Raw genomic sequence first — 467,164 nt, 5'->3', positions numbered from 1 at the left:
TGTACAGGCCAGCTTAGATATCTCCTTCATCATTCCCATGGAGAGTCCAGGAACTGGTGGGATGAGTGCATCTACACCTGTGACAGTGCGTGGATCTTTGTTGGAGTGTTTTTTTTTTTTCGTTGATCATCTTCTGGCATGAGTCTTCCAGAGAGTGCTGATGTTGGAAGTTCTTTTTCATATCGTATCTTAGTTCATTTTTGGGGTAGCCAAATTAGGCTTTGATCCTCTGTATAAACACAAACAGACCCTTTGCCTACACTTTTATATGCCCTTTATATCATTGTGTAGAACTCATTAGAGGTCACCACATAGGAACTGCTTTTTTTTTTTAATCATTAATCTACACTTACATGACGAATACTTTGTTTACTAGGCTCTCCCCTATACCAGGTCCCCCCTATATACTCCTTTACAGTCACTGTCCATCAGTGTAGCAAACTGTTGTAGAATCACTACTTGCCTTCTCTGTGTTGTACAGCCCTCCCCTTTCTCCCACCCCGCTATGGATGCTAATCTTAATACCCCTCTTTTTCTGCCCCCCCTTATCCCTCCCTACCCACCCATCCTCCCCAGTCCCTTTCCCTTTGGTACCTGTTAGTCCATTCTTGAGTTCTGTGATTCTGTTGCTGTTTTGTTCCTTCAGTTTTTCCTTTGTTCTTATATTCCACAGATGAGTGAAATCATTTGGTATTTCTCTTTCTCTGCTTGGCTTGTTTCACTGAGCATAATACCCTCCAGCTCCATCCATGTTGCTGCAAATGGTTGGATTTGCCCTTTTCTTATGGCTGAGTAGTATTCCATTGTGTATATGTACCACATCTTCTTTATCCATTCATCTATCGATGGACATTTAGGTTGCTTCCAATTCTTGGCTATTGTAAATAGTGCTGCGATAAACATAGGGGTGCACTGATCTTTCTCATACTTGATTGCTGCATTCTTAGGGTAAATTCCTAGGAGTGCAATTCCTGGGTCAAATGGTATGTCTGTTTTGAGCATTTTGATGTACCTCCATACTGCTTTCCACAATGGTTGAACAAGTTTACATTCCCACCAGCAGTGTAGGAGGGTTCCCCCAACTTCCCCACATTTAGAATCTGAAATAACCTTTCAACAAGATTGTATCCGATGGATAATTGACCAAACTAGCCCCCAAAAGCCAATTAACTGATAATTAACTAACCAATTAATTGACATAGATCAGGTGTTCTCAGGTGTGGTTTTCTCCCTCCCACTGCCTCACTCCCAGAGCAGCAACAGCATGTGTTATATATGCACATATATTTATTGTTCAAAAAAATTTCATTGAGCACTAATGAAGTGCTAGGAGCTGTGCTAGGCACTCAGGATAAAGATAATAGACGAATTAATGCTTCACCACATCACATTTTTCCTGGGCATCAACATAATATGTATTCATGCTCAAAAGTTTAAAGTAGTAAAAAAAAAGGTACGTAAGTGGGAGGGGAAACATTTTTGTATAATTCCGCCACCCAGGGGCAACCTCTGTTATTCCAGTGACATTGAAACAGTACCGACAGTGAGTCTGAGTGCTGGACCTTTGCTTCGGGAAGGATCCCAAGCTAGGGCCGCCTCTACAATCTATGACACAGAGGGGCCCTGGGGAGGTCAGGGGTTGAAGCAGCTAACTGGTACATGCTGCTCACTCTTCAGCCAGCTCACTGGATGACCAGCTATCCATGGTTTGCCCAAGACTGTCCATGTTAGCACTGAAAGTCCTCCTCCTGGGGAATTCCTCAGCCCCCACCCAAGCAGTTGGTGACTGCTTGTTGGGACCCTAGCAGATGTTTCTGCATTCTGGAACTTCCCAGAGCCTGTGAAGATTAAATAAGCTCAACTGGCTTCCTGTACAGATCAGAGTAAAAACCAAAGTATTTACAGTGGCTTGTGGGGCTTACGCCCTGCCCTCCCTCTACTCCTCTCTGACCTCATCTCCTACCGCTCCTCGCATTCTGCAGGCCACTCCAGCCACGCTAGCCTCTTGCTCTTACCCAAGCACACTGAGCTGCTTCCACCTCAGGGCCTTTGCACTGACTCTTCTCTCTGCCTGGAGCACTCTTCCTCAAGAAATTTCAGGCCTGCTTCCCTACTTCCTCAGATCACCCAAGTAGCACCTTTCTGGCTTTCTCCAAAGCCCCCGTATAAAAAGCAATGCCCTCCCCCTTCACTCTTGTCTCTATCCCCAGCCCACACACATCCAGCAGCCACTATTCCCTTACCCAGCTTCGTTTTCCTCCACAGGACCTATCACCAACTGGCCTAACCTTTATTTATTGCTGCAGTATTTTCTGTCTCCCACTAGAACATAGGCTCCAGCATAACAGAGATAGCTATTATCTTGGTGGCTTCAAGAGTGCCAAGTATTGTGAGCAATGACTATTTGATGACTGAATGAATGGTTGGCATAACTTAAATCAAAGTGCTTTGTAAAACGTAACAATGCCACCATAAACAAGCTCTAAAAATCAGTGGCAGACTGAGAAAAATTAATGGCAGCATGAATAATAGACACCCCCCACCAAATGGCATCTAAACTATATTTTTTAAATTCTAGGTATTAGTAGGGTAAAGATCAGCAACACAAAAGAATAAATGGTAAAGGATATTAATAGGAAATTTATAGTAAAGGGAATGTGATGGTCAATAACTTTGAGCAGGTAATTTGATCTCCGTGTCTAGTTTTCCTAACCTAGCAAAATAACTCCCTGCCTCCTAGGCTTGGAAGAGTAAAATGGGTGAATACAAATTAACTGCTTGGAACAGTGGTTGGCTTGTACTGCTACCTAAGTGCTAGCAAGTATCCTTGTCAGTGGTAATCACAGAAATACAACTGAAAACAAAATTCCATTTTTTACCCATCAGATTGGTAAAAGATTAGAAGTCCGAAAATAACAAAAGGATGTTGAGAAAATATATCTATTATAGTGTTGGTGTGGCAATTCAATGGAATGGTCCCCTCAGAGAGCGCTGCAGTTGCATCTAGGGAAATTAAAAATGCGCCCAGCCTATAATCAATTCCACTTTTGAGTCTATAGCCTAGGGCAGCACCTCCCAGAGCTCTTTAACTGTAAGAATTCTGGAACAGCAGGAAGCACACAGCTTCCTGGAGCACACTGCAGACCCACTGATTCAGAATCACCAGGAGGAGGGCTGGGGAATTTAGATCTTTCTCTAGTACCTCAAGAATCTTTATAATCAGACAAATCTTGACACACTGAGCTACAGAAATTCTAGTCCTTTTATCAAGACTTGTAAAGGAGGCTAAATGCATCATTCTTAGGAAAAATAAAATGAGGGAAACAACCTAATGTGTATCAGTACGTGCATGAATTATTAAAATGTGATGCACACACGTCATGGAATAGTCATAGTAGTTTAGAGTTACAGCTTCATACATCAATTGAAATAGGTCATTTTAAAAATTGGGTAAAAAAACAAGATGCAGAACTATATATGACTATTTCATATTCTAACTATAGTATGGCACTATTTCAATGAATTTTTCAACAGCACAAATTGGTACAAATGTAAACTGGCATTAGCACCTTGTAAAATAGTGTAGCAAAACTTACTACAACTTATTACAGATCATATCATATGAGCCAGCAATTCCACTCTTAGGTACCCCCTTTGGGTTCCTGGACCCAATTCCAGTGGGGTGTGTGTGTGTAGGAGGGAGGTTTCCCACACGCAAGAGCAGGCAATTCTCAAACACCAGCACTGTCCAAGAACACAACTCAATTCTAAAGCTCTCTGCTGGAGACAGCACCAGGCTTCCCAGGGTGGGGGCTCTGTTCTACAAGAACGCTCTCTGATGCCCACGACAGACGTCAGTCACCAGTCACAAGACCCAGGCTGTGACCTGTGCTTCCGACCAACTGGCCACAGATTGGAGGTCCCCACAATCTCTCCCTTAGGTTCGATTCATTTACTAGAGCGGCTCAGAAACTCAGGGAAACACGCTTACCAGTTTAATAAAGGAAACTGTAAAGAATATACAAGTTAACAGCCAGATGAAAAGATACATGGGGCAAGGTCCTAGATTAAGCAGCTTTCTTCCCTGTGGAGCTCGGGGCCTGGCTTGGGGGCCCGTGGAAGCTTTCTGGTTCCCCAAGCGTGGGAGCTCCCTCAGACAAGGAAGCAGGATGCAAAAGAGAGGGAGAAAGTGAAACACTCTTCTCAAATGTTTTTGTGATGGCTTCATTGCATAGTCATGACTGACTAAGTCATCGGCCACTGGCTGATTCAGCTTCTACCTCCTCTTCCCTCTCACCTCCCAGGGGTTGGGGGCTAGGGACTGAAAGTTCCCATCCCCTAATCTCCTGGTTGGTCCCGTGGCAACCAGCCCCGCCCCTTGGTTGAGGGCCGCGTCTCCCATTAACATAACAAGACACCCATTTCACCTTTACAGCTCTGAAGCATTTTCAGGCACAGTGGATGAAGACCAAATATGTCTGAGAAATATATTTTGGTCATCTGAGGGGCCAGATGTATTTCTTATATATCATTTTAATGCAGTCCCCAATAGAAATGTATATATGAATATCAAAACCAAGTGCACACACATTCATAGCAGCACTATTCATAATGACCTGAAACTGTAAACAACCCAAATGTTGATCTATGATAGAGTGGATAAATAAATTGCAGTGCATTAATGTGATGAAATACTGTACAGCAACAAAAATGAGTGAATTAGAGCTATATGCAGAAGCATGTGTGAATTCTACAAACATATTGAACGAAAGGAGCCAGACACAAAAGATTCCACTTACACAGAATTCAAAACAAGCAAAACTAACATATGATGCTGTAATACAAGGATGGTAGTGAGTAGAAGGTGACACAGAGGGCTTCTGGTGGCTGGTAATAGTCTATTTTTTTTTCTGGGTCGCAGGTACATAGGTATGCTTGCTGTATAGTAATTTATTGAGCTGTAGCTTTGATGTATATACTTTATACACACACACACAAATAGCTTTTGCTTTAGTAAAGAGCAAACTACACATAAAAATGTACTATATGTTTTCTGGGTATATATATTTTATGTAAAATGCAAAAATGGGCCTATATCCACACCAAACCCATCAAGCTCATGGTTTAAATGCATAGTTGGGGTGGTGGGTGTGACAAAGGTTGGTAGAACCAAGGATGGTGATTAAAGTGAACTTGCCCCACATCTGTGATGCTTCAATTATTTAGGCAATGAAAACACAGAGAAGGAAAAAAACTGGAAGTAAATATGAAAAATATTAAGTTGGTTCTGGGTGATGGAAATATTGTGTAGTATTGTTTTTATTCTTCTTTGTTCATTATTTTTCAAACTCAAAAATTTTTTTCAATATAAGAAAAACAAAACATTGTAAATTTTTTTAAAAATTAAGGCACTGATAAAGTTGAGGGGAAATATTCATGTTTTATAGATGAACCACAAAGAGATGATGCAATTTTCCTAAGTCATTTTAATAAGAGTAACATTTCTTTAAAATCTTCATTAATAACTGAATCTGGAGAATAAAATGAAGCAGCAATGTTATACCCATCGCCCCATCTTCCCACCACTATTGTATCGTGCAAAAATTCTCTGGACATTCACAATGTAGTTTGTTCTATTGCTTGTAATGAAACTGAGAAAAAGTTGTTTGCTTAGAAGGACACAAAGGTTGGAACTTGCCCATCCTGGCTAACAGATCTGCAGAAATAGAGACAGATGAAAAGGATATGGAGTAAGATGAAGCTTAACTTTCTCATCTGAAGAAGGAAATTAAGATTTTCCAAACAAGGGGGAAATGTCACGAATTCTCCCAGACTCTTAGATGTGGACTTTTGGAAAATCCTTTGCTGACCCTGGGCAAATAATCCAGTGCCTGAGAAGTAGGCAGACTGCAGCCCTAGACACGGTCTGGCCCAGAGGACGCTCCAGCCAACACAGCGGACTTCCTGGCCTCTGCCCTGAGATAAAGCCATCTTCACAGAAGGATGCCAAATATAGGAAGGCTCACATTACAAAGGAAACAAACACTGTTTTTTTCCTGATCTTGATCCTGTTGACATGAGCCACCAGGAGATACGTTATCCCCTTTAGAGAACATCTCCCAGAAAAGACACTGCAGCTATACCTGTGAGCCATCTGACTTCAGATTGGACATTTCCGAGGCTCAGGGCAGATCTTGGCTATCATCAAGAGCTTCCAGACAGCTGGATTTCAAGCATCAACACTTTTTCCTGTCCCTCCAAACCCCTCCATGGCAGTTTTGAATGTCTGTAATTTACTGCCAATAATTAAGCTTTAAATTGTAATTTTTTCCCCTTGTATTTCCCTGGGAGTGAACTATGCTGCTCAATGTTCACTTAGTTTGCTCAGCCTCGATGGAGGGCCAGATAAAAATGAACAGGCTGACTCAACCAGTGGGAAGGGCAAATTTGTGATCAAGCCCACAAAATGTTCATTCTAAATTCAGTCTCCTATACATAAGCCATGAAACCATTATGTTCGTTTGTTGGCTTGTGTTTTGTCCAGATTCTCTTCTTTCCTTTTGGCCGGAAGTTGCTTTTTGCACATTGTCTTAGGAGCAGAGGAAACCCATCATCCAGCAGCTCCTTCCTAATTCTCTAAGGATTTGGTTCCTTGGTCTCAGACAGCCACTCACATTCACAGTTAGAAAAATGTGAAAATAGATGCATCCGTCAGCTTCCGTCTGCTGTTCCTTGGGAGGGGCTCCCAGGCTTCCAGGGCCAGGCTGGCCCCTCAGTCCCGTCCTCCACATGGACCTCGGTTCCACGCCAACACAACTCCATCTCCAGGCCATGCTGTCTTCTGTCCAGGCAGCTGCTAAGGAAAAAGGGGTGGGGGGAGAGGAGAAAGGCACAAGGAAAGAAAGGAAATAAAAAGGGGGGCAGGGAAGGGAGGAGGGAGCATATAGGATCAAGGAGCATGGAGTCTCTGGAGGTAAAGGAGAAGAAGACCAAATGGGGATGTGTGTGGCTGAAAAGTAAGAAGCTAGTTTCTAATGTGGCTAGAAACTGAAAGCTATGCCTGGGGAAAAGGTTAAAAAACTAAACTTAAGGGGGATTTTGAAGTGGTATTTTGGTAAGGGGAGCAACCTCATGACTTTAGAGAGGTGCCTCATATTCAGTCCTTACATGTACTTGCCAGGCACGAAATGCAGAGACCTGACAATGGTTGCCAGTGGGAGACTCAGTGTAGGACCTGTGGCAGGAATGAATGGACTCCTGGTTTTCTGGTTTTAAGCTCAAATTCTGTACGACGTGCCTTTGACTTTTGCTTTAACTTAAGCCAGAATTTGAAGTTCTGACAATGGGAAGTCACAACGTGGTGAAGAATCAAAAGTTGGACTATTTGGTGTTTTACATGAGGGAACAAATGGAAACGGCCAGTGACAATGAAAGGGAGAACCACAGAAAGACCCCCAGCTCCACCTCTATTGCCCAAGAAGTGTTTACAGTGAGAAGGGGCGGGGGGTGGCTGGCAACAAAGCCCAGGTCCAAGGAATTCTTCAAAGGTGCCTGTCAAAGTCAATTCAGATCAACTTTCCTGAATCCCATGAGTGAACTGTTGTAGTGATCACATGCACATATTGCAGCCTTTAGTATATGTGTGACTGGTTACCATACAGCATGTTAAAGTTACATTTGCTTTGGAAATCTCCTTATAAATAGGGGAAGTAGATCTGGAGGGGCAAATGGAAGATACGGAGCTCCTACCTAGATCTCACTCTCTTCCCATTCTTTCCAATGCCTCCCTTTTGATATCAGTGGACAAGAGAGCCCATTGGAGCAATCCTTAAGGGCCAGCTCTGAGGGACAGAGCAGGGAGACCAGAGTAGGAGATGTATCTAGAAGAGAAAAAGGAGATGAAACATGGGCTAACTCTTTGTGCTGGGATAACCCCAATTAGTGGCCTGGAGGCTGAAGAGATTGCTGACCCCATGACACAAAGCAGATGGAGGTTGTATTTAGGCTTAGCTGATGGCCTCAGGTTCTGCAGAACAAGCCCATTCCCCATCATGGCACCACTTCAGCCTGCACTGGTGTCTGCAGGCATTAGATGATGTCCCCTTCAGAAGAGGGTTAAAGGAGCCTTCCTCTGGTGTTTGAGGGGGCCACAGCTCTGCTGGGCCCAGCCCACACTGCAGGAGCTTAAAGCTTAAAGCCCTGAGGGGAATTGGGTCATCCATGCACAAAGAAACATGCATGCATCATTCTAGTGCTTCTGAAAGTCCTGACTCAGAAATTCCACCAAAAAGTCTACCAGAAGCTTATAAAAGTTTTCCCACAGGCTCCAAAACCATTCAGACCAACTCCCATCCTCACATTTAAATCCAACGATCCTTAGACCTTTGGCCTCACAAGTCCTTCTTGGTCTGGGGAGTTGATGACACATGAGGGTGTGTTTTTTAGTCACCCTCAAGTCTTGGTTAGACTAGAGCTTTGCCTCTGGTTGTCTGGACCCTTTCCTGGCACATGGGCTACTACAGGATAAAAACCTCAGTCCTGAAGGACCCTTGCTGGCCGGGAGGACCTCCATCACATATTTGCTAGATATCAGAACTGAGAGGACCACACAAGTCCTCCCATCCAACCTTCTCCTTATCTTCAAGGATCTGAGGCTGCAGATTTGCACAGGGTCAACACCAATCAGGCTGGACCAGCGCCATGCTGGTGGACTCCAGGGCAAGCTCAGAGAGCTTTCTACTAGGGTGCATTCCCTGCAGCTTTCCAGAGGAAAATACCCTGTGAAAAAGGTGTAGCTATGGTCTTCCTTTCATTCTTTGCTGCTTTGAATGATGTCATAGGACTACCTGTATTGCAACACCTCTCCTGCCCCCTTTACCCCTGCGTCTCTGGCCCTCCTCCTCCTCCTGTCCCTCTCTTTATCCCTCTCTCTCCTGTTTTTTGGTCATCACTTCCTCTCCTATCTAAGGATCTCCCCTTTCCATTACTTGCAAGAGATTTTGAAAGGGTGTAGAGTGAAGAAAACCCAAAGAACAGGCAAGATTGGAGAGTGGGAAAGGGAGGAAGTCCCCGGAGCTCCTGCCAAGTTGTCTTTGTATTATTGCACTTTGAATAAATGACCTCATTTCCCAGGGAGTCTGTTTATGTGGATTTTTCATCACACTCTATAGCAAAGTACTCCACATTCCAAAGACCAGAAAGCCTATCTGGGTGCTCCTTCTTTAATTAAGTACACCACTCTTAATGCACTCAGTGCTTGGAAAATTCTTCTAGAGTGACTCTATTTCTTCTTTGTTGAACCAGTCTGGAGGAGTGGGGTGTGAGGGAGGATTGTGAGGGAAAGAACAGGCCTAACTGCAAGTTTCTGTCCTGCCTCGCCCTGCCCAAGGCCTGATCAGGTCTCCCAGTGATGCCGCACACCACTCGGCACAGCTCTCCTAAACCGTGGCCTGTTGCCCTGCCCTGGTGTCCTCTGCTACTCGTTTTCCCAGGCCCTTCCTTTTACTAAACATGGTCTGTTCCCTAAAAGACTGGCCTTTGCCCTCTAATCTGCCCACAGATATGTTTTGTCAATCCCTGAATTCCTTGCAGTTCTAACATTCTCTAAGTCAGAGGAAATTAGTTAAGGGTGCTGTTTGCATGTATACACACACACCAGGGCCTTCTTTATCAAATGTGCATCTGTCGTTACATTTTTCATATATGCATTTTGTTGTTTAACCTACAGGGGCAATTCTGATAGTGCTCCCTTCAAGCTAGATGCACAGAGTCTCTAGTGCTGATGAGTTACAAGTACATTTGGGCAGGAGAAGCCTTGCAGTGGGGATGTCCCTGCACCAGACCGTGTAGCCACCACACCATATGTGGGCCAACATGGGCTAAGTATGCCTTTCTGGAGCCCAACTGATACTGATGATTGCTTCTGATCAGTAGGAGTGTGCAATTCAGCCAAAGGGCCATTAATATCCTCAAGACAAGAAATTTGTCTTTCTTATTTTTCCTACTGTAGCAGCAGTGTATCTTATGGAGAACAGCCTTAAGATTTTCCTGATGCCAGGACAAAATTGCTACCTGAGAATTTGCAAGCTGATTCTTCTTTGAATATAAAGGCTTGATTTTACATCAAGGAAGAGTGTACCTTTAATGGGAAAGGCTGCTTGACTGGACCATTTTAGTTCATTAATTCAATCATTCAGTATCTACCACGTGCCCAAACTATAGTTTCTAGACTTATGGTACTGAACAAAACAGAGCCCCTGTCATCTTGAAGCAGTATAGTGAAGTATAAATACAATCTAGTAACTAAACAAATATTTAGTTGCTCTGAAGGGAAAAACAGGATCTCTGATGGATAACAATCGAGGAGCACTTTAGACAAGGTGTTCATTGTTCATGAAAAGTGAAGACCTAATGAATAAAAAATGTGGTTAAGCATGAAAAGGGAGGGAGGATGTAGTAAGTAAAGGAAACAATATGCATAAAGGCGGGGAGGGAGAGAGGGGCGCTAGTGGAGGAGGCTTAGCTTGCTCAAGGAGATGCAGGGAGGTTAGCGTGGCTGATAACAGTGTGTGAGGTAGGAGGACATGATGCTGGGAGATAGACAGAGATTAGATCATGTAGCACTGCATAAGCCATGGAACGGGTTTATGGTCTGTCCAACATGCAAAAGGAAACCACTGTACAGTTGTGAAGAGAAGGGCAGCCCGGTTCAGTTTATATCTGGCAAAGATAACTGGCTGCTGGGAAAAACAGCCCAAGGGAGGCAAGGGTGAATAATAGACACAGGTAGGGAGGCAACTGCTAGGTGTGGGCAGCAGATGGTCATTTGGCCAGTGGGATGGAAAGAAAGAAACTGATGTGAGGCCCTTTGGCTCCTGAAGGAAAAGATACAGTAGGGGTTACTGAGGCATTAGATGTAGGGGGTGAAAGAAGGAAGGAATCAAGAACGAGGTGCAGGCTTCTGGCATGAAAAATCTGAGTTCATGGGGTGCCTTTTATGAAAAGAGGAAAACCTGGGAGAGCAGCAGTTTGAAGGGAGTGTAGGAGTGAGTGTGGGTTTCCATTCTGAGGTGTATTTGAGCCATTCTGTGTCTGCTTTTAGCCTACGCCTGTTGACTGCTGCTTGTTCCTGTGAATATGCATGCCGTGAGCACTGTGCAGAAGGGGGTTGTGCGGGGGTGAGGGTCAGGTGCGGAGGAATGCAGGAAAGCCAGCTCTTCATCTCAACAGGCTTGCTGTTGAGATGCCCCAGTGTGATTTGGTGTTTTACAGAAGATGTTAAATATGATATTTGTGAAATGTACTCCGGGCCCTGACTACAACCTGTGGATGAGTTGGGGGGAGGAGGAGGATCACTAGAGGAAATAGCCAGCCACACTCTCAGTCATTCTTAGAAATCAGCGTGAAGAAGAACATGAGGACTTGGTGATGCCCCTCTTGGATAACAATGTCTTGTCAACCTAACTGTTTCATCTGCCACCTGAACCGGAGTATAATCCTCAGTTCAGTTCTTCAAACAGCTACTAGACAACAAAATTCTACAAATAGGTCTGGAGTAGGTATTGTTCTTATATGAGGGACATATGCATATAAATACCTACATCTAGATATAGGTGTATATTTTGAAACCAACTCAGCTATCCCAATTTATTTTAAAAATAAGATCTATCCTAAATGGCTACTTAATATGCAATCAGTAAACTTTCATCACTGAGCCAAATTAGGAAAAAGACCACTTCAAGTTACTAAAAAGCTAAATACAGAGATTTTAATCCATTTTGCAATCTATAACTCTAAGCAAATATTTCAATGTGCTATCTACACATTTAAGCATACATTTCAATAACCTTTAATGAACCAAGAAGCATTGCATAGAAGGGAACAACAATAAACATGGCAGCTGACTTCTAATTAGTAATAATGCAAGCCAGAAAACAATATTACAGGCCAAAAAAGGCACAAAAAAATTCTTATTTTATTTTACCTATTATCATATATTATTATTTTATTTTAAAATGATATATCCAAAGAAAATATCCACCAGAAATAAGCAATAAAGCTACAGTAATCAAAACAGTGTGATACTGGCATATAGACATATAGACCAAAACAATAAAATAGAGAACCTGGAAATAAAACCTCACATATGGGACAAATGATTTTCAACAAGGATACAACAACCATTCAATGGGAATAAAACCTAAGTGTTAAGAGCTAAAGATATAAACTCTTAGGATAAAATAGGGGAAAGCTTTAAGACATTGGACTTGGCAATAATTTATTGATTATGACACCAGAAGTACAGGCAACAAAAGTAAAAATTGATAAATTGGATTACATAAAAATTTTAAACTTCTGTGCATCAAAGGATAATCCACAGACTAAAAAGGCAACATACAGAATGGAAGAAAATATTTGCAAATCATATATATGATAAGGAGTTAATATCCAGAATATATAAAGAATATTTCATAATGATTAAAGAATCAATTCATCAAGAGATAACAATCTTAAATATATATGCACCTAATAACAGAGCTTCAAAATACATGAAGCAAAAAGTCACAGATGTGAAAAGAGAAATAGACTAATCCATAAATACAATTTGATGTTTTAACACTCCTCCCTCAATTGTTGATAGAGCGAGTGTACAAAATTATAAATGAATTTGGTCCAATTGACATTTATGGAATCCTCTACACAAAGAATATTAATACTTTTGCAAGTGCATGTAAAACATTCTCCAAGGTAGACCATATGCTGGACCATTAAAAAGTTCATAAATTTAAAATAATTAAACTGTATAAAGTATGTTCTCTGATCATAATGAAACTAAACTAGAAATCAATAACAAAAAGATATCTGTAGAACCTCCAAATATTTGGAAATTAAAATGTGAGATGTAGTTAAAGCAGTAAAATATAAAATAGAGAAACAACAGAGAATTTAATGAAACAAAAAGCTAGTTCTTTAAAAAAGACCTAAAACTGATACACTGAAGCTAGATTGATCAAGAAAAAAAAAGAGGACACAATTTACCAAGATGAAATGTAGAGAAGAGACACTACCACAGTTATTATAAACATTAAAAGGAAATAAGATAATATTATGAACAAGTTTAGTCCAATAAATTCTACAACCTAGATAAAACAAATTTCTTGAAAAAACACCAATTATCAATACTTATTTATGAAGAAATTTTTTAAATGAGTAAAAAGAATTGATTTTATGCTTAACCTTCCCACAAACTAAATTCCAGACCCAGATCTTATCAAACATGTAAGGAAGAAAGTATATCTATCTAATAAATCTCTTCTAGAAAATAGAAATGTATTAAACACTTTCAAGAACATTTTATGAGGGAAGCATCATCATGATGTGAAAACTAGGCAAAAATATAACCATGAAAGAAAACGACAGACCTGTATTTCTCATGATCATAAATGCAAAATTTCTTAACCCAATATTAGTATGTCAATTTCCAGAAATATATGAAAAGAATAATATATCATGATCAACAGGGAATTCAAGGAATTGAATCATGATCAATATCATGATTCAAGGAATGCAAGATTGGTTTGACATTTAAAAACCAATCACTATAAATTGCCATAGTAACAAAATAAAGGAGAAAAAACATATACTAAAAATGTAGCAAAATCATTTGACAAAATTCAATGCTTATTCATGATAAAAATGAAACAAACTAGAAATAGATGGAAAATTCCTCAGTCTGATATGGGAAAAAGCTTACAATTACTACCAAACTTAATGATAGAAGCCTGAAAAATTTCCTCCTAGGATTGAGAACAAAGCTGTTTGCTCTCACAACTTCTGTTCAACATTGTACTGGATGTCTTAGCTGCAATGTTATGACAAGGAAAAAAGTCAATTAGACTGAAAGGAAAAATTTTGAATGATCTTTATTCACAGGTGGTATGAACATGTATAGATAATCCTATGAAAATGATGAAGAAATACTAGAATAAATAATAGAATTTAGAAAGATCACAGGAAATTTAGAAAATTTTATTTCTATATTCTAGCTGCAAACATTGGAAAACACAACTTTAAAAACAATACCATTTCCTTTGGCATCAAAAAAATAAAATACTTTAGGATAAATTTAATACAAATATGAACAAGACATGCAGACTGTAAACTACAATGCATTGCAGACATTTTTAAAGACCTAATAAGTGTAGAAATATGTCATATTCATGAGTTGAAAGTCTTCTCAGTATTGTTAAGATATCAGTTCTCCCCAAATTAATTTATAGATTTAATATCATTCTTACCAAATTCTAGCAGGGATATGCAGAATTTGATAAGCTTAATCTAAAATTTATATGGAAACACAAAGAACCTAGAATGGGTATTTGAATATTGATCTATTCAATATTGTTTCCAAAAACAATTTTGAGAAACAAGAATAAAAGCAAAGGATTTACAATATGTATTTTCAAAACTTACTCTGAAGCCACAGTAATCAAAACCATACATCACCAGCTCTGAGCTCTGACAGAATAGACAAATAGATCAAGGGAATACAATAGGGAATCTAAAAGCATTATACACACACATATATATTCTCAATTGATTTTTTACAAAGGTACCAAGAGAATTCAATGAGAAAAGGATAATCTTTTCAACAAATGGTACTGTAAAACCTTGTTATTCATTTGAGAGGGAAAAAATGAATCCTGATTCATATTTCACATCATACATAAAAATTCATTTGAAATAAATTATAGACAAAAATGTAAAAGCTAAAACTTTTTTAATTCTGGAAGAAAACAGGAAAAGAAATCATTGTGTTAATCAAAGATTTCTTGGGTAGGACACTAAAACATAAACTATAAAAGAAAAAAGAATGGTAAATTAGACTTCACTAAAATTGTAAATGTTTGCCCTTCCAAATGCATGTTTAAGAATATAAAAATTAAAGACACTGACTGGGGAAAACATATTGCAAAACACATATCTGACAAAGAACTTGTATTCAGAATATGTAAACAACTTTTACAACTCAACAATAAGATGATAACCTGACTTTTTTGTAAGGGACACAAGATTTGACTAACACTTCATCAAATAAGATATGCAAATGGAAAACAAGTACATAAAAAGATAATTATCACTGGAAGAAATAAAAATTAAAACCACAGTGAAATACTAGTATATATCTGCTTGAATGGCTAAAATTACAAACACTACCAATATCAACTCTTGACAAGTATATGGAAGAACTGGAGCTCTCATACATTGCCGGTGGGAACACAAGATATTATCACTTTTGAAAATAGTTTGGTGGTTTCTTATAAAGTTAAACATACATTTCTATTATAACATAAATTCCATGATTAAGCATGTGCCTGAGAAAAATGAAAACTTGTATCTACAACAATATGCAGAGATGAACTTTGATATAAGCTTTATTCATAATTGACAAAAGTTGAATCAACCCCAATGTCCCCAACAGATATATAAACAAAATATGATATATTCATATAATGGAATACTACTCATCAACAAACAGCCATAAAGTATCAATACATGTAACAACTCTTTAGTCTCGAAAACATTAGAGTGGACAAAAAAAACAGACCCAAATGGATATGCACTGTTTGTTTTTATATTATGAAATTCTGGGACAGGCGAAATTAATTTATAGAGACAGAAACTGATCACTGGTCCCCTGGTGCCAAAAGTGGGTAGCAGCCACTTCAAGAGGGCAGCAAAACTTTGGGGTGATGGAACTATTCTATATCTTGATTGGATGGTGGCTACACAGATGTATACAATTCTCAAACACATAGAATTCAAAGTGGGTGCATTTTGCTGTAGGTAAATTGTGTTTCACTGAAGTTGAATCAAAGAAAAGGAAAAATACACTTTCAGATACTGCTGCACACCTACTTGAATGGCTAAAATTAGAAGCGCTGACAATACAAGTATTACCAAGTATGGTAGCAACTAAATTCTCACCCACTGCTGAGGAGTGTGCAAATTGATAACATCATTCTGGAAAACTGTTTCGCATTGATCATAGGTGTAACCTTTGACACAGGAACTCCTCTTCTAAGTATATACCTAACAGAAATGTGTGCACACATGCACCAAAAAAATGCTCATAGAAGCAATAGCTAAAGACTGGAAACAAACTAATTGCCCATAAATAGTAGAATGGATTAATAATTGGCAGCATATTCATGTGATAGAAAACCGTACTGCAAGAAAAATGAATGAAATACTCCTATATGCAAGAAACATGGGTGAATCTCACAAACTTTATATTGGGGACATAAGACAGGTAAAAAGTCTGCATACTGTATGATTCCATTTATATAAAATTTTAAATTATGTGAAATTGATCCAGGATTTTGGCAATCAGAATAGCAGCTGCTTTTGGAGAAGAGAGAAGGGTTAGCTATTAGAAAGAAACAGCAGAGTTTCTGGGAGGCTGGTAACCTTCTATTTCATGACCCATATAGTTATGGAGTGTATTCACTTTATGATAATTCATTGAGTTATATACTTATGGTTTGTGCCTTTTCCTGTATATATTCTATATTCATTTACACATAAACTTTTTTGAGGGATTTATGAGTAAATGGGAATCAAGGAAGTAGAAGCGACAGTATAGATTTTTTGTTAGTAAGTTCACTAAGCGGAAGGATGTAAAAAAAGAAAGAAACTTAGAATATAGTGAGATTGCTGAAAAATATTTGGATGAGAAAAGATTTGAGCATGCTCCCATTCTGATTTTTTCAAAGCCAGTAAAGGGGAAGAATTAATGCTGTAGGAGGTGTATGATTAAAATGATGAAGCACTGTTTTAAAAAATTTATGAGGCAGAAAAAGCAAATTTATGAAGCTTATGAGAAAGCAAAAAGGGTATACATGGAAGTGCTAATCTTGTACAAGAATGGCTTTTTTCCTTCTGAGTCTCAGAAAAAGGTGATGGGAGTCACTCTGAGGACCAGTAAAAGGATGAAGGAAGAGCAGGAGATGCGGGGAACAAAGTTGAGAGAGTTTGTGTCTGAAAACAAACCATAGTCATATGATGAGAGGTTGTAGAACAGGCTTTGGGCCTTAAAAGAAAAGTGATCAAAATTGACACATACCCCATAAGAAATATGAAGGGCAGCTGCTTAGGGTAGCTGGATGAAAGAAATAAATGAAAGTTATCAATAAATGAAAGAAAAATTGAGCCATATTGAGGTTTCAGCTAAATTTAGAAACTACATATTTCTTATTGTGTTAGTTGGCAGGAAACCTTGAAGTTGTTGTTTTAGGGCATTGTTTTATTTCTTCTGCTCACAATCTTCTCATATCCAACACTCCTTCCTGTACAGTCTTCTGAAATTCAGTCCCTATCAGACAAAACCTAAACTACGGTTGCATCTTCCCAGTGGGGTCTCTGCCTTCTGTGCTTATTTTCCTAAGATGAAAGCTCCAGCCTCTGCATGCCCATGTTCAGAAACCTTCAATGGCTCCTAGCCTTGGATGCTAGTTAAACTACAAAGCTTAATTAGGGAAACCTACCTCATACTTCAGACCATGACGGCATCTGGAGCACGTGGCACCTTCGCGGATCCGACGTCAGCCCTGCAGCTCCTGCTCATCACATACTCAGGCCTCACCTAGCTGCGGAGAAACTGGTAATTGCTGACATTCAGTGAATCCCGATGATGTGTGAGACATTGTTCTAAGCACCTGGCATATGTTGGCCTATTTAATTCTCATAACAACCTCTGGAGTAGGCTTCAGTTTTCTCATTTGATAGACAGGAAAAATGAGATATAGAGAGGCCAGTTAAACTCCCCACTTAGAGTTAGTGAGTGACAGCACAAGGTTGCAAAGCCAGGCAGCTGGGCTCCCAAACTACGCATTAAGAACAGGCATTTGGTTACCTTCCAATGCCTCTGTCTTTGGGTCTGCCTGCCCAACTTCAAATCTCGGTTCTGCAATCTGCCTTCAGCAAGACTCAAGAGAATGTTGGTTTTTCTTCTGGTTTGGGGAGCTACATGCTGCCTTGAAGCAGAATTCCCCTCTCCCAACTCAATTTATTGGGGTCCAACCCCCAACATCAGTCAATGTGCATGATGCTCCTCAGTGACGTGCTCATGTTTCTGTCCTGTACTCAGTAATGAGAAATGGCAAAATGCTGGGAATAAGTATCAGGAAGACAAAAGAAGGAAAAGAAAGGGAAGAAAAAGGGAAAGGAAGGGATGGGAAGGGCAGGGAAGGAAGGAGGAGGAAATCCCATCCTTAAAATGAATAAGTGGCCCCCTAAAAGATTATTTTCATCTCCTCCTGTGCTCTGTAGTTCTAATTTCAACACAAACCTATACCTATTTTATTAGTATCTGACCCTGTTCTGTGGCACTGATTCTCCTCTGCAAAAAGACTTGTTCTTTTATTCTTGCTTTTCTTAAGAAATCGTTGTTTGAAAGTAAGTGATTGAAGAATGGGGTTACCTTCCCCAGGAAGTTTGTTTCCCCTTTCCAAGCTAAACGGTGGCTCCCTTTTATCCCCCAGAATGTTTTTTCCATGATTTTTTTTTTTTAGCAAGTTAGAGGTTACAACAATCTTTGCTCTCCGTGACACTCTTGAGATTCCACAGTAGACACAATCTTTATCAGTGTGAATGTGTTTTCTACTTTGTACAGTTCTTCTACAGAGCCAAAGATAAATGCCAATATTCTACTAACTGGAATACTGCAGTCTTTGAAAGTTATGTTTTTCCCGTACAGCTCTGTCATTTAATGTACTTCTTTCTTCCCTCAAGACAGAGCAAAAACTTGTAATGAATAGCATGAAAAAACTCCACCTTCCCACGCTGCAATGTGAAAGCCCTATCGTAAAAACGTGGCACATTATCCTTAAAACAAATTTCTTTCTGACTTCAGTGACACTGAAATGCACTGCAAACAGTGGTGCTGGCCTCGTTCCAGTGTTTCTGGACACCGCTTCTTAACCTCAAGTGATTCACAAAGGCTGGGCTTTCATTTCTGAGGCTAATGGATACTTTAAATACTGTACACTTTTGTGTCTCCACATACAAAGTAAAGCAGTGAAATGGGGCAATTATCCTTGTAATTCAAGTGCACCCTTTTCTCCCCACATACATATTTTGGCTTTAATTACCTGAACATTTCAAATGAAAAGTATCTTTTCTTCCCCTTGGAAAATTGCTTCATTTCTCTATTTTGTGTACATAAATTCAAACTATTTCCTAGTCCATGTGCACAGATGACAGATGCTTTTGCAAATAAATCATTTCAAAAGCATCACTTTTCTTTTTTCTACTGGAGAGCCATATAGCAACTCAGATATGGTTCAACAGGCAAGAGATAGTTTGCTGTCCCCCAGCCTCCAGCCCTGAGAAGCCTGGAGCAAGTGGAGGCCCTGCCACCTGGGGTTTGACAGAAGCTGCAATTCACAGGCAGCATGCAATTCACCTGTGGCTTGTGCACTGTCATCAGATGTGCAGACAAGCCTGGGAGCCAGGGAAGAGGTGAAGTCTTCTTTGCCAGCAGTGAGAGGATGGATAGCACCCTCCCCTCTCCCAGCAGGGGTCGGCATTACTGATGAGCATGTGCCTCCTAAGGCATGGACAGAAAGTTCCTGGACACTCTGTGGAGTCTTTCACAGGGCTTGAATGAGGCAGGCGGCTCTCCTGGGATGGGATTCAAAATCGTGGACTGCTCCTCAGTGTGGGCGCACACATATGAAATGATTATCTGGGAACCCGAGGACCCAGGGAGTCCACCCATCCTGATGGGCTCACATTAGTTTAAGGGAAAGTGCTGAGCTTTGGCCAGTGATCCAAGAAGGTGCCCTTTGTTGTTTGTCCTTTTCACTGAGCTATGAAAGGAATGTGTGCTTTCTTTCAAAACTCAATTGAGATAAAGACTTTGTCTCAGGAATCTTTAACAGTCTACCACTGAGTCAAAGGAACTCAGGGTTAAAATACATATTAAGTTCATCCTCAGAATGCTTACGGTATGTCAGAATCTCTGACAGTGACTGATCTTTGGCGTTACAGAACATAAGAAAAGGGAGTGTGGCCCTAAAAGAACTCACGTAACCACAGGGGAAAATTGTGGTTTTATTGTATCGTGGCTGTAACTCCAAGCTTTCAGACTATAGGAGACTCTAAAACATTCCTGTTTGCCTTGGTAGAGAGCAGGGGAGCTTGTTGATTCCAAATAAATGCAGAGTGAGGGAGCGTGGGTGTCTCCTGCTCCGAAGTCAATTCCTTAGTAAGCCTGCTGATAATGAAAACAAGGTACCCAGTTTCTGGAAAGGGAGAACCTATAGGGTCCTATAACCAAGACATAGCAAGAGGCTTGATCCATGAAAGCTGAACAGGGTGACAGGTAGGAGGCGTTTAAGATGAATGGCCTGGATAAGAGGTCTGTTATCAAGTCCTGGGAATTGTCAGCAACCGATTTGGCCACAAGGATGAAAGAAAGATTACTTCATAATGCTAAGGTTTTCATTTTCTGGTCATGAATCAGTATTTCTTTATGTTAGTTTACCTTAAAAGGAATAGTTAGTCACGTGAGATATTGTAACCTAATGTATTATTGCTTCAGATCAAAAACACCAGAAGGAAGCCAGAAATACAAGGCCCAGGAGGGAATGAACTCTTGCTTAGAGCTTGGATGGTTCAGCCCAGTGGTCAAAACCATCAGCACTTGCTGAAGGCTGGCAGCCGTTCCTAGCTTCCTCCATGGATATGCAGAGGGTTCCCAAATACTATCCTTGCTTAAACTGAATCCCTGTCTTCCCATGTGTTACCCGGTCTTTGTCATTGTCCTGTTAAAATCTTCACACCTGTGTCCACCATTCAGTCCCTTCTTCAACCCCTAAAATTTCCACCTTGACCTCCAGATGGGACAACCTCTTTCAAAGTCTTCCATGATCCTCTCCCTCTCCTCGTTCTCCTCCTCTTCCCCTCCTTTCTTTCTGTTTCTCTTTCCCTCTACCCTCTTTCCCAAATTCAAGAGCTATCTTGAATAGCAATCTTGAATGGTTTATATCTCATTCTTCTGAGCCATTATTTGATCTTGGATCCTATTGACCATTTCATCCTTTTAAAAATAATTCCTTTGACTTCTGTGTTCTCGGCCATTCAATCTATCTCATCCAGTGTCCTCTTGGCATTTCTCTCCTCCCTCTCACCCCTCCCCGGTGGGCACACGCAGGCCTCTACCTTAGCATCACCTCCTTCCCAAGATCTGTCACTTACTCTGCAGCTCCATCTCAGTCCCCATCTCCAGTACCAATCCCTTACAAGCCTATGTCAGTTCGGCCAGCTCAGCTGGTATTGGGTGGCTATCCTTTGTGTCCAGCTGCCTACAGGAGGGCTCTCACTGTCTTTCCTGATGGCACTGTGAGCCATAAATGTCCCAACTTACCGTCTTCCCTCCTAAAACCACCTCCTCTTCCCAATGGCCCCATTTCTGGCATCACTCATCCTGCTTCCTGTCTTTGAAGCTGAAAGTCCTGACGTTTGATTCTTTCCTATTCCTCCATCCTTGTATCCAAGCTGTCACGTTTCTTACTTCAGCAGGACTCTTTTGTATAGCCTTTCCCTGCCCTGCTGTCCTCAGCTAAAATTTTCATTTGATTTGTTTCCTATTGGAGAATTTTTTCTACATCTCCTCTGCCTGCGCCTCTTCCACTACTTCTTCCCTGCCCAGGCCAGCCTTCGGCCCTACATCCCATCCCTTTGCCCATTGGTGAAGCAAACCCATAGCGGCCCTATAACCTCTGTATGAGAACTCACAAGTCCACCTGTGGGCTGCAGGCTACAGTGGCCCATGTCTGAACCCTCACTGTAGCATTTACAGACTGTTTGCTGCCCATCCTTAAGGGCTGTAACACGACCTTTGCAACATCTCGGACACTTGCCTCTTCCTTCCCATTCTTGCTTCTACCACTCAGTTCAGGCCCACTCTGTGGCTCAGCTAGACAGTGGCAGCAGCTCTCCTACAGGTCCTCATCCTGAGCTCCCCTTTGCAACCCGTCACTGTCACCACGGCCATCATCACCAGCTTCGCTCTGGTTCTCTGTGTCACAGTTCACTGAGGGCTTTCATATGTTTTCCTACCATGCCATCCTCATAATAGCCCTTTGCAATAGAGAGAAGAGGAGCAGATAATGAAAATACATGTAGGATGGTTCAGTGCTTGTCCATGATTTTAGAGCTGGTGACTGGTGGAAGCAGGACTCACGTCCCTCAAGTCCCAGGGCCCAAGCCCTGAGTTCCCTTATAGCTTTCATCAGCTAAACAACAACCATGTCAGTTATCTGCTTCAGTCTTCCAACTGCCCCTCACTGTCTTCAAAACTGAGGCTAATGTCGTTAGCCTGACTCTCAAGGTGGAGCTCCTACAGTCTGGTTCCAAATTACCTCTCCAAGTTTATTAGCTGAAGAAATTTGCTAATTCCTTTTACACGATGCCTGCACACTGTACTCCAGGGAAAGGGACCCCAGGCAACTCTTGGGTCATCTCCGGCTTCAGCCTACCTGATAGTCTGTTATTCTCTCGGCAGCTAGAGTGGGCTTGCAGAGGTGTAGTGAGATTATGTGCCCGCTCTGCTCGGAACACACAGGACAAAATGCCAAGTTGTCACCACGGTGTGCGAAGCCCCATGTCGTCTGCTCCCACCTCTCTCTCTAGTCTCATCTCCTATAATCTGCCTCCTCAAGCCCTTGCCCCATCGGTTCCTCTGTGCTCCTCAGGCACCCCTCATGTGCTCCTCGCATAGGCTCTTCGCTTTGGGGATTCCCTGCCTGGGGTACATCAGCCCCTGAAATCCACATGGCGACCTCACCTCCGTCAGGTTTTCATTGGTCAGAAGACTTTCCTGATCATCCTCTAAAATAAATAACTTCCCTTGTCACTCCCCATCCCCTTATTCTTCTTTTCAAGGCCTAATACCACCAGGTGTTACAGTTTTATTTGGCGACTGTCTTCCTCCTGCCACTGGAATGTAAGCTCCGTGAGAGCAGGGACCTCATGTGCTCAGTTTATTCCTGAATCACAACACCTAGAACCATGCCTGCTGCACAGCAGACGCTCAATACACACTTGTCAAATGAATCAGTCAATGAATAAAAGTGAGGCTGCTTATCATTTACTGTCTCCATATTCTTACTCATGCTGCTCTTTCTGCCTAAATTTGTGGAGTGTCCACTTTGCACCAAGACCCCCCAAAAATCAATGCTATGCCACCTCAGTCCTTCAGCACCCAAGTCATGGACCAGAAGTCATACCTCCTGAGCCTCTGTGATCACTCCACCTGCAAGTGGCCTCTCTGTTCTCTCCACACTAATGCAATGTCTTTGTGTCCCCGTTCTGACATTTACTGCACCCTGTCTGTGGCATGGGATTTGTGCAGGTCCGACTAAACCACACTCTCCCAGGGGCAGAGACCTCCCTGTATCTGTAGCACACTGGGCACTCACCTTGACACACAGGATTGTATAAATGGAATAGTATTTACAAATATAAGAGTGTGATTTCATATTCAATTAAGTATCTGCATAGAAAAGTAAATAAAAATGAAAGACAATAGGATAGTGTAAGAGCATAAGTAACAAAGGGAAGAGAAAAATACAGAGGAAAATCAAGAGAAGCACAGAGGTATTATCCTTCCCAAAACTGCACATTCTTCTTTAGGTTAAACCTTTTCCTTGAGAAAATAATCTGGGAGATATGATTGGCTAATCTAAGATGGCTCAACTATAATTTGCTCATTCAGAGTCAACAACCAGGCTGTGGAAGCTGGGAAAGCTGAGATAAGGACAGATAGCCATCAGTCTTCCGTGTGAGGAACCCGCTTTGCACATGTCCACAACTGTCAGCACTTTTCGCCGCTGGCCCTGCTGACACTGTTCTGACTAACCTGTGCACCTCCAGAAAGCTCACTGACCCTCGGCAAGCAGAGGTCATAGGGCAGGGTGTTTCCCAGCGTCACTGGGGATCCCTCCAGGCTGTGCCCTGACCCAGCTCAGGGACCAGTGGTCAGCAGGGTCAGTCGGCAGAGGCAGCGTGGGGGGAACTGGGGGAGCAAACCTTATTGCCGAGTCCCACGTGGCTGCCTCTGAGGTGGAAACTCTGGAAGCAGGAAGCAGGAAGCAGGGGCGGAGGTGGCAGAGCCCTCTCAGCACATAAGTGACAGCAGCATGGTTTTCCTGGTCTTCCTGGTGACCAGGCCGATCGTCCTGCGGCATGAACCCAGAGAGCAGGCTGCGGCAGGTCTGAAGGCCTCCGGAAGAGCACAGGCAGCCCCCCCCAACACAGACACATCAGGGAGGCTGTGGTGGTGGCAATAGCCCTGCTGACAGCTGGGCAGCAGCTGTTCTGACTTGTCTCCTGCTGGCCCAACGCCAGGGACCTTCTGCATGCACCTCAAGCACATCTGTACCCCAGTGCTGTCCACTGTTACCCCTCATGAGCAGCAGTATAGAATAGGCATGAAGGGTGGCATCTATAAAAATGCAAGCCCTCACTGGAAGCTAGATACCTCTGCCCCCCAGTTTTCCCATCTGTGAAATGGGCAAGCTAATGCTTATCTGCTCCATGCCTCAAATGAAATACTTCTGAAAAATTGCCTGGTAAACTACTGTGCTTATGATAGTGATGGTAGCTTCCTTCACCCTTCCCATTTAATCATTCCCTACCTTCCTCATCTTTCCTTACTTGCCCTTTTACAAATCTATTCTGACGTGATCAAATCATACTTGTAAAAATGCAGTTAAACCAAATATAAAGGTGCCAAATCCACCAGAAGAGATAGCTTTGTTCTTAGGTGTCTAAACCAAAACCAACATTTAATTTTTGTTCAAATTTTCAGGATATTACAGATACTATGTTTTGGAATATTTAAAAAAATCATTTACTTAAAACTGAAATGAGGATGCACTGATTTTATTTCATGTCACCTTTGGTGGCTGCAGGGAATGGAGCTTGCTAAGTAGATCTGAGCAGAGAGGGTGACTTACAAAAGCAGAGCCCAAGCCTGCCTTTGTGGTGTGATTCTAAGTGGTAGCGGGGATCCTTCTGAGCCAGCTTCACACCTCCTAGCTCCAAACGTCTCTCTCTCTAGCCAGTGTATGATCCCTAGAATGTCACCGTCACCTAAGACGAGGCAAGAGTTCCAGGCCAGAATGAGAAACTGTTAACTCATGGCGTGACTGAACTCCAGCTCCTTTCCAGCTAAGGACTGCTTTCCAGAGAATGACACAGATGATAAACAACTGTTTGTGTATCTGACACAGAAGCAGGAGTTGTTTAAAAATGTTTGTGAAGAAAAAAAGAAACAAGAGAGAAACCACTTTTGTCCTCAAAGGGCTTCAAAAACCTTACGGGGGTAGCTAGGTGCTGGTGCGCTAACTCCAGAATCAGGGTTCTGTCTGGCATGGGCATCCCTGGATGGGCGCCAGGAGAAGTACCTTACCTGGCCAGCCAAGTGGACAACAGAGGGTCTGGGACACCTGACGGGGGAGAGGAAGGGGATCGGGGGTCAGCCCAAAGGAGGTAAAAGCACTGTAAGTCAGACAGAATGTTCTTTAATGCTACCCTTGTCAATGGCTGATTGTGGTCTGCTCACACTAGGTTAGAAAGAAGGAGGAGATGCAATTTCATATTTATTGCGTCCTAGTCTAGTCAAAACAGCTACCACTTATTGAACACTTACTGTGTGCCGGGTGCTATTCTAAGCGCTTTACATTTAAGCCTTTCCAGGTGCTCTATGAGGAGCTGTCCCCGTTTCACAGATGAGGAAACAGAAACCCAGAGTCATTAAATTAGCTGCCACGGGGCCCCCAGCCAGTAAGTGGCACAACCAGGATTTGAACCCAGGTACTTGGATTCTGGGGTCCACTCTTCACCAGATACCTGACAACCATGCTTGAGGTATTTTACACAAGGCCAGAGTAAGGATTTCCTCTCTCAGGCACTGACTCAGCCAGAGCTATATCCTCATCTCTGCCCACACCTGCCTGCTCTGTGGGCACAGCAAAGCTCCGACTTATTTCTCTGTCATTCTTCTAAGGACTAAAGATGTTTGCAAGAGTGCCCACTGCAAAGAGCGAGTCAGGGGGCTGGATTCTCCATCTTCCCTCCACCCTGGAGTAGGGGCCAGTCGTGAAGCTGCTGGAAGGGAAGGGCCCATGGGACCCAACAGTCCTGTGGCCAGAGCCAGGCCTCCCAACCCTTCCAGGGAGGAAGGCGGAGTGAGGACGTGGAACACCACGACTTTCCGACAGCTGTTTCTCTTCAGACACACACATGCACACACACATGCACACCAGCAAGCCGAGAAGTTGCAGGGTTTAACCCTCTTTCCAGCAATCATGGGGTGAGTTACAGATTTCTGCTGCATCACAGAATTGCTCATTGCTGTGTTATTTTGCGTGGAACTCTTGCTCTTCCTGGAAAGGCAGGCTCCCCTCCCATGTTCTGCCCAGGCCCATTGGTCCTGTGCAGAGTGGTCCTTCCTCTGGTTCTGACACATGGAGTTGGCAAAGAAGAGGTTAGGTTCAAGTGTTCCTAGTGGACACTGAACTGGGGAGCTGGGGGGCCACTGTCCTCACCTGACAGCATTGTTGATTATCTAAATTCTTTCAGCTATGAGCTCCAGGAGAATAGGGACAATTCCTTGACCATTTTATTTCTCTAGATCCTTGAATCAGGCCCTGGATATGGGCAGGAAAGAGGAACGGAACATGTAACTCAAACACCACCCTGCCTCCACTGGGCTCACACCATCTCAGGGAGAATGCTACATGTAGGTCAATAACTGGACATGGGGAAACCCTCAAGTGACCAGGAGGGCAGAGGAGAAAGAAATGTCATCTGGCTGGTCAGATCCAGAAAGGCTAACTGCCGACTCTGGCTTTGGAGATGGGCCTTGAAGAACAGATGGGATTCCAGTAGGCAGAAGAATAGGTGTGAACAAGGTGTGCTCAGGGAACGCCTGGGAATTGTCAGGACATAGGGGGTGCCTTACCTTGGCTGGAGCACGAGGTACATATAAAAAAGCAGTAGGAGCCAGAACAGGGCCAGGCGGAGGCAGACATGGTGCCTCCAGCAGAGCAGGATGGTTGAGGCAGCAGGAAGGCCAAGGTGAAAGAGGCTGGCTGCCTTCCATGTTGTCCCACCTCTATTTCTCAGCTGGTTCCGAGAATCGTTTCCTCTGCGTTAAGTGGACAGAGGGACTTTCCGAGCCTCCTATCTGTGCTTGCAACTAGACTCAGGGGAGCCCGCAACAGTGGCTTTCTATTTAGAACCAGAAATCAGGCCTTGGACACCATTCTCCACAGAGAAGAATGGTTTGTGATCTATTTATGGCAAGACTATAGAAAGAATGTTAACAATTCTACTTGTATCAAACTCCAGGAGGCTGCTTTATTTTATCAATATGAATTAAGAACATGATCCTTTGATCAAAAAGCATATTCTCAACTCCCAAAATCTGAATTATTCAACTGGACTCCTAAGTGGGGAATGCTGAAATATAAGGACAGTTGGCATCCTGCAGAAGTTCTTAGAAATAATCCAGAGTAAAAAATATTCTCTGTGTAAAATACTAAAATGTTACAAATAATACCGAAGTGCCCTTCATTCAACCCCTACTCCTGCCTTGTTCCTCTATCCATCCTCCCCCATTTCTCTAGTAAGTCAGCCATTTTTATCATTTTGTTGTATATATTTCCAGAATTTTTTCCTGTGTATTTATGTCCTTAGAGAATATATATTCATGTTTTGCATTCATATGCCCAAATACACTGCTTCTCTGATTTCAAAATTTCTTTTCAAAAGACTGAAAATAGAAAATCAACAGAACCCTGAGTGCATGCCACAGTGGAAATATTCTGTAAATAAAAGTATTTATCCACTTAAACTTGGATTTTTCTTCCATGCTCAGGAAGATGTGGAAGGACAAAGCTGATCCTGTATTTTCCTGCTTGGATTCCTTGCTGACTTCTGGAAATCTCTGCTAGATTCTCCACCCACACAATCATTTGCACAGACATAAGCAGGGAGAGAAACCCATGGGTGGACAGGGCTGACACTGATTCAGAGGTGGCAAAGCCCCCCTACCACTAACTTGCTGGAGGGACACTGCCTACCGGGGGCTCCCACCACTTGGCCCACCATCCCATTAAGGAAAACCCGTCTTAGTCCTTGGGTGTGCGAGTTGGTCTGCACAAACTTAGGGAATTCAGGGACAGAAAACATTTAGGTGAATTACTAAGAAACTTAAGAGTAAAGATTTCTTGCTTTGGATGATACATTCTTGAGCACTCTGAGCTCTTTTGCACCTCCTGTGACAGTGAAAGTGCCAACCCGCATAGCAGAAAGCTCATAAAGCTGGAGTGCATTCTCACATCACCTGCTGCCGAGGATCCTCTCTCACTCTGGATGAATTAGCTACTGAGTCTCCTTCTGCTTTCAGAAAGCAGCACAGCTAAGCTAACCTGTGACCATTTCACTAGAGGGCAAGCTAAGGGCACATCATCCTCCTCTAACAGTCTGTCTCCCTCTTTATTTCCATGTGGCACTCACGGTCCACATTGGTCATTGTCAAATATTACAAAAGTTTCTCCTGCTTTCATTGTAAAGGCAAATGACAAATCGCTTTGGGGTCAGGTTTTATGAAGATGGTCAAATCCTCTGACAGGTTTCAGGGGCTTCTTTACCAACAGTCCTGAGGCCAACATGAGGTCGATGCACAGATATTTTCCCAGCTTAGGGACATTGTAGGGCAGGTGTGCTCGATGTCTTTCTCCTCCCATCCCTTTTAAAGGATTTCCATTGAAATCTGGAGGTCTTAGATGCTGAGATTTGCCTTGTGAGGGGAAAATGCTTTTACCTTCCAAACTTCCTCAAAGATCCTATTTCTGATGTGGCTTTATAATTCTCAGAAACAAGTTTCCCTGCTGCCTCTCTGTGCTTGGAAGGGGTGCGTCTCTGCTCATCTCCAAGCGCGGCTCGCTGTCAGTAGGTGAATGGTACTGATGACAAGACCCAACAGCCCGCCAAAGGCAGCATCTGCTTTTCATGTCAAATGGTCCTCTGCCTCTTGGAGCTGCTCTCTTGCATGTAAGTGGTGAGGCAGCACTTCTAGTTTTGATATGGCAGCACCAGGAAAACATACTTAAAAGAGGGAGCATTTAGAAAATGTTCTAAAATACCATTTTCTGTTATGCCACCCTCGTACAATTACAAGGTATCAGTTACACTCAACTGTAACTTTTGCTTAATTTTTAAATATTTGTATTGAATTGTTCAGGGTTTATATTAAAGTAGTTATCTCCATGGGGCTGTAAGCCTGATGAGTGGAGGGAAGGGGCATAATGTTCCCTTTGTCACTGCTCAGAATGACAAGCACCCAGCACCCAGCGAGGACCCCTGGAGCATCTCAGGAGGCATCCGCGGAGGAACTCTTTGTTCATCTGGCAGTCAGCCTGAGAAACGAGGGGGGCAGCGCTGCGGTGCTCACGGAACACCGTCCTCAGTCGGGGACCCGATGTGCTTCCTAAACGGAGCACCCACCGCCCTTGTCCACCCTGGCCTCGCATCCACCCCGCCACATGCTGGGCCGAGGGGAAGAATGAGCACCCTGTTCCCAGCAACTTCCCCTAAGTGGTTGCCTGACAACCCCCCTCCGGTGTCTGCCGCTGCCCGTGACAGGGATCGTGACCCCCACGCCCTCCCCTGCCCTGGCAGAGGCTGGCAGGCCCCGGGCCACACTCCAGCAGGAACTGGGGCTCACCCACGTCCAACCAAAGGGTCTCTGCATAACGTCACCTGTCCGTCTGGGGCGGTCTCCTCTTCGGAAGAAAAGGCCCTTCAGTCAGCCCAGCCTGCCTTTAAGGCACGCTGCCCTTCTTCCAGGAGGCTCTGGCACGTGTTTCTGTGAGCGCCATGCCACGGTGCAGAAGTCATGGGCAATGCGGCGGCAGAGGCAAACAGAACTGCACCTCACCAGCTCCTCCTCGCTGGGTGGCCCTGGGAAATTCCCGCCCTCTCTCATGCTCCATTTCTTCATCAGCAAAATGGACCGTGGGGATGTGGTATCTTTTGGCAGGACTCTTTGTTGTATTAAATGAAATAATACAAGCAAAGCACATAGCAATGCCTAGCCACACAGAGATTTCTCAAAACATAGTAGCCATTATGAAATTTTCTTCTCCCATTCCCATGTTCTGTAGTACATAGCATGTATTTTTGTCCTTTTTCTGAACTACTCAAAAGTGCTAGACAATAGAATGTTAAGAGTGCGTGTCAGCCATCTAAATGGACCTCAGTTAAATAGATTAATTAATGTGCTCCGTTAATTAATGTGACTTTTAGTTTGCTAAAAATGAGAAAAGTAAATTAGAAGAAAGTAAATTAGAAGAAAAGTAAATTAGAAGAAAATAACCTATCAGCGATGCAGAGTGCATTTAAAAGACATCTGTGATGAGACCTGAGCATCGGTTCAGTCTACCCTCGTATGGTCATCACCTTTAGAATTATACAGTAAGAATTAATATCCAGAAAGGAAACCCTGAGCTACGCCAAGATCTGTATCAGTGAGAAAAAAGATCCAGTTATTTTAAGACATGTCAATATTGTCTTAAACATGTCCTATATAGAGATATATCTAAACATTTTCCACATAATGAATTGCCATCACACTCCATGTCCCAAAGCTTTATTTAATCCAGACTTTATGGAATTGAGTAAGAGAAGAACATCTGTGGGCTGGAAGACTTCTGGCTGCATGTGACTGCACTAGCATACCTCATGTTTCTTTTTTCTGTCCTCCTCCAAGACCATGTCCATTAATCATTATCTATGGCTTAATCCTTGGAGTAGAGCACAGAAAATGCATCATCACCAGATAATATGCTCCACTCAAAGCATTTTTTTCTTTCATGCTATTTCCTTCACCCTGAAAATACTCCTGCGATGCAAATACTGATATGCAGAAATGACCAATTCCTTTCTGTTGCTGGAGAAATGAGGAACAGTGAGCAGTTGAAACCCCACTTGAAATTCATCATAGGAGCTACTCTTCTCCAACTAATAGCCGCATTTGGGGCTGTGCTCTCCCCTTCTCACCTGCCACACTGCCTTTGGAGATGTGTGAAAACAGTTGCAATACTGACTTCAATATTACTGATTCAGGGGAGACTGACCATTTCAGGGAGGGTGTGCCCTGTTTCCTGGTGGAAGCACAGTAGCCCATTCCTGAGCTGATTCCCCAGTGACTCAGAATGCAGCTGCTTAGATTTATGGCCAGTTGATGGATTTAAGGGCCCTTAGCTCTTCTGTAGAAATTCATATTAATAAAGAAGGAGGCTCTATCAAAATGTGCTGTTGCAGGGAGTGAATGCATGAAGCATCACAGTGCAAGGAATGTGGTATCTTCACAACTAAACAAGTAGGGTAGAATCACGCTTGCTTTCATCAGGTTCTGCAATCTTAAAAGCAAATTGGCTTTGAAGGAATTCACCCATAAAATTTGCAGAATAAACTAGACTCCAACAGTTACTTATAAATTCTTGTTTTCCTCTTACCCATCACTACCACCAAGTTGCTTTCATTGCCAAGACATGACATGTTTGTTTTTCTTTAAAGATTAGATATAATGCCCCAACATTGAATTCTGGCAGGTTCTTCTTTTGTCCAAGTTGTTAATTTATGCCTACACGCAGCATATGTTGATTTTCAGCTATTTAAGAGAAATCAAATGCCAGTTATGCAATACAGTAGCATAAAACTCTGAACTTAGAAGGGACCCATTCCTCTTTTTAAAAAAAAAAAAAAATCTCTGGCATTAGGAGCTAGACAATCCCTCAATGTACAAAACTGAATGTGAGATGCCAGGGAAAGGGCATTCATATTTGTTGCATATCTGCTCTGTTTTAGGCAACAAATCTTATATTTCTTTTCAACACAATGGTATGATCTCACTCCATTGCCCAGCGGAGGAAACTGAGAAAAGTGAAGCAACAGTCTCATCAGAGTCACCTTGAGAAACGGTGGTAGGCAGAATTCTAAAAATGGTTCCTGATTCCAAGTCCTCATCCCTGGCATCTGTTAATATGATGAGACATCACTCCCATGATTATGTCATATTATATGGTTCAGTTGACCTTAAAATAAGGAGACTATGCAGGGACCTGAATCCATCACATAAACCCTTAAGAACAGAGAACTTCCCCTGCCTGCTACTGAAAAAGAAACCAGAGAGATGCTAAGCAAGAAAGGGCCACAGATAGCTTGAGATAGAGAACAGAAGGGGCCATGTGCAAAGACAGAGTGATGTGTCTAGGAGCTGAGAATGACCAGTGACCAGCAAGAAACCAGGACCTCAGTGCTACAACCACAAGTGAATGATGCTAGCAGTCTGAACAAGCTTGGAAGTAGGTTGCTCCTCAGAACCCCACTTAAGAACACAGCTCGCCAACACCTTACATGTCAAGTCCTCAGTGGAGAACCTGGTTGAGACATGCCAGATTTTTGACCTATGGAAATTGGTGAGATAGTGAATGGGTGTTGTTTTCATCTGTTACATTTATGCAAATTTGTTATGCAACAGTAGAAAACTAATACAGCAAATAAGTAGAGGAGCTGAGATTCAAACTTAGTTACATTTGGCTTCAACTAAATGGATAAGACACCTGATCACAAAACTGGCTTCAATGGATTAACGTGGAATAAAGAATTAACTCGTTTCCATAAATGACTAGAAAAATTAGTTCTGTCTTAATATTTGTCTCCACCCCATCCATTACTTCATCTTCAGGAATATCCACATTTCTGCTAAGGAAACTACTTATCACTGTTGTTATTCATATTTTATTACCCCCTTCATTATATCATGCTTCCCAATTTTTCAAAGCATTTTCCCATTCATTTCCTGATTTTCTCTTCACAGTTACTCTGGAAAGTAGACAGGGCAGGAATAATTATCTTCACTGGCTGGATGACAAGCTCGAGAGCAAAGCGGCTAACTAATTTTTTGAATAGTCACCCAATTAATAAGTAGGAGAGCCAGGAACCAATATTGGCTTTCCTCCAAATGCAATCTTTTTCTAAAGATTAAGAAACAGAAACTCAGAGAAATCAAGTGACATTGTAGTGGGGAAATCTCTTGTCCTCACAATTCTTGGTCTCCACTGCAGGCTGACCTGGAATTCCTCCTACCTCAGCCATGTGACCTCAATTGTTCTGCCACCTGCAGCCAATTACTCAAACACCCACAGCTGTTGTCCAAGCCACACCCTTCTGACCCAGGTCCCCGCCTCACTCAAGGCCCTCCAGCCTTTATCCCCGGGGCTAACCCCTCCTGCCACAGGGACTTTGTACTGGCTGCAAATGTCCTTTCTGTCTGCAATACTCTCTGTCTTCACCCCTTCCCCTTTGCCATTTTACCTCCTTCTCATTCTTCTGATCACAGCTGAAAGCACAGTTTTATGGAAACTCCCCTGAACCTCTAGAGTAGGTTAATTTCTTTGTAGACAGCTTCATAATATCCTTTACTTTCCATGGTTGGCAATTTATATTGGTTTGGGTATTAAGTCACTGAAGTCTATTTCCCCCATTATACGGCAGTTCCATGGGGACTGGAACAGCATCTCTTTTGCTCACCTGTGCCTAGCATGGACCTGGCACATACATGAGGCTCAGCAAATATTGGATGACTTAACGAGTGCATCCATGCATTTATGGGTGAATGAAACAATGTAGCTACTCTTTAGGGAGGCAGGCCCTTGCATCAAGGACTGGGCCCTCCATGTGGTCAGCCAGTGAGGGTATTTCAGCAACACTAGACCACATCTTTCTACCTTCAAGTCCAAGAAGTGAGTGTAGGGTAAAAATGTTACATGCCCACCTCTTTAAAAAGACCCTTTGAAATCCTGACAGGAAAGCACGCTGCATCTCCTAAGAACTTCCTCCATTTCACGGGCTGGGGTGGATGGTGTTTCTCATCTCCTCACACTCACTGCTCTGCTGATGGATCTGCTGAGGAAAAGCCACTCTCATCCTCCAGGAGGTGACCGGGTGTAACCCAGGCACACACTGGCAGCGTCGGTATAGACCATTACCCCCGTGACTATCTCTTCTCACAATAGAATTCAGTTTTAAAAACTGTTCCAAATACTAGTCAATCATGAATAAATTTTAATTTAATTATTTTTTTCACAAGAGCTATTTGGTAAATTGCTGGAAAAATTGTACTAGACAGCCGTTAAGTTCTTTCCTGTTATGAAAAATTCTGTGATTTACTGTTTTTACACTTCAGATGGAGCAGCCATAGATTTACAGCACTGTCTCATTCATTGAATGAAGCTGAACAGCATCAGATTCCAGAAAGATATATGGCAGCACAGAGAATGCCCTCTTCCATGAAGAGGGATATGAGTAAACCATTCAAGTCACTTAGTCAAAGCTGATTTATCCCCAATGCTTCTGCCAAGTAGTTAGCTGTCTATTAAAAAATACTTCAGCAGAGAGGCTGTGACTCTAAAGAAGTCATCAACAAACCATTTTATTATATGTATAACTACTTCATTTTGTACATAATGGCTTTTTTGTGTTTTGTTTGTTAAAGTTTTTTAAAAATAGAAAATTGTGTACATGCAAGCTTACCATTGTGAAATTAAATAAGTCTCATCTGTCTTATTCTATCATTGTTAATAGTCACACTTTGGACACATACTGACTGGGTAAAGTATGTGGTCCCTGTTGCAGTCTGGGGGGAAAAGGATGTAGGCAAGAACATGGTTTGGACATTCTGGGTGAGGAGCTTATCCTTGTGATGTTCAGGATACCAGAAGTAGACTAGAACTTCACCTTGGAAAAAGGGTACATCTCCTTAAAAAACACAGGAAAATACATTCCAGCCACAAACACAGAAATTCATGTGATAATGATATGATTTGGAATACTACTTATAGGTAGATTTGGTTCATTGCAAAGTTTGGGTGAAATAATAATAATGTAACAATACAAGGCAAATAATAAAAATACAGTAATAATAATACAGATAGGGGCTAGAATAATAGGCCTTCAATACTGGGCTAAAATACTTGAGCTTGATTCTAAACTAGGGAGCCATTAAATTTGTTCAAGAGGTGGCTGATGTGCATATAAGTGAGGTACACCCAACCCTCTCCTGAGCAAGAACAGGTGTTCTTATCTTGTCTGTACATTCTGAGTATCAGGTTAGCAGTGGGGCCCTCGGGCTCAAGCATCTTTCTTTAACAATCCTGAGGGATTCTTTGAACACCTAATCTTGTGAAGTCATCAAAAATCAAATTAATTGAAAGTTAACATATCCACATTATCAGATGACCCATTATACAGTTTTTTAAAGCAATGGATATAAAAGAATTGTAACCAACAAACTGCAAAAAGTGTGCACATGTTACAGTAAGTGTGTAAGCAGTGCTTACTAAGAAATTTGTAAAATGAGACTAACTGATATCATGAGTACTCAAACCATCACTTTCTTTCGAGGGAAATAGCTTTGTCCCAGGTCTGTCAAGTTCTTCTTTTTCATCTTCCTGATTTAGGGTAATCAGGTGATCCTTGTAGGTATCTAACTGGTCCACATTCCATGATAATCCACATGGGTTCCTTATTTCCTTGTACTGGAGATAAAACAATGCAATTCAGAGATCAATTCTCAATCAAGTTTACAATTTCTCCAAGCTAAGTGTGTAAGTAGAGAGACTTCCTCAACTGTAATCCCAAATTCTAGCTACATTTTCTTGGGCTTAACCCCTGTGCAACTCTGGACAAGGCTGGCATTTAATTTGGTGTGTTCTCCTCCAAGGTGAGCTCTGCAGAACCACCTGCTCAGGTTCTGAGTGACTGCCAGGGAACAGCTTCCTTCCTGGGCAGCAATGGGTGGTGGTGGGTGGGGGCGTTTAGTGGCGGCGGGTACAGCTCAGGGCTTGGGAAGAGCAGCGGCTGGCAGTTAGCATGGACAGAGGGAGTACTCATAGGTTGCCAGCCTTTGGGCCAGTCTCCCCGCTCCTCCAAGGTCTTTGAGTCTTTGCCTCCTCTCTGGGTCACACTCTCAAAGTCCTCCCTGGCCAGGCAGCTTGGTTTTGCTTTCAACCATTGGGGGCTCTTTATGTGCTGTTAGCTATGCAAACAGTATCCTGCTGAGATCAGGCTGACAGCAGTGTTTTGTAGAGTGTGAGGAAGCAGGAAACTGGACATAACCACAGTTTAGGAATAATGGGAGAAGGACTTGAACTAAAACCAGAGTAAGAGGACAGGGAAGGAGAAAAAGATGGTAGTGCTCCTCGAAGGTATATGGTAATTGCATTGTTCTGTATTTTATTTTCAATTGTAAGGTTACAGAAGATGTTTGTTAATTTAATTAGCCCACATCAGGTTGTCTTCTTTTGATGAATAGTTGCTTTTTTTTTAACTTAGAGAATGGTTTTAAAAGACCCCTTCTATTCTTAAAAGGTGAAAGGATACATTCCCTAAAAGAAATAGGAGCTCAAAACATCTTGCTAGGAATGTGGGAGTCAACTGTCAGGCAAGTATTTGGTTCCTGGAAAGTGGTCATGGAATTGTGTTCTTCATAAGCAAAGTGCTTCTGTAATTACAGAAAAAATTACTTTGAAACTGGTATAGGGAGTGTGTCTGAAGTTAATCACATTACAAAGGACTCCAATCTACACAGGCAGGTGAATCCATGTAGTTTGTGGGGTTTCCAACTTCAACTTCTATCGTATTTCTATCTGAACTAACATGAGGTTTTTATCTATACCTAAGTCAATTGTCCAGTTGTCACGTATACTCAAAGGAAATTATAAAAATGAGGAAATCAGTTTTTTAAAGAATTATTTTTTTAAGATAGCAATTTTAGAAAAAGCATGACTTTCCTTGGCTTCTAGTTTAATTTGTTCCATCACAAAATTCCAAAGAAAAATGGAACATCTCAGAATTCCTAAGCAATATGTTGATATTTAATAATCAGGGTTTGCTGAATTAAGTTGGAAGGAAAATGCTAATGAGAATAAGGATTTTGATAATGTGAACAAAGCTGAGCTTTTTTTTTGGTGGGGTGGGTGGGTTAGGGCAGAGAAATTAAAAGAAAAAGAAACAAAGTGTAGAAGAATGGACCTGTACAAAGAGGCAGAAATGTAATTGTGATAGTGAGATGGATTTTACTTTTATTTTGAAGAGAGTGATACACACAAATGAAACAGTTAGATCTCTCCAGTCTGTAATTGGTGCAATTGTGATTCTAAATACTTAGGGAGTATTCACTGAGCAAGCACAAAGGAACTAACATATATTAGAAATATTGCATTTATTCTTAACAGTTCCTATATTATCCAGAATAATACATATTAGTAGAGTTTGACAGGTGAAGCTGTTGAACAAAATTGTTCTTAAGTTTAATAACAAAGGAATTTGAAGAAAAAACTGAGTTAGAGATATTTTATTATAAGTTGCATATATGACAAATACTCAGTTTACCATAGTATTTCGGCATATCAGAAAGTTCAGTCACATTAACTTAGGTTGGAATGATGTCCTCTTCAATTCTCATTTTTCAAGGAGCTCCCAGAGATAAAATAGAAATATAATCTTTTTCCATTTGCTGTTAACTCACCTTTGCTTCCTGTATTGTCCTTCCAAGACTCAACATTCTGGGTTGGCTGATTACTGCTCCTTCATTATTAAACTCTATTCAAATTTCATGTCCTCATGCTTTCACTTATCAATGTTCCCTGTTAAAAAGGAAATTTTCTCTTTTTTTTGAGAATTTCGTGAAATTTAATTTTTTTTAAGTTTTGCATTTGTCTTACAGGATTGAGTTCCATTGAGCTGTATTTAAAAGTTCATGTTTTCACCTGTTAAATATGTAATATGAAAACTCAGTTCTAGGTCACTCTGTCCCTATTACCAAATATTTTAAACAACATTTTGGAGTTATGTGAGAAGAACCTTAAAAGCCTGGTTTCCTTGGAACTTTTCCATCTGGGGTTTTTGCTTGAAATACGGCGTTCTTTATTCTTCAAGAAACACAGCCTGCCGCCATTTAAAATGGAAATGAAAAAAGGTATAGCATTCTATTAAATCCCTAGCCTCCAAATTTGCCAGCAGCTCCTGAAGTGTTATAGAGACCTCAGTGATGGCTCCGAGATAACTGCTTCCAAGATGCTGTGTTTGAAATAGCACTTACAGTTTCTCAGCCCTTTTTGGTGTTGATAAATAAGTATGATTATGGGCTTTTCTCTTTTCCACTGATCACTTTGTTCTCTGTAATTATTCAGGTCCTTTGTTATTCCTTTCTGCAGTATGTGCATTCTGATCTTGAATGTAAGTCCCTCTCCTCCCAGGCAGTAAGGCTAAGTCTGAAGATATAGACGAAAGAGAACTAGACAGTCACTGCACTCCCTTAGAAGGTAGCAGCACAGAAGGGCTTCTGCGGACTAAATATATTTTCCCTCCAAACTCGTATTAGTTCATGTACAAACTGAGCTGCCCATGTGCTCTGCTTTCAACCCAGATGCTCCATGTGGCACATAGGGTTCAAATATCTTGACTGGCTGAACGTGAAGAGGAACGGGATCTGCAAATGCCTGTGACCGGCCAACACCGCCGGCAGCCCCATGCACTTTGCTCTCTTAATCCAGAGTCACTGTATTTCCGATGACCTTTGGTGAACCATCTTTGCATGATAAAACTTAACATATAAGATCTTACTATGAAGACCTTAATCTTACTATTTTTCACGTCTTCCTTAAAAAAAAGAAAGAGAGAGAGAGAGAAGGGGGAAGAAAGTCACACCTTGGTCTTCATCACAATGCTTGGAAAACTGAGATTGCCCCATCGTGGCGGCAATGATGTTTCCCAACACTGAGTTCCCTGAAAAGACTTGGGTGGACAATGCCAGGCAACTTCACAGGATCTAGTTTTATTGATCACCCAGAAAGTGTACCTCGAATGTATAACTCCTGATTCCCTTGTACCTCCAAATTCCAGCACTGCTTCTTTCTCATTATAAAACTGTGGCCGCATTACCTTAAGCCTCTAAGCTCTAGTTCCCTGATAAGCCTAAATGTATCAACAATCTTGTTCTAGCACTGGTATAATTACCCATCAGACAAACAGATGAAAACAGTCAATGAAAAGTGGCTTGCTTGTCTGTGGAACCAAAAATTGGCATTTTCTCTTCCTCTGTCCTAGACCTTCCTTGACACCTTCCAACCTGAAGGGAAGGGTATTCTGGGAAGAGCTCAGGCTGGAACATTTTCCCCCCTTTCTTATCTTATCACTATCACAGTGTTGTGCTGGGAAATATTCAACTATGAGCCGTGGGGCAAGAGGGAGTCGGTAGGCCTTGATTGGTAGCATTTGCCAGTTTCCATGGTGTAAATATTCATACTGTGGCTTTTTTCAAGCTACCAACTTGACAGCAACGGGCTCACAAAATTCCAGAAATTTAACAACCAGCACCTGCAAACTAGTACAAGCCAACTCCAACACACCACTGCTTCTTATTACTTACCAAACACAGTTTTAATAATAGCTATTCAATATAATGTGGGCTCTTTCAAACTTCAGATTTATAATTCCTAACTCAAGATTTCAAGGGCTTCTTGCTGGGGGATTTTAGAAAGGCAATACAGTGCATGTGCCATATCTCATGCAATAGTCCTGTAGGAATGTGGGGCAGCACCCAAAATCAAATATCTGAATATTTCTGCAGTTAAATGAACAGAGATTCATACTAGACGGAATTGAAAAAACAAAACTATAGTCTCCAAGTGAGGTTTTGCTTTGAAGATGAGGTTTTACTGCAAAATGAATTCAGGTCAGGGCAGACGTTGGCAAAAATGATTTAAGAAAATTTCCCCTTTACAGAGTTGTTGGATTTTAGGAATTTTTGATGAAAAATGTGAACTGAAGCTGTTTAGAGCATCTTCTTATCAGGGCACATGTGTGCATTGTTCATGCTCTACTGTTCAGAAGTCACAGAAGTCACATGACTACTGCCCCTGAAGGCATAGCAGGAGGTGACCAAAATGGAGTGATGATGGCTGATGCATGTGGAACCTCACCATGTGCTGACAAACTTCCTGGTGCGTAGCACTTAAGAGGACAGGTTGGGGGGTCACAGACCTAGTTCCAAATTCCTGCACTTATCACTACTAAAACATTGACCACATTACTTGAGCTCTCTAAGCCTGAATGTCAGAGAAAATATGCCTAGTTATGAGGATTAAATAAAACAATGCATGCAGAGCACTTAGTGCAAAGTTGGGACACAGTGGGTGTTCAGAAACTAGTAACAATTATTATTATGCCCACTAACCTTTAGGAGTTTGTTGAACCGTATCAACACTGGAAAATAGAAGAGATGCCAAAGGTGAATGACAACACCCTGGAGACCTCTGCCATCAATTTATTTGTAAATTTTTAATTAATTTAATTTGTCATGGGTAAAAACAGTCTTATCCTCCCCCACCCCACCCCCTATTCATTTTCTCATTTCAATTATAGCATTCATGGCATTGAATTCTCAGAAGAGGGGAAATTGTTTTCTAGCAATCTTTTCCCATACAGTTAACTATGTGTCTTTAAAAAAGATGGAGGAGGAGGAAGGTCAGGGAAGGGGAGGAAAGGGAGGAGAAGGAAGTGAGCCCTTCTTTAATTTTGTTTAGAAAGTTTTCCAAAAGCCATTGGGAGTGAAAGGGAAGGAGCAAGCTTGAAATCCACAAGAAAAACTCAGCCTAACTGAATGTATGTTTGGCCAAAACAGTTGTTTAAGAAAGTTTGAATGCATGTGCCTTAAGTGTGCACCACCTCCTCCCAACTGAGCTGCTGAACCAATTTTTTTACTGGTCTGGCCCCTGAAAGCATTTAAGTTCAAGGTACCCTCCTCAGAGCGTGTGCTTGAGGAGAGGCTGCTGGTGTGTAGGATCAGACAGCCCTTGGTGTGCAGAACTGTCCCCGCATTGCAGAAAGTTTAGTGACCTTGCTACTCAACCACTAGTGGACACCCCCTCCCATAGTGACAAGCAGCCCTCCCCCACCCCCAACACACACACATTTCCAGATGACTCAAGAGACTATAGTACTGCTCCAGTGGAGCACTTCTGATCAAAATATTTTTGAGAAATAAAGTTGGAAGCACCTCTTCCCTCTAACACAGAGACAAAGAGAAACAGCTTGAAAAACACACTAAATTTCAACAGCTTCCAAATGGATACTCTATTATGAACTTGAAAATAAAACTAATTTTGAAGGAGAAGCATCAACTGCCTGGTATTGCTTTATTTCAGTATAATGCATTCAAGAATGTTTTCTATCACAAAGATGTTCAGGTCATCTGCATAAAATAATATTGGACTGTGTTTAAACAAGATGAACTGATCCTAGTTTTAAAAAGTTTCAAGTTCTGGATTTTTTCCTGCAAATGTCAGTATTTATGCAGTATGTACACCTATATCATACTTTACTATATTGGTCAGAATCAAAGAAATTTAGGCAATTAGAAGAATGGATAAAATTGTGATGCTGACCATGAGCTATTTACTCTTTTTATAGGTTTTTATTACCAAGGCACACTTCTGTTACTTTTTTTTTTTTTAATTTCTTGGTGTCCTTTTCCTCTCTTCTTGCCCTGGCTGGTATCTGTAACCCTCCTCCTCTTCTAGGGCTTTCTTTACCTGCAGGAAATTATGCTTTTTAAGAAGATCTGATTCACCCACTGTTAGTTCAACTGTAGGCAGGATAATTCTCCACTATATTATGCTTGATGGATAATGAATTTGCACTTACCTCCTGGACACCGGTTTTATTCCCCAGGACTAGTGACGGGAATTTCAGGAGCTCTGTTATTGGCCACCAATGAAGATATCCTGAAATCTCAGGTTTTCCAGGTGGCCTCAAATTCCTATACTTCCTTTTAGATCCAACTAAGCCAGTTACTAATAATCATGCGTATTTCATATTTTATCTTTCACTCTTTGAGGTTAGCACAGCCTCTTAATTTTTAAATCTTTTAGCTAATGATAAGCTTGAGAGAAAGGAGCCTCAGCACCGGTATAGACTATGAGCGCCACTCTTTGCTGGAGAGAATTTGAAGGCACATGTCATCCTACCACACACTTACTTTCTTGATTTTCTTTCTTTCCTGCATGAGACTCTATACAAGTCTTCTGTTACCTTAATCTCTCTAACATGGCCAGAATATTCTAGATCATTTTTTTTTGAACTCACAAAACCAAACTGAAATTGAAATAACTTTCTCCAAAAAAAAAAAAAAAAAAGGCTAAATGCTCCCCATGTTTTTCCTGAGGTACTCCTATAATCCAGGGGACACAATATTTCTGATCATGTGTGATCATAAATTCAGTACAGCCATCACCAACATCATAAAAGTTATCACCATAAGTCCTAAAAAGAAAGTAAGGTGTGATCCAGCCTTTTAACTCTGTAAGCTCTGCAAACATTAGCTCCCATATGTGCTTGGACTGGTGACCCCGAATTGCAATTCTATACAAGACTGTCTGACTGCACTGCCTTTTATGAGAAACAGCTGAGTTAGTGGAACACACAGGAGAACTGGAATGGAGAGCTCCCTGTTTGAAGCCTTCTCTGCCATATACAGCTGTGTGGCCTTGAGCAAGTCCCGGAAGCTTCCTGAATCTCTGAGACCTTGTATGCAGTTTACGGATTACAGTATCTACCAGGTCTGTATGAGGAATGAATGAGATATATGGGAGACAATCAGTGATCTCAGAAAGCAAAAAACCTTTCTGCAGAAATATAATGGGTAGACCCAATCTTATTTGAGAAAGAAAATGTTATGATGTGAGGGATGCACCAGGCCTAGGCTGGTTGCCCTCAGGTCCTTGTTGCCCTTTTCCTACTCAGTATCACAGGGGTGGAGGGGTGGCAGTGGGGACACCCCTAAGGCTGAGTGGTCCAAGTTCCCCTCTCAGCGGGGTTCACTCCATGGAAGGCACTGGACTGCAGGGTGAAGGAAGGGGGGAGCCAGAGTGTTTCTCCCTCTCTGCCTGTGGCTCAGCAGCGGCTGTGTCTCTGGCTGTCATGGAGAGGGCCCATCAGTAACTCCCCCTTTCCCAGCCCCTCCAGCCGAGGGGTGGCAGTAGTTTTCTGCTGCTGCTCATTTCTGGCCTTCTACACCATCTCTCCTTTCAGAGTCTTGGTCCTTCCATCACATGTGAAGCCAATTTCCTGTATTAAAATCTCTCTTTTGTAAATAGTTTAAGTAGTTTCTGTTTCCCTTTTTTTGACCTTGATACTGAATTAGTATTAGGAGGCCCTCTCACCGAATGCATTTTCCTGATACTTGGATGCACCATTAGAAAGTCATTCCACTGGATTCTTTTCCTTAATGGGGGAGGGTAGTGTATTACTAACATGGAATGCTACATAACAGCATTTTGACAACTCTTTGTTTTTTCATTTACTCATTCTCCCACCCATTGAACATTTCATGTCTGTTACAAGTTAGGAGTTGAGCTAAGTGCAGGGCACACACAGAAAAACTAAATACACAGTGTGTCAGACCAGGTGATTTTTAAGCTCAATCTCTAATGAGCAGAAGGGCAGAATGCATTTTTTTTGGGAATCTGGAATGACAATGTGGATTAGGTGCCTAGGGCTGTGCTTGGCACTCAGAATTAACTAAGGAGATTTCACATTCTGCCTCCTGACTCCCATCTCATTATAAACTGAGGTGAATTGAAGTGGACTGGATAGGAAATATGATAATCAGGCCATAGATAAGGACCACAGTTCAGAATTGTTATCTACCTAAGGGTGAGCAGGTTAGTAAGTGCAACTGGTGGTCAAATGATACTGCTTGACTAACTGCTTCACTCTAAGTCATACATGCTAAGAAAGGTGTGCCTATGTGGGCCAGGGCCAATGGCAGAAAAAGCATTTTTCAAGGAGTCAGGAAACCCTAGCTGTCCTCTCTTCCTCTCCAAGTTGTCCCCAGCACCCAACCATCAGTCACACACACACACACACACACACTCATCAGTTAGTTTCTTTGAGCCTGAGGCACTCTGAGAGGCAAGTGAGTTCTAGCTCCTGCCTCACCAGGTTGATAGAGATCACAAATGTGGTACCAGTTCACAAATGGGCTGTCTACAGGCGAGGTGCGACTACTCACTTCTATTGCAAGTAACAACACAGAGAGATGGGTGAAGGGCATGGCTTTGTGTAACCTGCATGTACTAGAAAGGCTCTTGATGAAGCCTCCTGTGCCCCAGTCTCCTGTCTGTGAAAAGAAGTCAGCACCTGTCCTGTTGACCTCACAAGATTATTGTAAGACCTACTGAAATGATTATTTGAAGGTGGCAGATACCTGTTTTAGTCCCATTGCAAATCTTCTGTAGTAAATGTATTCCAGGCATAACCCAGTCCAGAGCCTTAGATAAAACAAGTCAGTTGTGGAGACAAAATAAATTGTAAAACCGAACATAAACTGCATGTTGTAGGAAGAGAACTGTGACCCTGTGTGGCCCTACTGCACAAAACCTTATTTTGTTTCAGATCTTTATCATAACCTCCATAAGCTCATACATGTATAAAAGCAGGTAAGGGGGGAATTGACAATAATAGCTAACATATCTGCTTTTTGTGCGCCAGGCAGTAAGTCTCCTAAGCCCTTCTTGTGCATTATCTTGTGGAAATCACAAACAGCACCTCTGTGATACAGGAACTATCACCCCCATTTTACAGATCAGGGAACTGAGGCACAGAGAGGTTAAATGATTCCTTCAAGGCCACCCAGCTAGTAACTGGTAAAGCTGAGGGTCTGTAGACAAGTGCATTCCTGTATGTTACAAAACCTAATGGAGTCAATAGGCAAACACGATGCGTCTTTGACGGGATATAAGTGTTAAGAAATCACCTGGCATGCCTTTGACTTCATCTCAGGCACCTTTGACTGAAGTTATAATTTTACTACAGAGCCGGCGCCTTTAAAGGTCTATCTGGCTGTTACAAAGGTTAGTCGTCTTTGCCTCCTTTTTCACTTTTACTTTCTCTAAGCAAAGTTAATTTGGTACAATAACTGAGGTGATCAGGGTAATGCCTGAAAAACAATGAGCTTCCCCTTCTCTTTGCATATTATTACCCTAGAGCTTCTGTGTAACGCTAGAACGCTGGCTTCATAGAACCACCGTTTGTATTATTTTAAAGAAATCATATGGGAAATTAGCATGTCACGAGAAAGCTAAAGCTGAGGATCCCGGAAAAATGAAGAAAAGTGATGCGTCTGCGAAAACAGTAGCGGGGATTAAAAAAAAAAAAAATCCGCCTCCCCCGGGCTGTAATCTGACTGCTCTCTTTGGCACCGCTCCAGAGACAAGTCCAAGTGCCGCGTCTCCCCCCCTTCCCCGCGCCTCCCCACCTTCCTCCCCCGGGGCAGAGGGAGGGACCGGGGACCCGCCGCTCGCGGCCGCGGGGCCGCCACTCGGCGCTGGGAGGGGCGGGCCGGGCGCGGCCGAGCCGGGGAGCGGGGCCGGCGGCGGGGCCGAGCCGAGCAGGAGGAAGTCCGCGCGCCAGCGGCCGTGCAGCGCTCCGGGGGCGCCCGAGCCGCGCAGCGCAGCCGCCGCGCCGGAGCCGCGCCTCCACGGGTGAGCGCCCCTCGGCCCCTTTCCCAGGGATGGGGACCGCCCGCCGGGAGCCCCGGGGAGCTCGAGCGGCGCTCGGGACCCTCGGCCCGGCGCCCCCATCCCGCAGGTGGAGGCGGCCCCCGCCCCGCGCGCCCCCTCCGGGTGCCGGCAGGCGGTGTGGGGAAGCGCCCCGCCGCCGCCCGGCTCCGGGCTCCGACCCCGCGGACCGGACTCGGTTCCAGCCCGGCGCTCGAGGCTGCCCGCCGCAGCCACGGTGGCCGCGACTTGTGCCCCTCCGAGAGGCGGTCTGCGCCCCCCGGAGAGCCCATCCCCCCAGCTCACACGGGACGGTCCGAAAGGCCCCGACTGCCGCCCCCGCTCAGTTCCGCGACGCCGGTCCTGGCGCTGGGCCCCCAGGACCGGGAAGCGCGGAGGTCGGAGGCCGGGGCGACGGGTGCGTGGGGCTTGGAGGGTCCCTGCCTTTGAAGACGCTAGCCTTTGTATCCCAGTTGTGCAAATACGCCCCCTTTTTTGGGGAGCGGAGAATGGAAAGCTGGTGGCCCGTCCGTCACAGGGGTGAATGGTTACACCTGGTCCGCTGGGACCTGGCCGGCCCTTCTGGCCTCGGAGGACGGCTGGGGTTTGAGGGTGATGCCCGCCCCCGTCTTTGTGTCCTCTGCTGAGAGTTGGTTCTGAAACCAGAAGCCTAAGAAGGTTCTAATGAGGAAAAGTCGTGGAGCTGTTTTATTTCATTCCGTTCATTGGAAACAATGCAGTGGGTGACTTTTTTTTTAATGCGCCGGAGTTTCGTTTGTAGAGCCGGTATTTCATGAAGTTCTGGTCCTTAACGCTGCCCTTGTACCGCCCTCAGGTGGCCGGGGCCACTGCACAGACTGGGGAAACGCTTGAGTGTGAGTGGCAGGAAGGCTGTCTGCAGCCGGCATCACTGAGGACAGTGTCGATCTGAGAAGGGAGGGTTGGGTTGGGGGTTTTCCGACAGCCTGCGTACAGAACTGCCTTGTATTTCGTATTTAAACCAGGAGACCAGAATGTTGGCTCTAGGTCGAATTTGTCATCTAACAGAATTCCAAGCCTAGATGGGTGGCATAATGCTATAAAAACAGTTACCGAGTGTTAAAATCGGCATCTTCTGGCTTCCCGGTTTCTATAGTTGGCACACTTTCAAAGAATTTGCAGACTTTGGACTGTGATTAAATGCTATTAAAATATTTCCAAGACCATTGTGTCAGGAAATAAGAAACTTCGTTCTAACTTCGGCTTTGCCAGGTGAGGCCTGTGCAGCTGCTCCTCCTCTGGTGGCCCTGGCTTCCATGCTCATAAAGTGGGTTATAGGAACCAGCTCGCTTGTAAAGCTTCATGCCGACTCCTCACCTCCACCCCAGTGGCATTTGTTTGGTCTGCCATATTTAAGACTTAGGTACAGAAGTGATGGTCTGATACTATCTCTGAGTCTGGTTTCTCAATTTGTTACTTTGCTGTTTGTCCTATTTGAGGTCCCATGTCTAAAGCCACCAGACCACCTGAAAAAATGTTTCCCCCCATGTTTACACACCTTCCTGGCTTCATCACGATAGCCCCTCACCAGCAGTTACCGCATGACCTTCTTTTTCCCTCCTGTAGCTACTGCCTGAAGCCCTCTGCTGAAGGGCAAAGTGGAGTGAGAAACAGTTATCTGGTGGTCAGGTCTGTGCCCTAATCCTGCTTTCCTTGATCTTTTTTTCCTGCTCATCTCGGTCATCATGCGCACCAGCTTCCTTCAGTGACTTTAGTATAGATGATGTTACCAAATATAAGCTTAAATATTTCCTTGGAAGGTTCAAATCTGTACTTCAAATATCACTTTTTAACTAATCAATAGGAAGTGGCAACATGATTTTTCAAAACCAAGAATAACCAGTACTATTCTGTTCTCAGTCTTTGAGAATATGATTTTTTTAAGGGATTTAATTAAGACTTAACGGTTTGTAGTCTGATGCATAAATATGGGAAACGCTTGAGCAGACCTAAATCTTTTGAGCCCTTAGTAAACTAAAAGCGGTTCCGGGATGTATACTCTGAACCTTCAAGGCTTCAGTCCACTTCTTGCAGATTTCTCCTCCTTGTGCCCTTTGATTGCTAGTAGTCAGTCTTTCAAACAATTGTCATCTTTTAATCCTCCTGCAGGGATGATTACAGCCGTGGAATATTAAAGCTGGAATGGATCTTGGATGATCTAGTCCAGTCCGTACATCTTGAAGATTTGGGAACGTGCTAGTGGTTAAGAACAAGTGCTCTGGAGTTAGCTGACTTGCATATGAAGTTTGCTTCTGCAGTTCATTAGCACTGAGACCTTGATCCCTCTAAGGCAATTAATTAGACATAGGTTATTTTATAATCAGGAAAGTGTAAAGCCACAGTTGATCACTCTCTCCAGATTATGTCACCTCTGTTCATTTCTTCCTCTATAAATTGAGGAAACAATGGCCTTTCCATCTGGAGTCATGTTGAGCACTGATGATTACTAATGAAGTAAACCACAGTAAGTGTTTGGCACATTGCGTGCTTTAAAGATGATTGTTGTTGATAAAGCAAGTCCCAGGATTGAGTGAATGATTTTTGCATAGCTCTCGACTGACAGGACTGATTTAACCGAGGTTCACTCCTCTTTCCCCTAAACTGCACTACCTAGAAATGATGGTGGGATGGAGACATGTTTTTAATTAAATGTAATGGTTCACTCTTTAAGAAAAAATAAAATCACCTGTCTCCTTTGACTTAGGAAAAACATGGTGTCTAAAGCAAAATGTTCATATAGTCACTCAGGGAAGGGAATGGAGCCATTTTCTGGACAGAAAAAAAAAAGCCTAAGTAGTCTAGTACGTGTGTGTGGCAGGCATTTTACATATTAATGTTTCATTGCAGCCTACATCAGTCTTGCTTTATGAAATGAAAAGTTGACCCCAAACCGTTGGGGCATTCAGAGCCACGGATGTCTGTGCCAAGTAGAACTTACTGAGGGCAGGGCCAACTTCCAAGTAATTAAGAGAGCTGACTACATGTTCAGCTTTATTTTGCTGGTGCTGATGAAGAGCAACCAACACTTTAGTAAAGAGGATAGAAATACAGGCTAATCATCCCAGTGAGAGGGCCCAGGTTCGTTGTAGAATAATCAGGCCACAGGTTATCCAGATGCTGCAGAACAGCTTCCAGTATGCCTGGATGATTCCCAGCCCCGTGATGAGGAGTTGACTGTGAATCTAGAATAGCTGCCATGTTTGAGTCATGTTTGGGTATCTTTTAAATCTGTATATACAAGGTTACCAAAAAATGTTTCTCTGATGAGCTACAAGCCAAGTAAAATTTTCCAAACCTAATCATCTTCTTTTGGTAAATATTGAATTACTGTTTGATGGAAAGCTAAAGTGTAATGGATTCGTAGAAGCAAGAATCCATAACCCTCTGCTTCTTTCCCCCTTCCGGTATAATCCTACAGGTAAGGCAACTTGAAGAGTGTTCAGTGTTAGGCTGAGTTTTGAAAAGATCCCAGTTACACCCACTTGATGGACTAGCCAGATAGGAGGAGAGTTAGGGTTTTCATGGGTCTTTAATTACAAAAGTTGTTTTGGTGAGCTTTAATAATCAGGGTGCTACAGGACCTACAGAGCCACTTATCACCAACATTAGGAAGATCAAACCATTGCAGCATTGGACCAAAAGCTAGCAAGCTCTTAAGTGTAAGAAGGACATCATTTAAAAATATCAAAGACAAATCAAGTTGAAATGGGTGTGAATCTAATCATTGCTTCTTTAGAATCCTCATAAGAGGAATTACTAATTCAGTAAGTCATACCATTCAGTTGGCCCTAATTTTTGAAGTGGTTCATGGGTCTAGTTCTCTATATGTCTAGTCACATGAAGCACTGACTTAAATGACCTGTGAATAGAGATGGAGGAGGAGGACGAGAAGCTCTATATCAGGGGGTGGTAGTCCTTCTCCTGTAAAGCTGATAGTAAGTATTTTAGGCTTTGTGGTCCTTGTATGTCTCTGTCATAAACCTTTGATTAGGGGGAGGGTTCTTTGTTTGGTTACAAACCTTTAAAAATGTGAAAACCAATCTTTGCTTGAAAGCCATGCAGAACTGGCTGCCAGCTGGATTTGTCCTGCAGCTGTTTTTGCCAACTCTATGCTAAATGAAATATTCTGTGTTTGTGATATCCTATTTTTGTGGAGACCCAAAATGACAAATGTCACAGGCTTTATCTAAGCTGACTCCAAATAGACTGAGTTATAATCAAATCTCGGATCTCACTCCTTTTTCCAGTTGCTCTTCTAGTATTTTCTTTTATACTGGGCTTAGAAGTCTCTGTTAGACCTAGCGGTCAATTGACACAAGAATGGCAGGGCACAATTTCAGCATTCTTCCTAGAGTGAGCTGCTGAATGGGGAGAGCAGCTTGGCTGGGATGTCATAAAGTGCACATTAAAACACATCATGGGTGAAGATCATCGATCGTGTAAAATGAAGTTCAAACCCACCATCACGGTGCCCAAAGCCCGTGTGCTTACTTTCCTCTAGCACCTCCCCATGTATATATCCTATGTCCCTATATGTCAGGGTAACTCACAGAGCTCTAGGTGGGCCGTGCTCTCTCTCACCAATGGTGGAATCCTTTCATACAAAGTTTAAATACCCATTTTTTTCCTTGGACCCTCTCCTCGTCTTATTGGCAGGGATGTAGGCACATGCACTTTATGGTAACACAGGTTCTTACCCATGAAGCACTTAGAAGGACAGAAGAATGTGGTGATTCCTAGCAGACAAATATTACTGTTCAAGGGTGAGGGAACAGTTTTATTCCTCTCTGTAGCTGCAGGGGTCTGCCTTCATCTCTGGACCAGTCACAGAATCAAGCACAGAGCTGTTTTCAGGCTTTGTATATGATACACAGGATAGCATGGTGCCTATGTGTCTGATTTGGAAGTTGGGCCAAGCTGAGGTCCACTACTGGCTTCTCCACTTAACCTGCTGTCCTATCTTTGAAGCAGATATTAAGAATGACTTCTTGATTACTAGGAGTACATGAGGTTTTCCTCTGTGAAACATTTGATTCAGAGTCTGACATGGAGTAATTGCTCAATAAATGGTAACTTTTTTTCATTCCAGAGCCATTTATTGAGAACATACCATGCCTATAATGATGCTCTTCTAGGCATAGCAGTAAACACAGAAGACACAGTCTGCATAGAGATGTGATTGGTAAAGGAAGAGAATCAGGGTGATGGGCCACCTGAGACTAGTGGTCTGAGAAGCCTCTCAGAGAAGGTAGCATTTGAACTGCAACTTTCATTATATTGATGAGTTCCTGTTTCATCAAGTCTAAGATACTCTTGAAATGCACCATTTTCTGATGTACTTCTGAGGAAGAAGAAATGCTGTTGTTAAAATTAATTAACATTGACTGTAAGATGCATCCATAAGTTGGGAAAAATGTGCCTTTTAGCATCAATGAAATATGTTGATATTTGTGCTCAATAAATACCCATTGAGTAAATTTATTTTGCCCTGTGGCTTCATTCAAGATTGGCTCCAGTGGTTTACATTGTAACTGAGTTTCTCTCCTGTTTTTTAGCTCTGAGAGGTTGACTTGTACCTGGCAAAGAGTAAAATAGTAATAGAGTAAATTATTGTAATACATTTGTGATCAGATGTGTTTTTAAAATAGTTAAAACATTTGCTTGGTCATTAAAATGGACACAGCATGTTAGTGAATCCTGCTGAAGTGAAATCAACCTACACATAACTTGGGTGTGGGCGGAGCCCAGCAGCTCTTGCAGTGGGATGATTCCTTTTGGCAGCTGTCTGCAGAGATGTGTGAATCTTTAATGCCCACAAATGCCTTCCTAAGGGCAATGAAGGCATTAACTGGAGCTTACTTCCTTCTGTTTTCTTGATTTAATTTAACATAAATACTCCTTCTCTCCTCTGTATCCCAAGCAGCTGATCATTCCTCTGACCGAGCAGGTCCTTTCTGATAATGAAATGGAGGGGACTTCATTTGGAGCCAACCTCTCCCCTCCTCTGGCAAGTCTCTGGGCTTTCATAATTCATGTAGTATTCTCTTCCAACATTTCCTCACCATCCTCCCTTTTCAGAGAGTAAAATCCTGCTTAAATCTCCTTTCTGACCACCCTCTAAAACTCTGAATTCTCATCAAAATCTTTTTCTGTCCCGGGTTTAGAGCTTTGTTGTCTCCCCTCCTCCAGCTCTCCGCCTCTGTCCAGGATTCCTTTTAACTCCTCAGTTTCTGGATGGATGACTCAGCGGTAGCTTTGACAATACCTGGCTGTTTCTAGCTGTACTAAAGTGTGCTCTCATGCTGTTTTAATTTTAATTTCAATATTTTAACTTCAACCGAAGTCCCTAGCACTCAGTGGCATGCTGGCCTTCCACACCTAGTGAGTGTGCCTCCCTTAGAACCTTCTGGAGCCTATTTGAGGCACTTTTCAGCACCTCATACCCTCTGCCAACTGCACCCTGCTGGATGGGAGGGCCAGTCAGCACTTGGCCAAGTGGGAAGCAAAGTGTAGACCGTTTTGCCTTTGAGAACCACCTCCTTCATCTGTCCACCTTCTCATGTGACTGAAGCCCTCATGTTTTAGGAGGTCTTCAAAATCCACCCATCTCAAGCTGAAATAAGAATCTTTGGAAACAAGTAGATGCAAAAGAAAGGCCATTTGTAGCCATTCCAGGGAGGCGTATGAACCACAGTCCAGGCTTAGGTTAAGTTAAAGCTATCTCTGAACCTGTCCCTAGAAAGCTGTTTGGGTGGAAGAGGAAAGGGGAAGATGTGAGGCCATGAGGAAGGGGTAGAAGGGCTGACCTGAGGCCATCACAGAGTTCAGCCTTCCTTGACTGTGTGATTACAGATAGTGCTCAGACACTAACATCTGTGCTTCTCTGCTGTGTGGAGGGGAGGGAAAACTGTAATCTGGAGCATAAATATATGATCCTGTGCTTTTCTCTTTATCATGTAAACCTGTTATTAGTTTAAGTATCTCCGTTGTGCTAAAGTATGATCATAGCCTCAAAGCAATCTCAAAGGAGGATGTGGGAGCTGGTCTGAAATAGTTTACAGTTTAAATGTTCAGGTGTTTCATACTTTTAAAAAATTGGATCAACTAAACATGTGGATTATGAAACCTAAGAGTCGAAATCAGATATATAGGATTATTGAGTGGGGGCAGAGGAGTGTATTAGAGGAAAAATAGACTTTAAAGTCAATTTTTTAAAAAGGTAAAACCTTTTCTTATACTGTACCTTTCCTATCATAGATCAGTTTTTAAAGAATTATGAGCTAAAGAGTAAAAGAGGGTGAGGCTGTAAGGGTGATGAGGTGGGCAGGGAGCAGATGGGAAATGGGTGCGTAAATGGGCTGGTTAGGATTGGCTGTGTGCTGATTAGGACAGTGCTTTGGGAAATATTTGGAAGCTTTTAGAATGTAGTTATGGAGCAAAATCTTGGTGGTCTTGGCTTTTTTCCACCTTCTTGTCTATAGAAGATAATGCTTATTTTCCCCTCTCTCCTTTAACAGTTGGTTAGATTAAACTCTTAGGAATGCCATTTAATCGCAGTATTTAATGACATCTGATCTCGAAACTAAAAGGCAAGGAAAGTAATGTGACAATAATGTTTTTGTGGCACGTGGCACCCAGTGGCCTACAGATGTGCCCTATCACAGCGAAACATTATCTCTAGTAACTTAGAATCCAGAAGGCTTCCAAAAAGTGTCATTATTATAAAGCACTCTTATTTTTTTTATTTGTTTCTATTTAGAGCTTATCCTGATAGGAAAGCAAATATTGAATTATCTAATAATTGAATTATATAATAATAGCAATGCCTTCAAAATCCAGAATACCCCTGACGAGCAAAAAGAGATTTGTTTGCTTTTTGGTCTGCTATGTCAGGATGTGATAATGTGTAATCTAATACTGTGGTCTGAGAAATTTACAAATAGGAAGTTAACTGGTATTGGTTTTTCCCTTCTTCAGTAAATGAAGAGAGTACGTTTCTGTACTAGCTAAGGACATAATCACTAGCAGTAACTATTCTCAAATTCCCCTTGGTTTGATCTTAATTTCAAATTTGATTTTATTATATATGCAGAATACATTCTTTGCAAATGTTTAGGAACTATATATTGTTATTTTTGAATGAGAAAATTATGTGGTTGTTCAATATGCACAATACAGCGGCCAAATCTAATACTTACTCGCTGTCTTTGCTAACTTATTGTAGTTGTAGTTCAAACACTGTTTCTGTGACATTAAATGTGGGGAAAATAGTGTGCATGGAAGAGATGTTTGTTTTTCTACGGTCTGAATACTAAAAGTTGAAATGTGTGACTAGTCTTGGGAGCAGGCAGTCTATATATATATATATATATATATATATATATATCATTTGGAAAATATTTGAAGATGACTTTTAAAATAGGGATAAAGCCATATAACTGGGAAAAACCATTTCGGTAGTGGAAGAAAGGCCTTCAGTTCTAGAGGGGGAACAGGAATACAATTCTTGTTTGTCTTACTTTAGTAGAGATGTAATATTCATTATACTTGGGAATTCAGATTAAGATTAGTTTAGTCAACAAATACAATTTTCTAAATTCTTGGGATACAGTGACCGGCAAGACAAACCAAATCTGGACTGAAAGGGAACAACTTTATGTAATAAAGGCCTTAAAAAAAGAAAACATGGAAATGGGGTGGAGGGGTGAAGGCACTATCTTTGCCTGGGAGGTCAGAAAGGCCTATCTGAGCTGGTAACATTGAGCCAAAGTTTAAATAATATGAAATGACCCTGAAAAGATCTGAGGGAAGAACATTCTAAGCAGAGGAAAAACATGAGTATGGCGGCCCTAAAAAATAAGCACTGTGAGTTCTAGGAAAAGAAAGGCAGGCTGTATGCATGAACGAGGGGAGCAGCGGTAAGTGGGGGTGAAGCCGGAGAGGCAGGCAGGGCCTGGATTGTGTGGGTTTTTCTAACATCAAAGGTCTTTACCGCTGTGGCTTCAAAGTGCAGTGCAAAGCCAGGGTTTGTGGCAGGGGAGTGGCAAGACCTGATGAATGCCCTATTACCTCTCCGGCTGCTGTGCAGAGGAAGGGCTGTAATGGGAAGTTCTGGAAGTAGGTAGAACAGTTGGGAAGCTCTCACAGTGAGACAGAGTGGATGCCTGCAGAGAAGAGGTGGTGAGAAGTGGGTTGATTCAGAGCTGGAATGTCAGCCAAGACAGTGTGCAGCTCAAGGAGAAGGAATGTATGGGAATCAGGAAGCAGTGTGGCTCGTACTTGCTTTGACCCACCTGCTTACAGTCTCCATCTTACACTTCCACTGCCTTCTCCCCTTCAGCTCCTCTGAGTGAAGTAACCAGAGCAGCAGTGGGTGGGAGCACTGTGTGTGAAGTGGGGGCTGTAAAGCTGTGCCAGATAGGCTCAGAGCTAGGTACCCCTTCCTTCTAGCAACTTAGCATCCTTGTTACCTCATTTGTAGTACTTACAATGTGCTAGTTTCAATCATTTAATTGTCTGCCTCTCCTCCCAATACTGTGAGCTCCTGGAAAGCAGGTGTTTGAACAAAATAATTTTTCCTTCTATTGATTGAAATGTGCATTAAGAAATCGGAGCAAGAATGCCCATTTTCACAAATGAGCTGAAGAAAGGAAACTGTTGAGTTTGGTAAGAGGAGTCCAGTAGCTTTTGGTTTAAAAGTGGTGTGGGTCTGCAATAAATATGGTGCTCTTAAATATGAGTGTTCATAATGCACTTGGAGACCCAACAGTATTTATTCTGGAATAGAAATGGCTGTCAGAGAAACTGCAGTAGTAAGCCTTTCTGACGCTCCAAGCCAGTTAAGTGACTGCTATGCATTTCCAGACAGGACCTCAGTCCAATGCCGACTCTAAAAACATGCCTTCTTATACAGAGTGAAGGAACCTCAGTCCTTTTCATAGGTTGTGTATCTCCAGGGCATAGGAATCATGCCATATCTATCCTTGTATTCCCAGCAGAGAACATGGTCACCGGCGCATGGCTGACTTTAATTAATTGTTTAACTTGAAGTTTGGCCTGTTCTCTACATCCACTATAAAGAGGAATTGAAAAGTCTGATGTTCAAAACTAGTGTGTAGATGGGTTTTGTGTTAAAACTTTAATTCTAGTTTGCCAACTTAGAGCCTAGGAATGTAAAAACAAGCTTAAGAAGTCTGTATTTGTTATTCTCCTATTCAGAATATAACACTCTTACTGGCAAAAAAAAAAATGAGTATAGCTAAACCACATTTTCAGGGTTGTTTTAAGTGGCATATAATAATTGCTCTGTTATTTGTAAATTTATCTTACTAAGGCAGGTCTTTGAAGGATCCCTTCAAGTCAAAAAGAATTGGATTCTGGGAGTCTAATTTTAGTTACCATGCTTTCAGAATGAAATGAAATGAAATTTCTCTTAGAACATTTGGATTTAAAATTTCTGGCTCAAATAGTGAGACCCTAGTGTGTTATAAAATAAATCAAGAGAAAAACTGAAATAGGCCTGTCTGAGCCTCCCACTCTTATTCTCATGCCTTCTGGGATTTATCTGTTCACTTACACAATTGATTCAAAGTCACCCACCCAAAATTGGGCACATAATCTCTATTTCCAGACCTACCTCTAACTTCCTGGGGTTGTTTTTGTCCCTCCTTTTCCAATTCTTAGGTATAACCCCACAGCTCATTGGCCACATCAGTCATTTCCTTTCCCTTTCCTGCCTTGTCCAATCAGTTAGCAATAGCTTCCTGAATCGTTCTCAGTCCGTATTCACTTACTCAGGCTCCCTTCCCATCTCTGTAGAAGCTTATCTCCTGTCTAGACCATTTGAATCATTGCTGAGCCAGCATTGATTGGAACACAAAGGTGACCAGTGAATGCATTTTCCACAGAGGCCCCTTCTGATGACTTAGCCCAAAGGAAAGGTTGGTGGCAGAACATAGGGGAGAGAGAAAAGTCCCAGTGAGAGAGCCTTTTGTGTTTCTTTGGTCACATTCCTGCTCCCATATCCCAGGTCCAATCTGTAGGCAAACTTTAGGGGCTCTGCCTCCAAAACATCCAGAATCCTACAACATCTCACAGCCTCCACTACTCCCACCCGGTCCAGTCCCCACGCCCTCCTCGCTGGATTCATGCAAAGAGTCCCAGCTGTTCTCCTTGCTTAGACCCATGTCCCTGCCGCCCTTTTTCTGCACAGCAGCCAGTTATCCTGCTCACAGGTCGGCTAATGCAAACTCCTCCAATGGTGTTTCCCAGCTCACTCAGAGTCAAAAGCAAATCTGTGGAACAGCCTCCGAGACCTTCCTGGTCTGGCCCCTGCCCCTCCCCACTGCTCGCTCGGCCTCGGTTCATGGGTCTCGGCAGTCCTCAGATATGCCAAATGCGCTCCAGCCTCGGAGGGTTTTCATGAAACGCTTCCTGGAGCAGTGGTCCTCCTGTATCAAAGCCTCAGTCTCTTACTTCTTTCAGTTCCTCGCTCAAATGTCTCCAAATCAAAGAATTCTTCCTGGTCATGCTTTATCAGATAGGAGCCCCCACAGCTTGCAAGCCAGGCCCTGACCCTACTTCACTTTTGCTGATAACATTTATCAGCACCTCACAAAGGGTAGATGTGTTTCCTGTGTGTTCTTCACGAGAAGAGAGACCTTGTGTTGTTTACACTATATTTCTAGTGTTTTAGAACAGTGCCTAGCACAGGGAGAAACTTATATGTGTTTTAAAAATAAATCAATTATCACCTTGGCAATTGCCTTCTCTTGCCTCTAAGTAAGATAAGTTCTGGCTGGCTGAAACTGTTCTGCCGTGTTCTAGAATGATAGCAGCAGCCTGAGTGTTGTGTGTGGATGTGGGTGGGCAGGTGGGGCAGAAGTGTTGGAGAATCTTCCCAAGACCCCACCTCCCCCGTTCCTGCCCTCACACTCCTGGGGTCTGGAGCAGCTCCCTCTGTGTGTGTTGGCAGGCGGGGGGAGTCGGGAGGCTCGCCGTGCCTCCTGCCTGCAGTGGCTGCTCTCTGGCACCTTCCTGCTCCCAAAGCTTCCTTTTGGCTCTTGACCCACATCCGCCCTCCACTCCACTCAGTTTGCCTCCCCAGGCTCTGCCTCAGCAGGGCAGACACTCAGAAAATAATCAAGTCACTGCTTAATATTTAGGTCTCTTCTTTTATCCTTCATTATCCAAGTGCTACTTATGAAAGTAGGCAGTGTGCTATGACAGTTAAGCAGTCAGGCTCTGGAGCTGGACTACCTGGGTTCCAGCGGGGTCCCGTCACTGAGATTCTGCAGGACCTCGGACAAGCTATCTAGTCTCCCTCAGCTTAGGGGCAGCATCTTACAGACAAGGGAAATGGTACCAGCTTCTGGAGTTATGTTGGGGATAAAATCCAGTCATTCTTTAAGATGCTTGCAAAACCTAGTTCTAACATATAGAAAAAGGAAGATATATATTAGCCATTATTTTCATTAACATTTCTTTAAGACTGACATCTTTCAGAAAACTCAGATTACTCTCTTCTTTCTCAGAAAACCAGGTGTCTTTTAATTACCATTTTAATCACATTCATGTGCATTAATGTCTTCCCCTGATGCAGCTTATCACACATCCATGTCTTGTTAACTTACATGTATAAAACAAATAAACATTACATGCATGTCTTCCTACGCTGATGGACAGTGACTGCAATGGGGTGGGGGGGGGATTTGATAATATGGGTGACTGTAGTAACCACAATGTTTTTCCTGTGAAACCTTTATAAGAGTGTGTATCAATGATACCTTAACAAAAAAAACATTACATGCATGTAGAAATATTATACAGTTGACCCTTGAGTAACATGGATCTGAAATGTGTGGGTACTCTTATACATGGATTTTTTTCAGTAAACATATTGGAAATTTTTTGGAGATTAGTGACAATTTGAAGAAACATTTTCTTTTCTCTAGCTTACCTTATTGTAAGAATGCAGTACATAATACATATAAAACACTAAATATGTGCTAATCAACTGTTTATGTTATGGGTAAGGCTTCTAGTCAACAACAGGCTATTAGTAGTTTAACGTTGGGACAGTCAGAAGTTATACGATGATTTTGAACTGCATGGGGCTACAGACAATGTTGTTCAAGGTCAGCTGTATTCATCTACTCTTCTCTCAGCATTTCCCACATCCTTACCCTGCTTTACTTTTCTGCATACATGTATATCTGTCTGATTGGTACATCATAAATTACTCTTTATCTTTTTACTTGATGGAGGGTGAAATTCATCTCCTAATTAAGGAAATTTTCAAATAAACACAAGTAGATAAAATAGTATAATGAACTCCCATGTACCCATCTTCCAGATTCAACAATTATAAACATTTTGCCAATCACATTTCATCTGTTTCCCTATGAACCTCCCTCCCCCATTTTGGAGTAGTAAAAGCAAGTCCCAGCCATAAAAAATCACATTATTTTATCCATAAATATTTCAATATGCATTTCCAACTGGAAGAACATGCTTTTCCATGTAACCACCACACAATTAATACACCTAATAAAAATAATAGTAGTTTCTTAATGTCAACTCTTATCCTGTCCATAGTCAAATTTCCATTAAAGCAGGGTTCTGTTATGCTTTGTTTTTTTGCCTGTTTTGGTTAACTGCCACATCCTAAGAACATCATAGTCCCTGAAACATTTAAATGAATGAGTGGATAACTTGTGTTCCAAAATTTTATTTTTGGAAGACAATAAATATTGTAAGTGGTGATTGTGATCCTTGGCTAATAAAAGAAAGCCCGTTTGACCCATAAGGAAGCTGAGGCATAGTTCTGTCTAATGCTTGTGAGAACTGTAGAGTGTCTGAGCAAATACCTTCAGAGTTCTAACCTGGGGTGGGCTGTCTTTGAACCTGCTTCTTGCCTTAGAGTGGCCTGAAATTCCCCCCTCCTCCCCTTCTTAAGCAGAGAATAGTTCATACTTTTAGAGTGAATGGACACTGACTGAATGTGAATTGTACTACAGACTGGCCATTTTTTCTTACATTGAGAGCCGTAATTATAACTGCTGTATAGGGTTGTTATGAACATGTAACAATAATGGATAAACCCTTATACAACGCTCAGCCTTTAGCAGCTGTTTAATAGATAATGGTGATCTCTTCCTTGTTCCTAAGCCACTCCTGTTGGTCATCTCCAAGGCAAGAGTTCCCAAGGTAGGGTTAATTCAAGAAGGTTTTACTTCTAATAATGAGACTTAACAAAATCCTTATAGCTCTACCTTCTCTTTTTCATAAACACTAGGGAAAAAGTTACATGAAAATCAGGTTTTGTGTTATCCTGTAAGTTTATTACCTCTCGGTTTATCACCTCTCCAAAATGAGAGCATCACTCCTAACTACCTCTGAATGATTGACTGGGTTACACCTTAGATTCATATTAAGTATTACTGTGGGACACAATGTGCCCCTAAAAAAATTCCAGGGTCACCACTAGTCTTGTCTGCAACACACTGGCACCTCATTTCTCATATGGTTAGATGCAAGGTTAGTTTCTTCTCCATTATTCATCTAATACATGGAAATGCCTTCCTATTTCATCATCTGAAGTAGTTGCCCTATATTTCCAAGACTACACCTTATCTGAAGCAGATTAACCTGCTCTTTGAGGTAAATAAGGTTTGGATAACCTGTAACCTCAGCAAACCTCAATCCCTCTCCACAGCACAGGGGGTTGCAAAGCTTTAGATCCAATCTGATAGCTTTGTGCCAGAATGTGCACCACTGAGCCCTTTTCCACACTGCGAGTGTGTGCTCAAACCCTCCCCTCAAACCAACCCCAAGGTACCATGTAGTGTTTTCTGCTTGCTGCCCCTTGGCCTCCCTGACTCCTCAGAAAGCTGGCATCTGCTTGATTTCCCTTCCTCTTCTTCACAGCCCATCTTCTTTCTTAATCTCCCCAATAGAAATCTTCAATATGCATTTACTTAAATCCTCACAGCAGGGAAAATATACAGATATAAATTCATATAGGGTAGAATTTCTCATGAGAAGAAGCAGACTGAAGAGGGTTACAGTGGGGGGCCTGTTGTAAGGAACACAGTGGAAATTCTGAACAAGGAATAAGGAGACTGGAAGGAGCAGGGCACCTGGGGATGGAGGTGGGGAGAGGGAGACAGCCTGAGGGTCCAGGGTGGGGGTTATGAAGCTCTACCTTCTGGTTCCCATTTGCCTCCAGTTCCCTGTGGAACCAAGGAATAGTGGGCCCTGGACTGCTTAATGTGGCACTGGAAATGATGGCAAATGTTGGCCAGGCACTTACTGGTCAAGGCAGTGTTCCAGAGGCTTTGCATAAATATTACTAATTTCATCCCCACAAGCACTTTAAATATGTACAATCATTCCCATTTCATAGGTGAAGAAACTGAGGTATAAAACAAGCTAGATAACTTCCCCAGAGATACCCAGCCCAAGCAATGGCAGCATTGGGATGAGTCCCCAACAGACTGTCCCCTGCTTTCATGCTCATAGTATTCCGGGTGTGTGGGTAAGGAGCGGGTTCAGCTGTGTGTGGCAGGGAGAGAGGGACACAGGAATCACAGGTCTGAGTAGGTCCAAGGCTAGGACGCAGCTCTCTGCTCATAGGGACCCAAGCCCCTTCCATCTGATGGCTTGAGAGATCATCTTAGTTAAGGGCAGCCAGATGCCTAATTTAAATTGAGAATTGCATTATTGCAGAAAAAAAGAGGAGGTAGTTAAGGGGCAACTTCCTTGATAGGAGAAAAGGAAGGTGATGATTCCAGGTGTGGAATTCTGGAGGGAAGGAGCACCGTGGCCAGAACCGCTGAGCTGTATGGCTCCAGTGCCTTGCAGAACTGTCGCTCGTGGTAGCTACTGAAGTACTCGACTGACTATTGGGATGTCTTCTCTGATGGAAAACCGTATCTAAACTGTTTACCATCAGTGGGATGCCTTGATTAAGTACAAATAAACACTGGATACTAGTATTGGATTAATAACTGGGCATTTCCAACAAACATTTCGTTTTGGCATGGACTGGTTTAACAGTCAGTAGCAGTCTTTTCTGGAGAGGAAACTTCTAAAGATGCTGGTTATCACAGGATGCCAGTTATTGGTGGCGACCTCAGGAAATACCCGAAAACTGATGTGGTCTACTCGCCTCCTTCAGCCTAATGTCTCATAAGAACTTGCTTTTCTGTCAAAGAAGTGTATTAATCAGACACTTGCTTAAAAGACTCCAGCTGTGGACTGAATTGATTCATCAAAGAAGTAATTGAGGTTGCAATATTCTTGATCTACTATGATAGGAAAAAAAACTACTGGTAAATGTTGAAGTTATAGAATTAAGACCTAAATTGAGGGCAGGTTGATTTAAACTTTATCAGGAGGATTAGAAAGAAAATCAAGAACTTGGATGACAGAGATTTTTGCCAAGATTAAGAACTTGAAGTGGTGTAATTGAGTAAAATTGTATATTTTCAGAAATTTAGATTCTGTGAAATTTCTCCCATTGCACGTTCCCAGAGAATTACAGGAAATCCTTTGTAACAGGGTATCCTGACTTAGAGGGTTGTTAAGTTAAAAAAAACACTCTGGTGGCATGCTGCTGGTGAAGATTATAGAATCCATTATGCTTCACTGAGTTTGAAGCACAACAATCACTTTAATCACACTTGTTTTTGTGGTGGCCCAGGGAAGAATTAAGAGACTTCCTTTTTAAAACATTTTTGCTAAGACAGCACTTCATTCTCCAGTTGAGTCAGTGGAATTGTCTTCTATTGGAATTCCAAAATCAACCTTGAGGTCATAATGAAATTTAAAAGTAAATTGATGAGAGTATTAATCAGTTCCTTACCAGCATAGCCAAATGTACTTTAACAACTTTCTAACTACTCAAATGGCTGAGGGCTTATTTGTTAATGTCATGAAGCCTTTGGAAGTGCAGAACTCCAAATCTCCTTGGCAGTGTTTCCTGTAGAACTCAGTAAGGATTTGGTCTAATTGAAAGGTGTTTATCTTTTCAAGCTGCCCAGGCAAGTTAAGGACAGGGATGCTGATGGTGAGTGGTGAGTACAGCTGCCAACTCTTGTGAGTGAGCTTGTGAGGTGGAGCAGCAGAGAGCTCACCAGGTCTTATAAATGCAAGGGATTTCCTTCCATTCTCTGAGGGCAGTTGACAGACAAATGATTGTAGTTTACTTCTGGGCATATCAGCAAGCATTGTTTTGAAAAGGGCCTGGGGTGTGGGAAGAGGCCTTAAGGGGCGAGGGAATGCATGCAAACACAGGAGCCATGGATAGAAAGTGAATATGGTGTGTGCTGGTAAATGTTTAACAACCTGCTGCTGTGGGGGGTGGGTACTGTATATATACACCACACACATAGCACACAATTTGCAAATAGTAATAAAATGCAAATTGACTCTCATAGAATGCTCTTTTTGTTTGCTGAATTTCTTAAATTCCTCTCCAGCCTGTTAATAAGTGATTGTAATTTTGATGTGAATATTGTTAGATACTTTCTTTCACATTAGTAAGACAAAAGTAGAACAATGAAGCTGTATGAGCTTCACTCGTTGATCAGTGACGTGAATGATTCCTCTGCCAAACAGGATATTGGGTGACTATTCCCTCATTTTGGGTGCTACTTATACAATGTAGCAGTTACAAACATAACACCCTTTTATGTTTTAATATGTATTTTTAACATATTCTCCATCACTTTCTTAGACATGAAGAGAACCCATCAAGCCCAGATTTGTAGCATTTGCCAACTTCCATGGTGTAAATATTCCCACTGCCATGACTTACAAGCTACCAGTGTGGCATAATTGAACCCAGAGTTGGGGAGAAATGTGCACTAGCACACCACTGACACTGTAGTCCCGCCAACAGATCAAATAGAGGACGATCACCTCAAGAGCATAGGTGACAGTCAAGTACAGTCCAATAATTAAGAAGTGATGAGCTTGAGTGTTAATATACCTTTGTTTTTAATACAACTTATTTATTTTTAAGTTTATATCATTTACATTTTAATGATGGCTTTCACAGCTGGTTTTCAGAAGTCCTAAAATTTAACCCTTGGCTCTCCTGAGTTGCTCAGGGAAGAGTCCAGAGTAGGAGAGTGTTGACTCTCACAGTCTTCAGAAGCATAGAGGGAGGATAACTGAGAGTGGCCTTCTGGGAAATTTTTGACCTTATGAAATATATTTTGAAAAGCAGTGGCGATGTCTCTGCAAGTGTGGGGCAAATGCATTTATATAACCAAATAAAGGCGGTCTCCAAGCTACTAAGGACAATTAAAATCCAAAAGGTGGTGCAGCTCCTGCCTGGCCATTGCTGAAGCTCACCCTCTGACTGCCTGGAGGCTTTTTACTTACCTGGGGCTGAGGACAATAGCAGCAGAGGGAGCACAAAGAGTGTTGAGTTTGTGACAAATCTGAGTGTTCAGAAATCAAAGGGAAGAAACTATGGCAAGCAAAAAATAACTTAGACTTGTTTTGAGAATCCTGGACAGTTTGACCTCAAAATTCTGTGTATTGAGAGATCTGTACAGCTAAAGGCTGGGGCGGGGTGGTGGTAAAAGGTCATCTCTGCTCTAGGCTCAGGGTCCCTCTGCATAGCTTCCGCCTACTCTAGCCGTTCCCACCTCCCCACACTTCTTTCACATTCTCCTGGACTCTTCTGCCTGCCCTTATAGACAGGTTTTTTAGCTTTCTCCACCCTTGCATTTGTTCACATCCACCTTAGCTCAGCCAACAGAAGACCCTCAGAATTCATACTCCCTCAGAGGACAATAGAAATAATGTAAAAATAGACATATTCATTTGAACTAATTCAGTTAACTGCTTGATTCCTAATACCCCCAGGGACCCTCCTTATTTAAAATGATTGAGTGGGAAGGTAGGCAGTGTTAAAGCAAGGAACCTCTGTGGACCCAAGGGAGGTTTGTATGGGCAGGTGGAAGGATAAACAAAATAAAATGCATGCTTCTAGATGCTTTCTTTCATCTGATATAAAAGATTTTCTTTTTTTCTCTCTCTCTCCCATTTTATGCTGCCCATAGCTCCAGAGAACCAGGTCTCAAAATTACCGGTACTCTGCTTCTCATAGGAGCAGATTGGAAAACCCTGCTCTGTGTTGTAGCTGGGATGACAGAGCTTTTAGAGGACATCCCATTTGCTGCTTGGACTGCTTATAATTCTTGACATAAATTGATTTCTTTCCCCCAAAGATGAGCTTTGTGTTCAGGATGGTGTTTTGGTAGCATTAACACTAACATTTATGCTCCTGCATCCTCTATATAAATGCCACATTTTATTCAGTCACAGTCACACAATCATCATCATCTTTATGTTTTGATTGTGTTCATTTTATTTCTTCTATATTTGTGTTCACTCTTGTTTATTGTATTGTGTATATTTTTATAATTTTTATTATGTCTTCAATCTGAAAGGGGATTTTCATGTGTGTGAAAGGAAAGAAAGACACCAATTCTGGCTTGATCATTAGAAATAATTCTAAATCCATACTCCTCAAAGTCCTTGCCTGGCCGCCAGCAGGAAGCCTCAAACTCTGGGCAACCCAACAGATTTCTCATTTTAGGAAGACACCCTGACTCAGTGGCCCCCGTGCCCATTCCAGCCACACCCAGGCCAGACCTGGCAGGTCCTGATTCCACAGGAGATTGCTGCAGCCGCCTGGCCTGGCCTTTGTCCCCTCCCCCAGACCCCGCAGGTATTTGTGCAAGCAGGGAAGGGCTCTGTGTAAACACTGTCACTCCCTCTGTGACCATCAGGCACTCCACACCCACTTACTCCAAGTCGGGGTGAACAAACCAATTGTGTGTTCTACTTTGCTTATCTTTGAAATTGCCCAATCTTTTTGATTGAGATGTTTTTTTAAAAAAAGATGTCTAGACTTCAGCTGTAATGAGGAGTAGGTGCATGTGTGTTCATTCAGTAAATATCTATGTGCCCATCTGTGCCAGGCATCATTCATTCACTGTGCAGGCACTTAGGATACAAGGATTAACAGCACGGGGGAAGGTCTGTCCTCGAGAAGTTCACATTCCTTGCAGGAGACAGATGCAAACACATAAAGAGCAAACGTTACCCCGGTAATGGCTCTTCACCCCAGTGAAGAAAAGTGAGGCAGGGGGACAGGAGAGACAAAGAATTCAGATCAGTCAGGGAAGGCTCTTTTTCTTACTGCTACCCAAATAAATCTGCTTCATTGATGTTAAAAGGTGATAGCCAGAAGAAGTTAAAAAAAAACTATGCAATTTATCCTGCCTCTGCAAGGAAAAGAACCTCTGGCTTCTCTCTCTTGAACTGAATCTCTGTGGCTCCCAAGTTTAGTTTTAATGCCCCAGCTTTCTGGCTTTAAAATGCATTTATTAATAGAAACACATTACTGGAGTTGTTGCAAAGAGTAATGGAGTTAATACTCGTAAGGTGGTTAGAACAGTGGCTGGCAAATAGCAAGTCTTCAACTGGTAGCTCTAATTCTGTGTAATAACGATACTTGGCGGGTGCCAGCGCTTGTGCCAGGAGGCTCTGTTTCAGAACAGTCAGGATGACGGAGCTGCCGCTTTGCAGGAAGCTAGTAACTGAGCCACAGTCTCTGAAGCTCGGCTTCTCTCTTTGTAAACTGGGATGCTATTAGTCCACCTAGCCACAACTAAAACCGTTTGAGAGCACGGCTTGAAAACTGGGAAACTCCATGTCAGTGTAGGCTTTGGCCCTGAGCACTAATAGGCACTAAGAAGGACCAATCTAAAGTATCTAATTATGAGTGCTATCAAAGTACACAGCTGCAGTTACTTATGCTGCACATCTTGTCCTCCTTACCTTATGCCTGTTTTCCATTTCCATTTTCCATCTTGTCACTTGATATCTTACCGTTCACTACATAGTGGCAAGGGTTGGTTACACCTTATCACATCATGCTTCTCCCCGTTCGTGTCCTGTGGTATTGTGTTTGTTCAGCTGACCTTGAGCTGTGGATGAGAAACACATTTGAATCCAACTCATGTTTGAGCCTCTATTTATTTCTCTTCCTGGTCCCTAACAGGATCCCCTCCTCTGAGAGTCTGGTCAACCTCTGGGGTCTGCTTAGTTGGGTCAGCCCGCACTTCACACGCTACCATGTGGAAGGAAGCAAATTACTGAATAAGGGTATCATATTGTGGGATATTAGAAGTATACTTTTGTTAAATGAGTGAATCTCAATAAGAGCAAAAATATTATATGAACATTTATTACATATTAGGCACTTTTCTAAGTTTTCTATGACGTGGACATTTTAGCCCCAAAGTACAGAATAATAGTTTGTTACACCACATACAATAACAAAGAGGACGCTTTCCCAGTGACAGATTTTTTTTTTTGGGAAGTTGCAAAAATAAAAGCAGCTGGAGGCCCTGGGCTGTGTGCCAGCGTGTCAGGGCTCAGGGGGCAGTTTGGTGGAGGGCCCATCTCTGCCTGTCTCCCCAGCTCTCCCTACCCTCCAGCAGCAGTCTCTGGTGCCAGAGCTTCTCAGGTAGCAGAGAAGTACCTCAAGAATTCTCCCCTCTCCGTGCCACTGTTCTTGAGCAGGTGACTGAGCTGGGCCCTGGGAGCCAGCCTTCTGGCAGGCCAAGGAGGTGTGATTCCTCTGAAGGTGGTCTGGCCCCTCGCCAGCGCACCTCGCCTCAGTGTGGAGTCCCAGGACCCTCTCCCCTGGTCCTAGACAAGTTTGTGAAGGGGAATTGTTCCCGGAGGATGTTATCTGAGGCCCACTGTAGAATGTACTCACAGTATTTTACAGGAAATAGGAAACTTTTCCCTTAAATTGGAATAAGAGGTTGACAAATGCCTGCTTCGCAAGTGCCTAACATGTATACAGCCCTTCTAGGGGATAGGAAAACAATGGGGAATTTTATAGCAGCACCCTCCCCTTCTAAGGAGAAAGACCTAGTCAACTGCGTTGTTTTGGGCCATCAGAGAGGACGTGCTACTTCCTTTTGTGTCCAATAGATATGGAGTCTTAATTCACATCTTTTTTTGTTGTTGTTCTGTAGGAAATGAGTGAGCAAGCGTGCTGAGCCACTCCTGTGGTTTGTTAAGTATCCTGTATGTCAGGGACACATTCTTGAAGTTTCACGTCTCTTCACCCCAAACCTCGCTCTAGTATAATTCATCCAGTGACACTGAGGTCACATTTGATGTTATCATTTTTTACACCACACAGGTGCAGCCAGAAAGAGGAAAACAGATGGGGAGTTGTTTTTTTTTTTTCATTTTGCAAGTTAAATAACCTCGGGGGAAAAACATCACATAGTTTTGTGAAAGCTTGTGCTGTGGGGCCAATGAGAGTGCCATCTTTTGATAGGACTTTATGAGGATGCAGGCACTGTTTTGATTATTCCTTAGTAAAAAGCATTAGTGGAGCATTAGGGGTTTTGTTGTTAGGAAATTCCCCACCCCTTAAAATCATTAGGCCCTAGATCAACAGTCTTCAAAATAGGTCTGGAGTCTGCATGTTGAGTCCCTAAGACCCTTTTTAGGAGGGTCCAGGAGGCCAAACTACTTTTATAATAAGACATTGTTTGCCTTATTTACTCTCCTATCCTGAGGGTACAGTGGAGTTTTCCAGACTACATGACCGACGATATCACAATAGATTGAATGCAGAGGTGGATAGGAGAATCCAGCTGTCTTCTATAAAGCCAGACATTCAGGAGACCCAAAAACTGTGAAACAATGCCACTCTTCTCACTAAATGTTTAAACAATACTATTTTTCATTAAAGTGTTATTTATATTAACATGTAATAGATTTATGATTGTTATTTGGAAATAAGGCAGTCTTGAAAATTTTTCTGTTTTAGTTTCTTATACAAGAAATAATAGAATTCGTAACCCACATACTCAAGAGATCTTTGGGGTCCATAATCATTTTAAGGATATAAAAGGATCCTGCGGAAATTTTGGGAACCACTGATCTAATAACACAAGAGCTCTTCAAGGGGAGTAGAAGAGAGCTGTGTGCTCCGCCTCTTGCGGCCTGCAGCATGCAGTGGCCAGGAGGGTCCCCCACCTGTGTAAAGTCCGGCAGTGACTGCCTTTGCCTGTAGGGTGCATTGCACATTTCTTGTTCTGATCCTTAGCCCCTGAGCAAAGATCTCAGCCTCTTCTTCCAGCTCTTTCTCCCATTACTGCCCGGGTCACAGAACGACGCTCTGGACAGTCTAGAAGTGCCCATCTCTGCTCCTTGTGGGTGGGGTCCCAGCCCCCACCTCAAGGGACTCCCACTGCAGGAGAGCCTTCCCTCCCTCCCTATATCCTCACCACCCAAGCCTCTGTTTTCCTCTTTACTACTTTCTGTAAGGGGAAAACTATAGCTACGTCATACAGTTGCTCTGCACAGCAAATGAGTTCATTTCCACTGAACGCAAAGTGAGTGCTCAAATATTGCCTTCATTCTGAATAAGAATGATTCAATCATGTCCATTTCACCACCCCTCCCCACCTTGAGCAGATAAGTCCTCATGGGTAAAGGCGGTTTTCTGTACATCACATAGGACCGAGGTTTTCTGTACATCACATAGGACCTGACAGTGTGACTGCTGCTGTAGGACTGTCTCTCTGAAGAAATTCAAGCAGGACAGTTTTAGTTGCAAAAAAGAAGTGGGGAGACTCTGATCATTGTGATGATCCTCACAGGTATAGTGATCAATTCTTCATTGGTATTTCAAACAGAGACTTTTGTAGTTCTGTCTGGATTAAGGAGTGAGAGGGACATTTTCTGAAAACCTTCTATGTACCAGAGGCTTTCTGCAGTTCTGGTTCCACAGTCGGCCTCCTTCAGCAGTGGCAGGCCGCATCAGCCGTGCTCTCTGCTCAGAGAAGGGAAGCCCAGAAATAAGGAGCCGGCTTCCGAGCCCCCTTGAGCCAAGGAAGAACTCTGTATTTGGGATCCAGATTGCCTGAACTGAAAGCCCATAATTTTTCCATAACAACCAAATGTAATGAGTGAAACGTGATTGAGTCATAGATCAAGAAAACTGGGAACTAAACCTAGTATAGTATATTAGCTTGTGAGGGCTTCCCTGTAGTACCACAGACTCGGTGACTTTAAACAACAGAAATATACTTTCTCACAGTTCTAGAGGCTAGAAGTCCAAGGTTTAGCAGGGCTGGTTTCATTCTGAGGCCTCTTCCTTAGTTTGTAGACAACTCTCTTCTCCCTGTGTCTTCACTGTTGTCTTCCCTGTGTGTCTGCGGCCAGAGTTCCTTTCTGTGTAACAGGAGTGATTCCGGATTAGGGCCCAACCTAGTGACATTTGAGTGATTACCTGTTTAAAAACCCTGTCTCCAGATGCATCACATTCTAAGGTACTGGGTTTAGGACTTCAATGAATGAATTTTAGGGGGACATGATTCAACCCATAACAGACAAGTAGTTAACTTTGAACATGGGTGGGGATTTTAGGTGGCATTATGGAATTCTCGTTAATTTTCTTAGATGCAACAATGGATTGTAGTTCTATAGGAAAATGTCACTTTGGGGGAGTACACTATGACATGTATGAGGGGTGAGACATGATATCTGTGCATTGCTTTCAAATGGCTCAACAACAAAAGTTGTGAGGGCAATGAAAAAAACAGCAAAAGACACCAAAATAGGGACAGAGGCAGAGAACGTGTCTGCAACACAGGCAACAGACAGGAGCCTAGTGTCCAAAGTAGGTAAGAACTCTGGCAAGTCATTTAAAAAGCCCATATTTTGTTTCCAGGAAGGATATATAGAAATGTTGCATATTGCTAAAAGAGAGGGTCTTCTCCTCTCCAGAGGTCTTTAGGCAAAGGTTCAGAGTTCCTTGGCCTGGCTCTGTCAGCGTGGTCTTTACTGAAGGCTAAGGATTGAACACACTGGCCCTGAAAGATCCGCCCAGTGTCTTGTGATCCAGAGTCAGTATTGACCTACGTGTGTTGTGTTGTAGAAGGAGGTGGTGGGGACACTGGGAAGTGGGTTCCATTCACTGCCTGTGCCTCTGAGCGAAGGGAAGAAAAGAGCTCCCCCAGCCACGGCTGCACACATGTTCAGGCTGACGCACTTTTTCTGACCCCACAGGCCTGTTGCAAGCACTTTTTATATCTTCAAGGTTCAGCTATGACACCAGCCAGTATTATGGGATATGACTAAGATAAGCAAATCCCTTTAAATAGGGGCTTATCAATTCCATTTCAAAAGGCTCAAGGCCCGGTATCAAAGAATTCAAGCCCATTGTTTGGTGTGTTTGAGGGACAACATCCTATCTAGTGTTAGGAGTTGTTACATTTTCATCCTGAAACTCCGCGTGCATGCGTGTGTGTGTGTGTGTGTGTGTGTGTGTGTGTGTGTGTGTGTGTGGCAGTGGCATTTTACCCTCCATTTAGGTCAAGGCTATAGAAAACTATTTAAAGTTAGATATCTTTGTATTCAAATGTTAGTAAACTCAGGAAAGCTCATGAAAGAAAAGTAGCAAGTAAACCATGCTTCAGGGTGAATGGGACACTTTGAAAGGAAGGGAAGACAGAAAAGCCACTGTCTAGACTCCATGGTGTGGCGAGTTCTCTTGTAATAGATCAAGGGAAGGATTTGGTCACAGAGCCTGTTTCTAGAGATGTGATACAACAAGTCAAGCCAGCAAGTCCATAAACAGACATATTTGTTTATACTATATCAAATGTCTGACAAAATATTTATTTGAAAAATGAGAAATATTTGTGTCTTGAAAGGCATTTTTATGGCAGAAAGAGATGGAAAGAGGTTTTTAATATTTTTAAACTCTACTATAAGCTACAAAATCTGCTCTTAAATAATTTTCAGTTGCAAGAGAATCAAAGGCACCATTATCTCTACTCCTGAGTTTTGCTAAAATTGCAACAGTCTCTATTCCAAATTGAAATTTCTCCTTTGTTCAAAAAGAAGATTATCATGGTTTCTTCCATTAAGACAACTGAACATTTCCAAGGACTTTTGTGCTGCACATTCAGGAGTGAAGAGAAAAGAAATTTGAACATACTAATAACAGTGGTCTTTTTTTTTTTTTTAATCAACATTAACATCACTTTTGAGAAAAAAACTTAAACATCTGGTTTCATTCTGGGAAACTGCTGTTTTTTTGACCTTTATCTTTAAAAAAAAAAAAGCCGTTACACGTCTAGTCTGCAAATATGAAGTTAAAAGAATTAGTACATACCTGAAAAATCCAACCCTGACACATAAATTTTGTTTATTAGGATTACGGGTTTAACAAAATTGGATATATGTGTTTTCCTGCCTGGCAAGATGGAAAATAAATATATGTGTCAACATATGCTTACCACAATTAGAAGAGCTTTGTATCACTCTCGCTTTGAGGACTATTGGAAGAGTTTATTGACATCTGCAAACATTAGAAACTGAAACCCCAGAATACAGAGATAATAATAACCAATTGTGGCTTTGCTGCTTTCCAAACATGTTGCTGTATAATATGCCAGGAGTGTTATAGAATGCAGGCTTTATTCTGTCTTAAGAACAGATAGAGGCCTCCCTGAATATTTATTTTTAATGATATGCTTGTAACCCCATGATAATGGCATTTTAAAATAGAAGCCATTCTTGTACAGAATCAATACTGCAGTTTTTTAAACTGTTCTTAGTCCTGACATATGGGGAACAGATTGAACCCAAAGTAAATGTTTTAAAGGTTTGGTAATATTGGAATGGTTGTCTGCGGAAATGCTGTTTCTGTAGTCGAACTGAGCAATGAAGCAGTGATTCAGGCATTTGAACTTCACTTTCAGAGGTTTGAAATGGAATAGGTTCCTGGCTGTTTTCTCCTCTGAGTGGGATTTTCTGTTTTACTGTAAATTGCCACTGCTGTTTAATATGTGTCTGTTTTTCTTGGTATAAACTTCAAAAAGGATGTTGACCCATAGAAAACCCCTTGGCTGGAAGAATAGCATTAAGTAGCAGCTTTCCACACATAGCACTCTAATCCTAGCTTCTCTTCAGATTCCTTTGAGATCAATTTACAAAGCGTCTTCAGCAAATGACATTTGTTTGGGGATTGGATGTAGGTAGGAAATCTCATGTACTCCCACCCCACCACCCCCACCATACACTTGTCCTTGGGCTGCTGACTTATACCCTCTATATCTAGATTATGTATTTACTTAACTCAACCAGAGGGACTTCGGGTTGAATTCATTGAGTTCGATAGAGTTGGTTAATATTCTGCTCCTACTATTAACAGCTGTATAATCTAGCAGAGAGGACAAGGTAATAGCGCGATCATTGTATTACCTTGGAGAATAAGAGTCTGCGGTGTACCCATGTCCCCAGGTGACTCACAGGCATGTAATGTTACTCAGGTTCTGTCCAGTAGCCAGTGGGGATGCAGTGTTCACCCCCACCATGCAGATGGTGCTGCCTCCAGGTAGACTGGGAAGGAATGGAAATGGAGAAGTTAGCCCAAGAGAGAGACAGAGAGACAGAGAGACAGAGAGGGGGAGAGACAGAGACAGAGACAGAGAGAACATGCCCACATATGCTCTCGGGGATGGGGCTTGTGGAGAGACTGATAGAGAAAAACCTGAGAATTCTTACCTGGGAGGCTAGGCTGACACTGAGCGCCGTGAAGTAACTGGCCAAGGAATCAGTGTGGATGTGAAGGGCAGGACTCACTTGCACCAGTGCAAGGTTTGAGATGGCTTGAGTACGGCCTGGTGGTGCATACTCAGGACAGTTTGAATAAATGATTCGTTTATTTATCAAATAATAATAGGGACACATTGCTGCTTGAAGTATGTTTCTAAAAGCCACTTGACACCATGTATCAAGGCCTCAAAGGTCTGTACCCTTTGACCCAGTAATTCCATTTTTAGGGTTATACCCCAAAGAAATAAGCCTTTCTGTATACTTGATTATATACAAGGTTTTATATTGCTGCAATAAACAACCTTAAATTTCATCAATGAAGGATGGGATAAGTTATGGCACATTTATTCAAGAAACTACTATGTGTAATGAAGATTTCCAAAGAACTATCAATGATAAAAGTAAAATGTTTAAGACATGTTAGAAAGGAGAGGAAATAATCAACAAAGAATGATCAATTTTTTAAAAACTCAGTACTGCATAGAATAGAATGGTAGGAAATTAGACCAAAATAGTAATGCTAATAATAGTTATCCTTGAGCTATGACACTTTGATTTTTATTTTGTTTATTTAGTTTATCTGTATTTTTCAGGATTTTCAAGAAATTTATAATCAGACAAAAAATACCTTGTTTTATTGTTAGGTACAAGTTAAAGATACTTATTTGTCCAGTCTTTTCCTAGTGGTTGAGGCCATTGGCTACTTGAGGGGATCTCTGAGGAGACCGTCCTTTATATTTGAGCAGTACTCCCATAGTGCTGTCCTCAAAGTGGTCTCTACCTTGCCCAGATGGGAGAACCAGGGGAGACCGGCACTCAGGGAAAAGGTCCTGGTTAGGGTCTTGACTTTACTCTGGGTGTTATGGGAAGCCACTGGAGGGGTTTGAACCCAGGAGTGCCATGATCCTGCATAAGAGTGGTATTGCTCTGGCTTCTGTGTGTAGAATCAGCACTGGGGAAGCATGAGTGTAAACAAGGAGATAGCAAATAGGAGGCTTGGAGCAATCCGGGTGAGAGATGACAGGGCTCGGAGCTGTAGAATTGGTAAACCGTGGTTGAATATCGACTGAGTAGACCCAACAGGATTTGAGGATAGCTTGCAAGGCATTGGAAAGAAAAGAGTAAGGGATGAAGTCAAGGACGATAGCCTGAACATCCGAGTGCATTTGGCATCCTCTGCTGAAGTGGGGAACATGGGGAAAAGGCAGGTCAGCGAGGGTGAGAAATTAGGAGTCTGTGGTCATGCTGGGTCTCAAACAGGCATCAGCTTTAAGTGGTGGTGCCCCGTCGGCACTAGGATGTGTGAATCTGGGATTCTGGAGGGAGGTCTGCGGAGGAGATGCACACCTAGAAACTCCCAGTAGATCCATAGTATTTACAACTGTGGAACTAGATAAGATTCCCCAGAGAGAGAATGTAGACAGAGAAGAGACTGGAAGGCAGATCCCGAGACACCACGGCACTTAAAGGATGGATGAGCAGGAGACCCAGCCCCAGGAGACTGGGAAGGGGCAGCCAGCAGGGGATGAAAACCAGGAGGGTGCGGTCCCCTGGGAGCCGAAGGGAAAAAGTAGATTTCACTGGCTGCAAAGTAAAGTAGGATGTTGAGTCCAACATTGCATTTTGCAGGGAGGAGGTTGGCAGTTGAGCAGTTTCAGTTCAGTAAATGGTCTCGATGGAGTGGCAGGGGTAAAAGCCTGATAATTCCTCTAACTCAGAAGAGAAAGCTGAAACTCTCAGAGATTTTGCTAACTACTGTGGAAGAGTAAAAGGGGCAGAGAAAATTTCATACGCCCAGGAATTTAAAAGCTCGTGGAGTACAGGTCTGGGTTTTCTGTGGTTGTATTCTCCCAAGGCCTATAGGCCCCAGGTCCTTCTCCAGCCTGTTTATAAAGAAATCTATACTCCAGCTCCAAATTCACAGTATTCTGTTTCTATTATGCCGTAGCTTACCACCACCATTCCTCTCTGTTTTCTAATTAAAACCAAGAAATCAGTTCCACCTGCTCTCCCTCTAGCACCCTCTTGGCCAGGTCTGCCTTCAGGTGACAGATGGGACAGTGGGCAGTGAAGCAATGGATGAGGTTGCCCTTTTGGGCACATGCTAACGCCTATGCACAGTGAGTAATGGGACCCCTAGAGGCCCAGCATTCCAGCCGTACCTTACCCCTAGTGGTATTTGTCAAAAACTTCTTGTGGCGTGGACACTCGTGCCATAATGGGAGCATCTTGAGGTCACCTAGTGAGATGCATCAAACTACCATGTGCAGTAAGAGGTCTAGGAAAATACAAGTTCTAAGTTTGCATTTCAGAGCCCTTCTTCCCTGCCACAGTGGATTCAGCTTCCCTCTCCTCTTGCCAGCAGCCACTCCCCAGCTGGCCAGCAGGAGGATTACAGATGGTCCAGAGCAGGGGCGGAGGCTCCTGAAGATGGGCATGAAGGGTTGAACTAAGCTGGTGAGAAGAGGAGGATTGGGGATGGTGGGGGTGGGACCAGGGCTTCATGGGGTCAGCTGCCTGCCAGGGCTTCTCAGCCGCAGGTGCTCCCAGAGGCTGGCTGCCTGCTTTCTCTGCCACTGCCACACGGCTGTCGCCCAGCTTCCCTGCCCCCCGGCTCACTGAGATGGAACAGTCTCACCACTTTCAGGACTCTGGCTCTTAAACAAGTGTGTGGCATTTCTGATATTTTCTGAAGACTTTTTGTTTTAAGTAACAAAGGGTCACTAATTGACAATTCTCTCCTCGAAACACCTGTACTGTAATACTCAGTGGAAAAAAAAAAGGTCAGGATACACTAAGTTGTTTGATCCCCAGTCTCCATCATAAACCAAAAGGCAAGCCTGGGAGGACAGCCCCACAGTATTAGCCATGATTATCTCTGAGCTGTAAGGGATGCATTTTCCATTTCCCTTTCCTCTTAGACTTTCTTACAGTGTGCATCTATTATTTTTATGGCTAAAACAAGTAATTTTAAAGAGTTCTTTCAAAGTTCAGCTCTCTCTATATTTTCACAATCTGCCTTGCAAATGGGATCCCCAGAGGGCTTGTCCCAGAGGCGCAGGGGCTAGAGTGGACAGTCAGACTTAGGGTGGCCTGGGCGTTGGCCCGGGGCTGGGGTGGGAATGGTGGAGAGAAGAGGGCTGAGGCTGCTGCCCAGGCCACCCCAGACTCCCAGGAAGTGCCACCAGGATGGCCAGTCCTCTCCTCCTGGCTTCTCTGCCCTCTTGCTCCTGCCCTGTTCCTCCAAGTACATGGCAAGGGCATCTGCTGCTGGTACAGAAGACAGTCCAGAGGCCATTGTACACGAGGGACATAAATGTCAGGACTGATGTGCATTTTCTCTCTGTATCTCCATGTAGCCCTGCAAGAAGGGTACTCTTGTTTCACAGCAAATTATGAGGAAGCTGATGTCTGATGGGTTACACCACTAGTAAGTTCCAAAGCCAGGGCCAGGAGCTCTGAAGCCTTGTTTCCTTACGCCAGTCAACGATGGTTTTCAAATCTTTTAAAACTGTCAAATCTATGTAGAAACAAAATATTATAGGAAAAAATGTATATGCATATGGAAAACCTAACATTGAATAGCATGGAGCAGGAGTGAGAATTAAGGATTTCATTTCCCCGTCGGGTGGGTCGTGTGTGGACAGGGAGGGACTCTTTCCAATTGCCAGTGCTCCGGGGAGCAAAGATGGAAGGAAACCCTCTGACTCAACCCATACTGAGCCATGAGGGATGGAAAGAAGAAATCAGGCCAGCAAAGGGCGTGGAAAAGACAGCAGAACCCTGGGAGTGCTCCAGGCAAGTTCAGACCAGACAACTCCAGAGGACACTTTCACAGAGATTAGTGCTGTTTGGTGTTACAGAGGAGTCAGGGGTGACTGCCACCGAGGAGGAGCAGAGAGAAGAGGCCCCTGTCAGTCATGCAGGGGTAGGGTGGGAAGCAGATGAACCTGCACAGGGGACAGATGTGGAAGAAATATACCGATTGAAAATTCTCTCTCTGCCCAGGGCTTTCCTTTAAAAAGGAACAGAACCAGGACTAGCCTGAAGGATGAGCAGCATTGAAAGAGTATGGCTCTAGGCTGATCTGGGAAATGAAGAGAAAGAAACTCACAGAGAGGGCGAGGGGAGATGGTGTGTTTCTATGGTGGGCCCACTTTTAGACTCACTTTACTGAAGAGAGAAACTATTTCCTCTGAGGACGCGTGTGAGGAGGGAAGGGGAAAAGCAAAAACCAACGCAACAACACACTGTGGAGGCAGTGTCTGGGGTGCTCTGGCAGGATGGGTGCTCTCGTGTCTGAAGTCGGAGCTGAGCGCATCCACAGAGCACCAGTGTGGAAGGGGAGGCCGGAGGCCTGGAGGGCTGAGGGCCCGCGGCGTGTTAGGACAGCCAACACAGCTTTCTTCTGCCAGTTCAGCAAGACAGAATTTATCTGCAGCTCCCCTCGCTTGTCAGTGGTCACAGCCGTTCTCCCAGTTACCCACCGCAGCCATATGTCTAGAATCTCAGGGGAAGGCTGTGTTTGTGTGGGTCTATGCACCTAATGCAAATGCTGCTTCCAAAGCTTTGACTCTGGGTCTCAGTCTCATTGACTCATTTAGTTAAATCCATTTTTATCCAGTTCCAGATGTGTGCTGACCCTTGCCTGTTTTGACTTCCAAAAGCTATCAGTCTTTACACTCTCAACTGCCTTTGTGACTCCCTGACCTGATTTCTTCCTAGCTGTAAGTTCCTTCAGACACATTGTCTTTGCAGCTCCTGGCATGTTAATCATTGCCAGTCCTTTGGCCTGAGGCCACGTTGGATGCCATAATCCTCAGTATCGACTGTGGCCTGGCCTCTGCTTGCAGAACTCACTGTGGCTGCCTGGGCTCCAGTGGGAGACAGGACCCAGCCGGCCTGCTGAGAGCCATCTCCCAGGGGATCTCCACAGCCTGGCAGCCCAAGGGAGGTTTGGCACCAGCTGAGGAAGAAGAGCAAGTGTCAAGTGCTGCCAAGGGCAGCAGAAGGTGGAAGGAAGGAGGGGTCTGTAACGGGCAATGTGAAAATTGAGTTTCTAGAGAAGCTAGAAAGGAGTGTTTGGGCGGGTATGTGGTGCAGTGGGGTGGGTCTGTGAAGCTGTGGTCAGAGAATCTACTTCGGTTCTGGAGGCCATCAATGAAGGTCTGTCTTGTGTGGTCAAGTCTAGAGGAGCACGTCTCCACTTTCCTCTGTGTAGGAGTTGCCTGGGGAACTAGTTGAAATGTAAGTTCCAATTCAGGAGGCCTGGGGCAGGGCTGAGGGCTGTATTTCTCATGATGCTGCTGACGACCCTTGTGCCTGGTCACGCTTCACGCAGCAAGGCTTGGCAGGCACTCTGAGGCGGAGCTGTGGGAGGTCTGCTCCGAGAGGTTAGGGAGACCCTAGATCAGGGGATATTCAGGGACCTCAGCATGCAAGCTGAAGCTGTTTAGAGTAATGGCTGGAACCAGAGTAAAGAAATATGGAAAAATGGGTGCAGAAGGTAGGTTGTGCCAATAAGAACCCCTCTGTGAAGACCTGGACTGGACACATACATTTTGATCTGACTTGAGAGTTGTGGGAACTTTTTTAATGTTTGTGTTCTCAGTTACAGTCATGATGCTTTTTTGACCAAAAGTGACACAGTGAAGCTAGTCACTTGGTTTCTGTATGACTCTCCACTATTTCGCTGAATAGTAATACTTTTGTCATGGGAAAGTCAGTTTATGAGTATAAAGAGCTTGTTATTTTCTGGGGACCCACTTGGGATACTGGCTATCAAATGTCCTGAATTTTAGACAGACCACTTGGCCGTTTGTGTTTATACCACAGGCTTTGACTTTCAGAGCAGTGATACATCTATATCCCATGTATTATATACATGCTTATATACATGCATGTACATATTTTATTTAAATATATATATGTAAACATCATAATATATAAATCTCAGAATCTTGGAGCTAAATGGTAATTTAAAAATTTGTCTTCCTCTAATTTTTATATGAACCATTATGGTGCAAGAAGAACAATAAATAATTTGGACATGCTCATGTTTACAAGTCTTATTGGCTCATTGAAGATCTAAATGAAGTGCTAATCTAGACCACACAATCACATTCTATTATGAATAGGATGAAATGGGCCCACTTTCCTTTTGAGAAAAGAAAAAATGGCTTCAGACGTAACCGTAAGGGCGAGTTTTACATTTCCATGGTCACCATCTGTTGGTGGCACTGAACACACAATCTCCGGGGAAGAGCATCTTTTGCATAAATAGCACACAAAGATTGTGATATCATAATATTTTTGTATTTTTCAAAACCTTACTATTCATTTTTGAAATTGCTTTTTCATAAAACCTCTCTTAATTATTACCAAACAAAGTAGTCCTCTATTTGTGTGTAGAATGGACATTTGAAAGTGATAAGGGTTCTGGTGGCCCTGGGGTTGGTGTCCACTTGTGAGTGTCAGCTGCTGGGAACATGACTCAGAGAACAAGGCCTTTTGAATGCCCCTATTTACTTGCTTTTCATTGGTGGCAACAAAGCTTTTCATGGTTACAAACACAGTGTAAACTTGTTCTAATAACTGTTTGCAGTTCAACTAAATGAATAAGTGAGAACTCCTGACTCTGTAGAAGGAAACAAGAGGGAGGTTTGGGAAGGAGACACCCCTGTGACAACAGGTCTGCCAATACGGAGATGTAGATGGCCCACCAAACAGGAGGTAAATTCACTAAGCTTCTAACAGGTATCACAGGCCTGACCATGGGAGAGCACGAATCATGGCCGGCAGAGGCAGCTGGCTCAAGTACCAAGCACCTTGATCCAACAGAATCTGAATCTGGATCCTTGACTATGAAAACCGCCCTGACTGGTGTTCTGTGACCCAGCTAGGGCACAGCACTGAAATACGCTTTTGACTTTTGCATATTAGGTGAGATTTCTGTTGGGACATGAATCAGTCCCATGTTTGAGTACTACCATGTGAATGGCACTTTGGGAATACCCAAAATTAAAGTTGTAACACTGTTCTCTAGCATATATAGTAGGATAAATAACATATCCACAACATATATCTACAAAATAACACAAAGCTATGGCCATCCATGATGTATTGTCACTATAGACATGTATAGAAAGTGAACACTGAGTTGAACAGCAGGTGATCACTGTTGATCTCTGTTGATCAGAAGAAGAATGACATGTTCCCTGTTCACTGGGGGCTCCATCTGAGAGGGAGAAAGACAGAATAATAACAGTAAAGGCACCTGAAGACTTAGGCCAAGTGGCGGAGGGTTGGGGAGTATGTGTAATGTGCTTATTTGTGATGTGTCTGTCACAAACACACAAGTTTTCCTGCCTCTGACCCTTGCTTTCAACATTCTCCTAGGAGTTCTCCTTTCTCTCTTGAAGACTTGCTTGAGCTTCAAGACAGAACGCTCTTGTTTGCCCTCCCATGAGCATTCCTGGGCTATCCCAGTACAACTAAATGGCCTCCTGATCAGCCAGTTTATTGGGTGTTCTGTCTCATGGCTTCTGGGAAGGCAGAGTATTGCACACCCATCATGCGAGGGCCACCGCCCCGCTGTCCCCAGGATCGAGCAGAGTACTCTCTATGGGTAGGTGAATTCATTCAGTTGATGCTTGTTGAATCTCTGTTATCATGTGTCAGGCACTGTTCTTGTGCTGCAGTTGACGAGCAAAAGAGGAAAGTAGTGACCCCCTGGGCACATTAGTTGGGAATTCTGGCAGGAATAAAAATGCCAGGGTGGTAGAAGTATGCAAAGTTTGAGAGTAAACAGGAGGGGCACTTAGCCCAAACCAGACTAATCCAGAAAGAGTCCCAGAAAACGTTCCATATGAACTGAGTCTTGAAAGAATTAGGTGACAAGTATAGTGGAAATATTCACTGAACATGTAAAATGCATTTAGAAAATCTTGTTAGGCTCAAATATGTAAACACCTGAGTTTCAATCCCTGTCCAACATTATCATATTAAGCCTTCCCAGCCCTCAGAAACATCTGACTGGCTTCTCAAGGCTGATCTCAGGCTTCAAGATGATGCTCTTCCAGTGAACGGTGTGAGGAGGACTCAGAGGACATCAGAGCTTCTGAGGTCTGTGAAATGCATCTCAGTTTACTTGTTATTGAAAGGACTTAAAAAAAGAAAAAAAAAGAGTATAAAAGTGCTACATGATAATTGGGGACAGGGAAAAAGAAAACTCATACACCTAAATCCTACCAGCCAGAGGCAACCACTTATGAAATTTTTGTTTTAAATCCTTTCAGATGTTTTCTTCCAGGCATTTCTTTGTTTTTTTCTTTTTCTTCCAAAAATTGGATCCTACTATCCTATACATCCTGGTCTGCAGCCTGCCTTTTGCAGCCATTATTTTTTACTATATTGAGCTTAGAAAACAAGATTTGTAGTGAAGCAAATCCAAGTGCCTCATCAGTCATAACACCTACAGTTTACTGTGAGTCCAACTTCTGGAAGCAATAAACAGAGATACAGAAAATCATTTTGCAAACTTTTTATTTTTATCTAAGTAGACACTGGTGGTTAAAAGACAAGGAGGAGAGGGATGAAGACCTCACCTTGAAGTGATGTGCTGAAGAATACCTTCTAAGATGTTTTGCCATAAAATAATACATGCTACTCATCATTGGTTTTATTTACCGAAACACTGCTGGCTTTCAGCTGGAGGATACCACGGTGAAGTGTGCATGCCCTTCCAGTATGATTTCATGTGAATGTCCCCTTCCTAAGTTAGTTGATATTTTGCTAATGACTTAATTATTTATTTAGGCTTTTAGACGATTCTGTGCAAATACCTTATGCAATGCTTTTTTTCTTTTTTTAAAGCACAGTTTATTTATTTTTACTAAGCCAAAAAACACACTTCACATCTGGAAGCAAACAAAAAAATGGATTTGCTCTCCTTTGAAGGTTCATAATCCAGTTTCACATTTTTGAATAGTGACTCTGGGCCTGAGGTCCCACAGATGAGACAGAGCTTCTGCCCTGAAGGTCAGAGTTCCCTTCTGTTCACCTCTTGGGCCAGACAAGAGAATAGAAGCAGGGTCATCTGGAAGTGCACTGCTCAGGGGCGCCATCCTGAAGGAAGTGATTGGTCCCTGCGTCTTCAAGGATGGAAGAGAGCTGGCCAGATGCAGAAGGGTGGGAGTGACATGCCGAGGAGAGACAGGACAGGGTCCAGGGATGCGGAAAAGGTGCATCAACAGAGGTGCTGCATGCTGTGTGGTTTCGCTAGCATGTCAGTGCAGAGTGAGGGCAGCAGGAGGCTGAGGACAGCAGGCGAGGCCTGGGGGGACGTGGGCCTTCACCCGGCTGGGGAGTTCACGAGAGACAGTCATGGAGCTGTTGTTGTTGAAGCAGTTGGAGGTACAAGTCTGAAGGTTCTGCTTAAAGCTATAAGTAAGATTCAGGAGCCTCGGAAGACCTGTGCCCCAGTCACCTCTGTGGCCAGACAAGAGAATAGAAGCATGAGTGGAGTCAGTGAGAGAGGAGGAAGTAGAGGATCATATCAGTGACCCTTAAAGAATGTGATCAAGTCGGGAAAATGATGATAGCCGAGGGAAGGAAGAAGGGGGTACAGGGTCCAAAGGGGATGCTATTTAGCATGACTGAGACACCATCATTTGTACAGGCTGAGAGAAAGCAGCCGGTGGAGCAGGAGAGTTCGGATTCATGGGAGAGAGAGATGCAGACAGGGTAAAAGATGCTGGTGATGAGGTGTCGGCCTCCTCAGTTCTGATCACCCCCTCCTGATGGCCAGGTTTTCCTCAACTTAGGAGAGTGGGCTGCTTCTGAGAGTGGGGGGGTGGGGTGATCTGGGGGGTCTGAGGGGCTGCAGAGAGGAATACAGCAGTATAGCAGGAGCTGCCCAAGGCTAAAGGCACAGTCCCTGGCACACAATAGGTGTTCACTTAACCTTCGCTTAAAAAATTATGTCAAAATCAGATAGTAACTGCACTAGTTGGGGTGAGGATTTAATAATGTGGGTAACTCGTGAACCACTTTGTTGTATACTTGAAAATCTAATTTAATCCTCAAAAAAACAACAATAAAGCATGGCACTCCATACTGGCACAGGAAAAAAAAATTATGTCAAAATATGGGTGAAGATCATCAAGAACCCAGCTGAGGTTGGCAAGCATGGATTTATCACAGTGTCATGGTGCGGATGTGATTCTTCTTTAGTTTTCAACCTCAGAGACAGATAAAATAGAAAGATGGAAACTAACTCAGTGTTGTTTTCTTCCTGGGCAGTTGCAAAGTTCAAGGATGGAAGGGAGTGAAGGAAATTGTTATGAAGGTTGTTAGGGAGCCACTAGGAGGAAAAGCAGGAACTGGGGGATTTGAGGGGTGGGCGCAGGAAGTGTTGGAAAAGTGGAACTGTCACTTTATTGTGTGTCCCTAATAAATAACTTAAATACAAAAGTTTCCTCAGTTTTTAAATGATGATATTCATATATTGTTAATTTTAAGGTTTGTAAGAGAATGAGAAGCAGTCTAAACTCCCAGCAACAACAAAATACAAACTCAAGTGGTGTTGAGAGAAACCCATGCATGATGTCCCTGGGAATCTGTGATAGTATTACGTTTAACTCAAGGAAGTGTGGCTGAGAGAAGTCTCAGTATCCAGCACAATATTAAAAATCCGATCTGGTTATTTCTCTCTTCTGAGACAAGAGGACTGTGTTGAATGTAGATCAATGGCTATGACACGTACTTGCCCATCCAAGAACATGTGAGGACCTACTGCGTGCTGGTCAATGTGTGCAGTCCCACCTAAGTGCTACTGAGTAGGAGGCATAGAAGGGACTGTCGTTCAGACTGGCTTGTAGTTTGGTTTTGGAGAAAAGGTCAGCTAACCTGCATGCCTTTTAAAACAAAGTGTGATCAAGTGGCCTCAGGAGTGGTAGAGATAACAAATATGAAGATGATTTTGTGGAGTAGGGAAAATGTATGGCCTATAGTAGTCTAGGAAAGCTAGACTAGGAAAGCATCACCGAAACACCATCATATGTATAGGCTGGGAGGAAGTTGCATTTGGAACTCATAAAAAGTAGTTTGAGGGAAAATGTATGGGAAGTTCAAAAGGCACATAGTGTGTCCACCCTAAGTTATCCACTGGCATGCTGACCTCTATAACTGTACCACTTCAAGGCTATTCACTGAGTAGAGGCCTGAAACTTAGCTTTGAGATAAAGCCTTTAAAAAAAAAAAAGTGAATAGAAATAAACATCTAAAATATTTTAACTGAAAGAATAAATCAATTTCTTCATCACTAGATCAATTGGTTTAAAATCAGACATATGGAAAAACTTAACTGTCAATTCCAGACTCTCTTAGCCTAATTCTGGGAGAAAGCCCCCTAAAGCAATGAAGTAATGAAACAATTGAACAATAAATCTTTAATTTTGTAGAGAATACAGTGAATGCTCATTTCCATGCTTTTGAATTATTTCAAACACCAGCATCTTTGCCTGGGAGTTCCAAGGCTGTGATTTGTAAGTGACTTCAGGAAAGTTGCATAGGAATTTATAGAATGCTAACCTTCCAAGAAGAGTCAGGAGACTTTTTTTTGGATGCAGAAACTTAAAAAACCCCAGGTTTTAAAGTAGTTGAGTGACTCTTGACCTGGAAAAACAATTAGTTCTCAGTCCTGTTTAATTTGAATATTCAATAGAGCTGTCACTAGGGATCAGAGGAAATGAAAACAGAGGCAGGATATGGTTCCTACCTGTAAAGGGCTTATAAGAGAATAGTTTGAATTTCAGACAAATGTTTTAAGTTATTCCATTAAGTTTACTCATGTACATTTCAATTAGTTTCCTGGAGTGCAAGTCAACTGTAGCTTTCGCTGCCTTGTAAAAAACTTGTTTTGGGGAGTTGTGGAGACTTACCTACCTACTGATTTCACTTTGAATAAAAATACTGAAATATTGAAAAGACATTGAAATATTTTTGACGCCCTGGAATAAATGAATGAGAATTTTAGGAGTCTCATAATTAAAAAGTATAAAGCCATGAATGGATAATCATAGTTCTGTTGTGTTTTTTTTTTCCTTTTGGAATTTTCAGATCAATTCTATGTACCTTGTAGTTCAAAAGAATTGGGAAATTTGTCTGTTTGGGTCTAATTTTGTCCTTTTTAATATTTCTAATCTCCTTTGTCTTCATTTGTAGGACCAGCATCTCAGCTTATCTGGAGCTAGATTTTTCTATATTCCTTTCATGGTTCAGACACATTAGTCATGATCATAGCCATTTCCAGTGAGTTATGAATATTCTATTTTTGGAAGTTTCTAGACTGCATTTTTAAGGTATATATTGATTTAGCAGCTTTACAGGAAGCCTAAGTACATTCAGCCACGTTACGTGTTCATGTTAATTATAAGCTGTATCCTGATTTCAGGTATGTTTTAAAAATGTTAAGTGTATCTTAAAATAAGGAAACTCAAAAGGTGTGCAGCAACTTGGCAGGCACCCATTAAGCTGTTAGAGGCATCAAGGGCCCTAGTTCCGTGCAGTGTACAACATTCATAATGGGTTTTGATTATGTGCTTGGTAGTTAGTGACTTAAAAAAGGCAGGACTCTGGGCTTCTTCTATTTGAAATTTAAAATAATATCGTATCTTTTGGGTGTACACAGAGGGCATTTTTGAGTTGAAGGGAATGAAACAATTATTTTTCATGACTGTGTTATCATTTGTTGATAAGTTAATGGCTTCCTGTGCAAATACCTGTAGATCAGCATACCTAAGATTTGGGTTCTCTTAGAAGATGAAAAGCAAACAAACAAACAAACAACCCCCCCATACACACTTATCTATAGATATAAATCCCTCTTCAGGGTCTTTAGACAAACTTCGAAGTGTTAATGCTCATGAAAAGAAGCCCTATTTGGGGTTTTTTATGTTACAACTTTGGCATAAGCAGTTCATGGTATGTCATTCATAGCATTTAAAAAAAGTTAGTTTAATACCTAACAGTCATAAAGAGTCTCACTTACAGAGAGGGAGCAGAGGGTCATTCTAGCAGCTTCTACGTGGAGGGACCAGGGCCCCTCTGGCTTACCCAGCAGCAGCTGTGGTGACAGTGTAGCAGCTAATGGCCAGTCACATGAGTCACTCGGCTCAACTGGTTCCTTTTTTTGGGGTTCAGAGGACCTTTTCCTCTTGTCCTTCCCTGTGACCATCCATTTTCAGCATATGGACACTGCCCCTGGACAAGGGAACAAAGCTTCCTGTCCTTGGCTTTTGTTTATACTCTTGCTTTCAAATCAGAGTTTAGATAAAAATCCCTTGTCTAATCATTTTTAGTTAGCTTCCCATGTTTGGAGCCCTGGCTTTTTCTCATTTTCAACCATTGTCTTTGTTAGAAGTTAGATGCCTCATGAATTAGACTTGACTTATTCTACTCTAAATGGGTGTATTGTTTTAAAACTCTAAATCATTTGGAAGGGGGTGAAATCAAGCATTAAAAACTTCATTCCTCAAGCGCAGCCACTACTAACAGTTGCTGTATTCCTGCTGGTTGTTACCAACTTATATCCTTTCTGAAGCATTGGTTGAACCTTTGCTCTGCAAAATGAGGCTGTTAGCATCCTTCATTCATCTTTTTTCCCCAGTGACCAAGGTGACAAGCTAGTCCTGGTTTGCCCAGGACTTTCCCAGTGTTAGCGCTGAAAGTCCCATGCCTGGGAACCCCCCGGGTCCCAGAAGGGTTGCCCTTACCTATAACCTCCCAATGTGTTAGACTATAATTTTCATAGTATCGTGGTTTAATACTTTCGCTGTACTTATCGTTACAGTATAACTATGAATGTTTGGTATGTCTGTGGATCGTTTCTAAAAATTGAAAGCCAGTATACAAATATTATTCCCTGTGAAGCCAAGTAATATAATTATATCCATAGAGAATGAAATTCCATCCTGCTTGGATCACTGAAGGATCTACTTGCTACTTCAAGGAGATTTTTCCAAATGCTTCATTTCTTTTTAGATACTCATCTACTTTGGGGTTATATTTGGCTCCTATTGTTTTTTGTATTCCATGTTGTTCTCATCCTTAGATTCTTGTTTTCATTTGGTAGACAACCTTCTGAATAACCTTTTATGTATAATATGCATGGATGGAAAGATGCTGCATATTTGAAAATGTCTGATTTGCCTTCACACTTGATTGGTAATTTCAGTCTAGAATCAAAATGATAGGTCCTCAACTTTGAGGGGATTGCCCCTCTGATACCTACAATCTAGTGTAGAAAGTAAGTCTAGTGGTAGACTGATTTTCACCAATGATATTCACCAATGACCTTTTTTCATTAATATTTTTTTTTGGCCCTTACATTGTGAAGTCTCCTCTAGCTCAGAATGGTTTCTCCCCAGTAATACTTAGGCACTCTTCACCTAGAACTCCACTAGATAGATTCTGACCTCTTAGAATCAATTCTGTGTGTTTTTCATATTTTTCTTCTCTTAGTTTTTTGCAGTATGTTCTGGAGATTTTCTTGGCTTAAATTTGCAGCCACTGAACATGTCTTTAGCAATACAAATTCTGTTATTTAGTCCATTGAGTTTTCTGTTTTGGCACGTATTTGTTTATAATCTGAGAACTTCCCCATTCTTGTTCTTTTTTTCCATGTAAATATCTATGCATATTATTCTAGCCATTAGAAAGTATTATTCTTAACAATGATCTTTACAGATGATCTCCTTGGATTGCTTAAAATTTCTTTTTCAGCATCAAATGCACCTTTGCTAATTTTTAGATAGCATATATTACTGTTTTCCACCAAAACCCCAGCTCCAGCTGTTACCTATCTTGGTTCCTTGGTACATTTTAGGCTTTTCTGCCTTTTTATGCTTTCCCACTATCTTTGGATGTCTCTTCTTCCATCTTCCACTTTTCCCTAAAGGGTTTTCTGATTGTGCTCCCTCAACCCCATCGACACTGAAGCTTCTGGGATGCCCTCCGCTAATCCAGAACCAGCCTCCCCCTTCTGTTAACATTCACTGACCCTTGCTTGAACCTTTCTTGCCTTTGCCTCCCCTCTCTCTTAAGAGCTGAGGGACACCACAGCTAGAGTAGGGTGCCTGAAATGAAGGCAAATAAGGATGTCAAGAGGACAAGAAAATTCCCGGGCATGAGAAAAAGTTCCAGTGTCCAGGTATCTCTTGCATGAAAATGACTAATTAGTTGTTAGGGGCTTACATTTCTACCTCTTACCTAGAAACTTAATTGAACTGAAACTTAATTTTTCAAGTTATTTAGTGTGTCCCCAAATTCTTCCAAGTAGGAATTAGTTAACAGATGACCAAAATAGAAACTATTCAAATTCTCCTTATATAGCTGGGAATACAATTATATAACCTGAATGCATTCCTGAAATTTCTTTGTGGTTTGGCTTCAGTAAATTACTACTTTACATACAGCTTTTAAAATATATTTAGACTTAAGTTTAAAGAGTGAGAACCACTTGTGTAAACATATTGAATACCATCCTTTTAATGAATGGGGCAATGCTGTTTATATTCTTTCCTCACTTCCTTTGGAAAGCCCATTTCTTTTGGAAAGGCTTTTACTTATATTGCGCTCACCTTGAAAAGTGAAAGGAATTCACTTTAGTATATTTTAACTGAGCCACAAAATTCTCACTCTTGCTACTGAGAAGTACTTGGCCCACATCTCTGAGTAAAATGTTTTTTAACTGAAATATCTGTCTTAAAATAACAACTGCAATACCTATATCCCTAAAGTATTGAATAGGTATGTTTAGGGGACTAGAACAACCCTTATTTTATTTGTACTTTAATAGAGAAAAATCTCCTTTCTCTTTTTTTTGAAAAAACAGTTTTGCAGTAAGTATTCAAGTAAAGCTGTGAGTGACAGGAACCCATGCTAAAAGGTTTCCTGAGCTGGGCTGAGGAGCCTGGGTGCACCCAGACAGCAGTGGGGGCCTCTGCAGGGACTGAAGAAAGACATCTCATGATCACGGTGATCGTATATAATAGGATGGAAGTACGTTTGGCTGTAGATTGGAGGGGAGGTGGTGTAATAGTCCATGTCAGAAAGTCATTTGGCCATGGACCAAGCCCAATTCTAAATTTTCACTTTGTGTCAATTGTGCTGTTGTTAGACTAATTTACTTGTTATCTCATAAAGACTTAGCACTTTTAGAGCTAGAAGGGACCTTGAAGGTTTTTATGGAATCCTGTCATTTCACAAGGGGTAAAACTTGAGGCCTAAAAAGATGAAATGATTCCTCCAAGTCAGACAACTCATTACTAGCAGAGCTTGGGCTTGATTCCAAAGCCAAGGCTTTTCCTGGGATGCTACGTCACCATCCTACTTGCTCTCTGCCCCCATGCCAGGCCAACATTCCACCAACACCTGGTCGCTGATGACACAAAGTGTGCTATTGACAGACTTACTGTCCTTGTGTAGTCAGTTGATGCCCAACTCTTCCAAATGACTTAGTCTTCCCTACTCTTCCCCAGTACACATTCTTGCCTATCACTTCCAGAGATGATCTTGTCTCTTACTTCCCAGAGAAAATAGAAATCAGCCAAGGACACATGGGCCATGGCCTCCCTTCAAGCCTAGTAACTGTCATCTGCCCGCCCCTTGTTGTAACAGTAAAAGTGTCCTGGCCTTATTTAACACTGTGTCCTGGGCCCCAGTTCCTCCTTGTCATTGCGGGAAAACTTTTGAGGATTTTGCTGTTCCACTATTTTCAACACCTTCTTCTCCAAAAGATCTGCCCTGCCAACATTTATATATCATCTGGACTCTCCCATTTAAAACCCTGCTCAAAATACCTCTTCAGTGAGCATATTTCACTCGGCTACTCACTTAATAATTCCTCATGAGCACCCACCATGTGCTAGGCATTGGGCACACTGTTATGTACAAAAGAAATGGCGTCTCATGTGATCTAATGGGGGAAACATATGCTAAGCAAATATCCGCAGTTGCTGAACATTTAGGTCAAAAAGTACAATTTCAACCAATTCGATGGCAGTAGGTACTACATTTCACTTGCAAAAGTATTTCAGTATAGTGAAAAGAGTGGCATTGTGTTCTCTCCAGCATTCTGCACACTGCTAGACTCCTGCCCTTTGTTCTGGGTTGAATATCAGATGACCAAAAGCCCATAATGTTATAACATATGTATGCATGAGCATCTGGGCTAAAAATGCACATAACCAGAATCTGAAGAAATAGTAATCTGCTCATGGTGTTAGAAACTAGAAACCACATATAGTTATTCCAAATAAGATTAATTATCAAATAAATAAACCATACTTAATATAATCTAAACCTGCAAGGTAGATTGAAGAAAATCCTAATGGTTCACCAACCAAGTGCATTATGTAGAAAAGTTAATCTGTTACATAGACTTTCTGAAATATTTTTGAAATGGCATTCATTGTAATTTTAACTCTGAACTTTTAAAATCAGCAAAGTAATGGTGTAAGCACATACAACATATGCAATGACACACTTAATAAAAGCAAAAATCATTTTCTCAGGTACAGATTTAAAATGACAAGGTTTCTTTGCATATGTCAATTATCACCCTACTCTTTTACTCAAGGGCTGCATAATTCAATTTTAGCATTTTCCTCTTTTCAGAAGTGAAAATAGACCACATTAACGACCAGATATCTCCAGGAAGTACTAGTTGCTTTAATGGCGGGGAACATGTAGATGAATAAATCACTGTTTGGTAGGAACTGTAAAATGCTTTATGGAATTCTGCCCTCCAAATTCCTGTTTCCTTTTTTTTTTCCTCCCTGGATCTGAAAGCTCATTGAAATATCCCCAAGGTGGATGTTAAATAAAAACTCGGCAATATATTTGGTAGTTCATTTTTTAAAAACTGGTATGTCAAAGCCTGTTTTTCTTGACTGATGTGGAAAGGTTAAAAAAAAAGGCCTTCAGAGAAAGGAAATCACCTTTCTAAATATAACATTCTAGAGTGATGTAACAGTTTTTTCCATTTGTTGACTGAATAAAAGTAATGTTTTTACAGAAGCCTGGTCTTAAAAAAATCAGTACTTTACCATTAGATAAACAGGCAACTACAAATTTGGATTTCTAAAGCTATCTCTGAAAATATTAGATTGTTAAATAACCAGCATAAGAAACACAGTATCTCCCGTAAGCTTTTACTAAAATCTGTTTTACTTATGAGACATTGTACCTTTAGAAACCACAGCCATCTGAATTTTGTTCATTTTAGGGAATTAACATTGTTCATTTTTGGTGCTTGCTAACATATCTAAATTGCTTAAAGTTACTGATCTAGGTTGAAAGAAGCTCTTGGATTCTAATCTATAAGGTGCTGCTTATAAAAATTTTCTGCTTAGAAATGTTCACCCATTTCTATGGCTTCCTCCATTTCATTAGGGACAGAAACTGCTGAAACCCTATAACTTGAATTGTCTCCTTTCTTCTTATTCATATATGGACTTGAGTATCTTTGGAAATTCTTGCCTTACCCATAATATTTCTCCACTGGTGTGCTGCCAAGCCCCAAATTTTAATATTAGCAGTACTTTTATGATTTTAAGAACCTGCTGTATGACTGCAGCTGCCTCTGGGCCTGGTTGTTTGCTAAATGTAACACCCCCCCAGCCCCGCATCCAGTGGATGGAGGTTCGGGAGGGTAAGACTGAATCTGTCCTAGGCATTGGTGGGTTCTCAGCACCTATGCCTGGTACATCATTGGTGCTCCAATGTTGGATGCATTCCAAGCATTTTAGGAGAAGCTCAGGTCCTTTGGGTAAGAGGAAAGTGAGTTAGGAAAGTGATGACAACTGTATTATAGCATTTGCAGTAGAGCTGTCATCCAATCTGTTCCCTGGCATGCATCCTCTCAAAGCCTGCTGTCTTGGGCAAAGGCTGGGTAGCATTCAGATGAAATCATTTATCCAGTCATTTATTCACGACTTCTTATTTTTGCCAAGTGGCACCTCCAACATTGAAAAATTAAGGGAAATGGTGTTGGGATCCCCACTTCTACTTGGGCAGCTTTTCCTATTAAGAACCCCACTTTGCTGTAAGAATGGAAAAGAGAGGAACATGGAGGGGAATAGGAGGAAGGGGTCACCTAGTGGAATTCCTAATCTCTGATTAAGTACTGGAATTAGCAACCCATTGTCAAGAAAAATGCCAGCTATGAGTCTCTTTAAAAAAAAGTCAATAGGAAATGGCAGAATCTCAGGTCTGGGCCATCAAAATCTGGTATGCAGAGTTTTGTTGTCTATCTGCTTTGGTTTCCTTTTTTAAAAACGCACAGCCAACTTACCATGAAATGTAGCCCAGATTTGTGAAGCATCTGATATCATCCTAACATATCTTAGTATGTATAAAGAACTTGAAGCAGTTCTATCTAGTGTTGGTGTGTGATTCTGGAGAAACCAGGGATCAATACAGACTAAAAACTGTGTTTGTCTAAAAGTTCAACTCATTTCATAAATTTCATTTATACGCAGCATGCAGTGACTGATGAGATGCAAGCCTGATATAGAATATCAGGATTGAGTAAGTAAAACCTTCATTTTGACAAATTTTTCCTAACATGTCTGTTAAAATACTGCTAAAAACAATTCAACTTATTAAAAATTGCCAGATGTATGTAGTTTTTCCAAGAACACATCCATTTTGTAATATGAGATATGTGTTCCTTAGCGACACTCTGCTTTACTCATTTTGTAGCCCATGCCTGATACTTACCAGGTGTTCACTGCATAATTTAATCAAATTGTGGGTAAAACTAGTATATTTACTGGTTAGGAAGCCAATAAATATAATCTTTTGAAAGATTTGTACCCCTTCTCCATAGTCTCCACTTCAATATTTGAGGGTTTTTTTTAAAGTGGTTGTGACCCACTGACTTTCTTTCAGAACAAGAAATGGCCAATTAGAGGTAGCAAATTAGAAATAAAAATTGACTGTTGGCTACATATAGTCTATCCTGATCTAAAGTCCCTTGATTTCTGGTAGCTCCTTATGTGCATTTCTGCTTTCACTTTGTTTCTTCTATGAAGGGCCTGTGTTTTACCCAAGAAATAAGGATAACAAATTTCATACTTAGGAACAAATTTTGGGGGCTTCTGTATTCCAAATAGTTGATATTTTAAAGGAAGATGTTTTTGCTTTGGGTCTTTGTACAGTCATCATAAGTAGAGGTATTTTTATCAGATTTTAAATCATCCCTTGTTTGAACCATGCCTGCTCATACCATTAAAGGCTGCTTTTACCTAGTCACTGAATATTATGGTCCTGCAAAGCTAATTAAGGCCTTTTATTTTATCCATTCCATGTAAGAGCAAAGTTGGTCCCTTTTATGGATAATTTCATTAACATTCATTCTGAATAACTAAACTGATGCCATAGTGATTGTCAGGGGACACACAGCTTTTAGTGTCTGTCCTCATTCTATTTAGAATTAAAGGTAAGCTTATTTTAGGCACCGTAGCTGAAAGGACATGATGACGTATTTGGACCTGTGTCTCCTTTTTATGAGACCAACCCTGACATTTTATTTATTTTTATTCTTAAACTCACTCACATTAGTTGTATTTTGCCTCTGTAACTTATTTTAAACATCACCTTGCATGTATTCCAGACTATAAGTTTAACATTGTTCTTTAGCCAAAAGCAATAAAATGTGACCTATTTTACCATGATTCAGTGAAGTGCAGTCAGCATTTTCTTTTCACAAACCTAACATCAGTGGCTATTTATAACATTTCCTCAACCATTAAAAGTGTAATTGAAGTGTTTTGGGGGTTTTTTGTTCTAACATCAAATCCTATTCGTTTTTAATGCTCTGGTGTACAATATATTAGTGGATTTTGCACTTAAGGCCGGATAATCAAATATTCTTAATGTGTTTTTTTCTAAAAATCCTGTCTTGAGTTTATAGAACAGCTTCTAAAGCCCTCTAGCACTCACCTATAAATAAGCATTGCTGATTGTAAAAGCCTTTTCCTGTTCTCATATTCCTATAATGGTAGTTCACCTTCTACAGACCAAAAATAAAAATTCCTTGGTTTACCTCATACTGAATATTCTGGCTAGATGATGCTTTTTTTCCTTCTCTGAAAAAAACCTTGTCTGTACTTTTCATCATTTCTGATGGGGAAACCATTGTCCTGAAGATTTCCTTAGATGTTTTCTATATAGATTCTTCATTTTAAGCGTAACTTTTCTGTATATGATTTATTTTCAGACTGTCTTGTCTGGTCCTTGCTGCCACTGGACATAAAACATTGCTTTTTATATATATGATGATTCACATCATCTTATGGCACCTTTACTACTTCCAGTAGTTTTTTGTAGTTGTATTAGATATTTCTTTTGAGTTTTCTAGGTATTCAGCTTTGTCACCTGCTGATGATGGTGGTAACTTCATCTGTCCATTTCCTTTTATTAAATGCATTGTGAGCTTCTTTTGTTTTATCCCTGACTTTTTAATAAAAATGTTGTCTGTTGGCTTTAGATCTTTTTCAAAATCCTGGTAAATGATCTTTCCATTTCTAGATCACTAGAAGGTTATCAGCTGTAAGTGCTGAGTTGATCACTGCTATTTTGGCATCTTTGAACACATGAATTTGTGTTGATCTCTTGTGACCTATTAGAGGAGGAGAGATCTGTTTATACAATAAACCCACTTAATATTGTTGTGTCATTATTTTAACATACTAGAAGTCAGGATTTCTGAGCATTTTAATTAGTATTCTTCTATCTTACCTAAGTCAAATTTTTTTCTCTCTTTGTATCTTCCCAAGTTTGGTTGTCAGCTTGTGCTGGTTCATCAAACAGAGTGAGGACCCCCCTCTACCACCTTGTTCTATATCCTGACTGCTTTTTATACAGTTTGGGAATTATCTAATTCTTGGAGTAAGCCATGTTTATTAGTTTTTCAGCTTTTATATTTCCAGCTCATTTTTAATAATTAAATACTGCCTTAGAAAATTGTTTCCATTGAGATGGTCAAAGTTATTCACAAGGATATTTTTATTTAATACTCCGAATTTTTAAATCTTACCCGTGTCTGTGATATATTCCTCTAATAATTTTAGCTTCACGTTGGCTTTTAAGATGAGATTTGCCTGAAATCTGCCTATGAGGTATTTCATTCAGTAATGAAACCTGTGACTGCTTTTTAAATATCTAAATGATAAATTCCTGTTTTTGTTTTTATTTCAGACTTTCATATATTTATTGCTATTTTCAAACTTAACTAAGTTTAGGTATGTCATTTCTTTGTGCTCTCTAATTCAATTTAAAAAAAGCACTTACTAATGTCATAAGTAAAACTGCATTTTTTTACTCCACATATACAAAATGCAATCAGCTTACTTCACTACCTACTCCCACTTTTTTGCCCTTTTCGGTAACATGATCCAGGATTTCAGAGATGTAGAAATGGAGCTAGTTATTACAGTAAAGTATTTTTAGACATTTTTTCAAAAATTTTAAAAATGGTCACTCTATTTGGACTGTTTTTTAGAATAGTTAGCATAGTTTATTCCTTGTTCACCTGCTTTTAATGCTCTCCATCCATGCTGCTATGTGATTACTTTTTCACTCTTAATTTTTTAATTTTAATTCATCCCTCAATCAACTAGAACATTTTCAAGGAAGTTTTTATCATGAAGCTATGCAGCTGATATATTTCTAAGCTCATTTGTTTTTTTCCATTAAAATTCCACAAACATTGAAACGTCTATGGTTCTTTCTTTTCAAAAATAATGACCAGAAAAACAGTGACTCCAAATTTTACCTGATGTAATTTTCACCCCCTGACCTTTCACCCTGACCCCAACTACTTTGCAGAGTGAGAAAGTGAAAGTAATTATGGGACAGAGCCATGGAGAGGCACTCAGGGATAGAGTGGCTATGGCCTTGGAAAGTTTTTCGCATCCTGTGGAAGACTTGTGTTTCAGAGATAAGGATACTGTGGCTGAAACTGAGTGAAATCATCCACTCTTCTTTGCTTCTCAGAGTTTCATTTCTCCTCCAGGTAGGGGAAGTTCTTCCTGGCTCTGGCAAGGCAGAAGTCAGTTTTTAGTGCTACTGAAAGTTCAAGTCTCTTTAGAATTTTCTGAGTATTTCAAGGGAAGGGAAAAGTCAAGAATGGGGCAGCTGTAACTTTCTAATACCACATTCTGTAAATTTTTTGTTTCTTAGGTAAATTGTTATAGTTATTGTTATAGATTATTACAGACTAGTAGCATAGATCTGGCTCAACTGGCCTTTTTGCAGCCAGTTTTTCTTTTGCCACTTAAAATTAGCCCTGATATCTCATCCATGTTCCACTGAAATAATGCTGGAAGTAATACTTAAGTAAAAAACTATTTTTTGTGTTTCTCCTACAGGTGAAGACAGATGGTGCGCATCTATGAATGAAGACATTGGAAATATTTCAACTATAAAAGTGAGCTGTTTTCATTGTTGCCTCTTGAGTATGAAACATGGTAAAGGATTAATATATTCATAATTGAAGTTTGCTAGGTATTTTTGTATAAGTACATGTAAGCAACATTTTTCATGCTTTTAACTATTTTGTTTAGACAGAATAACAAATATTGTAACTGCAGGATGAAATATGAAAGAAAATGAATACTTCAGAATATATCCAAGAGGAAGAAAATTGGAGTCAGGAAAAGTAAACCATAGAATGACCCAGTTTGGAGTCATTTCTTACCATTGTCCCTTTACTGTTAAGGACTCAGTCTTTTAGGTCATATTTTAAATTTGTTTTATTGGCCAGAGAGTTCTTCTTATCCTCTTTAACTTCTTCTTTTTCTTCAGGATTTAAAATCTCAATCCAATTTTGTGGTAGTAGTACTCAAAAAACCACAATGGATGATAAAAGGCAAAGGAAGGAAGGAAGGGGATATTCCTTTTTTTCTTTTTTAGGTTTAGGCAATTATTTTACTGTACTTTGATTTATCAGACTCTGACCACATTATCAGCCATTTGTCAAGACCTGAAATATTGAACTAACATTACTCAACTAGGTATGGAACGTTTACTAGAATAAGAGGAATAGATGAGGAAATTCAGGGTAATAACCTTAGCATTATCATTTTTTACTCATAAGTTTAAGCTTTCAATTTTACACTAGGTTTTTTTTAAACCGAACAGTAAGATAAATTAAAAGCATATGTGTAAGGATGCATTATAATTTTGTTGCCTTTTGCTAGCAAAATAATAACGCTTAACTGGAATCGCAAATATTTGACACACTGCAGTATTCTTCTTGAAATACTCAAAGTTATTACGAAGGTGAATGTTATTTTAATGGAGTAAAGATGACTTTGGTTGTGTCAGAGTTGAGAATTCACCAATGTTTTGTTAACTGGTAAAACAATGGCCTTCTTACTGCAGATCTTCATGACTGGCAAAAACGTCTCAGAAGTTCCTTTGCTTAACCTATGACTAGAATGCTGAGTAGTTTAAAAATCCGGAGTCTGTAGTCTAGAGCTGACTTGACCATTCGACCCAATGCCTAAGGTCTGTGACACTTTTCGTGGCTGATGAAAATGTTTTAATTTCTTTTAAAAGCAAAACAAACAAACATGAATTAATAGTAGTAAATATATAATAATGAACCCAGACCAGATTATGTCTTTATACCAATGCAATCATAAAATACAATTTTTGGAGTTGTTTATGGAGGAAAGGGCCAAAGTACCCAGAGACCCCCAAAGCCATCGTGGGGCCCTGGGTCACAGTCAGGCACACCCTACATGAGATTCAGTCCCTTGAATGCTTTTTCTCCCCTTTTTTTGAAGAGCAGTAATCATTTCTTTTCTAGAAATGATTATCTTCTCTGCAAAAGAGTTCGTAGACTTGTCTGCTCATCAGAGAGACACAAGTTCTCTCTGTAAAGAAAGAAGTGGTGTTAGGTGAAATAGCTTTAGTTATTCATTCTGTTTTCCTAGCATAAAATAAATACTTCTTCCCTTGAGAGACCCACTGATACTCTGTTTGCTTTGTAATATGATATGGAAATAAGGGAAGGAAAAGCAAGAATTGACTCAGAAGTCTTTGGTCCCTTTTGGACAAGTGTTGCCTCAGGGGTATATGTTCCATGAGACCAGTTGCCCACCCTGCCTCCTTGCTGCTGTGGGGGTCTAGAATTTTTTAGTTCTTCCCTAGTTGCTGATCTGTATTACTGAGTAATACAACATTTCAGTTATCATGATTGCTCTGGTTTTGTCTGTTTCTAGAAGCCATGATCTAGTTTTGGAGAAAATATTTTGTTACTCTTCAACTGTACTGACCATATAAATTGTACATAGAATATCTTATGAAAGTAACCTGTTAATTTGAAGTACCTGTGTTGCAAGCCTGAGGAATTTCTTTTTCAAAATAGGTGCCCACCGAAATATAAACTCCCGGAGAGCCAGGATCTTTGTCTGTTTTGTTCATTGCTATATACTCTAGCAAGAAAGAGCAGACGTGTAAGAGAAGCTCAAATGTTTGCTGAAAGAATGAATGAGATGATGTCCAGCTTCAGAAAGGCCATGGTATACCTCTGAAGTACTCTGAAATTGTTTGGGGTATATAACTGACCTGCTGAACCTCTAGTTCTCAAACTAGCAAGTGTCTGGGCACGTACACAAAAATGTACATGGTGCATCAATATAAAATAATGTCTGTTACCACAAACTGTATATAAGAGCTGTCTTCTCTTGGGTAGCAAGCTAGTATATGCATTGGGCACCACTTAATCAAACTAAGCTAGAAAAGCAAGAGAATTCTAGGTAGAAGTAACGTTATCTCCAGCTCTTGAAGACAAAAGTGTAGGGTTGTAAATGGAAGGAATCAACTGACCTTCTCTAGTGGTATTTGGTTAGGTGATCCTGATTTACAAAAACTTATGAAAAATGAGAGGCATATAGGCCAGTTTTGCATGGTTTGTTGACTCAAGGGGAACTAGCTTGTGTTATTTTTCTGTAGGTATGACATGAGGGAGTGTGTGCGTGGGATTCAGCTCCAAGACTACGTTTTCGAAGTATCACAGAAAAAATACATGCATACACACAGTCATATATACACATATGTTTTTTCTGAATAGACTTGCCCCTGCATTCTATTCTCAGTGCCTCCTTGTCCAGGCACTGATGAGAGTGTCTGGCAGGGCTCCTGCTAAGTCTGCACCACGTGGAGATGCCTGAAGAGCAGAAAGATGCTAACTAAATGCTCCAAGGCATGCACCAGACACCTGGGTGCTCCAGCATCCTGGTCTTTCCTGTTCTCGCTGATAGTTTCCAAGTCCCTCTCACTGCCAAATGGGGGAACAGGTAGTGGGGTGCTTTTTAGTGGAGCTGTCATAAATCTGAGCTCATATACCTACCCCTGCCAGACTCGCCATCACTAAGCACAGCTGCAGTGGTGTCTGTGACCCTTAATGTGGCCACGCTCTCTGGATGGTAAGCATCACTCCAGGATCTGTCTTCCCTGTCTGAGGGCTCTGACTGCCCTTCCAGGAGCAGTTGCAGGAAGCACCTGCACTGAGCCCATGCGGGTCCACAACTGCTTCTGTGGTACCTCAAAAGTACATAGTTTTGAGCTGGAGGCCTTGTGAGATCGGAATATTGTGGCTGATTTCCCCTAAGACTTACAAACCATATGGTGAAGGCGTGCTTAGGAAGGAAGGAGCACAGCACGTGCCTTCACGTGTCCTCTGAGTGACCTTGTCACCATGTTCTCAGGGCCCTGGAAATATCTTACTTAGGGCTGATAGATTTGTCAGAAAGCAGGTAATGAAAGGACTATCAGTGGCTACAGCATAAATGATTCACATTGTGAATAAATAACTTGTATCGAGCTAGACGTTGCTAATAATACAACCATCCAGGGGAACTCTAGGCACCGTGCTAGAGGCCAGGGGCTTAGTGCAGTGCAGAATCTTTAAAAAGTCATTGTAATGCTCTGCTTCAGTTTTGTTCATTGCAAAATCCCCTCAATACCTCTTGACATAACACTGTCATGAAGATAATATTTTTAAATGTATAATAGAAGATTAAAGGTGTTACAACAGCCAAATACAGCAGTTACAAAAACATGGCACAAAATAACAGCATTCAGAAAGATGGACAGATCTGACTCCATCTAAATATTAAGTGTCTCATCTATTAAAAGATAACTCCTACTGAAGAGTTCTGGAGGTTGGCTGCCCTGCAGAGTGAATGTGCTTCATTCACACTATTGACCTGTCCATTTAAAAATGGTTAAGATGGTAAATTTTTATGTTATGTGTATTTCAGCACAATTAGAAATTTAAAAATACTTTAAAAAAAATCTAGAAGTTTGCATACCTCAAGCTGGTGTGGAAACTAGACACCCTTTTGGGGGTGTGGGGATGTGTGGAGGGGGCAGACCTCCTCATTGTAGATCCTTCGTAGCTGGTGAAATGTACAGGGAGGTCCCCAGCCATTTTTGAGAGAAAAAGAACATACTTTTTTTTCCTTTTAAGGGTACTTGTTTCTTATGCAGGGATGACCTTTGGAATGAGGAACTAGTTCCTGTTCCTGGCATTGAGCATTAGGGGATTCTCAGGACAACATGTTCTCAGTTTTGTGGAGTTATGGTAACAGGTTTCTGCCAAAAACAAGGAGGGGGAGGGGGCTTCATGGTCAAATAAGTTTGGGATTTAAGCACAGCCTTCTTTCTGCAGAGGCTTAATCATGCTGTCCTGAACAGTATGTCTTCAACAAGGAGGTGCTACAGTCAGGGCTTTCCAAACTTACTGAAACACGGAATACCTCCTCCCTCTCTCCAGAGCGCCCTGACCTCCTTTTAGTTTTTTAACCTATCACTATGTTGTTCTGAGGAAGGTAGTTTAGTAAATGCAGATTAAAGTCAAGTATGGAAAAGAGGAAGTGGCCAGCACAAGTACAGATATCATAATAGGAAGGACTATAGATGAATTGAAGCCATAATTGTGACTTGTCCCTTCTGGAAGAGCCAGGAGAGAGGACAGCTGGTGCATGAGGCCCTGACAGGAGCCACATATGCTCCATCTGGATGGCCAGTAATGGAGGCAGCCTCAGGTTCGCAGTCTGCGTGGCCCTCACCTTCTGCCCTCCCCTCACACTGACCTGTAGGTACCTTGTATAAACTTATGGGGCATCTTGAAGTGTTTTGCTAAGCCAGTGGTTCAAGGATCAGCAAAGGATGGCATTCAGTCCATTTGAAATTCAAATGTGGAAGAAAGTTTCCTTAGATCTTCTACTATCAAAATACCTCCAATCTAGTAATGTTTGATAGATTCTGAAGGACTCCTTATGCAACACATTCTTGTAAGAGAAGTATTATGAAATAACTTAGCATAAGTTGTTACTACATTGTTAAAAGCGATCTGTTTCAGGATGATCATTTCATAAATAGGTGTCTGCTTTGAATAAAGCACTAAGCATTATGAGGGATGCAGAGGTGAGAAGACAAGGCTTCTTCCCTGGAAGAGGTTATAAAGTAAGTCAGATAAGGTAAAACACACCTAACAAATAAGCTTTCTGTGAAGCCGCATATGACAAAGATGATATCAGAAATTTACCAAAGGAGTGAGAAATGTGATCTAGAGAGATGTACTTCCCATAAAGATTGTTTACTTGTGAATGTTGCATGTCTTAATGCTTATGTTTTTGTTGGTTGGGCATGAAGTTATCAATTAAATCAACATCATTTAATTATCTAAATCATCAGTATCCTTACTTAACTTCTTCTGTCCTGGACCTGTCATTTTCTGAGAGAGCTGTTTTGGGGCTCTCATTATGTTAGTGGATTGGCTATTTTTTCTTTGAGGTCTGTCAGGTTTTCCATTATATGTTCCAAAGTTATACTTTGGCTCTATCAAGTTTAACAGATTATCTGTTGATTATGTAATTAGGGGTAAGGTTATTATTGTAGTTTAGAAACCAGGTAGAATATCATATACCATGAAGTTGGGGATCACAGAGGATTATTGAAAGTTTCACATTTTTAACATCTACAGTGGATGATGAACTCTGGGTGGACCTGCCAATCTTGCCCAGGGACCACTAATAGGCATGGAAAGGCCATCCCGTAAAATATCAAAAGAACCAGATGTCCTCAGGGCTGCCAGATCTGCTTTCACCAGCCGTAGATAATGAATCCAGTGCCTGGAACAATTAGTTGTAATATCTGAGAAACTTTTAGAAGCATGGGACTGGATTCATCAAGCTTAAGAAGTCAGTAAATTCTCCATCATGGCTCAAGGTAATCAGGCCTGCATTCATGATGACTGAGTAACACTGACATCACCTCTGTCTTGGCCTCTTTCTTCCTGTCTCATTCCATATCCCAGCCATTGCTATTTCAGTTGCATTTTCCAAAGTACGCATACTTTTAGAAATCTGTGTTTTATTGCCTTACACTACCATGCCTTCTATGCCACAAGGAAAGCCTGTTCTAGAGGATGATTACATTTGTGATAAAGACTTTAAAATTCAGTCAGGTATTAAGGCAATCATTGTGTCTTAAAATTGAGAGATGCAGAATTGTAATTGATCTTAAGTCCTGTATTAAATAGATTATTTTCTTTTAATATTCTTTGTCTTTAAAAATGTGGAGTCTGGTTTCTTAAAATGTTGTAACTTCCTATATATTCCTTTGATTTCTAAAGCATAGTCATGCAAAGAAAACAGACTTAACAATTTCACAGGCCCTCATTAAATGAAATATTATAGTAACCAAGCTCTTAGGCAAAGGATGGCCAAATCATTTTTTTCTGGTTTCCCTTTTCTTCCTAAGCCCTCTATCTCATTTCTAACTCTTTTCTGGGTGTTTTCAACTGGGGATCTCCTAGTCACCCTTAAGGTCACTTATTCCTAAAAACTACCTCCTAACTCCTATTTGAGGAAATTAAGATTTTTGTGTGTGTGCAGGTTTGTTTCAAATGCGTGTCTGGCATCTCTCTCTCGTCTTCCTCCCCACCCCACCCCCCATATCTAATTGGTCACAGATCTCACAAAATTTATCCCACCATCTGTCTCATCCCTTCCTTTCCATTTCCACAGCCTTCATAAAGGGAATAAAATGAACATTTGAGCATTTACCACACACTGCGCACTATATACTTTTTCTTATTTAAATCTTTTAGCTTCGTGCAGTTCTTACCATGAATTGGACTTAACAGGTTAGGAGACTGAAGCTCTCAGAAATTTAAGTCATTGCCCAGAGTCACACAACTAGTAATTTTTGAAACAGGATGAGTTATACCCAAGTGCAGCTCCAATACTTGTGTCTTCTTTACTGCCGTGAAATATGAACTGCCATCCACAACCCAGCCGTGCCGTGTGCCTCTGTGTTGCCACATCGGGGCAGAACGACCAGAGTCTCTTGCTCTCTGGTTTTCCTGCCCACCAGCCCCAGCTATCCAAAGTGCTCGGTTAACTATGTCAGGTGTCTGGCCTAAGCTTCACGACGACATCTTCTTATTCTGTGAACTCCAATCTTTTTTTTTTCCCAAATCTTTAAGTCCACTGTTCTAGAAAAGTGTATTTTGCAACACCCAGAACTCTCCGCTCCTCGGAGTCAGTGTGAAAGAAACATAGCAGGCTGTGGGGTCAGCTGGAGCTGGGCGTGTACCTCTGCTCACCTCCTTCCTGGGAGGCCTCGGGCAGGATTTTTGTCATCCTCATCTGTAAAATCATGACAATAAACTCACTTCACTCTAGAGGGTGCATGCATAGTACCAACTGTGGTGTGAGCCTGGCCCCTAGCAGGCCCTCAAATGGAGATAGAGGGCAGTAGCAGTAATATAATTATCTAAACCTTATCTATCCTTTCAACTCTCAAATTCCTCCTCCTTTTTAAATTACTCCCAACCTGATTTTATCTGCCTTTCTTGGAAGTCATGGTATCAGTTAGCCTCTGAACAATTCATTTAGCAATTTTAATTACGTTGTGCCTCTTGACACTGCCTTGTGATCTTAAAAATCCTTCTTGAAATATCTTCTCGAGTGCTTTTAATTCCTTCTCTAATGGACTAAAGTAATTCAAAGGTAAGACTAGGTCTTATTCATGGTACATAGCCTGGTACCTTATACATAACTATTCACAAACATTTTTGATTCACAATTAAGAAATTTCTCATACATTCACACATAATCAAGAAGCTGACTTGGTTTTTCAGTATAAAGGGTTCCAGGAAGGTGCCTCCATCTAACATAATTAGCCCAGATTTCTTTGTTCCTAGTTCTGCATGTGAAGAATGTTACAGAATAAAATCTAAAACACCAAGAAATTTTATTATCCAGTGTTTCTGATAAAAATGTCTTTTGAACCCTGGGCAATCTTAAAACATGTCTATTTTTACAGTCATGTTTTTTTTCTTGGGTTCCATATTAGGAAGTGGGTATTCTAATGTTCTTCATAACTATTATTTTCCAGGTTTTATTTTTTTTCTTGGGCAGACTTTCATTTCCTTCTTTGCCCCTTCAGTTCAGATACCTTTCGCCCCCCACCTACCGATCAGCTTTTCCACTGGGGAGGGCTGGGGGGAGGATGGTGCTGAGGAAGAGTCAGAGAAGAATATCTCTTTTAGAGATAAAAATGTGGCACTTTTAAACTGAAGAAATAGTTTTGTTAATTATGGACTTTTTAGCTTTATTTAACCACCCCATATTCAGAGCCAGTTTTTAAAACTCTACACCCCAGTTATTATTTAACTGGAGGTGAGGGGGCCTCTCTTTAAACAATGTAAGCATTGGTAAAAAGAAAACCATTTGAAACAAACTGCAGGCAAGTTTCACCTGCCAAGGTATGTGTTTCATCCCATAGTTACATTTAGATGCACTTATACAAAGTCTATTTCCAAACAAAGTGCATAATACTAGTTTTGACCATATGTTGCCTATGTAGAAAAAGTTATTTGTTGAGATACTTACTCAGGGAAAGAAGTCTCCTTGGACTGCCTGGCTTAAAGTTGTGAAATCGAGCAGTGTGACTCCCTTTGGAAGAGTCCTTCCTGGGGGAATTGCATTCATCCTTCCTGGGGAAAGGAAGGGATGGGTGAAGAGTTGGAAACCACACCCCCCCGCTGTGGCAGGTGTCCTCCTGGGGAAGGCCTGGCTCGGGGAGGAGACTGTTTGCTTTGTGTTCTCCGTCTCATTCCTTTGTCCATGAGGCGACGCTAGATAAAGCCTCAGAGGGCACAGGCGGACAGGCAGGCTGGGCGTGCACCACCACTGGGTAGCAAGATCTCACAGCAAAATGCCCTTTTGAAAGAAATTTTTCAAAATTTCAAAAAATTTTGAAGAACTTTTGAATATTCAAGACTAGGATTCTGTAGACTGGGAACTAATAAAATTTCAGTCGGTAAAACTATGTGTATACACCACGTATGTTAATGTGCAGGCAATCTTCAATTTAAGGCAGGGCTGTTTTCCACACGTTCATTTGTAAAATATTTTGGAATGTACTTTTTTCCTCATTTGTCACAAAACTATGTGTGGAAAGTCCTCAGGCAAACAGAGCCTATTTTACCCATACTGTACCTGAAATGCAGTTGGGACCATGTTGGGGGCCAGTTCCCATTACTAATGTTCTTCCCTGTTGTTCCCATAAACAATTGAAATTCCCATGTTTGTGGACAAACCTCATCTCCCGGAGAACTTCTCACAACTAGAGAATATGGCACAAACATTTTTTTATTAGGCCATGTGTCTTGATCCTGGAGTTTAGAGATACACATATGAGCTATGAAACTACAGGAATACAGATGTGAGTAATGGTGTATAAGAATAATTCAGGAGAGCTTCAGTGACACATCAAAGCAGTAATAGAAGCATAGTACACTTAGATAGCACTTCAAAGTTTTATGTGTTTATATTTTATCCCAGTTTTAATTTTGAAACTCTAAGACCCAGACCTTATTTATTTACTTTGTGGCAATAGCTTAGGTGGAATGCTTTGAAATGATCAGTAAGCTATAGCATGGGGATCCCGAGAGGAGGACAAGAAGACAGTGAGAATAACGGCCTGTCAGCACCCCTTGGGAGAAGAGGGAGGGGTAATCACTTCAGAAGAGCAGGCCGCAGAAAGGGGAGCGTGCATACTGTAACAGTTCTGTTCCCTCAGACATCCCAATATGAGGCTTCCTAGTCATGGGCAATGCTAGGCCAAAGAGAAGAAGGAAAAGAAGGAAATCCTTGCCTTTCCTTGTTGCTTCCAGCTCGTCTTCCCAGTCCTGGTCACCCCTTGGCATCTTAGACATATCCTTTCATAAAAATTCTGATACCTACGGTTAGATCTCACACTTAAGGCTCATTGTGGATTAAGAGGCTTTAATGGGCAGAGCTGAGAGCCATATCTACCATTAGAACCTAAAACACATTTTCCTATAGAAATAAACAATCATTGACCAGGGATCTTTGGAACATGCCCATTTTTAAATTGGTTCTGCCAGTACGTGTGGAGTTGAGGGAGCCTGAGAAGAGAAGAATAAAATGCTGGGTTCTCATGGAGGATGCAGGGCTTTTTGCCTTTGGAACTCAGTAAACTGTTCTGCCACTTTGCATACCTAGAGACCAGTCTCAACCATGTGTTTCTTAAGACACACACAAAAATCTCAAAGTTATCCAAATTTATGATTTTTTACAAACATGAGGCTTTTCTAGCTGAAAAACTTTGAACACTTGTGAAATGATTACGATGCTCATGGGGTCACTTTAGAGTACAAAACACAGATGATAGGGAGGTCCATTGACATGACCGGCTGACCTGCTGTGAGATATTGAACACTTTAATTTATTTTTCTTCCTCCCTGATCCTTCTTCTGACCGTCTTGAAAGAGAGCCAAGAGAACTTTTTCTTGTAATTATCTCCAACTACTTCTCAGGAATTCGTTCAGGCTTATTTGGGAACATCAGTTTAAACACCGAATGTTTGCATTTATGTGTATAGAGAGAGGATTAATTCTCTCTCCTCCTCCCCAGGTTTTAGCCTTAAAGGTAAATTATTTCATTTTGCTCACTCCTGAATATTGAGCAGTTGCTCAGTCAATGGGTTAAATAATATGGTATCTTGATTCAGGAAAATGTAGTTCCCAGGTGAACCATTTAGAGCAATGATGAGCATATTGTATTTTAGGTTTATAGCAAATTGACTATTGCTTACATTCCAAGCTTTTTTCTTTTAAAAGTTCAGTGTATGTTCAGGAAGAAAATGCTGGTGATACTTAAGGCATTTTCTTTCCCAACATTCAAAGCACATTCCCGTTTATTACATCTTTTACCTCCCACTCACCAATCCCCAAGGTTTCGCGCTTTCCTGGTGTACTGGGTTTTTCCCACTATTTTTTTTCACTTTATCAGATAGAACATTTTCGACTGCAATGGAGAGAGACTCTTACTCAGATTTACTAAAACAAAAAGCAATTACTGAACTACTCTTGTGGGAGAGTGGCTGTAAGCTTCATTGACTCAGTGACTGGAAACAGGGCTGAGGTTCCAGTTTCTTTCTGCTCTGCCACCTTCCTTGGCTTCTTCCTTGGGGAGGTTCCCTTGAAAGGTCACAAGATGGCAGCTGAACCCAAATGGATCAACAGATTCCCTTGTTCATATCACCAGGAGAAAGAGAGGAACTCTCCACAGCCATGGAAAACAAGTCCCTTCTTCTAGTCTGAGGAAGGCATCTGCCTCATGGAGCAAAATAGCTGTATGAAGAATGCTATGCACTGATTTGGGTTAGATTAAACAGGATCGACCCATAGGGTTGGGATGGGATCAGCTGCACCTATACCAGATGACTGTGAGTGGAAGAGACAAGGAGTTAGATACCTCAACAAGGTGTTGGTGGGCGGGGAAAAGTGGAGAATAGCTGCTGGGTGAGCAACCAACAGTGCCCATAGAAGTGGGGCTGTTGTTCTTAGTTGCTGCATTCTTGTTTTCTAAATAACACGTCGTTTTGACGATCATCTGTCAATTCCTGCCTCTTATGCCCCTGTACTACTTCAGACTATCCATCCTTCTGCAGAGTTTCTCAGGTTACTTCCTGGCACCTTGTGGGGAAGGGGGAGTATGTCTCATATTATGAACAGCTGTGGTGTTGTCTTCATCTTCTGGTCTAAGTTGCTGAGGTCTCCATGACTGCAGGGGGCCCACAATCCAGCCAACACAACCCTTTAGAATCACTCATAGACAGAGCCCACCCTAGGCCAGTTGGTAGATTGTTCCTTGGAGCATGTGGCAGAGTCATACTATAGTCTGTGCAGAATTAAAGGAGAGGTTTTCAATATCTCATAGAGTTTAAGTGAAATTTACTTGGTTAGAAAGTTCTTTCTGCTCTCTATTCATCTGTCTTTAAGACTTAGACACAGGCTGTAGAGACAGAGCGTGAGGGCAACAGACTAGTAATTGAGCTACTGAGGATGGCTTTCAAGGCTTCAGACTTGGACAGCTGGGTGGAACTGTGTTGTAATCAGAAAGACAGGCTTGTGGTGGTATTTAGCGCCAAGTTAAATAGACCATTTAGGTGTCTTTGTAACCTGTTTATCCTTTATAATGCCAAGTCAATGGGAAAATGTATTCCTGACTTCAGATTTTGAGTCTAGATTCAGAATAATTTAGAACACAATCTGTTTGTAAGTTGCAAGTCATTTAAATATGTTGTCATCTATCATACCATTGCAGGACAAAATTCCTTAGTGTCTTCTTTTCCCTATAATACTGTCATTCAAAAAGAAACCTTTAGAAAAAAAGTAGAACTTTTTTCCCTGCCTGTGTCAAGACTTTAATGATTTGACTTAATAATTAATTTCAAGGTTAGGCAGGGGTCCTTCTTCCTACTGGACCATTTTTCTGAATTCTTGAAGGTACCAGCATAAATGGCTGTTTCTCCTACCTATAAAATAGGTAGTACAATTCTCCAGCTGCTGCTGGCATTTGTTCCTTTATTCCTCAAAGTTTGCCAATCCAGGGAAGCTGGTTGAGGTAGCATGGGGAGCCCACTCTGGAGCTCAGGTAATAGGAGAAAAACACAGTGAAAGCCAAGGAAATTTGTAATGTATAAACCTGGCCTCAGTGAACCTGTCTGCCTGTGATGGGGCCTTGCTTCCACCTCTTAAGTGAAAATGGTTATCTGATAGATGATCTGATACCCCCTTCCCTTTTTCCACACTGGAAATGTCCTCATTTAAGCAAGAAGTCCCCCATTTGAAGCCAGAACAATAACAGAAGCAACAACAAAACACGGCAATGGACATACATTTCTTCTGAGTCTTCATTTCTGGGTAAATGAGGCAAGTTTGAATATAAATATAAAATAGTGGACAAATGTATTAAAGGTCATATTTTCCACTTTCTGCAGTCCAGTGGAGTTGTGGTTGTCTGAAGTAAGCCAACAGATTCGGACTGGAATGTTGCTTAAAGAAGAGAGTTTTGGAACAAGAGTAAACTTGGCCGTTCTCTCAACGAGCTGAGGTCACCACAGATAACACTGGCGTCCCCCTTCCGGGGCTTCTGTGGTCTGGCTCTGTCCGGCTGTCCCTCCTGTTCCTTCCCCATCCCATCCCTCCCCTGCTGCACTGGTCCATTCGCTGCTAACTTGCCTCTGTTTGCTGTCTTGCCATATTCATGAAATGCCCTTCCTCTCTGCTTGGGGCAGAATTCTATCTTCCAGGTAACCAAGGAGCCTAGTGTCTCTGCCATTCTCTGTGCTCACTTCAGCCATACCTATGAGGTCATTTTAGACACCAAAAAGTCCTATAACTCTCCTACTACTTAGAAGAAAATTGAGGCCCAGAGAGAGCTGGTGATGCCACCAAATTTGCACATGCCCTGTGTGAGAGACTGAGCTGGAATCAAGGTGGCTTGTCTTCCAGCCTAGTATAGTCCCTGTCATACCAACTGCGTTTATGAGATTCTCTGTTAATTCACAAAGTGTGTGTGTGTGTGTGTACATATTTACATATATGCACATGTATAATATGTATGCACATGTATTTTAAACCGATGAACCATAAGAAAGGTGAATTTTAAAAAATGTATTTGCTAAATTACTCTGGAACTGGGGATGCCAACCATTTAAATCTTACAGTATGAAAATTGGGCCTGTTTAAACATATGTTAAGGCTTGGTTTTGTATCACCTTTGGCTACCTAATTAAGATTTCAAGTTTCTGATATCCTAAATATTTGATCACTAGCCTTTTAAAATACTACATTGCTATAGCTATGACTTTCTAAAAAAAAATCTCCATGTGACCTTATGGGTATTTAGTCTTTGACTAAAGATCAGTCCAACTCTAAGAAGGTTGTTTGCTTCTATGATACAGTCTACCAACTCTTGTGTTTTCAGCAAACTTATTATAAGAAAAAGAATTTTGTTGCCTTAAATATGACACCAAAGTGGGAGGTAGGCAGAATGGACTTCTGCTTGTTACACAGACTCTAACATTATAAAATATCTTGAAAATGAGTAATCTGAAACAGAATCCAGTTACAACCTCCCATAATATAATTAATTTTCCTTGTTCATAGCAGTCTAATTTTTCCTATTTGCAACAGATGTGTCTACACAGTATGTTTTATTAATTCAAGCAGAAATAATTTCCTGCATTAAAATTACCTAAGGTCCCGTGGGTTTCATTTTGCAGCCTCCGTGCTTGGCAAGTTTTAGAGAAACTGAACTCAGAATTGTGGAAGGACAGGAAGCAGTCAAAAGCACAACTGACCCTCCTTTAGAAGTAAAGGTGATATTAAGTCCACCCCAATAACAAGTAAAAACACTGTCTTATTGTTGCTGAGTGCTGCTTGCTCCTTCAACAGATTTCTTAGCCACTCCACAGTGTAGAACGTTTCAAGACCTCTTGTCTGTGTGTGAAATGTGTGTCTAAAGAGACGTAAAGAGCGCAAATATTTGAAGGCTGACTTGTATATAAGAGTGGCTAAGATACTTACATACAAATAGGTCTTTCCAGGAATATAAAAAAACAGAAATTGCTTCTACAAGTCTACTTGCTGTTTTTCTTAAGCTGGTTGTCGTTGGGTGTGAGCTTTTCTGTGAATGAGGGAAGGCTTCCTGTGCATGTGTATGCCTAGTGCCTGCTCATACTCAGACTGCACGCGAGCCCTACTGCTGTCTGTATCTGCCAAGAAATGACATAAACCATCAGCTGCCCTACCTAGAACTTCTCTAAAAACAAAACCAAAAAGTTTCATGGGAGCATTAAGCAACCAGAGCACCTTTGAAACAAAGTGAAAAGTGATTTGGTTCTTTATAGCTTCTTCACATGTTTTTCAACTCCCCGTAGTCTAGTTCCAAAGACAGAATTATGGTTTTTGAGAGCCCACAGTTCCCTTTGTAAACTCCTGGATTTTTTATATCTAGAGCTCTTCTCCAATAAAATTTAATAGTCTGTTTGAGAAATTGTACCCATATTGAGCATAGTTTCTATCATTGGGTTGCTTGAGGCAATTCTCGAGCGCTCAACTCTTCTTCCGTCTGTTGGGACTGACTGGTTTCCACGGAGTCTTTCTGGCTCGCGACCAAGTGAGAGTACAGCATTCCAGTCAGCTGGGGCGCAGCGTTCCTAATCAGGCCTGACCTGAAATACTTGCACAAAAGACTTTAAAATCAGCACGCTTTATGTGTAATCATGAAAATAAATTGACTATTTGGAGGGGGAAAGAGTACAGTAAAGGTTTAAAAAATTGTGTTACTTTCATCTATTTAAATTTTGATTTGTTTCTGGAAAAGTATTTTCATCTTCTGATGATACGCAAGACAGAGTTTCTCCAATCCTTCTAATTTGTACAAAGTAATACAAAACAGAAGGTATTACTTAACTTTCAATATAAAGAAAATGAGAGCCAAATTATTGTGATATGCATTTCATACATCTGGCATTCATCTTTTTATCTTATGGCAGTGATGACTCAAAGCAATTGTTAATCCTAATTTATTTTTAAACATTTTAACTCACGCCTTCTTCTCCAGACTTCTTTGTTTCTCCCCCACCTAGATTTGTAGGATGGTTAAAATGAGATCACTATAAATACCCACGTTCACTTTTAAAACTCAAACATTTGCACAGCTACACTGTGGATTCAGGAAAGACAAAAGGAGATTCCTGACTTAGAACTAGCCCTCAAATAAAGGGGGACGAATTCAGAGCCTTCAAGGCTCATAGTTGCAGAGAGCTGGGATGTGTCTTTACAGTACAAAATGAGTAAGAACAAAGAAAAAAATAGATGACTTTTGCCTGGATGGGTGGTGGCTGAGGAGATTCTGAGATGGCATTTGAGCTCGTATAGAGGGTATTCTCTTAGTTTGATGCCTGATCCCCTTGCAATTACTTCTGCTTGAACATCTAAGGCTTCAATGTAAGGTGAGAATTAACTCTTTAACTAACATATGAAATTATGGGATGCTGTTTAGGGTAAAGTTTTACCTAAATTACTTTCAATACCTACTGGATGTCAAAGTTATTTAAACTGTTTATGCAGGTTCTTTGACAGAATCCTGTGAAGCAATTGTAAAGAATGATTCTTAAATTCAGTCAGGCTTTTACCAGAGGTGTCTTTCGTGTTGACATTGCACTAACCTGGATTTTGACCTTAAGATGTATTTCTCATTTCCTCCTGAAACCATTCCTGGGATTACTAAGGGCTTTTTGTATTTAAAGAAAGTAGTAGCTTTATTAATTTTTATCTCTGCTCCCTCAATGAAATAGGGGTTTATTTTTCTTCATAAACCCCATGGATTTTGATAGAAATGTCAAGAAAAATAATCAAGGAAAAAATTTTATGCAATATTTTCATATGTGCTTGTGTTTTCAAAGTAAATAAACAATGAGGAATCAATTTTCAACAATCAGTAATGGAGAGGGGGTGTTTTTCTAATACAAGATTGACTTAAGTAGATTCTCTTTTCATAGCGTCTCACTGACTTGTATTTCATTGACTTTGTAAGGAATATAATCCATTCAATCATATTTTTAAAGGCATGTGTAAGATAAATGTTGGGTTTGTGACAAAGAATAAACCTAGGAGAAAAGCGCAGAGCTGGAAAAGTAATCCCAAGTGAAAACGCCGAGGAGTTGAGCAGGGCCACCACCTACAGACACAGAGATCTGCTCTCTACACTCCACCAGGGGCTGGTCACAATGCCTCTGTGAACAGAGCTCCTTGGAATTGTGCCAACATGTGAACCCTACAGCTAAGGGTTATAAAAAAATGTTTCCATGTTCTTCGGTTCACACTGCCAACTTTTGGGTTCTCCAATTATCCTAGGAATAGTCAGGATACTCTGGACCACATAAGCTTTCATAGCTAAAGGGCCCATTTGCTGTTGACCTCAGAGAGTAGTCCATTTGGCTGAGGCAAATAACGTAATGTTACAATGCTTAGGCTTAGGCTGCTTCTTTTTCCTCCATTCTAAAGAGTGCTCCTTCAAAGAGGGCAGGCACAGCCATGATGGCAAAGAAGGAGCCAAAGCCCAAGACTGTTGAGGAACTGGTCAAGTTAGGAGTCTTCCTACACCATGCACGCTCAGCCTTTCACAGCCAGCACACAGAAGGGCTCCCCATATGCCAGCCAGGCACTGTTGTGGGTGCCGAGGATACAGCGGTTAGAATAAGTGACACTTGCAGGGAGCTGAAAGGCAATTTTAAAGACCATCACAGTGTATGGTTAGAAACCATGGTGGGTTCTGAGAGAATACTCCTAGTACTCCAAGAGAACAGACTTTTGTTGGCAGGAGGAGATTGGGGAAGTCCTGTCTGAAGGTGGGACATGAGGGAGAGCCAGAGAGGCTGGAAGCTCAGGAGCACAGACAAGTAGGACAGTGAGATGGGATTGGAGGGACAGATGAAGGTTACATTGTGCATGACTTTGCAGATCATGTTAAGGAGTTTGGCTTTTATTCTAAATGCAATGAGAATATATTTACAGGTTTTAAGCATGGGAGTGATGTAATCCAGTTCAACATTTTGAAGATACACCTTAGCTCTGGGGTAGAAAATGAATTGCAAGTAAGAGTGAAAAAAGGGTTAGGACCATTTTGCAGTAGGCTTAGTAAAAAGCTAATGGTCCCTTGGGCCAAGGGATCCCTGATACTGAAGACATTAGCCTCTAGGGCACAAAAAAGGGTGAGCAAATGTTGCCAAACACTATCTGGGTAATGGAAAGGGAGAATGATACCAGAAGTCTTCATCCTAATTTTTCCCTTACTTAACTCACCATTTATATGTGGTGCAGGGACTCCCTCTGCCTGGGTTCTGTTTATACCATGGAGAAAATTATAGCCTGAGTCCATGGATGTCCATGTGAATAATCAATGTGACTAGGTGCTGGGTGGTACTATGCAAATTCTAGAAATCGCTGCTGCCTCCTCTGCTGCTTTCTCCTTTGTTCCTTTAAGTTCCTGGGAGAAGCCAGAGGGCGTTTATATTGTTTGTCATGGAGATGAGTGAACATTAAAATTAAGGATGATTTCATAGCTGTATTAGACGATGAGCCCTTTGAAAAGATCTAATTTAGTTGCTCATTGTAGCTATAACCCAATATTAAATTGAGGCAATATTTTACCAATAGTAGCATATAGGTAAAATAAGAGATTTCAAAAAATTTAAGTCATTATTGCTTTGACACCTGTAATATAATTACTGTAAACTATATAATATGTAAATATACATATTAAAATTTTAGGTACATGTAATATATATACATTATATTATTTATAATGTATGACATATTTGAGGAATATTTTCCATTATTCTAAGTCATTTTAAAGCATGATACAAATATTTCAGCTATTTGTTAATGTACTATGATTTTTCCTTTGCATATTGTAGCAGGAAATCACATCAGAGACTTTAGAATTGGAAGTAATTTTTAAAGATGAACAGGTATAACACTCCATTTTTTTAAATTAATTAATTCTTTTACAAAAGCAAATGACCAAAAGGCACTCCTTTATCATGGACTAAAAAGGTCACATTTCTGCCAGAAAAGAAATACAGACACAGTCCAAACTGAATGAATTTTTGGTTGATAATTCAAAGAATGAAGAGAGAAAGATACGATGATTTGTAGTTTCTTTGTAGTGTTTAATTTCATTTCCACACAGTTAATTTTGTAATGAAAGAAAGGTGGGAACTCCTCATTTTTCAAGTTTGGGTGGGAAGAAAGAGCACTGTTTATAGATAAAAAGTAAGATACAATTTAAATCAAGTAACTGGCCCCTTCTGATCATCTCCTTTCTCTTTTAGTACTTCTGCAGGTAGACTCACAGCATGAGTATCTGCTTCTGCATAGCATGAAATAAATAATTCAGCATTTGCTGCTACAAATCAACTCTCTGCATATTTCCCCCCTCAAATTACATATTCTGGCAAGATTTCTCAGTTGTTAAAGCATTTAATTATTGTGTTTGGCAGTCATGGTTGGTTGCATTATATAAACAAATGCTTACTTCAAACATTGAAACTGATTTTTTTCATAGTCTGCCAGAAAGTAAGACTATTTGATATGCAGTTTGAATGCTCTATTTCTGATTATATAATGTAGGTCTGGGAATAGGATTTTGGCATTTGTCTGCAGTCCTTATGCCATAGAAAATTAACCTTTAGCCTCCTTTTTAAAAGGGCAAATCATCATGGATACAAGTTCCAAAATACACTCTTAAGGTAAGGTCCATTCTATTAAAAGATACTTTTATCTCTAGGCATATGCACATCTGGCTAGTACTACATTATTTTTAAACATTCTGTGTAATGTGTTACCTCTGCAGAGCTGTAGCTAACTCAGCCCCCCATTCTAGTCAAGGTTTAGATGAAGCACCTGGTAGATAAAAGTGGATATTCTTCTGCCTGTCTGTAGAAAAAGCTTGCTATTAGATGCCTAAATATATTCAACAGCACTTCTCAGGGTACCAGACACTTGTTTAGGGCATTACAACCACCCATTGTTGAGTAAAATTTAGGTAAGCCAAAGACCTTAGTGATTTATTTTTTTATATAAGCTCAGTTTCTAGAAGAAAATCTAATGCTCCCTCCCAAGCACTCATGCAGAGCACTTAGACATGAGGAATTTATTTAAGAAAAGTGTGTTACTCTGTCAGTCTTGTTCAGATATCTTCCCTCCCTGGAGTCTGCAGTGATGCTCCTCGTTCACAGAGTTGACTCCAAGGCAGAGCAAGAGTCTGCAGAGCATCAGAGGAAGGCTGAATTCTAGTTTGGACATCATACTTACTTCAAGAAGTGGGAAATTGTACAACTCAGTTAGGAAAAATAATATTTAACAAAGGTTGAAAGACATTAATAAGGGTTGTCAACCCCAAAGTGACCAGAAAGTTCAGTTAGGCAGAACTTCTCATCTCTTGAGGAATTTGGATAATTGCTAATTTACTCTAATGATGACAGAAGCAATGACTGCAGAAACCAAGTTCTCTTCCCCCTGACTTTCTCAGAATCAGCTTGCTACTGGGGAGTTTCATAAACTTATCTGAGAAGATATCCACCTAAATGAGGAGCAGAGAGCCAGCGAGGTCAAGCTGTTATTAGAAACTATTGCACAACTACATTTATGGCATCTGGGCTTCACTTTTATTTCAAATTGCATAACGCCAGGTAACACCTCACACATTTCCTAAGAAAAGGCACACACATATTGGGAACTGTTGCCTGTTTGGAAATGTAGTGGTAAACTCAAAACTTTACTATGAATTGATGAAGTGGCCTAGCTGAGAAATATTTAATAATCACAGGTGACATTTTGGGAGCTCACCAGGTGCCAGCAGGCAGTGGGGTAAGGGCTCTGCATGCACTTTATCATTTCTCCTGCACCACCCTGACTGGTCTTCCTGTGCTCATTCTTGCTCCCTTCAATCCACTGTCCCTGACCCCATTTGGAAACATGCCTAAGGTCACACGCTCCTCAGTGTCAGAAGCAGAGCTCACACCCCGATCTGTCAGACACTGAAGCACATACCTTTAGCCGCTTGTACTGACCGAGGTGGATTTGTTCACACGTGCTCATATGCTCTTGCTACTTCTCTTGTTCTTTCTCTCATGCTTCTGTAAGTCCGGGAAGAGGAAATCCCGGGACAAAACACCTCTAAAAACCGAAATCAGTCAAAGGGAGAAATAAAGTTTAAAACTTGTTTATTGCTTACAAATTGCGGTCGAGTGCCCTCTCTCTCCCCTGCTCCAGAAGAAGCAAGCAAGCAAGCCCCTCCCCTTAACCTCTCAGGTTTAGACACTTCCTTGGTTGCCCAGGTAACTACCCATTGACATGGAGATGAACTTCTCTCCACCCCTGAGGATATGCAAATGAACCAACACCAGGTGAGATATTCTGGAAATGTGACAATTTTACCCGCAGCTTCCTAGATGGAGCGGGGTTGGGACTTGGGAGAGGGAAGGTCCTACTTACAACCTCACCTTTTGGTTTTTCACATTTCTTATATATTTGAGGATCTTGTATCTTTTACCCCCTTCCCAAGATGGTTTTATTTTGGCCTCCCGTCTTTAATGATAAAACTTGTTTTTCTTAGTGAAAAAAAAAGTATGAAGGTTATTTACAACTGATATGATAAAATTAAGTAGCAACAATGGACCTACATAAATGTTTCTTGCTGTTAAACTTAGATGAATCAACCACAGAACTAGTCAAGATACAGGTACTGACCACAGATATAATACAAAAGAAAAAATGAAAGCAACAAAATGGGAAAATATGCAGGGCAAAAGATGAGAAGCTTGGTAACACACCCATATGGATTTATTTAAATGTGAGCACAACATCAGATTCTACAGGGTACAGATTCTAAAGGGTACAGTTGTTTCTCCCAAAATGAAACAAATAGAAAACCAGTGCTGAAGACATATTCAACTTCAATAAATTTTAAAATGAAAACTTTTACACCAACCAAGTGAGCAAATGTCAACACTGGAAAGCTTATAGGGAAAAACGGATGTGTTCATGCATTGTTGTTAATAATGTACATTGATTCAATCATTTTGGAGGAAACCTGGCAGCGTATAATGAGAATTATTAAAGTCTTGCTCTCCAGTTCTGCAGCACTCTTCCTGGGAATTTATCTCCAGGGTGTCAAGGAGAAAGGCATTCCTAGAGCAACTGCAGGGTGAGAAGCTGTGGGACATGGAGATGAAGGAGATAGATTCTAATCTGAAGGAATTACAGAAACACCTCAAAGACGCGGAAGTACTACACATTCAAAAATGTTTTCAAAAGATTAATTATAAGGAAGGAAAATATACTAGTGGGTAGCCTAAATGCCTAAGGTGGAGAACTCATTCTTTTCCTGCATCACCCACACCCACACCCAAAACTCCTCTGCTCTTCTGAGTGAATGGCAGTGCCAGCCCCAAAGGGCCCCACCCGCAGTCTTCAGCCCCCTCCCTGCCTGTCACACCCAACCCGCATCTAATCAATTTCCATGCCATATGCATCCCACTCTAGCTGCCTTTATCCAGGTACCATCGTCTCTGTTCTAGCGGGTTTTTATCTCCCTACTCCTATTCTTATTTCTTCCAATCTGTTTTCCAACTTCATTGAGAGACTCTTTTTAAAGCAGAGATCTGATCATATTACTCCAAAATCTGAAACCTGACTCCTACATATTCCTGTTTGTTCTTCTGGATTCAATTCATATATCACCCTCTCTAGGGACATCTCCATGGTATGAGCCCCTTTCTGATATACACAGACGCAAGACTAGGTTAGGGGTGCATTAGTGTTCACCACAACAGCTGACATATGCCCCCTCATATAAAATGTTTTATTGGGAAAGAAATTCTAAATTCTGAAATCTGATGTGTGAATAGTCTGTTTTCCATTAACTTGGGGCAAATATCTATTAGCCTGCTTAATCCTTAGTATGTTTAGTGGTAACACTATCTTTTATACTATTTCATTAATAGTAGTAGCTACCACCATTTAAAATTATGTTTAAAAAAATTGTATTTCTATGCTCACTTCCTTGCTGTCTGCAGAAACAAGAACAGATTTCTGGGACTACCAAATTTGGGAGCCTTCAACAATCACAGTGGAGGAGGAGAGAGAGGAGGTGTATACCTCCAGTGGCACCAAGGGAGAGACTTATACCACTGGGAGGTGAGAGGGAGGCTGCTAGAAGGAGCTGACCCGGCAAAGGTACTCCTGTCTGGGATGGTCCAAATTCTCTTAGACAGAGAACCCAGTTAGTCAGCTGTTTGGAATTAAAAAGTCTAATACCAGATACTCTCAGCAAAAGAGGGAAGGCTTATATGGTCTTTCCAATGGGTTCCTTTGTCCTTAATGTAAGTGATATTTGTGGCCCCTTAAATGTTGGTATGAGTAATATCTAGTACTTAAAGACAAAATGTGGCAAAAAAAAAAAAAAGTAAATATGTTTCTCCAATTTTTCTAGTCAAATGTTTTAAAACTGATTCAAATGAACACCTAAATTTACCAGTGACTGAACAAGCTTTAATAATTCTAGAAAGTGAGCATGGAGAAATCTAAATCCTTATGCCATTAATAACTCCCCATACATAAACAAGAATTATTTCTTAACACAAATAATCCATGTTAACCTCATATGCCTTAGTAAACAGAAGTTTTTATATTAGGTTCAGGCTGAATTATCCATCTTGACCCAATCTAATTGATGTAAGTGGTAGGAATTAATTTTGTGCAGATAGGGATAAAGACTAATCCAGGTCAATCAGCGCCTTGTAATTAATCCACATACCCTTTTTAAAAGAGAGAGAAATGTTGGCACATTCTCTGGTTTAAGGTTCTGCTCCAATCTAATATAGAGTTCTAAAATTTTACCAAGTTCAAATTTCAGGATGGAATTACAAATAACAAAGGTTTTGCTAAAGCAGATGGCTGTTGCCAACTGCCAAATGTTGAGGTTTTCTTTGGAATCTGTTCCAACCGTCTGTGAACAAATGAATGAGTATGTGAATTAAAGACAAAACATTTCTAGGTACCTTTAAAAATGGTTAGAAAACTTGGATTTTATCATATTAGGCTAACATTGACCCTGCAGTTTTTAAGCCTGAAACCTCTGAATACTAATTAATTATAAACTGGAAATCAGTCTAAACTTATCACCTCTCATTTCTGGGAATATAGATAATAAATTCCTAAAAAAAAAATTTTTAATAGATAATTTTCCACAAAATCAATATGTTAAACTAATTCTGATTAAATTACTTACGTTAGTGAAGTGTCCCTCTAATGTAAAGTAGCCTTGCCTTACTTTGATGTAGAGGAGAAAGTCAATGTGGTAATCATTTTGCAGTGTATTAAGGGATTAGCATGAGAAGGCCTAATTGCCTTAATTTTGTTTTAGTTGCTATGCTTGTAACAAAGTACAAGTTTAATAGTTTTTAATATATTTTAACCTAGGTTTTTAAATCTTATAGTGAATACTAAGCAACAAAGCAATGTTTAGTCGTGTGTTAAATGTCTTGAGCTTTATGGCTATGCTTAGCAATATAGATAGGAATTCTAGGGGCACAAAAGATGTGAATCTGAAATCTAAATTGGAGATGCAGATCTGCAATCCACTTTCACCACAGTGCTCTCTTTAAAGAATCCATAAAATAAAGTAGGTATCATAAAGTAGATCATGTTTTCCCATGGGAATTATTTTATAATTATGGGCTGCTTCCTTTGCCAGAACTTAGTACCTAATTACGGCAGCTGTGATAGAAATATGCACACTAATTGTACGAGAGTCCCCAGAACACTAATACGTTCATTCAATAAGGATTCATTGAGTATATACTGTGTGCCAGGCACTATTCCAGGCTGTGGGGATTTGATGTGGGCAGAAAACACATGGCCTCCCACCCTCATCAATATTACAGAATAGACTACTGGGGAGATGACTGTAAACCAAATAGCCATTGCAGATTTTAAAAGCTAGAAAGGAAACAATTATGGTCATTGCCTTGAGTAGCTGGTGGCCAAACTGTGGTCTAACAGGTCAGTTGGAGCTGTGGGTAGGAGGTTGTTCGTGGCGGAAGAGCAAACTGTAGGGACCATGACTCCCTGGAGGAAATTCGAGAGCAGTCATGAGTCTGGAGCAGCACAAGAGAGGAAGCCATAAGGTTAACGAGGAGGCAGAGACTGGACATGTGGGGTGCTGAACCCCACGTTGAAGATTTGATCATTGTAAAGAAAAGGCATAGAAGTGTTTTCAGTGGCTGGGGTAGGGATAGGGTGACATCAGATTTACTATTTGAAAAGGTTGCAGCATGATAGTCCTATACCCTCCAGGAGATGCTTTAAGAGGTTTAAATGCTGAGATTTAAGAGAACATTATACTAGGACATTTGAAGGGTGACCAGGGCAGAGATGGACAACAGTAAGTCACATTTGAGAGAAAGTTAAGAAGTAAAAAAAAAAAAAAAAAGCCTGGAGGTGGTAGTGATTTGAATATCTGGAATGAAGGTGGAAAGGATGAGGGTGAGGCTCTGGAAAGAGCCACTCACCTGTGGGTAAAGTCATCTTAAGCTGAGTCAGCTGCCAAAGTAAAAATTGTACATGGCATGAGGTAAGGCTTGCCTCCGAGCACCAGGTCACACACCCCCACAAATGCAACTGCGTGACCATTAAAGTGAACTGTGGCACAAATCAACTTGCTGTAAATCACCAAATAAACAAAATGGTCCACACTGAGTGCAGCATCTGCCAGAGATATCAATCCTCAGGAGTTATTTTGTCCCCCAAATGCCAAGTGCATGGGCCAGTCCATCAAATATTGGGGCTTGGTGGGGAAAGGGCAATAAAGACCCTCTCTTCCAATTCAAGACTTTAAAACAAAGGAGTAAGGCAGGTGGAGACTAAACCCTCTCCTTTATTACTGGTGAAGCTGGCGGTGGAGGCTGTGCCCTTTATCTGTGGGCAGGTGGGCATCCTAACACTAACCTCAGAATCAGACGCTTTCCTGTGCCATGGGCTGAATGGGGCGGGCTTCCCACACAGAAGTGCATTTTGCCTCGTCACACTTAATGGTGTCAAGAAGTAAAGCAAAATTTGTGGGGCCTTGTGGATAAAATGAAAGTTTCTGTGGCCAGGATTCTCACCTGGCCCTGGTCGGCTAGCTCACTACACACCTGTGGGCAATATGGTGCAATCAACTCTGTATAAAGAGCTCCACCCAGTGCTCTGGGCACCATGGTGTCACGGCTGCAGGAGAGCAAAGCAGAGCCTGGAGTGGTGGCAGCGCCAAGGACAGAGGCCCAGAGGACGGCTGTGCCGGCTGAGAGACCCAGAGGCAGAGACCGGCTTGCTGGGTGCAGACTTGCTCTGAGTGAACGGGATTCTAGTGATTGACCTGCCACCATGGAAATAACGTTGGATATAACTCTTTCACCCCAAGAACATTTTACTGCCCTTTCTTTGGTCACATTGAATCCATAGTGAACTTGCCTGGGGCTGAAACCCATTGGCAAGACAGGCCTCTGGGCAGCTCTCTGCCAAGAGAACCAGAGACTGGGGCTCCATTACACCTGCTCTGTTTTCCCTCCTACACGCACTGAGCTAATTCCTGATTCCTGCCCCTGAGAGAAGTCTGCTTGAGGGATCAAAGACCAGGAGCCCCTGACACCCCACCCCAGTGGAAGAAAACAGCAGGAGCAAGTTCTCTGCACACAGCCCCACCGGCCCCCCAGCTTCTCCTTCCTGGAGTAATAGGAGGTGTTTGTTACAGAGATGGAGGTCATAATTCTGATGGCCGATGCGCATTTTGGCAGTTGACAACCATATTATCGTAGCTTGATGTGCTTGACGTGTGTTTACACGATCAGTATTTGTGTCCTCTGTGTGCCCAGAATTAGGATAGGTCCTAAGAAATTACAAAAAAGCAAATGTCCCAATTCAGCCCTCATACTCAATAGAGGATAGGTGGAGAAGTATTTATGTTTATGATATTTAGGGAATAGTTGGTAATGCATAGTCACCATAGGAAATTAGAAGCAAGCTTCTGTGAACTAAAGCTTGTTGTGAGCCATATCAGCCTTTAAAAAGCCTTCAGCAGGATTCTGGTTTTCTAGATATCCTGACTAAAGAAAAAGTGTGTTTCCTTCCTCAGTGTGTCCCTTTTTTGAGAGGAGGGGGAGGGTATCTTATAATAAGACTAATATGGAGGAAAATGACCTCATGTGCCTGTGGTTGAGCTGTTTCCCTCTGCGTCCAGGTGGAAGGACGCGGGCAGCCGCTGGCGCGGGTCTGTTTCAGGAAGTGTACGTATGAATCGGGAAGGGCGGGGTTGACCTACTCAGGCAGGACATTACTCTTCTTCCTCTTCCTGACCACGTTGCCCACAGCAGTCATGGTCACTGCTCAGTTTCCTGTTGGAGGAAACCTTGGACACTGAGGGTCCACCTGCTACAGCTGGCAGACCAAGGACAGCAAAGTGTTTGATGCTTCTGTGTCCCCTGAGCCTTGAATCTCCATGTGGACCCCTTCTCAGTAGCATCCAGGGCCTGACACATCTGAAGCAAAGGTAGAGCCATTGCTCTGTGGGTTGGAAGGGACAGGAAACTGTGGCCTTGACAAATCATGTTCTGGACCAAACATCACAGGCAAGTGACATGTGGGTGGGCCTGGGGTGGAGAAGAGGCAAGGTGATGTTATGTGATGTGACCTTGGGGGTAGTGGCCAGCAGGAGGACTTTGCAGAAGGATAAAGGCATCAGGTGACCAACTGGTGTGGAGATGTGGGGTGGGCGCTGCTGGGCCCTGGCCATGGTGTCAGTTCTCTCCTTCCAGCAAACTCCACTGGTCACACGCACTGTGATAATGAATGTCATGGTCCCTGACTGCAAAAAGCCCACAGTCTAGTAACTTGGATTCTTCATACCATCCTTGGATCGATTCCAGGCCGGTAACATAAGAAAGTGTGGGGAGCTTCTCACTCCCAGGCAAGCCCTGGGAATCCATATTTCATAAAGTATTTCTGATGCACAGTGAGGTTTAGGGACAGCTGGCTGAGAGGGACAGATGGAAGTAAGTACAGGTGACCCTTGAACAACATGGATTTGAATGGCATGAGTCCGCGTATACGTAGATTTTTTCAATTGAAAAATATTTTGGAGATTTGTGACAATTTGAAAAATCATTTTCTTTTCTCTAGCTTACTTTACTGTAAGAATACACTATATAATATGTACACATACAAAATATGTTTTAAGCGACTGCTTCTATTATCAGTAAGGCTTCCAGTTAATAGCAGGCTATTAGTAGTCAAGTTTTGGGGGAAGTAAAAAGTTATACGCAGATTTTTGACTGGGCAGGAGGAGGTCAGCACTCCTAACCCCCATTGTCCGAGGGTCAGCTGCAGACCATAGTCGCAGTGCTGTGGGAAGGGCTGTGGCTACATGCTAGCAAGCTGTGAGAATGCAGAGGAGGCGCACCTACAAGGAAGAGGCAGTGTGGGGCTTGGGGAATTTTATTTGAAGATCAGTTGGCCCCACTTACTGACTTTCTCACATACTTCCCTGATGGGTAACCCAGCCATGCAGGGTTCTGGGTCTGAATTTGGCGGTTCACTGTGCTTCGGAAATGACTCTGGCCACAAGTCCTGCGTCTCCCACTTGGGCTTCTGATGAGCCCGCTGGGACAGGGTCTGGTATTTATAGGGATCTCAGGTAAGTGGCAGCCATAATGACTGAGACCCAACAAAGAGCACCATTTGGAGAGTGTTAGTTCTCTAGTCTTCAGAGCTTATCTTTTGCTTTCAGCATCACTGTGTTATCTCTGCCACCTCACCCCAAGGATGGGTCCAAAGGTGGCTTCTGCTTGCCTTGATAGGGCCTTTTCTAGAATCCTTACCACACCTCATCCCCAGCCCATTCATCTCCATCAATTCGACACAGAGTTCCTTAGTGAGATGCCCCAAGGTAAATACATGTGCTGTGTTCTCATCTCCTGACTTTGTCCCCTGAAGAGTGATTCCTGTTAAATCCCTCACCTCCAAACCAGGACCAGACCCAGGCTTGAGGACCTCGTTCCCCTGCTGCCCTCTCGGGATGCCACCCCACTCCCACAGGCAGTGTCCCCAGCAGAAGGCAGGTTCAGCCTTTGTGAGTCTGAGGGTCACAGGAATTGAGAGACTGTTGGAAGCCTCTATGTCCCTTTCCCTGAAGGGCAGAGAACATTGCTCCCTGAGCAGCTGTCAGAGCCCAGCTCAGCCCTCTGACACAGAAGGAGAAGATGCCATGGCAAACAGAGTCCCCACTCCAGGGAGGGGGGTGTGCATGGCGATGAGAAGCAGCGCTTGCTTGTACCTCGAACCCCGCCGTGGGTTCAGAGTGTGGACGGAGTAGAGCCAATAGCTTCCTACACTCACACCATTTCAAATTCCCAAGCTTCATTTCTTTTTACCCTCCATCTGCAATGATACTAAAGTTTTTCCGCATTTTGGAAATGTCAAAATAATGAGCAAATGAGGCAAGTTTCGACTAAATGAATATATGAAGTGTGTATCCTCAAAACACTGCTACTATTTAGTAAATTGTAGTCTTTTAAAAAATAGTATGAAGAATATGGAGGGATTTGGGGAAGATGCCTGCCTCCTGCAAAAATAACTTTGATCTTATTAAATAAGGTGTAACTGGAGAAGTGAGAAAAAGTGTGAAATCAGTTTTGGATTATTCCATCTGCGTAATCCATAAAAGCCATAAGGATGGAAAATAATATAAAAACCTCTCAGGCTGCCTACAGTTAATTCAGTCTTAGTATCACCCAGAGTGAATGAATGTAACATACAGAGATACTCAAGGGATTCTAGAACTTTCTACTTGCCCCTCCCACATCTCTAACCAATGTGGCCCTGCATATTGACCAGTAGGGGGCATATGTGAGCAGTGTACTGCAGGAGTGAAGCTCACTCAGGTTGCACCTACTCAGTGTGGGGCAACCCTGGCAAATTTGCCAGGAGAGAGAAGGAATTAGGCCACTGGAATTAATTCTTTTAAAACCCTTTGAGAGTTTTCAAGATTGTGAGTTTTTATTAAGTTCCTTAATCAACTTTCCGCATCCACAAAAGCTGATATAAATATGTGAAGTGAACCCTCAGGACATTAGAAATGCTTTTCATATATTGTAAACAAATTCTGTTTATCTGGAAGAATGATTCTCTTAAGAACAACAATTGTCTGAAAGCTCTTCCAACTTACCTGAGAAAATTCGCTAGGAAAAGATAAATAGATACATAGTTACATGCTTCTACCCTGCCCACTTTTTATACACAGTCATTTTCAAATGTTGAAAAATGAGACTTCTTCAAGTGCAAAATGAAGAATCAAAAAAAAAAAATCCCATGAAAAGGAGATTGGCACTTCTGTAATATTGGCCACCCTCTTCTGATTAGCTCTAGTCAGTGTCCCTCGTTTATATTTTTGCTCTTGTCTGTGTTTTCTCATCTCATCCCCCAAACTTTCCCCGGGCCTCCTGCAGGAGGGCTGACAGCACCAGCTGGGTGGGAATGTGGGTGGAGGACGAAGGCGGTAGAACTGCCCAGACCTGTCCGCCTTGGGTGTAGCACCTCGTCGCAGGTGGACATGATGCCGTGGCAGCCTCACAGGGCTGTCCACCCCTCCCGGTCGCCCAGCAGGGCCACGGCTGCCAGGGGAGCTGTCAGCAGCCATGGTGGGGGCTCTGGTCAGAGGATGGCGGAGCCGAAGCTCTCCCCGAAGGGCTAAAGCCAAGCTTCTCATCTCACAGAGTCAAGGTAGAATTCAGATTCAGGGTATGTTTGCAACACTCTGCTATGACTGTCATTTTTTTCCTTAAGGGTGCAACAAGGTGATGATAACCTTACAAGCTTTTTCCTCTTCAAATAGCATTAGAAAATCTATAGTTTGTTTTTCTTCTCAGGTTATTCTAAATTATGGCTAACTCACTTGTATGAGGTCTATTTTCTCTTTTCCTGTCAAAGACATAGGTGTCTTCTGTAGTCACGCTGTAAAAGATCATTATTCCCACCTTATTTCCTTCAAAAGCTTTTATTTTAAGATGTAACCCTTGTTCTGTAGTATTTGTATTTGACTAGGAAGACAGAGAAGTTTTACCTACTTTTGACAAATTCTAGTCTAAGCCTTATCACTTTATTACCTCTGGTATGGGAGATAGTAAAAGTAGTGAGTATCTGGGTTTCCTTTTTAATTATTTTTATTTTCTGTTACTATGTATTGAGACAACAATAAGTGCTAGTGACCAAAATGGAACTCTCCTGTTAACTTATTGTGTCCTTTTCTGAAACAAATTTTCAATGGCATGAAATACTTTTGAAATACCCAACCTTGTTCTGTTCTGTCTAGACCTTGGACTTCTTAACGATACATATATACATATTTAGAAGGGAACTCTTTGGTCTTGCTGATGATGGGCCTGTAATAGAAGCACAGAGCCAGCAGAGGAAGCAAGTATGAGCTGGAAGTAATAAGCTCCCAGGGGCTTTCTAGCTGGCCTGCTGCCCCTCACAATGCTTTTATCTCACCAGGGCCGTGAGAGTTTTCTAAGCAGTAAATGCAAGTGTTCTTTCGCTTCAACAGATACGTATAGAAAGCCAATATGTGCCAGGCATTTTTCTAGATACTGTCATGCTCTGACCTATAGCTAACTGACAATTGAGAGGTACAAAAACTAGATGATGTAATTTGTCTTGTTTTGATGGTGGTTTCCAGCCATACTTTTCAGGAAGACTGTATTCAAGAAGCATCAAGCCAAGAGATTGTTTTGAAAATAATCTGATAAGTATTCATTGCAAGATAGTAAACTGGTTATTTAACCAGGTATGCAGAAGATAGAAGGTTCTGCTGGACTCTGAACTGCCAAAAGGATTAGTGACTATTTGCAAAACCTGGACATTAGGAGTATGAGTCATAATATTTCAAACATTGGTCTCCTGATTCTTATTTAACAATGTTCACAGCTTTACAGTTTGATAAAGTAATATGCTAACATGTAAGAGATGGTCTTTTTTTTTTAAACTACTGTATAGAGATATAATTTACATGCCATACAATTCACGGATTGAAAGGGTAAAATTCAGTGATATATTATCTTTTTTTTAAGTTGTGCTAAAATGTAAAATTTGCCATTTTAGCCATTTTAAAGTATAATTCAGTGGTATTAATTACATTCACAATTTTGTGTGACCATCACCACTATCTACTTCCAAAACTTTTTCATAACCCCAAACGGGAATTCTGTAACCATTAAGCTATAGTTCCCCATCCTCCCTGCCTTCTCCTTTAATGTTAACCTCTAAATTACTTTCTGTCCCTATGAATTTGACATTTCATACAAGTAAAATCATACAACATTTGTCCTTTCATGTCTGGCTTATTTCGTGGAGCATGTTTTCATGATTCATGCATAGCATGTATCAGAACTTCCTTCTTTTCTATGGCCTGATAGTATGTTTTAGTTCCTTTCTATTTTATTCTCCCTTCCTTACATACTCCAGGTATTTTTCAGTCTACTGGTATTTTTTGTATTTAAGTTATTTAAGTATGAGGAGACTCTTAGGAGTATTTTTGGTTAGTTCTTTAAAGATGGGGCCATAGATATAGCTTTTAAAAAATCTTTTCATCCCTAATGGCTATCCAGGTCCTGGTAGAGAGGAATTATTCAGCACATTTACCTTGAGATGGACAGGTGAATGGTTTTTAAAGATATCTCTGCTACAGATGATTTCCACACTTTCTCAATATCTAACTGGGAACAAACATTTGTAAATTTTAAATTGCAACTAAGTGATTTGTTTAATGAAATTCTGTTCGCTTCCATGCATGCATTATTGCAGAACTTCTGTTCTTCAATGAAGCTCCCATGAGTGCTGGAAAGGTTTGGTTGTGTTGCTCATTTGCAGCATGACATGCATAGCATTCATTTCCCTGTGGTCCTCCCTACTTATCTAGATGATGAGCCCAGGGAGAGCTCGGTGGCTTGATACTCTCTAAATCCACCATGCCCATTGTGCTTTGTGAAGCAGGCATCCAGGGACTGAGAGCAGTGACTTCAGGAAGGTGAAATGCAAGATGTTATAAAGTAAGGAAACTGGTTTCATCTATGACCTGTGTAATCTGTCTTGATGCTTTGTAAGCCGTACCACGTACCTAAAAGTTCTTACTGCTTTTTACATTTCAAAGGCATACAGACTACCATTGGCCTAAACATAAAATAATTTCTTACTATAGAGCTATATACCACATAGTCAAAAGGAAAGCCCTTCCTTCCTCATTTCTCAGTGACAGCCTGTAATCATCTTTGAGTAATTTTTAAGATTCTTTCTAAACCATCATTTCCTTCTTTGTGTCTGCTGGGATCAGCTTCTTGTATCAGTGGAATAATTCTCATTCCTCCCCAAGCCCAACCACCCACCTACTGAGAACAGGTAACTATAAATCTCAGCCAACTTTCTTTTTCAACAATTATGCTGGGAGGAAGATGATGAAGTCAGCTAACCAACAAATATTTATTGAGGACCTGGGAGAAGTTTCAGGTAGCCATTAAAGATGGTATGACTGAGTTCTACCCACACCTATTTCCTCATTCAGTGCCAGCTGGGGCTTGAAGAAACAGGGACCTGGGTTGCTGTCTAGCCAGGACTGGGAGAGGTTTGAAGCAGACTGGAATTTTAACCTTATCCCACACATGGCCTAATAATTTCAGGCCTGGATAAAGTGAATACTGAGAAACTGCACACCATAGATTGCTATATGATTTGTTTATAAATGAAAAGCATTTTATCTTTGTAAACCAAAATTAATATTAATCTCACTTCATAATTAATGGTAATGACTAAATATGGCAATAATGCTTTAAAATAATTTACTATATCTGTTCACTGTTTTCTGATGGAATTTAATAGACTCTTATACTCTGCCCTATAGTAATTTTACTTAGTTCAGATGAGTTATGGAAGTCTTTTCCCAACTTTGCCCATAATAAACTTTGAAATTACCATTTGATAAGAACCCTTTGTTTTAATTAGAATAATTGTAGGTCTCATAACTCAATAAATATTCACTAAGCAGCTTTTATATACATGTAAGACTATTGGGCCTGCTGGAAAGACAAAATAATTTCTAAGACTCCTTTTTTTCTTTTTTGGTATAACTGACATATAACATTATGTTACTTTCATGTGTACAGCACAATGATTTGATATTTGTATATATTTTGAAATGTTCACCACAATAAGTCTAGTTAACATCTGTCACCATACATAGGTATAGAATTTTTTCTCTTGTGATGACAACTTTTAGGATCTATGTAAGGCTTGTCCTTGACCTCAAAAAAAGTGTTTGTGATCTAGAGAAAAAAAATGTAAAAGAATACAATAAATATGATATGAATAGACAGAATTAAATAAGTGCTAAATGGATATTAGATGAAAAAGTGATTAATTTTAAGAGATAGTACAGAGTTTTCCAAGTAAGTAGAACTTGAATTGGCCCTTCCAAACCATTGAGGATACTTTCAACTCTGAAATTAGGACTAATAGTTAATGTTTGCTCTTGTGAGGCTTTCGGTCTTTTTTAACTCATGAAGATTCTACTAAGTCATACTGAAGACTTTAAATTAATTTAGTTATGTACTGTTAAGGGCAATTATAATATAGAAGTAAACTCAAAAGCCCCATTAGTACATTGTGGTTTCCATATTTAGAGAACAGAAAAAAGAGGATTCCAAGGGCAGGTGCTACCTGGGCAAAAAGCACAGAGGTAAGAAAAGCTAATGGCATTCGTAGGGAATGTTGAGCCATCCAGTATGGCTGTAGTTCCAAGCCAGACCCTAGAAAGCCTAACCACCAAGATAGGAGATTCGACTCGATCTGTAGACCATAAGGAGCTATACATCCAGCTTTCCTGGTGGAGGGTAACCGTAGCTTGAGTTTTAGAAGCAAGCCATGTAAAGAGATGCTCTGAGTAAATAATAATTGAATATAGAAGGTATGTTTAAGAGGCTATTGTGATTTAGGCCAGAACTATGAAAGTGACAGTAAGGAGAGAAAGGACGAGTAGAAGAGATAAATTGGCTGATTCTATGTTATGGTCTATGTAAAATGTATTATTTATTGAGCTCTATTGTCTCAATGATTGTGCCCATGGCATTTTGATTTATACAGGTGACTGAGTAACAACACAGAGTCTAATGCCCCTGAAAGAAGATTTTTATTCCTTATCTTTCCCAGGAGGAGGGATGTGGTATGCCACACAGGGCCATGTGGGGAAGCTCCAGTGTGGGTCAGGAGGCGGAAAGGAGTGAGGAAAGCCTTTTAGTGAGGTTTCAGTGGGGTTGCCCCTGCAAGGCCGGACAGGGGAACGGTTTAGGATTAGCTTGTTTGAATATTCCGGCAGGCCTTGGAAGGAGGGGCTGTCCCCAGCTGTCCAGTGCCTGGCCCTGGGGAATGCAGGGCAGGGAAATGTTGATTTGGTGCGTGGACTGTAAGATAAAGAGGTGGTTCTGAGGACAGGCTCTGAATCGCAGTGGACATGTAAGCATGTTTGGCTGTTAGTGTGGCCCCGTAATTTAATGGATGCCAAGTAGACGGATACAGAATCTAGGAAAATACAAGTTAGAAAAATCTGTGTACCAGGGCACTTGGCTAAATGCTTTGCATGCTCGGTCTCATTTTATGCTCTCAGCAATCTGCAGTTAAGTGCTGAACTATCCCCATTTTATACATGAAGCAATGAAGACCCAAAGCAGTTCAACAACTTGCCCAAGTTCACAGAAGGAATAGTGATTTTGGAGCCAGATTCAGCCCTAGGCATCGGCAGCTCCAGTCCCCTGCTGCAGATCTCTATGCTCCGTTGCCAATGGCTTTCTCTGATTACTCTTCCTTGCTCTGGGCCTAGGACAGGAGACTAGCCCTGCTGAAAAAGGAGTGGTGGAACTATTCTGATAAAGCAGGCAGAAACAGGAAGACTTACAAAGAGACAGGGAACTACATGAATCCACCTCTGTTCCTTAGTCCAGGCAGTTCTGGGAAGCTTCTCTATCAGAATAGTATAGAGACGCATGTATTTGTGTACTGCTGGCTACCACTCAGCATGTTAAAAAAGTAAATTAAATGTGTGACTTAATTGCCATCTCCTCCCTTCCTGGAAATTGTTTCTCAACATTCTGTCTGATCATTCTAACTCTGGGGCTTGGAAGCTCTCATGTCAGCAAACAAAACTCTTGGAAGATTCCTTCCTCCCCTGTGTCATCAGCCAGTGATCCAAATTGCCTATGGAATAATCTCTGAATGCTCTGGCATAGACTGTGAGGTCCCGCATGAGTAAATACCTTGTTTGGTCACAGTCCAGCATGAGACCTTGGTGCAAGCCAACCACTCCCCATGACTCTGTCTCTTCACAACCACCACGGCTTTGTTCTTGAACACATGGCTGCCTTCTCACCCTTTCTCTGTACACGTTCATGCATCACTTCCATGAAGAGCCAGCTTGGTGCTCAGCCTCCGTGGGAAAACATCCACAGTGCACGTAAATCATGCAGCATCTATGAGGCATCTGCTTTGCACAAAGCCATAAGGGGAATATGGAGCCATGACTGACCCAGGTCAGGACCTCAGGGAGCTTGTGACTAGCTTGAGAGACAGGGTGAAAGGGTAAAAGATGCAAATAACACTGCAAGAGGCTGGAGGCTATGTCACACAAGAGTTAAGGAGCCATTCCCCACCAACCTGGCACCACTTGTATGTAGTTACTGCTTTTTGCTCATCTTCATCTTTCTACCTGCTCCCACTAGCTCACCCAAAGGGACTGTGACCTTCGGAGAAATGCATCACAAGTCTAGTTTTTAAGAGCTGAAGGAGCACGGCAGGAATTCCTGCTTTCTGTCCACCGTTAGTTCAGTCATGTGGGGACAGTCCCTGTCCTCGCGTGCAGGGCTCTCCCGCAGGGCATTACTGTAGCAAAAGGAGCACAGTCTCAGTCCCAGAGTTGCACTGTCTGGTTCAAAGGCCCGTTTTACCACTTCCCAGTTGTATGACTTTGGACATTGCTTCATCTCAGAGCTGTTAGGGATGACAGTAACGCTTACGTTTAGAGTTGTGAGAATTAAATTAAAAAAGAAAAAGAACTTTAAAATGGTACCTGACACATAATAAGGACTCAGTAAGTATTAGCTGTCATAAATTGTTATTACCATGTGGTCCTCATGACTAATTCCCATCTAATTGGACGTGATCTAGTCAATTCCTCGTGACTGCAGTTGGCTTATCCTTATAAGTCATCACTTCCATCAATCTTCATCCTAGGAAATTTTTCATAAAACCAAAGTTTAAAAACTTCAGCATAAGCATTTCCCCTGAAATGCTGGAGTTATTGGTGCTTTATCATCCCTACATTGACATTTTAATAGCCAACAGTGGCTTTTAAAAGAACTGGGAAGACATGAAGCATCTGTTGGTCTCTATACTGAAGGTTCCTGTTTTATTTTTGTTTCCATGTGAACCTTATTTTTTCAAAAGTTTGTAAGCCTTTTGCTTCATAGTGAGACTCAGCAACAAGTTTCCATGCCAAAGAACAGTATTTGTCCTACTTGAAAATCGACACTGGTTTCCATTTTCATTACAAATAACTTGGTCACAGCTCTATGCCTCTGTAACTTGAATTTATCTTGGTGTTTTGCAAATGGAATTTTTCATATTTAATGCTTTGAAAAACTTTTTAAAAGCTGAGAATACAGCATACTGCCCTTTGGTTTTTAGATGCAGAGTTGCCTGTGGTTGTTCTTATAGATAAGGGTGTACAAAGTGTTAGGAATTCACTAGACATACATCTCTGTTCTATAGACAAGGATCCTAGAGTGCAGAAAATATTTCTTCCTTACAGAGAAAACTGCTGATTCCCATTCTTGGAAATTTTAAAGTACAGGGCAGTGGTTAAGAACACTAGCACCAGAGGAAGCAGATGTGGATAGAATCCTGGCTTGGCTCTTCTGCTTACCAATTTTGTAACGTTGGACTTGTTAAATGGCCTACTTAAGCCTCAAATTGCCCATTTTTGAAAGGGGATTAATAGGTTTTTTATAAGGACTGAATGAGACTGTGCATGTCAAGTGCCCACAGGAATGCCTAACAAACATAAGTGCTCAAATATTCATTACTCTTGTTTCACAGGCTCTGACCCTAAAGTTTCTATGATGAACTATATCTGGCTGTTAAAGTTTTCTTGTAAAAAAAAAAAGTGCTCTCCTTGAATGGAGGGGGATTTTGTTTAAAAATAATCTGTACTGTGACCAAGTGTACTTAAAGTCAGAGTGGTCAGGAAAAAAGAGGGTGGAGAAACTGTTAAAATAATTCAAACTTAGAATCTTCACCATTAAAAATGTTAATTTATCGTTTTCTTGACCACTTTCACAACCAGACACGTGAACTCAGGGCACCCTTTGTACAGAAAACTGACTATCAGCCTAAAATAGTGGTCAGAGCCCTGGCTTTATATCAAGGTTGTGATGAGGAAGAATTCAGGTCACAGAGAATAATTTAAAATGTCTTCCTTTTGCAAATATTTTTTTAAAGTCTGTATATCTTTTGCATTATCTCTTTGATAGTTCAAGTTGAAAGTCTAGGAAGTCCACAGTGGAATTAGCGCTAAAACCAAGACACTGAAGCCATGCCACCGGTGGGAGAAACAGCGTGATCTGTGAGGGCAGTCTTTTCCCCTCTCCCCGAGGCCACGAGCCCCTTCAAGGCCTGCAGTGACGGCAGGTTGCCAGCTCTGGAATAGGATCTGCAGTTTTTAATTTGAAATCAGAGGATGACATTTAGACACTTGTTAATCTTGCACTAAACACTTTGAATATTTAGTTACACATGCATGTGCGCACACACACGCACGCACACACACACACACACACACACACACACACATCCCCCTTCTTTGGGGGATGCATGAGCGCTTGTTGCAATGGTCTGGTTTTCTTCAGCCCTGTTGATCTCACTTTGGGAGTGTGTTTCCAAACAACAGCATCTCTATGCAAAATTCATGAAAGGAATCTTAAGCCAACCAGATTTTGAAAAATGAATGATTCATGAGCATAATTTTATAAGCACTTTGTAAGTCCACATATGCAAGAAATCATCTATTCAGAGGAAAAAGGTCTCAAGGTAAGGATTCTTCAAAGAAGTATTCTTTGTGTGCATGACAGAGTCCACTGGTAGTGTTCCGGTGGTTTTAGAAATCAAACTTGCAATCTTAGAGAAGTCCTTGTTGCTTTACATGTATCTATCAAATAAAATAATTTGTTGTATTTCAAAGAATAACATTTATTTTGAATTACAAAAAAAATGCAAAAATTATGCTATGGTCAGTGAAAAATTCCTTGGTTTGGATTATTTTGGTGGCTCTAAATTTTGTGTGTATGTATGTATATATAAACACACACCCCCTCCCCATACCCATACATGTGTGTATATATATATATGTGCATACACACACACAGAGACACATATATACACTGTGCTACATTTTGCTAAAGATTGATTAGAAACCATGTTATTATCAGAAGTACTTTTAAATATATGAATACATTCAAGCATTTTAAAATTTCTCCAAGAGCTGAAATAGAATATATGTGATGGTTTGATTCTGAAAGAATAGGGACCTTTACAAACAATTTGTAAATTCTTGAGCTTAAAAAAAATGGATGAAATAGTAAATTGTTGACTACTTAGCCCCACAGAACAATTTGATGTGCTGTAGGCAATGGAGAGAGGGTTAACCTCAAAGTCAGGCCTGCAGATCTCTAGCTGTGAGCCTTGGGCAGGTTACTTGCGCCCTGCCTCAGTGTCCACAGAATCTTTGTGGGATGGCCATGCTTATAGAATCAGTGCTTAAAGGGGGGAGTCCTGGGTGGGCTGGGGAAGGAGGAGTGGGGAGATTTCAGGACACTCAACTGGGAAGTCAGGTACCTGGGGACTGGGGAGGTGGCACCACTGTGGTCCAGGACAAGCTTCTCCTGTTTCAGAATCTTGTCTAGGGCTGGCCCAGGAAGGGGGATGCCTTCGCAAGAGTTCTGCTTGGTCATTCAGAATTCAGATGACCCCAGTGGGGGTCATCAGCTCTTTGTGTACAACTGAGGGGGAGTTTGGCTTCTCCACCTGTTGAAACATCTGTTTACACTGACTGCCTGGCTTGGGGGAGATGGACACAGACAGCTCCCTGCTGGGCAAAGGGGAAATGCTGTGTTTTGTTTCCTAATACCAGAGCAGATTTCTTACGGTGAAGAATCAAAAATGTCACCCCATTGTTACCTACCTAGGAAAGCAGTTCTAGTCCTTTTTGATAGATCTAGAGAATCTGCTTCTTAAGAAGTTTTGAAGACACTTGGTTGTTCTGATGGGCTCTTTTTTTTTTTTAAATATTACAGCTAAAGACCAAATATTGGCAAATGAATTGAACCAGGAGATCAACTTTGAACTACCTTGTGTTATATCAATTTTGAAAGTTAGTTGTTAGTTAAGGATGTTGTTGTCATCGTAATGGTTGGACTTCCTACATATTATGAAAATGAGATACAGAGTAAAACCTTACCTATTCCAGCTGATTAGAATATTCAGTTTTAATATTTACATATATATATATATATATATATATATATATATATATATATATAAACATATAGCATGCTCAAGGAAAAGTATTTTGAGAACTTGTAAGGAATTGGTCAGACTAATTTATAACAAATAACAAATACTGTAAGGGGGGCTTCTAAAGTTTAGTTTGGAACATGTAACAAAATCCAGTTACCTCCTACATGCCCCTCCAGGCCAAGCAATAGAGAAAGTTCTAAAGCTCCTTATTTATTCTTTCATGACAATTGTGCGGACTGTGTGTGTGCTTGGACAAGGACAGAACCTCTATGTGTATATCAAAAATTGGATTCACCTCTCACTTTAAAAGAGACAAGTGATTTCACTCGTAAGCGTTCATATCTACAGATGATTTGAAAATGATGGTTCTGTTAACTTGATTATAATTATTAAGCCCAGTCTCTGAAAAAAAAATTTAAGTTCTTTTCTCAGCAAGTTGTACTTACACAATTTATATGCTTAATTAACATTCATCTTCTCATGGCTAGCAAAAAGGCAAATTTCAAAGTAACATCAGATGATACAACATCAGTGATTATGTTCACTACCTTCACATCTCCTTTTTATTTCTTCTCTTCATTTTTATGCCCTTCACAGTCAAGATGTAACTGTCCTTAAAACTGGTGAAATTTGAATATACTCAGTGGACTGAACAGAAGTCCCTGGCCTGGTTTTATTACTATGCTATAATTGTGCAAGATGTTATATCTGGAGGAAACCGAGTGAAGGATATAGGAGACCTCTTTGTATGTTTCTTTTTTTTTTTTTTTTGAAGTTTCTTATGGATTTATACTTTTCTCAAAATAAAATATTTTTGTAAAAATGTAACCATTCTCTAGAACCCTTACCTGAGGTCTCTAGGGCCTCGCAAGTATTCTAAAAAGATGCTTTGGTTAGTAAGTGACTCCCAAGTATTAAGTCCTGTGAGGTTTTGTGGGTGACTGATAATTGTCTTGTAAATGTAGATGCTATGCCACGGACTGTCATGGTCTCTAAATTACCTTGCTCATGGGGAAGAGAGAATTTTGATTGTGAGGTCTGTCTACTCACACAGGTCATGCCATTTGGCCCTACCTACTTCCCCAAGCATATGGGCCCACCCCTGGGCTCTCTTAAATAATAGGAACAGTAGTGCTGGGAGCACTCGGTATGTGCCAGGCCCAGTTATGCCTTGCACTCATTAAATCACTTAAGCCTTGGAACACCCCTTGACAGCACAGAAACGAAGAACGTAAAACATGGCTAAATAATAATTAAATCATGTCCCTGCTTTCAAAATAGTTCACTCTACTAGATATCTGAGTGAAAGGCAATGGATCCTCCTAGCTAAACAAATAAACAAAAAAATTCCTTTTGAATTTTAATGTAAGCAAAAGAAAACTTTGAAATTGTCTAATTGTCCTTCTCTTCTGAGAATAAATACTGGCAATTATCCATGATCCCTGCTATTTTTGCTAATTCCTGCTATGTTTAGCACTGAAAGAGCCAAATTTTAGATCACAAAGTTGTGGTAAATAGCTCAGAGTGAGAATCTTACTTACTATTGGCAGAAAGCAGATCTGTGTTTTTCTGATTAGTTATATGCTGGGGTAGGTAGAGAGGGTCATAACGAAGTACCAATGTTATGGTGAATCACATAATGTGATTCTGCTGGAAAGAAGCTTCCAGATGTCTCAGCTAATTTGGGAGGAGGAGGGCAAGCCAGGGCTGCCCCAGCAGGCTGAGCCGTCTCCCTCAGCCTCACTGTTACAGGGCAGCTGGTACCCGCCGTTTACTGGGCAGATGCGGAGTGAGGAGAGCAGAAGCCTCCTTCTGGCTCAGCCACTGACCAACTAGGTCACTGATTCTTAAAATGTGTTCCCAAATCCAGCAGCATCTGCACCATCTGGGGCCTTGCCAGGCCTTCCTGGGCCCCACCTCAATCCCACAGAATCAGGGGCCCTGGGGGTGGGTCCCGGCAGTCTGCTTAGCAAGCCTTTTAGGTGATTCCGATGCCGCTAAAGTTTGAAAGCCACTGAGCTAGCTTACCTTGAATGATCTTCTTTCCAGCTTCAGTTTTTTTCTTCATAAAATGGAAGGTTTATTTTTCATCAGAAACTATTTCTAAGGCTCCCCTGCCTCTGAATGCCCAGCACACATCCCAAGCTCTCGAATTCTATAAATCTGTGATGTGAATTTATATATAAGGCAGTATTGCATAGTAACTAAGAGCACAGGCTCTGAACTCTGACTGCAAGTGTTCAAATCCTGGTGCCCCTGCTTGGGCGCATCGTACACCAAAGCAACCTACTGATTTCTCCTGTTTGTGGAGGTCTTCGTCGACAAATCAAGAAAATAGCACCCATGTCCTAAGGGGGTTGTGAAGAGTTGATCTAAAGCCTGTAGAACAGCTCCTGGCACTTAGGAAGTAACTCACATATTAGGTATTAGCAGGTTTTTCCTTACCCCACTAAAGAATGTTTGAACTTTGAGAATGCGAGCTTTGGTCATAGAGCTTTACTTACTATACATGGACTATATGTTAGAAATGCCCTTAGACACTTTCAAATAAATTCTAGATAATAAATTAAACATACTAAAAATTTTTATTGATAGGAAGCCTCCATGGTAGAGTACATCCAAGGATGGCATAGAAACTGAATTTTTAAAGAATAAATAATAATTCTTTCAGAAGACATTTATGGTCCTTACAAATAAGGTGATGGGGGTTCACTTAAGACCTGATTGCTTCCACATTACAACTAGGAAAAAAAATGGGTAAAATGAGTTTAGACTTAATTGTTTTGGGGGTTCTTTTTAACCATGTGTTTGATAATTGTCTATCCACAATGGTAGTAAAATTTAACAAAAAAGCTGAATGTTTCCTAGATTTACTTTATTTCTACTACAAGAGGTACTCTTAAGTAGAATAGAGCATTTTTAATAGATAGAATAAAACTGTATATTTTAAGTATTGTCAAAATTTAAGAAGCCCTCAGTAGATAATCTGAGTACAACAGAGAATATAGTGGTTCTGTAACATATGTAGACAGATAGCAACTGCACAAGTTGGGGTGAGGATTTAATAATATATATGACTGTTGAATTACTAAGTTGCTTACTTGAAACCAGTATAACATTGAATATCAACTATACTTCAATTTTTAAAAAATTAAAAAAAGAATCACTCTTAAACAAAAATCCTACTACCCTTGTCTCAACCTCCAGAAAATTTGCTGTCTTTAGAAGTGTTTGATTGTTGCTTAATACCTTGATTTTTGAAGACTCGCAGGATTTTAAGTGGTATTTTTACATAGTTGAACATATTCTGTGCCTTTGAATTTGCTTATATACTGCTGTTATCCCTGACAGTATAACTAAGTTAATTTCAAGTCTTTTCGGTTTAACTGATTTAGAAGAATCTTCACTCTGGTGCTTTTCATGAGGAATTTAAAAAAGAGTTCAACCACAGCAAATATTTATTTTCTATTTGCCCTTGAATTTCAGAGTTGAAACTCTTCTGTCCTTAACAGTTGATGATCCAACTCCATTTTTACCTGTCAGAATGTTGAAAATCAATCTTAGTTGATTCTTTGAAGTGAGAGAGGTGATGGCCAGGATCCCAAGTGCAAACCTAGCACCCACCCAGCCATCTCCACTCTGACCCCTGAGCACTGCGGGATCTGCAGCACCAGGCACTCCAAACTGCACCTTTGGCTTCAAACCCATATCTTCATCTTCACCTTGCAATGGAATTGGGCAGATCTTACATGAGTCTCAAGGGCCCCTCTTGTCCTTTCAGAACAAGCTCAAATAGAGACTGAAGTGGCTTTTCCAGAGTATCTTGCCCAAGACTCCACCCTGATTCCTGGCTGGTCCTATTTATAAACTTCGATTCCCCTTTTGGGGAGCTGAATTTTAAGTGCTTGAGGTTTCTATTGTTGACCCCACAAAGCTTTTCTTCTTTGGGGTGATGAAATAGGGGAGGCTAAGGGAGCGGCTCGGGGGTTGGTGGCAGCCTTGAGCTCCCCCCAGAACACTCGTTTTCAGCCTTTACAAGGCACAAAAACCACCCAGGGAACTTAATGACCAAAGCCCGTTTCAGGTTCCCGTCCCTGAAGATTCCCGTTTGGTGGTGTTGGGCAGAGCCCAGCAATCTGTTTGCTTGTTGAAAATACAAGCTGATGGTGATTGTATTAGCCAGCTCAGGCTTCCATAACAAGATACTGCAGACTGGGTGGCTTAAACAACAGACATTTATTTTCCCACAGTTCTGGTGGCTGGAAGTCTGAGATCAGAGCGCTAACCGAGTGGTTTCGAGGGAGGCCCCTGCTGTGTCCTCACATGGCCTTTCTCTGTGTGCAGCACAGAGATCTCTGCTGTCTTTCCCTCTTCTTATAAGGTCTCCACTCCTAACAGATGAGGGCCCCACCCTTATGACCTCATCCAATCTCAGTTATCTCCTGAAAGGCCCTGTCTCCAAATACAGTCACCTTGGGGAATAGGGCTTCACCATGAGTTTACAGGGATGGTCAGGGGAGCACGCAATTCAGTCCATGAGAGTGATTTAGGAGGTGTTGACCCACACCTGGGAAAATGCCAGGTTAGGGTATGTACTGACAATTGCTAATTTCATTCGTCAGGCATTTGGTTCACAGTACCATTATGGTAACTGATGTATCAAAATGCCTAAATAAGCTAAGGCCTCTAAGTGTCTGGAAGAGAATGAATTGCAAACTATATCTGAAGGTATGCCATCAGAACACTCATTTTCATAAATTATAAATGGTTTAGCTCATCTTCAGAGGAACTTTTTTCCTAATAAAATCATGAAATGGTATTTATTGATTCACAAGGAAAAAAGAATCTTCTTTATGCTAATGCTGTTGAGTTTCCAGAGAAGCATCCCAGAAGAGAGACCTGGACACCATTCTGTCCTCCTCGGGCCTAGTCGGGGACGCGAGGCCTTATTCCACCTTTGCCCTCACGGTGAATGTCTAGGCTCCCCTGAGCCTGCACACAGGGGCCAGCCAGTAGGTGCAAGTGCTGAAAACATGTGGCCTCATAAACACACGTCAAAACTAAGAGACATGTAAGCAAGTTAAATAGTCTGAAGTTTGTTAGACTTGCTTGATCCAGCTCAGTCTGGAGTAGCTTTTTCCCTCAGGGAAGTTTTCAGCTTTCTGCTTTTCTACCACATCGGGATTAGGGGGAAAGTACTTGGTTTTGTTTTTCTATCCCCTCTCACCCTCCCCTTCCTCCCCATGCTCCGGAGGAAAGATATCACATATCAGAGATGTTTCTTCTTCAGAAAGATTTGGGTACAGCCACAAATCCTCACTGAGGCCTCTGTGTATTAAAACTTTTATCTCCAGGGTTCAGAAAGAAATAAACCCTGATGGAGGGTGCAGGGCAGTTTTCTCCCGTTCTAGGGAAAATACTGATAATTAATGCCTCTGGCTGTCTTCTCAAATTCTCAGGGTTACAATGTGCAAATGCTATTCCAGCTAAGGTGACTGCTTATCCCTCTCTTCTTGCCCACAAACCCAGTCTTACAGCCCTTGTTTATTGTGAGGGGAGGAGGATCTCCATTTCTGTCCCATTGTTTTTTAAAAAGGTACAACAAAACAAGTATTATGAGATAAGGATACATTACATAAATTTCAACATTTATAGTTGATCTTTGCTTGTTTCTCAGAAGAGAATCGAAAACAAATCCCCACTTCAATACTTGTATAAGGGCCTATAGATGGCAGGGACCCCCAGGCGTTGCCAGATAACTCAGTGTGTCATTCTTCAGGGGCTGTAGTTTCTGTCTTACAGTCCCAGGGTTTTTTCAGTGTCAAATATTATGATACCAGTTATTTGTGAGTTCGGGTTGGCAGAGTTCCCAACTAAACTGCTTCTTTTATCTTTACTCCTTCATAGAGACCCTGAACAAACCCAAATACTTATTGATGTTGTAGGTTTGTGAAAGAACTAGTAGGATAAACACCTTGATTGATATAAAGAGTGGAAAATGCAAATAAGAGCTAATGAGGTTGAATGGCAAAAACAATTCACATTTCCTGACCTGCACCTAATATTCTCCCCACTCCTCCCTGTAAACATTTTTCCTTCGCTCCTCTCACTCTTTCCATGGTGGCTTTGGTTTTGTGGCCCTTTTTTTTTTTTAACCTAATCGTGTATACAGTAACAAACCACAAGTGATATTTTAAATTCTGTATGTTTCATTTTTATATGACTTACAAATTGAAAAGAAAAAAATTGTTCTTACTAGACTGTTTCTAGGATTCTCACCATTCTAAGAGTACTAACCTAGTATACAGGGTTGTGTCCAAGTGCATCTGTGTATTTAACCCAGAATCAAATGGCTGCAGGGCCATATAAGACTGAAGGGTGTGGTGGGGACTGCAGCGAACTGGAAAGCCCCCAGCCAGGGTAAAGGGAGCAGGTTAGCCCCGCCCATTGCTGCTGAGTGGGAACATAAGACCAGTGGCAACCCATATTTCTCATTTCTTTTTTTTTTTTTTTTTTTTGCATCTGCCCCCAACACTCCCCAAGCAAAAATATCTGGATTTAATGTGAAATATCCTGATTATAACAATTTGATTAATCAATTCAAAGAAATTTAAACCCATGTAAGTCTGCCCATCATCCGCTGCTGTTCAGCCTCAGATCACAGCTTCTAGGGGAGTCTTCAGCTCACACCAGGCCTCCCCAGCCCTATGGGTAAAAGACTAAACTGTGCCCGTAGGCACAGGGACAAGACCTCACCCCCTCTCCATCTGTCCTCTGGCAGGCCTCCCCAGCTTCCATTCCTCCTGCCTATGATGTTACTGCCCTTTGCCCCAGGATGCCTACCCTGCCAGGGGCCCCTGCCCAGAGCTATTTGGAGTCTACAGGCTTCCTGTAGGAATTCACTTGATTGGCCACTGAACCCCAACCCCCAGGCTGCTGATGTCCACCTCTTTCTCTTTATGGGAAAAGGGCTCCCTTTCCTCTGATGTTTTCTTTTTTCTTCTCTTAGATAGAAGAATCCCATGGCTAAGTTGCTTGAGATGTTACAGCTGTCCTGCCCTTCCCTCTCTCTCTCTTTTCCCACTCAGTTTCTTCTTCTCCAGGGCATTTGCAGGCTGCCAGGATGGCTGAATAGTTGCCACTTTTGAAATCAGAAACCATTACTTCCCCCCTGACCCTCCCGTCCTTGTTGCTGATTCTGTGCTTCATGCCAGGCTTCCTTCCCCAGTGTCTCCCAGGACCAAGTTTTTTCATCACCATCAGACCTCTGCTCCCCACACAGAACCTGTGATGTGCATCTGAAAATAGCTGACTCCCAGTTTCAGATATGGTCAGGATCCTTTTTCTAGGGGCCCTGGAACAGGTCCCTTGAAAATCAGTCAGTCAGTTAAAGCAGGGATAACCCAGCTGGGGGACAGCTACACACTCTTACCCACCCAGTTTCCATGGATGCTCAACCAAGATACCAAGTATAGTGAACTTGTTTTAATCACCATAATTGTATGTGTACTCCAAATATATGGGGTCCCAGAATAATTTAGAACCAGCCATACTTTCCATTATCTGGGTAATATCAGAGCATACTTTTTGCAGTTGTACAGTTATTTTGACTCTTAGATTACTACTATTCCAGGAGTCTATTAGGGCAGGTACTTGGTTGGGATGCAGCCCCTGTGGGAAAATTAGCTCTTTCATAGTCTACATTCTAACCTGGTTTCTAGAATGCAATGTTGCAGAAGGGGAGATGATGTCACTAAATAAGCACAAAGGGTGATCTTGATGCTAGACAACCATCTATTATCTGACGACGTTGAACATTTTTGTGGGGAACCTTTGTTGAAACAGTTAAGGTGTCTATCACAAGTTCTACCACATAAGGAACTATAGGTAATTTAACACAATTTCCCTCTACAAAGGCCACATGCTCCTGGTTTTTGCATCAGTTCATGTTTATATGACTATAATAGTGGGACCACAGTTAAGAGATCCCCAAGTTATAGGAGAGCCTATCTGTGGAGTTGAAAAGTAGGTCATTGTGTTGACATATCACCCAAAACCCTGGAATTATAGATTCACGGATGTGGAGAGCGTTCTTAGAGGTCATAGACTCCAGCGTCTTCATTTCACTAACCCAGATGGACTCTGGAACCCAGAGAGGTGGTAACCTGCCCAAGATAACAAAATTGTCCAGTAGAACTAAGATTCCCCACAACTGTGGGCCCATGTCCTTTACGCACACTGTTTCATGAGTATGAAATGGTGGTTTGGATTAAACAAAATAAGTTCAGCTTTGGGGATTGTTTCTATTAACACATCACTAGGGTGATAACCATCTTTCATAGCGAAAAATCTAACTTGCCAGTACTCAGAGCAGCTTGATTCACTGGGGTTTGCCCTTTGCTCTGTCCTGCTATACAGAGACTCCTAAGCACATGTCTTATCTTGGGAGCCATACAGCCTAGGAAGTTGTCCCTGGCTTTGGGTCTTCTAAGAAAGGTGACCAACTGGTCCTGGAAAATACTCAAGGCTCAGATGTGCATGGTCAATCCATAAGTCCCCTGGAGTTAGCAAGACAAACAGTGGGGGACCCCTCCCCAAGTCTGTCCTTCCATGACCCACTTCTCCATATAGGGCTCCTTTGATGCTCATTTTCATCTGATTATACCTAGATGAAATGTGGGCAGGGGAGTTTACAGTGTGATTTACTGTAACCACACCTTATACAGGGTCTTAGCCAAGTGATTAGGTAAGAACAGAGTCATGGTGACTGCCCAGGCAGCTCTGCCCACTGTCTGGAGGGGGAGTAAGAAAAGCCAAGAAGAGGGGGCTGGGATAGATTAGAGGATGCAGATTAGAGGATGGGGTGACCCTAGAGTAGAGAAGGAAACTGGAAGATATTTTAGTAAGGGGGCACTGTTACAGTAAACATAGTTATTAATCATGGTGTGCAACAGTATATTTGCAAACAAGATTATCCAGAGAAAAATTGAGGCTGAATGGTCCCTGTGTTACGATGCCTACCATCCCAACAGGAAGTGGAACACTTTGGGAAAGTAAGTAAGGCCACCTAGATAGCCTCTTCGCTCTGCCTGGCCACCCCAAGCTAACTTCCCACCCTTACAGATGTCAGTCTACACTTCTCTGACTGCCCTAAACCAAGCCTGGTCCCCCTGTACCTGCTTCCGTAGCACCCTCTGCCTTGCCTGCAAATAACATCTCATGTAGAATCAATCACCGATTCGTGTGATTCAGTATCTATCTCCTTGGCCACACTTGGAGCCCTTTGAGAACAGAGTATCGTGGCTGCATTTAAAAGTGTGACTTAGAAGGAGCAGGGAGAACATGTATTTCCCAGAGGACATTCTCTAAAAATGGCTTCTTTTCATTATTTTTTACAGTACTAAAACATATTCTGAAAACACTTAGGTGAAAGCCACAGAAAAGCAAGATCTTGAGACCCATGGAGACAGTGGTCAGAGGGTCAAGCCATTTTTAAGTACTGCCCCACACTCCCCAGAGTACGGAGGTGGCTCCCCAGCCCTGACCCTGTTGACCCCTGCCTCCAGGAATCACTTAGTGCACGTACTCAGTAAATAGTTGAATGAGGAGGCAGGTATGTATGGCAGGGCTGACAGCATCTCAAATAATTAACAAACTTCAAAATGGAGGTGAGGTGCAACTCATCTTGTATTTTCCAGCAGTGGTCCTTGAACTTCAGCTCAGTGTGAGAAAGTGCTTTAAAGATTAGAACTCCCCGAGTGTGATGGACTATCTGAGCAGGGCTCAAATGCTCGGGAATGAACAGTCTCCAAGCAGAGACTGAGCATGCTTGGTGAGCTATTAGAAGTGGTCATTCAAACACCAGATAAGCAGTTAGGTTAGAAAACCTCAAAGCATCCTTCCAATATTGATATCCTTTCATCATAGCATTCAAATCCCAGGGATCCCCCACTCAAAAATGAATTCCATAAAGGCAGGGATTTTAACTGTTGATTGTTGTATCTTTACTGCTTAAGACAGTGCCTGGCACATAGTAGCTACTCAATATATACTTGTTGGGTAGATAAATATATCAGTAGGTATCAATTCAAAATTATGTTTCTGGCATAAAATAGGTTCAAATTAAGTGTTTATTTCATTGACCTGAATCAAGACATAAACCAAAAAAATAGGGCCAAAATTTGGCAGTATGCCACCCAGTAAAAAGCTACAGTCAGCCAACAGACACATGAAAAGATGCTCCACATCGCTAGTTATCAGAGAAATGCAAATTAAAACCACAATGACCCTCACACCACTAAGGATGGCTACCATCCAAAAGACAAACAACAACAAATGTTGGCGAGGTTGTGGAGAAAGGGGAACCCTCCTACACTGCTGGTGGGAATGTAAATTAGTTCAACCATTGTGGAAAGCAGTATGGAGGTTCCTCAGAATGCTCAAAATAGACTTACCATTTGACCCAGGAATTCCACTTCTAGGAATTTACCCTAAGAATGAAGCACTCCAGTTTGAAAAAGACAGATGTGCCCCTATGTTTATCGCAGCACTATTTACAATAGCCAAGAAATGGAAGCAACCTAAGTGTCCATCAGTAGATGAATGGATAAAGATGTGGTACATATACGCAATGGAATACTATTCAGCCATGAGAAGAAAACAAATCCTACAATTTGCAACAACATGGATGGAGCTAGAGGGTATTATGCTCAGTGAAATAAGCCAAGCGGAGAAAGACAAATACCAAATGATTTCACTCATCTGTGGAATATAAGAACAAAGGAAAAACTGAAGGAACAAAACAGCAGCGGAATCACAGATCCCAAGAATGGACTAACAGTTACCAAAGGGAAAGAGACTGGGGAGAATAGGAGGGTAGGGAGAGATAAGGGCGGGGAAGAAGAACAGGGGTATTATGATTAGTATGTATAATGTGGGGGGTGGGGGAAAGGGGAGGGCTGTGCAACACAGAGAAGACAAGTAGTGATTCTACAACATCTTACTATGCTGATGGACAGTGACTGTAATGGGGTTTGTCAGAGGAACTCAGGGTAGGGGAGAGCCTAGTAAACATAATGTTCTTCATGTAATTGTAGATTAATGATAACAAACAAACAAAAAAAAAGTTAAAAAAAATAAATTAAAAAACAGAACTACCATATCATCCAGAAATTTCACTTCTGGGAAAATAACCAAAAGAAATGAAAACACTAACTTGAAAAGATACCTGCAGCCCCATGCTGATGGTAGCATTATGTACAATAGGCGGACATGGAAACAGCCAAGTGTCCAATGGATGAATGGCTACAGAAGTTGTGGTATATACACAATGGAATATTATTCAGCCATGAAAAAGGAATCCTCCTATTTGCAACAACATGGATGGACCTTGAAGGCATTATACCAAATGAAATAAATTAGAGAAAGGCAAATACTATATGATCGCACATGTGGAATCTTAAAAAAACAAAGACAAAAACCAAAATTCTTCAAAAAGGTCAGACTTGTTCCCCAAGGTGGTGGGGGAAGGGGAATTGGAGAAAGGTTGTCAAAAGGTACAAACTTTTGGTTATAAGTCAGTCCTAGGGATGTAATGTACACCATGATGGCTATAGCTAACACTGCTGTGTGGTACATAAGAAAGTTGTTAAGAGATAAACCCTAAGAGTTCTCATCACAAAGAGAAGCCTTGTCCTTTTTTTCTTTCTTTTCTTTTTATTGTATCTGTGAGGATATTGATGTTACTGAACCTATTGTAATCATTTCACAGTATATGTAAATCAAACCATCACACTGTATGCTACTCTATGCCAATTATTTCTCAATAAAACTAGGGGGGAAAAGATCCCCCGTTAGAAAAAAAAAAAAAAAGCTACAGTCAACATTCTGACTAAGCATGTGAAATCAAACTGTTGTCAGCTTTTCTGACCTGAGATTCTGGACTTAGTATGAAATTGTATCAGCCAGCGACCTGGCAAGAAACTGAATTAGCTTAGCTGTTTCAAATGGAGAGTTAAATGAAGCGGCTACTTCATTCACAGTGGTGTGGCTAAGGGGCCAGCAAGGAATGGGAAGCACCCAGAGCCTGCAGCAACGGCAGGAAGCCCTGACCACCGTCAGGGGACAACCCACAGGGGTCCCTGAGGGCCAAAGGGACAACATAGTCCAGGGAGCCCAGGGAGGGCTGGAACTGTGGAGGTCAGGCTGCCTCGGAGGCAGCCAGTGCTGAACACCAGACCCCAGGTCAGCCAGGCAGCAGAAAGAAATGCCTGTTTCCCTCTCTGTAATGTTGGTGTCTCCCCTAGCCAAACCCGACTGGAAGCCAGCCAGCAGAGGGCAGGGCGTGTGGAGCTGGGCAGGGAAAGATGGGGCCGGGAGGGGTCAACACATGGGCAGTAACCATCACACACATTTGTTTTGTTCTTCTACTGTAATTGCACATATAATGTACAATTACAGAAAAAAACCTAGAGACTAGATCACAATGGATAGTGAGGGAAACCCCACCCCATAATCTACCTCTCAACCACTCATAGAATGTTTTGGCTTTTTATCCTCTCTTTTTTTCTTTCACATACTTGTGAAGGATTCGAAAATATCTGTTCAGAATAAACCAGAATAAATTCAGTTACACTTGTTTCTTGGCCTCATAAAGATTAAACCTGTAGCCTAACAGAGGGCTCTGTTTCCTTCCCTTTGTTCTGTTAACATAAACAAGTTGCTTCATGTACCTCTGTGGGAACTGGGAATTAGGCAAGTGTTTAGAACTCACAGAAACTTCCAGCAAGTTTGGCTCTCAGCTTGGATACCAAGTAATTAAATGTCAGGTGAAAGATGAGTCCAACAGAGCTTACTCTCCAAGGCTGGAAAGGGAAATCTAAGTGGGGGCAACCTCACCGAGCTTGATTTTACTGTCAATGTAAAGTTACTATCCACTTTTAATATTACTTGAGGAGCAGTATGAAAATACAGGACAGTTTAGAAATTAGAGCAACTGCTCGTGTATAGAGTTCTTGCTGATCTGCAGCACCCCACACCGCTTTGTAACACTTGAGCTTCCAGAAGGCAAAGCCCATGTCTATTCACTGCGGCCAGCATGGAACCTGGTGTTGTGCTGCTCCCCAGTTTGCAAGCAGTTGATGCTGTTAGCCAATGCAGAGAGGTGTGAAGGGAGAAGGGCCAGCAGGTTGTTGCTGTGTGTGCCAAAAACTGAAAGGCAAAGATCAGTACACATGGCAACAGATGGGTGTTTAAGACCGCTGGAATAATACCCAAGGTTGGCAGCCATCATTGCCTTCTTTAGTTAAAAAAAAAATCCTGGAAAGTAGTAAGCCATCTCAGCTCCTTTAGAGAGGAGTAAGTTCTGCTTTCCTGGAGTGGGATCTATCTTTGGCCTTTTGCACATTTCTGCCTGAATGGGATTGTCCTCCTGACTTGGTGCAGAAGCCAAATGAATAGAAGTTCAACCACTGCACTTTAGTTCTAGAAGTTAGATAGCCTCCCCTGGGATAAATCCACTTGCTCTCAGGGCATACAGCTCAGAGGTGAAGCTGTCAGCCATGGTGACATTGAAGGTAACCTTGGGACTGGGACCAGGAGATGGATGGTGGCTTTCCTAAAGGACTGCGGGAATTGCTGCAGGGAACTTTCCGTTCAGAGACTGATCACAAGTGCCCAGAACAGCCTGTTTCCCCCACAAGCTTACATCCTCCCCTCTGCTGGTAATTGTCTCTCTGAATCTCCCCATTGCAGGGTCTACAGGGTCTACAGGATGGGGTGCAGTTGGCCATGTCAGGCTGGGCTGTGCCTATCACTCCACTGCCTTGGAGCTGGGGGAGCAAGGGATGGTGGTGTTTGGGGGTAAGACTGACTAAGGGGGCTTGGCCTTTTCTGCCAGGACGTGAAATGGTTTTTGTAAGCTCACATACAGGTTATGAACCTCCGTGGCTGTTACTCTGAAACTATAATAGATTCTTGTTTTAATAACTATTTTGGAAAATACGTCTGCAGGATTTCTAAATAGTATCCAAGCCCTCTACAAGTTCAAGTATATTTTTTAAAGAGTGTTTTCAAAAAGTGTAGATTGTGTTCAATGCCTTTAGTTGTGAGTGGATTAGATGTGTATTATCTCCTGGAGAAAAATGTTGTCTGGAAACATACTGCATTCTTAGAGGGATAATTAGTCCATTGTGCTTAGTACAGCAAGTCCTCCCATGGTCTGTCCTTAAAGATGGGACTGATCTAGTATTGAATCCAAAAGTCTATTTGTAACACATTGCTCTCTTGATATCTAAAAATTGTTCAGTTCAGAAATAACTAAGGCTTGATTTCATCGTCTGCAGACAATAAAGACCAAAATGTCCTATTCAAAGAACAGAGTGAAAAATAGAGTCCATGATTGTCATAGAGGCAGAAAAATTAGCCCATGAAGGGATTCCTGAAAGAGCAAGATTTTAGAATCCAAGAATGTGTGCCCTTCCAGGCCATCTCAGTTGGTTTTCACAATAGACCAGTAGATGACAGAGAAATTGAGTTGTGACTTGATTGATTTCAAGGTAAGGGTGGTCTGTGAAAAAAATATTGTGAATAATGGGCTTTGTATGTTTGTTTGCTCAAATTCTTATGACCATGCCTTAATAATGACATTTTAGTACAGTAGGGGATGAGGAATTATATTTTCAATTAGATGATTTGAGTACTGGTAACTATTATTTATAGTTTGGTTTCCATTGTTCGACTCAATACTTTAGGACTAGCAAAAAATAATACTTTCATTTAACTCTTCCTATACTTGAGTGTTTTTTCTGTCTTAGACCTATGTCTTTTGCTTAAACACTTTTTAAATTTGTGAAGACAAACTTACTTACCATTAACTGTATTTCATTTTGAAAATAATCCTCTATAAAGAAAAAGACAGGTTAGCTTTTCTGTGTGTTTAACGAAGTTAGTATAACAATAGCAAGGCAGAATTGATAGCTGGTGACGTTTTCTGGGATTAGAGTCAGTTGTCTGGAAGACTGTATAGATTTTTAATACAAGACAGTGCAGAGCACGTTAGTACATTGCATCTCACTTTCAGGAGGAAGGTCAGTGTGTCCTCTTAAGGGGGTTATGTGGCACGTTTGAGCATGCAGTGGACTTTAATGTTTATCACATTTATTCTGTGATTTGTGCTTAGAAATTGTAACCTCACGCCTTTTTCTTTCAAAGATAAAAGTTCAGTAGTCTGTGCTTTAGAAAATAGTTGGTTTTACCATTTGTCTTGGGAAATGTGTCACAATGGCAATATCTTAAATCACAAGATAAACAGGTTCTCCCGCCACAGCATTTAAATTAGATTCCATATATAAAATATGAGCTGTGTTTAGAAATACCCCCTTATAACCTCTAGCATCTTTGTATCTGAAAAAAGTGAGACTGTTTTCTAAGTATACTTTATGCAATATGGATTATTTGAAACAAAATCTTCCCCTGCATCTCAAAAATACGCATGCCTTTGCCCCTTCTTCCTTTCTCTGGAACATTCTTTCATCCTTCATTGCCCAGCTTCTTGGAACGGTTGCCTGGCTGCAAAGTCAGCAGAGTATCCCAACTAGGTCAGACCCTTGTGAAGCCCCTAGAACTGCGTTCGATCTGTTCTTCCTTCCCTTAGCCTCTCCAGCCCTACCAGACATCCCCGTTCTGGCCTCCTTCCTAGGAGACCTGCATAGTTCCCAGAAGAATACTCAAGGTAATCCACACGACTCTGGCAATCACTCCATAACCCTTCCCAGGAGAGATTAGAGTTTACACTGGTGACTTTTACCTTAAACCAAAAAGAGCTGATTCCTCATCATGGAGGTACAGGCCGTATGGCACGATCTGGCAAGGGATGTTTTTAGATGGTGGGGCTTTCTGGTCATCTTCTAATGAGGACACAAGGCTGGACTGCACTTGGCCTGCTGGCTGGTTTGTGTCCTGCTGGCTGTAGACACATCCTGTGGGTGCTGCTCTGCTACCCCTGGGTCTCCACTCGTGGCCAGATGCTGTGAATAGCTCGTGTACTTCCCGATTGTGTAACTAGTGCTGTGACGGAGTTAACAAGAGCTGCTTTAAAGTGAGAGTCGTTTTCACCGAACAAGGCATAAATGCATTTTTATCTGTGGTCAATCTCACCATCATTTAAAAGAGAATGAGCAAAAACATCTTTTCATTTACTGTTAGTTTGGGCATATAAATTTTGCAAAAGCAGCAGCAAGGATCCTAGTATTTGTGCCTTTTGCATGTCTTGGGATTTATTTTGCTCCATGCCCAAAAAAAGTCCAGTGGGAAGGCAGCAGGTTGTCTGCAAGAACTGCTAGGAGTCCAGGGTCACCAGTTTACATGGTGTGAGATGGGAGGGCTGGGAAGCAAAATCATCACAATGCTAAGTCACAGCCAACGGATGCCTTAAAGAGACTCCAAAGCACCAAAGGCCCCTCTGCTCTTTGATGTGAAGGAACCATGGGCGTTGCTGGAGAAATGAACCTTTCTCTTCTCTTTTCTCTTTTCTCTTTATCTCTGCTATCCTGTGTCTGTATTATCCCTCCCTGGGTCCTATGCCTTAGTCACTTGTTAATTCATTCAGCAAATAGGTGGCACTGGGATAAATACAAAGGCAAAAAAAAGCTGTGTGTGTGTTTTCCCTGCTCTGAAAAAGCTTATAATTGAAAAAACTAGATTCAACATACTATGAACCCTCCCTGTTTGTGTGTGCAATATAGGGTGGTTTCAGTTCCTGGTAAGTGATAGGAAAGGTCTTTACTTTGTACAAGTTGATGATTTTGCTAAAGTGGGAGTCATAGGTGAACTAACAAATGACTGACCCATGGGACCCAGTAAGGCCAGTGCTATCACTTCAAGCTGCTCTTCAGAGTCACTTGTTCAGTGTAGACTATCCCAGCATCAAACTATCCCAGCATCAGCACTGAAAGCAGCTTTGCTGTTTTGGTTCATCTGTAATGTACACAGTATCTCTCGAAAATGGCTTTCACACAGTATGTCTCTTGGCCAAAAAAAGAAAAAAAATCTAAGTATAATAATACTTTATTTGAAAATCAAAGTAGCTGTGATCTGAGGATATGCACAGAAAACCAGTATGTCGAGAAGAAGCCAGGACCCTCTGTATATACTACTGCATACAAAAATGTAGATTTTATATCTTCCACATGAACATTAAATGTACAGTATAGGAAGGTTCCCTGTTCCTCAAGCTGATAATCCAGGGTAGAAGAGAGATGATTAGAATATAATTAAATATGAGACCATGTGATGCTTACACTAAGTGTAGTAAACAGTGTTTAACAAACAGAAAGAGTTGTGGGCTGGAGTTGCTGGGGAAGGTTAGAGGGAGCTTGAAGATTTGAGCTGACTCTTACTCAGCTAAACAGAAAGTGGGGCCTGGGGCCCAGGTGTGGGGGACGTCCTTCAGGGATGTGCTGTGGGAATCAGACTGCAGGATTAAGAGAGTCCCCACGGCCCAGGGAGGGTGCTTCCTCCCAAAGCGCCTTTTTAGCATCCATGATTTAATGATTTCCATCAAACTGGTGAATTTCGTGGGAGAGAAATCATTCCAACAAGTTGTCTTCTGAACTGATAAATGCCCATCAAAATGGCTTAAGTAGCCCTGTATACACTCAGCCTTATTTGAAAGGAAATAGGTATTAAAATAAATTATCCTATTATGTTGTAGTTTAAAATCACTTACTAGACATGATAGAAATAGCTATTTTAAGATGATCAGCTAATGTTATTTTTCCATAACCACAAATGAATGCTTTAAATAGAACTTCTATTTAAAGGATTTTGATCCTTTGAAATAGTTTTAGGAACCTATACATGGGCATAATCCATATTTTGAGTTTTAGCTCCATAGTACACTGGTATCAGTTTTCCAAAACTTTTTTTTTTTGCTTCTGAAGATCTTCATCCAAAGAACTCAGTATCTTTTACAAATGTGAACCTTTTGAATCTCTATGTAAAAATAGATAAAGCATTTGAAGGACAGGTGGCCTTAGGGCAATTGAAACACAAAATCATTTGAAGGTCTCTCCTACTAAAGTGTGGGAGTTAAATTGTTCTGTCTTTAATACTTAGTATTTATGAATATAAAAATCACAGAACTGTTTTTCTAAGAAATGCTTATAGGTTTACATTTTTAGGCATTTTTGATCAGATAGGTCTTAAGGACTGTTTTTAAAAGAGTCAAGTTTAAATGTATTACTGTTTAACTTGGCTTACTGAAAACTCTATTATAATGTCTTCTTATGGAAACTGTCCAAACTTCCTCCAACTGTGTTGCTCAGCCCCCACCACCACCCCGAGACTTCGCTTTAAAACCTAAGTTGAAGATGTGTCCATTTACATTGAAATAAACTTAAAATTCAGGGAGTGAACTTGAAAATATCAGCGCCCTGAAGACGGTGCTGCCTTTGGGGGGTTTAATGAGAGTGGTCGCCGGAGCCAGGAAGGCGGAGCCCAAGCAGCTTCCGGCGAGTGTGGGTTGTATTTGATGTTCACAAAAGAATGGCAGTCGCAGGGTGTTGCTCAGCCAAGTGTGCATTTTCAAGTTACCCACAGTGGTGTCTATTGTCCTGTTTCTCAACTGAGTGATGTCATGTTTCATTTAAGGCTCTTAGTGATGCTGAAGTCTGTGGTCTGCACACCAGGGGGAAAAAGGCAGTGAGAAAGTTGCAAATCAGGTTTTTGTAAAGCCTTTGTGTGTTGAGTTTTGAGAGATAAAAGCTGACTCATGCAATATTTCTACAGAAGGAGCTGCACAGACTAGTAAAGGCTTCTTGTTTTACCTGACTGAGCTCCCAGTGAGGTCACTGCATCAGCTGAAGTCAGACGATGTGGCTTAGCCCCTGTAGAGCACAGGTAGGTGCCAGTGTGAATATACCCAAGGAACGGGTCCCTGGCGAACTCCGTCCTTCCCTCCTGGAGCAGCCAGGGACGGTCCACTGTGGTGAGAAACTAAGAAACTGTCGCAGGAGTATTTCTTCACTGTGCTCTGCAGGGACGGCAGCTTGCTTGGATAGATTACAACTGTTCTGCCATAAATGCCATGTATTGAAGAGCACAATCCAACAACGGGATCCGGCTGGAAGGTGATTTTTTTTTCCCCTCTCCATCTGAACTGTACTGTGTCTTAAATGGTTTTGCCTTGTTCTGGTTTGGTTTTGATCCTTCCTTAAAGTTAGGTTGAAATATCTGGAGAGCTGATGTTTGTGACTCTGGGAAGAAAACTCAAATCCCAAATTGTGCATTGAATGCTCGGCATCTTAAGGTTCTTTCTTCCTGGTGTTCATGCAGGCTAAGCTGGGGGAAGAAAATAAATGTTTGTAAATTTTATGCTTAGCAACCATAGTGATGAAACTTAGTCTGAGCCAGTGGTAACCAAAGTTGACTCAATAAATGCAGTTTCCATTTTGAGTGTTTATTGCTGAGAAATACTCTTCTAAGAGGAATAACTGGGGACAAGGAAGCATGGAATATATTCAATGCTATTTATTGCACATTGGAATCTCATTTTATTATTTTTATTTAGTGACACTCATATTTGAAAGAAGATGTATATATTTGAAATTCCTTATCATTAATCATATTGAGCATAAAAATCAATTATTTTAATTTGAAATAGTTAAATATTTGATACAAACTGAGGATGTGATTTTAATTTCTTTAAATAACTTTTTCAAATTGTAAAAGTATACACTTGTTGAGGAAAAGTGATAGAGGTAAATATCAAAAGAAAAATCTTCCATTCGCCTATTTGGTAAAACCAATATAAATATTATATATTCTTTCAATCTTGTCCTAATTTGAATAATAAATAAGTGGCATTTTAAAATAAAAATTGGGATCACATTGTGCATGTTTCATAAACCACCCGGTTTATTCAACTATATATTATGACCATTTTCTATGTCCTTAAAAATTTGAAAAGACATGACATTGAACAATTTTATATTGTACCTTCTAAAGAAACTTGTTTACTCATAGATCTATTATTAGACACATTGAATTCACTTCCTCCTTTTTTGCTAAGAAAATGTTTAGGACCCTTAATGAATGGCTTTTTTCACTCAGAATACTGTTTTTAGTCACTTGGATTTCTCCTTTTCTTCCTCCTCCTTTGCTTTAAGAAAATGTTATTTAGCCTAATACCTCCCTCTCAACCACACAGAAACGTTATTGGAACTGAGTGTGTTCAGTACAGTTGAGCCTAAATATCTGACTATCACTATTGAGTTGCTGTCCTGACACTGGTATGCCTACCCTCATAGGAGAGTACTGTTCAAAGTGAAGCCAGAACATAGATTATTATTTAATCTAAATTTAAAACAGAGGTTTTTTAGTGTTTAGCAGTCAGTGATACATATGTCGTCATCCAAGACCTGGCGTTAGTAGGATGTAGAGGGAAACTGCTCTTTTGTGGTTCCTGTGTGTGCAGTGATTACCAGCTAGGAATGGGCCATGCGGTTGTGTCAGCCAGTGACTGACTGTTCATTTCAGAGTTGGAGTCACTTGCTGAAGCTTGGATGGGACCTGGAGAAATCATCTAGTCTCGCTGCCTAACTTACAGGGGAGAAAACCAGAGACCCAAAGATTGCAGTTCAAACCTTAGTGGTACAGAGCCAGGGCAGAAATACAGACCTTCCAAGCACGGGAGAGAGTGTTATGTCATAACTTAGTATCTGGCTGTTCCTCTGAGCTTTCACATTACACATGGTTGGGCACCGACTCATTCCCTTACACACACATACTATATAGGCCCTCGTGACACAATGATACCATGTGCTTTATGTAGGTAGTTTATGTTCAATGCTTCCTTTCCTGATCTCTGAGCCCCTACTATTTTATGACTCTATATCCAAATACAAGGAAAAATGGACTAGAAATCAGAAACCATAGTCTCTGATTCAGAGTTCAACTTTGAGCACAATGTTACCTAACCTCTCTGTTTTATTTATTTTTTTCCATCCACAAAAACCTTTAAAAAGTAACGATATCTGAATGAACTTTGAGGCTTTGGCTTTTTGTTTGCTCTTTAGAATAATTTTGGTATATAAAGTTAAAGCAGTAGCATATTATGGTGAACCTAATCTGTTATAATAGAGACTGTTCAGGTTATCTCACTGCATAACAAATCTCTCCAAAACCCTGGGGTTTGGAACAACAATCATTGATAATCTCTCAAGATTTCTGTGAGTCAGGAGTTCAGGAGAGGCTGTGATAGCTGGTGCTTCTGGCTCAGGGACTCATGAAGTTGCAGCCAGATTGACAGTGCTGGGGTCATCTCAAAGGCCCCTCACCCACAGGTCTGGTGCCTTGGCTGGAAACGCTCAAACAGCGGGGTCTGGAAGAACAGTGGAGGTTCCCTAAGCATCTCTCTGCATATCAGTGTGGTCTCATCACACGGTTTCTCCAGCACAACAGCAGGACAACCAGATTTTATGTGGTGGCTCAAGGCATGTCCAGACCCAGTTATTGCAAGGCTCCTTCTGGCTTCATGCTCTGCCCAAATATAAGGCATTGGTGTAATGTCAGTGGTTCAGCAAGGTCCCTGCCACCCTGGTTCCAGTGAAAAGGGGAAAGAATGTGCAGGAATGGTGACAAACAGACCCAAAGGGGCATGTGCCATTTCCATTGGCAAGGAGAACTTGACCACATGGCCATATCTAACGGCGAGAAGGCTTGGAGTTGTGCTCAGCTGAAACTCCTCACTAAGAAGGGAATGGATTTTAATAGACAAGTAACAGCTCTTGAAGTGATAACACAACTGATCGCTCCGTTTCACCTCATCCCATAACCTCCTTTGTCTTCCACACTAAATCACCACCAAAAGAGTATACAGTAAAGGTAAACACAGCTACGTTTGCATAAAAAGCCTTAAGGGAGTTCCCATAGGTCCCCCTTTAACTAAACTGGCATGACTGTGCCCTTAACTGTGGAAATTCTGGAGCCACCACTTAGCTGAGGGACTTTATCTAATATATGAGCTGCATTTAACCATCTTAATCCACATTCAACTGCAATAGTCATTCTACCTCAGTTTCCATTGACTAGCATTAAGAATCAACTAGTAAATTGTGTGAATATTCAGGCTTTACAGTTTCAAGGAATCTTTGTTCCTCATTCTACCCCTCACCTCTTGTTTGAACAAGAGCATTTTTGCAAAACATCTCTTCCCATTCTTGATTCCCCCTGTACAAATTCTTGCTTCACTGGCTTTTGAATGCTTATTTTGGAAAACTTTTTATTTTGGAAAACTTTTTAATTTAAAGAAATGTTGCAAAGATAGTCCAGAGTTCCCACACACCCTTCATCCAGCTTCCCCTAATGTTTACATCTTGCATAACCATAGCACATAGGTCAAAACTAAGAAATTAACATGGTAATAAGAGTTTTTAAACCTCTTTATTACCAAACAGCTGCAAATAAGTATAAAAATCATGTGCCCCAAATTGAATACTCTGAGCATTAAAGAACATGAGGAACTGCAGTCCTGGCCTTGCCATTAATGCAAAAACTACACTGGTATTTTAGAAAACCAAGAGGTAGAAATTCATGTTGCTGTCTGGTGGCTTTTATCTCTTGAGATATCCACTATCTCAGAAGTGTCTAGGGGAAAAGGATTGTCCTCAAATACGTGGTATTGTTTTTGAAATATATTAATGTGAATTTCTTATAACTGACTCGTAAAGGTTTGGTTTTGTTTTGAATCAGGAAGTCAGTTGTTCACAACTCAGGATCTACAGAAGACTAGCCCTGTATTAAATGAACTTTGCTGGCTGATAGAATAACTTCTTGCTTATGCTTTAGTCTCTCTGTTGCCTCCCTTTCTGTGCAATTCACAGGCAGTACAATAAGGAACTACATATAATTAATTTTAGTTATTCACTGCATCTTGAGCACAACACATTCTCTTGATTTCCATGACTGTCTTGCCAAGGATCTCAGACTAGGGATCTGAAGTCTAGAATAGCAATGAGCAGAACTTGGAAATGCTGATCACTCCTTAGCCCCTCCTGGGTGTAGAGTTCTGCCTTTCCTTGTAAAGCTGTCCTTTGGAGTTGTGACAGGGAGTTGTCTGCTGTGGTCCCGCCAATCCCGCATCTGACATATAAACATGGTCACAGGAAGCCTGGGCTTTACTTACTATGGAAAGTTCTGCCTCAACCCTGAAGCAGCCTGAGAGACAAGTTAGAGCCAAGAAGTACTGCTTTTGATTCTGGCAGTGACATTCCAAAGGAGAGCAATTAAAATAATGGAAGTTTGAAGAGCAAGCAAAGAAAAGTCAAGGAATTAAAGTTCTTTCACCTAAAAAAAATGAAAGAGAGGGACTTGTTGTGAAGTGAGACATGTGATAGCACATCTACGTGGGAGCTCTACAGCATGTTTTCTTTTTATTGAGGATGGCACGGGAAGGAATAACAGTGCCTCCAGTTGTAACAGTCGTAAGGACTCTGAAGCTCCTCTGCCTGTGCTTCCACCACCTCCACCTCCACCTCCAGACTCACCAAGGGACAGATGGACCAAGACGCTTGGGGTGTGTGGGGCAAAGCAGCTTATTTTGGTATTCATGGTCAAAAGAGCCACTGAGGTGGGCCATTAGCAATGTTTGACAAGTTCTCAGGAGTTGCCATATTAGCGCTGTATTTGGGTTTTGGTAAGAAAGAGAGATGATGAGAAGGAAGGCAAAGCAAAGCCACAGATTTCCCAAATGTTAATCCAACCTGCCACCATCTTTCCCTCGAGGCAAAGGCATGTTCTTGCTCTGCAGCTCTTCCTGGATGTTGCAGTCTATCATGGGGGATCAGTTACCCCCTATATCCAGTGCTCGCTGATTGACGCCCAGCTCTACTTCTGCTGACTCAAAACAATATTGTGTGTTAATGAATAGAGGGGAAAAAGAACCTCGAATTATATGTGCCTCTTTATTCACTATTGTTTGAACAAGGATTGATCAGGAAGTAAATTTGAATCTTGCAAACTGATAAAATAATCTAGAAGGTACCTAGATCAGCATTGCCCAGCTAAAATAATGCAAGCCACATATAAAATTTATAATTTCTAGTAGCTGCCTTAAAAAAAGTAAAATGAAACTGGTAGCAAATAACATTAAGAAGATGTTTTATTTAACCCACTATTCCAAAATATTACTTCAACATGTAATTAATACAAAAATCATTAGTGAGATATTTTATATCTTTTTTGTTACCTCCTTTTTTTTGTTGTTCCATACTAAGTCTTTGAAATCGGTATGTATTTTATACTTAACAACACATCTCAATTCAGATTAGCTTCATTTCAAGTGCTGAGTTGTATTAGGAAGAATAAGCCAGACAGGGTAGAAATCTTAAATTATTTTGAGAGCAGTAAGAACAAGACTAGACAGTTTTTTATGAGGTACATTTCCTTATGTGAGAAAACTATTATTATCCTCTAAGCAGTGAATCAACATAAAAATGTTATCCATTAGCAAATGCAGTCTCATATTATATGCCATTATATGACCTAACTTTAAATGGTTCACTCCTGTCATTGGTAGTTTTGGAAGGTGTTTATTTGGGGCAGTAAGCTTGGCTAAATACTACAGATACCAAATATAAAATTCTATTTTATAAAGGGCCTGCTTGGCAGTCTGAAGAGTAGGATGATCTAGTGGCCTAGAAAATATAGCCTGGTATTGGAACATAGGAAACCATCCTTGGAACAGGGCCCAATTCATGGTGCTTTTAAGATTCATCCATTAAGGGATCCCCTGTTGCCCTGAGTTTCACAGCCCACTTTTCCTACCTTTGAAAGTACAGAAGGCACTGTCATCCTGAACAGCCCAACCTAGACTCGTCAAAAACATCCAGCAATTTTTTGGCCCCCTTTAGGCCCTTGGTCCTCATATTGGCTGGCTAACTTGGAGTGAAAGTAAGTGAAGAAATGGATCCCTCTGTTGTGTTCATTTTCACCAGTTCCGATAATGAATATGTTGCCCAGAGTTATATAACTGTTAAATACAGTTTTCTATATTGGAGAGAAGGTTGATTCTTGTCTAGGCAGAAAATCAGAATTTGCCCTGGAGACCAGCGTATCCAGATCTATGGGGAGTGGGTTGAGCTAGACCTTTCCAGACGCCCTGGCTTTCATATACCGTGTATCCAACCTATGTTTGTTCCTAAAGCATTGCCCCATCAGACCCCTGGGACCTTACTTAAAGAATCACCATATAGTTCCCAAGTGAGTGCCTGTTTCTGAACATGAGGTCAGTCTCATGGCTATGGTTACCATGGATGCCAACAGGCAAAAAACCTTGTGTGTCTGTTCCTACTTGGAACTACCCTGGACGTTCTTAACACCAGTCCTGAATGTGGGCAAGCATACCTGAATGCCTGGCTGCTTCTTGTACTTTTGCCACGCCCAAGTTGGATCAGGTGTTTTAGGGCAAGTGCATTTTAAGAACTATAAGCAATCCATGTTTTATAGGCCATAAAGTTGTTACACAGCAAGCAGAAAGAATATTGCAAAAGCTTTATAAATCTGCAGCAAACTCATAGCATGTGGTAGTGGTTATGCTGATAAATTACTCACTTCCTACACATTTCCTACTGTGCCTTCTTGTTGACCCAAGATAGTCCCTTATTTTATATTCATGATTTTAGTATTTGCATTATAAGTTTGTACTAATGTTTTCCATGAATTTAAACAGTCCTGAAAAAGTCAGGAAGGACACACACAAAATTGATGGATTCTTTATATTCTAGAAATATTGGTACCAGCTACTTGATCTTAGAGTCAAACCAAATTCATGTTCCTTTGAAAGCGATCATTAATCTATATTCTTGTTATTGTGTCTGTCTTGCTGTAACTTCCAAACAGAAGTTTTACTCTTCTATTTTTCTAACAAAACCCATAAACATGGATACTGGTGGTAAGGTAACCCGCCAAAATGAAGTAAGTTTCTTCATTAATCACACTCTTTAGTGCACGGCACTTTGTTTCTATAAACTTGGGATCTCGTAGTGGGGAGGCAGGGAGGCTGGGATGTTGATCCTGACTTGCAAATGAAGATGATTGAAACTTTGTGTTTTCCACAAAAATACCTACTGAAAATTTAAATTTCATGTACGGCCTTTGTGGACCCAAGATTGAAGAGCTACATACAGGTTTTATGAGACCTTTTGACTTTTCAGATAAGAAAATATCACGTGAAAATAAGTCCTCTTCTAAACACTAACAGCCCATTTCTTTAAAAATAACTTTTCTCATAATTAGTTTCTATATTATTTAGTTGTATTTATTATTTAATCTAATCATATAGTTGTTTCTTATTGACTGTACATATGGAGTGCTGTAGTCAGTAGAATATACTCTGTAATAGGATATAATTCCATATTCACCACAAATGGGATGTCAGCTTTCAGACAAAGACTGAGAGACATCTGGTGAGAGAGTAGGTGTTAAAAGGATTGTGCATCTTGATATTTTGGCTTCTCTTGCCCAGTATTGTCCATGCGACATTTTCTTTAATGCTGTATACAAGCAAAATGTAAAATTGTCAGCATCTATTAAGTCAAGTAATGATGGCTCCAGGATGGTAGCTTAAAATTTGGTGGAATTCTAGTGGAATGCTGAAAATGCAGAACAGTGTTCTGCAGAATTCTGTAAGAATCACGTAGGGTGCGTTTTAAGTACATAAAAATCACTTGTGGTGCTTGTTAAACTATAGCTTTCTTATACCCTGACCACTGAGTCTTTAACTTAGTAAATCTGGACTAATCTGCATGCATTAGTCATTCCAGGTGGTCATCCTTTGAGGCAATGGGTGTAGCGCTTCTGAGACATTCATGTGTGCATCTTGTCATAATACAAACTGAAGTTCAGTAGGTCTGGGGTAGTGCCTGAGACCCTGGGTTTTTAACACATGCCCAGGTGATACTTTAGAAACTAACTTTGCAATTCAAACTACCGTGGGTGCCTTTGCATTCCCTCCTGTAACTAACTGTCTGCCTTTTTCTTTTGACTATATATATATATTTTGGGGGGGCTAGGTTTTAAACTCCTTTAAACCTTCTGTTTGATGTAACTTGATTTACACACCTCACTTACCTTGTCCTTTTTCTTTTCTTTCTTTGTAATGTATACAGATGTGCACCACTTGCGTCTTGAAGTGCCATCAGCTGTAACTAAAGTTGCAGCTCCCAGGACCACAGCCCGGCATTCCCTCTCCCAAGTACGGACGACCATGGAGCTCTCAGACAGCGAGCGCCCAGTCAGCTTCGGCTCCACATCGTCCTCAGCCTCTTCCCGGGACAGCCATGGTTCCTTTGGGAGCAGAGTGACCTTAGTTTCAAACAGCCACTTGGGCTTGTTTCACCAGGATAAGGAAGCAGGGGCCATAAAACTGGAGCTGATTCCAGCCAGGCCACTTTCCAGCAGTGAGCTGCAGAAGGATAGCCCGGCTGGGCGGCAGAACCTGGACGAGGGCAGCCATGGGCAGCCCCAGGCCCAGCACCTCCTAGTGGAAGCAAATGGGGCCACCAAGACAAGTGCAGAATCGGCCACCAGCCCCAAGCTCCTCTACGTGGATAGAGTAGTTCAGGAAATCCTGGAGACTGAAAGGACTTATGTGCAAGATTTAAAAAGCATCGTAGAGGTAAGGCAAGCCGTTTTATGTTTTGTTTTTAAAGTTTGTCACACAGGGTAAATATGCTTACAACATAAAGTGAAGCCAGGTGTAAGGGATGTGTTGTCTCCTAAGATGCCGAAGTGGTGTGAATGTTTAACTAGATCATAACATAAGAGAAACCCTAGGGCCTGTATTAAAATCCTCTTAATGTCTGCGTTATGAATTGGTAATGTGTGTGAGAAGCAAGAAGGGTGTACCAATGCGTTCACCAGTATGTTGTGTTAAATCCTCCACCAAAGATCTCAGAGTGCCTCGCAGAGATGGATGGAGGAGGATTCCAGGCCGCCTGACGTGCAGGTCAGGTGCATCCTGACTGAGCCCATCAGGCTCTCTTTACCTTAGTCACAATTCTCTACTGGTGTCTGGGGGCTTCCAAAACTACTGATACCTGCATCCCACCTCCAGAGGCTGTGATTTCATGCACCTGGGATGTGGCCTGGGCGGGGGTGGCAGGTGGAATTGTGAAAGATCCCAGGTGATTCTGATGTGCAGACAAGGGTGGGAACCACTGCTCCATGCTTTTCTCTGGACTGCTTGGTGTTTCAGGGAAGGCAGTAAAGGGTTAAAAAAAAGCCATGGGCTTTGTCTTGTCTTAAGCATACTTTCTATTCACTTTTATAGTAAACAAGTTCGTAGAAACTATCTTAATCCATGATAATGGAGCTCAGTTTATGTGTCAGATTGCTACTCTGAAAATTCCACTCATTTGACTTATAGATAGGTTTTTAAGGATAAAGAATTACCAGAGAAGCTGAGATGTTAACTCATTCCCATTAATGATGACAAATATTAATATTTCAAAGGCAAATTTGCATAGAATAAAGCTATACCCACTTTGTTATATGCTACATTCTCTCATTTGTTAGTACCTACTTCCTGTTTTAGGCTTTTAATCTAAAATATGTTTCAGAGTATAGAAGAATATTTGCCAGTGAGCACATTCTCCACCAAATACATTCTTATGGCCTTAGAACAAAAATTCTAAGGCATGATTATGTGCTGAGTTCCACAAATAATAGAACCAGATACAGTCTGCTAAAAATAGTTATGACATAGCTTCCCAGTGAAAATAGAAAAATCAATTGATGCTCAACCAAAACAACATGTGATGGCAAATGTAGAATGCACCAAGCCAATTGTTTTTTTTTTAATTTCAACAATGATGTCATTTTGAACTTGAGCAGAAATACCTGTGAAACAGCCAAAAATTTTGCAACCGCTCACAAAATTGATGGTTGTCAAAGCCTCCTTTGGTCTATGCTTTTTTCTTTTCTTTCTTTCTTGGAAATTTTGGAACCCCAAGCAAAACCCACCATGATTAGAGAGAAACCTTTAGTTACTGAACTGGTATGCCATGACCACTCTTATTTTTTCTGAGGCTGGCTGATAAACCTTGGAAGAAGAAATAAGGTAAGATCAGAATGAAAGAAAACAGATCAAGACAGAGTATTTTTTTTTTGAAGAAAGCTTCAATAGAAGCTCTATTCTGAGCGGTTCTTGCCCAGTGTATTTTACTTTTTTTTTCTTTTTCAATGAATTAACTCTGTTTCACATGAGGCAAGTAGTGAACTTTTTCTGTAAAGAGCCAGGTAGTAAATGTTTTAGGCTTTCTGGGCCATAAGTGTCCATCACAACTGCTCTGCCATTGGAGCTCCAAATCAGCCACAGACACTATGTCAGTGCACGGACACGGGGGTTCAATAAAACTCTAAGGCCAGGTTTGACCCAATGGCCATAGATTGCTAACTCCTGTTTTAAATTTGTTCCTTAGACTATATATTTGTGCCTCTGTTGAATCAACTGTAAAATGAGACTGATAAATAGTACCTGCATCACAAGGTTATTGTAATAATTCAAATAGATAATACATGAAAAACAGATTCAGTAGTGCTGGGCACGTGGTAAAGTAGTTAATAAATGAAAACCGTTATCATCACCGACCTCCTCCAGATTTGCTGATTTTGAGTGATGGCCATTTATAACTATACTATATTTTACATAAAGTCTTTCACACAAATAAACAGACAGGTCTATTCACTACAGCAGAGATTTAATTAGGAAAAAAATCGTAAATGGCTAATTCCAATATTATTTATCTGAATGAAATTGGATTATTTCCAATGAAGCCACTGAAAATCTGAGGTGACACATGATTAGGGAGAGGAAAGGTGAAGAAGGGTGTTGGGAAGAAAAGTTCCAAATGTAGAGGGAGACACCCACGTAGGAAGAAGTACATGCTACTTGGTTCCAGAAGTCACCAGAAGGCTTTGACTCATTTACCTTCCACACCTAGAAAAATTCAGCATCTCTGCAGGGCAGGGACTAGTTGTCACAGCCCCTTCTTCACACTCTTTTGATGTGTGACCACCTCTATTTCTCAAGATCACCATCTTCACAGACGGTTTAACAGAATGGTTGGGTTTTATCACATCTGTCCCTTATGAAGAGTAATCAATTATTTTTCTCCTTGTAGTGACTCAACCCAGGAAAGACGACTGTACAGGCAGGCTTTTAAAATGCAAAGTGCCAGTTCTTTTAAAATCTGTATCCCTTGATCCATTTCTATTCTGTTTTTATAATTGTGTGGCTGACTTCTCTAATAGCCTCGATTTTTCAAGTGCCAGTTTTAAATTGGGAAAAGGGATGTTCATTGACAACTTACTGTAAGTAGCTCTCACCACACCTAAGAGAGAGTAAGTTGGCTTTTTCTAAGCAAGAATGATTTCAGTGGGTGGGAGCAGTCTAAACATTTATAGAGATAATTGGTAAGTCGCTTTTCATTTATCCAGTAGCATATCGATAACTTTCTGCACACGGCTTTATGGAATCCCATCCACTAATTGCCTTCAAAAGTCACTGTCAGCATAATTAATTTGCCTGTAAGTAATACATTTTATTTATAAATACCATATCTATATATAATCCTCACAGATCAGATTTAGATTTAGTGTTGGAAGATTTTTAAACAGAAACATTTTTGTGGAAGGTCATTTTATATACACTGAGTTAAGGGACATTATTTGAGTTAAGACACAATTTGCTTAGACACTTTCAGCGTGGTCCCAAATACCATCTGAGTAGCTTATTTCTGAGAAGAGATCCTTCCAACCTTATTTAGGCACTAGGATTCCCAGATGTTGGTTACACATGCAAAGAAAGTTGTATATCTTTCTCTCCCATATGGAGAGACATTGTATTAATCTCAAATACATAGGTGTTTTTTCCTTTCTCATGCCATTTAGGGATTCAGAAATGAATTCCTAATGCTTTCTGAAATTTAAACTATTTTTGTTCCTAATCCTATTGCTCTTCCTTTCTAGACCTTTCTCTTGGGGCCCCCTGCTGCTCCAACTCTCCCACAGTAGCTACTCCATCTTCTGCTCCTTTGCCCCAAATCCTAATCATCTAATTTTGTACACTTGACATTTTACAGAGAGAGAGAGAAAGAGAGAGGTGAGGTCTTGACTATCACCCATACTCAAAGGAACAATGGAGCTGTTATTTCCATTTCTATATATGGCTCCTAAAGCATTCCCAGATAAAATGAGATAATAAATATGAAAGCAAATTTTAAAAGTTAAAAGTAAAATAGCCAATGATACAATTTGTGGAGAAAGAGAAACCCACAGTTTGAAAGTAGAAAATAAGGGTCTCTTTCATGTTTAATGGGACTTCAGATTGACTGAGCAGGGACTCTTAGGGGTAAAGTGGGTTACTTTAATCTTTCTAAATGATCTATAAAAGAGCCTTTGAGACGCTCATAAGATTTGGCCCCAGATATAGCTCATAGCCTGTTTTAACTTTTTAGGAAAATTAGTTCATGATACTTTATAATACTGTGAAATTAGAAGTTATAGTCCTACTGCAAATGTCATCTTTGAACTATAAGAGATGCTAAATTAAATCATCTTTGGGGATGTTGAGGACGTGTGTATTTAACAGAAAAAAGTGGGTAAAATATTAAGTGTAACATTAGTTAATTTTTTTCTGTCATATTCTAGAGAGCTAAAATCCTTTTCAAGCACCTTTATCCATACAGCATGTTAAAAAGCTAAGAATTGAGTATTATATAGGCTTAATATTTGAAATTTAAGGAGCCTGGGGAGGATGGGTGGGAAGGGAGGGATAAGGGGGAAAACGGGACATTATAATTAGCACACGTAATGTGGAGGTTGGGGGGATATGGGGAAGGCAGTATATACAGAGAAGACAAGTAAAGATTCTATAGCATCTTACTACACTGATGGACAGTGACTGTAATGGGGTGTGGGGGGGGCACTTAATAATAGGGGAGTCTAGTAACCATAATATTCAAGTAATTGTACATTAATGATATCAAAATAAAATAAAATAAAAAGAAATTTAAGGAGCCAAAGCCTTGAGCATAGCTTTGTCAAAAGTGCTCAGCATAGTTCACTGGACAAGAATGAATGCTGATCTCCACCCAGCTCCAGTGTTTGTGGGTCTACACGGACTCTGTTCACTGTGTGTGAGTATAGACACTCTCAGGATAGGTGGAAGAGAGAAAGGTGCTTTTCACACACTTCGTGACGTGGAGCACATTGAGAGCTATCCTGCCCGTTGCCACAGCTTAGAGAAGGGGCTGCTCTCGCGAACTGCTTGGAAAGGGAACTCGCCTACGCTTGGGAAACAGTCCTTCTCCCAACTCTGTGCAGAGTGAAAGAAACCCAGTGACTAGGCCTGGTTGTTGGTGTGGTGCCCCCTTTTACTCTGCCTAGAGTCTTCGCCTGCAGGCTTGGGAGGTGGCTGAGATGTGGATAAGATGGAACCTGAATGGGCTTTTGTCCCAGGCCACTCCCTTCCCCCCACATCAAGGACAACACATCCATTTGGAGGTAGTTGCTGATGAAGCCTGACTTCCTGTTCATCCTGCTGGAGAGAAAAGGTGGTTTGGTGTGGACAAGGCCGTTCATGTCTCCACTACCCTTCCCTTAGCCATGAAGGAGAGATTCTGCGGGGCATTTTCTACATGAGCCATAACTGCTTAGGCCACTTGACAAGAGGAGAAAGGTTTTGAACCAAGGGAGAGGGCGGTTGAGAAGAGGTGTTTTCTTTGTTTTATTTGCAGACATACTCACTCAGTACTTTCCCTCCAGCCTTAATCACATTATTATACTGACACTTTTTATAAGGTCTGTTTGGACTAAAGTTTTTGAATACTGGTAGAAATATGTGTTCAATGCTAGTGTGTAGGACTTGGCAGGCATTGTTTTTAATGAAGGCTTGTTTTGTGGGTGGATTTAATAAAGAACTTACACTGTGGCACTTGGCACAGTTTTTAATATACTTTTTCTTTTATGTGGCATTTAAGCACTTTTATTTGAATGTCCCTTTATTTGTTTTTCCCTCCAAGGGCTTTTATCCTAATCTGTGAGTGAAATCTTTCTTAAAAACATTTAAGGTCTAACATATTTTAGGAGCAAACCTATTAGTTTTCTGCTTTTGTAGAAGCTATACCTACATATTCCTCCAAATAGAGCATCTAATCACTGTGTATAATCACCACCCAGAATCTCACGTTGACTATTCATTTCCTTGTTCCCCTTTTCTATTCTGCCTCTCATCTCAACCACCTCAGGAACAAACACTTAGAAGGTGGGAACACAATGATTCTTCTTCAACTTTTTTTAACCAAAGTATAATTGACAGACAATAATCTCTTTGTTTCATGTGTACAACATAGTGATTCGACATTTGTACACATTGTGAACTGATCACTACCTTAGTCTAGTTACTACCTGTCACCATACATGGTTAATACCATATCGTTGACTATATTCCCCATGCTGTACATGAAATTCCCCTGGCTTATTTATTTTATGACTGGAAATTTGTGTCTCTTGACCCCATTCACCCATTTTCCACCCTTCCAACCCTCTTCCCCTCTGCAACTACTTATCTGTTCTTTGTAGCTGTGAATCTAGGTTTTGTTCCATTTTGTTCATTTTGTTTTTAGATGCCACATATAAGTGAAATCATGCAGCAATTGTCTTTCTCTGACTTATTTCACTTAACATAATACCCTCAAGGTCCATCAATGTTCTTGCAAATGGCAAGATTTTCTTTATGGTTGAGTAACATTCCATTGTGTACATGTACTACATCTTCCTTATCCATTTATCTGTCAGTGGACACTTAGGTCACTTCCATGTCTTGGCTACGTAAATAATGCTGCAGTGAACATAGGCATGTATGTATCTTTTTATATTAGTATTTTCATTTTCTCTGGATAGATATCCAGCAGTTGAATTGCTAGACATATGATCGTTCCATTTTTAATATTTTTGATGAATTTTCATACTGTTTTCTTTAGTGGTTACACCAGTTTACATTCCCACCAGTAGTGCACAAGCATTCCCTTTTCTCCACATCCTGTCAACACTTGTTATTGTCTTTTTGATGATAGCCATTTTGACTGGTATAAGATGATGGCTCATAGTGGTTTTGATTTGCATTTCCCTGATGATTAGTGATGTTGAGCATGTTTTCATGTGTCTGTTAGCCATCTGTACATCTTTGTAAAAATGTCTATTCAGGTACTCTGTCCATTTTTTAATTGTATTATTTGGTTTGTTGTTACTGAGTTGCATGAGTTCTTTATATGTTTTGAATATTACCCCCTTATCATATATGTGATTGCCAAGTATCTTTTCCATTCAATAGATTGCCTTTTCATTTCATTGGTGGTTCTTTCTCTCATTCTGTGGGTGAAAATCTTGTCAGGTGACCATAACAAGCTGTAAAGGAGCCTGGGAGATGTAGTCTATCTGTGTGCCCAGAGAAGGTAGGGAACACTCTGGTGAACAACTGTCAGTCTTCCCCATGAATTCTATGTAACTGAAACATTCTCATTGTTAAACCTACATCATGTACCCCCACCATCATCACTAAAAATAAACATAAAAAGGAAGAAAGCAAGAAAGATTTTGGGGATGCTTGCTGCCGAGATTTTAGTTACAGGCATACCTCACTTTATTGCACTTCACAGATACTGTGTTTTTTTTCACAAACTGAAGGTTTGGGCAACCCTGTAGTGGTCAAGTCTATCAGAGCCATTTTTCAACAGCATTTACTCACTTCATGTCTCTGTGTCATAGTTTGGTAATTCTCTCAATATTTCAAATTTTTTTATTACAACTGACCCTTGAACAATGTGGAGGTTGGAGGTACCAACCCCCCACACAGTAAAAAAATCCACATATAACTTAACTCCCCCAAAACTTAACTACTGATAGACTACTACTGACCAGAGTCTTACTGATAATATAGTCAGTTAGCATATATTTTGTATGTTACATATCATGTACTATAATCTTACAGTAAAATAAGCTAGAGAAAAGAAAATGTCTTTTCAAATTGTTGTAAACCTCAAATAAATTTTTCCAATATATTTATTGCAAAAAATTTACATATAAGATACCCGTACATTTCAAACCCATGTTGTTCAAGAGTCAGCTGTGTTATTATATTTGTTATGGTGATCGGTGATCTTTGATGTTGCTACTGTAGTTGTTTGGGGGTGCCACAAAATATGCCCACAGAAGGTGGCAAACTTAACTGATGAATGCTGTGTGTCTTCTGACCACTCCATCAACCTGCTTCCTATCCCTCTTCCTCCATTCAGGCCTCCCTATTGTCTGAGACACAAAAATATTGAAGTTAGGTCAATTAATAACTCTACAATGGTCTCTAAGTGTTACAGTGAAAGAATCACACATCTTTCACTTTCAATCAAAAGCTAGAAATGATTAAGCTTGGTGAGAAAGGCATGCAGAAAGCTGAGGTGGACCTAAAGCTAGGCCTCTTTGCCAAACAGCCCAGCTGTGAATGCAAAGGAAAAGTAATTGAAGGAAATTAAAAATGCTATTCCAGTGACACACGAATGATACGAAAGTAGAACAGCCTTATTGCTGATACAGAGAAAGTTTTAATGGTCTGGATGGAAGATCAAACAGCCACAACATTCCCTTAAACCAAAGCCTAATCCAGAGTAAGACCCTAACTCTCCTCAGTTCTCTGAGGGTTGAGAGAGGCGAGGAAGCTACAGAAGAAAAGTCTGAAACTAGCAGAGTTTGGTTCATAAGGTTTAAGGAAAGAAGCCCTCACCATAACAGAACAATGTAAGGATGAAGCAGCAGGTGCTGATGTAGAAGCCACAGCAAGTTATCCTTATCTAGTCATTCACCAGCTCAGATCATTCCCGAAGGTGGCTATGCTAAACACAAATCTTCAGTGTAGAGGAAAGTGCCTTCTATTGGAAGAAGATGCCATGTAGGACTTTCATAGCGGGAAATAAAAGTCAATGCCTGGTTTCAAAGCTTCAAAGCTTTGATTCTGACTCTCTTGTTAAAGGGCCTAGTGCAGTTGGTGACTTTAAGGGGAAGCTCAGGGACAATTCTGAAAATCCTAGGGCCTTTAAGAATTATGCTAAATCTATTCTGCCTCTATTGTATAAATGGAACAACAAAGCCTACATAAGAGCACATCTGTTTACAGCATCTTTTACTGAATATTTCAAACCCACCATTGAGACCAGCTGCTCAGAAAAGAGATTCCTTTCAAAATATTACTGCTCATTGCCAATGTATCTGGTCACTCAAGAGCTCTAATGGAGATGGACAGTGAGATTAATATTGTTTTCATGCTTGCTCACACAACATTCATTCTGCAGCTCATAGACCAAGAAGTCACTTTGACTTTCACGTCTTATTACTTAAGAAATACATTTCCTAACACTATAGCTGCCATAGTGATTCCTCCGATGGATCTGGGCAGAGTAAATTGAAAACCTTCAGGAAAGGGTTCATCTTTCTAGATGCCATTAAGAACATTTGTGATTTGTGGGAAGAGGTCAAAATATCAATATTAACAGGCATTTGGAAGAAGTTGATTCCAACACTCACAGATGATTTTGAGGGATTCCAGACTTCAGTGGAGTACTTCACAACTGCAGATGTAGTAGAAATATCAAGAGAACTAGAATTAGAAGTGGAGCTTGAAGATGTGACTGAAACCTGAATGAGTAGAGAGTTGCTTTTTATGGATGAACAAAACAAAGTGGTTTCTTGAGGTGGAATCTACTCCTTGTGAAGATGCTCTGAAGATTGTTGAAATGACAACAGAGGGTTTAGAATATTATATAAGCATAGTTGTTAAAGCTCCAGCAGGGTTTTAGAGGATTGACTCCAATTTTGAAAGAAGTTCTACTGTGGGTAAAATGCTATCAAACAACATTACATGCTACAGAGAAACTGTTCATGAAGGAAGAGTGAATTCATGCAGGAAACTTCATTGTTTTCTCATTTTGAGAAATTGTTACAGCCACCCCTGCCTTCAGCATCCACCCTGATCCTTGAGCAGCCATCAGCATCCTCCAATAGAGGACTGAGGCAAGACCCTCCACCAGCAAAAAGGTTACAACCCACTGAAAGCTCCTATGATGGCTAGTATTTTTTAATTAAAGTGTGTACTTTTTTAGACATAATGCTGTTGCACACTTAATAGACCACAGGGTAGTGTAAACATAACTTTTATATGGACTGGGAAATCCCAGAATTTATTTGGCTTGCTTTCTTTTGATACTCACTTTATTGCTGTGGTCTGGAAGCAAACCCACAGTATCTCTGAGGTGTGCCTGTACTTTCTCTGCTGAATAACCCCATGGAATGTTTTAAGTGAATTCTTCGTTTAGGGCTTGGAACAGATTCAGACCAGTGTATCTTCTCTTGGTCCTCCTTCCCTCCTTGTATATCTTTGTCACTCATCCTTTTCTCTACCCTTTCTTCCATCAGTCCTCATTATCCATCCTCCTACTTTGTTTTTCTACTCATCCATCCTGCCAATGGGGCTCTTTGGAATTACTGGACACCATGAATAGTATTTCAGTTTTAAAAAGGGCTACCAGGTCTAGCAGTGGTTCAAAAGCAGTGATTATGCTTATCTTGCTAGTGTTTGGGAAACTTTCTGAGTAGAAAGGGTATCAATAAGGATAATAGACTAAAAGCTTCACTGATTATGAATGATGCTTGGAAGCGGCAAGTTTATGGCCACATTGATAAGTTTATAAAAAAATTTAATGTCCTCCCTTTAAACTCATTTCTGTAGCTATTCTGAGAAGCCAAATGAGAATTATGGGTACGAGATGAAAAAGTAAGCAATGAAGAACCAAATTGTTAAAATTGTTTTAATACATTTCTACTCCCCAATGAAGTGACATCATTATGGATGCTTTTCCATAGAAGTTAAAGTCAACTTGCATCTTTTCCGAGGTGAACTTGTAGACAACAAAAATACCATTCATAAATAGTAGTCTATTTTATATTGTTTACCTTTTACTTCCAGTACAGTTTTCAAATTACTAAAAACTTTGTAACAATAGCATAATGATCACTGGTATAAAAATTACTAATGTAGTGATTGATGTTCCTCATCTCCCTGGGAACTACTAAACCTCAGAAAATAGAAGGGTCACCCTTGAGTTTCTGACAATCCTGACTTGTGACTCACTTCTTGAAAAAAAAAATGGGGTATTGTTACAGTTGTTATGGTGATCTGTGATCAGTGATCTTTGATGTTACTATTGGAATTGTTTTGTGGTGCCACAGACCACACCCAAACGAGATGGCAAACTTAATCAATAAGTATGTGTAGGGCATTGGAGGCCCTGAGTCAGGCTTAGTAGGGCTTTCTTAGCTGATCGCAAAAGTTCATGATCTGAGAATAGATTATAGATGGGGTTTGTTTTTAACTCCCATACCAAATGTCTAAGACCCAAGAAAGAGAGAGTATGAACTAATACAAGGAAAGAACTGTAAGAGTTTCAAAATGCTTACAATTGTTTCTGCTATAGTGTGACATATGACATATGTGTTCCTAAAAATCACTCACTGGACCAAATTACATCGGGGGCGGGAAAATAGGGATTGTAGGAAAAATGGGTTCTGAATACAGCACTCAAAAACATCATCAGTAACACATAAAAAAGATACAAATCTAACAAAAATGGAGACACAGTCTTATACATAGGAAATGGTTAAAAAGTACATAGTATAGTAAATATAACACTTTATCTTGAAAAATACCTCAAGTTGTTTGTGGAAGCCACCTGGTTCCCACACCTGCCACCCTCTGTGGGAGGAAGAGAACAAAAAGTAACAAGAGAAAAAACAATAAAGAGGAAAAAGAACAGAGAATGGACAGGGCAAATACAAGATAGGCCAAGAGGAAGGACAAAAACATCAGAGAGGAAGCCGTGTGCAGGGTTGCAGTTTATGAGTTATTATGAAGTAAGGTTACCTGACGTGTTCTAGTAAGACTATGACAAGTGTCCTTAATAAGTGTACTTTTTATTTCTACCTTATAAGAAAAAATGGTTTAACAGAATGTCAAGCTTTCTCAGCAGTTTGGGGCTTTATTCATAATTCTGAGAAATAACAAATGGATTTTTTTACACTAATCTTGAATCAACAAATATGACTACTTGTAAATACAAATAGTTGTAGGAAGCTTTTCTTTTTGAAAGGATTTGCATAATTTGGTCAAATGTTCAAACTATAGCATTTGCTGTCCATGAAACTCATAAGTACACCAAGGAGATTTAATGGGTAAATATTAGTGTGTTTGTGATGTTCAAATTAGAATGTATTTTCTACCTACACTTGCAGATTCAGAGTCAGACAATGTATAAAAGGAATGGATAGACTCGAGACATGATTGGGGAAAAAAAAGAAAATAGAAGCTATACTTCTCACAGACATAATAACTGAGTACGTTCATTTCTTTTGTGTGATCAGGCATTTGTAAAAATACCCATAACTGAAAAGTGCCTTCCCCATTCTACTAGGCTTCTCTTTTTAAGGCAACATTTTATTTTTAAGGAAAAGGCATTTCAGTTAACTCAGGTGATCAAGTAGCTATTATTACTGGTCTGCTTAAGAACTCATATGTTTCAAAGACGGCCTGTGGGCAAAATCCTCTTGAAGATTTGCTAAAACAGGTCCTGTTCGGTTGGGTTAGAATCACGCTGTGGGCTATCTTGAATATTCAGTTATACTGAGTGGGTAGAATATGATAGAATTCAGGGAACTGTGTTCCAAACAAGCTCATCTACAGTTGGGAAAAGTTTCCCATGGCCAGAAATTTCTTCCAAAGAAAAGATGTCGCTTGCATCTTGTGAAACTCATCACGCAGAAGTTGCACAGGTCATGTGATAAGCCCAAAGCAGGTGTGTCTGTGTCAAAGCATTAACACCCAGAAAAGGCAGAGGCCGCTTGGCTGATGCGTAACTTGTCAGCCTACTTTACTTAGTAGGTATTTTCTGATCAGTTATGTTTTTGGTTTTTCCTTTGTCCACCAAGACTACTTTGCCACTTAAACGGTATTGCATTGTTCTATACAGTAGCTTGCATGGAATTTTTTAAATCTCTTTTTTATAATTGTGGTAAAATATACATAAAATATATCATTTTAGCCATGTTAAGTGTATATAGTTTAATGGCATTTGGTATTTTACATTGTTGTGCAACTATCACCACCATCCATCTCCAGAACTTTTCTATCAGCCCAAATAGAAACTGTGTACTCATTAACCACTAACTCTTCATTTCCCCCTCCCTTGGCCTCAGGCAACTACCATTTACTTCGTGTCTCTAGGAATTTGACTATGCCATATGGATGAAATCATATAGTATTTGTATAATGCCATACAGGTAGAATCATTAGTATTCATCCTTCTGTGACTGGCTTTTTTCATTCAGTATGTCTTCAGGTTTCATCCATGTTATAGCATGTGTCAGAATTTTTTTCCTCTTCTAAGGCTGAGTAATATGTCATTGTATGTCTATACCATGTTTTGTTTACCCATTCATCTGCTAGTGGACACTTAGATTGTTTTCAGTTGCACAGAATTGTTGATTAAGTAGATTCACACCAAATTATAGAAGTGCAGAATAACTCAGGAAGTTCTGACTGTGGAATCTGAAAGGATGAGGTTTGTTGGTGAGTTTCTGTTCCTGGCCCTCAGCACTGTGTGTGACACTTAAAGGGCTCTCAGTAAATATTTGTTGAATGAGTTATCTCGTTCTACCCGGTCACTTTTATAGGTGAGGAAATGAAGATCCAGGGACCCAAGTGATAACTCCAGCTGGATGCAAATCCTAGCTCTGTCCCTTCCTTTGATCTTAAACAATTATTTAACTTTTATAACCTGTGATTTCTTCATCTTAAAATGAAAGCGATATTGCATCCCTCAATGGGCTTTGCGCAGGTGAAATGAGGTAATGCCTGTAAAGTGCTTAGCACATTAGACCTGGCACAGCGTGAGGACTCCACAGCTGATCGTGGTTCAAGCTCCAGACCCTGCAGCTAAGTACTGGCAGTGCAAAACTGTATTCAGGTCCTGTCTCCCAGACATTTCATTTAGAAACAACGGGATAAACACAAGAACTATTTTGTGGGTGCCCTTACATACTAATTAAGGAGAGTTCTCATAAATACATGATAATAAAATTTTCTGGAAACATTACTCTTACTGCCCACTTTCCTATATCTCAGCCATCAACAAGGGTAAAATTGACTTGCGTATAAATATAGGTAACCTGTTGAGGATGAGAAACTGTCTCCTGCAAGCCCAGGGAGTCTGTCTGGGCTCATCCGTTTGTGATAATAGACCTCTTAATACTCTGGGATGCTCTTTTGCCAACTCCTGTTCTGAATCTGTCTCTGAAGTTTCAAGTCCTATTTGAAAAGGAATAAGGTAGAGAAGGTTACCGACAAAATGCACACATTTACTTAGTATTCAAAATTATCTAGGATATTCCACATTATCCAGAGTGTTTGAAAACTACTTTTGGTGTGAAAATCCACTAGGAGAAAAGTCCTACTTTAAAAATAAGAAAAAACAAAACATCAGAAAGTTCCCTTAGAGGAACATAGTTAACTGGTCGGCAGCCACATTTACACAGAGGACAGTAAGCCCTCATAAACAGGTTCAAAGGGGCTATTCTTTGAGCATTTAAAAACTATCACCTAAGAAATCTGGTTAGGAGGAGCAGCTAAAAAATAGGGCTCTTTCTCAACAGCGGCTGTGCTTGAGTATTATGTGGAGATCATTTACATCTCATGCACCCAAACTGCACTCTGGGATAAGGAAATCCCAGTTTCTGGGGGTGGCAGCAGTTTTCCTTAAAGCTCTTCAGGTTCCAATAGGCAATCAACGTTGAGGTCCACTATCCTAAAGGAAATTTTTCCCTCAATTATAAAGCAAATAGTAGACAATTTAAAAGCAACACAGATTACCCTTTGTGGCATGTAACAAAATGATGAAAGGCTAAAATCTGTAAGAGCTGAATGAAATTGTGACTCTACCATTTCCCTGTGTGATCTTGGACAAGCTATAAAATGGGAATATATAGATTGTTGTGCAAATAAGACTATACCTGCAAAGTGCTTAGCACAGTGCTAGGCATGCAGTAAGCACTCAAGTGAGAGTTATTTTTATATGATTATTAATATAATTGGTATTATTTGGGAAGGCCAATAATTGCTGGTAGGTTTTAAAATATCCTATACTTTTGGGCTTGCTAATCTATGTTAAGGTATTTCACAAAATCATTTTCACTTTGCAACTTAAAAAAGGATATGCTATATCTTGTTGCAATGTTTAGTTCACATGACATACCTACATGTAAGTGGAATTCATTTCCAGTATCATAAAGGACTGCAATGGAAGAATGAAATTGTTTTCAGAATTTTGACTTGAGCTGAGTCACACTGAGGTAGGTTTAACAGAGCACTGCTCTGGACTCAGTGCTGCCAGCCAGCTGAGGGCACATGGACCAACGGCCAGTCTGACCTCAGCTTCATCCTCTGTAAATGAGTCTAATTCAAAAAGTCAAAATCTAAAGATGACTAGAGATCACATCTCCTCCAGCCTCAGCTCTCAAAAATGTTACCAGAAAATAAGTAAGTCCTTTGAGCAGTCAAAATAGATATTTGAAATGCCAAACAGTGAATCCTGTGTCTTTTGCCCAAGGAGAGGCTCCAGGCTCTCACTAAGAGCCTATTTACCCTACATGTTTAAAATAAGCTTAATTATTTGGTTTCCTAGCCCACAGCAAAAGGAGAGGGTAGAAGGAGGTGGAAGTGACAGCACTGAGGAGCCAGAGGAAAGACCTCCTTAGTAGATTAATTAAATTAATGTAAGGCCATTTAGAATATGTGCAGACTCCCCTCCATCCCCTGGGTGAATTTTACTGTGACTTGTAGCCTGGACATCAGCAAAGCCCTTGCTGATGAGCCTGAAGAGCAAGAAAATTTTTCCTTATGTTTGGAATAGCATCTAACATATATCTATCATCTACTGTCTGACCTTCATAAACAAAGTGATTTCTTTAATTATAATAATTGACTTCTAAAATGTTTTTCACTGTTGTAAAATATACAGAACATAAAATTTACTATTTGAACCACTTTAGGTATACAATTCAGTGGCATTAAGCACATTCACAATGTTGTGCAAGCATCACCACATTTCGAGAACATTTTTATCATCCCAGACAGAAACCCTGTGCTCATTGCCCCTTCCTTCAGCCCCTGGCAACCTCCAATCTACTTTCTGTCTATGAATTTGCTAGAATCAAACAACATTTGTCCTTCTGTGTCTGACTTATTTCACTTAAGGTAATGTTTCCAAGTTCATCCACGTCCTAGCATGTATCAGAATGTCATTAATTACAGTTAACTTTCAATACCTGGAGAAAATTCTTGTACACGACTGTTCCCTTAACAAAAGTGAGATGACACTTTATAAAAAGTGGGAATCACCTTTACTCTGTAAGGGGAAGAATTCAGAAATAATTAAAAGACCTGATGAGAAATTGCAAGTGTCTACCCAAAGCAAAATGGAATGCTTGTTCTAAATGTTAAAATTGTTTTGTTAAAGTAATATAAAACTATCTGTAATGATTCTTGTGCTTGAATCAACACACACACACACACACACACACACACACACAAAGTAGGCCACATTAAAAAAGGAGAGAGACTTGCAACCTAAGTCTATGGTTTCAAATAACAATCACATTGAGGCAAAATTGCTCCTGTTTTCTCTGCATGCTGCTGAAAGGACATTGAATGTGTGTGTGTGTGTGTGTGTGTGTGTGTGTGTGTGTGTGTGTGTGTGTGTGTGTGTGTGTGTGTGTTGGGGGGAGGCAAAGGGATCCATTTCTTTAAGCTACACTTTAAAATATTTTCTACTGAAACAAGCCTTTTTTTCTCTTTGGATGAAGAAGAAATGTTACAAGTGTTCCCTCGGTTTTAGAAAGAGCCTTAAAGTTATGCTGTTAACCTTTCAGACAAGCTTTAAGTGGGAGATGGGTCCAAGGGGCACTGGCGGCTTGCAGCAGCCCACAATAAACTGTCGCTGAAAAGACTGCTGCTTTTGTTCTGTTTTCCATAAAGCAGTGGATAAATCACTCAACCCAGGGGTCTGTTTATAGCCTTGTCAATGATGTTCCAAATGCAAATGCAGGTAGAGAAAATGGTGGGAGTTAATCTAATTTGATTAGGGGAGCATTTCTTTTCTTGTGCAAAGGGGGAGTTAGGTGGGTGGGAAGAGGGTTAGAAACTAGTCTTCCAGAGGCTGTGGTTGTACAAATGCTGTCCTGGAGACAAAGGGAGGGGAGGGAGCCACTGAGGAATGCTGGGTCGGGTTACAATTCAATACAACTCTTGCCACTTCGCCTGAGAGTTTGGCCTGGGACTTTGTTAACCCTTGCCTTTCCAGACTCTGCTTCCCCAAACCAGTAGATGGATCACTTCTAGGGGAATTTACTCCACAACTGCCCCTTCTGCAAACAGTAGTGCTGGGGACGCTAAGCCCTGGGAGTTGTTGATGTTGGTTTTGTTGGGGGAGAAGGAATACAGAGAAATTTTTATAATCAACTGCAAATTGATTACTCCAGCTTCCTTTATTATGGAATTACAATTGTTAGTACGGGAGGAACACCTGACTCAACCAAGGAGAGTGAGAAGGATCAGAGAAAGATTCCTGGGAAGAATCTTGAAGGAGGAGTTAGCCAGGTTTTGACAGCAGAGGGGACAGTCTTGGCAGTGAGAACAGAATATGTAAAGACTGTGAAGCCTGAGAGGACAGGACATTCCTGAAAATGCAAGGAGTGAGCGCCTGTAGGTTGCAGGATAGGAAGAGGAAAGGAAGAGGAGCTAAGAAAGAAAGGTGGGCAGGGGTGCAAGCCAGGAAGGAAGCCCCCTGCCCCGAGTGCTGAAGGCTGTGAGAGGTCATTGAAGGATTTTATGCAAGGGCTGTAACATCAAAATTGAGTTTTAGGAAGATCACACTGGATTCATTCTGAAATGATGGAGGGGGTCAGAAGCACAGCAGAGCGATTCGTTAGGACGTCCTTGCGTGGTCTCCATGGGAGAACAAGACCAAGGCAGGGATGAGAGGGGAGGGGTCAGTTTCAAACGAGGGGTGGGAGACGCAGGGCTTGTCATCCAGGTGGACAAAGCGAGTGAGATTTCCCGGGTCTGGGAAACTTCTGAGTGTCAGGGGGCTTTGTCCAGCAGGCTCCCCTTGTCCACAGGGGATACGTTCCAAGACCCCCAGTGGATGCCTGAAACCTGGATACTACTGAGCCCCGTATGTACTGTTTTTTTCCTATACATACAAACCTATGATAAACTTTGGCTTGTAAATTCATCACAAGAAGAGATTAACAGCAATAACAAATAATAGAACAACTATAGCAATATATAGTAATCAAAGTTACGTGAATGTGGTCTCTCTCTCTAAAAATATCCTCTTATACTGTACTCACCCCTCTTATGATGAGGTGAGATAATAAAATGACTCACAATGAGATTATCATAGGTATGTATATATAGGAAAAAAACAGAGTGCATACAGGGTTCAGTAGTATCCAGGTTTCCGGCATCCACTGGGGGTCTTGGAACGTATCCCCTGTGGACAAGGGGAGCCTGCTGGACGAAGTCCCCCTGAAGTCAGGTGCGTGACGTGGCCCTGTGAATCCGCGTTAGGCTGCTCTTGACCTTCTCACTCTCCTTCAGAAGGAGGTCAGCTGCTTCCCATTTCTGGAGCATCGTCTGCTTCCCAGCCACAGTTGACCTCAGGTAACTGAAACCACAGAAATTGGACCTGTGTGCCCTGTGTCCCTCCAACAGTCTTCAGACCCTGTCCCAGCAATGACAGTCAATAACAAACTGTTCAAGTACATAGCCTTCCTAGCACTGTGACCATCTAGGGCAGAGAAAGGTGGTGGGGGACCTTTTCACTATGATTTGTCAGTATGCAGATGGAGTTAATTTGCTTTTGAACCAAAAGAGGTTCCAATCTGGCCACTTCCCTGCTCTTCTGTGGAGGCACCTGGGACACAAAGGCTGCACCGCAGCCACTGCTACCAGAACGAAGAGGAGAGGTGGGTACTGGGTCATCCTTACCAGTGGAAGCAGTGGGGTCTCAGCAAGGCTGATAACCCACCGAGGTTGGGCTCCCAGACCCAGGCTGCCTGCCCCTTGCCGCCTGCTCACCTTCCTCCACTTTGCAGTGGCAGCTGAGGCCCTCACAGGAACCTGCTCTCCTTTTCCAGATGGCACGCCTGTCCTCAGATAAATCCAAAAGCAGATTTCCAGCCAATGGAAACCGTGTCTATTCCAAGATAAAGCATGTAGTATACTTCCCTTTCAGATTGTAAAATTGCTGCTGTAGAAATTCTCAGACACAGTCTCTTGAAAAACCACTTATGGAAACCTCATCCTAGGAGGTCAGTCTGCCTCCTTCCCCCTCTTCCTCGCCCTCAGTTCTAAGTAACAGGATGACCATGGATATGTGCTTTAGACTTTGGAGAGGAGGTCAGTTTCCCCTCAATCACGCATCTCATCCTGTGGGGGCGAATTGGAACCCGGCCTCCAGGACAACAGAAGGATATCTTTGAATTTGCCCCATTCAAGAGGCCCAGCACTCTGAGAGAGAGTCCGGTTGCTGGGGAGCATCCCATCATGCTGGTGCACCTGCACCCCCATTTTACCTTGTGCACAGTGCCTCTCCCTGCTCCCCTACAGCTCACCAAGCCCTTGACTGTTTCTGTGTCAATAAATAACTTCTGGGTAAGATTTTACTGTGATGAGATCAACAACGGCATAGCCAGAGAAGCAATAAGATATGTCCTTAGGGCTACTCATTGTTTTTGATACAATGAACGGAACAATTTAGCCTATGCATTTCCATATTTAGCAGCAAATTACCTAATGCCGCCAAAGTATAATCACATTCATTTGGGTTGAAACACTGCCCATGAAAAGAGCAGACCTTGTATAGATTCTTTATTTGAACATATACAGCATCAGTGCATTGCAATTTTCAAGTAGAATAGCTCAACCTGGAGGGTCACTATCAATCTGTGTGACTCAGTAGGTGGGAAGGAGAACTAATGTCCTCCAGCTTTTTCCTCTTGCTAGTTAATATTAGCCAAGTAGCCCCTGTCTTTTGGCCTGGTGGAAACTATTTTGTTTTAGGGTTAGAATTCCAAGTAAATTAACACAAATAGCACTAAGGCTTTTGTCTCTAAGCCTTGTTTCTTGGCCATCCAGTGAATGCTATTTGAGCACCTACTGTATACAGACCAATGGCTATAAGAATTACCTATATTACAATTCCTGTCCCAGTAAAAGAGACTTGCAATGAGTTATTCCAACTCATTAAATAAAGCCATATAGCTAATTACTGTCCAATATATCATTAGGTTAAGCATCTAGTGACTGGTGATATATATGTGACAAAACTGTTTTAATGGGCCATTATTTGGTGTCTTTATTTCAAAATCTCTGGTCCTCTAGAATTAAGAGTGAAGTGTGAACAGTGATTTGATTTGTGAACTGGAAATGTTTTTGCTACGGAAGTCAGTGGCCACATTCTAATGTTGAGTGAAGCCTTTTATGCCATAGGTGCACCAACGTGATGTGCAGAGCTCCGTAAAAGGAAGAGCACCACTGGGAAACATCTAGGCTGACTGTTGTGCAAAATTTGTGCCAGAAGTCACTTAATAAGCTTACTACTTATACACACTCTTTTGTGAAACAGTAAAACACCTGACACAATCACTTATCCACAATTATAAGGAAGCTTTCCTCTGCAGGTCCTGCACCTCTACATACATTCCATTTCAGTACATCAACCTCTTCCTCTGATGAAAGCCATGCATCAGACCTGCTGCTTCCCTCTTCATTTCTGATTGATCTTCATTTTATAGCAGTTCCTAATTCTATAGCTTTTAAATGCTCTGCTTTCCAGGCTTTCCATTATGTAAATTTTTAAAAATATACTTCAAAGCATGGTGCTGGGAGAGCTGGAGGAATTCATTTGTAGTGATTCCGCATGACTAGTTTTGTAGAAGCGTGTGTTCCTGGGGGAGAGCTATGTGGAGGCATGCAAATAAAGAGAGTGGAATGACTGACCATGGGGTGAAGTGGGATGTTCTGAGGAGCAGAGAGCCATGCACCAGTGAGAGAGAAGGAAGAGAATTTGTGAACAGGAAGGGAAGGCATAAGCCATTGTTGAAAGTAAAATGGCAGGTGGTTGGAAGCTGGTGTGTGTGGCTGATGGAAAAGTGTGTCCTGGGCTGTGTGCTGATGAACCCACGAAGGACTAGGTTTGGCGTTGTGAGTGGACTGATACCAGTTCAGGTACAGGATGTGATAATCCTGGCACTTGGCAGGTGCCTAGTAATGCGAGTTCTCTTTCATAGACTTCTACCTCATGCCTAATACAAACCACATTTGGTCCCAAAGTCAGCAGGAAGCCTCTCCTATTTAAAGATCCTGTTTTAAGGATGAATGCCTTTGAAGCGGTAGTGCAGGCTTTCAGTGCTCAAGCTGTAGTTCCCTGGTCCTGGTTTAAATCTGACAGTCACTCTCTGTGTGACCTTGAGGAGCGATGGAACCTTTCTAACCTTGATAAAATGGAGTCACCACCTGGGGTTGCTGTGAAGCTTAAATGAGATAATGCTTGTGAAGCAGTGAGCTCAGGACCTAGCAATAAATGTAAACATAACAATAGTAATAATAGTCAAGAGCAGTGAGGAGGAGTTAAACTTCAGATGATCTAATAATGTAAATTTATTTTACTGATCTTTTATTTTCTTTCCCATATAAAAAAGGCTTTGCGCTTTACTTAATTTCCCTTAATTACTATGTTTCAAATTACAGCAGCAGTACTATGATTATAATTTAGATGAATCAGTTTCTCATTTGCAGACACAAACCTGTGCCAGGATATCACCTCTGTCCTCCACCTCATGTGCCAGCTTCCTCTTTAAGGTTTATAGCCACCTCTAATTGTATCTGTCTGCTTCCTTACCTGGCTTGGAAACTGGAGAGTCAAAAAGCAGTGAAAAAACTATCCTCTGTGAAGTTAACACAGCAAGGAGGCAAACAGGAAAAGAGAGCTGGAGGAAGTAGGGTGACCTGGAGGACTCACAGGTGTATAATAAATTTCCTCCACTTCCCCATCTCTGCAGCCTGCTGAGACCCTGGGGCTGTGCTTTACTCTGGCAAACTGGTTCTGGCAAATTGTCTGGTTGCCCATTTTGAACATTTTAAACATACATTATAATTATGTACATTCAATAAGAACATAGATCATCCCAGAAATACTTTTCTTTCTCTTGGGAGCTAGAAATAGTGATCACATTAAAAAGTACAGAAAAAAAAGCAATGAAATAAGAATGGTTTCAAATAAGGGAAAAGTATTTCAGCATGCAGCAGGACTTCATGGGTGCGTGTCCCCCTCTTGCCTATGAGAACATCGTCTACGTAATGGGAAAACTCTAAGCACAATTTTTAAAAATAACATTTAACAAAGCAACAGAAAATTCAGTTTTTCTGCTGTGTTATGATACAAGGGACTCATCAGAAGATTTCTAATTGTTACAACTCAGAGCCATGTAAAAAATTAATTTTAGTGTTATATTTGTACCAGACTCCATTTGAATCATAACATTTTTAGATTTATGTACATTTATTTGTACACATTAAATTCTTCCTCTTAATAGCAATGTGAAATGAATAAGAACAGTCGATATCTATAATAGTTATCAGAAGTGTAGGAAAAGGTAGGTGTCTATTTGCTTTAAGAACTTTATATATTCCTGCTAATCCTGTCTCTTAATATGTCGTTAGATTACTATAGACAGCCAATTCATAAATGTTTTCTGCTTAAAGTCTTTGGGGAAAACCAAATATTCCTGATGGTCTTCAAGCAAAGGCGTGTCCCCCCTCTCCTCAACACTGCCGCTGTAGGAGACTTCTGCCCTCCTCCGCCAGGTCCTCCCCCCTTCCTAGATCCTCTGCCCTGTCTCCTCCCCGCCTGGAGCCTCCTCGCCCCCTTTCTTCTGGGAGGGAAACCTGAAACAATAGCAGGGACCGAACAGGCGCATGTATCATCTGTCACAGCTTAACAAGAAGGCCATTCCTGACATTTTTTACTGATGTCTAATGTATTGTAAGTATTATAGGAGGTAGATGTGGCTGAAACCTCCCAGTTTTTTAAAATAATTTTTTTACTTAAATATCTCAGAACCATTAACACTGACTTAACACGGACCACCAATTAAGATCAGCCTCTGTACCGTCAATTAGGAAAACTGTGAATGAGAACAGATACCCGTGTCTGCAACAGAAGCTGCTCTGAACTTTGATTCAGGTCATGTCTCCCTCCCCTTCCCTCTCCTTCCCTCCCCCTGCTCCCCTTTACCCCACAGTGTGCACGTTTGTCTTCGCTCCCTCTCTTCTCCTCTTTTCCTCCCTGCCCTTTATTCTCCCCTTCCACCTCCCATCCCTCCCATCCCCCCTTTCTCCCCCACCCCCAACAATGTCAGCAGAAGATCTTGTTGCCTTGAGGATGAAATGTGTTTTCAGCATAGCGCTCTCGGTGTGGGTGGCTGTTCCATAGACTTAGGGAAACCCCTGCCCCGCAGATAAGAGCTCTGTTCCAGCTGGATGGCGTGGCCAGAGACCCCCCAGCACCCATTTCTTTGGCTGTGCCTTCCTCCCCCATGGATGTGGATAGAAAAAGAAAAGAGATTACCTTGAAGATTAGACTTCTGACACTTTATCTGCAGGCCACAGCGGGAAATTTTTACTATGAAACTATGTTCAGTGGCTTATTTGGAAGAAAGACAAAGGATTTCTTTCATTTGAAAATGTGTTCTTCTATAGTTCCACCGCACACTTAAAATAATTCTTATAAAACTTAAATTGTTATGCCTTCTACATGCCTTTCTCCCTCCCTGGCTGTGAGCACCTCGAGGAACCAGAATCCCATCTTACTCATTTCTGAATGCTCCCCCCTTTTCACCCAGTGGCCAGCACATTGGAGGTGCCCCCCAATCTTTATTAAGCCTATTATAATAAAGCTATTTAATGAAATACAATGCAGCCATTATAAAGAATAAGAAAGAATTGTATTTACATATAGGAATTATGTGTATTTTCATACAATAAGGGAAAAAAAACAAAGTTGTGAATTAAGTGCAGAATCTCACTTTTGACAGATATAATGACACCCAGAACACAGCCCAGAGCATGCACCCCGCGTGAGTGACCAGGGTTACCTCTTCAGAATGCCAGCTGCCAGGGGGGACAAGGGCCCCTGAGGAGGGACAGGAAACTTTTTGCTTCATATGCTCTGCCTTGTTAGAATTTAGTTTTCTGCAGCATGAAACGAAGCTGCAGTCCGTTTGGCCACGCCCTGACCTCTCGGAGAGGCAGCGGCCACTGCCCCAGGTCCCCAGGAGAGGGGGTCCCCTCTGTGCCCTGCCTCCCCCCGTCATCCACTTGGACTCTGATGGTCGCCTTCTGTCTTCTCCAGTGCTCACCATTGCTGGCTCTTTCCTTCTTGTCATTCCAGACTTCCTCCCCAACCTTGTCCTTCCCTACACCTACCACCAGCCGGTTCACAGATGGGTGCATGCGTGGGTGGGTGCATGGATGGATGGATAGACAGATGGACAGATAAACTGATTATCACCCCTGGTTCAACTCTCTTCCAATTACTGCCCCACCACTCTCCTTCCTTTATAACCCAGCATCTCAAAATGTATACTCCCTCTTCCCTACTTACAAATCCATCTGCACCTCTTTCTAGTCACTGGCCTCAGGACTCCATTCACCCTTCAGTTCCCATGAGCTTGTTTCTGGAAGAGATGGCAAGTGCGTTCTTCGCTCTGTGCTCCAAGATCTGTGGGACCCCATGAGGCCTCTCACCACTGCCCACACGTAGGGGTGCAGTCCCAGCAGGATGAGTCACAGAGTTCTGCGCTGCCCAAGGCCTTGTGGCTCGGGATCTGTATCACTGATTGCCATTGCAAGGGCCCTGTGGTGCCTAAACCGCTGCAGACTTCTTGGAGGTCCCTGGCCTGCTGACTCTCTCCACAGTTGCCACTTGCCAGCACTGAGGTTCTCTAAAGCTGCTTTCTCAGAATCAGGACCTTGGTGTGGCCCTGGACCCTGAAGCATGGGGGTGTATTTTGGCCCCACCGTTCAGCCAGTGCCGCATAAGACAAAGCCAAAAGCTGCACTGTGGACCATTTCCAGCTCCGCACACAGTATCTGAGCAGACTGCTCTGTTTCTTTCCAGACTATGCGCCCTACAGCCTCTCCCAGCAGGCATCCTACGGTCACTCCAGTCTTCACCCATGCCTGTCACACTGTCTTCACCCCCAGGCTTCTCTTTAGTTCCCTGAGGAGTGGGAAGAGGTAGTGCAGGAGTGGGATTTGGTCTGGGGCTGGCGATTCTGAACCAGTCGCATCTGTCATGATGGTCCCTAAGGGCACTGTGTGTGCAGGGGCAATGCCTGGGAAAAGAAACCAAATTTCTTCTCAGAGCTTCCTCTAACAAGTACAGGGTGAGCAAGCCCAAGCCCCAGGAAGACCCCCTGTGTAGATAGATGAGCTATGCCAAAAGGTGAACCTTGTCTCCGTTTTGCCACAGATCCACAGAAGTGTCTTTAAATATGTTATCTGGGTGTGAGGAAGTCCAGTACAGAGTGTCCCAGGGAGCCAGCAAGGCCTACGTCGGCCATTCGGAGGCCCCTGCAGGCTCAGCAGGAGCAGGCCTGTCTTACCTCACCAGCCGCCCTGGAAGGAATCTGAAAGAAGGTCAAAGTCGGCGGGTCCTTCTCCGCAGAGGAAGCAGCCCAGCTCTCCCCACTGCAGCCAGGTGGACCAGGAGACCAGGATGTGAGCTCACCGCCTTTTGATTTGCTTGCTGCCAAGGTGGATGAGAAAGTGTTCTCCCTGGGAGCTCGGGGAACAGCATCCCCGCTCCTCAGGGAGAGAGGAGCCCAGGCCGCCTTCTGAAAGCCAGCACCCCGCAATCCTTAAGCCCCAACCCTCACCCTGGACTGGCTCTCTTCTCTTTCCACATCCAGTAAAGAGGCTCACTCCGTGGACAGTGTTAAGGACTGGGCTGGTCTAACTGGCCTCCCCACCCGCAGTGTTATACCTTTGTTCTGTTTTCTTTATCGATTCTGGGGTGTCTTTGGTCTCCTCACATCCTTCATAGGTGCCACCTATAGAGCATGGAGAGGATCCATCATCAGCCACACCCTCCCAGCCCCGCCCACGGTGCTCCCCGCCCTCAGGATCTGTGTGCATGCGCACACCCTGTTCTCACCCGTCCCCACTCCTATCCACATCCTGACTACACCTAAGCTCGTTACCCTATGCCTCGGTTTATTAATTTATTAATTTATTTTTCTAATCTTTCTGGATATTGCCATCTTCTTCCTATTCCTTTAAGTGTACTCAGACTGCTGGTCATCCTCAAAGACTCAGAGCCCCCATCACCTCTCTGACACCCCCTTTCTGCCCTGGAACTGACCACTTCATTTGCTACATCTTTCACTGTGAGCTGAGTATTTATCATTCATGTGGCCTAAACACTGTATTGTGCTTATTTGTTTACATTTGTCTTTCAACTACACAGGGAACTACTTGGGGGAAGGGATCATATTTTATTCATTTTTTAAATTCCTACTTTATAAAACACATTGGCATATGTTTTTATGTCCTTAAAAAAAGGAATCTCAGTTTGTATGAATGAAGGTGAGTGTGCTTTTAAACTGTAAATGGTGTACAAACGTAAGTTAGTGTAGTATCAATAGCACCCCAATGTAATATGTACAACTTGGAGGGCAGGTTTTTGGATAAACAGATGACTACTTTCTAGAAAAGGCGGAGGGGTTGGAGGAATAGAAAAAGATGCTTCTTACAAAATAAAGGTTTTTTTTTTTCCCTCCAAAAACACTTACATAGGTGTTACATCAAAGGGCTTGGAATTTAGAAGTGCTGACAACAGAAACTAGACCAAAAAGGGCAAACCATAAAACCACTAGGTAGAATTTTGAAATGTGAGCAAGAGGATTTAGCAACAGAACCTTTTTCACTTTGTTTCCATGATGGAACAATCTACAAGAGAGAAGAGTGGGAGAGTAGAGAGGGCATATAAAGTAATGATAGACTCTACAATGCTAAATCAATCTTTTCCTTCTTATGGTCTCTCTTCATTATTATGTTAAACAGGTTATCACTTAAAACATTTTAAATGTTATTTTAGGGGAAGAGGGAATTGGGGAAGTAAGGGATATTAATTACTTCCTTCAGGGCATCTTAGAGAAATAAGACAAGCTACCAAGGACATTGAATTTGAATCTGAATTTGAATTCTGTCCCAGATTCCACAGCATCTCTGCGGGGTGGTTATGTATACCAGGGCTTTTCAAACCATCTATAGTGAGAGGGTGTGCGCGCGCGTGCGTGCGTGTGTGTGTGTGTGTGTGTGTGTGTGTGTGTTACCAATCAGCCACGCATTGACACTTTTGTAAAATACAAATTTAAAAAATGGATTACTAGTAAAAGAGAAGATATAGACATGCAAAATATGAGCCCAAATTTATCATTAGATTCACATCTCCTGTCAAAATGCCATCAAAGCTTCCACATGCTTACTGGCGGCTTTCCTCACTTGCTGCAAATCAGTAACAGTCTGCAAACTGACTCTTGTCCATTTGCCACACTAAATAGCGCACATTAGACTTGACTTGGATATTTTCAATAACAGACATTCCAAGGAATGAAAAAGTTAATGAGAGGAAGACACTGGTTTACAAATCTTACTTACCGTGGTGGTGATCTTTAGGACATAAATTGATTAAAAAAGAATTACATCAGATAAAGTTTAAAATCGTATAATAGAATTTTTTTTTAATAGCGAAACGTTTTTTGTGTTTATCCCATCCCCTCTCACCTAAAAGTAGAATGAATTCTTTGATCCGAGAATAATTGTTCTCAATGCGAATGTTTTAAAATGATCCTTCATTTTAACTGCAGGATAGGCACAGGTGCTGACATCAAGCCAATAAAATTAATAAGCAGCGTGACAGACTCTAATAAATTTCATTGGTGTCTTTACTCTGTCATTTGAGCACAGAATAGACTGTTATTATCACTGAGCTTCAAACCTCTCATTTTGGCTTCAGATGATTACAGCTGCTAATACAGGGCAGGCTATACGGTAGTTTTCAGTCACTGGTTTAGAGTTAAAGTATAAATTTAAAAGACTTAATTATGATCAGTGGGGGTAATAAGTTGTGGCCATATGACTTTGATCTGTTCTCTAGAGTGGCCTAAAAAAATTTGACTCCCACAATCTATTTTCTCAACAATTTCAAAAAACAAGCACCCTTAAAAACCTAGTTTCTCTACCACAGACTCTGGGGTTTTGAAACTCTTTCCTTTGGAGATGGGCCATCATTTGTTGGAAGTGGGCCATGGTTCTTTGTCTCTAACCCCAGATGAAATTCTTTAAGCCCCTTAACCCAATCTTTCCCTTACATGAAGAATGTAGTATCAGGTTTCTGCAAATGAACAAGCTTCGCACTTCAAGTGTGAAAAAGGATTATTTGTTTTCTTGTTAAGTCCCACTGCAGGCAGCCAGGTGAATTTGGCATGTATACATCCTCTCTGTCCCATCCTTCACCTTGCTCTTTGGTTTGGATCATGCTTATCCATATCCTTCTGTTTTACTTTATAATTTTGTACTCATCTATAACTTCTTTTTTACCTTCTTAATTTTGTATGTGTGTCCTTTAAAATGGTGGTCAAAGGATTGAACAACAATCAAATAAGCATTCAGTGCAAGTTAAATATGAGCCCTTCTTTTGGTACCATGGAATTTTATGTAAATATCAGAGAATACATGTTTTCTAAGGAAGTGTAAGTTAAGTTTACATGTTCAAAACATACTCTTATTTCAATCCTAGCCTTCTTTAGCATTTTTTATTTGGGCCACTAACTTTATATGCAGATATTTAAGCTCCTTATAATTGCTCCATTCATAGGAGTAAGGAGTTGGGTCTTGCTAGTGTGGGTGTGCCATGCCAGTGACACTTGTGAATCTAATTACTTAGTGAGATGATCACTTTCTTAAGAAACAATGTTACCACAAAGCTTATTAAAGGGAAAAAAAAGGTTATGCACATTGGCTCATGCACGTCAATGATTTGCGTCTTAAAGACCTGGACTGGTGGGTTATTTGATGCCGTCTGTGAAATGTGCTACTGAGAAGGTTAACAATGCAGCCCTGCCTGTTTTCATTTGAAGACCATAAGGGCCTGAGAGAATGAATGTGGCTTATTAAAAGAGAAGATGCGATTAACTGATGGTTCTTAAATTTCAGTTTCTCCTTTCACTAGTTGCACCTAAATACTATTGTGTTTGCGGCTGGACATTGGAATGTGCTTCTAGCGCTGAGTTGTTAAGGCCTGGCTGCCTTATCACTGGGGTGCTTCCTCCAAACGCTGCAGAGCGCTGTGTGACGTTTGGTAGAGGGCCATAGTACATTGTTCAGCCCAGGGCAGGGGACTGCATTTGTTTTTTATTTTACGTTATTTCAGCTGTTTTCACTGTTTCCTTTATTGTTTTCTTGCCTCCTACAGTGTTCTTTTTCAAGCATTGCTGCGGGGTGGGGGAACACTCAGTTATGAGCTCTTTAGCACACAGGGAGGAAGGCAGCTTTCTCCTCTCAGCAGCTCAAAGCGCTTCTAAACCACTTACACTCACTCACCTCACTCTGGGTCTGAGCCCACTTGAGCTCTGATTGGGAGCTCTGTTTTGTGTTAGAACTTATAAAATCATGTTAAGTTTCCCATGGCTCCTTAACATAGCCAATTAGCATAAGTGAGTAATGTGGGTTTTTTTAAAAGGATTTTTTTAAAATTAATTGGTATGTGGGGAAGAATTAATTTTACTTTAGCAACAGAGAGCCTTCTGACTTAAAGGTTATGTTTAAAACAATCCTGTCACTTTTTTCCTGATTTTCTTAGATAATGTATTAGTTTAAGGTGTACAACATAATTTGATGTATGCTTAGATCATGAAATATTTACCACAGATTAGTTAACATCCATCACTTCACATAGTTAACAATTTTTTTTCTTGTGATGAGAAATTTCAAATCTATATTTCTGGTTTCCCACTGTATAAACTTGAGTATCTTGCTAGTTTATAAATCAGTCAAAGAAACAACAGATGATGTTGTTAAGCCAAAACCCTGACACTATCGATAACTATGGCCATTAAATAATATCCATCTAGGGAAGCTGTAATACATTTGGGGAGTAGATACATTAATGTATACCATCCTCATTTTCCTTGCTGTAATCTGCAAATAGGTAAGTATTATCACCATAAATGAGAGACTCTGTATTCTGTAGTAGAGCTAATGAGCACATTTATATAAGCATTGCTTGAAACTGGTAGGAAAGATTGTTCTTGCCTAACTTAAGATGTCTTGAAGAAGGACAGGAGTGTTTAAGACATCCTTCCCATTGACTTCACAGGATTACCTTGACTGCATCAGGGACCAAACGAAACTTCCTCTGGGGACAGAAGAGAGGTCAGCCCTTTTTGGAAATATACAGGATATCTACCACTTCAATAGGTAAGTTAATACTCAAAAGATTGTTGTCACATAGATACTATGAATTTCTCTCAAATGAATACAGCCTAAGAAAACTTCACCTGTAACCCCTGATTTGACTTCATAAATTTTTGTGGGCTATCGTGCCATGAGGTCTTCTACCTAGAAGCATCCTTGTTCTATACAACTCTCCATTTTAAGATTCCATCCCACTCCATCCTCCTCATAGAAAGACCTGTTTGCCTTGACAAACCTGGTATCTTCCTTCCACAACACAACACGAGCAGGGCATCCAAAAATATGTACACGCTTGGGCTGCAGCATCAGCACCTACACTGGATTTTCTCAAAGTTTTTCTACCTAGGAAGTGGGCAGGACACAGAAGACACACAATAAAGACTTTATCATAATGTATATTAATTCAAATTAAAATGACTGATTTGATTCAAACATGTGTTAAGTACCTACTATGTAGCAGCTCTGGGCTTAGAAAATTGCCGTAGTGAATGAGACACACGGGATGCTGAAAGAGAACAAGCAAATCCTTTGTTATATGTTATATATTGTGATGCCGCTTGGAAGACCAGGTAGTAGGCAGGTTAAGAGCACAGGCTGTGGTTTCCAGCTCATCTGGGTTTGCATCTCAGCTGAGCCATGTGTGTATCCTTGGGGAAGTCCTTAAACGGAGTGGAATAACTGCCCTTGTCACTTCAAGTCTGTACTCAAATCTTCCTTTCTCAGTGAAGCGTACCCAGCTTATACACACACCTTAGACACACATTCTGCTCTTTCTTTTTCTCCTGGACTTTTCTTGATTTCTAACATATACAATTATCATTGGGTTAGATATTGTTTCTTTCCCCCTTACTCCCACTAACCCAACACTCCCTGAGGGCAGAGATCTGTCCTGCTTCGTGACTGCCTAAGTGCCTAAACAGTGCCTGACCCACAGGAGGCATTCAGACTTTGGTGGAATGAATAGATGGAAATAATAGGAATATCGACTTCATTGTTATTGTGAAGCTTTGGCGAGATGATACACCTCAAGTGCCTGACTCAGTGCTGGATGAGAATAAGCTCCGAAATACTTGGAACCAGTGATGATGATGATTTTATTATAAAAGATCCCATTATACGGGGAAGGCAGTATAGCACAGAGAATACGAGTAGTGACTCTATAGCATCTTACTACACTGATGGACAGTGACTGTAATGGGGTATGTGGGGGGGACTTGATAATGGGGGGAATCTAGTAACCACAATGTTGCTCATGTAATTGTATATTAATGATACCAAAATTTAAAAAAAAATCCCATTATAAAAATCTATAATGCCCTGTCATTGTGTGATTCAGCTATAATACAAATTATAAATCCTACCTCTCTTTGCCTACTGAAAGTGGTATATGTGAGCCTACTTTGAACACCTGGTTTTGTCAAATCTCCATCATATTATTATTTTATTTTATTTAAAATTTTATTTTATTTCTAAAAATGTCTTATGTAATTTTTACAGTTGAATTATCTATACTATTTTGTCTCTATTCATTTTATTTACTTTTAAATCTGGCTCTAAATTTAGAGCTCAAATGTCTTTGCTTTTATATTTAGTTAAGTAAGAGTACCGAGGTGACTTTTTATGTTAATGCCTCTTACAAATTCTTTACTATATACCCTACATCAGTTGATTTCAAAGGTATAACTATCTGGTAAACCTACGGTTGGGTCTTGAAATAATTTTAAAGTTTCTATTATTAGTTGAGGTCCAGGTTTTTCAACATAATATAATATTGTGACCAATAGAGCAAGATTTAAATCTGTAAAATTAAAGTGGGAAAAAAGAAAACATTTTCATGCTGGCCTGAAAAATTGAACCGACTAGATTTTGTTTTTCAGGAAATATTTCCAAAATACAGTAAAGCATAGAGTAATATGATACACACCCATGACCCACCCTTACTCTGTCAAAGCCTTTCCCTGGGCCAAATTTGCTTTAGAAAGTCTTTAAAGCATAAGGACACTATAAATAGTTTGGAAGCTCCTTATATACCCCTTCCAGTTGAATCCCACTCCGTGGAGAATGGTACAGTGATGTGCTGGGAAACCAGTTCTCCAAGGCAAGGACAGGGGAGGGGGAAATCTAGGATTTACAGTGTTTGCACATTTCTATGGTATAAACATTCCATGATAGCTAATTTTAAGCTACTACCAAGATATCACTGAACACAGAATCAGGAAGAGGTGTGCAGAATTGGCTCAGGCGAGCCAGTGTAATCTGGCTCCATATACTAGTACAGCTGTAACTACTATCCAAAACTTGGCTGTTTCATTCCCAAGTATGATTTTGTTGCCATGACTATATAAGTATTTATTTAAAACATACAACATGCTTCAACTTATTTCAAACATGTCATAAATTGTATCGACCTTTTACAATTTTTTTCACTCAACACTGTTTTTGAGATTTATAGCTCTACTTCATTGATTTTAACTGCAATATAATATTCTACCAGAGGATCTATTACTTCACATTTTGCCTGCTGTATTAAGAATGAGCACCTTTTCTTGTTTCTTGGCTACTTAGATTTCTTCTTTGAATTTCTGGCTTATACCTATTGTCCATTTTTCTGTCAGGATATTTCTTTTCTTATTGTTGTATACAGGTTTTTGACGAATTTTGGTTCTTGATCTTTGTGGATTCTGTGAGTTGCAAATCATCTCCTAGTATGAGACTTGTCTTTTAACTTTAATCATTGTCTTTGAAAAGAAATTGGATAATTTGTAAGTTTGACTACACTAAATAAATGTACTTTTGATACTATGTGGATATTGTATTTTAAAATTATCTTCTATCTCAGGTCATAAATACACTCTTTTTTTCTAAAAGTCTTAATATTTTGCTTTGTTTTAACTAAAATTGGAAGTCTGGCATATGGTAAGAAATACAGATTCTTATGTTCATGTGTCTAGCCAATGGTCTCATCACCACTAATTGAAAAGAACATCCTTTCCGTGCTGATTTGTAGTTCCATGTTCCTCCCACATGAAGTTTACATGTATGTGTGGGCCTATTTCTGGGCTCTGTATTGTGTTCCATTAGTCTTGTTTGTCCATCCCTGCCCCAGACCATGCGTTGTCTCCATTATTAAACCCACGTTGCTCTTCTTCAACACAGGTTTAGCTTTTCTTGACTCTTTGTACTGTCAAGTAAATTTTTTTTATTAGTTTGTCAAGTTCCTGAAGAACTCTGTTGGGATATCTATTGGAATTACATTTAATTCATAGATTAATTTTGGCAGAAGGGACATCTTTACAATATTGAGTCATCCCATCTAAAAGCATATATCTCTTCAAGCCTTTTAAAAAAATGTTCCATAATAATGTTTTATAATTCTCCATCATATTTAAAAATGCAACATCAAAATCTAATGCCTTTTGATGTTATTTTGACTAGACTATTTTTTTCTATTTTTTAATTAACCATTATTTCATTTAGGCTTTTGATTTTTATATGTTGATACTATATCCAGCTAACTTCACTTCCCCAACTTTCCCATTAGTCTAATAGTAATTTATAAATTATTTTGAATTCTCTACATAGACAGTGGTGTCTAAAACTATTATGTTTAAAACTGAGAACTATTGGTCTTCCTTTAAAGTTCTACTGCCTATGTTTTTTGCCTTGTTTATTGTTTTGGATAAGCCTTCCCATACAGTGTCAACTAGATGTTAACATCCTTATCTTCCTTCCTTCCTTGCTTTAACAGCTTTACCATTAAGAATGATATTTGCTGTAAGATTTAGATAAACACTTTTTCCTATTTTGCTAAGATATTGTAGATAAATAGTGAATTTCCTCAAATGCTTAATCTGACTTTAAGAAAATTAGCATGTGATTTTTCACCTTCAATTCATAATGTGGTACAGTATATTAATAGGCATTCAGATTTGAATCACACATTTGTTATTTTACAAAATCTTTCATCATGAAATGTTCTGTGATACAATTGATACTTCATTTTTATTTTCCTTTTTGTAGCCAAATTTTTTTCTCTCATAATCCCCATGATAGCCTAGAAATGGAAGTCTCTGGTTTGGTGTCTGGAAGGAATTCTCAGATGGTCAGGAAACTAGGTCAGTCAAAGGAAACACTTTCCCCATTTTAACTTGCCCCTAAAATCCCAAAACATTAGATTTTTTTAATACTGCCAACAAAGGAAGAAATACCCAGCTGTTTTATACAGCATCCCTCTCTTGGAATAGGGAAGAGTTACCTAATTGTAATTTGAACCTTTTTTTAAGACTGAAGGATGAGGAAATAGAGTTCATTCCTCCATATTGAGTTTCTATTTTTAAATTATTTTTTTAATCAAATTAAAATTATCAGCTTTCTTCTTTCCTCAAAAGATGAGAATAAAATTTCCCTTTTTCCTCTTTCTCTTTTTTCAGTTACCTATGTTGAATTACTATTGTGTGTAAAACACTGGGATAAGTCTAAGTGTAAGGATGACTGACACCACTGTACAGCAGAGGTAGTAAGTCATACAGTCAAGGAAGGACAGTGTGCTTGGAGAGCTCTCAGGAGCACGCAGTTAATTGTGCCTGAGGCGGCAAGTGAAAACATCACAGAGCAAGGAACGTATGTTAAGACAAAAAAAAAATTATTTGGGCCATGCTTTTTCCCCCCTCCCTTGAGATGTAATTTAGAAAATGAATCATGAGATACATATAACAATAAGGCAATGAAAGGTGGGGCAGTTATCTTTTCTTTCAGTGCATTTTCATGCCGCCAAAATGTCTTGAACTTCTGCACAATGGTAGAAATATTTTTACCCGCAGGCTTTTTCCAAGTGGATTTTCCAAGGTCAATGCTAATGTATTGATAAAATTAATTGAACATTTGATGCTCTTAATCTCACCCCATTTTCTGTTCTCACATACACATATCTCTCTGTGGAGGAACAAGTTAAAATGCCAGCTGATCCCGTTAGGTGGGTAGGAAAGGAAGTGGTGCAAGGGAAAAGTCTATTGCTGACCAGAAGGGAGAGGCCTCATTCCTGACTCTCATTCACTGTATGGCAGCAGAATCTTCAAGGTCAAAATACAGTTCCTGCCTTCAAGTTCAAATCAGTGGCCAGAGAATATTTTACATGTAATATGCACCGTAAAAGAGAACAGTGTTTCTTCTAACTACCAATCCAAACAAGGGACGTGGGCTCAAGTAAGAAAATTGTATAGTTTTCTCTTCATAGTCCCATTCAAAAAGAAAGGAATATTTGAAACAATTACTAAGGAAGAAGGGAAAATACCCAGAACCTGAAGGTAGGATGACTCTAATTTTAGCTCTGACTACAAAACACAATCTATAAGTCACTCTTTCCTGCTCATGCACCTTGAGGAGTTGCTCATTAGTTATACTGATGCAATAAGAAACCTAGGCCCCACCCACCTTCTTAGTCTGTAACTCTGGCAGGACAGTCCTGTTTCTGGTCTTTCTGGAGTATCTTCAGTGACTGACACACCACATTCCATGGCCCCATCTGTGCTCCCATAGTACATGGCCTCTTATCTGACAGTGGATCTTCTTCCTGCATCGCCCCCATCCTGTTGTTCGCCAACCTCATCCCCCAGTGGCTTTTTTTCAGTACCTCACACAAAAACATGCCAAGTTCGTTCTGTCCTGGACTCACAATTGATTTCTTAAATTAGTTTCTTTGAACACTCCCTGTGCTCAAATACCACCCCCTCAGCAAGCATTCCAGTGAGCCACTGCCCACCCAGCCTTAGGTGATCTCTGTCACATTGCCCTATTTGCTTCTTATCACAGAGTATAATGTCCTATTGTGTAGGTTTTGGTTTCTGTTTTTCAGTAAAACCAATACTTCATTATTTTCACGTAAACATTTCTAATTCAGCAATAATGTGTGATGGTATGTGTTTCTATGGTAATTTTATTTAGGTTTTGGGGTCTTTTTTTAGCAAAATGGTGTTTGTAAATTTTAAATTGTTGTGTAAGAACACTTAACATGAATACCATCTTAATAAACTTTTAAGTATACAATACATTATTGTTACCTCGGTACAGTGTTTTACAGCAGATCTGTAGAATTTATTCATCTTGTTTAACTGAAAGCTTATGCAATTGCTTAGAAACTTCTCCATTTCCCTCAACCCTCCAGTCCCTAGTAACCACCATTCTACTATTTGGTTCTGTGAGTTTGACTATTTTAAATTCCTTATATAAGTGGAGTCATGTAGTATTTATAGTTCATGTCTGAATTATTTTACTTAGTACAGCGTCCTCAGGGCTCATTCATACTATCACATATTACAGAATTTCCTTCTTTTTTAAGGCTGACTAATATTTCATTACGTGTGTCTACCATCTTTTCTTTATCCACTCATGGACATTTAGGTTGTTTCCACATGTTGGCTACCATAAATAATGCTGCAGTGACACAGGAATGCTAATATCTCTTCAAGATCCTAATTTCAGTTGTTTTAGATAAATACCTGGAAATTGCTGGGTAGTATGATAGTTCTATCTTTAAGTTTTTGAAGAACTGCTTTCCATAGAGGCTGCACCATTTTGCATTCCCACTAGTAGTGCACAAGGGTTCCAGTTCCTCACATCTTCACCCACACTTGTCTTTTGTTTGATACTGTATTGTTTATTTATTTAATTATTAACATTTATCATCCCTAATCAGAACATAATTGCCATAGGACAGGGCTTTTGTCCATGATCTTTATCCTGTCACCTCCACACCTGAAAATAGGAGGTTTTCAATAATTACTGTTGAATGAGAGCAAACAAGGTGGGGGGCCAACAATATCAGGACAATAACCCTGATGACAAGAACATTAAAGAAGTCCCATTACTTTCTCCACACTGTTCCCATTTTCAGTATTTACCCTATTTTAGAATAGGGCTGTAAAGGAAAGCTGGCCAGATGACTCAAAACAAGACCTCCCAGTTAGACAAGGCCTCCCACTGAAGACACCACGAAACAGTCTAGCCCGCAGCTTTCTTGAGTCGATCAGGAAACATATTTTTCAATAGATATTTTTATAATTAAGTGCAGAACTGACATATAAGAGAGTTGTTACTAACCTCAGATGTGGCCATTAGTTATTAGCTGTGTGACCTCGGGCAAGCTACCTCCCTTTTATGAGTCCTGGTTCCCTCACCTTAAAATTAGGCATTGGGACCGGAAGGTGTCTGAGCTTCCTCCCAGCCCTGTGGTCCTTGAGCAATGAATGCCAGCCGTTCAGTTACAGGTGAGCTATGCCTAGAGCCAGGGTGGATCCCTGGAGACACTACCTCCTATCAGAAAGTCCACTCTGGAGATGAAATTAAAGTTCAGAGGGGAACTTGAGCACAGTATTTGGAATACAGGGAGTTAAATATTATCAAGGAGTTTTTCTGTTAAGCCGTGAAAAGTAACCTGATGGATTCTGCTCACGTTAAAATTAGGGGTTGGGACTGGAAGGTGTCCTGACTCACTCCCAGTTCTTAGATTCTTGAGCAAGGTGTTTGCTCAGAAAGAGGATTTATATTGAAAGACGTGGCCACAAAGCCTACGCCCAGTGCACGCATCCTCCAGCCATCAGGAACACCGGCTCAGAAACGTTGCTGCTTTTTTTCTACTGTTTCTTCTCTTTGACCTTTTCTCTTACTTTATCCAATGTTTAGGTCCCAAGGGTTTGATTCCAACTGTCTTTAATTTAATCACACCCATCTTTCTATAAAAGATATTGATACAAATATCAGAGCTATATTTTCCAAGCTAAAAGTAACCTTACAAAGGGAATGTTTTATAGGAATATTAGGAAAGAATGTTTCAAGTTAGGGCTATCCTGAAATCATGCATGGGTGAAAGATCCTTTCAAGGTGCAAGATAGACTGGGGTTTTAAAGTTAACAAGGTATAGTACATTGGTATTTTTTAGACTCCAACAAACTCTAAGCAACTAGTTGTTGAGTTTCAGTGTAATATCAAAGAACAATAGACACACTTTTCTCACAAACTATTGAAATACTCTTCCATTTTCCAATGACATACCTGTGTGAGCCTGGAGTTTTTTGTTCTGTGTACATACATCAACCATAATAACCAATTGAATGCAGAAGCAGGTATGAGAATCCATGTGTGTTCTATTAAGGTAGATGTTAGAGATTTGTAAAAATGTAAAACAATGCTATTCTCACTAATTTTTTTGTTTCATAAAATCTATTTTTCATAAAAAGTTATGTATATTAAAATTATTGGATTTGTTATTAAATGACTGGATCAAATTTTAAAAATCAATCAGTTTGAATAATATTGATAGATATAATCCACATAAAGAATTTTTAGGAGCATAAATAGGTCTTGACACCAGAAAGTTTGAGACCTGCTACATTGAGTGAAGAACACCCCATGAAAATCTCCACATCTGCACAGAGTTTACAGCTCTCATTGTAGCGTCTCGCCTTCAAATAGGAAAGGACAAATGAAGATCCGCAGATATCTGGGGAGAGCTTTTTTTTAAATTGTCATGTAGTTGATACAGAATCTTACATTGGTTTCAAGTATGCAGCACAGTGGTTCAACAGTTACTAAATCCAACTAGTGCAGTTACTATCTAGAAATATGTTACATAGGACAGAACCATTGACTATATTCTCCATGCTGCACTTCCATCCCTGTGACCAACTTATATTATGTGGGGAGAGCTTTTAATAAGAACAATAGAAGCCAGAATGATCAGAGTAAAGGGGACTCAGCAAAAAGCAAGGAGCAGGAAAGAAAAGTCCAAAATAATAATAATGATGATGATAACAACAATATAGCAATAATCATCCTTGGACATAAAAGATTTTACACCCACAAAATAAGAACAGAAACATAAGAAAGCATCCAAAGAGCATATTAAAAAGACACACACACATACGCACCTTAAAATCATAAAGCTGTTAGTAGAAATGAAAAAATTCAATAGAAGAGAAGAAGAAAAAGTTGATGTCTCCCAGAAAACAGAAAAATAAACTGGAAGGTGGAAAATAAAAGAGGCAGGAAAAGAAAAATTTGAGTATCAAACCAGGAGATACAAGATGTGAATAGTAGGAGCTTCAAATAGAGAGAAAATAGAGGGGTTGAAATATCAAAGACATAGTTCTGCAAAAGAGGTTCCTTAGCTTTTTGGTCCCAAATTACACACAAATGTAATTTTGGCTTATGAATTACTAGAAGACTGAAAAGGCTTTTTTGCTCATGGTTTACAGTGTTTTGTTTACCATGATAGAAATTAAAACTAAGAAACCATTAAAATATCAACTTATTCAAAAATAAAAATAGCAAGTCCACATGTTCTTAAAAAAATAGGTTTACTATTACAACATTTTTTTGCATGTTGCAAGTTGTTTACTTTTTCACAATCTCTTTATTGTCCGACTTAGTGGAAGACAGCTGGAATCTCATATCTGCTTCTACTTTCCACTGGTTTGTTATCACTGGTCATGTAGCCTCTGGAAAAGCCCACTGTACTGTCGAGAGAGAATATAAGTAAAAATGCAATAAGATCTGTATTTTTAAGAAATAGTGACCTATGGACCTCCTAAGGGGTTTCAGGAAACCAGAGGTCTCTTTGAGAATTGATGCTCATGAGCATTTCCCAAATGTTCAAATTGGTTCCATACATGAAAAAAACCTACTCCGAAGCCAACCATCAAACACTTTCAGAATTATGTTAACAAAGAGAACACTCTAAAAGCTTCCAGAAGAGAAAAACAGGTCACATGGAACCTGGGTCATGGATTAGAATGATTTTAGACTTCTCAGCAGCATTGGAATTCATAAGGCAACAGAGAGTTTCCTGAATACTCAAAGAAAATGGTTTCCAACCAAGAATTCTATACCTACTGACATTATCAGCCAAGTGTGAAGGGAGAACATAATGAAACAGGAAGTCTCAGAAAGTTTACTCCTAGTACTCTTACTCAGACAGCTACTGGATGTTGTAATCTCTTGAAAAAAGGAACACATCTGAAATGATATCTAAGAAACAAGGCGTCCAACACAGGTAGGTGAAGGGCGTGGTCAGGATGGTGTTGAGGAGACAGCCCAGCAGGTCTAGGGAGCAACCTTTTCAGGTAGGAGCAGAAGGATCAAGGCCCCAGCATAGAGGTCACCAAAAAGGAATGCAGCCAATAGATGGCCTGATGTTTGGACACAGTGAGACAAGAGTTATACTTCCGACACAAAGTTTGAAGCTAAATTAGTGGTGTGTACTTTGAAAACAAAGCAAAACCCCCTCAAATTTTCCAAGGAAAACATGGTTGTACAAGAAAGGAAATGTAATTATGGTATATTCTGAGACTCAGCTGAGAATAATATTTACATAGTCTTAAAAATGTAAGCTCTGACTTTTAATCTAATCAAATTTCATGACAAAACTCATTGAGAAGATAGGAGAATGGGAAATTAAGAAGTAAATATCTAAAGCTTAAAAATAATGAGAATGTTGTATCAGCATGTTTAGAAACACTGAAAGAGCTGAAAATTATCCTGGAGAGTGGCAGTAGAGAATGGGAAACAGAAAGCAAGAAACCCCTATAGGGATTATTATTTATCATAATCCCTATGGGACTACTTAAATCTTTATTAAATATGTAAATATTAAATTGGCTCACTAACTAAAATAAACATTTAACATAGGAAATAATATATTAACACAATTTGCATAGAATGCAGTTTGGAAATGTGTAGACATTTACCCCATTGATGCCCTTTGTTTGACCTAGCAATTCTATTTATAGAATTTTATCCAACAGTGAATATTAAATTAGTAATTAGTTACATTAATTATGCTACATCCAAATAATGAAATATTATGCAGTCACTTAAAATAATGATACTACCATTAAAAAGTAAGATTCTCATCAAAGGAAAGATATTACCTTCCAGAGCATATCTTTCCCTTGGAACATGAGCTCCATTTGTAATTTTTCAATTTGTTAGTGTGACTTTTCACTGAATGTTTGACTCTTCCAGTGGATTCCAAACTCCAAGAGCCCAGCGACTCTATCTCATTTGGCTCACTGATGTGTTTGTTCTTAATGCCTTGCATTAGTATTTGGTACCAAGACAGCTTTTGATGAATGAATAACTGTGTGCGCCTGCATAAGGATAATGACAAAGGCCCAGAAGACTCAGATATCAGGCAGGGCTTATCTCTGGGTGCAAGAGTTGCAGGTCAGACCTGTGATTAAATCCCTGCTTCACCATGACCTTGGGCCAGTCCCTCATCTAAGCCTTGGGTATAATGACAGTAGATCCTCAATTATCCAATTAAATATGATTTCTTATAAACACCATATAAATGTTTGACCTCCCAAATTATGTAAGATATCCTCAACCATCAGTCTTATAGTGTAATATTTCTTTTATTCTTTTTTTAGTGAACTTCTGCAAGATTTAGAAAACTGTGAAAATGATCCTGTGGCCATAGCAGAATGTTTTGTGTCCAAGGTAAGTACGGTTCATTTCTCTGGGCCAGTCGAGACAGATAATGTATTGAGAACAAACTGTTTTCATTTGAAAGTTAAAATGACTGGTTTGTTCCGTTTTGGATGAAGTTAGCCTCACTAAGCTCACTCTGGTTTGTTTGTTTGTTTGTTTGTTTGTTTCCATCAGCAGGGGAAAAAAACATTGTTACTGTCCCCAGTAAGTTAGGAAATCCTAACTTAGTAGATTTCCTAGAACTTGTATAGTAACTGAATGATGTTACTCATCTTTCCTAAGAAAAAATTTAAGCTTGGGGTGAGGAGAGTCCAGATTAGAAGAAAATTAAAAAAATAAATACATATAAAATACCCCTAGACCAGTTACAAAAATCTGTTAGAATCTAAATATTTTCTATTTATGTGGCACTAGCCTAGGCTATGTAATTATCATTTGGGGGATAAAGAGATGCAGAATTAATCTCTTACATGTTAAAAACGCACTCTCATTTTCCTACATTTTTCTTAAGCTTCATTGATGCTTTAGAAAAATGCAAGGAAAGGATTTGACTTTTAAAACTTGAATAGTCAAATCACGCTCTGTGCCAAGTTAGGAGGTAGAGTTCTCAACTCTGCAGGGCGAACCTTTTCATTACTTTCTCAACATGCTCCCTACTAGGTATAGAATCCCATCTTAAGTTTCTTTTGAAAATTCAACAGCTTTTCCTTGGAAAACCCCTAGCAGAAATTGCTTTGCAGCAAAACTTCATGTGATTTCTGCCATTGTGGTTTCAAATGTGGTTTAAGCAAAGTTCATGATGGTGCTTTGGGATCAGCTGAGCACCTCATTTGGAGCTCTGGAGTCCAGCGTGAACTTTGAGATGTCCTCCCAGCCTGCCCTGGCTCAGGCTTGTTCCACAGGGTCATTCCTGATGGCCGCATAGCCACCCAGTGGTTTGTATCGAAACATGACACTCTGGGTGTTACTGAAGGGTGGCTCCTTAAAGGCAGTTGATGGGCTTATATAGAAAACACTCTTGACTTTGTGAGTGGGTGTGTGAGTGTTAACATGGGAAATACACACACATGCGTATACACACGCAGTGCTTTTCACACGTTGCCTGTGTCATAACTAATTCTCCTAATGGGTAGGAATTTGGAAAAGAGAAGGGAAATGAAAGAGGGAGAAATGGGTAGAAAGATATGCCAAGTGTATCGAAGAAGATATGATAAGATAACCACAGCACCTAAACAACATAGACACTTTCGGAAACATTTGGGCTTTTACTGGGAACTGTAATCACAAGGTGACTAAAGACAGTCCAGCATATGCTTAGCTGTGGCTTAATATTCACATAAAAGTTTGTTTATATGCCACATTGCCAACTCCCAAATCTTTTTTTTTCATTGTAATATTGCCAAGTTTAATTAGAAGTCCGAGCTCAGCACTCCACACTTCCACATGTAAGTAGGGAACTGCGAGGGAGTATTTGGTTTTGGCACAGCCTCCTTTTCACTCAGCACCCTGAAATTTAGAAGATGGTTACGTTTTCTGAAACACAACCAGCCGCTCAACTCTGGGGAGGAATGGAAAATTGCTTTAATTGAGAGGCCATTAATGAAAGAGGTAAAGCTGGCAGTTAACTTCTGCTTTTATCTGAATCACTGGGTCTCACAAGAGATTCATCTTTGACCTTGTTTTTGTGGTATGTGTAGGTTACAGAAATCCCTCCTGACAAAAGGAGAATACAGTAGTCCTTCCCTGCTGCTCATAAAGGAAGAGCACGGGGCAGTGGAGGCCATTCTCTTGAGGGAGAGAAATAATAGTTGCATTCTGGACAGGCCAAGCCGTGTCCCACAGAGCATGTGCTGCTCTCAGACTCTGGAAACACCCACAACAGGTTTCCTTGGCTTCCTGCCTTCACCTCTACCCTCATTTCCATCCCTGATCTTGCCCGTCGGCCGGCCTGATCCAGGGCAGCGTGTGGGAGGGAGACAGTTTGTCTCCGTAACCGCCCCTGACCGTCTTCCGCTCCCTATTGGTGCCGTTCTCCCTTCAGTGCCCAGTGTACACGTGCGCTTGCGTGCGCACACACACACACACACACACACACACACACACACACACACACCACACCACTTACTGAAATTATCCAAGAAAGTGCTGATATTGGATATTCATATCACTGGAGTGAATTCTAATCAACATTACCTTACCTATACACTATTCACATATGAAGCCTTCCTCGTAGTGTCCAGTGCAAACTCAGGAATCAAAGTGTGTGTGTGTGTGTGTGTGTGTATGCACGCATGTGCATGCATGTGTGCCTGTTGGGGATGAGGGAGAAATTGACCCCTCTGCAGAAGAAACCCTAAAATCACACAGATTTCTTTACTCTGGTTATTCATTCAATAAACATCTGAGTGCCCTATGTGCCCAACTGGCAGCGCTGACCCTGTTAAATTTGGGTTCCATCATAGTTAAATGCTCATTTCTACACCATCTCTAATTACAATTGGAAAGAGTTACATCAGGAGGAAATATCTACTTTTGTATAATTTCTTTATCATTACCTTCTTTTTCCCTAAGTGCTTCTAAAAAGCAGTTGAGGTAGCATATGTAATAAGTAATGGGCATTTAAGGATTAACGAACTAGGGACTATTGATTTTTGTATAAACCCACAAAGTTTTATAGTTTTCCACAGAGCTTATAAATCTAAGAACAAATATGCATTTGATTTTACATTGAGCACATATAGCTGATTTAAATCAAAGCCCTCTATAGGAATAGAGCCAGGGTGTCACAAAATGCAAAGAAATTCAAGTGTGCAGAGCGTTGAGGCTTTGTTAAGGACTGGTATATGTAGGTCAAGTATATGAAGTAATTTAGACCTATTCTCATTGAGGCCATTGTTTTTAAACTTGGTATTTCAAATGATCCTGAAGGTCGCTAAATTTAAGGCAAGTCAGCCTCATGTTCAATCCCAAGTTAAGTGCAGTGGGAGGCAGACAGGAAAGAAGCAGCAAGAAACTAAGTGTGGGAGCAAACCCAGAGCAGAGCTCCAGCCTGGTGTTAATTTACTGGAAGACGGTGAGCAATTCCCTTTGCCTCTCTTTCCCATGGAGCCAGACAGGGCTGGACACTTCAGTGCCGTCAGGAGCTAAACAGATGAACCCAATGTATGAATGGGCCCAAGCAGGGGCTAGAGCAGTGTAGGTACTAATGTTGTGGGGACATTCGTGTCACCTGAAGCTGTGGGGCCACGGCCAGTGCATTTAGTACTTTTTCAGAAGCCAGAAATCAAGGTATTTTTATCTTCCATCTTTTAAAAGTTGGCAACTAGTTTAGATTTTGTTAAAGTACTTTGCTTGAAAATTTGGCAGCATACTAAATTGGTGAGGCCATGGGGAAACAGGCACTCTTATGATTGTGGGAAAACAAAATGGCACCGACTCTGTGGATGGGAGTTTGACTGTGTCTAGCAAAATTACATCTGAATTCAGCCTTTTCATCCAGCAGTCCTGCTTCCAGTATTTTTTTCTGAAGTCGAGTGACAAAAATTCAGTATGCTGTTCTTTGCAGTAATAGTTATGGATACATACAATATGTAGAAATAGGTATTGTGTGTGTGTATAGAAATATGTATGTCTGTAAACAGAAAGCTATTTGAATAAGCCATGATATAGCCACATAATGTACTACTATGAAGCAGTAGAAGCAAATACAGAGTGTTTATATACTACTAGGAGGGATGGGGCGAAGGTAGATAAAAGTGTATATAGTACTGTGGTTTTCAAAGTGTGGTCCCTGGACCTGCATCTGCACTATCTGGGAACTTGTTAGAATGCAAACTGTTGGGCCCTATTCTGGACCTACTAAATCAGAAACTGTGGGGGTGCAAACCAATAATCTGGGTTCTCACAAGCCTACCAGGTGATTCTGATACACACTGGTATAGCTTGTTATTAATCTAAGAATGGGGGAGGACATGCCTGTATTTTAATATGTATGCTTGAAAAAAAAAAGATAAACTGTAAGATTAAAATTGGTTACTGATGAGAAGGAAAGAAATAGACCAGAATGGAAAGTTACAGCAACTAGACTTCTTCAAATATGCGTTTTCTTACAGAGTTGACTTTGAAACCATGTAAATATTTTACATAATTATAAAACAAAATTAAAATTTTAAAAAGCAGTCTCCAAAAATTGAACACAAAACAAAAACAATGAGCCTGTTGTATATCCAGTTTGTGGCATAACCTCTCAGAGGAAATTCCAATCAATTTTAAATATGCTATGGATAAAATAGAGCAAATACATTTTTAAACTGTTTTCAGGAAATTGTATATGCTGGTGCCTGTATTGTTTTGCTGAAAGTACATGGCATATTGTGGGTTAAAGCAAATGAATATTATGTTTGTGTCATTGAACTGGAATTGATAGGAGACAGAAAATGCAGAGGAGAATGGGGCTGACTAAATGCTGTAGTCCTGAATCTGAACTGCAAGTTTGAACTAAAGATATGTTTTATCTTTAACAAAAACCGTAATTCCTAACTGTCCACTAAAAAGGCATAGAAATTATGATTGACGCAGTAGCAAGAGCACCTCCAATACCCAAACCATGGTCTCCAAATACTACCTCCTACCAAAAGGAAACAGCTCCGTGAAGACTGAGGATGGGGTAGGAAATGTACACGATGGTCTAGATATCTTATCACGCCAGAAAACACGGAAAGCTGTAAGTCAGGTCGTGAATGCTGAAGGGTCTCCTACTGGCTAAATATGGCATCATTTGAGCATCAGTAAAGATAATCGACTGAGAACAACTAAAATTCATTACATATATTTATATTCAGGAATTCATGGTGATATTTAAAAACCTAAACTGGTAGCCTTTTGCAGGATGCTAGAGAACAAAGGCATTGTTTTGAAAATTAAGGAAAACAATCAAGCATTTATCCTGCCTTTCCCATGGAAACCACAGGCTGTAGGGTAACAAATGGTTAATACAGGCAAATTCTTCTTTGGAAAGAATCTGGCTAATAAATGAAGAAGGAATGGTAGAGTTAGAATTATCCACATTTTGCACCCCCTAACGAGTTGATAGGTCTAAGCAATAATCACCAATGGTTGTTAACATCACAAAAGGAGAGACAGCCAGACATTATGTGCCTCCTGATGGAAATACAATGCAATTATGATGTATTCATGCCAAATTATGGAACCTAAATCTGTTCAAGCCTTCACTGAACCACCAAGAGAGCAGGAGGCAGGGGACATATTAAAGGAAGCCATCGGGGTGTCATCAGCAGAGTTGGAACTATGGGGAACTGCAGGACAAAACATCTGGTTTCTTCAACTAAATTGCAAGGGAAGAAAAGATAGAGGGGGGATTTAAAGATTAGAAGAGTCTTAAGAGATTTTAGCTAGTTGCTGTGTGGAGATATTATTTGGATTCCAATCAAACAGGCAAACTATTTTTAAAAAAAGAAAAAATTAAGAAAATAGGAAATATGAATAATGACTAGGGAAACTTCATGTTATGATGGAATTATTTAAACATAGAGGCATTGTGGTGATGCTTCTTTTTAAGCATCCTTGTATTAAGATTTAGATACATACTAAAATACTTACAGGTGAAGTGATATGATGTCTACAGTTTGCTTCAGAGTGACAGGAAAAGGCGAATGGGTGGATACTGGTAATGAGTTAATATTGGGGCTGATGATTCATGACACCATCCTCCCTACTTTCATATATGCTTGGAACCTTCTAAAAAATAAAAAATTAAATATAATGCTAGTTGAGTTTAACAAAAAGGATTCCAAGTAGGAATTCCTTAAAATTCAGGGGAAAAAAAACATGAATAAAAACATTAAAGTTACCCCCAAAAAGACACCATCTTGGAGTCACATATGAATCCAGCATGAAGTGGTTTTAAGAAGTAAAAGGAAGAAAAGCAGAATGTGGAGCACGACCCAAATAGCCTGAGGCTCTTTTTCATGATGTGATTCCATTTTAGAGTTTGCAAGAGCTAGCAATTCATTGGCCTTGAATTACTTATTCTAACTTAATTACTGTCAAAAGTTTAAAAACCTAGCTTCTGCCCCTTAACTACCTCTTTCCCTTGGCAGTGTAGGGAAATTTGTGAAAGACTTTGAAATCAACTGAAAAGATTACTGGGTACCTTCAATAGAAGAGTTAATAAGTATTTTCCGATTTACCCCTCTAAATTACATGATTCAGCATGGTCTCTGTACCTTTTGTTGTTGCCTTTGAACTCTTTTACAACACCCAGATTGTAGATAACTGATAGCAGTGTAAAAGATTCTTGACCACAGACATGCAAACGAATACTGTCCCACAGAGGGATGCTTGATTTCTTTACCCACTCATCCCTGTAGGAAGAAGCAGTTTTGTGTCTATTTGTCAATTCATCTTGTCATTCTCCTTCAACCTACAAGTATGATCCTTTTATTTCCCCTTGAATCCAGCTATAGTATCTTACTGCTTTCCTCACTGATTAAAAGGTTACATGAAATCTTTGTGACTAGGTTAAATAAAATGACAGTGTTCATTTTACATTTACATGGAGGTCACGGTTTTACCCTTTGAAAAAAAGTAGCTTTTAAGAGCAAGAAGTATTTGATAACATTGGGACTGAAAGACTGAGAACACCTGGGAACTGGGAATATGATCAGAGCAAAAGGCAAGACTCCACTTTGATTAGTGAAACATTCAGTGCATTTGAGGCTTTGCTGCTGTGCATGGTGTGTACAGATGAGACGGGGATCCTGATCTCAAATACAGTTTTCAGTTTAGTATGTGACAGGGGTATTTAGTAGTTCAACAGATGTTATATGCCAAACGAACACTGTATGGTGCCTTCCCTGCAGTAACGCACAGCCTGGAGTGGGAGACAGACAGATACACAGAAAATATCACTGTCATTTGATAAACGCTACAGACATTTGGGCATTGTTTCCCTGAGTAGGAGCAGTTGGCTCAGCCAAACAGCTCAAGGAAGGCTCTTTGGAGGAATGAAGCCTAAGCTCAGTGTCGAAGGATGCATAGTGGCCCTATGAAAAAAGTGGGGAAGACGGTGGGCAGAGATGACTGCGTACACAAGGGCCTGAAAGGAGATAGCAGCTTTCTCATGCCCTGTGCATATTTCCAACATGTTCCTGCCACATAATATTAAACTACCTATTTATATCTCTGTGCACTGCAAACCCACCAGAGGACTACGAGCACTGGACCAGAAACCTTATTTTCCTCTTGTTCCAATTTGCCTTCAGATTCACCTAAACACAGTAGATGCTCAATAAGGGTTTTTTGAACTGAAATGAGTTTACATGTATGTGGATTCTAGGTATAAAACAGGGAGATGTTTTGGCTTAGATGTTTGCCCCGGGCTCAGGAGACAGGCCCATGTGATTAGAGAAACAAATTTAAAGGTATGAATGCCATTTTTCTTTATTGTTTTTAAGTGAATGGTGATGCCAGTGCTTCTCTGCCTATGACAGTCTCTTCTGTTTCCTTGCAGAGTGAAGAGTTCCACATTTATACCCAGTACTGCACTAACTATCCAAGGTATGCACTGTGCATGTGCAGGAGCACTTCATTCACATCCTTATTGTTTCAAGTGAGGCCTCTGTGTGTTGGTGTTGGGCGTTATGTCCCTGGCATTGTGCTGAATGCTGCAGAGAAAATGCAGAGCCTGCTGAGAATGAATGACGGGGGGTTGGTGGAGGGCAGATATTGATCCATTCGGGCTCTGGGACTCCCAGCAGAGCCAGCAGTGGAAAAATTGGGAAAGAACTTGAAAGAGACCAAAAAGACTGGTAGGTGAGAAACGAAGCAAACTAGTTGTGTTTGGCTGTCATTTCTGGTCTGTTATCCCTTTTGTATGTGTGCCATATTTTTAAGAATTTGGGAAGCACTGCAAATTAATTTTTGTAATCTCGCTGGGGATAAAATGTGTTCTTTTTTGCTATGTAAGTCCCGTGAATTATGTAGGTTTTACGGAGTTTAGAGAAAGGGAGGCCTCATTGTCTCACCTGGACCGTGGCTCCAGTTTGGTTTACACTGGGAGTCAGGGTGGGAAGTGAGTGACGGAGCACAATACAGTATCCTAAACTGTATCCAAAAATTGTATCCTGACAATACACTGACCACCTCAGTAAGGGAGCCGAGCCTAAGACCACGGTCGCAATGTTGGAATTTCCATTTTCTGCAGAAGACATTTTTTGAGCACTTACTGATGCTTAACCACTGTGTTAAATGCTATAAATACAGAATGTTGTTGAATTTAACTTTCACAGCAATCCAGAGATGCTGAGGGATTAAAGGAAAGCAGAACATCCATCTCCGTGCCAGGCACATAGTAGGTTCTCAACAAGTGCTAGTTTATTGCCTCCCCTGCGACATCCCCACTGTATGAGTAAAGTAACTGAAGCTCCGACGTGTGTACTGATGTTCAAGAGTCCAATAGCTGATGAGTGTGGCCCAGCTAGGATGTGAACTGAGGTGTCTCTAACCTCAGACCTTGTGCAACTCTGTCCTTGTAACGTCTCTGAAGCTTTGTGATCCTCCCTGCCCTGTGCCTTTGTACCATCTGCTTTCCCACGATCAGCAGGATCTGAGTTGGAATCTCCGGGGCCAGCCAGGAAAATGAGAGCTGTGGAGGTTTTACATGCTCTGTAGCAGTCTTGGTAGAGACATGTCCCCAAGAGTAGAGAGGGCAGTGCGATCCACCCAGAAGAGAAGCCAGCAGGCTGAGCCCCTAGGGCTGTGACTATAAAGCAGAACACATGTTCCCCACCCGCCGCGTGTGAGTGGCCCCAGAAAGCCAGTTTGGGGGAATCCAGATGGCCAAAGGATTAAAGGCCAGGGACTCAGGCTTGCTGATGGCAAAATCATTTCCACTGGAGGATTTTAGTCTCCTCCTCTAAATATTGGTCAGGATATTGTGCTGTGGCTGTTTAGTTGGTGGCCAGCCATGTCTTTCCCAGGTTTCCCTAGAAACAAGAACCAAATGCACATGCAGATTAGCACATTTATCACCATGTGCTTTACAGACACACCCAGAGTTAACAGTTTCACTTAAGCAATGCTTTCCTAATGTATTTGTTTCCACCTCTATGCTGAAGATAATCAGGAAATTATAAGATGCCCCAGCTAAAACACATGGACCTTAAGCTAAAAAGCAGCACTGCCCCATCCCTAACTCAGAGAAATCTCAGAACTGGCCCTCAACTTCTCCTCTAAGTGTCTTCCTGGGGGAAAGAAAAAACATTCAAACTCTGAGGAGTCAGCCAAGTTCTGGACCCAATTATCAGAATCCGAGAGGCTAGAGGGGCTTGTCTGGGCAATTGTGTCTGTGCAAATTTCAGTATAAACATGTCATTTGAAGAAATAATTTCTGATTTTGCCATTTTGGAAGTTAAGATTTTTCAGACTTAGTAATAAAAAAGGAGAGTACAAACTAAAGGCAGCCTTTTAGGCTGCTTCAGAGTCAAGGGACAGGCAAAATCTTTTGTGCAAGAACATTTTTAAGAGCCTTGCACTTGTGGAGCATGGTTCTAAGCTGTGTGTGTTGGCAGGAAATAGGAGCTAATATTCTTTGCCTTCTAGCAATTTCATATTCTTTTGAGGGTCAGAGTTCAACTAAATGCATTAGCAAAATTGTGTCAGGGAAGATCAAATCAATAAATACCAAGTAATGTAGAAAGGACTCAGTAATGTGTAAAAGAAGCTAAAGATACGTACAATTAAGGAGTAACAAGTCCCAGGGAGGAGAGTTAAGGACAGTTTCCTAGAGGAAGTGTTTTTAATTTTGAGTGGGACATTGAAAAAGGAAAGAAACATACTAGTAAATAGATGCTCAAAAGGCATTCTCAGTGAAGCAGGCATGTCCGCTTCTTGCCCCATAGTGTGGTTTTCATAGAAAAATATTTCCTCTCGTCCCCTTGTGTCCAGTTTGCTCTCTGAGGCCCGAGGTTTCCTTTCCCATCTTAACACACCAAGAGTGCCAGGTGTTTAAGCCCATCTGACAACTTTTCTTCCCGCTTTGGATCCAGGCTGGTGATAGTAACTGTCGCCAGCACCCCTTGACAGGTGCCACCTTCTTCATACCAGTCACACCCCAGTGATTTCGCTGTGAAGAGAAAGAGCGCCCCCTCCCCCCCAGGGAGGGGCCCAGAGCCCTCGGGTCATGGTCCTCAGATGTCTTCCTTGCCCTGGATCAAGAGCTCAGCATGCTTGGGGTTCAGTGTGCTGCAGGAGCCTTATCCTCAGGCAGGCGCTTAAGCCCTCAGAGGGCCAAGGGGCTCCTGGGCAGTTGGTCCTGACTCTGAAGAGCCTTAGAAGATTCTCTAGGCTACATGATGAATAGCTTTGAAATCTCCATATGTGGGGGAAATAAACCCATTTGACTAGGTATTTCTCGAAGCATATGGGCACAGAAAGGATCCTAATCACTTTAATTAGGAGACCTCCATTTCATTACCTTTCAAGGAGTCTTATTTTGTTGTTTGGCTCTATCTGATTTTCTAAATTAATCCTGAAAACACATTACTCACTTGGAGAGAAAGGCTGAAATTACTTCCACCTGTTTCCTTCTAAATTATGAGACATAAGATTTTAATTTACATGTATGAGTGAGTCCACAAGCTCACTAGCCAGCTTTACATATAAGATGTGAACGTTGTTTGAACCATTCCCCTAGGATGTTTGGGGGCTGTACCTGTTCCTTTGGGGGAGCTGGAATGGAGAAAGAATCCTGACCTGCTTTTCTAATACTCTTGCTGAGGTAATGCTCCTTAAGAGGTGAGGTTAAGTAGCTGCTTCAGAAGCTGTCTTTAGAATGAGGAAAGCCAATTGGAGGTGGACAGAGGGATCTGTTCAAAGATTCTCAAAAGGAAGTTAACCCATGGGACAAGGTCTCCAATGACCTACACGTAAGGTCACACAGTTTATGTGTTATACAAAGGCGACCAGCAGAAGGGGTGACAAATGCCCAGCATGGGCTGGATCTGCTGGGAAGAAGAAACTCCTTTTGCTTAATACAAAGGTGCCACCTCCTTGTGGTCTGACCTGTGCGGTTTGAGTACTTAGCAGACACCCAGCTAGGAGGCAATGCGGGGCTGACCCCTGCTCACCTTCCCTTTGCCAAGCACATGCGCTGCCAGGGGGCTGCATCTCCTGGAAGTAAGGAGCTTGCTGCTAGGAGGTGGAGGTCCAGGTGCCGCTGCCTTGTTACAGTGCCTTTTCTCATTCATGCACCCAGAGGGACCGTTTCTCCAGTTTGCCCAGAGGCATTTTAGTCTAGCTTTGGGTGGCACTATCCTACCTGTTGAAGGGCATTTACACTTAACACTGGCCCTTAAAACCTGAATGCCCATGATAAGCATGACAATTTAGATACAAATGTTTATTCTGCTTGCAGATCAGTGGCTGTGCTCACAGAGTGCATGAGGAACAAGATGCTGGCCAAATTCTTCAGAGAGCGTCAGGAAACTTTGAAACACTCACTGCCACTGGGATCCTATCTCTTGAAACCAGTTCAGCGGATTCTCAAGTATCATCTCCTTTTGCATGTAAGTTTCTGTCTGCACATGAGGACTTTCCAGGGGATGGGGATTTTATGTGTATATATTAAGATTAGGGGAAAAAAATATATCCAAAAAGGCTGTGGACATATGAAAAAGTTTTATACACTCATACTTTACAACTGACTAATCTGCTTTGAGGAATTAGAGATATTTGTATTCTAGGCCTGAAGCGCCATTGACTGCAGCCAAGTAAAAAGATTGATTTTAGCTCTGATCCTGATAGGGCTTAGGAGAGTACCTCATTCTGGGCAGTGAAGTTTCAGGCAGGGAGCTGTCATCTTAATGAAAAACAGATTTTTTATGGTTTATTCTATTTCCATGAGCCTAGAATCAGTAGGCAGTTAGGAAGGGGAGCTGTTTGTCATAGACTTTCTTTTGTACGAGCAAAGAAAAGGGACTGAAAAGGGAGAAGACAGATAGCGGTGTGATGAATGATCTCTGAGCTCAGCTCGGCATCACTTCAGGGTATCTTTTCTTTATATCATTTCCCATTATTTGTACAAAATTTAAGGAGGCTTTAGAAACAAAGATAGAGATAGCTCTCATATTCTCATTTCTTATCCTCTAAGAAAGTTGATAAAAATGGGGGGGAGAATGTTCCATTGAGAGTAATTTTCATTCTATAAGTAGGATTGGATTGCCCTTGCAATATGAGAAAGACAGGATGGTACAGTGGTTAGGGGCCAGCGTCTGGGGCAAATCCTGCGAATTGTCCACATCCAGTGTGGCTCACAGGCTGCAGATAAAAGTAAGCTATCGTTTTCATGCTACATTAGAAATCTTAAGCATATTTTAATCCAGAGTTCTTATCCGTATCAACATACCTGCAATTTGTATGTATCTCTTTTTAAATGATTCTAGGTTTTGAACTTGGATAATCATTCTAAGGTTGCTCACTTGACACACATTTAAAATTTGAAGAATTCGTATGGTCTAACTTTACCAGAAATTTCTCAGCTTTGTCTGTTTGCCTGGGGTGACTCATCTTTGGAGAATCTTGCGTTCCGTGAGGCTGTATCAGGGTTATTGCTTTAACTGTTAAATTGATACTAATGACCTCTTAGATTAGTGGGATTAATTTTCTAATTCAGTGCCCAAATAATTCTTAAATAATACCTGTCCCAAAATAGATCTCTGCTGTGCTCTGCTAGTATGGCATCTAAGATTAGTGTGTCCCACTAATCTCTTAGTGTGGCCTTATAGACAGTAAGGTGGCTGTCAGCGAAAAGAAAAGTCTAAGATCACAGTTACTTATGCATGTCACATATAACAAGTCAAGATCCTTACAAAAACTTAATTGATAGGAAAAACAGCCCTTACCCTCAAATTAAGAGCTGGTGTCTTGGTTCAGGCTCCTATAACCAAGTGCCACAGACTGGGTGGCTTAAACAATAAACATTTATTTGTCACAGTTCTGGAGGGTGGACATCTGAGATCAGGGTCCCTGCATGGTCAGTCGCTAGTGAGGGCCCTCTTCTGGGTTACAGACTCTTGCTTCCTCACGTGGTGGAAGAAGGCCAGAGAGCTCTCTGGGGTCTCTTTTGTAAGGACCCTCCTCCTATTCATGAGGCTCTACCCTCATGACCTGATCACCTCCCAAAGGCCCCGCCTCCAAATACCAGCACCGTGGGGTTTCAGATTCCAGCATAAGAATTTGAGGGGAACACAAACATTCGGTCCCTAGCAACTGGGAATGAAGGAAAAAATGGAAGAACAGTGGTTAGATTAATTGAAAACCAACTTCTGGTTGCCTTTGAAGTATTTCTGCTTCACAGCTGATGCAGTGTTCTTCCTGTGTCGTTCACATCACTTCAAAGTTGTGTAGCCATCCGTGAAGATGCCCTAAGAACACACTCTGTCCTCCCATCTGCTGATGAACAGGACTGCTTCTAAACTGGAGGAAGAACTTACTGCTTTTTTAAATTTGCTGTTGAGCTTGAGCTTACCTGGGAATTTTTAGTTCAGCAGTACAGTTTCATAGGATGCTTTTAACAGCTGAGTCTGAGTGTGGAAAGAAAACGTAAATTTCTTTCTAATTTCTAGCTAGATGGAGAACATGAGTACTCAGTAAAAGTAAACAAAGATTTTTAAAGTCTGACTATAAAATAATGGACCTAATACCTAAGGGAGAACATGAGTACTCAGTAAAAGTAAACAAAGATTTTTAAAGTCTGACTATAAAATAATGGACCTAATCTTATGTTGCACCATAAGATTCAACTTCCATCCTTTAACTTAATGATTGTGTGTGATAAATGTTATAGAAATGATCTAATGGACTACAGTACCATCTTACTATCTTAAATATTTATATAGGAATTCTGTTATTGTTTTAAGAAGATACACCTTCAATTTAATAATCATTATTGGCCACCCAGCTCTCTGACAGACACTGCTGAGTACATAGAATTAAAGAAATAATGTAATCGTCCCTAATCTTAGACTATTGAGGATTCTGGGGACTTATGTATTTTACGTACTGGAAATATTAGAACAGAGACCATGTCCCTTCCTTATGTCCCTGGGATCAGGGACCCCCAGTGCTAAGCTAAGTGCTGACCGTCAGTGAGTGAGTACTTGACCCATGAGATCTACGCCAGAACTCTAAAGGATTGTCTTTAGTGAACTTCCTATGAGCTTTAAGGCCTTGCCTGCATGAAAATGCACTTGTTATGGAAGTATTTTTTAAAGATAATGTCCACTACGTTTTTGAGTCTTTTACATATTAAATCCTGTGTGAGGCATTTTATTTCCTCTGAGAGAAAGGATATTCTCTATCTTGTAAGAGTGAGAACTGTGTTACTGAAATCTATATTACACTGGCCACCAGGAAGCTCAGAAATCTCCAACGGTAGTATCACCTCTCATATTTATTATAACTGTAATATCTATCTCTGTGAGATTTAATGGCCTGTGTATGTATACGTTTTTTCTTATCCTCCTTGTCATGAAATTCTAATCTACTTCTATTTTCCCTAGCTCCATTTTTATTCCTATTTTACCATCTGTTGCAGGTATTTCTGGTAAGGTATCTAGAAATTTTAAGGAATGATGGTGGTGTGTAAATAAATAAGAAAATGAAATACAAAGAACTAATCAGAGAGAGAGGTGCATATGTTTCACTGACTACATAAGAAAAAAAAGGATGAAAATAACTAGGTTTTTGTTTTTGTTTTTGTTTTAAGGAAATAGAAAATCACCTTGACAAGGACACAGAAGGCTATGATGTGGTGCTTGATGCTATCGACACAATGCAGCGAGTAGCCTGGCACATCAACGACATGAAGAGGAAACACGAGCACGCGGTCCGGCTGCAGGTGAGCTCCCTAGGCGGTGGCCCCTCATTGTCATTTTCCAAATTCACCATTAAGGCTGCTCGAGTACTGTGCTTCATCCACCATCTTCATCACAGCTCTCCCTGAAGAAAGATCAAGACACCAAAAATACTGATCATTGTATAATGTGGTGTCTAACAGAAAGTTACCTGGTGCCTTAAAACTCATAATTAGCTCATAACCCCTTCAATGACCCATATTAAAAATATGAGTCTCCCATGGCCTTATCTTATGTTAATTTCAAGTAATTAATTCTTGTTGAAAGCAACTTTCTCCAAGCTGTTAAAGTGGTTTTAAGCCTCCATTCCTCTCTCACTAGTTAATGCCAAATCAGGAGGTGGCATGTGTGCACTAATGGGGCAGGGGATGCACAGGAAAAAGGACTAAGTGTTGGACCAGGTCCCTTGCAGTTTCACTAAGGACGAGCCCTCGCCAGTTCATTTTGGCTTCCTCACTTTTAAAATCAGACAGAGAAGGTATTTGCTAAGGTCCTTTCCATCACCAACAGTTTCAGCCCCAAATCCCTGGGAATGTCATGAGCCAGTGATCATGTCCTGGACACCTCAGATGATGTACTATTTAAAACAAAAAGTTATGTAGGCTCAGAGGCTGGTCACAGGTTCCTGGGTATCCCTGGAGTTAGAAATAAAAGCCCAGAGTGACTACATGCTATGCCGAATACCTATGCCCAGTTCAGGAAAAAAGATACATTATTTAGTCCAAACAAAACTCTAGGTTTCATCTGTAGGCAGGCAGAGTGTGGTGTGATGCAATTGACTATCAAAAATCAAAGGAAGGCCACATTCTGATCTTCAAGACCATGTCTGTTTTTATAGCCGTAAGAAAAGTTTAATGCCTCATCATCAAGTGTTTTGTACACATAGTGTCTGAAGTGGCTAAATGTCTTGTTTCTCATAGCTTCTGGGTCTGTTTAGCATTCTGAAGACACTGCTGAGTCAGGCTCTGGCTCAGATTTAATCTCCATTTCCATTTATACTTTCAATCAATGAAGTTTTGGGTTTTTATGGGCTACTTAATAAAATGCTGTTTGTGAATATTTTTCATTTTTCAAAATAATAAAATCAGCTTCCTTTAAAAGTGTTGATATGGGTGTAATATAAATCCCAAAGAAACTTCAAATTCATGTTATCAATGTTTATTTATCAATCTCCTTTTCTTTCTTCCCCAACTATATGGGATTGCTATCAGGAAGTTTCTGAGAAGCTGTATCTTGTGTGTTTTTACATAGGCTTTAGTTTTGAGTTATTTGTCTGTGGTGTAGACTTCAGTTTCTGAAGGAAGTCTTTCCAAATCAATAGCTCTGAAGGTTTTTGTCCAGAGACTAGAGGGTCAGAAAGTCTAGGGATGGAGGCCCATCTGAGAAAGTCATATGCCAGTGGCCTCTTTACGAAGCTGTTGAAAGACACAGCTGCTGCCACCAGCCCTTGTAGAGGAATTATCAAGGAATAGAAACAAGTGTTTGGTGACTCATCAACTAACAACTTGATTCATTTGGAATAGCCCTCAAGTGACACCCATTCATGTGTATTTTTGTCGTGGATCGTTAGATGCTATTAGATCCATTGAAACCCGCTGGAGAGACTTAGACACCATTCTTGAAGCTCAGCAGATGAGCCACCTTGTACTCACTGCCTTGCCCTCCCACCTCCTGTTCAGTCACATGCCGAATTCCTTTCTTCAGGAGATACAGAGCTTGCTTACTAACTGGAAGGGGCCAGACCTGACCAGCTATGGAGAGCTGGTGCTTGAAGGCACCTTCCGCATCCAGCGGGCCAAGAACGAGCGGACACTCTTCCTCTTTGACAAGCTGCTTCTCATCACAAAGAAGAGAGATGACACGTTTACATACAAAGCTCACATCCTGGTAGGTCTGCATGTTGGTCACAGGCAAGGACGTGAGTAGCTGGTTCCTTTCTCTTCCAAGCGAGCCTCACCCTCTCTGTCTCCCGCTCAGTGTGGCAACCTCATGCTCGTGGAGATGATTCCAAAGGAGCCGCTCAGCTTCAGTGTCTTCCACTACAAGAACCCCAAGCTGCAGCACACAGTTCAGGTAACATGGGCTCGCCTCCTGTGAGGCTCGTCTGGTAGAGGATGAGCACCAGGCACCAGACGGCCTTTCCAGAGCTTTCTGGCCATGCAGTGTGTTTCCCGTCTTATCAGAGGGCTACAGGACCATCTGAATCTTGTGCGTGGTGGAGGTGTGAGTTGTCTGACTGTCCAAACCTCCTTCCATTAGGCTAAATCCCAGCAAGACAAACGCCTGTGGGTTCTGCACCTGAAGAGGCTGATCTTAGAGAACCACGCGGCAAAGATTCCTGCTAAGGTAAGACGAAGAGGTCAAGAAACAGGAAAATGCAAGGGAATTCGGGTCCTAGGGGGGCAGCCTGCCAGCCGTAAATGTTGAATTTCAAGATGACGAAAAATGAGAGATGGGGTACATATGGGGTCAATTAAACCAGCCATGTACACTGAAGATTCACAATCTCCCCACAAGTGTAGGGAAACTCTGGAAGGTTTTTTTTTTTTTAATTTAATTGTTGTATTTTCTTTTGAAGCTTAAAAGAAGAAAATATAAGGAAAAGTCTATAAGAAAATTTCTAGACAATTCATACAAAATAGGGTTATGAGAATTATTTGAAGGTGTGCTGCACACCCGCTGGGGACCCGAGCTAGCTTGGGCTTTGAGGGAACACTGGGGAAATAGGACACAGGCTCAACTGCAAAGGAGTTTGTAGATGAGGGAGCGAGCCATGTAAACAAGAAGCTGTTTGCCAAACATGATGAATTAACGGAGGCATATGCCAGGTTGTGGAAGGATAAAGTGTTCAGTTGCAGTTGAGCGGAGAGGAGGGAGAATGCCTTTTACCCCAGTTTTGAAGGATGGGGAACATTTTTAATAAGTAGGGGAAAGGGAAAGGAAAACCTAGCTGAGGGAACAGCGCAAACAGAAACAGAGAGGTGAGCAGGTGGGTGCTCGGAGTACATGGCACACAGACTCTAGATGGAAGGGCTGAGTCCTCAGACGGAGTAGGAGGTGAGGGTGGAGGGGTGGAAGGCCATCAGCGGGGCTCGGAGTCTTTGAAGGCACACTCGGGGTCCGGGCTTTACTAGCAGTGGGAGACTGCTGAAGGTTTCGGAGGAAGGGGATGGGATGGCCTGCCCCGTGTTCTGAGAGTGTAACTTTGGGAACAGTGTGACAGATCACTTGGAGGAGTGAGGCTGGAGGCAGGAGAAAAGTTAGCACATTACCATAATACTCTGGGAAGAGCTAAGGGGCACTTGCAGGGAGCCGCTGCAAAGGGGGTGGGCAGCAGAAGCGAAACCCGTCTTGGAGGCAGAGGGAACGGGATTTACCCACCAAGTGCACGAGGAGAGGGAGCAGTGAGTCAAGGATGAGTCAGGAGCTGGGCCAGGAGGACGGGGCTGTGAGCTGCAGGATAGGCTGCGAAGGGGACTAACTGGTCAGGGCGGAGTGAGAGGGGGGCCTCTGTGCTCAGGTGGGGGTGGGGAGGGCAGCGCAGGTGGGAGTTCCCGTCTCGGAAGCTGAGGATCTGGAGGCTCTCCTCACACACACTGAAACCAAAGCCCTGAGATTTGATAGGCTAGCCCATAAAAATGTGTAAAAAGAAAGAAGCCCCCTGGGGAACCTGAACATCTAAGTAATCTGTGAGAGGGGTGGGGACCTGGAGAGCAGCCCAGGAGGTGGTAAGAAAGCTGGAGGAGAAAGGTGGGGTAACAAAGGAGGAAAGAATCTCAAAGAAAGGGTGTGGAGCGGCAGGCTCAAATGCTGCGGAGATCAAACCCGATTCAAACAGAAAGGTAGATATTAGATTTGACAACCAAGAGACAAAGGGATAAATTGCAGTGAGTTGAAGAGAAAGGTGGGTGGGGGATAAGAACAGATGGACTGGGTGTAGACCTTTTAACAATTTCAGAAAAGACAAAAGAAGATGGTGGTTTGAGGACATGCAAGATGAAGCAAGGCACAGTGTGAGTGAAGAAATCCATGGACACAAGTAGGCTGAGAGGAAGGAGAACGGAAGGCAGGAGATACAGATATGGGGAGGGGTGCTGGGTGGAATATGGCCCTGCGCAGTGGGATGTGGGCCCAAGGACACAGATAGAGGGCAGTCTTGGAAAGGGTCGGAAACATCTCCCCAAGCTGGAGAAACTTCCAGAGAGGCTTGAGAGAAGGTTAACTCTGATTTCACTGAAGTCTGTGGTCATGTCAGTTAGTGAGTGAAGCCAAGACAGGGTAGGTTCCTGAGCAAAAGTGAGGAGATTGAGAATACTTGCTAAAGAAAATGGGCCAGAAGAGTCAAGTCAGTAAGATAACTGAAATCGTTTGCAAAAGGCATGCAAGACCAAATGAAGCTGGCCACCATGATTCAGTGTAATGAGGTCATTTTAAAATCTGCTCAGCAACTTGGAAACCCTTGTGGAGGAACCACAGCAAATGTGGGTTCCCCATGGCTGGGGGTCGGCAGGGCCAGTGAGGGGGAAGGTTAACAGGGTGAGGGGAGGCGACATGCTAATCTGCACATAGTTGTGGTGATTGAGCATGATTTCCAGGCTGAGTGGAGAGCGACAGCAACTGGGAAAATGGGCATGGGTTGAAGGATTGCTGGTCTCATAAAGTCAGAGACCTGGTTCAGCCAAAGTCAAAGGAGGGGAGATGGAAACGGATCTGTAGTTGAGGAAGAGACTTTGGAGTCCTGCCTTCAAGGCAGGGCAGTTCCTGGTGATGATAAGGTTCTGGGGTCGGCTAAGATTGCATGTTGCCATTCAGGAGTGCAGGAAAAGGGTAGCAGAAATAAAGCAGCTGGGAACTAGGGTGCGGGTGAAGATTGGATTATCCACACAAGTGGTGAAATGGTCCATGCTCCGGGGAAGAGGGGTGAAGTGGAGCAGAAAATGGGGTAACGGTCATGAGAGCAGAACTGGTGGGGAATAAGAAGAGATATCTGAGGAAGGAGAGAGTCTATCTTTTGTATTTTGAGAAGCACTTAAAGCTTGTTCTCAGGGGCTGTCAGTAATGATCTTGTACCCAGGAAATGAATGTGCACAGGTGTGAGCTTTGACTTTGGCATGAGTCTCACTTCATCAGGCTGTTACGACATGTGAGGTAGCTCATGCAGAGAGCCGACTGAGTTTTCTTCGTGGTTAGTCACTGGGTTGCTGGCCCTGCGCCCTGGAATGCCCTTCTGAGCAATGGCCAAGCATCTCTTATATGCACCACCTATTGTTTAACTGTCTACTGGGAAAATCAAAACTGCCAAAGGGATTCTGAAGGGTAATTATAGGCCATTACAAGACAAGACTGGCTTACCTACCTGTCCTCTTTCTCCCACACTAGATGTGTGTGTTCCAGGCAGTCTTCCCTTTATGTGTTAAAATGGTTAGTAGAGTCACAACTGAATTGTACTTTTTTACCCAAGTTCTTGATCCTTTTAGAATCTAAACATTTCTGTTTTAGCTACAACTTCTTGAGTACACATACATGGTACTAAGTCATTTATATTCTTATTTCAACCTCAACCAAACACGTTATGAGGAAGGTCTTATTCTTCCCATCCTAGAGAAATAAAAGAGTCACAGAGATAAGTAAATCACAGACGTTCTTCCAGCTGGTACATGACTGAGCCAAGACTCAAACCCAGTTCTGCTCCAAAGAGCAAGTCTTAACCACACTGTTCCCAGTGGCAATGAAAACACACTCATATAATATACTTTATCTACTTGTACAATTATAAAAATTTTCTATTTAAGCAGGATTATTAATCAATTGAACTTTGAGTATTTATTAAATTTTTTTCTTAAAGCTTTCAAAATAGATTTATTCCTATTAAATAAAAGAAACGCATAATGGGAAATTTTTTAAACATCAAAAAACGTATCGCTGGTCTAATAATGCTAACACAGCTGTTGGAAATTCATTAGTGGAGTTCCAACCTCCTCCTATTCCTTTAATTCAATAATGGTCACTGGCTGACTCCTAGTGGAAAATGTGGGAATCGTACTTTTTGAAATTAAAGACCAAGACAGGAAAAAAAAAACTGAGTTCCTCAAGTCAAATTTATAGATACCAGGAAACTTCTTGGAAGTAGTCATATTGCCTATTCATATACATGGTGTATAAACAAACCCTTGTCTGATTCTGAACAGAGATGAAATTAGAGACTTGTGCATTTCATATATTCACATTGTTCTGTAAGTGTACTTCCCAGAAATTGAACTAACATTTGTGTTTGAAATTAATTGCAACTAGTAATCTCACTCTGAATGTATAATAAAAATTATCAGTGTTATAAAAATCTAAGCATTTGTTTTCTTAAAATTAAAGTGACTACATTGAGGCTTTTTTCACCCCTTTTTTTAAAACTAGATATAATTGCCACTTCACCTAAGTATTTTTACTGTGGTGTCACAGACTGTGGCGAAATACAAGCAAAATTATTTGTTTTTAATTTTTATTAGGGTATCATTGATATACACTCTTTTGAAGGTTTCACATGAGCATAGTTATGGTTAATACACTCACCCACATTATCAAGTCCTCCCCACACCCCATTGCAGTCACTGTCAATCAGCATAGTAAGATGCCACAGAGTCACTACTTGTCTTCTCTGTGCTACACTGTCTTCCCTGTGACCCTCACACACACCATGTGTGCCAATCATAATGCCCCTCAATCCCCTTCTCCCTCCCCCCAACCCCTATTGCTCTCTCTGACCTCTCCCCTTTGGTAACCTCTAGTCCCTTCTTGGAATCTATGAGTGCTGCTGTTTTGTTCCTTCAGCTTTGCTTTGTTGTTATACTCCTCAAAGGACTGAAATCATTTGGTACTTGTCTTTCTCCACCTGGCTTATTTCACTGAGCATAATACCCTCTAGTTCCACACATGTTGTTGCAAATGGTAGGATTTGTTTTCTTCTTATAGTTGAATAATATTCCATTGTGTATATGTACCACATCTTCTTTATCCATTCATCTACTAATGGACACTTAGGTTGCTTCCATATAGTAGAATAAACTTAGAGGTGCACATATCTTTTTGAATCTGGGATCTTGTTTTCTTTGGGTAAATTCCTAGGAGTGAAATCCCTGGGTCAAATGGTGTTTCTATTTTTAGTTTTTTGAGGAACCTCCATATTGCTTTCTGCAGTGGTAGAACCAATTTACATTCCCACCAGCAGTGTAGGAGGGTTCCCCTTTCTCCACATCCTCGCCAGCATTTGTTGTTCTGTGTCTTTTGGATGTTGGCATCCAAACTGGTGTGAGGTGATATCTCATTGTGGTTTTAAATTGCATTTCCCTGATGATTAGCATGTGGAGCATCTTTTCATGTGCCTGTTGGCCATCTGGATTTCTTCTTTGGAGAAGTGTCTGTTCATATCCTCCATCCATTTTCTAATCTGGTTACTTGCGTTTTGGGTGTCGAGGCCAAGCTAAAGTATTTTAACATGAGTTCTTTAGCATACTGTTTGAAGATTAAGCTATACTATGCAAATGACATTAAGGAGCAAGAACTAAATTTTTTCTTCTTTGATTCTTCAGGCAAGACAATTCATGGTAGTGTAATTAATTTATCTTTTTATATTTCCCTAAACATGACTCACATATGGTAATAATAACAATAAAAAGAAGCCTCAAAGCATTAAACTCAGAAGGTTGAGCCTGAGGTGGGAAGAAGTAAGTGTATGGAGGAGCCAGAGGCAAGGGTTACAAGCCCAGCCCTTTGAGGGGTGGATGGTAAACAGGTTGAGTGCCCATTATTCGGTCCTAGTAGTAACCCTGAAAGGAATGCCCTATCTTCCCACGTTACAGCTGAGGAAACACATCTCCTAGATGTGAGAGCACCCACCTAGTTAAGTGCCAGGGCTGGGATCACTAACCGCATCTTTCAGAACCCTCTCCCTCCACCATCACAGCTGTTTCTCCTGCTCCAGGAGATTCTAGGGCACACAAAGGAGATGGTAGCTGCCGGGAGCCAGGAGAGTTAGCCAGTGATAATCGCAGAACATTCAGGAGGAAAACAGAAAAAATGTCCAGCAGTCTTTTTTGCAGTGAACTCAAAATAGAAGGCTCCAGTGATGTGGGGAGGGGTGGTGGTATACATTCTAGAACCTATTCCTTGATTTTTTGATTCAGTAGATCAGGGTTGGGTAGCAGGAATCTGCATTTTACAATAACTGAACAACAAATGCCAAGGATCAGCCAGGCTTGGAAACCTTAGGAAAGTTTGCCTTTCCCCACCTCTCTCTCTCTCTCTCCCTCCCTTCTTTCCCCACCCCTCCATCCTCTTTCTCTTCTTTGTCTTCCTCCCTCCCTCCCTCCCTTCTCTTTCCCTCTCTTCTTTCCAGGTGAAAGCTGTAAGCTTAGCTTTGGTGCATCAGTTGTGCATCCCCTCTGCTCACTGCAGGGATTCATTTGAATATCCTGCACTAAAAGAAATACTGAGTTTTTTAAAGCTTTTCAAAAACCACTTGTTCAGCTGGGATAAGAGCCGATGAGGATTGCTAGTTTAAAGACGAAACAAAAAAAGGTAATTGCAATTACAGCTATGCTTTCTATCTTTCAGGCCAAGCAAGCCATACTTGAAATGGATGCCATTCGTAAGTTTTGTTTTCTTAACACACTTTAAATTGTCATTTTCTACTTGTATCTATCTCATTTTAATCTTCAAGTTCATAAAACTGTGAGCAATTTTAAGAAACTAGCAGCTGAACATTCTCTGTCTTAACAAATAGAGCTGCAAACAGTATAATCTTTCCTGACACATTGACTTGTTCCTACCTCGATTTCACCTGGCTTACCTGTGAATCAACTTATGGCTGACCTCATGTCTGGGTCTCCATATCAGCTAACAATGTAAGATATGTTTCCAGGGTCAACTCTTCCAGGCCCAGGATGAGGCCAGAGCAGCCCAACCCCGCCCAGGAAAATAGCCTTACTTGCCCTACTGAGTTTGAGCTTGGCTTAGTGTGAACAGAGTAGTGAACCAAATGACCTCGTTTCTATTACTTTACCACTGACATTGGAGAAATGTATGTTGTCTTTACAATCCTTAGAAGTCTCTCGAACTTTAGCCACTTTTAAAGAGCTAAAATCCAATATAACGAAGACCAGTGTACAGCTATGTCCCCAGATTGTTTACCTTCAGGCTTCAGGGTACAGAGGATCACTGCATATGCTGCAGTTTGTCAGGATTAGACCATATTTTCTTAATCCAAAATCTATGTACCCCTTAGATGGGGCAAAAAGATATAAACTATGAAATTAAATTAAAATCCCTTTTCCAACAAAAGAACCTAAAGTATTCATCAAATGTTCAAAGAAGCGATGTCTAGAAAAATATTAAGAGCCACTGCCCTAGAGGACAGCTTCCATAGGAGCGGCCTCCACCAACACACCGGCCCAAACGCCTCGCCAGATTGTTACTTAAACTGAGTTCTCCAGTGGTTTTTACCTTGACCAGTCTCTGCTGTGGCCCATCCGTGCAGTCAGTCAGGGAACTTGGTAACAAGTTAGCAGTGATTTTTATTTGAATGGAATTTTCTGGTCTCCGGTGTCATCGAATTGCAGGTGATTCTGTGTGGTGGTAGGAAGTTATCATTCCTTACACAGTTAAACTGACTTTGTAGGAAACGTAAAGCCAATAGTCAGTTCTTTCTGCCAGTGCGTGAAAAAGGAGAGTACATAGGCAGCGTGCATGCATGTGTATGTGTATGTATGAGAGAGAGAGAGAGAGAGAAAGGCAGCTTAACTTGCTAACACACTCCTAGAAGTCCCAGTAGTAAATGAAAAGTCCCAACATACATATGCAATGGCAATTTTGGAAGGAGGAATGCTATCACATCTGATGAGAAAGAATAAATCCATAGATACCCAAAACAAGTTACACCCATTTGCCCTGGACGCCTCCTCCTTACAGGTGCATGTGGTTATCTTTACAGATTACCCAGGCTTCTGTTACAGTCCTGCGGGAGAGGCGAAAGCGTTCTGTGGCTCTAAAGATGGTTCTACTCCATATCGGCTGAGAAGAAAATCTGGTAAATAGGGTGTTGTAATCAAAATTTAATGATTTTAGGGCATAATAAAGTCCCTTTCAGTCAGACAAAAGGCATTTTCTGTCTGGTTTTCAAGCTCACCACCAATTTGATTACATTTGAGGCTGCCTTAAGATGGGCTCTGAGCTTTTGTTCTAAAACTCTTTTTCTACTTAACTCTCCATTTTCCACTGAATATTAAACATTTCGCTTTGCGTAGCATTTCACCATTAGCACATGGGTACTTAAACTCCACTACTACCACTAGTGGAAAATTGTGTCCTATAAATGACACATACAAAGGCTATTCAAACCTAAAGTTTTAATACACATTCACTGAGCCAGACCCTATGCAGTATTCCCTTAGCCCTCAAATTTCTTTCTTCATTTGAATCCATATTTATTGAACAACTACCTAACCCCCTGCACTGGGGTAAGGACTAGGAATGCAAGAATGAATTATGTTCATGATTCCTGCTTGCAGGGAGTTCATAGCCTCCTGGGAGAGTCCAAAAAGGTGAATAAATACCAGTCTGTATGATGGAGCTGTGGTAGACGTTAAATGCAAGGATGAGTGCAGAGACAAAGGCGGGAGAGATTAAATAACCCTCTAGGAAGGAAAGAGAGGGCTTCACAGAGCAGAGGACAGGACCTGGATGGAACCTGGTGGTGCGGAGGTAGATGGGGTGGAAATAGCAGATGCAGAGGCCCTGAGACGTGACGGTCACATTAGCCGTGTGGAGGGTTTGAACTTGATCCTGCAAGGTATGGAAGGATTTTAAGCAGTGATATATTTGCATTTTAAAGAGAGAAATCTGGGGAATGAAAGTACAGCGTAGAGAATATATTCAATAGTTCTGTAACATTTTTTTACGTTGACAGATAGGAACTACACTAGTTGGAGGTGAGCATTTAATAATGTAAATAACTGTCAAATCACTATGTTGTATACTTGAAACCAACAAAAGAATATTGTATATCAAATATCAACTATGCTTCAGTTTTTTAAAAATCATAAAAAGGGAAATCTGGCTTGACGTGGAAACTGAGCCAAGGATGATGCCCCTCTGCGGAAGTGACTGGGAGGGCCTGGTTTAAGGCAGTGGTGACTTGGGGGAGGGTGGGAGGAACATTGCTCGGACCACACAAGACTGATGGATGAAAACGGGGAAATCAGAATGATGCTGGCCCACCACTGGGAAGGGTAATGTCAGTGACATCCAAAATAGGGAATACAAATGAAGGAGCCGATATGGGACACTAGGCACCTGAGATTGAGCCATGCGGAGTTTGCTGGGTCTGTGGACCAGTTGGAGAAAGGTCCGATTGGCATTTGGCATTTGGCATTTGAGGTCTGAGGCTTGGGACAGGGGTGTCACATAAGAAGGAAATTGAACATTATCAGCTTAAAGGTGGTAGTTAAAGCAAAGGAAGCTACATGACTGGTTTGTGGGGTTAGTTGTCTGTTATGTGGCTCCTGATTGCACAACTTAATGTCTGTCCCGCAGTTATGACGGAGTGCAAGTCTTGCTGCTAAGAATGTCTTTCTAAGCAGTGGGGATTTAGTTAAATTTGATAGCAAATTAATAGCACTTAATTTGCCCATAAACTAATAATTCATTTATAAAGAAAAAATCTTTATTTGGTTTTGCAAATATGTTGGCTTTATTTTTCTCCCAGAACCTTCCTCAAGATCACATAAAGTCTTGAAGACCAGTGGTGAGTTCTAAAATTTCTTTTTTCATTCATGTTGATGTCCGCTAACTTAACCATAAGCCGTACACACACACACAAATGAATACCAGATGTATTACAGTTTGACAGATTTAATTGACTTCTCTAAGTCATAGTGCCCCATTTAAAAATGTACAGCCAAGTGCCAAATGTTTGCAACATAGATAACAGGCATAAAAAGATGGTATCCCTGTTATATAAAGAAATCCTATACATCAAAAACAAGAGAGAAATGACTCTTTGTTTTAAAAGGCAAAGAATATAATTGGGCAGTTTCACAAAAGAAACACAAATTGCCAATAATTTTTTTAAACGTCATCTATACGGGTAATCAGAAAAATCATACATTTACCTGAGATAAATAAAGGGGAGAAAGCTATGAGCTTGGCTAAAAATATTAGAAAAACAGGTACTCTGAAACTAATGATGTGTAAGTATCTACAACCTTTTTGGAGCAAAATTTGGTAATGTCCATTTAAATTTAAAATGTGCATTTGCCCTTTACTCAACAGTTTCACTTTTTTCACTTTTGTAAATTTCACAATGTATACCTCCTGTACAGAAGCCTCACCATGCATGGATAGATCTACGTGTGCCTGTTCTTTGCAGCATGTATACTAGAACACCACATAAAATGCCCATCTATCTAGTGGGAAGTGGTTTAATAAGTTGTAGCATATCCTGGGATGCTACATGGAATATTCTATTGTCAAAAAGAATGAAGTATGTATCTACTGATAAGAGTGTCCACTAGATGTTAGCAGGAAATGCAGTCTTGCATATTGCACCTTTATTTTAAAGACAAAAAAACTGCGCATTGGGGTGGGATGAGGGCCCTGGGTGTGGTACCTGGAAAGATGAACAACTGCTAAGTGTGGTTACCTCTACAGGATGGGATTTTTATATTATCTGCTTCTGTAATTAAACAATTTTTAAAGATGAGATGCCCATAATCAAGGGTGTCTGTAAGGATGCGGCTTGGCACTCCTTTCCCCACAGCTGCACCATTTGTCAGCACAGTGACAAGGTGGCCCTTTTGGTAAATGCTCTATGTTCACATTAAAACCAGTAGAATGTTTAGAAATTAACAGAAGCATAGTCTTATGTTTAAGTGATTTTTGTAGCTCAGGGCATGTGGATTTTTTTCAGGTAACATATTTTTGGGGAGACGCCTTTGAAACTTATTAACATGAGTTGCTCTCAGGGATTAAGGAAGATACCTAACACTCAGATATATGTAAGGTTGTTTTATTTACATATATATATGGTACAGGATATAAAACTAGGATAATGGAAAGGCATTTTCTGAAAATTAGGTCTAAAGGGCTCAGAAGCCTCTTGGGCTTCAATGATTAACAATAAGTTTTAAAAGTCCTATAAAATATGAGTGCTTACCTATGTATGAGATATGATTTTAATCCTCAAACTTTAAAAAAACTTCTTTTTCAGAAACAGCACAAGACATCCAAAAGGTAAGCACTATTGCATTTCTTACTTTGAAATGTTTACTATAGGCACCTTTTAAATATCTTTATCGCTTCTCCAGCCTATATTCCAACTGAAAACAATTCTTTAGCATTTGAAACAGATTAAAGTGAGGACTTGTCCTTCTAACCTCACTCCCCTGCTTCATCTCTTGGAACCAAGGCAGTAACCTCACCCCTCTGCCCCATCTAATCCCCAGAAACTATAAGGTTGCTTAGGATGTAGTGCCTGCCCCGTGCTGGTGCCACCCACCCCCTGTTGCCCGGTACCTCTGCCCAGGAAGACCAAGGCTCTTGCATCCTGAGTATTGCACTCTCCTCAAAGCACTAGCCTTCAATCACAGAGATCCCTTCTAATAATGTAGTCTTGATGTTGGTTTAAGAGGTGTGATCATTTGTCATATAGTAAAACTTCACCATATTGAGTTTCATTTTTTTCTTCCTCTGATAAAAGGTTATGAGAAGGGGAATAAAAATAGTATGCACTGTTGGAAGGTATATATCTAAATTTGTTACTTTTCAGGAATCAGTATTACATCCTGACCTGGGTAAAACATGTCCAATACGGCCACTTGTCTCAATTAACAAGTTTTAGAGCACTGATTGTGGCTTCTTGTTTAATGTCCTGTATCTATAAGGATGTGGCTATGAAAATCTCTCTCCACAATTCCACTTGCACAACTCCTTAGCCCAGGACCACAGTGACCATGTTAATAAATGCTATATAGTTCAGTTACATCCAGTGAGACATCTAAAAATTAACATGGTGTCTAAGTGATTTTCTTCAAATTAGGGCATGTGGATTTTTTTCAGGTAGTACGTATTTTTGTTTGGAAGATTTTGAAGCTTATTAATTGGTTCATTGTCCTGAAATATGGGATGAAATTTTGATTTTCTAATCTACTTTGTTTTTATAAACACACACTGGGGAAGGTAGGAAGGTGCCCTGCTCCTTAAGCAGCCAGCCTGGGATCATGGAGCCCAGCCTCACTCAGTAGCAGGTGGGGGAATCGCTGTGTAGCCCAAGAGATACAATTTCAAGGGCTTCTTGGAACTTTCTACAATAGTGATCAAACCAAGTCTCCATGTGGGGGCTAACTAAACCTTATAAAATCTGAAAACAAGAAAGGAATAAAGCACCAATGTACTTTTTTCTTAGAGGTAAATTTCTATCTCCTATATGAAATGCAAGGAGAACAGATTTCCTGATGATTAAAGAGTTTATAATGGGAAAGAGTCCTTAATAATTACCTAACATTTCTTCCAGAATATGTATTCCAAGGCCATGTGTGTATGTATGTATGTATGTATATGTATATGTATGTATGTATATTTTTATGTACATAGACAGGGAAGGAGGGAGTGAGGGAGGCTAAGTTCATATATAAACTGTGGATTAAGACATGAATTCAAATCCATTCCTGCCACTTATAAGCTCTATGGCTATAGGTATAAAAGTTGTTAACTTTACCAAGACTTAAGTTTCCTAATTTGTAGAATTGTTATAAAGATTAAATGTGATAATATATTCTTTAAATACATTTTTTGGAGCAAAGCAAGTGCTTCATAAATGATAACTATTATCATATTATTATTAAATAGCCATAATGCTGAGAGTGTGGAAAAACAAGGCAGGAGAGAATGTTCCTCATGGCTCCAGGGAAATTGAAGTATCTAAGCCACACATTTCTGGGTTGTGCCCATCCATACACTGATTATTTCTTAATCTAAGAGCTTCTTCAGTTCTCCTGATGACCTTTTTGATATAAAATTTTAGCTTCCAAAGTACTACTATCTTCATTTAAAGTTTAATTACCTTAAAAATACACTTTGATATTAGCAAAGCAATTCAGATCTCCTAATTTTTTAAAACATCTGAAAAGTTTTCTGAGATGATAAATCTTGAGAGGGTGTTACTTACTGGCTGTTCACAAAATCATTTTGTTACACTTTAAAAGTTGAGATTTTATTAAGACTAACTTGTTTTATTTTATACAACATAGTTACTGGTGCCCATATTTTATAAATACAATACCAGTGCAGTCTGAGTAAAATGGAAAGAAAGAGATACTAAAGGGTGAAGGAGAAATACGAGGGCCATAAGTATACTACTCTACATGTAGGTGAGTGTGTATACATATATCCGTGTGTGTGTGTGTGTGTGTGTGTATTCATTTATTCCAAGGCCTCAAATGGCTCACTGTCTGGCTGTGTAAAAAAAAAAGTGAACGAAAGATTAAATAACTATTGGATATTTTTAGCTTCAAATTTTTAATAGAAAAATAACATACAGGATGAAATTTTATTCTTCCCCTCTCTACTCTTCTCCTCACTCCCTGCTAGTCAGGCAGACAGATAGGTAGGAAGGCAGGCAGGCAGGCACACAGACAGACAGACAACAGAAATATTGATAGTTGGCTATTCCAAGGCAAGCAATATGTATCCCAGTTTCACTGGCAAGTGATGAAAAATTCTTGCTAACTCAAGATTTCCAATAGGTTAGTATAGTGTTGATCAGAAAATATGTCCCTGATACTAATTAGTTTGGAGAATGTGCAAATGACCTAGTCTATTTCTAAGTAAATATCAATAGTAGTCCTTTCTGCTCCTTTTGGAAAATCCAGTGCTTTTCCATTCAGTTGACATCGTTTTACTTATCATTTTCTTTAAGAATATTATAGTCTGGTGGCAGAGGCAATGTGTAAATCCAGGGAAACATCAAAAGTCATTTATCCACAGTGCTACAATTCAGTCGATTTGTTTCTGTCCCCCTCAGGTGTCCAGAGAAGAAGGGTCTCCCCAGCTGACTTCAGCAGGGCCATCTCCCGCCCAGAGGAACAGTCAGCCAAGCAGTTCTGCCATTATCAGTGCACTTCGAGGGCGTGGAGCCGTCAGAAACCTCTGGACGGACCACCAGATCAGGCAAGCCTTGTTTCCCAGCCGCCGGTCCCCACAGGAGAACGAGGATGATGAAGACGATTACCAGATGTTTGTGCCATCCTTTTCCTCTTCAGACTTGAACTCACCCCGGCTGTGTGAGGATGGCCCTTCAAGTCGCCCTTGTAGCTGGCATATGGGACAGATTGAGCCTACAGAGGCCACCGGCTCGGGCCATAGGGTTGTTAGGCGGGCCAGCAGTGCTGGTGAAAGCAACACGTGCCCTCCTGAAATAAGCATCAGGGACAGTGGTGGCTGTCAGTACAGCCCCGGAAAAGAACAGCAGAACGGCCCTGGAAGGGACAGGCAGGACGGAATGACTCCCTTTGGGTCGTCTATAGAGTTGACTATTGATGATGTAGATCATGTCTATGACAACATAAGTTATGAGGACTTAAAACTAATAGTTGCTAAACGGGAAGAAGCTGAATGCAGTCCCCCCAAATCAGTCAGGGACTCTGTTCGCCCCAAGAGCACCCCGGAGCTAGCCTTCTCAAAGAGGAAGAGCTCTTTGCACACAAAGAGAGATGGGGCTCCGACGGGCCTCGAGGCGTCGAACCAAAGCACGCACGAACTCGAGGTGGTTGAGGAGAACATCTATGACACTATAGGCCTCCCAGATCCACCCTCACCGGATTTCAAAGGCAGCAGCCTGCAGCGTTCCAAGAGGAGCACCTTCCTAGGTCTGGACGCCGACTTTGCATGCTGCGACAGCCTGCGGCCCTTTGTCTCCCAGGATAGCCTACAGTTCAGCGAGGATGAAACGCCTTACCCCCAGGGACCCTCGGAGAACGACTATTTGAGCTTGCTGTATAACTCCTTCAGCTGTAACTTGTCTCTAGGAGATAAGTCTATATCTGATAAACTGTCTGAAGAAGTAGACGAAATCTGGAATGACCTGGAAAATTACATCAAGAAAAATGAAGTCAAAACTAGAGACCGACTCCTTGCAGCATTTCCTGTTAGCAAAGATGACGTGCAAGACAGGCTGCGCTCGGAGAGCACCCCTGAGCTGAGCAGAGACGCGGCGCGCTCCACGCTCTTGCTGCCTGCGGGCCCTGCTTGCCTCACGTCCCTCCAAGACAGGCCCAGCAGAGCCAGCCGGGCCACCTGCCCGTTCGAAGAAGACCTGATTTCCAAAGAGGGCTCCTTTCTGAGTCTGAACCGGCTCTCTCTGGCCAGTGAAATACCCGCCGTGGAAAATCCTTATGACTTGGCTAGCAGTCGTCTGTCCCAAACAGACCTGGAACCTCCTGACCCTGGGATGGAGGCCACGGATAAGACAAAAAGCAGGGTTTTTGTGATGGCGAGGCAGTACAGTCAGAAGATCAAGAAGGCAAATCAACTTTTAAAAGTGAAAAGCCCAGAGTTGGAGCAGCCACTGGCCAGCCAGCAGCATAAATCTGTGCACAGAGATCTGGCTGCCATCCTAGAAGAAAAGAAGCAAGGGGGGCCTGCCATCGGTACGTTGCTTCCCACTGCTTCTGTTCCTTCTTGAAAGTAAGATGTAAGGGCAGCTTTCAGGTTCTAAAGGCCCTTGGAGCCATGAGAAGGTTGTCACTCTGAGGTCTATTCTCTCAGAGTGAGACCACAGACTCACAAAAGCAGACAAGGCCATTGCTCACCTCCCCGTGCACCTCACGGAATCACACAAGTAGGAGTGTGAGTTGGTCTCTGAGGGTTTCACTGTGTGCGTAACCTTGTCACTACAGATTTGACGTTTTGAGACGTTTTCTCTAATGTAATCTGAAGTGTGAAAAATAGTGATCCATGTAACCTGTGGCATCTGGGCCTTTTCCCTTTGTGTTGTGTGTTAGGAGAAGTAGCTCGCGTCAGCCTTTGGGGCCTGGGAGCATGTAGAGTGGGACTGCTCTTTGTTCCAGAATCCCAACAAACATGCCTACTTATTCTAACAAAAACAAAAAGGGGGTCCTTTTTGCATTTTCTTAGCTGTTCACACTATAACTGAGGTGTGAGGTGTGTTCTCATATATCTGGGTTACTAGGTGATTTTTTTAAATAGCTGCTATAATAGCACATTTAGTACCATCTCATTTGCTATTCTCAGACAGCCTCCCCGAAGTGTACTTCTTTTCATCAAGCCTCTTTTGTAGGGCAGAGAACAAGGATCTCAGTTATGATACCGGTACAATTAGGACTAAAGGTTTGACTTTTTCCCTCTATTATAAAGAAGTACACATGCTCTGGCTAAATTCGAAAGGGTTCTGAAGGACAAAACATAACACAGTGTAAGAGCACAGATGTATGTGCATAAAGCACATAATTCTCATGGAAAGATAAATCTGAGGGTGCTGGCTTTCATCTGAGGAGTTTTTCACCACTAGATCCAGAGAGATTTCTGGGGTTAGGCCCAAGAATCTGCATTTTAAAGCAGTGTGGCCTTTCCCTGCCCTAGATTTTCTGACAAAGAACCACCTCAGTGTCAAATAAGAGGGGACAGTTCTCCAATTAAAAGCAAAAGCCAGATGGCTTAGTATCAGGGCCCATTCAGATACTTACTTAGCTTGATGGTGACGCTGCCCATCTGGCCAGGTTGCTGTCACTAATCTCCTTTCCTTGGGACAGATTGCTTTATCTCTGTGGCAACCAGACAATAGAAAGAGGACATCCAAATCCTAAATGAATCTGCAAGTTACGTGACAAGAATCTGTAGGAAATTGTTTTTTAAGTTCGGAAGTATTTAAGAGTTGTCTAAAGTTTTACTCTTTTTCTAGAGCTAAATCATACAGTAAAATTTCCTAACTGATAGGGACATTAAGCCCTCTAATTAATACCTAGAGGATTTTTACGGACTCTCTTTGAGTTGTTATTTTTGTTCTTAAATAAAGATTAAAAGTGATTTTTATGTGACTGTGAGAGAGACTAGATGGCACATATATTTCTCACCTGGCAATAATATGTTGGAATTAATTCATGGCCCTTTTTCAACACTAGTATTGCTAAGATGGTTTGTTGTTCTACATAGAAAACATGACTGAGTTCCAGCTATAGAAGGACTATTTGAGGGGCATAGATGGCACTGGAAACAGTGAAGTAGTGGCACTGCAGCCCCTGACTGAATCCGGGCTAGTGCGCCTCAGAACGAGAGAAGGTATGACTCCAAGATTCCTGATGGTGGTGGATGAGGCCAGCAGACTGTTTAAAAAGTGGTGATCACCTGAGCCAGGTTTTTCTGAAGACGGTCCATCCATTAAAATGCAAAACTCTAACCCTGATAGAAGCATGTCCTTCACGGCTGAATCTTTAGGGCTTATGACCACCTTGAATAGTCCTCTTTTTGACCCACCTTTTAAGTCTTAGTTTTCCCATTGGGGTTTTCTTTTGCTTCTTTTCACATTTGGTTTGTTCTCCCTTTTGGTTTGTGTACTGGTCTCTTCTGGGATCCCATGGGATCTTTTCTCAGCTCTGTGTCTGGGTCCTTTCTTGACATGGGGGCTACTATCGATGTTCTCCGCAACAAAAAGGAGACAGCCTCTCCAAAGTGATCTTCTGAGATGTCTGGCAGGAGCACGTCCCTAGGGCCTGCCGTCTCTCGGACCTGAGGAGTCTTCCATCTGGGTGGATCGAAACCACTTCCTGTGCCCACTAGGCTTTCAATCAGTTGACGTGATGACCCCTTTTCTCTCTCTTGTTTATCTGGGCACAGGCCGTCGTAATCGAATGGACCGATTCTCCAGACTTCTTCGTGTGGGCCTTGCCACTTTGCCAGGAGCTTGCTCTCGGTGCTGTACGGAAGGAGGAGCACCCTATTCACCTGCCGAAACTCTCGAGCACCTATATTGAACTCTCTAGCCGGGGTCTACCGGCCCTGGGCCAGATTTCCACCTATAAATCACCCAACCAGGTCTAGTGGCCCCCGCCTTCAAGAGCCTGCTGCAGCATGCTGGCCTTGTCCTGTCAGGCCTCCCTCCTGATCGTCCTTGAGGCCATGTTTTACACGGGAGAAAACTCCATCCAGGCTTGAGGATTTTTCCTCCCTGTATAAAGTAGGGAAAGCAAATAATTTTATGCTTGAGTCTCAAAAAACATCAGAAACATTGATTTTAATCCTCTGTCTCGAGAACAGTATGCTTCATATTTCTCTCAGCAAGAGTCACCTTTTATTTTTATCTGGAATCATAAGAACTCCATCTTTTAAACTTACAAAGAGAAATAAACCAAAGACAGCCCTTTTGTCACACAATGATAATGAACATGTTCCATAAAACCTATTCATATCAGAACTAAGGATTATGGAGAAGTTTGATCCAGCTGACTAATACTAAGTTTTTTAGGCTAGGGGTGTCTTCTTGGACTGATTATTTCCTATACACCTGGCTTAGGGAATCTATTTAATGACAGCTGTATCTCTGGAAGCTGGATTCTTGTTCTCATTGGCACCAAGCAAGTTATAGACTCTCTTAGGTCATGCTGAGACCAAAAAACCCCAAAAACTTAGTACAGTATATTGTCTACTTATGAGATACTTTTTATTCCAAAATTTATAAATGGTCAACTTCTTATTATCCAATGATAAGCTGTGCGCATTATGAGTTATCTATAGGAAGCATTTTAATCAAAGGCTCTCTCCCTCTTCCCCTTTTCTTGCTATGCCCCTGATTTCTAGGCTGCCTTTCCACTCTCAGTGATATGGTCTTAGGTAAAGCACATCCATTTATAACAATATGCCTAAAAGAAAAGAAGGCAGTCCCGAAGTTATTGGAGTGATTAAGTCGTTTTTGAGACCAGTTTCTATCTATCTAGAATGATGTTTGGTGCACTGTGGGGACTATTCTCCAACATTATGGACTAGCTGGAATAATAAACTAGCCCATGTAAAACTAGCAATGCCAGATTGTGCGCATGTATGCATGTATGTGCAAGCATGCTTGTGCAATCAATAGTTAAGTGTTATGATGCTCACCGAGCATACAAGGCGTCAGAGAAATCAGGAAGAAAAGGATTCATGGAAGGGGTAGGGCTTATGGAGGGTCTTGAGAGGTAAATGGCATTTGATGAAGCAAATGAAGAAGAGGGTATGATAAGGAAGACAAAGGCATGAGAAATACTATGGATATTTTGGATAAGACATGGTTTCAGATTATGTGGGCCACCATGTTCTAAAGTCAGGAACTAATTGTTCTTATAAGATTTTTATGGCTAAATTTGGTACTGGAAAAATTTAGCCAAAATTTTTAATTAGCTTTCATTACTTTCCCCAAAAATGTCATCTTCCTGGAACTTTGTGAAAGTTCAGAGCCTTCCTGACTCAGCTGTGGGATCAGGCTGTGGGCCACAGTGTGGGTGAGAATGGGTGTGTGCAGAACCATCTGACGTTCAGGTGGGCTGCTAACCAACAACTTTGTCTAAAGGTTCAGCTGCCTTTAGTTGGGTTTCATAGTTAAGGAACACTGTAGGTTTCAGGGTGGCTTATGTGGACACCTCGGTGTCCATACAGACTTTTAGCCTCTTAAGGGGTTGCCAAATAGTAATTGGCATTCTGAGTCTTTACAATACCCTTTAAGGAATAACAGCTCAAGTTTTTTTTACTAGAAATTCTAAACTAATTATCTCTGTCTTTTTGAGGAATTTGCACTTGAAAACCTGAAGGATCTGAATATAGGATCTATAATGAGAAGTTAAACAGACTATTTACTGATTTTGGGGACAGGGAGCAAGCAATATGAGGGGTTGAAATTAAAGGGTACACAGAATAATAGACTATTTTCTGTCCTTGTAGAAGATAATTTAAAAGAAGTGGCAGAAACACAACTAAATATTTAGTTTAAATTCAAGGAATGACTTACTAATAGCAGGTTACTAAAAACATGACTAATTAAAGAAGAAGGAAATGTAATGTCACTTTGCTGGTCATCATATTTGGGATAGATTCCCGGCATAGAGACTGATTAGATGTGGTCTGAGAGATTTATAGGACTCATGGAATTCTTGAATTCTAGGGTGGTCATGTGGGTACCTGGATTGGGGATTGGGCTCTCTCTCTTAAATCATTCCTGGCCCAAGAGAATTCTCTATCCACACAATGGTTCTGTTAATGTCTTTAGAAATGTCCATACTCAGAAATGGAGCAGAAAGGAAAGTGTCCTTATAGCCTAATTGGAAGTGCCAACAGCTTTTGTGGAAATAGCAGGCAAATCCTGTTCTGGCCCCAGTACTAGAGAGCATTAGATTATCAGTTATTTGCACAGATGGTTCAGTCTTAATGTCTTAGAAGCATAGACTTCAGCTCCTGACTTCTTGGAGATGGGAAGAGAGATGTGTGTGGGTCAGTCAATGCATGTGGTTTTGAAATACTGGGAAGGAGGACTTCCTGTAGACCCTGGTTCCCCAGACAGCAGCATGCTGCATGGAAACGAGAAGTACAGGAATAGCCACTAGGAGCAGAACCTCTGGGGTAGTTGTCCGAGTTCAGTCAAGACCAGTGGGAAGCCAGGGTAGCCTTTGCATGGCAGATCGTGGTCATGCTTCTTTCCATGACTACTTGAGTTACTTTTTATTGACCAGGGCTTAAGCTCTGACTTTCTTGTCTTTATGATGCCTGATTTTAGCACTGACACTTTCATGCTTGTAAAGAACACTAGAAATGTTCATTATGAACAGTGAACTCTTGCAGACCTGCTGTTGAAATAAAATAATCCAGAATTGTTAGATCAAACTAAATGACATAATTAGATCAAATTAAATGATCTTTAGGTGGCATTTTTATTTTTTTATTGAACTATGGATTATTTTATTAGTTTGTGTTGCTTAGTATTCAATGACTACTCATACTCAAACTAATTTAAAAAGTGCTGTCTACTGTTAAAATTTTTTTAATATTTGTTAGAATGTTTTATGCCTTTTTAAAAATCTCTTCATTCATAGAAATAATCCTATGTATATTTATATACATAGAATCCTATATACATAGAAATAATCCCATGTGTATTTATTGTTTTAATATTTGCCTTCCAGGTGCCAGGATTGCTGAGTATTCCCAAGTGTATGACCAGATTGTATTCAGAGAGACTCCCTGTAAGCCTCAGAAGGATGGCTGGGCCAGCCCTCAAGAGCCTTCCAACCTCAGGTGTGCATCACCTTCCCAGGCCCAACAAGGTAGTCAGGACTGGCTTTTGCACTCCACCTATAGTAATGGAGAATTAGCAGATTTCTGTTCCCAGCCAGAGCAAGACTTGAAGTCAAAATATTCCACTTTAGAGGTCAGTACAAAAAGTACTCCAGGACAGTTAACCACAGCTTGCTCCGTGCCCTCCCTTCAAATGTCCAACCCTCCACTGGGCTCCATGCAGAGACACAGTGTGGTAGTCAGCCAGCCCCACAAAGAAAACCCATGTCAGGGCCATCTTTACAACTCTTTGGGCCGGAAAGGAATCAGTGCTAAATTTCAGCCATATAACAGGTCTCAGTCATCTTCCTCCATCTCGATAAACAAGTCCATGGACTCCATCAACTACCCTGGTGAAATGGGAAAGAAACAGGTGCTGCCTCTACACAAAAGTTCAAGGTGTGAGAATCACCAGGATTTGCTGCCAGGTATTGCTGACTCATGTCAACAGGGAACTGAAAAACGCTCAGATCTCATACTCCAAGACTCACAGAAAGTTCTGGTAGTAAATAGAAATCTACCCTTAAATTCCCAAATAGCTACACAGAACTATCTTTCCAATTTCAAAGAGACTGAAGAAGATGAAGATGACTATGTAGAAATAAAGTCCGAAGAAGAGGAGTCGTCAGAGTTAGAGCTCTCTTACAGTCGAAGAAAGGAACCTGACTCCAAGATGATGGATGCTGACTTTTCTGATACCGTCGGCAGCAGTGGCCCATCTTACCCTTTGAATACGCCATGCACTACAAAAAGGCCAGTAAGTGGCAAGCTTGGCATTTCACCGTATCTGACATCATACAGCGATTCTGACAAACTGAATGACTATCTCTGGAGGGGGCCGTCTCCCAGTCAGCAAAATATTGTCCAGTCTTTGAGGGAAAAGTTTCAATGTCTTAGTTCAAGCAGCTTCGCCTGAGGTTCTTACTAGGACCTGCCAGAAGTAACTTCTCATTATGCTCCTAAGTCACAGATACTGAGAGGTGTTTTATATGTACCAGATTAAAACAATTTTGTAATAACCAGAGGTGTAAAATAGACTTTCTTTTACTGCACAACTTTTTGAAATGGCTGACGACCCAGCCAGGATTTTACTGTAGCAAATGTTAGCACCTAACAGTATGTTTTCTGATGCTGATTATCATCATATTTCATGTCAGTCAGTCTCACTTGAAAATTTTTAGGCTTTTTTTTTAACGATGTGGCCAGATATTTTTTTCCCATATCCTGATAGCATTAAGAAATGCAGTAATCCTTTCTTACTATCCAGAAGCCATGAGTAGTTTTATCCTAGGACTCAAAGGCAGCAAGGAGCCTTTTTCACCTTTTAAAAAGGAAAGGAAGCTAAAGCTGTCTGGGGGATTATGTTTATTCTGTCTAGCATTTCTGTTACATTTCTGGCAAAAGCCTAGGATAACTTAAGCTAGAGATCTCTAGTTGGAGTATAGTCTGTAAGTACCCATTTTAGGGTTTCTGTGCTGGTTTTCCTACAATGCAGAAATTGTGTAACTTGGAAATTAGAATGTAGCACGTCCAATTTTAAACAGAAATCCTTACCCATAATCCTGGACAATGCCTGGGGAATGTGCTGCTCATCATGTTTATGATTTCTGGGGTAGAATGAATGATTCCCTCAGTGGCTTAAAGAAAACAAAGTCTAAGAAAATACAAATTGACTTAACTGTTAGAAAGTTGAGTTGACACTCGGAACAATTTTATTTTTATTTTCTCCTATTAGAGTTGGATGAGGATAATAGAACCCTTTATACTATTTTTGTGCCTGTCTCTGATCAACACAAAGTAAACCGTAAGCTCAAATAGAACAAAGCACTTTGAAGTTACTCTTTCCAGAGAGGTTTTTCATTAGTACGTCGTGAGATTTGTAGTCAGTCAAAAGATCTGCACGCAGCCTTGAGGCTTTCACCGACTACAATGAAATTTATTTTCTAAACCACATAAAACATGGGGCCTTCTCTCATTGTTTTGAGGTATATATAAGAATAGAACCTTTGGCTACTAAGTTCTAACATCTTCTATGTGGTAACTATGGTCTTTAATAGTGGTTCTTGTGATATTATGTACTACTCTGAGGTTTTATGGAAGGAAACTGAAAAACAAAAGCAAGACCTTGTGAGTAAAAAGCAAAATCAAAGAAACTAAAGAGAAAAATGAAGGTGAATTTATGGCTACTTTATAAAAATATTCTATTTTACCGAAGACTCTAGTCAATACAAAGCGAATGTTTTCTCAGACCCCTTTGTATTCTCATTTTAAACAGTTTTATATTCTGTGCCCCCTTCGCCATCTTTCAGTTTTCATTTTAAAAGTTATGATAATATGTGTAGAGAAAGGGGATCTAGGTTTGTCATTTAATGATATTAATGATATCAATGAGTAGAGAAAAGGGATATCAATGAGTAGAGAAAGTAGATCTAGGTTTGTCATTTAATGATATTAATATCAATGATACTGATTTGAATCAGGGACATCTTATCAACATTCTTTTCTTCACCATAAAACATAAAATGGGACCGTCCTCATTTTACAAACAGGTACCTAAGGCATTCTTTTTTTTAAATACCACAGAATAACTTGTTTCTTGCTTTGCTATACTCTTCTTTCACCTTGTAGCTTGTAAAACAAAATCCATATTGAATAGCATGATTTTGAAAATATTTCTTCCTTCTGGCCTTTCTTTAAACATGGTATGAGTTTTTAAGATTTAAGCAGGGTCAGAAAAGACAAGCACTGTAGGAAAATATGTCCCTAGATTGCTAGAGGTACTTAGAAGTGCATTTGCAAAACAGTCACCTGATTTTTCTTGTCCCAAGAATACAGTTCCCCACTTTTGCTTTTTGGTTCATATGATCAAAATTCTATATTGTCCATATTAATGTGGCATCTTACACTCAGAAATCATTGATTCTTCACACCAGTTTCTTGTTGCACGGCTTTGATGTCACCTGTAGGAATACTCTGCTGCAGGAAGGTGGATGTCTCTCTCACTGTATAAAACCTGTGGTTGTCTTCAGATTCTAGGACAAATCTTTAGTTTTAAAGATCACGTCTGTCATCCAGGATGCAGATTTTGAGAGCTGTGTATATATAATCATGTTTGTATTTTTCTTCAAAGTTGTCAATTAAGGGTTTTTGTTAAAAGGTTCCTTTCGGAGGTGGGGAAGGGATGTATATAGTTGGGAAGTTATTTGTACTTAACAGTATGTCAAGTTCTTATTAGGGCTCTGTGCTGAAGGTTCAGTTGGTTTTTTTTATAAGTTCACTTTTCACCTACTCTATTCTTCATGCAAAAACAATGCATCTAGGAAAACATAGTTTAAATACTGTATATAAGATAATGAAAGTAATGCTCATTATTTAATAAAGTTTGTAAAGTACAAAGTAACTTATAGTGTGAATGTGTTTACTCCAGAAAGGTCACGATTTTTCCAAACTACCTTTAGTTATAATACTTCGTCTTGCCTTATGAGCTGTGCAGAAAATGGCTCAGGTAATGATGATATACCATGTTTCAGTGACAGACTATTTTTGTATCTTCGGATAATTTTTAAATAATGAATTTAACCTTTGAGATGGTATTTATTTTCTTGATTGGTGGCTAAGTTAAAACAATCACTATATTATCTTTTTTTTTACTTTGTAGTAACAAGATTCACTTCTATTTCATTATTGGATCAAAAAATTAATGTACAACTCACTTTTTGTCACAAATGAAGGTTTTTCTAATGTAACTTCATGTTCTGAATTTTCTTTAACAGATAAAAATTTTATGGCGAACAAAAGCATGTTAATATAAATTGATGCTCATAGAACACTTTCTAAAGCAATTCTGTTGCCAAATATAAGCCTAGTACCCTACTCCAGTATAATGAATATAAATGTTGCCTAACTTACCTTATACAGAGGAAAATGGCTTTTAAAATGTTCGTTAGAGTGTTTGAGTGGAGTTTCTAAACTTTACATTGAGGATCCATCAGACTTACCTTTCGTACTCTTCTACCTTAAGGTTGAAAATAGATGGGCTTTTATATAAGTCGTTATAGTTCAGTTTAGAGAAGTGAATGGCATATAAACTGTGCCCTATGTAAAGTCTATACATAAATGCTTAGAAGAAAAAAATCTTAAAACTCCGCAGGTTTGTGATGAGCTCTAAATATAGCTGTTAAACAAATATTTAATAACATTTGTCCCTTAAGTTTAAATCTTTTAAAAAATCTCAACGTTGAAGAACAAATGTCAACAATACTTGAGGAGCTCTCATCTCCTCTGTTATAACTTCCTCTACCTGTACAGTGGTAACTGCACTCAATTCTATCAGCCAGAAAGGCAGGGCAATAAAAGAAACTACTTCAGCTTTTTGCTATTTTACATATGTCTGTGTCTTTAACTTAAACCTTGATGAGACCTGGAGCTTTCTTATGCATGCTTTTTCATGTTTTTTCTCTTAAAATAGTATGAGAGCATAATATTTTGCTCACATCTAGCTTCTCACATTTTTCTTTCCTTACAAATAGCTTACGGCATGGAACACCAAGATAATGTAGAATTTTGCTGCATTAATGTTTTTGCACAATTAATCCATGTAACTGTAAACTAATATAATTTGGGATGTTTGGTCTATAACATTTTTTAAAACATTTTTAGGAGCTCAGAAGTTTCTCTTTGGAAGAAGATTCTAAAAAGCAGCACGTCTCACTTGACCCCTCGAGGTGGAAATGTTTTTTACCAGCTCTTCACAGTGCCTGACTGTTGGTGATTAATAAATATTTATGATTGAATAGATAGAGTCAAAAACTTGTTTGAGCCCAAAGCATGAAAAAACATATTCAAATTAGAGACACAAAGGAGGGAAGTAAGAACAACGGCAAAGTTGCTTTTTAAAATTCATAGCACCTACCCTCAGAAATCCAATGTCATCTACTTTTAGAGTTCCTGTTTGGTAGGTCAGGGAAAAAATACTATGAGGCCCTTTTCTTGGCTGATAGAATTCCAGAGAAATTTAATCTGAGTGAGATTTCCAGTAACATCTTAAATTAAGAATCTACATGGTCATGTGAAAACTGGATTATCATTCCCTTCTCTGAAGTCCATTTAAGACCAAATGTCTTTCCTAATAACTGGTTGGGATGAGGTGGGAAATGCACAGCTTTTTTTTTTATGCCAAAAGACAAACTTGCCTACTTTACAATGGTGGTGCATTCCCATGGACTAAGTTCACTTTATGTCTCTATAAAACAAAACTTGATTTTCCTGATAATGGCTTATTGACAGTGCATCATACAATAATGAAGGAAGAGAAGCAAGCAGTTCCACTTAATTAGTTCTAAAACTAATTAATTTTTATTCAGCTCCAAGTAAAAGAACAACTTGAACAGTAAGCAACTCATCTGCTTTTTGGGGCAAGTACAAGCCCCCAAATGTCCTGTTGGTCATACAGCAACGTACAGCTCTCCGTGCAGTTCTCATACAACCATCACAAGGCCGTGGGGTAAGCAGATTCCTTCTTCCATAGACCAGTTAAATCAGAGGCTGTAAATAGGTGGTCTAGAGGCTGACTCCGGCTTGCATGATTTTTTAAAGTTTTAAAATAAACATCCAAATTCCACCTTCTTTAAAAAAAACTGGACTGCTGAGGCAACTCTGTGAGATCTGAAGAGAGAATCTAAAGGTGAAAAATCACCCTAAACTGCGGTGACTAGTCTTAACCTTTGGGAAGATTGTTCCTTTGTTCTCCATAATAGACTTTGTCAGCAAATTTTAAAGCAATTAAATGCAAATGTTTTAGATAGAAAATAAGATTTCTCCTCTTAAAGTAAAACAAACATGTCATAGAAAGTCTGAAGAACCTATTGCTTCTTTGGAGGAAATTTTACACCTGGCTCACTTCAGTAGTTTATATTATCCACCTGATTTCAATAAGCCTCAAATTTGTGAGACTAAATGGTCTCCATTCCATTCTCCTCTAATATTATGAGCTCACCTGAGGCTTGAGCTACCATTTATCCTCTGTCCCCTAAAACACCATCTCTAGCTTAGACTTCCTTTCTGAGTGCAAAGAAGATCCCACAGGACATCTCCACCTGAGTTGTCATTTTCCCCAGTCTAGTGCTCTTTCTTCCTTTGAAGCTCCTTCTCTAGTTTCTTTTTTTTTTTTTCTTGGCTTCTTACTATAGCTTCCTACCTGTTTGGCCACTGGCCTCCCCACTTCCAAATTTGTTTACTTCTCTTCATCCAGGAGATCTGCATGGGCCTCAAGACTCACCTCAAAAATCACTGTCAAGGACCCTGCAGGATTTGGGATTTTACTCAGTTTGCAAGCTAAAAAGTTAGCCTGCTTCAGTTTCATGGATGCTGGTAGAAAAAACAAAACTCCTAGGTCAGAGATAAAGAGCATTATTACTCCCAGCACTGCAGACAGCATGAGCTTCACATTTGTATTGGTTCCCTTTTCTCCTCCAGGCTCATGGGGGGCAATGCAGAGCAGCCCAGTGCATTCTGCACACAGTGGGTTTGTTTCACAGCTGAGGAACCCTGAATTTAGAAATCCCAAGTCTTAAAGGGCCACTAGCAAACCTGCCCAATCTTTGCTCCTGGAGGAAGACATTATCTTTACTCTCTGGACAGCAAACATATCTGTCAAAGGGAAACACTGTATCTTCCAAGGCTGTTTGCTGTACAGATGTCCTTGCAGTGATAGCCTGGAACAAGACAGGAAGAAATGCCAAGTGCTAGAGACTCAGGGAGAGTTGTCTCAGAACACTGATAGAATTCTGTGACATACAAAAAATATTTTTTTTAATTATCCCATATTAAGAATGGAGAAAGATGGTTACTCCCAGCTAAATGAGAATATAAGTTGCTATAAATTTTTTAGAAAAAAAGTTTGGTAATGTAGGTCAATAGCATCAAAAATTCATAATCTTTGACCCAGTAATTAATACACCTAGAAATTTATTCTAAGAAAATCATCAGCTGCAGTTAAAGATATGTACCGAATTATTGAATGCATGGCCTTGCCTGCAGAACTGGTTGGTGATAATGTGGATGTTGCAGGCTAGTGTTGGTGTGTGTCACTCCAGCTCCTAGGGATCAGGCCTGAGCCTTGTGGAGTCATGCTTTCCATTCTAAACACACAGAGCACAGACTACATTCTGGGAGTTTCAGAAAAGCTGCACTAAATGCAGAGCTTCTAAGTCCAAGCAAACCATTCAAGCCTCAGGTAAGCCTTCCTGAGAGCAAAGTCTCCTCATCCCCAGACCAGGACTCCCGTGGAAGTGCAATCCAACCTGAGCTTTGAGAAGTCCAAGTGTCCTTGCTATGCTTTTAACCTTCCCGGTATTTGCTGCATCTGTCTCTTTGGCCTCTGGACCACTTCAGTCATTATGCTTCCTGTCCCTGATATCCTGGGCCTCGTCTCCCAGGATGGATGCCCCCAGGGCCATCTTTCCTTGTTGGCATCCCTGCCCTGCTTTGTTTCCTGAACCGCCTCCTCACAGCTCTTCTTCCCACAGCCTTTCCTCATGTGCCCCTTTAATTCATTTCTCTTTTTGGGCTAAAACTTAGCTCTCCCTTGAGGATGTTGTTCCTCCTAAGGTTCCTGTAGGGGGAGGCTATTTGTTCTCCTGTGATCCAACCCAAGAGCAGGAGGTACAGTCAGAACTGTCTCCAGCCCAGACTTCAGCTCACATCTTCCTTCCCCAAGGCTCCTTCCCTCAGCTTGACTCCTAAGTCTTCCCTGAGTGTTACCAGGCTGTTAGGACTCTCCAGGCTGAGGAAGGTGCCTCTTTTTTGGAACGCTTACAAGACTGAACCATCGTACTCATAACTCTCCATTAACATGCCTGTGTTCGCCTGACCTTCTGCAGTCAGCTCGGAGACCTGGGCCGTGCCTGTCTGTTCAAAGTTGATTCCCCAACAGGCTTAGCATAGTCCGGTATAGAGCAAATGCAGCCCCTTCTCTCATTTTCTCTCTCCATATATGTGTGTGTGTGTGTACAATATATATTTATGTATATCAGTACATTATGTCATAATTATATCAACATTAGTTATATCAATTGATATTTATCAATGGGTTAATTATATTGATATATGCAATAACTGCATATTAATATAAATATATAACATGTTTGTTATAAGTATTAATGTATTTATTATATGATTTAATAATTATACATTATATATATCCATAAGATATATATAATTTTAACCTCAGATATAAATATATATATATATTTTTTTATATATGTTTGAATGTTACCTCGAAGAGCTCTGAAATGACCTCTGTCCACTAAGGAAAGGATGTCAGCGAATGGATTTGCAAGGGCTTCCACATCCAGAGCCCTTTCCTCTCAGTATAGTTGACTTTTCCTAAGTAAACCGATATATGTGTGAGTTTTGGGTAAACAAATTCAGACAAATCTGTCAAAAAGGGATCACACTTCCCTATGAAACAAACCTGGGAATAAGAAGGATCCTAAAGTTCGGTTCTGTAAATCTTTCTCCCTTTCCTATTCTTCTGTTAAGTGCACATTCGGAGCCTGTAAGAACCCCAATACCTTTCACGTGGTATGGGAGCACCTGGGGGCTCAGGCTGTTGACCTCAGGGCCAGGCCCGAGAGGGCGAGCAGGCAAACAGGACAGAGGCATCCATGGGTGTTCACACCAGGCCTGAAGAGACTGAATTAAATATTTTAACCAACTCCACCAGTACAGGCATTTGTGGTCCTAGATCTTAAAGTGATTTTTAAAAATAAAATTGCATATTAAGATCACAATGAATCATACTGGAATGAGACAGACCTTAGTTAAGTGTCAAATATTATAAAGAAATAAGATGTTCCTATATGTCATGTACAGTGTTCCACTCTTGTTCCACTATTTTTCTATAGTATGGGACATCTAATGAACTTAATAGTATTTATTATAACTCATAATTCTCTGACTTAAAAAATGTTTTATTACCTTAATATTAAAATTCGGAACTCACTTTCACCTAGAATTGTTTTAAGATCAGAAAGTATAACATTAATTCAGTTAAAAAATAACATGGCCTCTAGGCTCAGAATATTATGCTACTTGAAAGCATCATCTAACTTAAAGATGTGGCGTATCACTTTAAAGGTGTGTGTCACCACGGGCTTTTGGTGATGACTGAGAACTGCTGCCACAGTGTGTCTTCTCCAAACTGGTTTTGTAGCATATATATATCCATATACATAAAGCCGGAGACATTCCCATGTTAGGGATTTCCAATCGTAAGCTCATTTTTGTGACTTATAGTTCCCAGTTAGTTTGGCTTAAGGTGTGCCATTTTCAGCTTGATCTTTTCTATTCAAATCTTTCATCATACAGAGTAAGATACTGGGGAGGCTTTGGATCCTGCTGTGCCGTGCCAAGCTACCAAACTCAAAAAAATGCCATGCTTGTCCTTGCAATGATCAGAAGGGTTACTTTTTTATATGAAAATGTTGCTGTGTTGTTTATCCTCCACATCTCTGTACCGTTTCTTCCCCACTGAACATTTTTATCAATTGTGAGTTCTCTGAGATCTGCTTCTGCAAAGGGAAACTGATAAATGTGACCACCGCGGTGTGGCCCCCCGACCCACCTTCTCCCCCTCCCTCCCGCACCACACAGAAGGCCCTCGAAACATGGTCACTGAACAAACGGATGAAAGGATGTTCAGAGCAGCATTATTTCTCACATCAAAAATCGGAAACAAATCAAACCACCAACAGGGAAAGGTAAAATACACTGTGGTCTATCCACATCCTAAATTACAGTATAGAACCATGAAGTACTATCCTTTCCCAATTTCATTGTCAGATACAGTAAGTGAAGAAGAGACCTATATACATAGTATAAGGCTGCAGTTTTATAGGATAATTTATAATAAAAAGAGATCAAAATTAACCATATGTCTTGGCAATAGTGTTCTGGGTGATTTTTTTTTTCCTTTACACTTCTATATACATTATAAATAAATATTATATGTCTTTTATTAAATAAATAGTATGTAGTCTTTATAAAAGACCGCTCACAGCTCAAGCATCCAATCCTGGTGTTTTCTCTGATTCTCCTCAGGAGTGATTAAAGCCCAGCACTCCTACCACCTTGTCTTAGTCCTTTTTTTTTTTTGGTTATCAGCTTTATTGGCATAGAATTCACATACCATACAATTCCCTTATCTGAAGCACAGTGATTTCTGGGGTATTCACAGATTTGTGCAACCATCATCACAGTTCATTTGAGAACATTTTCCTCCCCTTGGAAAGCAATTCCCCCTTCTCCTCACCGCCTCATCATAAGCAACCACTAGTGTATTCTCTATCTATGGAGTTGCCTATTCTGGACATTTCCTATAAATGGGATCCTACAGTATGTGGTCTTCACAGTCTTTTTAAATATCACCCTTGTCAGCGGTCATCAGTAATGTGATGATGAGCTAATGTGGCAGTTACCACTGAAACTTCTGGAGGGCAGACACTGGGTAAACTAAACCTTGTTTTTTTTATAGCACTTTTAGGTTCATGGCAAAATGAAGGTCAGGGAGTTCTCATACACTCCCTACAGACTGGGTGATTCTCATCTTTGAGACCAGTGGTGCATGTCCAGCAGTGTCCATTGAATGTCTGTTAAACGAAGGGCCCCCAATGTATAGAGACAAATCAGTCTCCAAGGGATTTTATGACTTGCCCAAGATCATTATGGCAGTAGGTGAATGGGATGTTCAAGTCTCCTTTCTGATATTTATGTTTGTACAAGGCATCACTCCTGTGTTTTTGTAACCTCCTATGTAAAATGGTGGTAGTACCTACATCACAGGGTTAGGACATGTGAGCTATTCCTGCACCCAAAGTCATCATGTGTCAGATGTGGCGATCACCCTACCATGAAAGATACACAGTGTAAGACTAAGTGTACTAAGAAGAGAAGTATAGGATTAAGAACGTGATCACTGGAGTCAGGCAAACCCCCAGCTCCGCCAAACTCCAGTTTCTCCAAAGCTGAAAATCAAGACCATACTTAACTCATTATAGATGGCCCCTGACTTCATCATTCAACTTACAAGTTTTGCTTGTATGATGGTGCAAAAAACAATACACATTCAGTAGAAATTATACTTAGAATTTTGAATGTTGATCTTTTCCTAGACTAGCCACATGCGGTAGGATGCTCTCCCATGATCCTTGGCAGCAGTGGAAGCTCCCGTCACCCAGGGATCAGAAGGGGAAACAACGCAGACACTGACAACCACCCTGTCCCCATATACAGCCGTTCCGCTTTTCACTTTCAGTCCAATATTCCATAAATTACGTGAGCTTGTCAACACATTACAAAATAGGCTTTGTGTTGGATGATTTTGCCCAACTGTAGGCTAAGGTAAGTGTTCTGAGCACGGTTAAGGTAGGCTAAGCTAAGCTCTGTATGTTCAGTAGGTTAGGTATATTAAATTCATTTTCTACTTAGCAGTATTTTCTATTTACAATGGGTTTATCAGGAGGTAGCACCATTGCAAACTGAGGAAGATCTATGCATTTTTAAGATTAGATGAGGTGTCTCTCCAGCACCTAGTATAGTGTCTAGCTGATGGAAAACTGGTATTTATAATTTGGACTAGTTTTACTCCCACTTTACCTGTGAACAAAAATCCTGATAAGATTGCCAACCGAGTGTATCCTTATCTCTGTGTCTCATTTTAACTCACGGAGGCACCTAAAGTTCACAGACTTTAAGTAACCCGCCTAAGGCTACATAGCATTTGAACGCCAAAGCGGATATTCTCTCCATAGTAGGCCACCTCCAGCCCTGATATCGAAGCCCGACCACAGCCATGTACCCTTCCAGAAGCAAACAGCCTCCCAAAGGCAGGCTGGTAGCAGCATCCTAGGCAGAGGTAGAAAGTACTGGCTCGGGACAGGGCTCGAGCCCCCTGATGCCCCAGCCCCCCTGATTCTGTTAGCTAGCCCCATTCTTAGTCAAGAAAGTGCCAGAAAGCCTGCCCTTTTGACGCCCAGGCAAATCGAACGAGCTGCCCTACGTCCCGCAGGCCCCCGCCCACCCAACGTCACTGCCACTAGGTGCAGTGCCCCCTAGGGGCCCCGGATCCGGCTGTCCTTCCTGCCGCCGGCCCGTCACCGGCCCGCCGGGTTCCGCCTGGCGCCCGCCCCGCCACCCTGGACAGGAGCCTGCCGCCGCCGCGCTCCTCTGCTCTGCAGCCGCATCACCGGTCGCGGGAGGACCTGCCGGCCCTCGCCCCCGCCACCCCGCCGCGCCATGAGCGCGCGCCTGCCGCTCTTCCTGCGCCAGCTCCGCCGCCCGCTGCGGCCCCCGGGCCCGCCGCGCCGCTCCCGAGCGCCCTGTCGCGCCAGCAGCGGCAGCGGCGGCTGTGGCGGCGGGAAAGGCCCGCTCGGGCCGCGGCGGCTGCAAGACTCCCAGGCCGGGAGCAGCCGCGGCCCGGGCAGCCTGGCGCCCCCGGCTCGGGGCTCCATCGTCAGGTGGGTGTCCGGCGCTCGCGGCCGTACGTGCCCCTCGGAGGTGGGGTGGCCGGCGCGCCCAGGCCTCGGCGGGGCCCGGGGCCGCACGTGCTTGATCCCAAGCCGTTCGGGGGCGCGGGTGGCCGGGGGCGGGAGCCCGGAGAGGACGGGCTGAACGTGCCGGACGTGCCGCGCGAGCGGGCGGTGGGCGGGGCGGCGAGCGCGAGCATCCCCGGCGAGCGGCTTGCTACGCGCGCCGCTCCACGTGGGCCACAGACGGCGGCTCCGGGGCCCCGGCGCGGGCGCGGCCAGGGCGGGAAGGGGGCGGCGCGGCCGGGGCGGGAGCCGGAAAGAGAGGGGGCGCGCGCCGCGGTCGGCGGGGACCGCGCTGGGGCGCCAGGGGACGCCGTGGGCTCCCGGGCCCCGGAACAGGGCTCCGTCCGCACCGCTGGCTGCCTTCGGCTTACCCTGGGGCCAGGCGTGCCGCCTCCCCAAAGCCCGCGACCTCCTGCGAGTGGGAGAGCGTGTGTTTTGAGCTACATAATCCTTTTCTGGACCAGTCAACGTGGAGCCGGGCCCGTGATAATGAGCAGAATGCGGCCCGAGAAGTCGGGGCTCACGGTCCCCAGCATCACCGCACGGGCGGCGAGGAACCCCCAGCGCAGAACCTCGGGAGCCCTCGCCCCCCACCCCCACGCGCCTCCCCCATTCCTGCCCGGCCCTCCTGGGGAAGAGGGGAGGAAGCCCGACAGGCCTTTCCTGGAGAAGCGTGTTAACTGGGGACCTCGGCCGCGGGGAGCGGAGCGCTCAGGACACAGCTGCGGCGGTGGGAGGCCCTTGCCTGGCTCCCCACCCCGGACTAAACTTCCTAGCCCCAGCGTGCCACGTTCCCCCTCCAGCCCCTCACACCCTCCTTTTTCCTTCTCTCCTTCATTATTCTAAAGGTGATTGTCTTTTACCTCCTTCTGTTTCCCAGGCTCTTTTGATGTGGTGATGACTCTAAGAATCCATTTGTTTAGTTTATCCTCTTTCTGAATGTTGAAGTTAATTTAGGTCTCTTCCAGTCTTTAGATCTTAGCCAGTGTACAGCTGAGCTCGTCGTGATGGGGCAGCGTCTGAAGACAGCACAGGAGGCAGAACGAGTGACTCATCACCCTGTTTTATTTTCCGGATAGCTCTTAACCTTGAGACTTCTTTGTTAATTTAGTGTCCGTCTCCCCCACCTGGAATGAAGGCTCTGTGGGGTCAGGGGTCTTGTCTCTCCTTCGCTGCTAGATCCTTCCTACTGGAAAGAGTGCCTGATATAGGGTAGGGACTTCTGATGTCATGGGTGAATGAATCACTCAAGATTTGGAGTTACTGGTGGGTTTCATTCATGCATGTTCTTTCATGTAAAGCCATGGCTTCAAAATGAGTAGAAGAGTCCCTGTGAGGCCAGGGTTAGGATCCTGCTGCACTGGACTAGCCAGGCTCCATTCCATCACAACAATGGGGAAATGATGGTCTACCCCAAAGGCTCATGGAAAGGATTATATTACATGAGCGAACACAGACCAAATGCATACACAGTCCAGGAACTGTCACCGACTAAGCCCTCAACAAATGTCGGCTCTTATTTTTTGTTTTTACAGCACTCTAAGCCAAGGCTTGGCAAACTTTTCTGTCAAGGACTAGATAGTAAATATTTTACGTTTTACAGGATGAGGCAAAATAGAAGCTATTATGTAGGTAATTTCATCTAAGAAAAAACAAATTTTCATAATTTTTTTATTGGTGAAAGTCAAAATTGTATTTATGGATACTGACATTTGAACTTCAAATAATATTCACATGCCACAAAATACTGTTTTGATTTTTTTTAACCATTCAAAAATGTAAAAGCCATTCTTAGCTGGTGGGCCATAGTTTGATGGCTCCAGCTCCTGTTCTAAACTAGAAGAAAGAAGAATTGTACAATAAATTACTGCTTCATAGGATAATGATTGAGAGACTGGTTTTGCTTTAAATATAATTTTACCACTTCCTAGCTTGCCAGAGCACAGGCAAAGCTGTGTCATCTCTATTCCTCATATGCAAAATGGAAACCATAATATCACCTACTTAAAGGTTGCTGTGGACATTGCTGTACTCCAGTGATGTATCCTATGAAGCATATTTTTGATATTTCCCAAACTGTACTTTGAATTGATTGTGCCTTACAACCGCTCTTGGGCAGGTGGCAGTCACAGCATATTGTCCTTACCTGTGCCTGTGGGAACTCGGGCACATCCCTACACATCATCTTAACTTTAATCGACGTATATGCATCATTTAACAAAACTTCCCTCCAAGTGATGCTGCCAGGACTTGGAGTAAAGGGGGTGGGGGTCGGGGTGGGAGGCAGTTATGTGAACTAAGCTGAAATAGATGTCCAGGAACCTTTGTATGTTAGTTCTGGACTTATTTCATGGACACATATCAGGAAAGTTAAAGAATAAGCTCCCTCAAAAGCATAATGCCCTGTCATTTCTGGTGGTGTGACAAGGTAGCCATAACCGCCAGTATTACTGTCAACAAGTCACAGAAGGCAGTGATTTCTGGTTGGTGTCTGACAACTCCATCGACATCTGGTAGAATTAGGAAAGCTCCAGCATCAAAACTTGCAGAATGGGTGTTAGGAACTTAATGAAAACGCCAAGAACAAAAACGATGCAGTCTTTCAAGAAATGCTGTATCTCTGATGCTCTTGATGGGATGTAGGGAAAATAAAAATGCTAGCAGGGACTTCTGAGTCAGAAAAGTCACTCAGAAGAGTCAGATCCTCTAAAGATTTTAGGAATATCCCAGTTTGGTATGTTTTCCTTTTGATGTCCATATGTAAGTGGTTTATAGATGTAACTCCAGGGAGGAAATATGTTCACAGCCCAGGGCAAATTACCTTTGAAACCGCAGTCAGTCAAAGGGAGAAATAAAGTGGGAGAAACCTGTTTATTGCTTATAAGCTGTCGTCCACTTCTGCTGTCTCGTGTCTCTCATGACCAGGCTGTGAAAAGGGTCCCCACCCAACCTCTCTAGTCCAGATATGCCGTCACTCCCCCTTGTAATCATCTGTTGATATGGAGATGGACTGTTTTCTCTCCACCCCTTGCAAACACCTATTGATATGGATATACACTAAGGCCAGGTGAGAGATTCTGGAAATACTGCAATTTTACCCACAATAGAAAATTTTTTTAAAGTCTAAGTCTAAAAATTCTTTTGGCAGTTACAAGTAAGCACTGTGCTAAGATGAAACTATGACATGTAATTTAACTGGTAGCAATTTTTTTCTTTCATAGTGGTTTATAAAATAATAGTATGTCTTTCGTTCTCTATCATAAATTGTACTTAACACAGTAAATAAGATTAAAGCTCCCAGATCAGGCCTGTGAGTAAGAAGGAAATCAGCTAGGCTGCTTCAATAAAGAAACCCCCAAATACTGTGGGCATTCCTGTCCATGGGGAGGCAGTCCAGTGAAGGTAGGATGACCCTATGATGTCTGCTTATTGATTGCTCGCACTCTGAGTAAAAGGCAGCTAGCTGGCCTGGCCTCCCAGCTAGCAAGAGGGAAAGGGAGTCAAGCTGCTGGTGCACCTTTCCTCTTAGCCACACATCCCTCGCCTCCTGGCCAGTGCTCACAACCTATTAGCCAGAAGGTACTCATGTGATCCCATCAAGCTGCAGACAGGACTGGGAAATGTGCTTTCCAGCTGGGTGACCATGTGCAGCTAAAACTCAGAATTTTATTAAAGAAGAGGAAAATGCATGAAAGTATTCATAGGAAGTACTCACTAGTATAAGCCATGTTGTGAGTTTTACCATTACTACTGTTACGATCAGGTTGAATATATCTACTCATTGCCAGGCAATAGTTTATTCAACTGCTGTGTGGTGCTTTCAACCTGGATGATGTCTCAGAATACTGATGGTTATCTTTGGAAAAGATTGTGTGGAAATCCTTATTATATTCATTTATTCATGAGTACCTCCTTTGCCTTTGGAAAAGTTAAAGAGTTGAAATGTAGAATATTATTAATAGACTCTGCATTCAGGGATGTACTTGAATTGGTGATTTTCAGTAACCCTGTGAGCTGTTGCCTCCCAGACTCCTTGGTGTGGCCACAGCTTATCTGCAAGGGAGGCTGAGAAATGTGGTCATTATCCTGGCAGCCATATTTCCAGCAAATTTCCATTATTTCACAGATGGTCAAAGGGAGACCAAATGGAGGCTACGCAGTCAATGGTAGCAGATACTTAAGTCTAATAGTAATGACGCTAATTATTATAAAGCTGATGATGGTGGCTTCAATTATTAGTAAGTTGTCTTTGTGATAATACAGTTTTGAGTTTTACCCCCACATGGCAGTCCAGCTAGAGTCACACATTCCTTCCAACTGGAAGTTGATGTGGCAACTTTTCTCTCCCTCCTGCAGGAAGGTGGGGAAATCGCTGATTAGAAACATTTATGCTGCTTTTTAGATTTATTGAACCTGGCAACTCCTTTCTTGTTTGCTCTTCAAGTCACTCTAAGAATAACAAGAAACCCCAATAATGAGTAACGCACATATAACCACTTGGGACCCATGCTCCAGGGCCTTCCTGACTAGATAAGGACCCAACTTGGCCCAAATTAGCAGTCATAAAAGGCAGGACACAGCCCAGCACATGGCCCTCAGGCACACATTGAGCAGAAGATTTAGTGCTTGTTTATAAGGTGATATGTAAACTTGTACTTACAGTCCCTATTTGACACAATAATGGTTTTTTGCTAAGGAAGTTGTTTTATCCTAGGTGTTTGAAAACAGAACAAATGAAAATCTTACAGGTCAAAACATGTGCATGCCCCCCTTCAGTATCCTGTCTCTTCTAGCCCAGGGACAGTGGGAAGGCTCATCCTGGTTGAGAGTTTTGAAGCCTCTGAGCAGGCCCCATCTTCTCAGCAGGCCTCTCTCGTCATCCACCTATTAAGAGCAGTTCCTCCAGTTACATTCCTCAGCTTCCTCTCTGAAAACGGGGAGAAGCTAACCAATGCCTTTTTGCCCTTGGCCATTTATTGCTGATGGTATCTGGGTGGAATTTCACTTTGCATTGTTTGAAAGCTGTTATGTGCACTCAAGGCCCTTTGGGAGATAGGAACTGAATTTAAAGATGGTCTTAACACTGGGGCTTAGGTACTGACTTGCTGCACCTTTGTCTAATATGAAACAAAGAAGTGAGGGGCGTTTCGAACGCTGGTGGTGAAGGCCCTCTCTGAAAGTGCTCGTCCCAGAACACTGAGGAAGGAGCCTGACTTGTTCCGTATTCTCTAGGTCTGCCCTGCCCTGGGCTGGCTCTCCCTTTGCCTCCTCCCAGGGGTGCTAAGTCCCTAATGGGACTTGCAGGAAGTCCAGATGCAGCCTGTAGGGGGGCAGGAGGATGGGGGAGTGAGGCTGTCCCCCTCAGAGGCCTTGGGAGAGACTACTAGCCAGTCCCAATGCATCTCCTGTGTTTTTGCCGCATCCCTTTCCCTCCTCTTCCTCTCATCCCTCTAAACCCTGGGGCCTGGGATTCATCCTGACCTGCCACTTCTTATCTGACAGCAAGGCCCCCTCCCCAATCTCCTGTCTTCACTACCCTACCCCCCACCAAGATTTGCTTTCCCCTTAGTCCCCAGACTTTTTCTGGTGAGGGGATATGGTGGAGGACGGGATTACTGAAAAACCCCAAATTTTTATTACAGTATACTTGGAAAAGACAAGAGAAAAATTCCCCCCCCAGAAAAAGACCATTAACTTCTAGTTTGTTTACCTCTGCTGATTGTTAAAATTAGATTGCCACATTTCACACTGTGCTGGTATTTCATGACGTGCCCTGCCCCTCCCCTCCATGCTTTGACACTTGGAGTGTGGCCTTTTATTCTCTAATTATTTTCACTTACCATAACAAACTGTCTAAGAAAATGTGTTATATCCGTCCTTCCTATCATTAACAAAACATGACTATGTACGTGTTTTTCTTTCTCAATGTAGAGAAGTCATTCAGAATTCAAAAGAAGTTCTGGGTTTATTACAAGAAAAAAACCCTACCTTTAAGCCGGTTCTTGCAATTATTCAGGTAAGTTGAGAACAGGGTTCGGTCCTCCTATTTTAGGATGCCTTTCAGTTTAGAAGATAACTATACAAGCCCAGCTGCCTTTCCTGTCACAGAAGTCCCGTTGGGGTTTCTCCGAGGGGAGAGGGTGCAGCTGGAAATGCCATCTCTTCCCCCTTCCTCTGGCCCCTTTGCTTCCAGGGGGTCCCGGTTAGGCACCACCCTGCTTGAGCATGTCTTCCTCTGCATCTTTCCCCTTTGGGGTGGGTAACGTTCAGAGGTCAGGAGGTAAGTGCCCACAGAAGCTGCCTAATGCAGGATGTATTGTGGTCTAAGTGTGCTCGCCAGTGCTTATCAAATGTAATTTGAAGGTGGCAAAAGTGACCCTTTGTTTCTGTGGATGAGACATGGTATTTAGTGCTCTTACTACTAAATCTTTTAGAACCTGCCATAAGCTTGAAGGGCCAAAAGTCAGTACATGTCACAAGACTTTGCATTCCATGTGCATCGTCTGGCTGTGGCCTTTCCATTGCCAACTCTGTCTGGCTCTGTTTGCCATCTTGTTAGTACACGTGGGACGGCAGGTACAGGCAGGCGATGAGGTGAGCCCCGCCTGTGAGCTGACAGCACAGCTGTTGGGCTGCTACTGTCGTTTTGGGCACCACACACTTACTGTAGAGAAATAGCCTCTGGTTCCATCTGTGATATTCAAGACCCCAGGGCTGTGCTCAGGTCACCTGCATTTTTGGATCTGTCTCCACATCCCCTACAAAGATAGTGAGCAAGAAGAGTAGAAAGAAAAGTGGGTCAGGAGCCTGGCCTCCGATTCTGCTTGCTTACTTGATTGCCTCCCACCTACGGGCAAGTCATCTAAACCCCTGTGCCGGGTGTCCCCTTAGGAAGGAGTGCCGGCTGGGTGGCTCTGTGTCCTATGAAGGCTGTCATTTTTTTTTAAAGTGACACAATTTGAAAGCCTGAGAAACTGACACCGCTATTTGTTGCCTTTTATGAGCAGTAAGATTCTTTCTGTATTTCCTTATCATCTTTGTAATTACATAATTTATCCTCAGAGAGTTAGTCTCTGTTATATTTTGTTCCTTTTCAAGACTCTTGTTACATTCTCCTCCTTCCTCTCCCCTCCTAAGGCAGGTGGTGATAACTTGATGCAGGAAATCAACCAGAATTTGGCAGAGGAGGTGAGCATGGTTGAATTCTAAAAATTCATTGTAATTTTTTGACACTTCGTTCCCTTACAGTGACACAATCACCTGTGTTCCCTTTTCAGGCTGGCCTGAACATCACTCACATTTGCCTTCCTCCAGATAGCGGCGAGGATGAGGTAATTACACCAGAGCCCTGGAATCCTTATTTTGCTTTATCCTTAGACCTAACGTAGCTGCTAGCACCTCTTAGCTGTCAGTGGAACAGATCAGCCTTTCTTGTGGCTAAACTTTTATAGGGAAGAGTTTACTTTTTCCTCTAGCAAAAATGCTCCTGATCTCTTTGTCTCTTGTATGTGTCCTTTGAAGATGAGCTAGGACTTAGTGACTTTGGTTGTGTTTGTTCAGCTATGGTAACAGCGTCTTCTAGTGGATGTTGTCCAGCTTTCAGTGTCTGGAGGACTAGTTCTGGCTTGTCTCTGTCCTGACAGGTTGTTTGTCCTTTGGCTTCTCTGGGTCATAGTTGCCTTATCAACAAAATAAAGGAATAGGAGGAGATAATCTTCAGGGGCCTTCTCAGGCTAACGGTCTCTGAATCCTCCCATGGTGCTTTGGGACCGCTGATAGAAAACATGCAGAGGATCCTCTTGCTGCTCTTGCGTGTGACTCGGTTGTTTCTGCCGCAGGGCGTGACAGCCATCTCAGCCTCATCTCCAGCTCAGAGACGCGGCCATCCCCAGAAGTAGCAGTGAGGAAACTGGACCAGGGGCCAAGCCAGTATCTGGTCCCATGGCCAGCTTTACTTCAGACTGGGCTGTGAAGATTCAGTTTGATTTCCAATGATAGGCAAACCTCACACAGCAGCATCTGCAGTAACACAGAAGTTAACTTCTCTCGTACATGAACGAAGGTCAGAAGCAGGCAGTCCCTCCTGGCTGGTGCCACTGCGTCAAAAATCTCAGGCTCCTTCGGTCTTGCTGCTCTGCTGTGTTTGTTGGCTGCCTCCTACGCAGGATGGCAATTCGCCTCTGTGTGTCACAGCCACATCATAGCCAGCATCAAATAAAAAATAAGTCCAGCCTTCAGGAAGGAGAGGCATAATTGGAAATGATGACTGCAAGATGGAGAAAGGGATGATTGCAGTAGGAAGAGTGCTCTGAGACCTATAAGCTTCTGAGTTAGGTTGAAGGGATTTGCATTTATAGGGAGGGGTGGAGAAGGCTAGAAAGAGCCCTTGTGAGCAATGGGGTGAAAGGGTGGCTTGATGGGGTAGTAGGTCCGGAAAGCTTCACACTGCAGCCAGCCTGTTCTCTGGCTCACCAGGCTGAGGGTGGGCCAGAGTTTGTTAGCAACCTGGGAAGGAGGTTGCTAGTCAGTCAAACCCAGTCTGATTGAGGAGCATTTTATTCTGATTGATCAGTGGGGCCAGGTAGCAAAGCTCATCATTTGTGAGACAAAGAATGGGAATACGCTGGGTCTGGGTCTGTGTCTGGTAGACCAGCGAGTTACTGGTGAACCTTACCTAAGCCATAGGGGAAAGGTGGGTCTTTGCAGTGCACAGAGGATGGGGGAATTTCCTAAGCTTCTCTGCTTTCCTAGATCATGGGGTTCAGTTCAACAAGTTCTTGTCACCAGCAAGAAGAAAGGAAGGACCAAGACCAAAGGCGGACCCCAGATATCTTCTCTTTGGGAGCAGTTCCTCAAAGTCACAGTTCTGCTTTCATTCCGTGGGCCTGAACCTGATTGCTCGGCCATGACGCAAGGGAGGCTGGGAAATGTAGACTTTGCACCAGCTGGCCTTAGGTCATTTATTATCACAGCTAAAAACTACAGAGTTTATTACTAAGGAAAAGGGAAACTGGATATTGGGCAAAGAGTTTCTGCCACATTCATATTGTATTAAATATTGTAATATATTAAAATATTGATACCTGTCATACCAGTATAACAAAAAGCAGAGAAATTTGTTGTCTATTTGCAGGACACCTATTGTCTGCAGTAGAATTTGCATTTCTTTCAGTTATTTTGCCACTGGTATTGATAGCCCTTGACTTTTTTTCCCCCCTTGACTTAGACAAGGAGTCATTTATTCTGTTTTTCTTTGACATTCTGATACATCTGAACTCATATGGTGGTAGTAGTAGTATTATGTGGGAGAAGAGTAAGGATTTTAGTTCGTTAAGATTTTGTTGTTATTGCTTATACTAAATCTTAGAGGTGATGACAGACCTCACTTCATTCTGGGCTCTATTTAGATGTCACCACCTCTGACCACCTCCCACCTGCCATCACTCCATTCAACCTTTACCCTGCTTAATCTACTTTATTTTTCTTTACATCATTACCACTTCCAGAAATTATACTATTACTATTTTTGGTTTGTCATTACCATTAGAATATATAAGCTCCATGAGACTAGGTATTTTATTTACATTGTATTTCTTTTACTTAGAACTTGTAAGTAGGTGTTCAAAACATTCAAAATTTGTTGAATGAATGAAAGAATAATGAATAAAGGAAACAAATTGTTTTTTCTGAGTGTTATATGTCAAACGGCTTTTTCTTCCCTTACCAGGTAGAAATACCATAGTGAAGTTTGCTAGACAGTGAAACAAAAATGGTAAACCAGCACTTCCATGTAGTGCAAGCTATAGCCATGGGCTAGTATAGTATCTCTCTTACTTATGAACAAATCATATTGTTGAGTGAAATGGATCATTTCATTTAATGATGTTATCCCCTGGTGTAAAATAAACAGAGGATAGAGCATCACTTAAATTTTAGAGACATACCTTCCCACTTATTAGTATTACATTAGCTTCCCAAACTATCCTTTGGTCTTTTTCATAAATAGTGGAAATATTTTAGTGTTTCCTATAAAAAGGAGATACTTATGCTTAGAGTTCATCTATCATAAACTTCTGGAAATGCTTTCTATACCCCTAAGCTGCAGAGAATATGAGGGCCTGAGTAATGACTGCTTGGGTGTCCTGATTAGAAAGCTTTAGTTGAATACATTGTGTGGGAAACCCAGGCTTGTCTGGGCCAGCCTGGAACACCTGACATTTATGCTTCCTGGCTTCCCTGAAAGTTGGCAGTGAATTTGGCTCAAGTGGGACTGTTGACAGGGAATTGTCTCTTGCCTGTCCAGACCGTACAGGCTGTTGAGCTTTTGTGTTGTTTTGCTTTGTTCTTTTCTGGCATAGGGTAGAGTGGTAGGGAAGACTGAGAAAACTACAGAAATTCAGCCTTGCTTTTTTTGAACTCTTATAAACACAGTGAAAAGAGAAAATAGACTTCTTCTTTCTGCTTTACAACAAGTCTTCAACAAGGAGTGAAAGAGAAACCATAACATGCATTTTTATGAAAAAGGTTTATGTGTGTATATATAGAGAGAGAGAGCTTCTTTCACTGGGCCTTATTTTCACAAAACTGATTTTAGTTATTTTTCTCTTTAGATTATAGATGAAATTTTGAAGATTAATGAAGACTCCAGAGTACACGGCCTTGCCCTTCAGATCTCTGAGAGCTCATTTAGCAACAAAGTCCTCAATGCCTTGAAACCAGAAAAAGATGTGGATGGGTGAGAAGATATAAAAGAAAACAATCAATCCTTATTGCTAAATGAATTTTCCTACTGTAATTTTTTTTTTTAATTTCACCATTTTAACTATATCAGTAATTGAGAGATGAAAGAAATCATTAAAAATATTTCAGGAGTTTGAGTACTTAAGTTACACCTAACAAAGTTATATTTTGGAAAATACATTTACCCTTTTGTAGTGCTTGGGTGCCATTTTGGAAATAATCTCCTTACCCTATCATATTCATTTGGTAAGTCCCTGCCTGACTTAACGCATCCTTGCCCAGCACTCCCTCTTCGAACGGCTTTTCCTTGGTAATTCTGCCACCAGACCAGAGAAAAAAACCCAGAGACCTGATTCACCAGCAGTCCCATATTCTGCCTTATTCCCAGGCCAATTGAGAAAAACAAAACAAGCGCTTTTGTTCATAACATAAGGTTCTATTTGAGATTTGAGGGAAAAACTATAAATATCAGGTGCCTTGATCCTGGCTTTTGACTCACATCCTAGCATGGTCCTTCATGGGGCAGAAATACTGCCATTCATAGGCCTGTTAAAAAACAATTCAGTCAAGTGAATTTGAAGACCTAATTGGTTTTATTAACTGACTGATGAATCGGGCAGCATCCATGTAGCAAGTAGAGATATGTTCCACAGAGTTATACAAAATGAAAGGTTTTTATAGACAGGAGGATGGGGCAAAAAGTTATTGGCAAAAGAAGGAATTAGGGATTGTTTCAAATAAGGTCATCTTTCCTTAGGAGCAGGGGGTCTTATGCAGATGACCTCACTGGAAATCAGGCAATTCTGGACTGATTGGCTTAAAATCCTGGAAGGGGCTGACATGGCAGGTAGCTTAGGCAGAATAAGGGACAGCTATAGGACCATAGCATTGGACACTTCAAGGGGCGCCATTCCACATAGGCCATTGCTTGGAGCTCTCTGGAGCTGTGCAGTCAAGCCCTGCATGACCTTTCGCTGTGGTCCTGCTATCCAAGCAGAACCAGAACACTCAATGTCATCCCAGCTCGTAGGGACCACAGTGCCGTTTCCTGAGGGACTGCTCTAAGAAGCTAATGGCCTTTATTCCTGTCCACTCTTTAATTTATGTTTAGTTATTTAGTACATTCTATCAAACATTGACTTGGATGTTATTTGGGATTAATACATGTGAATTACAAACCAGTGAGTTTGCCTTACTATTTCCCTTATTTTCGGATTCAGAGTGACAGATATAAACCTGGGAAAGTTGGTCCGTGGGGATGCTCATGAGTGCTTCATTTCACCTGTGGCCAGAGCTGTAACTGAACTTCTTGAAAAGTCAGGTATGGTGCTCCTTCAGAAATGCTGCTGTTTTCTATTTATTGGCATCATACATAATTTGTTAACAAGGATTTGTTTCTGAAACATTCGCATTGAAACATGGAAGGGATTTCAGTGTCAGCTTTCCTTATTTTTCTCATCTTTGGAGAGACACAAATATGGCATATTTTTTTAAAAGAGAAACTGGTAAAGATGAGTACTAAACAAGCTCTCAGCTTCTGTCAGGTAACAGTTAAAATAACCACAATGGGAGAAGTTTCAAGTTCCAACTTCTCAAAGCTGTCAATATGTAGACTTGGGTAAGACTTACACTTAAAACTTACGTGAGGAAGCTGCAGTTTAGGGAGTAGAAACCTAGGGATTAATCAGTGAGCCGTATGTAACTTCCATCATCCTCCCCTTGACCTTGCACTCTGTGTCAGTTACATAGAAATAAATAATTCATCAATTTTCAAGACGTATTTGTAAGACAGCCATTAAGCTCAAATCTATGAGCCAATGCATATGCTGTTTTTCTGTCTTACGGATTTATCAGAGTGATGATTCTCAAGTCACTCTGCTATGAAATCCACAAAGAAAAAGTAAGTTATGGCTTGTAGTCATTGTAGGATGATGCTCAGAGGGCCAAATTTTAAAAGGTTATTTATCCTTGGGTTAAAGCTACATGGGAGGAGAGCTCTGAATTTCTGGTTATAATACTAAATTTCCATTTGGTGGGTAGGTGTCAACTTAGATGGAAAGAAGATCTTGGTAATAGGAGCTCATGGGTCTTTCGAAGCTGCCATACAATGCCTGTTCCAGAGAAAAGGGTCCATGACAATGAGCTCCCAGTGGAAAGCACCTCAGCTTCAGAGCAAGGTAAGTATCTCTCAGGTGGGAAACATATGTTTAATGCTCATGTTAGAAAAGGAAAAGGACTAGAAATGTATAGGTCAGCCATTTAATGTAGGAAATAAGAACAGCATAAAACCTCAAAAGATGAAAACAATGAAGAGCAGAGATTAAAGAAATAGTAAATGTATTGAGAGATCATCAACAAAGCCAAAGTTGGTTCTTGGGAAAGGCTAGTAAAATAGACATACCACTAGCCAAAATAATCAAGACACAAAGAGAGATCACCAGCAATGTTAGGAATGGGCAAGGAGACATAAACAGAGAAACAAACATTAGTTTTTAGTTTTTTTAAAAGGAGCATATGAACAGCTTTATGCTGGTAAATTTGAAAATTGGTATAAAAGGAAAACTTGCCTAGAAACTGTAGCTTACAAAATAGATTTCAGTAAAACTGAATAGACTTCTATATATTAAAGATATTGAATCAGTCTACCCACCAAACAAAGCAAATAAAAAAAACAGGAGGTAGTTTTATAAATGAGTTCTACCACAGCCCAAAACAGATAAGTCTTTTTTTCTGTTCTGGAGAACAGCAAAAGAAGACTTCTCAGCTCATTTTATGAGTGCCCAAACCAGACAAAGACCACCTGCTAAAGGGCCATCGCAGGCCAATTTTACCTATAAACATAGGGGAAATAAATAATCATTTGCAAAATATTAGAAAACCAAATCCAGCGCCAGTTTGGGATGATAAGATTTGAAGGGTGGTTTAACATCAGAAAATCGATTAAAGTCTTTTAATGTAATTCACCACATTATCACATTAAAAATTATACTGTCACCACAGTAGATGCAGAAAAGTCATTTGATTAAATCTAGTATCCATTATGATTTTTTCCTGAATAATCTCTTAGACTAGAAATTTAAAAGAATTCCTTAACCTGAAAGCACATCAATAAAAGTTAGAGCAAGTATCTCATTTAATAGTGAAATATTAGAAACTTTTCTTTTAAAATTAGGAAAGATACAGGTATCTGTTATCAGTACTCCTAATCAGCATTGTGGGGGAATTCCTAGATAATGTGGTAATGGGAAGAAAGAAAGGAAGAAAACCTGTAAGATTGGAAAGGAAGACACCAAACTGTCATCAGGCCTAAGTGGTATGACTGTCTACAGCAAAAGCCCGAAAGAGTATATTAAAATACATGAGAATTCATGAGTTCAGCTGGGTTCTTGGATATAAGATTAACCTGCAAAAACCAGTTGCATTTCTAAACACAACACCTACAGGTAGAAATCAATTTTTGGGGAAAAAAATACAAAGAGAATATAGGTAGCTAGGAATATATTTAACAAAAGTCATTGCTGATCTTTTGTAAGAAATGATATAATCTTGATGAAAGTCATTAAGGAGACCCAAATAAAAGCAGAAATAACATAGTTTGTGGATGAGAAGTCTCAATATCTTAAAGAGATAGTAGTTCTCCCCAAATTAATCTATAATATGAATCAAAATACTGACACTAATTGTTTTGTAGAATTTGACAAGCTGATTCTAAAATTTATATGAATGCACAAGGACAAAAACAAGAGTTTTGAAGAAAACTACACATATCAACATGGAAGAATTTTTAAAAAGAGCATTATTGAAAAAAAAACAAGTTGCAGAAGGATATAGTTCATGTAATACCACTCATATAAGATCTACAAGCAGCACTATATGTGTAGCAATACTCTATATATTTTTAGGGCTATAATACATATATTTCAGGGTACATACGTATAAAGTAAAAGTATAAAGAAATGAATGGGAACTAGGAACCAGATCAGGCCAAAGATGTGGATGTAAATGGAAAGGAGACTCGCTTGTACTGGTCAGGCCTTTCTTCTTAAACTGGGGGTGTGTTATTATTCTTTTACATGTTCACGTCTGAAATAGTTCAATGAAGATTTTAATTTAAAAAATTGACCATGAATTTCACAAATTTTAAGCGAAGTTAACACCTCATTAAGTATAATAAATTACTGCAGAACAAAATCTAAAAATGCATGTTCCTTGTGTTGCAGCATGAGAATTGAGCAGCTTATAGCCCTACCTAGGGAAGGCAGGTATCTCGACTGAGATTTGTGATGTTTGAGTGAAAGATGGATCTAATGTTGTAATTCTTTTTTGTTCTAAGACAGCTCAGTACGTAGCCTTGCAAATCAAACTCAAACCTATGTGCTTTTTTTAGTGGTCACCACATGATGGCAGCCTATTCAATAGAATTCAAGGACAATATTTTGTAATGTAGGGCCCAGAATTTTTGCTTTGGAAGCTTTGTGGAAGAGGAAAATAAACCTTGCCCTGAACTTAACAGCTGTGGAGAAAAAGAGAAAAATGCCTTCACTGGCAATTAAATGTTTTCACAGCTGTCACAGATACTTTTACTAGTTGTATCTGTATTTTTGTAAAACAAAGACATCTTTCAAAGTACTTTTTTATGATGGAAATAAGTCACCCTGACTCTTCTTTCGGGTAAATCTCATCCTACTCTGAGAACGATTAAGTGGCTTTATTCTCTAGAGAATCTAGAACTTGTGTAATATTCCTGTTTCTGTACATCCAAGAATCTTTAAAAGTTCATAATACACATATATTTTTCTTAGGTCCTTGGTACTTGTCATGCTACCACTGTGAATCACTATGTAATGCTAGAGTCCTGTCTACCACCTCCTAAAGTACATACAGTTTGCCAGGTTTGGGGTGACCTGCAGTTGCAGCTGCAACCAGTGGGGACTGCCTTTGAAGATTTGGAGTCACACACATTTGTGTCCTCAGTAAGCAGGAGAACATGGACTTTGGGGACAAACAGCTCTGGGTTCAAGCCTTCACTGCTGCCTAACTTCTCCAAGCCCATCTCCTCTTGTGTAGAATGGGGATCATAATATTCCCCCCCTCATAGGGCTTCTGTGAGAATTTGGTAATGATGTAAGTTTGCTCACTTAGCACAGAACTTGGCACCAGTTAACGTCCATATGAACGGCTTGGATGCTGGTGATGGGAGGGAGGAAAGACTGGCAAGTTTCCCTGTGCAGATGTGTAATTGATCCATGATGTGGGAAGGCCAGTGGGTCAGTCAAATCATAAGGAGATAAACTCATAAAGTAGTGGGACCTAGGGCCCCTCTTTGGAAACCTGGTGTGCATGCTTCCAATGTATGGCTTGGGGAGGAAGAGAGTTGCTCTGTCTGTGAGCTCTCCCAACAGTTCATGGAGGCTGAGGGAACTGATCTAAAGCAAAACTCAGAGACACTGTTTCGGAGAGAGTGGGGGCCTGCTGTGGTCAGTCCATGCCCACGCACCAGTCCTCCCCGGTAGAATTGCCACCTATAAGTAATGTAACAGAGCCCTTTGCGGAGCACCTGCAGACCTCATCCTTCAGTGAAGGATCTCGTTTCTTCTGTTACCTTGATTCCCATGTTACTCAGAAGCCACCCTCTTCTGATGATGTCTGCTGGGGATTCCTGGCTTACCAGTTGCTTCTTCCAGGAATATTACTCCTTCCTACAGTTTTGAGGAATAGCCACGTCAGGCTAGTTAAATCGGAACGGATCCTTTCTCTACCCACCTGCCTGGGGATACTCCTTGGATACGAATTATGCATAACATCTCAGGGGAGCCTGAGTGTGAAGGAATGAGATTTGCCTTTTTAGAGTTCTACAGAAAACAGAGTCAACTTCTTTGTTTGGTAGCTTTATAGCTAATGCTCCTCTGAGTGTGTCATTGCTAATTAAAAATAAGGGTCCTGCTTTGTCTCTGAGCATCACTTTTGGGCTTTGAGATGCACTATGAGTTTACATGTAGAGGCGGGAGAGAATGTCTGGGCATTTGTCCAAATGAGCCACATGCCACAGAGCATCAGATGATAGCAAGCCAAAACACCGGCTGTGAGGTTTGGGGCAGGGCTAGGGAATCCGCCTGCTGCCTCCCCCTGAATACAGGCCCCACATTCAGCTTCCTAGGCCCCTGGGGTGGAATGACACCTCTGTGAGGACAGAGCCATATGCCCAGGAGAAGGGATTCAGAGAACCCCAATGAGTTCATCCTGATACCAAAAGCAATCCAAGGTGGGAGAATGTTCTGCATTTAGTATTTATGAGGCAGAGCTGCAGCCCCCCATTTCCAGAGAAGAAAGGTTGACGGGCACCCCGGGACTCTGTGTGCAAACCCCCTCACATGCTCCACTAGCTGGAGCACATGTTCTGAATCTGCACTGAGGCACAGCTGGAGGACAATGGTGCAGTGGCCTCTAGCTGTGACAAAGCGGGTTCCTCCCAGCTGCATGGACTAGAAATAGCCTAGAAATAAGAGAACCACTTTTTTTTTCCCCTCAGAGGATCTTGTTTCTCCTTCTTGTGAACACAGAGACCCTCAAAACTAGTTTCACAAAAGGAATAAATATAGGTCCTTCGCATTTGAAGGATGAAAGTGTGTAGTTTTTTTTTGAGCAGAACTAAATTATCACAGAACATTTCCAGTTTAAGTTCAGTGCATAGCATGGCTTCTAAAAGGCTCTGACAAGTGAATTGGAAAATTCTAAATATGTTTGTATTATACATATGAAATATTGAAAAAGGAATAATCTCTTTGCCAAAAATTGGGGGTGGGGGGGTGGAAACCCTAGCTTTAAAACTGAATGAGATTAATGAGTTACATGATAATTTTATTTTTTTACATTTATAATTTTGACTATATTTGTCTTTGAAATCCTGTAGGAAATAAAAAGTATTGTTACAAATGTAAAATACAGTACTGCTGTCTTCTAGAGATCTTTTTTCTGTATACAGCTTGGAGTTAACTGTCTGGTTACTGTCTAGGGTCCTTTCATTTCTACCTGAAAGACTCCATTTGACATTATTACAGGGCAGGTCTAGTGGTCATGGACTCTCTCATCTTTTGTTCATATTCTCCCTCATTTTTGAAGAATGGTGTTTTTGTTTTTGTTTTTGCTGGATATAGAATTTCCAGTTGACAGATTTTTTTTTTTTTCTATCAGCACCTAAAAAATGTCATCCTACCATCTTCTGGCCTCCAAGGTTTCTGATGAGCATGGTAATTTTGTTTAACAGGAGAGTAACATATTATACTGGCAATAATGATAGCTAACATTAAGCTACCAGTTACTGTGACCATCACTCATGTCATCTCACTGATTCTGTAGTCATCCTATTAGTCAGGACTCTCATTCTCCCCATATCACAGATGAGGAAACTGAGGCTTAGAGAAGTAAAGAGACTTTCCAATTATCTGTCATTTAAAAATGATGGAGGTGGCACTACAGCCTGTATTTTTAGCCACTGTCCTGTGTCAGCTCTTATTACAGATAATCAGAAAAACCCATTCCTTAAAAATAACCTTTAAAATCAAATATTTTAAAGCTGAAAGGACCTGAGAGCTCATGGAGAACATCAGAGAAACCAAGGCCCAAGACATTAGACATGTACTGAGTTCACAGTTGTTTTATTCCAAGTTAATAATCCCACAGACATCCTTTTTAAGAAAAGGAAGGAAGGTGAAGTTGACTCAGCACCAGTCCCTCCCTGAGGCCCTGGGCTTGTCACCACTTCCAGGCTCAGTCTTTGGAAGGGATGGTGTCTGCCCTACTGAAGAGGGCAGAGTGGGGTCACCGTGGTCAGCTGTGTGGACAGGCAGGGCAGACTCCTCAATGGGAGCCCTGCTCCTCCCCGACCTGTTATGGTGGGTGGAGAAGATAACCCTGACCCCAGGGCACCACATCTCCTGCTAAGCCATTACCAAGGTGACTCAGTAAATTGAGTGGCCTGAGTAATGTAGGCTCCACAGTTTTCTTTGACAGATTTTCAATATTCATGGCCAGAAAGGCTCCCATTCTTTTCACTCTTCTGCCTGATCATTGCATTACTTTAACACCAGAGAAGGAGGTGAATAGAACTTTGTTAAGAGCCCAAATCAATTTTATATGAGCAGTTGATACTTAAAGTTAGCAGTGTTGAGAAAAGGATTTGTGAGAGAATCTATAACTAATGAACATGTGATCAATGGGGACCATGAGAAGTAACATACCTTTAAGGCCTAACAGTTCAAGGTGTATATTTTACCAAAGGACAAGGCCTTCAGGCCGGTTCCTGCAGAGAACGGGGCAGTAACCGCACCTCCTGCCCACCTGCATATCATTGCATATTTGCTTCTCTGTACCATCAGCAGAGCCAGGCTCCATCTTTCACTCTTTCTTCTCCAGTGTAAGTGTTTTTAAGTGTGTAGAATTAGAATATTTTAATTGGCAGGTCTTAAACATCTGTCTGTAACAAAAAAGCACTTTACATTTGTGTAAAGATTTAGTTTTCGAAGCTTTTCCCTCTATTCCCTCATTACTGCTGTTTCCTGAAAACAACGTATTCTCGGTGTCATGACCCAGTCACCAATGAGAAGGAGCAGAGCCTGCACTCACATCAAGGTCTTGTAACTCCACCGTAGTGCTCTTCCCACACACCTCAATCCCTATTGGTCAAGTGCAGTGTCTTTAATTTTCAGAGGAGGCAATTCAGGCCCAGAGAGTTACACAGGAAGTGGAGTGCACAAGTCTGCTGATGTGCAGTCCAAGGTTCAGAATTAAAGCACAAATGTGTCAGGAAATGCGAAGCTAAATTTCCCACAGCCACATCAGTTCTCATAACCTTGAATACACTGCAGATATTTGAGGACGTGGTGAACAGCATGAACGTAAATCATCAGGGCTGACCTGCCTCAGGGAAGCTTGGGTTGCTCAGTGTGGCTGTGGGAACCATAAGTTGGACGGTTCCTCATTTTTGTGCTACATGGATCTGAGTCTCTGTTATAGACTTCCTCTTGTCTCTCACACATACACACACACACACACACACACACACATGCAACACCACCCCCAGCCCTACTTTGTAATTTGTAATTTCATTTTCTTCCTAGGGTATGAGGAAGGGAATTATTTGGGGGGAATCATTCAAAGTATATCCATTACTAGATTTGCCATTACACTTTCCTTTAATCATCTGTCCTAATTGATGTGCGTATCAAGTTCACTTAAAGAAGGACTGTCTTTTCTATAATTTTGGACGTAGCTGAATATCTTTGATATTTTCTTCTCATGCAATGAGCAGTAAATACATGATCTGAACTTAGGAACATTTAGAAAAAAGAAGGTCATTTATTATCCTTTGTGGAAAAATTTGGTTAGATGCCTGCTGTAATCATAAACCCTAAGTGTCCATTTGGCTTGGAGTCCTTCTGATTTATGAAGTAACCATAGATAGGTCTTAATTTTAAAAGCCGATAATCTGTTGTACTGATTACAGAGGAGTGTTGTACTGGGAAAAAACACACTCAGTTCCTGAAAGGAAAAATTCTCCCAGGATGAGATTGCTTGGAGTGCCTGAGGCAGAAGTACCTGTCGCTGGAATTGTCATTCTCTTCTCTTGACAAAGTATCACAACATCTGAATGAAAATGGTTTGACGTTCTTAAAGTTTAGAGAATTTATACAGTTAGTTTAACATTTATATTTAATGTGTGCTTAATATTTCAAGAAAACATGGATATTGATTCATAAGTACAAAGTAGAAATTCTATGGTAGATATTCATTCAAATAAAAAGTTAAACATGCTGAGTTAGAGTAACTTAGGAATAAACAGAGAAAAACTCAGTTTTTTGCTTGTGAAATACTCAGCCTGCCTGAAATCATGGTATATAGGGAACACACTGTACTTAAATGGCAAGGATTTACCAGGCATGATTGCTAATGCCCATTTCTATAGTAAAGTCACTGATGAATTCTAAATTGCCAAAAATGGATTTTTTTTGCTTTTAGTTTGCTTGGCCATTGGGCACCACTGAAACCTGCTGACCACTCCCTCTCTCCTTAGCTTACGTGAAGACACCGTTCCTCCTTTCCTACCCACTGGGCCACACCAGGGTCATGTCATTGGTTTCTCTTCTCTTAACCAGTCAAGAGGGATGCTCCCTTGGGATGTATTTTACCACCAGCAGCCTCCCCACCGCCACCCCGTTTACCTCAGAGATACTCTGTAAGCTGCTGGGTGTAACTCCATCTGTGTGCTGATGAACCCCAGCCTGAGCGTCCTCAGTTTCAAACCCACAGCCTCCAGCTTCCCTCCCTCCTTCTCTTCCTGTGTGTTTCTCCCTCCTTCCCTCTGACCCATTCTTAATCCAGCCTCCAGGGGAATCTTCCTAAAACAGCTGATGGCGTGAGAGAAGCCAAAGGGTCTTAGTCTGACAGCTACTTGTCTGTTATCAAGAAAAGGTCAGAAATTGGGAAATTTGGTGTTTATTGAAAGAAAAGTGACATTTCATAAAAAAGAAACACCTAACTCTTTTTAGAGCTTTGCCATGCGATCATCAAGGAGCCTCCATGCTGCATGAGGTCTCCCTGACTCTCCCTGCTGTGACAAAGCCATGAGAAGCGTGCTGTGGAACAGAAAAGCGTCTATAAGCAGACTCACAGAAACCGCAGTGTGTCCCTGCTCACTGGAAGAGGTAGAACAGGTTTGGGGCCACCTCCCTCCCACAGGTCCCCTCCCCTGGCTGTATTTACTGTTTGACAGCTGCCCAGCTGATACACAGGGACTGGTTGAGAATGCCAGTGTCCATTCAGATATATACTAGTAAAACTCACTTTCTGAACTGCATGGGCAAAATAAATAGAAATTGAATGTTTAATCATTTCTTTTCCTATCCCAATGGTTTGCCTTGTGCCCCTCCACCTTGAAGATGCCAGATATTTAAAGTCTTGTAGGCATGGATTTTTATTTACAGATCCTCAGCAACCTCACTGTTTGCCCCAGGGGCACCTGAGAGATAGATGACAGGTGAGTGAGTATATTCCCCAAGAAATCCTGGATCTCTTATTCCTTCAGTTATAATTTTAGAAGCATGTCTTTGCTGGAGAAAGCACCCACCATGGATTTATTTTAAAGTAATGTGCTTCATTTTTTACTTTGTTTTCTGAACTGTGTTCATAACTTTTGAAGGGTATGGAAACAGGTGTTATTTGTCTCAAGTAATAGAACCACAGTTCTTCAAAACATACCTCAACCTTTTTTTTAACCCAAGCCAGCTTTTGATATATATTTACAAATCATATCTGGGATTCTCATATGCTTCTTTTCAAAACTCATTGATAGCAGAAGAGAAGTTTTGTCTTTTAGCCAAGAGGGTGGGGCTGTACTTACTGTAGTTTAAATATTAAAATGCATTTTGTTTGCTAAATACAAAATTATGATGTATCTTATAACTTTGCAAATCACATGTCTTCTGTCTCTCCCTCTTCATATCCCAACTCTTGCCTTCCCTCTCAGTGACTTAGAGAAAAATGGTTTTCATGATGTGTAAACTATATGGTATGCCCATGTGCTGCACATTAAATGTGTACATATCTGTGTCTTACTATCGTTTTAACATTTAGTCTCCCGCCTGGGGAGTGGGTGGTTCTTTTTAAGCTGATTCTACTCACTTCTCAGTGGAGAAAGCAATATTTTGTTATGAGCTAAAGTTTCAAGCCAGGCTTTGGCCAGGGTCTTTCCTATTTGGGAAGTAGAAACAGCAAGTGAGATGATAATTCTCCTTGAATTTTAGCTCATTAAAACCTTCCCTGGTCCTCAGTGGGTTATTTATTGACTTCAGCATCCAGCAGTTTTCCTTTCCAAAAAGAATTAGCATCTCTGATGTGATCATCGCTAATGGAGATTTTTGTCTTTTCTCTGTGGGATCAGCTGTCCCCCAGTTTCTTATTAGCACAGTGCACCTTAGAGTTGTGTTTAAGTACAGAGTTGAAGGGTCAGAATGAGATTTCCAAGATTTATAGGTAATGTAAAGAACAGGTCATATCAAAGATACCACGTGTGGGAAACTAAGTGTTCCTAGGGGGCTTGTGTGAACCTGTGATCCTTGGCTCTTTCCAAAATGAACATTTCACTCTTGTACATATTAACTTCCTTTTCATAGATGTTTTAACATGTTCTCTTTTTGTTCCTTTTGTGTGTGAAAATGTAGCCAATGGTGTTTTTATCTGCCGATCATAGGTAAAGAGTGTTAAACATTTGTGATTCTCTTGAAGCTTATTGTGGTGGAATATCTGCAGCGGTATATATATAGGTAAATGAAGAAATGCATTTTCTAATTCAGATATTTCCCATTCTCTTTTATAACACTTTTTCCTCTTAAATATAACATCGCCCACAGTATGGCTGCTTTTCAGATCCATCTGAAGAGAATGTGTGTGACATGAACACACCAGATCCTGATAAATTGGCTGTAAACTCCTTAATTCAGTTCCACGGTGCTATGGTCCTGTAGCATAAAAAAGAATGGTCGTTTGGGGCTTCTCTTTTAGCTCCTCTTTTCAACAGTTAATTCACTGCAATACCTTTTCACTGTATTCTCCCTGTGTCTTGATAACGTACACTACCGAAAAGCAGTGAATACTGTTTGATCGATTAGTGGTACTCAATGAATGTTAGCTCACTTTTCCCTACTGGCAGGATCAAATTGATTAGCTTTTTCTCAGATGTTAACTTTTAAGTTGGTTTTATTAGCTCTTTGAAAAGCCATGCATTTAAATTGTTGCCATGCTCCTTCTCTATCAGGGGAACATGGAAGAGCTCCCCACGGTGGTTTTTTTGTTCATAAACCTGGTAGGACTGTCATTGATTTGCCTCCCTTCACTCCTTTTCTTGTTCCAAGACTCCAGACTCAGTCGATGCAGCCTCTTGCTCAGTGTTACAGGCCCTGAGACTGAGGCCAGCCTGGTTCTTCCTGGCGATCACCAGCAGGCTGCCCGTTCAAGCCAAGAGTGGGTGGGGAGCACGCTTGTTCCCTGAGTGGTAGTGGCAGTGGGCGTGTTCTGTTTTGTCTACTGCTCCCCTGTCTGTTCCATGCAGTCCCTTTCAGGACATTGAAGTCTTTGGAAAAAATAACGGAGGAAGGCCCATCAGTGTTGGAGAGTGCAGCAGGGGCAGCTTCCCTCTCTTTCTGCCTGACAGAGTATCCAGGACTGGGTTTGCTAGGGGAAACAGGACGTACCATAGAGGTACTTACACACCCAGAGCCTCTGTTTCCATGTCTAGTAAGTGGGTTTAGTAACACCGACCTCATAATAATTGGTCACATAATAATATTATCAATGAGATAATAGTGACAGCACCAAGCCGACACATGGAATTGTAGCTGCTTTCTCCCACAAAGTCTGAGATTCTTTCTTTGCCTCTGTCCCTCCACATATGGACCCAGTTTGAAATCATCTGCTGCTTAGTTGATACCAGGACAGGTGGTCATTCTTTGGTTGAACTCAGAGCCAACCTCTGACCCTTTTTGTAGATATAACCTTCCCACCAGACATGTTCCTATGTTATCCAAATATGGACAGGCAGGCATGATGAATGTGTTTTAAAGCAATGGTTGCATTCTTTCCTTTTACTCAAAAATAAAAAAATGTTTGACAAGGGACTAACCAGGGCCTCAAGGATAATGAGATTCCTTCTCAAGCTCTTAAAAATCCTTCCATAGATATAGCAGAAGTTCCATATGGGTCTGATTTTGATTGTGCCATTGTACAGGGCAGCTGGCCCCTGGGCCCTCAGATCTTCCAAGTGGGTTCACTACAACGAGCCCTGCTTTCTCCCTGGCCGCTGGGTGATGCACCAAGATGCCTCCCTCCCCAGGTCACCTGTGTCTCCTCCTTCCATCAGGACAGTGTTCTCAGCCCCAGCCATTTTCTTGCTGTTGCAGTCAGAGGTGAAAACATGTAAATGATAATATTTCACATAGTGTGTGTGCTCAAGTGGCTATCCTGAAGAAATTTCTAAGGTCTCCTTCTCTTTCTAGGCTATGATAATCACATTCTGTTTGTACTAATAGGTGCTACAGGAGTAAATTAGTAGTGATTCTGTCCATGTCATCATTTTGGAACTAAACTCTGGAACTGGGATTTATCTAGTCCATTGAAATCATTTGACATTGATCATTAGTTGTGTCTTCATGCTACAAGTTAAAACATGTGTGATGTTTTTCTTTCTAGCTTCAAGAGGCGGATATTGTGGTCATAGGCTCGCCCAAGCCAAAAGAGATTCCCCTTTCTTGGATACAACCAGGAACTACTGTTCTCAACTGTTCCCATGACTTCCTAACAGGTAAATGTCTTAAAATTGGTGCCAGGCTGCTGATAAAAATAGGTAAGATCGTAAGGAGAAATGTTGACCTTATTCAGAAGAGAGCATGTTCCTGAAATGTTGGTTTTGGCAACATATGTAAGCAGGGTAGGAAATGTAAAATAGAAATTTTGGTTACCTGGTATTAGAACAATATTGTTGGGCAAAGTGAAGCCAAAATGCCAATTGCAGTAGCTGCCTCTCCTTCCTCCTCCCACATCGAAACGTCTCCCTGCTGGCCTCTGGCATCGAGTGGTCAAGCTGGTTGTTACCAAAAGTAAATAATTTGTGCATGTATAAGGTAAACTAGAAATAGTGGTTTTCAGTCTTTTCAAGAGCAGCAGAATCCTTTCTCCCCAAGAAATCTTAAATGAACACCCTCAACATTTAAAAGCAGATGGAAGTAGAGTTGTCGGGAGGGAGGGAAAGGGAGACCAGCCCTTGTCCCTCCTGATTTCCCCTTGCAGTGACCCTTCCTATACTTCCTTGGAGCCCCAAAGTCACCTCAGAGCAGTGTGCAAGTCCCCATTAGAACAGAGGCGGTCTTAGGATTGGTGCTGTTATTTGCTGGTATTTTACGAAGGGATCTGGGAGTGCCCTGGACCACGCCAGGGCATGCAGCCAAGGGGCCAGTAGGAGCTGGCCCAGAGGGGACTCCCTTTTCTTATTTACAGAAGACACTTTGAGGCTAAGAAAGCTTTGGGCCACACCCAGCCCACCTCTTCAAGTCCCTGAGAAATGTGTATACAAGAAGCAAAGGCAAAGGGAGGCAGAAGATCCCATCCTCATTCCCTGTAGCCTCCAGATTTCAGCAGGGAGAGGAAGACAGTACTGAGCTGGCCTGCAAGGCAGTGTTTCTCCCCAAAGCTGGTCAGAACTTGAGCCAAAATAAGTGGAGGCCACTGCCCTTTCACCTCTGTCAGTACCACACTGGAGTTCTAGGTCTTGAACCTTCTAGGCAGCTCCACAAAAGAGTGAAATAGAAAATAGTATCAAAAAGAAAATAAATATAACTTAGATCCACTCACCTTGGGGTAACCATTTTCCATTTTCCCATAAACTTAACTTTATTGGAATATAATAGAAGGAAAATAAAATAATATGATACTATAAAAGCATTACTAAAATTTATATAACTGTTTCTTCAAAAAGATAAATAATGGACCCTCCCCTCGAGATGTAGCCCCTCCCAAATTGACCAATCCAATTAAAAACCCCTTGGGGCTACAGGGGGTGGGCTGGATTGGAAAGTGCGAGGGAAGATGCTCAGGAGTTTCCCAGAATGCTCATGGACTCAGCTCTTGGGTGAAGAGCACACAGATGAATGAAGCAATGAGAGGTACCCTAGAATATGGATGTGTGATTGATGGCTCTGTTTAGCAAATAGAAGACATGCACTAAATATCTTCTTTGAAATATATGTAGTTTCTGGTTATAATTTTTCTTTCCCCTGAGAAAAAACAGTGCCTAACTGGGCAGACATGGCAGATTTGCTCCTCCACTCAGAATCCTGGTTATATTAGGAAAAGTCAGTTATGACTTAATTTTAAGTAAATGCTTCTTTGCTATAATATTTACTTTGCTTTTTTGTTGTTGTTGGTAGAGTTTATGTATTTAGGACAGTTTTGACATCATCCTGGCTGGAGATAGGTGAGCCTACTTTGATGTTCTCTTGAAATCCCTTGACCTCTATGATTATATGAACAAGACATATATTAGTGAAACTTCCTTATTTTTATTAAGTTCTTTTTAGGACCTTTATTTTTTCAAAGGTGTCCTTAAAAATATCAGAGTTCAACATAAAAATTCTCTTGAGAGAAAAAGACAAAGGCATGCTGTTTTGATTTAGCAAAGACTGTAGACTGATTGCAGATAATTTTAAGTTTATCTGGTCCAGTCGTAGTTTTCTTATTGACTTTTGAAAGTCCGGTGCCCAGAATAGTGCCTGACACATAGTAAGTGTTCAGTAAATGCTGAGTGTTGAATGAGTGAATAAACCTGGACTCAGAATTGTACTCCCAGGTTCCTCAAAAAACTAAAAATAGATACACCATTTGACCCAGGAATTCCACTCCTAGGAATTTACCCCAAGAATGCAGGAGGCCAGTTTCAAAAAGAAATATGCACCCCTATGTTTATCGCAGCACTATTTACAATAGCCAAGAAATGGAAGCAACCGAAGTGTCCATCAGTAGATGAATGGATAAAGAAGATGTGGTACATATACACAATGGAATATTATTCAGCCTTAAGAAGAAAACAAATCCTACCATTTGCAACAACATGGATGGAGCTAGAGGGTATTATGCTCAGTGAAATAAGCCAGGCAGAAAAAGACAAGTATCAAATGACTTCACTCATCTGTGGAGTATAAGAACAAAGGAAAACTGAAGGAACAAAACAGCAGCAGACTCCCAGAACCCAAGAATGGACTAACAGTTACCAAAGGGAAAGAGACCGGGGAGGATGGGTGGGAAGGGAGGGATAAGGGGGAAAAACAGGCATCACGATTAGCACACAGAGTGTAAGGCGGGGGCACAGGGAGGGCTGTACAACACAGAGAAGACAAGTAGTGATTCTATAGCATCTTATTACGCTGATGGACAGTGACTGTAATGGGGTATGTGGGGGGGACTTAATAATGGGGGAGTCTAGTAACCACAATGTTGCTCATGTAAGTGTATATTAATTATACCAAAATAAAAATAAATAAATAAATAAAAATTGTGCTCCCATTATTTGCCGTTTTAAGTTAGTTGCAGACTGAGAGACGTTTCCTTGAACTTGTCTATTTAGAAACAGGACTGACGGAGCAAACACAAAGATGAGAAATGCTATGCTGATTAGATGGATGGACATTTTTCAGTTACAATAGCATTACATCTCTTAACAAAGTTTTAATTTTAGCAACTTTGATTAGTATGAAAATTTAATCGATGAGTAGATTGGGAAAAGGCTCTTTTCCCTTCTTTTTTACATATTCTTGTAAATATGTGTGTGTGTATATATTCCTATAAGTATACATACATTTATTCCTGGGTATAAAATATATATAAATATTCATTTAACACTTTAAACAAATGAGTAGACTTTTTCAAACATTGTTTTCTTTAAAAGGGTGCTTGTATTTGAACTTAAGAGCAAAAGAATTTTGAATAAGCTTGTACTTGGGTGAAAGCAGGATTTTATTATAATGAAATTTTCATACTCATCAGAACTGTATGGGGTGCCCCCCCACTTGTAAAACTATATGGGATACAGTGATTTATGATGAGGTAATTCTACAGAGGCATGTTATTGAGTATCTAATCCCAGGAGAGATCTGCCTGATGGCTGGTACCCCAGAAGCAGTGTTCAGCAAACAGTCACACCTAACTTGGTGGATCTGTTCACTCTTCCACGGCTTGAGTCAAAGGTTTAGATTTAAAACAGGGACATATCAATATTCAGTTCGCTGACTGTAAGAAAAACTAAAATTTTGTTACTAAAAAAGATTATTTCAGATAAAAGAAGTGGGCTGTGATTTTGTTATGCTATACTCTGAGTAAGTGAATTTTGTAGCCCAATTATTAGGATTTACATCCTGATGTGCCACATGGGACAAGCGAGAAGCTGATCTTAGCTCTTGGGCCCAGAGAACAGTATCAAAACAGCCAGCATGTGGCTCAGACAGAACACTTTACTAGCAACATTTTAAGTGAACATAATTCTATTCAGAGCAGAATGGGGGCAGAACCCTGGGCTGCATCCCGGGGCTCATGCTAATGAGCTGGGGAACGCTGGGGCGTGCCTCGAGCCTGCCTTCTTACTGCCCCTAAGGGAGACAGTCTAATGTAGTGGGAAGAGCATGGAATTCGAGTCAGAATTGATCTGACTCAAGGAGAGAGGTTTTTGTTTTTTGGGTTTTTTTTTTTTTAACTCTTAATTGTATTGTACTTACAGGCTATATGACTGAGGAAATAACTTAAACTCTCTGATCTTTCAATTCACATTTAAGGGAAAGGGAGAAGGCTGTTAGGAGGAATAAATGAGAGGGCAGCTCTTTCATAGAAAAGGCCAATAGATGTGGGTCCACCTCCTCCACTTCCCTCCCTCTGCTTCATTGTTGCCAAATCATCAAGGCACAGATTAACTCTCAGACTTCATGGTAGCAAAATGAACTAACTTTGTTTTTGAAAATTTAGCCCAAGGAAGGAGGTCCTATGAGATGCTGAGAAGATAAGAAGGCAGCTTTAGAGAAAGTAGGCAGGCATGTAATTTTAATCATTATCTTAGTGTACTTGGAGTAAAATTAAGACATTGGCTTATGACTTTTGAACTTTATTCTAAAATCCATTGTATCAATTACCTGTTTCCCTTAATTTTTTCCCCAGAAAATTCTGGAGGTTTCAGACCTACCCTGAGATACATTTTTGCTGGTTTTTCATTTCAAATTTAAACCAGTTCCCAATACACCTTGCAAAAAGGCTCAGCCATTTAGAATATACAGCTCTATATTAATTCCTTCATAATTTGGTTTCAGTGATTTCAAAGGGCTGCTTTGTATAAATTGATACTAATATTTTAATTATATTTCTTTCTTTGAAGAATCCTACATTATAGTTTTAAAAATAGTAATTGTTGTCATTGATAGTGGAATTCACATTTTAAGCTACAGTGAAACGCTTCAGAACATTGTCACAAAAATTATACTTAAATTTCATTGAGCTTAAACTCTAATTCCCTGTGTTCTTTGAAAGTGTTATCTGTACTAATTTGTAATTTTTAGCTCTTCCTGTTTTCAAAACATCACATGGAGTTTTTGGAGTTACTTCTTCTCCCAGAGGGGTAGAAAATATTTGAGAGTTCCCTCTATGGGTTGATACAGCCCTTTTGTGATAAGAAGGGGGGCCGTTGGCCAGATTGTAGAAAAGCTGAAACGTTTCCACATAGCAGAAAAGGCAGGGAGACCAAAGAATTGGCCTTGGTTCCTCCCACTTCATTTATTCTGGCAAAATCCCATCAGGGAAAGGGCGGTTCTGATTTCCAGGGAAAGCATTATGACACTTAAGCTTTAAATTTTCTTACTGTAGAAACTTTGGTTATTGTAAGAAAAATTACAGATGAAAGGCCATCTTTTAAAGTGGTTCACTGACTTGTCTCTGGAGGAACCATGAGTTAGCAGAGAGTGTTTCGTGGGAAGTGAAAAGACCCCTTTGGTCGGGGTTGGACCACATTGGACTCAACAGGCCAAGTGCAGACAGCCTCTCGGGGGAGCTGCCCCCACACAAGCAAGGGGGTGAGGTAATGATTTTGTCTCTCCATTCTCATCAGCCATGAAATTTATTAGGAAATGTATTCTTGATTCACTAAGTTACCATCTTAATTTCTTTGAATTTTCTGGCTTCATAATTTAAATTCAAAGATTACACTGGTTCCTGCTACAAAAGCAATAGTGTTCATGGTGGGAAAGTTCTGAAACAAAGAACAGTGCCCAGAAGGAAATAACAATAACTACCAATGCAGCCAGCTTGGGATATCCATTTTACATTTTCCCATAAAAAAGCATTAAACTTCATTTTACTGGATAGACTATAAGTAGAAGAAAAATAACATGATAATAAAAGCATTCACTGAAATCTAGCTGTCTCTCCGAAAAGATAAAAATCAGTTTCTTCAAGATTCTAAAGTTTAAAATATAGGTGTTATGTGTGTCATCTGTTTTTAAATCTTTGTTGATTTTAGCCACGTTCTATTTTATTCAGGACAGTCTGAACATTATGGGAGGAATTATTCCCTTTGTAATTCTGTAGGTGAAATTCTTCCCTTGTGTGAGTTTTGTGAATCTGTTATGGGAATATGCATTAATAAATTGATACAAGCTCCCACAATGTAGCTTTTTCTCATTATATTTCCCCATTATTTAAAGGTAGAGATGAGAATGAGAGAAGCATATTTCTTTTCCCTCATGGTTGGACAAGACCTTCAGATCAGATCTCTAGTGGTTCAAACAAAACAAAACAAATGTCTCTCATTCTTTAGACTCTTGGCTTTTGCCTAAATATGATTTATAAAACTGAAGTGTTGCCAATCTTTAAACAATACCTGAGGGATATGATTTTCCAACACCCTTAATACTGTAGAACATCACAGAACACTTATGCTTAAGTGTTTTGTGCTCTTTCTTGCAAAGGACTGTCAGCAAATGAATAATTTAAAAGTAGAGTGGTCCAAAATGAGGAAAATAGTTTCTTAATTCAAAAAAGTTGCAATGAGAAATGTTTCTTTTCTCAAAGGGAGGATGTCGGCTAAATCATTTTACATGTGTGTTTACTTTTCATAAACTTTGTAAGTGCCCACTAAAGAAGGGAAAAGTAGGTTTCAAATGAATGCCTCTCTATTTTGAAAACCAGGTAATCTCCCAAAAGTAACATCCAAAAATGTCATTTCTCCATTTTGATGGATAGTTGGTCATATGACTTCTATGTCAGAGATTTTTTAAATTATCAAAGAAAGCCTGATCTTTCACACAACCCCTTGGCTGGGCTTTCTTATTGGCATTTTGGTCCCCCTTCCTATACTTTGTGTTCATAAGTAAAATTGCTGTTCTTTAAATGTATTGTTCAGACATACACACTATATGCCAAGCACTTTACGTACCACATCACATGCAATTCTCACAGCACTCCATGAGGTCGGTATTACTCATTGATTATCAGGCCCAAAGTCACAAGTCAGAGATAGAGGCAAGATTCTAATGCAGTCTCAGTCTAAAGTGTGGCCCAGTCGAGAATTCCAAGGCTGTGCCAGGGACTGTTGTTGACCTTACTTGCTGCTGTGCCATGATAGCTTATCTTCCTTGGTTGAAAATAAGAACATCATTCTGGGTGCTGGCTTTTCACAAGGAGTAATTGGTTATACATGACAATACACTGAAAGTCTTTTTTTTCCCCCCTCAAATTTTTTACAGGGAAGCATGGATATGGTTCTCCTGAGACACAGTTTAGTGGTCTCATTGCAGAGGAGGATGTGAGTCTCCTTGCTGCAGCTCTGCGGATTCAGGTTTGTGTGACACAGCTATTTGAGAATTTTTGAGTTTGGAGCTTTGACTAATAGTGGCTAACATGTGGCAGGTGTTTTCTGTTAGCAGACACAGTGTCTAACACCTTATACACATAATGTCATTTAATTCTCACAACAATCCTATAAGATAATATTATTCCCAATTGATAGATGAGGAAATGGAGACTTAAAGGATTACATTACTTGCCTTTGGTCACATGACAAGTATGGGGCAGGGACCCAATTTGGGGCCTGTTATTATTAGTTATCTATTGCTGTGTCATAAATAACCCCCCAAACTTAGCAACTTTAAACAACAAACATTTATTACTTCTCAATTTCTGTGGGTCAGAGATTTGATTGCAGCATAGCTGGATGGTTCTGGCTCGGGGTCTCATGCAGTGGGAATCAAGAGGTCATGGAGGCTGCATTCATCGGAAGGCTTGACTGGGGCCAGGACCTGCTTCCAAGCGGGTGTACTCACATGGCGTGTGGTATTTAATTCTCAGTGGCTGCTGGCAGGATGCCTGTGTTCCTCATCATGTGGACTTCTGCACAAGGCTGCACACAGTGTGGCAGCTAATTCCCCAGAATGAGCAGTCCAGAGGAGAGAGCAAAGAGGGAGCTGCGGGAGGTTTTATGAACTAGTCTCCGAAAGTCCTTTTTCTTCTTCACTCAAAGCAAAGCCCCAGTGTAGTTCACATTTAAGGGAAAGGGAATTGAGCTCACCTCTTGAAGACAGGAGTGTTAAAGAATTTGTGGACATCTTTTCAGACCACATCTATGTGACCTAAAGCCCAAGATCTCCACCATATTAGCCATATGGTCACTGGCCGTAGAGTTGGCAGTGGTGGTGACCACCGGCAGTGGCATTAACCATCAGTAGAGAAAGCCTGTAATATTGGCCCCAGTAGAATTAAAAAGAAGCAAGTTTTAGTTCATTAATTTGTTGTATACATGGTAATACACAAGTAAAACTTTTTACTTTGAAATGGAATATAATACATTTCTGTAAAGATATTGTGTTACTTTCAACTAAAGCCAATTTTATTTCTATGTGTGTGTTTGTGTGTATGTACTATTAAATGATAGTTTATTAAATAATAATTTAATAAGAATGAGAGGCAGTAATAATTCAACTCGCTTGTTCTATTACATCAACTGCAAAAGGATTACACTTGACCTGGTATTGTAAATTTTGGAAGCTGGGTGTTCAAGCAGTCACTCATGCATTCTCATATTTTCCTCATTTTTCTTTCTTTCCTAATTGAGATGAAGAACCCACTCTACAATTTTATCCATGTACTTGATGCCAAGTTTAAGTATTCACTATTTTAAAAAAAGAGTACATATCCCATATTTTCTTTTAAGAAAAGCTTACAGTTATGTGTGAATAAACTTGTTCCTGATTCACTTGGGTCATCGTGCAATTTCATCATCCTTTTCATGACACAGCATCCCTGAGCAATATTTTCATAGCTTAGGTACATACCCTGTCAGCTTTTACAAAAGTAACATGCTTTCCTTTCTGTCCCTACTGAAGAACATGGTCAGCAGTGGGAAGAGGTGGCTTCGGGAACAGCAGTACTCGAGGTGGAGACTTCACTGCTTGAAACTTCAGCCTCTCTCCCCTGTACCAAGGTATCTGGGAGATTTGTTTATACTGACATCAGCTCACCAAAGTGCCTTAAATATCTAAAATTACCCATTGGGTGGGGGCACAACCAAGATGTTATGGTTTTGGTGGGGGATAATTGTCTCTAACTGCTGTACTCATTTATCTATCATTTTAAGTCCTCCCAAATTAAATAATAATGTGTTCATCATATTCTGTCAATTCTAAGGTGTTTTTCCATTTCTGGAATCAGGATGTACTTACTGTCAATAATATATCCTATTAAATGGTAGTGCTTTTTCTTCTTAGTGATCCATAAACTCACAATGTCTTAGATTTGACAAAATGTGGTAATGTAATACTCGGAATGGGTTTTCCAGTGTTAGAAACGGCCAGCACAATCTTGGTCTCAGGGCCCTGTAGGTTTCTGCTGCAAGAGTAAATGAGCAACCAAACCAAATACCATTCCATGTGGGAAGTGCATTCGGCCTCCTTCAGAACACAGTGATATCTGCTATCTGACAGGGTTCTTGCAATAGTCCAGATGGATATTCTCTTCAGAGTGGTATTTAATGAGGTGTAAGCTATATATGCTCTCTGTATAAATGTTAAAATACAAACTTGAGGACATAGTCTCAGCATGTGATTTTAAAATAATTAGGTAAGGTATGTCAGCCAGAGAAATGCATTTTCCAGCCTCATAGTAAGTCCCCTCCAGCTGTCCTTCCCCAGTAAACTGTCCCCAACCCACTTCATCCAGGGCGTGCATGATGCCCGACTCTTCGACAGATCCGTCTGCCAGCATTGGAATCTACAAAATGTCAGTAGGTAAAACCTCCAGTAATTGACTGATTTTTCATTTGATAGACAGTTGCTATTTAGATTTGACCTCTGTTTCCTTGGGCCATAGCGGAACACTATGTCAGCGGAACACCGCGTTTGACTGTACCCACCAGGCTGGTGAAACCATCCAGGCTGTTTTCACCCCTGAAATAGACTAAACATCTTAGTCATCTTCTGTGTTCATATAAATACATAAATTCCAAGGAATTTTGTCCTTTGTAGTACCATCCCTGTAGTTGTTCAGTCTGCTCTGTTAAGTATCTTATTTTTTTGATGTTACTTATGTTGTTACCTTAATTTTTAAAAATAAATGAGTACATTCTACTTAAAGAGAGTTAAAAAACGTCCAAGTATGGACTCTGTCAAATTGTGTACCAAAGTGTTTTGTATAAATCAAAATAAATTTTACTTGGGGGAAAAGGTGCTTTAATTGCTTAACCAAATTTGACTTCTAGAGGCCCCTGGGAAAGAAAGGCAGGCTAAGTGGCTTATAAATCACTCAGAAAATCAAGATATGTATCACTCAGTCTGGCTAGTGAGGAGAAAACCTTGGAGATTTTCCGAGAATAAGCTCTTCAATTTCGGAGTCTGAAAAAAGTGTAGTCAGGAGTAAATGCAGTGGGATCGGGGACAGTGGGGGAGGTGGGGGAGGAGAACTGGAAAGGAAGCAAGGCACCTGAGGCAGGCATTCCTGGCTGGAAACGCAGCCCAGCCCGGGGCACACTCTCCCTCTCCCAGCAAACTGTGGCATCCAGGTCAGATCTCCAGAGTTAGGGAGAAGAATATAGGGCCATATGAGAGGACATTAGCAGCAGGAGCAACAGAAGAACACCTCAGGGCAGGGGACTGCCTGCCAGTGGTGGTTGCTGTGCCCCTGAATAAGGTTTCCCTGAGTCTTCTCGGATGTCAGCCCTGATCCACGGTGCCTCCATACCTGTGATGCCCCCTCTCTTGAGCTCTGGCTGTGCCTTCCAGCTCTCACTCCCAAACAGACAATCAGCCAGACGGATGGATGACTGAGCTTAGGAGTACCAAAAGACTCTCAGAAGTTCAGCACATGCTTGTTTCATAGCACCCCTGTAAAATGTGCGGCAGTGTTCTCCTCTTGGCAGTAAAGCAGAATAGTTAAATTATTTGCCCAATGACACTTGAGTTCCTAAAATTTCGTGTGCCTGAAATTGAGCTTCAGGCACTAGGTCCTTTTTACCAACAGTTGTGTAATTAATGAAATATTTTTAAATATGATTTTGGACTTGAAATAGGAAAGAGAGAGGGAAAGTATGGACACAGATAAAACAAACTTGTATTTCCACATTTTTGAATAGTCAAGAGACATGTGGCTAGCCCAGTAGGAGCATTATGCAATAACCCATCTATTCATGATTAACAAATACAGTGGTGACCTGTAGAAAGCATTGTACTCTACCATGAATACAGGAAGCTTTTGGACACATTATAGTATACAGGTCTCCTTTTCCATATACATGTTATTTTTGTGCCTGGGCAGAGTTCTAGCATCTTTATGACTTTTAAAGACTTGTTTCTCTAAAAGAATACACCATTTCTGCATGCACATTAATTCTTAGCAGGCATGTAATACTGCTTGGGAGACAGGGCCATGGGGCAGTTACTTGGATTTAGGCGTTGGCAGGGTGTATGGCTGTTTTTCACCCTAGCAGTGACCACCAAAGCTGAGAAGACTTTTGCCTCTTACATGTTTCCCCCACAGTGATATTGAGATTTCAAGAGCACAGACTCCAAAAGCTGTGGATGTTCTTGCCAAGGAGATAGGATTGCTTGCAGACGAAATCGAAATCTATGGCAGAAGCAAAGCCAAAGTGCGTTTGTCCCTGCTGGAAAGGTTAAAGGACCAAGCAGATGGAAAATACATCTTAGTTGCTGGGTAAGACTACTTCTAAAGTCTGTTTTACTAGGAAGACACCTTTATGAAACTCTCTTCCCTGTTTATATCTGTGATCACACCCCTCAAATCTATCCTGCTCTCAAACTTGACATTCGTCTGTCCTTGGCATTCCTTCATTTGACATGTGGGAAGTTTTTATTTTTCAGGGCAAAACAAATTAGTATGCACCACAAAATATGAAATATAATAGTACTAATTTTTTTATTGTGTTTTGATCACTCTTGTTCCACTTTGGATTTTTTTTTGTTTAGTTTTTCATGATAAAAATCAAAATAAGAATTGAAAGTAAAACATTTTGAGGGAATAGGGATTTTTGTATATGTATCTATTCTACTTAGAAATAACATTTTCATGGAGAAATGTACAGATAATGGTGTGAAATTGACATTGTCCTAGTAATACCCTTAAATTATTTATTTATATATTTGCATTACAAAAACTCATTATTTCTCTTTTCTTGCATTTCCAAATTAATGTTAGGTCATTTTTATTTGTGTTGGCCATTTTATAACAGGCAAATGTATTTGTGGAAAGAAGTATTTGCTTTATTTTTCTGTTTTTAAAAAAATATATTCACTAGCTGAAAAATGATGGAAAACAAGGGATTTCAAATATTTATTCAGTTTGACCTGAGGGAACATGAGGATTCCATACAAATTCCTTCGCTGTCTTGAAGTTTCATTGTATTGACTCACTAATGGTATATAGGCCAAGGCTTGAGGCACAAAAACCCATTTGTTAACAGGCAGAGACATTTCTTGTAATTGAACTTGACTCATAGTTGACTTTGTTATTATAAATATAAGTGCTTTATTTCTTTTTCCAGTTATAAATATGATGCATAGTTATAAAACTACAGAAAATATAAACAAGAATGTTTATACATCCCAAATCCTATTATCCTAAGGAAACGGCTGCTAATATTTGAGACTGTCTTAGCACAGATACAGTCTGTCATTAGTGAGATCATCTTACATGTGCTGTTCTGTAAACAACTTGATTATCCAACCATGTGTTGTGTCCCTAGCTCCATGTGAGTCAGTACAGAGCTAGGTTATCATTTTGCATGAGTGTATAGCATTCCACTGCCTCAGGGAGATAGCACCTGGGCAAGGGGTAGTAAGAGTGCCTGGGAGGGTTGTGGATTGTTTTGCATGTCTTCCCAGCGCCGAGAAGGGCTGCTGTGGCTCAGCCACTCATAGTGTAGCATGTCTTTAATTTTTCAGGTGTATGGAGACAGAAAAATGATTTGAAAATATTATAAGGATGCCCCACAATTTATTGAGCCAATCCTCTATTCATGAGCACTTAAACCTCACCTTTTTTGGCCATTATAAACAGTGCTAAAATTAACAACCGTGGGCATGCGTATCTGAATTTGTCTAACAATTTCTTTAGGAAAAATCCTTGGAGATGAGTTCAGTTTTTTCAAGCTACAAAGATAGATGAAACGGCAAATAAAGCAGGATATTATCCATAATGTCACCTCTTTAATGGAATAATAGTTTTTTCAGGTCTCCTCCTCCACTTCCTCCTTTTCTATCCCTTCTATTACCATTGCATAAGAGGGATAGATAGCTAGGGTCTTGCAGTGTCACTAGGCTGTGTTTTTAAGGAATTCAGACCTTTCTGTCACGCTTTGGTTGCCTGTGGCCTAAACCTCCCTGAAATTCCCAGGCTCCCTACATTGTATTCCCAGTGTCCCTAATGTCCCTGTAACAGCGCTGCAGGAACGCTCCTTGCTGAGGGGAGATGTTGCCCCACCTACAGGCACCCTCTGGCTGGATGCGTGCAAGGAGCTCGCTGAGGAGGGGAACTCCTGGGTCCCAGAGTTTAGAGCGCATATGTAGTTGTTGCTGCTTTTCTGGAAGTATGCTTGATACGAGTTTGTTTACAGAGATAAATAAACTTTTGGACATTAAAACTTCAAAATCAAATATAACATCCACAGATTTTCTTCCCTTCTTCTAGGCTTTAAGCGATCTTGGTAGGGGGGTTCCCTGCTTCTCTCACCCTGTTTAAGGCAGGCGGACTTAAGAGAAACTCAGGGGGACATGTTCTTCGTTAACAAAGAAGACTCATGCAGCCATTTTTCTTAGGGAGTGCTTGTGATTTACTCTGTTTGGGGCTTGTCGATATTAGATGGGAAAACACAGATCTAGACATTGTCCTGCCCTTCTCTGGGAACACAGAATTGAACCATGTCAAACAAAAGTTCCGATGGTATTATCAGATTCCTGACTTGAAGTCTTATTGTCAAGGCCTGGCCACACACTGAGAGTGAGCCCAGGCGTAGCTCCCCTGGAGTGCAGCCTCGTGTCCGTCCATACCCAGGAGGAGGGCAGGACCTTGCTCTGCACTGTCTCTAGGAGCATTTAGATGTGGGACAGAGTGGAAGAAGCCAGGTTGTCACGTTGTAGATAGAAATGAAAATTAAACCTCAAGAATTCTCAAATACAAATTTAACGCCAAGTGATCAACAGTAATTTTCCTGAAATTGGGGTATAAGTTTCCTTACATAACAAAGACCAATGGAGGAAAAATTAAATTGTGTTCCTAACAGTGGCATCAAAAAAAAATCTGTGAGGGTAGCATTTGAGAGATACATGCATCTGTAGCAGAGCTTAAAGATTTTTAGAAAATATGTACCATACAGTATTCTGTAGCAGAGGATTAAAGACCCCCAAAAACACAACAAATGATATATTTTTTAAGTGCAAAATGCCTTTTTTCTGATCTGGATGTTTGAGATCAGTTTAAAACACAAGAGTCATTTATAATCTAAAATCAAAAGTTCATTTGAAATAAAATTCACCTCTGTATTTTTATTTTTGGTCAGGTCCGTTATGGAAAAGTGACATTATCAAACCATTATATGTGCTCTTTTGGTTTCTTTAGAAATGTAAATGACTGGTTAAATGGAGCATTATTTCCTTTCTCTGAAAGTTTTTTTTTATTCTGAAAATAATATTGGTTTAGTGTATAAAAATTTGGTATAAAGACAAAGTAAAAAGAAGGAGAAAACTAAATATCTCATTACTCAGAAGTGTTAAAAATTTTTTATTTCCTTTCAGGATTTTTTCTCTGTATCCATCCTTTTTACACATTGAGATCATGCCATAAATACCATTTTGTGACCTGCTTTCATCTCTGAATACTATAACATAATCTTTTTCCCATGCTTTAGAAGAATTCATATACCCAAATAATTTTCCAGTAAACCTAAATAATACATTCGTTACTGCGCATTTTAATTTATGTGTAAATGTGATTTACATATATCAACATAGGATTAAAATAAAAAACAATGGATTAAAAAATCTGTTACTCACCCAAATGCAGAACAGATTAATTTGTTTTACAAAGCTGTTCTTTAAACTTGAGGATTTCTCATTCTGTCAGAATCATCTGTATTTCATCAGCTACACATCACATGTTATTTACACCTACACATCATTTTATTCGCTTTGCCTGACAAAATGAAAAGTATTGGGAACTGTTCAGGGAACTATGCCAAAAGAATCTTAGAGGCTCTTGAGTTTTACATATTTTCCCAGTTACACTAATGAAAAGGAATTTGTTTGAGAACATGACTCGGCGTGCAGCTGTAGAGTATGAATGTGTGCAGGACTGGTCTCCGTTGGCCCTTTGCCAGTTGGTGTGCAGGTTTTAGCATTTCTCTGAATTGCTTGGACAGAGTAATTAAAAAAGAAGCTGAAATTGGTCTGGGAATTGACTGTATTTCACATTTTAAAAATTAAAATAATTCATGTCACCTCATTTTTTTCATCCTGTAGAGTATGAAATACCTGAAATTTTTTTTTTTTTTTAAGTTTGAAACCATTATTTTGGCCAGTGTGAATTCACTGATTTTTCTAAGATTTTGCATTTCTGCCTTAGGTAACTACTGAAATAAATATCTGTGAGTTTTTCTTCTATCTGCATGACTTGCAGGATAGAATGAAGGTATTTAGAAGAAACCACTACTGACAGGGCCTTTAAACTGTTGGCCTTAGTCAAGTGTGGTGGGAAATCAGAACAAATGGTCTGTAGACTTTACTGTTAGGTAATAAAAGCCTTTTAAAAATCCTTCCATGTTATAGTGCTTGAGATGAGTGATGGTATTCATAGGCTGTTTGAGCATATAGTTTTGAAGTTCATGGTTAAATCTGTGGATAATTAAAATAAACTGTTCAACAAGATTCTTGATTTGAGAACAGTTCAGTGTTAGCACTGATTTCTGCACAAGCAATCTCTTTGACCTTTGACTAAATGGTAAGCCTCTCTTGGTAAATGTCCAAATTGTCAGAGTTTTCAATAAATTTTTGCCATAGTTGATGGCAAACGGTATTTGTCATAGAAAGGTGTCATTCCTTTGTTCAAGCCTGAACAGGTGGCAGATGTGCAGTGAGGATGGGCGTAGTCCTTCACCTTGGCCAGCTGGTGTGCTGGGAGGCGAGACGGAGGTGTCAGGGAGTCTCTGGTCATGCCTTCTGAAAAGGTACATAATACACACATAATAAATGTGAGGGGCAGAAGAGAGAGCAGGTCGATCTGCTGGGAGAAGCTGAGGAAGGTGGTGCACAACAGTCACAGCTTTGTCTCCATAAACTCTGCTCTTCGAGAAGAAATTGGGTTGGCATGGTGCTTGTTTTCCTCTAAGCCAACTGGATAATTTGGAATCTGAGCTCTGGGTACTAGGACAACAGTTAAACCAAATTTTGATACCAAATGTAGGAATGAGGTGAAATGAAGTTTTTATCATCGCTCACCTTTTATTGCTCCCAATAAATACTTCCTACTCTCCAGTTTTCCTGAATTGTATTTGTTGGCAGAAAGCTAAGCAGTCCTGTGTTTCTAATTAGGAATTGGATGCTTAGCTGAAGTTTTGAGGAGGTCATCTCTGGGTGTGTCGGCTTTTGGCTGTCTCCAGCAGCTCTGTTAGCATATCCTTGGGGAACAAAAATGTAATCCTTCATGTGACACATTTGAGTAAACCACCTATCCTAAGCAAACAGCTCATTACTTTTATCTATCCTGTCTGATACCACATTTTCTTAACAAGCTGTTGTATGATTGTGAGGCCTGTGACTTTCTGCCTCTTTTACTCATGCTTGTATTCTGTTCAGTTTATTTTATGCTAAGAAAAAGGAAAGTTGACTCAAAACAGAAACACTTTCATGTAACTCGAGACTTCGTGTTGGTCAAGTCTCATGCACCTTGAGGAGTTGCAGGTGTACGCACGCCCCCAAGCCTTACTCAGGTTGACTCCCCAGCTCCCCAGCAGCGACCTCCTTGTTGCTCAGTCCGGTGACTGGTGACCGTTTCTGCATCTTCACCGTCTTCAGACCTCCCGGGAAGTGACTCCGTGGACACTAACGTGGTTCCCTTCCCAGACTCCCCTGTCACAGCCCCGCCACCTCCTCAGGATCCTCCTAACTTTGTTCTGCTCCTTCTCAGTTTCCTTTGCCCTCTTCTCCTGACCATTCCTTAAGAGAGGATGTTCTTGACAGTGCCATCCTTAGGCCTTTTTGAGCTCTATTCACTCTCACTGAGTGATCTGACCCATTCCTGTGCTTGACGTTGCCAATTAGAGTTAACAGTTTCTGTCCCTGGAAACCGAGTGGAGTCAGACAACTTGTCTAGGCTTGATTTCCAGCTCTCCGGCTTACTGGTTGGGTGCCCCTGGACAAGTTACTTCTGCTCCCTGGGCTTCAGTTTCCTCTTCCATCAAATAAGGATAAAAATTAACTCAGTAAGTAGAAAGCACAGACCCTAGTGTATTACCTACCATGAACACCCCCTCACTTTTATCTGGCTAACATTTGTTCATTTGCAGTTTCCAGCTTAGATGTATTTTCCTCCAGGAAGCCTTCCCTAATGTTCCAAAAGTAATTAAATCCTCCTTCCATCCATGTGCTCTCATAATACAATCTAATTGACCTATTTTCCCTGTCTTAGTGTTTATCACATTCATTGTAATTGCAGACTTACCTCTGCGTGTCTCCCATCAGTCATAAGCTCAGAGAGGGCAGCTCACTCCCAAGAGGGAGTCCAACTTGGCCATCATTGTGTACTCAGAGTCTGTCTCCTGGTACCTAGTAGTGTGATATATTACTGAATATTTGCTGAAAGGATAACTGAGTGAATTGTTGTGATGGTCTCAGATAGTCGGGAATGACATATCCGAGGGCATTTCTTCTTGATGGTCACATCATTAGGTTTTGCAGGTCAGAAAACTTACCAGTTCTGTTATGGCTTAGTACCCTAGACAACCTAAGTCACACCATCTAACTTATAAAAGACCAAATCATAAGCCAAAATGACTATGTCTAAAGCCTGTAACAATGGTTAGAGTATGCTCAGGAGCAATTTGGTGGGTCCTTACTTGGGAATGCAGCACACACCTGTCCTGTGACTTAGTACTGGGATGTTGTTGTGAACGTTTGACATTTGGGTTTGTAGGATGCTGTGGTCAACAATTAGCTCCTCGAGAGCAGAGGTGATGTCCTCAGAGTGCTGAGGAGTTCTGGACTAATTCTCTCCAAGTATTTGAGCAATTGTTTTATGGAAAGGAATTAAGTTTAGTGTAGCTGACTACAGGCATGCAGGAATGTCCTCTTTAGGACAGAGAACTTTATAACTGTAAAAGCTATCTGGAAATAAATGGGGGCCACTGTGGAGGTAATGAGCATCCATCACTATCTGTGTTAAAACATGGTAGGGAAAAGCCCTGGGGACTGGTATCTAGAAGGAGATGGGTGGGTGAGCACCTTAGCATCGTTTCTAATCCTGACAGTGTGGCCATGCTTCACTCGCTTGTGGACCACTGAGTTAGGCCCTGTGCCCCCAGTAAATGGCCTGGAAGAAGTAATGACGTCAGCTTCATTACTTCAGCTGTTTTGATGGATAATTCTGTGCCTTTTCTTGAAGTTAATAACGTTAACACCACCACTACTGAACAGCTTTTCTTTTTTCTTTCTTTTTTTTTGGTGTTTTGGCAAAGGTGTGTCTATTTGATTTAGCTTAAGTATGGCCTTTGTGATGTGGGTAGCCCATAAAGGGCCAAGGTAGTTGAACTATTAAGTGAATTTTGGAATGTGTGTTCTCTACCAGTGTTCTCTGACATGGTTCTGCTACCTTAGGTTGATTTTGCATAGGTTGTCTAGGAAATATTATTAAATACACTCTTTTTTTTTAAATTCAATTCAGGATCACCCCTACCCCCCTTGGAGAAGGGAAAAGTACAGTTACAATTGGGCTTGTACAGGCGCTGACCGCTCACCTGAATATCAACTCCTTTGCCTGTCTGAGGCAACCTTCTCAAGGACCAACTTTTGGAGTTAAAGGTATTTAATTTAACAACTAGTATGTTTTTCAGAGCGAAATTTGGGGGAGAGAAAAGTTTTACAAGAACATCATCAACAGATGGGAAGTTAAAATTTATGAGAGGAACTGGAACCTTTCACCCCACCCCCCAGCTCTTTCCGTCCAAACCGTTAGAGACCCTTTAATTTGGCCCCTGAGTCTTGGGCCTTGAGTTTCAATGTGGCGCCTGTGGAGCTCTGGAAGCTGGCTGGCTGGGGACGGAGGGGCGTGACGAAGCTCCTCTCTGGCTGTGGTGGGCTGATATCCGGCCTCCTCACACCCGCCACTCTTCCTTCGTTGATTTACCGTGAGATCATTCTTCAGCTCACTTTACAATAGCATTTATCGCTGCAATTGCTGCTTGTGCTTGGTACTTTGTGGGTCTTGGCAGTATTATATGTATATGACTGCTACAAATACTAATAACTCCTAACTCAGTAAGTACTGATAACTCATAGAATATCATAAATTATGTAGTGGATTGAACACCAGACTTGGAGCAAGAAGCCCAAGATTTTATTCATGGCTGTGTCTTTAACTGCTGTGTGGCCTTTAGTTAGTCATAACCTCTCTGAGCTGCATCTGCAAAGGTTCAAAAAGGCTATAGTACCAGGCTTAGGGGGTTGTTGACCAAATGAGATAGCATAAAGCCCAGGGTAAACTAACTAAAATGATACGGGCATGGAAGGTATCATTATTGTTCTAGGAAGGAGAAGTCTTCTTAATGTAATAACATTACTATTTTGAGAGAGAAGCAGCATGATAAACCTTATATACTGTTATCTAAAGTAATTGAAGTTCATGATGTGTCAGTCTGAGATTATCAGGTGGATTTTTTTCAACAAAGTTTTTTGATACTTTAAGGCAGGTGCAGTTTAGGTGAAGCATGACCACATACATCTAATAATGACTTAATAAAATAACTTCATGTTTGCTATAATGACCTCTGCCATATGACTTGTACTCTTCCTTTAAAAAAAGAGAAACCGAAGTCCTTACGTCGCCTAGCTGGACATGGTGTGAGCTTTCCCACTCAGCTCTGCTTTGACACGGTTGAAAGTTTCTCCCTGCCTGTCGTTAGTTCATCCTGGATGTGCCTGCCTCCCTGTTCGGCATGGGGAACTGTGTCCCATGGCCCTGTTCATTCTGGGTGGCTGTACTTGGTGACTCATTTCAGTGACGCCTGCTCTCTTGTTTAGGAGGGGCCGCTGGTGGTGGCTATGCCCAGGTCATCCCCATGGAGGAGGTAAGGTCTCAACAAGACACAAGTCATCTGTCACTGTTTTCCCCCCACCCTGCCACCCTTTTTTTCTGTGCTCCCATAAACACAGGCCCACAGCCCCTTATCCTCAATTCCAAAGTCCCTACAGGCTCTAAAAAAAACGAAAATATTTGCATGACTCATTTTGTAGCAAAATCTGCCACTTGCTGTTAGATTTTTTTCTATGCCACTTGGTGTCAATATTCACATATTTTGCCGCAGAAATACTGTTTTTGATTAATGGATGCTGACCTAGACCCTGCTTGAAGTGTTTATAAAACAGATTATATGTACATCACACTACCTTTCTAAGTTCCAAAAAATTCTGAGCCCCACAACCCATCTGGCCTCAAGGTTTTGGGATAAGAGGATGCAGACCTATATCTCTATCAATCACCTGTGATGCTGCCAGACTCTGGAAAACATGGACTCTTCACCTCTGTAAACTGAGACTCCAGAATCAAATCATTCCAAAGAAAAATGGACAGAAGGGGCCAACGATGTCAGTTCTTATTTCTCCAAGAATTCCTTCTACACCCTGCCTAACCAGTCCCTTGCCCTCTGAATCTAACCAGTGACTTTGTGCCATCAGTTCTACTCTCTGCGTCAGCTTCTAGTTAAGGATCCAAGAAATCTTCCTGCAACCCAGGTCCGAACAGGTCACTTCCCTGTCTGATATGTTCCAGTAGTCGCTTCATCACCCTCCAGCACTGCACAGCAGGTGCCTGTATTCTCCAGCCTCATTGTCTCAGGTCCCCATGTGCAGCCCTCCCTCTCTCCACCCCATCAAACTCCTTGCAGACTCCTGCCCTGCTGCCTTTTGATTCTAAGCCTGGAATGTTCCTCCCTCCCTTTTCATCTTCTCTAGGTTCTGCTCCACCCAACACATCCCCTCTTACTCTGTTTTTCACCATCTGGTCTGGTCGGCTGTGGTGAGTTAGAGGCCATCGGCTCGAGCACTTGACTGAGTGCCCAGCACATAGTAGGTGCTCACTAGGAAGTATTTGTTGGTTTCATGAAGGAATAGGAAAGGTGTTTACCCATAGAGGCCTGAGTGTCAGGAAGCTAAAGGGAAAATGTGGGTGATCTTCAAGTATTGGGGGTGGGACTAAGAAAGAATATTCCATAGCATCTGTGAGAGAAAGAGCCCCAAAGCTTCACTTCTGAAGGGAAAGAAGTAATGTTCGCAAGCCAGGAAGATCCAGAACCAGGAGTCAGGTTGGGGATGGAGTCAAGGAACATGCCCCGGGAACAGCTCTGGACGTCGCTAGCTCACACTGAAATGGCACAGGTGTGCTGCTGTCGTACGGCATCGGCCGCATGGCTCAGGGTTGGCCAAACTTAAGGCATGTGATAGTTGGATCTACTTTATGATAGTAGGAGCAGGCCAAACACACTCAGGCAGTTTGGTCCTTGAAATCAGGGACCTCCCATATCTTCATCCCTCTGTCTCCAGCTCTGAGCACAGAGCCTGACACTCAGGACATGTTTGTTGACTGAGTGCATGAACAGACAGTGCTCACTGGAAAAAACATAAACAGTAATCATGGGAAAATGCTGGATATAATCAGTAATCATGGGAAAATGCTGGACTAAATTCCAGATGGACTGAAGAATTGAAAGTGAAAATACTGTGACCTGAAGGGTGAGAAAGAGCCAGCCTTGTACAGAACCCGGGAGAGCATTCCCAACAGTGGGACCTGCCAGTGGGGAGGCGCTGAGGCAGGAAGGGATGACGTCCTCTGGAGGAGAGGACGCCAGCAAATATGGCGGGCCAGGGCCACGTGGAGGAAGGAGAGGTAGAGAAAGGGGCCAGGACCAACCCTCTCAGGCCACTAAGTTCATCCAAGAGGCTGGATGGTATTTGAACTCTGATGGTCAGCCCCGGAAAGGGAACAGCATGATGCAGATGGGGTCTATAGAAGTCACTCCTGCGTCTGTGGAGAGCGTAGACTGATGCAGGCCCAGAGCGGACACGGGGACTCTTGTAAGGCGACTGCAGGTCAGCCAGGAGAGACGGCGTGGCTTGGTCCAGGATGGTGGCAGTGAGAATGACAGAAAAGTGACAATGATGTAAGGTATATTTGATTATCAAGGATGATAATCAGGACACTGGGTTGAGCAGCTCTGTAAATCATTTACTGCAGTGGAGGCTCAGGAGTGTGAGCAGGAGGCTAGAGGCCAAGAGTGCTGTTTGGGGCCTGTGCACACCCCAGCGGGCGTCAGACAGACAACTGAAAAGAGAAAATTACACCCCCAACTGTAAAATGGGCAAAGGAGTCAATAGAAACATCAGCAAAGAAATATCAACTAATCAATAAATGTTTATATTCACTAATAAATTGAAATCACTATCCCGTTATTATCATTTTACTTATCAAATTGACAGAGTTGGATTTTTTAAATAACAATGCCAAATTTTTGCAAAAAGAGGTTGAAATACACACTTCTGTGCACTGCTGGGAAGTATATGTTGGCAAAACTTTTCTAGAGGGGAGTTAAATATATATATCAAATGACTTTAAAACATTCAGGCCCTTTGGCTCAAGTTTTTTTCAGGAGAAATTGGCTATTGAAAAGCTTAGTCTGTAGCACTAAAATATTAGGGGGAAAAACTTGCATGTCCAATAATAGGATATCAAATTACCTGTATTTTGAAGACCATTTAATGATTAACAATGCTAACCACATTAAGTATAAGAGCTAAATATAAACTATTGTGTTATATGATCAATATTTTAAATTACAAATGTTATAAAAAGATACACATATGTAATTTCTCATGTTTTCTAGTGATCACGTATTTTATGTTATAACATGACTTGTTAACAAGAAAACATAAGTGTTTAATCTTCCAAGAAATTAGAACAATGCCACTTTTTCATCAACTAAATTAACTCATTTTTTAGTCCAAAGGTTACTTTGTTTCTGAAGTACTGTTCTACAAGTGTTCCAGGGTGGTACTTCAATCCTTTCAAAAACCAATTTGATCTAATTATCAAGATCCTTTAATCCAGTAACCACACTGCTCAAAATACATTACTTAACTAGCAACTAATTTTTTAAAAATCTACTGACATGTATTCTTTATAGTTGTAGCCTTCTTTGCAAAAATGAAAATTTGGAAGCAACTTAAATACTGTAAATAGGAAACTGAAAAACTTTGGCACATCTACTCCATTATACAAACTCTATAAACTGTAACTATATATAAACTAGATGATTACACAAAAACACACAGTAATAAGTTTTTTTAAAAAGAAGTTACCGAATTATAAGTATACCAAGTCAACAAACAATAATTGTAAGACTAGAGGGAAAACAGCAGAGTGTAATTGCTAGAGTGATATATTTTTCTATTTCTTGGAGTCTCTGTCATGTTTTATACTATTGTATTGTTACTGTTTTATTCCCTGCCTCACTCCAAAGTATATTTGATACTATACTATTTTCTAAGTCATAAAATAATGAAAAAGAATAAAGCAAAAGAAAATAAGGAAGTTAATCATTAAGCCCATCAGAATGTATCACCTTCAAGCCAAGAATGAGCAGCGAGAGAACCTGCTCAATGGTTCTTTTCTATCAAGTGGACCCTGACATTGATTTTCTGATTTAGGCTGTTTTATGGACTTAACTCATTATAAGGATATATAGTTAGTGTAGTATTTGATTTATTCAGAAAGTCCTTGAGTACTGCCGTGGTTGTTTGAAACAAGCAGAAAGATGTTTTCCTCTCATTTATAGTTCAACCTTCACCTGACTGGGGACATTCATGCCATCACTGCTGCCAATAACTTGCTAGCTGCTGCAATCGACACAAGGATTTTGCATGAAAACACTCAAACGGACAAGGTGAGGAGAGTTCCTTGTTGGCCATTTTGGATGTCTTATCCTGGGATTCCTGGATTCTGAAGGAGCTCATAGAGAAACTTCTGTAGTCTGTAAACTGAAGTTTTATCCAAAACTTTGTGATTTGTGTATGCCCCTATTTCTTAGGGAGAAGATCCACACTTTGGTCTGATTCTCAAGATTGAGTTTATGACCAGTGCCAAGTTATTGGGAGAATTATATTAGTTGTGCTCTTAAGCCAAATATTCTTTGAGACGAGTCTTTAATAGTGAAGGTAGTTGGTAGACCAGTTCTCTTTATCCTGCCCCTAGGTCCAGTCTTTGGTCTATGCTAAGGGAATTGAAGACATAGATGCCTTTTTAAAAAAAATTTTATTAAGGTATGATTGATATACCCTCTTATGAAGGTTTCACATGAAAAAACAATGTGGTTACTACATTTAACCATATTATCAAGTCCCCACCCATACCCCAATTCAGTCACTGTCCATCAGTGCAGCAAGTTGCCAGAGATCCACTATGTCCCGTCTCTGTGATACACTGTTCTCCCTGTGATCCCCCACACCATGTGTACTAAACATAATACCTTAGTCCCCTTCTCCCTCCCTCCCGACCCGTCCTCCCAAACCCCTCCCCTTTGGTAACCACTAGTTCATTGACATAGATACCTTTTTAAGACTGTAATGTTACATGCAGCCATTGTAGATGTGCTGTTAAGAGGTCGGATCCCCTTGGGGGGGCTTCAATGCATGGAGTCTGAGAGATATATCACACACCTGAAGGAGACAGAGTACCAGGTGCTGGCTCCTGATGGACATAGGACATGGATGAAAGTGGGACTTTGTGGCATGTTTAACAAGGGCCCTGACTGCCTCCAATTAAAGTAACTCCCTAGTAAGTTTTTGAAGCTAAATCCAGGTAAATACTAATTTGATAGTTGTAAGGCTATACAGTTCAAGATGTGTATGCTTATGCAGATTCTTTGCAATGCACATTATTTTCAGATCTAGTCAGATTTACTAAACTGACAGAACTTAAGTGTACATTGTTTGTATTAGCCCAAGTAGTAGGGCCTCTAGTCTAAATAGTTTGGTTATAAATGTAATTCATTTTGTTGTATCCTGTAAATTGTCCAAGTTCCTGGTTGGCCCTCATACTTTAGCAGGGTTTTCTCTTTGTTTTGTGTTTTTAGGCTCTGTATAATCGACTGGTTCCTTTAGTGAATGGCGCTCGAGAGTTTTCAAAAATTCAACTTGCTCGGCTGAAAGTAAGTTTACAGTCTACAGTTCTTTATAAAGAAATATCGCAGAGACAAGTCAGAATATTTATCAAAGCCAGAAATTTTGAACTTGATTTGGGTTTTTGTAAAAAGATACTCTTTCAGGTGTATCAGAACAATATAGCAGAGAGAGTACAACGAACTAGAGGCCTGAGACCTGGGTCCTACGCCGAGAGCCGGTGGACAAATGCGTTGACCTTTTTAGGTCTCCATTTCTTCCCTCTCTGAAATGAGAGGGTTGCTTTGCTGATTTGAGCACCCTAGTCAATAAACAAATGAGAATTTCCGAGACACTTCTCTTTCATGAAATTTCTTAAATTTCTAGGAAATAAGATGCAGCCTTTGAAATTTATCCATCTCAGTTTTTGTTATAGCAAGATACTAAGATTGTACTTGAAGCAGTCATAATCGTTATCCATGTTATCATTTTCTACTGCTATTTGCTGCTCATCTACTAATCACACTGATTTCCCCTTGCTGTTCTTCAGAGGCTGAACCCTAACTTTAATGGTATATTTGACAGCCACTGGTTGGTAATAATTCATTTAAAAATTCACCCCATGCTTCTTACAGAACCAAGTTCTGTTTGTTGAGAATAATGCACGATGTACTTTGCTCAGCAGCTACATGTATAGTTTCTGTTTCTGTTTCTGTTTGTATTTTCTGATTATTTTCTTCTACTTCATTAAAAACCACTTTCTTAGAATGTTCCTTTGACAGAAACAGATGGATTAAAAGTTTTAATGGGTTTTTTTCCTCAGTGAATTAGAAATAACTTGTTCTGAAAATAGAGACATAAACTTGCCTGGACTTATTGGTATTTGTATATGGAAAGAACTAATGAACCAGAGCCTCAGCTTCATGCACAGCATTTGGGTCCCATCTGGAACAGCTTGCAGTGGCTGTGTCAGCAGCCCTGAGAGCCTCAGGCCGAAATGCCAGCAAGGCTTGTGTACTGCCCACCACGCTCATTGCAGATCTCCCATCTTAAGGGTAAATTACAAATATCAGTGTCTTCCATTTAGAGATATATGGACTTAGGCATTAATTGATGAACTGGCCTAACCTAATTTACAAAGTTCAGTTTAGTCTTTGAAAAGGCTTTACTAGTCATGGAGCAAATAAAAGAAGTAGGTTTATATTTTGCTTTTTGTTCCTTCTAAAGCATCACATTTCTTCTCCTTAATCATTAGAAACTAGGAATAAATAAGACAGACCCAAACTCACTGACGGAAGAAGAAATAAATAAATTTGCCCGCCTCTGCATCGACCCCTCCACCATCACATGGCAGCGAGGTAGGTGCTCATCACCGGCCGGGAGAATGGCCTGCAGTCAGGAGTCTCCCAAATGCGCGTTTTATTTCTCCCCCTTATCCCCCCAGCCTGTGTTTCATGATCCCTGCATGTATTTCCATCACTGGTGTTTTACCATCCTCTCCTCTGCTCTCATCCTTTCCTCCTATTTAAGAGAAAAGGCTGTGCCTCTTAAACCAACTGTTCCATCTGGGCTCAGTCCCATCCACACCTTCCTCTCCCACATTTCCAAGGAGAATTACTGAATTTTCTCCTCGTTTCTCTCTTCTATGGCCTCGTATCCTGTATTAAAAGAATGAACAAAATGTCTGTCTCCCCTTTTTTATCCTGCTGCCTTTTCTGCCCACTTCCCTAAGGTCTTCTGTTTCCATACCACTAGCTCTAAGCAGCTCTTAAGTTTGTATTTTCAGGGCTGAGTTTTTTCTCTGAGTCTAGTATGTGCTTCCAACCACTTAGTAAAAATCCCTGTAACACTTCCAGTGCAGCATGGACTCCCCAATATCTCCATCCTGACCTGACCTCCCAATTCTCTCTGAGCCATGATGTCCCCTCCGTTCTCATACACTGCCCTCTGCAAGGGGGGACTGTGGGTGCAAGCACTATACCTTAGGTCCGGAGCCTTGCCTGTGTGTCTGCACCCCACCACTAACCTACTGCATGACCCTGAGTAGGCTGCGTACGTGTTCTGGGCCACCTCTCACGGAGCTGGAGACTGAGCTGACAATATACGCTAACAGGAATTGGTAACAGCACCTGGTGAGACCTAAGGTGCTCCTGAAGGGTTAGATGGTGCATATTCCCCGATCCTTCCTGTATTGTTCTTCTCAGAGCTGCCTACCCACTTGCACAACATTTTATCAGATGCCAGATTTAGTGCCCTTACTGCTAATAGATATTCTTGTCTCTGTTTCCATCCCCCAGTTCAGCAGGTTCATACTGTGGAGCTGTTGTCCTGTTACTTCTTGCTCAGAAGACTCCATCCTGTGTGGGGTAAAGCTGCCATCTCAGAGCTTGGGTCTAAGGATCACTTTGGTGTGGCGCCATCCACTTTTGCTCCCTGTCTGGTTTCCAGGCAGGTGGGCCTACCTTCATCCTTCTGTCTGTCTGTGCTTGGCAGTCCCTGCCTAGGCCCCGCCAGACCAGACCAGGCCCACCCCTTTGAGAATCTGCACTTGTAGGAATCCATTCAACAGATCCATTACAGTTTCACTGTTTTCCCACAAAACATGAAATGGAGAGACAAAGCCCAGAGACTGAATCTTGGCTCTACCATTTATGAGCTGTGCAAGTTTTAACCAAGCACCTTACTCAATTTCCTTATCTGTGAACTGGAGAAATAATACCAGCCTCCCCTTGCACACTGCACTGTAACCTGAGTATTTTCCAAACTCTAAAGTACCACTCAAATAATCAGTAGATGCCACTGTGGCAATAGTATGATACAGTTTCTCTGTGTGACTTTAGTCTCCCAAATTAATGGAGAGTAAGATCTTTTTGAAATTTTTTTTTAAAAATTACTTATTATACAAGTAATGACATTATAAAGATTTTGGCAATATCTAAAAGAATAAGAAACACCTTGCTATATACTAATAAAACTGCTCAGTTTCTTTGTGCATCTGGATTTTGTGTATAACTCTAATTATAATTTAGGTGACACAATTTCATATCCTACTATCTTTATGTATATCATAATAAGCCAATACCAAATGTTATAATACCAAGTGTTCCACTTTGGTAGCTCTTTCTTGTAATTTTAAATAGCTCTAGAATATTCCTTGTAGATGAACCACAGTTTATTTAAGAGTGCCTTTTTTGTTGAACAGACCAACATCATTCTTAGTAACTGAAATGAATATTTTCAGCATTTTTGGGGGGAGCCTGCTAATTAATAACTAGGAAGATTGTTACAAACCATTTTATCCAAAATGCATAGTGACTTTTTTTTACCCTTTAAAACATTTTCAGAAGTTTACTTGTGAAAGAAAAATCATGCAGGTAGAAATTAGTGTATTTAAACCAATATGTGTGGCTATGATGACAGAGAAACTTGTACAGGGTGGGCATTTTCCCATCTTCCTGTGGTTCTAGCCGAGGCGTCCTTCAGAAACAGGCAGTGACTCCGTCCAGTGGGTCTTGGAAGAGAGAGGCTGCATAATCCCTCATCCCCAGGGCTAGTGTGCTGATTGGTTTCTCTCTGAGAGGACAGAAAGGACTGAGGTATTCTGTGGTTGCGAATCAATTTGCATAGATGTGACAACTCTAAAAAATTATTCGAAGTTAATACCAGAATTATATTATTGTTTAGGGCACTAGAGTGAAGGGAATGTTATTGCTATAGACAAGCCACCTAGATCAGAGGAGTTGGGACTGGCATTTGATAAGCAGTTTGGCTCTTATTCCCATGAATTAATATAAAAATGGGACTGTGCATCACATGAATTAAAAGACATTTAATGTAGAGTTTTTCTTAAGGCAGTATGGGCTCAGGCCTAGAAATAGTGTACCCCTTGTGATGAGATTGGGTCCTTAAGTGATTTGATAACCAGAGAGGGTATACTCAGGGACCACATGGGGCTGAAAACCTCTTCTTAGACCATAGGAGTGTCCCATATTTAATGGTCACCTCTTCCCTTTCAGCCTGCATAAGAAGTCTAACTGAGGTTCATTCATTCTATGCCTCATATCAGAAGCTTAAAGGTCTTGTGTTCCTGGTAACAGGGTGGAATTAGAAGTCAATAGACTATTCCAGAAATATTTAACAAAGCCCGAACAGTAGTCATCGAGCTATTTTGTTGTTCCTTGAGGACCAGGAGCCCCTGCTTCTCTGAGCATTGGGACCCCCCTGCCCCAGGCAGGTGGAGAAGCAGTCAGTCTTCCCCCTTATCTCGTTGGTGTGTCTGTCCATCTCCTGGCTGTCAGACTGACGTCCCACAAACCTCCATCATCCTCAGTGAGCTGACATCGGGTTACTCATTCTCAGCACTGCCCCGACAACATTGCAGGGAATTGTTACAATTCTTCCACTGAAGCCAAAATAGTGGACCTGCCCCTGTTGTAGGACTTTAGCCTGCGCAGACCCTGAGCTGATACTGGTTATTTAATAAGCCATTAGGCCCACTCTGGATATTTCTCAAAACATAGTCAGCACTACAGCGCTAAAGGGACCGTGTAGGGCAAAGAATAAAAAAGCTGATTTCTCCCCTTGTACACGTGCTTGAAGTCTCCTATCTCCCATTTGCCAGCTAATGCCTTAGATCAGAGACCAATGTCTTGTGTATCTTTGTACTCCTGTACAGCTAATGGGACCTGCCACAAAATTGGCTCTCAATAAGTATTCCTGGAATGAATAAATATGTTCCTCATTCCACCTTTATCTGTATCATTTAGAGGCCAGGCATTCCGTATTCCTGGCTTACTTACTTAGGGTTACTTTCTGTGTGGGGGAATTTGGTCTTCCATTCCTTCCTGCTCTTCCTTGTCTTAGGTATCACTGACACAGTCACACGTCTTTCCCTGAACCTCAGAAGTGTTGTGGGCTGTGAGGCCAGCACAGGTTAAATGCACAGGTGGGCTTTGTTGCCACTGATTATAGTTGATGTTGCTACCTTTTTTTTTATTTATGTTCCCTTTGCTAAGCAAAAAACGGCTGAAGTTGTAATAAAAACATCACATCATTTGTGTGCTAAGATTGTTTATAAGAGTAGGAAACATCTTTGAATGGCTCTGCACCACAGGTCTTGAGAGTAAGTACTACCTAGTGATAATATGAAGCATTCCTTTTTTTTTTTAATGTGTTTATTTTATTTATTTATTTATTTATTTAAATTTTTTATTAAGGTATGATTGATATACACTCTTATGAAGGTTTCACATGAAAAAACAATGTGGTTACTACATTTACCCATATTATCAAGTCCCCACCCATACCCCAATGCAGTCACTGTCCATCAGTGCAGCAAGATGCCACAGATCCACTGTGTCCCTTCTCTGTGCTACACTGTTCTCCCCGTGATCCCCCACACCGTGTGTACTAAACATAATACCCCTCAACCCCCTTCTCCCTCCCTCCCCACCCGCCCTCCCACACCCCTCCCCTTTGGCAACCACTAGTTCATTCTTGGAGTCTGTGAGTCTGCTCCCATTTTGTTCCTTCAGTTTTGCTTATGAAGCATTCCTTTTTCTGTATATATTTTGCTTATATCTTAAAATCATAAAGAAGGTTTATACATGTTTGATGAGTGTTAGTATGTCTGAGTGTGTACAGGTGTGTGAATGTATGTGCGAGGAAGCATCTTGTAGGCAGAGAAAGTGACTGGCAGCAACAGAGCTGGACAGGTCCACCAGGGCTCTGTATGTGAAAGCAAGGCTACCGTGTTCCCTCCTGCAGAGGCTTTGAATCCCCAGACACATAATTCTTGTCACCATTTTCATCAGCATCATATCATGCATTTAGTGAATCGGATCTAAGTTGTCCGTGTGGACAGCTTGTTGTGTGAAGCCACATAAATTGTAAGTCTCTGTCCTGCTGGCTTTGTTTCTTGGCATTGAAAATTTTCACTAAACCAAATCTCATTTTCACAAAGAAATGTAGAGGAGTGCAGTTCCAACCAGCCAAGGGAAAAAAAGGAAAGTGAATTGGTTCCTGCTGTCTTCACAACTGACTTCTTTTTTTCCCCGATATTACTTTATTTTGTTATTTTTTTATTGTGGTAAATATACATACGTATCATGTTAGTCATTCATAAGTATGCAATCCATGGCATTAAATATATCCACAAGGCTTACAGTGGTCATGCCATCACTGCTTTCTGTACCAAACAAAAACTTTAAATATTAACACCTCCTCTCCCGCCAGCCCCTGGGAGCCACTGTTCTACTTTTTGTCACCATGAATTTGCCTGTCCCAGGTGCCTCAGACAAGTGGACTCATAATTTGTCCCTCTGTACCTGGGTAATTTCACTATATATAATATCTTCAACGTCTTTCCATGTTGTAGCGTATATCAAGATTCATCCCCCCTTTGTTTATTTTTGGCTGTATGATATTCCACTGTATGTGTGTACCACGTTTTATTTATCCATTCATCTGTTGATGGATGTCACTTGGTTATTTATACCTTTTGGCTGTTGTGAATAATGCTGCTGTGAACATGGGTGTGCAAATACCTGTTCAAGTTCCTGCTTTCCATTCTATTAGATACATACCCAGGAGTGGAATTGCTGGGTCATATGGTTGTTTGATGTTTAACCTCTTGAGAAACTTAATTGACTTCCTGTGACTCAGGTTTCAGTACTAAAAAGTCAGAAATGCTTTTTATTACTGGCTAGTCAGAAACGGTACCCCACTTCCACAATCCCCCTGACACACTCTATTGTATCACCTCCTTTATATTTTCTTGTTTTATTTGATTCTCCTCTGTGTCCACCCACTGAAGTGTCAGCTCCAGAGAAGCCAGACCTTGTCTCTTGTCTGCACCCTTCCCTGGCACTCAGAACAGTGCTGGGCCATACTTGTTGACTGAATAATCCATTCTCTTCTCTTTCAGTATTGGATACAAATGACCGATTTCTGCGAAAAATAACGATTGGGCAGGCAAACACAGAGAAGGGATGTTCCCGGCAGGTAGGTAGCATTTCTCCAAGGGAGTGCCTCTGCTTACCGGCGTGGGTTTACACAGGCCCGGAAGCTGGTTCTCTGCTTTTCTCTTCTTTTTCTTCCACCTGCTGTGGCCAGTGGGTCTCCCAGTTCAAGGTATGCCCAGCCCCTCAGCGGGACTAGGAGAGCATCTGGAGGCAGAAAGGCTCCAATGTGACATTCTCATCCTTTTCCTGTGTGGTTTTAGTTGTGTTCCGGGGAGAGCCACTCAGGGTATCCCTTGATATAAATTCTTATTTTATTGCAGACCTGCCAAGTTAATATACATCTGCCTAACAACCCAACAGTGAAAGTCTCAGACACATTCCTCAAATTTCATAAGCCAGAGAACAAACACCTAGTTATTTAGCTTAATAGCCTGAGCAGTTTTTAAGGATAAAGTCTTATTACCCAAGTGCAGGAAATGTGGAACATAAATTATGATATCCAACTTTATTTTAATAGGTCTCTGATGTGGAGCAATAGCGCTTAAGGAACATAAATTTATTCCACAATTTTTTAGCCAGGCAAAGCAAGCCTCTAAATTTTTTTTAAGTATAATAAACATTACATTTTAAGACAGTTTTAAGTTTATCTTACATTGTTAAGTTTTTATTAGTGAAAAAAGAATCACTTTTATTTTAATATTCAATCTCTTAAGCACAGGAATTTTGTCTGTTTTGTTCAGTGCTGTATCCTCCATGCATAGAACTTTGTTACATAGTAATAGTAGGTATTGAATAAATAAATAATAGGATAAGTAAAAGACAATTTACAAAATAAATAATATGACAATCATAAAACTGCAAATTAAAACAATGATAATGAAGTACTATTTACCTGTGAACTTCCAAAACATAAACATATTAAATATTAGTGATGATACAAAGAAATATAAACTTTCATATGATGTTAGTTGGAGTATAAATTGGTAAAGCCTCTTAGAAGACAGTTTGTCAGTATTAAAATTTGTTATGACACAAAAATTCCAACTTAGACTAAAGATGTTAAGAAAAAAAGGAAGATGAGGAATATTTGCTTGTGCAAAAAAAAGACAAAACCTATGCACGAGGATATTAATTGCGGCATTATTTGTAATGGTAGAAATTTGAAACAATCCAATGCGCATCAGTAGGGTTGGCTATATAGCTTTGACACATCCTTTCACAGCACAGATACATGTGGCTGTTGAAAAGAAGGAAGCATGTATAGAGGAGCGACAGACAGAGCTCTTATAACCGAGAGTAAAATGCAAAGATCAAAAAGGCAGTTTACACACTTAAAATTTTGAAATGAAATACATATGCATAATCCTGTTCATGTTAAGAAAAAGCTAGTATACATGTTCATGTATGTATGTAAGTGCATAAAATGGAAGCTGAAAAGATGTACACCAACTTCTGACATTAGTTACTGCTGGAAAGAGGATTGGGAAAGTAAGGGGGTAGTAAATAATACTCTTCACATTTTCTTTGCTTATTTTTATACCGTAACTAGGCACCAGAGAGATGGGAGATTTGTAATGGCTATGACTTGAGTGCCTACTGAGTGCCTTGTATTGGTAGGCTCATCACACACATTAGCACACTTAGGTTGTAACTGTGGTTCACTAATGAGAAAGTGGGTGTGTTAAGTAACTTGCCCAAAGTTATATCTTGTATTGCTTTATGCATGTATTTTTTTTAATAAAAAGGGCTTATATTTAAGAGCTGTAACTATATTTTTTAGCTGTAAGATTTTATTCAGGATATCTTTTATGTCAAGAAGGTAGATCCATATCATCATTTTTAAATGGCTATGTAATATCTTGTGGCTGTACCATAATCGATTCAACCAGTTAGCTCCCTGTTAATGGACATGTAGGCTATTTGCAGTGCTGGGCTATTGTAAATAAGCTGTAGGAACATGCACACATATTCTTGTCTGATGATATCCTTAGGACAAATTTCCAGATTTCCAGACTCATAATTGCAGAATCAAAGAGTATGCAGATTTCGAATGCTGATATATATTTCCATATTACTGTCCAGAAAAGCCAGGTCACTTTACATCCTTGCCAACACTGTATATTGTCTTTGTTTAAATTTGTGATAAACCATAAGAGTAATCTCATTTATACCTTTATGATTTTGAAATATTTCATTTGCAAAACAAAATGAACAGCCATGTAATAGGTACATCTTTCAGTAAATAAAGCAAGAATGATCTTTAAATTGACCCAATTTGTTTCATTTTTGATGTTACTCAAGCTGCAAAATTTTGAAATTATAATGAGTACAAAAGAACTTACTATAAATTCTACTTATTTGTATAGTTAATATTTTGAGACTATCTCTAATGTTTTATATAGAAAGTCTCAGTGTTTTCAGTCATTTTTTAATATACACTGTTTACCAACAGTGTGGTGATACAGATAATTCTAAATACCATAAAATGAAAACTCACTTATGCTTACAGTGGGTTATATTGAGAATGTAACAATTGAGTATAGTAATATTTGACTTTTAGGTAGTATTTTTTCACTAAATCAGTGACTAACAAAATCTCAACCAGGAAATAGTCAGAAAGCTCCTTATTTCCTTCATTTCCTTTCTTGTCAGAGACGGAAATGGACAATAAAATGTCTTGTAAGATGACTCCCACCAGGGCGCAGCCGATTCTCTTTATGTTGTTGGCTCATGTGCCCCTTGGGAAGAAGAGAATTTAGGCAGCACATAATAAAGTGTTTTGTCCAGTGGCTGAATTAGGAGAAGGAAAGCGTATCCCATGTTTGTCCTTTAGTTCCTGCTGGACTGTGTACAGCCTGGAGTTAGAGCCAGGGGAGGCTAGGAAGGCCCAGCAACATTTTGCAGAAGGTGGCTACTCTCCAACATTCATTGCTGGACATTCAGGATCTGATGTGGCCAAGCTCTTGTGGATAGCTGGAAAGTAATTCAGTGTCGCCCCTTGACTTGGTGGCTTACACACGTTGGACTGTCCACGCTACTGTGCTGAGCCCTAACTCTGGGAAACCAGCCCCAGTACCATCTTCTTACCTGTCTGCTCCTCAACTCTGCTGGACAGACAAATACAGCCCCTTTGATACACCAGTGAGTAACAGTGGGGAGAATCAGCAGGCCATTCATTTATTTAGCTGATACATTTAGTGCCCCTATTGGGTTTCCTACTTGGTCCTCCAAGCTGGGGAAGTTGGAGTGAATCCTCCCCACACAGTTACTACCTTCATGCTGAGACTTTTAGTAATGGAGACATACACTGAACAGATAATCACATTAACCATCAACCACTAGTCTGAGATATGCCATGGAAGCAAACCACATAGTGCCATGCACAGGCATAGTGGGGGCTGAGCAGGCCAAGGCCTGCTCAGCAGAGCACATCAAGGAAGAGCATGGCCACCTGCCGGAGGACTCCCAGCAAGCAGCAAGCACAGGATGGTGTGTGCTCCAGACCCCCCGAAAACTTGTGGATGCGAGGATGGCCCATTGGGGATAGACACACATACCCAACCACTGCACCCCCAGGCCTGTGAGAACTTAATTGCTGAAATACAGCTCCTTGTGGAAATGGCCATCCAGCTGGCCTCGAGCTGACCAGTATCTTTGCTTTCATTGTTTCAGGCGCAGTTTGACATCGCGGTGGCCAGTGAGATCATGGCAGTGCTGGCGCTAACTGACAGCCTTGCGGACATGAAGGAGCGGCTGGGAAGAATGGTGGTGGCCAGTGACAAAAATGGGCAGCCTGTGACAGCAGAGGATTTGGTGAGTGTGCCCGCCTCAGCGGCACTGTGGACCTCCCTGTGTCTCTGTTCTGATCAGCAGGATGAGGTCCTCTTCCTAACTGTATGCAATGGAAGGTCAGAGAATTTCTGCACACATGTTTCTACCTATAAGCCTGACCTCACAGCTTCATCCTTTTCTCCTGGGCATCTACATTGTGTTTGTACCTGGCTGCAGCTGAAGCACGTGAAGTGTATTCCATGAGCTTTTTATTCTTGTCAATCCCAGTCCCTGCTCTGCCTGGGTGATGTCATCCTTCTGTAGCCTGTGGCTTTTTTGAGAAGTGCCATCTATGCCTGCTTTGAATTGAGAACAAGTCACCTTTCAAAGGAATGAGAGCTAAGTGGCTCCATCTTCACAAAAAGGGAGATAAAATTGGCACATTTTTGGCAGCCGCCTTCTTCCTTAGCATCCTGGCTTCTTTTCATTTTGTGCCTGAGATTTGGGTTTCACATTATTAAATCAGATCTCCACGTAATCATCAATCAGTCTTAGTAACCAGCTCCCTTCTGGGTGGAATGGTGCTTTCTGTGAAGCTTTCGTGGTGTCCTAGCACATCACTGCTTTCTTAATGTAAGCTTATTCTAATTTTGCACACTAATCTTTTTTCTTTTTCTTAACAACCACTTAAACTCCATCAGTTCTATAGCTAATTTCATTTGCTTATATGTGTCCATAAGTGCTTAGGGATGGCACTGGCCTATCGAACCATCACCGCTCTGACTTTAAGCTTACTTTCCTGCATACCAAGTCACATACCATAATGGAATCTAAAATGCACACAATGATGATTGAGAAACAGTTGTGCAAGAGGAAAGACAAATTAATATTTTATTAATTCCAAGGGTTTAGTTGTAATTTGAAGCTTTTGCCAAAATGTCTTGATTACTTTTTGGCTACGTTTAAAGATATAAGTCTGACGGACTCATCTCAGAGATCTTCTCAAGTAAATTAAATAGCCATGTTTTTATCAGTAGCCCATGGAGTGCTTAGTATAAAGCTTGAAGAAGAAACCCCAGTTCAGGTCTGTAAATGTCCTTCTATTTAGAAATTATCAACACCATGATGTTTCTACATAAATGAGCATGTTACAGTTTCTGTATAATTATATTTTTCTGAATCCTCTTAATCTCAGGTATCAAAAACTTGTGTCAGGATTAGTTTGAAACTTAATCCATAGTTATCACTTCCCTAAACATATTTTGTATGTGTGTGTGTGTGTGTATGATAGAAATCTCAGATCCCCAAAAAACTTCGAAGTTTACCCTTTTCAGTTCACTTTTGTATTTATTTGCAAAAAAGTACCTAATTTCTTAGATCGTGTTTCCTCCAGTTGGAGACAGTGATAGCTGGCTTTCCATAGAAAACTGAGGGAAGATTTTTAGGAACTTCCCCCTCTTTTCCTTTCACTATTTTATAACTCATTTTTTATTTAGTCCAAATTTTTTTTTTAATGTATTGCAATGAGAATTGGAACAGATGGCCTCTAAAAGTTTCTTATAAGACAGTGATTCTGATATTCCCTGGGAGAATGTCCAAGCTCTCCCCGCTGTGGGCTTGGAATATGGAACAGGTGGCATAGCTTACAGAGGACCTGACAGCCCCAGAGCTGCTCTTGTCAGTGACATTTTCTTTGCATGGGTTTGATAACAGTTCATGTGTAAGGAGCACCCAGGAGGAGGTGTGTCACGGAACCGTCAGCCATTGGTGTGACCTACCCGAGACAGTCCAACAGAAATGTCCATGTTCCTTCCTCTGGTTTTGTAAGCTAGGTTTATTTGGCAGGGAAGTAAACACAAGGATAGCAGACAGAAAGGTAGGCAGGCTGCGACTCTTTTGTTATGAAAAGAGATCTGATTTCTTTGAGCTCTTCCTGGCCAGCTGCTTTCACAACAAAACATCTTAATATATTATAGTAAGTCACATTTCTTACAATGTATATTTTTCTTCGGTAAGAAAACAGTAATCTTTGTAATGAAAATTAAAATAAAATATCATTTTCTACCTTAAAAGTCAGGGAGTATATCCAGTGTGGCCAAAGACAAGGGGAAATGTGGATGCCTATCAATGTATGTTTTGTACAATAAAGCAGAAAGTAAATTGGATTTTCTTATCAATCTTAAATGATTAAATGTTACAGAAATAGAAATTGATCACAGAAGAGAAATATCGATGTTGTTGGTGACAGAATTAGAGGAAGAAAGTGGTAAACGAATGCATTCTGGAGAGATGAAGTTGCCCTGGCTTCTACCACCTGATACGTTAGGATCTGTTGGGTGCCATTTTTATTTTTTCAGGGCTATGTTCACATGTGTTTGCTCATATTACAGCCTTCCTGTAACTGACAAGTTTGTTGAAAGACACTTTGCCTAGTGTCTTTAGAAAAAGTGGAGGGGTTTCTGTTTGTAAAGCTCACCTGAGTGGCACCTTACCTCACCCCTGCTATTTCCTGTCTTGTCTTTTCCAGCATAGGGAGAGCTCAACCCAAAACGTCATAGAATTGGAATGGGGCAGCTGTGTTTTATATCCAAGGGGCATCAGCTTCATTCTGGGCAGACAGATAGCATAAGAGGCAGAAAATGAAAAGCCTTTCAATGCAAAAGGTCTTTGAAACCATGTGTGTGGGCTTCTCAGGCATTTCACCTTTACCTCTCCCCATTCCTGCTCTGTGAAGAGCCTTGTGTTTGTTCTTCATCTGATTTCTTCAGGCAATAATATGATCTCTAGTAATGAAAAAAGTATGTCCCCAGTTGCCAGAAAACACTTTTCAGCAGCCTGAAAGTTCTGCTTTATGGCAAGCCTTATCAACACCATCAAGGAAGATTGTGAAAAAAATGCAACGACTCCTATTCCCCTGTCATTTTTCCTGCCTTAGCGTGGTTGGCATCCACTTGGTTGAGGCAGCCGTGTTGTGTCACCTGCAGCTCAGAGGTGAGAGCAGACTGTAGGAACAAATGCTCACCTAGGAGGCAGGCTGGTGAGAAATGGCCAAGAGATTCATCCTTGGATGGAAGATCTTGTTCATAAAGTGCTTTTTTCCTCTCCTTTAGGGGGTGACAGGTGCTTTGACAGTTTTGATGAAAGATGCAATAAAACCAAATCTGATGCAGACCCTCGAGGTAAGCGATTTTCTTTTTATTGAAATTGTTGACAGAGTGTGCCTAATTGGATTGCTTGTGCAGCCACATGCAACATGAGCATTTCCAGCCAACATGAGCCTGCAAGGAATATTAGAATAACTCCTTAGCCATCCAAAAAAAGCTAAAAGGTTTTTATAGATTCATTGATAGGATTAATATCTTGGCTAGTGAAATACTACTTGACCAGAATAGAATCTTAGAAACTCAGGGTCTGTCTAATCCCTCAGAAAATTGTGTAGCCACATTTATATGATGCCTTTTTTAAACTTAGCTTCTTATAATCATTAGATTTGGGATTTTTTAGTTTTTCTCAAGCAAAACACATAGTAAATGCTGCTATATATTTTCCAGGAAAGTGGACTTTCCTTCACTTTTATAAGAATGTAGTTTTTATATATGAATTAGCCTGCTCTTGTCTTCATTCAACTGAAATTTTCTTATCAAAATATCTCAAGTTTAATCCAGTTTTCCAGGCACTGGTCTTGCTCATTTGAGGCAGTAATAGTCTAATTCCTTCCTCCTATCTAATGAAGTCCCAGGATTTGAGTGCAAACAGAGAGGCATACATGAGCTGGACTGACAAAAAACAAAAAAAACAAGTGGGAGATTGGGGATTGAGGAAGCAGCGGTGTACTGGCATTTTAACAGCCAGCTCTCAGGGGGAAATCCCTGGTTTGTAGCATCTGCCAGTAGCCATAGTGTAAATATTCCCACCATGACCGATTTTGGGCTCCCCTCTGGCTGTCAGTGAACAGTAGAGCTGGGAAGAACTGCACACTGTCGGTTGTGCAAGTGGGCTATTTGTCCTCAAGCTATCATGGGACAAAGATAGAGGTGACCAGAGGGTAAGTACATTGGAGGAAGACATAGCAGAAAGACAAGCAGTATATCCATCCCATCCATTCATTCATTCATTCAGCTGACAGGAATTTTAGTTTAAGTGTATGTACTGCCTTTAATAATTGTGACCTTAGGCAAGTTTTAAAATAATCTCAGCTTCCGTTTTCTCCCATGTAAAATGATGACAGTAAGAGAAATTAACTTAGCAGGGTTATTATGAAGATTCAGTATTTATTTTACACAGAACACTGGCAAGCCTTGAGTAGGTGCTTAGGACACAGCAGTGAAGAGCAAAGTCCCTGCTCTCCTGGGCCTTACACTTTAGTGGGGGAGAGAAATAAATCAATACCTAACACATCAGCTGGTGGCAAGGTCTGAAGAAGAAAAATAAGAGGGAATGAGGGGGCAGAGTGATGTGGGGGTGTCTGGTGACGTCTGATGAGAGTGACACTCTTGAGGGTGACACCTGAAGAGAGATGTGAATAAACCAAAACACTGAGCCGTGTATGTATCTCAAGAACAGCTTTCTGGGCAGAGTGTAGCATTTAGTGCAAAGGCCCTAATGCTTGGGCACCAATACGCTTCACAGTCGAAGAGCTCTGGCAGAGAGCAGGGGGCCAGATCAAGACAATCCTGCAGCAGACATGGAGCTGAGGGTCCAAAGTGGGGTGGGCCCCATGCCGGGGAGGGGAGAGCACCTTCTAGGCAGGCGTCCCCCTCCCGTGGCTTGAGTTCCTCTCCTGATAGCTCCATCAGTGTGCAAACATGCTCAGATATAAGCCATCTCAAAAGGAAACAAAACAGTTCCAAAAACCTTCCGGGACCCCATGTCCCCATCCAGCTACTGCGCCATTTTTCTGCTCCCCTCACAGTGGGCCGTTGCTTTTTGTACCTGGGGTCTCCTCTTTCTCACCTTGCCTCCTCTCCCAGTCGCCCCTCTCCTGACTGCTCCTGTCAAGGTCACCTGTCCCTCCATGTGACCGAGTCTTGGTTTCTCCTTCCTTATCCGTGTGACTGCTCAGTGGGGTCTCATGCAGCTGACTTTCCTTCCTTCTGGAGCCCGTGATTCTGACGTCCGTGGCACGTCACTCTCCTGGACCTTCTCACTGGCCTCCCTCCATCTCCTTTGCTGTCTTATCAGCCCAGCCTGTAAATGTTGGAGGGTCTGAGCCCTCATACCTCCAGCCATGCTCTCCCCCAGCATCAGCCATTGGATGGCCCCCAGGCTCTTGCTCTGAATCTCCTGACCTCAGAATCTCAGACTGGTAGGTGTGCGTATCAGGAGCTGCCGGGAGGGGACAGGCCTTTCAGACCGATGTATAAACAGGCGCTTTGACTCCCAGCCACCTGCGACTTCCTCCCAGCTTGCTCCTTCCCCCAAATCTAGTCAGTGGTTTGAGCCTAAACCCTAGGAATCGTCCTGGAGGGCCCCTCCCTGCCCCCACTGCCTCCGTGCCTGCACAGACATCCTCCTGAGGGGTCCCTGACCTGTCTGCTTCTCTTCGTGCCTCACCCACTAGCATGACCCCCCTCCCACCTGCCCCACTGCCACGGCCTCCCCATTTGTCTCACCGTTACGCTATCTTCCAAAACCCTTCCTCTGTCAGCAGCCAGAGATCTCTAAAACCCGAATCAGTCCTGTTAACCTTCCTGCTTAGAGTTCTTGGGTGGTCTCCCCTCGTCCTCCCCTGTGGCCTGGTCTGCTCCACCCAAGCCCCCTCGTCCCCCATCCTCGCCCTCTCCCTGCCCAGGCCTGCTCCATGCAGATACCACCCCGGACACACCTCCTGGTCACAGGCATCGGGCTCCTTCCCATTCTTCAGGATTCAGATCCTTTAAATATCAGAGAGGCCATCCAGGAGCTGAGTCAGCTCAGCCCCAGTCACCCTGTCCTGTCACCCTCTCGTTCTCCACACACCCAGAACAGGATCTGAGGGCTCCTTGCCGCCTTGTTTGTTGACTGCATTTCTCCTCCCCCCAAGAGCAGGATCCTTTCGCCTGGTTTACCTCCGCATCCCCAGCTCCCACGAAGTGCCTCACCCAGACGGGGTGCTCACTAAGCATTTGTTAAATAATTAAATGAACTCTAAGCATTTTTACTATATTGCACCTAGAAATGCATACTTGTTAAATAACTGAGTGAGAAAAAATTAGATTAAGAGGCGTGATATTGTTTCCTCATAACACTTCTCCCTCAAAAGTGAACACATTATTATTATTAGGGATCATCAGTTCATTATTTTAAATAATATCTCTCTTAAATTAAAAAATCAATTGTACCTTTAAGATATATTCCATTCTAAAAGTCTAGTTTCCATTTGGGGTATGATTTAGTGGGCTGGGCTGCTCCTAAGTAATTCTTACTGAGCCACATTTATGTCTATTTTCATTTAAGCCCAGGCCATTTTGTCACTACTTGAAAAGACCATGAGCATTGTTTTAAAAATAAACAGAGCATTCAGTTAAATATCCACATGTACGAATGAATGAACGAACTCTGCTATCTGGGTCCTCAATAGTCATTCCACATTAACCTGGCTAATCGGTGACACTAGGAATCTCCATCGGCATGTAATCTGAAAATCATGGATCAGTGTACAGACTCTGAGTGCTAATGTGTGAAATTACTTGAATGTCAGTCCCATAGCAAGTTAGCAAGGCTTACCATGCTGCAGCTCGCCAGGAGAGCCATGCTTCTGAGCCCTGGCTGCACATTCTAATCTCCTGACCACCCAGACCAAGTGAACCACAGTGCCAGGGAGGTCAGGCCTGGGTGTAGCCAGGTTAAGAATGTCCCCATGGAAGACTTAAAATCAAGAGAGCGAAATGGAAAGATCTTAACATTTTACCGTAAGCTAGCCATATGTAGTGTTGAAAGAAACATCTATGTGAACTGTCTAGTATGGCAGCCACTGGCCGCACATTATTTCAATCCAAACTAGTTTAAATTAGTAGTTAAATTTAGTTTTTCAGTCATACTAGTTACATTTCTATTTGTATATTTTTTCATGAAAAGTTTTTTTCTTACTAGCTAGATTTTATGTGCTCAGTAGCCACATGTAGATAGTGGCTATTGTATTGATTGGGCAGATACAGAATATTTCCAACATTGTAGAACATTCTTTTAGACAAAGCTCTTTTAGAGCTCTGGCAAACAGATGAGTAATTGAAGTGTTATCTTATGAAGTGTTTAAAAAGTCCATTGTGGGGAATATCCACAGCTTTGTTATCATGAGAAGCCAAGATAGTTCCTGCATTACTTTCCTAAGTGGTCTGCATATAAAACAAAATACCAAACTCATGATAAATGTTTTTATATCTTTGGATTAGTCTCAGAATTTTTTTAGACAAAATATTTAATTCAGTGCTGTATCATGTAGCTACAGACATCACTTGCATGTGTGAGCATTGTGTCTCTGTGTTTGAATGTCTGCAATGATGTTCTACAAATTCTGCCGTCCAAATTCCATACTAGGAGTCCCCAAACCATGTCTAATACTACTTTAGTGATTAACCCGCTGTGTGGCCTTTAATTTAATTTTAAATTCAAATTAAAATGCTGCTGACCCAGTCCCAAGAGTTATCTCAGGAATAGTGATGTGCTTATGCTGATCCAGCCACACATCCTGTCCCCTGACCCCCGGGAGACCAGAGTCCAGGGCTCCTCAGGCAGATGGCCACGGTGAGGGTTGCAGGATGTAGAGTTGTGAAGCCAGCCACCCAACCAAGGATAGCGCCTTGATGTTTTCCCCACTGAACTTTTCCCAACTGCCAGGTTCCCACAGGCAGCCACATTCTAGGACTGGCAAGGTCCGGAGGTGGTGCAGACAATAAGGTCTTTTAGACAGTGTTTTCTGCAGAGCGCTTAGAAGGTTTATCTGGATAGAAGTGGGAATTTATAGAAAGGCAGACAAAGAACTAGACCCTAAACACACATATATAACAAATATCCACAAGCATGTACGTTTGGGTGTCACTGTCCCAGCTTTATTTATTCTCACACACCTTTGTATGGCCTTATCAGGACCCTTTCATCGTCCCTCCTGAGGACTTTGGAAGAATAAATAGAGAATTCACAGTGTGGCTTTGGTAAACTGTCTTTTTCATTCTCAGAAATGATTTTTCTTTCACTTCCTTTCTTTCTGCTTTTGTTCAACTTTCTCATCTTTGAAACACGCTCAGCTCACAGGCCATCATAGTCCCTGGGAATTTCCCATGGCTCCTGGCCCCCTGCTTCAGCCCCTGGCTTCCCCCATGTCAGTGAAAGGGCAGCCTGTATTTTCACAGGTGGACCATGGCTTCATAGACACAGACCCCAGGGGCCCTGGCTGGGCTCTGAATAAACGTGAACATTTTAACGCATGTGGACAAATTATTTTAGATAGTGCTACAGTGTGTTCTGACTGGTAAAGGAGAAGTATGGAAATGGCATTACAGGTGAATCTATTGACAGATTTTGTTTAAAGTGTTAAAATCTGAAGTTTCTGATAACTTCCTTATTTTGGTTTCTTTTACTTTTTGTAAGAATTATTCTAGCATTTTACTAAAAGTGAAATTTTTCTTCGCTTTTATTGTCTCAGTAACCTGATTTTTAACATGTAAGACAGACAATGAGAGAGACCTCAACAGAATTTTTAAAAATCAGAACAAATTTATTACTCTAACTATGAAAATGGCCTATGATAAACTTTTAAACCTTATTAGTTGCTCTGCCATACTTCCACAATTCATTGATTATATTGGGTTTTTGCTTATTTTAGATTTTTCTTGAAGTAATTTATTTCCTAATTACAAGAAAAACATTTAAATAAGCCTCTTAGACATCAAGGGTATGATTCCATTCTTCTTAAAAATACAATGCAGAATAATATGAAATAGAGTAAATAGCTTATTTACTTATTTCATGGTTAGTGAGGCAGCTAACATAGTGGGAAATAACTGATTCTTTCAGCCTTTTTCCCAACTCAACATTAAATGTAGAATAACACTGTTGTGGAATACTCAGGGAATTTGGTCTTTTGGGGGAGTCAGGGTGTTCTAACTTTCTTTGAGAGCACTTGTGCATTAAATATGCAGCCTTAAAAGCTGAATGGCTTAGGAAAGTCTTTAAATACCCAGCAGTCTCTCCCAGCGCTTGTCTTTTGGGGTTTTAATTTGTCCCTCAACTTCCCTAGGGGACCCCTGTATTTGTGCATGCTGGCCCCTTTGCTAACATCGCCCACGGCAACTCCTCAGTGCTGGCTGACAAAATTGCCTTGAAACTGGTTGGTGAAGAAGGATTTGTAGGTAAGTCATTTCTTTTAAAGTTAGTTGTTATAGACTATGGAACAGATCTAAAAGATGATGACTGGAAGAGAGTGAGACCCAGACTGACCTGAAATGTATTCTTTTAGACCTACCTTTCACCAGTGGTCTCAATATTGGAAAAGTCCTGAGGTCTGATCTATACTAGGGAAGTGATGTTGTGGTTGAACCATAGAGTCTGATGTCAGGTATATATGAGTTTGAATATAAGCCCTGAGTCCTGCTAACTGAGGGACCTTGGACATATTTTAATGGCCTCTGAGCCTCAGTTTTCTCACCTACATATAATATGGTGATTATAATATTGTATCAACTATTTATTGGGAACCTGCCATATATAAGGTATGCTTCTCAGAGCTGGGGTACATAGTGAGCAAAACAGAGCTAGCCCCTGCCTTTGTGGAATGTACCATTTAATGGTGTATATAATTTAATAGAAGAAGGGGCTCATTAAATGTTAGCCATTAACTTGAATAAAATCATTTAGCTCATCCTCAAATCAGGGTTTTTGTGGTCTGATTGCAGGAAGGTTCCCAACCATTTAGAGTTTGAAATTTAAACTGGTAGGACTTCAGAGTTTTTGCTGCTGTCAAGTTCTCCTTTGTGGTACTTGCTTGTCTTTGGCTTTTGTTTTATGTTCCAGCCAAAGAGAAGGGGCACCTGCCGTAGAGTTTGCTCAGTCAGCGGCCAGCCCCAGTCCCACCCATGGTGTTAAGGCAATGAGACAACAAAGGGCAAACAAACGGGTGTTCGTGGAATAGCACCTTAGTTTGATATCTGAGCAATAACTGACAGATTTTCACATGCCAACGGATAATTTCTATTTACCATGTCATTGCCTGTAATTAAGTCTAGTAAAGCTTCCTTCACACTGATCAAATTCAGAAGTGAGTTATTTTGCTAGAAAAGGTTCTGCTGGGCAAAAGAACTTAGCTCGGCATTTTTATGCTTGGCCATTATTAAAAAGTTCATTCAGGGTTATTGAGACTGTTTTAAGAATTCCTTATGGATATGCAGTCAAGCTCAAATGAGGATTTATGTAGTTCATTCCTCAAAGGTCTTTATTATACAGTTCTGATGTACTTTGCAACTTCAGTACCCAGTCCACTGTGAGAGTGGCTAGACATGCCATCTAAATGGATTTGCTCGATTGATCATGGCATAATTGTAGAGCTAATGGACAAGGAGGCTGGGTAAGGGCAGGCACTGGAAAGTTGGGTGCTTATGTGAAGGTGGTTCTAATGCATCAACTCCACAAATAAAAGAGCTTCTAGAGGGAAGCACTTTATTTTATGCTGACAAAGCTCTCTGCCTCTGTACCAATCCTTACTTTGTCAACACATATTTATAGAATACGTGATATCGTAGCAAAACATCTTTAAAGGTACATGCTGATGATGTGTGAAAAACATACTAGCTCTCTCTGTGACCTTGGACAAGCCATTAGCCTCTCTGGCATGTCGCTTACTGACAGTCTCAGGTGAAAAATGAAAAGTTGGATCAGGTGAAGAATTGGATGTGGATAGATAACCGTGGACCATGAGTTAGAAGCTGTGGGATCAGAACCCTTACAGGTAGTCTGACCTGAGGCAAGTTACTTAATTAGGGCTCAGTTTCTTCTTTTGATAAAAGGAGAAAACTTGTAGTATTTTAATGAGTAGTATCAAGTGAGGAATTGCTTTGTAAACCATAGAGAAGTATGCAAATGTTAGTGATTATGGTAATAATTTCAATGATCTCTTCTAGTCTGAGAGTGGCAGTGGAAATCTGTCCACTGTCAGATGGTTTAGAGGGCTAGCTCTAGAGTCAGAGTATCTGGCCTAACCCCTTTCAGATTATGTAACTTTAGGCAAGTTAACTGTTCTGTGCCTTAGTTTCCTTATCTGTAAAACAAGGAATTTAGTAGGACTTGCTTCATAGGTTTGCAGTGAGGATTAAATGAGACCATGCATGTCAGTCCTGGCATCAGCTGACACATGGTGAAGCTCTGTAATTCTTAGCCAGTCCTCACTATTATTCCTCCCACTATTGATACATGCCTAATAAAGGTTAAATTTCCTTTTCATTTAGCTTATTTACTTATTTTTGGATAATGATTTTATTTTTAACTGTGGTAAAATACATATAACATAAAATTTATCATTTTAACCACTTTGAAGTATACCATTTTGGTAGTGAAATACTTTCACATTATTGTGCAACCACCATCCACCTCCAGGACTCTTTTCATCCTGCAGAAGTGAAACTTTGTACCCGTTAAATGACATCTCCCCATCCTCCATCCCCCCAACCCATGGCCACCACCCTTCTACTTTCTGTCTCTGAGTTTGGCTATTGTAGATACCTCACAACAATATTTGTCCTTTTGTGGCTGGCTTATTTCACTTAGCATAGTGTCCTCAAAGTTCACCCATGTTGTCTGTAGTATGTGTTCAAGTTTCTTGACTGCTCAAGGCTGAATAATGCTCCAGTGTGTGCGTGTCACATTTTGTTTATCCATTCCTCTGTCTGTGCATACTTAGGCTGCTCTGCCTTTTGGCTCCCATGAATAATGTTCTATGAACATGGTGTGCAGATAACTCTGAATAAAATTACTTTTAATATATAAAGATTACTCTCCGTTATGTATAATTGTGTGATGACAGTGACTTACAGAAATACGTGTAGACCACAGGACTTGAGATATACAGTGCTAAACTCTCATGAAGGTGGTATATTGACGCTGCAGCTCTGCTGAAATGCTAGAAGCAAAGCCAGCATATTGAATGGTGGGCACAGCCAAGAAACAGTGCCCTCCTGCCCGTTGCCTGGTCAGGCCTGCTCTGTGGGCTGGTTCATTGCATGTACTTGGATGAAATTTATGGTAGATCCTTCTCTCTTAATTAATATCTGGCCCCTCTAATATACAAGTATATATTTTTCATTCTTATGGTCACTTTCAGTCACAAGACTAGTCTCATTTTAATAAAAAATATGTGTCCAGTCTTATATAAAAAATCAATAACTCCAAATTTTATTCAGATATTGGCTTCTCCTCTTCCCCATCTTGGGCCTGGCTCTGGATGTCAGTGGGAAGGGGCAGTGGCTCCTTTTCGATTTCCCCACTCCCATCACCTTGCACTTAGAGTGCCTCTGGCCCTTCCAGGGTTGAAGCTTTGATTTGGTGGTACCCATCCAGCCTCGGTCCCACACTCTCAGCAAAAACCCTCTTGGCCACATCTATTCAGACAGTCCTCTGGCTGGTTGACACATGGCCTCGGGCACCACAGACCTTCAACCTCTGACCTACTATTGTTGGGACTGCAGGTACATCTCATGCAAGCTTCTATTCTTCTTTTTTGCTTTTTTCAAGCTGTAGACATCTATTCACACCCCAGTCCACTCCAGGCAGACACACATTGAACCTTTCCAGTTGCCCTTCTAAATCCTCACTCACTAGCTTGAGGAACAGAGGGGCCAACTCCGCATGCTACCTGCTCGCAGGCAGGGAATAGGATTTGGCACCCTGATAACTTTCTTTGAAGAAATTCTTTCCCAGCTTCTAGGCTTGTCAGCCCTTACAAGTGATGGGCTAGGGATGCAGTACCTTTTTAAAAGTTTCTCTGCAAATGCTGCTAGGTTTAGCATCATCCTTTGGCATGTGAGCAGCTGACACTGTTTTGGAGCCGCAAATCAAAAGAGCCCAGTTTAATATTGTTCTACAGAAGATAAATGCAGTAGGCATAGGTTTATCTGAAGCCTGAGGAGAAATTATGTGCTTAGAAAGTCATTGTTATATAGAAGACTGTCTCTCTTAAGATATAAAAACTTGAACCCAAAAGAAAAAGATTGATAGTTTGGGTTACATTAAAAATAAATTGTGTATGGTAAAGATACAAGATTTAAAAACAAGTGACAGATTAGGAGAAATCATTTACAGAGATAATAGACAAATGACTAGCATCAAGGATTACAGATTGATTTTTTTTTAAGATGAATGATCCAATAGAAAAATGGGGAGAGGGTTTAAAAAGGTAATTCACAGGAAAGAGAGCAATCTGACAGAATTTGTGTCAAACTGAAAATGAGCAAATGATCTAATAGTTTCACTTCTATGTAATACCCTAGAAAAGAAGTAACTGAAAATATATCTAAGTCCTTTGAAATAATTTACTCCTGTACATATTTATTGAGCTTCTTTCTGCTCTATGGCAAGTAATATATAGTAGGAGCTGGGAATCAGAGATGATTAAGACATGTTTCTCGCCGTCCAGTAATTTATAATGTGGTGTGAGAGACAAGCCCATAAATAGAATCTCAGTGATGAATACAATGCACTTATGAGATTAAGTATCACATTAATTAGCAAAGAACCTTAAAGAGATGATGCCCAGTCTCTTAGAATTTTCTTCATACTACTGGTTTTGCTAAGGTACAGTCTAATTTTTTGTTCCACCCCAACACACATAAGGAAGAAATTATATTGTCTATTCTGCAATAACTGTTCCAAGATAAAGGAATCAATATTCCATTTAGACTTAAAACAGAGTGAAGTTTATTTAATTAATTGCATGAATTAGTCTCACCAGAGCAAAACCTTGCGTGAGACTTCTGAGAAGAATTCTGTGCCTCCATGATTTCTGTTTCTGTTTCTTCTTTACTTCACAGTCTTCAGGGGGCCCACCAGCCTCCATTTACTGCTGTAAAGGCAAACACTTCTTTGGCATCAAGTCCTAATCGTGTTATTTTTAAAAGAGAAAAAGGAAAGGAAAACAACATTGAGGTCCTAGGTTTTAAAAAATTATCTCATTTTTAAACTATGTGTGGGGATTTCAAACTTACACATGAAACATGGTTTTTAAAAATTGCTTTCTGTTGTTTTCATTCCCGTTTCAAATGAATCCCTTTCATTCACTCTGGAATGCAGCGTACACTTACACATCTTTATAGTCAGGGATTCTTAACTGATGATCACCACCAGCCCTTCCATAGTCAACACAGAATTATATATGTGACTATCTATACTTTTTTTTTTTTAAACCAGGGAAGGGCTCCACAATTCTCAGTAAATTCTCAAAGGGGTCCATGTCTCAAAAAAGATAAAGAATCGGGATCTGCATCTTATAGCCCAACAGATGTTGCTGCCACTTAACCTTACTTTAAGGCGATTTGTGTGAAGTTTTGGTGGCCTTTGATGTTGCATCCATGTTGGACATTTCGCGCCCTCATCAGAAGTGCTTGTCAAGAATTACTGGCTGAGTCCTCTCCTTGCCATCTGTAGAAAATTACGCAGACCCATGCTGTGTTCTGCAGGTGGCTGGGTGCATAGCATAAAGACAATGCTGTAGCACAGAAGGTAAGACCAATGCCCAATGAAAGCATGCACTGCACTTTGCCTTGAACATTTCAGGATTAGGACTAGAGATCCGAATGAATAGCCATATATATTCCAAAACAAACTGAGTAGGATTGGAAAACAAAGTCTTGTTAATGTTTTCGTTACAAATGCTCCCATTCTCTTAGCTGTTCCCAAGCCCCAGGCCTGTGCTCAAGTCACCACACACATTCTCACCTAATCCTTAAAACAGTTCTGTGGAGTGAGTGTTCTTATCCCCATTTAGGCGGTTATTATCCCCATGAAGCAGTTGAAGCTTAGGGAGGTGATTATGGTACATGTCCACCATCACTCAGCCAGAAAGCAGGTAGGGCTCCCTCCCACCAAACCCTGTGCAGATGAGCGATCAGCTGTTCTGCGTACTGTGATTTCCTCATTTCACCTGGTTCCCATCCACTGTCATTACGAAATAATTCAGTTTAGATGACCTACCTGCAGCAGATGGTCACAACCGAAAATAGTACCAGCCAATATATACTGTGCTGATATATAATAATGTGTGCCAACAGTGGTGAAGTACTTCCTCCTTTTTTTTTAAATGTTCTTCCTCTCTCCTCATTACTTAGAAGGTCTTTCTCCCTAACATACTGCTAATTAAAGGTTATCTTACTGAGTTCCACTCTGACCACAGTCTCATGCACCCCTCACTCCGCATCCTTGAGTTTAAGTCCTGCTTCTTGGAATTCAGGAAACTCGCTGGCAGCTACACCCAGTTACACACTTGTTCTGTGTTTCCATTTCTATTGCCATGAAATTTTAAATATTCTTTCATTTTCATGGAAGAGAACCAGACCAAACTAAACCTTCCTTTAAAATATTCCACCCTTAAAATCTGACGTCAAGTGAACTTACAGCTTTCAAAGCTCTAATTCCAGACCTCGCTCTGTTTACATTATTTAGAAACACTGATCTCAGCCTATGCTCCATATTTCTTGATACTCCTAATTTTTTTCTCTAGTGATGATGTTTGTAGTTAAACCAAGGACGAGAAGTGTTGAATTATTGGAGACCCTGATGGAAGGTCGTATAGTAACCTTCAGGAAATAACTTGAATCACCAGGAGTGTTCTTTAACCTATATATTCAGGAAAGCCGAGTAAGGGAAGGTTTTTGTTTTAATTGTCCCAGGAATTTCGATTTCTCTTGTGTAGCTTGGGGCCTCATCTCATTCTCTTCTCACTCTGTGCTGGCTTCTGTTTCACCTCACCTCTCTCTTCCCACACTTTTGAATAAAGTAGCCCTCTCTCCTTTCATCAGTGAGGCTCCTGCCCTTAAAAAATAACTAAATAAAGTGAAATATTCTGCGTATACAGTATCCAGACAAGTATGAAGATTAATATAACAAATACCTATGTTCCCACCCTGCAGCTGTGCCAAAATCATAGCATATTGCTGTGTGTGTTTTACTTTTTTTGTTTTCTTAAATAAAACATGAGATACAAAGTTGAGGTCTCCATGACTCCCTCCCTGATCCCTGCGCTTTCCTCTTCTCTAGAGGAAGCCACTCTACTGTTTGGGGGGTTAACATTTCCGGGCTTGATTTTGTAATTTTATCATGTGAGTATGTATCCACAGAAGATCTACAACAGAGACTCTCAAACCTTCCCCGTTTATGACATGCCTAGGGTCTCAGTCATGTTTTCCAAGCCACGTCAGGTCAAAAGAAATACGTGATGCTTTCATTTATTAAACAGTTAGGTCCAAACAGCTTAATGGAGATTTATGTCCTAACAACTTAGGAGCTGTCTGAAAAAAAAGAACACATATAAATTGAAAGAAAAAAATCATATTTCATTCATAAATAGCCACCATAGCTAATTAATGAGATATGTGTCCTTGTCGGGCTCTGGCTTCTCAATCCTTGGATGCATTTGCCACTTTGAAACTCATTTCCTGTTCCCCATTGGTTTTCCTACAATTTTTGCTTTTACTGCAGCAAATGCCAAAAAGGTGGCTTCACAAATACATGGTATCATTGAAAGGAATGCAGGGCAATGTTGAATGCAAATGTTGAAACAGTGAACTACCTCTCAGTGTCCAGCGGACATCAAATATTACTGCATTTCTTCCAAAATGTTAACTATCCCACGGCTCCTCTGCATTCACTGCAGTGCCTCAGGACACCTCGGCACATACATTGGGAGCCATAATGTGCAGCATATTTTTATAGTATCTTTATATGTTTTAAATTTTTTTGTATTAATAACTGTTACTATCTTCCCTGTGCTGTAACAGGGATCAGCAGACTTTTTCTATAAAGGGCAAGGTAATAAATATTTTAGGCTTTGTGAGTCATAACATCTCTACACAAATATTCTGCTGCAAAAGCAGCCATAGAGAAGACATAAATGAATAGATTTTATTCATGTACACTGACATTTGAATTTCATGTAATTTTCACATGTAATGAAATATTATTCCTCTTTGGATTTTTTTCAAACACTGAAAAAATATGAAAAAAATGAAGTGGTCAGGGGATTGCAGACAAAACAGAATCAGTAGGCATACAAGCCATAGTTTGCCGACCCCACTCTATAACTTATTTGTTTTTGTTCAGTGTTAACATTTTTGTGTTTATCCAAGTAGCTGTGATCAAATAAGTGTCATTTTACCCAAAGCATAGTCTTCCTTGCATGAATGTAGCACATGTATTTGTGCATTCTTCACTGAGGGGCAGTAGATTAATTCCAGTGTTCTGTTCCAAATGAGGCTGCAGGGAGCATCCTTGTTTATGTCTCTGAGAATTTACGCAAAAAGTTTTCTAGGCTCTATACCTAGGAGTGAGGTTTTGGAAGTTTTAAGTATGCTCAGCATCAACTTCATAAAACAAAATTGTTCTTCAAAGTCATACCAATTTATATAACCACCAGTCATTTATGAGATTTCTGATTTCTCCACATCCTTCCCAACATTTGTATTACTAGATTTTTTAAAGTCTTGCCAGTCGGATGGTAGTGGATTGCTATTTCATTATAGTTGTGGTATAAGCATATTTTGGGACATTTCAGAGATTTGTGAATTACCTGTTTTCTTTGGGGTTGTTGATCTTTTATTAAATTATAATAGCCTTTATATATTCTGAATAAGGGTACTTTCCCGTTATGTGTTATAAATATCTTCTCCCGTGTGTGGCTTATCTTTTAAATGTGTTCATTGTACCTTTACTCTTTCTATTCTTTTTCTTCATGATTTCTGTTTTTGGAGTCATAAGCATCATTTCATATTCATCATTCTAACACTTATAAAGTGTTGCCTCTTACATTAAGGCCTTGTAGTCATCTGAAAATTTGCTTTTGTTCATGGTGTCCCTTTTCCTTCATTTCGACAGTTTGTGAAACTTTTTCTTCCTCAGTGGTTCTTTCAGAGGCGGTTGTCAGCCCCAGTCCAAAAAGAAAGGGCCAGGAAGCCTCAGGACACAATCAGTAGGGAGCTCAGCCAGTGCGCTGCAGTGTGTCAAGCCAGTGCAGGGACCGGGCAGCCATTGGTTGTGCAGACCAGCATCTGGAACTGCTTTTTAATCCACTCACTCTGGCTCTGCGAGGGTCACCCTCTACCTTGCTTCCCGAGGAAGAAGCGCCTAGGGGGTCATTTCTCCAGCAGCTTCCAGCCATGGAGATGAGAGCTTTCTCTGGAAGCGGTTCCAGGCCTCATCTCTCCCTCACTTTTCGCTGTTAATGCTGAGCTTCACTCAGCAGCAGTACCTGGTGTTTCCAGAGAAGTGAAGATCTCCATCCTTACCACCTATGTGGATCTTATGTTATCTAATTCTGAACATTTGTCATAAAAGGGCCCTTAGAACTTTGAAAAGAAAGGGTTTAATCTTGTGGCCAATTCTACATTGTCTATTTACTTTTCTATTTTTGCAAGATATTTTGAATAAAATTCCTTTTCCTTTACCTGGAATACTTCCAGTTTATCAATTTGATTATTATTTGTACTGCTAGTATGTTCATTAAGTATGAATTAATCCAAAAGTTGTTTTTGAGATCAGGAAGAAAGAACCTTTACTAGTCAGGATAATAGAAATTGCTTTTATGATCTGACTCAGCAGGAAAAGGAGTACATGGTGATAGCAATTTTCTAGCATTGATGTTCAGAAAAAGAATACAAAACAAATGCATATAATGTAATTGCAAAACTTTTTCCCCATTTAATGTAGTAAAGTAACTGAAGACTTTTTAATTAGTTTCTATCTTAAATAATTTATATTTTTAATTTAATTTCTATTTACTTTTCTCGATGGTACATTTAGGATAGTAAATTATTAGGAAGCATTCCTCCTCCACGGTCCCAGTTCTCTGTCTCCTACTAGAAGTGTAAACCATCCTAAGATTGCGTATTGATGTTCAGGAGTTTTTTTGGGTTTGTTTTGTTTTGTTTTTTTAGTTATTGCATGTAAGTTACATATATTCTTTTGCATATGTCGACTATTTAATAAAAAAATTTTTTAAACCTAGGAACAGTTAGGATTTCTTAATTATTGGCTGCCAAATTTTACAAACTGATCTTCTGAAGCTTCAAAGGAATTTAAGTTAGACAGATATTTTTTTGGTTCATATTTTGGATGTTAGAGTTTATTGGTCATTTTCAGCTATATATGCTGAAAATCACAATAATGGAGATGATTTGTTTGAGAGCAGCCAAGCAATCAGATTCCACACTCCAGCCACCTGGGCTGGAATGGCCCTCTCCCCTGTGCTGTGTGAGATCTTGATACATTGCTTAACCTCCCCAGATCTCAGTTTCTCCAATACCTACCTCAAAGCTTGTTCTAAGGAAGAAGTGCAGTAATGCTGGAAAAAGCACAGACTCTGGCACAAACTGAGAAATGGATGCCACCTGCTCTGCTGTTACCACCATAAGACGTTGAGGATCTTTTAAGATAAACCTTCATGACTGCTAACCCATTCTTTCAAGTGAAGAGTACTTGTGCGAGTACACTTGTTAAAGGGAAACTTATAAAGCAGTCAGGGTTCTGACAATGGAAAACACTACTGCTTATGCCCCTTCTCATGCAAAAGTATCTAGGACTATTGTTCATTGGGGGCACCTGAGAGATCTATGGGGCTCTGATTGCTTCAAACAGCCTCTTCTGGGTTTGGGGACTCCTCTAGAAGGCCTTGTTTATACTGCTTCATGGGTACCATGCTGTGTCATTTCGTAGGGAGAAAGCAGGGTGCACTGGAACCTGGCAGATTCACAGGAGTGTGATATCATCCCAGTGCATTTCTTGCTTTTGCCCAAGCCTTACGCTAGTCTGGAATGCAGAACCAAAGAAACTTAAACACAAAAACTGTTAACAAACAATTCAGGAAGTCTTTGCAGTGGCATTAAACAATAAAATTAAAAACATATGGTCTTAAATTCAACTGGCATATGTAACATCTCAAATATACTGTTGGTGCCAAAGGGGATGCTAATCAAAACATTAGGGATTTGGCTCCTTATTTGGGAAAAACTATCACTGCCAATGGGAGAGAGATGGAAGGCAAAACATCTTGTGATTTCAAAGAGTAGCTGAGTCATTTAGCATATGCTGCTTTCAGCCATCATGGTGGAGTCCATGGGTCCATATAATGCAGCATCTGATTATACTCTAAATTTATTCATTTTAATGGAAGTGCTATTACATAATACAGAACCTAGTTGGGCAGCTTTAATAAATGTATGTGCTTTGGTTGAATTTACAACCTGTGTTCTGAAGTCAGAATATCATCTCAGGCCCCAAATCAAGGACTCTCATTAAAAAGTTAATAATGAAATAAACTAACTTGCATTATAATGTAACCTTTAAATTCTAACAGTTATTATAAGGACTCCCTAAAGCTGACCTGTATGTGCCATATATTTGCCATGCCAATGCATTATGTGGAAAAAGAAACAGAAACAAAGCTTAAAAGTCTTTTTATTTTCCCAGTACTGAAATAACAGGACAAATGTTTAGAATTTACAAAAATAATGTGGTACTATGTTGTGTGTGTATATAGTCTTCTTTTACCTGCCCTTTTCATTTAATATTAGACATCTGAGATTCATCCAAGTAGTTGCATCCAGCAACTATGAATATATCCCAATTTGTTTATCCATTCTCTCTCAACAGATATTTCAGTTGTTTCCAGTTGTGCTATGAAAGTAATGAGTGAACTCTCTGTTTTTATCTCCTGGTGCACTTGTGCAAGAGTTTAACCTAGGAAAAATATAAAATGTTGGTAACATCCTTCATATGCATGATATAAAACAGTTTACCAATTACTTCCCTTTCATAAAATAGTACTCCAACTGCTTAGAAGAATCTGAAAATGTTCATAAGAAAGAAAATAGAAATCATCTCTAATATGTCCCATCCTGCCTGTGCTCAACCCCTCCAGTGTTTTGTATCTCTCAGAATAAAACCAAACGGAATCCTTTCCTTCCCTACCCCTCTAATCTCATCTCCTGCCCAGGCCTCCTGGTGTATGTGCTCCCTCTCCAGGGGTCCTGTTCCTCTCCCAGCTTCTCATAATCACGTGGCTTGCTCCCTTGCTTCACTCACATCTCCGCTTGAACGTCACAGAGGACTTGCGTGCGCATTCCCGCTGGACGAGCACTGCCGTCTCCCAGCACTGGTCCTCTGCTGCTGCCTCCTCCGGGTGCGTGCGCACTGGCACTCCCCACTAAACATACATCCACTAGAGCACTGCGACTTTTCCCTTTTGTTCATTGATATCCTCAGCTTCTGAGTAAGTATCTAATAACTGTCTCCCCAGTTCAGAGAACTCCATAGAGGCAGTGAGCAGTCCATAACTTTTTCATTCCGGAAACGTAAGATTGAAGACATGGGTTCTCGGGACAGCCCTGGTTCAAGTCCTGGCTCTATTCCACATCAGTTGCGTGACTTTGAGCAAGTTACGCAGCCCCATGTGTTCTCAAACCTAACACACCCATTCTCTCTCTTTATATCACACACTTGACTGTCCTGAGGTAAAACTCCTATGTACTATAACCTTCTACATATAATTTCAGAAAACAATATAATGTGGTAGTTCTGATATAAAAAAGATTTTGTAATAATACAGCAAGTATTTCAATATATATTGATTGCAAGAAATATTCCAGCTGTGCTAGAAGCTCTCTGACTGCTCAGATGCTCGCACATATATAGAGGAGTGAGTGTAGGGGACAGACTTGGATGCAGGAGAATTAGGTGTGTTAAGCACCTCTGATGTCACAAAAAGTTTCTGGCATTGGTAATGCAGTTTTCTGAGAAGTGCACAACTCTTGAAAAGAAAAAAGGTTTACCTTCCCTAGATGGCCACTCATTTGCATTCCTTAAAAATTCAGCACATATTGATATCTTGAAAAAATATTCTATTTTTATGTAAGACAGATTGATAGGAAGGTTCTAAGTTCATATAATCATGAACAGCTTTTTCAACTATTAGAATGTCTGAAGGGAAAATCATGTAGGGGCGGGGGGCAAATCTTTGTAGGACTGTCCTACATGTTGCAAGACGTCCAGCATCCTGGCCCCACCCACCAAACACTGACAGCTCCTCCCAATCACTGAGTCAACCAGGCACACCCCCGGGATGCTGCCCCCCTCCAGTGGGAGCTGATGACCCTCTGTGCCCTTGCTGTCTCGTGTGTAAAGCTCGGGGAAAATAACATGACCTGAAAATAACATGTACATACAAGGCAGCTTTATAGAAACAATGCATAAAGCACATGGGGCAGTTCCGGGCATGGATAAGTGTTTGCTAGTGGTGGCAAGAGTTTACCTTCCTTGAGGATGTGCTGGGTGCTTCATAAATGTTTGTGTGTGTTAGAACAACCCGAGCAGGTGGTCACCAGAATATCCCCCATGTTACAGATGAGAAATTGAGCATCACAGTGAGTGAGTAGTTTGCCCAGAGGCAAACTGCTTGTGCGAAGGGAAGCAGGAGTTATAACGTCACCACCAAGCTTTCTGCTTCTTAAGCGGTCGCGTTGGTTCCGTGCCGTCATCACAGAGCCCTGGGTGCAGTGCATGATGAGTACTAAATAAACTAAATAAATGTTTTGAGGGTGAAAAACTATGCACATCATTTTACTAAATGACTTGTCTACTGGGACACATGTCTGAATTTCCTCTAGACCTTTTTTATGACTAATAGAAATATTTGCCGGGTAGTTTGTTGAAGCAGTAATTAAATCATTTAATTGAAAAAGTAATTAAATAAAAGGAGTAAAGTTTGAAGGATGTCATGACTTTAGGAATTTCTAACCTGTCCGTGACTGCATTTGCAAAATGCAGATTTATTTTCAGGGAGCTAAAACTAGCCCATCCCTGCTTATGATTTATGTATATTCTAAATGATGTGCACGTGCTGTAGCTGCTTACCATCATAAAATGTGGAGTTAAAATAAGACCCTTGTCAAAACAGTATCTTGCAGAGATTAGTGCTATGAAAGTAAATATAAAATGATCTTAAAATATGATCCAGAGGTTAAACTTAAGTTTTGAAATTCACAGAATGCATAGGCTTTTTGAGGATTTTTTTTTTAATCCACTGTGCATTGACTTAAATTTATTATACGATTGTTTTCTTACCCCATCTTTGCTGAGAACTTTCAGCCTGAAGAGTCAGATTACCCTTACCTGATACATTAGTTTAGAAAATTGCAGTTATTTGAGATTGTTAAGCTTTTACAGTATTTGGTATAATTGCAGTGTTGTACTATTCTTGTACAAAGAAAATAGAGTTTTGAGCAAGGAATATTAGGAAACTGGTCATTGCTAAAGAAACAGAGGTCTTTTGTGGGCCCCTTTTCATATTGTTGGGGACAGGAAAATAAATATTGATTAGTAATGCTTCTTAAAAGTCTCAACCTTTTACCAGCTTCAGTCACAAATGTTATTTTAACTGTTACTGCTTCGATACAGTAATATCAATTTTTAAAACTACCTAAGTTTTACAAGAACTATGTAAGTTATAAAATACTTGGGTATCCAGTTCAAAGTAAAGCAAAGTAAAGAAGTAACTTAAGGGATAAAAGAAGTATCTCAATGGAATGATACAGAAAAACTTCATATAATAAAAGACTTTAAATAAAATCATTAAAACAGAAGTTATTGGCCTTGTATTAAATAGTGAACCCCTGAAGGCACACGTAATATATTCAGGAACACAGAATATTTGCGATCACCACTGTTATCATTATTCTAGAAGTCCTAGATAAAAAAAACCAACAACAGTAACAAAGTATAAAACTGGAAAGGAAGAGATTTCCTGTTATTTATATATAGTATGATTGTCTAACTAGAAAATTCAAGAAATTTAAGTAATGAAAGTTTTAGTTTGGCCAGCTGGATGCCATATAAATATATAAATCTCAATATTGTTCCTTTATATCATCAATAAGAAGTTAGATACTGCAATGGGAAAAATATCCTATTTATATAAGTCCCCCAGACTATAAAATATGTAAGAATAAATGTAACAAGAAGTAAGAATGTAGGGGAAAAAATTACAAAGTTATATTGAAAGACACAGCAAGACATGACAATGGTGAGACATGCACCATGTTCTTGAATGGGAATAATCAATATTCAGTAATGATCACACCTCTGTCAAGCTAACCTACAAGTCACCATAAAATCGTTGTGCCGTGCTGATGCTGTATAATACAGTCACAGTAAAAACTATGGAGAAAGAGAAGCTTCAAATTCAATAACAATGTGTGTCTAGATTCTAGAAAGATAAATTCATAAGGATAGACAAAAAAATGTTAAAGAATAAGGGTGGTTGACTTGCCTTACTCTAGCTAACAAAATAAGGCAATAGTGCTACAATAATAAAGAGGAATAAACAAAGAGAGCTGGTATCAGAACATCCTAAGTGTCCTTAAATAGACTTATTCCATTATATGTGGAAATTAATAATTTAGCAAAGATGGCATTTCAAAGCAGTAGCAGATGGATGGATTTATGATTAAATGATGTGTGGACACTTGGCAGTTAATTTGAAAACTAACTTCTGTATCACAATATATTTAGAATAAAGGTTGAATTTTTAATGTGAAAATTAAAGTTCCAAGAAAAAAGTTTAATGTTATTGGTGTAACATCAAGGCTAGTGAAAAGAACAGATTTATATGGAACATGGAAAGATGTTCATGATATTGAATTAAGAGAAATCAAATTGCAAAACAATATTTATAGTATATTTCTTTTTTTTAAAAAATTGTGAAATAAATATCTGCGCATGTAATGAAAAGGTACAGAAGTATGTCATGATTACTTTTGCATTTCTGTGGAAATGGGATCATGCTGACTTTTACTTACTACTTTATATGTTTTGGGTATTCTTGAAATTTTTATAATTAATATGTGTTACTTTTAGAATTTTTAAGAAAGAAAAAAATGGACTTTAAAAATCTGAAGTAGTTTGACCTGCACAGTTAGGGAGAAATGTATTACAGAAAGAATATCAGAACGAGGAAATGAATACAGATGGAAAAGTATTGGTGGATTCTGGAATAGTTTAGCTGGAGTGTAAGATGTGAAGGAGATGAATTTTCATAGCTAGGTCAAGTCATTTTGGAGAGAAATAAGTGCTGATTTAAAATACTGTTCTTTCAATTTCTGGTGGGGATAAATTGTCAGTTTTTACATAGTGGTCCTGGTAAGACTGTCTTGAGTAGATGGCATTTGAAGCAACTCTTGAAGAATGGTTAAAATATAAACCAGTAAAGTTGAGAAGAGGGGAGAAAAGTCGGTATGTGTTCAAGGAATCACCAGTAGTTCAGCCAGCCTAGAGATGTGGCAGAGAAGACAGATTAAGGTATATTTTCAACATCCTTAAAATCACAGAGAAGAGTTAGTTTCTAATCCATGAGGACTTCCAGGATGATTTTTTTAGAGATTCACTGTTAGCAGGTGTTTCTTTGCACCACTACCTGCCCCATCAGAGAAGCTACTCTGCTTCCCTGAAGTAGCGTAAGTGAGACAAAGGAGAGGCCAGTCCTACATAACGGGGCTCCCTTCTGCGGAAAGGGCTCGATTAGCAGTTAAACATGTGGGTGCTATCCAACCAGCAAAACTATTTCTGGGTAGCTCCACAAGGCAAGATTTCAGGAATAACACGAGTGAAAGAGCAGGCTGTGAAATCGTAAATACAGCCGAACACATTTTTAAAACACAAACAACAGTGTTTTGTTTATGCCTTTGTACATATGTAGGGTTATGAAAGCAATGACCTGGGTGTGCACCAGGTTCCTAGGAGGCCCTGACTCAGGGAAGAAGGAAGGTCACTGAGCTGGACCAGGACGTGGAGCTCTGCGCTGCAGTACATCTTTGTAAAGGGAAAATAAGCATTCAGGGCAAAATGTTAATGTTGGTTAGTTATGAGGATGTGGAAGGGGAAATATCGGTGAGTAATTTAGGAGAGAGGCTGAGGCCAGAGCCATGCATAGATTGGCGTCCGTCTTTCGTGTGTGGTCAAGGCTTTGCTTTTTTTAGAGCTAAGTCTGGACGTGAATTGTCACGTTTAGTAGGTGGGAAGCTTGTGACGTTCTTTCTAGCAGGAGTGATGGTTTGTACATAGCCACATTCGTTTATTTCCCTGGGGATGAATGCTGGAGATGTGGACAGTGCGTGACAGGGGCGATCAGGCAGACCGAGCCAGGTGAGACTTGCTCTGCAAACTAAACTGCGAGGAAGGAGCAAGGCAGTGAGATCTCTCAGTGTTCTGGTAGCCTGCCGCCCAGGGGCAGTGAGGAGGGCTGACTCATCCACTCCGTGCTCCTTACTCCACACTGAGGCTTCTTTTAATTTTTCATATGTTCAAGTGTTTATGCACACAAACCTTCTGAATTTCAAATACCAGCAATCTGAGACCCTTCTTTTGATTTTTCTGCCCTGTGCCCCCACATCTTGTTTAATCCTTTATTTTATACAGTTGCATGAATGCTTTGCTTGAATGATAGTTTTCACTTTTTAGGATCAGGCAATCATTTAGTTATATTTTTCATAACTTCTGAAAATACTTAAAACAACCATACAAATAGTTTTTTGCCGCTAAACATTTCTTTGTTTAGCACATACACACACAAAGGAGACAGACTTTATGCTGAGAACAGTTCTTGAAGTCAGATGAATAGGAAACCCTCTGAGTCCCGTACATACATCCTGTACTGCTGCAAACTGATACATACATGGGTTCTGCTCTCTTGACTAACTCTGTGTCTGGAGCTTGTGACCAGACCCTATGTCAGTTACCTTTGGTGGGAGCTTTGGGGCATCTAGCAGAGTTATGGCCACATCTCAGCCTCCAAAATTTCAACTCTTTCATCAGGAAAACTTTGAGCAAATCTTACACCTTTTTGACATCAGTCCCAGAGTAACTCTTAGGTAGAGAAAGAGAACACTGTATAATGTTCATAAAATGTGAAACTGTAAAGTAGAAATGAAAAGTGGTACTTTGCCAAATAGGCTCTCTTTTCACAAACAAATCAGTTTGGATTAGGTCTGCCCACAAGTAACAGCAACAGTGCGAAAAATGACCCAGTGCACATACAAGTTTGTTTCTCTGTCACATAAAAGACATCCAGGGTTGGCAGTCTGGGCTAGAATGGCAGCTCCTCCATCACCAGGACTCTGTGCTGCCTGGTAGCCCAGGATGGCTGTGCAGGCCCCAACCATCACATCTGTATCCCAGCCAGCAGGAAGGAGGAGGAAAGACATTCCCCCTTTTGGGAGGTGTCTGGGAAGTCACACACAATACTCTGTTGACATCTCATTAATAACACTGGTCACACAGTCATACCTCGCTGCAAGAGAGGCTGGCATTTTCTGATTCTACATAGTCTCCTTCAGATAGAAAGGTGAGTTGCTAAGCCATTGTCAGCATGACATAGTTAAGAGATTGTCCCAGTCAGAGAATTGCACTAATGCCAAATCATCCCTGTCACCATCTCCATAACAACATCTGCCATGCAGCCGGGCAGACTGAGGAGGGCAGACCTTTGCCTTCTTTACACAGACTCGCTTAGAATTCTCTCAACCAAACCCTCCACCTCACTTTCATTCTTAAGTACATCAAAGAGCATTTTTGGAAAAGGGTTTGAAACATGTCCAAAAGTAAAAGTAGTTTTATAAATCATGACTCATTTCAATAGTGGGATATTGTGTAATAAAATATTATTTGAAAATTGTTTATGTCTTAGAGAAATGCTCCACGCTAGATTAATGAGACAGATCGGGATACAAAAGTACTTTTACAGCATAGCACCCATTATGTAGGAGATAAAAGCAGGTAGGTAGAGATCGCCATGTTTGTGGGGACAGCTGCAGGCTCAGTGAAAGTGACATTGCATCTGCGACCCTGAATATAAATATGATGGCTGATGACACTGATGTCAGGGTCATTGTTCCTTGTAAGCTACCTGTTTTTAATGCGAAGCAGAATGGAGCATGCCTGAATTATCATCAAATTGATCTCATGAGAAACAATAGGGTGAGACAGGACTGTAAAACCAGCAGGTCTGTCTCTTCCATTCCAAGATAAAAAATCTGCAAAGGCAGAGTCTGGGCTAGTGACTCTCAGATGTTTTGACAAACACCCAAAACATGAAGTACAGTTTATATCACAAATGCAATGCATGTGCATGTGCGTGTAAAGACTGAATCAAATATCTAAAGAGACATGACTACTTTGTCTTCTTATGTGTGATGTAGCCTAATATATCCAATCCTGTTTCTTTTTCTTTTTTTAATTCTGGTTGCCAATGAGTAAATTGATTTCATGACACATTAATGAGTCTCTGCCTTCAATTTGAAAATTCCTGGTATACCTGCTTGTATTTCCGTAAATACGTTGTATAATCTTCCAACTTTCATGTTTAAAATGTTTTCCTTCTGTCTGTCTCAGTTTCTTTTTTCTATAATAGAAGTTGTCATACTAGGAATGTTGGTATTTTAATCTGTCTGCAAACTAAGTAATCATAATTCTGCTGGCTGGGTTCCTGCATTGCACTTGCAGACAAAGCTTTTATAGGTTTTCTGATGTTTTTTCCTGGGAACCGTTAAGGTAAAGTATATTTACCTTTTGACATTTATACTTCCATCCTCCTTGGGTGTTTTCATACACTGTTCAATGAAAAATGTTCTATTTCGTCTTTCCAGTATTTTAGGTTAAGGCATGTTAGTAGCAAAGCCCTTCAGATTTAGTTTCTGTTTCAAGTTACCTTTCTAGTGTTCAGTTCCCAGGAGCTGCAAGAGAACCGCTCTGCCCCCAGACACTCATCCAGAATCCCAGGCCTCTAGCCAGAACTTCAGAACACCACTGCTGGCTAAATACGGAAGGGTTAAAACCCTGGTCAAGCAATGACATTGTACAAATGGTCACAATCCCTGCAAGAGATGGGAACTATTTGGATAGTGGATTAATGAGGTTAATTCAGTTGGAGTTTTATAAGGAGGTAAAAATAACATGTATAATTTAATTTTCATCTAAACATTTTTGTCCCAAAATTAAATTTCACTTTGGTTAAAATCATTTTACAAAACAAAATGATTAATGATGGTTCCAAACAATGTGAAACAGTGTCTGCAGCTAATTAACTTTCTAAAGGAAGGAAATTCTGGGTCCTGACACCAAAGCACATCTAAGTGGCATTACTGGTATTTTTAGTTTTTTGTCACTCCCGAAAACATATAGTTCAAGTGGAGCTATGTGCCTTTTGCACTCTGCTTATCTTTTCCTTTCCCCCAAAATGTCCCCAGTAGCTTTCCCACACATTCTGTGCTAGTACCAAAATTTCCAGTATGTATAAACATTGCCGTCAGCAAAAAGGTAAAAGGAAGCACTTGTGCTGATAGTAATCCTGGGTTTTTCTACCTGTTTCTTCTTCCTCCATATTCTCTCACATGTGCCCTGCTGATTCCATATACTCTACGGAAATCTGACCCTGAGACAGTTAATAAAACAAAAGAGGATCCTGGATTAATAGGCAAATCTGAAAGAGCAGAAAGGATTTAACTTTTTATACAATTTCATAGAGTTAAGTTGGATCTTCAAAATTAAAATATTCTAAATTGAGTAATTTTTTTTTCAGCTGGAGTGATAATGCTGAGCGTGCCTTGTATTAATGATCCATCCTGGATTACCTGGTCTCCTTCTAGTCACTGAAAAAAATAATTAAGATGCTCAAAGACTAGCCCACCTTAAGCGCAAGGTCAGAACTCATGTGCTTCGGTGACTTTGAACTCCACTGCCCCTGAGTTTATCCTCAGGCAGCTGCAGCTGAGTAGACATGTTTATATAGGGTAGAAACAGGCGGTTTGAAGAACCCAGTTCCCATTTTCCTGAGCGTCATTCGGGAATTACAGCCCACAGTGCTTCAGAGTGAGGTCCAGCCCGGCACACCTTGCTTTTTTCTGTATGAAGGTTTTATTTTTATTTCTGATTTGTTGTGAGAAAGTAAAGTGCTGACTAAATGAAAGCTCCAGTTTTATATCTCCATCTAGTCTCAAGAAGTTCTTTGTAGAGTAAGTTAGCGAAATCTGCCCTGTGCAGGCATATTTCTTAACTCAACCCATTTTGAGCCAAGCTTGAGTGCAAGGACTAGTTCTTTGGTGAGACCTCCAACAGTCCATAAATTCAAGGTCATGTCCAAAAGTAATGAGGATATATTGTATATTGATGTATGTATGTGTTTGTTGCTTGTATCATGGAGAGAAGAATTATTGCTGTTAAAAAGTGGCTCTGAAATCTAAAAGTTTTAATCTTTTGAGTACATGTGGAATAAAAGACCCCTTAGGGACATAGCAAGGTGGAAATTCTATTTGCAATTCTGGTAACAACATTCAGGCATCCTATGAAGTGATGATGTTGATGGCTATTTTTTTTAAAATAGCAGCTCAGTGCTTACTTATTTGAGTCCTAATTGTCATTGAAACGTTCTCCTATATGTACTGCAAGTTGGGGACCTAATAGCATAATTTAAGGTATAAAAATCATCTCTCTGCCTCATCGAAGAATGTCAGAGATCTCATATGTGCCTGCCAGGAAGCTTTTGTTCTTGTTGTTTCTGTCAGTTTGCACAGTATGACTCAGGGTGCGCTAGCAGATCAGCATGGAAAGCCAACCACCTGGTTGTTTGGTATATTGGTTTTTACTCTCCAACTGAACCCAGAGCTCTGTTTCCTGTGGATATTTGCCCAAATAGTAGGTCCCTTCCCAGCCCAGACCCACTGACACTTCCTTTCTGAACAGACTATGGGTTTGGAAGTTTGAATCAAGCCATGCTACAAAATCACTATTTAATAGCTTCTGGACTTGCACAATAAAAGTATCAGTCAGCATTTCCTGTTTTCATTCATGCTGTAAAGTGAAATAACTTTAACCTCCCCCAAAAAGAGATTGCCAAGACAAATAATTACCGGGGCATGTGGAAACATTTCCTTGCAAGCCTTTTAAAAACATGGAGCTTTCAGAAATCTACATTGCATGCTTTTCAGGAATAGTAAGTGTACTTAAACTTACTTCATGACTCAAGAACAAGTCTATAGTTCTTTAGCCTGTTTCTCTTTTAAAACTTATTAAGAGCAGCAGATACTGTAAGGGCATAAACTGCTTATTTCTGATCACTAGAAAAACTTAACTTACAGACTTTCTGTATTGACAATGCCCGGGAAGTGCCTAGGAAGTGGAAACTGCTGCTAAGTGGCTTGTCCCCTTCTCACATCAAGACCCCGCCTGAGCTACTAAGACACAGATACACAGCACTGCACTGTGTATCCATTTCCAGGCTGACATTGTTGATGACACCTTATTAAGTGTTTCTTACTTTTGTAAATACTGATTCCATATTCCACATCATGTCCTTTTCCATATTCTGTTTTCCTTGGCAGCCTGAATCTTAAAAACAAGTAACATAAAGATGATCACATGCAGTGTTTTGGAATGGTTTTCCAAGTATGAGAATTTGGCACTTTCTCTTGTTTTCTTCACATTGTTTGCCTCCATATTTCCTTTGCATTTGGAAGCCACAATCCCTGGACCTTTGCTACTGCATCCTGTTTCCTTCCCTAACTGAAGTTCTCTGTATTACCACTTCTCCCCCCAGTTTGTCTCTTAAAATATAAAATGAAGCTGAGCTCCTCTGTAGACATTTGAGATGGTCATATCTTTATCAAATATGTTATCTATACCTCTTATGAAAACTGTTTTGGATTTGTAAGGAAAAGAAGAGTCTATGATAGGGAGTTATAAGGACGTTTTTAATTCTGTTTAATTCTAGGTGTCTATCTACCTGTTGAGTGAAAGCCTTTCCTTTAGATCATCACTCTCACACTGGGGATCATACTCACTGGGGAATCATACTCACACTGGGGAATCTATTCCAAGAATGTAATTTGAAAGAGGTTAAAGCTCATATGCACAGATATTTTGCAGCATTATTTATATTGGAAACAATCCAAATGTCTAATAACAGGAGGAACAATTTTGCAAATCTTGGTACATCAACTTAACACAGTTATAAGTTGCCACTTACAATCATAAATTTTGGAAGCTTGTAGTACAGCAAGAAAACTCTGTGCTAATTTTAAAGGAGCAGACTGCAAAATTCTACCTATTCTTTAAAAATTATATAGCTATATGTAATACTTAAAGGAAACCATGCAGAATTAGAACTGGTCGATGTATTTAAAGTTTGAAATTATGTGTAACATTTTATCATTTTTATTTCAATTATTTTAAAAATATGCATATTTGGTGACTGCATGGGACACATATCTTCATTTGTTCACATTTCAAATAGTTTTTATTTTATCTGAGTAAATTTTTTTTTACTGCCATCTCTTCTACTTCTGCCATCAATTTCAGCCTTGGCTGTCCTGTCCATATAAAGTGCATATTTCATGTTTGCTTTCTATTACATTCATAGTATGCTTTTCCTAGAGCAGTGTGCTTCTCAAATTTCAATGGGCATTCATCTCACCTGAGTCTTGTTAAAATGCTGATTTCGGATTCAGTAGGTCTGGAGTACCTAGAATCTGCATTTGTAATCAACCCCAGGTGATGCTGGTCCTGGAGCCTCCCAGCCCCCCTTTGTGTGCATTATTTTGAAAGACAATGTTAGCTACCCTCTCTGCTGCCTCCACTTTTGCCACCGGAACATTTCTAGCAATTTGGGGCGGGGAGGCGGTGGCTAAATATCAGTGTCTTCGGTGGTTATATAGAAGCTACCTTACTGTCAAACATGATGAGCAACCACCTTAAGCTACTCAACTAACCTGAATTTTCTCAACCAACAGAGATGACCAGGTGGCACTAAAATAAATTACTGTGTATGTTTTAAAGAGTAAAAAAGGATTTTCAATGGTAATTATGCTGACAGTGTCCTTTGATACAATTTGGAGCCTGATTAAATTGTTGAAAATCCTGTATGTGTAAAGAAAAGCTTTGCTTTGAGGTTACTAAACAGAACCGGAAATAAAATCTTGGCCTTGGCAGTGAATCCTTAAGGCACGGTGCTGTGAAGCAGAGGAAAGGGTTGTTTTTTTAGGGAATATATGGAAGATTTTCTGACCAGGAAAATCTGTTTACTTTTGCATATGAACAAGATGCAGTGGTGTGTAGCAAGCTGGAAGTGGTAGGGAATTTAAGCTATCCTTTGAACTTGACCCTACTGTTGTTTTTACAAGATAATAGCAAGTTTCCAACTTGACTCTCTGTAGTAACTGAAGCTGGCTTTGGTGCTGATATTGGAATGGAGAAATTCTTCAACATCAAGTGTCGCGCTTCTGGCTTGGTGCCCGACGTTGTTGTTCTGGTGGCGACAGTACGAGCCCTGAAGATGCACGGAGGAGGGCCGAGTGTAAGTCCTGCACTTCCTTCCTGATCAAACAGATTTAAAATCAAAATGAAGGAGAATTTAGTGTTTGAAACATTCAAACCTGCTTAATAACTACAGTTTTCTAAAATGTCTTTTTTTTTTTTTTTTACAGACACCATTATAGGACACTTAAAATTTAGTCTGCTCAAGTAAAGGGTAACACCTGCAGAGTTCTTTCTAAGCAGTGCTTTGGAAAGGAGCATAATGTAACCATTTTTTAGTCATAAAATTTATATCTGAAACTCAGGTCAACATTTTGTAACCCCGTGCTAATGGGAGGAGAGAGACTTTTGGTTCTGAACTGAGAACACAGGGATTAGAGTTGATTGCTTTTGTGGTGAGGTTTTTTAATGTTTATACAGATAATTTTTTGGTTCACTAATACTGCATCTCAGATTTCATCTAGAAGTATTTTCCTTCTGTTTCTGTTCATTATGAGTTCATTTTATAAATTGGTTATAGCACTGGATTATTTTTAAGAGAGTTTTGCTCAGAAAAAACAAATTCTAACACTTCAAAAGACTTTTGATATTAACCTATCTTATATATAGAATTTACACAACATCTGAAAGGAAATTTTTTTTTCCTTTCTACAGAAAAGGTGTGTTTTTCTTTTTTCACTTTTAGGTATTTTCAAAGAGAATAAGGAATGTTATACTGATTACTCATTTTTGAAATGCAGTAATTTGTAGTACCTTTATCACTTATACTGTTGATGTATTTATGCTATTTTGACAAACTAAAAATCTGATTTGTTAATTGGTATACTGAGCACATAAAAGCCACATAATCAATAATTATTACATAGCAAAAGCAGTGTGTTTGTCCTTATGAAACCCCATGATGTGCATTGTTTAAACATGTTAGCAATTCTTTGTCCTAAGAAACAGACATTATTTTATACCATTTTATTATTTTATATATATAATACCAAGGTATTATTTTATACCATTTTAGAGACAAGGAAGTTGAAGTTTGATGGTTGTAGGGAATGTGGACAGTGTCATCAGGCCAGCAGATAGCGAGAACTGAAGTCTGCAGCTTAGACCCAAATTTCCTACTTTGTCCACCACATGGAGCTGATTATTAATGAGGGGGAAATCTTTTCTGAATCCCAGATCCAATGATAAAACAAATACTTAATCTTGGCTTAAATCTTCATCATTTTTTCAAAGGTAATATTCACACAGCACATATTACAAAGTTGTAAACCCTAAAGAATTCTGGTTTTGCCCAAAACACCACTTGTTGCTCTAATCAGTCTTTGACTTTAGACTTTGAATCTGTATACCAACTTTCATTTTCGAGAAACTATTTCTACCTATATAAGATTAATTTGAAATTCTCCCTTCCTGATTTGCATCTGAAAATTACCAAATCGAAGGGCTTTACTACTAGAAAGAGCTTAGAGATTGTCTCATCTGGTTCAGTCTCATAAAGATAAAAGTACTGAGGTACAGAAGGATTCAGTGGTTTGCTTAGCTATCACACATCTTTGTAGGCGGCTAACCAGACCTAAAATCAAGGTCAGTTGAGGCCTAGTCCAGCATTTTTCACATGCTAGTCTCTGCCCTATAAAAATTCTCTACATGACTTGTAATTGTATTTCAGTCCATCTTAATGTGTGCACTGTTTTGATGTGGTTGCATTTTCCTCTTCCACTTGCACTGCAAGTCCAAGTTCCTTGTCAGTGATGACTGTACTGGGACTCATGCTTAGTAGGCACAGATAGGGGTGGAGGATAACAGAAGGGGAGGGCAAGGAAGCCCAGCAGAGCCCAGCATCCCTCTTCCGGGCTCAGAAGAGCCTTCTGTGCTGTATTATTCTATGACTGCCTGTGTGTGTGTCTCCCTACTGAGCTCTGAATTCCTTGAGATTAGGAACTATGTCTTACCACTTTGTGTATCCCTGATGTCTGGCACATTGTCTGTATACAGGAAATATTTTTCAATAATTGGATAATAAATGAACTTTCATCTTCTTAATCCTGTATTATTCATCTCCATGTCACTCATTCCCCCTTACTTGAAACAACTGTGGTAATGTTTTTGATCCATTATAATTTCTATTTCCTCTTGATATCATTACACAAATAACCATGGCTGCCTCTTATGTTTATTCAGCTTGCTTTTTTCCATAATTTGTGTATGGAAAATCCTGCAACCCTTGAACTTGCCCATTTTAGCCCCAGTCATTTTAAATTTATATCCTGTTTTCCAAAATGCTGACCATTCTTGGTGCAATACATGAACTAATATTCTGTTACAATTTGGGAAAATGTTCCATTTACAGTTAGTTCTTTAAATTCATTGTATTAAGGCGGGTTCCCCAGAACCAATAGGGTGTATATTTATATAAAAAGATTTATTGTAAAGAGCTGGCTCATGCAATTACAGACACCAACGAGTTCAAATCTTAAGCCTGGGTCAGCAGGCTGGGGAGGCTCAGGAGAGCCAGTGTCCAGTTCCAGTCTGAAGGCAGTCTGCTGGGGAATTTTCTCCTGTAGTCTTTTTTTGTTCTATTCAGGCCTTCAACTGATTGGATGCAGCCCACCCACATCATGGAGGGTGGTCTGCTTTACTCAAAGTCGCTGATTTAAGTCTTATTCTCATTCAAAAACCCTCACAGAAACACCCAGAATACTGTTCGACCAAATATTTGGACACCTATGGCCCAGGGTGACACGTAAAGTTAACTGTCGCACCCGTTATTACTGATTTTGGTGTGTATTATCAGATCTAACTTCATTTTTCTATATTAACCAATTAATAACCTAGAACTATTTATTTAAATAATCACTCCTTCTTTCTGATCTTCAAACCTGCTGTGTGATAAATCAATTCTCCATACATGTGTGGGCCTTTTTCTGGGATGTCCCTTCAACTGTATTGGTCTACTTACATAAAATGGTCTCTGTGCTACACTGTTAGGCCAAAGGGCAAGCTCCCCCAGCTATTCTCTTTTCTCCTGCATGCCTGGCCAATTATTGACCCTTTTCACTTCTGTATATATTTTAGAACTAGCTCATAGCGTTCCATAAAGAATCTTTTTAGGATTTTTATTGGAATGGCATTAAATCAATAGGTCAGTTTGGGGAGGTTTGACAACTTCCTGTGTGAGAACATGAGCTATCTCTTCATTGATTTAGGTCTTTTAAAATGTACTTTAATAAAGATTTATACTTTTTTCCAAAGAGGGCTTCCACATACTTTTATAGGTTTGTTCCTACGTACTTTATATTTTTAAATAGTGTGACAGATTACTTCTGCATTCTTACATATTGCTTTTATATCCAATGACCTCTCTACATTCTCTTTTGTTTAATTAAGGTATAAATTACCTATAACATTATATTAGTTTCAAGTGTGCAGCATAATGATTCAAATGATATGTATTTCAATATTATCACCACAATAAGTCTAGTTAACATCTGTCACCATACATAGCTACAAGATTTTTTTTCTTTTCTTATGATGAGAATTTTAGGATCCACTCCCTTAGCAGATTTCAAGTATGCAACACTGTTTTGCTGACTATGGTCACCACACTGTGCATTACATCTCCAGGACTTAAACTGTTCTCTTATTAATTATACTAAGTATCTAGATACTTTGGTACATTCTATGTGGGCAGTCAAATCTGAAAATAATGACAGCTCTGTTTCTTCCTTTCCACTCTTTATACTTTTTTTCTGGTTACTAACCAGGTCTCCCTAGTTACAACACAGTTTTAATAGGAGTGGTGATAGCAGGCATCCTTTTCTTATTCTTCAACTGAAAGAGAATACTCTTAATAGTTCATCACCAAGTATGATATTTTCTGTAAATTTTTAGTACATTTTTTTATCAGGTTAAGGAAATCACCATCTATTCCTACTGTACAAAGTTTTTATATGACATAGATGTTGAATAATTTTATTCATGTATCGAGATTATACAGTTTTCATTTTATTAATGTTGCAAATTATATTACTGAACTTTCAAATAGTATAGGAACCTTACATCCCTACAATAAATCTAAGTTGGGGGTATATCTTTTTTATAAATAACTGAATTTTGCTTATTGGTTTTGCAGTGTTTTAAGTAGGATCTTTGCATCTATATTTATGAGTGGGATGTTAGTCACATAAAATTAATTGGGAAGGATTCCTTTTTTGTATACTCTGTATGTTATTTTATAACATTAGAATAATCTGTTTATTCAAAGATGAGAAGAATTCACCTGTAACACTGTCTGGGTCTGTTGCCTTATTGTTGAGGGGTAGATTTTTAACTATACGTTTAATTTTTGTTAATGAATATACACTGTTTAGGTTTTCTATTTCTTCTTAAAGGAGTTTTAAAATAAAACTTATACTTCTATGAATTTCTTAATGTTTTTAAATGTATTAGTATAAAGTTGGTCATAGTATCCCATTCTGTGTACAGCATGTATAGTTAAAATTTTTTCATTCCTTTTTTTAAAGTCTTACCAGAGTGTTTTCAATTTTGTTTGTTTTAAGAACCAACTTTTTGTTTTGTTGATCCTTTCTACTTTTTGGTGCTTGCATGCCATCCATTCTTCCTGCTTTTACTTAATTTTTGATTCTGCAAACTTTAACATGTACAACTTCAGCAGTACTTTACCTTTTTTTTTTAATCTAGCATTTTAGTTGCTGCAACTGGAAGGTTCACCCAGTGTTTTTAGCCTGTGCTACTGCTGGTGAAACCCATCCACAAATACTTACGTTCCCACACACTATAAAAAACATTCTGTCACCAAGCTAACTTCTTTTCAAAGGATTCCTAATATTCTCAAGGCCTCTTACACTGAGAGAAGAGAAAGTTACCATGTCTTCAGCAAATCAAAATGTTCCCTAGTGTTTCTCACCAAAACCAGTAGCAGGTTCTAGACAAATACAGTGTACAATTGTGGGAAGGTACTAAACTGGGGTTTCAGAGCCATATTATATTTCAGGTCCACCTTCTGCCTCTCACTTCTGTATAACCTTGGTCAGGACACCTGCCTTCTCTCAACTTCAGTTTCATCTTAAAACTGTCATGCCAACCCCATAAATTGTTGTGAAGAAAGTAAGCCCATCATCTTACTACACTGATGGACAAGTGACTTCAATGGGGTATGGGAGGGGGGCACTTGATAATGTGGGTGAATGTAGTAACCACAATGTTTTTCATGTGAAACCTTCATAAGAATGTATATCAATGATACCTTAATAGAAAATAAATGTTTAAAAAAAAAGAAAGTAAGCCCATGTCTAAAAAGGCAATGGCAGTTATTTTTAAATAATTTAGAATTAGTTAATATATACAGGTATTAATATATTATAGTCAGATATTAATGTAAGTTCCATTTTATTCTAGGATAGTGGGCAATGGTATGAAAATGCTCAATATCAGCACAAATTAAAATCACCAGAGGAGTTTAGTTGGTACTGATCCTGGGTCCTACACCCGGAAGTCCTGGGCTAATCAGCCTGCGTGGAGCCCTGGCAACTGTTTTTCAAAAGCTTCCCACAAGACTTTGTGTTCAGCCAGGGCAGCCAGTTACGGTAAAGCACAAAGTGTGCTTTGAAATGTACCTTCCCAAAAATCACCTGGATCTGTTTTCTTTCAGATCTTTATCAGAGCAAACATTTTAATGGGGTTATTCTAAATTTTTGTCTTTTTTTTTATCTCAGGTAGCTGCCGGTGTCCCTCTCAAAAAAGAATATACAGAGGAGGTAAGTGTGACTGTTTTAAAGGACTTAATGTGAAGAGCCATTCAAATTCAGTTAACCATTGATGAGCAGTTGAATCCTGATCATTGAACGAGTCCTCTACCGGTGACCTCTTAGAAAAGTGTTTTTCTGATAATCCGAGAGGAAATAGGTGGGGCCCGGGATAAAACCCCTTCATTAACTCTTCAGTCTTAACTGATGAGTGTAGGCTTTATGCAGTGTTCCCTACCCCGCAGGGAGCTATCAGAGCAGCTTAAAGTCTCCAGCCCAGAAACAAGTGCGGAGCTTCTACCCATGTGTTCTTTTGGTGGGAAAAAACTGACTTTTGGAGGATATACAATTGGCTTTATGGCTTGCTTGAATTCCTTGACTCTCTTCTATAAATAGACTTTAATTTTCTGGCAGCAGTACCTCTCAACTCCTACAGGTGGCGCCAAGGACTGGAGCAGGGAGTAGCTGGGCCGAGCTCCTCCCCATCTGAGGCCTTCTGGTCCACAGCCTACGATGCAAGGGCACATTGCTTATGTCTCGGCTGCCAGTAGAAATATCCAAATATTGGCTCAAAATCCAGATATGCCCTTGGACCCAGAATGTTTCCAAATTATTTTGAAAATGAGCCTCCTCCTTCTGCAGCCATCTCTTCTTGGAGGAGAAGTGTTTTATGGTCTTTAGTCATTTATAGGCAGACAAAGTCAGCATAGATAGAAGCAAAACCTGCCCGAGTGGGCCTGCCCGTGTAGGTTGGGCAGTATTGGAGGGAGGCTATACACCGGGTCTGGTTTTCTTGCAGAACATCCAGCTGGTGGCAGACGGCTGCTGTAACCTTCAAAAGCAAATTCAGATCGCTCAGCTCTTTGGGGTTCCCGTGGTTGTGGCTCTGAATGTCTTCAAGTAAGTCAAGCCTCCATCTTTCAATGTGGTCATATTGCTGGGCCACCCTGTAAACTGTACTTGTGTCTTGAGAACATTTGTTCCTTCTCTGCTTCATCCAAAAGTACACAGAAATTCTCTGCTCTTTCTGTTTGTTTGATTAGTTTGGTGTCGGTGGGTTTCATTTTAGCAGACATTTCTCAAATGTTATTAGGAAATGAAATCTATATAGTGCGTTATCATGTCCTGGACTTAAAAAAAAAAATTCCACCCAGCATTTCTGTCTGAAAGACTAGGGATGATCAAAGGGATATGTAATGGAATTTTCTCAATAAAACCCTTAACAACTTGAAATATGTGAGTCGTGTTGGGGAGGATTTTTTTCCCAGGCTTTTCTTTAAGTCTGATTTATTTAAGCAGTCTGATGTAACCACTTTTGATGTTTAAAATATATTCAGTGTTAGGGAGCAAAGTTCTTTATAAATGGTTGTCTTTCTTTAAAAACATCACTAAATGAATACAGATGCAAAACCACAAACATTTTCATCACTAGGACTGACACCCGTGCTGAGATTGACTTAGTGTGTGAGCTGGCGAAGCGGGCTGGCGCCTATGATGCGGTCCCCTGCTATCACTGGTCGATTGGTGGGAAAGGGTCGGTGGACCTGGCTTGGGCTGTGAGAGAAGCTGCAAGTCAAAGAAGCCGTTTCCAGTTCCTGTACAATGTTCAGGTAAGTTCTGATGACAGTGCTAATAGTGGCCAGCGAGTCTTACATCTGAACTGTGGGCCAGGCCTGTGCTAACATCTGTGCATTGGCTGTCCATTCAGTCATCACAACAGTGGGCAGATAAGGAAACTGAAGGGGAGGAGGTTAAATCATCTGATGAGGCCACAGTGCCAAAGACAGACCCAGCCTCTTGCCCCAAAGCCTGTGCTCTTGAAGGCTAAGCTCTCCTTCCAGATTGCAGGCCTGGGAGGAGGGGCTTTGGAGAAGCCAGGGGTCAACAGCCAACACTGGCAGGGCTTGCCCAGGAACAAGACTTTCAGCAACTTCATTAGGCTTGTAAAAGCATGGGCAGTGTTTTCCTTGTCCATTTCTGCTATAGCTCTTCTCTCTCATTATGGGTTTTTTGAGTTATGTTTGGCATATTAAAAAAAATTTTTTAACTGTGGTAAAATACACATTGAATGAAATTTACCATCTTTAATATGTTTAGGTGTACAATTCAGTAGAGTTAAGAGCATTCATTGTTCAGCAGCCCATCCATGTCCATAGCTCTTTTCATCTTGCAAAGCTGAAACTCTGTGCCCATTAAATAACCCCCTACTTGCCTCCCCCACCCCCATCCTTGACCACCACCCTTCTTTCTGTCTCTGTATGGGTTTGACTTCTCTAAGTGTCTCATGTAAGTGAAGCCCTACTAGCATATTTGTCTTTTTTGCAACTGGCTTATTCACTTCTTAGTGCTTCTTAGGCTGCTGTAAGGAATACCATAGACTGGGTGGCTTATAAACAACAGAATTTTCTTGCTCACAGTCTTGGAGGCTGGAAAATCTAAGATCAAGGCACTGGCCAATTCAGTGCCTGGTGAGGGCCCGCTCCCTGTTTCCTTAACAGCTATCTTCTCATTTGTCCTCCTATTGTGAAAGGGGGCAGGGATTTCTCTAGGGTCTTTTATGAGGACACTAATCCCATCCTTGAGGGCTCCACCCACATGACCTAATCACCCCCAGAAGCTCCCATGTCCTGATAACCATCACAATAGGGATTAGTCTTCAACATGAATTGTGGGGGGACCCAAACATTCAGTCTATAGCATTTACTTAGCATAATGTCCTCCAGGTTTGTCCATGTTATTGCATATGTCAGAATTTCCTTCCTTTCTAAGGCTGAATGATAGTGCCTTACATGTATATGCCACATTTTGTCTATCCATTCTTCTGTCAGTGGCCACTGGCGTTGCTTCCACCTCTTAGCTCTTGTAAATAATGCTTCCATGAACATATGTATAAAAATACCTTCACAACTCTGCTTTCATTTTGGGGGGTTATATACCCAGAAGTGGAGCTGCTGGTTTATGTAGTATATTTTTTAACATAATTGGAAAAATGAGACTTCAGTCAGAAAGTCTGGACTTCCCAGGACCTCACTCTTCTCCGTTCAGCCTGGCACCCACGTAAACATTTGTGTTCTGAATTTTGTGGCTCCAGCTCTTGGTGTTGGATTTGTCTGCATATCCCTGATTGCCAGAGTGTTCAGCCTTCAAGCTGAGTGCTTCTTCCCCCTTTCTTTTATCCCTCATACAATATGTTGGTCTGCCTCTTGGATGTCTCAGACAGTCATATCACTCCAGTTTCCTGTTCACTTGTGTAAACCGACAGATTAAGGGAAGAGAAGGTGTAGCAGCTCTCCCTGTAAGTGCAGAGTCCCACTACCAAGCACCTGATATTAGCCTTATTGCTAAGGTTCCTGCTTAGGAGGGTTTTTGGGGGGCCAGGTGTATAGACACTTGGTACATGTAACTTCTTCAGTCCTCACATCCCTGTTGGGTGGGAACTGTTGATACTCCCCCGTTTTATAGATAAGGGAACTGAAGCACAAAGCAGTTCTGTAATCTGCCCAGTGTCCTATAGCCCTAAAGAGGCAGAGCTAGAAGAGTAACCAGAATGATGGAAGCCATCAGCTGGCACTTCTTCAGAACTCAGGGTTCAAAAGTGGGGGGTGGGGCTGGGGGGGCAGATGCTGCTTAAAGGGACAGTAACTTGAGGGACCCACCTGAAGAAGGACAAGAGTCACGGGCATAGGATCCACGACAAACCAGAGACGTTGTAGGCACTCAGTAAATGTTTGCGGGAGGAGAGATTTCAGAAATGCATTGGGATGATTTGCCCAGAAAAGGTTTGTCATGTTGAAAGTCCATTTTATGAATGAGGGACTAGAACGTTCAGGGTTACGGAGGTGGTGGACGATAGAAGGAGGAGACTTGGGTTCCACATACAGAAGAATGTTGTAACCATAAGCTGAGTTCTCTGACCCAGGAGGTGTTCCACGTAAGCTAGATGCATCCCTGCAGTGGGCACCCTGGTGGGGGCAGCAGGGCAGCCACTCAGATGGCGTTGGCTGAGGTGATCTCTTGTTCTGCCCTGCGCCTCACTGTCCCTGGCACCCTGACTGGGTTGTCTGCAGCTCTGGGCACAGCCCTTGGCCCTTTGTCACAAATTGCTGTCATAAGACTCACTCCCTCGCCTGCTCAAAGTGCCTCTAACCATTGCCATCTAATCGTCAACCACCTGCTCTGAGTGACAAAGGCAGTTTTTAAGTGAAAGATTTCACCATGTACAGCTTTTCTCAAGGCAGTCATCCCAGGTGAGAAGAAGGTCAGCAAACAGAAGAAAGGTTTGAGTCACACTGTCTTGGACATGCACTAACCCAAAGATGAGCCCTTTTCCTTTCCACCAATATTTTAATTTTTTTTTCCAGAATTCCCATTCTTCTTGGAGATAATGCTATTAAAATGTCTGCTTTGCTGTGAAACTAGGAGAAATTTATAATAACATGGTCAAAGTCCTACATTTGATAAAACCCTTGCTCCTTTGCAACATAATCTTCTCCCTTTTCTTATAATGCAGATACTAGATTTGAGCTGCAGGATTGTTGATTAGCTCATCAGCATCTCAGCCTGTTGCTGCATGACAGTTTATGAAAAGAACTATTGCTGCTCTGGCTTGCTATGTAGCTGTGTTCCTTACACTGGCAAGACAGTTTCAGATACTGTAAGACCATTTTTCATCTCGTTTCATAACAGTGTAGGAAGCTGAAGTTATTGGTGCAGTCAGAAACACAGATCAAACTTTTTCCCCCCTGATTTCTTACATATTTAATTCTGGTGAACCTTTCTGAGCTAGGTAATGATTTTCTTGAAACCTTTTTTGTATCCCTTCTTTATCCTCCCATGAGTAATCCTTTGGTGCCTGGCAGCTTGGTAGGTGGAGGATTGCACTACAGGAAAAGAAGTGATAAATGCTTTTGCATACAACACCCCATTGCCTTTGCTTCACAGCACAAACTGGGCTTTTGTGTCACTTTTGCTTCTCCCCAGACTCTATTCCACCCAAAATGTGTTCCATACAGGATTGATAGTGTCTTATTTCCTGCTCCACCTGCACCCCAGGCTTGTATTGCAGAAGAAAGACACCTGAGATCATTTGGAGGAATTTGAAATACCATAGGAGCACAGAGCATGCTTGCTTTTGTATGGGGAGTAGAAAGCATCCCAAAACCCCAGGGGAAAGAGGAACAGCTAAAAATAAATAGAAACAACCTCAGACACTGTTAGGCCACATAATATACAAGGTTTGAGGATTTATGACAACACGCACATAGTCACTGCAAGAAATGAGCTGCACTTCTGATTTGGGAGTCGGTGCTAAACTGTGTAGAAATTGAGTTCAGCAGACACTGTTCTCTAGAGAACAACGTTGCACCTCTTTTACCAAAGCAGCTTTTAACAAAGAGTTAGCAACTTGATTTTGGTACTGGAGGCAGCTGTTGAGTAATTCAAAATATAATTTGAAAAAATACGGACTAAGCTGCAGTGGCGTAATTACTCAAAGGAAGTAGATCACGTGACAATATATTTAAACTCGGAGTATAATGCATCATCTCCTCTCGGTTCTGTAGGATGACCACAGTCCCCTTTAAGAAACTGTAAAGTCCCCCCAAAACTCATCATCTTCTCTGTTACTTTTCCTTTTCTATTCTTCACTTTTGATAATTATATCCTTACAATGTAGTAACTCCATCTCTGCAAGCACACAGGAAAATCGTATAGCGGAGAGACAAGCTAGTCCATACTTACAGTTTGTTTACTATCAAATCCCTCTTTTCCACATTGTTTAAAGCATGTCTCACCCAATCCCATGACGTGTATGAGGTCAGCTCTGCATTTTCAATGCAGAAATGGCTGAAATGGAAGGTGAGGGTCTTGCCCCATAACAAAGGAATATTTGACGGAAGAAGAAACATGTTTAAGTTTAAAGGGTAAAGCTTTGGAGTCATGCAGAATTGAGTTCAAATCTTGCCTAGGCCTCCTACTACAGAAATAAATTTGGCAAGTTAACTCATCACTCTGAACCTCAGCTTCCAAACCTTTTTTGACACTATATTAAGTGTCTAATATTAACACCAACTTCATCCAGTTTCTGTGAAGACCACATGAAATGTCTTGGAGTGAAATGCTAGAATGTAGGAAGCTGGCAACCAATGTTAGTTGTCCCATCATGTTCACTTCAGGAAGAGAGAGGGCTTCTTGAATTGACCTTCAAGAATTGTCTGTAATTCAAGTAACTTGGTCAGATTCTAGAGTTGGTGTCCTTGTTCACGTGGGTCAAAACCATGAATCAGAAGCCAAGGCTCCTAGTGCACCAAAGAAGAAAGGCACCACAAAATTAAAGCAGGAAGACATTTAGCATTCTTCTTTCTCCATTAGAATTGTGTGCCATTAGTGATATACTAAAAAGTCAGTCGCTTTTTCAAAGGATGTGTGGCACCAAAAGTCAGCTTGCAAATCAGAATCAGAATATTGTTTGTTAAATCAGGAGTTAAGGTTGAAAATCATTTCCATATCCTTCCTCTAACCTTGCAAACATTTTGAGATGTAACCTTGACAGCAAGAGAGAATAGTGTTTGTTTTTATTAAAAGGTCTTTCCTGTTCTTTGCATGAAGCCATTCTCTTGATCACAGTGGGAGCTGGATGAAGGGAAATCAAAACAGACCAGGAAGACGCAGCCGGGCCACAGCCAGCAACGCTGATATCTGAACTATTGCACTTTTACTGCCCATGTGTTGTGTGTTTTCTCTCCTGCTGTCCTGCTGGTCTTTTTAAGGCAGAGGGGTTTTGGTTGGGGGGCGGGGGGGCGGGGCTGGGAGATGGTTGGTTATTAAGGAATTACTTTCTACTTCTTAACAGTTCAAACTTGAACATATGCCAGTTGTGGGTGGGGTTTTTAGTCCTTTAATTGGACTCCAGGCCTTTGCAACCAGAACCTCAAGTTTGAAACAGATAAATAAAAATGTATATATATATATATATATGAATTCTTATATGTATGTATACATAGTGTATACACAGTATTTTTTAAATTGTGCAAAATATACATCATTTGAAATTTCCCATTTTTTAACCATTTTTAGATGTACAGTTCTGTGCCATTAATGTTTTTAAGCTGTATATGTAGTTTTAATTGTAGAATTTAAGAACAAAATATTTATGCACATCTTTCTGTGTCTTTTATATTTCACAGTACTTGCAAAAAAAAAAAAAACCATTCCGGGAAGGAATGTGCTATCTTTTGTCCTCGCACTGTTGTCTCCCCGTTGGGGCCTTTGCCCTTCTGTGGCTCTTGCCTCTCGGTGTTGGGACTCGCCCTTGGCCTACTGCTCCCGTGGACCTTTTCTTCAGCTCTGCTATTTCCCCTTTCTGTGCAATGGAATGGAATGTTCTATGGAAAGCAGCCCCTGCATTCTCCAGGCAGTTAAGTGTCTTGTTCAGAAACCCACTTCTCTTCCCAATACTCTTTCATGTGCTGCTTTCCTATTTATGACGGAGCTCTTGTCTTCCAGGCTGAACCGCTTGGAGCCCCTTATCAGCCTCTTCCCTATACTCCTTTCTGAGACTCAGCTGCACATTTCCACGTTGCCTCCCCTTTCTGATTCCAAACCTGCAAACCTCAGATCTGTCAAAACTAGGTTCTTCTCCACACTAGCCTCTAACCTCTCCATCAAGTCTTGTTGGGCCTGCAGTATTTCACTTACCCATTTTCTCAACCTAAAAAGCAAGTTGTCACAGAACATCATGTAAATATTACCCCAGATGTGATCATGGTGGTCACCACAAACAGCAGACCACTTTGAATGGGAAAACTAACCTGAGGGTTTAGGGAAAAAAACACACAAAACACCATGGCTTCCAGTGACTCCAGTATCTAAGAGGTAGGGGAGTTTAGTACTAATTTTACTCCTTAGAAGAACTTCGCCAGTGGGTCGATGAGGGAAATATGACTCCTGTTACACAATCAAGATAAAGAGCCACTTGTAAAGAAGGGCTTGTTGCACATGAAAACAGACCCTAAACTGCACCTCACGTTCATTCCTGTTACTCTTTTTACACATGAACGTTTGTAAGTAGGGTTGGAGAAAGAGAAACAACAGATAGGTCATAAAAGTGCACACAGGTGGAGTGCTCGGCCCCTGCCAGCCGTCTCCCCTCATCTGGGAGAGAAGAGATGATTAAAGTCATCCATTCCTATGTGGGCCTTTCCTTGGACGTTGCTGTCATGTTCTGTTTAAGAGAATGTGAGATCGCCTGTATGGATTCCGTACTGCCATCATTTCACAGGACCAAATGCAGATTTTCCGGCCACGAGCCGTTTTTCCTTTCCTAGCAGACATCCCATTGCTTTAGGAGAATGAGAGGCCTCTGGGAGTTGGCTGGGCTAACCCATTGCTCAGGGCCATCAAGCCAGCAGGGATAGCCTCGCGTGTGGAAGTCGGCACGTACACCTTCGGTAGCTCAGATGGGCTGGTGTGCAGCCAAGGACATGCTTTGTGTCAAAGATACAAGGGTCTGTTGTTCTCAGCAACAATGCAGAGCTGCTGCTGGGACACGATGGCTGTGCAGTAATGAACCTGTTACACCTCGTGTGTGTTCTATATAAATTAACATCACTGGTTTCAGCTTATACTTTTATGTGAAGTGCAGGAAAGGCTATTTACCAAACTGCACTTGTAGATCACTTAAAATTCATGCTCCATTTAAAATACAAAATACGAATTGAAATCATTACTGTGTATCCAGAGATTTCTATTCATCTTGCAAGTTGAATTGGTTCTTCTCTTTAAATATTTCATAGGCATTGGACAACATTTCACAGATACCCCAGCACAGGAACGTTTGACTTACATGAATTCCACTCAGTGGCCTTGGTGAAACAAAGGAATGATGTAGTTTTCATTCAATGTGGCTGCTGAAGAAACAGTAATGTGTTCCAACACTTCTATCATTGTGGGCTTAAGAGATAGTGGAGTGTAAATAGTAGAGGATTGCATAATGTTTTCATGCGTCTTCTAAGAAACTTTCAGGGTTGTTGACTTTAGATCCTAACCTCTTAGGAAGATGAGGCACCACTATATTGTAAAGCCTTCATACTCCTTTATTTTCTTCAGTTCTAGCAGCTTCATTTTTAACTTTAGTTCTTTTCAGTTTATTTCTGTCCGTTTTTCCTCACCAAAAAAATAATTTAAAAATCCAAGTGTCTGCTGGCCTAGAATATGTAAAGCAGTTTTCAAGAAGGTATGCTGTCTAACTCCACGTAACTCGGCTTCTGTGAACATAGGTTGCCACACCTGCTAAATGGGTCTAATGAAGGACCACATCCTCCAGCTTACATTATGGTATCACTCAGCTCGGCTCAGTGTCCATACTCAGTGCAAGGGACCCAACAACCTACAACTGGTCAGTTACTTTCTAGAGCTGTGCTGCCTCACATGGTAACCACTGGTCACAAGTGGCTATTTAAATTTAAGTGAACTAAAATTCATTTCCTGAGTTGCATCAGTCACATTTCAACTACTTAATAGCCACACAAGGCTAGTGGCTACGCGATGGAAAGTAAAAATATGAAGCATTCCATCATCACAGAAAGTTTCCATTGGCAGCTCTGTTCTTGAGTATTTCAGTTTCCGGAATATTCATTTAAGAAGTTTGGGAGGGAATTAATATAGAATGTGTTCAGAGTTACATCCTGATGAAGGTGAAGCTTTAACATAGTATTAGTTTAAAAATGATTTTAAATGCTAGTATATACACCAAACTTTGTAAAGTAGCTTATGTTAAGATATTATGCATAATACAGATAGAAGAGTCACTTTTTCCAGAATAAGCTTTGTATTTGCTGCCATTCACACCTTGTGCCTTTTTCTTTGTGTGGAATAATCTTTCTTTTCTTTGCTTATTAAAATCCTTCATGTCCTTCAAGCACAGTTCAAGCTCCTTTCTATGTCCTACCAGCTTTTGCCAATTTCTGTGTCTTCCTCTGCCAACCGTAAGAGTAATGTTTGTGCAGGTCCTTTAACACGTTCTCTGCTGTCATACTTGTTAATTGTGTCATCAACGCCCCCATCAGACAGACGTTCTTCGTACACCACATCCCCAAAGTTCTTTGCATACCTTGAAAGTACTTGCCATAAATGGTTGTTTATTCATTCAGCACATGCCTGTGTGCAAGCCACTACCCTAGACTGTAGGGATATAAAAATGAATGATGAGGTGAATAAATAAGTTCATAAATATTTAGAGAATCAGGGGAAAGCCAGGGATGATTAATGCATAGACATTCTTAATGTATTTATTTTATAAAAACTATCATTTAAAACAGAACAATGCAAGTGAATATCAAATTCACATCAACAATATTGGACTTAACTTGGCTTTGTTTTTTTCCTTTAAAGATTACACTTCTCCCCCAAATCGAGCAGAGAAACAGTAGGAAGTTCCTTGCCTGCTGACACAGTATAAACATTGTATGCAGCAGTAACTACCTTACCAGGGCAGTTTTTAGTTTGTATACTAAGCCCAAGAGATACGTTAACAGATATTCTTCTTTATTTATTTACTTGTACATGTGAATGAAAAAGAAAAAATGTAGAAGGCTCAAGAGAACATTGGTCTTGGGATTCTAGCTGCGGAGCTGAGGCTCTTTATTTATTCAGCGTGGGGCTGCAGGACACACACGAGGACTTGATTCTCTTAGGCCCACGATGGATAGCACTATACATGTCGAAGCTGCTCAAGAAGCACCCCATCTTCTCCAGGGGTGGTGAGGCCAGGGCTGGGGCGTCAGAGAGGTGTGGGTAGGTAACAGTACCTGCCAGGAAGCACACGGCTCTCTCACCTGAGGATGAGAGGAAACGAGGTGCCCTACTGGGACTGACCATGGCCCCTTCCCGTTTCCCTACACTGCCTCTGCTTGGGCCATCCGTCATGTGTGAGTGGTTGCAGTTTTCCTACAGGAAACAAAACCACACTACAGTGCTCACAAAGTCAGCCTGGCACCTGCCTTGGAATTCCCAAAGCACTTCCAAGTAAACGTTAAAAAGGAAGGCAGTTTAGTTGTTGACAAAAAATATATATTTCCTTATGCCCAAAAGAATTGGAAGTTGGGTCTGGAAGAGAGATTTGTCCACACATGCTCATAACAGCACTTTTCAGAATACCCAAAAGGTAGGAACAACCCAACTGCCCAATCGATGGATGAACGGGTTAAAATAAGAAAGTGTATCCATGCAATGAAATATTACTCAGCCCGAAAAAGAAAGGAAGTTCAGCCACACGGTACAACGCGGAGCTCATGCTGGTTGGAATAAGCCAGATGCAAAAGGACAAATACTGTGTGATTCCACTTCCGTGAGGTGCCTGAAGTAGCCAAATCCATAAAGACAGGAGGTAGAAGGGTGGTTCCAGGGGTGCAGGGAGGGAGAGACGGGGAGCTGGTGTTTCATGGGCACATGGTTTCAGTTTTGCAAAATGAAGAGTTCTGGAGGTTGGTTTTACAGCATGTAAATGTACTTAACAGTACATAACTGTATGCTCAAGATGGTAAATTTTGTTGTGTGTGTTTTACCACAATGAAAAAATTAAGTGTGTGTATATATATATATATGTATTTCTTGAAATATTTTCATGCTTAAAAACTAATAGTAAATCAGTTAAATAACCACTCTTCATTAATTCCTTTATTTGTCATCATTTACTATCCCCTTATTCACATGTGCATTTTTCTTTAATGATTAACTTAATAGAAAAGTCACACTGACTTCTTACTTTCAAGTCCTAATCTAGAGGTCAGTGACTAGTGCATTCTACTCATTAAATATGTTACAAGTAATAATATCTGTTTGGTTGTCATTTTGTTTTACTCCCAGAGAAAACATAATTCTCTTAGTGCATCGACCTCACTTCCTGCAGTGATGTTGCTGAAGGCTAGTGTAGTGGGACACTCGCCACTCACTTTCTCTGCATTGCTTCAGTGCTTTCTGTAAAACCATGCACACTGGAGGATTCACACCCCCATCTTTGGAAAGAGGAAACAAATTCAGAGAGATACACAGTTAACCAGATATCGGAAGGAGCTGTGTTCTTTCTCTGCCCGCCCTCCCGCAGAGGCCCCAGCTGTTGTGTCCATGGAGTGGCCACCGTGGGAAGGATGGGGAGGCTGCCTGTCCCCAGGACCCGGGAGGACTGCACTGCCTGGGGAGCACAGCATGCTGACAGCTGACCCCTGACAAAGCATGCTCATTGTGCTTGCTGTGTGGGTGCTAGAAATACCTTCTAACACCCTGTTAACTTTTCTTTCTTAAAAAGCATTGCTCATTGCAAGCAAAATTCATTGACCTGCAGAGCAGAGACCATATTAGCTTAAGTGCAGTGTCAATAGCAATGCCCATCAGCCCATGATGCTGACAGGTGAGTCGCAGACTCAAGGGAAAAGGTCCGCTCTCACTATGGGCTTCCGCACATTGCTACCTGGACCTCCTTAGGATCTGTGGTAACTTTTTGCCACGTGGAACCCTTGCTTAGTCAACAGGAAATTCAGAAATATTCATTCATTTGTTCAAAACTCTACATTGAGGGCCTGCTGTAAATTCCAGGGGCTCATATATCCCCCCTCTATGTGTGCAAGAGGTGGCCCTTGACCTCACATAGTTTACAGATCCATCTTCTTCAGCTCATATGAACATGGACTCTTAAAGTAGAAGTAACCCCTGAGGTCCTCTGTAATCCAGCCTCAACTTTTCACTCATGCCATACATAATTCTTTCTACAATATTCCTGGCACCATACCTGGCTTATACTGAACGCTCCTGGAGTCACTGTAGTGAGGCATCTCTGGTTAGTTCAGTTTTTCCTTAAAAATTGGGCTAAAACTGTTTCCTTCTCATTTCTATCCTTGCTTTAGATTCTGCCCTCCTGAAAAATAATGATCATTTCTTTCCAGAATTGAAGTGTAGGATCTTCTCTGATTTCTCCTGTGACATGGTTTACCAAAGGCTCCTTACTGTCCAGTAGACTTCAGTGTCCTCCTGTGATCCTGAACTGCTACTGACTGCATCTCCTCAGGGAAGCCCTGAGATAGAGCTTTGCTTGCAGCCACCCACTGCCAGGCTTGTGACCGCCTGGTCCTGTGTATGCCCCAGGCGAGAGTATTACAGGCATGCTGGGACACCCCAGAAGAGAAGGCACATGTGCTGGAGGAGGACCAGTAAAGACTCCCTGGAGAAGCCAGCCTGTGAGATCCATCTTACAGAGCTCAGGGTGTTTAGCCAATGTTGATCTTTGAAGGCTACCAGGAAAGAGGCATCAAATGTCAGAACCAGGTTTTGTTCTTCAGTAGGCCACGGGGAGCCGAAGATTTTTGAGTTTTTCTTATGTGGGTACATTGCAAGAAGGCTGGACTTGCAGTAGAGGGGAGGCTGTATTGGAAGTGAGACCCGGCTTGGGAAGCTTGCGTAGTAAGCTGGGCCATTAGCGTCTGTACCAGGGCAAGAGCCCACCCTCTCCTGCTCTCGATATTCTCATACTTTCCAGTTTCGCTCGTCTAATGTTTGTGAATTGGCTTTTCATCATTTTAATTTGCCTTTCCTTGATTACAAATGAGATTGGGTGTTTTTTCATAGGTTATTAGTCACTCCTTTTGCCCAGTATTAAATATGTGTCTGTTTCTTGATATGCCGGAGTTTTTTTATTCATCCTAGTAACTTATCTTTCGACTTTTAAATATTTACATATATCTTTTTCCAGGCTGTTCCTTATCCTTTACTTATTTTTAATGTCTTTTTCTATAGAAACTTTTACATTTTTATGTCATCACATCGTCACTCATGTCCTTTAGGGCATATTCTCTGGTTACATTACCTAAGAAATATGTCTACCTCAATAGGGCAAATGAAAGTTCCAAGTGTTTTCTTCCCATGTTCAGAATCATAATTGTAGATGTCATACCTTTGTTCCAGATTGGATTTATGTGGGTGCCTGGTGTGAGGTGGGAATCTAATTTTATTTCTTTCCAGCCAAAAGTCAGTTGGATCATCAGCTCTGTCCCTATTTCATGCACTTCATCTATGCACTACCCCATACCTGGTGAGGTGTCCTTCTGGGTTGTTTCATATCTTCCATCGATTAATTCATCTAGTCCTGGGCCAATCCCATATGGGATTAATCAGCATAGCTTTGCAGTGTGATTGATTCTTGGTAAGGCAAGTCCCCTATCTCTGTTCTTTTGGTTTTATTTATTACTGAAGTTATACCTATTTATGCCATTACTCTTCATTGTGAATTTCAGAACTGGTTGACCAAATGCTTTCAGGATTTTTACTGGAATAGCATTGATCTCATAGATTAAGTTTGAGGAACTGACATCTGTACATTATTGTGTCTTCTCATCTATGAATGAACTGTTTCTCTCCAGTGACTCAAACCCTCTTTTATGTCCTTCAATGAAAGGTTATAACAACTTATACCTTCATGTTTTTTCATTAGTTGAAATGTCCAATATTTAAGTTCCAGACCACAGAACAACTCTACAGTAATAAAACCTATGGTAATGAAAAACACATTTTAAAGCAGGTTTGAGTTTTATCAGACTGGGAAGGTAAAGGTAGCTTTTATTTTCTCCTGTTGGGTAACTCGCCTTCCTGTATATATCAACCGTAATTCATGCACATGTACCATTCGCCATTGCCAAGCAGAGTCCTTGAGGACATGAGAGACTTACACCCCTTAATCAACATCACTCTATCAGTGGGCACTTGGTCCAGCAGCTGGTCAATAAACAGTAAATCTACTAACTGCATTATACTACATATTTTCTACCTACAGTAAAATTATGAATGATTTTGTTGAAGGCTGCTTAAATTAAGAATCACTTTATGTATGGCATATTCCTTTCTTAATGGTCCATTCTTCTTTCTTCAGATAACTTTCAATATTCTACCAGCAGTTGCATCCAGGTTTTCTATCTAGCATTATGGAAGATTTTTAATCTCCTCTCCACCTAGCTTATTTGCCCCTATCTCCCCTTCTTGAATATTTTCCCATTCTCCATGACTGCTCATAATTTGCTAAAGTGACACTAGTTCCAATCCCTGGTTTTCCCATGAAGTGATTAATCACATCAGCACTGATATTAAAATTTCAACCCATTCCAACCCACACACAAAAATACACTTTGTGCATTAACAGATAGTAACTTTCTGTACTGAGCATTTAGCAATATCTGTAACTGTCAGTTCACTATGTTATATACCTGAGACCAATATTGTATATCAATTATATTTCATTCATTAAAAAATGTGTATACTTATTCTTTAGTATTACTATATTCCTTGTCTTATAACCCAAGTTGAGTCTCACTTCAAAACCAGCACTAAGCATTTAGTTGGGAGACTCTTGTTGTGATATAAAGGACCATTAAAAACAGTGCTGTGGATAACAGTGAAACTAGATAAGCAGCATTTGATTGGTGGAACACCTCAGGCTTCTTACTTGCTGACTTACCTCTGATCTGAAAATTTCTACTTTGAGAATGATAGGAGGAAAGAGTGTTTGCTCCAAATGCCACTGTTGCTGAGAAGGTAACTTGGTAGGGAATTTTAAGCAATTACAGAAATTCTCACTAAGCTTTCCCTTAATTAGGTAGCCAAACTGAAGTTAACCATTTTGTTGTCGTTTGTGTTTCTCCAGCTTCCAATCATAGAAAAGATAAGAACCATTGCCCAGGCTGTGTATGGAGCCAAAGATATCGAACTCTCTCCAGAGGCACAATCCAAAATAGATCGTTACACGCAACAGGTAAAAGTCATGCTTTTAGAGAAAAAAAAAAAAATCCACCTTTGGGTCTTGAAATACTCACCATTACTTGAGGACTGGTATGTATCTCACCAGCTGAACTTGACTTAATCTACTTTATTGTCTACAAAGATTGAATTGATATCCTTGAGAGGATGTGGGCTATAGTCAGAACATTGTGGTGAGGATATATACCCTCTGATACATACATCCCTGACTTGTGTGGTTATACATTTCTCTAATATGGGCAGTTATCACATCTGTGCTGACCAGTCTTTAGCCCTCCTGCTCAGCCAGGAACATTGAAGATGTCCTTGGATGTGTGTCTCTCAAGTCAGATTTGGGTGATATCTTGTGCTCCCTCTTCATTGCAGGCCTCTAACTACCTTAAAAATGTTAGCATGGTGCCAGGTTAGGCAAACAGCAGTGTGGCACAGAAAGACGGGGGTGTTTGGTGTTCTTTTTTATATGAGTAGTTCATTGGCTTGATGCTGAGATTGCCCACCAAGGTTGAAGGCTCCACCATCTTCCTCTAGAGAGTGACACAGTCGAGTCAGCAAGCAGCTGCGAAAGGTGGCTGTGATTCCACAGCCCAAGCTAGTCCCATAATGGCCATGCTTAATGGGTTCCATTGCGGTGTGTTCAGCCACCCTGGCCAAAATGACCGTATGCCTTAAATGTCCCATCCAGTTCCGGGTGATATGACAGAAGTCAGAGCACTTGAAGGGCTTGCTAGCAAAAGAGCTGCATTATGAGTATGATTGATTTTCTTTTTTGGTCCCCAACTCCTAAGTCCTCTATGCCAAATATGACATTTTCTTGAACACTATCAATGCCAGCCAGAGTCATCCCCCAGTTTGATAAGATAGTCAACAACTCATTTTTTTCTGAGAATTTTCCATGTATGCTCTTGGCTATACATAAAAAAATAAATAAATGATTCCCAAACATTGGAATTGTTCTGTGGTAAAATTTTCACTCACATACACTGAAATAAATAAAATAATTTCATTGTCATATGAGTTTTTTCCTATGAGTTTTTAATAATACTTAAGGACTATCATTTATTGTAAGATTAGATCCTTCTTTTATTCGGTGTTAAAAAGTTATTTCTCTTCTGAAGTAGTGATGATATGTGGCATATTGGGTTTGTTTGTTTTTTAATAGCCCTACTGGCAAAATATTAAATTGGCAGAGCTGTAGCAGTTCATAGTATGATTTCAGTATTGGGCTGACCTCTGAAACCCAAAATTCTGGGCACCATTTCCAAAGAGCAGTTGTGTTTGTCCCCCAGCAGAATTCTGATGAGTGTATAAGAGAATGACAGCATTTCAGAAATAGCCCCACCCCCCCAGATGATAATAATCTAAAATCTTCAAAATAGTTTCAAGCTGAATCATAAGAAATTCTGTATGAGTTACCCCTGAACACTGCATTCCTTTTGTTGCTGTCTACCGAGGGAATATCCCTTAAAAGTTATGTGTCAACTATGTGGTTGCTGTTAATTAGCCAAGTCTCTAAAGGGGCACTGTGTACCCTTTAATCAGAACCAGGCTGCAAGGACACTGTCCTTTTTGTGAGACACCGCATGTGGCTTCCTGCCCTTTCACCTTTGGAACTCTGGGTCAAGCATCGTCTTTGGTCCTTAAAAATAAGAGGCTTAAATAGTGACTTCATCTTAGTTCATATAATGTAATCACAGATCAAATAGCCATGATTCATAAACCAACACAAAGGAACCCTTTGCTTCCTGGCAGCCTCCAAGAATGAGTGAACAATGTGACTAAAAGCCTCATTGCACAGCCTTTCTTCTGATTACCTTTCTGAGTCCTGGATACTAATACCCTTGGAAAATGTTCTCTGCAGCTGCTGCTGGGGCCGCTCTGCCTGAAAATAGCCACTTACCCAAACACATACATGATGCCACCCTCCCTTAAGGCACACTCTCCTTACTCAGTAATAGACACCCGCTGCCTGCCAGGTGATGGTCAAGTAAAGATGAGTTTTTGCTCAGTCTTCCTGCTCAGTGAACAAGCGGTAACACACACCTGCTGTGTGCCTGGATCTTAGCCTCCTCCGGGGTTATTTGGAGTATAACTTAAACATGTCAAGGAGACTAATACTTACACTCAGTGAACATAATCTCTTTCCTTTCTTACAGGGTTTTGGAAATTTACCCATCTGTATGGCAAAGACCCACCTTTCCCTGTCTCACCAGCCTGACAAGAAAGGTGTACCCAGGGATTTCATTTTACCCATTAGTGATGTCCGGGCCAGCATAGGCGCTGGCTTCATTTACCCTTTGGTGGGAACGGTGAGTAACATTCCCCAGAAACCTTCCCCAAGTCTCTGTTATCATGATGTGTTAAATCCTTACTCTCTGCCAATGCTTTTGCAGATCAGGTGTTGGGAAGTGATCAATAGTATATACTATTTTTCTAAACACTGCCACTATGAAAAACCCTTCTGCCGTTGTGGTTTGGACTTTCCTTTTTTTTTAGATCGTGTTCAGGATCCCTTGAGTCATAAAATGGATTACACTCATAGAACATAGATGAGTATAACTTGGGAGAATTCAGTCTGCTATTTAAATGGTAGAATGGCTTAATATAGTGTTTCTGGACCCACTTCACATCCCTGCACTCAAAATGATTTTACTGCAGAGGGATAAAAGGAGCGTGGCAGTCAGGACCAGTCCCCAAAAAGGCTAGGGAACTTGTGTTTGACCCTCTACGCTCTTTCTCAGCCCATCAAGTGGGAGGCTGTGCCTTAGAAAATGAGCTAATTACATGAGTTCTCCCCCTTTACATTGTTGTGATGGGGCTGCACTGCTTGGGATGATTATTATGTTATTTCAGGTTCTCTATGTGCAGAAAGGAGAGAGCAAAGAAATGAAAATGTTATCAAAGCACTTAAACTCCATGATTATGGGCTTTCAATCTAGAACAAAAACATCTAAATCATCATTGTGGTGGTGGTGGTGGTTCTGACAATTTGATCCAAACCCAAACAGGAAACATTATAACACATTTTTAAATAAACCATGTGGTTCTATTGCTACGTAAGCAAACAATGGATAGGCAAAAAGTATAGAATTCTTGCCCTGATATTTATATGTTTCAACTAGTACTGGGCAGAATATTTCCATTAAGCAGTTTTTGAATGCTTACTACATGTGAGGCACAGAGATACTAGAGGAGTCAGTGTGAGGAGCATAGGTTTGAACAGCACAGAGGCATCTAGAAAGTGTGGTGTGTGTGCTCTAAATACCCTTAGAGCCCAGGGCTGACACCAGTTACTTCTGCCCAGAGTCGGGTGAGGGTGGAAGAAAAGAACAAGAATGCTTCATAACAGGTCCAACCTCTGAATGGGGGGGAATTTCAACTCAAAAGCACAAAAATACATTCCCTCTGCAGAGCAGTCCAGTGTGTGGGAGTTGGACCAGGGTCGGGAGACTGAGAAATGGGGTTGGGATTATAGGGCACGGTCTCAACTGTCATTTTTCCCCGTTTCCACTGGGGAGTCACTAGAGGGTGGTGTTTGTGTTCGTTTAGGTTTTTATAAAAAGGAAAAGAAGAATGTGGGCTGATTTGCATTTTAGAAAAACACCTCTGGCAGCAATGTGGAGAATGTTTAGCGGGCAGAGAAGCAGACGCTGGGAGACATCAGCCAGTCCGAGCTCATCAAGGCCAGCACTGTGGCCACAGAAGTAAATATGGAGAGAGAGGTGCATTTGAGACATGTTCTTGGTGGCCGCCGCCCCGTGGAGTTCCCAGGGAGGAACACGTCCAGCTGACTGGCTGGGGGTGCCGTCCGTCATGGAGGGACACGGGAGGAAGGCAAAGCGGTGCTACCGGAACAAGCCTGGCTTGAACACAGATCTGGAAGGGCTAACAGGATATATAAAACAGTCTGTGGATCTATTAGAAATGCAGAAAACACGCAGTGGAAAGGAACAGGAAGGTCTTGGTAGTGTTAAAAATACAGGTAAAGGCAGATGTTGAACAGCAGAGAAGCAAGGATAAGCAGGAGAGAAACAAGAGCAAAGGGTGACACTCTCTCCAAGAGCAGCTACGCTGACGTTGCTCACTGAGGAGCAGGAGCCCCACAGAGGTGGGGGGAGGGGGTGTGGGGGGGGTGCGGCAGGGAAGGGCCCAGGGTGAGCTTCCGGTTGGGGGAAGGGTAGCAACAGTTGGTATAGGGAGAAGGGTTTGAATAAAATGGGTACCGGATGACATTTTGGAAAATGCACAACTGAAGGTAAAAATATTCGGATGGGTATCCTGGGGAATGGGGCTCAGCAGAGGGGACTGACTGCAAAGGGGCACAAGGAACCGTTCAAGGTGGGTGGATATACTCTATTTCAATTGTGGGGGTGGTTCCATGACTGTATACATCTGTCAAAACTCACAGAGCTATACACCTAAAAAGGATGGATTTTTATATTTTTAATACCTCAATTCACAAAAACAGATACTGAGAAGAGCTTTTTTTTATATTCCTTAGAATGGCCTCAGTGGTAGCAGCTCCTCAGTGCTAAGCCTCCTGGGACAGGGAAGGCCTTTGCTCACATGTGACAGCACAGACGGGAGGTGCAGGCGCAGAGAGGGCTGACACCTGGGCACCGGGGGCGGTGAGGTGCCCACGCGGAGCACGAACCGGTGGGCCTGGCTGAGGAGAGAGCCTAGCTCATGTCTGTCCTTTCTTGCCCTGGACAGATTCAAACCCCCACAGTGGCTCACTCAACAAATCTCTCAGGTAATGTGTGGAAGGCACTGTGCTTAGGGCTTTGGGGAACCCCAAATAGAGCAGCTTTCCTCTGCCGGCAGCTAGCAGAGATAGAAGTGAATTAACAAAGACAACGGTTTGGTATAAAAATTGCGCATCAATAAATGTTAACTAGTTGTTAATCAGTTAATACTCATAAAGTAAAAATCATAATATAATTTAAAACCTTTGGGGTCACTAAACAAATACACATCATGACTCTCCTCGCACCCTAACACTGCCACATCCACAGCCATGTCGGACCAGTTTTAGAGAATCAAAATTCTCTGAGCCGCCGCTCACGTGTGAACAGTAGCTCATCCCTCCATCCCTCTGCCCCTCTGACGTATGACTAGTCGGGAAATGAACATGGAACGGTTCTGCCGGCTGGGTTTCCTGGAGCGAGCCCTCTGTCCCCGTGGCAGTGTGTCCACACCGGAACACTGCAGTGAGCAGCAGTGCACCGTGGTAAGGGCCTCCTGAAACAAAGAGTGAGGAGCAGGGAAGGAAGTGGTGCCTGCGTAAAGTTCCTGGAGGCCGGGAACATCGTGGAGGCTTGGCCAGAGAGGTCTGCCTCCTGTGACAGCAGGAAGCTGCAGAGTACCAGGGCAGACGCACTGTTGGTGGCCAGGATCGCCTAATAAGGGCTGGTATTTACTTTTACTTGACCCCATCCTGGGCCCTGCCAGTCTGCTGAGATGCTTCTGACATTCATCACCCACGTGGGAGATGCTGTATGGTAATTTCCCGCTGAGATGGCCCCGGGGAAAAGGGGAATGGGGACACTGCAGGGCTGGCGTTTGCAGGTGGGAACATTCTAGCACAATGAATCACTCTTAATCACTCGACATGTGCTTATTTCAGTGCCTTGAAATACATATCCATCTATCTAGTTAGAAAGCCCAAACTGAGACTTCAAAATCAGAAAGCTTCTCAGCATTTCTTCAGTGTTGATTGATTGATTGATTCATTCATTCATTCGTTCGTTCGTTCATTCCTAGGACATGTAAGGTGTTCTAAACCACACAGAGGTGAACAAGATCTAGTCCTTTTCCCCACATACCTTATAATAGACTCTAGTAAATAAAACCATGCAAGTACAGCATGCTAGGGGCTTTATAGCAAAGGAGAAGTCTCCTCTTGGTGTGTCCTCAAGGGAGGCACCTCCCCCACCACACCGGGCTACTTAGTAGGTCTAAAAGTAGAGAATCTGAACATAGGCAAGTCCCTCCTCAGGCAGTAGACATCTCCAGCCTTGCTATTATGGGGAGATGAGAAATGCCAGAGAGTTCAGTTTCTTTCCCCTCCAGCTTTAGCTTTCTAAATACTTAACTTTTACCTTCCATCTGATAGGCCAAAGTTTTCTCCCATTTAATTATTTTATCAAGTTCTGTTTGGTTACTGCTTTAATTGGTGTCGATCATCACAATACAGTAATGCTAATGAGTACCATTGACTGGGGTAGACTTCACGAGTATATTTCCCTTTCCCTGTGCTGTTTTTATAGAAGCACCCTGTACATGGCCACTCAGCTTGTGGACATCTAAGTCCTTTGCTACTATTAATGCATATATTTGCAGCTTTTTCCATCTTGCTAATTCTTCCTTCCTAAAATAACTGTCTTGTTCCTACTAAGTTCCATATGTATTTTTCCCTTTCTTTAATGACTTTATATATTCTTCCCAGCATATCACTGAAAGCTACAAAATAGTATAAGATTCTTGATCCAACACATCGCCACTTAGTACATCTCCTTGTAAGAAATAGTTCAGCAAATATAGATCTTTGATGGAAAAAAGAGCACATTTTTTTAAAGATTTTTCAATCCCAGTATTCTAAAGATTACTCTGTTAGGTTAAGGTTCCAAAATTACTTCAAAGCTTAAGGTTTATAGTCTTCAACCTAATAGCTTATAAAACTGCAAAACAATCTTGTGCCAAAAAAAAAATTTAGTAGGTGGTCTTTGTCTTATGGTCACATTGTTTTGACATTGTCTTTATGTTTTATAATTTACAAGGGCTGTTTAAACATTTGGCAAAAATTTCATGACATAAAAATATTATTATGTAAGCAAAGTATATGAAATGATATTATTGAGAAGTAAGTTACATTCCATATAGAAACAGACTAAAAAGACACCAAAATGTTAACATGGGGCTGTGATAGTATGAGTAGCTTTTTTCTCTTTACTTTTCTGCTTATTTCAAGTCACTACATTGAGCATATGTTACTTTTATAACATGAAAATACAATAAATAGGGAGATGAATAACTGAAAACACTCGGAAAAAAATGTTTAACTGGGGCTAGTCGGTTGTATGGGCGTCAGAACCTTTGTAGGGCAGGTGGAACCTTGCCTGTCCTGGCTGTTTTGCAGAGTTTTAACACCCAAGAAGCTGGGACACCAAAGGAAGGACAGAAGAGCTAGAATGTTCCCACAGGACATGCGCTCCTGAGAGAGGCCTGCTAGTTCTGTCTGCTGTTGGCTAGCCTCACATTCTGCTAAGGAAATTCAAGATAGTTTTTCCATGTTAATTTCTCCCAGTGCTCTTCTTGCCTGAAGTCAGGGATGGAGAGAAGCTGAGAACCTCCCTCCTTCTCCCAGGGTTTTCTTACACAGTGAAGTGTTGTCTCCCCGTTGGCCTGGAAAGGTATCCAGGCAGGTGTGAATCCCTAGCCGAAGTCCATTTGAAGTTAGCTTTCAGTGTGTCAGGCTGTTTTTCTTTGATATCACACTGTGGCTCCTGAAGAATTTAGAAGTCTTGTGGACATAAAGTCCTCTTGGATATGAAGTTTTTGTTGACAAACATAGGGCATAAAATTAAGACACAATGGTTGCCCAGGATGAGGATTCAGGCTAAATTCCTGGGGTTAAGCAGTCTTGCAGTTCACCCGGAAGGGGTTAAGAAGTCCTACAGCCTGTATATGGTGGTCAGTGCCCGTTTGAGTGTCTCTGAGATGGGGGTGCAGAGTGGCTCCTTGAAACTGCAGAGCAGTAGACTATTCGTGCTTTCATCTCTCAGGCCAATAAGGAAAGAAAGGCATCTTGAGGGGGAACTGGAAGATGCAGCGGTCCAAGAACCCAGGCTGTCCGGGATGGGAGTTCCCACTGGGCAGCTGCCTCTCCCTTCCTACACCATCCACATGGGCCCCTGTGCTCTTTCTGGAGCAGAGCCGCAATGGTGGGGCCTGCACGTGTTTATCCTCCTGCCGTGACTGGGCTGGGCTGGACCCATCACACTGTGAAAGTCTGTCCAAGGAAAAGGAGCTGAAAGATCCGCGGTAAATCAACAGCTTCTCTAACTGGCGAGCACTGGTGAGGCCTGAGTCCCTCTCTGGGTGACCTGACCCGGCCCAGGTGCAGAGCTGACGGCAGCGCTGGCTGAACTCTGGAAAGCAGGAAACTGCTAGAGCGTCTTTGGGAAATCAGTGATGTCATCCACACTAATGCTGGGTGGAGAGTTACTGGGCTGGAGGAGGGGAGGGGGCCGGTGACAAAGAAAGCCGAGCTCCACCCAGCAAAGTGGTTGCCCTTCTGTTCTTTCTCACGTTTCAGTCAGACTAACTCTGTTTTCCGTCTGCTCCCTCTACTGTAAAAGTATGCTCTGAATGTTTAGTTTCTGCTGGATCCGATTCAGGTCAGTGATGAAGTTATTCTCAAGGTCAGTGGGGACCCTCTGTACCTGCTCTACTTAGGGATGCGTGGCTATAAACCTGCTTCGCTCGGTTAGGCATGACAGCGAATTAATTCAGATGCTTGCTTCAAATCAAATGCATTCCTCACATTTTCCAGAGATTTATGGCCAGTGACATAGTGACAAAATCAAACACCCGCTCCCCAAGCTGCACTTTAAATGCAATGCGTGAGCTGTCATGTAGTGAAGAGCTCATCGTGCTACAGCTCAAGCCGAACTCTGTCACCCCAGAACATCCCTCAAAAGCCCACAGTTGACATATTTCCTAAAAAATCACCCACTCCTCCCTTCTCCCTGCCCTCACCCTCTACCTTCCCTACCGTCCCACCCCTACCCCACAAGTAAGCAAAGAAACCCATTGTGGCTTATTTTGTTAAAGTTTGTGCAGACTGCCTCCCTGCGTCCCTCCCTCCTTGGCCCTGACTCCCCCGCCGCCTGCGATAACCAGGCTGTTCTCATGCCCTGCCCTCACTTTGCATCCCTGTGTCCTTACACCCCATTCTTGGGGATCTGGTTGGCTCCTTGCCCACCCCCAACCCCTCCCCCAAGCGTGAGTCCCCTTTCCCACTGCTCTTCCTTTTCTCAACATCAGAATTTCCTGCCTTCTCCCAAACAGGCATTTTTCTGGCCAGGCATCCACTCGCTTCCTCTCACCCTGACGGCCTTGCAGCAGGTTGCCTGAGTGCTTTGTGACCACGCCCACCTCCCCCGGGTCCAGAGGAAGCCACATGTGTGCCTGTCCAGTAGGAAGGAGGCTGTCCCTCCTTTCAGTCGGGCATGTTTAGGGGAAAGGAAGGTGGCCGGCAGCATTCTCGATTTCCAGAAATTATTTATCGGATTGATGAGACAGAGGAAGCTTTGTGACTCATGAAAATGATGTTTGCCTTTCTCTCACATAAGGTTATCTAGGTCCAGTCCATTTGTTTGATCTTTTCTCCCCTAGTTTGATGCTTATTTTTAGTGTAAATCTAAAATTAAATGAAATCAGCCTTGACTGGAGAAATAGGCCGAGTAATAACATTGCCAGATATTTCTATTACTGAGGGAAATTTTTAACCCACTGCTACTAACCCCCACGTGCTGGCTCTGTATTACTTTCTATGAACCTAGAAGAGGGTGCTTGTAATGCTTATGTGTCCAGTGCTATAATCAGCACATTAATCTAAGAGACATGTAATCAGAAGCAGCTAAGATTTTATGCAAGGGAAATAATACAGACATGATGCCAGCTTTCCAAACTAAATGGCCAAGTGGCCCTGAGAGTTAGTTTGAGGGTGTGGTGGGAATGGATAAACAGAAAGAGAAGACAGACTTAAATGACAAATGTCAGATTTTAAAACTGATGGTGACCTTCAAGGGAAATATAACTGATAATACCGGGAATTCATGGCAGTTTACAGGCATGTCTTCATTAAACTATCCATCCATGGATATCAGATTAATGTTAATATAATAAACATATCTCCATAAACTATTTGTGATACACTGCTTGTGAGAGAATTGGTTGTCCCTTAGTCTTTCCTGGGTATTACTGAAAATTCAAAACATTTTATACCAAATTTAATCAAATCAGGGGACTAGTGTACAGTCGTGACAAGTGTTAGGGATTTACTGTATGTTGGATTAAATGATCAAACAGAAGTATTTATTTATAAAGCCCTGGGGGACCCATAATGAAAATCCATAGACATATTGCCAACATCATGTGAGAATTTGCTGAGGTGCCTGCATTAAGTATGCACCCCAGGACATTTGTCATAAAGGTGCCACATTCTGCTAAGGAGGAACCCTAGGGCTGGGACCATGAGTTGCTGCATCCATCATGGACATCAGTCTCTGTTTGAAATTCATCCCATCCCCAGGGATCAAGTCTAGAACCTGAAAATTACTTGCCACACTTCCTTGCACCTTGCAAAATCCATCATCCAACCCCCAAATTATCTTTGTCTCTCCTCTGAAGACAGATTTAGTCAAGTTCCAAACCTTTCCCTAGACATGCTTTGGGGTGTGGGGTGCCCTGTGACGCCTGCTCACCTCCAGGCGCTGTTTCTCACAAGCACACCTCTTCACTGGTGCTGTCCACCCCCAAGCTAAAATGTGGCTAGCTTCCTCCCTTCAACTATCTATTCTTTCCCAAGGCATCTTGCCCAGTACCCCCTGTTCATCTCGGCCTTCCCTGAGTTGGTACCCTGACTTCAGTTCTGCTGACCTTTCCACAGATGGAAGGCCAGTGTAGAACATACCACTGGGGCAGACCAAATGTGGCCGCGGCCTGCCGACTCTTCAGAGAGTAAGGGAATCTGTAAGGAGCCCTGTGCCAGTGTGAGCTCTCCAGTACTAGAATCCCAGGCTCCAAGTCCAGCCTGGAAAAGTAGTCTTCTAAGGAACTGATAGCAGAGGCTCAAGTGCCTGCCAGTCCTGTCTGCTCACTACTCCAGCCATTCCAGGTCAGTGCCCTGGCCTTTCTTGTCCAACCAGTTTCTGACCAACAAGACTATAAAACCGGTCCAAATATATTTTCATCAATGTAATGATGAAATTTCATTACATTACATTACATCTAGGACCCCTTCCGGGGTCCCTAGAGGTGTGTAGTGCCACCTCCTGCATTCCCACCATGCAGGGTCTCCAGGCTTTGTTTCTAGCCTTTAATGCAGACAAGCATTATGGACTTACAAATCAAACAGGCTTCCAAATTGTGTTGCTTGGCAGTGTGGCTGTATGTGTGGAAACTACATGTCGTCCTTTTGCGTCCATGTATCTCAGTCCTCATTTCAACCCTTCTCCTCCTCTTCCTAACAGCTATTTTAACCCCCGGTCAGACACTCTTCCAATGCCTTATATAAAGGAGCAGCCCTGGGAGCATAATTAGTAATAAGTGAAAAATGGAAGTTCTGGTGTTCCATTAATATTACAGCTTAGGAGATTTTTGCCCAAGAATAACTTAGATTTTAAACATCTTGATATTTTCTATTTAAGTCAGTCTGTGGGTATTCACCATGCCATGTATACTGAACATCAAGACACATAACAAAGCTTAAAAGGTGCCCTCGGGGCAGCAGGATGTTTAGGTAAACAAGGCATCGACAGCTGAAAAATTAAAGTTTGTGCAGTTTGCTTCCAAAAGAAAGTGTAAATGATAAATGCAGTAAAACTTCAAAGAGAACAAAGACCACAGTGGATCTCCTGGTAGGCTGGGAAGGTTGGTTGAAGAGACCATGGCTTTCAGTGACATATAGGGCTTTGGAGATTCTGTGGGCAGCAAACCACCCTGGCAGCGATCTCCTGAGGGAGGGAGAGCCTGAGCCCAGGAGGCCTTCGGGGGCCCGTGTCCGGGCCTGAGTGAAGGTCACGGGTCCAGGATGGGGGCAAGAACAGAAGTGGAGAGGAAGGTGTGTGTGGCCAGGAGCCAGTAGAAGGCCCTGGAACTAGCAAGGGCTGGAATGTGCGGGAGGAGTTCAAGGTGAGGATCTGGGAGGACGGGGTGGGGGGTGGGGGGAAGGAGCAGACAGCAAGCTGGTGTCGTACGGGTGACTGACAGCAGAGGTCACTGACTGGCCTCAGTTGTTTGAAGTACCTGTTGGACTTGCCTCCCGAAAGTAAAGTCATCCATCAGATGGGAATCAGTTTTGGGTGTTCCAGAGAGAGGTCAGGGCTAAAACTGGGGAAGTTTTTTTACATTTGGATATTATACAATCTCTAATGTCCCTGCAGTTTTTGCATGTCTAATATGCACTGAGGTCACCAAGACAGGAAGGACCCCATCTCCGCCAAGATGCCTAGTGCTGCAGGGAGGCAGACAAACTAAGATGTGCCAAGTGCTGAAGGTGCCGGGGTGCAGAGCGACAGCAAGGAAGGCACGCTGGCCTCTGTGGGAGAGGGCAGTGGTGCAGAGGACCTCCCGGAAATGCCCCTGAGGTGCCCTGAAGAAGAGCGGTTTATGGGGTGGGCAGCAGGGCTGAAACATTCCTGATAGAGCAGTGAGCTGGAGCCTGACTACAGAGCCTGAGAGGCTGTACGTGGGGGTTGAACTTGACCCCGAAGGCAGTGGGTGTGAACCATCAGAAGCTCTTAACCAAGAGAAAGATGTGATCAGACCAAGGCCTAGCGGTCTGTGTGAATGCGGGGTCCCTAGGGGTGTGCAGTGCCACGTCCTGCATTGCCACCATGCAGGGTCTCCAGGCTTTGTTTCTAGCCTTTAATGCAGACAAGCAAAACTTCTAGCAGTTTCTGTCACTCAGGCTGTGTGAGCCCTGTTACAGGGTGGGTCTTGTACTAGGTAACCAAGAAGGCCAGAAGTGTCAAACAGGCAGCTCCAGGCCGGGTCGGGGGCAATGAGTTGTTTCTGCACTACACGATCAACTGCAGAGAGGGTGGTGAAATACTGTTCCTATATCCATTCAGTCATTAAACCTCAGCAACTTGGTTTCTCAATGGGCTGTTATTTGCTTCAAGTCAAAAGCTTTGAAAGTTGTTTTAAACTACCTGACACAAATCAAGAGATTGTCCTACAAATAAAGGAAGTAATCTCTTCGAGGCACCATGCATTATTTTCTTGACTTGTACAAATATTTCCAATCCATTGGAACCATCCACTTTGAACTTATTTGCTGCTCAATTATAATTATTATAAATCCACCAGGACTAGTGACCTGGCTTACCATTATCTTTGCTCTCTCTTTTTTATGGCATGGTTAAGGCTACTTCCAAATGGCAGAGTTAACTTGTCATCAAAGCTATAAAATCCCAATGATATGTGAAAACTTCTCTTTAGGAAGTGATAAATCCCAACTACTGCTTGCATTAAGGGACAGTTTTTAGCTTTGACCCAAAAACTTAAAACAAGGACTTGTCTGCAAAAGGTTAGTTCTGCAATCTGAGGACTGTCGGTCCAGTTCCCAGGGCCATGATGTTGTTGGCATTCCATCCTTAGTTTATACACAGTCAGTCTAGCAGATTACTCACTTGTAGTCCTTTATGCCATTTAAAAACAATTTACTTAAAAGTATTTTTCACATGGATAAAAAGAAAAGTCATTGCATAGGTAGCTGTTGGTTCTTTATTACTTATAATATCCATAACTGACTTTTTCTTGAAGCTGTTTTGACAGCTAAGAGTTGGTATTTTAATTTTGATATGTTTGTCGTAAAGAATGGAAGGTACCTCATTTTGGAAATAGAAAAATTTCGGCAGGAAGAGAGAAGAGACACCAATCCCCTAACAACAGGATTCTAATAGGAGATCTATTTGGCTTCTTTCTTTCGCTTTTAGTTCTCCTTTGAAGCATAAGTTGGAACCTTGTACCTTTCTTTAAAATAGGAAGTACTTCAGACAGAGAAAGATAAATGACTGCTCCAACCACATCACTGGAAAATGAACAGAAGGTCTCAGGGAGAATAGTAATATGAAGGTCTCAGGGAGAATAGTAATACGAAGTTTATGGTTTAGAACTTCAGGCAGATTCGTCTTGATTTGGACAGAAAAGAGTTAATTATACATGGAAACTGTGATGGGGAATCTCTGCAGCACTAAAAACACATATGCCCATAAATCCTTCTCTAGTGCTTCTTTGTGATCACAGGCCCAAGCTGAGGACAGTGATGGAGTGCTTCAGTTCATCTCAAGTGCACCGTCCACCCCAACATCCCACCCTCCCCCTGTTATCAACATGCAGACACTGCTCTCTATGTGTTATTACTCTGAAAACAAAAACTCGGCCTCCAATAAATAGTTCAGTAAATTTTCACAGCTCTACAATTGTAGTTTTCTTTCTTTTTTCTGTATCTTCTTCACTGAGCACATGAGCTGACATCCTCCTCGCCCTGAAATAATCTGTTCTTTTCTCCTAAATATAATGGGTAAGCCAAAAAAGGGTCATTGAAAGGAGGACTAAAGACCCTAAAGATAGCTTCAGGACCAGAATGATTGTCTGTGAATATATACAGTGATTACACATTCATAATGTTTAATGACTCAGAGAAATAACTCATCTGTTTAGAGGGAAAATAAAGGAGATTCATAATGTCAACAACGTAAAAATGCATAGAAACACAAGCAGAAATGAAGGAATGTTTATGGAATTTATAGTGATAATAAAAATTAGAACTATCATCAGAGCTAATTTTACTGAGCACTTGCTAGGCACCAGGCAGCATTTGAGCTATCTGAACAACGAAGGCACAGAGAGGTTAAGTAACTTGCCCTGATTATAGAGCTAGTAAGTGGCAGACCCCAGCATTGCCTCCTCAGAAATATTATGCCATCTTTGTGCTGATTATGTGGTCTTATTTTTACATCCTGTGAGTCACTAAACGTGACCCTTGATTCTGGTAACCATCTAATTAGAAAGAGTGGCTTCAAATGATCTACTCTAATTCCATTATGTAAGATGGCATCCAGAACCTTATTGCTTGATATTCATTAATTCCATGTAGCCTTAAAAATTGTAGTAACTTAAGATAAACTTTTAACAAACTTTTCTGGTTGGTTAGCAGAAGGCTATGTTGCTCAAAGGTAAACTTTGAACTGTGACCTGTTGAGGTTTGCCTTTGGCTTCAGCTATCTCCTAAGCCAGAGTAACAACAGCCTCTTTTATGGTGTGGATCCTGAAGTTTCTACCACCTATTAGTTCATGTGCTTGAAGCAGGTCCAGAACTGTTTTCTCAGAGAAAACAGAATTCTTGGCCTCTCTCTCACTTCGGGATGGGTTGGTCATCTCTTCAGGTGACAGACTTGGCTTCACAAAGTCTTGTCAACCCCACCTGCCTAATGACTGATCTCCTAGGCATGGGCACACACCCTTTGCGACAGCCGGACACAGTGCTCTGACCTGGGCCCCCTCTGGAAGGCTCCTAGAGCAGCAGCCTCTGGGTTCAGGAACCTTTCTGTGCCCTCCTTTTGTACTGGACTTCTCCTGTTGTAACTTTTACAGCTCCAGGATATGACACCTGTACACGTGTCTGTTTCCTGAGAACGGGATCAGTCCTGGAAGGGTGGGGAATATATCCTATTCTCTATGAGTCCCAAACACCAGCCCAGCACCTCACACACAGTAGAGACTAGCTACTGAATGAATTTCTTCCAGTCCTGTGTGACAACAGTGTTTGGAGTTTTTTTTGTTTGTGTTCTGTTTCCTTTCCCAGGGAATGAAAATGCCTTTTAAGGCACATTCTAGACCTGAATGGTTTCCCCTTTTGGCTTTGATTGTCAAGAAGCTCAAAAATTAATAATCAGCTCAACTCTGATAATTGTAGGATGCCTGGACCACGTAACTACTTTCTAACTGAATCTTTACTTTTATTCACTATTTTCCATGATCCTGAATTCTATTGATCTAATTTTTAAATTTTATTGTAAAGTAAGCCTCCTGGAGTTCTTTGCTGAAAACCTCCACCTTCAGGAACAGACATACAGAAGGTTAAGGGGCAAAATACAAATAACAGTAACACCCCAGATGCTCCAAAACCAGAGATCTAGACTTTCAAAAAACACATACCACACACACATACATACATACCGATCAGATGTATTCTTACCTTCTTCAGTTAAAACACTCCAGGGAATAGTATTACCTTGGAGGAAAGTAATACACAAAATCCTTGTCTTCATTGCCATTCAGGAACAATCCATGGCATACAGATGAGAGTTTAAATTTTCTTCTTTTCTTGTTTTCACTTCCATATCTAGTAAGAGCTGAACTTAGAGGTTACATAGATGTGTATCTAGTGCAGCTTGACACTCTGGGAGGGCCAGGGCCACGGCGAGTTCCCAGAGGAGCAGAGGTATGGGAGCACCAATGGCCAGGGGCCTGTCACATCTGTTTTCGGCCTTTGTCCTGGTGATGGAGGCTGCATTTCTGATCTCACAAAAAGCTTTTCAGTGGGCTTTGCAGAAATGTGTTTTGTTTGCTTGCTTTTAAGGATGACCTACAGGCTGACAGCCAGCAAGAATCATTAATTCCAGTATACATTTGCAAATTTTTCAACATGATAGATGGTAATTAGCCCACAGAAACCCATTTAACCCCCAAAATAGAGCTGTACTATGAAAATTATAGTTTGGGGCTCTACTATATGATGTAATGCGCCCCCGAGAAGAGAGTTCTATCCTGTGAACACCGTGCCCCCCTGCCTTCCTGAGAGCCCCAGTGCCCTCCTTCCCAAGGACCCTTGCCCCGACCTGCACGGCTGGCTGTGAGCCGGCCACACCAGTTGTGTGGAAGGACATCTGCAGGTGTGGCACAAGGATTGTCTTGCTGTTTTAACTTAGTTGATAGCACTTTCCCAATATTATGCATTTCATGGGACTTCTAAGGGAACTTTTTGTTTGTTTGTTTGTTTGTTTGTTTGTTTTTACCAAAGTGAGACAGCACCTCACTGAAGGGCAGAATGGTGCAGAGGTGAGCACACTGAATAAGGCTTGGGGCAACTGGACTCAGTCGTGGCTCTGCCACAGAGCAGGTCCCTTTACCTCCTTGGGATGATGTCTTCTGGTCCCTTTTAGCCCCAAGCCTCTGTAGTTTTAACTGGATGTTGGTTGGTATTTTATAAAATCAGAATGTAAAATTTGAAACTGTTCTTTTTTATGACAACCACTAAATGATTCAAGTGCTATAAAGGCTACCAGGTATCTCCTAAGTGTTAAGGCTCTTCTCTTACCATTTTGTTACGTAATTTTTATTCCTGAAAACTATTAGCAATGCTACGTATTCTTGCTAATCAAACTACATGGAGCTTGGCATTTCCCAGAGCTGCTTCTCAACTGTACCTGATAAGGCATTTAAACACTCAGTCTGGAAGCTGGCTGTGCTCTGTCCTGCGGGCATGTATAGATCAGCCAGGAGATGGTGAGGAAGGGCTCTTCCTCAGTTACGTAATGCACCCGGGAGTCATCTATTTTATTTACAAGGAAGTCAGTGCTTTCCAGTGGATTTTGGCTTTCCTTGGTTCCGGACTCAAATTCTTCATGTACTGTAGGGAGGGAACAGTAGAAACTTGGAGAAAGATATTAGGATTTAAGTGAAAAGCAAAGCAGGCCAAGGTCAGCAAGCGGGCATCTCTAAGAGAAACAGCATTGAATTTGTGGGAAACCATTCAGGAAAACCTGGTCAGAACAACTCAGTTAATATTTACATAGCAAAGAATTAAATGCATTGCCCAGGGGTGGGATATGGACAGCAGAAGGTACAGGGCCACGTGGGATTCAGAAAAAGAAACACTGGGGAGTAAGATTTCACTGTTGTCACCGAAAGAGTCCCGGTGGGAAAGGTCTCTCATTGTAAATGACCGATCCTCTCTTCCTTTCAGATACTCAGGCATGTAGTGACGATTCACTAGGTCATTCCAGCTTCATGAATATATCCCTGTGCAGCCACACAAATGCCTTGTTTCTGATTCACTTATTCAGTATTTATTGAAGAGTGCTGTGTACTAGGTAATGAGAATAAAACAGCAACCAGACAACAGCAAGGGCCTGGACCTTGTCCTAGAGGAGTTCCTAGGCTGGTGAGGAAGACCAGTTAAATACAGCCACCTGCAAGAGCCAATAGCTTTGTTCCCTGTGAGACAGGGGTGCTGAGGTGCCTGTGGGGGCAGGTGGCACAGAGGGCTCATGGGGCTGGGGAGGTCAGGCTGGACAAGGGATTGCTTAACCCCAATGCTAATAAATGAGAGCAGGTTAGCCAGGTAATGTGGGACAGGAAAGCAGCAAATACAAGCATCACGGCATGAGAGAATATCATCAAAATCCTTTGCTATGGATATTGTATGCATAGGCAACAGAAGAGTAAGAATGAGTGGGCAGGAAGGCAGGGCCCAGGGCATGCAGGGCCTTGAGGGACGAGCTTAGGAGTCAGTTTTATTCTGTAGGGCCTGGGGATATTAAGCGGAGCAATATCATAACTGCGTTTACATTCTAGAAAGATCATTCAGGCAGCAGTCTGGAAGGCGGAGGGGAGAGAGGAGAAATCACCCTGGTGTGTCTGGTTGTCATTTACTTAGGTAATAAAGGAGGAAAAACCAACTTGAGGAGGATGACAACTGCATTGGGGTTCAGTGATTCACCAGAGGGACTCCCAGTCTCAGCGTATAGTCATCCTCAGGGCTACAGTTTATTCTAGCAGAAGGATACAAAGCAAAATCAGCAAAGGGAAAAGGCACATGCACTCAAGTCTAGAGGGAGCTGGACGCAAGCTTCCATGAAGCCTCCCCCAGTGGAGTCACAGGGCACATGCTGAATTCCTCCAGTATCCAATTGTAACAACACATGTGAAATATCTACCAGGGAAGCTCCTTAGAAACTCAGCACCTGGGGTTTTTGTTAGGGGCTGGTCACGTGGACACCCTCTGCCTGGCACATACCAATTCCAGACTCCTGGAAGGAAAGCAGGTGTTCGGTGCAAACCATGTTGCCAGCCACCTTTAGGAGTTAGAGGATGGTGAGAACACTCCCCAGTTCCAAGTTCTCAGACCCAGCCTTGCAAGCAGATTTAAGGGTGGCCTTCTCAGGCCTGCTGTGTTAACTCTTCTGCACGGTAATGAATTCAGCTTTGAACATGTTGAAGCATTTGTTAGACGCAAAGGTGGAAATGCTCAGTGAACAACTGGGTATTGCATCTAGGATTTGATAAAGAGATCTGTGCCATAAGTTAAGATTCTGGAGTCACTAGCACCTCAAACAGTTTTATTAAAAACCAAGGTCACACAGAGAGAAAGCGCAGCCCTGTATTTCTTCAAACCACCATGCTAGAGATCTAGTTTAACTCTCCCAATATGTAAACAAGAAAACCGAGCTCCTCCTTCCCCCACCCCACGATGGCTTGACTGCACGTTTTTCTGCTTCAGGTCTGTTGCTTTCCCATCATTCCATACCTCCTCAAAGCGACAAAGTCATGTATCGTCCATAAGTGAATAAAATGGCACCTAGATTATAAAACAGGCTCTTTGTAAGTTGGTGTAATGTAGCTTATTTCACGAAGAGCCTCATCCCTGAAAAATCGAGTTGCTCCCTGGAGGGAATTTCTAAGCAACCTGTAAGTCAACATTCATGTTCAAACTTGATTAACAACAGGTAATAATTATTAAGACGTTTCTCTCCTCTTTACTCTTATGTCTGTTCAACACATTTTTATGTTTCCAGACACCCTTTTATCCAGTAGGAATAAAAAAGAGAAACGTGACAGAGCCTTGGCCTTCAAGTTACTTATATTCTAGGTGCAGAGAAGAGATGAATAAACCCAGCTTGTCTATTAGGAATGTGTTGGGGGCAAGAGTAGGCCGGTTGGCTCCCTTGGAATATGGGAAATGGAAAAAGGTCAGACTCAAAACAAGTTAATTATTTGCATGAAGCTCTGATGAACAATAAAGTAGGACTTGAAAACTGTAATATTTACTCAATTTTCAATGTCATTCTTGGGTAGCCTTAAACTTAGATTGAGAGTACTACAGAGCAATATGACTTGTTCTATAAGACATCCATTTAGCTCAACACGTGTAATTTGGCTTTGGTCTCAGGAGTGATCTTTGGTACCTAAAGAAATAACTGTTGATGCCACCTGTAGCCTTTTAATGGCTATATTGGATGCATTTAAATGTGTTTGCTACTTCTTGTATGGCTATTAGCAGGCAGTTGTGCATTATTCTTGGTTGTCTCAGAGGACATTGTGAAGTATGTCCAAAGTCAAACTTAATGGTAGAATGTAGATTCTATAACAAATGCAGCCATTTGTATAGTCTCAAAATATATATTTAAAAAGAATCAAAATAGTTACCTCTTGAATCTTTATTCCTATCTCAGCTTCATTTACTGCCTCATTTGTCATCTAAAGTCTTTGTTCTTTCAGCTTTCAAACATGATTAATTGATGTTGTACAGCATAGCATAGGAAAAAGGCTGAATAGTTTGTAAGATGAGTAATCGAGTTAAATGCCCATTTTTCTTTTCTTTTATACTTTACCAGCAACTATGTCTTTTATGCAGATTCTAAGGGCAGTTTGCTTATTTCCCTGTTCAGAATTTTTTGCTTTCAGCATAGCATGTTTTCTTTCCATTAAGCTAGCCAAAGATAATATTGACAAATTCATGAAGCCTTCCATCTGATACTGTTGCAAACTTATGCAAATATATTTAGATAGTTAAGTGAATAGAATAATTAAACATCTGAATGTCAAGAATGGGAAGGGGAAGTCATGCCAGCTGTCACTTTACATCATCTGTCCTCAAGTTGCAAAGTCAAGTGTTTGCAAATACACCTTTGAAACCAAAGATTTGAACTGTGTTCCATTTTTTTTCCAAGAAGGTGATAATTTGAATAAAGCATAGTGTACTGCAATGGTTGCTGCAGGGAGTTATGACCATTTCAGGGAGTATTCATTTTCTGCACATGCTACTTGGAATTTTGAAGATATTCAGTGTATTTTTGTCATGAATCTTTCCACTGGGACCAGGCCACTCCTGGATGAACTCACAGATTGAGAGTTTCTCAAAACACATAATCAAATTGTTTGTCTTAAAAATATTCTGTTTTAAAGTCTTCAAAAATCAAAGAATGAAAATAAAATTAGTATTTGGCACATACAATCAATTTGAGGAGTTGTCTCAAAAAATTCTGATTTCACTTATAGAGTTTACTTCCAAAGAAACTGGCTGTGTGTGTCACAAATCTAAAATCCTTTCTCTTTATGCCATTACTTAAATTCCTGATAAATTCCCTTGAAGCATTAAATTGTTTTCAACTTGGAAATAGGGGTGCGGTGTTTTATTCTAATTGAGTGAGGGTTGGTTTAATATGCAAATGTGAAAAAACTTAAAATATTAAACCAAACCACAGTTTACAGCTTTTCAAGGTATCACGTTTGCTGATCTCGAAAAGTGTGTTAATATTCTTAAAGTACATCCTGGGCACGTCTTCACAGTTCTGCACCTTCAGTGTGAGTTAGTATGGGAGCATGTGAAACACCACTCCAGGCTCACCGCTGAGGACGGCAGCAAAAGGACGTCCTCAGGCGAGCGGAGGAGCTCAGCCTGCCGAGCCCCAGGGAGGGCCTGATGGCCACTCTGGCGGCCTTGGCCTCACCTTCCTGGTGGCTTCTCACCGCTTTCCCGCCTCCCTCAGGCTGAGGGCCCTGGGCCCCGGGCAGGGGGCTGCGGCAGAGTCATTCCTACCAGCAGACCTGACACTCACTGTGTTTGTCCAAACTCCCCTTTGGTTACAAGTCAGAGAAATTCACCTCAGACTTATACAAGAAGAGGGAATGATGTGACCGAGATAAAAATGTTGCGAGATTGTCTGGCTTGAGCCGGAGCTGAGCTCAGGATTCTGAGTTGTTCTGTTTCTCAGTCCTGTTACCTCCGAGGGATACCCTCCACATTACCCAGTGGCCTTCTTCAAACTTCTCTCCCACCCCGGCTTACCAGTTTTCAGGAATCCCCTGACAGACCCTGTTTGCTTCCTGTCCCAGACCTGACCCCATCTGCTGAGGCCAATCAGGGGTGGCTGTCACATCCCATCCGGAGGGCGAGGCAGAGGCAGCCCCACCTGAAACATACAGAGTGGCTTCGGCGGTTCTAGAAGACCAGGGCCAGAGTGCTGAGCAGGCAAGAGCCCACGGCTGCTGCTCGGACTGTGTCTGGTGTGTAGAGTGAATAAATCGGTGTCTCCCACAGGCAAAAACTATGTACTGTTTGTTTAACATAGGTAGTTGTTAGCATATATGAAATAACAAAATCCTTGAAAAGCATAACTCAGTTTATACTAGTCCTTCCCACTGTGCATTCGCATGTTGAATGGATTCTGCCCCATGGGAATTAATTGCTACCTCAGAAAGAGTCACCATGCTTATAAAGACTAGGTAGCATTAGGGAAAATGGGTTGGTCCTTAGTCTGTTGCTGGCCCTTCAAAGAGTCAACAGCCAGAATGCATCCTCTCTGTGGTGGCTGAGTACCCCCAACTCCACAGCCTAGGGCCTCTCAGACCTGAGGTTTCTCATCTTACTCCCACGGAAGTCCTACAGTTCCTCATCTTATTCCTTTCATATTTGCCATTAAAACAGTTGTATTTGTATTCCATATGAGTAAGTATTAAACACATATCAATTTGGTTATATTAGTTTGCTTAAACATATCAAATACCATTTAATTATTCTTTTAGTTGCAATTTTTGTTAGGTTCATAAGTCATAGATGCCAGCTGATTACCTGATAATACTGGAAATAAGATTACATAATACTTTAGTACAGGTAGTAAATATGTATCTCCATGTACTTCTGGAGAGAATCTCCAGTGACCCAGGCTCACCATGCGGTCGGCTCTTCTCCAGGAACTGGAACATGGCAGCTGGCCATCTTGGCATCACCATTAACTCCTTTTCTTTCTGCTGTTGCTGTGCACACACCAGCCAAATGAGCTCTCCTGTTTCCGGTGTATTGCATGGGATCTGGTGCATGTAAATCAACTCTTGATTGACTGTTTGCAACTTTTAGCGAGGCTCTAAGGGAGGTCCAAGAGGACTTGAAAGTAGCATTTGACTAACAAGATTATTCTCAGGCATGGCTGCCTAAAAGAGATGAGCAATGCTAAACCAGTAACATAATTCTGATTCAGTCCATTGGCAACAGAGGAGACTTCTGGGTAAAGAGGCCAAAATTACAGTGAGAATCCATATCTGATAACAGCACTGTGTTTTGATTAAATCAAGAGATGACAAAGGAAAGTTTATGCCGGTCCTCCTATCCGTAGCGACAGAGGCGTGCCTGCCTGACTGCGCGGAAGCAGAAAAGCCACATTGTGATTTTGTAGGGCACTGATGCCTTTTACCCAGTGACCCATGACAAGGAACTTGAGCCGAGATCTTATCAGTAATGGAGATGGAGACACCTAAGGATTTTCCAGTATCATTTTTCACTTTTTGTTCTTGGACATGCCTAATAATGCTACCAGATCTTTCAAATGCTGAGGCATTTCCTCATGGCTCCAAGTAGCTGTGGCAAGTCAGGTTCTTCTTGAACTGAGGATTCAGTTACAACATCCACATGCGTCCCAGCCCACTCTCTAGCCTTCATTCTTTTTCAGTACTTTTTCAGGCTTTTAAAGTTTCTTTCCACTAATCCCAGGAGATCCTCTCCGTATTCTCAGTATACAGCCCAGGTTTTCTCTTTTCAAGAGTTAGAAATTTTTTAAGCTTGATAGGACTTGACATCAATTTTTTACCTAAAAATAATTTACAATCTAAGACAGTTAAACCTGACAGAATATAAAAGCTAAAAATCTACGAACTTTCTTAAAGTAGGTCAGAACATTACCATTTTCCCAGCCTTTGCTTTGTCAACAGTGATACACTGGCGGAGGGGCCCTCAGTATCCTTATGAATAGAATCAGTGCTTGTCCACAGCCTTATTTCTTTTGAACTCAGCTCAGTTCCTTTGAAGCATTGATCATGGTGTCCAGCTTTGATTCCTTTCCTGTGGACTTGTGCCAGTGTGCCTGCTTTCATTAAATTTTGGAAAGGCCTAAAACTACGGCATCATTTGATTGCAGTCCTTACGTCAGTCATAATTCGAGACCCGTCTCGGTGAAAGATGAGGAATTCAGACTGGGAGACTGGAGAGGGCGGTCCCGTGGTGAGGGGGATGGGGCACAGCAAAGGATGATTGCATATTTTAAGTTTAGCCACTTCTACTCACTGGTTTTCCAGCTGTGGCCTCATTCCAAGGTTACTGCCATCATAAAGCCCAAACCCAGGTCCGTGGAGATCACACAGTTTATAATTAGGCACGTTTGGTTTCTTCACGAGGGCCCCCTGAGCCGCCAGCTTGCAGAGGCAGGAAGGGCACGTGTGACGAAAAAAAGCAAGTTCCTGCCCTGCTGGCTTGATAGGCCAGAGGGCGTGTGGGTGCCGGCTCTTGCATAGCACACGCAGACTGTGAAGTCCACACAGTAGACGCTAGCTTACTCTGCACTTTTTCCCTCTGCTACTCCTCACCCTTGACCAAATTCCCCATTATACTGTTTTCCCAGTGCAGTCCTGCCCCTGGAGTGGTGCCTTTGGTTTTCCCTTCTGGAGAGCACCCTTCCCAGGTGAGTAAAACCCTTTGCTGCCTCGCTGTGGCAGCCTCCTCCCAGCCAGCAGGCGTCCACATGTCCTCAGTCCACATGACGTCCCCCTTGTTCTCTGTAACTGCCTCTCCAAGGCTCATTTCCCCATTAAAGTTCCCCTGATGGCCCTCTGGTCTCAGAGCCAATCAGGGCCCTTGAGGCCACTTAACATACCATGCCACATGACAAAGAGGCAGATCTGAAAGGACATTAGCAAGGCTAGGTCACTCTGGCTGCATTTCAGTGTCCTCAGATCAAAGATCCCTCAGCGAGGCCCGTTGACACACCACAAGCCACAGAACCTTTGTTTCCTATTGCAGTACGCAGGAGAACACTACTAAACATAGTTGCCTAAGTGCACCTCTTAAATGACAAAAGGACCTGATTGTGTGTGTTGACTTAGTGGACAGATAGGCTTACCACCTCTGGCCCAAGTGCAACAGGTTACATGCTTTAGTGCTAGATGATGGCACATCTCCAAGACCTCAGGTGGCCAAGTACAACTTTTATCTAGAATTTACAGATTATGTTTTTATGAATTAGAATCTCTGAGTAGACTCTTAGGTAAAAAGTACTATAAATTAACATACTGCCACTTATATTCAGATATCCTTTAACTTGAGAATGACTCTCCCTAACAGTCCCCTGAAATATACTGGGTTAATTCCCTTGACCTTTCACTTCTGAAAATGTTGAGCCAGTAGTCTGTATTCATACACCATCACCAGCCTCTCTGTTCCCGTTGACACCTGCAGTCACTAGTTATAAAATGTTTTTGGTGTCTTCAGGGCAAGTTGTAGAATACCCACCACATTCTTCTTGAGTTCTTCATCTCTCTTTGTTTCTGTTAAACCCTTTTGTCTGTTAATATTGTCTTTTAGAACAGAAGTCAAGAAATCTTTTCCATAAAGGGCCAGATGGTACATAGTTTAGGCTTTGCAGACCGTACAGTCTCTGTCCTATCTACTCAGCTCTGCTATTATAGCAGTAAAGTAGCCATAGATGACATACAAACACATGGGTGTTGCTATATTCCAATAAAACTACATACAGAAATGGGTGGCTGGCCAGATTTGGCATGTGTGCCATAATTTTCCAACCTGTGATTTAGAAGAAAAGAGGTCCATGCAGTTTTATGTTTGGATAATAAACATACAAAACTGTGTCAGGTCACACTAACTTCTTCCCATTGGGAACTGGTTTTATTTTCCCAGTGTCCCCAAGTACGGGTGGGAATGAAATAAAAAGGGCTGAGGATGCCCTTCCCCGAGGCACACAGCCCTGGTCCCTTCCCCCATGGAAGTCCCCAGTGACTGCGGGAGGGGAGGCAGCTAGTCTGGAAGCCCCCAGCCAGCCCTGTTGATGTAGGAAGTTTGGAGGCCTGCTCTGGGCACTGCCTCAGCTGTAAAATGTACCAGCGTATGAAATAAATGTTGTTTGTAGTTTTACATCATCTAGTAGATATATATGCTTGAAATTAAATTTTCAACCAAGTACCAGAGTTTACTTTTGGCTTACATAAAATAACATTGTAATAGTTTGGGAGGTGGGGATAGAAGGACAAGAAAGGAAGGAAAAGTGAGGTTTTAGTGAAAATGGGACCCCATTCTAAGCTGGAAGACAAGTAATGCTGATAGAACAGTTGGCTCCTGAAGCACATCTACGCTGATATTTTGTGTTATTTACATATAGGTATAGAAAAAATTCCAGTTTTATTGGCTAGGTTTCTGTGGGAAAATAGCTAATGGGCTGATGGGATCTCTCTCCTTGAACATGCTAGAGAATTACTCCGACACTTGTCAGATGCCTAACCCACATATGTATTTGAGAGCGGGCCATCACCGAGGTCACTGAGAGGGCAGCTGACGGAGGCACACTGAACTTCAAGTGGTTCTTGCTGCCCGTAGCAACAGCGAAGCAATGAAAGACAGATTTGCCTTAAAAGAAAAGTTCAGAGAAAACTGGTTTGTTTTAATTGAGAAAAGCAGATAACCAGACAGTAACTAAGAAAATCTCTTTTTTATTATGGTTTTTCAATTTATAAACTTGAACATAAATGTGTATTGCCTTGTCCTATTTATTTCTACAGTTTATTAATTGTATGATATTAATATGCATTATAAGTATAGAATTTCCCTATCAAGTTCCCTTTCAAAGATTGCAAGCCTTTTTATACAAAAAAGAAAAAGAAATTCCTGTATTTATTTTACATGTTAATAAATGGGTGGAAATTTGGCTCTAAGTTTAAGAAAGTGATTCAGATTTTCTCCTTATTGTATTGTGCCATGGGATGTTATTTATTAATATAACTTTATTCTTGGACTAAGTATCTTAAAATAAAAATCTGTTTTTAGATGTAATAATAAAATGTTTCCAGTAGCCCTACTCTTTAATTAGGTAGAGTGGGTATCATAATAATAACCCTTAAAACCTCCACCAGCCTATAAATTTCATACTCACATTTATAAGTCAATAATATCTCACCCAGTGATAAATAACATTCTTACAAGTAAATTGCATTCTAGTGAAGGTAGAGTCAGAGAGATCAGGTTTACCCTCCTGCCATTTGAAACACTAAACCTGGACAAAGTATGTGATAAAACATCAGACATCAGGCAGCAAAGGATATTGATCCCTTTGCTACAAAACCAACCAGGTGAGCCCTGCAGTTGCCCTAGCTACTGCCTGGAAGAAAAGGTTCTAGGCTGCTGTGTAGGCCGAGGGAGGCCCAATAGACGAATTCAACTATCTTCCTGGGCTGAAGATGTGGAGCAGGTGGTCTGGGGAAACCAAGGCAGCTAGAGTTTGCAGGGCAGAGAGGAAAAGGGCTGCAAGAGACAGAGCCCTAAAGGTCTGCAGAGGACCCTCCTTGAGGATTCAAGTGAGTACTGGTCAGTGCATGCGCATAAAGAAACTACCTAAAGCCAGGGAAAGGACCACCCAAGAGAGTTAGAGGGAGCAATGCATGGCTCCCACGGAGAGCCAGGAAGAGGTGCCTGCTTCCTGTACTTTAATCTCCTAATTAAGGGATACTTTTTAGAACACTAAGAAGGGTCTTCCCTTAGTAGTAAGGGGAAAATTAATCCTAGACTAAACACAGTTATGGTCCCACATTCACTATGTTTTTAAAAGCAAAACCCAAAGAGATCAAATTGTTTCCAAGTAACCAAATGATGTCCTAGTAGAAAAGAGAAAAATACAAAAATGTCCAGTACCCAAAAAGGTCAAATGTCTAACATCCCACCAAAAATTAACAAGCATTCAAGCAAGTAGGAAAATACAACCTATAATGATAAAAGCCTATCAAAATTAACCCAAATGACACAGATGGTAGTATTCATAGACAGAAACATCAAAACAATTCTTATAACAGTAGTCCATATGTTCAAGAAACTGAAGGAAAGGTTTAACATGCTAGATAAAAAGACAGACATAGAAAAGACAAATTGAACTTCTAGAGCTGAAAACTGTAATGTCTGAGAAATGCTCTGATTAATGGCAGCTTAGATGTTGCAGAAGAAAAGAGTTAGTTAACCTGGAGACATAACAATAGAATCTAAAATGGAACAGAAGAAGTCTGAAAGAAAAATGAGGATAACATCAGTGAGTTTGGGACATTTCAAGTGGTGAAAATACAAATAATTAGAGTCTCACAGAAGAGAAATGATAGGATTAAAATTAAGAAATAATGGCCGAAGTTTTTCCTAATTTGACAGAAACTCAAAGCTCAGTGAACACCAAGTGCAAGAAACATGAAGAAAAATTATACCAAGGCACATCTTAATCATATCTCTTTTATCAGTGCAGGGGGTCAAAAGGTACAAACTTCCAGGGAAAAATTTTTTTTGTAACTATGTACAATGATGTTAACTAGTGTGGGGATCACTTTTCAATATATACAAATATCGAACCATTACATTCTACACCTGAAACTAGCATTATATTACATGTCAATCATATCTCAATAAAAAATTCAGTTCAAAAAATTGCTTAAAACCAATGATAGAGGGAATATCCTAAACATAAGCAGAAGATAAAAGACACATTATGTAGAGGAACAAAGATAAGTTGATAGCTAAGTTCCTGTCAGAAACAATGCAGACTGGAAAACAGTGGACAACATCTTTAAAATACTGAAAGAAAATGTCAACCTAGAATTCTCTACCCAGTAAAAATGTCTTTCAAAAAGTAAGGCAAAATAAAGACTAAGTTAGAGCAAAAGCTGAAAGAATTCATAACTGGTCAACCTAAACTACAAGAAATGTTAAACATAGTCCTTCAGGCAGAATGAAAATTACAGACAGAAACCTGGATTTACTGAAAGGAATGAAGAACACCAGAAATAGTAACCACATGGGTTAATATAAAGACTTTCATCCTTATTATTGAACTCTCTTTGAAAGATAAATGACTGTATAAATTATAGAAATGTAGCATGGGGTTTATAAAATATATAGAAGCAAAGTATATGACAACAATAGGACAAAGTCCAGGAGGAAAGAGATGTAAATATACTTTTGTTAGTTTCTTATACTCTATATGAAGTAATATAATGTCACTTGAAGGTAGATTGTGAAAAGTTAAATGTGTGCATCATAAATACTAAGGAAACCACTGAAATAATGCAGCAAAGAGGTATAGTTAATAAACCAACAAAGAAATGAAATGAAATCATTAAAAATACTCAATCCAAAGAAGGCAGAAGACAAGGAGCAAAAAATAGGACCAAGAAAAATAGCAGGCTAGTAGATTTAAACCCAACTGTATCATTAAACACATTAAATATAAATGTGTTAAATTTATACCTTAATTAAAAGAAATTATCATATATGATATATATATATATAATGCCTTAATTAAAAAAAAGAAATAATCATAAGGTTAAAAATGCAAGACCCAACTATATGCTGCCAACAAGAAACCCACTTTAAATATGAAGACATAGATAAGTTACAGGAAAAAGGCTGGAAAAATACTAATGCTAAACAAAAGAAAACTGGAGTGATATCAAGATGGAACTAGAGCACAGAACATTGCCAAGAATAAAGAGGGTGGTTTCATAATTGTAAAGGGGCCATTTCATCAACAGGACACAATAATCCTAAGTGTTCATGTACCTAATAACACGGCTCCAACATACATAAAGCAAAACTGCAGGGAAAAAATAGACAAAGCCACACATACAGTGAGAGGTTTTTAAACTGCTCTAACAAGTAAACAGAATGTTCATTAGGCCAGACAAGACTTACTGTAGGACAGTAATGGAACACTTACAGTACAACAGTCCAACGTGGCCCAACTGGCCGTAGCAGAACACTCCACCTAACAACAGCAGAATACACATTCTTTTCAAATGTACACAGAATGTTTGCCAAGATAGATCATATTCTGGGCCACAAATTAACTCTCAACAAATGTTAGAAGGATTTAAATCACACAGAATAGGTTCTTTCACCACAATGGAATTAAATTAGAAATCAATGCTGAAAGACATCTGGAAGAAACAACAGATGTTTGGAACTAAATAAGCCAGAGAGGAAGAAAGCATTTATAAATCATCTATCTGATTAAAGACCTATATCCAGAGTATAGAAAAGAATTCTCAAAACCCAATAATGAGAAAACATCTCTTTTTAAAAATGAGTAAAAGATTTGGATGGACACTCCAGGAAAAAAGATGGGTAATAAACACATGAAAATATTAGGGAAATGCAAACTAAAACCACAAAGATGTACCAATACATACCTACAAGAATATCTAAGATTAAAAAGACCAACTATAGCAAGTGTTGGCAAGGTTGCAGAAGTGGAATTCTCATACATTACTGGGTAGAAATATAAAATAGTGCAACCCCTTTAGAAAAGAAGTTGGTAATTTCTTGAAAAGTTAAACATTCACCTACCATATGACCAAGCCATTCCTTCCCTAAGTATTTATTTAAGAGAAAGGAAATTTATGTCCATACAAAGATCTGTGCATGAATGTGCATAATAGCTCGTTTTGTAAGAGCATACAATAAACTTTACACCTGAGCATGTGCAGCTAATTGTATTCCAAGATGCTAAATAATGCAGTTTTTAAAATAAAGTTGCAACACATAGAAAAACAAAAGAAAAAAGCTTAAAGAGGAAGATAGGTGTATTAATTTTCTATTTTCTATGCTGTGTAACAAATTACTACAAATTGAACCACTCACAACACTGCATTTGTTATCCACAGAGTGCACGGAGCAGGAGTCAAGCACAGCTCAGCTAACTTTTCTGCCTCAGGCTACCGCAGTGGCCTCAGCTGGGGCTGTGGGCTCCTCTGAGGCTAGGGATCCTCTTCCAACCTCACAGGGCTGGTGACAGATTTCAGTTCCTTGCAGTTTGTAGGACTGAGGGCCCAGCTTGGGGTCTCTGGCTGCCAACTAGAGAGCACACTCAACTCTGAGGCCACATGCAGCTTTTGCCATGTAGCCTCCTTCTTAGTCCCTCTCATAATGTGGGTAGCTTATTGAAAGCCGGCAGGGCAAAAGTTTCTCTCTTGAATCCGCAAAGGAAGGGGCATCCCATCACTTCTGCCATATAATGTAACCTAAATACAGGAGTGACATCTTATTGCCTTTGCCATATTCTCTCTGTTAGAAACAAGTCATGGGTCTTACCGACACTCAAGGAGAGGAAGTTTTGGGGAGTCACCCTAAGTTATGTCCACAATACAGATTCAGCAAATAGAAACTGAGACAATAGAGAAGACTGGAAGGGAATCCCCAGGATCATGGCAAAGGGAGGTCCCACCAAACAGCTGTTTGTAGGAAACTGACGTCATGCTTGGATGTAGAAAAGAACGACTCGGTTTCTGTCAGGGTGTCTTGGCACATGAATGGTGGGTACAATAAAGATACAAGACAGTAACTCTAGGAGAAACAGGAGTTATTGTGCGGGCATATGTGTGATGGTCTCATGTGAATAGTATTTACATGGTCCTAATAAATCCTGATCTAACCAAAAGCAATGATAGTTCTGTATTTGGGGAAGGAGGTAGCCATGGGTAGTAGGATGTAAAAGAGCTACATCCTCTTCTGGGCTAGAAAGCAACAGATCATATCTGAAGCTGCAAAGTCAAGGAGCAGTGAGATCAAAGGCTGCCTTGGTTGTCTCTAAAGGGGAATGCTGTTGGGTGCGGCGCAGGCAGGGAACTGTGATTTTTTTAGAGTTTGCCTTGAGGAACGTTGTGACCTTTTAAGCTATATACATGACTTCTCTGATTAAAAGCAAATTTTAAAGTAGAGAATCTGTTGTCTTGTTCTCACCGTTTCTCCTAATTTTTAATATATTCTGTCTGTGAGAAACAGAAAGAGAGAGATACATGATTTGTGAATGACTGAAAAATATTTGGTGCAGTTTTCTTTTTTCTTCCACTGCTCTAATGCAGAGGAAGCAGGTGTGGGCAGTGCTGTGTCCTTGAAGCATCGGGGGAGACAGGTGAGGAAGGGAGGAGCGGGAGGCACAGCTGGTGCCCAGGGCCGAGGCAGGAGCTGCAGAGGCCGAGTCCTTTCGTTTCTTCTGCCCTGCAGTGAGAAGCTGTGTTCTGTCTAGGGAAGCCTTTGCAGGTAGTTTACTTAGGACTCTTTCAGTCCAAGAACTGGGGAAAGTTAAAATAGGAGAGAAACACGTTCTGGTGATATTCATGAGAGTGAAGAGGGATGGAAATGCCCCCATAAGCACGAGGTATTAGTTTGCTTAGGCCCGCTGTGACACAGTACCACAGACGGGGTGGCAGGTTGCAAAACCCCATATGCCTCTAATATTTAAGATAGTTAAATTGGGTGCCAGGGTGGCCATGAATTCTTTCCTGACGATTTCCTCATCAACCTTGGCCCGCCAGGCTCCTGAACATGAGATGAGGCCACCCCTGCCTCCCCCTCCCCGTAGGCTCCCTGGCTGCTCCTTTGCCCCTGTCCCAAGAGAAGCATAAAGGGGTGTGAAATTGATGGGTATGATTTTCCTCCCCCTTATTATGTTTTCCTGCTGCTGCAGCTTATTGTCTGGGGAGGAGCTTTGCAGGCGGTGGGGGTGGGGAAAACAAAGGGAAATGCTGGATGAGGCGGGCAGCTCATCTTTGATAACAAGCTCCTTGGAGAGAAAGGCCAGGTCTGCTAAGTAAAAGCTGTGCCAGTCATCCCGACGCAGCCCTCCTCCTGTCCCTCCCCCTCCCCTCCATCATCTCTCTGCTTAGCCCGCGACAGGATAATGATTTAATTGTCAGTAGACCTTGGGAGGAAACTCATGCCAGAGCATCATGGTTAATTTTCAAAGGATGAGCTTCTCAGAAACCAGAATTTGATTACTTAATATTGAGTTTCCAGTCGGTGAGACATTATTAAATTGGCTTGTTTTGCCAAAGCTAGTGGGGATTCTCGTGGCATGCCACTCGTCAGCCATGGCTGATGAGAGAATACGCCGCGGAGTCGGGCTGGGGAGCTGCCTGTGAGCAAGCGGACGGGGCGGCTGCTCCCCACTGTGTCCTTGGCCTGCAGGAGGAGCGTGGTCTTCGTCTCCTAGAGGCAGAAGCTCAGCTCAGAGTCATACCTGGTTTGAGTTCGTCATCACACTTCAAAAGGTTTCTCTTTTAAAATAATGTTTGTCCTCAGACCAGCCCCTGTCTGCTTGAATGCTTTAGGTCCTTGCTGTGGGGTTTGCCTCAGATTCCATCGCCATCAGTAGGAAGGACAGCTTTTAAATTATTTCTAGAGCCAGAAAAATTAGGGGGAAAATTTCATAAAACTAATGAACACTTTTTTCTTAGAAAAGAAACAAAGAGTCACAGATCTGATTTGTTAAGTCTCCTTTTTCTGTTTCTATCGTAACTTTCACTTCATAGAGATAATTAGAGTTGTACTTCCTATTAAAATTGACAGTAGTATCTATTGTGTATATTTAACTAGGGTCCTTTCTTTATCTCTTTTTAATTTTGAAATAGACCCTCTAGTGTAGATATATCTGTATTCAGGCTGCATTTGCAGATAAAGGCTCAGTGCAGCCACTTACCCAGGACCACGCAAGTAGCCCAGCAGTGGAGCCCCCCCCCATCACTCTCAGTGCCTTGACTTACTGCTGCCCCCCAACTTTGATTCCCACTTGGAGCCTTTGCACTTGTGATCCCCATTCCTGAGTGTCCCAGGGAAGGCCACACAACCACCTCGAGCCCCCTCTGCACCTCTGAGTGGGAACTTGGAAGCTTCTCCTATCTCCCAGGTCTTGTAGGACTGTGGACAGGCTGGGCTGCAGCCATCGTGGTGCAGTGGGAGGGGCAGGGAAGATTCTCCAGATCTCTCCAATGCAGGTACGAAGACTGGGATGTAGACACTCTAATACCTGCACAAGTGTGAACTTTATACATCTTTATGGCGATGAGTAAAAACAAAGCATGTCAGTGATGGAGAAACCAGTGGCAGATCGGCAGCAGTTTTAGAACTATCTATCCTTGGTTTTGCCCGCCCGTTGACATTAGCAGAGCAAATCCTTAACACAGTTATGGAATATTTTCCATGGGATTTTTAAAGTAAAAATTGATAGGACTCCTAGGTTATTTCAGTAGATAATGGCATTTACACTTTTCAAGTCAGGGTAAATAATACATGTCTCACAGCTGATCTATAAAAAGTAGCAAGCCTGTTATTTTTAAGGAAACACTCTTGGTGTTACTGTATGTAATCATTTTGGAAATTTTTTTTAACATTCATAAGGTAGATTTGCTCACTGCTAACTGCTATGACTAATTTTTTAAGATGTAATTTAGAAAGATAGTACCAACACTAGTGTAAGCTGTGTAAAATTCTTAAATAAATGTTAAAGTTTAAGAGAGTCAAGACTAAAATAGTAAAGTAAGTGAATTTACAACTTCTTGTGAATTTATTGACATGAACACTATAGCTGAAATATCATAGCTTGATAGGATGTGTAGATTCCCATTGCAAAGAGAGCTCATAACATTTCCTTGTGCAGTTTTTAGCCTTGGCGATTCATCCTTCCCCTTCGCAGTGTAAGCACCCGTCCTGCCACTGAGAGGCAGTGACACTAAATGCCGTGATGTAAGAGGCCTTGTGATCAGTGGGTAGGGCCAGGCCCTGGGAGTCACCCTGTCTGCATTTGAAGTCCAGCCCCACCAGGTTATCTGTGTGATTTGGGGCACATTATTGTGCTTTTCCATGTCTCGTTTTCCTAATGTACAAAATAGGGATAATGGAAACATAACCATACTGACCTTGAGGGGTTGTGGGAACTAAATGAGGCAGTGCGCATGTGGAGAGCCAGGCAGCGGGCCGGAGGTGTTACTGCTGGAGTGGCCAGGGCACCACATTACTACTTCAAAAATTCATAAAGGAATCAAAGGAAAAAAACATGGAGCCATTAAAGAAGATATCTTCTTGCACTGGATGTCGTGGGGTGTGCCATGCAGAACAGGAAGCCTGAGGCTGAAGCCAACACTCAGAAGAGATATGGCGCTGCCCTGCCTGCAGTATGCCACCTCTGGCCTAACAGGCACCAGGACAGGAAGTTTTACTGAGCAAGCCAGCCTGGGGCCATTGAAAGCAGACTAAAGGGGACCATCCTTACAATCAGAACAAACAGGGAAAGTATGGGGTGGGGGTGGGGGGACTTCACAAATGCACAGTAGTCTTTTAGCTTAAAACTCAGTCCTTTATAGTATTTGAATTCTTTAGCTTATGCTTGAGGCATAAGGAAGTGGCAGGATGTCTTCATTTCCCTTGTGTACATCTGCTCGGTGAGACCCTTCTCCACATTTATTTTTCTTTCCCTCTAGAAGAACTCCCCCGTTATAACCTCCCGTTTTCCAAAAGGCAGGCCCATGTGACTTGGGGTGTAGAGTGTGTCAAGGACAGCTCTTTCTGATGCCCCTCCGGCAGCAGTCCCTTGTTTAGAAATTACTCCAGTTACCTATTTAAATTTTAATCTCCCTGAAAATCAAATTTCAGAATTGTACATGTGCAATTATCCAATTTCTGTATATAAATATATAAATACACATTATGTAGACACATTGCTTATACAAGAACAGAAAATTACCTGGGAGTTTGCACAAGAAATGGTTTACAGTGGTTACCTCTGGGAAGCAGTATTAGGACAGGAGGACTGGATTTTGACTTATTTTTTTTATCCTAGCTTGAAACTGTTTTTTTAAGTAAATTTTTTAACACTAATTGAAAAGTTAGTTGGGGGCAGGCTTTGTACCACTAAAGTCAGAGGGCCCTTTACAAAAGAGGAAATTAACCATACTGGCTGAGTCTTTCATTCAGGGCCATTGAAATAAATTGGAATAGTTGAGCTGTGTATCCGCACAAACTTGAAAGCACAATATGGTAATTTTTATAGTAATTGAACATGACTTCCATCCTAGAAAGTCAGAAGTTAAGAATTTATTATGTTCATTCTTTTCATTTAACAAAGAATGAAAAAGATTTAAAAAAAAAGAAGTGAAGAAAGTAAAAAGCGACTTGACCCAAATGTCCCAATGGTCTATTGTTCTGTCCTTCTGGAAGCAGGGAGCAGGTGCTGCTCACCTTGGTGTCCCTATAGTGAGCATTCAGCAAAGGTTGCTGGGTTGAGTGAAACTTCACTGTGACCTTTCACATAGTAACAGGCACTTGTGATAGGACAGGTCATTGCCCTGTGATAGGACACACCCCACGCCCCCAGCCTATCCCAGGCTACTGAACAAAGATCACCTTGTGAATGCAGCTACAAGCCATGCCAGTGGATGTTACCTGACTGCCCAGGAAAAACCCCAGAACATCGGCCTCCACTAATCCAAGCAAGTGGAAATCCCAGTGGTAGCAGCAGTGTCTGTTTTCGTTATAACGGTTTCGCATCTCTCTCTTCGTTCCTTTCAATCTGACGTTTATACTGAGTCTTTTCCCTCATTCATCATCTTAGAGTAGCTGTTTTAATGATCTAACTGACCACTGGATATAAACAGTTCTGTCCCTCACATCCAAAGAAGGAAAGAAACAAAGAAGCCCAACCCTTGAGAAGTTTAAATTATATCGTAATGTAATTAACCATTACAGTCTTTTTGGTTGTTCTTAAATTTTTGAAACGAGATGACATGTATCAGCTGTGTTCAGTCATCTGTTAGAGGAGCAGGGAAGGGATTCCACTGCAGATCATGAACTGTGGGAAGAAGATAAATGTGAGTGAAAGTGCTCATTTCTTTCTGAACCAAAATAAAACTGGGTAATTTATTCAGTAGGAAACAGTAGATTTAATGAGAAGCCAGAAAATAAATTATTTCACAAACACAGCAAAATTAGCTACAATGGTATTTTGATTTGTAGAAATTATGATTCTATCACTTTATGAAAAGAGTTTTTAATAATTTTTCTGCTCAGGCCAAGAATATTCCACTTTTACTTCCAGTGACCACTTTTAAGTAAATGAGAGTTTTCTCTCCACTACATATAACCATGTTTACAAAGGCTATTCATAGAACTCATCATTTCTCCAAAGTAAGCTTAACTCAAAATCAGTAAAGATTTGGAAGATTCATTGCAGTTAAAATTAGGGTTATGAAGGGCAAAAGTCCATGTTTTTCAGCCTTTGTAAAAGAATCCATTAATGCAATGTGACAAGTAAGTACAATTTAGTGGCTCCCTCGTTATTTTAAGCAGGAGGCCTTTTAGAGGGCACACAAATAAAGTGAGCATAGATCACCACTGACCCCAGACGAGGGACCAGAGGTCAACTCTCAAGGGCTGGCTGAATCTCCTTTCCTGTATGCTGTACTGACTCTTGTCTGGGGGCTACCATCCCTTGATATCAGAGTGTTTTATTGGGAGAGAATTTGATGTGAGTGTACTAGGTCTTGTTAACATGAATCCATATTGTGCCCGCTCAGCAGAAGTTGAATGTTACAAGTAGATTGATTAGAGATGGCTCTTTGGCCACAGGGCAAGGAGGCCCCTGGCTCTTCAGACTCTGTGTACTTTCTTGTCTGCTGGTACTGACCCGAAATAAGTAGTCCTGATTCTTGGTAATGAAGACTGCTTCGTTGGAAGGGAACACGGGAGTCTTCTGATTGAACTTATTTTCCACCATGAGAGAAATAAGTTGAAAATTAAGGAAAAACATTTCCCACTTCCTGGCAATTTGACATCTCGGCGACTTTTAGCTCCCAGTTTTGTGACAGAATCAGAATGACCAAAAGACGCATGTTCTGACTCACTGCAGCCAGACCACCAAGCCCAGGGACCACACAAGTCACACTCTGCCTTTGTCGACGATCTTGGTCTTGGTTCAACTGAACATTAATGGCAGAGAGTTGAATTCTTATGTCTGTAAACAAGTAGTTGAAACAAGTGTGTAAACAAGCAGGCAGTGTAATTGTGTTACCCACTGTAGAGGCTCCCATTGTCGTTTTGGTCAGATGAGCCCAAATACACCGGGTTCATCCCAGGTTTTCTCACCTCTCCCAGACTTAGACCTGCCACACACCAAGTTCCAGCCTGGGCTGAAGAGCATTGATGCCAAAGCAGGGGCAGCCACCCAGTCTGGGCAACATCCTTCCCAGGAAAAGTGCCTTCAACCTAGAGAATTAATTTAGGAAATGGGGCAGCATCACTATGGCTGAATGTTCATTTCCTGATCTTACTCAATAAAATTCTGATTCCTTTTTCCAAATCCATGCCACATAGATGACGGAGGCATCTATGTTATTAATCTTTATGTCAGAATGCAGTTAGGCAGGAAAATTGCTGCAGGGTACCTGGTGTGAGTCGTACACAGGTTACTGGAGAGAAATATGAACCATCCCCGCCAGTGTGCTTTCCCACTGCTTTCCCACTGCTGAAACTGATGTCCCCACCCCCCAGGAACAGAAACTTCAGGAGAATAAGTAGCCATCCGCATAACTGAAGTTGGAAAAGCAGGAAGTTCCACCCACCAGCAGGTTGTGTGCTGAAACTTTATTTGTAGTTAATTGTTCGAAACCCAGAGCACATTTACCTAAAGACATGCTATAAATGATATAGGCAGGCCTCAGAAACCTTTGTAGCCATAATATAGCTAAAGCAGGGTTGTGAGTAATGAGAAAGACAGGAACCAGTCACCACATGTCACAGCGCTTCCCACCCTCGGCCATGTGGAGGGCTCCTGCAGGTGCCCAGATCTCCCCCACCTGCTGTCCAGCAGGGAAGGACAGGTAATGCTCTCGGAGTAAGCTAGGCCCCTCTCCCCTTCCTCCTCACCACATCTAGCTCCCTTCCCGGGTGCTAGAGGGAGTGGGAGTGAGGCTGGGGGGCTGGGGGTGCTCCTCAGCCGCATCTGAGCCGCATTCCTCAAAGGGTGCTGTGCACATGAGTCACCCCGGGGGTGCTGGGGGACTCTGAGAGTCACAGTGTCCAACACGTTCCCCGTAATGCGATGCTGGTCCACAGACCCCCGTAGGGGTAGCAGGAGTCTGTCAGCGTCATGGGGGCACGGTGAGGGTGGCAGAGAGGGAAACCCTGCATCACTACAGAAAGGGTGTGGAGAGCAAAGGAGCTGAGTCCTGTTACCTGTTACGTAGGCTTAGCTGGTTCCCCATTGCTGAGAACTGTTTGCCAGGGGGAACGCCACTAAGAGCTGCTGTATCACAGATTGATCTCCTTAGCGTGCTCTCGGCCAGGGCAGGCGGGAGGCCTGGGTGGCACAGCACTTAGCCCTCAGAAGAGCCAGGCTGGGCAGAATCCCGGGAGTCTTCCTCTGGATGATTGGAGGCAGCGTTGCTCTGTGAGCATCCTTTGTATGAAAGATGCAATATCAAAGCACAGTAGGAAATGCTAAAGTCAGTAAGGACTGGATCATCCAGGAGCCTCACAGTGTAGATCCTAGACCGTGTGTCAGTGTGAGAATCACCAGGGAGTCAGCACCTTTCCACAGCACAGCCAGGGTTCCTGATGCAGTGGGCAGAGCCCCCGGATAAACTGACCTGGGCCCAGTGCAGTAGAGCAGGGAGAGGCCTGGGCCTGGGTTTCACCCTGTCCTCCCCGCTAACTAGCTGTGTGCCTTTGAGCACATGCCTTTGTGCCAAAATGTCCTCATCCTCATCAACAACGTGAAGCTGAAATTAGAACCTACCTCCAAGGGTGGTGGGAACATGAGTCACCTATGTAAAACCCACAGAGCGTGCCAAGGTGGGGGTGGTGGAGTAAACACTGCCTGTTTACAGGTGTGGAATCAGATTTCCCTACTCATTACGTGTGTGACTTCAGGCAAGTGATTTAGCCTCCCTAACCCTCTGTTTCCTTGCTAGTAACATGGAAATAATGAAAGTACCTACCTCACAGGGCTGTTGGAAGGACTTTTAAAAAAGGAAACCACTTAGCATGGTGCCCAGCACATAGTAAACTCTCAGTAAACACCAGTTATTGTTAGTAAGGCCGGCCAGACTGATTGCTGTCTGAGAACAGCAGGAGGTTTCACGCTGTGCTCCAGGAGTTGTAGATTGTGCAGAAATGTGTCTTGGGTGTGAGGAGGAGGCTGTTGTTCACTCCCCCCGACAGCCACTGACCCCTTCAACCAGAGGGGCTCATCTTTGTGGGGGTCCATCATCCAGATTTGATTTAGAAAAAAATGGTTTGGAAATCAGTTTTGGAGCTAGGGTGCTATGGGACCTGGGGTGGGGGTAAGGGGGTTCGATTTTCAGGACATTGACGTTTGCCTTTTCTGTTTCATTTCTGTGAACAAAGATTGAAATAGCAGATGGTGAATTTAAAGAGATACATTTATATGGAACCTATGGGCATGGGCTGGATTGAATTATAATAGTAAATTTGTCATTAGATGTACAGTGTTCAGAGTGGTCACTTTGTAGGACTTGCCAATACCTAACACTTTTGTTTTCTTCTCCAGATGAGCACCATGCCAGGACTGCCAACTCGGCCCTGCTTTTATGATATAGATCTCGATACGGAAACAGAGCAAGTGAGAGGCTTATTCTAAATGAACAAGGCTTTCACAGGACCCGATTCAGGTAGCCTTTTGTGCTCTACACTTTTTCTTTCCTTCTTCCCAAATCTTTTTTAGTTTCATTTTGTTTTTCTGGTATGTATTACAAAAATGGTCTAATAAGTAATCTCCTGACTTGGTTACTATGAATTCCTGCCTAATAACAGCTCATGACTTGGGTCACTCCTGGGTGTGGATATGCGGTTAGATGGTCAGGACACAAGCCTGTGAGGTGCCTGGACTCAAGGCTGGTGAAAGCCAAACCGTGTCGTCTCTGAATACAGATTTGTTTAAGCCATCTTTTGCCATAGCACAGAAACCCTGTAAACTCATTATTCTTTTTCCGAAATTAAAGCTAATACAGCAGTCCCCCTTTATCCAAAGGGAGTGTGTTCCAAGACCCCCAGTGGATGCCTGAAACCACAGTTAGTACTGAACCCTGTACATACTGTTTATTTCTATACATACATACAGATGATAAATTTCAGTTTATAAATTAGGCATAGTAAGAGATTAACAATAGCTGATAAAATAAAACAATTATGACAATATACTGTAATAAAAGTTATGTGAATATGGTCTCTCTCTCCAAATATCTTACTATACTGTACTCACCCTTCTTGTGATGTGAGATGATAACATGCCCACATGATGCATTGACATGTGCAGGATGACACAGCAGTTAGGCTACTATTGATATGTCCGGGGGTTCATCTGTTTCCAGACCTCGGGTGACCACAAGTAACTATAGAAAGTAAAAACGGGACTAAAGGGGGACTACTGTATCTGCTATCATTTTAAAAGAATAACTGTACCTTCCTACCACCTATATCTTCGTACAGAGTTAGGATGACGTGACAGAGGAATCCCAGTGTGTTTGTTTCCTAATCCACCATAACAGAATCACACCGGGTGGCTTAAAACAACAGAAATTTATTTTCACATTTCTGGAGGCTAGAAGTCCAAAGTCAAGGTGTCCGCGGAACCGTGCACACTCTGAGATGCTGGTAGAACCCGTCCAGGCCTCTTCCCAGCTTCTGTAGCTGCCGTCAAATCTTGGATGTCCCTCAGCTGCATTGCCCCAGTCTGCCTACGTGGTCGTAGGGCATTCTCCCTGGGCATCTCAGTCTTCGCATGGCATTCTCTTCTTATAGGGACCCCAGGCATACTGAATTAGGGCCCACCTTATTGACACCGTCTTACTTGATTACATCCGAAAATACCCTATTTCCAAATAAGATCACTATCATGGATACTAGGGGTCAGGACTTCAACATGTTTTTGAGAACACAGTTCAGTAATGGACTCAGCACAACAGGTGGGTTAGGCTCTCGTACCACTGGAAAGACACATAAACATGGGACATCACCTAAGTCAGAGTCCGAGAAGGAAAGGGCAGCAGAAATTGGACGCTTTGATGGCTTATGGTCCACACATTTAGGAGGGTTGGGCTTGACTTGGAGCTGGCGTAGGCAGCCCACAGCCGGGGCCCCTCGGTCCTATGAGGTCTACCCCACAGCCCCGCGGCCACACCTGCTGGCTCCTGTCCCAGCTTCCTATCATGAAGAAAAATGACCACCCTTCTAATCCTCCCCACTGGAAAACTCCCAGTCTGAAGTTTTAGAGGCTTGCAGCTGCTTTTCCCCATCCCATATATCAAATATATCCTCACCATGTTCTCCAGACACATTCCTTCCCCTGGACACCCCCTGTTCATTTTCCCCACTCACTCCTGGTCTTGGTCCTGAGCCCGGCACCCGCCCCCCTTGCCAGCATCTTCCTGGCCTTCCAGATGAGTTTACTTGACCTAAAGACCCTTCTGTCTGATATCTCTGAGTTATGGCCCCAGGCCAGATATACGGGATTCTCACTTGAGTTTGCTTCACCACCAGTAGTCAACATGGGAAGATTTTTTTTTTTTAAACAATAAACAGGAGAAAAAAAAAAAAACACCAAAATTTAATTACATGCATACAGGGAAGCTATAGACATGGGTTACAAAGGCAGTCAGGGACAATGAGGTCTATATGTCAGCCTGAACCAAGGAGAAGTAGGGGTTAAGTTTTTTTTTTGTTTTTTTAATCTTTGTTACTAAAACACTAAAGACCTAGACTACGATTGGAAAAAGAAGGGACCATTTATTGTAAATTACATTAATACAAGGTGTGGAATTGTCTGGTTTGGGTGCTGTGTGAGGTGTGTGGTGTCACTTGTATGTGTATGTGTTCTTTGCTGAGGAGTGACAGCTGTATTTAGCTTTAACCATAACCACATTTCATATCTGTCATTTCTGAAAAAAGAAAACTCCAGAAAATGAACTAGGGGAAACTAATTTAACAAAGAAACCCATAAACATGAGCTTTTGATAGCAGTGTCGTTCGGGCCTTTGGGTTTGACTCCGTGTGTGTGTGTGTGTGTGTGTGTGTGTGTGTCTGTGTGTGTGTGTGTGTGTGTGTGTGTGTGTGTGTGTGGTGACCAGAACCCCTGATGCTGCATTTCTGCCGATTGTCATTTTTCTCCAGAACAAGTGTGTACAATCCTTTCATCTCTCTTGGATAGTATTTGTCCAGCCTTTTGGTCCATTTTCATTTGTTCTCCAAGTAGGCCACATAAACCCAGTTTTACCTTCATTGTCACAGTTAAGACTCCGGTAATGCCAAGGACCCATCCTGAGCTTAACTATCACATCCACTTACATCCTCTGTTCATGTTCCCTAACAAGAGTTCCTCTGGATTTTGTGGAAAGCTTGAGCAGGGTTGAAGGCCAGGATGCTGGCTGGTAGTGATGACCTCCAGCATGCCCGCCACTGCACTAAGCACCTCGCATGGGTGGTCCTGGCACCCCTTGGAGCCAGGTGCTGAGCCAAGAGGTGAGGGGGGCCTTCTCCCGTGGTCACCAGGAGGGGGTAGCTGAGGGTGGCCCCAGTCCGCAGGACTGCAGAGCCGCTTTCCCTGCTCAGCCTGCCTCTCATTCCAGAGCCAGCACAAGGTGCTTTGCCATCCCCTGTCACATGGCATGCTGATATCAACCCAGAGAGATGGGTAGTGTTTTTATTTCAGAGCTATGAAAACTGTAGCCCAGAGAGGTGAACAGCTTGCTCAAGTTGCACAGCTAGTAAGCACAGAAGCTAGGACTCAACCTGGATCTGCTTATCCCAGCCTTTTTACCCCAAACCAAAGGATGCCCTTTTCATTTCAGTCATGGGATAAATGAACTATGGCCCATTCTGGAAGATGATAACCGGCTATTTAAATAGACCTGTAATTTGGGGATAACCAGGTGATTTTGTTTTTATAATAACAAAAGATTATTGGGTATTAAAAGTTACAACTTTGTCAAAATTCGTTTTAGTCAAAGTATAATAGGGCTTTTACTCAACTCTCTCATTGAATGGCATTTTTCCCACTCAATTATCCAAGGCTTCTTTCTTCTTTGTGAACTGCCAAATCCTGTTCTCAGCTTGGTGGGCAGTGGTTCAAAACCCATCACTTGACCTACTTGAACAATTGAAAATGGATACAGTGTCATAAGATAAAAACACTGTGCAAAGCAAACATTCCTTCCTAGGGACTCCTCAAAATAACAGTCCACCAACATTCTTTCTGTTTCCTGTGGCCTCGCAAATGGCAGTCGGGGACCACTTCTACTGAGTCAAAGGTCTGTGGCTATTAAAAATGCATAAAATTAAAATGTTAAAGTTTGGATGATGGTCAACTTGGATAAATGTGGGCATCAAAAGAAATGTCTGGTTGCTTTGCTCACTTACTGGTCAGACTCCAGACAGCTCTGCACTCAACTCATTATTCCTGCAAAATGTGTCAGAGACGTGTAGCACATGGAAGAGGCCTGCACTCAGTGGGTGACTTACTTCTTCCCATCCGCTTCCTCTCCTTGCCTGCTGACCTTGCTCTCTAGGAAACTGTGTGAGACAATACCAGCAGGAGATGCCAAGAAGTCACCAGAATTTGAGCTCTTGCTCCATTCCAAGTGCTCTCATCAATAAAGGCATGATTCATTCTTTTGGATGTCACCAAATAGAACTAAAATAAATTGTTTGTCGCAGTGAATCTGATCCTACCTTATCACTCTTCAGTCTTTTGTTTGAAGATGATTGGACTTGGGGGTTTGATTTTTTTTTCTTTTCCCCTGTTTTGGTTTCTCATTCTGAACCTTAATCATATTTCCGAGGCTTGGCAGGATTCAAATGAAGGCAATGAAGTCTGGCGGAGTCCCTAAAGAATTCAGATACTCCCTTACTTCGTGCTAATGTGCAGGTAGTGTTTAGTACAAAATCAGATTGCCGCTGGTCCTGCTATAAATGTTGGTCATTCACCAAAGAATTGTTTTTCTTGAATTGCACACACAGAAAGAAGTACAAACCAGCTCATTTCTTCCCCACACTGCCTTTAGAGCAGAAATTCTCGTGCTGTTTAATAATCATAAACTCATCTTGAGTGTAGTTGCTTCCTGTAGCCCTTCTGGAGGCTGGACCTGTTTTCCCCAAGTTGCCTAGGGGGACACCTGGGCTTTGTGATTTTCATCTTCAAAATTTTGGTTCGTCATTAAATCTATATTCAGACGTTCTATACTCCTGCAACCTTTAAGTTTTCTAAAAATGAGGAACACAACTTGAAGCCCCTTTAAACATAAAACCACTTAGTACAAAGTGATTAGCTGAAGCCCACCTGGAGCCCGGAAGGCCTTTTCCAGCCTTGCTTGGCTTGGGTTATCTCAGTCCACTGAACGCCCCACCTCTCCCCCAGTCCCCTCTCCCCTCCCTGGAGTCACTGAGCCTCACGTCCAGGGTTACCAGAGCCACTGAAATGAGGCTGGCCACATCTTTACACCAGGCAAACCTCCCTCCTAACATCTGAAATGTTTTCTTTTTGTTAATGTTTATTATGCTTGCAGTGCTTCTGTTTTCTGTTTTCTTTCCTGATGTGAATCAGTTGCTAGGGGAGTACTCAGAGCCCCCAGTCCTCTGTCTGCATCACTGTCCCCTGTTCTGAAGCTAATCGAGCATCCTTTCAGGCTCCAGACCTCTCACTCATCCGTGGGAGGCTGACTCTCTGTATTCCAGCCAAGTTTGAACTCATGGCCCAGTAAATAAATTCTTCCATGTATAAATTAAGGTTAAAGGCCAAATACTTTTTCTCCTGAAGTGGTGAACACTTATTTTCTGGAACTTAGGTATTTTGTTTGTTTGTTTTTAAAAACATTTTTTTAGGTGTTTTTAAAATATAGTTTGAACACTTTCTTTCTAAAAGAGTGCAGGATGCAACAGTGGCAGAGAATCTTACTATTCTTTGAGACAAAGCAACAAAGCTTTAACAATAGTAAGAAGTGCAAGGCTCCTCACTCCCATTCTTGTCCTAAATGCCTTTTTTCAGACCTTGCTTTCTGTGCCTACTGTAAAAGAGAGACTGAAATCCAAGGCGACAGGATTCCTAGTCTAAAATCCTGCAGGTTCTCACTCCACAGGATCTTGGAGACGTAGATCCCACATTTAGAGGCTGTGGAATTTCTGCTGGATCTTTTAGGAAGTCCATGCTGACTCAGTCACAGAGCGGTGCAGAATTGGATTCTCCCCTGCTCTCTCATAAGTAAAAAGATTCCAAACAGTGAGCCCAGACTTGTGAACTGAATCATATATCTGCCGTTGAATTTTCTTTTGGTCTCCAACTTTAGCACGATACTATGTTAACACTTTCAAACCACAGGACTAACACTTAAACCACTGACACTTCTTTTTCTGTTTTTCAGGCTCCTGAAACACAAACTACTCCTTGCCTTTTCACTGCAGTTGGAGAAGAAAGTGAATTTAAAATATGCTTGTTACGCAATGCTGGGGAAATGGTGAAATAGGCCAAAGATTTATGCTTCCTTCAAGAGGAATTGTGTTTGCAACAGAGTATAGTGTTCAGTAAAAGGACCTCCACCAAGTTGGAAAGAAACTAATTTATTTTCTGTTTCTGCAGAGTTTACATTATTTCCCACTGCTTATACTTTAGAATGTTTATTTTATGAGGGCTAAGGGATTAAAAGAGTGTGAACTAAAAGGTAACATTTTCCACTATGGAGTTTTCTATTTTGTCTTTGAACTGAAAATAAACATATATCTAGAAAACTTAACCAGCAAGTATTCAATGCCAGATAAAACTCTGCTCTCTAGAGGTAACTGTTCACTGCAGGGTTATCTGACACCGATTTCCTGGAAAATTGAATGCAACCAGAGCTTTATAAACCTAACAACAAAAACATCACACATACACACACACACAAATATCTGGTCATTTGTGAAATCTCACTGTTTAAAGAAATACAGTATCCTTTGGAACAGTATTTTATATCCAGAAATACTTTTCAGGGCCAGTGAAGTGTCCATCACTTAGTCTAAAAACTAATGGATTAATGCTAGTTTCTTCCACCGATGAATGAATCTCAGTGGCCATTTAAAGCTTTCGAAGGCCCATAGGGCAAAGAAAAGTGACTCTTAAAGGTCGGGCGTTTGGCAAATGTTTTAACATTTGTCCAACCCTCAGTTTGTAGTAAAGAATGTTTTATGCTTGTTCCCCCCTCCTGGGAGTTCCTGACCCTTTTTTGTTTCCATTTTTTCTACAATAATGTAAAATTATATAAAAGCTAAGACAAAACCAAGGATTCAGGCCCAAACAAGAAGTGATTGTCCTCTAAACAGTGTGAGTAAAAGAGTCACCATAAATATCCTAATGTCCCCCAGCACACCCTGGAGGAGTGCTCGCCCAATCTTTCCTGCGTGCTCCTGCTCTGTGTCCTTCAGTGACCCCGTCGTTTGTTGCTCGGCCCATAATGTATCTTTATGCACGATTTAATTTCTTCCAAAACAGTACTTAGGACCTAAAAAGCCTTCCCAAGCAAAGCCAGTCTGTCCCAGGACTACTTGCACCTGGTGTTTCTGAAGTGTGCGTCACCACCCCGATCCCTGCCCTTTATTTGGGAGCACACCTCCACATATACAACGAACTAGCACCTTCCGTACATAAAGCTGTTTGAAGACTGTAAGGGTTCCATAAATTTGTTCTCTATACAACACATTCTGTAAGCCGTCTTTCTCGTGACTGGTTTTCAATAGGTTGCGTTCTGCTATTACAGTTTTTATTATTTTCCTCTGCCATCTTAAGTTTCATTTTCTATTTTTGAAAATGTTTTAGAAAAAAAAATATGTTAGAAACCTATATTCCAAGGGCTGTAGACCAGGGTCTTGTTTTCCTACCTGCTTTCACCAGACAACTAACTCACCAATTCACCAAAAGGGGGGAGGCGGGGAGGAATCCTGAACACAGTTGGGAGATAGAGCTTTTCAGTTCTCACGTGCAGGACGTATAATCCAAGCGTTGCTGGGAACTGCCAGCGGTTTCCCCATTGTATGGGTTCATTTCAGCGCCTCTGGATGTCGTCGTCCCTGTGCCGATCTGTTTTCTCATTCACTTGGCCTGCTAGAACACCTGCTGCTGAATGATCAGCAGCCCCCTTGACTGAAAGGTCTTGGCAGGTTAATTAGTGGGCTTACCAGCTCATGAGGAGGCATTCATAGACGGGAGCAGGTGTTAGTTTGGGGGAAGAGTTGATTGCCTACCATCTCTGCTAAGGCCAGGGCATGAGAAAGAAATCATAGCCTTTAGCATGGTGGTTTAAATTAGCAATCTTTCCAGGTGGGGCTGATCCCGACTTCTCTGCCTCAGTCACTGAAATGCAAGAAACCACTAACAGACCAGAAACAGGGGCGGGCCGCACCACAGCACAGATAGTGGTCCTGCTCCCACTCTGCCTGTGGTCCTGTGGGAGTGGGAACACCTGTGCAGGTCAACACCTGGACCAGAAGAAGCCTCTGGAATCTCCCAGAGGGACGCCCTAGAGGTATTAACTGACAACAAGGGAGAGATGAATGGCAACTTGGGGAAATAGCCACAAGGCAGTTAGCCAATCCATTCATTAATATTCTTTTTGTTCCTTATTTCTAGGGTCATTTGGTTTATTTTAACTAGAATGTGCTAACTCCATTAAAGCAATACATAAGTATTCTTCACAATAGGTATTTAAAGAGAATCCTCCACTCTGACATTAGCCAGGGTTTGGTTTTTATAATTTACACATGCCCATAAATAAGATGGTATATGAAGCTTTCCTTATTTATTACAGAAAAATCGACATACACATATCTGTCCAATGCTTTTGTGTAAATGTGTATGTACCAGGGAGTAAAAATTAAGTACCAAGTGCAGTTTTGTAGCATTTGCTACAAACCTGTAACCCATAGCCACTGAAAACGTTGAGCACTGGGGCAGAAGAGTGGGTTAGTGAACACATCTTCACGTGCTGCCTGAAACTCTAATGCACCTATAGACAGACCCTAAAAAAGCTCGCATAGCTACAGCTTAAATAAGGGAGATTTGACCAGAATTCAGGAGTCCAGGAACTTGGATGTAGGGGAATAAAGTTACATCTTTTGTTTCCCTAGCCCCTCACTGTATTGTAGCACTTCCTTTTATTATGTATGTCAGCTAGAAACCAGTAACATTAACAGTACCTCACCACACTTCAGACTGTTAAAGGGATTCATGACACAATAAAGGTTATGACCCCTGCATTAGATGAAATTCTAACAGCCTAAATCCCAACTCTGCAGCAGTGATGTACTGCTCTTAGATGTTAGCAGATCTACACCTGTTCTTCCAGGCCATGCTTAAGGGTTCCCGCTCCAGTCTGTACCTGATAATGTGTCCTACCATCACTGGAGTCTTCCCCAGCTTAATTCAGACATCATAGAAGCGGTAATTCATACATCAAAACCATAGAGTGCTGTGTCAGTGGACAGCTTGGTCAGAACCCCAACCCCTCGGAGCCAGCCCTGAGCCCCCACCCCAACTTCCCCAGAAGTGGCTTCACACCCTGTCCCACCTGACCTGTTCCCCCACACCTCACACACAGTCTCAGCTTGTGTCCTAGTTCCGGAGACTCAGGCTCAGCGTAACCAGTAATGCCATTTCCACAATATTACAGCTTTTACTGTATTGTTTTCCTGGCAAGGGATCTTAACCATTGTTGAATAACGTTAGTTTTAATTCATTAATTTGTTACTTCATTCTACAAACACTTAGTGGGCCACCACCAAGTGTAAAGCAGAATGTTTTAAGAAGAAAAGGAAATCCACATGCAAGCTGCATGACTGTCTTGCCAATGAGTTTCAGCCCCGGGAAAGTGCACTATGGATTCAGCGTGACCAAAGAAATGACAGTAGAACGTTCTTGGGGCGAAAGGGTTTATTACCCAGCCTGTTCTCCCTGCAGTAGGTCGAGCACTAGCGTCTCTGCCTCCGCCCAGAGCACTGGGCCCAGCTCTCTCTCTATATAGTGCGATAATAGCTTATTGCCTAAGGGTGTGGAAGCGGTAGCCTAGCAACAGGCCAGTTACATCATCAGGTGGTTTAAGTTCAGTGAGGACCCTGGCCATAGGAGCAGATCCATAAGTATTTTCTGAGTGAACTCACCCATCCATTCACTGAGCATGCGTCAGTCCACTTGTGCCTGGCATCGGAAGAGGGGGCAGTCTTGTTGGGGACTGTGCCCTTCAGCCTGTGGGGTCTGTGCTAATTCCACATAATGAATGTCGGAACCGAATGTTGCAGGACACCAATTGGTGTCAGAGCATGCACCACTAGAGGCAAAAGGTTTTCATTCACATCATGAGAAGAGAGGTATGTAAATGCCAAACATCCCAGAAATCAAGGGGCGATGACTTCACGTCCTGGTGGATCTTCAGATCCCAGACAGAGACCTTTAAAACCACTCTCAAAGGGAGGCCTTCTTTTTCATCTTTAACCATTGATCAGTCAGGAGACCTGGTTTTGTTTCCAGCCCTTATCCTTCAAAAGATAAGCACTATTTCTGCAAGAGCCAGTAAATGTCCTGAGAGCAAGCCAGTGTCCACACACCCTGGACTGACACCTCTGGTCACTGGAGACAGACAGGGGACAGAGCTGAGGAGACACTGTCCCTTCCTGAATGGCCAGTCTCCTTGCTCGGCAGCTCTTTGTGAGATGTTACCTATAGTTGCACCACATCCTAAACATGCCTTAAATCATCATAGATTCCCAGGATTGGCCAAAGAATCTTTCTTAACGATCACTGCTGGACCTTCCTTTAGGTGTCAGTAAGATGGTTGATTTCTAGGACAGAAGGTGGACGTCCTGAACCAAAAATGATGAGGAAAAACTTCACAAAATTGGAGTAGGACCTCCCATGTGTGTGTATTTTCAGCGTGCCGAAACTGGTCCTGAGGGAGTGAAAGAATATAAATATATACTCCATATATGGATAGGTCCATGTAGTTGAGCCTTCAACATGAGACAAAAAAGAATGAAATGCCTCACTATACCACCTTCCTCTGATGTCAGCCTTATCAATGTGGGTCATCTTCCTAGGTAAGCCAATGCTCATCCCTTTGAGCTGCTTAAACTTTCGGGTGGGGACCTTGCCCAGGTCCAAACTGTCCCCCTAGCCCAGCATTGCTTTCCTGAGCCCAAGACTGTGAGTGTGCCAGTTCAGCTACAATGGACATTTCTAGGGGCAGCACCAAGACTGACCGTATCCAGCATATTCAAGACAAGCTAAATCCATATGAGCTAGTTGAATATAGAAACCTCTGGGCAATTAATAGCAGATTCCCAAGCATAGACACTAGCTTTTTGTAGGTTCTTCTGAGTTTTTTTCAACTGACCCAAGGACTATCTGCAGATAGTCTAACTAGAAGGATTAACTGAGAATTGGTGAGATGCTTATTAAAAATGCAGCTTCCCTTCTCCATTTCGACCTAATAAACTGGACTCTCTGGAATTGATCCTGGAAATTTCAGGAAATATTTTAATAAGTTCACTAAATTATTCTCCTGCATAACAAAGTTTAAGGATTAACCTAAAAACTATTGTTTTATCAGTATTGTACCTATCACAATGCTTAACAAATAGAAGGTGCTGCATATAACATAGCGGGGGGCACAGGAAAGGCAGTATAGCACAGAGAAGACAAGTAGTGACTCTGTAGCATCTTACTATGCTGATGGACAGTGACTGTACTGGGGTATGTGGGGGAGACTTTGTAATGGGGGGAATCTAGTAACTACAATGTTGCTCATGTTATTGTATATTAATGATACCAAAATAAAAAAATATTTTAATTTAAAAAAATTTTAAAAACAAATAGAAGGTGCTACATAAATACTTGTTGAAAGAATTAGTAAAGGTTTATAGCAGTCAAGCATAGAGCCTGTTCACCACCCCCACCCACTGCATTTGATGCATCACCATTACAGTCTTCCCTATTCTGGATACTCCTTGAGAACCAATGAATTAATTTCTGTTTTCATGGCTTTTCTCCTGTGCCTTCCTCAGCAGGAAGTTTAAGCCTCATGCCATCTCAGCAACCACAGAAGTTCCAGTGGTCAGTCAATGGAGTGTATGAGGTCAACCAAGGTCAGGATCTCCCATCCCAGAATCTTATCTAATAATCCAGGATGGGTGGATTGCCTACCCAGGCAAGGCGTCACATGAGGCTCAGTGAATTAAGAAAGATGACCAGGGCTGGGAAAGAGGCACCAGTGAAAAATTATCCCAGAAGCCATTTCCAGGCTCCTGGAGGCAGAGGCCAAGGCTGGAAGGAGCATTGGAAATAGCATGAGGGAAATGCTTTTTCACCCATCTGCCAGGGGAGCTTATATCCACGCTTTGAGAGGTTTTACAAAATCACATAGAGTGGTTAAGGCTTCCCTTTAGCAGTGTAGGATTGTATTTTAATCTCCTGAAATGCTTTAAAAATGCAAACTTTCAGATCCTTGGTCAACCATATTTCACCCCATGATTAGAATGAGACTAAAAGCAGGTTTGTTCTGCAAACAGCCCATGCCCCCTCTGCTTCGGCAGGACAGAGCTCAGAGGAGAGTGTAATTGCCCAGACTGATTTTGCGGTTAGAAAGTTTATGTAACAAATCGGCTCAACTTAAATATTTCTCATGGTGTGGTCAGGGCCACAAACTTTGCCTGGCACACCACTGTGAATGTTACCTTTTTACTCAACCCTGTGTGGGAATCTCTATCCATGTGAAAGGACCCTGGTAATTTAAAGCCAGTTAATATTTTCAGTCATGTATCATGTTGCTTATGTATTTTACAATAAGGATTGCAAAGGCAATTTTTCCAAAACAATTTTTCAAAACACACATTTGTGTGTGCACTGATGAGCAACATATTCAATGAATATTCTTTTGGCAAAGACTTGCAATTAAGAAATTTTTCTTCCCTGGATAATTATGTGAGCCCTGATAATTTTCTCTCATGGCAGTCTCCTGATTACCTAACCCCCTTGATAGAGACTATGTGTACCAGACAAACAGCTGAGACAGACACCCTGAAGGGGCGGGAGGTCTCTCCTGAGTCCAGAACTAGCCAACTATAGGAGAAGCGATGCTTTCCAAGTTCATTGCAGAGTTGGGAGCCAAAGTATTTCAGGGGCCAGAGGAAAAAAGTGCTGAATAACCGCCCCCCCCACTCCGCCCAAGACATTTTAAACTTTGGCTTCATTACCAGGTTTGAAATGTGGATTCCCAGAACATCAGGCACCCCCAAACTCAAATGTGAGTATAGAGATCCATTCCAAAGCCAAATGTAAATTGTTTCTAAATTATTCATGCCACCTAGCTCGCCATTAGAACAGATCATTGAACCAACTGTAAATATGTATAAACAGAAGTGGCATAAACAAAAACATCCACAACAAACTACAGATGAGCAGAAAAATCCACTCATATGCTGAATACTGAGGGAAAAGGGAAGCCCAGGAAGATGGGAGGCCATTGTTCTGCAGTGATGAGCAAGTTGGGACCAAACTGAAATCCGCCAGCAAGATGGGGACTGGCTTGAAAAAGAGGAGGGATGGGATTTGTCCAAGAGCAAGGGGGAGTGGTAGGAAGCTAAGCTCACCCAGGAAGAGACAAACCGATGGTGGTTCTAGATTCTGACAAATCTGAGCTCAGCGAGGCAGAAGTGACAGATGGAACTATGGCAAAGACTGTTATGAAAATATGAAAAAAATAAAGTACGCAATATATGAGATGTTTGAGGTCCTCCTGGCACCATGGGGCACAGCACATGGAAACAGCATTCCATCTGCAGCATTCCGTCCCAGGCTGGCCTGCACCTCTGCTCAGTGAGCTGGGGGTAAAATCACTCTTAGAAGCAATACTCCTGTATCAAGTGGCAGTTGGGAAGCAAGAATATGCTAGCTGGTAAATAGTTTGGGATTCCCCTATTTTAGAAAATTTAGAGGATTCAACACAACAGGTTTTAAGGGTAAAAGAATGTGATGTCATCCCCCAAAAAAGCCTTACATCCCCTCACCCCCTCCACCCTTCCACCTCCCCATCCCCCCACTTGCCTACGCCACCCCCACCACCATCCCCTCACCCCTCACACCCAACCCGCCTCACCACCCAGCACATTCCAGTTCAAACACAAGGTTAATCAACAAAAGAAACTCTGTTCAAACCTAATGAAGTCAGCAGGCAAGCTGAGAAAGCCCAAAATTGGCTGCAATATTGATCATTCCTAAAGGGGAATAAAGCAGGGAAAGTTCAGTTCTTAGTAGATTTTGAAGTAGGAGCCACGATTTGAGCAGATGTTCCTCATCTGTGGCAGCTGGCTGCTCCCAGACTGAGCCAGGTCCGCTGCCGGGTGAGGACTGACAGGGAAGGAGACCAGCCCCTCAGGAGGGTAAGGACCAGTCTAGATAAAGGCCCACAGCGACCTTGGTAACAACAGGAACAGGCAATAAGTAAATAAAGGTGGACATCTACTGATTCAACTGTCCAGAGAGATCATCTCCAGCACAGGTAAGAAGAAAGTAACTTTAACACAAAGCCTGCGCCCCATTTTACACGGCCACCAACCGCTCCACACCAGGGCTTTAACCTCTGACCAAAGCAGCCAAGCAGCCAAACCTTTCTCCCCACCACATGACCAGCTCTCCCACACAGGGGTGGGCCTTCAGGGAGCCATGTTTGTGCAAACCTACCAATTCCACACAAATAGAAATCACAGGTCTGATGCTGGTCCTGAGCTACAGGATCAAAATAGGGAAGTCATGTTCACATTGACAATATTTCCACCAAAGTGGTCTTATGGAACCATCTCTGAATTACTATATCTGATAGATGAATGGCATCTTTTATGGGGATTTCATTCAACATAAGAAACATTTTTCAAGGTTAAGTATTCATCCTATGTATGGCACCAAGCCCTGACTCTAGACAGATGCAGCCAGGATGGATGAGGGCCTCACACAGCACAGACGGACACATACACAACTGGAATGTAATGTACGGCAAACAGAGAATTCCTTATCAACATTACTAAGAGTAGTATTTTTTCTATTCCTGATGTTAAAAATCCCGAAATAGCAAAATTAAAACCATCAGATCAATACCATAGTGATCAGTAAGAGTTTATTGTGCACATAAGAACAGTTCAAGAACTAGAAGCATTCGAACCAACACGGAATAAAGCTCTGAGGTATGTGTTATGGCACAGTTTATGTAGTGAAAATCCGGTGGCTGTTTATTCTTTTTTTTAAATTAAAGTATCATTGATAAACAATCTTATGATGGATTCACATACATAACACAGTGGTTCACCATTCACCCCCATTATCAAGTCCTCACCCTGTCCATTGCAGTCACTGTCTATCAATGTAGTAAGATATCATAGAGTCATTAACTGTATTCGCCATGCTGTGCTACTGTCCCCATGACCTATCTATATTGTGATTGTGAATTATAGTGACCCTTAATCCCCAACCCCTCCCTACCCAGCATCCCCAACTCCTCCCCTTTGGTAACTGCTAGTCCCTTCTAAGTATCTATGAATCTACTGCCATTTTGTTCCTTCTGTTTTGCTTTGTTTTTATACTCCACAAATGAGTGAAGTCATTTGATACTTGTCTTTCTCCGCCTGGCTTATTTCACTGAGCATAATACCCTCCAGCTCCATCCATGTTGTTGCAAATGGTAGGATTTGTTTTCTTTTTATGGCTGAATAATATTCTATTGTGTATATGTACCACATCTTCTTTATCCATTCATCTATTGGACACTTAGGTTGCTTCCATATCTTCGCTATTGGAAATAGTGCAGCAATAAACATAGGGGCACATATGTCTGTTTAAATCAGGGATCTTTTTTTCATCAGGTATATTCCTAGGAGTGGAATTACTGGGTCAAATGATATTATTATTATTTTTGGGTTTTTGAGGAACCTCCATATTGCTTTTCACAGCGGTTGAACCAATTTATATTCCCACCAACAGTATAGAAGGGTTTCCCTTTCCCCCCATCCTTGCATTTGTTGTTCCTTGTCTTTTGAATAGTGGCCATCCTAACTGGTGTGAGGTAGTATCTCATTGTGGTTTTAATTAGATTTTCCCTGATGATTAACAATGTGGAGCATCTTTTCATGTGCCTTTTGGCCATTCGTATTTCTTGTTTGGAGAAGTGTCTGTTCAGGTCCTCTGCCCATTTTTTGATCGGGTTACTTGTTTTTTGGGTATTGAGGTATATGAGTTCTTTATATATTTTGGGTGTTAACCCCTTATTGGACAAATCATTTATGAATATATTCTCCCATACTGTAGGATGCCTTTTTGTTCTACTGATGGTGTCCTTTGCTGTACAGAAGCTTTTTAGTTTGATGTAGTCCCACTTGTTCATTTTTTATTTTGTTTCCCTTGCCCAAGGAGATATGTTCAGGAAAAAGTTGCTCATGTTTCTATTTAAGAGATTTTTACCTATGTTTTTTTCTAAGGGTTTTATGGTTTCATGACTTACACTCAAGTCTTTGATCCATTTTAATTCACTTATGTGTATGGAGTTAAACAGTAATCCAGTTTCATTCTCTTACATTTAGTTGTCCAGTTTTCCCAACACCAGTTGTTTAAGAGACTGTCTTTTCCCCATTGTATATTCATGGTTCCTTTATCATATATTAATTGACCATATATGCTTGGGTTTATATCTGGGCTCTCTATTCTCTTCCATTGATCTATGGGTCTGTTCTTGTGCCAGTGCCAAATTGTTTTGATTGCTGGAGCTTTGTAGTGGAGCTTGAAGTCAGGAAGCTTAATCCCCCCAGCTTTGTTCTTCCTTCTCAGAATTGCTTTGGCTATTCAGGGTCTTTTGTGGTTCCATATGAATTTTAGAACTATTTGTGCTAGTTCATTGAAGAGTGCTGTTGGTATTTTGATAGGGATTGCATTGAATCTGTAGATTGCTTTACTCAGGATGGCCATTTTGACAATATTAATTCTTCCTATCCATGATCATGGGATAGATTTCCATTTATTGCTATCTTGTTTAATTTCTCTCATGAGTGTCTTGAGGCTGTTTATTCTTTACAATGATTGGTTATAGCATCAGAGTTTTTCCTAATGACAGGGGATTTGTTAAAAGTGATTATTTTATGCCAACTTTAGAAAACAGTTTAAGTTTTGCTTATGATTTTCAAAGGCATTTACAAGAAGCAATCCAAGTTAATGTCACTTGCATTGCAGGATGAGGTGAATTAAATTTTACTTACATGGCTTAATTGGCTTTCTCTGCTCAAGAAATTTTCAAGTCTGGTCTCCATTTTGTATTTTACTTTAATACTGGTTAATAACCAATAGTAGTAGCTATTCAATAATTTAACCAATCATTACCAGTATGGACATTACAGTTGCCCAAGATGGAAGCAGGAAACAAGACAAAGAGAGGACACTGGAGTCAGGTGCCATTAGGAAAAGTATAGGCTTGCCCTGGAGTTTGGCAGAAAATGGCAGTGAACTATGGATGCCTCATCTCACATTGGCTGAATCAAGTCCAGGAGTCAACAGTAATGCAGCGCAAACTCGTAAAGTTAAATAGGTAAAGCTTTTTCCTTAAAGACTTCCTCCATCTGCATAAATACTGTATCCATGTTGAGATTTGTGAGCCTGAGGGGGGTATCTGGTAACGTGCTAGAGTCTGAATGGAATGGTGGGAAAAGGGAGTTGCAGGGAGGAGCCAGGTCCCAGGAAGCCCTGGAATCCCCACCAGAGGTCGCCAGGAGCTATGGGTACAGATGTGGGCCCGGCCCCAGTCCCCACACGGGGCTGACCCCTGAGGAAAGAGCGCCAGCTGCCTCCACACAGTCCATGTCATCCTCAGCTTTGGGCTTCACACCTAAAGGCGAGGCCTCTGTGATGACGCACGCTCCCCTCCACCCCGGGCCCTTTAGAACAATCTCTTCCTCCATCTCAAGGTGCCTTAGAAAAGGACTGGAGGGAAAACACTCACTGGTGTGCTTTTGAATGAACTTAATCCTGTGTTGGTTTATTACCTGTTTGCTGAGGGTGTTTCCGTTTTAGCATGACAGGGTTTTGGCGATTCTGGGCAGACAGTAAGGCATCAGAATGGCCAGGAGGGCATCTCCAGAGAGCACTGAGAGCCCCTGCCCGTACCAGGCCTGCCTGCCCAGGGGCTTGTCTCCCACCCACACACTGAGTCGTTGCAGGTGCAAGGAGTGCGTTGAACTTTGCAAGCAAAGCTCTGAGGTGGTGTTTCATTGAAAAGAAGAACTCAAGGTGCTGTCAGCCTTCCAGGGTTTTTGCCAAGACTGCTCCGAGATGCCTGCAGCAGTGGAACCTGGGGTTTCATAAGAACTCTGCTTCCCCAAACCCCAGATCACCTGCAGCTCTGAACCCAGGCTTCTCTGGTTCACTTACAGCCTTTTGGGGACATAGTAACTTTAGACCCAAACCAATGCGCCTACCCCCCACCACTCTCTTCCCAGTCCGTGCCTAGAAGCTCCCCTTACTTGGGACAGTGCCCTTCCCTGGCCAGGTCCCAGCCTCCCAGGCTTAAAGCCCCCTTACCCAGGCCCAGAGACTTCGTACAAAACTGCTGATGGCCTCCTGGACCCCTTCTCCCAGCCTGTGTTTCCAACATTACTACAAGATGGGAGAGACTCTAACCCTTGGAATGCAACTACAGATTCACTTTAATTAACCTGCACTTTTAATGCAGTTTTCATAATTATCTAATTGTTTATCTTTGGATTATCAAATTAAAAATACATTGTCAAGAGGATCATTACCATTCTTTATCGCAGATGGGTTTGGTGGGGTTCTTAATCATAGCAATGAAATTGAGTGCACACAATCCCAGCATCCTTCCTTTTGTAAACCTGTTTATTTCCATAGCAAAAAAATGATTCCTTAAAAAGTTAGAGAATTACCCTATGACCCAGCAATTCCATTGCTAGTTATATGCCCAAAGTATTAAAAACAGGGACTCAAACAAATAGTTGTACACCCTACCATGTGTATAGCAGCATTGTTCACAATAGCCAAAAGGTGGAAAGTATCCAAGTATCCATAACAGATGAATGGATACACAGACTGCGGTACATGCACACAACGGACGTAATCATGATGCTTGCTACATGGTGGACCATGAAAACATTATGCTGAGTGAAATAACCCAGACATAATAGGGCAAATATTGAATGATTCCACTTATATGAAATATCTAGAATGGGCAAATTCATAGAGACAAGAAGTGGATTGGAGGTTCACAGGCTGGGGGGTGTTGCCTAATGGGTATAGAGTCTCCGTATGGGTGATGAAAAAGTTTGGAATTAGGTAGTGGTGATGGCTACACGATATTGTCAGTGGAATTAATACTAATGAACTGTGCATTTAAAAAATGGTTAAAATAGCACATTTTATGTTATGTGTATTTTAGGACAAAATTGAAAAAATATCAGACTTTTTTTTTTTTAGTATGTAACTTGGATACTAGAGCAATTACAATTTTTATTGGCTTGAAATTGAAGTCATTGTAATGACATTTATGTCCAAACAACAACTCCAGCTTTGAACATCTTTAGAACTTAGCCGACCCGCCCAGTGTCGCCGCAGGCCACCTGGAAATGCCCTTCTCAGGCAGGTGGGTCCGGAATGAGAGGCAGGGACGTGGAGGCCTGGCTGTGTATCCGGCTCTCTGCCTGGGCAGCCTCAGCAAGTCATTATCCCCACAGTCACTCAGGAGCCACACTGCATGATAATGACAATAATTGTGTTAGGGGGCTGTTGTGAAGATAAAATGTGTTTTAAGTGTAATGTGCTTAATACAGTGCCGGCACATAGTACGTGCTTGTAGTTAATCTATTATTCGGATAAACATTATCACGACAGAATTCAGCGTCTTTGAAAGAATGACTGAGGTTGAAAGGGGGAAAAGGATGAAGCCCTCACGATTCCAGGAGAGGATCATAGGAATGGCTCAAAGGCCTGTGACCAAACTCGGTCCTGGGAACTGAGAGAGACATGAAGCTTCCTGAACATTCCCCAGGGGTGAGGCAGAGCCTGCTGGTGGGAGAAGCAGGATGCGCCCAGGCTGAGTCCTTCTCAGGGGTCCCTCCCCAGAGCCCATGGGAGCCTCTGGTCACCAGCAACTGCAAATCATAGCTGTGGACCGAGTGTCTCTCATTATTATAATTGCTTTGCTCTTATCATTGGCGCAGGGGCAGTTTCTGCTCCCAGGATGCATCACTGTTTAGGCCCTTCACCTTCTGTTCCCTTAGCTTCCCAACCTCTCAACAAACGGGCTTTTCCAGACCCAGAGACACAGGGGGTGTTGACATGGCCACTGGTTTGCTGTGGGTTAACATCCAGCTTTGAAGGTGTCAAGCCGGATAGGAAACCACTCCAGGGAGAGAGGAACTTTCTCCAGCTGGGGAACAGTATGGGCCACATACACAGACCCCTCACCTCACGCAGCTTTCACAGGAGCTCAGCCAAGGGGCAGGACTTTGCAGGTTTCAAGATGTGAAGACTTGGCTTTCGCTGCTTTGGATGTCTCCGTCCTATTTGCTTCCTTGGTGAGTCGCAGCTGCTGCTTGGAGGCTGTTCTTTTTTGCTCTGTATTATACAGGATTTGGCCCTTTCCTGGTAAAGGACAGCACATTTCTGGCTTCCCTTATCACCACTTTGGCATCAATGCCAAACACCCTGCAGGAGGGCCCACAGCACCTGCAGAATCGGGGAGATGGGAAGCGGTGGCAGGAAGCGGGAATCCTGGCCATGAAGACTTGGCTCCGGAGAGTTCAGGGCCCCTCCAGCTGGCCCAGGACAGAGCAAGAGCACGCCCAAAACAGGGGACCCAGCCCAAAATGAACAAAGTGTTCTTGAATAAAAGCGATGGGAAATAATGGGCTGCTCCATTCATAGTTAGAGGTGAAGAGAACTTGTGGGGCTTTAGGTCAGAACTCTGTGATGGGATACTGGAAATGTATCTTCCCAATTCCAAATATTTCTTTCTAATCTAAAATAATTGCTTAATGGGTACAGAGCTTCATTTCGGGAGGATGGGAGAGTTCCGGGGCTGGGGGTGATGGTGGCGCCGCGGTGTGAGTGCGCCTGCTACCACCCACCGGTGCACTTACAAATGGCTGCAGCAGCAAATGTCATGTGATGTATATTTTGCCACATTAAGAACAAACTTTTTAAGTACATCATTAATCAGACACCTACCAACCTTCTGACTCATTTAATAAAAAATCTGTGTCCTCATTCTTACTCATTTTGTCTCCTGGGTTTAGGTAAGCCTTGCTCTGATAACCAGATTCTACCCTAACTACTTACGAGGCCATGAAGAGGATACCTCACCTTTCCGGTCTACAGCTGCCCCCCTTGTAAAATGAGAAATTTGAAGAACATTGTCTATTATGGTCTCCTACAGCTGTGCTTGTCGCGGACTAACAAGCACCAGGTACTGACCGTGCAATGTACCAGTCTCTCTGCTCCACTCTTAACTCGTGACCTCATTTAATCCCCGAGCACCCCATGAAGCTGGTATGATTACCCTCACGCGTCAGAGGAAACTGAGGCTTAGACGTTTGGTGACCTGTCCCCCTACAGCCAGCAGGTGGGAGGACGAAACCTGGCCTGAGGTTTGGGGGACCCCTGAGCCAGAGCCCACAGGAAGATCTTCAGAGCCAAAGCACCACAGCACATTCTTCCGAGAAAAACTATCAGCCTGGAAAACAGGACCTATGGCCAGCTAGGGGCACTTTGTGCCATGCTTCCATATTCCACTTGGTGACGATGCTGTGGCCTCATCAGGGATGGAGGATGGATGGGTGCAGACGCGGAGGCCAGGCAAGCTGGTCAGCCTGCTGCCTCTTGCAAAGCCAGGTCCTCATAGTAGCTTTCATTATTTCTCCCTAAACTAATTGAAATCCTCCCAAATTAGACACATCCTTATTTCAGTGTAATTAAAATACATGCCAGAGAACAGGTATAATTTTTAGATTATGTTTACTTCCACCACTAATACAATCCCCACCACCATCTCCTGACCATGAAGCTGTGAAGCAGACACCAGCCAACTCTCAGCTATGCAATGAAGATTCACTGACCTTCAAATATGCTGTATCTATTTTAACCATGATCTTTTCTGCCACCTTTAACCACAGCAATAATTAGGGCTCCTGGCAAGAAGCACAGTGGGGATGTCTGGGTGTTGCCCAGTGACCCGCAGCTAGAGGACCAAGAAGGAAAGCATCAAGAGCACAGCTGAGCAATGGCTGCCCCTGGGATATGGCACAACCACAGAGAACTTGACTAAAATCACTGAAAATCAAACTAGGAATTAGATAACCAAAAGAGCATTGGAATATGGCTCAGTGACACTCTAGAGTTAAGAATGAGTTGGGTTTCAAGAATGGACTAACAGTTACCAAAGGGAGAGGGACTGGGGAGGATGGGTGGGAAGGGAGGGATAAGGGGAAAAAGGGGCATTACAATTAGCACACAGAATGGGTGGGGGGGCACGGGGAAGGCAGTACAGCACAGAGAAGACAAGTAGTGACTACAGCAGCTTACTGCGCTGATGGACACTGACTGTAGTGGGGTATGTGGTGGGGACTTGATAATGGGGAGAATCTAGTAACTACAATGTTGCTCATGTAATTGTATATTAATGATACCAAAATAAATAAATGAATGAATGAATGAATGAAAAGAAAAATAAAAAGAATGAGTTGGGTTTCTAATGAAACAAAGCATTATCCAAATCAACAGATGAAGCTTTAGGACTTGAAGCCACACTGAGCAATCGACCATCCTTGCAGACATGGGGACAGATCAAAAACAGCACTAAGATCCTAAAACAAAAAGCAACCAACACCACAACAAACAGCCTAGAAAAGGGACAATCACCTAGGACATAATAGACTCACAAACGCAAGTTACAGAAATCTAAACCTACGGCTGCCTTTGCCCTCAGGACCATGAGGGCCAAAGCTCTTCACCAGGGCTCAGTGAGGAGGAGCTGATGGCTGTGATCAGACCTCCACTGACTGGCATTCAGATTCTGTCATATTTATTTATGTTTAAGATACCAAACACACACACACACACCCCTCATTTCTTAGTCAAGATACCAATATTCTTTATTTCCTATAAAGCCCATAATTTAAGAGACCTTTGGTGATATTTTTATGTAGAAATTTCTGCATTGAATACTAACCACCAATAACCAAGATCTGTTATCTGGTGTGGGTAAAAATAGGTAAGCATTAGTTAGGTATGACCATATAACAAACTACCTTAAACCTTAGTGACATGCAGTCTGGGCTTCCTCACAATATGGTGGCTGGGACGCATGGTTAAGATCCTAAGAGAGAGAGAGCCAGACAGAAGCTGTATCCTGGTTATAACCTAGCCTGGAAATCACACAGCTTTGCTTCCACCATATTCCATTGATCAAGGTGGTGACAAGCCTCCACACAGAGTTAAGGGGAAAGAACATAGACCTGTATCTCACTGGGATGAGTGTCAGTCACACTGTAAGAAGAGCATATAGAGTGGGATACATATGGAGGGGTGGTCACCTTTGGATAATGCCACCTGATTTTCCAGAATTCTGCTTTAAAGCTGATGCCTATAGGGATGTGCTCCATGGTACAAAGACTTCATAAACCAGAGATCTTAGGTGGACCCTGATGGATAAAGGGGGAATATTTGGTGTCTGATGACATGGTGGGAGATAGGATTAGAAAGGTTTTTTTTAGGGCCAGATTTCAGAGAGTACTTAAAGGCATATTGAACGTGTGGTCTTCATGCCAGAGACACTGAGGAGCCATAGAAGTATTTTTAGCAAAAACTGCCTTCATGGTCCTGGAAAGAATGGATTAGAGAAAGCAGAGGCAAGAGGCAGGGAGACAATTAGGAGCTAATTAAAAGTGGTCCAGGTGAGATATGTCAGGAGTCCAGACAATGACATTTATCTACAACTGAGCCACCAGCCAATACCATCTGTCCAATTTTGCTCCTGTCTAGTTATAATTTCAGCAAGGACCCTGAATGGTTCCAGCATTTAATGGTAATAGAGTATAGGTCTTAATGACATACATTTGATATAGAGTTTTGTATTTGTAATCATACACACACAACACAAAGCAGTTTGCCTTAAAATTATATTTACTTAACACATAGCTATGAAATTTTCTACAGTGTTGATTTTGTTTGTAAACCCTACAGACTTCTTCCTACAGTTTCTTCTAGGACCTGTTTGGCTGTATTCCTTGAATATACTGCTTTGGTCCTTTGTCCTTCTTTTCTGACTTTGCTCAACCCTTAGCATAAGCCAGAGTCAAAGAGCAACTTAGATCCCTGGTTTTCCAGAAAACTTGACAGGTAGTAGAACCTAAGATTCAAGAGCTGTAGGTATTCATGGGGTGGAGAAGGGACAGGGGCCTGTCACTGACATGGCTAAGAAGCTGATGAACAGCCACAGCTAGCATGGGAAGTCCCAGGGGACTTGTCTCATGAGTGGGAAACAGCTTTGGGGTACCGGCCTGAGTGAACAGGGTCATATGAATCAGCTGAGAATTGTCACCTAGATTAGGTCAGAGTGCCCACGGGAATTCCTGGCCTCTGAAATGAGGGCTGTCTCACTTGAGGCAGTCATTCATCTCTTTGAACCTCAATTTCTCAAGAAGGGACTGCTAATGATGGAACTAACCCCCACCCCCAGAAGTAATGTCTTGACGTGCTGATCATCTGCTCAGAAATCTGTATTCACTTGCGTGCAGTTGTAAGCCATCCTTCCAGAGGACCCTACTGAGGTTGCTTTTACAACTCCGACTTGTAGTTTAGTTTACTCTTAGATTGCTTTATTTAAACTCTTATGTAGTTATATAAACACACCTCAGCACAATTTATAGGCTCACAACTCTTTCTATCATAACTAGCTTGTTTTTTCTTCTTGAAACAAACTCTTGAGTCTAGACTTTGTCAGGTTGATACATGAGTTTGGGGACTGTTTATACCGAAACCATATACACATTCCAGAAATGTGTCTTGGTGCTGATCTGAAATAAAGACGATGAGTCTTGGACTTGTAAAGAGACACCGAAGAGATCGTTTGAAGTGCAAACTCTGATCTATGACTAAAAAGAAGCACAAAGGATCCCTCAAAACTTGCCTTGTTACTTTAAGAAGAGGTGGGTGGTAGGGAGAGAGCGGCTTTCTGTCAGTGTGGGGGAGAACTTTCTCATGACACAAACCGTTCTGCAATGAAAGGGCCTGAGGAATCTCTAAATGGTGATGTTACTTATTTGCTTTTTTCCTCTCAGGGGAAGTGCTTCAACAGAACTGATTGATCAGCTTCAAGAAATGGTAGGAAAGGATTCAGTCAACCAATTGGAAGGAAGGTAGACTTAGAGGTAACTTTCGATTCAAATATCCTATCTTAGATTTCCCCAATAAGCCCACGAAGATGAAGACAGATTGTCCTAAAGAACAGATCTTTGTAACAGCGAGTGTAGTGAACCTTTTGTGGGTAATGGGGCGGCGGGGGGGGCTGCAAAGGTGATGACACTCTGCATGTTTTAGGCCAGGTGTGTAGTCTGAGGAATGCACTTCTAAGCTTTTAAAACACAAATTGCACTCAAATCAGTATTCAGTGGCTTCTTCCTAGGGTTGAGAAAACAAACCAAAATGAGCAGTTTACTTTGCCAACCTGTCATAGACTTCAGACTCCTGCGCGAGGGGAGTCCAGTAAAGGGCAGGCCTAAACCAGTGGGGAAAGAAAGGGAGTCCTTGGTGCTGCAGAAGTGATTGTCCTGCACAGCATGCTGGCAGTCAGGCTGGTGCTGATGCACATGAGAAGCGAACCAGTCCCTGAAGTTCGACGGTACCTATTCATCACAAATAAGCCTGATGTTGTTGCCTGGCCTCTTCAGAATCCCGTAGGGATCAGAACATGAAGAGGGATAAAATTCAGAAGATGTGTCTTCTAATAAAAAGAGCAACATACACATTGGTATCTACAAATGAATTCCTTCTCAATGCGCCACCAGAGAGTGGAAACAGAGATGGAACTGCACTCTCATCACCCGCATCCATGGACTACCAGCTCACATCCTGGTACGCCATGGACAGATCTGCCCTGGCCTGTGCCCAAATCCAGCTGCCTTTTTCTAGAAACAACACCTCCTTTCTCTTTGAGAAACCACAGCTCTTTACCTTTGGGTGATTCTGGTGAGGCAAACCCCACCCCCAGGTCCAGGTATGAGCTGGTGACCCAGGTCTGCCAATCGCAAGGACTGGACATGTGACCTAAATTAGGCTGGTGAATTCCAATCCTAGGATTTTGCAGGGAGGGAGGTTTGGAAAGAGCCAAGTATTAGTTTTTCCCTGAGGTTGCTGAGCTGGTAAGAAGGAAGCCGGGAGCTGCCAGGGTACCATCTAGGTACTGGCTTCTCAAGGATGAAGCCAACAGAAAAGAAAGGAGAGTGACAGCTGGATAAAAGGGACTGTATTCTGATGACATGTGTTCAAGCCCCCGGATTCAGTCATGACTGAAGCTGAACCATCTCTTCAACTTCTCAGTTACTGAGCCAATAAAAACACTCTTTTACATTACACCTCTGTGAGTTAAATTTCTATCACTTGCTATCTCAAGAGACTTAATAAATTGGGGCAAAAGCCACTCTAAGAACGCACTACGAAGAGCTCAGTCACATCCCCCAGAGTGGCCCATGCCAGGGCATCTGGCTCAGCTGCCCTGAACAGGCCAAGGAGAGAGGTTCACCATGGTGATAACTTTGAGACTTCCTCATGCATGTCTTACACCTTTATTATCTGGGCTTCAGAGACACAATTCTACTTTTTTTAAAAATATGATTTGCTTTCCAATAGGGAAGGCTCATGAATCACAAGGAGTTTGGTCTGTTACAGTGACTTTGGAAATATAAGTGGTCCAACAGGTGACTCCTAGGGCATCCTTGAGGACTAGCATTTTATAAGGAGCGCTGAGATACAGTCATCTTTTAAACATATTGCACATTTTAACTTGAGATTTTGAGGTTGCTGGAGGAAGGCAGGTTTGCATGGCCTCAGGTGAATCGGGCTTGAGTCTGGGTTATCTGTTTCTTTGTCCTGTGCTAGCTCGGGTATAGGGGGAGTTCTAGGTTCTTAATTTTTAGTGAAGCATGGCAAACTTAACGAAAATTATCCCAGTCTAAGGGAACTGATTGGCCATATTGAACATTTGGAAGTTTGTTTCCTCTGAGGGATTATGGAGTTTCCAAATTCACTTGACTAAGTATGCATATATAATCTGCATCCAATTAAATAAGCAGCTGGGTAGAGCCTGGAGCGTGTGATACGAATTCATTAATTCAGGTGTCAGAGTGGGAGGTTATGCACAGCCATCTCCCAGATGAATGCATTTAAATTGCTCTGATCTACAAATTGGAGCAAATTCTCTGGTGTTTGGAAGTTTGGAAATGTTTCCAACTTATTTTCGGTAACATTCAGAATTACACTGCTCATGTTGCCCCACATTTTAGAAGCATGCTGTTCAAGCAGGGGAATGACATGACCAATGTCACATTTTAGGAAGACCATTTTGGTGCTGCCCAGAGGATGGACTGGAGGAAAGCAAATGGGGTGGGAAGGCAAGTGGGGATAGGCCAGTCCAGAAACGGCAACGAGGTGACCCAAGAGAGCAGGAGATGTTTAATAAGGCACCAGTAGGGGGTTAAATAATGGTCCCTCCTAAAAAGATATGTCTGCCAGAACCTGTGGACATGACCTTGTACCGGAAAAGGAGTCTTTGCAGATATAACTGAGTAAAGGATCTTAACATGAGATCATCCTGCGTTAACCAGGTGTACTTGTCTATTTGGCATCCATTCATCACAAGATCAGTCATATTAACTGTATTTTCTGTGTTCTTGATGCTTTGGCATTTGGGGGCCTTACAAGCCAAGGAGAGAGAGCTCAGCAGGGCCCAAGCTGCCCACAGCTCAAGCTCAATCTTCTAGCCTCCTGAACTTTGAGACAATAAATTTCTGTTCAGTTAACCCAGTTTGTACTCATTTGTTAAGGTAGCCCCAGCAAACTACTTCTATTAGTTCTATCCATCCCTGGATATCCATAGAAGAGCAGACTTCTAGCCATTCCTGGAACATGGGGCGACTCAAAATTAAAAGAATTAGCTTGAGGCGAGTAATTGATCAGCTCTCACACTCCGACCTTTTCTCCTTTTTCCCTCCCAGAAAATAAAGACATGTTTGCAGGCAGCCAGCAGTCCAATCATTACGGGGATGCGGAGGGGAGACATCCAAGGAGCACACCACACACCATCCTTGTTATCTGAGCAATAAGCTTCCCATGCCGCTCCTATCCTCCCAGGGCCAGAGGAGTAAATGGCCCACGGTTATCTTTGGGAGAGTTGAATCCATGAACTGGGAGGAATTATCCGTTTGGCTAATGAGCATCCTGAAATGCGGTGTCTCAGAAGATGTGTCCTGTATTTTTATTCCCGTAACCCCGGCCACTTCACCAAGTTTCAAGCATGTCAGTTTCTTCCCACCCTCTACTCCTTCCACGGTCTCCTTCTCCCCACAAGTAAGTCATACTCTGTGCGGGTCTTCAGGCAAAGCAAAGGTAGAAGGCTCAGATCCAGGCACAGCTCCCCCCTTCTGCAGGCCGTCCCTCCAGCCCTGCCCTTCTCTCCTCTAGGCTTTCGGATCTCCACTTCAGCTGAGGGGCCCTGAGAGCTGAAAGACCATTTTCAAATCTCACAGAAAGACTCACTCACCTCTGGGAGAAAGCAGGAATATTTAAAATCCGTATCAATACAGCACCAGAAAACAAATTTTAGACCATTATTTTTTCATTGATCTTTCTGAAGTTAGCATAACACAGACCATCAAGGAGTTATTGGAAAATTGATAAAAGGGAATTAAAACACACTTGGAAAATAGGAAGTTCTATAAAAATTGTAAATCATCTTTCTTAGCTGAGATTGCTCTTCCATACTGGCTCTCAGCCGCCTACTTCTTGTCATTTGTCATTATCTTTCATTGAACCCAGTAGACTGCTCAATTCTGCGTTCTCTCCATCAAATTTTAAGCCATGGATATGATTACTGTACTGCTGAAGGAGCTAATTTTGCAGAGTAATCATAGAACCTTTGGGAGTTCATTTGCTTCCATAGAACATTTTGTGGGATGAGGGATGAGGGAGGGAACAGAAGATGACGGATAGATAGAGATGATAGAGATGATGATGACAGGTCAATAAGCAGATAGGTGATAGATTAGATAGATGACAGATAGATAGATAAACGATAGATAGGTGATAGATTAGATAGATGACAGATAGAAATTTTTTATTTTTCAGATATATAAATATGAGTATAGACCAGGGCTCAGCAGACTTTTTCTGTAACTGTAGGCTTTGCACACCACATACTGTCTATGTGGCATATTCTTTTTTTATTACAACCCTTATTAATGTAATAACCATTCTTAGCTCTCAGACTGTACGAAAGCAGGCCACCAGCCATAGTTTGCCAACCCTTGATGTAGATGATCCAGAGGAAAAAGTTTGCATCTGGAGTTTCATAGCAAATGTTACCAAAGATGACAGTGGGTTCTAAGTAGGAAACAGGAAAATAGCAATGTTTAAAATCTGATAAATAATAATAATTAGGAATAATCCAATGTGAGTATCTCAGGACCAATTTTTTAAAGCAAATGCTTTAATTATTAAATATTTGATATTTAGATATTCCAATATTAGCTTTTAGTTTTAAAAAAACCTTCATTTGGCTTTTCTCATGTCAAACTGAAATTTTACTTTCTTGTTTTTAAGTGCATCTTTTTGTCATTTTCAATGAAAAATATGATCTTTTCTTCATCACTGAAATTTCTTTCATAATTGATAGACTGGGTTGAGTAGATGGAGAAGGGCTGTGTTTCATCAAAACCTTCTGTTGAAAAGCAGAAAAAGACTCCAAGCCCAACAGTAGCAATTACCAGCCAATTACTAGCCCCATGAACTGGAGCAAGAAACTTGATTTGTTTGGGCTCACTTTCTCTCTCAAGGGTGCGTGAGGATCAGATTAAATCAATGAACAAGGATTTTATGAATGTTAAAAGCATATATACATGTAAGTTATCTTTTCCACTTACCATTCTCCATGCCTCCATATTCCAGTGCTCAAAATGATTTCCAAAGGCCATTCAGATCTAAAGGACATATTCATCCCTTCTCATCCCCCAAGTGCAGTTGCACTGGTAAGGACGTAGAGTTGGCCCTGCCCTTTGGGATTTTCTGTCCTCAGGAATTATTGCAATCATTACTCAAAAACAAGAGGAGGCAGTGTTGGGACTGATCACCTGGTTTTTGATGCTGTACATTGCTTTAGGGATTTTGAATATTTTACAAAAATAAGGTCAAAATATAGCTATGAAATAGGCATCAGGTGCCTAGTGAGTGGCTAGGAATACATTTAGTATACAAAATTCAAAAGCTACAAAAGAATCTGCAGTCAGAAGTCACTGTGCTGGGTTGAATAAGTTCCCCCCCAAATTTGTTCCACCTGGAACCTCTGTATGGGATCTCTGTATATCCTTGTAGGTCTAATCAAGTTAACATGAGGCCATGCTGGATTGGTGTGGTCTCTAATGCAACATCACTGCTGTCCTTATAAAAAGAGGGAAATTTGGACATAGACACACAGGGAGAATACCGCGCAGCAATGAAGGCAAAGATCAGATCGAAGTAATGCATCTGGTAGCCAAGGATCATCAGCAACCACCAGAGCTAGGAAGAGGCAAGGAAGGTTCTTCCTAGAACCTTCAGAGGGACCCCAGCCCTACGAATACATTGATTTCTGGAGACTAAAATGTTGCAGGCCATGCTACACCTAGGAGGGGACCCTTCGTGCCTCTTCTAGTTGGTGGTGGGTCAGCAATCCTTGGTGCTCCTTGGCTTGAAGCCACTTAACTCCAACCTTTGCCTCTGTTGTCACATGGTATTCTCTCTGTGTCTCTTTTCCCCTTCTTATAAGGACACCACCCTACTCCAGTTTGACCTCAACTAATAGAGCAACAATGGCCCCACTTCCAAATAAGGCCAAATTCTGAGGTTCCAGGAAGGAAAGAATTTGGGGGCAACACTACACAACCCCATAGAGGTGGCAGCCATCACATGGAAGGAGAGATCTGCAAAATAGGGTGTGTAGGGGGAGAACAGGTATAAGCATGGAACGAACGCTGGGTAACTCCTCCATGTAAGGCGAGGGTGAGAGCTGTGGAGCCCACCCAGAGACCTGAGAAAGGGCAGTCAGAAAGGTGGGAGACAATAGTGTTCCTGAAACCAGAGAGATCGAGGAACATGAAAGAGTTGACTTTAGTGACAGCAGTTTCTTTAGAGAGATGGTGGCAGAAACCAGACTCTAGTGGGTTGAGCAGCAAATAGAAGACATAGAAGATAAAGAAGCAAAGACCATCAGTGTAAAACACTCTTTCCAAAAGCTTGGCTCCCAAGGGAAAAAGAGACACAGAACAATAGTTAGAGGGCTGTGTGGGATCCACATGGTAGCCTGAATGGAATCATCAAGTAGAGACGGAGAGGTTAAAGACAGAGGCAAAGGTTTATTTCACAGAATGAAATTCTGCAGGAAACAGAGAAAATAAGATTTCAAACACAGATGGAAGAATTAGGGTTGTACAGGGAAGACAATACCTCTTCCCTTGAAACAGGAGAACAGGGTGCATGTGGAGATAGATAACAGCATGGTGAGGGTTGCTGATGGGCACAGGAAGCTACAAAAGCCCCTGCTTGGCCTCTGCTTTCTCTGTGAAGTGGGCAGCAAAGTCAGTCATCTACAGAGAAAAGGTTAAGGTAAGAATCAGAAGATTTAGCACAGAGGTAAAGATTCGGAAGAAAGAACCAGGGGGATGGGACCAGAATATCATTCCACCATTGATACCAGTATTCTAGTTCCAAATTTGTATGTGTTGTTGATAGCTTGTAATCTGTGTTGATGTTTCTCTTTTTATGAAATTGCTTCTATAATATGGTGCTAAAGATACATGCAGTAAGGAGTTCAGGGCAGCCCAGTAGGGTGTGTTTTCCCACATTTCTGGCTGAGAAGTCAATTCAAAGCATGGTACCTGCTCTTCCCTGCACTTCTTTCCCAGAGAGCAGCATGGACTCTTAATACTTGGGTGTCTCAGACACAGGACCTATGTGTGACCCAGGAAGAAAATGCTAAAGGCAAGAAAAAGTGCACTTGTCTAGGCCCTTTATGTGGCAGATGGAACTTCTACCCTTCAGCTACCAATTTGACTTATGAATTTTTTTACAAAGTTCCCCTTTTTCTATACTTACATGCAAAAACAATTCTTTACAGTTTATAATGTGCACTGAAAAATAGCTATTTGACATATGTCTTATTTGAACTTCAACATGCCTCTGTTAATTCCTAGTGTTATCCTCATTTGAAAGCTGAAGAAATGAAGCTACAGAATTATATTAAATTGCCCAAGGTCAAATGGAAGATCAGGAGAGAACGTGGGTTAAGGGCCTAGTTCTTACAATCCCCAGGCTTTCCTTAAACATCCAGGTCTGTTCAGTGGTAGCTCAATGTCATGGGTAAAACAAACGGAATCCCAAGTTACATCCCTGTTGGTAGCCCTTGCTCCTCCTTTCCTTCTTCTTTTCATGGAACTGATATTGAGTGGGAGACTGTTATGTGCCAGACCTGCGCGAAGCCGGAATACAGTGTGAACATGATGGGCATGGACCCATGGATCTGAAGACAGCAGCCAGCAGGCAGAAAGTTGACAGTGAGAGCATTGTGTACTCAGGACTGCAACGGGGAGGGCACATGGGACCACGAGGCCAAATGCAGCACCGCCACCCAACCTGGATGGGCAGAGAAGGCTTCCATGAAAAGGAACATCTGGGCTGAAGGGTAAACAATAAGGAGTGTCAGCCAGGGGAAGGAGGAGTTTTATGGGACCCCCATCCCAACACAAAGACACACCCCCTCAGGGTCCTACACCCTCCAGGTCAGGAGGTGCAGGCAGGACCCCCATGATTTTGCTCTTCACCATCTTCCCTTCTTTCTGGCAGCTGCAGCCCTGCAGGTCGAGCTGTGCAGCTTCAGTGAGCCCAAGATCTATCCCGGACATGGGAGGCCCTACACCAGGACAGACTGGAAGGTTTTCCTATTTCTTAATGTAGAATGTGAATCAGCATTCCTTTTCGAGGGGAATCCTCGGCAGATAAACTGGACCGTCCACTACAGAAGAAAGCACAGCAAGGTACAGCTGGAAGAGATTTAAAAGAAAAGAACCCGCCATACAATCAGATTCCAGAGGGCCATCACCGGGGTATCTCTTGCTGATACAATGGTCAAGCAGAATTAGAAACCGGAAGTAGGAAGGCTCAACAAGAACAAGTTAGCAGGGCAGCCAAGGAAGCAAAAAAGGCTAAGCAAGCATCTAAAAAGACAGCAATGGCTGCTGCTAAGGCTCCCGCAAAGGCAGCCCGTAAGCAAAAGATCATGAAGCCTGTGAAAGTTTCTGCACCCCGAGCTGGTGGAGAACGTTAAGTTGGCAGATCAGAGTTTTAAATAAAGATCTGACAACTAAAAAAAAATAAAAGAATCCTCATGATTTTTCTCACCAGCCTCTTCGTCAGGCCCTCCTCTCCAGGTGCCGGCCCCACCAGCCATCTCTTAGGGGGAGGAGGCTTCCAAGAGAACCTGAGGCCTGGGTCTGCATCACCTCTGTGGCTGGTATTTAATCATCGCGTGTCCCCGCCTGAGCGAGGGGGAGCAAGAGGGCTGGGAGAGGCTCCGCCTTGCTCACAGCTGCAGCGCAAATGCCTAGGACAGGGCCTGGCAGAGACAGCCTCCAGTTACCTAGAGACAAATTAGACTGATGCTCTCTCCCTTCAAAACTGGCCATTCTGGTGGTTGGTGGGGAGGAGGGTCAGGGAGGAGCCTGGGAGCAAGAGAAGCTCCCACACCAAAGGGGTTCTAGAAGTGAGACCTGCACTCTGAGGGGGTTCAGGGCCCCTCATCTGCCTTTGATCCCCAGCCCTCACTTGGCACTTGATGAACGCGTCTCACCAACTGGCAAGTTCCTCCCCGACAGGAGAGATTCAGGTTGAATTAAACCCAACCAACAGTAAATAGGGACATTTGGGCAAATTCAGCTCGAACAGTGGTATTCTCCACTTAGCTCATCCACTGAATAGAGCTTCCACTGTCAAAATTATTCATGAAAGAAACGTGCACAAGGCACAAGGCTAATCAACTAATAACTACTGACAGTGAACAGCACGGAATGTCAGGGCACCCCCCCCAAAAAAAAAATTTTTTTAAACCAGGTTCCTTTAATCTTTGAAGCATCTCAGATGAAGAGGGTCTTCTGTACGTCTGCACTGCTCTCCCCACATGCCCAGCCTCTCCTGTTGCATTTCTATTTATTTTGTCCCAAGTTGATTGCCAAGATGCCTCTGCTTGGGACAAAACTTGAGAGTGGCTGCTGTCCAAACCTAAAGCTGTTTTCAGCTGGCTGTAACTCCCCAGATGCTTCTCTTCAACAGCCGAACAGAGATAGGAGACTGGCTTACACGCTGAGCTGCCGAGGCTCCCACGAGCCTGCCTGGCTCGCTCAGTGCTTGTGGCCCTGCCATGCATATCCCCGGTTAGGGAGCAGCCCTCCGGCCACACTAGCTGTTGGCAGTGATACTTACGGAGCGCTTCCTACGTGCGGAGCACAGCTGTTCATCCCCATTTGCTGATGTGAGGGAAGCAGTGATGACTTAACAGACAGTTAAGGAACTTGTCCAGAAGGTGGAAGGGCCCAGACCTGACCATCAGGCTGTGGCAGCTCCATGCTTAGCTGTTTGTCACACACCTCTTGCCCAAGTCCTGCCTGTTTTGTTTTGGCCCTTTTTTTTCTCTAACATGCAAAAAATGTTTAACACTTGAAAGGTCATCTAAAATCAGTGGGTCACTCCTTTTGATCTGGAAATTAAAGCTGCAGACAATTCCAGTCAAGGCAGATACTGCAGGAGCGTCCCCCGGGGAAATGGGAGTGGGGTGTGGGTGGAAAGGAGGTGGGTGAGGACGGGACCTTCTTTATCTGTGTGCTGTGCTAAGTATTTATTGGGTGAACTTTGGAGAGTACCTACTGGTATCGGGTACATTGTTTCCTGAGACGAACTTTTGTTGTGTGGTTGGCTTGGCCTCTTACTAGACAAGTTCGGCCCTAAATGTAGCAGATGGCAAAATCCAGTCCCTGATCTAAAAGGGCTTCAAACCTCCGGGGAGAAGTGATGGGCCAATAAACAGATGGTTCTGGAAAGATATGGCTACAGGGGGGTGTGCAGAGCATTGCAGTAGGGGAGCACATGGTGGGACAGGTGTCAGGAAAGGCTCCACAAGGAAGTAACATCCAAGTGGAGGCCCGAAGGAGGGAAGTTTGCTATGTGAAGATGAAAGATAAAACAACATAATCAAGACCCTGGAGTTGAGAAGAGAAAGCGAGGCACACTGAGGAACTACGCACATGGGGCCTACAGCAGCAGGAGGTGCCCATGGTCCCATATCTTTCTTGACTGAGGTCAGGGGTCAGAGGGCAGCAGCTTTGCTCAGCGGGCCAAGGCTGTAGGACAGGCCCTGTGGGCCTCACAGACGTGGACATCAGGCCCTGGGGGATTCGGGGAGAACATAAAGTCAGAGCCATAAAAACTGAGCACCACCCTCACACAGGCTCCTCGGGCGGTCCTCAAACTGTCCGGCGCTGAAAGAAAGGAAGCACAGAGCAGAGAAAAGAGCAACAGAAGGAGCAGGCAGCAGCCAGGGCTCCCGGGAGCACAGGGTGCTGGGCTGTAGGACAGGAAGCGAAAACCCAGGGTGTCCTCCCAACGCAGGATGTCCCATCACATTCCTTACAGTCAAGGGCCTCCTGCATCCTGCCCAGACTAGGAATCCACACCCAGCCCCCACCCGCCCTCTCCTCCCTGCCAGCCTGAGCCCCGGCTGCAGATGGAGCTCAAGCCTCTGGGTCCCTAGAGGCTCACTCAGAGGGGAGAAAGAAGAGCTCGGGTGGGGGAGGGAGTGCGTGGGAAGACAGGTCAAATTTAGTCCCGCAGTCAGTTTGGGCAGGAAGAGGAAGGCCAGTTAAGTCACCCTGACATGAGGGTGCCCTGGACACCTCTGCACTCTCTTTTCCGGAAAGGGCTGGTTTTCTCCCCACCAAGTCAGCACAAGGAAGGTATTGCTGGCAGGTTCCTTCTGCGTACACTAAACCTGGGCCCAGATCACGGTCCATACTGTTACTCATTTTGGCTAGCCTTTGCCAATAATTGCCTCCTAGCATTGTGGATTGCTGTAATTCCCAGGAGCCTCTCTAAAATTTCTAGTCCTTCTAAAAGGCAGAGCCCAAGCCAAACGCCATGAGAATCCAATCCGCTCCAGGCTCCTCATTTTTATTTGCCAGACTTTTAATATTGTTTCGGGACCCTGTGGCTTGTGTTCAGTTTATGGTTCAAGGTGAGGGTTTGGGAGGGGCCAGGGCAGCGGTCTTTCTCAGCAATATATGAACTGAAAACATTCTTCCCCATTTCGTATCTGGGTAGTTTTGTCCTTTGCTTAACTGAACTGGTTTTTGTCAAATAGTTATTCCAAATTTTCCCCAGCTGTGTTCTCAGAGCAGGAATATAATCATATGCTCCTGGCTCAGTGATCAAATAAGGTGGGAGGAAAACTGTAACTCCATGTCTCTTGGAGATTTGCAACGGCCTTAGCATGCAGAAAGCTCTGAGAAGTCCCACAATATCTAGTTTAACATTTCTCTGCTTACTAGCTGCGTCCTGACACTTCAACCGCAGGACTAAGGGCTCCCCTGGTGCTGGATTAACCCTTACAGGCCCATCTCCCTAAATCCTCCATGTGGCAAAATAATGCTCACCACCGGGAGGCTGATGATGAATTTCCGGTTGTTTTTCTTCCCCCAAAAGAAATCTTTCATTTCTTATTATTATTACTGCAAATACTTTTTACTATTGTTGTAAATTATATATTAATTCCAGACAACAGAGAGAAGCAAAAGAACCTAAACACCACTCAAGGAAACCCACTGTTGATGTTTGCTTCTAGATTTCTCTGTATTTATACATAATACTTGCACTTATGCATTTTTTAATGAGATCATACCATAATGTATTTTTATACAAGCAAAGCAGTAACATCTTTCCACATCAATAGTTACATTTCTGTAATGTTATTTTAATGGCTACATAGGATTCTTTTGTATGGCTGCACCACAATTTATTTAATTGATCCCCTGTGGTGAGATATTCAGATTGTTTCCAACTTGCCTTTATTCCAAACAGCGCTGTGATTTAGTTAAATCCGTGCACATTTTCTTAGTTACTTCTTCAGGACAGACTCCCAGAAAGAGAACTACACTGTCCATCAGTGTAGTAGGATGCCACAGAGTCACTGTTTGCCTTCTCTGTGCTACACTGTCTTCCCCGTGACCCCTCACACCGTGTGTACTAAACATAATACCCCTCCATCCCCTTCTCCCTCCCTCCCCACCCGCCTTCCTCCACCCCACCCTGGTGGTAACCACCAGTCCCTTCTTGGAGTCTGTGAGTCTGCTGCTGTTCTTCTGCCTGCATCTTCATGTGTGGCTTTCTCCGTTCCTCTCCGTGTCTACACCTCCTCCTCTTCTGTCTTTTATAATGACACTTGTCATTGGATTTAGGACCCACCTGGATAATCCAGGAAGAACTTGGCTGGAAAGCCTTAATTTAATTACACCTGCTAAGTCTGTTTTCCCTAAAAAGATCAGATTATAGGTTCCAGGGGTTGAGACAGGGGCAAATCTTTTGGAGTTCCAACGTGCCTCCAGACCATGAGGAGTGGTTTTCAAATTGGTACACACAGACACATACACATCTTAGCAGTGAACTCCTTTCACACGCAATCTTACAGGAAATCCCAATATGTAAAGCAGTAAAGTCGAGCTGTGTGGCTGAGGCGGGGTGCAGGGAGCCCAGCACGCAGGAGCTCACGTGAGATCTCTTTAAGCAGGTCAGAGGGAGGATGAAGTGTACTTGCTGTCCTGGGGGAGAGCTTCTCCATACCCCCCTTTCTGGATCTGGGTCTCAGCCTGCACAGGTCCTGTCTGCTTCACCATGAGGACAGTCAGACACCGAAGAAGCTCTGCACAGGATCAGCCGGACTTAGGAGAGAATCACAAGGAGGTCTTGATTTACAGTTTTTTAAGAAGCAAATCATTCACATATCTCAGCAGAAGTCCTCAAAATACATTCCTGAGTTTCAGTGGGAGGAAAAATGAGTTGCTTTATGAGTTCTTTCAGCGTGTTTCTGGACTGTTGAATGTTACAATACGCCGCAATGTTACAACCTTATCTATAAACTGGGCCTGAGTGTCAAACACAAGCTGTCCCTGAACTCAGAAACGACTGTGTGCCAGAAGTTCACTCGTAGGTGAACCACTTGTAACTCTGAATACCTTTTTTCCATATATTCTGGGCTATAGCTCCTCAAGGCACTGACTCTGAGTATAAGCAAGGTAGAGCTATGGTGGCTCCCTGACCTTGACCCCGGACCTCAAAGAACTCCCAGACTCAGCCCTGCGCTCCATGAGCCTGAAAGCAGGGCTGGAAGGGGAAGAAGGAACTTGGCATAGGGTCTCCCAGGGGCTCAGCAGCCCCAGGCACCACTGTGGAGACACCAAAGACAAGAGGGTCGGGCAGGAGACTGTTGCCGTGAGGGTGGCCACAGAGGGTCACAGATATCCATATGTCCAGACATAAGACCTAGGCAGGCCTGCCCGTATTTTGCTATTGGATTAGTAAGGATTCAGAGACTATAAATGGAAATGGATTTTGAAAAGTGTATTAAACTACCTGGCACTACTGTCAGAAGTACCACAAACTGGGTGGCTTAAAACAACAGAATTTTATTCTCTTACAGTTCTAAAGGCTAGAAGTACAAGATCAAGGTATCAGCAGAGCCATGCCTGCCCCCCTGGCTTCTGGCTGTTGCCTGCAGTCTTTGGCAATCCTGGGCTTGCAGCTGCCTAATTTCAATCTCTGCCTCTGTTGCCACGCGGCTTCCTTCCTTTAGGCCTGTGCCTTCTCATAAGGGCATCAGTTCCTGGACCCACTGGGTCATGGTTTACCCTAATGACCTCATCTTAATTTGATTATATCTGCAAAGATTCTATTTCCAAATAAGAACATTCACAAGTACCAAGAATTAGGATTTCAATGTATCTTTTGGAGGGACCAATTTAATATATGACGTAAGGCAAGTAATCTATCCTTCCACCTAAAATAAAAATATAACCTGCTCTGGCCATGCTACAGAACCTAGAGCCTCTGCTTGCACACTGCCCATGATGGACAGGCAGTTGATTCCGCTTGAGGCTGCCCCAGTCAGGAGCTACCTTATTCCTTAACATGACCCCAAGTCTGCCTCTCTGGGCTTTTGCCTGTTAGTTCCGGCATTCCTATATAAAAGTACATAGAATGAATCTAGTCACTCTTGACAAAACCCTTATGTATATATGAAGCCCTCCCAGTCAGCCTCCAAATATTTTCTTAAGGCTGAATTCTCCAGATCTTCATATGACATGGTTTTAAGCCCCACTTAGGATCCCAGCCACTGAACTGTGTACCCAGTCATCAGCCTGGCCTACCTCAAGAGGAAGCTTCCATGACTGAACAGCCTCAATACAGGTATGGCCCGACAGACACAGGAGTCAGTGAGTTTATCCACCTGCTGGGATTTGAGTAGAACACCTCTACTGAAACCTAACATGGCATTGAAATTTCTCTTTGTTTGGGCTGGCTTGAGTTTTGGTGGCTTGTGTGTTCTGCAGAGGCCCAGAGCGCTTAGTACCAAGCTGGACTGTTGACCCAGGTCATGTTCTCAGTCAGCTAAGATCTCTGAGCTTTTTCCTAACAAGTCTTCCTAAAGCACATCTCCCACATGTTACTGAAGTGTTTGAACCTCCTACATTTTGATTCCTATTAAATTTCATCTATTGCTCTCAGTCCTTCAATGCACCATACTTAGACTCTTGAGAATCTTGGTCTGTCATTCCTGCCTTAGCCACCCATTCAACTCTGGGCTGTCAACAGGAAGAGAGAAGGTAGAAAGACAACCATGTGTATAATATTAAGACCCTACTAAGCCAGACTAGACAGTTGTTTCTAACTTTTTAATTGACGTCAACACACACACTAAAAAGTGCACAAACATAAACAGACTGATCCATGAATTATCAGAAAGCAAATGCCTGGGTTACCCACCCATGTCAAGCAAGACAACTTCAGGCTGGGAATGTTTTAATAAGCATTTTTCTCTGTAAGTCCTCAGATCTATTTGGTAATTATTATTAAACCTGGTTTACAGATGGTATAACAGACTCAGAAAGGTGAAGTGACCTGCCCAGCATCCCACAGCTGGACAGTAATAAAATGCAGAATGACTCCCCACCCTGTGCTCTTCCAACTGCTGATGCTGGACTTCAAGAATGAGAGTTGTGGCCTCCTACCCTGATGAGGCAGATAGAAGGGCCTCCAAGCAGGAGACACCCGGCAGATGGGTGGGGGCCACGACCTGGGGTCAGGTGATTCAGCATGCCTGGAGCATGGGATCCTCATAGAAGACTGGCTGGAAATCTGGCCAGATTTCATTGAGAGGCTCACAAATCCAGACATTATTCTAATCAGTAGAAAAGCCACAGGAGCTTTTGCTTTCTGATAGAATAAAATAATTCATTTTAAAGAAGTGTCCTATCAGAGTCCTACCAGGTTGGCAGGCTTTTCAAACCCCTACTGCTTAATTGGGGTTTCTGGTAGACCTGGAAAATTGAGATTTGGAAGTTCAGAAGATGGCCTATAAAAGGGTTAGAGGAAACAGAAGGAATGATAGGATGAGGCCTCGGGAGGCCGGCCCACGAGCCTGCCCACCAGCCGAGAGAAGGCTGACCACAGCAGGTCTGCGTCCCCCGCCTGGAGGAGAGGCACTGCTACAAACTGAAGATATCACATGTTTCTTAGCCTTTCAGGTAGTTGAGTAAAGAGGTTTTAGTAAAGTAAAATGTCAGCCTTGAGCTAAGTAACTTCAAGTTAGTATCAACAGAGTGGCCCAGTGAACAGCCAAGATTTATTATACTAGTGTGTATATAAAACCTTGCCAAATGGGCTAAAAGACTCCCACAGTGTGACCTGGGCCATCTGACCATTTCTCCTTAGGCTAGAGTGGAGAACAGTCATTTACTATGCAGATTATAGGACTGATTTTAGAAAAGAAAGAAAGAAATGGGCATTTCTTCGAATATATAAAAACTAGGTACTAGCGATAACAATCATTTGGGCCTTTTTTTTTTTTTTAACAGTTTTACAAATTGTGGAAATACATGAAGCCCAACCAAATGAGAAAAGCAAAGGCTATTTATTAAGAGTTTTCTCTGGCCAGGGAGTCAGCCACCCTCACTTGCATTTGGCAGAGCCTCAAAGGCAGGCAGAGGAGCAGGAAGGCCTTGGGTGAGCTCCGAAGGAGGCCCAGGAGGGGAAGCTGGAGGCAGCTCGCTAGAAGCGGGGCGTCCATGTGATTGGTTAGGGTGCATATTTGGCTTTCTCTGGATGGTTCGAAGTTGGAGGCGGGACAAAAATTAAGGAAGCTGTTGGTTATTAATCAAGCCCTGGCCATTTGGGGCCTGTTGTTACAGAAGTTATTGTCAGCTTCCTGGATTGTTACTAGAGATAGCAGGTCAGTTTCCTACAAGTCTGACTTAGAGCAGGCTGGCTTCCTGGGATGTTCACGTAGATAAAAGATCGGTTTCCTGAGCAGGTTGCTACAGGTTGTGGGTCAGAGTTCCAGGTTTATATGTAGTGGAGCCATTGTCCGTTTGTATATTCAGTCTCTTGAAATGAATTAGGTGAAGGAATGAGCTTTTAAAAGTGGGAGTGGGCAAGGCCATAAAGGCAGGCAGGAAGGGAGGTCAAGAGGGTGAGTGGGAGCCACCCTGGAGAAGTGAGAACACAGCTTTTTAAAAGAAAAGGCCAAGAATCTTTTGTGGACAGAGCTCAGCACAGGAGGTGACAGGTGACAGTGATGGCAAGAGGGGCAAGGTCACAAAAGCCTTGAATACAAGACTGAGGAGCTAGGTGTTGATGCTGAAGACAGTAGCAGGGCCACCAAGAACCCTCAGACAGGGTGAACAGAGGTTCCAATATATGACTCTAGAAGATGAATCTGGAGATAAATCTAAAACACCAATTAATCATAGTACACCCCTGCTTAAAACCATCTGGAATGTTCTCTCCCTCCTTCCCTTTTCTATCTGATAAACCCTTCTTCATCTTAAACTCAGCAACACTCCCTCTGTGAAGTTTTCTGATACCTTCCATGGTTGAGCTAATTAGCCCCTTTTGAGACCTTAGATTACTTCCTATTCTTCCCATTACAGCATCGCTTCCCCAAACAGAATTTTGTTTTCTCCATTATTTCCCTCACTAAAGCATTGTCCTGAGAAGAAGAGTACACTTTCTCCATCTTTGTTCTTCCACTGATTGCCAAAGTACCTGGAAAAAAATAGGCAAATGCATGTGTTGTATGGTTGGTGACTGGGGTGGAGGATGACTTGGCAAATGGAGATACTGGAATGCAGAATTAGGGGCAAAATATTAAATTGGCAAACCTCCATCAGTTCATAGGCAGCATTTCAATATTTGACTGATCTTTTTTTTTTTTTTAAATAATTATTTTTTATTGAAGGGTAGTTGACGCACAGTATTACATTACATGAGTTTCAAGTGTACAACACAGTGGTAGAACATTTATATACATAATTCTAGGTTCCAGCTATCACCCTACCAGGCTGTTACAATATCTTGACTATATTCCTTATGCTATACATTACATCCCAGTTACTTATTTATTTTACCATTGGAAGTCTGTCCTTTTTTTTTTGTTGTTGTTGTTGTTGTTTTTGTTTTGTTTTGTTTTTTTGCTTTTTTGTTTTTTTGTTTTTGTTTTTGTTTTTTTTTTTTTGTGAGGGCATCTCATATTTATTGATCAAATGGTTGTTAACGACAATAAAATTCTGTATAGGGGAGTCAATGCTCAATGCACAATCATTAATCCACCCCAAGCCTAATTTTCATCAGTCTCCAATCTTCTGAGGCATAACAAACAAGTTCTTACATGGAGAACAAATTCTTACATAATGAATAAGTTACATAGTGAACAGTGCAAGGGCAGTCATCACAGAAACTTTCGGTTTTGCTCATGCATTATGAACTATAAACAATCAGTTCAAATATGAATATTCATTTGGTTTTTATACTTGATTTATATGTGGATACCACATTTCTCTCTTTATTATTATTATTTTTAATAAAATGCTGAAGTGGTAGGTAGATACAAGATAAAGGTAGAAAACATAGTTTAGTGTTGTAAGAGAGCACATGTAGATGATCAGGTGTGTGCCTGTAGACTATGTGTTAATCCAAGCTAGACCAGGGCAATAAAACATCCACGTATGCAGAAGATTTCTCTCAGAACGGGGGGGTGAGGTTCTAAGCCTCACCTCTGTTGATCCCCAATTTCTCACCTGATGGCCCCACTGCGACTGTGCCTGTCTTAGGTTGTTCCTCCCTTGAGGAATCTTACCCGTCTCTGGCTAACCAGTCATCTTCCGGGGCCATACAGGGAAATGTGAAGTTGGTAAGTGAGAGAGAAGCCTTATTGTTTGAAAAAGTTAGCTTTTTACTTCTTTGCATATTTATGCCCTGTGGCTTCTATGCCCAGCATTTGTCTTGAGGTATCTTTACCACTTGGAAGAATTATGATACTCGGTAAATTTGATATGAGGCACGAATTCTATTTAAGGGTTGTAATTAGGAAGGAAGAAGAAAAGCTATAGAAGTAGCAGGCGGAAGAAAACATGGGAAGATTGATTATTTCTTTGATATATCTTCTTGTAGAGTAACTTCAGCATGTATAGGTTTTAAGCTACTAATTAAATTGCGCACACACATTAACATAATAGGAGTATAGTTACATAACCAAAGCATATCTGTAATTACCAGCCATCTGCAGTGAAACCAAGAAAACCAGTTAGGCACCTTAGGCATTTGTGAAAACTCATCTATGATATGGTGGATATTGTCCAACTGAACTTGAACAGTCTGAGAGAAATCAGACAAATTAAAACAACCCATTCCTGGGTACTGTTCACATGCCATATGTTCTTTTAACAGTAAATAGTCTGTAGTTGTAAGACTTTGGAGCGCTACAATTTGCACTTCTCCAAATTCTTGGTTGAGTTCCAACAGTATAGATCCAGTCAAATTTGTTGTTTTACTGTATGCACAGGCCAGCTTAGATATCTCCTTCATCATTCCTATGGCAAGTCCAGGAACTGGTGGGATGAGTGCATCTACAGCTGTAGCAGTGCGTGGATCTTTGTTGGGGTTTTTTGATGATCATCTTCTGGCATGAGTCTTCCAGAGAGTGCAGATGTTGGAAGTTCTTTTTCATAACGTATCTTAGTTCATTTTCGGGGTAGCCCAATTAGGCTTTGATCCTCTGTATAAACACAAACAGACCCTTTGCCTACACTTTTATATGCCCTTTATACCCTTGTGTAGAACTCGTTGGAGGTTACCACACAGGAACTGCCCTTTTTTTTTTTTTTTTTTGCTATCACTAACCTACACTTACATGATGAATATTATGTTTACTAGGATCTCCCCTATACCAGGTCTCCCCTATAAACCCCTTTACAGTCACTGTCCATCAGCATAGCAAAATGTTGTAGAATCACTACTTGCCTTCTCTGTGTTGTACAGCCCTCCCTTTTCTCCTACCCCCCCATGCATGCTAATCTTAATACCCCCCTACTTCTCCCCCCACCTTATCCCTCCCTACCCACCCATCCTCCCCAGTCCCTTTCCCTTTGGTACCTGTTAGTCCATTCTTGAGTTCTGTGATTCTGCTGCTGTTTTGTTCCTTCAGTTTTTCCTTTGTTCTTATATTCCACAGATAAGTGAAATCATTTGGTATTTCTCTTTCTCCGCTTGGCTTGTTTCACTGAGCATAATACCCTCCAGCTCCATCCATGTTGCTGCAAATGATTGGATTTGCCCTTTTCTTATGGCTGAGTAGTATTCCATTGTGTATATGTACCACATCTTCTTTATCCATTCATCTATCGATGGACATTTAGGTTGCTTCCAATTCTTGGCTATTGTAAATAGTGCTGCAATAAACATAGGGGTGCATCTGTCTTTCTCAAACTTGATTGCTGCGTTCTTAGGGTAAATTCCTAGGAGTGGAATTCCTGGGTCAAATGGTAAGTCTGTTTTGAGCATTTTGATGTACCTCCATACTGCTTTCCACAATGGTTGAACTAACTTACATTCCCACCAGCAGTGTAGGAGGGTTCCCCTTTCTCCACAGCCTTGCCAACATTTGTTGTTGTTTGTCTTTTGGATGGCAGCCATCCTTACTGGTGTGAGGTGATACCTCATTGTAGTTTTAATTTGCATTTCTCTGATAATTAGCGATGTGGAGCATCTTTTCATGTGTCTGTTGGCCATCTGTATTTCTTTTTTGGAGAACTGTCTGTTCAGTTCCTCTGCCCATTTTTTAATTGGGTTATTTGTTTTTTGTTTGTTGAGGCGTGAGAGCTCCTTATATATTCTGGACGTCAAGCCTTTATCGGATGTGTCATTTTCAAATATATTCTCCCATACTGTAGGGATCCTTCTTGTTCTATTGATGGTGTCTTTTGCTGTACAGAAGCTTTTCAGCTTAATATAGTCCCACTTACTCATTTTTGCTGTTGTTTTCCTTGCCCGGGGAGATATGTTCAAGAAGAGGTCACTCATGTTTATGTCTAAGAGGTTTTCGCCTATGTTTTCTTCCAAGAGTTTAATGGTTTCATGGCTTACATTCAGGTCTTTGATCCATTTTGAGTTTACTTTTGTATATGGGGTTAGACAATGGTCCAGTTTCATTCTCCTACATGTAGCTGTCCAGTTTTGCCAGCACCACCTGTTGAAGAGACTGTCATTTCGCCATTGTATGTCCATGGCTCCTTTATCAAATATTAATTGACCATATATGTCTGGGTTAATGTCTGGATTCTCTAGTCTGTTCCATTGGTCTGTGGCTCTGCTCTTGTGCCAGTACCAAATTGTCTTGATTACTATGGCTTTATAGTAGAGCTTGAAGTTGGGGAGTGAGATCCCCCCTACTTTATTCTTCTTTCTCAGGATTGCTTTGGCTATTCGGGGTCTTTGGTGTTTCCATATGAATTTTTGAATTATTTGTTCCAGTTCATTGAAGAATGTTGCTGGTAGTTTCATAGGGATTGCATCAAATCTGTATATTGCTTTGGGCAGGATGGCCATTTTAACGATACTAATTCTTCCTAGCCACGAGCATGGGATGAGTTTCCATCTGTTAGTGTCCCCTTTAATTTCTCTTAAGAGTGACTTGTAGTTTTCAGAGTATAAGTCTTTCACTTCTTTGGTTAGGTTTATTCCTAGGTATTTTATTTTTTTTGACGCAATTGTGAATGGAGTTGTTTTCCTGATTTCTCTTTCTGTTGGTTCATTGTTAGTATATAGGAAAGCCACAGATTTCTGTGTGTTGATTTTGTATCCTGCAACTTTGCTGTATTCCGATATCAGTTCTAGTAGTTTTGGGGTGGAGTCTTTAGGGTTTTTTATGTACAGTATCATGTCATCTGCAAATAGTGACAGTTTAACTTCTTCTTTACCAATCTGGATTCCTTGTATGTTTTTGTTTTGTCTGATTGCCGTGGCTAGGACCTCCAGTAATATGTTAAATAACAGTGGAGAGAGTGGGCATCCCTGTCTAGTTCCCGATCTCAGAGGAAATGCTTTCAGCTTCTCGCTGTTCAATATAATGTTGGCTGTGGGTTTATCATAGATGGCCTTTATTATGTTGAGGTACTTGCCCTCTATTCCCATTTTGCTGAGAGTTTTTATTATGAATGGATGTTGAACTTTGTCAAATGCTTTTTCAGCATCTATGGAGATGATCATGTGGTTTTTGTCTTTCTTTTTGTTGATGTGGTGGATGATGTTGATGGACTTTTGAATGTTGTACCATCCTTGCATCCCTGGGATGAATCCCACTTGGTCATGGTGTATGATCCTTTTGATGTATTTTTGAATTCGGTTTGCTAATATTTTGTTGAGTATTTTTGCATCTACGTTCATCAGGGATATTGGTCTGTAGTTTTCTTTTTTGGTGGGGTCTTTGCCTGGTTTTGGTATTAGGGTGATGTTAGCTTCATAGAATGAGTTTGGGAGTATCCCCTCCTCCTCTATTTTTTGGAAAACTTTAAAGAGAATGGGTATTATGTCTTCCCTGTATGTCTGATAAAATTCTGAGGTAAATCCATCTGGCCCGGGGGTTTTGTTCTTTGGTAGTTTTTTGATTACCTCTTCAATTTCGTTGCTGGTAATTGGTCTGTTTAGATTTTCTGTTTCTTCCTGGGTCAATCTTGGAAGGTTATATTTTTCTAGGAAGTTGTCCATTTCTCCTAGGTTTCCCAGCTTGTTAGCATATAGGTTTTCATAGTATTCTCCAATAATTCTTTGCATTTCCGTGGGGTCCGTCGTGATTTGTCCTTTCTCGTTTCTGATACTGTTGATTTGTGTTGACTCTCTTTTCTTCTTAATAAGTCTGGCTAGAGGCTTATCTATTTTGTTTATTTTCTCGAAGAACCAGCTCTTGGTTTCATTGATTTTTGCTATTGTTTTATTCTTCTCAATTTTATTTATTTCTTCTCTGATCTTTATTATGTCCCTCCTTCTGCTGACCTTAGGCCTCATCTGTTCTTCTTTTTCCAATTTCGATAATTGTGACATTAGACCATTCATTTGGGATTGCTCTTCCTTTTTTAAATATGCTTGGATTGCTATATACTTTCCTCTTAAGACTGCTTTTGCTGTGTCCCACAGAAGTTGGGGCTTAGTGTTGTTGTTGTCATTTGTTTCCATATATTGCTGGATCTCCATTTTGATTTGGTCATTGATCCATTGATTATTTAGGAGCGTGTTGTTAAGCCTCCATGTGTTTGTGAGCCTCTTTGCTTTCTTTGTACAGTTTATTTCTAGTTTTATGCCTTTGTGGTCTGAAAAGTTGGTTGGTAGGATTTCAATCTTTTGGAATTTTCTGAGGCTCTTTTTGTGGCCTAGTATGTGGTCTATTCTGGAGAATGTTCCATGTGCACTTGAGAAGAATGTATATCCTGCTGCTTTTGGATGTAGAGTTCTATAGATGTCTATTAGGTCCATCTGCTCTACTGTGTTGTTCAGTGCTTCCGTGTCCTTACTTATTTTCTGCCCAGTGGATCTATCCTTTGGGGTGAGTGGTGTGTTGAAGTCTCCTAGAATGAATGCATTGCAGTCTATATCCCCCTTTAGTTCTGTTAGTATTTATTTCACATATGCTGGTGCTCCTGTGTTGGGTGCATATATATTTAGAATGGTTATATCCTCTTGTTTGACTGAGCCCTTTATCATTATGTAGTGTCCTTCTTTATCTCTTGTTACTTTCTTTGTTTTGAAGTCTATTTTGTCTGATATTAGTACTGTAACCCCTGCTTTCTTCTCACTGTTGTTTGCTTGAAATATGTTTTTCCATCCCTTGACTTTTAGTCTGTACATGTCTTTGGGTTTGAGGTGAGTTTCTTGTAAGCAACATATAGATGGGTCTTGCTTTTTTATCCATTCTGTTACTCTGTGTCTTTTGATTGGTGCATTCAACCCATTAACATTTAGGGTGACTATTGAAAGATATGTACTTATTGCCATTGCAGGCTTTAAATTCGTGGTTACCAAAGGTTCAAGGTTAGCCTCTTTAGTATCTTACTGCCTAACTTAGCTCGCTTATTGAGCTGTTATATACACTGTCTGGAGAGTCTTTTCTTCTCTCCCTTCTTGTTCCTCCTCCTCGATTCTTCATATGTTCGGTGTTTTGTGCTGTGCTCCTTCTAGGAGTGCTCCCATCTAGAGCAGTCCATGTAAGATGTTCTGTAGAGGTGGTTTGTGGAAAGCAAATTCCCTCAGCTTTTGTTTGTCTGGGAATTGTTTAATCCCACCGTCATATTTGAATGATAGTCGTGCTGGATACAGTATCCTTGGTTCAAGGCCCTTCTGTTTCATTGTATTAAATATATCATGCCATTCTCTTCTGGCCTGTAGGGTTTTTGTTGAGAAATCTGATGTTAGCCTGATGGGTTTCCCTTTATAGGTGACCTTTTTCTCTCTAGCTGCCTTTAACACTCTTTCCTTGTCCTTGATCTTTGCCATTTTAATTATTATGTGTCTTGGTGTTGCCCTTCTTGGATCCTTTCTGTTGGGGGTTCTGTGTATTTCCGTGGTCTGTTTGATTACTTCCTCCCCCAGTGTGGGGAAGTTTTCAGCAATTATTTCTTCTAAGATACTTTCCATCTCTTTTCCTCTCTCTTCTTCTTCTGGGACGCCTATAATACGGATATTGTTCCTTTTAGATTGGTCACACAGTTCTCTTAATATTGTTTCATTCCTGGAGATCCTTTTGTCTCTCTCTATGTCAGCTTCTATGCGTTCCTGTTCTCTGATTTCAATTCCATCAATGGCCTCTTGCATTCTATCCATTCTGCTTATAAACCCTTCCAGAGTTTGTTTCATTTCTGCGATCTCCTTTCTGGCATCTGTGATCTCTTTCCGGACTTCATCCCATTTTTCTTGCTTATTTCTCTGCATCTCTGTCAGCATGTTTATGATTCTTATTTTGAATTCTTTGTCAGGAAGACTGGTTAGGTCTGTCTCCTTCTCTGGTGTTGTCTCTGTGATCTTTGTCTGCCTGTAGCTTTGCCTTTTCATGGTGATAGGAATAGTCTGCAGAACTGGGACGAGTGACGGCTGGAAGGACTTCCTTTCTTGTTGGTTTGTGGCCCTCCTCTCCTGGGAGAACAGCGGCCTCTAGTGGCTTGTGCTGCGCAGCTGCGCGCAGACAGGGTTTCTGCTTCCTGCCCGGCTGCTATGGAGTTAATCTCCGCTGTTGCTGTGGGCGTGGCCTGGCTCGGGCAGCTACTCCAAAGTGGTGGAGTCGCGTTGGAGCAGGAGCTGCTGGGAGGCTATTTATGTCCGTAAGGGGCCTCCCTGCTCCCTGCAGCCCAGGGGTTAGGGTGCCCAGAGATCCCGGATTCCCTACCTCTGGATTAAGTGACCCACCCTGCCCCTTTAAGACTTCCAAAAAGCACCCGCCAAAACAAAACAACGACCACAAAGAAAAAACAAGAAAAAAATTTTTTTTGATTAAAAAAAAAAAATTTTTTAATTAAAAAAAAAAGGTGGTCGTTCGTTTTTCTTTATTCTCCGGTACCAGCCTCAGGCCTCTGCTCACCGGTCTTTCTGCCCTGTTTCCCTAGTATTGGGGTCCCTGTCCCTTTAAGACTTCCAAAAAACGCTCGCCAAAACAAAGCAGCAAAAAAGCAAAAAAAAAAAAAATGGTCGCGCGCTTTTCTTATGTCCTCTGTCGCCCAGCCTCCAGTGCCTGCTCACTGTTCTTGCTGCCCTGTTTTCCTAGTATCGAGCGCCCTGCACTCTGGCCCGGATGGCTGGGGCTGGGTGTTCGGCAGCCCTGGGCTCCGTCTCCCTCCCGCTCTGCCCGCTCCTCTCCCGCCGGGAGCTGGGGGGAGGGGCGCTCGGCTCCCGCGGGGCCGGGGCTTGTATCTTACCCCCTTCGCGAGGCGCTGGGTTCTCTCAGGTGCGGATGTGGTCTGGATATTGTCCTGTGTCCTCTGGTCTTTATTCTAGGAAGGGTTGTCTTTGTTATATTTTCATAGATATATGTTGTTTTGGGAGGAGATTTCCGCTGCTCTACTCACGCCGCCATCTTCCGCCCCCTATTTGACTGATCTTTGACACCCACATTTCGGCGCCATGTCTGTATAACAATGGGAATGGAGATAGTTAGGACAGTGGCTCCCAAATCCTGGTAGTCATCAAATCACATGGAAAGGGGGGTAGGGGAGCGCCGGCCACACTAAATCTATTGACTCAGCATCTCCAGGAATGGGGCCTCAAATATAAATTCATTTAAAGTTCTCTCAGATGATACTGATTCTCAGCCAAGTTTGAGAACCACTGACACAGGTCATACCATGGATAATATTCGTATGACTCACAGAAGACAGGGATAAAAAGAAAAAGAAAGCATTGTCAAGGCCCTAGACTTGATCATCAAGGAAGATGATAATGCCCTTACCTGAGGGAGGGAGTCTTAGAGAAGGTAAGGGGTTGAGCTGGGTTTTGCATAAACTGATTGTGAGGTGCCCATTTGTATCCAGATTAAATTAAAGGAAAGATCTTTGCTAAAATGAGGATTTTTAAAAGATTACTTTTAGACAAATACCATATGATTTCACTTATTTGTGGAATATAAAAACAAAGCAAAACAAAATGAACAAAACAGCATTAGATGCATAGACACTGAGAAGTGACTGGTGGTTACTACGGGGGAGGAGTTGGGTTGGGTGGGTGGAGAGGGTGAGGGGGATAAAGGGGCACAAAAATCTCAATCATAATATAAGTTGGTCACAGGGATAGTAGTACAGCATGGAGAATATAGCCCATGATTCTGTAACATCTCCCTGTGTTGACACATAGTTAACTGCGCTAGTGTGGGTGAGGATTTAATATTATGGGTAACTGTTGAATCACTGTGTTGTACATTAGAAAAGAATATACGGTTGTATATCAATGATACTTCAACAACAACAGCAACAAAAAGATCACTTTTAAACTACAGTGAATGTTACTAATTGACTTGAAAGTCCCCAAAAGGACAAAAACCTTGTAGGTAGAAACATCTGAACTGATCCATTTTTAAATTAATCCGAAATTGCTATTTGAATTCAGGTTTAGTAAATGCCATGAGTCATTGCCCAAATGTCAGTGGGTCATAGGGCTTAGATATAAACCTGATCTACTACTAAATAACCTGAAATAGAGGATAGAATAATTTCTCGTGTGAATATGAACAAGCATGTGAACCCATCTGGATAATTTACATAAAAATTGGATTTTCCTCTTGAATTACCTTTTTATAGGGACATCTGTGATATTATCTGTTCAGTTCATGTGTCCAGATTTACATGCCTAATGCAGGAACTGCCTTGTTTTTTGGGAGAGGCTCCATCCCACTGGCCGAAGTTCATCGTGCATGGCCTGGCAGCCCACCCCAACAGGCCACCGGCTCTCTCCGGCAGGGTGTTCCCCTGGGATCAGCCCTGAAGGCAGTCCTGGGCAGCGCCAGACAGTTCAAGGGTAAAACTTAGCAACAGACAACAGCCATGTTACCTCCCATCAGGAGAACTCCTTTCAACAGAGAGAATGAAGTCCAAGAATAGATTGACGGAAATCCTGTCTTGCTCTAGCCCCTTGTTCCAGTAGCTTCCAGGGCTGAGCTGGAACCCTGAACTCTCACAGTCTGATTGGTTCATGCTTCTTTCAACTATAGAATTCAAGAATTCCTTTCGGCCTAATCCAGAGGAAGACGGGTTTCTGGTCTCTTGAAACCAAGAGTACCAAGAGCAATAATGCACCGTTTCATACACGTTTACCCTCCGGCTCTGCCTCCGGAGAACAAGCAGCTCAGAAACAAACAGCTGTGACAGGAAAGTCAGTAAGATGAGATGGTCTGTCTTATGGGTTGAATTGTGTTCCCCCAAAATATCTGTTGAAGTCCTGACCCCAGTATCTCAGAATTTGACCTTCTTTGGAAATAGGGTCATTGCAGATGTAATTAGCTAAGATGAGGTCATACTGGCATAAGAGTAGACCCTTAATCCTGTACAACTGGTATTTTCAAAGGAAAAGGAGAAGAGACAGAGATACAAAAGGAAGAAACAGCCCTGTGGTGACAGAAGCAGAGAACAGAGCAAGGCATCTGCAGGCCAGGGACAGCCAAGGACGGCTGGTGACCCCCAGAAAGGAGGCAAGAGCCCAGGGACGATTCTGTCCTGTGGGTTTCAGAGGAAACAGAGCCAAACTGTGATTTCGAATGTGTAGCCTTGGGAAACTGTAAGACAGTACATATCTGGTCTGTGAGTGGCCCAGTCTATGGTACTTTGCCTGGCAGCCCTAGCAACGCAGAGTCTCTAAGACACTTTACGTAGAAATTGCGTGGCTTCAGTGTTCTTGGGAGCTCGAGAAGGGGTGAAAACTACCAAGCTCTTTTTTCTTTCTGTGCTCAGGAAATGAATGCCTCAATCAGTGGGGCTGGAGGGATCAGCAAGGGGAAGCGAGGCTGTGGGGTATAGACTTTTCCAACAACGCTTTATATCCCATAGGTGTGAAATAGAGATTGAACGCTGACACCTGGCTAGGGATGTACCTCAGACAGTACCTGACATAGAGCAGACCCTCAAAAAAGTTTATTCTTCTTGATATGTTATACAAGGAACTGAACATGTATATTCAAAAGTGGTTTGCTTTGAGTTTTAACACTACGCTCTTTACCACCAGCCCCACCCTAAGCTTAGCTCCATGGTACTTCCTTCTACTCCTTTTTCAGATTTTTGCCAAAGTATCAGGATATAAAGGTCTTCTTTTTAAGAAACATTTACTCAGAATGTCTTGTTTTACCTAAAACACAAATCCCTTTTGGTTTGTCTTATGCTGTTTTAACCAGAGGAAAACCTAGTTGGCAAAAACAAAAACAAAAAAACATCACCTTTGGCCTCCATAGCTGCCACCCCTCACCCCAAAGAAGCAGTTCTCACACATTTTCTAGTCATTTAGAGACTGTGAGTGTGATCACAAGTAGATTTTCACAGAAGCAGAAGGTGAGAGGACACTGGTTTG

At 41.5% G+C, this 467,164-nt stretch overlaps 2 protein-coding genes, 1 long non-coding RNA gene and 1 pseudogene across 18 annotated transcripts; 3 read left to right on the top strand and 1 right to left on the bottom strand.

Moving 5' to 3' along the window:
- Window positions 1-45,608: 45,608 nt before the first annotated feature.
- PLEKHG1 (pleckstrin homology and RhoGEF domain containing G1) lies at window positions 45,609-248,029 on the top strand. 7 transcript variants are annotated; one of them, XM_036906962.2, is made up of 17 exons: window positions 45,609-45,686; window positions 96,866-96,924; window positions 164,271-164,779; window positions 194,763-194,863; window positions 206,284-206,353; window positions 213,876-213,922; window positions 217,779-217,929; window positions 221,130-221,261; window positions 222,982-223,164; window positions 223,255-223,350; window positions 223,537-223,623; window positions 229,882-229,915; window positions 231,257-231,352; window positions 233,030-233,068; window positions 234,533-234,555; window positions 237,344-238,967; window positions 244,479-248,029. In XM_036906962.2, exons 3-17 carry the CDS (start codon window positions 164,369-164,371, stop codon window positions 245,543-245,545), a joined length of 4,161 nt encoding a protein of 1,386 aa, XP_036762857.2. In that variant the 5' UTR covers window positions 45,609-45,686; window positions 96,866-96,924; window positions 164,271-164,368; the 3' UTR covers window positions 245,546-248,029. The 7 variants fall into 7 exon arrangements, with proteins under 7 accessions (XP_036762857.2, XP_036762858.2, XP_036762855.2 ...); XM_036906963.2 differs by lacking the exon at window positions 45,609-45,686 and adding an exon at window positions 96,201-96,510; XM_036906960.2 differs by lacking the exon at window positions 45,609-45,686 and adding an exon at window positions 96,638-96,657.
- LOC118923301 (uncharacterized) lies at window positions 100,948-117,718 on the bottom strand. Its single transcript, XR_005029156.2, has 2 exons — window positions 117,457-117,718; window positions 100,948-105,742 (listed from the first exon to the last, which is right to left on the bottom strand). It is a non-coding gene; the product is annotated as an uncharacterized LOC118923301 (long non-coding RNA).
- An 8,707-nt stretch (window positions 248,030-256,736) lies between the features above and the next one.
- MTHFD1L (methylenetetrahydrofolate dehydrogenase (NADP+ dependent) 1 like) lies at window positions 256,737-419,918 on the top strand. Of its 10 annotated transcripts, none has more exons than XR_008992727.1 (29): window positions 256,751-257,144; window positions 263,151-263,235; window positions 264,357-264,407; window positions 264,497-264,550; window positions 267,830-267,954; window positions 269,180-269,280; window positions 270,000-270,136; window positions 282,198-282,309; window positions 289,277-289,368; window positions 290,912-291,009; window positions 293,556-293,729; window positions 300,963-301,099; window positions 302,318-302,364; window positions 306,124-306,231; window positions 307,420-307,494; window positions 308,700-308,802; window positions 314,370-314,446; window positions 318,079-318,219; window positions 321,288-321,356; window positions 327,392-327,503; window positions 351,597-351,736; window positions 357,432-357,473; window positions 358,261-358,361; window positions 358,894-359,071; window positions 373,141-373,248; window positions 375,407-375,559; window positions 397,723-397,777; window positions 413,690-413,810; window positions 419,550-419,918. XR_008992727.1 is itself a non-coding variant. In XM_057489106.1 (29 exons), exons 1-28 carry the CDS (start codon window positions 256,924-256,926, stop codon window positions 413,777-413,779), a joined length of 2,991 nt encoding a protein of 996 aa, XP_057345089.1. In that variant the 5' UTR covers window positions 256,751-256,923; the 3' UTR covers window positions 413,780-413,810; window positions 419,550-419,918. The 10 variants fall into 10 exon arrangements, 6 of the variants coding, with proteins under 6 accessions (XP_057345093.1, XP_057345092.1, XP_057345088.1 ...); XM_057489106.1 differs by having other exon boundaries at window positions 397,718-397,777; XM_057489108.1 differs by lacking the exon at window positions 397,723-397,777 and having other exon boundaries at window positions 256,753-257,144.
- A 26,085-nt stretch (window positions 419,919-446,003) lies between these two features.
- Window positions 446,004-446,850, top strand: LOC118925179 (60S ribosomal protein L24-like; annotated as a pseudogene).
- Window positions 446,851-467,164: the final 20,314 nt, after the last annotated feature.

This window comes from Manis pentadactyla, chromosome 12 (genome assembly GCF_030020395.1).
Source record: "Manis pentadactyla isolate mManPen7 chromosome 12, mManPen7.hap1, whole genome shotgun sequence".
Classification (NCBI taxonomy): Eukaryota; Metazoa; Chordata; class Mammalia; order Pholidota; family Manidae; genus Manis; species Manis pentadactyla.
This window is presented reverse-complemented; position numbering and strand designations above follow the sequence as displayed.

Excerpts from the sequence above, each read along its gene's own strand:
- PLEKHG1 (XM_057489104.1), top strand. The coding sequence starts at position 127,137 with ATGGTGGGGGCTCTGGTCAGAGGATGGCGGAGCCGAAGCTCTCCCCGA. Across the intron at positions 206,354-213,875 it reads CAGAATGTTTTGTGTCCAAG|AGTGAAGAGTTCCACATTTA; the intron begins GTAAGTACGGTT and ends GTTTCCTTGCAG. Across the intron at positions 217,930-221,129 it reads AGTATCATCTCCTTTTGCAT|GAAATAGAAAATCACCTTGA; the intron begins GTAAGTTTCTGT and ends TTTTGTTTTAAG.
- MTHFD1L (XM_057489105.1), top strand. The coding sequence starts at position 256,924 with ATGAGCGCGCGCCTGCCGCTCTTCCTGCGCCAGCTCCGCCGCCCGCTG. Across the intron at positions 257,145-263,150 it reads GCTCGGGGCTCCATCGTCAG|AGAAGTCATTCAGAATTCAA; the intron begins GTGGGTGTCCGG and ends TTCTCAATGTAG. Across the intron at positions 293,730-300,962 it reads AAATACATCTTAGTTGCTGG|GATCACCCCTACCCCCCTTG; the intron begins GTAAGACTACTT and ends AATTCAATTCAG.